We start from the raw sequence: 453965 nt of genomic DNA on the forward strand, positions 1-453965 counted from the left end.
TAGTGACATGCATCACACAGTCCCGTTGCTGCTGCTACGATGGAGTTCATTGGTGTCATCAACACTCCCATCAACACCACCTCAGATTGCCATACAATATTGCGCAGCTTTTCTATATTTCCTGGAAATGAAAGAGAACGGATATTTGCTTTATTCTGCTCCATGTGTTCACTGCTGCCCATGCATTCATAGTTAGCTCTTGATGTACCAGAAAATAATATTCCCAGCAAAAATGAATTGAGTCTGTGCTCCAGTATTATTTCCTGATGGAGATATCGATTAGCTCCACAAAATACATTGGTTTGTCTTGTTTCTTTGAGAGATATTTTTCTTTTCATTCCCAGCTCTCCATTCATAACTGGGCACGTATTGTGGCTTGTAAACGATTGCGGCTGTATTTTATTTTTCTGTTGTAAACTGGCAAGGGTTCACAGTGGAAGGGGATAAGCAGCAGAGGTGAGCAAAAGACAAACATCAGCACCCAAGTTTTTTTTTTTTTTTTTTTTAAAGCTGCAGTCTTGCAATCAAAGTGAACAGGTATGGTTTTGCACCCAGGGCAACCGCCCCTGTGGTTTCCCTGTGCTATGCCACCTGTATTTTTCCCTCTCTGGTTTAACCTTACATTTGTTGCTTCCTGCAGTGATGGCAGCAGAGCTGTCATGCATGGAGCGTCCGCCTCCCCTTCAGTAACTTCACAGATAAGAATTAACGAGCAGTTTATATTTTATAGTCCTATTTATTCAGGCATCAAGTTGCGAGCAAAAATCCACATCCCTCCCCAAGGGGAGCAGTTGGCTACTCTAAATCATCTCCCTTCTTCTGCAACATCCCAGGCACCAACAGCTAGTCCCTCCTCCTCTCTGCATCAGAGCCGTCTTTCCCATTGGTGTTAGTGGTTCATTGTGCCAGGGCGCCGGCCTCTCAGAGGCGCCCCAGCGAGTGGGGCAGCTGCGCAGCTTTGCCGGCAGCCTCCCCTTTCCCTGCACGCCCACCAGCTGCACCCCACCAACTATATGGCTGGCGGGCATGCAGCTTCCTTCCCAAGACTCCACAGGAAGAGAGCGATCCCCGCAGAGGCTTAGGATGGAAGCTGATTACAGCTTCCCTCCCAAGCTTCTGCACCTGCTAAAGTTGTTGTCCTCCTCCTGCTTCCTGGCGAAAGGTGATGCGCAACGTTCCCGGGCTGCCTTCTTGGGCGCACCGACAACAGAGAGCATGTCTGCCAGCACATTTTCCTTTTTTTTTAAAAAAAAAATATTTTTATTAATTTCACAGAATAAAAAAGAACAAAAAAAAAATAAAATACAAAAGTTTCATAATACATATTTCTTTTACAGAATCTTTTGGACTTCCCCACATCTTCCCGAATCTGCATTATTTATAAAACCAACTTCAGCATTTTGTTATCTTATTTCATCACTTATTGTATCTTTCATTTTGTCATATTACCCATTTCAATTTATTTGTAACCCAATATTCATAATATGAAGTCTTGAACTATATTATTATCTTATTTCATTACTTATTGTATCTTTCAGTTCATTATTGTATCTTTCAATTCATTACTTATTGTATCTTTCAATTTCATGTTACCAAAGTCAAAGTTATTATAACCATGGTCTTATATATTATAATTAAAACATAATGCAATAAAATTTTTTCTTAATTTCACCTCTCTTTTCTTGTGCCTTAATTTTCATTTCACCTAATTACCATTGCTGGGGCTAATATTTCCTAAAAAGTGCATTTTCTTAACATTCATACAGCTTATAATATTTTTGTAAATAGTCCTTAAATTTTTTCCAGTCCTCTTCCATTTTTTCTTCTCCCAAGTCTCGGATTCTGCCAGTCATTTCCGCCAGTTCCATATAGTCCATCAACTGCGTCTGCCATTCCTCCAGTGTGGGTAAATCTTGTGTCTTCCAACACTTTGCGATGAGAATTCTTGCTGCTGTTGTAGCATACATAAAAAAAGTTCTATCCTTCTTTAACACATTCTGGTCTACAATGCCCAGAAGGAAGGCCTCCGGTTTCTTGGGTAAGGTATATCTAAATACCTTTTTTAACTCATTATAGATCATTTCCCAAAAGGCCTTCACTTTCGGACATGTCCACCAGAGGTGAAAGAATGTCCCTTCCGCCTCTTTACACTTCCAACATTTGTTATCAGACAGGTGGTATATCTTAGCAAGCTTGACTGGGGTCATGTACCACCGGTATATCATTTTCATAATATTTTCTTTCAGGGCACTACATGCCGTGAATTTCATTCCGGTGGTCCATAACCTTTCCCAGTCATCAAACATAATGTTATGTCCAATATCCTGTGCCCACTTTATCATGGCGGATTTGACTGTCTCATCCTGTGTATTCCATTTAAGCAGCAAGTTATACATTCTTGAAAGTAATTTGTCTTTAGGTTCTAACAATTCTGTCTCTAATTTTGATTTTTCCACCTGGAACCCAACCTTTTTGTCTGTTTTGAAAATTTCCCAAATTTGGGCATAATGCAACCAATCTCGCACCTTGCTTTTTACATTTTCAAAACTCTGCAGCCAGCACATTTTCCTGCTTGATTGCCGCCACCACGCAAGGGATCGGGGCGATGGGGGAGGCAGAGGACATTTTCCACTGCCCCCTCCCTTGTTTTGGAGCGCGCCAGAGGGATCTTTGCACCACGGCGCCGGATATGCTTAAGACGGCCCTGCTCTGCATCCTTTGTTCTCTGGTACGTTTGGATCTCCTAGTTTGTGGGGAGGGAGGGTCCTGCACACCCTGTAATGACGTCTCTGCTATCTGTCCCCTCCCTTCTGTTTCTCTTGTCATTATCTCGTAGCTAGGTAACTCCTGTCTAATCTGCTATGTGTCTGTGTCTCTCCTTGCTTCTGAGACTGCTGGAAATGAGGATGGTGAATTATCCCCCTTCAGCTCCTCTTCTGAGGAAAGCTGATCTGTCTGCGAATGCTTTCTCCCATACTCTGCTTCAGACCATTCCCTGACAAGAGCTCTTTATGGCTACTGCTGTTACTCTCCCCACCCATGGCCCTAAACAAAGCTACATTCTGACCTGGCATCATTCAGGACATTTTGGGAAGGGAAGAATGATGGCCTGTGGTGAGCATCCATCGAGTGGAGTGCTACAACCGCCACAACCAATGGCAGTGGCTAAAATAAATTTAAAAAATTAAGTGAGGGGAATTTTTTTTGGTCATGTTCAGTTGCTTCTGAAGAAATATTTCATGTTTGCTTGGTTCCAGCATTTGAAACTTCATTAATTCAATGATGCTACAATGCTACTTGATCTATCTTTTATGTTCTCTGGGACCTATATGGCTAGAAGATTCCACTGCAGACGCTTCTGATGGATGCCTCTGATCTTGTTGTCCCCCTTAATGTTAATCCCAGGCAATGGAATGGAATTTGTTCACTGCTGCTATCTGTTGGTACCAATTATATCTCCTACAGTGATTTACCCTCAAGCCTAACATTGGTTCTGTTTCCCTACGAAGCTCATAGGTTAGGGAAAACGTATCTGTCATGCCCAAGTATAATATGTATAGGATGAGTCATTCTGGTGATCATGTTACATATTCACCTCCTTCATCAGGCATTAATCTTAATGTCAGTAAAATTAATTGCTAGAGAATTAACTAGGGATTTCTAGAAGGCACTTTGCCCTTTTTTAAGTAAACAAATGTGTTTTTGTATTGGATGAACCTGTGGAAAAATACTGAAAATAAAAAGGGCATGTAGCCTAAATCTCAACAGAACAATGGACCCATAAGGAAAATAAAAACTCTTCTGCAAGGGGACATCTCAAAATATAAAGGACCCAGTTTTCCTGAATCTTGCTTATTTCAAACCACCAGCACTTGTCCAAATTCTCTTCACTTAGTTCCATTATGTAAGCAATATTGCGCAAGCAATGCATTAGCTTTTTCTACATTTCTCTTCATTTGGGTGATGTTAGCGTGGCAAGTGGGATCCCATTCTAGCACCCATTGTTGCCTAGCTGTCAGATAAGAGGATTATAGTCACTTGTACAAGTGTCACAGTATTAAAAAAAATACCGTGCACCATCTGAGGAGAACAGATGAACTTCTATTTCTGTCGTACAGATATGTCAAGTGGCTTTGATATTTTTAAAAAAAATAATAATAATGTTCCACACTTTTTCTGCTAAACCCTTTGTTTCCAAACTTCAGTATTTTCTATCAGTAAGAGTTATATAACACTGGCCCATTTATGAGGGGGTTCTTCTGAAATAAGAAACATGAATCACGAGTATTCCAGGCACATTTTCGATCATTATTATGTGGAACGGAGGGAGCAAAGGGAATCCCATTAACATGTGCGCCCACCCCATTTCCCTTCTGTGTGCATAAATTCTTGAAGCCCTGGCTTCAGGAATGGTTGGGCAGTGGCCTGTGAAAAGACGACATCAGGCTGGACCTGAGAGAATGTACCACAGGGAATAGCAAGCAGCTAAACCCATTCACCGGCATGTCATCTGGAGCACCCACTGGGGAATCCGGGAGAGCTGTGGGCCAAGGCAGAATTACAAAGCACTGAAGAACAGTGGAGAATCTTAACTAGGAAAGAAGAAAAGCTTTTGATAGCAAGTAAACCAGCTGGACCCACAGTCAACACCCTCATTTTTTGTGGTTTTGTTTCAAACACAAGGCCCTTAAGCTTCTTTTAAGGGAACCAATGGGGCAACTGTGCCCTCAAAACAAGAAGAAAATTCTGGGAGCTTGTATGCCACCTGTGCTTTGCTAATCTAAGAGAAACAACAAAGACAGCAATAATATACATCCACTTTGCAGCGTGAGTGAAAGAGACTTGCCAGTGCTTGGATAATGAACAGCTCTATATACATGCTGAAAGCCAGAGATGTCCAGATGAGCTCAGTGTGACTGAACAATCTTGGTGTACTGCTGGTTGTGATGATTTCTAGATACCACTTCTAGTCTAGGGCTCCAACCCAGTGCAAATCTCAGCTGCTTTGATCCTTTCATTTTTATGAATACAGATAAACTCACAATGAGTCAGACCACTGTTCCATCCCACCCAGGTAGCTCTCCAAGGCCGTAAGAAGAGGGTCTCCTGTCTCCAATATGCTATCCTATTTTTAACTGGAGATGCCAGGAATTAAACGTGGTGCCTTCTGATGCAAAACATACATTGTACCACAGAGCTATAAGATCCCTGGGGGAAGGTTCCAAGCAGAACTGGAAATCCTAACAGAACTAGGAATCCTTACTTCAGAGGAGGCACAGTGAATCCCTTACTGCAGAGTAGGAGATCTGGGCACCCTTCACATCACACATCTCGTCTTTTCCCCTCTGCAACCTGAGAATGTGCATTAAATGCTGACAGTTTTTCATGAAGTCTTTTTAATCATCAGCACAGAATCATAAAATCACAAACTGATGCAGAAGTATAGCAAAACTGAGAAAATGAAATTGACAGATTCACCCATCCTTAATCCCTTATCCTACACTTGCCCGCTTCACTATAGCAAGTCCAATTAGGTGAAAACTTTTTCCCCCCTTACAACTTCATGGCAGCTTTAAAGTTAATGTTTAGTAAAGATCTCAAGAGCACTCTAAATCTAAATCACTGCCCTGTCCACCAGATATTCATGCCAATCATAGCCAATTGCAAAAGTTTATCAGACAGAATTTCTGGGTTGCATCCAACTCAATTCCATTCAGAGTTGACTCATTGAATTTCATGGAGCTAATTTCATGGATGCTGTTTAATTTCATTGGGTCTGCTCGGAGAATGACAAATGTTGGATATGACAGGATGATTAACCACCAGTAATGCCTAAAAGCCCATGTGGCTCTCCATTATAAAGGATTTCAGCATGGCACAGTTGTGAAGCATGACACGCATATGACTGATCAATAGCAAGCCTGTATTAATGCCACTGCAGATCTCAGTCAAATATATATACATGTGCAACGATAATTGTTTCAGACTTTTCATTTAATGATGTCACTTCCTAGGTGGGATGTTGCTTCTACATTGAGGAGCAAAGTTGCTTCATATACATGTCTGCGTCTGTGCATGACTGGTGTGTCATGGTACCCTAACCAGCTTAATTGGGTCTAACGTTGTGTACTAAACAGCTGGCTCGTGCTCCAGCCACAGGGAGAGAAACTAATCCCAGTCAGCCTCTGGCAACAGGAAGGCTTTGGAAACCATTTTAATAACAGGGAATAAGATATCCAGCCATCGCAGCCTAAACTGTGGAGGAAAAGAGGAATCATTCCATAGTCTTTTCTGTGCACCTGCATTTTGGCTATTGGTAGGAGATTTTTGTTGTTGATTTTTGTCATTGAGATAAAACTATCACTATGTGGGTTTCACATGCCCAGATGCGGTGGGGGGGGGCTGTAGGGGCAGCCCCACCACCTGCCACCATCACATTCCCCCAACATTTGCACAAACTTAACCCAGAGTTGTATTTGCATATCAAAGTATACTTTTAGACCAGGGTATCTGAGGTGATGCCCTCCAGATGTTGTTGGACTACAACTCCCATCTAGTGGGGTTTTTAGAGTTGCAGCCCAGCAACATCAGCATGACACCACATTGGCTACTCCTGGGCACAGACCTTCTCATGAAAGGAAGGACCTTGATTGGGCCAGCATTCCTCCTTGCATGGAGGAGCTGGACATGCACATATCAGTATGTGAGAATTCCTTCTTCTGGCATAGTTTGAGTGTGCAGGCATCAGGGGAGTATAGTGATAGCACGCAGGTCAGGAAGCAGGCCTTTGCATGGAGCCCCACTTCTGTGAGCAGTGGTGTAGCTAGCTGCTTGGGCACCTGGGGGTAGAGTGAGGTGCCAGGGGGCAGGGGATTCATGGGGCAGGGCAGGGCACACCAGAATCCCAGTGCCTGAGCCCCGTTCCACTCCAGTGCCCTGCAGGCCTGTGTTGCTTTTTCGAGCAGTGTGGAGCTTGCAGGCATCTGAGCCACCGCATCACTCCCAGGAGAGACGCATGGCTTGGGCATGGTAAGTGCCGCCCCCATGGTGTGGTGCCCCCTAGCTATGCCTGTGAGAACCATAAATGAAGTGAGGTATAAATGCATCATGAATGCACCAACTGCCACAGGAGATGGTGAATTTGGGTGGCCATCTCCCAAGTGACAGCTCACACCGGGGTGCACAGAATCACTTCAGAAGCCAGTTCTCTGTGGCCCCCTTCAGATCAGGTTGCATGGGTGTATTCCGTTACTGCAAAATGGCTTCCAAAATGGCTTTTTAAAAAAGCAAATTCAACTTAGTTTTTCTGTTAACATTTCATTATTACACACACACACACCAAAAAAGCTACTGGGTGAGCAATTGTCAGTTTGCAGATTGCGCCTAACTCCCACCATCTGTAGCTACACAAAACCTTTGTTGGTAATGCTTACATTACAATATGCTCTCCCAGCATGCAGTTTCCCAAACCTAGCTAAAGATTCTTCTTGGAGGTACAGAAGCTGCGCCAAATGCTCTTCTGCAAAACCTTCAGGGCATTCAAGCGAGAGATCGCTTGCTTACAGTTCCTGGCTGCCAACTCGATGACATTGTTGGTTCTTCATCTCATTTCCATGCCAGAAACAGAGAGTTAGACAAAAGTAATTGCTGTGTCATTACTCCTTTCTGGCATGTATTGCCTGGCTGTGTAACTTTCATTTGCTGTAGGCATAGAAAGACCACACAGCTACACTGGGCTTAAAGACCATATGAGTTTGATTCTACTGCTCATTTGTTAATGACTGCTGTCTTTTCTCTAGCCGAAACCAAAATACAACCTTTAACCCTCAAGTTGCCATCACCCTTCTTTCTAGCCTTCTTTTTAGCCTGGAACTCTGGATTGAACAGCAGTATGGATTAGATATTAGGTGAGCTTCCATGCAAGAGCTTTCCCTAAAAGGCATGTAATACATACATGGATGCATCCATATGCATATGAAATCCAGTTTTATAGATTCTACTCTGGATTTTCAGGTTCTGTTTTGAGACTTGGCTGGAATTTGTTTCACATTAGGAACTTGATTTGGGAGCTCCTTCAGACAACCTATTTATCCTGATTTGCTTATCCAAAGCTTACGTGGAGATTAGATTATACCTGGTCTTTACTGAGCATTCATTCTGATCTGTTTTCAGGGAGGTTATACAACAACAAGTGTGTTGTTGGAAGCTGGGGAGAACTCAGAGCAATGGCCTGGGGTGGCTGAACAGGATCCAGAGCAGGAGACAGAGCTGGCATTGTCTTCCAGAGCTAGGCAATGCCTCTGCTGGTGGAAGCAGATGCAGCCCCCTCAACAGAGTGTGCACATGCAGGCTAGACATTCTCACAAGGCTAATTCTCACAAGTAAGGTGTGTGCCCTACCTTGGCTATAGAGCTTGCCAGGTGGGTGTGATAACTTATTGGGACAGCTTCACTGCTCACATACAATTTTGAATTTTATGCCCAGATCTTGGCTTTTGCAATTCTGACCTTGTTCCTAGCTCAGTTAACTCTTCCATCCCGTTTGTAGGACCTCTGGAACTGAAAAAAAAAATTCCTTCCAGTAGCACCTTAAAGACCAACTAAGTCAGTTCTTGGTATGAGCTTTCGTGTGCATGCACACTTCTTCAGATACACTGAAACAGAAGTTTCCAGACCCTTCTATATAGTGAGAAGGTGGGGAGGGGTATTACTCAGAAGGGTGGTAGGAATGGGTGATTGGCAGATAGCTGTGATGAGCCTGTTGACGACTCTTAACGACTGCAATAGGTCTTACAGGAGGAAGCAAGGGGTGAAAAGGTGAAAAAAGCCTTTTTTCACCTTTTCACCCCTTGCTTCCTCCTGTAAGACCTATTGCAGTCGTTAAGAGTCGTCAACAGGCTCATCACAGCTATCTGCCAATCACCCATTCCTACCACCCTTCTGAGTAATACCCCTCCCCACCTTCTCACTATATAGAAGGGTCTGGAAACTTCTGTTTCAGTGTATCTGAAGAAGTGTGCATGCACACGAAAGCTCATACCAAGAACTGACTTAGTTGGTCTTTAAGGTGCTACTGGAAGGAATTTTTTTTGTTTTGACTATGGCAGACCAACACGGCTACCTATCTGTAACTGGAACTCTGGAACTGAGTTAGCTTTTGCTTATTGCTGCACCTGCATTGTGCTCTGGTTTAATAAAGGTCCTTCTCCTACTCTCAAGTAAGAGCCTTTGCAGTTGTGTCTGGGGTGGAAGCTACAGCACCATGGTCATTCAAGAATTCAGACTTCTGATGGGCATTATTTCAAGTCATCCCAGAACCGGAGGTGCCAGCATCTTGAAATAATATGGGAAAGAGAAGAAGCCAAGAGAAAGGCAGGCATGAACAGGGTGATATTGAAGCTGGATCGCCATACACTTTTTAGAAAGTCGTGTGTTATATTTCATCCCTAGTCATGGGGCAGAGGGCAGCAGTGGAAAGAAGCTGTGCACTAGGCTTCCAATCCTCTGAGGGCACAAAAATATCAGAGATCAGGAAAAAAATATGTGTTCTGTTGAAAAATGGAATGGCTGCTAAATGCATGGTCGGAGGTTTTGGGGTGGCAAGTATAAGGCAAAGCCCCACTTACTGGAGGCCAACAGTTGGAACACTGTAAGCTCAGTAGTAGTAGTTGTTGTTGTTTAGTCATTTACTCGTGTCCGACTCTTCGTGACCCCATGGACCAGAGCACGCCAGGCACTCCTGTCTTCCACTGCCTCCCGCAGTTTGGTCAAACTCATGCTGGTAGCTTCAAGAACACTATCCAACCATCTCATCCTCTGTCGTCCCCTTCTCCTTGTGCCCTCCATCTTTCCCAACATCAGGGTCTTTTCCAGGGAGTCTTATCTTATCCTTCAGAATGGAGAGGTTTGGTCTTCTTGCAGTCCATGAGACTCTCAAGAGTCTCCTCCAGCACCATAATTCAAAAGCATCAATTCTTCGGCAATCAGCCTTCTTTATGGTCCAGCTCTCACTTCCATACATCACTACTGGGAAAACCATAGCTTTTACTATACGGACCTTTGTTAGCAAGGTGATGTCTCTACTTTTTAAGATGCTGTCAGTAGTTAGTCCACTCTAAACTGTGGAAATGGAGGGAAAAGACATTCCTCTGGAACATTGGAGAGCTGCTGCCAGCCAGTGTAGATTATATGGAGCTAGACAGACCAATGGGAACTTCTGATGCTCTTATCAGCTATCATCCCAGGTAGGAAGGCACCTCATTATTAAAGCAGTCATTTCTCCACGGACAGCTAAGATAGGGCCTATCTTCTTAAAGCCTTTTTATTCACACCCAAGGCAAAGGCAGACAAACTGAATTGTCAGACACAGAATAAGCCTTCACTGACATGAACTGGAATTTCTAGCAGTTCTGAATTCTCCTGGTTTAATGAGGAAAGGGCAGGAAGCCAGGTAGGTGGTGCCTCTCATCAATGAGTTACCCCTTTGCCAAATCCTTTCTGCAAGTGCAGGCCCATTTGGAAACTTGTGTGCCAGGAATGGCATTCACAGTGAGCCTGCTACCTAAAGTAGCAGGTGGTGATTCAGTTGCTCTTTCCCTGTCCATACGGTGACTCAGCTGACAGTAAGTGAGATTTGCAGATGCTTATTGAATTTTGAGTTAGTCAACTCAGTTGGTATTCACTCAAATTAATTTTGCAATACGGCCTTTCCTCCCCTCCCACTCTCCTCTCTCCTGGATGTACAAACTACAGTTTTGGAGAGGTTTATTTTTCCTGGTTGTTTGCCAAGGAGACTGCTTCAAAGACTCACTAAAAAGCACTGCAGAAGCCTTTCTTGCATAAACACACATTGTAAACTAACGGTAATTTTTATGAACAATTAGCAACTAAGACCTACGTTTCACTTGCTTTAATTGCATTCTTTATGTTCTATTTTCAGTCTTTATACCTTTCCTCCTTAGTTTCCTGCAGGTGAAATTTGTAAGGCAATTCAGTGCAATCACCCAACCTGTCTGGGAACATTAGCAAACTTTGCCAGTAAGTGAACGCCACTGTATATTATATACTGGTTGCAGGGTAATTAAAAAGCTCTTGTACTAGAGTTCTGTTTAAAGGATTTTTGATTTGTATTCAGGCCCTTTGTTTACAGCATTCACATTTCAGAGACGTATGGCTTGGGGGGGAAACTGTGCAGGCCTGCAAGCACTGCATGTGAAGATGCTAATGCAGGGGTCCAAAATGTGGTGCTCATAGATGCCATTGTGCCTACAAGTACTTCTTGTGTTGGCCACAAAAGGTCTCCGTAAATATCCCCTTGAAAAACCCACAACGTTCAGTCCCTGTTTGCACTGGTTCAGCCTCTCATATACTGGACATTTCCCCTTAAACATGCCCACATTAATTGTATGCCAAGACTGAACACCCACCAGAGCTTCTCCCTGTGGCTGATGTAGATGCCTTCTCCCCATTGTCAAGGCAGATGACACGGGGCATGGCCATAACATATCCATCAACCATCCCGATTTGACCAGGGCATCCCAGAATTAAAGGAGCCATCCCTGCTCCTGACTGGATCCCGGAATGTCCTGGTTCCCACTAAAGTTGCTAAAATTTCCTCTTCTACACAACTCTCAAAGGTGCAGGAGCTCCCTGACCTCTTGTTTTCCTGGTCCCCATAAACTGCTCAGATATCCAGGACAGCTGGATACAGTAGGTGTGACTTTGCAACCTTAAACCAAATAAAATCTGTACCTCCAATCTCCAGGGACTTATGCTCCACTCACTCTCCTAAGGATAAAAAGAATAAAAAGTTGGGTACCCAAACTCTATAGAAATTTATTCATGCATGCAACTACAGCAGCAAGAATGTTGCTCGCCCCCAAAATGGAAAGATGTAGAAGTCCAGCAAAGCAAGAATGGATACAAAAACTTATGGAATATGCAGAAATGGCGAAACTTGCCGGAAAAAAATAAGAAATCAAGACAACAAACTTTTATAGAAGAACAGAAATGAATAAATTAGATGAATAAATGAGTTAATCAAGTTAATTTGGCATATGCAGAAAATATATAAAATAAATTTAAGGAACCGCAGAAAGAGGGAGAAGGAAGTCGGTTTCAAAATGTTAAAATGATTGTAACATTATTGAAATGCATAAAATTGAAAATCATAAATAAAATTAAATTTTTAAAAAAGAATAAAAAGTTCATAACAACAATACAAAGTCCAATGCATTCTGACTTTTATTTTCTCTTAATGGAGCTTGTATATTTTATTAGTCAGTACTTTTTTCCATCACAAACTAAGCACAGAACAAAGTGTCTGCTAGTACAACCACCAGCACCTTAACTCTTAACAGCTTGTTTTTAAAAAATATGCTAATTGCGACAGCTTTGCTGTTGCCAAAACAAGTGAACTAAGTGCCTAGTAAAGGTAAACAGAGACATTATAAAATGCAGGGGGTAATTTTCCAAGTTTCTATTTAGGATTCATTTATATGCATACTTAGGCATGTGTGAGGCACCGTAGGCTGCCAGACTTTAAAATAATCACACTGAATAGCCTGATGGCACAGAACTGTGTGATGCGTCAGTAACTACCCTAACACATATGGGCTCCTAAAACAAGGAACTTATGCAATGGTCCTATGCGCACTTGGAATTAAACTTTGTTCATTGCGGTGGAAGAGTGGTAAGCAATTAAATATTTGCACTAGCAGAAGGATTAGAGCTTGTGCAATGGGATTTCCCCCTCCCCCTATTCACACCCCAAATCTGTTCAGGAGGGTAGAAGGAACTTTCACCACAGTTTTAGGGGTGCGTGGTAGGAGAAGGAGAAGGCAAGAACAATCCATGATGCAAGCTTAGATTCCTGTGCTAATGGAATGTTCACCTTTAGCCCTACAGAACACGTAATCTGTAGATTCCAGTTGGCTTCTATGGCAGATTCCAGAGAGGGTCCCATTTTCCTCCCTCCGGTCTCCATCTTTGTACGTTGCTGTGGGAACTGGGCTGCCATCTTTGTAAGCTTTTGTAAGCTTTAACTCTGAAAACGCCTGGAACCGCAATAGAACACAATTCCAAAAGCGGGTTTAGGATGGCAACCCTCAGATTGGATCATACAGACTGTAAAATAAAGTTTATAAACACTTTTTGAAGAGGCAGAGAGAAAGCTTCTGGCTGCATGAACACAGACTGTTTGAAACAGAGTGACAATAAAGAGAATTTCATCTGCGCACACGGAACTGCCATGTACCAAGTCAGGCCTTTGGCCCATCTAATTCAGTACCTACTCAAAGTGGAATCAAGTTTATGAGACTGTGGAAAGTGTGAAGAAGCCTAAGATGGGTGTGAAAAGATAGACTGCTGTTTTTACAGAGGAACAGATACTATCAACAGGTTAATGGCTGCCTGTCAGACCGGAGAATCGGATCCCTCCCCTGGTGGCAGTAAATAAGCAGATCAAATGAAAGAAGCGTTCTTACCAGACAAGGTCTTTAATAATCACAGCGAGAGACAAAGGAATGCATATCTCTCTAAAAAATGGCATTGCTCCCAGTAAAGGTTCAGCCTCTCCATCCCCATCAATCTATGTCACTCCTACATCGGGTAATCTGAGTTTGTTGCCATTGTGCTTTCTGTTCTATCACTTTCCAAGCCCGTCTAGTTTTAGGTGAAGGTGTGTGTGTGTGTGTGTGTGTGGAATGCTGTCCAAGGACACACACTGAATCTGCCAGCTGTCTCTCTCCTGGTTTTCCTCTTCTAGCTGTTCCTCACCCAGTATTTCCCAGCTTTTCCCCTCAGGACTATGCCCTTCTGCAAACCACTGTTCTAAATGAATACTGTCCTCCTGCCCTTGGGAAGGTTCAGAAAAAGCAGGGGGTGGTTCCCACCATTCCTCCTCAGTCCAGTCCCTGACACTGCCATTCCAGACATTTCTAGTGTCCCTATTTTCCAGGGACAGTCCCAGATTTACAGAAGTCATCCTGGTTTCTGATTTGATCCTGGAATGTCCCACTTTTCCTTAGGAAATCCCTATTTTCATCTGATAAATGTTTGAGGGTATGGAGTTACGTGACCCCCAAGCCGAGGAGATAAGTAAGTATACAACCTTTAGGAGACATCTGAAGGCAGCCCTGTTTAGGGAAGTATTTTTTAATTCTTAATTTTTATTATGTTGTTATATGTGTTGGAAGCCACCCAGAGTGGCTGGAACAACCCAGTCAGATGGGTGGGGAATAAATAATAAAATTATGATTTATGATTATTATTGTGGAATGGGATGTTCCTATTTTCATCGGAGAAATATTGGAGAGTATGCCATTCCTCTGAAATGGAAAGAGGTAGGAACGTCAGGAGGTAGGGCTGGTGACAGATTATCTGTGCACCATGAAAAAAGTCATCTCAGCAACCACAAGTCTCAGCAACATCCATGCAAACTGATATACTTAATATCCAGTAGCAAGCTGTGTAGAGGAACTGATGTGAAAGCAGTGGGAGATGTTCGTGTTTGCCTCCCACTGGATGCCAACGCAGTTATGCTATCATATGTTGGCCTTTGCACCATCACAGCTCTGTCTGTCTGTAGACACTGGGTTCCAGAGAGCACGATGAGGGAAGTGCCGTGATAGCAGAAGACACCTTAGCAAACCTTCATTTCTCTTGCAAGCTTTGTCTTAACAGATTTGTTACAGCCAAGGGATGTTTTGTGCAAGTTCTTGACCTGTCACAAGCAGGACATTTAAATTTGCTTTCACTTCGGATAATAGGCAATGGTTAGAAGTACTTACGTAGTAAATGTGGAAAGTGAAGACTTTGATGATGCCACAGCAAATCAAGTTGCTAGTGATTGAGTTCAGAATATTGAACTGGAATGGCCAAGTGGCGGCTTGCAGGTCACATCTAGCCACCAGTGTGATTTTGTCTGTCCTCCAGGAGCCCAGGCGTTTGAGCAACAGTATTTAGCTCCTTCATGAGGAATCATTTCCTCTGCCCTCTTAAAGATATAAGGTTAATATGCATAAAATGTTATTGTTTGAACGCATTGTATATAAAATGCTATGCAGAAAGGTTTGCCTTAGGCAGGAAGTTTAACTTATAGCAAATGCAGCAGAAAAGGTTGGATGTTTCTGTTAACTGATGACTCATCCTGGAAACCCCAGCAGAGATCTCTCTCTGCATGAGATGAAACCTGATAACTCAGTGTCTAAATCAGTTGTGAAAGCTCCATGATGATGATGATGATGATGATGATGATGATGATGATACAAGCAAGTTGCTTGTATGAGATCTCTCTCTGGGACCAGAGGGGCAAAAGTTATTAAACTGTATTAAGAACTAAAAAGAGGACTGGAACACATGGCTTGCTGTTTAAGAGCAATGTGCATTTTTGTTGTTATTTAGTCGTTTAGTCGTGTCCGACTCTTTGTGACCCCATGGACCAGAGCACGCCAGGCACTCCTGTCTTCCGCAATGTGCATTTAGTATTTTGTAATGTTTGTTTGTAACTATTTTAAGATTCTTTCCAGTAAAGATTTGAAACCCATTTTTTTGTGGAGGGGAGCAAATTTCTACTCTATACAAGGTCCAGATCAAGGATTCAGGTGGAATCTTGGATAATAATAATTAAAAAATAAGGATTCAGGTGGAATCTAAACACATATAAAAACCATTCTGAAATTGTTTGTTTAAATGTTTTTTATAAAAAAAATACATTGAATTTTCCAAAAGCCTCACCATCACCATCTAGTGTCACATTGTATATTGAACTTAAAACACACTTAAAATGCTTTATTTGCAGCTGTGTAGCCAAGTCCTCAGTGTGCAGCAATTCCAGCATGCTCTCCAGCAATCCATCTACAATTCCTCTTCTCTGAGTCCTGGGTTGTTGAAAGGAATAAGTGCAGTCCCCTGGACATTAAAGTAGTCCTCCCTTGCACACCCTGGGCATCCCCTAGCTTACTGAGGGTTCCTAGTGTGTTGGATTTGTTCACCCTGCAGATTGACTGGGGCTCCTTCAGCTGAGGTAAGGCAACTGCTGCGAAGCAAAACACAGAGGGCTGCATGGAGCAGGGTTGGTGGTTTATCAGCATGGCCTGCACTGTCTACAGACATGGCCGTCCGCCCTGGATGCATTTACTGCTGGTGACTGTTCTTGGCTTGAGAAGGATTCCCCACACCTGCGCTAAGGCAGGTAGCCCAAACTGTGCTTAAAACATTGGCCATCCCATATGCAAAGTGCTAATACCGTATTTTGTTTTCTGAATGCTCAGCTGACAGCCACCCACTTCCCACCATCTCTGTTCCAGAGTAGATGAAGAATGAAAGCATGAGCCAAAAGATGGGAAATGTATCTTTCACTGAGATACATTGATAGCCCTAATATTTATAGAATATATTAGCTATTCAGAATATTTATCCAACACTCCAAATCAGCAGTTGTCGATATCTGCTTACAATGAAACTGAGTTGCTAAATAGGAATAGTAAACATTCCTGGTCAAGGTTTGAATAGTGTTAATTTCCCTTTCATACAAAGAAATAAAGGTGCAATTTTTTTTCTGCAAAGGCTTTCACTTACAAGCCGTTTTAAACCCATCCCCTTATCAACACAAGCTATAGTTTCTAGCTATGATGCTGAGATGGAAACATTGTTTATCCTAGCATATGCTCTTTCAAACAGCAAAAAAATAAATAAATTAAAAATTCATTTTTCAAAAGGAAGCTTTATATTCCTCGCACAATTTCTAACAGTATTGACACTTCATAAACAAACAAAGCAGGAAACACAATGATCTCTTGTTGAATGAGTGTGATAACAACATTATGAAAATGAGATATCGTCACGGAACATACTGTTTAAATGCTTATCTTTTGGAAGCAGGACACAAAGCAGACTTTAAAGGGGTACAATCTTCCTTTTGTGAAAGTGTGGCTGGGTCATGGGATGGATGCACATATCAGCTGTTGAAAGCAAGGAAACTTGAAAACTACGATATTCATGCATTCTGATACAAACTGACCTGAAATGCACCTCCCAGACTAGTGTGCAGAATCTCAGAATCATAGAGTTGGAAGGGACCCCAATGATCATCTAGTCCAACCACAAGCAATGCAGGAAATTGCACCCATATAGGGATCAAGCCCATAGACAGCTATTCTTCAGATGTTTGTTCTTCTCTTTGGATTTTCCAGTGCAGTTTTTGACTCAAAACATACACCTAAAGGCATCTTTTGAGAGAAAATATGTTCAGAAATGAGTATTTTGTGAAGAAATCCATCGCAAGCTTTTCTCTAGTTTTGAAGTAAACCCCAATTTTCTATTGAAAAGACCATCACAAACATTTTCACATTTTTCTGTGAAGTCCTAAGCATGGCATACATGTTTTCTTTTCTCAGACGATGCACACCAATTGGTCTAGGGGAGGGGAGGGGGATGGTTTTGCCAGTTTCAAGCTTACTATTTTTGGTTCCTGACATGTTACAACTATTGGATGTACAATGGTACCTTGGGTTAAGAACTTAATTCATTCCGGAGGTCCGTTCTTAACCTGAAACTGTTCTTAACCTGAAGCACCACTTTCGCTAATGGGGCCTCCCACTGCCGCTGTGACACTGCTGCATGATTTCTGTTCTCACCCTGAAGCAAAGTTCTTAACCTGAGGTAATATTTCTGGGTTAGCGGCGTCTGTAACCTGAAGCGTATGTATCCCAAGGTACCACTGTACCTAAATTTTTTGTATCAGCACTATTACTTACCTGTGGTATTTGAATTCAAAAACCCACAAATAAACATTATAAATTCTATACATCTATTTAAATGTGTATTTTCATGTGGATTTTTTTTTTTTAAATGCAGCTTTGCATGAAAACAGGATGGGATAGATTTATGAATGAACACATGTATGTGAAAGTGACTTGGACTCAAACTAGACTCTTCCCCAACTCTAGATGAAAGTTCACTTCTAGTTTCAGGAGCAATTTCATCACAATTGCTAACTGTATTATTTACAGCTGCCACAATTAGTCCAGTCTGTCAGGGTGTCTAAGGTTGGCCCGGTCATAAGAGAAGTTTGTATCCAATGAAGTTATCCTATTATCGCAGTGACATTTGCCTGTGCAATGGGACTTCCAATCCCCTCCTTGCAGGCCCCTACGTTTTCCCCACCCTGGTCTGGGGGGTTGGGGGGGAAACCCAGAATGGATATCGAGTGTGTGAAAGTACATGAGAAAAGGCAAAGGAAATCCAGTTGTGCAGTCTGAAATCTCTGCACTAACAGGATGACTTTGTTGGGTATAACCCAAGGACTGAAGGCTTCTCAAGCAGTGAATTTTGAGTGCAAATGGTGGAAAATGTTATCCAATACACTGTCTCTGGTGTCACTGGGTTGTTAGGGAGAAAGTATCAGTGGCAGCACTTTCAGTATGGTAGCTGCACCATAAGAATATTTTGTTAGAGAAGCATATATTCAGGCATCCATAAGGAACCGTGCCCAGCTGCACTCTTATAGAAAGTGCCTTGGAACAGTAAGTTCTTTCTCAGAAAGCAAAAGCAACAGGCATCCCAACATTGTGTTCTGTGATATTTAACACTGTGTCACTTTTAACATCACAGCAATGCTACACTAGAGATGTGCAATGTCAAGTAACACATTAAGTGTTACTTCACAGATCGATATCCTAAGTTTCCCCCCTCTCTTTGCAGGTTTGCTTTCCCTCACTGTAGGACAGATCATACACAAAAAAGCAGTTGCGTTCTACGTGTCTAAACACCATATCAAAGGAACAATCCTCATTATTCTTTTTGCACACCAAAGGGAGACAGTAGGAAGTGAGAAGAAAAGACCAAAGGTGACTTGCAAACTCCTCTGTCTTTTTCAGCAAAGTTTTGCTGTATATTATTAGGCAACCCAGAAATGTTGTGGGTAATTAGAACTGCACAATCTGGTAGAACAAAGCAATTACGTTTAATGCTAAAATAAAAATACTGATAAGAAATAGGAGTCATTCTTACAGGCTTCTTCAAAGATGATTCCTTGTTCCCCACAGATATCAATAGCTCACCTTTTCTAAAGCCTTGAGTTGTAATCTCACCATCAATCCATATTGGGTAAAGCTATACAGTGGTACCTCTGGATGTGAATGGGATCCATTCCGGAGCCCCATTTGCATCCAGAGCAGAACACAACCTGCGTCTGTGTGTCTGTGCGTGCGCGGGTCATGATTTGCCACTTCTGTGCATGCGCGTGGCATCATTTTGAGCATCTGTGTGGTGTAGATGTGGTGTAGATCTATGTGGTGTAGATCTGTGTGGTGTAGAGAGCCAGTGTGGTGTAGTGGTTAAGAGTGGTAGACTCATAATTTGGGGAACCGGGTTCGATTCCCCACTCCTCCACATGCAGCTGCTGGGTGACCTTGGGCCAGTCACACTTCTCTGAAGTCTCAGCCTCACTCACCTCACAGAGTGTTTCTTGTGGGGGAAGAAGGGAAAGGAGAATGTTAGCCGCTTTGAGACTCCTTTGGGTAGTGATTAAGTGGGATATCAAATCCAAACTCCTCCGTCTGTGCATGTGCGAGTGACGAAACCTGGAAGCAACCCGTTCCGTTACTTCTGGGTCGCCACAGAGCGCATCCTGAAAACACTCAACCTGAAGCTACTTCAACCCGAGGTATGACTGTATACGCTAATGGGTGTGTGCAAGAACTCTATTTTAAATGCTTTTGCAACTGCACTGAACTGAAGCATAATCCTAGGACTTACTTTGTTAGCGCATGGGATGCTGTCTAACTACAACAGCATCACCATAAATGCAATGAGCTTTGATGTTGCACCAGCACAACTGGTTACAATTAGAAGACCCATCACAGAAGCAGCGCATAGATAAACATGGGTAAACAATCAGTCAGGAAAATGATTCAGACTTTGGCAGGCTTAGTTGCTTCTTTGCTCAGTGGATGCCCCTAATGAGAATTCCCTGCTCCCAGTATATGAAATAAAATATGATCTGGGGAAGCTGTGTCAGGGATAAAGCTAATAATGGTGTGCCAGAGGGAGGTGGTTTTGTATTTGCAATGTCAGGACAAAGACGTCAGCCAAGCAAAATCTGGCATAGGTCGGAGTCTAGAAAGAAGCAGAGCAGAAGGCTGTGGCACAATGAGTCCAAGGCAGGACGTACGGTAAGTAGCAATAACAAAGTTTCAGGACCTAGAAAATGAAGCCAAAATGTTGCAGAAAGCAGCTGGTTAGTCTCCCTTTCCTGCTTTCATTCAGAGGATAGGTGTATACTTTAGTATAGTGGTACCTCGGGTTAAGTACTTAATTCATTCCAGAGGCCCGTTCTTAACCTGAAACTGTTCTTAACCTGAAGCACCACTTAAGCTAATGGGGCCTCCTATTGCTGCCGCACCGCCAGAGCATGATTTCTGTTCTCATCCTGAAGCAAAGTTCTTAACCCGAGGTAATATTTCTGGGTTAGTGGAGTCTGTAACCTGAAGCATATGTAACCTGAAGCTTATGTAACCCGAGGTACCACTGTATATCAATCTGTATTCGCCACTCCCCCCATCACTTATTAAATAGTATATGTCATATTTTACAAATATGATATGTCACCAGTGTAATATTTATGGGATTACCTTCATTACTCTAACACAGTTTGCTGGACAGTTAGTTGAAAATAACTCCCACAGAGTTCAGTGAAACATATTCCCAAGTAAGACTTATATCTGTTAAAACTGTTGAGTTGGGCTTAACTAAGCATATCGGCCTTTAATTATGTTAATTGGACAGTTTGCAGTGGTCCAAAAACCATTAATGCTTACAAGAAGAGCTGTCTGATGTTTGTGTTTAGAAAGCACTCCTTGATCCAAGCATGCATAAACACATTAACAGCACCGATACAGCATTTCTTGAAGAGAAGAACAATGGAAAGATTATCCTGTTTAACAAAATCAGATTTGTGGTTTTGTCCTGCAGCTAATGTGATTCATCATACACACTGGTACATGTAGAGTCCAGGACAGGGGTAGGCAAAGTTTTTGTGGATTGGGCCAGTTCACAGTCCCGCAGACGCCACAGTAGGCCGGAGTGCGTGTGCACACACGCATGCATGCGCAAACGCTATTTCTGGTGCTCCTTCCGGCGCAGAGGAGGCATGTGCAGCTTCTCATTGGCTTCAGGAGCTTCCTGCAGCCAATGGGAAGCCAGCCAGTGTCGCGGAAGGCGGTCCCTGCTCTGCTCCATGCCAGTTTAGCATGGCGTATGGGAGCCAACCGAGCGGGTGTCAGGGGTCCCCAAGCGGGTGACAGGGGTCCATGGGCCTTAGATTGCTGACCCCTGGTCCAGGACATTACAAAGTTTCCTATTTGATGGGGAGACATATCTAATAGCCAAGGTGTCTTTGACTATGTGTATCAAATGACGAGATGTACAAATATACCATTTTTAGATTGCTCAAGTAATTGGGGCATCGTGGACTGTATGTGTAGCAAATATCATATCTCTGTCTCATAGCACAGTACCCAGAAATGGCAGTAGTCCCACATGTCATTGTGGGATTAAGTCATTGGAGGACTGGATAAATTAATGGTGGACAAGGATATCAGTGGCTACTAGCTGTGTTCTACCTCCATGGACAAAAGCAGCATGCCGCTGAATACCAGTTGCTGCAAATTGTAAGTGGGGGGAACACTGTGGCCCTCAGGTTCTGCAGGTGGGCTTCCCATATGCATTTGGTCAGCTGTGATGAGAACCGATTTTGGACAAGGTGGGCTTTGGCCTGACCCAGTAAGACTCTTCTTAGGTTCTTAGGCAAGTCCATGAGTGAGGACCAAACATCTTTACAGTGCCATTCTAAGCCTGTCTACTCAGAAATATGTTCCCCTGAATTTACGGTGGCTTCGCCTTACAGAAACCTGTGTAGGATTACCATTTTATATACATAAGGTGGAGATGATAGATAGATGATAGATGATAGATAGATAGATAGATAGATAGATAGATAGATAGATAGATGATAGATAGATGATAGATAGATGATAGATAGATAGATAGATAGACAGATAGATGGATGATAGATAGATGATAGATAGATAGATGATAGATAGATATAGATAGATAGATAGATAGATAGATAGATGATAGATAGATAGATAGATAGATAGATAGATAGATAATAGATAGATAGATAGATAGATAGATAGATAGATAGATAGATAGATAGATAGATGATATTGTCCAATAGCACCTTAGAGACCAACTAAGTTTGTTCTTGGTATAAGCTTTCATGTGCATGCACACTTCTTGGGAGAGTGGAGTGGGGTTTTTCGCAGGAGGGTAGTAGGAGATGGGTGATTGACTCATTTGGTTTCCTGTCTCATTACATATGCTAATCATCTCCATACTATCCTTTGCTTTTTCCTGTAGGACTAATTGTGTTCGTTAACAGTCGACAACAGATTTACCATACCCATTGAGTCAATCACCCATCTCCTACTACCCTCCTGAGAAAAAACCCACCCCACCCTCCCACTATATATAAGGGTCTGGTGACTTCTGTTTCAGTGTATCTGAAGAAGTGTGCATGCACACAAAAGCTTATACCAACAACAAACTTAGTTGGTCTCTAAGGTGCTACTGGATGGTTTTTTTATTTTTTTATATGTTTAGATTGCATCAGACCAACACGGCTACCTACTTAAATAAGGTGGAAAGTCTCCCTGAAACAGCACAAGGTTTAAATCTGCATGAATTATTTATAGAGGCCTAATTGTTCAACCATGGATGAGGAGGCATCTCCTGCAATACACTCATCAGGTATTTTTGAACTCTGCTTTAACTTCAAACGTCTGTTGCTATCATAGCCTTGGGTGTTATTTTACTGTGTACTCCATATCAGGCCACTTACGCAGGCTGCCGTTGTATAATATTGTGATGTCTTTAAATCTCTGTTGACAGCAGAGCCTTGGCAGATAAAAGGCAAGATATGATTTCCCCCTTTAAGGGGTGATTAGCTTGAGCAATGCTAATAGTTATTCTCAGTCTCCAGTCTAACATCATCAGCCCTTAACCCACTGTGTCAGTTTGCTATATTTCTATCCTTGGGCGAAATAAAGCATCAGCATCATCAGATACTGTTCAGTGCAACAGAACAGCAGGAAGCCTCGTTGCTCAGTTCCCCCAAAAGCCTTGGCATATATTAAGCTTAGATTAGAACAAACACTGGAGTCCTTCACCAGCATTTCCTATGCCCATTTTGCCAAGTCTACAGGAGTGCAGAGCAACACATGGAATCTGCCTTGTGGCTTTTCATCTGAGCATTCCGTTTGGTCTCACTGATGCATATACATTATCCACAAACAAAACAGATGAGCTATGGTGGATCAAACCTATCCTTTCTTAAGAAAATCAGCCCTGAGTGCTCACTGGAAGGACAGATCCTGAAGCTGAGGCTCCAATACTTTGGCCACCTCATGAGAAGAGAAGACTCCCTGGAAAAGACCCTGATGTTAGGAAAGATGGAGGGCACAAGGAGAAGGGGACGACAGAGGACAAGATGGTTGGATGGTGTTCTTGAAGCTACCCGAATGAGTTTGACCAAACTGCGGGAGGCAGCGGAGGACAGAAGTGCCTGGCGTGCTCTGGTCCATGGGGTCACGAAGAGTCGGACACGTCTAAATGACTAAACAACAACAACATGGTGGATGCATTGTGGTTTCCCTATCCAGGTACCAAAATCACTGTACACCAACAAAGGAGAGCTGCCTTGAAGGGCCAATTGGATTGACTGACTGACTGATTGATTGATTGATTGATTGATTGATTGATTGATTGATTTTTAAGTGAGCAATTTGAAGGTGTTTGGTGGGATTCTTTATCCTTCAACTAAGTCAGATAACCTTGGCATGCATAAACAAATATAAAAGTTAATATGAGTAAAATCAGCATGAGCAACTGAAACTACGGGGAGGTGGGTGCTTTGGAAATTTACTTACCATCATTGCCTTTCCCAGCAGTATGTCCCTTTTTCTTCTATCAGCCCCTTCTGGAGGAGTCATGAGGAAGCCAGTTTTGATCATAAGAACACAGAAAGCTGCCTTATACTGCATGGAGCTCAGTATTGTCTACCCTGAATGACAGTGGCTCTTCTGAATTCCAGGCAGGGGACATCCCTAGTTCTACCTGGAGATGCTGGGGAATCAGGATTGAACCTGGAAGCTTTTGAATGCAAAGCATATACTATACTATTGAGCTATTGACTTTTCCCCATGCCTGGTGAAAAGATCCTGTCCCCTCCTGAACTATATTTACTTATTTGTGTCCAATAAATGTTTTGTGTTCTGATAATAAGTGGATGCCCATCGTGCATCTGAGGTTGAGCAACCATTGGCACTGTATTGTCATGTCCCATGACCTCCCTTTCAAGACCCATCTGGAACTAGTTGAGTCTTCCTCAAAGGAGGCAGAGCCCAGCCCCAGCCCATATCAGGACCAAGATGAGTCAATGGCCCCTGATAAACACCCCCAAACTGCCACACACACACTTAAGGAGTCTGCAGAATGGGGGGACCTAACATATCCAACTGGTCACATAGCCCAGCTGCAGACTCACCACAAGAATCCAGGAGCATAGACAGTGATGAGCCAAAGTGCAGACCAGTGTACTGTGCATTATATATTTAATAGCAGAAGGCCTGCTGTCTCTTGAGCCTGAATTGGGAAGAAGAAGAATGAAACAAAGTATATCCTGGATCACAAATGCTCCAGGAAAGGGTGGGGCAGACAAATGAGCTGTGAAACCTTTCACTTGTTTCCTGGCTGTTGCAAAAGTTCATTGGATTAGGTCCTTGATGTGAGGTTTCTGGTCTATTTACCTGCTTGGTGAATTCCCCTGCTGTGTCAGCAACCTTGCCCTGTTGGATAGATCCCTTGCCTCAATGATAAATGAAGAATCAGTACAGGAAACATACCCAAGACTCTTGGGTGCCCACTGATTATCAGCCAAAGTCCATTATTAGTAGTACCACAACCCACTGACTCTACTAATAATTCAATCATATTCTGGTTGGGAACCATAAAGATCTGCCAACAGCCACATGTGGGAACTTTCACAAAACCTTTTGACTCAGAAGACAAAACACTTTGGAACAAGCAGGCTGAGGTTCACTGGAGACCCAAAATGGTGCTCTGAGTTACATGCAAACTATTTTTTCACAGCTTGTGCTATTGATGAACTGTCAGTTTACCAGGTAGAGCTGTTATAACCTAAAGTGCTTTGTCAAAACAATTCAGGGGCATTTGGAATTCAGGAGCTGCCATTGCATCACAATGAAACGAAGACATGTACACACATATTTATTATGTATTATAAAGCACTTTAAAGGATGAAAAACAAACAAACTATGCTGCATGTAGATTGAATAAATAATCATGCTTCCCTAAAGCTAGCCTTTTCCCCCTGCATTCTTTCCCTTTGAAATTTCTTTTTGTGAGCTTGTCCGCATCCTTCCATATTAAAAGTTGCTGCTGTGTTTCCTGGAGCAATATTTGTGGTTGTTGTGAGGGTTTGCTTAGTGTTTAAATAAGCTATTGATTTTATTTTCAGCGTAATTTAAGGTGGTAATACAGTTCTTATTTGATAACTACCAGCCTAATGTGCTCTGTGTAAACAAACACTATACCTCCAATTTGTTATTTTTGTCATCAAAATCGACCAAGCAGCAACTAGCATTGATGTGGGTGGATTCAAGAACTAAATGTTGTGTGAAGCAATAAGCAACATTAATAATGTACAGAAGTGCTACCAAAGGCTATGTAATTACCTGAGATGGGAGGGGGGAGGTGTTATATCCCGCAGTGAGAGAAGTTCAAGATAACTTATCATTATATTTTATCTTAAGAAGAGGAATAAAATTTCTGCCCTGCTCCATCTTTCACTTCAGGATATAATGTGCATGTTAAAACCATATAAAATATCAAATGAAGCCAAGAGAAACCAAATAGAAATATATGCATTAAAGTCAAATAGGGACATCTTGTTTACAATCACCACCATTCTCCTCATTCTCTCTTTTCCCCCCCAATTTTTAAAATTAATTTCCCAAATTTATAACAAATATAAACAAACAAACAAACAAACATAAATCCTAACTGTAATAGTTCCACTTTTGTTAACATTGTTAAGTGTCTTCCTCGAATCCTCCTGGCTGAGTTTCAATGTATATCAGTTTTCCAAAACTAATTTCTCATAAAATTTACTTAGTCAATTAATATCTTTCCATATCAACTTTAAACATATTTTTCTATAACATCACATATTTAAATCCTAAGCCAATCTGGTACTTGCAAGTATTTCTATTTAAATTATCTTAACATATTTAGCTAAATAATCTTAAAATTTCATCCATTCCTCCTGGTGCTCCTCCTCCTCCTGGTCGCGGACTCCTCCGGTCTGGTCGGCTAGCTCCCAAAAGTCCATCATCTTCATCTGCCATTCCTCCACTGTTGGGACTTCTTGTGTTTTCCAGCTCTTGGCCAACAAAATCCTAGCAGCAGTTGTGGCATACAAAAACAATCTAACATCTTTCTTGGGCTATTCCGGACCCATTATTCTAAGAAGAAAGGCTTCTGGTTCTCCTCATTCTCATCCTCATTGACAGGTTGTCAGATGTGACTTGTGGATTTTATTATCTTTGTAAATGTGGGACAGAGTCAGGCTGGGGGGTCATGGCCGTCATAGGAACACAAGAAAAGCCTGGTGGGTCAGGCAAATGGCCCATCTAGTCCAGTATCCTGTTCTCACATTGCCACCCAGATGCCTGTTGGAAGCCTTCAAGCAACACCTGAGCCCAAGAACATTCTCCCTTCATGTAGCTTCCAGCAACTGGTATTCAGAAGCACTATTGCCTCCAGCTATGAAGGGGGCATATGGCTTCCCATAAAGTCCATTGGTTGTCATTTAACAACCAGGCTAAGTTTAAGGTGATGGTTTTGGTGTAACCTATGCAGCTTGGGACCAGGGTATCTGAAAGATTTGATTGTTTGATTTCTTCACCGCTTAATATATTAAAATATCTCCAAGCAGTGTAAAAAAAAAACCCGAAACAACAAATTATTACTAGGAAATGATATATAATGAATTGAAAAGGATGTTTAAAATAATGTTTCTTTAAAAAAAAGACTAGAAGCTTTTCTTTTGGGAATTATAGGGACAGAACTACCTAAACTATATAGAAACTTATTTATGTATGCTACTACAGTGGAAAGAATGTGACTTGCCCCAAAATGGAAAGAAGCAGAAGTCCCAGCAAAGGAAGAATGGATATAAAAACTTATGGAATATGCAGAAAAGGCAAAACTTTCCAGAAGAATAAGAAATCAAGATAAGAAACTTTTTATAAAAGAATGGAAATGGTTTATTGATTATTTACTGATAATTTGTAAACAGATAAGAACTTTGGCAGGGTTATTGTAATAACCTGCAGTTTTATAAGAGTATATTTTTCATGTATATGAATAAATGAGCAAATTAAGTTAATTTGGATATGCAGAAGATATTAAAAATAAATTTAAGGAACCAGAGAAAGAGGGGGAACAATGCAAGAATCAGGCCTCTAGTGTTCTGACACCGACCCTTTGGATTTCTCTCCTCTTGAATATAAGCCAAATTCTGTCTTTTCCACATGTACTGAAACCTTGAGATCTTTCCCAGTCTGCATCAGTATTAGAATCTTTTAAAGTTTTTTGTGTTTTTTGTATTGTTGTTTGGCACCCTAGGCTCCTGGATATATATGTCCTGTCCATTAATTTAATAGGTCTACTCTGAGTAGGAGTAGCACTAGCTACAGTCCTTTATTTTTATTTGTTTGTGTTTTTAATCCTATAAATCGCACAGAGAACTTCTGGTATATATAAATAGTATAAATAGTATAAGATAAATAAATGAAATAAATACTATTGGAGGGATTAGAGTTAAAACAGCTCCTCTCTATTGGCATGACTGCAGCTGTGCTGACAGTCTTGAACTTGCTTCTTCATCTAGATGAAGAGCAATCAACATCCTGAGCACATGGATTGCTGATGAGTTGTTCTTTACAAGGATGCCAACCACTCACAAAACAGTATACCAGGAGCAAGTGCCCACTTGTAATTGCAACTGGGCAATAGAAACATTGCACCCTGAGGAACTTTTCTTCCCAATCTCCTTCCCAACACTGGAAAGGAAACTGGCAGTCAGGACTAATGTCCAGAGAATACTTTTCACTGCAGATTGTTGGACAAGTTGGCCCAGGAAAATCCCTTCCAAATCCTCCAATTTCATAATGCAAAAATAGCACTGAATAGATTTTGCATGCTCTCATTCAGTATATATAAATTAATGAAATACGATTTCTTTGCTACTTGTAAAGGAAGGTCAAGCAGGCAATGCTTGTGGCTTTTGCATGAAAATAATAAGGCAAGCATCTGGAGGTGAAAGACATAAAATATAAGCTTTGTTTTCCACAATGGATGTCATTAAGCTTTTAATCCCACTATTGACACAAAAGGACATCAGTAACACAATAATAGGAGCTGGTAGAAACTTTCCAGCAGATTTATACAGGTTGTAGTCCTTGGCAATTGTGTCTCCTGAAGACGTCTGACAAAGGGCAGTGGTTCCTGCATTAGAATTTATTAGCCAGTCATATTCACTAAGCAAACTAACACATGAACCTGGACCACAGTTCACAGATGCATGCACACACAAAGATCTGGAGTGGATTTCCTAATTTACAGAAGCAGGACAGCAGTGGGCTTATCCATACCTAATGTGCATACTGTAGTGTATCAATTTATATACTGTGGCCATTGGAGATGAGAAATGGGTGTAATGAGATGTATATTTTCTTCCAAACCTCAGTCATTAGACTTGGGCAAGAGGACTTCAGTAGGGCCTTCCCTACTGAAGCCAGTGTGGTGTAGTGGTTAAGAGCGGTAGTCTCATAATCTGGGGAACCGGGTTCGCGTCTCCCCTCCTCCACATGCAGCTGCTGGGTGACCTTGGGGTAATCACACTTCTTTGAAGTCTCTCAGCCCCACTCACCTCACAGAGTGTTTGTTGTGGGGGAGGAAGGGAAATGTGGGGGAGAATGTTAGCCACTTTGAGACTCCTTAGGGTAGTGATAAAGCGGGATATCAAATCCAAACTCTTCTTCTTCTTCTCCAACCTCACTCTTGTAACCACTGGCCATTTCCCTCCTTCACTGAACCCAGTAAGTGCCAGTATGCAGAGGTAGAGGCAAAGGCAGGTGCTGGCTGCTACCTCCCCTTGCTCCTGTTGCTGCTGGTTCACTCAGGACAAGGGAACAGGCAGTGGCAGCAAGGAACAAGAACAGCAAAGCCAGTTGTTGTCGCAACAGGAGAGGGAGACTCCCTGGATTCTTCAGCAGTCTCTTGACCCCACCTCTGTTTCAGCCTCAGAGTCTGAACGGCTTCTCCCTTTGACCTTTCATCAGTGTCAATCCCCTGGCTCTGAGTCTTCCTCCTCTGGGGTTTCCCTTGGGATTTCCCTGGCTGCTTCCTCCCACGACTCCCCTTCATCTGGCCAATCCCTGACACTCAAGTACATGTGATAGCATACAGTGTGCAGGAATGCTGGGTCACATGTGCTGGCTCCACCTCTAGCATCCCTGCCCCTGCCCACTCCGTCCCAGACATTCCTGAAGAGCCCTGAAGGCTAGTATTTGCATGGGACTGAGTGGACTTGGAAGCTTCCTCACAAATGAGATCTTTGCCCTATCAGGACTCCAACTCCATAGGAGGCTTCTAAGCACACTCAGCAGAATGTACTTACAAGCTTTCCTCTGACCTTCCTGCTGAATGTAGGGAGGGAAGGGGCAGGGCAGGCCGGGACACCAATATTGCGGGCAGGGCCAGCACATGTGCCTCATGCCCCTTACACATTTTATCCCATCACACACTTTTGAACACCTGAGCAGGGCTCTTGTTAAGTGATAACAGAGGACTCTATAACATCAGCATTGGGTTTTTTGATAAACAGGAACAAGGGCTCACACACACAAGCACAATGCTATGGTGTGTGTGTGTTTTTTTTAAAAAAAAACAAAAAACAAAAAACAAGCCGTTACAGCGTACTCCCTTTGGAGCATTTCATAAAAACCTTCCAAAAGCTGAGGAAAAATCTTTGCTTAGGTATAGATTTATTCTTTTATCCTCATATCCATACTTGACACTTGCCAAGGACGATACAGGAATTTATGTGCCTGGAGCATAAGTAAATCAGTAATGCGTGAGTGTTCTTCTTTCCAGCCAATATATTTCAGTCTGCTGCATCTCTTTTACTTTAGGAAGAATGATAGTGGTAGAAGTTTTTGTTTTTTACCACATGCAAAGATTTTCAAACTACATCAATAATTATTTGGAAGGTTTCTTGTTTTGTAAAAAAGCAAAACAAAAAAAACACCACCAGCAGACATACACATTTCACCAGGTCACTATGGTGGAATGTACTGTACAATTACTCAAAACAAAATTAAAAAAAATCCTTCCAGTAGCACCTTAAAGACCAACTAAGGTGCTACTGGAAGGAATTTTTAAGGTGCTACTGGAAGGAATTTTTTTATTTTGTTTTGACTATGGCAGACCAACACGGCTACCTATCTGCAACTGTACAATTACTATAATCAAACAGAAATACAGTGGTACCTCGGGTTAAGTACTTAATTCGTTCTGGAGGTCCATTCTTAACCCGAAACTGTTCTTAACCTGAAGCACCACTTTAGCTAATGGGGCCTCCTGCTGCTGCTGCGCCACCAGAGCACAATTTCTGTTCTCATCCTGAAGCAAAGTTCTTAACCCAAAGTAATATTTCTGGGTTAGCTGAGTCTGTAACCTGAAACGTATGTAACCTGAGGTACCACTGTAATGTACCATTTCCTGTTTGAAACATAGACCACTTTCCACATTAAACATGCTGCATCAACCCTAATTAGTTGCAAACTCATCACTTTTTCTTTCTGTGGTCTAATAAACTAACTCCAGAGTTCCCAAGGACCTTCAAAAGTCTGGGCCAACCACCAATTTCCTTTAATTCTTCTCACTCTCCCTCACCCCACCCTCCCTTATCAGAGCTTCCCCAAATCCCATTTTCAGGTTTGGCAAGAAATCCTACAGCACTTCCCAACAATAAGACTATGGTGTTTGTTACTTGCTATAAACAATACTTTCATCCAAATGGCCAATCGCCCACAAAGCTGATAAAGACAGAATATGCAATTCATTAAGGTCATTAAAGCTGGCAAAATGCTAGTTAAGCCAAAGGCCAGCCCATTCCAGATAATCTGTAACAGGCGTCAGCAGTGTCTTAATGCACATCTGTATTCGCACTAATCAGCTAGTCTTAAATCATGCTTAAATGAAACCTTTTGTCTGTGTGGCCAATCAGGCAAACCATTCACGTGGGAATAGATGTTTGTTGCTGATAGTGGTCTCAGTATTGATTATACAGCCCTCTTAATTCTTAATGCACCAGCAACAGAAATTGCCTAGCTCATCCCATTTAGTCCTTATTATTGCAAGCAGTTTTAAGCTCAGTCAGTTGTTTATAAATTAACCAGTTCAAAGGTCTTCAGGGTTAAGTGGGATCTGAATGGCAAAGTCACGATCAAAGTCTCTCTGGAAGCAACCCCAGTGACAGGTTCTTGAAGAAAGCCATACTCATTTTGTAACATTGTTTTCTCTTCTTTTTACTGCATCACTGCAAACTATCACAAATGTTTTAAAAAATAGGTATTTTGTTGAAATTAGCATGATGGACGCCAGTTCTGCTGTCCATTCTCTGCTATCTATCTAGAACAAATGATTCGTGGTCATTTTGGGCTGTGTCTGTGGAGAGGAGTCCAAAGGACATTTATTACTCCTTGACCATGTACACAGATTTTGGGAACAGGCAGCAAGCAGACCAGCCACAGGTAAAAAGTTACTATTCTGCCCAAACTGATAACTCACATCTGATCCTGTTGTACAGCTGTAGACCTCATACGATATCTAGGCCTCCAAAACGTCAAAATACAATTTATTACATTGCATTTGGTAAAGGTAAAGGGACCCCTGACCATTAGGTCCAGTCATGGCCGACTATGGGGTTGCGGCACTCATCTCGTTTTATTGGCTGAGGGAGCTGGCGTACAGCTTCCGGGTCATGTGGCCAGCATGACTAAGCCACTTCTGGTGAACCAGAGCAGTGCACGGAAACACCATTTACCTTCCCGCCAGAGCGGTACCTATTTATCTACTTGCACTTTCACGTGCTTTTGAACTGCTAGGTTGGCAGGAACTGGGACTGAGCAATGGGAACTCACCCCGTCGCGGGGATTCGAACCACCGACCTTCTGATCAGCAAGTCCTAGGCTTTGTGGTTTAACCCACAGTACCACCCACGTCCCTTTACATTGCATTAATTCATATTAAATTATATTATATATCACGCACACATCACACACATGTGTAGGAGATGGGGGAGAAAGAGAGAATACATTTGGTGTAATAAATAGTTAATGAAGAGCATTGTGATAGCTCTTTAATGCAATTTGGTGAGCTGCTAAATGCTTTAACATGTGCAGCTGGCATATTTTGAACAGTCTGTTTGTCCCCTAGGATAGCAATTATGGAACACAGCTCGTCTCAGGAGTAATTTTTGGAAGTTTTGCATAAAACTTTTGCTAATCCAATTTGGTTCCCCTGGTGGCATGCTAGATGGAAGATAAGGTATTGCCCTAAGACTGGTGCGTTGAAAAAGAGAGAGAGAAACTAAAATATGGATTTCTGCTGTAGGCATATTTTGCATCAGATCAAAATTATATGCAACTGCACTGTGTGTGTGTGCACACGCGCGCATGCGCTGCACTAAACAGCATCTAAATAGCAGTTGCTACTGTGCACCTGCATTAAGTAGCACAGTAATAAATCCCATGTCTATCAACACTCAGCTCTTACTCATGACAACTAAATGTAACCTCCAGATCCAGAGGCACTAGACTTCTAAATGCCAATTGCTGGGGAGAAGATGCAGGGGAGAAATATTGCCTAAATGCCCTGCTTGTAGCTTCCTTGCAGTATCTGTCTGGCAGCTGTTGGGGACAAGATCAGGTATCCAATATGGTTGCTCTCCAGATATTTGGGACTGTGACTCCCATCATCCCCAATCATTGACCATGCTGGGACAAATGAGGGTTGGAGTGCGCAACATCTGGAGGACATCGTGATGGGTAAAAAGGTAAAGGGACCCCTGACTATTAGGTCCAGTCGCGGACTCTGGGGTTGGGGCACTCATCTCACGTTACTGGCCGAGGGAGCTGGCGTACAGCTTCTGGGTCATGTGGCCAGTATGACTAAGCTGCTTCTGGCGAACCAGAGCAGCGCACGGAAATGCTGTTTACCTTCCTGCTGGAGCGGTACCTATTTATTTACTTGTACTTCGTGCTTTCAAACTGCTAGGTTGGTAGGAGCAGGGACCGAGCAATGGGAGCTCACTCCATTGCTGGGATTTGAACCGCCGACCTTCTGATCGACAAGCCCTAGGCGCCACCTGTGTCCCATCGTGATGGGTACCAGTGTCCTAAATGGACCTTTGGTCTGATCCAGCAGGGCTCTTGAGATAAAAATGAATATTTGGCAATTGAATATTTATTTATGGTGGTCTCCAAATAACTGTTCTGCCATTGCAAGGACTTTTAGCTATGCAATGGAACCTCTCCTCCCTCTTCCTTTCCCTGTGTGCTCCTCACTGCACAACCCCTAAATCTATTCTTAGGGTTTCCTCAACTCTCTAGAGCAAGTAAGTTCTAAAGGTAAAGGTAAAGGTACCCCTGCCCATACGGGCCAGTCTTGACAGATTCTAGGGTTGTGTGCTCATCTCACTCTATAGGCCGGGAGCCAGCGCTGTCCGCAGACACTTCCGGGTCACATGGCCAGCGTGACAAGCTGCATCTGGCAAGCCAGCGCAGCACACGGAACGCCGTTTACCTTCCCGCTGGTAAGCGGTCCCTATTTATCTACTTGCACCCTGGGGTGCTTTCGAACTGCTAGGTTGGCAGGCGCTGGGACCGAACGACGGGAGCGCACCCCGCCGCGGGGATTCAAACCGCCGACCATATGATCGGCAAGTCCTAGGTGCTGAGGTTTTACCCACAGCGCCACCCGCGTCCCCTAAAGTAAGTTCTATTGCACAGCTAAAGGTTATTGTGCTACTTAATACTTCCCGTGAGGTACTGTAATTACATGAATACTACCATAGGCATATCCACACCAGGCATTTAAAGCATGCCATTTTAACAGTTGTGGCTTTCCCAAAGGAACCCTGGGAACTGTAGTTTATTATTAAAATGCGTGAAATTCTGTGCTCATACTTCCCTTATCACATCAAGACCCCATCTGCACTATGAATTTAAAGCACTATTATACTACTTTGAACAGTCATGGCTTCCCCCAGAGAATCTTGGGAACTGCAGATTGTTAAGAGTGCTGAGAGCTGCTATGAAACCCCTATTCGTGGAGCAGTTTAATGGTCAATCTCGCTTCTCAGGGGATTCTGGGAAATGCAACTCTTGGGGGGATAGGAGCCTCCTAACAAGTCTTAGCACCATTAACAAACTACCATTCACAAGATTCTTGGCAGGAAGCTATGGCTGTTTAAAGTGGTATGGTACTTCTTTAAATATATATACTGCAGATGTGGCCCTAGTTTGATCCTCCCTTATAGAGAAACATGGCTTTGTAGGAACCTGACTTTTGTAGGAACATGTTTGGCATTGTAATTCATAAGCAAAGTTATTCTTGCAATTCTTTTGAACAGTGGACACAGAAAGTACAGAATACAAATGCGAGAAACCAAAACTGTGTGATCCAGATAAGATTTTAATACACAGGTGTTGAAGGCAAAATATATTTTTGTTGTCAAAATAGTGTATTATGAATTACTCACAAGTGTCAAATGACCAACAGGAAATCTATTATCTTTATCACCATTACTATATGGAGAATCACTCTCCTGCTCTACCGAATGAGCTACACAAGTCAAGAAAAAAAACACTTGGAATTTTGAACTGATTGTCCAATATACAGTTCATTTCACTTCACTTTAATACAAATGTGAATAGCAGAATTAGTGGAATAGCAGACTAAAGTGTAAAGCATTTTATATGGGTAGTAGACTAACTGGAATCAGTGACACTGAATTTCTCATGCAACAGAGGCTATTTACAGAATCCATATGAGAAATGAGCAGCAACTTACATTATTCAGAGTGCAACAATTATTCCAGGTTCATTGAAATCAATTACGCATTTGCAGGTTTGCAATGTAGATAAGTGAAAGGGACTTATTCTCAAGAAAATGTGGTTAGGATTGTACCCAAAACAAAGTCTGGGCAGATCAGTTTATTGCTAGTTCATTAAATTCACTCCAGTTAGAAGTATTGATGGCTGTCTTCAAGGAAGTTGTAACAAATTCATGGAGTATCAATGGCTACTAGTTTCAAAGGCTATGTTCTACTTCCACTGTCAGAAGAAATATGCATCTAAATACCAGTTGCTAGGACTCACAAATGGGGAGGGGGCTATTGCACAGGTCCTGTGAAACAAGATGCTGGATTAAATGGACCACTGGTCTGATCCAGCAGTGCTCTTATGGTGTTAATTTAGCATAAATTCATTCAGAAATCCATTCTGTTACATTTCCACATTACCATTAATGTGGGCATTTTGATTTTAAAATCCATATGAAAATTTGTATTTAAATAAGGTGGTATGCACCTAAGCTTTACTTAGAGTGGACCTTTTGAAATAAATGGACCTATTGAATGGAATTGGTTTCAATGGGTCTACTCTGAGTAAAATCTAGCTGACTACTACTCATATTTTATCTCAATGTACATATTTATCCTAGAATGTGTATTATTAATGCATCTTGGCGCTTTATTTTTTCATCAAGAACTGTATCGGAAAATTCAAAGACACATGAAATCTGAAGTCTAATTTCATTCTAACCAATGTATTAGTCTGGGAGGTGTAGTTTGAATTTTAAAAATGCAAAGCAAACAAAATTTTCATGACTGCCTGAACCCCACAGCTGATTTTCAGTTAAAATGATAAGAACAGGAGATCCAGTTATTGATTTTCCACATCTTACGTGGTTTGGCCTGAAGATCCTGACAAGACCTTCGACAGCAACAGTACTTCCATCAGCTTAAAAGATCTACAGCCTCCATCTGTTGCTACTGTACTGGAAGAAGCAAAGATCATGAGTGTCAAAGCAATGATTCTTCAACATCAACTTTGGTGGACTGGTCATGGTGTTCGGATGCCTGATTATCATCTTCCAAAGCAACTACTCTATTCCAAACTTTAAAATGGAAAGTGTAATGCTGGTGGTCAACAAAAGAGGTTTAAAGACTATCTCAAAGTAAATCTAAAAAACAGTAGTATAAACACCAACAATTGAGAAACACTGGCCTGCAAGTGCTGCTATTAGAGAACAACCTTTACCAAAGGTATCATGGACTTTGAAGATGTTTAAACTAAGGACAAAAGGGAGAAACGTACTAAGAGGAAGGCACGTTTGGCAAACCCTCACTGTGATCAACTCCCATCCAGAAACCTATGTCCTCACTGTGGAAGGACATGTGGATCCAGACTTGGCCTCTGCAGTCACTTACGGACTCACTGTTAAGACCATGTTCATGGAAGACAATCTTTATTTTAAATAATATTTATTGAAAGTTTCCAAATATAACAAAAAAAAATAAAAATAAAAAATAAAACATTTACTTTTAAACCTTATTTTCATTAGCATCTTTCCAGGACTTCCCCACCCCACCCCCTCTTGTATTCCAATTCCTTCAAATAGATTCAGCAAGTTCTTACCCCAAATTTTAGACTTATTATCATTGACCCAATGTTAAAAATATTTTTCCATCCCCTAAAATCGACCCCTGTTCCCTTCCACGAGTTCCCCTCTTTAATATGCAGAACAGAATAGAATAAAAAAAATAAAAATAAAGTATAATTTTACACCCTTTGGATTCCAAATTTCCCTCCCCCCTTTCCCGGTTGCGTTCCCCAATGTCCATCAATGTCTGCTGTCGTCCTGGAGATCCCACATCTAGGCCGAAATCCTTCACAACTCCACTTTGCCATCTTTTTAATAGTCTTTGCCATCTTTTTGGTCGTCTTTAATTTCGAACATCCAATCTTGGAAGGACTCTGTCTCAAGAAGGTCCATTTTTTCCATCCAGATCTCTATATTTAAGAGTAAAACTCCAATTTTATTTCTTTAGACCTTTCAAATCTGGATGTCCCAAATGTTCCCACTTCCAGCTTTGTCCAATTCTTCTTGTTCTTGTTGTTCTTGTTGTTCTCTCTCCTCACTTTCCTCTGGTTTCTTTTCCTGCTCCACTGCAAAAATGTTCTAATTCCAAAAGCTTCTAGTTCCTCTACAGAGGCTTTGTTATTCAGGAACAAAACCTTACGTCAAGTCCCATCCATTCTTCAATAGATAAATCTATTGTCTCCTTTAGTGTAGAGACCTCTGTAGACAAAATAGTGTTCCATTTCTGCAGTTTTCCCAGGAGATAAAAAGTCCTATTCAAATTCCATGCGTACAGCAATACTTGTAGTGTCCCACAGCCCCTCTAGAGGGATTATGGTAACTCAGTTTCCTTCCCGATCACACCCAACAGTCAAAGTAACTTGTTATCCCTTGTTTTCAACAATTTATATCAAATTGTAACAAATGTAACCGGCAAAGTCCTCGTAACAAAGTTCTCTTTTTATTCTTCAACTTTGACAGCTCCTTTGACAGCTGTCAAAGCTTCTACTTCTCCTCACCAGGCGCTCTCACGGATCGCTCCCGGTTCCCGGGGTGGTTGCGTTTTAGCTCACACGTTCCACTTTTCTCCTCCAGCACAGTCTTATAATTTTCCATCGTGAAATTAATAACTTTATCAATATAAAATAGCTCTCAATCTTAGTTGTCAAATCCTTGCTTTAAATCCTCTACAACAGGGGGGAGACGGACTTCCTTTTTGCACCTCCCCCGCTCGTTCCAAATTTTAAATTTTTTTTTCCTTTTAGATCCGATTTCCCAATTACTCACGGGTTGTTCTTTTTAGTCCAAATTTTCAATGGAAGAAGTCAGCGCTCTCCGTCAAATGGCATGCGGCTTCGCTCGGCAGGGGAAGCGGAGGACTCATAGCACCACACCACCCCCCGTCCCCCGCTCCGTAGCCTTTAAAAAGGCTCCTCCGTGGGTCGGGGGGCGCAAACGGTGCCCACCGAGTCACCATGTCCATGGGTTTCAGCACCCATGGTTTTTGAGGGTCCCCGCGTCGCCGGTGCGGTAGGACCCAGCCCCTGCCGAGCAGGCTCCCTCCGGAGCTCGGAGGGAGTCCGCCATTCGGCGATGGCGCCAACCCGGAAGTCGGAAGACAATCTTACTTGGCTTTGAGTGATCACCAAAGAAGAAGACTGTATTTCTCCACTGTACTTCCACTACTACTTTTTCCATCAATAAATTAATAAAATGCATGCTTTGGTCATGCCAGATTTAACGATCTGCCTCATTCACTCAGAGTCATGGGCCTACACACAAAAAGAACATGGATACTGTCTCCTGCACAGGAAGCAGAAGCAGTTATTAAGGAAGGCTACCAAAAACAGACTTTCTTAAGCACTCTCAGTATGAAAGCCTTTTGATGGTGAAGGAAAGAAAACAACTGCACCCAAATTTTGCAATTTGAAAAGCTTGGATGTGCCACATAAAAAAATTGAAACCCATTTTGTTCCAAAATTCATTAAAAATGTTTAGACAAGGTTAAATTCTCTAAGAACTCTGTGCTGAATTCTTTTGGATTCCATAAAGTGCTATTAAGAATATATAAAATTGAATCTACTGAAGAGCTTGCAAAAAAGTTCAGCTTGCACTGGGAATTGTCTAGGTGTACAAAATACATCAGTTAAAATAATTGAATGATGTTGCATTTAGGCAAGCCAGTTTTATGGTAGGCTGTGGAGAGAGTACAAAGGCAAGTGAGCTGCCTGTGTATGATAATTTCCTTTGGATTTTTTGGGGAACTAAGAATATCACCACAAATTTATGGACAGAGAATAGCTTTATGGTTCTTTCGAGAGAAAAATAAGCATGAGTCAAAACACATGTTAAGCTTCAACTAGCGATTAGGTAGTGTTGACATTATCTCGAGAGTTTTACTCTAACAGAGAAAAATGGAACAAACATATTGCCTATGAGATGAAAGGCTATTTATCACACTTCATCGAAACCTTTCAATAACAGATAATGTTTACTTGCATCTGCTGCAATTTGAAGAGTTGTATTTTTGCATATGATACCTAAAATGTTAAACTATCAAAGGGATAGTAAATAGAGTGAGCATGCAGTGAGAAAATATTATAGTGCTTCCCATTTCAATTACATATTCATATTATGCATAGGAGCTTACACTTGGCAGCTAATTTCTAGAAAGAGAGTTGCTGGGCCATATAATTATGAGGAAGCAACATGTTCTAATTCCAGGTGTTTGGTGATGGGACCATAGCTCCTCACAGGTGAATTAAACACACTGTGTGCCTGTGATAATACTGGTGATATCTCTCTATCCGGCCCTCCATTCACCTGGAACATTTAAAAACTTTCCCTCCATTGTACTGGATGTTCTTTTTCCTTTCCTTTTCCCTTTTCAATATTTATTTTTCTCTGGAAATATGTACTCGTATTCAATAACATTTTTTTAACAATAACAATAATATTTGGAGTGAAATTGAGTAGACCAAAAAAACTCTTTGCAAGCTGGTCTAATCAATTGTACCTTTCCACTGACAGGGAGAAGCAAACAGGAAAACTGTGTAAACTGTCATCCCCTTTCCTCAGTTACATTCCCCACTCTGCCATTAGGTCTGTGTAGCTACTAACCAACTAGTACTGGATCAGAGTTAGTGTCATGTTAGTGATTAGGTGTAAGTCAGACCCCTGCAACCAGCAGGATTGAAGCCTGTGCAGAATTGGGCAGAGGGTTCAGTCCTGCGTAGTTTGGCTTTGCATGTTTCCCTTCTTGAAAACAGGCACATACAGCCAAAGTGCAGTGCAGGGCTATTTTAAAGTCCTCTTGCAAAGAGTCCAGTGCTGCTCTTTGCAGAAGTTGCCTGCCTCTCCTTCTCCACCACCCTTTGACAGACTGGATCACCCCAGGTGGGGTCAAGTCAGTCAACGCCCAGCGTTGCCCAAATCAGCTCAATTCTGGATTCTGGCTTTGGGCATGCCAATTTGGCTCACGATATCTTAAGAGGCAACCAAATCAGTGCAGTTTGCAACAGGCCAGTCCTCTTGAGTCAAAAGGGCATCTGACTGTTGAAAAACAGATGAAAGCTGGCTACTCCATCTCCGGAACTGTCACACCAAATTAGGCAATGATATCTCAAGAGGTGTCTAAATGCATAGAGAACAGACTGACAGACAACTTTTCAAAATATTTAATAGATGAGGCCACTAAAAGATACAATAACTAAAATAAATACCACGTAATGTCTAGTTTGGCCTTACTCAGATGAGCTACAAAATCCAAATTCTGCTGTGTATGAGTAACACGAAACTACAATAAAAGTGCTCCTTGTCTCCAAGCATTGATTTGGGAATGTGCTCATAAGCCAGCATTCAGCATAATGATTCAAGGAACAGAAAAGATGCCTCAGGCTCCCATTCAAACTATAAGTTACAATCAGAAATACCTGCTCTAACTCAGGCTGGAGGTGATTTGCAGCTTAACCTAAAGGAAGAGCAAAGGCAGTGTTAAAGTGATCTTTATCAAGCATTCTTTTCTGGGCTGTACCTCCTGTTTTATATTCTTTTGAAATGGAAAAAAGACACCTCCCCTCACCCCCTTCCCCAAAGATCTAACTTGAAATTGGGATCACCAAATGGGAGGATGGTGTGAGAAAGCTTAAAATGAGAAAGCAGAAAGGACTCAAAATCGAAAAAAGAAAAATAACCCTGTGATGAAAAGGACAAGTCCCCGAAGACAGAGCAATAGCCAAGTGAGATGTGAGAATTTGGAAAGCAGCACACAAAGTATGTAGTTAAAAAGCTCAATAAGATTCATTTTCAAATATAAAACAGATGATCTAGGCAGAACATCCCTCTCTAGCATGTGGAGCCTTGAAAGAGTTTCTCCCCACATGCACAAAGCTATAGGGTGCCAGGATTAACATATATTGCTTTATTTGGGGGGTAGGGGGAAGGTGACTGCATTCCCTCCGTCATTTGCAACACAAACTATGCGTCAGGTTTTCTTCCAATGAAGCAAGTCAATGGTCATTGAAAAGGAGCCAAGGGACTTTCCAGCCACTCTTTCAAATAAAAACAAACAGTGCTAGTCACAGGCGAAGCTTACTTTGGCAGCATTTGTAGACCAGTGATGAAATCTTTCTTTTACCACCCACACTTGACAGAGATCAAATTGTGGGAAGAAAGTGTATAGGGCTCACCCTGAACCTTGTGGTCATACCCTCTCATTCACATCTGCAACAATAAGCCTCTGCAGATATTTTCCAACTCAAATAACCAATAGCAGTGGAGTGTCCATCTTGCGATGCAGGTGGAACACAACCATCTGTACACTTTTCTTTCACATTGTCAGGGCAAACCACAAGCCAAATGAGGAAGGTCCTCACCTGACCAATGGTGCCCCTCAAGAGCATGGAATGGAGGTGAAATGTTTGGTCCTCCCAGGTTCCTCTGCTGTCTCACCACCCCAAGCTTCACTTTGATTTGCCTGGCCTGGCCTGGGTTGGTTTTAAATATATCTGGTTCACAGTGAGACTCTGACCTTGCTTGTGTGGCCGTGTAGCCTTGTTGGCTCCTGGAGTCTCTGTCTGATTCTTTCCTCTTGATCCCCTTCCCCAGAATATCCTGTCCCCATTAACTTCCCTGTGTACATGTTCATGCCATTCTGCTTAAGGCAAGAATTTCAACTTAGGTCCGATAGACTGATCTCCCCAGTCCTTCCCCTCTGCACCCTCTTCTGGAGTTTCTCCTGACCCTCCTGAGCAGATCTGAGGGAGGTGTGGTGTTGTAGGGATGCTGTGTAAGCCCCATTGCAGTAGCACAGGTGTCAGCAAACTTTTTCAGCAGGGGGCCAGTCCACTGTCCCTCAGACCTTGTGGGGGGCCAGACTATATATTTTTTTGGGGGGGATGAACGAATTCTTATGACCCACAAATAACCCAGAGATGCATTTTAAATAAAAGCACACATTCTACTCATGTAAAAACACACTAATTCCCTGACCATCCACGGGCCGGATTTAGAAGGCGATTGGGCCAGATCCGGCCCCTGGGCTTTAGTTTGCCTACTGTGCTGGTCCAGGAGGCTAACCGAAAGGCGAGGTCCAAGTCTAGTCCAAGGTCAATAGTGCTGTGTGGAGTCTGTCCGTCAAAGCTGTAGCTGGGTCCAAGGCGGGGAGTCGGGTGGTCTCAGGAACTCTGACAGAAGAGCAGGACAGGGTGCAGGCAGGAACAGGCTAGCAACAACATTGCTCCCGCAACCTGGGACTGGGGCTGACTGGCTTTTATCTGCCCCGAGGCATAGGGCGGCCCTGGTCCACAGGAGACTCGCCTCTCCTGGCCTGGAGGCGAGCACTCCTCCTGCAGGAACTTACTTCCCTCTGCCTCTCTGCCCTGAGCCTCTGCAGCTCAGGAAAGGCTGGAGGGTTACCGGACCCAGAGGCAACCTCACCTTCCCCTGACGGGGCTGAGAGTGGAGCACCTGCAGGCAATGGGTCCTCCATCACCTCAGGGGCCAGAGCAGACTCAGCTGGTGCCTGCACCTGAGGATCCAGCACAGGTGAGGACCCTTCAGGCTCAGGCCCCAGCCCTGGCTCAGCTGGTTCTGGAGGCGGGGACTCCTGTGCAGGCTGGGATTCCTCAGGTTCAGCCCCTGAGTCCGAATCCCAGGTCATCACACCTACCCATGCATTAGCAGGAGACTTATTTCTGGTGTCTGCTAGCATGCTGAGTTGGTTGAATTGGTCCATTATTCACAGCTGGCTGTGAGAGACAGCCTTAAGAGGGGAGGGCACTCAGAGCAGCTGTGTTTTAAGTTGCTAAAAAGAAATTGCCTAGTCCATTTATGGGGAATATTGGAAAGAGGCTCATGAGTAGTGTCTGGCATTTTTCTGATGTTTATGGGTTCTAGCCAGGGATCGGGAACTTACAGCCCTCCAAATGGAGGTGTTGGACTCCAGTTTCCATCAGCCTCAGCCAGCATGGCCAATGGTCATGGATGATGGGTGTGGGAGTCCAAAAAATATCTGGTGGGTCCTGTTTAGGTCCTCCCAAGCTTCCAGAATGAGCTGGGCTGACTTCAATAGCTTCATCCCGTGCCAAAGCTACCTGATGATCAGCCTTCTCCACTCACACTTGCTTTTTCCTGCACAGGTCTTCCATACTTTTAATAAAATATTCTGATTCATTGTACCTAGCTCTCATTAGTATGGAAGCACCTCATTCCCAGCAATATTTACTGTAGAGTTTTATTATTTGCAAATCTCTCTTTGGTGCTGGGCATCCTAAATTATGAAAGCAGTTCTGCTACCTCAACAGGAAATTCCTACCCTCTTTTTCCTATAATGCAATGCAAATCAGAATATGATTAGCTGAGCTATTTGTTCTTTTCGTGGTAGATAAGCGGGAGGCCTCATTCTGTTTGTAAAGATAAGCCACTAATTGTCATGTCTGCTATCAAAATCTGTTAGCAACTTCAAGCTCATTAGTAAATCTTCTTGTGCTCCATCTGTAAGTGAAAAGGCATTTACAAATGTACAAAAGCTCATCTAAATTTTTAATAATGCATTGCATTTGTATTTTTGGCAATCAAAGCAGAATTAGCTTGATACTTGAGAACACTGCATAACAAGGAGAGCAAATAGCTGTAATATTTACCTAATGAAAAATTTAGAGGTGCAAGATAAAGATTTAAATACTAAGAACTATAAACTGGTGGTAGCATTTAATCAGAAGGTGCCTTAGTATTAGCATTTCCCTCCGAGACATACATGCAAAATTCTGTCAACCACAACATAGATAATTGGACGAGGAAGGAAAGTGTCTGTAATTAAAGTTATTTAAGGTCGGGGGAATAACGTGTCCTACAAAGTCTATAGATGATGAGATCTCAACTTTGTACTTACCAGGCCCAAAGGCAGACATCACCCTGGAAGAAGACCTTCTTCCATACAATAAACCCTTTTCCAAAGGAATCTCTTGAAGTACCTTACTGTTCAAACTATGCAATTTCAGTATAAATCTGACAAACAAAGGAAAGGGACCGTGGGGAGGGGAAAGCAGAGAGGCAGCTTTCCAATATTGCTTTGAATAGCTATCCAGTTTAACACAGGCAAACTATCATTAATGATGGGCAATTCTCATTGTCTCAATTTGACATTCGGTTTGCGTCTGCTTTCTCTCCCGGTTTGTAAACCTTGATGCATAAACCACACACATGCACAGATGCAATATCATTTTGGCCTCTGGGAATTTTAGCTCTCAGTATCAACCATGTCCAGAAGCTGCTAAGAAATTCAAGTCTCTCTCCCCACCCCCACCCCGCACCACCTATGCAAAATACTGGGTGGTTGTTTAATACACACACACACACACATTATATATATATATATATATATATATATATATATATATATATATATATAAATATTTTTCTTCGTTAATTAATCCAGCTTATAGCCAGCCTTTCCTCATCAAACAAAAGGCTGCTAGGTTTTGTGTTCTGGTCACTTCATATTCAACCAGAGTTTTGGCAAGGGTAAAAGGCTTAAAATTAAGACTACCACTGGGAAAGAACCGTAGCTCAGCGGAGAGACATGTTTTGCATACAAAAGGTTCCAGGTTCAATCCGTGGTGTCTCATGAGAACATAAAAAAGAGCCCTGCTGGATAAGACCAATGGCTCATTTAGATCAGCTTGTCTGTCCTCACAAACTCCTCTGAACACAGCATTTGCTTGAAGTTTCCACATTCCCACATTCTTGGTCACTGAAGCAACTACAAAACAACAACCCCTCTTATCTAAGACACACACACACACTTTCAAAGGGAGACAACAAATTATCAAGGTAATGATTCAACGTTTCTGTGACCTTGATTGGAATCACAAAATTTTGCAGCTGTTACATTACATATGCTTAGGTTTTCTTTTCCCTGGTACAATTTATTCTTTGTAAAACACATTTTCTAACAAAAAACCCCAGTACAAATACTAACAGCTTCTTATGTCTGCTAACAAAATTACCAGGGAGTCAACTCCACATAACACAATGGCATTTGTGTGGATGTTTGTATCTACACAAAATGAATTGCATCACACTGCATTTTGGTGTTGTTGTTGTTTAGTCATTTAGTTGTGTCCGACTCTTCGTGTCCCCATGGACCAGAGCACGCCAGGCACTTCTGTCTTCCACTGCCTCCTGCAGTTTGGTCAGACTTATGTTTGTAGTTTCGAGAACACTGTCCAGCCATCTCGTCCTCTGTCGTACCCTTCTCCTTGTGCCCTCCATCTTTCCCAACATCAGGGTCTTTTCCAGGGAGTCTTCTCTTCTCATGAGGTGGTGCATTTTGGTGTACCCACCTATGAAAGCAGCAGGCTGTGGCAGAGAAGAAACCTTCTGAGTGGAGCACAGCTCCTTGAAGAACAGGCACTTCTCCGAAGAGGCAGAATTTCAGGCATCCACATTTCTGCAGGGGGATTTCAGCTTCAGAGTGCTTAATGTCATTGTCTGTAACTCTAGACTTGTTTGCATGTCTCTGTGTTCTTCTAGAGCAGCCTTTGCCAACCTGGTGCCCTCCAGATGCTTTGGACTACAACTCCCATCAGCTCCACCCAGCATGGTTGTATTGCTGTCCAAAAACTTCTGGAGAGCACCAAGTTGGCAAACCCTGCTCCAGAAGAACTTGTAGATGTTTAAACACTCTAGAGTTATCTACAAAGGTGTTAAGCATTCTGAAACTGACCCAATACCCACCTCAATGCTAACATGCAGAATACAACCCACTTTTTTACTGTGCTTTTAATCCACGCTCTCATTTTCTTGTCCCCTCACTGCCTTGCAATCTTCTCTTAAAAGAAAATACTAAAAAAGCAGTAGCAGGGCCAGAACTGTTATCCACCTAAGGTCAGGGTGCAGTCGACCTGCGAATCCTCTTCCAGCGGTTGAAGACGAATAGTGCTTCCTGTTTCTTAAAATGAGGCACTGCTGTGATGATAACCCAAACCCCTTCAAACAAACTGCTTCTTTGTCTCTGCACCAAGCACCACTTTTGTCGCATTATTTTTCTGCAGTGTCGCAAACTGCTTAAGCACCATTTCATATTTCAAACTCAATACCAGTAAGTATCAAAAGGGTCCCTAGTATAATGTAATAGGAATTGGATCCTTTGATATAAATTCTAAGAGAATTTGAAGCTGCATAGCACCGTGCCGAGAAATTTCTTCTCCAGACAGTTAACTGTCTAGCCAATATGATTTACATCCAAACATGCCTTTTATGTTGCAAAATATGCTTACTGCTTACCTTCTCATTGGTATGAGCTGTCTGTTTTGCATTTTGCAGTTAATTTCAGGCCCAAGATCGATTGGGGGTTCAGCTGCTGAGTCACTAGAAAAGAAGCAGCTATTAGGTTGCCAGTATTTGGTCTTGAAATCATTGCTTAAAGAAGGTCATGTTCCTTAAATCAGGGATGGGAACATATAGCCCTCCAGATGTTGCTGGACTCCCCATCAGCCTCAACCAGTAGGGCCAATGGTCAGGAGTGGCATGAGTTGTGGGTCCAGCAATATCTGAAGTGCCATAGGGCCCTGTGGCAATCCTTGCAGTCCTGAGTGACTCAGGGCTAGGGTAGCAGCTTGTTTGGTTTTTTTGAAATTGAATTGAAATACTTTATTGTCACTTGTATACAGTGAGATAAGGGTGGCGCTGTGGGTTAAACCACAGACTTGCCAATCAGAAGGTTGGCGGTTCAAATCCCCGCAACAGGGTGAGCTCCTGTCGCTTGGTCCCTGCTCCTGCCAACCTAGCAGTTCTAAAGCACGTCAAAGTGCAAGTAGATAAATAGGTAGCGCTCTGGCGGGAAGGTGCACTGCTCTGGTTCGCCAGAAGTGGCTTAGTCATGCTAGCCACCTTTACCTTGTACAGTGAGATTACACTAATCATGCTTCTATATCTTCTGCCTGAGGGCAGGAGATCAAGAAAGTGCCGGCCAGGGTGTGAATCATTCCTGAGAATTTTCCTCACTCTCCTGAGGCAATGTTCTTCCGCTATTTCATCCAGTGGATTCACGGGACAGCCCATAGTATCTTGTGCTGTATTCACCACCCTCTGTAGGCACTTCCTATCAGATGATACCAAACCAGCGTACCACACCGTGATGCAGTATGCTGTCAGATGGGGAAGAAGGGAAGAAGTGAACAGGCAGTGCTGTTGGCAAGGAGTAGCCCAGGAGGGAGGATTATTTTGTCTTTAGACGCCAGGGGAAGAGAGACAGTCCTGCTGGCTCCCTGACCTACAAAGTAGAAAGGTTCCTTAGTAACAGAGGGTGTTGACCAACCAGGGGAACAGGGCTGGACAGCCAGAGTAGAAGGAGTTATAGGAGATGACCCCCTACCCATTGCTGAGAACTCAGTGTCACCTCTACCATTGGCAATAGACCACACCTCTTGGTCTTGCAGGGGGAAAAGAGTCTTGTGAGTGAGCATGCCACATCTTGCCTCTAAAAGCTGATGCGATGGGTTTGACAATTTGCAGAGACAACTTTGCAGCTTTCACCGGGTCTCAGGAGATCTAATGCTGATCTCTCCAGCTGTGCCCTGGATTATCTGTACTTGTAGGCTGATTGGTACTGCTGCAAGCCTTGAATAAAGCTTCTTCCTTGCTCTCACATAAGAGTTGGGATGGAGCCTGGACAGTCCCTGTCTGTCCCTTAAGTATTCACATGCCTTATATGCCACCTGCCTATAAGATTTATAAGGTAGAAGTCCAGAAATCCCACCTGCCCAGTGCCCTGAAATGGAGGAGTGATCTATGGAAAAATCTCCCATTCTTGTTCCTCCACCATACTGTTCTCCCACACTCCTTATTGATGTCTTACTGTAGCCGGTGCCAGAGGAGGAAGAGGGCAGATCAGCAACAGCACCTATGGCAGGGTAGAGTTGTGGAGCAGTATGAAGCTTGCCAAAGCTCAGGGGTGGAGAAGCTGGTTTGCTTGCAGAAAATCCCAGGTTCTCTCCGGCACTGTGGTCTAAACCACTAAGCCTCTTGGGCTTGCCGATCAGAAGGTTGGTGGTTCGAATCCCCACAACGGGGTGAGCTCCTGTTGCTCTGTCCCAGCTCTTGCCAACCTAGCAGTTCGAAAGCACACATGGTGCAAGGTACCGCTGTGGTGCGAAGGTAAATGGTATTTCCGTGCACTCTAGTTTCCGTCATGGTATTCCATTGCACCAGAAGCAGTTTAGCCATGTTGGGCACATAATAATAATAATAATAATAATAATAATAATAATAATAATAATAATAATAATAATTTATTATTTATACCCTGCCACTCTGGGCAGCTCCCCATTGAGTTTTAAAAACAATACAGCATTAAATATTAAAAACTTCTGTAAACATGACCCAGAAAGCTGCCTGTGGACAAGCGCTGGCTCCCTCGGCCTGAAAGCGACATGAGCGCCACAACCCCATAGTCTCCTTTGACTGGATATAACCATCCAGAGGTCCTTTACCTTTAGCTTTTACATAGATGGACCCATTGTCTGATGCAGAGCCATATATTTAAAAGCACATCCAGCATACACTTGTTGGAATGATCATGCTGAACTTCCAAAAAACGTTTTACAAAAACTGTAGTTCCCATGATTCTTTCAGGAAAATCACACGTGCTTTCATTGTGTTTTGGATGTGCTTCACACGTATGGTGTATATCTGCTTTCAGTAGATGCATTAGATGGCAGTCACGTTTCTCAGTTTTATCAGCCTCCTTCCCAATTCACCCAACATCTCCAGTTGTTCTTAAGTGCAAACTGTACTTTGACATGTCCTATGCTAATTAAACTGATATGCAAATTAAGTGGTGCTGTCATACACAAGCAGGCCTGAAACTGGTGCTCTATTTGCAGTATACAACCCTCATTCTTCAAAATGTTACCTCACCCTACCTTGACCCCAATACAAGAACAATTTTTAAAATATATGCACACATGATGTGTGGAAATACAGGGTCGGTATTAATTTAGAATTTTAATGTTTCCCCCTTTTTTTATCTCCCAGTAAACAGCTCTGCAAAAGCAATATAAAATGCTTCCAGCTGGGTAATTGTGAAGAATAATACACTGTATATATATAAAAAAACCTGACAAAGACAAAATGCAGTATAAAGTCTAGGACTGCTAGGCAGCACTTTGAAGTAGTTTAATCAAAAAGATGGTTATTTGGTTTAAATGAGAATGATAAATTATTTAATGGATTGGGACCCATTAGCAAGTGCCTCATACCTGCAAATATTTCTTTAACCCGGAAGACAGATCAGAGAAGGAGGGAAGAGAGAGATACTGAAAAGTAGGTCATGCGGCCTTCGAAAAGGGGAAAACATCATATGGGCGAGATGTGCTAACGTTTCATTTTATGATTCCAGCAGCTCTTGATTGCTTTATTAAAAGGTGATTGTCTAAGCACCTGTGAATAATATACTAAGACATTTCTTACATATTTGGCTACATGCAAGGACAGTTCAAGATAATGAAGTATATATACATACACCTTACAGTCAGCGCTTAATTAATTAATTATTATTTAATTTTTTGCAATCTCATGCTAAAAGACACAAGTACATAACTCCCATATGTACTTTTAGGTAGAATTCTGACACACTCTGACTGCTAATAAGGCAGGAACCAGACTGTTCAGGGTTGTTAATCCCATGTTCCAATGTGTTATTGAGACTTGTTTTTCAAAGAAGACTTGGGAAAGAACAAATGTCCCTTTTGCTTGCCATGAAGTAAGGTAGTTGGAGTGTTAAGATGTGGGGCTCGTTTTTTGTACAATGATCTGAGTTGCTAACTTTTGACCTGGCCCAATATCCACCCTTATATACAAGAGTTAAAAGCCAATAATGTTTGTCTTTGTTTCTTCATAGAGGCACAAGATCAGGAAGACTTTTAACCTGACTAGTTGGCAACTAGGAATTTGGGAGAAATTCAATTTAGTCCATGCTTAAGGGCAAAGCTGTTGTTGTTGTTTAGTCGTTTAGTCGTGTCCGACTCTTCGTGACCCCATGGACCAGAGCACGCCAGGCACTCCTGTCTTCCACTGCCTCCCGCAGTTTGGTCAAACTCATGTTGGTAGCTTCGACAACACTGTCCAACCATCTCGTCCTCTGTCGTCCCCTTCTCCTTGTGCCCTCCATCTTTCCCAACATCAGGGTCTTTTCCAGGGAGTCTTCTCTTCTCATGAGGTGACCAAAGTACTGGAGTCTCAGCTTCAGGATCTGTCCTTCCAGTGAGCACTCAGGGCTGATTTCCTTAAGAATGGATAGGTTTGTTCTTCTTGCAGTCCATGGGACTCTCAAGAGTCTCCTCCAGCACCATAATTCAAAAGCATCAATTCTTCAGTGATCAGCCTTCTTTACGGTCCAGCTCTCACTTCCATACATCACTTCAATTTCAAAAATGATACGCAAACCAAATCAGTCATCCGTCAAAATTCACATGTCTCCAAATTCTGCAATGCAGTTCTCCAGCCATATAATGCATATAATAAAGTGTACATTAAAATGCATAGTATTAGTTTAACAACAACAACAAAATGCATTACATTAGGGAAAGCCGCTTTGGAAAAATGTGCATATTGGCCAAAATTGTATACAAAAAAATGTATATTAGGAGAAATTTGCATTAAAATGCTGGATTTTCATGAGAACCCTTTAAAGATAAATTTCAAACTGAAGTGGAAATATGACGGGCTAGAATCAACTAAGCCAGTGCAATGGGTCCCACTAGTGCAACAGGACTTTCCCCGATGTTCCCCAGTGCCTCTCAACATCTGTTCAAGAGGATCAGGTGAACCCCCAGAAGAATGTGGATGGGGGGGGGGAGAAGGAAGACCCTTCCATCTGGCAAACAGAAATGCTTGCACTGGTGGAAGCATCTCCTTAGCACAACATTGAATTCTACCCGAAGAACTGGTAAGTTCAGGAAATCAGAAACTGATAGAAATTAACAGATTGTAGCCTTATTTGAGTTCACTGATTGGGTCTGCGTTGCTCCGGGACAGGAGGAAGGAAGTCAAATGACACCGAGTTGGTTCAAAGAAAGAGTTTATTCTGCTTTCCGGATAGCAGAAGGCACTTGCGTGATCAAGTCCACAGCAAGTCCAAAGAAATGACAAGTTTCATGCAGTATATACATCCTCCAGGCACCCTCTCCCTCCTTCCCATATAAATCCAACCACATCAGCCTATGTACGCAGGTTGACATCACATATGTTCTTGCTCTGGTATTCTTAACCATAAAAGGGAATTCCTTCCTGTACTTCTGACCATAAAAGGATCTTCCTCTTCCTACTCTTATCTTGGAGGAAGAGGTCATCACCTCCGGGAACACGCTTCTGGCATTGTTCCCGGACTTCGGTCTGTGCGACTTTTGTGGTCAGCACATAAGATAAGGCACGGAAGTGTCTTCTCTGTTCTGCTGGTGCAGTCCGGGTCATCCCTGCCGTCACAAACTGATAAAGGAGAGGGCTCTGAGCACGGCCAGGTTTTTGTTTATACATTGACTCAGAGCTCAAGTTAATGGATTTTAGCTAAGGAAAAATAGGGATTTCGGTGCAGTTTCAAACTGCCTGCACAGTCAGTTTGGGGTTTGGGAAACCCATTCTTTCAAGATTAGTGTTGTTGTCCACCCTTGTTGGCAACACTAATCAGTTTTAAGTGCTTCATTTACTTCTAGGGAACCTCAATTTTATCTCTTAAGCAACAGTGGCTAGAGATAGCTAGAACAATGGTGGGGAACTTGTGGTTGTTGGACTCCGGCAACTATCATCCTTCTCCATTAGACTGTGGCTGAAGAGAGTTGGGAGTCCAGCAGCTTCTTGAGAGCCACAAGTTCCCTATTCCTGAACTAGGAGAAAAAGACATTTTTTGCAGTAACTGCATCCTATTACTGGTGTAACATGCAGACAGACAGCAGCTATCCTGAGGCTAAAGGTAAAGGTAAAGGTACCCCTGCCCATTTGGGCCAGTCTTGCCAAACTCTAGGGTTGTGCGCTCATCTCACTCTATAGGCGGGAGCCAGTGCTGTCCGCAGACACTTCCGGGTCACGTGGCCAGCGTGACAAGCTGCATCTGGCGAGCCAGCACAGCACACGGAACGCCGTTTACCTTCCCGCTGGTAAGCGGTCACTATTTATCTACTTGCACCCGGGGGTGCTTTCGAACTGCTAGATTGGCAGGCGCTGGGACCGAACGACGGGAGCGCACCCCGCCGCGGGGATTCAAACCGCTGACCATGCGACCATGCAAGTCCTAGGCACTGAGGTGTTACCCACAGCGCCACCCGCGTCCCGTATTACGTCCACGTCCCGTCCTGAGGTTAAACTGACATAATTCCTGGATAGTAGTGTATATCCCAAGTCATACTCAACACCTTAGGACAGGCAATCTTAAATATGATCATTCAGAAGTAACATACATTAACTGTTTTCCTGGGATATATTCTTTAATGCTTAGGACTTGAGCTAGTAGCTGAATTCTGGATGTGTATGCCCTTACTGGGTTGAATGGCATTTAATTCCAGGCAAGAATCATCATTTTAATGGTCCCAAATATTGAAATATGGACATTTTTATTTGAGTTACATTTTTAGAATCACCCCAACCCATTTTATGTAAGCCATATTGGATATTAACTTAAAAGTGTGGGATATAAACTGAAGCAAATCTAGGAACTTGCTTACCCATACATTTATTCACAAAACCTTCTCTCACTTGCTACAACTTCATGCTGTTATAAGGCATTTTGGTCCTTGCATTGCTTCTCAGTTTAGTCCTTCACTTCTTTTTGTTCTCTTATCTTTAATTAAAGCAGTTCATTGAAACAGAGTAAGAAATAGAGCTGTTTACTGATTAGTCAATTAACTATTCTGTTTATTAGCTGATTGATTATTCAGCTAATTAGCAATAACAAAACCTCCCTGCTACTTCACTTGCCATACATGAGAACTACAGGAGGGGTGATGATGGTTCTGTGTTTGCTCCCCACGCTGTTAACCTTGTGCTGGTGCTTCTACTATGTAGAAGCTTCTACAGGAGAAAGGCAGGAAGGACTGGTTTATATCCACAAGGCAGCATTCCTTTAACTTTGATAGAGGAGGGACCATAGCTCAGTGGAAGAGCATCTGCCTTGCATGCAAGAAGGTCCTAGATTCAAACCCTGTTAGAGCTAGGAAAGTATGAGAACCACTTCCAGCCCATGTAGACAGTACTGTGCTAGATGGACCAATGGTCTTGTTTGTTTAGTCGTGTCCTACTCTTTGTGCCTGTTGTCTTTGTCCATGGAGTTTTCTTGGCAGGGATACTGGAGTGGCTTGCCGGTTCCTCGTCCAGATGGATCACGTTTGGTCAAAACTCTCCACTATGACCTGTTCATCTTGGGTGCCCTGCTCGGCATAGTTCATAGCTCTGAGTTATTCAAGCCCCTTTGCCACGGCAAGGCAGTGATCCATGAAGGGGATGAAGTGAGGAACAGGTTTGAGGATTTAGATTTGCTGGACAGAGTGCCTGAAGAACTATGGGTGGAGGCTCGCAACATTATACAGGAGGTAGCAACTAAAACCATCCCAATGAAAAAGAAATGCAAGAAAGCAAAGTGGCTGTCCAATGAGGCCTTACAAATAGGGGGGGAGAGAAGGCAAGGAAAATGTGAGGGAGATAGTGAAAGATACAGGAAATTGAATGCAGATTTCCAAAGAATAGCAAGGAGAGACAAGAAGGCGTTCTTAAACGAGCAATGCAAAGAAATAGAGGAAAACAACAGAATGGGAAGAACCAGAGATCTGTTCAAGAAAATCGGAAATACGAAAGGAACATTTCGTACAAACATTACCATAATAAAGGACAAAAGTGATAAGGACCTAACAGAAGCAGAAGACATCAAGAAGAGGTGGCAAGAATACACAGAGGAATTATACCAGAAAGATATGGATGTTTCGTACACCCCAGGTAGTGTGGTTGCTGACCTTGAGCCAGACATCCTGGAGAGTGAAGTCAAATGGGCCTTAGAAAGCACTGCAAATAACAAGGCCAGTGGAAGTGATGGTATTCCAGCTGAACTATTTAAAATTTTAAAAGATGATGCTGTTAAGGTGCTACACTCAATATGCCAGCAAGTTTGGAAAACTCAGCAGTGGCCAGAGGATTGGAGAAGATCAGTCTACATACCAATCCCAAAGAAGGGCAGTGCCAAAGAATGCTCCAACTACCGCACAATTGCACTCATTTCACACACTAGCAAGGTTATGCTTAAAATTCTACAAGGAAGGCTCAAGCAGTATGTGGACTGAGAACTCCCAGAAGTGCAAGCTGGATTTAGAAGAGGCAGAGGAACCAGAGACCAAATTGCAAACATGCACTGGATTATGGAGAAAGCTGGAGAGTTCCAGAAAGACATCTACTTCTGCTTCATTGACTATGCAAAAGCCTTTGACTGTGTCGACCACAGCAAACTATGGCAAGTTCTTAAAGAAATGGGAGTGCCTGATCACCTCATCTGTCTCCTGAGAAATCTCTATGTGGGACAAGAAGCTACAGTTAGAACTGGATATGGAACAACTGATTGGTTCAAAATTGGGAAAGGAGTACAACAAGGCTGTATATTGTCTCCCTGCTTATTTAACTTATATGCAGAATTCATCATGCGAAAGGCTGGGCTGGATGAATCCCAAGCCGGAATTAAGATTGCCAGAAGAAATATCAACAACCTCAGATATGCAGATGACACAACCTTGATGGCAGAAAGTGAGGAGGAATTAAAGAACCTTTCAATGAGGGTGAAAGAGGAGAGTGCAAAATATGGTCTGAAGCTCAACATCAAAAAAACGAAGATCATGGCCACTGGTCCCATCACCTCCTGGCAAATAGAAGGGGAAGATATGGAGGCAGTGAGAGATTTTACTTTCTTGGGCTCCATGATCACTGCAGACGGTGACAGCAGTCACGAAATTAAAAGACGCCTGCTTCTTGGGAGAAAAGCAATGAGAAACCTAGACAGCATCTTAAAAAGTAGAGACATCACCTTGCCAACAAAGGTCCGTATAGTAAAAGCTATGGTTTTCCCAGTAGTGATGTATGGAAGTGAGAGCTGGACCATAAAAAAAGGCTGATCGCTGAAGAATTGATGCTTTTGAATTATGGTGCTGGAGGAGACTCTTGAGAGTCCCATGGACTGCAAGAAGAACAAACCTATCCATCCTTAAGGAAATCAGCCCTGAGTGCTCACTGAGTGCTCACTGAGTGCTCACTAGCTTTAACTATACGGACCTTTGTTGGCAAGGTGATGTCTCTGCTTATAAAGCAGGCTTCCTCAACCTCAGCCCTCCAAATATTTTGAGACTCCAATTCCCATAATCCCTGACCACTGGTCCTGCTAGCTAGGGATCGTGGGAGTTGTAGTCCAAAAACATCTGGGGGGCTAAGGTTGAGGAAGCCTGGTATAAGGCAGCATTCTTGTTGTGTAAAGAAGGGTTGGAAAAACGCAGCTTCAGGGGCAAATGCAGCTCTGAAGGCCTCTCTGACTCTACCCAGGTGGCCACACCTCACAGTGGTTCTCCTACTCTCTGTCTTCCTTGAATACTTGAAGGTGTCGTGGAACTGTGACAATGCATATTGTTTGCCTGAATGAAGGATGGAGAGATGTGGAATGGAAGTGTAAAAGCCACATCAATTACTCCATCCACTTTTTGCCTGTGGCCCAACACACTCTGGAAGGTTGTCTTTCAGGGAATGTGGCCCTCAGGATGAAAAGTCTCCCCACCCCGGTGCAAAATTTTCTATATAACAGAATTGAAGGGAAGAGGAGAAAATAATGGGCACTTCGGAATGAAAAGTAGCTAATATATTGACACCGGCTGTAAATTACAATAATTGCTTTGGCTATGATTATTCAATATGTAGTTTTATGTTTGGCCTGCAGCAAAAACGTATGGGCCCCAATATGATACAGCAAATTAAGGCAGTGGTGCGGGGGCAGGATCAGGAGACAAAGAACTCTTGATGATTGACTGGGATTTGCTGCAGCACCAAGGAGGGGGGGGGGATTGAATTTTCAGTTCTTCGGAGTTGAAAGATCAAATGCTCTTGCCCCTTGTGGGAATTCTCTTTTCGTCTGATTTTCTCATGTAAAGAAATTGATGTTATTACAAGAAATAAATTGAATAGAAGCAGCTGGGCCAAGGCTTGGATTGACCCAAGGAGCCTCTGACATGTTAAAACTGTGGTTGCTTAGAATAAGACTAGTAGTACGTTGTTATATAGGAAAAGAATAATGTTGCTATAATGTAAGTGAAAAGCAATGCATATGCGTGTGTTTTTAGGGCCATAGAATTCTTCTCTGGAGAACTGTGAAGAGGGTACACCTGTAAGCAAAGCCACTGATTATGTATATATGGGATTAGATACTGGGCTTGCTTCACAGAATGAAAGAGTTAGAAGGAACCTGCCTGCTTAGGCAGGTTTCTGAAATGAAAATGATCAGAAGTTCTTCCCAGTGGGACACAGATGCCAAATACATTTGGATAAGCGCACACAAAGAAAGAGAGATTGAGATCCTTGTGTGCTGTCTGGTTTATTTATCCTTTGAGATTTCCCATCATAAAATGGGCGTAGATATGCGCAGCTCATGGTTTTTTTATGTACCAAAATGTTCCAGAAGGATTCTCAAGATTCTGAATGAGGTCTCCAGTGACCAGAGTCTGCATTTATCTTCTTTAAAAGACAAGTGGGGAAAACCTGATAGAGCTGTCAAGCTGTTCTTTATCTACCAGGTTTCACAGACACAGTGTCTACTTTAACCCTGACAAGAAGGGGTTTTTTGGTTTGTCATCAAATTACTCCTAAAAACTGTGAATTTGTTTTTAGGTTTTTTTTAAAAAAATCATTAAAACTTTCCAAGCACTCATTAGGAATAACAAGAACATCATGAGATGCTTGTACATGAATAAAAGTTAAAAATAACTCATTCCAAAATACCCTAGGGAAAGCAATAAAACAATACACCTTAATATCTTATATCCAACAGACCCAGATTGTTTAATGAAGGCGTGACTCTCTTCCAGTGATTTTCCTTTATTAAACTAAAATGAAAAGCCTATCAACTTGAATGGAAAGAAACTCCTTTTATAACAAATATTGTCCTGCTAAAGAACAGTGTCCCTATTTGAAACTTCATCTACTTTCAAGTAGATGAAGCTTTTATTACAGACCTCCGACGTACAACGTGCTTTTCGGAGCATTAATATTAGGAAGGCAGCTGGACCGGATGGAATTATGGGACGAGTTATTAGGGACTGTGCTGCAGAATTAGCTGGTGTATTTACGGACATTTTTAATCTATCCCTGTTGCAGGGTTCTGTCCCTACCTGCCTGAAGACATCGATTATAGTGCCAGTCCCTAAACAGTCAGTGGTGGTATCTCTCAATGACTACAGACCAATAGCCCTAACATCTGTCGTTATGAAATGCTTTGAGAGATTGGTGCTAGATTATATTAAGGCTGGCCTTCCATCCACTCTAGACCCGTTCCAGTTTGCATACAGAAGAAATAGATCTACTGATGATGCTATTTCTATCGCTGTCCATACTGTACTGAGTCATCTAGAACGACAGGGAACCTACGCAAGGCTGTTGTTTGTGGACTACAGTTCTGCCTTTAATACAATTCTACCAGACAGGTTATTCCTTAAAATGACCAATTTGGGTATACATCAGAAGATCTGTTTGTGGGTAAGGAATTTCCTGACCGATAGGCCGCAGACAGTGAGAATGGGACCTTACTATTCTTCTACTCTAGTATTAAGCACAGGAGCCCCGCAGGGGTGTGTGTTAAGCCCCTTTCTCTATTCCCTGTACACATTTGACTGCACCCCACTGTATAAGTCCAACACAATCATCAAATTTGCGGATGATACAACAGTGGTGGGGCTCATTAGTGAGAATGATGAGGCTGCTTATAGGAAAGAAGTACAGGGGTTAATTCAATGGTGTAAAGAAAATAATCTTATGCTTAACACCAAAAAAACCAAAGAACTCATAATTGATTTTAGGAGAAAGAAAAGTGTATTTTTACCATTGCACATAAATGGCGAGGAGGTGGAGAGGGTTGGTAGTTTTAAATACCTGGGCACTTACATCTCTGAGGACCTCTCATGGACTGCAAATATTAATATGGTTGTGAGGAAGGTGCAGGGGAGGTTGTATTTCCTGAGAATGCTCAGAGGATTGAATTTATCTCAGCACCTACTTCTGTCCTATTATCATAGTACCATTGAGAGTGTCTTAACCTATAGTATATTATCGTGGTATGGGAGCAGCTCTGGAATGGATAAAAAAGCTTTACAGAGAATAATTAAAATTGCCTAGAATGTTATTGGGCTCCAACTACCAACCCTGGATGAGATCTTCACGTCTCGCAGCTTGAAGAAGTCACACAATATCCTGAGAGATCCCACCCATCCTGCTCACAACCTCTTTGAACTGTTGCCTTCGGGCAGAAGATACAGGACAATGAAAACACGAACCACACGCCTTCTGAATAGTTTCTATCCAAGAGCTCTGATTGCACTAAATAATGATCTCAGGGCCAGTTGTAAGAAATAGCAAGCAGTGAGTAGTAAGGAATGAGATAGGTTTTAGGTTATGCTATGCTTCTAATAGGTTGTGTTATATTCTGGATTATGTATGTTTTAATAGATTATGTCTGAATAGGATGAGAGTGTTGGAGATACGTGCAAATGTGTATGTGAATCCGGTCTTGGGTGTTTGATTTTCGTTGTTGTGTATACTGTGTATATACGGACAATGACAATAAATTTATCTAATCTAATCTAATCTAATATTTTCAAAGAATAGCATTTCTTCCCCCCTTCCCTCTCAGTTCCTTTCTCTCTCACAAATAGTTCCAATTTTGTTAAATTCATTTTATATTACAATTTCCACCATCTTCACTAGTGCATATAATTTTTAAATAAAACTTGCATTCTGCCATATCATAAATGTAGAAGAAAACTTTAAGTAAGCAAATTGTGGGCTCCTCTCTTCCCATTGTCTCTTTCACCAAATGAAATCTGTTCTCAATCCAAACCTTTTACATCCTTGTAGCTGGGTTGTTTTTTGCAGTTTCTTATCTTGTTGTCTCTGGCAAGCACCTTTAGTTTACTCCGATTAAAGTCCAATTAACAGGATAACCTGTGCTTCCAGGAATGGGGGGGGGTGTCATGGCAGCTGGAATGCTCTGTGCACCCAGTGCCTTTGCCTGCCCTCTCATTCCATGGGGAAGCGAGTGCCAGACCACCAGGCGAACTGCGGATGGGAGCCTGGTTCCTCTTCCAACCGAAGAAGAATGCAGATAATGAATTTCCCCCATCATAATCTGATTGTTTCTGTTTGTCTCTCTCCCTAGGTGTTGGAAGAGACTCCATTCCTGGCGCAAAGGAAACAGGAAGCCCAAAAGCAGTTACTTTTCTTGGCTTATGGTTATTTCCAACTTCCATGGCCAAGCAGCAGCTGATGGAAGAAACCTTAAAACCGGAGGGACAATAAATGACCTCTGAACTGGTGCAGTGTTGCAGCAGGTACACCAGCAGAATTGTGCCCTTGGTCATGCTCTCATAGACTGTGTGCACATGGTGCACCCATTTTTTTTCCCTAGAGGGAGAAGCAGCAGTAAGGCAGCCCTGATTACTCATCCGCTTGAACTGTTGGGGACCCTTCTCAACCAGCAACAAGGCCTTCGTAAGCACTGTTATCTTCTTCAACTTGGTTTTTCCATGACAGATCACTTTTTAAAAAACCAAACTACTACATCTCAGATTTTGATTAAAATTGCTGTACTGAATTATCCCACAGGTCAGTCACTGGTGTGAATAAAAAATTCCTACGCCTTATAGTTTTTAAGCTACTATGACACTCCACCTTTACAACATTGGTGCTACTGATTCGCAAACTTTGGGATTGTTGAAATATATACAGCAACAAAAATCAGTCAGTTTCAAGACTAGAGCTCTCTCAGTCCACAAATCCACTCCCCATAATTTGTGTTCCAAATCTTACGTTACAATCCCATGCACACTTTCCTGGGAGTAAAGTTCAATGAACACAATGTGCACAAGCATGGATTTTAGCTTGTGACCTTCTGTACAACTATTTAAGGTGGAGGAACCCTGTCCTCTTTTGCACCTGGAGAACCTATGCCTATAACTTCCACAGTGAGGAGAATCTGCAAGGAACAGAAAGTATGGATCCAACCATTAGTCTACCTAGCTCATATTGTCTGCAGTGACTAGCAACAGTTCTCCAGTGTGTCAGACAGGAGTCTTTTCCAGACATACCTGGGGGTGCTGGGGATTGAACCTGGGTCACTTTGCATGTGCTGCACCACTAAGCTATGACCCTTGCTCTGAGCACTTTCAGACCCTCCAAGTGTCCCTATTTTCCAGGGACATGCTTGATTTAGAGAAGCTGCCCCAGTTTCGGATTTGATCCCAGAATGTCCCGCTTTCCCTTAGGATGTCCCTGTTTTCATTGCAGAAATGTTGGACGGTATGGTCGGGTGTCCCTATTTTCATTGGAGCAATGTCGGAAGATATGGAGTTATCCGACCCCCAAGCTGGTTGAAGGCAATCCTGTATAGAGGTTTTTTTAAAAATGTTTAATGTTTTATTATGTTTTTATATATGTTGGAAACTGCCCAGAGTGGCTGGGGCAACCCACTAAGATGCATGGGGTATAAATAATAAAATTACCATTACGGAATGGGACGTCCCTATTTTCATCGGAGAAATGTTGGAGGGTATGCACTCTGTGGCACTACCAGCAATGTATCGGCCCTCTCTCCTGCCTGTCTGAATGACGGGCAGTTTGCTGGTTAATAATAAAAGACTGTTTCCCCACAACATCTAAATAATGGAAGCTTTTGTATAAGGCGCTGACTGTTTTCCATTTCCCTGCTCCTCCAGCAAAGCTACACAAATACTACTTAGAAATCATCACACTCAGGGAAGGAGAGTATGTGATGTCACTGCAATCGCAGCAGAACTGTATTTTGCTACCATGAGAGGAGAAAGCTGTTAAAATATTTGATGGTCTCAAATGTTCTCCATCAACATGTCAAGCAGCAACCAGAGCCTGGTGTGGATACCTGTCTCTGCATTGTAAAGGCAGCGCTTGCAAAAGGGGGCCATACTGCTACAGCTCACGCATGCCAGCTATTCATTTAATACTTGGCAATCTGAGCTGTATCAAAGACACTAACTGATTTAAAGCCAATACTCGCCATTTATTTTGGAAAGAAATACATAAATTAAGATAAATAATGGTGCCATATAACGGCTCAAGACATATGGACGAAAAAAGTGAACTCCCCTTTTTTTTTAAAAAAAATAATATTTATTGAAATTTCCAAAAAAAAAAGAGAAAAAAGAAGAAAAAGAAAAAAGAAATTACATAATCCAAGAAAAAGAAAAAAGTACAAAATGCAGGGAAAAAATGAAAAGTAAAAACAAGTTAAAAACAAATCCCTCTTTCTCTATCTTATGATTCATTTACTTATTTCCGTGACTTCCTCACACCTCCCTCCTTTATATTCCAATTCAAATAATTAATTCAGCAAATTTTTCCCTCTTTATTTTATCTTAGTTCTTTATCTTAAACATATTATATCATTCTATTTTTCATCTAATTCTCAAACCATTTTTTGCATATTCCTTTTTAACCTTATTGTTAGTTACACTGTTTCTGCAAATAGTCCTTAAATTTCTTCCCATAAAGTTTCAAAATTTAAACCATATTTATACCTAACTTCTTCAAACCTTTCTACTAATGCCAATTATTTCCTTTCCAACAAATTCCCTGTTTTTTCATTAATATCAAACTAATTCCAAAAATAAAAAGGTATTCTCCTCAAATTTTTATCCAACGTCCCTTCTTCCTGGTTTCGGGTTATGTCAGTCCTTTCAGTCTTACATCCAGTCCATCAGAAAAAAAAAAAGTGAACTCCTTCACTTAATGTGTAATTCATTTATGGGAGTCAGTGCCACAATATGTGGTGATGGTCACTAACTGAGTTGGCTTTTTTTCTTCGGAAAAAATGTGTGACGTCCATTTGTCATGATAGCTAAGTACGCAAAGTTTTAAGCACAATGTGCACTTGGAACACCTCTTGTACATTAATATTTCATTTACCTGTGTATCCTGGGAAATGTTCAATAGATTTGGGTTCATGCAGGGGCTGAAATAAACATGGTGCATGAGATTTGCAGTTGTAAGTGCAAGTAGAGCAACGACCAGCGGTGCAATGGTAAATTGTCATTTGCAGGAGATAATCATGACAACCCTCATAGTTGTACCTTCAACTATACACACGCAAAAATACAGACAATTGTGGTGCTCACACACACACACACACACATGCATACATGCACAAATGCAGCAGCAGTGGTATTGAGGGAACGTGGTTTAACCCTTTGCCCTGGACCATGAAATCGCTCTGCTACATCATCCTATTTTTCTCGACTCACAATTAAATAATCACACATATCTCAGGAGTCTTCTGGTTCCCCCCCCCCAAGTGACTTACACAATAACATCAGTTAAGGAATGCTGTTGTGCTATATTCAGGAAACTCCTGCCCACCAATACTTGCACAAAGAAATTATATGTGGCTTCTCCTTCTCCTTCATGGCTCTGGCAAAATTGTAGGGGCATCAGTTGAAAAGACAGAAATGGAGAAGTGCTGGCAGGCTTTCCTTGGATCTTATTAGGGTTGTTTGTGCTGCAATTTTGTCTTGACATTGGGAAGGGAAGTGCCTGGGCACAGTAGCACAATAACACTGAGGGTATTAACTTTGTTTTCTCTTTTCCTGGGCTGAAATGCCAGCCAGAGAGTCCCCACCATCGCTACTAGGCAGCCAGCCAGCCAATGATTTTACAGCAAATAAGACAAATCCCATGCTGCAGAATAAGGCTGAGCACCAAGAAAGATTAAAAAGCAACACATTTCAAAAGGTCTGGATGGAAGGGAATGAAGCCCTTGTTAGTAACATGGAAGTTCCAGGAGGACAGCATAAAAGCACACATGGACAACGTACTTGGGGCTCAGAAGGGCCCAACACAATCCTGGCTGCTTCCCACAATTGGGCACTTGTCAGTCATGGCTGCCCCACCACCACCCTTGGAAGCTCATCAGGTGGAAACCCAGGAGAAGGAAGTCTCTGCAGCTGCTCCTAAACTGTGGGATTCCCTCCACAGATTTGAATCTGGCACCTTCATTGTACAGCTTTTTTTTTGTATGCTGAAGATGCACCTCTTTACCAGGGTTCAACACCCGAGATATGGCAGGGGTTTCTGCCCTCTTCTTCTGTTTCTAAATTGTTTTAACTGATTTTAATATTGTACGTTTATACTGTTGTATGTCGCCTTGAGACCTTTTGGTGGTGACTGAGCAGAAAATCCAAATAACAATAGTGTATCCCTGGCTGGCACTTGGCTCTAATACACAGTTGCCAGATGCCATATTAGTTTTCACAATATGCAGTGTTTGATGTCAAGCATTACATTTTGGCAATGTGAGATGGTAGGCAGCAGAGGTGGATTTAGGGGAGTGCAACTGGTTCGCACACACTGGGTGCCGCAGTGGGCGCCACAACATTGCTGAACAAACAAAGGTCAGAGGCGAGGGGCACTGTATGCAGTCACCTCTCATCCACCAGCTCCATCTGGTACACAGGCTGAGACCCTACCTCCCCTTAGACTGTCTCACCAGAGTGGTGCATGCTATAGTTATCTCCCGCTTGGACTACTGCAATGCACTCTATGTGGGGCTACATTTGAAGATGACCTTGAAACTACAATTAATCCACAATGCGGCAGCTAGACTGGTAACTGGGAGCAGCCGCTGAGACCACGTAACACCGGTCTTGAAAGACCTACATTGGCTACCAGTATGTTTTCAAGCACAATTCAAAGTGTTGCTGCTGACCTTTAAAGCACTAAATGTCCTTGGCCCAGTATACCTGAAGGAGCGTCTCCACCTCCATCGTTCAGCCCGGACACTGAGGTCCAGTGTCAAGGGCCTTCTGGCAGTTCCCTCACTGCAAGAAGCAAAGTTACAGGGAACCAGGCATTGGTGCCCGCCCTGTGGAATGCCCTCCCATCAGATGTCAAAGGAATAAACAACTGCCTGATGTTTAGAAGACATCTGAAGGCAGCCCTGTTTAGGGAAGTTTTTAAATGACTGATGTTTTAATGTATTTTTAATCTCCTGTTGGAAGCTGCCCAGAGTGGCTGGGGAGACCCAGCCAGATGCACGGGGTATAAGTAATAATTTATTATTATATTATTATATCATCAGAGCAGACCACCAGCTTGGTTCCCTTTCCAATGTGCTGCTGCTGCTGCCTACCACAAGACACATCTGGGCCTGAAGAGAGATGGGAAAGGGAATAACTGGAAGCAGTAGTGTCCACCCCACTGGCCAGGTGTCCATCAACAGTACCTTGCTGGGAGCACACTGAGGTCTGCCACAAACCCTGGGAACACAAACAGCTTCTGACAATGCAAACAGAGAACAGCCTAATGCTAAGAAGAGCCTTGCCAGATCAGACTAAAGTCCAGGGGAAGCCCACAAGCAGAACAGAAAGGTAACTTCTACTCCCCAGCAACTGGTATTCAGAAACATACTGCCTCCAGTGCTGAAGGTAGTACACAACTATCATGGGTAGTAGCTATTGTTGGCTTTATTCTCTGTGAATGTGATCATCCCCTTCCTCAAAGTCACCCAAGCTGGTGGTCATCCCATTGTCTGGAGTGGTGACTTCCTGGATCATATCGAGAAGCTGTTTTTTAATGTCTGTAGCGACTGAAGTGAGATCTGCTCATGGAAATCAATGGAGAAATCCAAGACTCATGTAGTTCAGTGTTGTACCCCATTGAAAGTTGGAGGGCTCTGCTGAGAAAAAATAAGTTCTCAACACTGCAATGTAGCCACTGTTAACACTGCAGGATAGAGGTAAGGCTGATGTTTCATTGTGCTTTTAATATTTTGTTGGGAGATGTCCAGAGTGGCTGGGGCAACCCAGTCAGATGGGAAGCATATAAACATCATCATCATCACCATCATTATTAAAATTGGCCCCTCATGCCTTCTCCCAGGCTCATGCCTTCTCCCCCACTTGAGTGAGGATGCTTTATGGTCCATTGACCTGCATACAGTCTGGTTGCATTATTTAATGTTCAAACCTAAATTAAATCAATTGTGCACATGAAGTAATAACCCAGTTATAGCACAGATACCATCCTTTGATGCTTACGTTTGGTTTTGCTTTTCAACTCCCGCCCTGTTCAGGTAACACATGATAGTGATGTACTTCAACGTTTTGTTGCAGGATCTCACATGCCTATTCCATTTCTAAATTTCACCTGTCTAACTTCTCTGTTTTGCCATTTGACTTATATATAATATTTTCACTCCTCCATCCAACCTTTTAGCCTATCAGAAGAACAGTAGAATCCTGGGTAAGTTTCTATTTCTGCTTAATTGCCAGATTCCTAGGCTGAAACTCTGATCCTCCTTTGCAGAAGTTGTTCCTCGGTAGTTTTTGATCTTCTTGTGAATCTCTGACCTTTTTGTGCAGAAGAACCTTTAAATTATGAAGGAACAATTTTATTTAAAGGTATGGAGCATAAATTGGTGGAACAGGTCCCTTTATTCATAAATTCCATAAGGAATCAAAGGCAAAGTATGCTTAGAAACAGGAAGAAAAAACCACTGATAAATGAATGGGAGGGAGAATGGAATGGAATTGTAGGAAAGAGAGGAAGGGACACACAGAGATAAAAAAGGAGCAGAGAGAACCATCTATTCTGGATAGGTCATTTCCTGCTTCACAGAAGCTACTTTCAAATGCCTGGATGGAAGTGAGAACCTCCCATATTAAATAATAGAGAGTTATATAAATTGCACTCCAGGTTGAACTCCAGTTTGTCTGTCATCACGTGCGCGTGCATGCACGCGCGCGCACACACACACACACGGCAGAAACAAAGATAAGTGTTCCTGCTCTTTCTACCTTAGCTAGTGTGAATATGTTGGCAGCAAATTTGCTACTGCAAATGGCCGTGCAAACATAGTGCATTCTTAGCCCCTTCCTGCATGTAGCAACTGTGCCTATCTCTGGACCATCAAGTCTCCTCTGCCCATGAACTGTGATCTGTTAGCAGCTCCATACTTTTAGTAATAATAATTTTATAATAATTTATCATTTATACCCCGCCCATCTGGCTGGGTTTCCCCAGCCACTCTGAGCAGCTCCCAAAAGAATATTAAAAACCGAATGAAACATCAAACATTAAAAACTTCCCTAAACAGGGCTCCATTTTAGGTTGTTGTTGTTTTCAATCTTTCTTTCTTTCTTTCGACATGAATTTTTATTGCTTTTCGCAGGTTTTACAAATCTACCTCTATTTCAATGGTTATTTAAAAAAAAAAAATTACTTCCCACCCTTACTTCCACAATTTCATTCCTACCTTATTCCTACTGCTTTATATGACATACTTTAATCTATTACAACTATCCTCTATTTCACTTATCATGGTTTTCATTCCGCTGCTCATAATTTGAACCCTGTCCATGTTTTCATTTTACTATAGCAGTTCTTCAAATACTCCAAAAAGGGTCTTCACCCTTCCATGAACAGTTCATCTTTTATCTCTTATTTTTGCTGTCAATTTCGCCATTTCCGCATAGCCCATTAACTTTTGAAGCCATTCCTCGTTAGTTGTTACTTCTCCTTTCCATTTCTGTGGGTACAGGATTCTGGCTGCTGCTGTTGCATGCATAAATAGTTTAACCATCTTTTTTCAAGACCTCCATTCCTAGGAAGTTCTAGGAGAAAAGCTTCAGGACTTTTGGGAAGTTTTAAATCAATTTCCATAACAAATGCAACAATTCCAAACAGGAAGACAGAATCAGGTAGCTTAAAATTCATCAGTTAGTTTTCAGAGAGCTACAAACCATTTTAACATGGTTTTCTATTCTTTTGCAGGCAAGTCTGCTAATTGCATCACATATAACTGTTTTCCCACATCCATCAAGGAGGTCCAAATATTTTGACCGTCATAGATCTTTGAGATTCAGTGCTGTGCCTTCCAGTTTCTATAAGAGCTAGGAGCAAAACATAAAGTTCTATTTAAGGTTGGAATTCAGGGTGCCTCAAAGCTGGCAAGTGAAGAAGTTTCTAATTTCATTTAATAATGTTGTAGGTGTCTGGGGAAAGGAAATTGGCAACCACAATACAATGTGATCAATTGATTTAAGGAAAATGGAACCTTCTGTGACATAATGACCTTTGCAAAGCCCTGGATTATCATGCCTGATGGATATAATTAACTCTTTGGAAATCTGCAAAAAGTCATGACCAACGTATTTTAAACATTATTTATGAGCCACTGGTGGTGAATTAATGCAGTATAATGATTTCTGCAAAACCCACAGAACTGTTGATTTTGTTCCATTAAAACTCAAATTGTGGTTGCATATTATAGCAACACAAAAGTGGTTTTTCCACCTGTATTGCACTTAAGAAGGTTGTACTGCCAAGCATAGAAATATAATTGAAATAATAGTTACTTGAATAAGTTTTCCTTAGAGAATGTTGGCTCTCTTCTCTATTTAATGTTAATATAATTGGGGGTACTGAACTCTTTTGTCCAAATTTTTCTTAGCCACAAAGTAAAAGTTGTGTATGGCAGTGTTTTAATTGTGTGTTGCTTTAACAGAGTGCAAATGTATTACTTGGTTAACAAGTACAATTCTGCAATTAATTTTTCTCTCTGAAACAGATCACAAGCAACATTTCTCTTCATTCTTGCTGTTTAAAGATGCTTATACTAGGTTTTTTTTTCTTTAAAAAGAAAAGCACAGTGCTTCTATGATGTCTTTGACATGAATCCTGTTCACACATACCTGGGAGTAAGTCCCATTGAAATAAAATATTGTAGTTTTTTGCACTGACACTGTCATTAATAAATCGAGTGTAAAGAATTTACTGCCAAGAATGAATTGTGAGATAATATAGTAGCTGCAATCATTTGCTGGAATTAATGCCAGAAAATAGTATATGAGCACATGTTATTTCCCTCTAAACAAATGAAAAGTAATTATTTCCATTAGTTTCAACTTTTTCTTAAAATATTGCTTCTCACATTTTAGTCCAGGAGCTATGTAAAGATTTAAGGAGTCTGAGTCAAGGTAGAAAAAAGGGGGAAATGAAATACCCTAAATAATATGGTTACTTGGTAAAATAGTACATTGCGCTTGGATCAGCAGAATATTATAGGTGACACATTTTTCATGTTTCTTTTATTGAATTTGTAGCCTAGTTCATCCAAAAGCTTCAGAGTTGATAGCAATATTGTGTTGGGAAGCTGAAGTACAAGCCAGTTATAAGAAACAAATTAAATTTATTAAATGGGATACCAACTTCATAGAAGAATGGGGCTTTGAGGAGGCATTGTTCATATTAATTTGTGGTTTTCACTGCCCCAAGCTGTGATGAAGGTCACTCACTTAGGCTGCAATCCTGTACACACCTGCCTGGGAATAAGTACCATTGAACTCAGTGGGACTTCCTTCTTAATTGAATTTCACTGTTTGGTGGCTTTAAAAAGGGATCAGACAATTCATTGGACAATTATTAACAGATATTGGCCAGGATAGCTATATAGAACCTCTATGTTACAAGTTAGAATGCCTCCGAATAGCAAATTCTGGAGAAAAGCAATGGGTGTGTGTGTGACAAGAGTGATGCCTTCAGGCCTTAGAATCACAGAGCTGTAGAGTTGGAAGAGACCCTGAGGATCGTCTAGTCCATCTCCCTGCAATGCAGGAATATGCAGCTGACCCACAGGAATAGAACATGCAACCTTGGTGTTATCAGCACCATGCTCTAGCCAACTGAGCTATCCAGGCTTCACAAGAAAATTATCTTGTTTGCTTTTCATTTGGCAACAGTGTTGGACCAGATGGACTCTTGGGTCTGATCCAACCATAGCTCAGCAGAAGGGCAACTGTTTTGTGTTCAGAAGGTCCCAAGTCCAATCCCTGGCATCTCCTGTTAGGGATGGGCATGTCACCTGTCTGAAAGCCTGGAGAACAGTTGTCAGTCATTGTAGGCCAGTGGTTGCCACCAAATAGGTTTCACTGTGCCTGTTCCTCTAGTTTGCGAATGGGCCCATGGGCCCCAAAATGTCAGCAAACTCTGGTGCAGACAACACTGAGCTAGCTAGGTAGACCAATGGTCAGTCTCAGTACAAGGAGGAGAAAGATGACACCACACAGGTATTAAGTTCCAGGCATAGGAGGCAGCAAGATAAATGGGGTAAAGAGGCCCTTTATCATCTGGAGGTAATACAATAGTTGACCAGCACACCAAGCAGGCCAGCAGGAACCTTTAGTTACTTAACATGATGGGATTTCATGTTGACATGTTCAACCTCTTCCTTCATCACAATTGCACTAGGATAAAACTCGGGTTACCTGGGCCCAGTGCATGAAATAATTCTTAATCACCACTGGCTAAAATGACCTTATCATGTGGACAAATCCATTCTGTAACCTTGGAGAGTGGTATGAAATTAGCCCACCAGGTCAAAGCTTTTCAATCTCTGCTAGTTGAAAGCTACTCCTGGCTCCCATCGATCCCAACCAGCATGGCCAATGGTCAGGGATGACGGGAGTTGTCACCTACTAACATCCATAGGTTCACCATCCATATTTTTAAAAATTCATTTGATGACATTTTGTATGAGAAAAGTATTATATAAATAAAATGTAGCCACTGGCTGAGGGCAAACTGAAATCGGTGGGGCAGGGCCCATCTGCCCTAATGGACCAACCTCCATTGCCTTGGTACTTTCCTGGGCCAGTAGGCTCTCACCCTTGCTCTCCAAATCAAAAGCCACAATTACCCTCCCTTCTTGTAAACCTCATTAAAGCTCAGGAAGTTAGCACACACACTTCAGAAGACCCGGCTATTCCTTTAAACTTCATTTAAAGCACATTCGAAGCATGTTCCTTCCCTCAAAGAATTCCAGGTGCCCCAAAGCCTTTCTTTTAGGAATTCTAGGTGCCGAAATCCCAATGGAGCAGAAAAGATTATTTATGTATGTGACCATGGCTGTGTGGATGTTATTGGCCCAGAGATGGAAAGAAGATAAAGTCCCGACCAGAGGAGAACGGCAGATTAAATTGATGGATTATGCCGAAATGGCAAAAATGACCGGAAGAATTGGAAATCAGGAAGACCAAAATTTTAATAAGGAAATGGGGGGGGGATTTTTATCTTAAACATCATTGTAAACAGTTAAAATCGTTAGTTGGATTGGAGTAACACTTGTAGTTTAATGGTGAATTTTGGATATAATTGAGATGTAAAAGATTTGGATTTTTATAAAAGATGCAGGAGAAGTCCAGGAGATTCTATGGAATCTTGTTTTTATGACGTGTGTTGGCTATGTGATTGTAAAACTTTAAATTGAAAAACCAAATAAATAAATTTACAAAAATAAAATAAAATAAATAAACACCCGGGTGCTGCACTTGTTGTGGGTGACAATTCCCAGTCACCCACAACAACCCAGTTCACTTCCCAGCAATCCCCTGCAACCCACAAGGTCCGGAATTCTTGGAGGGGAAGAATGTGCTTTGAGGTCAGACGTGCAAGAAACGCACATGCAGCTGGACAACGAAAAGGGCTGATAAAACAGGCGCTGGATATCCGTGCCTGGCTTGCCTTCTCGTTAGGTGTGGGGTTTTTTTTTTGCTAATTTTAAACTACTGCTGAGCGCGTGAGGAAAAAGCTATATATATTAGGATCTGGACCGTGGCAGGAAGAAGAGGCACAACAGTTCCCTCTCCTTTTCCCGTTTGGCAAACCCCGACCCCGAAGCTCCAAACCCACGCGGTTTGGGGAAGGGGCTGGGGGGCTGGGAGAGCAGGCTGGACTTAGCAGGTGGATACAAAAGTTGGGAAGAAGGGGGAGGAGGGCGCGAAACGTGACTGGGCTCAGCGAGTCCGGCATCTGCGGATAATCCCGCTTCTCCCGGCGTCCCTCCCTCCCCACCCCCGTTGATTGGATGGGTCTGCGGGGCGACGGCGTGGGGGGGGGGGCGGAGAGGGAGTCGGACGCGGAGGCCCCTCTGCGGCCCCGGAGGAAAGGAGGCGCTTTGCAACAGATGGTTCAAGGTATTCTCTCCTCCGGCGCGTCCCGCGCGCGCTCTCTGGCTGACTGGCCGGGAGCCCCCCGCGCAGCGCCGGCCGCCAGGGAGGGCGGGAGCGAGTCCAAGAAGCAGCTGTGTGGTCCTGCAGGGCGCGAGCGCCGCTTCGCCTTGCCTTGCCCGCGCCTCGGCTCGCGCGGACCTTCGCTTCGGGCTGAGGGGGCGCCCATGCCGCTCGCTCGGGCTCTGTTGCCGGGCCAAGCGCTGCCGGCCCCGCCTCCGTCTCCGCTCGCGTCCACTTAAGTCGGCGAGTCAAACAAGCGCCGCCTTGGCCCGGCTGTGAGGAGAACTCGCCCGCTCGCCGGCGGGGAGGGGGCCGCCTGAGGTAAGTTCCTTGGCTCGGCTGGATGGGAGGAAGCCCCGCGCCCTCGCTTCGGAAATATGACCTTGTTTCTGCGCTTGAGGCACCGAGGCCGGGATAGGCGCGCTGCTGCTGCCGCTTTCTCTCACAGTGGGGTGAGAGAAGGCCAAATCTTCGCTTCCCGCCTCTCGGCACGCTGTGGTCCCTTTTTAGACGAGGTTCAGGAGAAATGCTGAGAAAGACCTGGCTTTTCCTGGCCAGCTCTCCTCCAGGCAGGTTCCCCTTCGAGGTCTTGTTGTTGTTGTTGTTTAGTCGTTTAGTCGTGTCCGACTCTTTGTGACCCCATGGACCAGAGCAGGCCAGGCACTCCTGTCTTCCACTGCCTCCCGCAGTTTGGTCAAACTCATGCTGGTAGCTTCGAGAACACTGTCCAACCATCTCGTCCTCTGTCTTCCCCTTCTCCTTGTGCCCTCCATCTTCCCCAGCATCAGGGTCTTTTCCAGGGAGTCTTCTCTTCTCATGAGGTGGCCAAAGTATTGGAGCCTCAGCTTCACGATCTGTCCTTCCAGTGAGCACTCAGGGCTGATTTCCTTCAGAATGGAGAGGTTGGATCTTCTTGCAGTTCATGGGACTCTCAAGAGTCTCCTCCAGCACCATAATTCAAAAGCATCAATTCTTCGGCGATCAGCCTTCTTTACGGTCCAGCTCTCACTTCCATACATCACCACTGGGGAAACCATAACTTTAACTATACGGGCCTTTGTTGGCAAGGTGATGTCTCTGCTTTTTAAGATGCTGTCTAGGTTTATCATCGCTTTTCTCCCAAGAAGCAGGCATCTTTTAATTTTGTGACTGCTGTCACCATCTGTAGTGATCATGGAACCCAAGAAAGTAAAAACTCTCACAGCCTCCATTTCTTCCCCTTCTATTTGCCAGGAGGTGATGGGACCAGTGGCCATGATCTTCGTTTTTTTGATGCTGAGCTTCAACATGTTGAGCTTCAACATGATGTTGCGCTCTCCTCTTTCACCCTCATTAAAAGGTTCTTTAATTCCTCCTCACTTTCTGCCATCAAGGTTGTGTCATCTGCATATCTGAGGTTGTTGATATTTCTTCTGGCAATCTTAATTCCAGTTTGGGATTCATCCAGCCCAGCCTTTCGCATGATGAATTCTGCATAAAAGCAGGGAGACAATATACAGCCTTCGAGGTCTTAAGCAGCAGAAATCCATCAATGCTTCCTCAGAAGTCAGACCCATTGCTTTCCGGCTTCCTCTCCTGTCAGGAGAGTATAGGATTGCAGCCTTGGTTGACACCGCTCCCCAACTGTTGTATCAGGACATTGTAGGCAGGTCTCCACCCTCCTCATTGTCTTATTCATGTGAGGGACATTTGAATTAATAGTAAAAAAAGAGGTGCAGAAGCCCATGCAGAGTGGTTTTTGCCTGCCTCCTGTCGTGTCAGTATTTGGCAGGTTTGAATCCTGGTTGCAGCCCGTATGCCATACCATTTGAGATGTTGTTCTGTCACAATCTATTGAGACTTGTATATATGCTGCAGACTGCGTCAACAGGTGCAGGTAAATTCATTGCGATTGTGGTTGTTCCCTGTGAGCTGTCACTAAGCATTGGGAACCCTGTGTGCTCGAGATAGAGAAATGGCTTTCAGCCAGCAGGGATTGAAAAGCATTGACCCAGCACACAGGCTAGTTTCATATCTCCTCCAAGGTTGCTGAATGGATTTGCCCATATGATAAGGTAATTTTAGCCAGTGATGATTAAGGGTAGATTGTGAGCATCAGGTTTGTCCAGCTAACCTGAGTTGCATCCTAGTGTGTTGTATGGAGTCAAGACCTTGAGCATGTCAATATGACACTGTTCCACCAAGTCAAGAAACCTATGGGTTCCCACAGATCTGGGTGTGATTAAAGGCCTGTTTGGACATGCATGTACATCACCTGATGACTGCAACATCAAGAAGTGATGCAAAAGTGGGAAGGAGCCACCCAGATCAAAACATCAAAGACAAAACTTCCATATCACTTCTTAATAAACTGTTTCATTGCAGTTGGTTCACACATTTCAGTTGAGGATTGCCAGTTGTGGAATTACAAAGTGGAACAGATGAATGTGTGGCACACCTACGAGATGTTTGTTATTTCTATTAATTTTGTTTTGTTTTTGTTTCAGTGTATGTATACACACACACACACTTTTCTACTCCAGGTGCATAAAGCAATGTATACTTATGGTAAGAATCACATAGAATTGTAGAGTTATAAGGGTCTTCTTGTCCAACCCTTTGTTGAGGCAGATAATTCACTGCTGTATCCAGCCCCTGTTTTAAAAACACTGATGAAGGTTTGTCCACCATCTTCCTGTGCAGTTTGTCTAAAAACAGGCATAAAACCAAAATACTAAAGAAAGTAAAAAAGAAAACAAAATATGAGTTAAGCATCCTTGGTTCACAGCCTGACAATGCAAAGCTATGCAGGTCTACTCAAAAGTAAATCCCAAACAGTACAATAGGGCTTATTTCTCAGGTAAACCTGAATTTCTTGGACACAGCATACTGACGTGAACGTCCAAGTATTCTGAGACTTTTGTGTGAAGAACAAGCAATGAGGGAGGGATAAAAGTACACTTTGCCACATGTGTTTGCAGAACGTATTTAGTAGGGCTTTTTATGTTCAGCATTTCTGTTGATTTGTTGTATATGATCTATAGGAACAATATAGAATTACTTTATTAGAATATAACTGAAGGATCTCTTGTACTCTTGTGCTGATTGGGATATTCCAGTGCATCTACAGTGGCAGAGCTTTCCTGTGTTTCCCAATGTACATCCTATCTATATCACTGGTCTCTTATCCTATACACATCCCATAAAATTCAGCAGGACTTAACTCTCAGTACACATGCATTGGATTGCACGGTTATACCCCAGAGGAAAGCGGAGGGTGAGGGACTTGCCAAGGGATTGTTCTGCATATAGAAACACACTGAAAAAATTTCTTGCATGCTTTGTTTGGTGTGAAGCCATGGGTGGAGAACTGTGATTGACAGCTCTGTTGGCTCACCCCCTCTAACAACTTGCGCTTCCCACCTGTTCCAGGGAATTAACACCAGATAGAGAAATCCACCGCTACAGAGTCCAGTTGCTAGTACTGTACAAGAATAAGTCCCTTAAAAAGAGAGAGAAAGTGGAATTGAAACATTGTTTTTCACCCTTGCTGTGTACATTGTTCCACTGACATGTTTAAAGACAAAGCAAACAACTTATAAAGTGCAATATTTAATCCTTTTAGTCACTTCCTGGGCCAGGAGGCTACATTTTAAAGTAGTCCAAGCTGGAAGTCACAAGTGATCTAGGAATATGACCTAAGATAATGAGCATACATATTTGGCTGAGTCAGCCTGTGATTCCTTGCCAGTGTAGATAGTGGGTTGATGGTTTCAGGGTTACAAACTTGGGTATCTCATTGTGTAACTAGAAATGATACTTCTCCAGGATGTCATCACTTTTCAGGCAATGTGTAAACAAGCCTGTGAATTACATCAGGCCGTTGCACATGGCTGAATCTGAAGTACTATTTTAATGTGTTACTTCAAACATTTCTGTACTGCCCTTCAGTCCAGGATTTTTGTGATGATTTGCAGTTGCTAAAAAGCACAATTAAACTGTAAAAAAAACCACCAGTTGTAGCAGGAATGGGGAATTTTAAGCCTGAAAAAAGTAAAAGGAGGTTACGTGATGCCAGGTTTGAGTGGGGTCTGGGCAAGATTCTCTGGTGACCCTCCATCACCACTGTAGTGGCTAATGCATCCCCCTGGAAAGCTTACTGATAAGCAGTAGGTGTCAGTACTTAAAAAATAATAATAATCCATGACCCAGCATTGATAGGAGAAGTGCAGAGCTGAATTCCTGCAGTTGCTACCATCTTGAGTTGCCCTGCAATGCTTCTGGATCCTGATGTAGCATGCTTGGTGGCAGAGCCCAGAAGCATGGTTGGAAAATAAGGTGGTAGCTGCAGCCACCTGGCTTGGCTTCCTTTTAGCACTGGGCCATTTAAGAAGTTTTTAAAGCACACACCCAGACACACAAACTGGAAGACAGTGCCTACCCCAGAGGCACTGTGGTACCACTAGAAACAAGTGGCACCAATTTGGAAATGCTTTCCAGATTTGAAAAGCACATGGTGTAAGGACTTCTAAATGTTACCTCCCTCTTCTTGGATTGCTGCAACGTGGAAGCACTTTTTAGAAGCTTCCATATGTTTGAAGCCAGCCATCAGAACTGTAGGATGTCCTGAAGTGGGTTGAATTATCTGGGGGAAGCTTCCATCCCTTTTAATGTTCTCTGTGGTTCAGAATGTCATAGATACTTTCATTGTGTCGCAAAGAAATTGTGAGGTCTCCTCCTACTTAACATTTGGTAACAGTACTGGGTTGTATACAGCACGGAGCATCAAAGTGATGCATCTCTGGCCCAGAGAACTTGCTATCTAGTTTCCACCAAGGGTGGGGAAGGAGGGAACTGGAGAAGGGAGGAATGGGGAAAGAGGTTGGAAATTGCCAGTGAATAGCAGGGGTATGGAGAGAAACTTCATTAAAGCAATAAAAGTGAGTCCAAAGTGGTTCAGTGATTATTTGGTTGAAGAAACTGGTCTAATAGAGAATGGGAGGAGGAACTTGATACATGGTGGCAGGCTTTTACAGACACAGTGCTGTGGTCTGTATGCCAACCACAGATTAAAAATGGGTGGGGAACATTCCCCCTCAGGACAGCCTTTTGTGGGCAACAGGTAGGTGGAGCCAGAGTCAGAAACTAGTCTTTGTGCCATAGACAATTTTCTACACACACTCACACACCCCTCTCTATCCTCTATACATTATCGAACACATTTTAGCTATGCAGAATTACTAGATGAGCAAAGCAGGGTGGGAGAGGAGGGTGTCCTGAGTTCCAAGGGCCAAAGAGAGAACCCTGGAGGGTCACATTTAGCCCCTTGTGCCTGAGCTTCTCCACCATCTGTTCTCCTCCTCCGCTCTTGCTGCTGCTCCCAAGCCATGGACAAAACAAGGCATTAATGCAACAAGGCTTTTCATGGCTTCTGAATCCAGGCTTGTCATTGGTTTCTCCCAAACAAACCATGAATGGTAACCAAGGTTTGCTTCATACTTACGGTTTATTTGGAGATAAGAAGCCACAAACTTTAGAGAACTATGGTGTGTTACATCAGTGGTGCAGCAAGAACGGGGAAGGTGTGCCATGGGTGCTTTTGAGCTGCATGTCCTAGCATGCTGTCCATCCAGTACAACCCTTGCCTGTGGCCTATGTTACTCCAGATTTTTTGCCCTCATCTACTCCAAAGATCTCTTTCTTAAAAGTGCTTTGTCTCTTTTATGCTTACGATTCCTTTCCAAAACATCAAGATGCTGCTGCTTTTCTTGTGTCTTTCAAATCCCTCTTCAAAAACCATGTCTTCTGTGGCTTAACCCCCTTACTAGCCTGATATGTGTTAGGCATACCTTATCTCATAGAAAGCAGTGCACTAAAACCCACTGGGTTTAAACTCTTAGTTCACACACCCAATTCATTGCATTTACCACCTTCAGTTGTGTTGTGTTGTGTTTAAATTTATACCGCAGTCAACTTGAGTCAAGGACCAGACTTGTTTTGTCTTAGGCTGCTCAGTGTTGATGTTAATATACCACATTCCGAAGTTAACACATGCTTGTTTTCTCCTGCTCTGAAGGGTAGGATTCAAAACTGTGGCTTCAATTTACAAGAAAGAAGATTCTGCCTAAACATAACAGAAAAACTTTCTGACAGTAAGAGCTGTTCAACAGTGGAACAGTCTCCCTTGAGAGGTTGTGGACTCATATAGTCCAGCCCTCCACAAGGTCTGAGGGACAGTGGACCGGCTCCCGGCTGAAAAAGTTTGCTGACCCCTGGACTAGATGACCCTTGGATCCCTTCGAAACCTACGATTCTGTGATTAACTATGATTAGACAACTTCACCTGTGCACAAGCTGTGTGTTTGTGCATGCCGTCCAAACTCTCATGCTTTGCTTATTTGGGGGGGGGGAGTGAACCACAGAGCATCTGGCTTTGTATTACATCTGTACTGGTGCTTGCAGTGTGTTTCTCTCCAAACAAGCCACCATCTGAAGCCAAGGTGGTGTGTTGCATGTGTGAAAGCTATTCAAGCCATTTAAATTATGGTTAATGACTTCACATTGCAACTGAATGTGATCATATGGGGAGTGGCCAGCGGTGGTGGGGATTGTAACCCAGCCATAGGTTCCCCACCACAATATCATCTGTAATATATGCAGAGCTCAAAGCTGTTTTCATCTCACCTTCTGGGGTATTCCAGAAAATAAACAGTGGCATAGAAAGCCTTGTAAAAATGTACGGCTTAGAGACAGAATAGCTTGTAGATCAGAGACATGCAAGGTCTCATTGTATGTTAAGAGTATTTAATGTAGTCTCTGCCGCTTATCCTGTTTCTGATCTGTCAGTGGTAGGCAAGCTTTTAATCCTACGTAGCAACAGAAGTGTTTTAATCACTTTTAGGATTATGATACATTTTTGTGCAGAGTGGAATCAGTAAATATTGCACTTTGTTGTAGACTCCTGGATTGCTTTTCTTCTAATTCTTGCTTTGCTGCTGTCTTGTTCCTCTGTAAAATTCAGGGACTGAGCAATTCTTTGCTAGTGGAATATTAAGAGGCCTCTCAAAATGCAGATGAGCTTTTGCATTGCACTATGTAATAGGCAGATTGTTGTTGTGCTTTCATTAGACTGTGACTAAGAATCCTCTTATTACTTTCAGATCTCCATATCTCACTGTGCCAGGTGCACACTATGTGCAGCTTGAGGTTCTGTTGTTCAGAAGATGCTTTTTGTTTCTGGAGACTTGTTAAGGTGAAGAAAAGTGAGACATTATTTTGCATACAGGCTAAATTGCGGGGAGGGGAGATAATAAAAAACTTATATAAAACAAGAATGGTTACCCACTGGCGTGCTAACTTCCTTTGGCTAGAACTTTAGTGTTGGTTGTTTGAAAACAGCTGTTCAAATGAACTTTTCTTGCCACATGGTTCCTTGTAAGCTGGTCTGTAAATCTGTACTGGAAAATTGCAAAGTGTAACCTACGTGACAAAAATAATGACTCCACTGAAACTGTAATCCGCATGAATTTTTACAGGCGAAGAATATACTTCGGAATATAATACATGGATACAAAATATGCAAATAGAAATCTAAATGCATTAATCTTCTCCCACTGTCAAATTGTCAGTTGCAACCCAAAACAGAAGGTGGGGAAACACTGGTGGAGCAGCTGTAGTTTCTCAGAGTGAACTTTCCACTGCTAGGATACCTCGGTCTGAACATCCTCAGCAAGTGTGTGGCACCCTCAGTCAAGCTGCTGCTACACTGAGCTTCTCCTTCTTTCTTTCCCCATTCTTTTAACATTTCAGTTTGAAATCTGCCTGTCTTTGGCACAGTGGGCATCTGACCTTCACACTTTGCTTCCTCTACTTGCCACTGGAGCATCCTCTGCCTTCTGGTGGAATATGCCAGCTGTAACCTTGGAACACTTTTCTGTTCCAGCTTGCTGCCTCTGCACTGATACCAGCCCCTGTAATGGTGTGTACCTTACATGATTAGGTGGCAGTGTCTGCTGCTAGTAAAGGTGTATGCACATTAATACCAGTTAATGTATGTACATTAACTGGTATTTCTGCTTTAGGTAAGGGTGTTTTGCTGCCACGAACACAAGCACAATATAGATTTGCTAAGCCTAAAGGGACTGAAGGAGCCCCCCACTTCTCTTTAATGTAAAGAAGCCTCACTGAATCAAGTTTGAAAATGTGTGCACTACAGGAAATGTACAGATTTGCTCCAAGTTGAGAAAAAACACACACTAAATGGTAACACAAACACTTTGCAGAGTACTCTTCAGTGTCTTGTTGAAGGAAAAAATATATTGCATGAATTAAGTTTGTATCATATGACCAGATACGTTGTGCTTTTGGAGGTTGGTTTGTCACCAGCATATTTTCTTCAGAGAAATCCCTAGTTACTTGTGCTGTTTTGCTCCTAAAGTGAAGTGGTGATGCACAAGAACCACATCTTTTTGGAAAACAACAGCAAAGAGTCTTGCAGCATCTAAAAGAATAACAAATTGATTGTGACTTTTGTAGACTACAATCTGCTTCATCAGATTCATGAAAAGTTATCCTGAGTTACAGGTACACATGGTTTTGCAAGGGGGAGAACAGTTAGCAGTGAGGTCAGGGGAAAATGAAACAGAGAAAAGCACAGTGATGGTTATGTAATAATTAATTACACTGTCTGACCTGCAACTCCAAGCTGGGCTTTTATGTGTTGAACACCTGCATGAAATAACCTCTGAATCAGGTGTGGGGAACCTTTGGCCCTACAGATGTCCTCCCTGGATTCCATTAATGTGCTCCTCTCCACAAGAGGGAGGAGGGCTGGCAAGAATCCTGCTTCCCCATCCAGAGCAGATGTATCTTGAGAGAGAGAGAGAGGCACACACCTCCTCCAGCCTATGTTTCCTGGTCTCACCTCCACCCCCATGTCTTCCTCTTGTTCTCCAACCCACATCCATCTCTGCCTGCCATGCCTGAACATGTTAACGGGTCTGGACTCACAACCATTTGCATCACAATCACCTGCTAAATGTCATCTCCCACCTCCATCAATTTAGCAGAGTTTTCCATGCAAACCTGGATGGAAACTGCTACTAAAAAACGACACCTCCATTTAAACAGGTTTAACATTTTAACATGCAAACATTCCTAAAACAAGAAGGGATGGGTAACTGATTGTTCTGCTAAAATAGATCCCCTCTAATCATCTTAGCAGGGTATTCCATTCAGAGCTGTATGGAAACCCCTATTCACATGATGGGGAAATTCAATTCTGAGTGTGAGTGGGGATTTTGATCTATACCACTCCTTCACTGAGAAAGGGGTATGCATCATAATTTTCTACTAAAAGAGAGATTCCTCCATCTTTTTTTGCAGGGGATTCCATGGAAGCCCCTTCTAAAATGAAGGGGAAAACCCCTCCTTGGGGTTCCTTGTAAGGCGCTTTGAAGTCCCAGCTTAAGAACTTTACACACAATATCTTTGTGTCATCATGAGACTGACAGATCAAATGTGTCCCACAAGGTCAGTCCAGATTAAGATGTTTCTGTGGAGCCAAAATGGTTCACTACTCGTGCTCCAAGGAGAGTGGGAAGTTGCTGAGGTCTAAGGGGAGTTGGTGGAATGGGTGGGGTTGGTAAAGAGATGCGGGGGAGCGTGATGAGGAACACGAGCAGGGGTGCAGTCGCTAGCAAGGCTGGATTGGCTTGAAGCACTATCACTTGATATAGCAACAACTGGAGATTAATTGAGGTCCTAACTTCTAGCCCCAGGTGAGATGGTTCAGGAAAGACATTGTACATCCTTTAGGCTTCCTGTGGCACATGTATGTCTTGATTTGAGAGCTGCATAATAGTTTGCAGCTTGTACAAAATGAGTATTTTATTTTTATGACTCACTTTTCTTCCTCTTTTCTTCAGAACTTTTCTTCAGAACTCAAACTGGTTAACACATTCTTTTAAACCAATAGGTAAAAGGTAAAGCACCACTGACAGTTAAGTCCAGTCATGAACAACTCTGGGGTTGTGGCGCTCATCTCACTTTACTGGCTGAGGGTGCCGATGTTTGTCTGCAGACAGTTTTTCCGGGTCATGTGGCCAGCATGACTAAGCCGCTTCTGGCGAAACCAGAGCAGCACACGGAAATGCCTTTTACCTTCCCACAGGATTTATCTACTTACACTTCGACATGCTTTTGAACTGCTAGGTTGGCAGAAGCTGGGACCTAGCAGTGGGAACTCACCCCGTTAAACTAATAGAAGAAGAGTAAAATACATTGAAGCAAACAGCAGGCACAAAATACAAATACCAGTCAAGAAACCTTCCCCATCTCAGTAACACTAGTAATTTCTAGCTGTACCTTTCAAATGCTCCATGCATTCCTGCATGGCAGAATTCAAATAGTGATAGGACCAAACATCATCCCAATGTCTCAGCATCATACATCTCTTCACCTACATCTCAGTCCCTATGGGGACAGCAGAGCAGATGATCTTACCAGAAGCTGCTACCACTTCATCTCCTTGCTTCTCTGGCAGCACAGCAGGCCCATGGGATTCTGCTGCCTGAGGCAGCTGCCTTATTCTGCCTCATGGGCGGGCTGGGCCTGCATTGGAAGGTGCTTTGTACCAAGTCAGATCATTGGTCCATCTAGTCATTATTGTCAACACTAACTTGCAGTAGAGTCTCCAGGGTTTGAGGCAGGAGTCCTTCCCAGTTCTATCTGGAGATGTCAGGTGTTGATTGAGGGACCTTTTCTATGCACAGTTTGTGCTCTGCTACTGAGCTGTGGTCTTTCCCCATCCTTTTACGTCTTTTCTATATTAGCTTGTGTACTGTGCTTCATTGTGTCATCCTGATCCTCTAACTTGGAACAAGTATCACAAATGGGAGGTTTCTTCTCCATAACTTGTGGCAGGATTTGTTTGTTTCACTTAAATCCTTCCTCAAAATTGCTGAGAATGGTGTGCACATACCATAGTTCTCAGGTGGTCTCCTATCCAGGCAGCTAACATGGCCAGATCTGCTTGGCTTAGGCAGTTGTAACATCTTGTGCCTTCACACCATTATCCAGGCCTGTGTAAATCAGAGACGTGGTGTGATATTAATGGATCTAAAGTAGCAGCATCAGCAATATTAACTAATTTCCTCATTTGCATCTGAGGCATTTGTTTGGTAAAAGGATCATTAAGCATATGCAAACATTCCACGCACTGCGTAAGTTCTTCAGGCTCTGGCAAATGATGAATGGGAAAATTAGAGGTTGCAGGAAAATGTAAATATCATCCTTTGTAAACCTGTCCCCTGGCAAGAATGAAATATTCTCCCTTTGAGCAATGAAGCATTCGTTATATTCTTTTCACATCAGTGAAGAATGCCCAAGACTATTTTACATACTTGATTTGTCCCTTTTACCTTTTTTTTCCTGAGCACTCCTGTTGAATTGGGATTTGTCTTGGTTTTGTTGAACAAGCGCTCCAGCACTGCGCTGCAGAAAGAAGTGCCATAACTCCAATTAACTCCCATGCTATAATCTCTTGAACAATTCTGGACCCGTCTCTTCATGTTTTTCATATTAACAGCCATGGGTCATTTGCCAAATGTTTGGTTAAATAATTGCACAGTGGATTAAACTGCAAGCTCACATCATGGTTGCTATTAAATAATTTATGTGTAACAGCAAACCTACCTGAGGAAAACTGGGGTCATTGGGCAATCCAATTAAATCTTAGCTCCAATGGGAAAAGCTTCCCTGCAGTTCTCACTGGAGATAAAAGGATCTGCAACAGATCACAACATTCAGCAAGACTACATTTTCATTTACTGGCTTTCTCTCTGTGGAATAACTGCTTAAGGTCAGTGAAATCACTGTGTTTTATCAAGAACCAGATTTGTCCATACATTGTGAGAACAACCCAGACAACTTCAAAGGACTGGTGGGATGAAAACTCTGTCTTTTATGGTGTGGACAGTGATGCCAGATCTGGCAGAGTGTCAGAAAACATATGAACATGTACACATGTCTTACATGTGGGAAAGCTAACATTTAAGGAATGTTTCCTGGAGAAAGCAGTATGCACAAAGGTGGAATAACATTAGCTTGGATAACCTGTGAGCCTTGAGCTTGCTGATCGGAAGGTCAGCGGTTCAAATGCCCGGGATGGGGTGAGCTCCTGTTGCTCGGTCCCAGCTCCTGCCAACCTAGCACTTTGAAAGCACGTCAAAGTGCAAGTAGATAAATAGGTGGGAAGGTAAATGGCGTTTCTGTGTGCTGCTCCGGTTTCACCAGAAGCTGACTTTGTCATGCTGGCCTGAAAATCTGTCTGCAGACAAACACCAGCTCCCTTGGCCAGTAAAGTGAGATGAGCACCGCAACACCAGAGTCGTTCACAACTGGACTTAACTGTCAGGTCCTTTACCTTTTAGTATTACTGAGCCACTTTTAGGGAGCTGACAATAATCACATTGTTGCAGAAATTCAGGTGTTTATAAAAAGATTTAAAGGCAATAATAAGCCAGTATGAAATTATTTGGAAGAAACGAAATGGCTTTGTGGTCACTACAGAATAGAAAGGGATAATAATGCATGTATTACCTGGACCAAACTTAGTTACTAAAGCAGAGATAGAGCTTTCCTCCTGGAGCAAATAACAGTTTGGGACAGGAGTGTGTGGGATATATTGGGACTATTGTGCAGGGGGAAATGGTTAATCCATTCATGGCGTGATACTGACAGGGAACAGGGCTGTCATTGTTTGCTTAAAAAGAAATGAAACAAACAAATGCAAAACAATGTTTTGATGTAACCTCAAATGTGAACAAATTTCATTACTTTTCGGAAACCTCATTTGCCAAAGACTGTATCTGCTCCAAGATGCTTGTTAAAATGGCTTTGCAATAGTGAGGGGACTGTAGATGATTACTTTGCAAAAGCATTATGAATCAGTGGTAGAGCACTTGTGTGGGGGAGGATTCCCCTCCCCAAGTGTTCTCCAAAGATGCACTTGAAAATGCTAACTTAATTCCAAATCAAGTTGAGAGGAGTATGCTCATCACTGAGCCGAAGTGTTTGGGCGGGTGATTGATGGGTGCAGGCAGTGCTTTGACACCTCAATATTGCATGTGGCTAGCAGAATTGCACGGCACCAAATCAGCCAAGAATAGTCCTGTTCTGGCTTGATCTGAACAGACTTTTACCGTATGAAAATACTTAACTGTGATTACTGTCTCGATGTCTGCCTGATGGTTGGGTGTCCATCCTGTGCGCATACCACTCTCGGGTTTATTTTTGAGATTCTTCCACCAGACACTAATTAATGGGAAGGCGTTTCATATTGTGGTTCCCAAGTTATTATATTACTATAGCGAACTCTCATTATTTGTTTCCATTAAGACAGAATACAAAATGCACTCAGCATTCGAGAATCCTGTGTACTTTTGTCATTTTGACACTTTTTCTGTTTCATTTACTTGGTCCCTTCATTTGGTCAGTTCTGAACAGGACTCTGGCAGATTTAGAACCATGTGCTTTATTACAGATACCTGATTTTGATTCAGTACTGCACTTCGTGGGCTGCACAAATGAAACCATAGTATATTAAGTTCCCATTTTGACCTCCATCCCGTCCCATAAGCTACTTCATTTTGTTGATGAGCTTTTTCACACATAGCACCAAAATTCGGTTTGATGCTGTGTGAAAAAGCCTTATGCTGCCTCCTGCCGTCTTTAAACTCTCCCCAAGTTTGACCAGTTGCTTTTCAGCAGAGTGCAATCCAGTGGTGATACCTATTTAGGCATCTTATCTGTGTTCTCTCTCTCTCTCTCTCTCTCTCTCTCTGTGTGTGTGTGTGTGTTTGTGTGATGCTGGGTCCCAAAGTGATATACATAAAGCAGCTTGCCCTAGACAAAAAAATGAGTAGTTGTGGCACAGGTATAAGCATAGTAACAAGCAAAGGTTGATCCATTAGGGCAAATGGGTCCCCACCAATCTTAGCCTGTCTTCAACCAGCTCCCACCTGCCTGTCTTATTCCTTGTATCCTGTTTCAGGGCTTCCTCTTCCTTAGTCTCAGTGTTGCTCCTTGCAGAACACAGCCCAGGGAAAGATAGGGACAAAACCAGAATTAGCTGACTCTGCCTGTCATTGGCTCTGGCGCTACCTGCTGTTGATCTCTGCCCAATTTGTCCCACTGGGCACCAGCTACCACTGATAGTAACTCAGGAAGCTGTCTAAGTCAGACCAGTAATCCATGTAGCTCAGTACTGCCAACGTTGAGTGGCAGAAGCTCTGCAGGGTGTCAGACCAGATGGGAACTTTTTTTAGCTCTACTAGGAGATGTCAGGGATTGGACTTGGGGCCTTTTCCAAACAAGGAACATATCATTTTCAGCATGCAGAAATAAGCAAATTGATTTCTTGCATCATCTAATGAGCTTCAGCAGTCCAATAATTAAGTATCATGTTGGTTTAGTTCTTTACATTGCTTTTTTCTTTTGTCCTCTCCAAGCTGCTGTGAATTATAGATCTTCTGTTGCTTTCGTCTGTACCTGCCTAGACTTTGCTTCTGGGTAGCATTCTATTTCATGGCAGCACATGCCATTATTACAGGACACTTGTGTCTTAGAGGGACAAGGAGATGATATACATCTTTCAGTCCCATTTTTTCCTCCAAGAGCATTTGCAGACAGGACTATACAAAAGTTTAAAACTGAACTTCACTAAGTCGGTCATCTATAGGGGTTCTCAAACATCCTGTCCTCAGGCCCCACTTCAGATGACTGTAAATTACTGAGGCTCACTAGTCACAAAATAGCATCATAGTTTGGCATAATTGACTGCAACCTAGTGACATCATTTTATAGTGATATCTAATCCCACTTTTAGCAATTTCTAGGCATTTCACACAGGGATTTCCTTGTAGCTTGGAGTTTACTTTTCCTCAAGTACAGACTTTGGCTCTGGGAGTACTGTGACTCTGCTTCACTATTTCAATAAGAATTTGCTGATTCAAAGCCTCTAAGTGAAGCATCTTAAGGGGAAAGGTATGATGCAAATGTCATCAATTGGCCACTGATGGAAGGAGAATGCTGAACTAGATGGACCCTTGGTTTGATCCAGCAAAGCAGTTTTTATGTTCTTCGCACAAACCTGCTCAAACTAATGAGAGGATTTAGAGTTTGCACACCACAGCTTGTATCTTAATGCAGCTGAAACCTTGTATTTTTAAAAAAGTGGTAATGGTACCCTTTTTTGTTTTTCATGCATCTCTTCTTTCAAAATCACTTTGGTCCATAGGAAATTGCTCCTCACATTCTCTAAGCATACATGGTTATGTTGGGGACTTCATCAAACTTTACAAGATAACTAATATTTTTAAAACAATGATTTCATGAGAAGTGGTTTACCAGTGTTTCAGTTTATTGTGACAGCTGAGAAAAGGGCAGGCAGTTAGATGAGAACTGTAGAGGGGGCTGATTTTTCCTTAAAGAATTAATCTTTGCAGTCCCACACCCCATATTTGAGTGATTCCTTAGTTGGCTCTGGAACATAGTTCATTCACTGATACTCCCATACAGTTGCTAATCTCATCATTGCCTGGTTCTTTTCTTCTCAAGAGATTCAGAAATTGGTGCTAAGCGTTGGTCTCTGCTTACTCCTGCTGTTGCCCAATTGAATAATCTCTTCCCATGCCTCAGGCAAATAATAGTGATGGATTGCTAAAGCAGGCCACTGAGGGCTACTTTGTACAACTACTGCTGTGCTGTCCTTTGTGGCTTAACTGAATTTTATGGTTACCTGAATTTTTCTTCATAAGCACAAAATACAATTTTGCAGTCTGCCTAGTATGGGTTGAGCAGCATGGCATGCCACCCTAAATATGACACTCTTATTTTTCTTCCCAGATTTTCTTCCCAACACTCGAAGACAATTGGCCACCTGACTAATTCATTGGCCATGTTCACTTATAAGGATAAACCAGATTTTCTCCTTTCTTGTGGTTTAGCTAGTGCACACTGCCTGGTCGCTGCTCCTTCCTCTCTTGGTCCAAGTGGGAAAAGCAATCCTGGAAGTAGGGATGGAAGGAGCCATCAGTTTTGGTTCTGTCCGTTTCTTGTCCGTCCCCCCCCCCATATTAAATTCAGTTTTCCATATTTCTGCAGTGATTTGCAATTTCTTTTTAAAATCCTTATGAAAACCCTTTTCTTCTGTTAGCTTCACTCTGGGTTCTGCACAAGGCACAGATGGAGGGGAAGTAATGCAGAGAGAGAAGTCACTGAGCATGTGCTGCAGCACACCAGACTTCTTCCTCTCTCTCCTGCATCTGTGTCATCATCAGAGGCAGGGCAGCATGCTGTTTAAAAGGTAAAGGGACCCCTGACCATTAGGTCCAGTCGTGGCCGACTCTGGGGTTGCGGCGCTCATCTCGCTTTATTTGTTGAGGGAGCTGGCGTACAGCTTCCGGGTCATGTGGCCAGCATGACTAAGCCGCTTCTGGCGAACCAGAGCAGCACACGGAAATGCCGTTTACCTTCCCGCCAGAGCGGTACCTATTTATCTACTTGCACTTTGACGTGCTTTCGAACTGCTAGGTTGGCAGGAAGCATGCTGTTTACTGCCCTGCTAACCTGCCACCCAGACCACTTGCCACCCCTACCCCGCATCCAGGTACTGGGTATTTATTGGAATTGGCTGCAACTTCTTCTGAGTGTGCATTTGACAGCAAACAATGGAATATGTGAAAAGGGTGTGAGGCTGCTAATCCTAAGCATGCTCAGCAGGAGGTGAGTTTTCTGCAGACTCAGCACTTCTCATTTAGGAATGATTGTTTATATAAAACGTCTGAATATTTAGCTTGAAAAGACAAATACCGTAGTCCTTAATAGCTTCCAGCAAAGCAGGAGCAGCCGATCTCAAATTGTGGAACATTAGCGCAAGCAATGATAGAAGGCAGTATATCAAATGTGCGTAGACGAGAGAACCCATCAGACATACTGTACTCTGACAGCTTTCTTTATTTTTATTTTTAGGTCAGTATCTACCAGGTAGCTGCTCTGAGAATAGAAATGGCATGACGAGGTGGATATTGCATGTTTTCCTCCCAAGTAAGTGATATATTGTTTTGAACACACCCTACCCTCCTGTAGGTATGTGCAAAAATATAGCCAATATATTTTTTCACCACAAAGCAGAAATGTTGGAAGTAGGCTATACTTTTATGGTGTGATTAAGGAGATAATGAAACACTCAGTTGCTTTCTAAACTTGTTGGATATTTGCTGCCAGAATTCTGTAGCCTGGGCAAAACATTAGTGTCTCCTACATGATCTTTTAAAAAGCAGATCCTGAAGACTATTTGTTCTGTAATAGAATGATGCATTGTCTTGACTACATTTTAAATTAAGAAAAATACTTGCATTGGCTCAACTCCACTGCAAATCTATTTGTGCAAGGCCTACTTTTTAAATAAAGTATTCTAGCAATAAGTGTGCTACTTGTTTATACAGTGGTACCTCTGGTTACGAACTTAATTCGTTCTGAAGGTCCGTCCTTAAGCTGAAACCATTCTTATCCTGAGGCGCACTTTCGCTAATGGGGCCTCCCACTGCGGGTGTGCCTCTGGCGCACGATTTTCGTTCACATCCTGGGGCAAAGTTCACAACCAGGAGCAGCTACTTCTGGGTTAGCGGAGCTTGTAACCTGAAGCGTTCATAACCAGAAGTAACATTGGATATGGATGTGTTTTCTAAGCAAATTCCTTGTGCTGGTGGCAATTCTAGCAAGGTTTATTTAGATTGCTCCTGCCTTCTGCTTGTGATACTCTTTTTGATCTGTTAAGGCAGTTGACTTTCCCTAAACCCCTTCCAGCCTCTTTGTTCCATTGTTCCACATTTAGAAACAAAAGTGAAACCTGTAGTGCACAGTGGTTATTTCCAGGTTTCTGCCCATCATACCCTTTCCAAGGAATTTCCTTCTTCTCCTGGTAGGTTTCCATCCACCCCAAACAGGCACTCAGTGTTCTATGACCACTGAGCATGTTCTGTCCTTACTGACCTATTCTAGGGGATTTCCACCCACCCACCCCCCGCCGCCAATCAGAGTTCCCCTCCCCTTAAAAAAACATACTTCAGCAAATCTTGAATTTCCCACAATCCTGATGATGCCTCCTTCTTGTATGTGGATGGTGTTGGTTTGACTCATTCAGAAAATGAATTTTTACATGAAAATTAAATTGCAGATGATTTCTTTGTGACCCATTTGAAGTAAAACGGTGAGCTCTGAGAATTGAATAATAAGTGTGGCACTTTGGTGTAAATGCATTCTCTTGCAAATATGCTAAACTGAGTTAGGACAACATCATATAATAATAAAAAAGATCATATTTCAACCAGTTTCTTTCAGTTAGGCACAGTATGTATTTAGCTGTTTTAGGGAAGGGCCCTGGTTCAGTTACAGAGCACATGCTTTGTATGCAAATAATAATAATAATAATAATAATAATAATAATAATAATAATAATAATTTATTTATTATTTATACCCCACCCATTTGGCTGGGTTTCCCCAGCCACCCTGGGCAGCTTCCAACTGAATATTAAAAACAATACAGCATCAAACAAAAGGTCCCAGATTCAGTCCCTGGTATCTCCGGGAAGGACTAGGAAAGTTTCCTAGCTTGAAAGCTTCTGCCAGTCAGTGCTGTAGACAATAATGAGCTAGATGGAACAATAGTCTAATGGTCCTGTGTATCTCCCGGCCTTACCTGGAGGAGCCACGGATTGGACCTAGGACCTTCTGCATGCAAAGCAGATGCACTAGCATTGAGCTATGGTCCAGGTTTGATGGTTTGCTTCACCTTAAGATACCATTATTACAAAGCCACCAACAAACCATGGTTCAAGGCTGGGCAGCAATCCATGGTTAGTTGGGGGAAAAGAAACAATCATCCGTGATTCAGAAAGAATATTAAGCCAACCCCTTGCTTCTGTAAAGAGGGTTCTCTGGCTGTGTGTGCTGGTACACATTGTGGTTTAATCAAGCTTAGTATGGCATGTGAACATTTTATGCTCCCTATCTCCAGCACACTCAAGAAAACTGTGCTTTCTGTGTTCTAAAATGTCTCCTCTAAGAATAAAATAGATTAAACCAGATGTTTCAGAACTCCAGTATCCATGTGGGACCACACACACACACACACACACACCACTTTTCATCTCATCTGGTTCTCGAATAAAGACATATAAAATTTAGGACGAGAATAAAACATCAGAACAGCATCCATGGTGAAAAGGCTTCCTGAATTAATTTTCTTTTCACCTGGCATCTGAAACTTAGTAGGGACAGTGCCTGCGTGCTTTCTAATGGGAGGGAATTCTGCAGTGTTGGGTGCACTACATTGATTGCATGACTCAGTAGCATAAGTTGTGTTTCTGGTCTGTGGGGGACAACTAATAGTGTTTCCCCAAATAATCTCAATGACTGAGCTGGGGTATACCAGGTTAGGCAAGTACCTTCAGCTTAGTCCAGTAGCAGATGGGAAGTCACTTCAGTTCTTTCGATGGTATCATGTGTTGGTGGTAACCAAGTGGAGTGCATTGCAGTAATCCAGTATTGAGGTTACTAGTGCATGGACTACAGTAGTAAGGTATATAAAGTAAGTGGAATCAGGAGAGATGCATTTCCTACTGCAACCCCAACATCTTTGTTAGTATAGTAATAAATCTACTTTTGTCAGCCCAGAGCTAGTGTTGTAATACCAGTAAGGGGAAAGTCTCCTTCCTTGTTCCATTGAAATGATAGCTTGTGTACAGTTAAAAATTCTCCATATTTTAGTTGTACATAGGTATCTGTAGTTGGTTTCTTTCTGGTGATTTTTTAAAGGGTATTTGATCTTTGCAATCAGTTTGAGAGAGAACTCAAGATGAAGATGTTATGCTGAGTGGTTGTTATCCTAAAGAGACTTCCCATCAGTTTGAACAAATAATTTTAGGATATTTGGCTTAGTAAAATTAAGCTCTTCTCTCTCTCTCTCTCTCTTTTTACCATCAGTTGTTGGATTTTCGTTTTTATTTAATAAGCAAGAATTGTTCCATTTAATGCACAATAAATGACACAGAAATGAGCAGGAAGCAGCTAATGCTGACTAATAGAGAAAGGTTTATAAGTGCACATAGCCCCTCTTAGAGTTCAGATGAATGTGCCAAGACAGATTTTCAGTTGAGACTTAGCACAAACAAATCATCATCCCTAATCCAACAGGAGAATATGTACATGCAAAATGGGTGCTTTATGTGTGTTCCCTGGGCTGGGAAGTCTGATCCAGAAGACTGCATTGGAACAGCTCCAGACAGATTGTTTGCAATCACAGCAATCATTTGTTCAGGGAAGAGAGTGATGCTGTCTGGCAAAATACCAAGAATAAGAGTGCTTGCTTGTATGAATACAGGTGACTATTTTACCAAGTAGTAACTTCGCGGGTGGCGCTTTGGGTAAAACCTCAGCGCCTAGGACTTGCCGATCGCATGGTCAGCGGTTCGAATCCCCGCCGTGGGGTGCACTCCCGTCGTTCGGTCCCAGCGCCTGCCAACCTAGCAGTTCAAAAGCACCTCCGGGTGCAAGTAGATAAATAGGGACCGCTTACCAGCGGGAAGGTAAACGGCGTTCTGTGTGCTGCGCTGGCTTGCCAGATTCAGCTTGTCACGCTGGCCACGTGACCCGGAAGTGTCTGCGGACAGCACTGGCTCCCGGCCTATAGAGTGAGATGAGCGCACAACCCTAGAGTCTGGCAAGACTGGCCCAAAAGGGCAGGGGTACCTTTACCTTTAACTTCCCATGAGCTGACTGGCTGTTTGACATTGTCTCTGAACCTGCGTGGGTGACCAGACGACTTCTTGACTAATGGCCTCATCTAGCCAGATGTAGTAAGGAGGACATTACCACATATTAATAGAAGATGTATGATAACGTGGTAATTGTGTCTACTCAGTGTAGTATTCTGCCAAGTAGTAAAGAGAATTTCATTACACTCTTGTGCATGATTAGAAATCTGGGGAAACAGTAAAACTGACATGATGATACCATTGACTAAAATTTTGTAGTGTTAGAGAGCACACACCAGGGGTAATTTGGCTATAGTGGTACCTCCTGTTACAAACTTAATTCATTCCAGAGGTCTGTTCTTAACCTGAAACCCTTCTTAACATGAGGTGCGCTTTTGCTAATGGGGCCTCCCAATGCCGCCACACCACTGGTGCACAACTTCCGCTCACATCCCGGAGCAAAGTTCGCTACCAGGAGCATCTACTTCCGGGTTAGCAGAGCTCGTTACCTGAAGCATTTGTAAAGAGGACAGTACGTAACCCGAGGTTCCACTGTATTTATATGGACTCAGATGACTGTTTTACTGTGGCTTAATGCACACCCTTGTAAGAATTTTACCAGTTGGTAAATTGTATTCACACTGAGTCATGTGCCTTAAATAAATTATTATTTACACTGTAATCCCAGCCTTTCTCCTAGGAACTCAGGGTAGTTTGCAATATGTTTTAGAGGCAGCGTCCTCGTTATATGGTGGCTGGGCGAGGCAGCGTCCTCTCGTTATATGGTGGCTGGGCATTTATACCCCAGCTAGGTGGGGTATGAATAAATTATTATTATTATTATTATTATTATTATTATTATTGCAACAAAAACCCTGTGAGGTTGATCAAGCTGAAATAGTGTGAATAGATCATCCGGAGAGCATTCACACCAATATCTCTCCAGTTCTCGTCTGGCACTGTAACGGTTAAATCACAATAGCTTTCAAGTCAAATAAGCAGCAGTTAAGCAGGCAAGGTAGAGCAGGTAGCAGGTAAGAACAGGAATTGGGATTTATTTAATATTAGCAGAAATCCCAGGAAAGAAATCTGAGGTGTGTGTAATCTTAAGAGTGCAGGTAAGAGAGGAGGGAACTGCAGTGCCATGTGATTTTACCACATAGCTTTGCAAAGAGATCAACCTCAAGAGTCAGTGAGTCTGAACAGCAACCAGCCTTGAGATTTTCATCTTAGACAAGTGAGTTCTATAAAGACATGCTTACACAATTCCCCAGTGCTGCTGAGTTGTGGTGTCAACCTTTCACTACTGTAACAGTTTTCCTCATATAATGATAGCTGGTTTTCCTATTGGGTCTTGGAGCTTGAGAATATTTATTTGTTTGTTTGTTTGTTTGTTTGTTTATGTATGCATATGTATCCCATCTTTCCTCCAAAAACATGCTTCTGCCCCTCCCCATTTTATCCTTACAACAACCCTGTGAGGCTGAGAGACTGGGCCTGGTGCAAGGTCACCCAAGTGAGTTTCATGTTTGAGTGGGGATTTCAGTCTCCCAGTTAGTAGTTCCTTGAATCAGGTGACACACCTCTCCCCAAAGCCTGGCACTTTCTGTCATGAGAGTGAATATTTACCTCTTAAAGCCCATGATAGTATGAGTATCTGGTCATATATCTCATTCCAACCAAAAGACTAGATCAACAATTGCTCCGTGTAGAACATGCTCCTCTCTGTTTCAGGAGACTTGTTCCAAATTGGTTGCTGACAATATCGAAATGTTTAAAAGTCAAGCATTCTCTGGCTAGGTGGAGTCTTTGAAAGCTAGTCTCCTCTGTGCAGAAGTTGTTTTGGTTCTGTGAAGAGGGAAAAGGTTTAGTCCAGAGTCTGTTGCCTTAAATGGGGTTGTGTCAGATTCGTGACTTCTCTTGAAGACAATCCCTTCTTCTGACAAATGCTCCCAATCAATAATAATTCCACTATTTCACAATTTTACACATGCTCTGGTTTTAACTTTCTCCTTTTTGTGGTAAGATGACTTTGCTTTAAGTTCCAGAGTCTTCATCTGAGCATGCTATCTATTTATATCTCTCTGAAGATTATTAAAACAACCAGATATATGAAATGCCCTGGTGTGTGTTCCTGGAATTAATTTTCCTGGAGTGTTGCAAATAACATTTTAAGCAACTTGGATATTGAGGGTGTGTTGTTTTCCCCATTCCACTGGAATGAAAACAGTGATAAATTCAAAGCCTTTGTTTCGTGCTAAAGGTTTTGCAAGGAATAGTTGTCATTTGGAAGGTAGTGCCAATATGGATTTTTTTGCAGCACTTCTTAAAATTGAATGTTCATAAGTATTTTCATCAGCACTGGCACTAAAAATGCTTTGGAAAAATTGAACCCTGTTTTCCTCCTTCCTGGTTCTTGAAACTTGATAGGGGTTTGCTTTCAAAATAAGACAAAGGGAACTCTTAGAAAACAAAGTTACAAACTGACATGAAAATGCAGAGAATTTGAGATTGGAAAAATGTGAAACGGAGAAACTGAAATTGACACATTCTCTTCTCTGTACTTCATAGGACTGGTATCCAAACAAGAGATATAAGCATGTGGTAGAGAACTTTGCACATAGCCAGACCTTTGATCCTTGGTTTTTCCAGCTACAGTTTCCACTGTTGAAGAGGCAGGCAGCTTTTTAAACTGCACAGCAGCTCGTCTAGTTGTAGTTCAAATTGCTGCAGCAAAATTGGAAACGAAAGCTTGGGCTTTCTGCCTCTCTCCCCACCCCCGCCCCTGCCACCATGTACATACAAACTCTTTTGTATCTTGTTCATTAGATAGGGAGGTTGCAAATAGAGAGACTGTCCTATCAGATTCTGCTTCCTCTGGAAAAACAAAGCTGGCTTCAGATGTGTTCTGATATTTGCATCTGTTCCCTAAATGGGGTGATATCATTAATACAGACGTGCAGATGATACAGCATTGGAGCTGGATCAAAATGATTTCATACACAATATGGTTCACTGCAAGGTCATTTGAAACATTAGCATTTGGGCTTTGACTAGTGTCTAAACCACTTCACTCTGCTTTGATCTTTTATAACAGTTTTTGTCTGCTTGTAGCTGATTATCTTTTTATTCTGCCACAGAATGGAAGAGGGGTCTGGTGGGAGGGAGCTAGAAAAGTAGCTAGGCACTAAGCTTCCAGAATGTGTTCTCCCTTTTTAAAAGAAGCCTAGCTGTTAGACACTTAACCTTAGCGAGAAGAAATGTCTTCTGTGTTAGATAGCTTGTGAAATTCCATATCCAAGCCACATTGTAACACATAAGTATTGCGCAGGTGCCTGGGAGATTGCCAAGCTTTATCTCCAAGGTTGCCTCGGGAAGTTCAGAGAAGATTGGTAGCACTCAGTGTTCCACCAATTATGTGCACGCCACGCTAGCCTTTTCTGCATCGCTGTAGAAATAAATCAATAAGGAAGGGATTGTCTGTTAGGGCCATATCATTAGCATAATTAATGTTGCATATATTGGCTTAATTGGCATCAGACATAGAGCAGTATTGTGCATCTGCAATATGCAAAGTGCAGATGGTGCTTCTCATACTGATTGCTTTCGGGAACATCACTAGGAAATTGTTTGTAATGACTTAAAATGTGACCAGACCTTGTGACTGTTTTGTTTCTTCACTGGGAAACAGCTCCTGACACACACACACCCACGCAAAATAATAATAATGCATTAACAATGGGTTGGATCCAGAGTAACCTGTTAGTTAACTGAAGTTCCATTGATTTCACTGGAAACAAAGTTCAACTAGCTTACTTTGAAACTAATGCCCTTTTGTTCCTCTAGCCTGTTACATGTTACTTTGGTGAGAATCAGTGTTGCCCTTTTGCTCCCCATCTCACTTGCCAATGGTGCAGTTCAAAACACATTTTGAAGCCAGATCCTTTGTACATTTATAAATAATTTTTAAGCAGTCCTGCCTTTCTTCAGGGCCACTCAAATTGGCTACTTGTGCTTGGAGTAACAAAGTTCAGTGCAACTGGAAGACAGTACAAACCAGCATTTGATATGACCCCTTTCTATTCAGAAGCAAGCCCTATTGAATCCATTGGTGCTTACTCCCATGTAATAGGTGTTAGGAATGCAGCTTTGCTTAGTCACACTTTTCTTTTATTGAAATCATTGGGACTAAATCATAGTTTAGGGTGTATTCAACTAAGTCACACTCAAGCGTATAGCCACAGATTTCAAGTGATCTAATCTGAGTGTGATTTAGTTGGATACAACTGTATATCTGGATTCAACTTGTGATACTCAGAAACCAATGACTGAACTTCAAAGCAAGGGACATTCATAGTTTATTTTTTTCTACAGTGGGTGAAAGTGTGGCAGAAAGTGATGAAGGATAAATACAGATTTTTAGCAGTCCAAAATGAGATTAGCTAAATCAGCCTGTATTGCACATGATGTATCTATTACAAACTTGTTTCCTGAGCTAAGAAACTGATGTAGTGCATGCATGTTCATATTGCAGCCAATTCACCTGGAAATAATCAAAAGATGCTTTGGGTACTCCCTTCGTGGTTTGCTCAATTTGCATCTTGTACTCTTGGCACCACTACATATTCCAAATGGTTTGGATCTTCACATTATGAGGAAGTGTAAATTTAATTCAAGACTCCAGAAAGGGTGGCATCAAAATATATAATTTCACTTTGGAAATGTCTCAACTCCCTCAACTGTTCCTCATATGGCTTGGTTTCCCTCCTCTGCAAGATGATGAGGAACCATTAGTGAGAATTAGTGAAATGAGATTCATCTGACATGACTTGGTTTCAAGAAACCCATGCTGGGTCTAAGTATTCACAACATCCTTTTCTAAGTGCTCACAGACCGACTACAGGCAACAACTGATTAATGCGTGTCTGAAAGACATGGGATTGAGCACGCACACATGGCACTAAACTCAGAAGTGACCTGAAAAATCACTCAACACATCACAAAAAGGGTGGAATGGGGGCGGGGGGTGATGGAACAGGGCAGGATGGGTGGGGCAACCTTATATGTGCATGTCTAGAAATGGAACCCCCACACAAAATGGTTGTCAACTGTATTTCATTATGTGTTCTATGACCTTTCCTAGCTTTGACATAAAGCTCACCAGTTGGTAGTTAACCTGGGTCTTCTCCCCATCCCCCCCTTTTGAAGTTGGGCAAAACTGCCTTGGTGGTCCCTTTGTGATCACAGGAAAGTTTTAAATAGAAGCTGCCGTTTGTATCCTTCATGAATCATGCATTCATCTCTCTCTCTCTGTATGTGTGTTACATTATTAATCTCTTTTCTGAGTAATTCAAGTGCTGCCACTAAATGCAAAACTAAAGTCAGCTTTTAAAATACCATGGTCTTTTCCTCTTCTCTCTTTCCCTGATATAAGCAGAAATAAAACTACTAGTTCATGTGCATATAAAGAATTATTTCCTAAGATCCAAACAAATTAATAATAATAATATTTAGCATGATGAAATAAAGCTAGCAGCATGACTTCACTGCTGTTAGGTAAAAAATATTTTCTAGAATTGCTGCCGACATAGCAAGTATTTTATCTTCAGATTAATGATCAAAGTTTTTTTTTTTTACTTGGCATATAGTATCGCTCAGGGGTAGCTGTTCTGGAAGGCACAAAATAGGCTGCAGTCCTTACACATGTATCACAATGCTTACTGCACTTGCACAGCCAATAGGAAGGATGTTAATAAGATAAAAAATAAAACTCTGGAAGGATCTTATCTGGAGTGTTTCTGTATGACCAGTCACAACATTATCAGTAATGGTCATCACTATTGGGATATGGGGAAAGTGAGGGGCTTCCTGTGTTTTTGGACTACAATGCCCATCATCCCTGGCCACTGGTCATGCTTGCTGAGGCTGATGGGATTGTAATCAAACAACACCTGAGGGCCCACGGTCACTCCTTCATAATGCCCTCTCCAAGTCTGGTCTGGAATCCCAGAACAGATTTTGGGGATGCACAAGGGGAGAAGAGTCTAGTTGCAGAAATACTTTTGCTGATGGGCTGGTTACTTAGCACTACATTGGATGCAAGCCATATTATTCTTCCAGGTGAGCAGTTGCCCTTTCCAACTGAAACCCTCTCAGGCCTGATTTCACTCATTTATGTTCTTCAGCTGATCTCTAACATTTCGATGGGTCACAGGTGAATAGCCTACACTTGAAAGCATCGCGTCTGGGTTGATATGAAATGTTGGACTATGAAATTTGATCTGCAGCACCTGAAGTTCCAGTAACCACATGATGAATATCAATGGATGAACTGAACTTTCTTCATATCCTTTCCACATAATTAGGGTGTCGCAACCACATTTTATCCTGGCATGATAAAATGAGTTGTCCTGGGACAGCAGAAATGAGAAGAGGCACACTCTGTCCAAGGGACAACGGACAATAGGAGGTTTAGCCTCTGGGAAGAACACTACAGCAAGGGGAAGATCATTGAGATAGAGAAGGAGTAGCTGCAGGGAGTGTGTCTTGCCTTCCAGAAATAACTTTGCCCAAATTGGCCATTGTCCTAGGAGTATAAAAGCAAAAGGAGCAATGACATGGCAACTGCTAGCAACCAGATGAACAAGACCTTTGATCAGTTCTTTGCATTGCTTTGATGTATTGAAAATTGCTTTAGAGATCATTTGGTCAAAAGGCATGGTGTGAATTGGGTCAGGGTGAGGTGGTCCACCAGATGTTGCTTGGTTCTAACTACTGTCTTTTCTGCCCATTGCCCATGACTGATGGGGCTGGTGAGAGTCCAATAACTACTGGTGCAGGGCATATGTTCCCCACCTACTAATACAATGCATTTTTGCATGTTATATATCTTCATTCTTATGCACATTCCCCCCCCCCAATGATTTTTGTGTGAACATTGGTTGGATAACTACATTACAAAATTCAGATAAGTGCGGTTTTTTTCATTATTATTTTTTATAAATATTTATTTTGGTTTTATATAATAAAACAGATATTACAATCGAACAAAACAGCAGAAAAATACAATAAAAAACAACATAAAAAACACAGTATAAAAACATATAACAGAAAAAGTAAAAAAGAACAAAAATTAAAGAAAAATTAGTTTTTTAATTCTTATCTTTATAACCCTCTTTCCTGACTTCCTCACATCTCCCTTTCCTGCGTTCCCCTTTACTCAATCAAATTTAGCAGCTCCTTACACTTTTTCAAATCTTAGTCAATATTATACATTCCAACCTATTATGTCTTCTATTTTCCCTTTCTTTTTAAATACATTCTTACATATTCTTTATAACTTAATCCCTTATATCCTTTGTTTAGTTTCGACATAATTTTACTCTGGTCTTACCCTTTTTTCTTAAAACATTTTTACATATTTCTTTTTACTATGTCACTGATGCCATATTATCTTTATATCCAACATCATTTTAACATTCAAACATTTTGCAATGTTTTTGGAGATATTCTTTGAACTTCTTCCAGTCCTCTTCCACCGACTCTTCTCCCAGGTCTCGGATTCTGCCAGTCATTTCTGCCAATTCCATATAGTCTATCACTTGCATCTGCCATTCTTCCAGAGTGGGCAAATCTTGTGTCTTCCAATACTTTGCGATGAGTATTCTTGCTGCGGTTGTTAGATACATAAAGAGTGTTCTATCTTTCTTTAGCACCAATTGGCCGACAATGCCCAGAAGGAAGGCCTCTGGTTTCTTAGGAAAGGTATACTTAAATACCTTTTTTAGTTCATTATAGATCATTTCCCAGAAAGCCTTAACCTTTGGGCTTGTCCACCAAAGGTGAAAGAATGTTCCCTCAGTTTCTTTACATTTCCAGCACTTGTTATCAGGCAGGTGATAAATTTTTGCAAGCTTGACTGGGGTCATGTACCACCTATAGATCATTTTCATAATATTTTCTCTTAAGGCATTACATGCCGTAAACTTCATATCGGTGGTCCACAACTTTTCCCAGTCAGCAAACATAATATTATGACCAATGTCCTGTGCCCATTTAATCATAGCCGATTTAACTGTTTCATCCTGAGTATTCCATTTTAACAGCAAGTTGTAAGTGCGGTTTTTTTCAAGGGATTGTTGTGCTTCAGAACACACACACAAACATACACACACACAGAGAGAGAGAGAGAGAGAGAGAGAGAGAGAGAGGAAAGTGTGAATTTGATAGATTCGGCTTTAAATGTGTCCTGAATTGAATTTCTCCTCCAGCCCTAGCTGTGATTAATATAACCTGTAGGTACAATAACACTGATTTACATTGACATGTAGTTCAAAACACACTGAAGTGCTGTAATGTGAAAATCATGATTGTAGTAGTAAATTATTTACATGAAAATAAATATAATAAAGCACTTAAAACCAAGCCCAGTACAAGTAATTTGGTGTGGATATATAGCTTAGTGGTGATAAGGCCTTTTGCATGCAAAACTCTTGAGTTCCATCCCTGCCATCTCCATGTTGGGGAGAGGAAAGACCCTGGAGAGCTACTTCCAGTCAGTGTAGAAAATGCTATGCTCCTGTAATTGAATTTTCGATTCAGTCATTCATGCAAATGTTCAAATATTCAGCCACAAACTTAAGAGCAGTTGTACATCAGATTAACAAAATGCAGCACACAAATATGTGCGATCCCACGAGGTGCCCTAAGACTAAGTCTCTCCTTCAAAGAAAACTGAATATTGCATTTTGCCCTGTTCTCTGGTTCCCAATCGTAAGACAAGGAAGAAACAAAAGAGGGAAAAGCCATAAATCATGTTACCCAAAAATGGCACTTTTTTCTTTTTCTCTCAGTGTATAAATAAAATAAGAAACAATTAAGAATAATAAAATAAGGGGAAATTGTTGCTTTTACTTTAAGAAGGGAGTAAAAAAAGAAGAGTGGTGGGGACAGACTTCCAGATGCCCTGAATGACTAGAGTTCATGGGTGCAGATGTTTGACAAATGAAAAATCTAATGCCTAATAAGAGTGAAGAAACGAACAAAAAGATAAAGTACAAGGGGTCTAGTTAATTCAGAATGTAAAAGCTGGAGTTTAAATTTAAAAAGCAAAATAATCTGAACACAGTCAAATAAATTATAGTGAGAACATAAATAAAGTCATATGCAAGACAAATAATGTTTGTGTGGGGAGAATTCTTAAGAGAAATCAATGGTTTACTGAAGATGTAGGAAGGCCAGCAAACAAACCAGTAATCTAGAGATCCTAAAATTTGCATGTTCGTGTTCAAGATTAAAAACCTCTGTGGTCAATTTAGCCTTCCCACTGCACAAGTAAAAATTAATGAGTAAATCCTTACATTTCGGAAGGTGAGGAAAGTAACGTGCAGTAGAAGACCCGTTCAAGATCATTTGCAGCCAGGGATTGTTGGACTTGTAGTAAAGCCCCATGATTCCTGGCAGCAAAAAACACTCTCTCGGTTATTTTCAGCTGAGGAGAACCTCCACAGGATACCCCCAGTTAGCACAGTAGCCTTTCGCTGTCAACCTTACCTTGGAAAAGCAGGTGATGGTTTAGGGAGATGTAACAGGGAAATTGGGGAGTAGCAAGCAGCAGCTAAATTGAGCATTTTGATTGTGCTTGTTGAACACTTGGAGAGGTGGAAACCCAACTTTAGACGTATGGCTTTGGGAAGAAGGGTGATAGCTGGCCCAGCGCATTGTGGGAGTGTGGTATGACTCCCGATTTGAATTGGGCTAAACTTAAATGGGGGTTTAGGTCTTTACCCAGCTAAGATTTGAGCTGCCTTATCGGAGACGGGGTGCATTTTAAGCTCTTCCCCTCTTTAATATCTGCCCATTCAGTAACGTTAAGGGAAAGAATAGGGAATGTTAAGTACAGAGTGTGTATAGTTGAAGCTTTATTGCCAGCTAGTACATGCACACTGAAACAATTAGTCTTAAAAGCATTAGTGTATTTGGGGGCCTAGCCTCCTAATATGCGGCTCTTTGGGGGAAAATATTTTGCTGCGGATACCCGCTTATCCCTTTCCATTGTACTCTTCAATATTTTTGGCAAATGAATTATTTATTGTAAAAAATCAAACAATGTTCCCCAAGTGACGTTTCTCAGCTGGGCCCCTGATTAATCAATGTGTCTATAAAACTATAATTAGCGACAATAAAAAAGGATTTAGCATTGTAATTTTCATTAATTTTGTTCTCTTGAAGAGCATTCCTATCCCTGAAATTTAGACTGGAGATTTATATTGGCAAAATCTAATATGGTATGCATGTGCTAGATACTGACCCAATGCTGTTGAGCTGTGGTGTCAACCCTTTGCTATGGTAACAGCTTTCCTCATATATTGATAACTGGTTTTCCTATTGGGCCTTGGAGCTTGAGAATATTTATTTATTTGTTTATATATGTATATGTATCCCATCTTTCCTCCAAAGACTTCTGCCCCTCCCCATTTTATCCTCACAACAACCCTATGAGGCTGAGAAACTGGGCCTGGTACAAGGTCTCCCAAGTGAGTTTCATGGGAAACCCATGGGAATTTCAGCACTGGTCTCCTAGTCCAGAACTCTTAAGTGCTATCACACACTGATGTATTCACTGTGTTGAACAGAGGCCCTGTGAATTGGTCGGGAACCATCTTATGCAGTACAATTGTTGGGCCTCAGTTTAGAACTGGATGGTCCCTTGTTTGGGAATTTAACGCAAAACTGTGCCACCAAAGGAAATTTAACGCAAAACTCACCACCAAAGGAACACAAGTGAACAACACAAGCAACGCTGACACCAAACTCTACATACATTAAACATAATAGAAACACCGCCACCCGACCCCACCCCCATCCATCCTCCCTCTCCCCACCCCCCCACCCTTTCTTTTTTCTTTCTGTTTTCTTCTCCCCCTAATGCCTCAACAAATGAAACGGATTTGTAAAAACGTTACATGGAAGAAGAAGAAGAAGAAGAAGAAGAAAAAAACGAGGCACTACACTTCTGTAAAACAAGAAAATCCTTAATAAAAAATATTTAAAAAAAAACTGTGTTATGAAGGTAATTTTTAAAAATAGTGTTGAATTGAGATTCACAGTTGGTATTTACCAGGAGCCACTGGTGGTTTTCAGGGACAAAACGCCAATCTAGTCAGTTTTTCTTCTTTGATATTAAAGAAAATATCCTTAGTTCATAGATTATGGGTACGTACAAATATGGCTGATTGCTCTGTAGGGCTGAGATAAGAAGAAATGAGTTCTGCTAATTTCTAGGTAAGACTGACTGAGCACAGGGCAGGCTGACTGGTCAGCCGGCCCATGCAAGAAAGAGACAGAGGACTTTGGTGTTCAAGCAAACTTTTTTTTTGACTGAGAAGCAAGACATAAGAAAGCGGAGCTCATCGTACCTCAGGAAAACAACCTCTACCAAATCCCGTGTGTAGATTATTCTGGCAATGACTCATGAGATGTGGTTTGCTAAAGGCTACCATTATCCACTGCTGAGTTCCAGTGCTTGGGAAACGCAGCTCAGCACCCTTTCTGGATGACATTGCAAAGCAATGGTGGAGGCATAGAAGGCATGATCTAGTTCAGTATTGTGTGCACTGATTGGCAATTGGTCTCCAAGGTTTCAGGCAGGAGACATTCCTATTCTACCTGAAGATGATGATTCTGCATTCAAAGCAGGATTCACCTAATAAACCCCACCAGTGGGAGGCCTGTGCAAGGACTTCTACTTTCTCAATGGAGCTTTCCCCCTTCTCCTCCCCGTGTGTCCCCTGAAATTGGCTTGTGAGGGAGAGTCAGGAGAACCACCAGAACAGTCTGTGGAGGGAGGGGGGTAGATTTTTCTGTTTAGCAAGCTGCGGTGCTTGTGGATAGGGAATGATTGTAATAGCATGACATTGAATTCCACCCTTTAAATGTATGCCATGGTCAATCAGGAATTACTACAAAGCTGATTTGAACCTCACTTTTGAAAGCATAAACGGCTGTTTCGGAAAGAGTAATCAATGTAAGAATTATAATGGCTTTGCTTAAAATCCTTATCTTGGCTAGAATACACCCCCCTCCCCCATGCTAACTAAAACTATTCACATATCTATGTAACTAGCAATACAGTACTTAAAAAGAATAAATCAAAGCAACAGTGAAAATTTTACTTTATGAATCACCTTTCATGTAAATCTTAGGGCAATTTACAATATTACAGTACAAACAACTAAAAACAATATAAATAAAACCATCTGTAAACTTGTTGAAACAAAATGCCTCCAATTATTTCTGGCAAGGAGATATTGTGTGTACCTGTCATATCTTAGGGATGCAGTTCCATAAAGCACTTGAGCTCTATCAGCTAGCCAGATGCTTTCTTAATAAAAAACCAAGAACAAAAACCTGGCCTCACATAATTTCCTAAAACCAAAAGGGAAAGGAGCATAGCTGAACCTCATAGGGAGGCTATTTCAAATTTCTAGGACAGCCACTGCCAAAGGCTCTGCTCCTTAGTTCAGACATCCTCACCTTTCAAACAGGGGATCCAGGGCTTGCCCAGCAATGATCACATAAGTAGACAGATGTGTTTGTGCTCTCAGTTGACTCAGAGTAGACCCATTAAAATCAACGAGCTTTATTAATTTCAGTAAAACTTAGCTGAATGATACCCAGAATAATTAACTTGGCTATGTTAATTCTTCAAATCTTAACATATCACAATTTCAGAAAATACAATATAATTTACCTACTTATAAATCACTAGTCCTGCTATTATCAGTTTAAAACTTGGTTTCAATCAATTGTGGTTGTAATTGTGTCATATTAATTTTAGAAGCAGATTCCCCCCCCCCCATTTCTGCCCTACATCAGACTTCATTTAGCCACTTCTGTGCAATGCAATAGAATCCTAAACAAGTTTACACAGAAGTACATTATACAGAGACTAATAAATTTTATTCCCAAATTAATACGAATTGGAGCCTCTTTGTTGGAACTGTGTTGTTTACAGTGTTTTGCTTCCATGATTTTTACAAATGCTAATAAAAATGTTACTTTTCAACCTTTGTGGTCCCTTTGGTAAGCCAAATGGAATGACTACTGGTTCCCTTGCTATTTTTTATGTGTGTTATTTTGCAAGCTGTTTCAAGACATTATCTAATCAAAAACATTTCAGTCTGCCAGAAACACGCAGAAAAATCTATATTGCTCAAGTAGGTAATATTTCATATAGTCTGTTTTCTTAAATATTTGAAGAAAGCATATCAAATTAGGAAATATTATTCCAACTTTTCTAATGGGAGTTCTATGCATAAATCTATAAACATGTTGTCAGGGTTTCTGGGAGAAGTGAGGAGATGGCAGAGGAGACGGAAAGCGAGTGGGAGGAGGGAGAGAGAGACGAGGAAGAAGATGACGGAATTCGAAGGGAATCTATGAGCCTAAGCAGTGAGTCAGAGGATTCCCAAAAGGGAGCTAGCATGATCAGGCGAAAAGCAGGAGAAGAGAGAAGCTGTGAAAAGTCAGGAAAGGAGGGGAGAAAGCCCAGTGAAGCACAGACGCTGTCAGAGGGGTCTCAGCCGGAACGGAGTAAAGGGGGTGGAGTTGTCAGCCTCTCGGAGGGAGGAGGAACAGGAGAAAACAGAGAGAGGGGGTTGGAGCAAGGTGTTCAGCCGGAAAGGGTAGAGAGTGGAACAGGGGGCAGTATAGAGGACGAAGGAAAGGTCAAAAGCAACGTACGCGCGCCAAGTTCAAACATAGAGGCGCGCGGAAGTGGGGGAAGCTCAGAGGAGGAGCCCGGCCCCAAAGCCAGAAGGAGGGGGCAGGAGGCGGCAGAGGATTCAGCCTCAGGCGAATCCCGGAAAGAGAGAACCCAGGGGGGCAGAAAGACCCTGCGGAAAAGAAAGGAGAGGAAGAGGTGGTCTAGAGCCAGGCTATTAAGTTGGTGTGGAGGAGGGGAGGAGTCAGAGGGGGACTTCGGCGGTCTAACGTGACAGACGTACAGCCACAATGCTGAACTGTGAAAGAAGCAATTATCTTCAATAAACTTTTCCTGTAAGTAAACTATAACGGAGTAAGGTCTCTCGTGAGCTGGGACCCACCTGGGTGGCTGTGACAGAAAGTCCCCCTCCCTCTGAAAGCAAAAAATTTTTTTTTGCGAAGCTCACGAACGGGGCAGCCATGAGTGCTGAGGAACAGCTGGCTGCACTCCGGGATCAGATTACCACTCTCACAACGGCAGTCATTGCTTCGCAGAAGAAGAATGCTGACTTGGAGAAAGCGTGCCAGGATTTGCAAGCAAGGTGGGAAAATGCGGACAAGGCGGGGACCCCGAGCTCCAGAGCGGAGGGCATTGCGCTTGGAAGGAGGGGGGGTGCCCTAGTTTCGCATTTTAATGGCAACTTGCAAGACTATCCCAACTTCAGGGCAGATGTCGTGTATGCACTGCATTTACTCCGTCATGATTTTAGAGATGAGGAGGAGAGAGTGGGATTTATTGTTTCGCACCTGCATGGGGAGGCCAGGGCTTGGCTACGCAATCTGTGGCGCGAAGATGGACCAGCCCGTCGCAATGCAGATGCGTTTATCAAGGCAATGGATGCTTGTTTTCAATCCTCTGTGGATAAGGACATTGCGCGCCGGCAGATGCACGGGCTGAGGCAGGGGAGAGCCACTGTACGCCAATATCATTCTAAATTTTTTGCATTGCTCACCGCCTTAGATTGGCCGAAGGACAGTCTACCGGTCAGGGATCTTTTTTGGGAGGGATTGAGCCCCTCCGTCAAGGATGAGATCGCAAGGGGGGACAGACCCCAGACCCTGGAAGACGTGGTGCAACGGGCTTTGGCTATAGGAATTCGACATGAGGGACGTCCGTGGCACGAGGAGGGGGGGCCCCAAGCGCGCGCGCAAGCAAAAGCTCTCCCTTTTGTGCACAGGGATTTCAGCCGTGCGCGCCCCTCACCAATGGGGAAGGAAGGCGAGGAGCCAATGGAGATTGGTGGTGCTAGGGCTCAAAAGCCATCCCAGAGCCCCATCCCTGCTGCAGCCAAAGCGAAGCCTCCTAGAGGGACCAGGAAGTGTTACATCTGCGACAGTGCACACCATATGGCGAAAGAGTGCCCCCAGAGGCTCCAGAAGCACACTGCAGCACTAGCAACTGTGACAGCAGAGGTGCAATCAGAGGAGCAGCTTCAGGGAAACTGCAGTGCCTGGCTGGAAGCAGAGCTACTGGGGCTCAGCCAGGCGGATCTGTAGAGAAGTCCCCAGCATACTTGCAGCGCATGGACCCTTTACCTCCCAAACCAGCAGTTTTACTCACAGCAACACTCCAGCTGCCTGATGGGCGACTTCTCGAGGTTCCAACAACCATCGATTCGGGAAGCAACGCCGATTTCGTGGGATTACAGTTCGTCAAGCAGCATAACATAGCGCTCCTGCCTGCAACGACGCCTCTGAACGTGGTCACGGTAGACGGCAGGAAGTTGCTGGGGGGGCAAGTGGTGCAGCAAACCCCTCCCATGATGATGCAAATTGGAGACCATCGAGAGCTTATTAGTTTCAATGTCACCCACTTATCGGACACGCCCATCGTGTTGGGCATGAGTTGGCTGGACAGGCACAGTCCCGCGGTTGCTTGGTACCAGAGGCAGATCACCTTTTGTTCATCGTATTGCGCCCAGAATTGCATCCAAACCGATCAAGGAGGAGAAGCCGAACAGCAGCTGCATCTGAGTATGGTGCAAGCGGTTCCTCACAAGTACGCGGAGTTCTTGGAGGTTTTCTGCGAAAAGGAAGCTGACAAATTGCCGCCTCACAGACCTTACGACTGCGCGATTGACTTAGTGCCAGGCGCGCAGTTGCCAACTGCCAAGCTGTACTCCATGTCGGAAGACGAGCTGCAAGAGCTTCGGGAGTTCATAGAACACAACCTCAAGCGCGGATTCATCCAGGAATCTAAAGCAGCGGGAGGCAGTCCTGTTTTCTTTGTGAAAAAGAAAGACACGCCCCAGAAGAGGCTCATTGTGGACTACCGGTTCATAAACAGACTAACTAAGCCCAAGGCCTTCCCCATGCCCAAAATTGACGACCTTTTGGCTACAGTCAGGAGGGGGAAGATTTTTACCAAGCTGGATTTACGTGGAGCTTACAACCTCATCCGCATCAGGAAGGGCGACGAGTGGAAGACGGCCATGTTCACTCCTTTGGGCACGTACGAATACAGAGTTATGCCCTTCGGTCTACAAAATGGCAGCCATGTTTTCCAAGCATTCATGCATCACGTCCTGGCAGGTCTCCTCTACAAGAAGTGTGTCTGTTTTCTCGACGATATCCTGATTTTCTCGGAATCGCCAGAGGATCACGATAAGGACGTGAAGGAAGTTCTGCAGAGGCTGAAGGAACACAGGCTGTACGCCAAGTTGGAGAAGTGCCAGTTTGATGTGAGAGAGGTAGATTTCCTTGGCTACAAGCTGTCCGACGAGGGACTGGCCATGGACAAGACTAAAGTCCAAGCGCTGTTGGACTGGAAGAGCCCTCGAAATCGGAAGGAGGTCCAGAGGTTCATCGGCTTTGCCAATTTTTATCGCAAGTTTATTAAAGGTTTTGCAAACGCGACGGCGGCAATCACTGACACCCTCAGTTCCAAGAAGAAGAAGTTCGTCTGGACCGAACAAGCAGAGCGATCCTTTCGGAAGCTTAAAAGCCTTTTCGCCTCCGAGGAGCAGCTGCTGCACGTGAATCCTGGCAGGCCCATGCGGGTAGAGACAGATGCATCAGACAGAGCAGTTGGGGCCGTCCTCTTGCAAGAGGATTCGCAAGGCAACTGGAGACCGGGTGCATTCTACTCCCGGAAGCTCAGCAAGACGGAGCGCAACTACACCATATGGGACAGGGAGTTGTTGGCCATTCATGCAGCTTTCAAAGCGTGGCGACACTTCTTGATAGGAGCCAAGCACACGGTGCAGGTCCGCACGGATCACAAGAACTTGGAGTATTGGCGGACGGCTAAATTGCAAACCCAACGACACATGCGCTGGGCGGAATTCTTTGCGGATTTCGATTTCAAAATAGAATACATCCCTGGAGACTCCAATGTTATAGCAGACGCGCTGTCCCGAAAGCCTCAATACCTGGAGGAAGTAGCTCCAATCGCAGCAAAGTACATTTTCGCACCGCAGGCGTGGACGTGCGCTACCATCGCAGTCGACCTGGACGCGGTGCGACGCGCGCTGCAAGAGGATCAGTTTGCACAATCCAAGATGGAGGAGCTCCGCAAAGGGTCGCCTGACAACAATGAGTTTCAGTTGCAGGATGGACTTTTGACTCGCAAGGGCGCCCTTTACGTGCCCACCGACGAGCTTCGCGCCACGGTTTTGCAACAATTGCACGATGCCCCGAGTGCGGGCCATTTCGGCAAAGAGAAGACGATGGAGTTGGTGGCAAGGGACTTTTGGTGGCCCCAGATGAGAGGAGAGGTGGCGGACTACGTAGCCAGGTGCGATATCTGCCAGAGGTCCAAACCAGTGCATCAGAAGCAGGCGGGATTGTTAGAACCGCTGGAGACACCGCAGCAACCGTGGGAGAGGGTAGCGTTGGACTTTGTTACAGACCTGCCCAGCTCCAGAGGTAAGACGGCGGTGTTAGTGGTTGTGGACTTGTTCACCAAGATGGCGCACTTCATTCCTTGTGCCAAGGTGGCGACGGCAGAACAGACCGCAAAGCTCTTCATCGATCACGTCTTCAGAGTGCATGGACTACCGCAGTCCGTCTTGTCCGACGGGGGCGCCAATTTGTTTCCACTTTCTGGCGGAAGCTTCTGGGCATCTTGCACGTCAAGATCAACCTGACGTCGGCGAGGCATCCACAGACCAACGGTCAAGCGGAGAGGGTCAACGCGATCATGCAGCAGTACCTACGGTGTTACGCCAACCAGCGACCCGCGGCGTGGGTGGACTACCTGCCGATGGCTGAGTTCGCCTACAACAACACGAAGCACGCATCCACCGGGGTGACGCCTTTCTTCGCGAACTATGGACGTCATCCCAGAACCTTCCCGAGCTTTACAGCACCTGAAGGGGGGGGACCTCAAAATGCCGACCAGTTTGCAGCAGAGTTGCAAGAGGTGCACGAGGAGCTGCGGAGACATTTGGAGCTGGCAAAGCAGGCGTATAAGGTGCAAGCCGATAAACACAGAAGGGCGGGGGAAGACATTCAGGTTGGGGACTGGGTATGGTTAGCAGCCCACGCGATGCCGGCCAGGTCGTTGGCCAAAAAGAAGTTAGAACACAGGCAGCTAGGACCATATCAAGTTGAGGCTAAGATCAATCCGGTGGCTTTTCGCCTAGCCCTTCCGGAGGGCTCCAGGGTGCACCCGGTCTTTCATAGGTCGGTGCTCACTCCCTACAAAGCCCCACACAGGTTTCAAGAGTCAGGAGCACCTCCAGAGCCACGTAGAAGGGCGCCTGAGGGAGGGGAGTCGCCAAGACCAGAACCTCTTAATGAGGTCACAGAGATACTGGATTCACGATGGGGGGAGGAGGGAGTTGAATATTTTCTCGCCAGGGAAGGCACTCCAGTCTCTGCAAATAGCTGGGTGCCGGGTTACGCTTTGGACGAACCCCTGTTGAAGGAGGAGTTTCATGCAATTTTTCCGCACAAACCCATGCCCGAGGAGTATTTTGATGATTGGCTTTTCACGCCCACTTTGTCGGGCAGCACGTTCGGGGGTTTCTCCTCGCCCGAGGGCTCTACGCCCAAAACAAGCCCGACCAGGGATCCCCGCCTGGGGGGGGGGAGAGACAAACCCTTATTGGTGGGTGGATCAGCCAAGGGAGGTATGGAGTCAGAGGTGGATGATAGGTCCTTGGCAGGCAGCGCCAGGAGAAGCAGTGAGGGAGGAAGAGACTGTGATGCCTTCAGGGGGGGAACCCGAGTTCGAACACGCGTATACGGAGCTGCCAGAGGAGAAGATTGACGTGGACACCCGGTATCCTGAACCGACCCAGGAAGAACCACATTTCCCTCAACCTGCACCCAGCGACCGGGAGGGGGGAAGGGGGGGCTTCGAGGGGGGGATGGATGTCAGGGTTTCTGGGAGAAGTGAGGAGATGGCAGAGGAGACGGAAAGCGAGTGGGAGGAGGGAGAGAGAGACGAGGAAGAAGATGACGGAATTCGAAGGGAATCTATGAGCCTAAGCAGTGAGTCAGAGGATTCCCAAAAGGGAGCTAGCATGATCAGGCGAAAAGCAGGAGAAGAGAGAAGCTGTGAAAAGTCAGGAAAGGAGGGGAGAAAGCCCAGTGAAGCACAGACGCTGTCAGAGGGGTCTCAGCCGGAACGGAGTAAAGGGGGTGGAGTTGTCAGCCTCTCGGAGGGAGGAGGAACAGGAGAAAACAGAGAGAGGGGGTTGGAGCAAGGTGTTCAGCCGGAAAGGGTAGAGAGTGGAACAGGGGGCAGTATAGAGGACGAAGGAAAGGTCAAAAGCAACGTACGCGCGCCAAGTTCAAACATAGAGGCGCGCGGAAGTGGGGGAAGCTCAGAGGAGGAGCCCGGCCCCAAAGCCAGAAGGAGGGGGCAGGAGGCGGCAGAGGATTCAGCCTCAGGCGAATCCCGGAAAGAGAGAACCCAGGGGGGCAGAAAGACCCTGCGGAAAAGAAAGGAGAGGAAGAGGTGGTCTAGAGCCAGGCTATTAAGTTGGTGTGGAGGAGGGGAGGAGTCAGAGGGGGACTTCGGCGGTCTAACGTGACAGACGTACAGCCACAATGCTGAACTGTGAAAGAAGCAATTATCTTCAATAAACTTTTCCTGTAAGTAAACTATAACGGAGTAAGGTCTCTCGTGAGCTGGGACCCACCTGGGTGGCTGTGACACATGTGTATTTTTTTTAATCACTTAAAATTTATTTGGCATTTAAACCTTCCAATAAATTATAGAGGCACATACTGGAAACCAGTCGGCAGCAAGAAGTGTGTCTTATAGTTTGCTGCAGGTTTCCCAAGCCCAGTGCTGTGCAGGTGCTTTCAGTTCCCAACTTCCGTCCGCCCCAGCCACCATGACCAATAGTCAGTGATGCTAGAAGATGTAGTCAAAAATACCTGGAGGGCATCAGGTTGACAAGAACTGGTTAGGAGTAATGTATAACAAGCCTCAGGCTCATAAGATACACCACCTCTTCCTACAGCATAGCTACAAGCTTTCATTTTCAGCTAATTGTAGTTTGTTGTTATTTTCAAACAGTGAACTGTGGCTAGTGTTAACTATGGCTTACTGAAGGAGTAGGGAACCAAGACCTAGAGGTTAAATGTGGTCCTCCAGGCCTCTCTCTCTCTCTGACCCTTGGGATCCTCCCCAGGCAACACTCCCTCATCAGCCTGAATCCCCTGGCCACAACCCTCACTTGCCCTGCTTCACACCTTCCTCAAGTGGCCTGAATGCGTCACTGAATTCTGATCATGCTTCTGGTTTGCCTGGTTGAAGAATAAAGAGGTGTGTGCAGCAATCAGCCTAGTGTACAACCACTTCTGGCCCCAACCACCATTGGAAGGTTGCACAGGAGCGTTGGCAGAGTAGCTAAACTGCAGTTAGGAAGCCAAATTGTGTGCAATACTGACCCACTTCTTGAAATTAAAACAATGTCCAAACACTTTTTACTTGCAGAACATATAGCTCAAGAAAAATATATGCAAAGTATTTACATTCACGTGCTTATCTAAGCACGGGCTTAGTTTTTCTTAGTTGAAGATTACAGTTTCTTCCTTAAACATGCAAACAAAGTGTGTCTTTCTCTCTTTTCAGTACATGCACTCAGCCTTTTGTACATTACTCAGCTGTAGAGCGGGTGGCGCTGTGATCTAAACCACTGAGCCTCTTGGGGTTGCTGATCAGAAGGTTGGTGGTTCGAATCCGCACGATGGTGGTGACCTCCCGTTGCTCTGTCCCTGCTTCTGCCAACCCAGCAGTTCAAAAGCATGCTAGCGCAAGTAGATCAATACAATAGGTACCGCTGTGGCGGGAAGGTAAATGGTGTTTCCGTGCGCTCTGGTTTCCGTCATGGTGTTCCATTGTGCCAGAAGCGGTTTAGTCATGCTAGCCACATAACCTGGAAAGCTGTCTGTGGATGAACACCGGCTCCCTTGGCCTGAAAGCAAGATGAGCGCCACAACCCCACAGTCGCCTTTGATTGGACTTAACCATCCGGTGGCCCTTTACCTTTACTTTTTTTACCTTACATTACTCAGCTAGGCTATGCAGCTCCTTCTGAGAGGTTCCCACTTTCTCCTTCCAAAAGACTTCTCTTTACTGCTTCTTTGGGAGAACATTAGCTTCTGTACTTCTTTCTGTCACATATATTCACACAGAAACTTTAGCACTCCTCTCCTCTATTGCATTTAGAGAGAGAGTTATCTAACATGGTCTCTTCTTCGGTGTCCATGGACATGCAGCCATTACAGTCAAGTCACTCACACAAAAAACAAAATGGAGAATGGAATAAGATACCTCCCATGTGACCAGAGTTAACCAATCACATGAGAGTTACTGGGGAACATTCCAGAATTTAACACACAGTAATGCATTTAAGCATTCCCACTTTCAGTAAATCAAATCACTATACTTAACAAGAAGGACCTGCAGTCCTTCAGCTGAATTTGGTTCCCCATCCCTGAACTAAGTAAACCAGCCCATTTGATTACCGTATTTTTCGCCCCATAGGACACACCGCCCCATAGGACGCACCTAGTTTTTTTGGGGGGGGGGGAAATAAAGAAAAAAAATTTATTTCCCCCCCCCCAGGCACGGGGCTGGCACGGGGGAAGCCCGAACTTCCCCCGACCCCAGCCCCCAGAACAGCCTGCTATCCACAAGCCTAGGGAGCCGCGCCGGTCTCCCCAGGCTTGCGGAGAGCTGCACAAAGCCCGGGCACGACCTTTGGGAGCCCGGCGCGACTTCGCACCAGGCTCCGGAGGGTTGCGTGGAGCTGCACCAAGCCAGGGAATGCAGGCAGCTCTGCGCAACCCTCGGGAGCCCAGCACAGCTTCGCGCCGGGCTCCCGAGGGTTGCGCAGAGCTTCCTGAAGCCTGGAGAGCGAGAGGGGTCGGTGCGCACCGACCCCTCTCGCTCTCCAGGCTTCAGCGAAAGCCTGTATTCGCCCCATAGGATGCACACACATTTCCCCTTCATTTTTGGAGGGGAAAAAGTGCGTCCTATAGGGCGAAAAATACGGTAGTTAATCAAGTTCTAACTACGTGGGCGAAAGCCCCAGTCCTTATTATGTAGTATGGATTATCAGGAGTAAACTTGCATATTGAGCCTACAAAGGCTCCTGTCTTTCTTCCCCTGTGCCAGTTATCAGATGCACTATCATTTCCTTAAGGAGAGTCAAGCTACATGTGTTACCTCACTTGGAGCAATTTCCTATTCCCACTGGAGAGTTACATTACTTCTGGTTAGACGGACCTTCCTTCTACCAAGGACAACATTGTTATTTTGCAATTATGCTCCCATTTGTTTTCATACCAGCTATGTCAAGGATAAAAAGTGCATTGTGGCTGCAGCTTTCCTTGCCAACATATGTGTATGTGCGCCTTTGGTATAATTTGTATTATAAAACTTGTGAAGAAACTAGCTGGCAAGCTGCCAACAGTAATGCCCTACCCACTAAGCAAAACGGTTTGTTTCCTCCCCAGGAGACAGATCAATAATCAAGAAACAAAAAGGGAGAAAGGGGGGGAAATTAAAAGGCAAAAAGCTTAAGTCATGTAAATTAGGGTGGAGGAGAACAGAGAGAAAGCCCCTCATTGGGATTCAGCAACTTCTTCAGACCCCCATGGTTCATTAGCTAATTTCTATTAAAACACACAGCTCCAGAATAAAGAAATGCCAGTGGCTCGTTTCTAAAGGTTTGTCACAACCGAAGTAAACATCTCCCTGTTCCCAGGACACCAGGAGACAAAAAATTAACCAGAGGTTAACTGGGTCATTAGCTGAAGCACAATATAGGTCACTGCAGTTTTAATTTAGCTTGCCTTCAACCAAGGAATCAAATGCAGCAACCAGTTCTCACAGCTGGGAAACAAGTAACTTATCAGCATGTTAACGTATCTTGGATACCAGGCATCAAGCCTGTCATGATGATACATGCCACCCTGTTTTGCTGCCATGTTGTCTGGTGCGCACACAGTGAAAAGGTTTGGTACATGCCAGCATGCAAATATGTTGTACAGTATTCACTATTTGGCTTAATTTGTTTTGTTTTTCCCATTCAGGCTTATTCGGGTGGGTAGCTGTGCATCAGCTGCAGGTGTGGTTCACATATGTACAGTCAATGGAGCATTGCATGCTGAATGTAATGTTTTTAGTAATGGTTAGATCTTATTGTTGTATTTTGTGAAGTGTAGCATTTGGGGGGAGGGGTGTTGTGAACTTCCCTGGGGTCTTGATTGATAAATGGCTGGATAAAAATAAAATATAAATAAATAAATAAATGTTCATGTGTTTTGCAAACAGTATGCCTCGTTAGTCAGTTTTAGACAAATGATGTTCTTTTGCCACTTTCCCTAAATGTAAGGAATATAAATTAAGCTCCTTATAGCAATGTTAACACTCAGGCCACATTTGGGTGACCATATCTCAGTTTATTAAGCAAGAGTTATGAACGTGCCTTTTTCCCATACCAGTAACCCTTCTCTCCTATTCTTTATCCATCTTGTTCTGTAGCAACAAAGTAAAATCATTCTCTAGGAGAATGTTCTATCCGAGTCAGCTGAGTAGTTTTTGAGTATTTGATGGGAGCAAATGGTATTTGGCAAGGACTCCAGAAGCTAGTGTGCTGTGTAGATCTCCCCCTCTCTTCTGGCAAAGGACAGCAGCCTTGTCCTACACCTGAACTCACAGCTGGGGAGAAGGGGTGAGGAGCATTCTTAAACTTACTCGACTTCAGAGGTGCACTGAGCATCACCAAAGCCCAACATTGACATTGGAAACAACACCCTCCCGCTTCCTTTTAAGTAGGAAAGGAGACTACAAATTTTGACTGGTTACCAAGGACCCCTGCACTTGGTTTTTATAGTTTTTGGTGCTTGCAGAAGAAGTGTGTAGAGATTTCTTCCCCCTTTTATTTATTATTACATTTTTATCCCACTTTTCTTCCAAGGAGCTCAAGGTGGTATACTCAGTTCTTTCCAATCCCTCAAAACAACCCTGTGAGGGAAACGATGACTGGCAGAAGATCGCCCAGTGGGCATTGTGGCTGAACCTGGATTTGAACTCCGGTCTCCCAAGTTCTAGGCCAGCACTCTTAACTACACTATATTCAAAACCTGGCAAAGAATGATTTAAACAAGACTCTTGATTTAAAATTAATAGCACAGCATAATCCTGTGCATCTTTATTGAGAAGTGAGACCTAATGTGTTCAATGTGACTTACTTCCAAGTGTGATAGGACACCTGCCTTGATTACATCATTCTTAATCTGAGAGATAAAGCTATTTAATGAAGCTGAATTTGTTTCTGAATTTTAACTAAGTACCCGCATCAAAAAGATTAAATAATATGTTTTGAATGCCGAAGGAATTTTAAATTCTCAATCCTAAGCGCTTCCACTTTTATCAGCTGCAGCAGATTTTCAAATGGGAACTTCTTTTGTCAGCCATCGGAGATCAGGGAATTCTGCATATGGAAAAACAGCTCCAGTATCTTGCATTAATTTCCTACCTCCCTGCCCCCCTTCATTCCCCCACCTACAGTTTATGAGCTTATTCTGTCAGGGTCTGTTAGTTTTGGTATTGTTAAGGGGTTTAACAGGATTTCATACTTGGTGGTGGTCCTCCCGGGCCTTCACTCCTCTTTTCACCTCAGAACGTTCCTTCTGCTGGGGTGCGCTGGGGGAGGACTGTGAGTGAGAAGATTGCAATGGCAAAGTGTAATTCCTTTGTACATGACTCTAGGGCACTTCCATTCATACTGACCAGAGCAGTGATTGAGAAGTTGCCAGCTTTCATTCTTTCTTTGCAGTGCTTGAATAATGTATTTATTCATTTCAACAATTTATATACAGTGGTACCTCAGTTTTCGAACATAATCCATTCCAGAAGACCGTTTGAGTTCTGAAATGTTCAGAGACCAAGGCGCAGAGGGCAGCCTGCAAATTTAATAGAGAAAACTGGGGGGGGGGGACATATACACTAAGTGGAAGCCGTTTGACTTCCGAGGTGCATTCGAAAATGGAAGCATTTACAAAATGTTCGTCAATGGAGGCATTCAAAAACCCGAGGTACCAGTATACTTCTGTATTATTATTATTATTTATTAAATTTGTATATCACCCTTCATACAAAGTTCGCAGGACAGTTCACAACATACAAATACAAAATAAGAACCCAAAATTCATAATGAAAGCAAAAGCAAAAACAAGAACCAAAAACCAACCACTCCCCTACCAAAATTCTATGCATGGCTACTTATTGAGTTCAGAGGGACTTATTCCTAGCTAAGTGTGTGTCTAGGTTTTGAAATACAGATAATCATTACGGCGTCTGTTGTAACCATTCTCTAAGTGGTGTGCATGCCAGATGTTAAGAACAGATCCAGTTGTTCAGTATTATACATAGTTCAATCCAACAAAAAATGGTAGCACTAAAGAAAGGAAGAGAGGGAAAATTGTATTACCGTAATTGTTGGAGTCCATATCCCTTCAGACCAAATGAAGGAGCCTTGATTCCTTCATTAACAAAGCTAAGAAAATCACACCATGTCAAATAAATTAAAAAAAATGTTTGTGTGTTGTGCATCTTTTGGCTTAACTTTTCAGATGGAGTTAAAAACCAGATAGTATTGTAAAGGTAAAGGACCCCTGACAGTTACTGTAAGTCCAGTCCTGAATGACTCTGGGGTTGCGGCGCTCATCTTGCTTTACGGGCCGAGGGAGCTGATGTTTGTCCAGGTCATGTGGCAAAACCAGAGCAGCACACAGAAATGCCATTTACCTTCCCGCTGGAGCGGTACCTATTTATTTATTGGCACGTTGACATGCTTTTGAACTGCTAGGTTGGCAGGAGCTGGGACCGAGCAACAGGAGCTCACCCCATCACAGGGATTCAAACCGCCGACCTTCCAATCGGCAATCCCAAGGCTTAGTGGTTTACACCACAGCGCCACCCACGTCTGATAGTATTATACCAATATTTAAAAGTGGCATTTTCCAAATATTTCCAGAATTTTGTAATAGTTAATATAGCTGATAATAAAAGAGAACTGATTTGCACACACACACAAAATTAAAAGTGCTAGAGACAGAATAGTAAGAACATTTTGGTGAGTAATCTTATGCATATCCTCAGAAACCTGGAATCAGAATCCTTCCACAGTGGGAGAAGTACATGTGGAAGTAAGTAGCTTCTGAGGCCCTGCATCTTCAACAACTTGCGGAGGATGTATGTGTTATATGCAACAATCTAATAGGAGCCAGGTACCATCTATTTATTTATTTTAAGGCTTGTTAGCTGATGCCAAAATCAAACAGATAGGTTAAACTAGATGTAGCCTCTTCTTCGACTGGGTAAGTAAAATCTTGTTCCCAGCATTATTTCAGTCTTTGAAGGAAACCCACATCAGTTGCAATCAGTTTGACAATAAATGGGAGTGATCAAGCCATTTGTATCATTTCTTTCAGACAGTGCCACAGTTTCAAATTCAGTCAAATTTCTGTTGGCCTCTAAAATGCTATATTTTGTCAATCCTGTTGTATTCCACAGAAATGAATGTATCCTGGAACAAGTGCCCTTTCTCACTTTGCCTCTCCATTTCCATGTAAATCATGAAGGCTTTGCATCCCTCTTTCCTCCCTGCCCTTGAAATATTCCATTCTTTTTTTATTATAAATCTGGGGGATGAAACAGGATGGGAGTAAGAGCGAACTGCACAGTAGCCAAAGCTTTCTTTTGGATCTTCCAGATTCTGAGTGTTGTTTTAAAATATAGTTCAGGCATAGGCAAACTCGGCCCTACAGATGTTTGGAGACTACAACTCCCATCATCCCTGACCTCTGGTCCTGTTAGCTAGGGATGATAGGAGTTGTAGTCCCAAAACATCTGGAGGGCCGAGTTTGCCTGTGCCTGATATAGATTAACAGCCCAATCAAAAGTTTTAAGATAAGTATCTTAAATAGGTAAAGGTAAAGGTAAAGGTACCCCTGCCCATACGGGCCAGTCGTGTCCGACTCTAGGGTTGTGCGCCCATCTCACTTAAGAGGCCGGGGGCCAGCGCTGTCTGGAGACACTTCCGGGTCACGTGGCCAGTGTGACGAAGCTGCTCTGGCGAGCCGGCACCAGCGCAGCACATAGAAACGCCGTTTACCTTCCCACTATAAAGTGGTACCTATTTATCTACTTGCACTTAAGAGTGCTTTCAAACTGCTAGGTGGGCAGGAGCTGGGACCGAAAGACGGGAGCTCACCCTGCCGTGGGGATTTGAACCGCCGACCATGCGATCGGCAAGCCCTAGGCACTGAGGTTTTACCCACAGCGCCACCCGCGTCCCAGGGGTATCTTAAATACATGGTGGGGTGGTATTAAGATTAAGCACCTTCTAGTTCAAACTAGGACCGTGATATATCTTTCTTAGGAAAAAAGAATGATTTGTCTTAATTGGTTCACTTGAAAATAAAATTTGAGGTTAGCAATTTCCCAGCCACCAGAGGATGCTGGCCTATTCATATACATTTTATTATTATGATTATCATGGACCTTTTGACACAAAATAGAAAGGCTTCAATGGCGCTTTCTGATATTCCCTTGAAAAGTAGGGATTGAAATTAAGGGGCACTTTTCTTCATGACCATGGTACATGAAGTGGGAAGTTTTTAACTTCCCTGCCCAGAGTGTTATGATGGTAATGAAAATCATTCTGAATGGTGAAAGGGGGCAGCTTTATTCCTGATCATAGCATGGGGGGCATGAATGTTTTGGCTTCCGACTAATTGTATCATGATGGTAAGGAAAGTCAGACACACATACCCTGATCAGTTGAGGATTGGAGAGAGGTGTGGTTCAAGGGATGAGCTGTGGTCTAAGGGAAGTGTTGGGCATCAGTTGAAGAAGTGAGGTGTACCAGAGGTGCTCAGAGCCTGGTATAAGCCTTTCCCAACTCCAGCACAATTCCTTGTTCCAGGAGGTGCAGCTGCCAAATAACTGTGTACAATGCAGCAAGTATCCTCCTTTTTTTAAACATGAGGGCTCCTCTTTTTTAAATGTCAGTGACGTCTAAAGATTTTACTAAATTGCAACAAGAGCTTATTTCAGATACGATCTGGCACTAGCTAAAGTATTAGTGTGGTGAACAGAAAAGAGGACTATGCTCAGTCAGATTATTTAAAAAAAAACCCTTTAGACACTTCTGATTATCTGTTGCCTTGCATGAATAACTCCAGCAGCTCAAAGATAGGAAACATTTGGCACAGAGATGGAAAAACTGCAAATCCTTTTGCAACAGGACAGTGCTCAGATTAAGTTTCTGTGAAACCTTTTCTCCATCGCTAATTTCACACTTGAGAGATGGAACTATGAGCAGTTTACAGCACATAAATATCATTTTAATAACTGCTTCCTTGAGCCCTAAACAGCCTTTTTTTTTCTTGGCTGCTCTTGTTGCCTTTTTTCCAAATGAAAAAAAGCTTTAAATTCTTTAATGGTTAAGTGCTGTGGATTTGATATTCTCTTTTACTTTTATACCTGTAGATGGGTAGTTGAAGAACAGAGTCAGTATTTGTGACATACATCAATCTTTAATGCATAGTATAATTGGGGTAGAATGCTTGGCTGCAGTTAATTTGCTTGTTTCCCTTGAAGACAGTTTGAGCACCATGAAAACCATTCAGAATCTGGAGCCAGGGTGGATCGTGTTAACCTTCCACTCAGTCACTGGATGCATATTATACCAGTGGTTTCTTGAATTATAGAATCAACTTGAATGGCTGGATAAAAATAAAATTATTTTAGATTTAGCTCAGAGTTTAAAGAGACATACTTTGGAGAGTTCTTTACAAGGAGCCTTGCTGGTTGGATGCCAACATCTGTAGTGGCTAATGTAACAAGTGATCAGGGTTCCCAAGAGGCACTAATCCACCACCTATGTCAATTGCCTCAATTTGCCTCATGAAATCATCAGCCCTGACTTGACCCATGATCTTTTTCATGGCATTTGAAGTTTAAATGCTCAACAGAAGTTAACTTGATGCAGAATTTCTGCTGGAGGAGCACATTTTACCCTGGATACAATCACACTGAGACTCATGAGTTTGTAAATTAATAAAGCTATGTTTCTTTCTGGAAATACACAGTTGATAGAAAAGATCCCTAGTTTTATCTAAGTGGAGATGCCGTAAGCCATTCTTCCTTTTGCACCTCAGATGGAGAGAGATTCAAGTGTGTCTCCTTTAATGAGGGAGGCATGGAGAAGGAGGAAAATGAAGTGAGGTCAGGTCAGCAACCCTAAGAATATCAGTCTATTGCTGAAGGGAGATCAAGAGGTGAGCACAAGAAGGACAGTCTAGGAAGCCTGGAGATTGCGCTCTACTCTTCATACGCAGGTATGTCAGCCTACAGTGCAAGCAGAGTTGCACCAGATGCTTTCAACCTGTGAAGGAGCATTTCCTATTCATGGTGCTTTGATGTATAAGACAGTTTTTCTCACAAATGAAAAGATATTTTAGGGGCTCAGATTGGATTCAGAGAAACCATTCTAAATGCTGTGCTTCCTCTAGAACATGGGTAGGCAAACTAAGGCCTCTATGAATCTGTCCAATACTCTTAAAGTCATGGGTCAACAAACTAAGGCCTGTGGGCCGGATCAGGCCCAATTGCCTTCTGGATCTGGCATGCGGACGGTCCGGGAATCGCCGCGTGGATCGCCAGCATGCACGTTCTTTCCCTCTCCCTCTCTCTCCCTCACACGGCACCAGCGCCTCCTCCCTCCCTCCTCCTGGCTTGAGGAGGAAGGGGACTGGGCTTTGTTGGTGCCAGCAGCAGCAGCGCTTGAGCGGCCGCCATTTTAAGCAGCCCCTCTCCAGAGCCCTTTCATGCGCTGCTCATCGTCCTTCTGCTGTCACCAGCCCCTGCTGCTCACAAGACACAGGTAAGCAGCCACCAGGGTTCGTGCATCATTTCCTCCCCCCAATATAGTCCAGCCCCCCGCAAGCTCTGAGGGACAGTGGACTGGCCCCCTGCTGAAAAAGTTTGCTGACCCCTGCTTAAAGCCAGTCAAGATTGTGGCCAACACAACCATAACTTCCAAGTCTAAGAGGGAAATACTCACTGCTCTCTAATGCCAGTGTTTGCCAGTACATGTGTTTGGCTCTTGGCTGTCATTTGGGGGAAGGATCTGCATTTAAAAAGAAAAGAAAAGTTGTTTTCTGAGTACTTCATGCTCCTTCCTGTGTCCTTTCAGCTGTTCTGGTGCCCAGAACATCCATACATGGAACATTTGCTCCTCAAATTGGTGATTGATTATTACTTCAGGGCTTACTGCAGAGAACTATAACCAAAGAAACTTCATTTGCAAATGCTCAGAGCGTTTATTGGATTCAGTTGTAAAATCTTCACTTTGGTGTGATGCATGGTTGATAAACTTTAATGACAGGCTCTATTAGCAGTTGTTAAACAGGGAAGGATGTCATGGAAAATAGCACATTGTAGTGTGTATTGCTTTACCACTAAGCAGAGGAATAAGCATGAGTTTTCATGGATTTTCACTCATAGACCTGCTCTTCTAAGTGAACAAAGTGATGACGACAACATTCACAATACTGATAATTAACCAGAAAGGAATTGCAATCAGTAAGTTCTTACTTGTGTGCTCAAAATCCTTCAGAAAAGTATATAACATTAAGTCAGAGGTAGACATCCTTTTGTTTTATTGGGGCTGCATACTGGTGATGGGAGAGCCAGGAAGGACTAACAAAATTTCACTGATAAGTTTTGCAAATCCATAGTTCTAGTTATATGGAGTATCAGTCAGACTTTGTATAAGGCACCTCCTTTTATTTTCCCATTTGTGTGTTCATGTTTTCTGACATCAGTTTTATTTTTCCTATTTGAATAATTTGGTGTTAGCTTGAGGAGACTGCAAAGCGATTTTTTCCTAATGAGTATTTTTAATTAGTAGTCTGTTGAAATTTCTGTGTGCAACATGTCTTTGCAATTGCAGGCAATATGCTTGGTCGTATTGGGTTTATTTGCTTATAAAGTAGTGATTTGCGGTTGTGATGTTAAAATGCTCACTGCACTGGGAACTTTGATACCAATGCTATCCTGGGACAGGATGTGTAACAGATGTGCAGCATTAATTGCAGTGTTTACTGCTGGGCAAAGCACTTTATGTAATGAAAAATCAATAAAAGATAATCAAACTGTATTCTCTTGACATCAGAAAAGGCATTGTGCATTTAAGGTGATGATTTAAAAAATGTGTTATGCAAGTCCCATGTTTTCTTTATGAGCCTACCTGTGGCGAACCTCATTTTGCTTCTGTATTCTGCCAACAAACATTTTTACCTTTCAGATTTTCTCAGAGGCAAAGGCTAATAAAGATTTTTTTAAAAAAGCAAAGCTCTTTAAGTTGTTGCAAAAATGGAAAAGGTGAACTTTAACCTTGGGATGTTCATGGTTAGTGTGTTGGACCAAATCCCCACTCAGCCATGAAGCTCACTGGGTGACCTTGGGCCAGTCACTGTCAGCATTTCACTCTCCCGTTGCTGGATGTGTGATTGCTATATCACATGTCTGTGTTTACTTTCCAGGCTTGGAAAGTGTGAGAATGGAAGCCAGTCTTATCTCTTCCACTTGTACTGTACAGAGCTCGTCCTCAAAGGATGCTGAGCCATGGCTAAAGGCCAGGAAGGCTGAACTTGATTCCTTAGAAAGGAACAAGCCTTGGGAACTTGTCCCAATAAAGCCAGGTATGAAGCTTCTTGATAGTCGTTGGGTCTATAAAGCCAAGACTGATCAGAAGGGCAAGATAGTCAGCCACAAGGCCAGACCAAGTGCATGTAGTCCCATAGTTGGGAAAAACACTACAGGAGTCTGTTATGGGTATGACAACTGTATGTTTGATTGTGTATGGCTGCATTAGCAAATGCAACAATGGTTACCTGAAAAGGGGGAGGATGTCAGCATTTCACTCCTCCGTTGCTGGATGTGTGATTGCTACATCACATGTCTGTGTTTACTTTCCAAGCTTGGAAAGTGTGAGAACGGAAGCCAGTCTTATCTCTTACGCTTGTACTGTACTTTTATAATTCTTTACTCTCAGAGGAGATGTGAGAGGACATCATGGTTACTTTGTCCTGTATATATTGCTTAATAAATCACTTAGAATGCTACACTCATGCTCCACGGTCGTTTCTGCTATACTCTGCTAATTGAGTGTCTTTTGATATGTGTCACTGATGCGCACTGAGACTGATTTGTGAACATCCCGGGCTACACTTCATCAGGAAGATGCCTGGAGAAATCTGTCTCATTCTGGGGGCTGCGTGTGTCCCCCAGGCATGTTCCGACAGTCACTGCCTCTCAGCCTACCCTACTTCACAGGGTTGTTGTGTGGATAAAATGCAGAAGGGGGGGTCCTTGTACACTACCTTAAGCTCTTGGGGAAAATGTTGGATATAAATGTAAGAAAGAAAGAAAGAAGTTTGGAGACAATATGAGTAATACCAGAACTAGGAGTATATGAAACACAAATGTCCAGTACAGGAACATTCCAGCTGTGAAGAGAGTGTTCAGCTGACTAGCCAATACAACGCCTAGTGGAACCATATTTGATCATCAAAATGCATTTTGAATAAGAAAAAGGGGTCTTTGCCTAATAGGTTTCAATTATTCCTGTTAGTCCTATAGAGTTATTTACATGCTGCCTTCTGGATACTGCAGTCTCTGGACCAACATTTTGGGAAATGAGTCCATGTGTAAGGGGTGGGGGAGAGATTAAGACATGTCATCTACATGGTGAGCCCAGAAAAGGTAGCCTTGCTGTGAAGTGGGGGTGTTAAGTATAATTGATTTAATTGACACTGAAATGGGAATGTCTGTGTATTTGTGAAAAGGTTTAACATGGGGAGATTACATTGAAGCTATAAAAAAGCAAGAAGAGATCTCTCTGAGCTCTTGCTGAGCTAAGAATTAACTAATTGTTTTCTGCTAGCTAACATGTGAGTGTTGTAACCTTAGATCAGGTGACAAAGGTACGGCATTGCAAATTTGCCATCTTGGAAGGGTGGTAGCTTGTTCTTCATTCTCTCTCAAACTCTTTGGAGTGAGGATGTAAATGAAGCTTTCCAGGAAAACAGCTCCAGGCAGAATGGATCCTGAAGGAGAGAGACATTGTCTTATAGGTCTCTTTGGATTATTTCATATTTTATAAGATGCTGAGCCTGTGCTGGACAGCACAGGATATTGTATGGATATATCTAGATGTATCATTTGATGTTCCTGTTTTGTTTTGAAGAGTTCTGCAAGTAAAGGTAAGGGAAAATACTTATTATTATTATTCTTTAATCTATTACCCACTCTTCAGCAGCATATTCCAGGGCAAGTTGCAATGATTTAAAATTCAGTATTTAAAATTGTTTTAAAACATATTGTAGGAATAGGGTCACAGAATATGAACTGCCTGTGAAATACTTTGTCATCTTAGCTTATCTCCTAATATGCACATCTCTATCTACTTCTTGAATTATATATGATAAATATGTTGACATACAGTCTGAGAAGACGTGTACAGAGTTGCGTTGTGTTAACATTCAGACATGATGAGGAATACAGATCTGATACCTTACACACACTTGGAAGTAAGTGCCATTGGACTCAAGGGGCTTACTTCTGTGGACTCTCGGGTTGCGAACATGATCCGTGCGGGAGGCACATTCGCAACCCTCAGCGCCGCATCTGTGCCTGCACGGGTTGTGATTTGGCACTTCTGCATATGCACAAAGCACGATTTAGCTCTTCTGCGCATGTGCAAGTGATGAAACCCAGAAGTAACCCATTCCTGTACTTCTGGGTTCGGCACGGTGCACAACCCAAAAACACGCAACCTGAAGCGTCTGTAACCCAAGGTATGACTGTACATAGGTCCATACTGCTGCTGTTGGTGTTGGTCCATACTGTTGTTGTTGTTGTTGTTGTGTATTTATTTATACCCCTTTTCCCCTGGCATACCAATAATTACAATAAAAACAGCATGGTGCCAGCTCTTTAATTAAAAGCAGTCAACTCCAAAATGCCTGTTGGGACAAGAAAGTCTTCATCTGCTGGCAGAAAGAGAGCAAGGAGGGAGCCAGTCTAGCTTTTCTAGGGAGGGAGTTCCAAAGTCTCACACAAGGGGCAGACTGACTTCCAGAAGAAGTAGAGCATTCTATTGCTGCAGCTTCGCTTCTTTGAGTGCCCTGTACCAGAAGATTCATCTGGTCCTTCCTTTGCTATCTTACTTAGAGCAGGTCAAGTCCTTTATTGTCTGAAGAACATTTGGAATGTGTTGCTCTTTTTTTGCTATTTTGTTCTTGACCTCATGGCTTGTATTGGTTTTGATTGTGTGGGTTGAAGGTTTTATCTTGCTTTGTGTGCTGTGATGATGATGATGATGATGATAAACTGTATAGAATTATAAACCAACCAATGGCATAATTAGAATGATGTTTGCATGCATCTCTATTTACCGGTAATCTCTCTTTTAAAACATGCTCGTCTTAAAATAGCCAGATTTTTAAAATCTTGTGTGCTACTTCAGTGTTGACAGAGCATCAGTATTCAGCAGGAAACTGCAAATGTACACAGGCAGCTTCATATCTAGCTGGCCACCTGTTAGCAGCAGCTGCTGTCATGTTGTGCACTCAAATGTTCATGAAAATCCCGTTAAAACCTACTTGAGTGTGTTTTGGTGGAATATGACTTTGATAGCAGTTTTGCCCTACTTTACCAAAGTAGAGATAAAAATATTTGCTTCAGAGATAAAACTTGTGAACCAACATCTTTCTTTTTTTCAGATTTCTTTTTCTTTTATTTCAAAATTCAAAGTTACACTTTATCTCTCAACAGTTATAATTCTATAATATTAATGGCTTCCTGCTCACCAAACCTTGATGTTTATAATAATGATTGCATACAATTGTGTCTTAAAATTTCATCACATCCTGTTTCATCCTCTTTAACATGTTTCTTCTGCTATTTTTTTCTTAAACTTCAAACTCAGCTGTGGACTTTGCCTATCAAAAAATATTTTTTAAATAGACTACAAAAAGTTTTCAGTCCTTGAATGATTCTAAATTTGTGTCTCTTGTCAGAGCCATCAGTTTTGCCATCTCTGCCATCTCTTTCTTTCTTGATATACTTCCCAGGTTGATGACTCCAAAATCCTTTTCTCATCCTAAATTTATTTTATTAGGTCCACCTCACTAGGTTTTTAGAGGGGTGTACCCTAAGGATTCTAGGACAATTCCTTCCAAGCCTTTAAATGCCATTTCTTCCTTCATAAGGTTCCAAAATCAAACCCTCCAGTTCTATGGTGTGTGGTAAAGTAAAGGTAAAGGGACCCCTGACTATCAGGTCCAGTTGTGACTGACTCTGGGGTTGCAGCGCTCATCCCGCTTTATTGGCCAAGGTAGCCGGCGTACAGCTTCTGGGTCATGTGACCAGCATGACTAAGTGAACCAGAGCAGTGCACGGAAACGCCATTTACCTTCCCGCCGGAGCGGTTCCTTGCACTTTGACATGCTTTCGAACTGCTAGGTTGGCAGGAGCAGGGACCAAGCAACGGGAGCTCACCCCGTCGCGGGGATTCGAACTGCCGACCTTCTTATCGGCAAGTCCTAGGCTCTGTGGTTTAACCCACAGCGCCACCTGCGTCCATGGTGTGTGGTAGTTATGAGCTAAAAAGAGCAGGGATTTTGACACCGTGGGTGTCACTCTGGTTTAATTCTGATTAGAAATTCTGGTTCTGGAATGTAGCTGGCGTAACTCTGCATATGTACCATGTATCAAAAATTAATTCTGGAATGAGGAATTTGTGCAATGACTTGAGCCACTGCCATAGTTTTCACTATGGGAAATGTGCAGCAGTCATTCACTTGCCAAGAGCAAGGAAGGTCCATTATTTATCTTGGCAGTTGACATCTTTGCTCCTGCTGTGAAAACCATTTCAGATCTGCATTCCCCCTCCACTACATCACTGCATATCATCAAAAGAAAGTGGCTTGCTCACTAAACCTTATTCACTTAATGAAAATGAAAAACAAGCTGTGTGAAATGTTGGAGGCTACATAAAACATGGCTTTGAGAAAAATAAATCTACCATTGTCCCCTTCCTCTGATATTGACACATTTATGAGAGCATGAGTTTCCCACACCCTCTGGAAGGTTTCAAAAACAATCCTATTGAGCTCCCAGAAAGCCCAACAAAAACATCTCTCAACTGTAGGAAAAATGAATATGTCATTGATACGAAGAATATCTGTGATCAAAACGAATGTATTACCAAAAATGTTATTTTTGTTCCAATCAACAATATGAAATATTCCGATCAACAATATGAAATGTTTCAAAGAATGGCAAAGAGATATTTCAAGATTCATCTGGAGAGTGAAGAAGCCAAGAATAAAATACGAAATGTTAACAGATTAAAGAAAGAGGAGGCTTCTCCCCTCCTCTTAAAATTGTATCATGAAGCGTCTTGTATCTGTTGGATCCGGGAGTGGATAAGTTTAAAAAATACAGATCTATTGGATCTGGAAGGTCATGACAATCGATTCGGATGGCATGCATATTTAGGGTATGAAAAGGCTAAAATACATAAGAATTTTTACAACCATATAATAAGAAAGTATGGGGAAAATATAAGGATTTATTAGAACAAAAAACACCTTGGTGGATCTCACCAATTGAAGAAATATCAGTAAAAAAACCAAATATGGGAACAAAATGGGTAACATATAGAGAATTATTAATTGAAGTAGATAACCATTTAAAATTGAAAGAATATAATGAAGTAAGAGGAGAAGTAAATGATTAGTTACAACATTTCCAGATAAATGAACTATTGAAAAATGACAAAAAGAAAGGATTTGCTCATGAAATTGTACCCCTTCAAAATCTCTGAATTCCAGAGAGAAATAATAGAATGAGACACTAGAGTGAATGTACAGCTTGTTGTTGGACTGGGAAACGATGAAAAGGTCAAAAGCATAATGATAAAGTGGGCCCAAGATGTGGGGCATAATATCCAAATGTCAGATTGGGAAAAACTGTGGAAAAACTATTTGAAATTTACGGCTTGCGTATTGTTAAAAAAAAAATTATATGAAAATGATGTATAGGTGGTATTTAACACCAGTAAAATTATCGCAGATGTACAAATCAGAAGAAAAGACATGTTGGAAATGTAAAGATGTCGATGGTAAATTTTATCATATGTGGTGGCAATGTAAAGTTATTTTAAAAAATTTGAAATGATATGTAATGAATTGAAGAATATGTATAAAATAACCTTTCTCAAAAAGCCCAAAGTTTTTTTATTAGGAATTATAGGAAGGGAAATACAAAACAAACAAAAACAAACAAACATCTATTTATGTATGTGACCCGCCGCACAAATATTGACAGCCCAATGCTGGAAAGAGGAAAAAATACCCACGAAAAAAGATTGGCAAATTAAGTTAATGGAATATGCAGAAATGGCTAAATTAACAGGAAGACTCAGAAATCAGGACAATAACAAATTTAAAAATGAATGGGAAATTTTTATTGCATATATATCAAATCATTGTATACAAGTTGATACATCAGCAGGATTCTAAAAAACATTTGCAGTATTGTGATAACAGACAGAATCAGATATGTATAGATGGAAAACAAGATATGGACATGCATGCATGAATAAGAAATATAATGGAACCATGGAGGGGGTAGAGGGAAGTCAAGGGATTGGAGAAATCCCACATTATGATATTGTATTGATGTTTATTTTATATTTGTGGCTTAGGGCACTCGTATTTATGGGACCACCTCTCCTGGTATGCCCTGCAAAGGACTTTAAGGTCCATGAATAATCATAGTTTAGAGGTCCCAGGTCCTAAGGAAGTCAGATTATCCTCCACCAGGGCCAGGGCCTTCTCAGTGATGGCTCCGACCTAGTGGAATGCTCTGTCCCATGAGACTAGGGCCCTTCAGGATTTAACCTCCTTCCACAGGGCCGCCTGGCTTTAAATTTGAATTTAGCCTGATCTTTTATTCCCCTTCCTTTCCTCCCCCTCCCCTTTTTATGAAGATTACCCACACTGGGATCCCACAGCTAATTCTCCCCATGCCTCCTTGTTGGCCCAAATAGGACTAATTTAGCCAGCCTTGGTGATCATCTAATGTTTATTGGATGGATTTTCCCCTAAATTGATTTTAGAATTTATTGTTATTCACGCTTTTATACTGTATTTTATGCTGTTTTTTGTTGTATCACAATAAAGTGTTTTAAATTTGTTGTTATCCGCCCTGAGCCCGGTTTTCTGAACCAGGAAGGGCGGGGTATAAATAAAAATTTATTATTTATTTATTATTATATTGTTTGTTATGAATAAAGCCTATACATATATATAACTCTAAACATTTTTTAAAAAACATTTTTTAAAGAAACAACAACATTATTTAATCAAGAAAAACACACACATCTAAATACTGGTTGATAACCTAGAGGCTAGCCTCTAAGATGCTCTCAAGGAAAATCTATAATCTAAAAAATAATAATTAAAAATGCAGTATAAGCACGGACAATTGAGAAACACTGGCCTGCGAATGTCCCAATTGCAGAACAGCCTTTACCAAAGGTGTCATGGACTTTGAAGAAGCACAAACTCAGGGAGAAACAGGAAGGCACGTTTGGCAAATCCTCACCATGATCAACTCCCATCCAGAAACCTATGTCCCCACTGTGGAAGGATGTGGGTCCAGAATTGGCCTCCACACACTCTTACAGACACACTGTTAAGACTGTGTTCATGGAAGACAATCTTACTCAGCCATGAGTAATTGCTGAAGCAGAAGAGAGAGGCCAGCCTAAAAGAAGATATCAGTCCATGGTACAGTTGTACCTCGGGTTAAGTACTTAATTCGTTCCAAAGGTCCGTACTTAACCTGAAACTGTTCTTAACCTGAAGCACCACTTTAGCTAATGGGGCCTCCTGCTGCTGCCGCGCTGCCGGAGCATGATTTCTGTTCTCATCCTGAAGCAAAGTTCTTAACCTGAAGCACTATTTCTGGGTTAGTGGAGTCTGTAACCTGAAGCGTATGTAACCTGAAGCATATGTAACCTGAGGTACCACTGTATATTGCTGTAGGCTGGAATAGAGCTTGGAATATTCCTCCCATTTATTTTGAAAAGTTAGAAAATTAAAACCTGATCCTATGCATGTTTACTCAAAGTAAGTTCCAAAGATGGAGAGAAACCACAGTTGACATATTTGCTCATGCCTAGCTAAGCCAGTGCACTACATTCTACTGCCAGGGTTCTGTGACAGGTTGAAGGATATACAGTAGGTACACACAGTTCTTGGTCTTGAAGTAATTTTGAGTCAGGTTTAATGTAAACATACTTTCCCTGTATATGTGGGGGTTTCCCCTGGTATACAGGAACTTCCTTGTGCTTTCTCCTTCTCTAAAACTCCAGACCACCCAGAGCATAGCCATTTTGCAATTTAATGGGAATGATAATATAAAGTCCATAAGAAATGTTTAGTCATTTATTGCTATATGAATTTACTTCTAAATAAAGCATGAGAACTATATTTACACTGACAGCAATCTGTTCATTGCGTGCATAAGCAGATTTACACAAGGGCATAATGGGTGCGATAAAGAAAAGCGATCTGTTGTGCTGATGATGTCTTCCTCCCCCCTGTGGAAGTGCAGGCATCTGAGAATGGAAGCTGGGAACGAGATCACAGAATTTGCAAGTGCTTCTGTTGATTTCCTTTGGCAAGTAGCATCTGGTCCTATTCATCACAAAGGGTGGTATGCAACATAGGGTTAAACTGAATGTCAATGTTATCATCAGGGTTTCCGCTTGTGCAATGGAACATTCTATACCTCTCCTCCCTCTGCATCCCCCAGACCTGTTCTGGGGTCCCCCAACTCTCTGGAGCAAATTTGGGACCAAGCATTCTTAGAGGTATGAGGGGAGGGATCCCATAGCATTATTCCAGCTATTTAGTTGCATACTAATCAAGGTGGCTTACAATGTAATATTATTAAATATTACAATGTAATAATTAAAATACTATTTAAAAGATACATTGAAATAAACTGAAAACAGAGCCAGTGTGGTGTAGTGGTTAAGAGCACTAAACTCGTAATCTGGGGAACTGGGTTCATGTCTCCGCTTCTCCACATGCAGCTGCTGGGTGACCTTGGGCTAGTCACACTTCTCTGAAGTCTCTCAGCCCCACTCACCTCACAGAGTGTTTGTTGTGGGGGAGGAAGGGAAAGGAGATGGTTAGCCGCTTTGAGACTCCTTAGGGCAGTGATATCAAATCCAATATCAAATCCAGGATATCAAATCCGAACTCTTCTTCTTCTTCTTAAAGGAAGCAGAAAAGTAATCCAAGTAAAACAGGTAAACAAATCAATAGTGCAAGTTTATCTAAACTTAAACAGGGTACTCCTGAAATGGCCCTCCCTTTTCACTGCTCAATTTGCAGGTGGTAAAATGGGCCTATTGTGGATATTCTTTTTGAGGTTGGGGTGATATTAGCGGGAGACCATGAAACATAGCTGAGCTTGGGGTGGCCATGAAATTGCTTGTTCTCCAGAACCCCCCTCAGGATGTTATTACACCAGGACATAACATTACTCAAAGGGTTTTCTGGGAAATGAAACTGGAAGCTGTCGAGGGGAGCTACTGATTCCATGGAAAACCCAGAGAGGGTGAGGGTGAGGTGAAAGGAAAATCTATTTTGCCCCCCCATCCCCCACAAAACACCACATTTGCACCAAACATTATTATGAGAAAACTTTCAGATCAGCCCTTACATATTTCTTCTGCGGATAACACACATTTTGTTTCCTGCTTGGCAGGGGGTTGGACTCGATAGCCCTTGTGGTCTCTTCCAACTCTATGATTCTATGGTTTTTATCTATAACTGAATTTGAACTTATGGTGCCAATATAACACGTTGGCCAGAGAGGATGGGCGAACATTGATTTTTTAAAAAAGAAAACTTTCTGGGTGTATATTTGGAGGGAAAACAAGCTGGTTTGGGTTTTATACATGTAATGTTTTGCACTGCTGTTAATATATATATATATCAAAGCACCATAATAAAGCAAGTGCATTTAGCCTTTTACACAACAATTTTAATTAAGACTGTTCCTATGTTCACTTTTGCTGCAAGGAAGTTAGTGACAGTGCTGTAGCCTTTTGAGGAAATAAATGATTCCTGCTAGTTCGCTATCCTCGTGTCCTCTTCCTAACCTTTCCCTCTTCAGTCCTGTTATGGATGGAGGACCAATAGTTCCACAAGCAAAATGTTTTGCTGCCTAGAGCAGGGTGTGAGCATTTTGAGAATGTACCAGCTATTTCATGTCACTTATGGCTTAAGTAACTCATTCCTTCTGAATGATTTATTCGGCTGGTGGCTCATTGAGTTGCCAAAGTTTTACAGACCCTATGTGAGGCAAAGATTTATCAGCTCGAGGCAAAGGGAGCCGTTTGTTAGTCACAGGAAAGGGTAATTAGTCCATTTACAGGGCTTGACATATTGTGTCTCCAGCTTCAAAGAAGGGATGGTGAGCCTCAGCCACATATTCCTGTTCTGAGGTGAGACAATGGAAGGAAGACTGAGAGGGTGGCTAAGTGAGTCTAGAGAACGTGACACAGAGAGGTGCAGTATGTTTGTGCACTTAAGACATGACACAATACATGGCTGTACATCTTTCTGCCCAATTAGGAGTTGTTATACCTTATACGTATTTAGTTAGAGCTCATGTATCTGCAATCAGTAAATGGTGTATGGTTTTGTTTATATGTTTATTGGCTGCCCTATACTCAAAGTAATCTAGGCAGTTTACAGAATTAAACAAAACTTACAGTAAAGCAACAGAACACAATCAGTGCAATACCATAATAAAATCCGGACTTATGAAACCTGGTATCCTCCAGATGTTTTGGGCTACAACTTCCATCCATGCTGACTATGGCTGATGGGAGTTGTAGTCCAAAACATCTGAGGGGCACCAGCTTGCTGAAAACTGGGATGGTCAAGTAATCCAGATTTAATATCATCCTCACTTCATTACCTAAACATCAAGTGGTGCCATCTCACATCACAGACAGAAGCCTTATATCACCTCATTGTTTCCCATTTTAGTCAGTCTAGGCACTCTACCACAAGTTCTCAAGTGTTGAGTAATCAAGCTGAGAAGGCAGAAATGGTCCCTAGTGCAAAAAATCAGTATCTTGCATAACATGTCCACAATAACATCCAGTGGCTCTGTCACAAAACCAGATACATACAGACAATTCCCCTTCACACAATCCTACACGTAATCATATACACAGTCCATTTATCAATAATGCACATATTTGACTTCCCATGCACTCATATATGCCTGTACCACATCAGCATTTTTTCCTGGGAGCTCCGGACTTGAGGTCACCTTCCACGTTGAAATGATATTTGAACTTCTCCTCTGAGCTAATAATTTATAAATTATTTGACTACAAAGATAATACAGCATCCAAAATGAAAAAGATTGTTTCAGACAGTTCTCCAAACCCTCCCCACTCTCCACAGTCTGAGATGAGTTTTCAGTTCTAGTTTGAAGCCCAATCCAGTTTAATGAGAAAGAAACAGATAATACATGAGGAGAGATGGAGGGGGCAGACACAAGGTTTGTTACCAATGTGGTTTTGAGGATCATCCAGACCAAGCCATCCTTTCATGGAGGAGTTATCCAGAACAGTGTGTGTGTGTGTGTGTGTGTGTGTGTGTGTGTGTGTGTAAAATATTAGAGTTCATTACCCAACAAAATGCATTGAAGGCATGTAATATTAAGATTAATGCCAGTAGAATGAGAAATGCAAATACCTCTTTCATTTTATTGTGGACTTCCCATTGTCTAGAAATTCATGATTGTAGGAGAAGTTAGCAAGGCACATAATGGTCCTGACTTTTTAAAAATTAGGTTATTTTATGACCATTGATAACACTGTGGCTAATTTATGACAAATCTCATGCTTCGCAGCGTAAGATGCTCATTTGCAGGGATTGCAAGAGATGAGAAAAGAAAGGGAAGCCTCCTGATATAATTACTTTTTCAGTTGACTAAATTCATTGTCAGGGGGCAGGGGTAACTTGGCCTCTGGGAGAGGCAAGATAGAGAAATGGCCAGGAACACAAATGCTATGTTGTTTGGGTTTTATAAAATAAAGTTACTATAAAATGAGCACATCTCACACCTTCATGAAAGTGGATTCTGAGAGTCAGACAGTGCTTAGAATTTGCAAAATTTGATTGGAAAGGAACACTTGGCTATATCTACATTGTGACTGAGGAGTCCTAAGGTGAAAGGCTGAGGGGGGGGGGGGAGAGACCTTAAGAAGAGACCTTGTCATTTCCTAGGTCCTACTAATTTGCTCCTGTCATGGCGGAAGGTATTTCCCATTTCTCCTTCCATTGACATCAGCAGAAGGAAAAATCACAACGCCAGCTGCAGTGTTTTGCCCTTTGGCGGGGCATATTGGGGGTGCAAGGAGTCTTCTGCCATTCACCAACAATGCACACCACCAGTAGTATACACCTAGAGCTGTAGAGCTTTCAGCAGGCGCACTTGAAGATCCTCTGTGGGTGTATGTGGAGCTGGTGGAGCAGCCACATCCTAAGACAAGCATAAGCAAACTCAGCCCTCCAGATGTTTTGGGACTACAACTCACATCATCCCTGACCACTGGTCCTGTTAGCTAGGGATGATGGGAGTTATGGTCCTGAAACATCTGGAGGGCCGAGTTTGCCTATGCCTGTCCTAAGAACTTTCAGCCAGCCTTTGGCTGACTTTAGAATAGCAGCCTAGATTTGCTCAATAGTTTTATTGATGGCATTAGATATCAGTGGCTTTACTGCAGGTAGTTTATGGTGACCTCTTCTTTGTCTATTTCATAAGTGATCAGGGGCTGATTAATTAAGACGATGCCTGCTGAGCATCCAAAAATTAATCTGACCCTAAAAATAATAATCAGCTGTGAACTGACATATTTTCTCTTAGGACTTTTGCATACTGTATGCCATTCATTTCATAAAGTGCTTTAGAAGCATCTGTGTTTGCTGTTCCCCTTACTAATGTTTATGTGCATGCATATTGCTCCATTATTGTTTTGTTCTGTGTAGGTGCTTTTATTTGGGTTTTGTGAGTCATTTTGGAGATGTTGTTCAGCGGAATAGCATGGTAAAAACTGAATAAAAATTTTAAGGCCTGGTGTACAGAGGGTTTGATTTGAAAGATCATGGGCTGGATTCACCTACCCTGTTCTGCTAGTGGCAGGCAGAGCAAGGACTTTTGCTAGTTAGGGTTGCCACCTTTGTTCTGGCAAAATACAAGACAAGACTGAGGAGGGGGATAGTGGGGTGATTTTTTTCCCACCTGGCATTGAAGTGACTTCAAAGCAATCCATTACAATTCATTGCAGCCTAACAAGATGGCCCCTCTGGAATTTGACACACACACACACACACACACACACACACACACACAAATTTGTAAATCTGTCTGTGCTTTGCTACCCAGAGCTTAAATGCATTACCTTATCATCGATTTTGATTATTCTTAAATGGTTGTTTTTAATAATAATAATAATAATAATAAATTTTATTTATATCCCGCCCTCCCCAGCCGAAGCCGGGCTCAGGGCGGCTAACAACACTAAAACAATACAACATTATAAAACATTATAAAAATGAGTTAAAAACAAAATTAATGGCAACCATAAGCTAAAGTCTTGAAAAGATTGCCAAAGGAGGGAGTCAGGCTGCGCCCTAACAAAAGGCCAGGTGGAACAGCTCTGTCTTGCAGGCCCTGCGGAAAGATGTCAAGTCCTGCAGGGCCCTTGTCTCTTGTGACAGAGCGTTCCACCAGGTTGGAGCCGCAGCCGAAAAAGCCCTGGCTCTGGTTGAGGCCAGCCTAACCTCTCTGTGGCTTGGGACCTTCAAGGTGTTTTTATTTGAAGACCGTAAGTTCCTCTGTGGGGCATACCAGGAGAGGCGGTCCCGTAGGTACGAACAGTTTTTAACTGTTTCTACCAATAATTTTGTTGTTCTTTTAGTGAAATGCTTTGAGGTTGTTGTTGTTTTCAATCAAGTGGTATATAAATTTTAATAAATAAGATTCCATATCCTAGTTCCAGTGGAAAGGGGGAGGATAAAGAAATGGTGAATCATCTGCTGATATTGATGACACCAAATTCCATGCTTTAGTATCATTTCACCCCACATCCTCATATTGAATGCAAGGCTTTTAGCTTGGCACTTAATAGGCTGATGGGCAGGTTGTTAATTAGAATTGACTGAAATATTCCCTCTGGCTGATATTTCCACTGTGGTCCTCTATGCTGTGCATCTTGCCTGCCTATGTGTATAATTAACAATTAATGTAATGAAGTGATGGGAACCTTCACACTTTTAATATTTCTAAATACGTTGTCTTCATACGCATGAAAAATATCTTGTCTACAGAGTCTTTCCTGGAAGATCCATACAGATATTTTAAGACTCTGATTACAAAAAAAAACCCAAACCATCTCTCTCTCCCCCCCCCTCAGTCCCCCCCCCCTTTCTTGTTTGACCTTCTGGGTCATGAACAGCATTATGTAAGAACTGGCTGTATCAAAGGTAAGGTTTTGTTGTCGTAGCTTCCCCACACTCTCAGAATTTCTAACTTTTTGGCTATTTTCCCACATGGAGGCAGTGTGCATCCATATGGCCTTCATCCTTGGGTGTAGAGCCTTTTCCCAGATATGGACTGCAACCCTTTCCCTCCCATGTCCAGTACTGGCTCCAGGCTTTAGTGGTCCATTGAGCAAGGTGTCTTCAGTGGACCCAACTCCTTTCTCATGGTGTTGCTACCGCCCAGTTGCTTGCCTTCTTCCTGTGGACCCAACCCACACCATCACCACTGGGAGGGAAGGGGTGAAACAAGTGGAAGGCACTCCTCCCTTTTTTGCTGTTGTCACTCCTCCTTTACTCAGGACAATGACAGCAAGAAGAAAGAGGCCCCAGCAAGGGCCCCAGGTTTTGTGGGTTGGCAGTGGGCTCCCTGCTCATAAATGCTAGTCCTGTTGAAGCCTATGCATATGGAATCCCTATTCACAACACAGTTTCCCACCCACCCCAAAAAAGGTGGAGGGGCAGAGAAAATGAAAAAGGTATTTCTTCCTCCCCAAAGAATTCCCAAATGCCCACTGTCCTATGGGGCGGCCCTTCCAAAATGGCCAACAGGTAGTTGTTGACAGTGCCTCCATGTATGTTTACCTCCGTGTGTTTCCCCCTTGAGTTATAGCTTGCAACCTGCTTGTACAAACGTGTTAACTTTTAGCTGGAGCTATAGTCAAAAACCAGATGCAAGAAGCCCGTACATAACATCTGGTAACTATACATATTTGCTGAAGGAATTTTAAGGTAGCTGTCAAGGAAGAAGATCTCACTCTGTGTGTGTGTTTCTGTAAGCAATCTTTCCACACCTCACAGGGGAAACTTGTCATCATTTCAAATGTAGTGTTACTAATGGGAAGCCACGTTCAAAAGCACCCTGTGGGTAATAAAACAGACCTTGTTTTTAAAATAAACTTTAAGGACATATTTAGTTTATCATATGGAATGCTGATGCATCAAAATGCTTTGGCATCCATATATATATATATGTATATATGTGTGTGTGTGTGTGTGTGTGTGTATATGTGTGTGTGTGTATATATATATAGTTGCTTCTTACGGCACTTCCAGATAGTTGTTATTTGGGGATGGGATTCAGTCACATGCCAGTAAATTTAGATTGTGCAATTATGGTTGAGTGGGAGGTCTTGCACAACAAACGCACTTCTCCAAAAGATCAGACTTCTTTGTGATAATGAAAGTGATGGGAAAATGCGCAGAATAGTGTGGGATAATACTTACTCTGATGCAACATGATCTAACCACTCTGCAAACAAAAAGGAATGAATGCTCAATGAACAGGTTGGTCAGAAGCACCCTTAGAAACAAGCAAAATCGCAAGAGGGCTTAATATGTTGCTGCACTCTATTTCATACTGTAGGTGAGAAGCGTATACACACACATTTTAAAATAATAATCAGCCTACTTATACAGGTGAAAACTGGACAAAACCCTTTTACTGATCCGCCTTATTATTGCATCATAATTTGCATACAGACCTCATAACTTTACAATTCTAGTTGTTTATTTATTCCACATCTGTTGCTGCCCTTCTAGTGCTTAGCTTTTATTGTACATTATCTGTTTATTCTACACAACCTGTTTTAGTAAATGATCTGCACATGGTGGATAAAGTTCTGTCACTGTTGTTGTTTTCTTAAAGAAATGTAAGAGTTCCACAAAGAAGCCCTGGAGGCCCTAATTAATGGGTATTTTTTTGGCTTGTAACAAAGATATATTGCCTAATATTACATTCCTTGCAGTCATATGCTAATTAAAAGGCGTAGTATATACAATTGCTCTCCATCAAAGTGATTGAAAGCTTACAAAGATGCTTTCTTTTGCCTGTGGGGAGGATAGAAGACACCATCAGTCACCATGACTGTGCCTTAGGAATGAATGCTCCTGTTTTGGATGTAAACTTTTCTTAGGCATTTAAAAAGCTTGAAGGTGTTTCATTTCCTACTTCTGTATGCAGTCATCATGTACCGTATCTTCTTATAACAAGCTATTATGGTGACAAGGAAGGTCTCAACAGACTAATATCCGCATTGTTTTAAATGAATACACAAATGCATACCTGATGTTCTTGATGACGGCATTGTTGACTCTGCTAAGAATCCAAGAGGCCATGTAGACAAGATTTGGCTTCTGTGGTCTGCCTTTCTGTCTGTCTTTCAATATATGCTGATGCAGCTCTCTGTTAATCTGCTTTCAAGAGTAAAATGGGTGAGGTTAGAAAGACTCATTCATAACAATGTTAGGACTCAGAAACCTAATGGCATGCTGTCAAGTTCTAAAGCTCAAGTTGTTGCGGACATACAATAACCTTGTATGATTGCCACCCCTTATTTTTTTTCATATCATTTTTATTAGTTTTACAATAATACTTTCCATTGCAATATCTCCTCTTATATTATACATTTTGGCTTTTTAGGGCCCTGACTTCCTTCAAATCTTCCTTACAATTTTCTATCTTTTATTTCAAATTTCTCATTTTCACTATTTAACCATTGCTTTAAAATCAAAAACATTAAAACATCATACATTCTTATTCTTATCTGCAGTGGTTTTTGTCGGTAATTCCTCTTGTTTCCACTTCTGTGCTAATAAAATTCTTGCTGCCGTTTTTGCGTATAGGAAAAGCTTAATATCTTGTCTGTTAATTTCTGTACCTACAATTCCCAGTAAAAATGCTTCTGGTTTTTTAACATATGTATACTTCAAAAAATTTTTAATCTCATTATATATCATATCCCAGAAGCCTTTCACTTTCTTACATTCCCACCACATATGTTAAAAGTTATGTTCTTTTTCTGCCACCCCTTATAATTTGATATTTTGTGCCTTAATGGAGTGTAACCTTATTTGCAACACAGAGTGTTCTGTCTGTGATACAATATGCTTCTATGTGTAATAGCTGAGGAATTCTCTCTCTGCACCTTAAATTATTTTCCCAAACCACAGTCAAAACCAACATGGAGGGCAGTATTCACCAAATGAATCCTGTCAGCAGAAGGTGTATTTGGGGGTGGGGGCACATATCAGCCTGTGCACTAGGCTGAGACCTTGTAGTGGCACCCCAATGGCCATTAAGTGGATTATCCATGGGAACAGAGAAGCCTCCCCACCCACATATGCCTGCCATGGATCTTGTCTAGTACCTTCAGCATCTGCTATGAGAACCTGCCAGCGAAATATAACAAAATGCAAGCACAAATTACAAGCCACAGATACTGCAAAAGCTCCACATCACAGAGGCCAGTCATAGAATCATAGAATCATAGAATCATAGAATCATAGAGTTGGAAGAGACCACAAGGGCCATCGAGTCCAACCCCCTGCCAAGCAGGAAACACCATCAGAGCACTCCTGACATATGGTTGTCAAGCCTCTGCTTAAAGACCTCCAAAGAAGGAGACTCCACCACACTCCTTGGCAGCAAATTCCACTGTCGAACAGCTCCTACTGTCAGGAAGTTCTTCCTAATCTTTAGGTGGAATCTTCTTTCTTGTAGTTTGGATCCATTGCTCCATGTCCGCTTCTCTGGAGCAGCAGAAAACAACCTTTCTCCCTCCTCTATGTGACATCCTTTTATATATTTGAACATGGAATTCTTATCCAGCCCTGTCAACCAGCAGCTAATCTCTGTGCATAACCAGGTAACAGAGGAGGTAGCATGCTTCTGAATACCTGTTGCTGGAAACAACAGAAGGGGGGGTGCTCTTGTGCTCAGGTCCTGCTTGCATGCTTCCCATGAGCCACTGTGAGAACAGGATGCTGAAGAATTTGGGACACTGACCTGTTCCATTAGGGGTCTTCTTCTGTTCTGTTCTTAAGTGTGGGAAGAATGCCCAGTGGTGGGTCTCCCAACAGACTGACTAACTATATCCATCTATTGTAAATTAAACACTGTAAAACCCTAGTTCCTTGATCAATCTTGCATGAGCTAACTTAAGGATTTAATGGATGGGCTAATTGATGGTTTTTGTCACATAATGGAATAATGGTAGCTTGATTCATTTAAGCATTATCTTTGTTAAAAACAGTATTTTTGCCCCCAGGCCACTTGATTTAACACACCTGGCACTTAAGCGCTGCAGACATACTTTGTCAACTAATTGCTATATATAATGTTTTCCCTTCTGTACTAATTTTAAAGACAGCAAAACATGTTGCCAAATTACAGGTTAGTTTTATGTGCTACTGCTATTAATGTGCATGATTAGGCATGATTAATAGAAGGTGTGTTAACTTTTTTTGTGGGCCAATGGAAAATTATAGAGACATGGTGCACTTTATAATATCATTGCATTCCTTTGATGCACTGCAGAATGGCAGGGTGGCTCTGAGTTGTAAAACCTATGCATCCTTTTAATGGAATGCTTTTATGAGAAGTTGTTCATCTGCTCTACTGGCCTACTTGTAGTTTAACACAACCCAGGTGTTTATATTATACACAATGGTGTTTCGTATTAAAAATTTAGTTCCTAAATTATTGTGCCTTTTGCTAAGCTTCTACAAAGCAAACACTCAGATTAAGTGTTTACATTTGATGCTCATCAGATTTGCAGATGACACCAAACTTGGAGGAGTAGCCAGTGCTGCTGAAGACAGAACCAGGATTCAAAATTACCTAAACAGATTGGAGAACTGCGCCCAAACTAATTAAATGGATTTCAGTAGGGACAAATGTAAGGTTCTGCACTTAGGCTGTAAGAACCAGCTGCACACATATAAGATGGGGGGACACCTGGCTTGCCAGTAGTACATGTGGGAAGGATCTAGGGGTCTTCGTGGACCACAAGCTTAACATGAATCAACAGTGTGATGCAGCAGCAGCAGCAAAAAAAGAAAAAAGCTAATGCTCTTCTTGACTGCATCAACAAAAGTATAGTGTCCAGATCTGTCTTCTCCTGACTGCTGTGGTCATCAACTGAGGTCCTCTTAGGTATTTCATTAATGCAGTTCCTCTGTCTTGTCATGTCTTCAGACAGGACCTTCTTGGTGATTGTGCCTCACCTTCAGAACTCCCTCCCAAAGGGAGGGTCATTCTGCTCTTAATCACCTTTCGTTGAAGGTGAAGACCTTCCTTTTAGAAAGAGCATTTAATAAGACACATGTAAGCCCTCTTTTATGCTATGGTTAATTATGCTAGAAATAGTTTTGCTGCTACTTTTAAGGATTTTTTTTTAATGTCATTGCTTTTATGCTATCAATTGAACTCCCTTGTTTTAATTCTACACCTTTAGGTGCCAGGCAAAAACATTCCTTTTTAACCAGGCCTTGGGTTGATCTGATTTACATCTCCTATACCCTTTTAAAATGTGTTTTTTTGGGGGGGCTATTGGGTTATTGCTTATATTTTTATTATGTATTTTGTGGTTTTATAGCTTGGTTTTATTCTGTGAACTGCCCTGAGATCCCTGGGTATAGGGCGGTATATAAATTCAAGAATAATAAAATAATAATAATATATATTGTTAGCTGCCTTGGACTATTTTTAGGAATGGTGGGCTAAACCTATGAATGAATGAATGAATGAATGAATGAATGAGTAAATAAATAAATAAATAAATAAAGCCTTTGCTAAGTGCATTATCATTAATCTTATTTCCTTTCTACCCATTGCTGCAACCTGAGAGTCCAATCACATCACTGAATTCACATGCATTTGGAGATTGTAAGCTGAGTGATAACAAAAGTCTGAACTCATGCTCTATCCAGGTCACAGAGTCTGCTAAACCTTACTCCTTTTCTATTCATGCACTCAGCTTCCTTCTCAGTTGCTGTAAAAGCACCAAGTTTCAAAACACAGTGAGAACTCCTTTACATTTGTTTACAAAATTCACCTGAGTTGGTAGCAATCACTTTCATAAAGCCACTGCCTTAGGTGTTGAAGAAAGCAATACAATTTTTGCAACTTCAATTTTGTCTGTAAAAGGGAATCCATATCCTGTTCCAGGTAAGTCCAGCACCAAAGAAGGGAATTGCGCTAAATCCCTGGCAGAACAACGGTAGCATAGCTTTGCTGAATGCCTCAGAGCTGCTGTCAAACATGTCCACAAGGATATAACACAGTCTCTACTGTGCTCTCCTTCAAACATACACTGACTCCTTTACTGATATTTCTGCATAGTTTGCCCCACCCACACCCCATATTCTTTTTTTTTTTTAAGCTTACATTTCATTTTAGATATATCCCATTAATACTCCATTGCTAGGGATGGGTGCAGATTCTATCTTGTCTTGAGGTCAAGTCTGCCTGCCATAATAGAAATTGGGTCCTTAGAGTTGTGGCACCTACGCTTTGGAATTCCCTCCCGTTAAATATCAGACAGGCTTCATCTTTGTTGTCTTTTCAGTGCCTACTGCAAAACTTCCTTTCCCAACAAGCAAAACAAGTCAGTACGAAGAGAAAGTGGGCAAAGTGAACAATAAAACAATCTGAAGTAACATATTTACAGTTCACAATATCTGAAAATCAGTTAGCCTAACATTGTCTTTTCTTATTTTATCTTTTTGTAAGCCACTTTGAGGGTTTTTTGTTTTCATTTTTACAATCAAGCAGTGTATAACTTTTATGAAATAAATGAATAAAGGCTTTTCCAGGATTTGTGGGGACCCAAGAATAACTCCACCTGTGTAAGCTTTTTTAAAAAAACTAAGGCTACCATTTCGGTTTGCAGTGCAAATAATTCAAGCTGCAGCATGAGAAGTCATGGGTTAATTGCATTCCCTGATCACCTAGCTGTCAGCTAATGCTCAGTTATTATGCACAACTACAGAAGTTAAAAACGGCACGAAAATTGCTACCTTACCTATTAAATAGGTGGAGTCGGAAGCAAGTGGTTCCTTCCGAATAATTCCTCTGACAGGCTTCAGAGGAATTGAGAGATGTGTGGAGCCGTCATTGCCCCAAGCTTCCATTGCCTGGATTTACTAAATTGCTAATATTGTTCTAAGCAGTAGAGATTATGACAACTTATTATTTTCTTTGAGAATTCTACCCAGTGGCGTTATACTTGGCATTGAAGGGATCACTTTGAAAAGCTTGCGTGTTTGTCCCTTAATAGTTGGTAAGCTATTATCATCCTCCTAACTTTTCATTATAATGTAAATAAAGACTTTAACCATGTTGCTACAAATTTGGTTTTATTAGAGTCCTGTGATAGTTGGGTAAGAGCTGTGCATCTGCTGCTGTTACATCAAACCCCCACATATATAGGAAAATAGGACACTTCCTTTTCTTTAGGCCCTGTTGTGCACCTGTGATGATGATGTAGTCTGCACAGCAGACCCGCTAAGGTACCTCTGTGTGAAATGCTTCACACAGAACATTGTTGGATTATGGAATTCGCTTAAACAAGTTGTGGTGATGGCCGCCAATTTAAGCTTTAAAAGGAGATTAGACAAATTCATGGAGGATAAGGTTACCAATGGCTGCAACTGAACACAAGTTCTAGGATCAGATGTACCCTGTTACTGATACCAGGAGAGTTCTATTGCACTCATCTCTTGCTTGTGGGCTTCCCTTAGGCATATGGTGGGTCCTCTGTGGGAGACAGTAAGCTGGGCTAGATAGGTCTTTGGTCTGATCCATCTGGGCTCATGTTGACTCAACTTTGTGGTCCTTCCCACATGTACTACTGGCAAGGCAGGTGTCTCCCATCCTATATTTGTTCATTTAATTACTCCTGCCCAAGATTATTCCTACCTTACATTTATCGTTACTGAAATTCAAGCTGTTGGTTCTGGCCCAGTTCCCAAATCTGTTTAGGTCATATTGAATCCTAATAGCCATCCAAAGTTGTATAGACACTTTCTCGTCCTAGGGTAGCTCCAGGGCCCAGGACCGTGAAGTTTTTCCACTCACATTTCTCTGTTTAGCTGTCTCCAACTTGTCTGCCTTTTCTTTGCTTTCTTTGCTGCCTCTGAGGTTGTGGTAAGGTTGCCGCTAAACCTCAGTTATCTGCTGGTGCTGCATTTGTTGATACCACTGCTTGCCTCTCTCCGTGCATCCCGCCTTAAACTTTTTATGTGTTTACGCCCAGCTGTGTTAGATCTTGCAAGAGGCAGTGGTTAGGGCTTCACCAAGTTGCTCTAAGTATCCTTTCACTGGTCACTGTGCATTACACAGAAGCTACCTTATCTGAGATTGCTCAGGCAAAGGTGCTTTTAGAGAACAAAAAGAGTCCATTCCACAGGGCTACTTCCTGAATAACTGATATGCCTTTTAAATTGGCAATTAAAGCTTTAGTCAATTTAAATTACACCAATTAATCTGTTAAAGCTTGTAGCCTACAGAATATTTATTCCAATGACATGAAGTCTAATATGCCTGCCACAGTAGTGCAAGAGAACGGAGGAGCACATTGACTGCCTCTTAGATCTGGAAAATCACAGTATTGTCAGGACACAAGGTCACAAACATGAATCTAAAGAAATTGCAAAACAAATCAAAGGAAAGATATGGAAACTATGTAGCCGCCTTTTTTCTTCCCATTTGAATGTGCTTTTCAACAAGTTAATTGTTGTTGTATTTTAACTATAGTGTGTTTGTTTTACTTAGCATGTATATCCTCTGATGTTGCATATGGAGTGAGTCATGCATGCAAGGGGGAAATGTTTTAAAATCCAATTTAATGCAATGTTTCTTTTAGTTTACCTTCCTTTTCCTTCTTCATTTTAAATTTAACTAATTCTTGCCCAAGTAGACAAACAGCCAGCAAATGAAAAGTTTTCATTCCATTTCCATCAAAGATTTAGCAACAGATGGGTTAGAGGGATGTCTTGTTGCTAGGGCATGTGTGCCTTTGCAAAACCAAACAATAACATTTCTAGTGATGTACAGCATGCTGTTGTGATCATAAATAATTGAAACAAAACAGCTGTTCTCCAACGCAAGACATTCAATGAGGAAAGCAGCACTGCTATCCTTTACAATGGGGGTTATTTACTTACCCATTTGTGGTGAGATTTTCTGTTATTTGGCCTAAGATACTATACTATAGATATAGATATAGCTTTTGATATTGCTGTATTTACCCAAAATACTTGTTTGGAAGGGGGGGGGGGAAATTGAAAGCCATTCCTGAAAGTGTACTGAGCAAAATTATTTGTATAATTATGCAAAACTATTATGTATAATTGCAAAATTATAAATTTTGCAAAGGTATAAGAATTATCAACATTTAACAACAATAGGAAATAAACTAGGTCAGGGATGACCTACTGAAATGCCAAATCTAGCCACTAGAGTGATTTTATCTGGTCCCTGGTGACTGTCAAATTTGAATCCAGTATGTTTACCCACAGCTTGAAATGAAAGATGCATTTAGGTTGTAGGAATATATTTTCACACTTTAATGCCCCATCTCTCTCTTGCATTTTATATGTAATGTGTAGATAACATATAAATGTTTGTATTTGAATGCTAATGCTATACCTGAGGATGTGCACTACAGTACTGTGAAATTCTTGCTGCTACACAAAAACAGCTTTATTATGGAGTCTGGAAACTTCTAAGGCAACCATAAATGTACTTCTGGCCCCCAGAACACTATCATAAGTAGCTCCCAAGAATGTAAAGAGGCTAGCATTCTTGGCCATGAAGGCAGGGGTGTGTGTTAGTGTGAAAGAGAGAGAATATTATCATAGATGAGTTATCAGTTTGGCCACATGTCATAAATGGAGCATGAATGTAATAATTGTTCTCCATAGTAAAGGCAATTTATTGCTGAGGATTAATTTCCCAGAGAGAGGTTCTGAATATGAATTTCATGGCTGCTTGTTAGACAGGAGTAGCTTCTTGCCAAATATTTCAGAAGATGACAAATTAATTGCTACTGGGTTTTTAATCTCAGAAAGGTGATTCACAGATAATAAATCTGAATGATACCTTAACCATGGATGGCAAAAATCTGTCAAGTTCAGCCTTATTTACATACAGACTAAATATGTAGGTTGGGATGGGAAAGCACAATGAATTTTCTTCTCCTGCTTCTCCACCCCTAGTATGAGTTGCATGGAGGGCCCTTGCTTGAGGAAGGCATCTGTAGGAATGTTTTAAAACATGCATAAAACAATATAAACATACTTGTAATCTCATCAATAAAGATTAGTGGGCGAAATTCACCTAAAAAGGGCTTCTGCTTGAGAAATGGGGTTTCTCCTCTTCTTTCCCATATGTACCCCCTGAAATTGGTTTGGGGAGGGGGTTGGGAAAACCCCCAGAACATTGTGCAGGGGGAGGAAGATACAGTCGTACCTCAGGTTACAGATGCTTCAGGTTACAGACTCTGCTAACCCAGAAATAGTACCTCGGGTTAAGAACTTTGCTTTTTGACCTGACTGACACTATGGATCTGATCGATATTTGGAGAACTAGGAACCCTCTGGAAAGGGAGGGGACTTTCTTCTCTGAAGCAAAAATGACATGGACTAGAATTGATCAAATATGGATTTCTAGTAATCTGGCATCAAAGGTTAAAAAAACAGAAATCTGCCCAAAGACCTGCTCTGACCACAATGCTGTCAAGATGGAAATGAAACTGACAACAGCTGGAACCTTTAGATGGAGAATGAATGACACTCTCTTTGGAGATGGGGAAATTTGCAAAAAGGCCCAAGAAACACTTAAAGACTACTTCGAGATCAATTTGAGATCAGACACAGAAAAAAGAATCATTTGGGACGCAAGTAAAGCCGTGATGCGTGGCTTCCTAATACAACAGAATTCAATAAAGAGGAAAAAGCAGAATGAGAAGAAAGAGAAAATTTGGAATCTAATAAAAGAAGGGGAGAAGAAATTGAGATCTAAGCCTAAATCCCAGGAGATATTAAGAGAAATAAAATTCTATCAAACACAATATATGGAATTGACGAACCAGGAAATAGAATGGAAAATTAAACAAATGAGACAAAAGACTTTTGAATCTGCAGATAAATGTGGGAAGCTACTGTCTTGGCAACTGAAAAAGAGACAAAAATTGAATACAGTGACATCACTCGAAGTAGATGGGAAGTTTATTAATAAACCAAATGAGATAAGTAATTGTTTTCAAAGTTTCTTTAAGAAATTATATAAACAAGGGCCAAAAAATGAACAGGAGATAGAAGAATTTATTGGAAAATACGGACTATCAAAAATCTCTGAAAACAACAGAAGGAGTTTAAACGAGAAAATTACAGATCAAGAAATAGAGAGTGCCATCCAGGATATGAAGCTGGGAAAATCACCAGGACCAGATGGATTAACTGCGAGATATTATAAAGTATTGAAGGATTGGTTAATACAACCATTGAAAGAAGTCTGCAATCAAATTTTGGAGGGGAAAAAGGCTCCCGAATCGTGGAAGGAAGCATTCATCTCACTTATACCAAAGACAGAAACTGAGAAACATCAAGTCAAGAATTACCGCCCTATATCACTTTTGAACGTGGATTATAAAATTTTTGCAGACATTTTAGCAAAAAGATTCAAAAAAGTGCTGTTAGAGGAGATTCACAGGGACCAAACAGGCTTTCTACCAGGCAGGCATTTGTCAGACAATGTGAGGAATATTATAGATATTCTAGAACTTTTGGAAACTGACATAAATAGAAAAGCTGTTTTGATTTTTGTGGATGCAGAGAAAGCCTTTGACAATATTTGTTGGAGCTTTATGAAGAGGAATCTCCAAGGAATGGGGGTAGGCAAGAACTTTGAAAATGGTATAAGTGCAATTTATTCTGAGCAAAAGGCCAAACTTATTGTAAATGGTATGGTTATGGATGAAATTCCAATAGAGAAAGGGACACGACAGGGATGCCCAATTTCCCCTCTATTGTTTATATCGGTACTGGAGGTTTTCCTTAACATGATTAGAAGAGACCAGCTGGTTAAAGGTATACAGGTCGGAACTAAACATTATAAGCTAAGAGCATTTGCAGATGACCTAGTTTTGACACTACAACAGCCAGAAACTAGTACAAAAAGAGTTTTGGAACTTATTGAAATATTTGGTCAGGTAGCAGGTTTTAAATTGAATAAACACAAGACAAAGGTGTTGGAAAAAAATCTCACGGTGGGGGAAAAAGATAGTTTTCAAAGAGAAACTGGTTTGGAAATTACTAAAAAGGTAAAATATCTGGGGGTGAACTTAACATCTAAGAATGTGAATTTATTTAAAGATAATTATGAGAAATGCTGGGCTGAAGTGAAGAAAGATTTCGATATATGGTCAAGACTGAGACTTTCCTTGTTAGGCCGAATTGCTGTAATCAAGATGAATGTATTGCCGAGATTGTTGTTTTTGTTCCAGACATTGCAAATTTTAGATAAGATGGACTGTTTCAAGAAGTGGCAGAAAGATATATCTAAATTTGTCTGGCAGGGCAAAAAACCCAGAATTAAATTTAAGATTTTGACTGATGCAAAGGATAGAGGGGGCTTTGCCCTGCCGGACTTAAAACTTTATTATGAAGCAGCAGCTTTTTGCTGGCTGAAACCATGGCTACTTCTTGAGAATACAGACATTCTGGACTTGGAAGGTTATGATAATAGTTTTGGTTGGCATGCATATTTATGGTATGACAAGGTAAAGGTACATAGAAATTTTAAAAATCATATTATCAGGAAAGCATTGTATAATGTATGGAATCGATATAAAGATTTGTTTGAAAGTAAAACCCCCAGGTGGCTGTCACCAATGGAAGCTAAGGCGGTAAAAAGATTGAACATGGATACAGACTGGCCAAAATATTGTGAAATTGTAGAATATGATGGTGAAAAGCTGAAACTACAGAGTTTTGAGAAATTGAAACCTAAAGTCCGAGACTGGTTACATTATTACCAGATTAATGAAACTTTTAAGCAGGACAGAAAACTAGGATTTCAGAAGGAGAGGTCAAAGTTAGAAACAGAATTGCTAGAACCCAATACTAAGAATCTGTCTAGAATGTATAATCTGCTGCTAAAATGGAACACACAAGATGAAACGGTTAAATCAGCTATGATTAAGTGGGCACAAGATATTGGTCATGATATTATGTTTGCTGACTGGGAGCAGTTATGGACCACAGGTATTAAATTTACGGCATGTAGTGCCCTGAAAGAGAACATAATGAAAATGATCTATAGGTGGTACATGACCCCAGTCAAGCTTGCAAAGATATATCATTTGCCCAATAACAATTGCTGGAAGTGTAATGAATGTGAAGGAACTTTTTATCACCTTTGGTGGACCTGCCCAAAGATTAAGGCCTACTGGGAAATGATCTATAATGAAATTAAGAAAATCCTTAAGTGGACATTTGTAAAGAAACCGGAGGCTTTTCTCTTGGGCATGGTCGGCCAATTGGTACCAAAGAAAGATAGGACCTTTTTTATGTACGCAACAACAGCAGCAAGAATCCTTTTGGCGAAGTATTGGAAGACTAAAGAACTACCTACTCTGGAAGAATGGCAGACCAAGGTGACTGAATTTATGGGACTGGCAGAGATGACCGGCAGAATCCGTGACCAGAAGAAAGAGACAGTGGAGGAGGACTGGAAAAAATTTAAAATCTATCTTAAAAATTGTTGTAAAATTTCGGAATGTTAAGATGTCAGGGGATTGGACACTAAGAATTACAGCTATAAATCGAAATTTATAAAGCAGAAACTCTTTTTAAAGAGAATTAAATATAAAAATGGGATGAAGAATTGCTAAAAATTTTGAAATTTGGATGCAGTGAAGGGGAGGTTTGGGGAAGTCGCATTATGTTTGTTTTGTTTTTTCTTTATGTTGTAAAATCAATAAAAATTATTATAAAAAAAAAAAAAAAGAACTTTGCTTCAGAATGAGAACAGAAATCGTGTGGCATTGGTGCGGCGGCAGTGGGAGGCCCCATTAGCTAAAGTGGTACCTCAGGTTAAGAACAGTTTCAGGTTAAGAACGGACCTCCAGAACGAATTAAGTTCTTAACCCAAGGTACCACTGTAATTCTATGTGGCAAGCTGCAGTGCAGGACATTTGTAATAGTCTGATATTTTATTCAATTGAGTGAAATTGGTTGCAGGGTCCACATTTCTGTGTATTATCACTGAAATTTCTGTATATTTGTTAGCAAATTTGCATTAGCCCTGCATTCCCTTCCTCCAGTTTGTGAATGTGTTATTGTCTCTCCTGGTGGATGGGTGCTGCCTTTTTTTTTTAACCGGAGCATAGTACTTTCTAATATACATAGTCAATAATCACTGAGCAGCCCCCTCTGGCATCATATTATTTATCTTTGACCTGGAATTCCATTTACTTGTGGTGAACCAGATATGTGAGGACTGTTTGAGGGGGCCCTCAGCAAAGTGCCTCCTGGGATGGGGTCACTTCCAAGTTGGTATCCTCTAGGTCAGGTTCAAATTCAGGTAAATGGGCAGAGCTACGAAGGTACATTTTACCTTTGTTCACTAAGCTAGTTTCTATGCAGAGAGACAAGAGGCATAGGAATTCAAGAACACATTCCAGTGAAGCAAAAACATTTGGGGTATGAAGCAGGCCCTGTAAGTGGTGATACTAAGGGGGTGTGGCATGGCCATATTTCACCCCTGGGCACACACACACACACACAAAGCAGAGCAAGGATACCTATGCACATCCGTCAAATGCTGGGCAATTACAATGCATCTTCATTACAAGATGGTGTCAGTATGAAGCTGTCTAGTACCCAGTGAAATAAAGGAACTGAAGCACATAATCACTGATTCGCTCCACCCCTGGTTCAAATAAACAAATGAAATAAATACATATTACTTTTGAGAGAAGAACACCCACATTTATTTTAGTGACAGAGTTTTGCATTCATTACTATGTTATCTGAGAGATTTAATCAAGCTGCAAAATTTAGTGTCGTTCTTGTTCATCACGAACGCAATTTCGACAGGCAATTTGCAATGACTCTTCATATAATAAATCTTTTGAGATTTATATGCAGAGATAAATGGCTACTGCACTTCTTTTACTCTTTGGGAAAATGGTACCAGAAAAGAAGAAAGCAATCTCAGCAATATATTTAAGATTCCTGAGTGGCTGTAGCTGACTAGCATAGCTCTGGGCATGCTCAGTGATATGCATGAAATAAAACAAGATTACCTTTGTAAATTTCAGAGCTTCTTTACATTTTGTAAAGAGATATTAAACAAGACTACATTTCCACGGAGACAAGGTGGACAAGTGCCAGTTTTTACCCTTAGAAGGACTCACAGTGTTGCTCTGATTATCTGGATTAATATGGGGCTCATCTGCAAGACAGAAGTGCTGACCTTCCTGCTGCCAAGTTTGACATTTTAATGATACCTGCTTTTTCATTTTGGTTTTTCAAAAGCCGTATTGAAATTATGCTCTGGCAACTACATAGCTCAGCAGAAATATTAGGATACCCTAAGTATGAAGTATATTTCATCATAATCTGAAAGGGGGCATAGGGAGACAGATGGAAAACAATCAAAAAGCTTGTATAGATAACTAAAATACATCCATTTGGCTTTCCTACTTCTGCAACTCAAATGAAAGAGATTGACTAATGAGGTGGAGCATTATCCATATGGAGGAAGGTTCGAGAGGCTGGAGTTTCTTAAATTAGAAAACATTAAGCCTAAAGAGGAACATGATGATAGTGGCTTATCAATGGCAAGGAGAGAGTGAGTAGTGGAGATGTTATCAAAGTTGGATCTAGGGGAGCGCAACTGGTGTCGTCGCACCAGGTGCAGAGCTTCTGGGGCACTGCAGCTATGACATCCAATGGAAGGCAAAAGGTAGGGGGAGGGTGCCACATTTTGACATTGCACAGGCCCCACTGAAGTATGAGACATCAAGGTCTGCCATTGATGTTATTCTATTTTGTTTCAAATGCAAAAGCGCCTAGCGGTACAATATGGTGGTAGGTTTGGGACAAACAAAGGAACCTACTACATAATTAATAGATGGATTATGTATATTGGATGCCTTCAGTAAACAGATAAGTAGGTAAAATAGAAGACAACCTCTGTTTTTTGCTCCATCACATTATTGCCAGGTTTATTGCCTCTGAACATTCCATGAGATATTCTAGAAGCATCTAGTTGGCCACTTTCGAGAAAGTGTGTTAGAATGTATTTATATTCATTCATATATATATATATATATATATATATATATGCAACTCACTGTCTTCGTTCTCTAAAATGCACACCCTATATGCATTTTAAGCAAAAAATTTAATGCATTGAGAAGGGATGTGAATCTGCAATATGGAAGAGGCAGGGAGAGAGAGGTTGGGATAATGCCAGTGATATTACTTCTCTCTAACTTTTCAGGCACGTGTAAATGTAATCTCTCTTCCTTGCTTTATTCAGGTTCTGCACTTTTCATCCATACCTATTCAGACACCTTGGAAAAAATCTGTTGCCTTTCCCTGCTTGTATGTCCATTACAGACTATTCACTTCCTTAGGAATGAATTGAGGGTAAGTCTTTAAATGAGTTGCTCATGTTTAATGCAGGATTACATGAACTTTAATTGATAGGAAACAAAAGGCAAAATCTGTATAAAGATGCTTTTGCAATGCTTTTCACCTGCTGTACCTCATGTTACTTGCATGCACACACACACACACACAAATGGAATCAGTTAAAGAATGAAAATTGAAGAGTGTGTCAACAAGTAAAAAATAGATGTGATCTAATCTCACATTTTGCAATGTCAAAGAGATGTCACAGAGTCAACTATATAATTTTTTGTAGACATCTAAAGGCAGCCCTGTTTCAGGAAGCTGTTAATATTTGATTTGTTTGTTTTGTTTGTATTCTTGTTGGAAGCCACCCAGAATGGCTGGGGCAACCCAGTCAGATGGGCAAGGTATAAGAAATATTATTATTATTAAGAAGGTGATCTATTACTGCATGCAAATGCTTCCAATGGTGCTTGTTAAATGTGTAAATTGGTATTTAATACTGCATTTGCAGTATTTCTTTTTGAATCTAACTTACATACAAATGATGTTACCATGTTTCATGGCCTTAAAGAGCCAGATTTTGCATTCTCTGAAGAAATGAACTGTTAAGCAAATACAGTTAGCATCCAAATACACAAGTCACGAGTCAAATGACCTAGTTTGCTCTGTTGCTCAGTATCATCCTAGCTTCTTGGCTTCAGTAGTCACCTTTCATGTATGTTCCCTCTGACCTCTCACATTAATGTATCTTCAGTGTTAATGTATCTTCAGCTGACCCTGGTAAAAGCAATTAAAAGACTGCCAGTTAATGTTATTTCAGAGGGTGAAGGCAAATAATCCTAGAACACTTACAGCAAGAAAAGAGCTTGGGCTGAGGCTGTTTTCTGTATGGAAGACATATAACAAGAACGTTCAGTTGGAAATGCTAGTTCTGTCCGTGACATCTTCAGTTTACCTCAGACCTTGGTCATGAATAGAGAAAATTCTACGGTAATTCCATGACTCATTGTAGTGTGAATCAGCTACCACTTAGATCCCGGAAATAAACTAATAAGCGTGCCAATTAGACTTACTCTCACTAAAGTCCTTCTGGATTGAGGATGTAGTTTTCTAAAACATAGTTTCCATATTGTGTTCTTTCCACTTTATTAGATGAACATTTATGTGGCACTGCACCAAGTGAAGATCTGTCATGTTTGCCTCTGTTCCAACCACAGCTTTTCTCTTAAACAGGATTTAGCCTAGAGTGTACATTTCTTCCAGTAACAAAAAAGCATCTCCAAAAATGAGTCATGCTCCTTGGCTGAGCCTAATATTAGACCCTTGAGAAAGCATCTGATTGTTCACTGTGGGAACAGGATGCTGGACTATTGTAGATGGGCCATTGGCCTGAACCAGGTTCTTCTTATGTTCAGCCACACTGTGTACATGTTGCTGTTTCTGAACCACCTTCAAAGGCAGACCCACATGGAACCTTGTTGGCCTACTTAGCTTAATTAGGAACTATAGCTCTGGTAGATTACAAGCTTCAGAAGCAAAAGATCCCATTTTCTGTCCCTCATGTATTCAGTTATAGAGATGAAGTAGTAGGATGATGCGAAAGATGCCATCTTCCTGAGACCCTGGAGAGCTACAGTCAGCTAGACAATGCCAAGCTAAATGGACAAACACTTTGACTTTGTATAGGGCAGCATCCTATCCCTGTTTCCTCTGCCTAAGGAGTATTGTATCTGGGCAGCCAGGCAGATGCTTCCTGTCATGTGTTGGAGTTCTAAAATGATGCTCCCAATATGCTGCAAGGATAAATAAATAAAATGGCCTGCCAGATCCCCTTTTGGTTTTTGCACAAGATGTGCAACCTCTTATTCTTTTTTTACAGAGGTCAAGTTTAGTACAATGTTTTAGGAAAAAAAACGAAAGCTTCACACACATCCTCTTTGGATGATCTACATCATTTTTTATTTTTATAATCATAGATATTGTGTTTTTGGGTTGCTGTGTCAGTTGCAATCCTACTTGTACTTGCATAATTTGTGCTTCTCTAACTCCAAGGGCAAAAAGGAATAGGGTGCTTATCTGTGCTTCAAAATCAAGTCTATTTAGACCTCCGTATGCCCTTGAAGCTATGATTAAAGAAAGCTGGATTAAAAGAAATGGGGGCCGTGTGCAAAGTCCTATTTTGGTGCTTCATATGCCTCAGACCTATAAAACTATTGTAGGTCAACTTTCCCCCCCTAGTGTAATAGAAGTCAGGGCTTTGAAATGAGGTGCTGCCAACCCTGTTCGTGTGTATTATGGAACTCCAAGAGCTTTGGAGCACTTTTGCCTCTAGTGTAGAACACTGAGCTGGAGAGCAAGCAGTAGCACAGCATGAAACGCAAGCAGGTGTGCTGACCTAACTCATTGCCCTGACCAAGTCTGCATTCCCATCTTTCCAGCAGTGTCACAAACCTAGTTATCTGTGTTCGTTGTAGTGCCTATGCAATGGTTGGTCATCCATCCATTATTATCATTTTCAACATGCCCGTGCCCATACAGACAAGCCTACAAAAATGCATCCATAAGCACATTCCCTTCTTTCTTGTGCACTCCATCCTGCCCTATCCCTGACATCTTTTGCAATACCTACAATACTACCCATCTTCTCCTCTGTCTTGTACTATCCAGTCTGATTTATAGGTATTTCACGATTTTGCAGTTTTATATTATTTTGATCGATTGATTGCATTTATTGGGGTGTTCGCTTATAAGTTTCAATAAACTTTCTCCATAGTGTGGAAAATATGATAACATATTTTGCATAACAAACTTGTAGATTATTGGAAATGCCCTGGGCCTTTACACAGCATGACACTCAATGGTTGGCAATAGGGACATAAATTAATGGCCTTTAATGATCAGGAGTTACACCAAGCTTCGAGAAATGGTGGTGAGTGCAAACCAATCATGATCGAATAAGCAGTATGGATGGAATTTTCTGATAATTTCAATGTTGAGTGCATCCAAACTGATTTATTTTTTTTCTAATTCCCATCTTGGAATTAGAAGATTGGAAGTGAGGGGTTTGGGCTTTTGTACTACTACTTCTAAAAATATGAACAATTGTTGCATATAATGTGTATATGTATAATGTAAGCCTACAGACTGCAAGTTTCCTAAAGTAACTGACACATTTAAAATACATATAACCATGCATATATATTTAAATGCTTATGTATTAATACTTATAGAATTATGCTGAAATTCAGAAAGAATAAATCTATATAGTTAACCAGATTTCATTGTGCATTGCAATAATATTTAAATAGGGCACATTTTTGCATTCTTGTGAATATCAGGAAAACTGAAAAGAAGATTGTTGGAACTTTAAAAGTTTTGCATGCATATATCATATATCGCAATCATATATCATTCCAGGCAACTTGGATAAAAGAAGTCAATGAAAACCAATTAACTGCAGACTGATTAAAAGGCATTCCCCTACCTCCACCAGAGAACTATAAAGTCTAGTAGTCATTCGGTAAATCTTAAGTGCATCTATCAAGCATCCACTGCAAACTAAGCAAATAGACACCAGTATTTTGTTAATTTTTACTCCAATTCTGTTGCATCTTATTTCTTATTTGTATTTACTGAAATGTGCATAATTCAACAGGGTACTTTTGAAGCTGGTTCATAGGTGCATTGTCATCACTTAATGATTGTATTCCTTTGTAATTTGCATGAGTCAATGATCCACACAGATCCATACTGTTTACAGAACTTTCATATTACTTCCTGTGCTCTCAAACATATTGATGGAGTCAGTTGCGAGTGACCAAGGGATGAGAAACAGAGGAATATATATGTTGGTGATGAACTTTAAACCTTTAAATCAGGGGTGGGGAACATCCAGTTTTGTGAGCTAATATCCAGTTGATACGCATCTTTGTTTCTTTGTAATATTTGAATCAGGAGAGGTTTTGCCTTTCCTAAACTGGTGCCTGGATACTGCCATGGGTTGGATGAAGGATGATAAACTGTGATTGAATCTTGACAAGATGGATGGCTAATTCCCAAGTCTGGGAATTAGATTGTGTATCAGCTCTAGATGCGGTCACACTGCATTCGAAATAGCATACTTTGGGGGTAATCCTAGATGAACTGTCATTAGAATCCCTGGTGATGTCAGTGTCTTGGGATGCCCATAATTTATTTGTGTTGGTGTGCCAACTAGGATCATTCCTAGACAGCATAGTCTTGCCATGGTGATTCATGCATTGGTAACCTCCCAATTAGACTACATTAATGCACTGCCATTGGCTCTATTCCTGTGCCTGATTCGGTAGTTGCAAACAGCATAAAATGCAGCTACTGAGGCAACCAGATTTGCACATAATCACACCAGTGTGGAAAGTTCTGCGCTGGCCGCCTATTAGCTACCAAGCCAAGTTTGAGATTATTTTATTGATACTTAGTCCTAAACAACTTGGGACCAGGATACCTTCTCCAGTACAGCCCAGGCCAGGCCAGTCATATGATCTTTGAGGAAATCTTGCTGATCATTCCATAATACCACTTGTGACAAAGCAATAACAGGCCTTCTTGGTGTTAGCACCCACCCTCTGAAACACATTCCCAATTTTGTACACTGCTCAGTTTTATTTGTGATGAACAGTAGCATTTCTATCCAGTTTTTGAGGTAATTGGATGTTGTTCATATGTTTTTTTATTGAATTCTTATTGTAAAGTGTTTAAAAAAAATTATATTTAATGGTATGTGTTATAAAAAGAATGAATTTCAAATTAGTGAAACAAGTCAAGTTATTTGGAGAAACTCTGGCTTAATCAGAAGTCAATGCCACACTTGTTAACAAAGAACAATGGTTAGAAATTGAAGGTTTCCCATCTGTATAAATCTGTTTTCTGTTATCTTTAGAAGTGTGTGTGTGTGTGTGTGTGTGTGTGTGTACGTGTACAGGCTTAAATAAACCCTGCTTATCTCACAGGACTTTAGTAACAAAAGAGGAGATTTAGAACGAGAATTAATTACATTAATGATGCTGTTTGAATGTTAATACATCAGTGTCTTTCAGATTGCATTTTACATCCTTTGATAAAGCATGCTCCTAAGAATTAACATTTTTATCTTCATCAGCTTCCTAGTGCAATTAAACTATTGGATTTCAGTGGCTGGAAAGCATCTTTAATAAAGTACACCATGTCAGAAAATGTATTCAGGTGTTAATGCTGGGGATTTTTTTCGCCTGTAAACTCTGCTTACCTGAGCTTATCCATGCTGTCTTGCCCTGCTCTAAATGTTAAAGTAGCTTTTCTTTATTTCCCTTTGGCAGAATGATTTAGCTCATACGCAGCAGACGGTGTTCAATGCATGTTTATTTATGTTTATCTACACTTTGTTCTTCCATGCAGCAAACTATTAATCTTCTAGGGAGATGGTCCCTTTTTTCCTTGTCCTGCACCAGCTGCAGTTCTTGTAGATAAGATGGCAGTGTACCAAAAAATTGTAAACCTCATGCATCATCCCACAATTTTGCTTGTCTGTTGCTTTAACTCCATGGACGTAAGAATATACTGCACTCCCTGAGAAGGCTATGGTAAATTATTTCTATTTAAAAGGTTTTGCTGCAGACTTTGTCTTTTTTTTCTGGTTGCTTCATCGAAAACATTGGGGAAACCATACATTACAAGCTACTGCTGCCTTCTTCCAGGTTTTCAAAGTTGCTGTGTCCTATACCTGTGGCTCCTGCTTATGGACAACGTTGCTTCTTCTGCAATGTTCAAATCTGGTTGAAAAATATGTAGTACTTGCAGGTCTTCCTTTCTTTGATATACCGTAGGTCTGATTAAACAGGATGGGGAGTGCTGGATATTAAAGCAGAAGCCTGGTCAAAAAGTGTTCTATTATTATGAAATAAAAATAATTGGACCCATCTTGGTGAAATTTGACATGGAGTACCTGTGTTGTGACTAATATAAACTGGCAAAATCCAAGCAAAAATCCATTAAGATGCAGCAGTTCAGATATGTCCCCTTGAAGAGCAAAGTTCTCCTGGTTGTGACCATATAGCACACACCCATACCATAGCATACGTTGTGTTTTTCCTTTTGCCAATTTGGAGTCCATGAAAAGGTAAAGGAAATTGCTGGAACCTTGACCTTCCTGACTTACTGAAAATCTATTGTGTTCTCATAAATATGAGGTCTTTGTTTGCATCTGTCTGTCTTGAGACAATCGAGTATACCTCCTGGGGTGTAGTCAGACCACAGAAGAATCACAGTGCCTGCTGTGGCTGCAGAGACCAGTAACTACTGCCTCCCTCATTGCTTTTGCTGCACTAGCAGCACTGAAGTGACCTCTCTGGGGTGCAAGCCTGGGCAGTGTGTATGGAGGCTCCTGGGCTGCCCAGACAACAAGACCGCCTCCCCTCTCAGCCTTGCTGATGTGGTCCAAAGGAAAGCAGAGCAATGCATTTGTCACTAGCTTGGCTGCAAGAGTTGCTGCAAGGAGGTGTACAAGTCTCCAACCAACTGTCTTAGGGACTCTACTCTGGATTTGTGTAGGGTTTGCTCCTTAGCCTTCTCTTCTCCCGAAGATATCCCGCATGGTAGCAGATAATGGATTTTCCCTTGGGGTGAGCATTTCTCACAAATGAGTATACCCACAAGGCAGTGGAGGTTTAGGATCAGAGTTTTGTATCTCCTAGGTCAGGCTTCCTCAACTTCGACCCTCCAGATGTTTTGAGACTACAATTCCCAGCATCCCTGACCACTGGTCCTGCTAGCTAGGGATCATGGGAGTTGTAGGCCAAAAACATCTGGAGGGGTGAGGTTGAGGAAGCCTGTCCCAGGTGGACTACCTTCCCAGGTTGACTAGCCCCATCTGCCCCTCACTTCCTTCTACAGCATGTGCAGAAACCATCTTCTTGACCATTGGACCCACTATTAGTCTTGTCCATTCAATCCATTGTAGCCTGTCTTTGCATGCAGGGGAAGTCCCTAACTCACTGAGGGTTTGATACCCACTGTCTACCCTCACCTGCTTTAGCTGTCCAGTCAAAGCTGTTCCTGAGGGGTGGCTGCTGTTGCATGCTGACAGCTTCTAGGAGCCACAGGTGATAGCTGAATGCAACAGAGGAAACCAACACAACAGTTGTGCTAGTGGAAACTCATTACACAACAGATTGTGCAATCTATTGTGCAATAACCTAACCAGCAAACAGCTTATGCATTCTTGTGTACAAAAACATTTTGCAGCAGAACAAGCATATTGCTAATGATTTTAAGTGAGCACTGCTGTGGAGGTAGGGGGTGATTAACAAAATCACTCCTCTTGGCAAACTGGGAATATCCTCCCACACACCCAAGTTTAGGATATTCCACCATTCTTCAGCAGACTTTCTTTTTCTTTGAGAAAAATAAGTGGCTCACGTAAATGTGAACAAGCTTCAGTAATAAACTGAGAGAAAACTGTAACAAAATAACATGATGAAAGAAACTAAATAAAACAACATGAGGCAAGTCTGAGGCAAGAAGCAAGAAGAGGCAGTTCGTCCCTCTTAACTGACATTCTTAACGGAAGACACATTGAAGGGAGGGGCTGATTCCGAAACATAACACACAAGCCCCGCCCACCATATACAAAGTACTTTACTATTCAAATTAGGTCCCAGTGTTTTTCTTATAAGCACTACATTGGCTACAACATAATTTTATTGATTTATTTGAATTTTTCAGTGTAGAATTTTGTACACTCATTTTCCCCATCAAGCATGCTGAGGGATTTTAACACTGAAACTGCAGAACTTCAGAGCGGTACAAAATCCTATTGATATAAGTCTGGGATCAGCAAAGTTCACATTAAAATATGAACCAAACTTTATTTCTCCTTGATATTTCATACTAATTAGTAAGCTGGTGGTTTTAGGCTCTGATGTGAAGTCAAAGTTCAATATGGAATAGAATAGTAAGGAAACACATTCTCATGCCCCTCTAGCTTTTCCAGATTTTCTGCCAGATATGTTCCAGACAAAATACCCAGGTTTCTTTATTTCGGGAAATATTTTAATCCAACTAGAAGGAAGCTATTCGGTACTCTAAGCATGTACCTGAACTAAAGCATGACTTTTTTGTTTCAGATTAATTGAATAATATCTATCAGGAATAGGGAAAATATGCTTAACATTTATTTCTGGTGACTATTAACCTTTAAAAGGTTACTTTGTGATCCCAGGCTAATTCTTCTCCATAAGAAAAGTATAATGGAGGCTATAAACCATCTTGTTCTGAGAACTGGAGAATCTGTGAATACTAAAAGTCTAGTCATAACACTAGTAAGGACCATCAGCTCGCTCCATAGAGCAAAGCACACTTTGTGATATACCAGATAATTGTTCTCCTTTTAAAATGCTAATTGTGCAACTTTCAAGAGCTCTTAATAGGCTTATGCTCTGAGAAGTTGATTTGAATGTTACTTAGCTGTTGAGAGTAATAGAAATGATACCCCTCGAGTCCCAGGCAATACAACAGCTGCGGTTTGTACTTTAGGAAGCAAGCAAGCAACCTATTCTGGTTGGTTCAAATCAGGTCAACTGTTCCTCTGGCTTAATACTGTCCAGGGTCAAAGTTTTTTCCTAGCTCTCCAACATAATGCCCTTTAACTGGTTTATAATCAGTATGCAGGGTGCTTTAATGAATTTCCTGAGCAAAAAATGACAAGTCCTTACTGCAATGAATTTGCATTTTAAGGGGATAACTCTTCTCCCTCTCCATGCCCCCCCCCCAAATAGGCTCTGAGGGGGTTGAGAACCCTCAGAACAGTGTGCAGAGGGAAGGAGGGTAGCATCATTGCTTGCACAGATGAAACTATTGGAAGAGCACTACGTTGAATTGCACCCTAGATGTAACCTGCATCCTTTAAACGTGCCAACATCTTTTGCATTAGCAGAGAACTATGATCTCTTCTCTCATCTCAGAATAGCATATAAGAAATTTTTGAAATTACTGAAACCCAGAACACCATCTGCTTTTACACAGACTGTGTACACACCATACACTTAAAGCATATTTCCCCAGCTGCCCAGAGCCTATTTGGGGGTGGGGCAAGCCTCACCTAGTGCAAAGCAAACTCTCATGTGGATTGGCTCCATTGCTTCTGAACTGCTGGCACAAAGTCAACTAGATCTCAGTCCTAGTCTGCAGGCTTGTAATTTATTCAGGTCACATCCCAGTGCTGCTTCATCGGATGCTGCTGTTCCTTGCCACAGTATGTTCAAGGTGCTTTTTATAATCCCCATCAGGAACAAAGCAGAATTGCCAGTCTCATTCTTATACAGTCCTGTGCTCCCCCCACTTCCCCCCTTTTCTTTTCAGTCCTCTCCTCCTTTATCTACAGATTTTGTAAAAAAATTAAATGCACAAGTAAATTACCTTTACTGCTGCCCCTTCCAATATTCCCCTGGCCTTTGCATGCAATGCATTTTGTTGTGGGTTTCTTTTGTGAGGCCAGTAAGGTGGGGTGGTGTTTTTTTTAAGGTACCCCTTTTGAGAGTCTTTCTCTCCTTTTGCAGGTGGGTGTGTAGGAAAAGAACTTTGCTTAAACATTCAAAGTGTCCATGAGAGCCAAGGGGATAAAAACGCTTTGAGGAAATTGATGCATTAATTATCCATCTGCCCTATCCTGCTCTTATACAGAAAAGATTATCCTACTTCAATTCCTGGCATGCTAGGGTGGTAGTGTAACTCAATTAGCAAATCATGATTTGATTAACGGAGCTTGCAAGTTCAAGGGTGCTTCCAAATGACCTGTTTATTGAGCATTCATCCTGATTTGTTTGGAGGGAGATTAGACAACATTGGCTGTTTAATGAGAATTCATTCTGATTTGTTTATGGGGATATTAGATGATGTTGCAGCAAAGCAACTGTTATCCCATACTTTCCCATGCATTTTCATCACTTTCCTTATGGCAAAAAGTCATTTCTTTTGGGAAAGTGGGTTTGTTGCCTAAGACATCTGAATCAACTATAATTGTGCAACCTGAATGTGCAGATATGTGATTGAAACACACCTGAAAGGAGTGATAGTCTGGAAGTGCTCAGTCTGTTTAGCTAATGTTATTGAGTTATTTTAATATTTTTGGTTTGTTGCTTTAAGTGTACAAATGCAGTATAGGCTATAAAATATATAAAGGAAAGAATTTGCTAATATATGTATATGCAAATCAACTTATTAAAGGTTATCTTTCAGTTGAGAGTATTGCTTGCTGAGTTCTAACGTATAGATTCTTCAAAACCAAAACAAGGAAGGCATGATTATAGATGTAGATGGCGAAAGTTGGAGTAGAAGAAGAAAAGTACAAGCTCAGGAAAGCAGTAGGCCATTAACATCTTAAGTGGTTTTATTCACTCTTGTAATCTCTAGAGCAGTTTTAACTTTCTATGACACGATACCACAGTATGTTATCTCAGAGGTTCTTCCCAAGTTTCCTTTGACAAACACAGATGCACAGTCTTACCTTAAGCTGCCTAAAAATTAATGCTGGGGAATGCACCTGTCTGTTTTGGGAAGGAAACGTGAGGACATGGACCTTTAAAAGATGGGCATGCAGTCACATTTCTAAATACATAATCTTGTTGAATGGTCACTTTAAAATGTGAAGGTTCATTATTGTTTCACAAGTTGTGTATGTCTTTAAGGGCCAGGGCAAATAACGAGACCCAGTCTTACAGCTGTGAAACATAGCAGGTGCTGCTAGGTTGTGTTAATCAAGCTGTGTCAGCAATTGGGTAGAGTATATAAAGAGCAGCACCTAGTGCTCTCATCACCCTGGGGGATGGGTTGGTGGTTGGGTCATGTTTTTGTTGTTGTTATCTTTAGTGTAAAAGGAGTTTTTGTTTTTGTTATTAAAACCTTTTTAAAGTTATTTTGAGTTCCTTGTTATGCATGGTCCCCCCCCCCCGCAAGCTCTCTGCTGCGCTACTGAACTGCAAATAGCCAACAAATCTGCCTCCTACAAATTTAAGCACATATCTAATTTTGCCCTGTCCTCTCAGGAAGGGAGCAAAGCATTGGAAGAGGAGTCAGGCTCAAGGAAGATAAGTTTAAGCAAAGTGTATGCTTGGAGCTATGTAATACCTGCCTTCTCTACGTCTGCAGCCCTGCTGAGCACACCAACCAGGGCAGAAGGGGAAGCAAGCAGGATAATCACTATGCCAGTTTGGAACTGACATAGTGATCAAGCCCAATGCATGATGGTAATGGGGCTGGCTCAGGGTCCAATGGATACTGGGCTATCTCTACTCCTCCTTGCCCTTGGGGAGAGCCCACTGGCAGTTTTTCCACATTCAGTTTCAGCAGGTGGAATAGAGAGCTACATACTGGTGGAGTTCCACTAGTGCCATTCTGTAGGCAGAGGCTGGGAGGACTGGTTAGGAGGACATCTGCACCCAGTCTAACCCCCAAGCCAACCTGGTACAAAGGGAGTTTGGATTGTGCCCTGATGCCTGAAGTTTATGTCACATCTCATGAACTTCACTTGTCTTCAGGACAGGACACCTTGGCAGTTAAAAAAAAAAAAGAACTTTCATGAGACTAAAAATCTGAGTGCATTTCTTCCTGCTTCATTCTTCTGCCCAGAAAAATATATAGGAGAAAAGATAGATCTATATCTTCTCCTCCTCTCTGATAACACCCCCCACCCACAAAGCAGTAGAGGGATTTTGAGCAAAAATGCATATAATTGGGGAAGTATTAAGCACCCTCTCCCAATCTTGCTGGCCACTTGATCAAATTCTCAGTTTGCAGAGGCTACTTTAAGTTTAAAAATAAACAAAAAAATATTAGGAGAAAAGTACACAGGACTATATGTTATGTCTAGTGTGGCCTCAGGCTGCCCAGCTGTATCTCTCTTACTGTGCCCATGAGAGAGCACTAAGGAGTTGTCAGCATGCTAGATTGCGGGGGGAAACAGATGAAATAGAGAACTCATATCTTAAAGTCAGTATAAGTGAAATACTCTGCTGATTAACTTAAATAGTTGTCATCAGCTGTTTGATGTCATCAGCTGGTGAGATTTAGCTGTATGAAGTGACTAATAAAATGTTTTCCTTGCTGTTGTTGAGCATGGTTTGCATGTAAGCTGCTGGAAACTCATCTGTCTCTATATCTATAGATGTAAATGCAAATAGTACAGAGGATTATGACTCTGAGACACTTGCCTTATTCGGTATGGTGCTTTACCTGTGACGGCAGAAACTAGAAAGGAAACAAGACCTTTTCTGCAGTGGCTCCCCGCTTGTGGAATGCTCTCCCTAAGGAGACTCTCCTGACCCCTTCATCACATATTTTTTAGTTGCCAGGCAAAAACATTTCTTTTCTCCCACACCTTTGCCTAATTAAACAATCCATGGCAATTTAATCGTGTTTGGGGGGGGGGGTGTTGTTTTTCATTACAATGTTAGGCATCTTTGTGCTTTAATATTGTAAACTCTGATCTTTGGACTGAAGGGGGGTATAGAAGTTTAATATAATAATAATAATAATAATAATAATAATAATAATAATAATGAAAAAGTTTGTGAAATTCAACTTCATATGATATTTTATTGAAATATCCTGGGGATAGCCATGTTAGTCTGTTGTAGAAGAAACGACCAAACCCCAGTGCCATAAGCCTTTTAGTTGTTTTGTCTCTTTAAATCCTGCACAGGAATTTTAGGACCAAAATTAAATCAAGTTGCCAAACTTTGTGCTTTATACCTTGGTCTGGCTGGGTGTTTGTGTGTGTTTTAACTGATCCTTATTAGGGAATATTTCTTTTTTAAAGAAAAATTAAATAAGAAGTACATACTGTTAATTTTTATTAGGTAAAGGTACCCCTGCCCATACGGGCCAGTCTTGACAGACTCTAGGGTTGTGCGCTCATCTCACTCTAGAGGCCGGGAGCCAGCGCTGTCCGGAGACACTTCCGGGTCACGTGGCCAGCGTGACGAAGCTGCTCTGGCGAACCGGCACCAGAGCAGCACACGGAAACGCCGTTTACCTTCCCGCTATAAAGTGGTACCTATTTATCTACTTGCACTTAAGGGTGCTTTCGAACTGCTAGGTGGGCAGGAGCTGGGACCAAATGACGGGAGCTCACCCCGCCGCGGGGATTCGAACTGCCGACCATGCGATCGGCAAGTCCTAGGCGCTGAGGTTTTACCCACAGCGCCACCCCCCCTCCAAAAAAATAATTTCAATCCAGCAGAATTTTCTAGAGAATTTCATTCTCCCAACTATTGCAGCTTTAACACAAACTCTTGTTTGGCCTTGAACAGCTAAACTGGTCTCCAAACCTGCCTGCTTGGTTCTTCTCACACAGAACTTTTATGTCAGTTGGATTCCATGTTGTACCTTCGTCTCTGCAAAACTGATTGCTGTTTCCCCAGTGTTTATGAAAACAGGATTCTAGGATGCTATGGGGATAACATTGTGAGGAAAGGAAGAAAATATATTACTTTTGCTGTATAGTACTTTTGCAGTGTCTGATGGATCACAAACTAAATGCATAGTTAGTTTTACCACTACTGTGGTGAAATCCACCTAGTTACTTTTTATGGCACACTGGAATTCTTTCTTAAGTTAAAAATTGATTCCCCCCCCCCCCTTTCCAAGCATTAAAATCGAGTAGGTATCTACTGCACATCTTGCTGAATCGTTTTAAGAGGCAACATAAATTTATGGCTCTATACAGAAACATCATGATTTAATCAGGATGACAAAATGTGACTTACACAGGAAGCATCCTTTTTTATATATATAGTTTTTTGGATACTTACGTTGACTTTAGTCCCTTGTGAATTAAACCATTTAAAACACGAAATGGAAAAAGTCCTCCTAATCTTCCTTTTGAATGAGCCGTGAAATAGGATCCATGAACTGCCTGAAGTGTGAAGAGGTTAGCATGGCTGGGTTCCAAGATCTTTGTGTGAGATATTAGGAGATTTATTCTCTGCTGAAAAGCTATGGGGGAAATGGTCATAATTTTTGATAAAACCATAAAGCATATCTAAAAATACCTGCAAATGTTCCCTGCGGAAAGTCTTAGAAACTTAAATCCTCCAAGCAAATATGTGTAAAATTAAAAAAAAACAAATTTGCAGGTGTATCATATGCTTGGTTATAAATTTCCTTTATCAATGTAAAAACGAATGGCAGTTTAATTGACTGGGTTTAATTCTAGAAATTGTGGCGTTGCAGTTATTTTCTTTCTCATCCAAGATTAAGAAATCTACTGCGGGCTTTTGAACTAGTGTCTACAGTAGATTGCGTACTATTTGCAAAAAGCGTCGCTTTTTACTTACCGTACTTTAAGGCATAGCTCATCTCCAGATTCTACATTAAATGTTACAGCTGATCCAATAGGATGATACACGTTCGTGAAAGGGGTGTTGTATGTGCATTTCCCAGGATGAAAATCTGATTCAAAAGCTATAAAGATTTAGTTGGTACCACCAAATCCTCTGCTTGGGAGTGAAAAATAGAGAACAGCAGGCTGGATTAAGCCTTCCACCTTCTGTCCTCCTCCTGAACAGAAGTGGCACTGGACACAATTTGATGGCTCATAAATTGGACTTTCAACCAGGGAAAATACAAACCCTTTTCTTCCAACTGGATTAGAAGTATTTTTTTTTTTAAAAAAATCTATCCCACTCTTCAGTCTAATAGGCTCTCGGAATGGCTTACATAGATCACTTGACAAACAAGGCAGTTCCTGTCTGTAGATTTGCAGTCTAAAAGACACAACACAAAATGATGAAGGGAAGAGGAGGGAAGAGGTCAATAAGCAGATTCAGGTCCAAATATGCACTTGCTCACAGGTAGGTAAATTGTTCTTCAGTTCTTGGATCCAAAACATGCTTTGGTCCAATAATATGTTTTCACATTTACAAACTATTGGCATTTCAAGCACAAAAGATCAGCTAAGTAAAATTGAATTTATTATATTGGACATAAGATGTGACAAACTACAATCCACAACTTGTCGGTTGTGCTTGATTGTTTCCTGCTATCTGTGAAGTATATTTCTCTTAGCAGATTTGGTCTCTCTTATAAAGATTTCTTATCCCATCATCATCAAATTACAGCATTCAGAATTACTTGAGGAAAATCACTGGTGTAAAATTGTTATAATTCTTGCTTAATTCTCCAAGGACTCTAAACTAGACTCGAAACACTATACATTTCAGTAGGATAAAGGTCTGTCAAGTTTTCCTCTGTATTTTGCTGCTGAATAATTGTGCAAAGCCAAGAACTCTTAATGTCCAGGCAATAATGGTAGACTGACTAATTTAGTTGTCTTTGCAACCTATTACTGTGTGTGTAACTTTGTGCAAATGTTTTAAAGCTCTGGAGACTGGCAGCAATTATATGCCCTAATTTCCATTTAGACAATCAGGATTTTTCTCCACAAAAGTTTTGTTTCCTTTTAAAAGTATGAGAGGCATTGACTATTTCCAGTGATCCTAGGATAACAACCCATTGATTCATTTCAGCTAGTGGATTTGTATCTGTGTTTTATTTTTTTATTTATTTATACATACATACATACCCTGTCCATCTGGCTGGGTTTCCCCAGCCACTCTGGGTGGCTTCCAACAAAAGATTAAAAATACATTAAAACATCAGTCATTAAAAACTTCCCTAAACAGGGCTGCCTTCAGATGTCTTCTAAATGTCAGATCGTTGTTTATTTCTTGACATCTGATGGGAGGGCATTCCACAGGGCGGGCGCCACTACCGAGAAGGCCCTCTGCCTGGTTCCCTGTAACTTCACTTCTCGTGATGGGGATGGAGATGCTCCTTCAGGTACACTGGGCCGAGGCCATTTACGGCTTTAAAGGTCAGCACCAGCACTTTGAATTGTGCTCGGAAACGTACTGGGAGCCAATGTAGGTCTTTCAAGACCGGTCTTATGTGGTCTCAGTGGCCGCTCCCAGTCATGAGTCTGGCTGCTGCGTAGGGGGAAACTGGAGGTTAAAGTGTTTGAATGAGGGAGAAAACTGCATAATAAATTAGGAACCCTACATTGATTCATCTGTCTTTCTTCAGGTGGGAAAATGTTACTCTTTTCTGCCTAGCATGTAAAAATGGATGTAATAAAAGTGCAGAGTAATTTAGCGGCCATGATACTATTTTTTCATATGAAAAGCACAGAAAACTTCTTTCCAGGATAACAACTTTAAAAATAAAGTCAGAAATGACATTTGACTTTGTAGTTGTCTTCCACATCTAAGTTGTTTCAAAGCATAATTGCCATTGTATGGAATCTGTGTAAAGGTAAAAAGTACATTGAAATCCTCCTAAATAAAATTCTGCATGTAAGCAGAACTAAAATAATTTGCAGACATGTCTGCATTTTATATTTAATCTTTTGCTGCTGATTATTTTTAGCTTTGTTTTATAAGAACTGACATTAGGCCTCATAGTGATTACACTCCATGGCATTAATTTATAAATGGCAAGTCACTGACCTTGTCAGTCTTGTGCAATGCTGGGTAGTCTCTAAGAGCACTTATACACATCAAAACACTACCTATGAGATCTCCAAATATATTTCTTTACTAGTGATTCGATTTGCTTAAAAAAAACACATTTCAATTTGATTTGTTTAAAACTGCAAGAACTGTTTTTATTTGGATAAATAGAACTAGACAAGGGAATGCTAATATTGCCTCTCTGACTGTCACAACATCTAGCTCCATCATGAATAATACAAAATAGGTTTTCGCCATTCCATCTATTTCTGAAGTTTTGAGGCAAGTGCTGACCCATATGTAACCAAAAGGACACTGATATACACATTAGGGAGGCAGGTTTGTGGGGATCGCAAACAGATTGCAGAGATGCAAAATAACTTTCGGTTAGAAAAAAATAACTAAGGGAAGAACCTCCAAAACACAGTCCAGCGAGGATTTGGGTGGAGTCAATGGTCATGGCAGCCTGAGTGAGTTGGGGGTTTATTAGTGAAAAACTGGTGGGAGAAGAAATGGAATCAACTATCGTGGAAAAGAGCATGGCTGACTGCCTGGAACACTAGACCAGAATGCAACATTTTGTGCAATATTTCACAATGTGGTATTCCACAGTGCAATATTTTGTTCTGGGCACCTCTTATTATCCTTTTAGTCTTGCATTCACATTCATGTTTAAATGAGGCATGTTCAAGATCCTATGTGCACTTTAGCAGCTGCCTGTTCTGTAATAGGTGTATATTTGTCTTCTAGCTGGGTAAGATATCTAAACTGATCAGACTGTTTGTGTTACACTTCAAATTCTTTGTTACCACAACCCAGTTATGAGACTTTCCCCTCCCATGGACACTATAATAGGTGTTTGTTTTGTTTTTTTGGGACTTGGGGGTTTGGTTTGGATGATACGTTGTGGCCCTTCCAAACCTGTGGTTTTATATCTGTAGGATGGGAATCTGATAGCAAAGGAACTGCTGAAGTGGTCATACCAGTCAGTTTGTTAAGTTAATGGACCTAGCCATGCCTGTTAAACATCCTTTTTACATGTCTAAAGAGTTGAACAAGCACACATGAGTTGCCATAGAAACAACTAGCTAATGACGCTTCCAGAAGGAGGGGGAAGGCTTTCCCTAGACTGGGGGCCATTGTCATCCAATGGGTAAGAGAGCAATAGACCAGGGGGCTGCTCTGGCCTAGTGTCACATGGAACTGGGAAGACACAGTAGCTTGATAATCTCTTTCTTCTGGGTCCAAATCTAAGGCTTTGGCAAGCCCCTTAAAAACATAAAGGAGGGGAATAAGATCAGTTGGAACATTAGTTCTGTGAGCCCTTCCATATTATGTTCAGGCTGTATATATGTGTATGTAAAAAGATACTGTATAGACACCATGGCTTCCAGTGACCTTCATTCCTGAAGGGAACTTGACACTGAGGTATGTGCTGGAACCTCTGAAATCTCTCGTCACTCAGAGATTGGGATGCACATTATAGTAATAGTTAAGGCACATTGACATAAGACAGCACAGTGAATTCACTATACTATCACACCATGGATTTATGCTGTTATAGGGGATTTAGTTGCAATTCACTTCAGTCAGCCCAATTCCTTTGATTGTAAGCAGGAGGGTTAATGTCAGTGTGTCAGGCTGCAATCCTATGCACACAGTTGGTCATACCTCTGACCTGCATAGGATTACCTTGTGAAAGATCCCAAAATCTACAGACATAAGAGAAGCTGTAATCTGTCCCTTTTGCTGTATTTTGTGTACTGTGAAATCCGTCAGGCGAGAATTAAATTTCAGCTCACACAGCAGCTTGGTTCATGACTGAAAGCACAACCAAAATAGGAAATATTTATAAATTAGATCTGGTATCTTGCTTGAAATCTTAAGCTTCATGTCAAGGACAGTTACTGACAAGGTGGTTTCAGCCAATGAATCATTTAATACTGTCCCCTTTTTCTCTCTTTACCTTGGTTTTTCATCTTTTTTATATAAACAGAATGTTATTCTACTACACTAATATAATATCCTTCCAAAATGTGCCAGAATCAATTAGCTGGAGTGGCCAGAAGCAAGCCACACATCTGTGTGAAAAGGAAACATGGATGGGTTTTTGATTTATAAGATTTCTTAATGCTGTCCTAATGGATTTTAAATGTTTTAAGACAGATTGCTAAATAGAGCCAATTCTTCACTCCTTCATGAGTGTTTTTATTGACAAATTAACTTGAAATAAATAATAGGTTTTGACCAGTTTTGTTCAGAAGGTTTTTCAAAAAATGTTTTGATTCTTAAAACAACATAAAATTATGTGTATTTATTTTTGCATATTCCAAAATACTTCCTTGTACATTGATGCTATATGTCTCCTTTTCCTTCCCCCATCCCCTGCCACCCCACCGGTGGTCACTGATCTAGGAAAGCAAATTTAAATTTTAGTTTACACACATTATGTCAACAATTTAGATCTGCCACCTTGGAAACAGCATCATTTTTTTCTCAGAGCAACTGATGAAGGCGGAAGCCAAACTGTTTTGCTAAAAGAATTTAAAATTCTGTTGTATGTAATAATAATATATATTAGCAATTACCGATTCATTTTTGAACTGTAACTATATGGGCTAGATTCTGATGCAGCAATGTGTGAAATTGCCATTTTAAAAATTCCTTTGGAATTCTAGAGTTGCTTTCTGCCAGGGGCTTTATATTGCAAACAGTCATTCAGGTGTTATTCTTTTTGTGAACAAAGCTTATGCATACGCTGTTCTGCTTTATACAGTCATGGATAAGCATTGTTATTCTGCCACTTGCCAAGCACAGTGAGCAGAGCTTGATGGAATGTATCCAGACTTTTGTTTGTTTGTTTTGTTCCTTCCTTCAGTCATTCCTGGCCTGCCCACCACTACCTTTTCACGTACCTGTGTACGTGCACCATTTTTAAAAATCACTAAAAGTACACAACTGCAAATGTCACCAGGCCTTTTGCAGTGGGCAGAATGGAGGTTTGTGCTCCATATTAATTTGCTTATTTTTTAATGTATGTCTTTCAGTAGGGATGCGGGTGGCGCTGTGGGTTAAACCACAGAGCCTAGGACTTGCCAATCAGAAGGTCAGCGGTTCGAATCCCCGTGACGGGGTGAGCTCCCGTTGCTTGGTCCCTGCTCCTGCCAACCTAGCAGTTTGAAAGCATGTCAAAGTGAAAGTAGATAAATAGGTACCGCTCTGGCGGGAAGCTAAACAGCGTTTTCGTGTGCTGCTCTGGTTCACCAGAAGCAGCTTAGTCCTGCTGGCCACATGACCCGGAAGCTGTACGCCGGCTCCCTCGGCCAATAAAGTGAGATGAGCGCCGCAACCCCAGAGTCGGTCATGACTGGACCTAATGGTCAGGGGTCCCTTTACCTTTACCTTTATGAATTGCAATGTGAGGTGTTCCTCACATTTACTGTGTGAAGAGCTGGAGAGAATAACTCCTCTGAACTGGGTTGTTGAAATTCAGGGGTGCCTACAGCATGCGGCGATAGGTGTAGGCTTTTGGTTTCAAGAGGTCAGTAGAAAGAAAATTACTAGATTGTGCTCAGGTGAGGAGCAAACAAAAGTAGTGCTGTGGCAACAGACACCACCTGCCGAAACAACACCATACACATGACAAACCACCCACTCAAAAAAACGTGTTGAAGAGTGCTTTCACACCAGCAGTGATGGCAGATGTGTAACAGGTTATTTTTACTTACTGAATTTTCCATCATAAGGGGAAATCTGGGCTATGTGTAAAACAAAGTGCAGGCTGGCATTTTGATGAAGATGTTTAGATGCTGCAAAAAAACTTGTGCTCATCAGCAGCACCAATTCCACAATAAACTCCCATGTGGAAACATTGTAGTTTGCCCTGTAGTGATTGAGACAGCAGCTTAAAACTATGCATCCAAAAAACAGGTCTTTCTTCTTTACTATCTTAATAAATCTAACTTTGGAAATCCAAGATTAGACATGTGCTTATTTCCTGTAGAACCTTAAATCATAAAACACTATTTTCTAGTTGTCTTCCTTGGTCTGTACTTCTTTCTTTGCGTAAAACTATTGCACAAAAGCAACAACGTATAATAAACTCTCCACATAGTATGCATCTTTTTTATTTATTCCCCTTCCTATATATTTCCATGGTGCATATCCTCAGGCTGACGTTAAGTATGCCAAAGGGTCTATGTATTCCCCAGTGGGATTTTTGACTTTGGTGGTGGTTGTTAGGAGATTCTTCTCTCTTTTAAAAGTGATTTGTCATGTAGCACAAGCAACTCCTTTTCAGAAAACTCAGTTCCAAAGCTCTTTAGTTGTACAGAACTAGCTGGGTGGTTATTTGGATCCTGCCATATGTATTAAGCATTCTGTTTTTTTAAAAAGAAGAAGCTTCTGCTCTGGAAGCCTTCTTGGTTGCGGATAGAATCTCTCTCTTACTCTCTCAATGTATACACTGGAATCTTTAGCTCACCCCATTCAAAAGGGTAGTAAAACACTTAAACATATTTAAAACAATTGCGTAAACATTGATGTAATTGAAAACTGCAACCCAAAGAAGGAGGCACATTTGAAGTGTAGACATTTGAAACAGGAAACCCCCAAAATGCTTCCACTTACACATGCAGTGGGAACCTGGTACACAGATGGCATATTTGAGTAGAGCATTTGTGGTCAGTCTTATATCCTAGATTTCTTTTTTTAAAATGAAAGGGGGAAAAGAAAGAATGCCACAAGCTTTTCCTACAGAAGGTCTCATGTTGAACCCTCAGCATCTCCAGGTAGGAGACGAGATGAGAGAGGCTCTTGTTTGAAGCCCTGGAGAGCAGTTGCCAGTAAGGGTATGCAATACTGAGCTAGATAGACCAATGGGAGATTTCTGTGATCCAGATCTTTCTACAAATCCCATCTTACTATTAAACTATTTTAAATTAGTGCAAAAATGTATTAGCATTACCATATGCATGGGCTCACATTCCTGGGTTGTTTGCACACCTGTTATGAAGTCTGTGTTCCATGCAACTACAATCACAATATTTGTGTTGGCATTATGTTTTCAGTCAACTTATACACTGCTTTCCCCTTCTTTCCTGTTGGCCCCCGGTGGCTTACAAACAATAAACATATGAAGTAATTCCCTAAAACCAAAGAGCCTAATTGCAACAAATTTACCCCATAAGAGCGGTGTGGTTACCTAGTATTTGTCTTATACTTTTAAGTAGATAGGTGTGGGAGGAATGTCACCATAGCTCCTCTGGTTTGTTGGGCCTGTAGGGAATTGTAAACAGCTGTTAAAACAGCTGTTCATCTTACTACCAATTTAAAGAAAAATAGTTCCTTTTAGATGATCAGCTAAATAAGTATTACATTGTAATAATAATAATAATAATAATAATAATTTATTATTTGTACCCTGCCCATCTGGCTGGGTTTCCCCAGCCACTCTGGGCGGCTTCCAACAGAGATAAAAAATACACTAAAATGTCACATATTAAAAACTTCCCTGAACAGGGCTGCCTTCAGATGTCTTCTGAATGTCAGGTAGTTGTCCATTGCCTTGACATCCGATGGGAGGGCATTCCACAGGGCGGGCGCCACCACCGAGAAGGCCCTCTGCCTGGTTCCCTGCAACTTGGCCTCTCGCAGTGAGGGAACCGCCAGAAGGCCCTCGGAGCTGGACCTCAGTGTCCGGGCAGAACGATGGGGGAGGAGACGCTCCTTCAGATATACTGGACCGAGGCCATTTAGGGCTTTAAAGGTCAGCACCAACACTTTGAATTGTGCTCGGAAACATACTGGGAGCCAATGTAGGTCTTTCAAGACCGGTGTTATATGGTCTCGGCGGCCGCTCCCAGTCACCAGTCTAGCTGCCGCATTCTGTATTAGTTGTAGTTTCCGGGTCACCTTCAAAGGTAGCCCCACGTAGAGCGCATTGCAGTAGTCCAAGCGGGAGATAACCAGAGCATGTACCACTCTGGCGAGACAGTCCGCAGGCAGATAGGGTCTCAGCCTACGTACCAGATGGAGCTGGTAAACAGCTGCCCTGGATACAGATTTGACCTGTGCCTCCATGGACAGCTGTGAGTCCAAAATGACTCCCAGGCTGCGCACCTGGTCCTTCAGGGGCACAGTTACCCCATTCAGGACCAGGGAATCCTCCACACCTGCCCGCCTCCTGTCCCCCAAAAACAGTACTTCTGTCTTGTCAGGATTCAACCTCAATCTGTTAGCCGCCATCCATCCTCCAACCGCTTCCAGACACTCACACAGGACCTTTACCGCCTTCACTGGTTCTGATTTAAAAGAGAGGTAGAGCTGGGTATCATCTGCATACTGATGAACACCCAGCCCAAACCTCCTGATGATCCCTCCCAGCAGCTGCATGTAGATGTTGAAAAGCATGGGGGAGAGGACAGAACCCTGAGGCACCCCACAAGTGAGCGGCCAGGGGTCTGAACACTCATCCCCCACCACCACTTTCTGAACACGGCCCAGGAGGAAGGAGCGGAACCACTGTATGACAGTGCCCCCAGCTCCCAGCCCCCCAAGACGGTCCAGAAGGATGTCATGGTCGATGGTATCAAACGCCGCTGAGAGATCCAGCAGAACTAGGAAACAGCTCTCACCTTTGTCCCTAGCCCGCCGGAGATCATCAACCAGTGCGACCAAGGCAGTTTCAGTCCCATGATGAGGCCTGAATCCCGACTGGAAGGGATCCAAATGGTCCGCTTCTTCCAGGCGTGCCTGGAGTTGTTCAGCAACCACTCGCTCAATCACCTTGCCCAAGAATGGGAGGTTTGAGACTGGGCGATAATTGGCCATCGTGGCCGCATCTAAAGATGGTTTTTTAAGAAGCGGTTTAATAACCGCCTCTTTCAGCGGGTCTGGGAAGGCTCCCTCACGGAGGGAAGCATTCACCACCCCACGAAGCCCATCGCCCAGTCCTTCCCGGCTAGCTTTTATAAGCCAGGATGGGCAAGGATCCAGGAAACAGGTGGTTGGCTTCACTCGTCCAAGCAGCCTGTCCACATCCTCGGAGGTAACAGATTGAAATTGATCCCACACAACTTGACCAGACAGGACTCTAGCACTCTCCCGCCCCGGCCCTGCTCCCACGGTGGAGTCTACTTCTTCCCGAATCTGAGCGATTTTATCTGCAAAAAAATTTGCAAAATCATTGCAGGAGAACATGTGGCCCGTACTGGGCCCCGATGTTACAGGTGGTTCCGCTAAATTGCGAACCACCTGAAAGAGTCTCCTGCTGCTGTTTTCTGCAGATGCAATAGAGGCGGTGAAGAAAGTCTTCTTCGCCGTCGCTATTGCCACTTGGTAGGCTCGACGTTGAGCTCTAACCCGTGTCCGGTCAGATTCAGAATGAGTTATCCGCCACCGGCGCTCTAGCCGTCTCAACGATTGTTTCATTGCCCTCAGATCCGTGGAAAACCACGGGGCTCTCCGGGCTTCATGCAATCGGAGAGGGCGCTTCGGAGCCAAACAGTCAATAGCCCTGGTTAACTCCACATTCCAGCGGGCCACCAGGGAATCGGCTGAGAGGCCATCAACATGGGATAAAGCATCCCCAACCACTCTCTGGAAACCATTTGGATCTTTTAAGTGGCGGGGGCGGACCATCCGAATCGGTCCCACCTCCCTGCAGAGGGGATGGGTTGCGGAGAAGTCCAGTTGCACCAGGAAGTGATCTGACCATGGCACTTCTTTCGTTTCACTTTTACTTAGTGTCAGATCACCAACATCCGTAGAGGTAAACACCAGGTCCAAGGCATGTCCGCGGCTATGGGTTGGGCCAGACTTATTCAGGGACAGCCCCATGGAGGCCATGCTTTCCACGAAGTCCCGAGCGGCCCCTTGTAAGGTCGTGTCGGCATGGATGTTAAAATCCCCTAGGACGACCAAGCTAGGTGTCTCCAGGAGAACATCCGCCACGACCTGAAGCAGCTCAGGCAGGGAATCCTTGGTGCAGCGGGGAGGTCGGTACACCAAAAGGAATCCTGTACTGCCCCTATTGCCCAACTTCCAGAACATGCACTCAGAAAACTGGGTCTTCCCAATAGGACGCCTGGTGCAAACTAATGACTTCCTAAAAATCACTGCAACCCCCCCTCCCCGCCCACATGACCTGGGTTTCTGTGCGTAAGAGAAACCTGGTGGACAAGCAGCGGCAAGGACAGGCCCATCTGCTTCATCCAACCAAGTCTCTGTTACACATGCCAGGTCAAGTCCTCCATCCATGATCAAGTCATGGATGGCAGTGGTCTTATGAATCATTGACCTGGCATTGCACAGCAACACTTTCAGGTCATGTGGGTATCCCTTGCTGATTCTAGTATTCATCCGGTCAGGACCAGACCCAGAGGCAGGGATAGTCCTCAGACAACGACTAAACCTGCCTCCTCTGTAATGACATGGTCTGGTCTTAGCGTAACTCCTCCTCCTACCCGTGATCACTGAGATCGGTTGTCCCAGTGCATTCCCCCCTGTGAAGCATATCCCAGCCATTTTGTGGGCTGGGGCCCATTCCCCGGCAGCCCTGACCCCTCCCCTTAAGAACAAAATAACCCCTTTAAGAAACAAACAAACAAACAAACAAAAACACAAATAAGACAATATAAACAAAAAACAATAAAAATTACAAAAATTACAAAAACATAAAATCAAACAAATTCCCAGGCCCAATAAACATCCACCGCACCCCCCCCCACATACAAAAAAATCAAAATAAAAATTTTAAAACATTTTAAAAGCACTCTGCACCCCTCCGGCAGTAACAGCAACTGTTCTAGTGAGGCCCGTCAGGCCCTGCCCCAGGCCAGATGGTGAGTGGCAGGAAGGAGCAGGACCCCATACACTCACACAGGAGAGTCCTCCCGGGCAGCAGAGTCCAGCAGTCCTTTATGAGGCTTCAGGCCCCGCCCCAGGCCAGATGGTGAGTGGCAGGAAGGAGCAGGGCCCTCAGACACTCACATACAGGAGAGTCCTCCCGGGCAGCAGAGTCCAGCAGTCCTTTAAGAGGCTTCAGGCCCCGCCCCAGGCCAGATGGTGAGTGGCAGGAAGGAGCAGGGCCCTCAGACACTCACACGCAGGAGAGTCCTCCCGGGCAGCAGAGTCCAGCAGTCCTTTATGAGGCTTCAGGCCCCGCCCCAGGCCAGATGGTGAGTGGCAGGAAGGAGCAGGGCCCTCAGACACTCACATACAGGAGAGTCCTCTGTATGTGAGGGCCCACATGCAGGGCCCTCAGACACTCACATACAGGAGAGCCACTGCTGTGCGTGCCCCTGTGTACAGATCACCATTTGTCTGGTGGCGCAATGGCTCTGGGCAGTCAGGAGGAGAAGTTCACCTGGGAAGATCGCTAATACCTGGTCTGCACCACTGGTCATGTCTCATGGCTATGTTGAATAGGTGCTTCCCATCCAAGTGGAAATAACATTCCAACAGCAAGGGCTGACTGGAATGGCGTCCAATTCCTTGTCCTATGGCCATCACCACCACTGCTTACCTGCTGCATAAACCCAATAAAATGCCTCTTTTCAACCTGTAGACAGTGCTTTGGTAGCTCTGCTCAATGCTTCCCAAGCACCAAGCATAGGATTGGCAAAACACTTTGTGCAATGGGTCAATTGATTGCCAGGCGCTTGGGAATGCTACACAGTGGGGCTTTGCAGGCGCTGGCAATCTGATTGGCCTGCAGGCCAGAGGTTCCCTACTCTTGATGAAAAAGTTGGGAGTGGAAGAACTGTGCCTGGTGACATTGGATATGGAGTCACTGCACACTTTCTGGCTTTCTACACACTTGTGTCTAGACTGAGCAGGGATAGAGTACTCCAGAATGAAGATTATTGAGGCATGAATGGTGTTTGCTAGTTGTGAACTGAAAGGAGTTATAGCAGCCTTTTCATCACGTGGGGAAATGTGAAGCACCCAGGACCAGAAAATACCATTATTATTGCTTCTCTTTATGTTCTAAAATTAAATTCTGAATTCAGTTATGCAGCAGAACTCAAAAAGTTCTCTGCACTTCAAATATACTTGGGGATATCTATTTTGTTTGTTTGTTTGTCACTTAGATGCCAAAAATACCTATAGTCAGTTATAAGCCTACAGCACTCACTCGGATCTTCTTGCATTGATTAACTGGCAAAGGCCTTGTGAACATCATTAAAATAGTTGTGAACTGAATTTTAAGGGAATTCTACACAAGTCTGAAATTTTTAGCAGGAGTATGAACAATATTTTGTTTGTTTGTTTTCTACTGTATAAATCTGGCATCTGTTTTATTTCTTAAATGTCCCCTGGTGCTGGATGATCCCCAAAAGTGACGTCCTCTCAAGGTCTTTAGCTCTTCAAAGCTTCCCAGTAAATAAGATACTTTGCAGTATTTTTGGATAGAAACTAGGCAAGATGTAACAAACACCATTTTCTTTTTCCTTTCTCTCTGGCAAACATAATTCTCCCCCACAGTTGTTCCATCACAGTTGTCACTGAAGCAGGTCAAAGAAGAGCAGCTAACCATCCACTGAGCTCATTCATAATCAATCACTTGGCAAGTTGCAAAGCTTGGTGATTAATATGAAATTATTTACAATGCCAGCTGCTGCTTGTCTGAGATGCTGTGGATTCCTTTATAGCTTAGTGACAGGAATGTGGGATGGGTAGGATTTAGATGTTCTACTTGCAAGCCGTTGGCAGCAATGCAAAGGCCACAGTACTCTAGGTTTTAGAGCAAATTCAATAAAAGCAAAAGTGTTGATCCTTGGGCTTTATTGCGAGAAAGCAAATGTGTGCTTAAATTTTATTTATATTCAGAGACATATTGTAGCTGACCTTGCTGTGTGTTGCAGGTGACTTAAAACGAAATTATTTTTTGTATTTTTTCCAGGGGCATGGTTCCCTCATTCTAGGGTCTGCCAGGGGAATTTTGGGGTCCACAGCCTTTGACTTAGCTTGGTAGCCAGCCATTATTTGTGGTTGCCCTTTCTGTCCTCCAAATCATTTAACACACTTGAAGGACTGAGGAGAGGAGAAGGGTTCTTTCTTTGCACTAGAACTGGGAGGCATTCGGAAGCTGTGATAATGTTCCTTGCCCTTTCTGAAGAATTTTTTTCTGAGGGTGAAGTTTTTTCATTTTAAAACATATAAAGATTTTTATACTGAGTGGGATGTAAGGGCAAACAGTTATGTAAACTTTGCCTTGCATTCCTGCTAGGAGCTGTGGAGCTTCTGTGTTTCAGCTGGAGGCCAGAACTTTGCCTGAGTGACAGTTAAACTGCCATTGTTTCAAACAAAGATCATTTTGTGAGGGAGACTTCTTGTCTTTATATAAAGGATTCAAAGCATCAGAAGCTGGTAAATTCTAACCGATCAGCTGGTGGGCAGTCTGCTTTATCCTACTTGAACTTAGTTATATGGCAATGAGGGGGTAGAATAGTACCCAAATTGAAATTATTGGCCCAGGGAACAGGGAGAGTTGTCAGGAGTGTATAAAAGGAGTTGTCAGGCGTGTATAAAATTGATGTGCAGCTGTTAGTTAGCTGAAGAGCTGGAAATTGGAGTTCTAAAGTTAAGACACCAAGTGCCAGATTTAGCCAAACAGTTGTGTTAGCAAGACCCAGCTTAATAATAATAATAATAATAATAATAATAATAATAATAATAATAATTTATTTGTACCCCGCCCACCTGGCTGGGTTTCCCCAGCCACTCTGGGCAGCTTCCAACAAAGACCAAAAATACACTAAAATGTCACACATTAAAAACTTCCCTGAATGTCTTCTGAATGTCAGGTAGTTGTTTATCTCTTTGACATCTAATGGGAGTCATAGAATAATAGAATTGTAGAGTTGGAAGGGACCTCCCAAGGATGATCTAGTTCAACCCTCTGCAATGCAGGATTCTCATCCAATTTGAAACAATACTGTACCGGATCCTGCTTTGCCTTGCAAATGTGCTTTATTGTTGCACCACAAAGAGGATCTTGTTACTGTTATTGCTGAGCTTTGCTCCCTCTCCACCTGTGCGCACACATACACCCCAACACAACCCCCTGAAAAAACCCGGAATAGCACAGGGATGAGGAGATTGCTCCTTCTGATAAGCAGAAATGCTTGCACTGATAGAGCAATCAGAACAATGTGAATTAAGAAGTGGCTCAAAGAGGTTTGAGGAGCCAAGAGCTAGGCTCCTTGGGCTAGAACTGAAGATGTTTGTGGGGAAGAGATTACAATTCTAGATGCAGCCTTCAGGTGAGTTCTCCACCCAAGTGTCAGAAGGGTTGCTGAGAACCTGAGGCAACAGTGGGGACTAGTGGACCGGGGAAAAGACTGCAGCAGAAGTCCGGAGAGGGACTCTGGAGGGGAGTGGCTGTGAAGCTGATTGAAATCAGTTCCTAGTTGAGAGGTATTAACTGGGAGTACTATAGCAGGCACATCCAACAGGTAGATCGTGATCTACTGGTAGATCACTGAACATCTGTGGTAGATCACTGGCTGCCCCCCAAGGAGCTCAATAACTTTGGGTTCCCCCCCAAAAAGCTCAACACTTTCTGCCCCACAAAAATGGGGCTTTCCTCCTCCCTAGAAAAAACCCAGCAACTTTGACCTGAAGGGAGTTGATCACTGCCAGTTTTTATCTGTGAGTAGATCCCATTCTCTTGGGAGTTGGCCACACCTGTACTATAGGAACAATATATGTTTGAGGTTTTATGGTGCTTTTAATATTTTGTTGGGAGCTGCCCAGGGTGGCTGAGGCAACTCAGTCAGATGGGTGGCCTATAAATAAAATTACCATCATCGTTATGTGAGCTTCAGTTCCTCTCTCTATCCAAACCATAACTACCCTCTTAAAGTGCCAGGGACCATATTTTGTGTTTGATACGCCTTTTAAAATGGCAGTAATCTAATAGTGTGCATTCTCATTTAAAGTAACTATAACAAAGTAAAGCTAACCACCTGTTTTATTAAGTAACCATACATACATATCTTTTTATATTAAATATATTGCACTTCATTTTTACTTTATATTTGAACCTCTGTGCTGCTTGCCCTATTTCTAGCCATAGCTTCTGTGGATAAAATGTGGAAGGAGATAAAACGGTTCTGAGATACATGGTGGCAACACTCACAGAGGGTTAAGAAAAATAAGCAATAGGTCACAGCAGGGGAAACTACCTCATTATCATTGAGGGGATCCCCACACCCCTTAAGACCCAAAGCACAATGCAAGGTGAGTTACGATCTTGCCCTTTCCCCTAAGAACTGCTTCATCCTCTCAAGTTGTGCTGGGGTTTGGGGGGGCAATTAAGAGCATCTGCTTCTAGTTGTCTTCACAGCTGAAGCCAAATTGACAGAATGACCTTGTAATTTTCCCCAAGTCCTCTGGATGTTGGGAGAAAGGATGGGATCATTCGCTCACTTTGTGCCATGTTTTGGAGCCACTTCAAAGCAGCAATTAATGCTTCTTATTCTGAGCCTGTCTGAACCCTCCATTTTTCTCCGAGTCTTCCATATATGCCAGTGGACTTATGGAAAGGTTGGAGTCTGTCACTCATCTCCAGCATGAAATTAAAGACTCCTTCCCCTCCCAAGTTTTCACAATGTGCCAAGATCATGTTCCTGAAGCCCTGGTGCAATTCACAGGTACATTTGAGTTTATTTCTTCAGCTTGCAGTCTTGGTTACAGGAGTGTCTAGAGTACACCTTTAATTAATCTATTTATGAATTTGATGTTTTGTTATTTAGTGGGACGTGGGGTGGGGTGGGGAATCAAGCACTGTGCAAAGCAGATGGTTTTCGTTTAAATGTTAAGGCTGAATAATTGTTCCTGTGTGTATATATTATTATTAATATTATTTTGTATTGCTTAGAAATCTACCAAGTCCCATTTCATTTTCATTCCTTTGAAAACCTCCCCAGATGTAAACAAATGTTTTTGTTTTGCTTTACAAGAAAATAGCCCTGGTACATGCTACTCTAATATAACAGAGCACTATTTAAGAGGAATTCTAGAATAAATCTATAACAAAGAAAACAACTTTCTTCCACCTCAGACTCATGGTAATTTATGTATAACCAATCTTGGCTATTATCTTCATTTCTTCTTTTAATCCTATTGTCTTCTTTCTTTAGTTTTTTCTCTTTTGTTGTTTTCCTTATGCTAACTTTGTGTCATTGACATTGCATTAATTGTATTTTAACTTACCTATAATATTTTATTTCTCTGTTGTGTTTGTTTGTTTATAAAACTTAATAACAGTTACAGATAGGTAGCCGTGTTGGTCTGCCATAGTCAAAACAAAAAAAAAAAATTCCTTCCAGTAGCACCTTAAAGACCAACTAAGTTACTTCTTGGTATGAGCTTTCGTGTGCATGCACACTTCTTCAGATACACATAAATACAATTAAAAATAAGAGAAAATAAATCTGTGTTTGGGTCAGTTTGCATATTGCTATTCCATTAATGATTCCCCATCTGTGCTCCTCTCCTAGTTATTTACAAACCAAGATATCAAATCATGGTTTGATCAGGGTTTGTTCTAACTAATTAGAGTTTCAATGAACCAGAGTTTCCCAAGATTGTAACAGGAAAACAGGAAAGTGAAACAGAAGCTTTCACTCTTCCTCCTTGCATGGAGAGGAGAAGACGCTATCCTTAGGGTCATTGCTACTCATTGGTGAATCATTAACCATCGAAACCAGAAGTGGGAAACTTCTGCCATGTGGCCTAATTTTATCCAGCCCTCAACCTAATTTAATTACAGTAGCATGGAGAGAAAAGGTGGGGGGAGATTGCAGGGAGACAAAAGGGCTGTCCTGTGGGATCCATCCCACCCAATACTTTCCACCCCAACAAATTGCACTGAGAGAATGGGACCCACACTTCTGCTCCAATCTACTTAGATGGACCTCCTTCCAGGATTGAATCCAAGTTTTAATTCTGGGTATGTTTTATTTTTGCTGTTATTGATATTATGCTTTTGTAACTTTATTGCTAGACCTTATTATGAATTATGTGCTGGTAGTTTTATTTTATTGTATACTTACTGAGGTATTTTTATTTATTGTTCATGCCTACTTAAATGTTATATTTTTATAACTGTTAAAGTGAATTACGTATTTTATTATTAACAACTATTTTGATGTTGTCCTCCTATAGTGCTGGGGCTCCAGCAGATGCCTAAGGATATCAGGGGCTGTATTTAAATGGTGGTCTGATCTGAGCCACAGACTGTTAGTCATGCTTCTTTCACATTGTTTCCCTTTTTAGCATATTACTCAACCCTATATTTCAGTCATTATATGCTTTTAAATGATCTTCTCCCTTACTATTCCAATGCTCAAAACTATAGGCTCCCAAGGCTGCCTTTGTTTTTGTTTTGTTTTGGGTTTTTTTAAAAAAAAAACTGTGGAAAGATGTACATAGCTGCATGCCATATCTCCTTCAGCCTGTATTTTGTTCTGCTAACTTCAGAACAAATCTGCAGTGTTCCATACATAAAATGATGCAGAGCTATAACTTTACACTTATTGAAACTGTTTGAACTCTTCCAGCAGGAGTGAGGCATTGGTTTCTTAGGTCCTTAATCACCCCAATAATGTAATTTCATGCATGTGCGCATGCATTATAATAAACACTTCGCAAACTGTAATATCCATTGGACTAAGATGAGCATTGTGCGACATGTCACATTCATGGTAATGCAAGCTTCCTGTTTTTTAAGAGCTATTAATGTGGTTCAGATTTTTTGTTATAAAGGACAATACATTCAAAAATATTATTCTGTATGCTCGAAAGGTAAGACTTCCTAAACATTTCTTTATTCAGATCACGTCTTCTCCCTAACCTATTGTATGCATTGCCTACCTACCCAAAACAGTTGACCTAGATATTCTGCAACCAAATACATGTAATATGTGAAGGGTTACATGTCCTTTCCATCCACTGCTTCAAGAAATAAAAAAGGGTTATTGGGCCACATTGCATGCTTTTTCATATAGTTTGGTGCTCTTAATCTTTATTTTCTGAGTTGTCTCCCCAGCTCCACATATTTTCAGTCACATATTTGTATTTCTGTACCATGTTGCATCCAACTTAACAGTGTAGAGCCCGGCTGCACTTAAATAACATTTGGGGAGCATTCATCTTATATCCAGGATAAAGCAGAGCAGTCAAAACTTTTACAGAAAGCCAGCAGATTCGTAGATGTCATTCTTGGATCAGTCTGCTAGGTAATGCTAGTCTGCCATTTTGGGAAGCACTTAAGCCCCCCCCCCCCCCCAAAAGGAAGCAGTTTCCCTTCTTGGGCCTGCATATTATTATTCTGCTGAGCAGCAAATATGTCAGGAAGGTGAGCCAGTCTGATGCAGCGACTAGCGTGCTGGGCTTGAATCTAGGAAACACAGCTTTACATACAGTACCTTCTTGCCTTTGGTCTGGCTCTACCCAAGCCACTATTGCTCAAATTGATCAACTTCATAAGGTTGCTTGTGGGATGAAATGTAACTCAAAGGCAGGCAACAGTGATCCAGTAATTGGAAAATGTTAATATAATGTGTGTATAGGTCTTCAGTATAGCTCCTTGCCCCAGTGCCGTGGTTTAGAGCAGAGGTAGCCCTCCATATGTCATTAGACTCTAGTTCCTATCAGCTCTGCCCAGAATGGCCAATGGTCAGAGATGATATCAGCTGTAATGCAACAATATATGGAGGGCAGTATGCTGGCTGCTCTGGTCTGGATACAGTCATGGGTGATAGTCCATGTTTGTCTTCAGAGTTGCACTGAGGTGACCTTTATACCATGCATGAGCAAAACTAGGCTAACCGACTGTCACCATCTCACTTCTTTCTTTATGCCCAATTGGTAGTGGATCTACACAGTTGCAACATGTTGTGGATATATCTGTCTTATTTTACTGAACCTGCTGCATTGCTCTTACATGCATTATACTAGTTCAGCTAGATATAATCATAGAATTGTAGAAGCTGGAAGGAACCACAAGGGTCATCTAGTCCAACCCCCTGCAATGCAGGAATCTTTTGCCCAACGTGGAGCTCAAACCTATGACCCTGAGATTAAGAGTCTCCTGCTCTACCGACTGAGCAATTGCACAAGCAAAATGATTAAACCAAAGATAAATGTAGTAAAAAGAGCAAAAAAAAAGTCAGGAAAGCAATTTGCCTGGATCACTAATACATACGTGGTGGCTCTGTCCAATAATTATTCCCTTCTGGAATGCAACCAATTAAGACTTTATCCTCCATTTACCAACAGCAGCTGAATTAGTGGTAGCAAAAAAATGGGAGAGCTCTAGATGTCTCTGAAATTAGCCTGTAGGAAGATGACAACCTTAGCTTCAGGAGGGGAAAAAATCACATCTAATGGACAGGAAATAAAGACTTCACAATCCTATATGGGTTTTTAAAAGTGCTTTGGAAACCCAGTCTTAATAATGTACAACATGCAGCAAAATCCTGTGTGCATTTATTGAGAAATAAGTCCTGCTATGTTCAATGGGGCTTCCTCCTGAGTAAGTATGTGTTTACCATTGTGCCACTGTGCAGTACAATTCTATATATGCTTACTCAAAATTAAGCCTCAATGAGATCAGAGAGACTTACTTCTGAGTAAGTGAATATAGATTTGCAGCCATTAATCTAGAGGAGAAAGCAGAACCATGAGTCGATGGTTTGAGAATTTTATTTTCGAAAGTAGTCAGTTTTGCCAAAGCTTATACAGAGAGTTAACAGGGAGAGGTAAATTGGGTTCAATTGAAAGGAAAAGCACAGTAATATATATTCAGGAACAAAAGACAGCAGTGTCTGTGGAGCTTGGTTTTAGCTTAGGCAGGTTTTACCACAAATATAGCTAAACCTTAATAGATAGTTCAGGCATGTTCCAATTTCCATAATGCCAATAAAAATGAATAAAATCCAACCAAGCCAAAACAGTACAGCTGTCTTCTTCTCACCTCTCAGTCCCCTCTTGATCTATAAGGAGATAACTTGAGCAATCTAATGGGCACAACGAAGGAGGAAAGTAATACTGAGTGGTTTGCTGTTCTGCTTAGCCACCTTCTGTCCCAGACAACTTCCCTCTTCTCCCATTTTCTACTTTTAAGGGAGGAGGAGGTGGAGGAAAAAGCTACATGAGAGGAAAGTGAATTAATAAAATAATTCTATGGCCAGCACTGCTTGCCTTCCTGTGACTCCATAAAGTTATTGTTTGTATTCAGGGTTGTAGTAGTAAATTTTGAAGTGCAGGAGCTCGTTTGTCATCTGCTCCCCTGGCCAAAATGTAGGGAGCTGTGGTGATCTATCCATCTATAAGTAGCAGTGCATAGCATGATACCCATTTTGCTGGGGTTGTTTTAACTGCAGGCACCTGGGTTCAAATCCAGGCCAGGCCTGTTCCTGCAATCACCAGGCTTGCAGATACCACCCCAGCAGATGACATCATTGCTCCTCCTGTGAAGAGAGCTTCAGAGCTTCTTGTGCTGTTTCTCCACTACACCAGGACTCAATGTCACCTCCTCTTGTTTTGAATGTGGGAGACGATGGAAGCTAAATCAGGATGCCTGCAAAGATTGCATGGGAGAGGAAAGCAAATAAATGCTTGGAGAGAAAGAAGACTTGCTCAAGGGGTGAGGCATTAGTGGAGGAAAATCTAGTGGAGGGAACCTTGATATCCTATGGAACTCACAGGCCACTATATATATAGGTTACAATACTGTCTACTAGTGGAATCAACTTTTGAAGATAATCCTGGACAATAAATATGTTTAGTTGCTTATTCTGGCTTGTATCCAATGTAGCACTAAATAACTGGCCCACCAGCATAAGGGTTTTGATTGATTGATTTTGATTGATTATATTTCTATGCCTCTTTTCATTCAAATGAATCTCAAAGCGGCTTACAACCAAAAAATAACCATAACATAATGAAACATAATAGCACATTGCAAATGCAACATACATCATATAAAATAATTAACAAAATAACAATAAAACAGTAGCAATAATAATAATAATAAAACTTGACAAAACAGCAACTATAGGCTAAACCTCGTAATTATGGCAAGTCATGTGATTAACAAATCAATGTGGCATTTAGAATCTATAAAACGATATTAAAAACATTAACAAAATAGCAACTAAAAATATAAGCCAAGCACTAAGTTCATTCACACACTCTCTTCACCCCCATGACTCATACCCTCTCCCCTTTAAAACAAAATAAAACTATACAGCAAAGCAAGCCAACAAGACAATAAATACTTATTGAAATAATAAGTACATTTATACTAAAACTAAACTAATCCTCAGCCCCATCAAACGTCCATCCCACCCACAACAGTGCAAAAAAAATTAAAAACATTTAAAGCATCATAGATTAATAAGTGTTAAAAACATTTTTGACATGCTCAGAGTTGTGGGCCCCCTAGGCCAGGTGGAAATGGGCAGCAGGGAGTGGTCTTCCCTCGACACTCAGAGCAGTGTGTGTGGGACTTTTGCCCAATGGGACTTTCTCCTTTCTCTCTCCCCCCCCCCCAGTCTGTTCTGAGTCCGTCCGTCCCCACTCTCTGGAGCAAATCTGGGATAATAATGATAATGATAATGATAATGATAATATTTTTTTTATTTCTACCCCGTCCTCCCCAGCCTAGACCGGGCTCACGGTGGTTCAGGGATGCACAGAGGGGAGTAGGAGATGTAGGAAGTAATGCAAATCCTTGCACTGATGGGGGAAAATACTTAGCACTAAATTGGACACAAGTCCAAATGTTGCTTTCTTTCCCCCCATTAAGTTATTGGATTATTATTAGATGTAGACCTTTTATCAGGCAAGCGCTGTCTCTGTAGCTCTGACATTCTTGCAATTAACTGTCAAAGCTCTAATGAATGGTTCTTGCTCTGCTTCCAGGGTGTAGCTGTGTTACCTGTAATGCCATGACTTGTTTGCATATAACAGTAATTGATGTCAATTGCAGATGGTGTCCGTGAACTTAGAAATTGGTTTGTTTACTTGCTAGGGACCTTGTGTGTGTGGTCTCCTATTCTCCTGGCTTGTCTCAGTGGTATAGATTACATGTGCAGTCTGAGTATTTTCAAGGGACATAAATTAGAGCAATTAAAATGAGCTAGAGGGTGGGGAGAGAGAGAGATGTATTATTAATTGGTATAGTCATTAAAGAGCTACAAAGAGCCTTAAAAAGATACAGTGTCAATAAGCACCAGAAGTGACATAGTGTTCTCAGTAACCCAGGATGGTCTTCAGAGCCTCAAGCCACTGCAGACGCTGGCAATTATACAGATCCTTATGACTCTGCAGGTGGAGTCAAACTTGTTCCAACTTAGTACCAATATGCTAAATCAGAAGGTTTTTTTTAAACATAATTTTGAAGGAACAATACTTTTCAAATGACCATGGCAGAATTTATGTCATTCTGAGAGCTGTAAGCGTTCGTTTAAGGGTAGAATAGATACTTGCAAAAATAGCTAGCCCTGCATTCTAGTTAATGCAAGGAGGAAATGAATTTTTGTCTTTACTATCCCTACAGAGGGCAAAACATTGCAGAGTGCTATGATTACCTACAGCCTGCTGCATCTCTGTCATTTTTCCTACATGGAGATAATCTCAGTGCACCAGCTACCCAGTCTGTCTGCTTGTGCCAAAATAAACTTTCATGTTGCAATTTTTCTGTGATGGTGCACACACTTTTTCCTGCATGGAGATTATATTGGTGTGGGAGAAGCATTGTATACAGAGCATTCCGGACATTTGGCAGGGGGTGCATTTACATGAAGACCTGTAGAGTCTGAGGCACTTATGTGCAACAGCAAAATTGTCAGGGATCTTGTTTTTGAGAAGTCCCACACTTTAAATGTGGTTTAAATGTATGGTGTGTGTGTGATCTTAGCCTCAGAGCTTTTATCTTGCTTTTGAAAATCATGAAACAGCAAGTATGAGCAGGCTCCAGTTTTATTTGCACATCCAATCTTTTTTTCACGAGGGAGCATAGGCAGAGATCTTCTGCACATTCAAAATGGTAAGAGGGGTGACTGTCACCCAGCTGAGTCTCCTTCCACTCTGAGAAGCTTTCCCAGGTTCCTACTCCTCCATCCCACCTGTTGGGGGTTTCTTCTCTACCTTGTCATCTTCCTCTTTCAGTTCCCTTTCTTGGATGATCAGGAATTACAGGGTTCTCCTTGATTCTCATTATTCTTTCTCCATTTCCCTAAGCCTGGAATTTCCTAGTGCAGTCTTCTAAACCTTTCTCGCCATTCTGTAAATAGGACTCCACCAGCTCATTAACCCTGTTTTGTATCCTGGATGTCATTAAGTGTCTGATTTCCTAGAAACCCAACAATATTTTCAGCCAACTATTCCCTAACTAAAGCCAGGCAGACTCACACTCATTCCTTCCCAGGCAGCAGCTGGACTGTTGCCATGCCCTCCCATTCCCCAAGAAATCTCTCAGTCTTAAATTCTATTCCATGCTATGAGTTCTCTGTTCACTATCCTTTCTTTCGAAGTCAATTTATTTTTCCATAGAAAATTACTTAGTAATCCTTCCATCAACGCATATTCCAGTAATTCCCCAATCCATAGATAATTATCTTCCGTTTCTTCCATTTCCAGTTGTGATGCAGGAACAGCTAATAGTTCTGTTCAATTACACATACTCACCTCCCAAATTTTCCTATGAACTGCTTTTATTTTCTCTGTTTTTGAAGAACAAGTTCACTTGTTTCAAGCTGGAGCTGTGCTTTTAAGAACAGTTTGTGCCTGTATTATTGTATTGACAGCCTTTCAGGATGAATTTTTAACCAAAGTCCAGTATTTCAGTTCGAACCAAAGCTCAAGGTTTCCACTGTTGTCCCATAGTTGCTGGAAGTGGTTAGTATCTAACAATCTCATTTTAAAGAAGTGAATACAAAAACATACTGTACTTGAAATGATAATAGCAAAAGGAGGAAATAATTGGAAACAAGGACATTAAACACCTTTCATGGTTTCCACTTTATCAGGATAGATCTACAGGCTCAAGTTTTCTCGTATTTCAGGGTAGGCTAGGCATTTTAGACAAACACAAAGAAGTGTAGTATATCTATCAACTGCAGCTTAGCACGAGTGAGATTTTAGAACATGATACACAAACTAGATTATATGCATCAAAAATATGCGGATTTGCTGCAGTCTTCCAGCTTGTGATATATTTCTAGTGCTGCCTATGGTGCAATTTCCATCCCTGGTCTCAGTGCACAGAATTAAGTAAATAAAGTCTTTGCTGTGTTGAAAACGAGCACTTTAGAAAATCTTTATTCAGGGCAATCAAATGATTGCAAGTATAATGCTATCAAGGAAGGTAAAAGGAGCTATCTACCCAGGACTCTAACTGCTTAGCTTATATTCTTGTATAGATCTTGATACAGGCTTGCACACTGAAGAAAAGCAATAGCCCCCCCCAAAAAAAAAAAAGTTTGAAAGAGGACTTGCTGCTTATGATGTGTACACTTTTGCTTCTAGTAACCAGATTCTGTAGGAGGTTGCATTAAAAAAAAAACACACAACCTACCCAACCTGTTAAAATGATTCTGATGCAACAATCTCAGTCCACTAAACCATGGTTCATTTATTGGATTCAGAACAAGCATTGTGGCCATGTGTTCTTTCCCTGTGGAGATCCATTAGGGTAAGTGGGACGCTGCCCCAATCAGTCTGCCCTCAGCCAGCCTCCACCTTACTTACAAACAATCTACTGTGTGGCACCGGCTGTCAGCCTCCACCCTTAGTGAAGAACTCAGCAAGAAGGAGTTTGGGGCCCTAACCATAAATAGTTGGGTCTGACTACAGTTGATTCTGGCTCCACCAGGCATTTGCTCTGGCCTTAACACCCTACCAGTCCCAAAGGGCACCAACATCCATTCTTTCCTCTCTCCTCTCATGTGTCTTAATTTCCTGTTATGCCTGAGTGGGAAACTCTGGTTTTAGCACTGACTAGAAACTAGGATTGCAAACTAGGATGAAAATATGCTTTGCAGTCCTGGTTTGTAGATAGCTTTACCCAGAGTTTCCTGGTTGAGACATACAGTATTGAGAAATGTTGGTTTAACCAACTCCAGAAGTATTGTAATGTACTAAGCTATGTTAAGGGAAAGGAGTGCACGGCTAATATTGTTATGTCTGAACTAGGCCAGTGATACTAAGGAAGTAGCAGGCCTCTTTCAGCTCACCTTCAACTCTTTTAATACTTTTAATACTTTTTAATACTGTCTGTATGCAGTATTAGGACTTATCAAGGCAGTGTGCCTCATGCTGCGCTTGGAGAAAGCATGAGTATAAGAAATGATGCTGGTCTAGGTTTTCAAAAACAGTCAGGGGTACTTGCAGGCACTGACATATAAAGGTGAAATGGCAGGGGGCCGGGTAGCTTTCAGGAGTCTTCTATATGTCAGCCCATGTATTAATCCCATTCCATTATTACATCACCAGTAGAAGAAAAGGGACAAATAAGGTGGCCCCTGCCAATGAATCTGTGGTTGCCTGCACAGTTCAAGGAACACTCTGTTTCCACCTCACCAGAAGTGGTGCCATCAATACACGAAAAAAATGTCAACAAGATTCCTCCTTTAATTAACAGATTCTCAGAACACAAAAGCTATTACCAGTAAGCAGTTACCTGTGTCTGATGAAAATTTTGACACAAAATGTAAAGATGCAGCTTTAAAACCAAAGAATAAGAATTCCTAAATGATTCTTGTTGCCTCCCATTGCTTACAAAAAATTTAGCCATTACTGTTTCCAGGAACTCAGATTTCCAGTATCTCTTCTCCCGCCTTCTCCAGATTTTTCAACATTGCTTGTGATTAGCTTTGCTGTACACTTGCCAAAATGAATATTCTCTGTTGCTTTAGAGAAGCTGAGTGGTGTCAAAGTTCAGTTGCTGTTCTTCTGCAGAGGCCTCTGCCTGCCAAATAGGATTCCTCTGAGTCCCTCTGCCTTTAGAAAAAAATAAATTACAGGCCAGATTCTGAATCAGCGTGCAGTTTCCCTTAGACTGGGCAGATGTGCACAGAAGCTGTGAAAGGAACATTCATAGAGATGAACTATTAGAACCAATCCCTTCTACCTAAAGTCAAATTGAAGTGCTCTGTTTTGCATAATACTCTGATTTGTGGTTTGCTAATGAGTGTTTGCCTAACTGTGTGGTTTTGAAGCTGTAGCCCAGAGAACCCTGGGGTTCCTCAGAAGCTTATTAGGACTGCCTCAGTGTGAAGGTCTGAAACTGACTGCAGGCTTCCCTGAAAGAAAGATCCCTCTACAATGCCAGCCATGTCCTGGAGGACATACTTGGTTCATGTAGGGTGACTATGAAGCACAGCAGGATGGCCAGCACTCCACACAAGAATCATAGAATTGTAGAGTTGGGATCTCAAGGGTCATCTAGTCCAACCTCCTGCAATGCAGGAATCACAACTAGAGCATCCATGACAGATGGCAAATCCACATGAACAGACCTATAAATTAAAACAGAATATTTTGCCTCCTGCAGCAAGTTCCACAGTACACAAGCCAATGCAAAGAAGTCCCCTGAAGGTAGAAATTTAGAAGTGTGCATAGGATTTTGATAAGTCTCAAACTGAAGCAGAATGCTCTGGACAGATATCGGGCTTGTCCCAGTTGTAGCAGGAACTTTTCAGAGTACTCCAAGATTGAAGTGGGGACCTCCAAATCGATTTGGAATTATTCTGAGATAAAATGAACTTTATAAAGGTGCCCAACACAGACACAAAAATACCTCATCCCATTTTATGTAATTTGGAAGGTTTTAGCCACTTAGAAGGGGTGCTATACCAGAAAATCCCATCCAATAAAAAAATGTTACATTTTTTGTTAAAAAAATCCCACAATAGCAAATGAGGGAGGCATGAAGCTTCATTTTTCTGAATCAGGATTTATAGTCACAACTGAATCAAATCGGGCAGCCTGTGAAGTAATTTGGACTGAACTGAGTTGTTTTTAAAAGTGACAAATTGGGGTGAGTAACAAATCTGGTGGTCAGTGAATACCCATTGAAAGCTAATAGCTTAGCTATTCAGCTCTGGACAAACCAGTGCCCTGCAATGGGAATATTTTAGATTGATGAATACATTTTACGAAGAAAAAAGAAGAAGATGGCACTTTGCAGGTTGCTTCTGTATTTTGCTAACTGTAGTCCTACAACCACAAGACTGTTTGGAAACCCAGATGTATGTCTTGGAGTCAATGGAGACAGTTTTATTGACTGCCTCAAACCAATGACCAGGTTTCCACAGACACCCAAAAAAACTTGCTCCCGGTGGATGTTTCTGTATGTTTCAAAGATTTCTGGGTTGGAGGGGAAGCATTTTATCAAAAAATTGTGTGCAGAAACGAGGATGTGACAAGTGAATAAGGATTCATAGGTTAGATAGTGATGTGTCAAATGTTTTTGACTTTGGAGATTGGCAGCATGCCATGATAAACATCTGCAATATTAATGGGCAACAGTTTCTCAAGTATTTTCACAAGTGAGCTGCCATTAATAAATAAATAAAAACCTTGCAAAACTAACAGTATTTTAACAAAGGGAAAAAATGGTTGGATAGACTTTATGTAGGTTAAGACCCGTATGTTCATATCATATCCGTAGTTCACTGTGATTCCTTCTGCTCATTCTTTGGGTTGCAAAGAGAAACCAAGATTTCACAAACTTCCATTGACATCACTTGTATTTCCATATGTGTAATTGGGTTTAATATCACAGTCTTAAAGGGTGGAATAAAAGTTCTGCCCCCCTTTCTTCAGAGTGAACTGGATGCAGAGGTCTTCACTGAGGTCTGTTACTGCACATTTCCCCACCTATCCAACTTAATTAAAGAAATATCAAGGTAATAATGTTCTGCCTTGAAAAATCGTGTTACTTGTGGTGACCCACAACTACAATGAATGCACCGAAAAGTGCTAGGAGGGATCGGAATAATAGCGCTCAGTCAATTAGATTTTCTAATGTTGCCCTTTCTGCTACTGAGAAGAATTCATTTTATTTAGGTCATAATGAAATGGGGTCATGAAATGTAGGACTTGTAACAGCACAGCCAAATAATTCAAAAAGCTGCAACTCAACCATTTAAAACTACGGCAGGTTAAAAAACTTTAGAAGAGCCCTAATGGACCAGAAGTATTGCTGGACAGAACAGTACCCTGCTCTCATCCCCTGCCCTGTTCGGGGGGGGGGGGTGTCTCCTGAAACCATCACCCTGAACCCATTTCATTAGTGGGGAAAGGAAAGTGGAGAAAGCCCCATTGTGCAAGCAGAAGTCAACAGGGCTCCTTAGGTGAATCCTGCCCATATAGGGTTGTTAGTTCCCATGTTAGTTGTACTCAAGGTAGACCCAGTGAAATTAATTGGTAATGCTAACTTAGGGCCACTAAGTTCAATGGGTTTACCCTGAGTAGAACTTAGTGAGGTACGGTCCATCATGTTTGTTTTAAAGAACTGGTTTATTTTGTCTGCCACGAATACATTATTTTATTATACTCTTCTCTCATTTGATGGGAATGGAAGGAGGGAAATATGTTTTCTCACTGGTTATGTCATCTTAGTATATCTAATCAAATTTAATTATTCATAATCTGCCTTTTACCCAATTCAAATTTTTAAGTGCCCATCGAAGTATATGTTATTAAAGGAAATGTGAGTTAATTTGCAACTCAATGTGCTACCATTCATAAAAAAACAGTCAACATTTGCAAGCACCTGTAATGGGGCTGTGGCATTGTTCACTGTTCGTGTGTGTTCTGGTGCATAGCATAGGGCTGTTCCACATAAGGGGGAATCCTGGATCCTGTGACCCGGTTACACATTCATTCAATACGTGGGAGGGTTTGTACTTTCAATATGAGAAAGACTGTGTGACTGTCTTCTCTTTTACAGTAAGGTCCTTCTTTTATCCCAGGGTTTTCTGTGCAAGCTGTAATTAAAATCATTTGTTTTTAATTAGTTTAGGATGTTAACTGTATTCATTGTTTCCTACAGCCAAAGGAAGTCTTGAAGTGACTTTAAAAAAAATGTTGTTGTTTAGTCATTTAGTCATGTCCGACTCTTTGTGACCCCATGGACCAGAGAACGCGAGGCACTTCTGTCCTCCACTGCCTCCCGCAGTTTGGTCAAACTTGGTAGCTGCGAGAACACTGTCCAACCATCTCGTCCTCTGCCGTCCCCTTCTCCTTGTGCCCTCCATCTTTCCCAACATCAGGGTCTTTTCCAGGGAGTCTTCTCTTCTCATGAGGTGGCCAAAGTATTGGAGTCTCAGCTTCAGGATCTGTCCTTCCAGTGAGCACTGAGGGCTGATTTCCTTAAGAATGGATAGGTTTGATCTTCTTGCAGTCCATGGGGCTCTCAAGAGTTTCCTTTAGCACCATAATTCAAAAGCATCAATTCTTTGGTGATCAGCCTTCTTTACGGTCCAGCTCTCACTTCCATACATCACTACTGGGAAAACCATAGCTTTAACTATATGGACCTTTATTTAAAAAAACAAAAATACCAAAATCCAATATATAGAAATGCACCCCAAAACAATACAAGTATACCAAAAGTGTTTGTTCAAAACATCATTTAAAAACTAAAATATCCACCCATCCAACACAAGAGCATGAAAGACATAAAGAGTATATGGTTTAAAATTGGAACAACTGAAAGAACAAGCAAATAGTAGGTCCTCTGTGTGGAGAAGACAGAGAAATGCTGCTGGGTGACAGAGAAGGCGGAACTGCTTAACACCTCAGCAGCCAGGCTGGTTCCTTTCATGTAAATTGATTGGAAGATTGCCTGCACATTTTACTTCATAATTTTCTGTCTAGGAGGTTCAGATGCCTACTTAAAAAGAAAAAAATTAATCCTGAGATTGAACATCATTGTGGACTCCATAGGCAGCAGGCTGGTTATGGCCCCTCCTTTAAGCCATTGGGTCTCAAACTATGTTTTATTGAAGTGTTGGTTTTAAATAAATAAATAAATAAATAAATAAATAAATAAATAAATAAAGTTTGCATGAAGCTTTTTACACAGGGAAGCATTTAAAAATGTCATCTCCCACCTTCATCCTGAAGTGATATACCTGATTCTACCACCTTAGGATTCTGCCACCCCCTTCCTGCTGCATGTGTAGGCCTTGCCTGTATCATATCTAACACCAGATTATCACCAGGTTGCTATTTGTCAACTCTGCATTAACAGGAATGCTTACAGTTGTTACTTTCAGTGGTACAGCATTAACATGAAGGGACATGTTGAAAAACTATTATCTTATTGCTTAGTAACATCAAAAACCTTCCGACCTGCACTGTTTCATTTGTTCTTTTTATCTTCTTTTCATTTCTGAGCCAAATTTTCACAGAGGCTAACCCACCTTTGGTTACTTGCCTCCAACTTGAATATGGGAACCGAGTCAAAAAAACATTTTGTCATGCTAAATAATTTGCTGTTGGACTCTGCCAAAACGTCTAGCTTTAATCTCCAGATGGAGACATCATGGTAAGCCAGGGCAAATGACATGAATTTCCTCCTGCATTCTAGTTCTATCATAAACAGCCATTTGACAGGTGATAACTTTAGGCTGAGAACACCTGATTGTTAACAGCGTCAGTGAAAGCTGGTTAGTCACACAAGTCTGGCTTCACTTTGCAATACCTAGTGGAATTTTTCTCGTCATTTTTTGTTTCGATTTTGGCAGTCTGGGAATTAAAGATCCTCGGGGGATCTGATGCGTTTTTTGATTGTAATATTAATGGCAGTCCATGAGAAAAAAATGAACTGCTATATCACATATGTTGATAGGTGAAACACAGTTATTAAGACTTATAATCATAGCAGCATCAATTTACATTGCATTTTTCAGGGTAGCATAAAAGGAGAGGTAGTGGATCCCTGCCCCACTGAGATTAAAATGTAAAATTTATTCAGGAGGAGACAACAGGGGAAAGGGAGGATGACAGAGGAAAGTGTAACTGGGAGAATTTGTATAAATGCTTTTACACACACTTAAGTTTGAGTAGGGAATGAAGGCTAAGTGGTGGAGCCAAAGGCTTCATAAAATTGTTAATGCCCAGTTTAGGCTGATTCGCCAGCTGTGGCCATTTCTGGACAGGTCACTTCACGCTCTAGTTAACTCCATTCTGGACACTGTAGTGTGCTGTGTGAGGGACTGCCCTGCCAGGATCCATCCTACTCTCGAGTAGGACCCTGGCAGAGACACATGCCCAACTGGCATGTTCTCTCTCTCCTGGTCAATCGTTCGGGAGCTTCAAAAGCTTTCTTCTGCCCAAACATCACAGTGAATGATGCCAACAGACATCAGCACACTCAGGGATCCACAGAGTGTTTGCAGTTTGCGTAACAGAACTCAGCATTTTGGCTAATCTACTTTATTTACATATAAACACACACGGAGCACTGCAACATGGCTCCCTCTCTCTCTAGCATCAGACAGCAAAGAGAAAGGACAAAGGACAATACTCCCACTTCATGGAACACAGCAATACGAAACATCCTGTCTCCGTCACTTCCCACTCTGTGGAGTCAAAACATACACCGCCATGTGATAGACAACAATCCCATGACTGCAGACATGGGGAATGAATCTTCAACATGCCCTTGAACAGTCCAGAGGCTGCCGCTATTGTAGAATGTGGCTGGTAGGTGTGGCAGTCCAATTGGACCATGTGTCACCAGCCCTGAAAGTGCTGCACTGGCTGCCAATGAACTACCAGAGCCAATTCAAGATACTAGCATACAAGGCCCTAAGTGGCTTGGGACTCCAAGTACCTAAACTTCCTCCATATCAACCATATCAGACCCTGTGATTGGCAGGTGAAGTCTTGCTGGTGGTGTTGTCACTTGGGACTGCCTGGCTGGTGTTGACCTGTGACAGGGCACCACGTCTAGGGCTACCCCAGCTTGGGGTGGGCACCTCACCCAGCCTCATCCGTAGTCCGGGCCTGTTGCCGTTCTGGACTCACATCAGGGAAGAAAGGTTGGGTATACTTTTAATTACTTAATAAAAGTGTTTGTTTTGGTGAGTGATTTGAAGGAAAGAGAATTTAACAGCTATAGAGATAAAATAAGTGTAATGCTCTGGCAAACCCCACCGATCAATTTCACAAAGCTATTTGCACCTTGGGAAAAAGGTGCTTGTTCTTCTGTTGCTTTCACATCAAGCGGTATGAGCAGAATTAAAGGTGCACCATCTGATTTTGGAACACAGCTTCTTTTACTGTAATGTAATATTTCAGAATTTTAAAACCATGAATTAGAAAAAAGAAAAAGCAGTGTACATAAAAGCTAACTGAAGTTCCTAGCCCTCGTGGTTTTAGGAACAATGCCTAATTCCTGTTCAATGGATCTTATCATGTCTAATTTCCTCTGGGTCACAGTAATTATTTTCAGACTTGGGACTATGACATTCAAAATGTTATGGTTTTAGATTTCATTATTTGCAGTCATGATTGTAAGGAGCTTGTTGCTCTCCCAGACGTATACCACAAATGTGCTTTCTGAAAGCTGTCATGCCTGTTCCAGTTAACGTCACTCTTGTGGTCAAACATTGTAACTGCTGAGCATTAAACTGTGAACCGAGATCTGAGATGCTCGTTTTTGAATTGTGAAAAGAATTCAAAGACACTGAATGGCAAAATCCACCATATTAAGCAAATTGTGTTAATTTCTGAATGGAACATCTACTTTTAGCTTATGAACGTACAGCTGATTGCACCTTGCAAATATGGTGACTTTTGCTGAACATGTCACTCTCAAAGAAAACAATTCCATGATGTTTGATTTGTTCTTTTTGAATGCTGATTATGGCCATAATTGCCAGTCGTTATTAATTTTTATCAGAAATTTGCAGCAAGCTTGTATTTCTGGCTTTTCTTTGCAAAGACCCAAGGCATGCTAGCAGAATCCTAATTATATTGGACATTATATCACATTCATCAGTTACACTGCAAGAGATTTCCAGTGTTGTACCCTCATCATGAGGGTCAAATTAGACATTGCAAGTAGAACCTGCAACAAAATGCTGCAGTGTGATTAGTCTTTCAGCCAGGATATGCCATGCCATTTTGCCCCCACCCCCCCCCCACAAAAAATGGCATCACAGACAAAAATGACTTCCATAAGCAAAATAGCATCCCCATTTCTAATTGTAGAATGGTAAAACAACACAGAATTATTGAACAAACTTTTCATAGAATCATAGAACTGTAGAGTTGGAACAGACCCTGAGGATCATCTAGTCCAATTCCATGCAATGCAGGAATATGCAGCTTTCCCATACAAGGACTGGAACCTGCAATCTTGGTATTATCAGACCATGCTCTAACCAGCTGAGCTATTCAAGCTTAACAACACCTGGAATATTGCTTTACAATACCTGGAATATTGTAAGCATAAAAAAGTGGTTTGGTGGCTGCTTGATTTTAGGATGTGTGTTGGTCTATAAAGTGAGCATGTGGGAGATTATGAAATGTGTAACTAGCCACATGCTTCCAAGTCTGGTCTGCTGTGTATTTTTCGTCTAACTGAACTTCAGAAGTTCAGCTAACAATCTCCTCATTCCCTGGAATATTTTTCAACTGGTCAAATGTGCTGCTTCATTCTCTGTCAGGAAACCAGGCAAGAACTTTATTGTCTCTGTTAAAGAAGGCAGAACAGTAACAAGAAACTCCTGGCTCCTAGCTCCACCCATGTACAACTAAATCCAGTGCCACCTAATGGCTAAACTATGTTATGACACTATCCACATAGATAGTGTGCTTTAATTAGCAGTATATGATAATTTTCTCTTGAAGACCCTTAATTCTATTCCATCATAACTTAGTACATCATCTATTTTTCAGGGTTTGCAACACCCCTTTCCTCTCCCCTCATTTACCCATAGTATGTCACTTTTGATTAAGCATTCATAAAGCCTTTTCCCCAGCTTCTAAAGGGTAAAAGTCAAAAATCAATAATGTGCCAGTCCTCCCTGAGTGCAGCAGCAGTCAGAGGTAAATGAATGATTAAACATGATGAATAACGGTGTAATGGAAGACGCAAAGTAGGGGAAAGTGCTCACTTTAGCCTAAACTCTTAGATTTATTGCTGAGTACTACAAATAATGGAATCATCAATCTTCCAAGGACTAAAAAAGGCATCCACTGCAGTAACTTTTAAAAGCGGTAAAAGAAATCTTACCACCTCATCCTTGATAGTTGTCACTGCCCATTTAGTATTGCCACAGTATCCAATTAAAACGTAAATGGGAAGAGTGTTTGTTAACTTGGTGTTGAAAAGAGAGTGTTGATATGGTGGATACTGGTGAGCTAAAGTAGTCACACCTACCACAAAAACAGCCTGGCTAAATTCAAAACTGTCCTGAGTATGTTTGCCATTTAATTCTTACAGAGCAAAAATCTTGATATTGGAAAATGTCTATTAAAATGTTGCACCAATCAAATTAGCTGATATATAATATCTCTGCATTGAAACCTCTTAAAATCATCCTACAGTAACTTTAATTGAAATGGGGGACTGCGACAACTGGTATCATGCAAGATAGATGAGGTGTGCATTTAAAAAATTGATCATATTGCATTGTGAACCATTTGAGGAGTTATCTCCTTGGCTTAGGGATGGCCACTGGGATAAAAGTTTGAAAATGTCTGTTTCAAATGCATGAGTGTTTGAAGACCTAATACCTTTAAGCCTGATCTAGAAAAAGGACTTAATTTACAGCATGCTAAGACAACTCACAACCTTGAATGAGAAGCCAGTGTGTTTAAACTTAGCCTCACACAGCAGTTTCATATTTACTCTTAAATTTATTTCATTTCAATTAGAGCATGTTTATGAGTTTGTGCACTTGAGAAATGATTCTCCTCATCTCCAAAGAGATGGCTTAGACTGTTTCCGCGAAAACAACAGCTCATCACAACTTAAAGAACTAACAAATATTACAGAAGCTATTTACTTCATTCAGTGTTATCCCAAGTTCAGTGGACTATAGTAAGTGAAAGTTTATGCCATAATAAATGTTTTAATCTTTAAGGTGTCACAATACCCTTTGTTTAGGCTTCTACTAGGCAATAGTAGGAGTACAAGACTACCAACCACATATTTTCACTGTGCAATTAATATGATAATCTGTATTTATAAGAGCTCATTGTTTAGTAGTGTCCATTTCACCTCTGGGAAATGTAGTCTGTCCATGGGCAGAGTAGCTGGAACATTACTATAGTAATGTTCTTCAGCATAGTAGATATTCAGTACCAACCCTTTTTGTCAGAAGTCCCGCACATGATGTTACCTCTACACCCAGGAAAGCTTTTTGTTAAGGGGAGGTATGGGGGCTCAAGGAGGTTAGGGAAGACTTTTACATTATGTGGGCCCAGACTTCTAATTTCTTCAGAAAATAATTTGTTGCAAAAAAGTAAATCTATAATCCTATAATCCATTGTATCTTCCAGTCCCCCATAATGTAGCCTTGCTACTTAAATAAAAAAAAGGGTGTTCCAACATGGGGTTTGCACAGCAAGGGAATGCACACTCACTGAAGGAATAAAAAATAATAAAAATTAAGTTTTTATAAATGGCACAGACATTAGATAATGGGAATTTGTGTTATTACTTCCAATGGTGTTACAGAGCATATGGGGGTTTGCATTCTTCCAGGTATAGAATATAGTGTATCCGGTGATAAAATTGTAAAAGTTATTTTGCAACAATAGAAGTGCAGCTTGCAGCAAAGGAGTATAGTCTGATGAGTAATACAGGGAACACATGGAGTATTCCAGCAGATAGGAAAGGTCAAGTCACAGATTGTTCGTGTTTTAGGATATGTGTTTTGTGGGGTCTTAAGGATATGTAAAGGAAAGATAATCATTAAAAGCCAGAATAGCATCTGGGAGACAGAAGGAGCAATTTAATGATAGCAGTGCTGGACTTTGCTGCTGCACTCTTAATTCTTGGGCTGACTGTTCAAGACAGAGGATAAAAGTCAGAGGCCAGAAAGTTAGTTCTTTGCCTTAAAGAGGACAGTGTGCCAGAAGTAAATGAGACTGGGAAGCGTGATAAGACAATAGTAAACCTACAGCTCAGGCTCTTTGTCTCTTCTGACCTTGAGTAACAAGAAACGCTTGTACGGTGATGGGAATCCTCCAACAAAAAACCAGATGTAAATAGTTTTAGGGTATTTAATGCCTTCCATCTAACAGTGAGTAACTGGAATGGTTGTTAAAAGGGAAGATTGCAAAGGTTTCCCCACAAATCCCGAAACCATAGGTGTGATTAAAGGGTGTGCCTAATGTCTAATGTCTTTAAAAAGTGCATTTGCAAGTCCCAGACCTTGCAGAGCTTTAGTAGAGCACTAGTTCCACCACGGTGACCCAGCTGTTGCCCCACGTCTTCCAAAGAGCTGTGCACTGTGCCCCTAAGTGGGTTGTGGTGCCCACCTCCATCCAAACCATGAATGCTTGCAGTGTATATAGGCTGAGGAGGGATAGGCAAGAGTGGGAGTGTATTTTAATTGGCTTGCAAGGATCTTACCACTCACCACCTTTTGTGGAGGATTTGTTAGGTGAGTTTCCAGGTTAGACAGGAAGGTGAGAAGATATCATAGAGCAAACTTGACAGAGTAACTTACATTTTCCTGCTTCCCAAAAGGTAGCAAGCAGATTTATCTGAATGATTCTTTTATGCCTTTCTGACTTTATTGCAATTTGGGGTCAAAGAACTAGCACATCAATGCCCTATGGGCTGTTCCTTCCTAACCAGCCAGCCATTTATTGTACAAACAATTAATTTGCCTTGGGATGATGGTATTGATCTTGCATCTCCATTATAGTCAGGTTTGTTCCTGTCGCTTGATCCTGAAATGCTTCTGCCTGATCCACGCATTCTGTCTTGTTGCTGGAAAAGAGGACATCCAGATCAGAGCATTGTAGTGTTTTGAAAGGAATCTGCACTACAGTCAGGTCATGGCTAGAATCCTTCATTGATGGGTGATGGTGCTGCAAAAGAGTGTGAGTAAATTAGTTTCCCCATTAACACTCCTCTGACTGTGACCCTGGACTAAAGGGAAATATTGATGCCATCAGACAGACTGTGCCATGGGAAGTTCAGATCTCTTTAGCCAGATTCTCCTGCCTTGATTTGGGCTACACACCATCTGCTGTTACTTGCTGCTTTTCATTCTCTTCCTAACATTTCCTTCTGGTTTTAAATGCAGTCTCCCTCCTTCCCTTTCTTTCGTTCTTTTTTGGACAGTGTATATTTAATGGGGGGTGTTTCCCCTCCTTGGGGCTAAAAATGGAGGATTTCACATGCATTTTTCATGACTAAATTCTGCAGTCAAAAAACATTTTCCTTTATATCTTCAAACACATTTTTTGCCTTTGTAACAACGAAAACTATCTCAAACTCCCTTGTTCATTTTATGAATTCAAGCTAAGAGCGTAAGAGTTGTTGGTTCTTCCAGGGGCTAGGAAAAGCCCATTAATTATTTGCATATATTTACTTGAATTATGCATATTTGAAATTGCCCACTGAGAAGCATGAACACTTAAGCTAGAGAAAGCTGGTTGGTCAGGGAATAATGCTGCATAACCAATTCCATTTTTAAAAGCTTCAGGATTTTCCTTTATCTGCAAAGAAGTTTATACTTCTGTTTTTGTGGAAACTAGGATGTGCAATCATCCTGAGAGCAGTTCTAGTGCTCTCTTACTTTCTTATCATCCTATACATACTGAACCAGTGTTGCTGAGCTACTACTACACATAATCCCAGCTTCTAGTAGTTTTCAGCTACAGCTTGTGGTCTTTCTTTGTTCCTAAGAGGTATAAGTGGAAATCTGATGTTGCCACAACCAGCACATTAGGAGAGAGATGCCAAATTTAGCCTCTTGAGAAAATGAGAAAATCCCCCCTTTTTCTTGAGACTTATACAGGTTGAGGGGAACTTCTATACATCTGTAAGTTTAGAAAGTCTTTCGAAAGAAGCTTTATTTCAGTGAATGGACCCTTATTTAATGTGGATGCACAGTGAAGATCCCACATGACTGCTCTGTTGTTAGAGAAGCAGTGGACACCCTTGCTGGCATGCAGAGTCTACACAGGCATGTGAGGAACCGTCTCATCTTCCAGGCTACCCTGGGAAATGAAAAGCACATTTTCTTCTCCTGTGATGTTTTGAGGTCTTCAATTAAGAGGCAGGGTGGATGGGAGAATCTTCTCAGGAAGGAGACAGGACAACGGTATGATTTCAGCCATGCTGAAACTAGATATGAGTCTAGTCCAGGGGTTGTCAACCTGGTCCCTACCACCCACTAATGGGCATTTCAGGGTTCTAGGTGGGTGGTAGGGGGTAGCCAGTGTGGTGTAGTGGTTAAGAGCAATAGACTTGTAATCTGGGGAACCAGGTTCGTGTCTCTGCTCCTCCACATGCAGCTGTTGGGTGACCTTGGGCTAGTCACACTTCTTTGAAGTCTCTCAGCCTCACTCACCTCACAGAGTGTTTGTTGTGGGAGAGGAAGGGAAAGGAGAATGTTAGCCGCTTTGAGACTCCTTCGGGTAGTGATAAAGCGGGATATCAAATCCAAACTCCTCTTCCTCTTCTTCTTCTTCTTCTTCTTCTTCTACGGCACAAGCTGAATCCTCCTTCCATTGAGTACTGGTGGGCTGTAAGGCAATTTTACCATCAAGAAAGCTGCATTAGTGGGCAGTAGGTATAAAAAGGTTGACTACCCCTGGTCTAGTCAGTGTGAGGATGGGAGACCCACCAAAAAACCAAGTACCCTGCCACCCTGAGAAGCCTATAAGAAGGCAGAATATAAATGTAATACATAATAAATACTTAGCACCCGGCATCGTAATGGCTACTGGATGATGTATTGTCTTGAAATATAATGCAAATTTATAGGAAGTGGTTTAATAGTGGCTATAATCTATAACTGCTAAGTGGAACTTCCATGGATAGGGACATTATATCTCTGAATACTTAATGCGGAGAATGAACAGCAACGGGTGGCCATTATTTCAGGCCTTGCATATAACCTTCCATAGGCAGGACTGCTGGCGGGGTTATAGGGGGTACACGTGTACTCAGTGCTTTTTTCTGGGTGGATACAGGGGTACGCATACCCTAAACATTTAGTGAATCTAAGTTTGGCCTCATTGAGGGGCAGTATTTCAATATGAGTAGGAAAATGAGAGTACCCCTAAGCATTGTTTTTAGGGGGCAAAGCACTGCATGTACTGAACCCTGAGCCAGCAGGGGGCCCAGACCCTTAGCTTAAAAAAAATGTCTATCAGACTTCTATAAAAAAGGGTTAGAAAGCAAAACATGGAGGCAATGTTCTAAGGCAGATACAGAGAAGCTGCCATTCTAAGGATGCTTAATCAATTAATCACTATTTTTAAGTGTCGGGGACTGACAGGATGCTGACGAGTCTACACCAGAGGAAGAGGGGCTGGAGTGGGGGGCAGTGATTTGATGGGTTCTGTACCAGCAAGTCAGAGGCAGGGGAAATTTCAGAGCTGGAGGATGGGGCACAGAATGGGTCAGAAGAAGAGGAGGAAGAGGCTAGTCAGGCAAGTGGAGGGACAAGTGCTTCCCCCCACCCCCACCCCCACCCCAGCACCACTGTTTCCCAGAACCAGGAGGGGACTGAAGAGGGAAGAACAAAGGAAGCTTGCACACAGGTTTAGTCTCTGGCTGCATGATTTTGGCTTTTTGGCGTGATCCCTGAAATGTAGCCCCCGTGTAAATTGCAGGTTTACTGTATCCCACTATTGTGTCTCCTCTTACTTTCCTTTTTCTTAAACTAAAAAGTCACAAATGTCGTAATCTTTCCTCACAGGGCAGCTGCTCCATCCCCTTAATCATTTTCATTTTCTGAACCCTTTTCTGCTCTAGTACAAATGTTCTTTTTGAGGTGATGTGACACAGCCTTCCAAGTGCAGCCACACCATAAATTGGGTATAATGGCCTGATGATATTGGCAGCTTTATTTTGAACCCCTTTCCTAATGAAAGGCATTTGGCTTTTCCCATCAAACAGTAGAGAAAATGTGTCTTTTAAAAGAAAAAAGAACATCTCAACAGTTCCTCATATGATACACATAATATACCTGCCCAGTGAACTGGGGGGAAGGAGGCTCCATATCAAACTTCCTTTGAAATACACATATTCAGTGAAGTGTTCCTTTTTACAGGAAAAAAAAGCTTGGCATCTGGGTTGCTGGTTTATTTGTAAGTTGGTTGTGATGTTAGTTTGGCAGGTTTTATTACCCTTGAAAGAGCAAATTATTGTTGCTGTTTTGTTTACCTGTGTTATGATCCACTGAGCATTTTCAATTAATATTTTAATTTGTGTTAAGCTGCATTAAAATAATGTTTCTGAGGGCTTAAATAATTAAGGAAATGTCATTTTTAAAGGCATGTCAGTTGACTGTCCTGTTACACTAACAGATGACTTGAAATAAATAAATCATTAAAGATGACTGATACTTCACAGCAAAGCACATGTTTTGATGGGCAGGCCATGAGTTGATTCAATTAGGGTAGCAGCAAGCTGTGTTGGTCTTGACAGCTTTGTGTAAAAATGCAGCCCTGTCATGTTGTGGAATTTGCCAAACTGAACTATCAGTTTATTTCAAAGGCTATTTGACATGGACTTCCCCCCTGCTCACAGGACAGGTACATCATTCTGAAGAGCTCTTGAGAGTGAGGTGGGTTTTTTATATTTAAAAAAATCCCATTCTCCAAACACTGGTGATTATTTGTACAGCAGAACTGTATTGCTGGAAGAACACTGAACATTGAAAGTGGGCCTGTTCAGCTTCAGTCTAAACATCTGGGATGCAGTATAAAATGAATTATGAACAGCGAAGCTGGTCCTGTTCAGCTTCAGCCTAACATGGCAATAAGGAACAGCTTTTACCTTTAAAAAATGCTTTTTAAATGAAGGAGATTTGGGGGTGCTTTGAGGAAGGAATGCTCACAAAGATCAGAGTGGTGAGGGGGTGAGGCTTGGGCGGGGAGTAGTTTGCTAATAGTACAAGGTGACCTGGGATGACTTCTTCAGTTTTCTTCTTCCTTAAACATTTGTAAAGGTCGCACCAGCAATACTACTCCATCCAGCACATTTCATAATTCTCTCAAGGGTTCCTGAAAACTGCAGCTTATCTGTCGCAGAGCCACAATTCCTTGCACCCTTAACAAACCACAGTTCCCAGAATTATTTGGGAGAAGCAGTGTGCTTTGAATGTAAGGTGTGTATGCAGGCTGGGTCAAATGATTTCCCCCAAACTGCATTAATGTTCCTGAAGCCCTCTCCCAACTGTCAGTGGGTGGAAAATGTCCAGTGGGGGGGGGCGGTTTCCTTTCACAGCCCAAGCTATTACTAGCTCTCTCTTTTTGCAGACGGGCTCTCCTGGTAGCACCTGAGTTTTCATTCTTGAACCCTTAAATTCATTGCAGATACTTCATTACATATAAATTCTATCTGGTCATAGCCCAAAAGACCACTTATGCATATCACTGCAGACTATGCAGCCTTTACAGCTGGTTCATATGATCGAGCTCAATCCTAAATGGCCGTTCTGATTCCTGCCAAGCCAGGATGCAACAGAAAGGCTGAGTTGAGTTTTGCTAAAAACTACAGAGCAAGTTGACCTGTAAACTTTAACAGAAATGTGCCTTCCCTATTCTTTCCTTTGCTGTCTAAAAGCTAGTCTGGCTAGTTACCAGGTAATGTCTACAGTTTAGGGAACTGCTGTGGGCTCAAATCCTGACAGGTCAGGGATGAACTCAGTAGGTGTCCCAGTCTAAACATCCACCTCCATCATTAATATGGAGGAAATATTTGTCCATCTATAAGGGTTGGTATAAGGGTGGTTAAGATAATGCGCATGCAGCATTTTGTGCACTTAGGAAAAAGTGTAGTCTATATAATAATAAATTAGTTGTTGTTCATTGTGAAATGAAAAGGGTGTGAACAAGACCACAGCTAAAGTGGAAATTATTCTCATTTTAAAGTGATCACATCAATATACAACCCCTACATCTTCAACCAAAATTTCCTTGACTAGCCTTGCCATACTTAGGAAAGAATTTGTTGTTTATATATGCCAGAGGGGAAGCTACCTGAAATCTGGATATCTAAGGTACATGACACACAGTTCTTGTTTTACTTGTATCTGGAGAATTGATCACCCTATTAGGTTTCTCAGATGTTGCTTAAAAATAAATTCCAGTGCAGACATGATACTCTGCCTGATTTCCAGCACCACTATGACTATAAACGAACAATTATAGTCTCTATAAAATGACTGCCAGGTCCTTGCTTTACACATCCCAGGATAAAAATGAGGCACATTTCTTAATGAAAAATTCTGGAACTCATCTGGTGCTGTTTGCAGTTAAAATCTTCTTTTTCTTAAGTGGGCTTTATGAATAAAGGATAGTTTTGGGTTTTTTTAAAAAAACACCTTTAGCAGCTGTTTTTCCTAAGCAAGTTCTTCCAAATTCTTCTGTGATCCTTGCCTTTTATACTTGCCTACATTGTGCCTTTGTTTAGAAATCTGCGGCCTTGCTTAGTGGCTTTATATTCTCTGTGGCTAATGCTCATTCATTTGAAGGTGGAAATACAAATTTTTAATCAATTTCACTCATAGAAGAACGTAATTTAAAATGTAACCAATATTCTGAGCATAACTTGAATGAAACCCTGCTCCTGAGTCTGCAGTTACGAGCATAGTAAGTCCATATTTCTGAACACGTGTAAATGTTTCAGCAGGATAGATCCCACTAATAATAGGCTGAGCAAAAATCACACAAGAATTGCTCTCTACAAAGTACAGTAGGAAGATAGCAAATGTCACTATGATTCTTAATGTTACTACAGCAAGAAACAAACAACAATAAGTTCCACAAAGTGGCACACTGAGGTGGTGACATTATATCATTCATTTTCTTATTTGTATACATTACAATGTCAAACCATCCTGATCCAAAAGTGTTGCTCTTTTTAGACCCGTCCCCCAGCCTATTTTATTTTATTTTATTTGTCAACTTTTCAACCAGAATTGTATTCCAACGCTTTACTTTTCAAATTCTTGTTGCTGTTTGAGAAAATATTTAATAAAGCTAAATAATGATCTGGTTCTATCTGTTGCTTAGTTATATTTAATAGGTTTCTTACTTCTTTTTCAGGATAAACACCTCTCTCTCTCTCTCTCTCTCTCTCTCTCTCACACACACACACACACACACACACACACACAAACACACTTGCTTATTGAGCTTGCCAGGACATATTTCTTTGGAGAATTCAGAGTGGACTTCATATACTGTATTTCTCTCTGACAGTGCAGGGTAGACTGACATTTGCTTATGCAGTTCACAAATCAAGCTATGACTCACTTTTTATAATATCCTAACTTTTCTGCTACTTGCAAATGGGAAAATAAAGTTTCTAGATTTATTCTCCTAAGCCTCGTTTTTTAGATCAGTCCCAGAAATGTGCTATATTGCTTCAAAATTATTTGTTTATTTGGCATATTTATAGCCTAACATACAACATGGTAGATTTCAGGGTGTGGTGCAATACTTGAATTACTCAAACTACAATTTGCATAAAATCAGCTTTCAACCCTCACCCCCACCCTGATTAAACAACTTGCACTCTAGGTTATGACAAATAAAAGCAGCAAAGATAAAAAGCTGAAACTACAAAGCTAATAAACAGCAGAGCTAGCATTCACTATTCCAGGAAAGATACGCTGTTAAGTCTGCCACAGGAGGAAAGAAAAAAGAACACCAAAAACATTTGTGGCTCCTAAAAGATTTGGATGAAAACATTATGGCATAAGCTTCCATGGGCTGTGCTTTGTTTATCTGATGTTTTTAATATTATTTTCAAAAGGGTGTTATGTCTGCAGTGGTTAGCTGTTCCTCTGAAATTAGAAAACAAGAACTAATTAGAGATTCCAGCAGCAGTATATTGTGCTCTGCTCCTTCTTAAAGATACAGATGGAGCCCTTTTGGTCCCATACATCACCATGTGCCCCTCTGCTGAGATAGCTGCAATGCATCCTCTAGTCTAGCCCATGGGTAGGCAAACTAAAGCCCGAGGGCCGGATCAGGCCCAATCACCTTCTAAATCCGGCCCGTGGACAGTCCAGGAACCAGCGTGTTTTTACATGAGTAGAATGTGTCCTTTTATTTAAAATGCATCTCTGGGTTATTTGTGGGGCATAGGAATTCGTTCATCCCCCCCCCCAATATAGTCCGCCCCCCCCACAAGGTCTGAGGACAGTGGACCAGCCCCCTGCTGAAAAAGTTTGCTGACCCCTGCTCTAGCCACCCCAATCTCAGTGTTACCAGAAGCAGCAGATGACAAACCAGTCATTATCCTGCTTCTGACAAGCTACCAATGTGACATAAGTATGGAACCTGGGAATCTAGTTTGGAGACTTAAGTTACCCTACAACTACTCTTTTGTTTTGATTAGGTTTTCTGTGCTTTCTTGTGTGGGAGCTAGTGATTATAGCGGGTGTGGAATGGGGGAGGGGTTATCTCCTACATTTTAATGTGGATGACACGGATATGTGTTTGCACATGTGACATCACATGCTCAGCTTCATGTGTATGCTCGCAATGAAAGTGGAAAGTGGACCCATTTGATCAACTGGGCCCAAGACCTTGGCCACAAAATAGAGATGTGTCAATGGGAAAATCTAAGGAAAGTGAATTGGAGATTCACAGCATGTTATACTTTAAGGGAGAACTTTCAAAAGATGTTTACCGTTGGTATCTGACTCCTTGCAAGCTTGCTAAAATGTTTAAAGACGTCCCAAATACATGCTGGAGATGTGGAGAACCAGGGACCAGCATGTTCCATATGTGGTGGGTATGCAAAAAGATCAAACCCTATTGGAACGACATCTATCTTGAGCTTTAAAAAATGCTAAATATAACCCTTCTCAAAAAACCAGAGTCATTATTACTCACTATAATAGGCTCAGACATCCCTAGAAATGTAAGAAAAATCTTATTATATGCTACGGTCACGGCGAGGATACTTGTAGCAAAACATTGGAAGAGCGATAAAATTCCAACTAGAACTGAATGGATAGTGACATTAGTAGAATACACTGAGCTAGCTAACCTCTCTGAAAAGTTTAAAGATAAGTCTAAACAAGAGTTTATTTCCTTTTAAGAAATATTTTTAAAAAACAGTTGCCAAGATTTGAACACAATTGTAACCTTTGAGTAACATCTGTAAAATGCAGAGGAACTTTAATACTTTATTATTAAATAGGTAGTCAGATTAATGCAACAAGTTTATTAAAGTGTAAGAAATATGGAAAGGACAGGAAGTCACTGGTTGATGAAGAAAAATTATTGTTAAATAGTTTGTATTTTTCGACAACCTTGATTCATGGATAACAATGAATGTTAAGTTTATATTGTACAGATGTGATTATGAATAATAAAGCATAAAAAAGAAAGAAGAAGAAAAGAAAGTGGAAAGTGCATCCTGCTTCTGCAACATGGACAGAGCAACAGAGTGATTTAAAGTTTTTGAATAATCAGTCTATATGATTGGGAGTACGTGCATCTGAACTGTTGCTGGGATTCAGTAGTTTTGCTGGTTGCTGATTAAGTTTCCTCCTGAATCTTAGCATGTGGAATTTGCGAAGAAAATGAAGCTGCATTCCATTCCCAGGACCTTTCTTCTTCCTCTTCTTCTTCCTCTTGCAACATGTTCTAAAGTTGGTGTTATAGAAACACTAGGAACAAGTAAACACTAGGATTTTGATTGGGATATGGATTTTTTTTAAAAAAAAAAAACACCATAAACTGCAGGGCTGTGCCAGACAGGGAATTCCTGGGCAAACCAGTCTGGCAAACCAGACTGTTAGCATGATGATAGAGAGCCTTCAGGGTCCTCAACAACTCCTTGCCCCAGGTGTGACCACAGACTGGAGATTTGGAAGGTTGTCAAGGTAACTACTCTGGGGGAGGGCAAGGGGCTTCTGGGAAAAAGGAGGAGGAGGAAGGGGATGATCCATCTTGGTGAGGAAGAAGGAAAGACTGCCTGCAATGGGCCATGCTATAAGATCTGGATCTGTTCCATGCAGATGGAAGGGGTAAATAGGTAAATAAACCCTATTTCTTAAAGCGCGACAGTCTCCGCCATGCTTTCTTTTCTCCAAAGGAACACAGACCCTGTGTGGGTGCCTGAGATCCCATGCACTCTTGCCACAGCTTAGCAGAGAGAGGGACAGATGTCGGGCTTCTGTAACAATATTGTTGCTTTTGTGGTCCAGTAGATGAAATATTTGACTTGGACCTCACCTGAACACATTTAGGGTGGAAAAGCAGTTGCACTGTACTTCCTGCCATTTTGCAAAACTTTGCTTTCAGCTCACAAATGCATTGCAACAGTAGTTCCCTTTCAGTAAAAGAAAGTTTACTGTTCTGATAATGGATTAAATAAAAATTGCCGAGCGTTGTGCATATGAAGAGCTACAACATAAATAGTGAATAATGATAATAATAATATTTAAGAAAGCCTGGCCTTTTTGCCTCTTTCTTTACATTGGGTGGATTATTGGGTGACGTATCCTTGAAGCAGCAGATGTTTAGATGAACAGATTTGTAGCTGTAGTCACTCGTCATTCTGCTGCACAGTGCTTAGAATAAAATACTAATTATAGCCTTAGTGCATGCAATCTGTTTTGTACTAAAAATATTCTGTCTCGCATTCTTTCCTCCACAGGTGCTACTTAGCTTGAAAATAAATGGGAGCCGCATTTTAATATATATGTGCTTTTTATCATTACCGTTGCCTCCTTTCGAGAATAGTAGAGAGAGATTTCAGGAAACTATAGCTATTAAGAAAAGGGGTGGGTTGGTGTTTGAGTAATTACTAATGCAATTAGCTGACAAAGAAGTATTTTGTACTTTTATAATCATAAAGAGGTGTTTTATAACGGGAAGGGGTGGTTACAGTAGCAAATGGACTAGAGTCTCAAATAGTTAGCAACCAGTAATTTGAAATATCTGTGACTGCACTGCTTGTGGAATGAGAAATAAAAGTTAAAAGTTTAGAGAAGCAAAACTTTTGCTTTAAATATTGCTTTTCTTATGGGTATCATACTGTTATAGCTGTTTGCAGACTATTCCTTTCTTAGGTCACAGATGGGGAACCATTGGTTGCTGTCCTCCCATCAGCCCCAGACAGCTTGGGCAATGGTAAAGGACAACAGGAGTTGTCATCCAAAATGGGCCACAGGTTCTCAATCCCTGTCTTGGACTCAGCGGTGGATGGTGCCCAGTGGCGTAGCGTGGGGGGTGCAGGGGGGGCCGGCCGCACCGGGCGCAACATGGGGGGGCGCTCGCAGTCGCAGCTCTCTGCCCCTACCTGGCTCACTCTCTCTCACTCACTGCTGTGCGAATCCGATCGAGCCGCCGGGTCGCCGCCCACTGTGGAGGGGGGTGGGGTGTGCCAGGCGTGCAGGTTAGGGGGCGCAAATTACTTGACTTGCCCCAGGTGCTGACAACCCACGCTACGCCACTGATGGTGCCCATTAGGACTGGTAGGGCAGAAGGCAGGGAGGCCAACAGTAGGTGGAACCAGAGCCAATAGCAGACAGAATCAATCATGGGCTTAGCTAAGGGGAGGCAATAAAAATACATAGCTAACTGAGGTTCTGCCCCTCCTAAGAAAAGGCCTCCACCCCCTGGCTATGCCCATAGGGTCAATTCTCTTTTTGCCACCATTCTTCTCCAGGCTGAGATCCACAAGGGCAAAACGGGAACTAAGGAAGAGGAAGCTGACAGCCAGTGTCAGCCCCTTGGCTGCTGATAAACAAGGAGGCAGGCAGCTAGGGGCTGGCTGAGAGCAGACTAGGGTTGCTAGGGCAGTGTACCATTTGTCCTAATAGAAAAGTCTCCACTGCCTGGGCGAAAAGTGCAGAATGATTGGCTGGTGGGATTTATTGGTTTCTAACTGGGGAGGGCAGGATTGCTTGTTGCATTTGAATGAGTTTAGAGTTTAGCAGAGATGACATCCCTCCAACTCGGGACTACGGTAAGCTTAGGGGTAGGTGAGTGTGAAAGTGAAAAGAAACCTTTTAGTAGATAAAGAGATGATAGATAGATAGATAGATAGATAGATAGATAGATAGATAGATAGATGATGATAGATAGATAGATAGATAGATAGATGCCCCAGGACTGGAAGTCCCCACACCAGCTGCCTGGGTTTCTAGCTGGTTCTCAGACATGCACACATGTACATAAACACTCGTCTCCTGCTGTGATGCCATGATGCTAAAAATTTTTTTGTGTGGCCACCTAAGACCCTTTCAAACCTTTTCCATTTAAATAAAAAACAAGTAGCGTTGTTAGGGTTGTTATTGGAGCCATAAATTCATGGCTCCAATAAAAGTTAGAATTGATCAAGGTTTGGAGGAGTTAAACTGTGCCAAACACTGGAAACACTCTCCCCCCTCAAACTTCTGTTAACATGCCAAGCCAGCCTGGTGATAGTTTGCTGAATGTGGGTCATTAGGGGGACAAAGACTGGTAATGACCTATGGAAAGCTATCAGGAGGGTGGAGACTGCACAAGACAAGGAGGGGTGGGGACCCCCCCCCCTTTCTGGTTGTTTGTTATTGTGCAGAGACAAAAGGATGTAGGAAGGAAGGGAAGAGTTTCACAGGGCTAGGGGGGACAAGGAAGAGGAAGGGGGCTGAAGAGTACTGTGTAGGCTGACTGTGACAGGCTGTAACAAAGAGAGAGCATGGCTGATGATGCATTTTTTTCTCATTAATTAATGAGGATGCTTTTTTTAAAATGGGAAACTTTTGGCACAGCACTAATCAAAATACTGTATTCACTTAAGAGTGATTATAGTTGATATTATCCCAGTCTGTCTTTGATAATTGAGCTTAGGAAGAAGAAGAAAAGAAATGTGCAGACAATCTATGGTATGCTCATTCAGACACGGCTTAATGACCTTCAGTTCAATATTTGAGCATCAGTGTATTTATTAAGAAGCTAAAATTGCAGGACCCAAGGGTGTAATCATTAACAAGAAACTGGATCCGCTGACTGTATCTTCGTCCTCTGTGATTGCTACAGTCAGCGGATCTTGGTTTCTACCTTGTAGATGCCAGCATGCAGTTCTGGCAGCATGCCAGCAAGTTCATTCCAGGTAAATGGAGCATCACTGAAGATGTGCCCTAGTCTATGTACCAAATGCCTTAAAACAATTATTCTGGTGGTGCAGGAAAACACGAGTTATAAAGACCAATAAAAAAATTGTTCATGATACCTTAAGCATACTGTATAGGTATTAGGGACCTCTGACAGTTAGGTCCAATTGCGGACAACTCTGGGGTTGCAGCACTCATCTCGCTTTACTGGCCGAGGGAGCCGGCGTACAGCTTCTGGGTCATGTGGCCAGCATGACTAAGCCGCTTCTGGCGAACCAGAGCAGCGCATGGAAACGCTGTTTACCTTCCCCCTGGAGCAGTACCTATTTATCTACTTGCACTTGACATGCTTTCGAACTTCTAGGTGGGCAGGAGCAGGGACCGAGCAACGGGAGCTCACGCTGTTGTGGGGATTCGAACCGCCGACCTTCTGATCGGCAAGTCCTAGGCTCTGTGGTTTAACCCACAGCGCCACCAGCGTCCCTCTTGCCCAGTGTATACCAAAGGTTTAAAAGGCACTGGCCCCTATTCTATTCAAGAGTGTTAGTTCTCTAAACCTCTTCTGTTAACTGAGAATGTAAACCTGTCTCATGGAGGAAAGAGCTATCAATGGCAGCTAGACATGGTGGAAATGTTCTGCCTCAACAGTTGCATGCTTCTGAGCCATGGGTGTAGCCAAGGGGGGCGGGCAGGGAGGGGCAGCTGCTCCCCCCCAAAAAAATCAATAAAACAATAAAATACATAGCAAATTGAGGTCCCCCCCCAACAAAAATCCTGGCTACACCCATGTTCTGAACAGCGGTTGTTGGAGACCACAGGAGCAGAGAGTGCTCAGGTCCTGATTGCTGGTTTCCCAGAGCTATCTGTTTGGCTACTGTGAGAACAGGATACTGAACTCGATGGGCCACTATCCTGATCCACCAGACTCTTCCTATGCTCTAATTCCTGGCATTACGCACATACATTTTGTCTATGAAGCAGGATGGCACTTTTTGCCTCCATCTTTAGGGTGGCCTAACCAAAGGAGAACAGGACTCGTGCACCATGTGTCTCCCAGCAAGCTGCACCTACTGAAATCTTCTCTTCTGCACAACCAATAATAATAATAATAATAATAATTTATTATTTGTACCCCGCCCATCTGGCTGGGTTTCCCCAGCCACTCTGGGCGGCTTCCATAAAAACCAGAAATACACTAAACCAACATGTGGGACCTTGGTCCTCTTTTGCATTTTCTGATTGTTATCCATGACAAAGGGCTTCGCAAAATGCAGAAAGAAAATATTTCACACAGCTGAAACCAGCAGCAATGGGCTTTGCTTATACACATATTTCATAGCTTGTTTCAGTTGTCTGAAATATTTTCAGCGTTTTGCTGAAGTGTTGAAGCAGGAAGACAAACTTTAAGTAGTGCTTGAAATAATAAGGCAATGGTGTAAATTTTTGATAGTTTTAAGGGAAGAACAAATTCTAGTACAGTATGCTTATCAGTTGGAAACGACAAGACTTGCTAAGAGCCTGAACATAATAAAAGAGAAGAGTCAAGAAGGATCTCAAGACTTAAGGAGAAGAACAAACAACCACATTCTCAGGAATGAGATATGATGTTGAAAGGGGCTGAGAAGCAGTCAGGGGGCTAAAGCTGTGTTTAAGCAGAGTCATGTTTGAGAAAACATAAAGCACCCTTAAATATAAACAAAAGTGTTCTCTAGAAGTGGTGTAACAGGATAGGTGCTGTTGTCAAAAATATGGGGTAATATTTTTCTTTTGAGGGAAAGGGATTGTATTTGTTTCCAATAGTTTGCACTTTTCTTTCTTTCCTTCCTCCCTTCCTCCCTTTGCTTGCTTTTGGAACCATAACTGGGCTTCATTTATTTGCCATTTATCTTCAGGATCTTTTGTGAAGTTTGCTAATGATCAGTGGATCCAGACCTTTGCTTTGCAGGAAGCAAAAGGGTGGGGGCGGTTTAAGTCCGAATGATAACACCAGTAATCTGGACTATCCTAAACTTGTTAACAACCTTCCAGGTATGCTGCAATTCTGGATTTGTTTTGTTTTGTTTTAGGAGGAAACACAGTTACCAAATAGAATCATTCACAGTGAATGTGAATTCTCCAGTTCTCTATAGAAGGGACAAAATGTTCTAACTGATAACAGAAACACACACAAAACTTGTTGTGGACACAGGAGGAGAAATCAAGTTCAAGTTTGTCCAGCAGGGAGCCTCCAGCTGGAGAATTGTTATCATTCTCAGTACACATATGGTGGCCAGAACTACAGCTCTTCATTCTAGCCAGGACCATGTGACTTTGAGGTATCAATAGGTGGGAATCATAACAGGAGTCATAGCTAAGTGTTTGTCTGCAATCATACCATAGGAAGTATACAAATCACAGTTAAGTCCAAGGCTATGGGGGAAATACTGAATAGGCAAAAGTTTCAATGTATGCTAACCAGATGTCCAGCTAAGGATGTGTACACACCATATACTTAAAGCACATCATTCCCCCCAATGGATTTTGGGATCTGTAGTTTACCCCTCGCAGAGCTACAATTCCCAACACCCTTAACAAGCTCCAGGTGCCGGAGCTTGTTCGGTCAGTCCCCATCCAAGAATGCCCAGTCCAGATGTCACACAAGGTTTTCTTAACATACAATGAGTTGGGGTGGCCCCATACATGTTGCTGCTTGAGACACAGCAGCAAATGGCACCCTTGCCCCTCCTACCAAGTCAAGGTGCATTGTACTCAGATTACTTAGGCACCTGAGATAGAAAATCCCCACTCCTCCTCCTGAGCAGTAAAAATATACTAATACCTATGTATGTTCTGCCCTTTTGTGAAATCCAAAATCAACTGCCTCCCTCTGCCTAATGGTAGGGCTGGTCAGTCCAGGTCCAGGAGCAAGTGTTGCAGTAATTTTGATGCCCTCACGTAGGGTTTGATGGCTGAGCCACTAAGGTAGCATGAGGATTAGATTGCATAATGTCCAAAGGTCTTTCCCAGATGGCTGGACACTTTAACCAATGTTCTTCTGACCTTATCTCCTCTTAGCAGTCCTGAAAGAACCCCTGCAGGCTTCTCTCATCTTCTTTTCCACCCAGTGAAAGCAGAGGCGCAAGTCAGCACTTGGACCTGCACTTTTCTATGCTTATCATTGGTGGGTTGTTTTCTCTGCTATAGTCACCAGCAAGTAGCAGCAGTAGTGGAACAGGACCACATCTGAAATGGTGTGTGTCGTGGTATGGGGAAGGGCAGGATGGCTTAGTCCAGGTGGCCTAAGCCACAGGTCTTTTTCAGTGGGCCCTGGAACTCCTTCCGCTCTTAAAAAAATATCCTTTGCTAACCGAACAGCTGGGAATGCAGCAAAGTGCCGTGCCACTGAGATCCCAGTCACCCTCCAGCTTAATTTGCTCAGAGAGCTAAATAAGCATACATGCACATAATTACCATGTCCTAATTTTATGCAAATTTGTGTCACAGACTTCTCTTTTAAGTATTTAGCTTTCCTTCAGTCCCACTGTTTCTCTTTTATTGTGAGCTTACTTGAAGCTATCAATATCTTTTACCATGTGACAGTCAGGTGCTGCATGCTACTCTATAAAAAATTCCTAGGAAACTGATGTAATTTCATTGATAAGCAAATGCTTGGAAATGTTTCAGACGTGTTTCAGTCCTTGGAGCAAGCCATTCTGTTCTTGCTTCATCCAGCTTTCCCTGAACAGAAGTTAACTTAATAACACACTTGACCTTTAATCTCCTGGTAAGAACATTCCCATGTGTACAATTAAGCGAAGGGAGATAAAGAGAAATATTAATGAAGCTGCAGATATCAAAGGTGTTGGGAAGCTTTTGAAGATTCATCACAACAGATTTACTACACTGTTTAAAAGTCAGCACTTTGTGGTGTATATGCACCGCGGTGTTGTCAGTCTGTGAAAATCATAGTCTTGTGGTTGTGCGGGGGAGCAAGAGAAATAATGGCTATTCACACTCATGCTTGAATACTTTATTTTAATATGTTATTCTTTATAACAGTGTAGTGTTCCAGTGCACTTGTAAGCAGAAAAGTGCTGTTTAAAGACTATTTGCAGAAATATTGCAAAATTAATGAATGTTAGAATGATGTTGGATAGAAATTAAGTGGTTTCCAGCTGTAATGCTTAAGAGATATGGAAAATAAGGTTTTGAAATAAGTAAAGGTCAATGGTGAGGATTTGCTGAATTAATAATTTGAACTGGAATATAAGAAAGGGAGGTACGAGGAGGTCTGGAAAATAAGTTAAAAGAAAATAAGTAATTGGAAATTATACGTGTTTTGAGTTGTTTCTGTTTTTGTATTTTTGTTGTTTCCTTTTTTTGTTTTACACTGTATTTCCTTTTGAAAATTTCAATAAATATCTTATAAAAAAATAAAATAAAAGTCAGCACTTTGTGGTGTATATGCACAGCGGTGTTGTCAGTCTGTGAAAATCATAGTCTTGTGGATGTGCGGGGGAGCAAGAGAAATAATGGCTATTCACACTCATGCTGGAAAACTTTATTTTAATATGTTATTCTTTATAACAGTGTAGTGTTCCAGTGCACTTGTAAGCAGAAAAGTGCTGTTAAAAATAACAATAAGAATTTCTGTGGGGATTGTAGTGGCATAAGAAATGAGCAAGGAAATTTTCAGTGCACTTGTATACCATGACTTTGAAGGGACTTACTCCCAGAAGCGGCTCACTGGGTGAGGCGGAGCTATTATGCTAGCTTCCCAGCAGGTGGGTTGCTGTTGCTTACCGAGAGGAAAGGTGACATGTGGAGATCAGTGTGGTGCAAACATACCAGCAGAACCAATCAGGTGGTCCTGCTGTTGCATTTGCTCCACACCAACCTCCCCGGCCACCTTCCCCCTGTCCCTCCCCTTCATGCCAGAAAGTTTGTGTAGTGGCCCCATCCCAAATGGTGAGTTGCTTACTGCTTACTACCAGGAAACTGTTTGAAGGATTGTAGTCCTAACTGGGTTTGAAGGATCTGCAATAGCCATTCTCTGCCAGGAAGTTATGCTGCACAAATCTCATTGAAATTAATGGGAGCTGCCCCCCGACTGTGCTCTTGCGCTGCTGTAGTTCATTTTCAGTTGGGTTTACACAGAGAATCTCCCAGCGCTCCCAAGTTTTAACTTGTGAGCCATATCTCCATCTCCAAAGTTTTCTGTAGCTATTCAAGCCATCAATTATTTATTTTTAAAGCAAAGGGCCTGCAAGATGGTTGCTAATATCCCTGCTATCGCAGAGAAAGAGACATTATACTTAGTTGTAGCTGCCCACCATCAATCTCTTATGTAGCCAGAATTATGCCTCTAGGAATAGATGTTCAAGCCATAATCCTTAGGCTTTATGATAATGTGTGAGTGTGAGTGTGAAATACTTAAGAGATTAAATTACAGAAGTAGCCACCTTCATACAAACACAGATGTAGCAGAGTGACCCATGAGACCATTTTTAAAAAGCAATACATTTCAAGTTGTAAAAGCTACTGAGCCTGGTTATTCTTATCTTAACGTTTATTACACCATTAAACATAACCCAGCATTTCACAAGCACTACCGCAGACCAGTGTAAATGCATTCTGTTTGATTTCACAACCTGAGGGAGGGAAAGACAGTGTGCGTGTGGGTGGGTGGCTGTAAAATGTCAGATAAATGGACTTCTCCAGTGACGTAGACATTTATGAAACTTGGGAATGGAAAATGTGGATAGATGTCCAGCAGATAAACATATGCACAAATATGCAACCTTTGTGGTCAAAATGCAAGTGCTGTTTAGCAAGGCTAGATCCATGCTGTAACAGCTTTGCCCAAACATTTTAGGTGGTTCCCTACTACCACACACTATTTAATAGTCTGAGAAACCCCAGGAAGCTCAGGCTCTTAATTCACCTTCTTCCAGCTCAATTGGAATCCTTAGAGCAGTTCTAATGAACTTCCTCTTGGGAGTTCTGTAGATCATAAACTCATACTGGGAGGCACAACAGGGCTTAATTAGCCAATCCACAACCACAGGATTTAAAAACCAACTTGGTGAATTAATTCAAAGCATATGACCCTGCCTGGAAGAATGACCTTCTGCTCCCCTCCCCCTCCATCTAAGTTTAGCAGGAGAGGTGGGAGAGAGAACAAGAGCTCTTGCACTGGAGAACTTGGCCCAGGTGGCATGCAAACTTTCCCTTCACCAGCAGCGGAGGGTGGAACAGTGTCACCTTCCTCTTCGCTGCCATTTTTATTTGGCTTTTGTGGTTGAATAGTGGGGTATGATTTGTGTGTACGAAAGCACCCTGTGATCCTCGGGTAAATAAATAAATGACTGAATGCATCCAAAATAGAATTAGAACAACACAGCAGTTAAGAACTAAGAACTATAGTACAACTAAATAAATATAAAGGTGCACAATAAGAAGGTGCTTTGGTGATTGGAGGTTTAATCTGAAATCCAGCTGGATTTAAGATTGTTGGTGTGTCTTCTGTCTCTTACATCATGGATGTTGGCTTATTTTATGGATGGATGTTCTGTATTGTTTTATTAGTACTATTGCTACAAGTTTGTCATCACCTTCATCTAGAACAATTTACTTATGAACTATGCTAGTCATGAGAAAACTTTCTTGAAGTTTTGTATTGTTGAAGGAGGAATTGCTTTGACCTTTTTTTTCTGAAGGGAGGTGGTTTAATAATACAGCTAGAATCCATTCTTGATTACATTGCCATTTAGGAAAAGTCAGGAATCATTGTAATTTAGTGAAGTGCACATTTCTACTTTTCATTTTACCACATTTTCTAACTTCATAGCAAAGTTCTGGGTTTTAATGCAATTTGTGCACATAGTATTAACAGGAAAATGTTTATTAGTTTTCCTTTTGGTGTCTGGCAGAAGGGAATACTAAAAACATGGGGGTGGAAATGACAGGTAAAATTCTGAATAGAGTTTTATGTTACAAATTATGATATGGGAAAGGCTATTTTTGAAAATGCCTTAAACTTGCCAAATTGATCTCTCCCATTTATATTTTTCTTATTTTAAAGTGGCCAGAGGATAGCAAAAAAAAATTAATAATAATCTTCTTACTTCACTCTATTATGTTCAGAAGCTGCTGTGACATCATGTTAATTTGGTGTTTTCATGCCCACTAAGATACGTCTGCTGCTGACACACGAATCCCAGAATCCCTAGGAAGGTGCCCTGGTTCCATATTCTGCAGATCAGAAATTACTATACAATTTGCTATACAATACCAGCTGTTAGAAAATGTGTTGCAATCTCAAAGCCTGCCCATTCCATCATTTTAAGCTAGTGGTTTGGTGCAAAACAGTAGTAATGCCATGCTAACATTATCTTGGTGATCTGTTGGTTGGTTGACAGCACTACATTAAATGTGGTACAAGCTTTATGCATGTAGTTCATAGTTGCATTGGCAGGCAAGTAAGTACTCGTCACAGCTGTGTCAGCTCTTAGAAAGATTCTGTCTTGGCCTAATCTGCACATTTAGCAATATTGTATAAGAGCAATATTCCAATGTTTAACTTGGAACTGCATCTTAGACAACTTCAGGGTTGCTTTATTATGTAATCACAGGGTGCAACTGTCATGCAAACGCAAACAATTATATCACAAAACTTTATATATCTGGAAATTATTATTATACATCAGGAAGGAACCTGGAATCTCTGCTTTAGGGTCATCATTGGCCTGGGGTTCACATAACGCTAAGCCATGGTTTGTTTAAACTAGGGGTTGGCAACCTGCAGCCCATGAGCCACAAGCAGCCAACGGGGGAGCAGGGACTCATTTCCACGGCACCGGAAATCGTGTCTGCGCAGACGCAATCCGGCCCACAGAGCAATCTCCGCGGGAGTGAACCAGCTCAGGCAAAGTAAACCTTGCAGATCCCTGGTTTAAGCCATGGTTTGTTTGAACCACAAGTTGTATCACAATCAAGCAAACCATCTCCTGTCTCTCCAAACTTTGGTTGTTTTCAAGATGTTCTTGCCATGTGCCTTTATAGCTTGGTGAGGGTCATGAGTGGCTAAAGAAGCTATAGTTAAGGAAGTGGGCTGGATTCATATGTAACATTTCACTATAGTTGAAATAAGCAAAGGTTTGTAAGCTCACAAAAACCATGGCTCCATGGTTTAATAATAAATGACTTAGTGCTATGTGAGAACAAGGCATCCACTGCCACAGATTAATCTATATGATTTTAAGCATTTGTTTTCTTACATTTATATCCTGCCTCTCTTTCATGATGGAACCCAAGGCAGCATTCATTTGATTTCCAGGTGGTCACCCATCTAGGCACTGACCAGACCTAGACTGTTTAGCTTCAGCAAGCAGGTGGGCTCATGTGACTTCAGACCATACCATGGTCTGTGCCTCCACACTATGTGCTACAATGTGCAGAGAACATGAACAAAGTTTACCACAGTTATGTGCTTTAAGAGCATGTAGCCCTGAATGTTTCAAATAAGTGAGCCAATTCAGGCACTACACTATTGGGAAATCTTTTGTATTTGTACCCCTTTTGGATGAGGATCAAAGGAGGTACAGTGCAAGTTGCAGCCCCAAAGCACACAGTGTTTTCTTCCTGTACATGTGGCTACAGGTGAGATGCTACATGTCAGAGAAGAGTCTTGTATGCTCTGCAGTAAATGCTCCAGTCTTTTCTGTGTCCTCATTATGTTCCTTTGCCAAGAAGAAACCAAGCCATTCTTTGCTGCCCAATACTTACTAAAACATAAATATAAAACAATATTTCATCAATGTACATATAATGATACAATAATACATCATTTCAGAGTATGTGGCTTTCTGGTATGATGAATTGCACAGTGGGTGAAGTTTTCACGCTTAAGCTTTGCTGTTTTCTCTGAAAACCAAATGGGCAGGAATTTTCGCTTCGCATTCTAAACATGCGTCTGTGATTGTCTCTGCCATTATCTGGGTCTACAGATAGGATGAAAAATTAGGTCAGGTTTGAAGATGACTTGCTCCAACCATGATTACTAAGTCATCAAGGCTTTTCAGCAACAAGAGAGCAACTCCCAAATAAAACTTGGCAGAATGCCTAGGCTACCTCATCAGTGTGTGCAGAATATATAGTCCCTTATTTTGGAAGGAATCAGTTTCACATGAAGCTGCTGGTATTAATGAAATCATTAATAGACTCCTAGGGTCGTTAATTCTCCCAGCAATGCAGTAAAGGTGAATATGGTTTACTATTTATATAGGACCATAAATGTCTGTGGCACTTTACAAACTATTTGAGGACGGTTCCTGCAAAAAGAAAAAGAAAAAAGGAGTTTGCAATGTAGCATTTGCTATGGGGGAGACCACAGAATGAGAGGACTAGGACAAGATTTTTTATTTTATTTTTTTGGTTGCATATAATTAGGCTTAGGGCCTAATTTCATGTGATGTTTATCGTGTTTGTCCTTAAATGCAAGTTCAGCCCAGATTGGGACTCTCAGTTGGTGGTGGTGTATTTTTAACCATGTGCCCTCTGCTGTGAGTTTTCTTGCTGGGGCAGCTTCCTCGTTTCTGCCAAACTGCAGCTGCTCAATAGCACTAGGCCCAGGGAGACAGGACCAGAAACAGGCATCAGCACTGGTGGACCCTGTTCCCCTGACAGTTCCCTGAGGATGCCTGGAACTACTTGTAGGCTTGCAATCTGGGCAACAATGATTTTTAAAGGGAATGATGTATCCTACTATCTGCTGATCACCGGCTCCTGATGCTCGCCCAGTTGCTTCAGAGAATTTTGAAGGGGAAATGGTGTCCTGGAAAGTCTGCTGCAGCAGGGAGCGTTCTAGATTACATGCCCCCTCTCTTTTTAAAGAAACCATCTGCAACCTGCATTCCCAAGGAGATTCTATTCTCAGATTCACCTTTTCTCTCTCTCACACACTGTTTATTTTCTCTGCTCCATCCTCTGCCCCTGTTATTATCGAACTCAGTGGTGAAATTGTCATTGATTTTTATAATCACATTCTGTGTGGCCTTTATGCATTGAAACAGAGCTGGAAATTTTCAAATCCCGTCTTAAAAGCAGGAACAACAGCATGGGCGTGCCATTAAAAACCCAGAAATCAGCAAAATCATCATTTTAAAAAGTCCAATTGGTCTCAATCTGCTTTTTGCTTAATATAGTTTCTGTCTCTAATGAGGATTACTTTTTTCCTAAAAGGACAAATCAAGTAGGGGAAGCTTATGCATGTAGAGAAAATGGTGAGAGCTTGACACCTCTTCAAGTCAGAAGAGAAATTAAAGCTCCTAATAACTCAGAGACAATGTTGAATAACAAAGAGGACCAGTTGGAATCTGCAGAGCAGTTCGCATTAATAAAAGCAAGTGAGATATAAATCACCCAAATGGGTAATTATGTGATGTTTATAACTGGTTGAAACGAAGATAATTAATTATTTTGAAGGCCCCAAATGCCACTGAAGTCAGGATAGTGAAGTAATTATCTCCAGCTTCTGTCAAACATGAAGCAAGTTTAAAGTAAATAAATAAAAATAAAAAATCCAGGACCACAAAGGAAAGGTAGCTGTTGAAATGTAGTTCAGAGTTTTGGATTTGTTCAAATTGTATTCTTCGTTTTGTATAACACCGGGACCAGGGACAGACTTTGGTCTTTTAAATTTCAGCGGCCCCCTGTGCAAGACCAAAATTTGGCACCCCCCACTGCTTCTCCCTTCCATTCTGCATGTGCGCTACGTCATACTCGCGGCACCCTACGGTGCCCGCCTCAGTTCGACGCCCAGTGCTTAGGGGATCCAGTTGTGCTGCCCTAAATCTCCCTCTGCTGGGAACCAAAACTTGCATCCAATGTAGCACTTAGCAACTGTCCCATCGGCATAAGGATTTATTCTTGTACAACACCAAAAATCCCCTGCTCCTCCTATGCAGACCCAATACAGTGGTACCTCGGGTTACATACGCTTCAGGTTACATACGCTTCAGGTTACATACACTTCAGGTTACAGACTCCACTAACCCAGAAATAGTGCTTCAGGTTAAGAACTTTGCTTCAGGATGAGAACAGAAATTGTGCTCCGGCGGTGCGGCAGCAGCAGGAGGCCCCATTAGCTAAAGTGGTGCTTCAGGTTAAGAACGGACCTCCGGAACAAATTAAGTACTTAACCCGAGGTACCACTATATATGTTACGGGGGGGAATATGAGACCCACACAGTGGAAGGGAAGGGAAGGGAAGGGAAGGGAAGGGAAGGGAAGGGAAGGGAAGGGAAGGGAAGGTCCCATTGCGCAAGTGGAATTCTTTGTGCTCACAGGACAAGGGAGTTGGATATCACCCAAAGGGCTTCCCTGATATGTGGAGGAGAAGGAGATGGGGATGTTCTGAGGTCCACACTCATGTGACATTACATCAATGAATGCAGAGAGCAGCTACCCTGTAATGGTGCTGCAATTCCCTGCACAGAAATATTTTACATTACAGATTTAGGGACATGCAGCACAATCTGGTACAGTGGTGCCCCAGAAGACGAATGCCTCGCAAGACGAAAAACCCGCTAGACGAAAGGGTTTTCCATTTTGGAGGTGCTTCGCAAGACGAATTTCCCTATGGGCTTGCTTCACAAGACGAAAATGTCTTGCGAGTTTTTCCGACTTTTTCCCCCTTCCTCTCCCCTTTTTCTAAGCCGCTAAGCCACTTATCCGCTAAGCCGCTAAAAGCCGCTAAGCCGCTAATAGCGCTAATCCGCTAAGGGGCTTGCTTCGCAAGACGAAAAAACCACTAGACGAAGAGACTCGCGGAACAGATTCTTTTCGTCTTGCGAGGCACCACTGTACATGTGTACACTGTGTTCAATGGTGCCTAATATATAAGTGTACATATTGCAGTCATACGCTGCAATTCTGTACCTGCCTACTGGGATTAGGCCCCACTGAACTTAACGGAACTTTCCCCTGAGTAGACATGAGTAAAATTGTATTGATGTTTGAAAGCAAGGTACACCCATGGGTGGAACTAGAGGGAGGTGGGGAGGCATTCCCACCCCCTGACAAGTAGCTTGCCCCCCACCACTTGCCCCTTTCATTGCTGCACCTGTGTTGTAAATTGATGGAGAGGCACTTTTTACATTCAAATGACCACTGAACTGGAAATTAAATTAAGACTGCTATCCTAAGCATAACTGCTTCATTACTCCATGAAAATCAATATGACTTCCTTTAGAGGGGCAGAAAAATGTTATTCCTCCTGAGAAAAATTAATATGTAGGACAAAGCTTTCTCTCCTGAAATGCACTGTGTGTCCCTTATGTACCTCTGCTGCCTGCACTACATTTCATCCTCAAAAATTTTTCATGAGGCAGTAAGCTTTCGATGAGTGCAAAACATCCCATTTGCCTTCCTCTTGCTGGTCTCTATTTGCATCCATTTTGCTGCTACGTTGGCACCATTTTTTTAAAAAAGGGTGTGTTTCTCTTCACTGTGTAATCCCATCCAACTAGGGAATCACATAGTGGATGCAATGGTGCCACAGAACCATTTGGCTTCATGGTGAGCTCAGTGCAGGCAGACAAAACCGTGCTGCTGTCATTCATCAGAAGGTGCATTTGAGCATTCATCTCCAACGAGTGTAATAAAGTGCAGGTAGGCAATATCATCCTGATGCACATCTAAATGTGCATCCATGCTGCTGTCTCTCTGGTCTGCAGTACTGCCGTGTGGTGGTTTCATTACCAAAATGCAGTGCAGAAAAGAATGACGATATAGCAAAAAAACACACACAAAAAACCAGAGGGGTGCTAAAGTGTTACTGAAGCTCCCAGTTTGGCTCAGGTCTAGTTTGAAGGCAAGTAGCCACTAAAAGTATGAGCTATGACCTGGGAAATCCCTGAGTTCAAATCCTTCTTCTGCACTATGGGGATAATAATACCGACCAACGTTATAGGGGACAAGGTAAGGAGTAGTAAGATTACATATGCAAGGTACTAGGAACACTCAAAAAGCACAATAATATTAGTTTCTGCTAGGCATTTGGGAATCCAGGTGAGTTATTGTTTCAGGAAACTCTTAAGTGTTTCAGTTGAATGTCTTTTTTCCAGTGGTATAGGTTTATTGCTTCTATTTTTATAGTTGGTTCTATTGAATGTCTTATGATGATTATGTTTGTCTTGTCATTCACTGCTTATGGATTAGTTAGAGGAAGAGTGATGTAAAAGTTTTGAAATAAAGTAATAAAAACAGAGTTATAGGAATATGTGTGTGTTTCTGTTCCTGCAGCATTTATTTTAAACAAACCACATAGAGACAATATCCAATGTTCATGCCCAGTGTCTAGGTCAGGAGTGACTGACCTATTCTGACCTGAGGACTACACTTGCCCTTGATGAAGCCTCTTGGAGCAGCATTGGGGGGGCGGGGTTGCTTGTATTGTCTGATTCACACACCCTGGCCTAGATTATCACTCCCTGCACTGCTGGTTTCCAACAATAAGATCATGAAGAAGGAATCTGAAAAAAGAAGAAACAGGTTATGTGTGTGTGCTTATAGTCCATGTCATGGGCCCCATGGTTCTGTCAGAATCTGGCATACATAGTTTGGCAGCCCCAGAAAGGAAGAAGAGGAAGAAGTAGTAGTGGGGGGCTTGGAGACTAGCAGCTAGAGGTGGAGGTTCTCCCGTTGTGACTCTAGGTGTTGGCAAGGAGGCATCAGATCTACTGGCTGTCCCTGCTTTCCCTCCTGCAGAGTCAGAGGGACAGGACACAGAGTTGTCTCTGAGAACCAGGCACTGCTCCCATGGGTGTTGATCAGGCACACCAGCCCAGACAGAGCATGTGTTTGCATGCACAGCAGTCTCATAAGATAAGAGATCCTCATAAGTGAGCTCTTACCACCTCATAAGTGAGTTCACACCACCTCATCTTTAGAAGCTTGGTGGGATGGGCATGGCAACTGTTGGGACATCTTTGTTGATTCTCTTCAGTTCGACATCCCTTGCTTTGCTTGTGTGCCTTGGAATCATGACCTCTGAACCCTGTGCTTGCTGCTGAGCCTGCTCCATTATTATCCTGAATATATATCTCTTCATTACTCTCATGTAAGAGTATTTTGACAATGCAGGTAGTCCTTCCCATACTATGATCCTTCTAATCTTCTGGTCAGCTGTTTGAAAATCTGGAAATGTTCCTAATAGCATAATCACAGGCTATTAAAGGGACAGTCCCTCAACGTTACTAGCACAGAAATACATTTCAGTATTGCTAATGTAAGTACTTAGTAATTTCATTCATTTCAGTCATAGCAGATGCAAAAGACTGTCTGTCGTGCTCCTAAGTTAGGTACAATGTGATCTTTCAAAACAGTTGCAGTGGTGAATCCATGTAATAATTTAAACCCATCAAAGAGGAATTAATTGCTTCAAGGATACGGTGACCTGAAAACTGGGTAACTTTCTCTGTGCCCTGACTAATCAGATAGATGGCAGTCTCAGGAAGGCAAGCATTCAAACAAGCCTCCTATAAGAAATGCTGTGTAGAGTGGCTGTGACAGCAGTGTGGCTGTTGTGCAGATTTTTTTTTCCCCATCTAGAGAAAGCAGTAAGTAGTAAGACAGTAAACTGTGCAGTGATGGAAAACTGTCTGATTTAATGCAGCTGGTGAGTACAGAATTTCCAAATAGGCAAAGTATTCAAAAAGGTAAGAAACTACATTCAGAAGAAACAACAACAACATAGAAACCTATGGCGTATGGGACTGACAAGTTCATTGCAGAATAAGCTTTCATTGGCAAAAGCCCACTTCATCAGATGTAAGTTTGGGATCAGCTGTATAAATAAATTCAACAAGCCCATCTATGCTTAGCTGAAATTAATGCTTATTCTTTTCCTGTGTATCTTGTATTTCATTTCGTTCCCACTCCCCGTGTCAAATTCTAGATTGTAGATCCTTGGGAAAGGAAACTGCCCTCATACTTTGCAACCCACTACACATACTGGCTGTGCTACCAACATGTGTTGTTCAGTGACCTTGGCAAAGACCTGTGGGACCAGGCTTCAAATCTCCACTTGGGCTTGAGATAAAGATAACATAATATAATCTTGCTGTTGTTACTTAAAATACAGCAGTGATTAAGTTTCACCATACCAATGTTCCTGCATCAAATTATTTCTGAAAGCACTGGTGTGCACACATGTTCATCTATCATTGTGTGTGCAAATGCACTGCATATGTGCATACACACATAGGTCAGCTGATGGCAGCAGCAAAATGCAAAACATCCCTCTCACCAGTGTAAGGAGTTGAGTGGGGAATGCATAATGTTTGAGAGAGGGCAATGCTTCAGGAAGCAGGTTCATGCCCTGTGGCGCAGCCCTGTGTAGCTAGTGACACAGGACAAGAAAACGAAGGCAGGAGGCCATCCTTAATTATCCACACTGTTGCCACCAAAAGCCTGACAGGGGCTGTTGGTTGCTAGGAACAAGTTTACAGAATACATTGTGTGGGTTGGATTTACAGAACTGCTGAGGCAAGCGATCAAGCTAGAATTAATTGTGTAATTATCATGATTGTGAGTACAGTTAGGGTAATGATACATGCAAAAGATTATTTTCATTTGCATTTGTCTATACATGCTCATGGTTTTGCATGCAGTTCCATCCCCAAAGACTCCTTTGCATGGGAAAGGGGGGTGGAGCAGACTGTTAATCTGGATTAGAAGAACACGAAGGGCTACAGTTTTATATTCAAACTCAAAGCTCCAAAGAGGTAGCTGTGTTAGTTTGTTGTAAACAAATCCACAAAGATCCTTGGGGCACCATGAAAATGAACAGAAATCTTGTGATATCCACTTTTTTTTAATTTAGTGATTTAAGAAGCACATTTCAGTAACTAATATGAGAGAAAGGGGCAAAATAGAATATTGTGGAACATCTGAGATATATAGGTTGTAAGGAAGCAATGAGTGCATTTTACAGGACATCTGCTTAATATGTTTTAACATAAGAATATATGAAGAGCCCGAAGGATTAGGCTAGCCCTGCAGCCTGTTCTCACAGTAGCCAACCAGCAGGACTTGAGCACAACACCAATATTACCCTCCTGCGGTTTTCAGCAGCCGGTATTCAGAACCTTATTGCCACCAAGAGTGGATGCAAACCATAGACATCAGAGTTCATAGCCATGGATAGGCTTATTAATTCCTCTTTCAAAGACAACCCCCCCCCCATGTTGGTGGACATCACTGCCTCTTGTGGAAGCATAAGTCCATAGCTTGACTTAGCACTGTGTGAAGAAGTTCTTTCTATTGTATGTCCTGAATATTCTGATGTTCAGCATCTTGGGATGCCCATGAATTCTAGTGTTATGATAGATGGAGAAAAGCTTTTCTCTCCCCACTTTTTTCTATACTGCCAGACTAAACGATCCAAGTTCTTACAAACGTGGAATTGGTATCATGTGGCACCTGTAGTTGTGCCAATTCTGCTGATTGAAGGGGTCAAGTGGGCACATGTGGGGTATGACGATCTTGTAGGTAAACTGGTCCCAAGCTGTTAAGGGCTATAGTGACATCTTGAACTTGGCCTGGGAGCAGATTGGCAACCAGTGCAGATCTCTGAGCACAGATGTTTATACTCTGACAAGGTCTCACTCCTGTCAGTCGTTGTGAAAACAGAAGAGCTGAAATATTACATTCAGCAGTGTACCTATCTGGGTTTGGTTTTTTTAAGCAATGCATTGTGCACCATGCTATTCACAAAGCTGAGATTCTTAATTTAGTTTTAGTTTCTAACAAATGCACATATTTAGGAATATTCAAGGATTTCTCTACCAGACTCATGCTAACTTCCACGGTTTGCCCCACGCCTTAGTCCTTAATACAAAATATAGTGTTGAGGCAGAGATGACCGGCAGAATTCGTGACCAGAGGAGAGAGACAGTGGAAGAGGACTGGAAAAAATTTAAAATTTATCTTTAAAATTGTTGTAAAATTTCAGAATGTTAAGATGTCAAGGGATTTGATATAAAGAATTACAGCTGTAAAAATTTAAGCTTAAGAAAATTTTAAAGAGAATTAAATATAAAAATGGATGAAGGATTGCTAAAAAAATTTTTAAAACAAGGATGCAGTGAAGGGGAGGTATGGGGAAGTCGTGTTATGTTTGTTTGTATTTTGTTTATGCTGTAAAATTAATAAAAATTATTTAAAAAAAAACAACAAAATATAGTGTTGTGCCACCAAGTGCCAAAGCAAAGATCTGCACATTTAGTTTGCCGTTGTTTGTTATTTTTAGTTCTTAAACTGACGGCTGCAGCATTCCTCTCCTCACCCCTCATCCCTTTAGCCTCTCTTTGTCCCAGCACATTCCTTTGCTGCAGTTTGCAGTAGCATAGGAACTACTTGTAGGAGCCCCAGACTTTGAAATCAGACAACAAAGTGAGGTTGTTGTTGTTTTTTTCCTCATTAGCAGATCTACTGGCCAGGAGGGCTCCAGGCTGCTCCCTGGATCCTTCTTAGCAAACATTTGGCCCAATCAGTTTCACTTCTCTGGGGGGCGGGGGGGGGGACTAGAGGAACCAAATATTCTTGCTTATGAGTGAAATTGACAAGAACCTAGTTCCTCATGTAGCTTCTTAAATGGCAAGTTGTGGTGCCTAGAATGAGGAGGTTCCTCTCAAGAAAGCATGCTAAATATAGTAATTTAATTCACAGAAATGGTAAATGCTTGTTTGCATTACTACGTGTTTAAATTTGATTGACTGGTAACTGAATTCTAGAGAGTTCTCCAGTAGTTCTCATGTGATTGGCTAATGTTGGTCACATGGTAGCTATCTAATGAAGGAGACATTCCGTTTTGTGTGAAGCAAGATGACTGTGTGTTAGAATCCACTGTGAACACTGCTAAGTTGAATAGAGTGTTGGGGTGCTACTTCTCTGCTTGAAAGAAAGGGAGCAAAGATACAGGAGAATATAAAAATGGAAATCTCTCATAGGAGCTGCAAGGCATGCAAGGCATGACCTAACTGAGATACAGAAGGCTGAGTGCTGAGCTCTGGAAAGAGAGGAAAATACAGTTGCTTGGAAGTTAGAAGAAGGGACTGTAAGCCCATGCTTGGAGAAGCATGTGACTGTAAATATTTTGTTTTAATTCATCTATAAGTTTATGCAAGTAAAGTCTGGGCATTGGTTTAATTTCCAAAGAAGGGTGTCAGTCATATATATTTGAATTTTTTGCTTCTTAGCTGCGTTTTCACTAGCCTTATTTCAACGAAAGCATACTGGCATCTCAAGTGACTAACAGGCAGAGAGAAATGCCCTCACCACAGACTTAAGGCAAACATAACAAGAATATACTGAGGAGGAAGCAAAGACTTCTTTAATGAGTTATGCCTGCTCCGAATGGAAATAAGAGAGGCTACTGAGAGCGGTTGTCAACAGAACAGACAAAAAGACTTGTGCTTTCAACAACAACTTTATCAGCAAAAATCAGCAACAGAAGCTTTTCATAGCATGGAGATAAACATTACTTGCTAACTGGTGTCAATCCAACCATTGTTAAAAGCACAACTACACAAGCTGTAAAAGCTCAAATGATGGCCACCCTACATACTATTCAATGGTGCTACTGGTGCAATCTCCAGATGCTGTTCCTGAGCCAAGTCTTTGGAAATACAGACACTGCAAACATGCCTTTAATCTGCTGCTGTGGAGCTGTGTGTGTGTGTGTGTGTGTATTTGAAAGAGGCTGTAACTAAGAGATGCAAGTGATTTCCCCCCACATAGCTTTTTGGTTCATTTTTATTTAATTTGTTTCCTTTTCCTTTTCTTGAAATTGCATTAATTAATTTACTAGATTTACTAGATTTCCCCCCCGCAGAGTGCATCAGGAGGCCCAACCATTCATCTGCTGTCTGTAACTTCCAGGTTTTCTATCCAAACGGCATGAAACTTGCAAGGACTGTACTAGCTTCCAAAGACATCAGGCTCCCCAAATTTCAGATAAGGGCCACTATTTTACATTATTTTGAAAGGCGCACCGGCCAAAATAATAAAATAAAATAAAATAAAATGTTAATTTCACATATATGCTCATGGGGTCTGAACTGGAGGAACCTTGGGGTCATAGTAAATAGCTCAATGAAGATGTCAATCCAGTGTGTGGCAGCTGTGAATAAGTCACATTTCATGTTAGGGATCATTAGGAAAGGAATTGAAAATAAAACTGCCAGTTTTATAATGCCATTATACAAATCTATACTGTAAATTTCTCTGTGCCCAATTGTGCGGGGGCTGAGATACCAGGGGAGGGGGTAAGTACTTGAGAGACCTATGGTATGGAGAAAAAGCAAATATTATCATGTTTTTTCTCTCTGCATCCACTGTGCACACACACTCTCCTTTTGGTAAGCATTGCTCTGCAGCCTTTAAGATCCCAAAGTGGCATTGGCACACACTCTAATAGATGGACAATCTTGTTCTGTTCTCGTTGAGAAGTTATGACAAGCAAAGAGACACACTTACCTTAACCCTTGAAGTGCTTGCTTGAGCAAGCATCAGCAGAAAAGAGCCTGCACCATCACAAAGGTGACTCTATGTTAGAAAGAATAGAGACAGAAAGACTATTTACTATTAACTTTGTCTAGAGCAGGGGGCCAGCAAACTTTTTCAGCAGGGGGCCAGTCCACTGTCCCTCAGCCCTTGTGGGGGGCCGGACTATATTTTGAAGGGGGGAAATGAACAAATTCCTATGCCCCACAAATAACCCAGAGATGCATTTTAAATAAAAGGACACATTCTACTCATGTAAAAACACACTGATTCCTGGACTATCCGTGGGCCGGATTCAGAAGGCGATTGGGCCTGATCTGGCCCGCGGGCCTTAGTTTGCCTTCCCATGCTCCAAAGGGATAGCTGTGCTAATCTGGTGCAGCAAAAACAACAAGGAGTCTTGTGGCACCTTGAAGACTCTTGAATGGCGTAGAGCAAAAGCTTTTGTCAGGGAACTGCCATCGGAGAGACAGGTAGTGGACAGGCTACAGGAGAATAGGAGAGAATCTGCAGTAGAAGAGGGAACCAGCAGGGGGAGTGCAGGAGTCACAGCGGAGGGGAGGCTCTGGGATGCTTCCAGTGAGAGTAGTGGAGAGGTAACGGGACCCCCGTTGGGAACGCCCACCCTTCGCCGGAAACTGTCACGCAGAGAGTCTCGAAAGCGCATGTCTGTCAAAGAGCTTTTATGTTGGCGTAAATTCCGTAGACGCCCACTGTCAGATTCTACCAGCGACTGACGGAGTCATGCTTTGGGGGCTCCGTTAGTGCATCGGTTTGGATGACCAGCCAACCCCCAGAGGGATCAAGCTTTTACGCACAAGCAGCACACTATCCCACCACAGCAATCTGACAGTCTTTGAAAGCAGCTTGTGCAAGCAGAAGGCATCATGAGCGAACCATCCGGAACCGGAGGAGCAGGAGCGGGAGCTGGCGCAGATCCAAGCCTGGAACAAAGGTACAGGGCGTTGGAGGTCCAGCTGGCACTGCAAACGGCGAGGCTCGAGGAGAGGAGGGCTCAAGATGCAGATAAGGGGAAGACCACCCCACTTGCCAGACGGGTGCCTGGACTGGTGCAGAAATTTGGGGGGGATCCCCGGAACTATCAAGCCTTTAGGACAGAGATGCAATATGCACTCAATCTACTGTTTGATGACTTCCCCGACGAGAACTCTAGAGTGGCGTACGTGATTGGCCATCTAGAGGGAGGGGCGAGGGACTGGGTTCGGCCCCTGATGGCAGCCAATAATGAAATCTTAAAGGACACAATGAAGTTTTTCCGCGCCATGGACTTGATGTTTTCCAGCGAGATCGAGCAGGGAGTGGTGCGCAGGCAGTTAATGGCGTGTAAACAGGGGAGCCGATCTGTACGTGAGTACTGGACTGAGTTCACCATGCTGATTCATAGACTTGGGTGGGACCTTGCTAGTGAACCTATTCAAATGCTGTTTGAAGAAGGTCTCTCTCCGGCAGTGAAAGATGAACTTTCCCGGGCGCCTAGGGCGGAGTCTATGGATCAGCTGACTAAATCAGCGCTGTCCATTGGGGCACGCCAGGAAGCTAGAGCTATGGAAAAGCGGGAAGGAAAGGGGGAACGTTGGAAGGACTTCCGCATTCCAGAGATTCCGGAGCAGCCTTTCCCGCCAGCAGAGCCGATGGAACTTGGAACAGCGCGCGCGCGCGCAGTTTCAAACACCAGTGAAGGGCGGAAGAAGGAGGGAAAGAGCGGCAAGAGATGCTATCTCTGCCAACAGCCAGGTCACTTTGCCAGAGTCTGTCCGCAAAGGAAGGAATGGCAAGGGATGGCGGGAACTGTTGGGGGGAAGGAGGAAGAAGAAATCACGGAGCCAGTAAAAGCCAACGCCTGGTTGCCAACATCAGGGCACAGCAGCCAGGCCAGGGAGTAATGAATGTGCCCACGCCGGAACCTCCAAGACCAGCGCTTGTGATAGAGGTGTTGCTGGAACTGGCAAACGGACACCCACTGAAGATAAAGGCGCTATTGGATTCAGGTAGCTCATGTAATTTCATGAGCAAAGAGTTTGCAGCTGCACACCAAATACAGACTATCCCATTGAGTAAGCCTTTGCAGGTTACCACGATTGATGGGAGGGAGCTGTTGGGAGGAGAAGTGAGCCAACAGACTGTACCAATGATAATGAGGGTGGCACGACACACCGAACTGATAGCGTTTAACGTAGCCACCTTGGGAGGAGCTCCTATTATCTTGGGTATGAGCTGGCTGGCGCTACACGATCCGCTAGTAGGCTGGCATCAGAGAGTGGTTTCCTTTGGATCAGCACATTGCCTAGAACACTGCAAGGAGGGAGAGGCTCAGGCTGGCGCCAGCGGGGCTATTACAACCCTTACCCACGCCCGAAAGGCCATGGGAGGCAGTATCCATAGATTTTATGACGGACCTGCCAAAATCCAAAGGCAAAACAGCTGTCATGGTGGTGGTAGATCAATTAACCAAGATGTGTCATTTTATAGCTTGTTCACATGCAGTCACAGCGGAGGAAACCGCCAAGTTGTTTGTAGAACATATTTTCAAGTTGCATGGCGCCCCCTTGAGGGTGGTCAGCGACAGAGGGAAACAATTTACTTCCAGGTTCTGGAGGAAACTTATGAGCTTACTGCACGTAGAACTCAATTTCTCAACTGCCCGGCACCCAGAAACCAATGGGCAAGCGGAAAGGGCAAATGGGGTTTTACAACAATACCTGAGGTGTTATGTAAAAGACAGAGAAAATGATTGGGTGGATAAGTTACCTCTAGCAGAATTTGCCTACAACAACGCGGAGAACGTGTCCACAGGGATGAGTCCCTTCCTGGCAAATTATGGGTGTCACCCCCGGGCATTCCCAGGAGAGGGAGGGGAGAGGTGGAGCGTGCCGGCGGCGGAATTTTTTTTTGAAGAGATGGAGGCGATCCACCGTCAGCTTCAACTTAACTTAGAGAAAGCCAAGGAAGAATATAAGAAGCAAGCAGACAGAAATAGGAGGGAAGGTGAAACTATAAGGGTGGGGGACCGGGTGTGGTTGTCCACCCAAGGGCTACCGTTCAAGGGCGGGAGTAAGAAATTGAGGCCCAAAAGATTGGGACCCTTTGAGGTCATACAGCAGGTCAACCCAGTGGCATTCAAACTCAGGCTGCCCAGTCACATGAAATTACACCCAGTATTTCACAGGTCATTACTGTCGCCGTACCGAGAGGGACGCGAGTGGGGGGAGCGTGAGAGAGAGGCCACCCAAACGCCCGTGATAGAAGAGAGAGAGCGCGACATGAACGTGGCAGGAATCATTGATTCCAGGTGGAAGGGGAATCAGGTGGAATATCTGGTAGAATGGGAGGGGGAAGCAGAGTCGGAAAACACTTGGGTACCAGCAGAGGTAGTCAATGACGAGGTTTTAATAGAAACATTTCATCAGCGTTTCCCAAGAAAACCGCAACCCGTGGCTCGATTTAGAAGGGAACACTTTGGGACCACCGATGAGGAAGGAGAGTTTGAAGGGTTCCCAGAGTCAGGGGTGGGTGAAGAAGCCGACTCCGACGAAGAAGAGGAAGACGGGGAGAGAGACGGTACGCCGTGGCTGGAAGTGTTAGAATCCTCGGACGACGAGGAGAGTTCCTTCAGGGGCTTTCCGCCCTCACCGCCAGTGGGAGAGGAGGCGGGAGGGGGTGAAGGGGGCCCTGGGGGGGAGGTGGATGTCAGGGAACTGCCATCGGAGAGACAGGTAGTGGACAGGCTACAGGAGAATAGGAGAGAATCTGCAGTAGAAGAGGGAACCAGCAGGGGGAGTGCAGGAGTCACAGCGGAGGGGAGGCTCTGGGATGCTTCCAGTGAGAGTAGTGGAGAGGTAACGGGACCCCCGTTGGGAACGCCCACCCTTCGCCGGAAACTGTCACGCAGAGAGTCTCGAAAGCGCATGTCTGTCAAAGAGCTTTTATGTTGGCGTAAATTCCGTAGACGCCCACTGTCAGATTCTACCAGCGACTGACGGAGTCATGCTTTGGGGGCTCCGTTAGTGCATCGGTTTGGATGACCAGCCAAACCCCAGAGGGATCAAGCTTTTACGCACAAGCAGCACACTATCCCACCACAGCTTTAATGGTCCCCTTGATCAGATGCACAAAGTATTATCAAGAGAGAATGAGAGGGGGTAGCAATTAGTGAACTTATTGTGAAGCTCTGCATGTAGAGTTAGAAAATAAATGTAGAATGTTGCAGTCCTATGCATATCACTTGGAATTAAATCCCTGAAACTTCTGAATAAACATACATAGGAACTGGCTGTAGTCTTTCCTGATCATTCTCAAATCTTTGCAGTTCCTCCTTCTAAACTGCATGTGGATTGTAAAGAGGCTACTTGCAGAAGACGAATAAAAGAATGTGAGATTGGTACTACCTCAGATATTACTTCTTTGTTGTATACAGTCTCCTTTATTAATTCAAACGGTCATTTAATCTGCATCTTCTGTATGGATTTGCATTTGCTCCTGTCAGCCATATTAATCATTTTAATACCTCAATTATACATTTATTAATCTAGCCTATGTCTTTTCATTTCATTGTAGTAATAAGATCTTGTATGTTAATCATATTGGGGGGGGGAGGGGTTGTGACCGGACACTAGAGAAAGACAGATTACTATTTTGCTAAGCAGCCAGAAGTGTTGTCATATTAATCAATATTATCTCAGTAATTTAATACCACTTTTGCTCTGCATCTTCCCAATCTAATTATTACTAGCCAACAGTGTGCTGCTAAACAATGGAAATGTATCTTTGTGAGTTATCATCAGCATTTATATTGAGGCATTTTAACTTGCAAAACCAAGCTCCTGTTAATAATGTGCTATTTGCAGCACAATCCTATGCAACTATGCTCACAACTATTGAGTTCAGTAGGTTCTATAGCCAAGTACCCCTTCATGGATCACTGCCTTGCTGTGGCGAAGGGGCTTGAATAACTCAGAGAAGCTATGAGCTATGCCGTGCAGGGCCACCCAAGATGGACAGGTCATAGTGGAGAGTTTTGACCAAACGTGATCCACCTGGAGCAGGAACCAGCAAGCCACTGCAGTATCCCTGCCAAGAAAACTCCATGGACAAAGGCAACAGTCATATAAAAGTTATGACGCTGGAAGATGAGCCCCTCAGGTCGGAAGGCGTCCAACATGCTACTGAGGAAGAGCGGAGGACAAGTACAAGTAGATCCAGAGCTGATGAAGTGGCTGGGCCAAAGCCGAAAGGACGCTCAGTTGCGGATATGCCTGGAAGCGAAAGGAAAGTCCAATGCTGTAAAGAAAAATATTGCATAGGAACCTGGAATGTAAGAACCATGAACCTTGGTAAGTTGGATGTGGTCAAAAATGAGATGGGAAGAATAAATATTGATATCCTGGGCATCAGTGAACTAAAATGGACGGGAATGGGCGAATTCAGTTTGGATGACCATATCTACTATTGTGGGCAAGAATCCCGTAAAACAAATGGAGTGGCCCTCATAGTCAACAAAAGAGTGGTGAAAGCTGTACTGGGATGCAATCTCAAAAATGATAGAATGATCTCGATACGAATCCAAGGCAGACCTTTTAACATCACAGTAATCCAAGTTTATGCACCAACCACTGGTGCTGAAGAAACTGAAATTGACCAATTCTATGAAGACTTACAACACCTTATAGAAATGACACCAAAGAAGGATGTTCTTCTCATTATAGGGGATTGGAATGCTAAAGTAGAGAGTCAAGAGATAAAAGGAACAACTGGCAAGTTTGGCCTTGGAGTTCAAAACGAAGCAGGGCAAAGGCTAATAGAGTTCTGCCAAGAGAACAAGCTGGTCATCACAAACACTCTTTTCCAACAACACAAGAGATGACTCTACACATGGACATCACCAGATGGGCAGCATCAAAATCAGATTGATTATATTCCCTGCAGCCAAAGATGGAGAAGCTCTATACAGTCAGCAAAAACAAGACCTGGAGCTGACTGTGGCTCAGATCATCAGCTTCTTATAGCAAAATTCAAGCTTAAACTGAAGAAAGTAGGAAAAACCACTGGGCCGGTAAGATACAATCTAAGTCAAATCCCTTATGAATACACAGTGGAAGTGAGGAACAGGTTTAAGGATTTAGATTTGGTGGACAGAGTGCCTGAAGAACTATGGATGGAGGCTCGTAACATTATACAGGAGGCAGCAACTAAAACCATCCCAATGAAAAGGAAATGCAAGAAAGCAAAGTGGCTGTCCAACGAGGCCTTACAAATAGCGGGGGAGAGAAGGCAAGCAAAATGTGAGGGAGATAGCAAAAGATACAGAAAATTGAATGCAGATTTCCAAAAAAAATAGCAAGGAGAGACAAGAAGGCCTTCTTAAACGAGCAATGCAAAGAAATAGAGGAAAACAATAGAATGGGAAAAACCAGAGATCTGTTCAAGAAAATTGGAGATATGAAAGGAACATTTCATACAAAGATTACCATAATAAAAGACAAAAGCGGAAAGGACCTAACAGAAGCAGAAGACATCAAGAAGAGGTGGCAAGAATACACAGAGGAATTATACCAGAAAGAAATGGATGTCTCGTACACTCCAGGTAGTGTGGTTGCTGACCTTGAGCCAGACATCCTGGAGAGTGAAGTCAAATGGGCCTTAGAAAGCACTGCTAATAACAAGGCCAGTGGAATTGATGATATTCCAGCTGAACTATTTAAAATTTTAAACGATGATGCTGTCAAGGTGCTACACTCAATATGCCAGCAAATTTGGAAAACTCAGCAGTGGCCAGAGGATTGGAGAAGATCAGTCTACATCCCAATCCCAAAGAAGGGCAGTGCCAAAGAATGCTCCAACTACCACACAATTGCACTCATTTCACACGCTAGCAAGGTTATGCTTAAAATTCTACAAGGCAGGCTTAAGCAGTATGTGGACCGAGAACTCCCAGAAGTGCAAGCTGGATTTCGAAGGGGCAGAGGAACCAGAGACCAAATTGCAAACATGCGCTGGATTATGGAGAAAGCTAGAGAGTTCCAGAAAGACATCTACTTCTGTTTCATTGACTATGCAAAAGCCTTTGACTGTGTTGATCACAGCAAACTATGGCAAGTTCTTAAAGAAATGGGAGTGCCTGATCACCTCATCCGTCTCCTGAGAAATCTCTATGTGGGACAAGAAGCTACAGTTAGAACTGGATATGGAACAACTGATTGGTTCAAAATTGGGAAAGGAGTACAGCAAGGCTGTATATTGTCTCCCTGCTTATTTAACTTATATGCAGAATTCATCATGCGAAAGGCTGTGCTGGATGAATCCCAAGCCGGATTTAAGATCGCCAGAAGAAATATCAACAACCTCGGATATGCAGATGACACAACCTTGATGGCAGAAAGTGAGGAGGAATTAAAGAACCTTTTAATGAGGGTGAAAGAGGAGAGCACAAAATATGGTCTGAAGCTCAACATCAAAAAAATGAAGATCATGGCCACTGGGCCTATCACCTCCTGGCAAATAGAAGGGGAAGAAATGGAGGCAGTGAGAGATTTTACTTTCTTGGGCTCCATGATCACTGCAGATAGTGACAGCAGCCATGAAATTAAAAGACGCCTGCTCCTTGGGAGAAAGGCGATGGCAAACCTAGACAGCATCTTAAAAAGCAGAGACATCATCTTGCCAACAAAGGTCCGTATAGTTAAAGCTATGGTTTTCCCAGTAGTGATGTATGGAAGTGAGAGCTGGACCATCAAGAAGGCTGATCACCGAAGAATTGATGCTTTTGAATTATGGTGCTGGAGGAGACTCTTGAGAGTCCCATGGACTGCAAGAAGAACAAACCTATCCGTTATGAAGGAAATCAGCCCTGAGTGCTCACTGGAAGGACAGATTGTGAAGTTGAGGCTCCAATACTTTGGCCACCTCATGAGAAGAGAAGACTCCCTGGAAAAGACCCTGATGTTGGGAAAGATGGAGGGCACAAGGAGAAGGGGTCGACAGAGGACAAGATGGTTGGACAGTGTTCTCAAAGCTACAAACATGAGCCTGACCAAACTGCGGGAGGCAGTGGAAGACAGGAGTGCCTGGCGTGCTCTGGTCCATGGGGTCACGAAGAGTCGGACACAACTAAACGACTAAACAACAACAAATAGCCAAGTAAGAATGCATAGGATTGAAGCCTTGGTATCACTTTTAAATTCCATCATACAACTAATTTGCAATTCGATAAATATTATACTGTGGTTATTTTGTTCAAAGTGTGAGGCACAAATCCGGAGTGAAGTCCCTAAGGCAGTTGGATGGCGCTTTGCATGCCTCCTGGCAACTCCTGCAGCCAAGCTGGTGCCAAATATATTACTCTGCTTTCCTTTGAAAGCGGGGGCTTGTCATCTGGGCAGTCTGGGACCTCCATACACACACCTAGGCTGTGCCCTGGAGAGGTCACTTTGGTGCTGCTAGTGGAGCGGCTTGACTTCACCCCTGGAGGCGCACTCCATTGTCTCTCGACACAGACTGATGCCAACAAGTATGATGTAGAATGGCTAAAGTATTCTTAATTAAGAAGAGATTGTGTGCTGCATTTTCTATAATTCTTAATGGCAAACATAACTATATTTCTGCAGGCAATTTGACTAGATTCTAAATATTGGGCACTGTAATGCTAACCATAAGGGACGCAAGTGGTACTGTGGGTTAAACCACAGAGCCTAGGACTTGCCAATCAGAAGGTCAGCAGTTCGAATCCCCACGATGGGGTGAGCTCCCGTTGCTCGGCCCCTGCTCTTGCCAACCTAGCAGTTCAAAAGCATGTCAAAGTGCAAGTAGATAAATAGGTACCGCTCCGGTGGGAAGGTAAACAGCATTTCCGTGCACTGCTCTGGTTTGCCAGAAGCGGCTCAGTCATGCTGGCCACATGACCTGGAAGCTGTACACCGGCTCCCTCGGCCAGTAAAGCGAGATGAGTGCTGCAACCCCAGAGTTGGTCACAACTGGACCTAATGGTCAGGGTCCCTTTACCTTTAATGCTAACCATGAAATTCAGTTTGATACAATGATCCAACAGTCATCCATCTAAATCACATTGTAAGATCAAGGCACAACAAAACTTGGGTGCACCATATCCTATAGTGGTTGTTGTACTACTTGCAGAAGATTCCAGGTTCACTCTCCAGCGTCTCAAACGAAAAGGATGTTAGCATCAGGGTTGGGAAAGATTTCTGCTTGGAATGCCACCATTAGTTACAGTGGCAGAAGCTGTGCAAGGCAGCTTTATAACTTGGATTTCAGCTCATTTCCCCCTCTTCTCATTTGCCAGACCTTTGATTTATTATACATGTTCACACTTTCAGTTCTCATTTTATTCCACAGCTTATAACTTCCTTTTCTTTCTTTTGCGTTGCGATGCAAAAGCACAAAGGACAAAATTGGCTGGACTTCAAATAATACTTGCGAACATGCAACCAGTTTTGTACGCAGGGAATTCAAAAGTGAAGAAAAGCTCTAATAGTTGGTTCTCTTTTGCAGCTGAAGAAGGCGGTACTGAAGAAGCAGTAATTAAGAAAAGCAAAATAAGTATTTTTACACTGTGCCACTGGTTGCACTGCCTTTGCTTCTTTGCGACCATGTACCACTACCACATACTCTTTAACAGCTTTTCCCCCTCCAACTCCTAGCTTATTAATCAGACACACAAAACGATCATTACTTAACATATTTGTTTTTCTCCCTGCAAGTGGTGTATGCCTAGAGAGATGTCTAGGAAGATAACCCAAGTTCAAATATCTAAGCTCCATTGCCCATAGATGAGACTTCAATCTGTGCTGGTACCTCACCATCTGCACTGTATATGGGGCTATTAGCCACCAGAACAATGTTTGCACTGAATATATAGCAAGCAGGGGTGGACTTTGGTACTGTGGCACTCAGACTAGACCCAAATTTGACATACATGCCCCCATGTTGGGGGGGGGCCTTCGTGGAAGGAGGCGTGAGGGCTCTGGCAGGGTCCTAGAGTTCTCCCAGCTACTTCCCAAAGCTGGGCAAGTGCTAACTAGGCTTTGGAAAATAGAACTTTAGGACTCTGTAAGAGTCTTCATGACTCCTTCCCATAGCTGGGGAGCTGCCCTAAGACTGCCTCTGGAACAAGTATACACAATGTAAATACAGTGGTACCTCTGGTTATGTACGCTTCAGGTTACATACGCTTCAGGTTACAGACTCCGCTAATCCAGAAATAGTACCTCGGGTTAAGAACTTTGCTTCAGGTTGAGAACAGAAATCTTGCTCCAGCGGCGTGGCAGCAGCAGGAGGCCCCATTAGCTAAAGTGGTGCTTCAGGTTAAGAACGGACCTCCGGAACGAATTAAGTACTTAACCCAAGGTACCACTGTATACAGTGTTTGTGAGAAGATGGGATGAAAGGAAAATATATTCTGCTTTTTCTCAGGGCTGCTTCACAAAGTTTATTGTTTGGTAGGAAAGAGACTGACCTTAGAACACTGGGATTTGGCAAGTTGACACACCAGTGTGTCATTTGCTTTACAGCTCAGGCTTGTATACACATTACCTCTGGCTCCAGTATGCTCCCCCTGCTGATGCTTGAAGCTGAGTACACATGACATGAGCCACAATCCACAGGTATCCCTGCAGCTTCTTGAGAAGTACTCCTGTTTTGATGCTGTTTCCCTAAAAACTGATTTGAAAAGAGGAGCCAAGGTTAAGCTGGGGTGTGTACATTTCAGGCAGCCATTCGTACATGCACAGATGACCGAACAGGAATTGGAGCTCAGTGCAGGGAAACAAGGTAATAGGCGTTGGGTAGAGACATCCCTGCCCCCTCTCTGGTCTGTACAGCAATGTAAGAATGTGGCTTGAAACACAGCCGGTGGAAGGCGGGGAGAAACAACCTTGGTGGGTTTCAAGCCACTAATGTGTGCACAACCTCAGTCTGCCTATAAGAACATGGTAGTGAAGCATTGTACTACTTCACTGTAAACAAAACTCATCCAAATCAATTTGCATGTCCATTATACCAATCTGGTTTAAGTGTTTTCCTTCTACAGTGGTACCTCGAGTTACAGACACTTCAGGTTACAGACTCCAATAACCCAGAAATAGTACCTCGGGTTAAGAACTTTGCTTCAGGATGAGAACAGAAATTGCACCGCCGTGGCGGCGCAGTGGCAGTAGGAGGCCCCATTAGCTAAAGTGGTACCTCAGGTTAAGAACAGTTTCAGGTTAAGAACAGACCTCCAGAACGAATTAAGTTCTTAACCTGAGGTACCACTGTATTTTCCTCACAGCTGAATATTTATGGAGTTTATACTTCGTTCTTTACCCAAAAAGTGGCTTCCATACTAAAAATCCGCACTAAGACTCAGGTTCGCAATCAAAAAAGACACAGCGGGTGAGGGAAAGGGACTAAGAGGGAGGAGAGAAAAGCGAGCTCAAACACAAGTTTTTCAAGTTACAGTTCTTAGTATAACACAGTTACTGGTATGTGCAGATTTCGGCTGTCTAGAAAAGCAGTAACTCCCCATTGATGTCAGAAGTATTATAGAACTATTTACATTATTAAAATGGAATTGTGGGTATCTCTCCCCCCCCCCCCGGCTTTACAGTTTGGGAGCAAAAGCTGTTAGATAATAGCTTATTCTATCCTATCATTAAAATTTGAATCTGGAATCCCAGTTGTCTTGCACTGGAATGAAATGAGGGGTGTGCTGTCGGACTTGGGGGTGGGATGAGGTAACAGGTCAGGTCCAGTTTAGTAAGCAATATACAAAGCAAGTTGAGAGAAATTGTCAGGTGCAATCTGAAAACATAATCGCACTAACTAGTAGGTTGAAAGAAGCTATTTCACTTACCAAGTATATATCCTTTTCGAGTGCATAATAAGGAAAGCAACAGCCATCGCTTCTGTTTTACAGTTAGGGAATGGAAAAGGCAAGGAAAGTGATGGAAAGCAACTTTCCTAAAGTCTGCTGGTTATTCAACTTGGTGTTAGCATGTTTCCAAAGTCACTGGAGGTACACATTTTGCATATGAATTAGTATGTGTTCGGCATAAACTTGCATATATAGAGTGATTGTGTCTGCCTGTAAATTTCATAGAACTTTATTTTCTCAAAGTTTGTTTCCGATGCAGTTTAGATCCCCAAGGCTGCAGTCCTTTTCAGACTTACCTGGGAGTAAATCTCAATGAACTCAATGGTGCTGACTTCTAAGTATTTACTTAAGAGTGTGTGTAGAGAGAGAGATGTATAAACTGCTGAAGCAGTCTGACAAAATACTGCCCGAGTGAAGTAATTCTGAAAACCTGCCAAATGCACAGCTTTCCATGGCTTTTTGTTTTCTTGCCAGCAAGCCAGCTCCTTTTGACATATGAATTAGAAGATCCTTTCCCTTCAATGGGAAGCCCTATTTATTTTGCAAGCTTGTTACCAACCAGGGGGTACATTATTCTTTAATGCATCTGTGTAACTTCCATTAACATTGATTGGAATTACGTGTACTTGCTGAGAAAATCTGTACCTTTTGTTAAAATGGAAGCTCTGTTGTGACTTATTTTTTGATGGCATTGGTGATTATGCCATTGCTATATAAGATTTTAGACTGTTTTGTTTACTGTTTGATGCTTATTTATTTATTTATTTATTTATTTATTAAAATTAAGCAGAAAACCAGTATTTAAATACACCTTCCCTTTCTTCTGATAAGAAGCACACTTTTCAGAGTATGATTGGAAGAGGGAAAGAAATAGTTTAGCTGAGCCCCTCTGTCCAAAGGCAGGACCATTTGCCATCCATCTCAACTATCCTTTATCCATCTCACAATTCAGTCATTTGGTTTTGAGGAAAATACACACAGTGGTTAAGACCGAGTTAGGCAGACACATTAACTCTGTTTCCTTTGGGGAAGATTTTCCTGCGGTTTTAGTCGAGTTTTGGGGTGACATGGTGCTTGGCTCTAAAAATGGGAAAATAATATTTCACTAGCCCCTTGTGGGCTATTTTCACATGACACTGACTCCATTTTTGCATTTCCTGTGCCTGTAATTGCATTGTAAAACCCCATATTGGCTAGAATGTAGATCCAATTTTTAAATGGCTCACTTCCATTTTGCCCTACTTCAGGAACATCCTTATTGTACAAGCACACCCATTCCTCTGCAAGCATTTCCACTTCTTCAGCCACTCATAAGTGAAAAATGCCCTTTGTGTTGTTTATGAGCTTGATCTTTGAATTACCCAGTTTATCCACAAACTATTCAGCGTGAACTGGGAGATGGGGGAAGCAAAGTGCCATGCACTATATTAAAACGGAAGCAGCTTATTTTGGGGAGGAGAAACCACGAAGCTTTCTTGACGTGAGCCAGCGTGGTGTAGTGGTTAAGAGCGGTGGACTCGAAATCTGGTGAACCAGGTTCGCTTCCCCGCTCCTCCACATGCAGCTGCTGGGTGACCTTGGGCTAGTCACATTTCTCTGAAGTCTCTCAGCCTCACTCACCTCACAGAGTGTTTGTTGTGGAGGAGGAAGGGAAAAGGAGATTGTTAGCCACTTTGAGACTCCTTAGGGTAGTGATAAAGTGGGATATCAAATCCAAATTCTTCTTCTACTCCAAAAAGTTTGCCAGGTAGGAGTTCAGCAGTAGTAGTCAAAACTGGATCCGAGAAACAATGCCATGAACCATTTTGGATCTTCCAGTGCCATGTCCCATTATTATTTTTTATCTTCAGGACCAAACCTGCTCTACTGTTTTATGTTTATTCCTGTTGCCAGAGCCCAGAGGCTTCAGTCAGGATCAGGCCCAGTCTTGTATTATTGCATCTCTCTACCCAGAGGAGCCTTCTGCTCATGCTGTATAATTAGGTACCACATCTGGCAACACCGTAAAGAGAGCCTCATTTTTCCAATCCATTCCATTCTTGGAGAAAGTTCAGATTCCCTTCTTTAACAACCTGCTGCCACCAACCTGGCCCTTTAACAAGAGAGGAGCCAGCTTGCTGTCAATTAAACAATTTGCAGTTTGCCTCCTTGAGCTTCGCCTTCATTTGCTACTTCGGGTGCAGTTCCAAAGCGAATCCGCGGAAACTGGCAAGAAGCAAGCCGCACTAGTGTTTTGCATATCTTAATAGCTATTTTCGTCCAACAACAGGAGGGAAACTCCCTCCCTTCCTGTCGTCAAGGTAAGATTATGGGCTGCCAGCAGCCAAGCTCTGTTCAGGGCGCTTTCTCTCTTCCAGCTATCTTCCCCACCCTTTAAGTGAGAGGGTTAGGTAGGTGCGCAGGTGTATAGCGGGTTGTCTAGTTAGCCAGAAAGACCCAACTTCGCTTCCGGTGGCAGAAAGAAGCTTCTTTTGTTGAATCTCTGTGTCTCTGACATCGTTCTTTGGTGTGTGCGCGCGTGTATGTATGCGCGCGCGCTCACAAACACACACACAGCTTTGCAAAGCAGTCTGCGGGTCAGTGTGTCAATGTGCATATGAATGGGTTGCGATGGGATGTATATACCCAAGCATTTATTTGGGGTAGGGTGAAGCGCTGCGTGGCGAAGACTTGCCGCCGCCGCGGCTTTACTTGGACTTTGAACAAATGGTGGGGGCCGGTGGAACAGGTTTCCAACCCCCCCACCCTCTCCAAACCGCTCGGGGATTGCGTCAAGGCTGGGGAGGAGGATCCTACAGGAAAGAAATTAACTTACAAAACACACACACACATACAAAACCATAAAGGCCGCCCCACACGTCTCTCCCTTCCCTCCCCGCTGGCCCCTCCCTCCGCGCTCTGATTTGAAATGGGATCCAGCCGCAGCCTTTCGCCGGGGCTTAGTCGCCTCCTGCCCGGCTCGGATTCGCACCGGCAGCAGGAGAGAGAGAAGCAAGAAGGAAGAAGAGCGCCCAGCTCTTGCGCGCGCCAGGGACTTGGCCCCGCGTTGCACAGCTAAGCCCAGCTGCTGCTGTTGCTGCTGCTGCCGCCGCCTGGCGCAGCCGGCGCAATAGTCGAGGGCAGCCAGAGAGCTCCTCTGCTCCGGCAAAGCAGAGCGAGCCTGCGAGCCGCCGCTGCCGCTTCGTGCTCCGCCTCCCGGCGAGGACAGGAGAGCCGAGCGACCCCAGAAGGGCCACGGAAGGCGCCCACTCCATCTCCGGCAGGGACGCGGCGCGCGGGGAGCCTCCGCCTGGGCGGGAGACGAGGCGATGCCGGGGCGTCCGGCCGAGCTCCGCGGCGCCTGCAGCCGCACTTGCTGCTGCTTCTGGAAAGGCGAGCTGCTCCTGACGCGGGGAGAAGCAGGGACATGCTGCCGATCCACCTCCGGCCCCGGCCAGGTGAGCTGGCGGGCGGGCAAGCGGGGCTGGTTGGGGGAGCAGGCGGGCGCGCAGCGCGGGGCCACGGAGCCACCCAACGGGAGAGCCGAGCGCAGCCGCTGCCGGAGGACAGCGGGGCGCCGCCCATGGAGAGCCCCGCCGCGCCGGAGGACGCACTCCCCGGCTGCCCCCCCCACCCCCTCGGGGCTGCCTGGCGTTGTGCGTCCGGCAGCCCCTCTTTTCTTGGAGGCGGTGCAGGCTGCGAAGGAAGGGGGGTTCCCCGATCTCTGCCCGGTACAGCGGGCCTGAGTCCCAGACGCAGCTGAGCTGGGGTGGGCGGCGGGAGGCGCCGGGGAGGGAAGCCGGAGAGGTTCGGGAGGGATCTCCCAACTTATTTTCGGAGCGCTGCGGAGGGAGGGGACTTGCGCGCTCAAGGCGGCAGAGAGCCGCTTGCCAAACAACCGCTGATGCTTCGGGGGTGGCGAGGGGAAGCAACTGCCCAAGGAGCGGCGGGAGCGGAGGCATTGCTGCTTCTTGTTTCGTTAGCCTTCCGGATTTGCCCGCTTCTGGCGGCGCTTTGGGGCTGCTCGCCGCGCGCCTGCTTATCACTTGGTGGACTTGTCGCTTGGAGACGCCCGGCTCCGGCTGTGCTAACTTTCTCCGCTGAAGTGCAGTGCGCCTGAGTCGGCTTCGGAGCAGACGAAGAGTTCTGCTTGCCGCCGGTGACTCGCCCGGATGGCTCATTCAGACATGCGCGGCGTTCCTCGGAAGCCACGGGCAAGTCACTGCGAAAAAACGGGGATATGCCTTCTTAGCCCCGCCGGAGTACTTTTTAAAAGGCAGTGAGCCTTAAGGCTAGAGAGGTAAAGGAAGCAACACTCCAAGTGAACGACTGCAGACTTCTTTGCCTTTGCAAAGGCATCATTTGTCAGACTTCTGAAATGTCAGTTTGTGCATCACATTGGCTATGGTGCGGACCCCTCCCCAACTTTTTATAAATAACACGAAACAATTTAAAGTGCATGGTTGTCAGGGTGCCGCCTCATTTTCAGGGACTCTCTTAATTTTGGACATCACTGCCCCATAAGGAGCATGATCCCATATTCACAACTGCTAGGCACTGTAGAGACTTCTTAGGATGGAAACCTTATCAGTCCTGGTTGTGTATAAACTTTCTGAGCAGTCAGTTATTTGTAGCGAAGCTGTGCTTTTTAAAAAAGGGGGTTAAACTTAAGACTCTGTAAAAGGAAGGTTTTACCTGTGGGTTCTGAGATCTTTGGAACGCATACTGGAAAAATGACGAAGTGTTAACATGAGAATGGCTAGCTTTTCCTGCTCTGCTGAAATGCCAGCTATGGGTTGATGCATTTGGTGTGTAACAGCCAAAGTCATGCAACTTGGGTCTAAGAAACAGTTATGATCATTTATTTCTGGTAAGGTGCTTCCAGGTAACACTTAAGATTTCTGTCAGCATTATTAAAATACATTCGTGTTAACAAAACAAAAAGGGTATATAGAGAGTCTATTCGGAAAGAATGTATTTCTTTACAAGGTTGGATAGTATAGATTCTGATTGCAGTCATTTCTGGTTGCAATGTTCACTGCTTGGAGTATTCAGTGGGGAAGGTATTTCTGATGAAAAGTTAGACATTTGCACAAAAGGTATACTCGCCCCCCAATAGCTCAGCTACGTAAAATTTGACTGCTTGAAAGAACTTCAGCTGTCATCATTAGCAGTGACTTGAGATTTCGGTCTGTTGTCATACTTTAGAATTTGACTCACCAAATGGGAGGTGGGGGGAAATCCACTATACTAGTGTTACAGTCTAAATAAGAGGTTCAGAAATACTAATCTTAACGTCTGTTTGTATGCACACAATGAACTATTAAATGAAATGGTGAAGTGAACTTTTCAGTTGATGTAATATGTAGTGTAATATTGGGGGGGGGGAATGTTGGCCAACCCAGCTTCCATTGAGATTCGCAAAGCTACCTTTTGTTTTTCTGGGGCCATGTGTGAAACCAAAGAGACTGACTCTGAAAACATCTGTATTAGAGTAGAGGTACTGAGGGGCTGGGGAGGGAGGCAAATGCAGAAGCTCCAGCAGAAATCGCAGAACTGGCAATGCAATGATCAGCATACCTGCTTCATTGGGATGGTTGCTAAGGAATGAATTTGATGTATGGATTTATTTTCATGATTTTAAAAACATGACAAATTCTGCATTTTTCAATCAGTTAACACATCTGGCATAATCAACAGCTGTGCCAAACCCAGCGGGGGCAAGCTGTTGCCTATTGGCCTATATTTGGAGATGTCCTGCTGCCTTGTGTTCTGCCTATATTTAGGCTATAGTTTGAGGAGATGTTTCCATGCACCCCAATCCTAATTTTTTTTTACCAAAGAGTTAAATGAGACTTGCCTCCCAGTAAAGATGCTTAGTATTTAAAAACAGGGAAATTCTTTGTTTTTATGCAGTATGTGTGTGAAATGGGTCTTAAAAGGGAATTCAAGATTGATCTTTGCTTTTAGACTTTTTCTAGATCAGCTTTATTACTGAGTCAAAACAATCTCAATATTTGTTTCACGTGGTACTTTGTGCGTATGATGCTATAAAGCATCACAAAATTCACCTTGAGTGCTGACAGTGAAGAAGTGTGTGAGAGTGAGGAAAAAACGTGCTTCCCAAAACTTGAATTTGGGGAGGCACAATAGTAACTCAGATTCAGTTGGATATGTGATTATTTTCTGCTAACATGCTGCTGCTTTTATGCAGTTCTGATCCACCTAACCAATATATTTGACCTGGTCCTCCCAGCTTGATCTTCTATCACATTATTTGTCATGCCTTATTCCTTATCATCTACCTGCCCAGGTATTTTTCCTCCCATTAATGTAAGAGTGCTTCTGGATCAGACCAAAAGTCTTCTAGTTCAGCATCATTTTCCCCCCACAGGGGCAACCTAGATGCCTATGGGAAGCCCATAAGAAGGGCATGGTGGCATTAGCCCCTGCCTGATCATGGAGGTACTATTTAACCACCGTAGCTTGTGGCCATTGATATGTAGATTTATCCTGCATTAATTTTCCAGATTCCCTGGATGACCCCGGGTTCTAGTTTCATGTTCTTCATAATTTTATACACCTCTGTTACATTGCCCCATATCTTATTTTTATTTGGAACGAAATAGCCCCAGATGTTGTAACCTTTCCTCATTGTTTCAGTTCCTGCTAATTTTGATTGCCCTTTTCTTAGAATCGCAGAATTGTAGACCTGAAAGGGACCATGGGGGTCATCTAGTCCAACCCCCTGCGATGCAGGAATCTTCCACCTAATGTGGGGATCAAATCCACCACCCCTGAGATTAAGAGTCTCATGCGCTACCAACTGAGCTATCCCAGCACTTGCACGTTCATATACAGTATTTAACTCTTCATCCTTCTGCCTAGGCTTTATTTCTGCTACTAACCCTCCATTAGGCAATCTGAAACATCTCATAACAGATTGCTCATATTCCAGTAACTGCAGTTGTTTTGTCTCTTGGGCAACATGGAAACAGGGCCAGACTTCTTCCAGCAAAGTTGCTAGTACATAGTTGAGAAGCTAAAATGATGGAAGAGGCTGCAACAGCTGTTTGGGGCACTGGGGGGTGGAGACATTCTGAAAACAGTTTGGTTTTGTGGAACAAACACTTGCATTATAAATAAGATTGCATGATACATAATTATAGCAGTGCCAGATATACCCAATCTTGATATTTGGCTATAAACTGAAGGTCGGGGTAGAATATATTTCAAATATTGCTTTGATTGTGCGTCTATTTGTGTTTTCTTCAATCCTTTGGCAGTATTCTTTCCTACATGTATTACTGCCATTCCCCTCCCCGCTCCTTGCTGCTGTTTCCTGGATTGCTTACATAGGTGGCTCAGGCAAGTCTGACTGGCTATGTCATGTTGTGATGTCATCCCATTTACTACATGATCCCTGATTGGGTATGTGATGGTTTCACTGCAGGCAACTGAAGTTGAATGTGAGAAATAGGAGTGTGCAAGAAAATAGCAATCTAAATGAAAAGGCAAGTGTGTTTTTTGCAGGCATTTGTTTTTATTTTATTGCCTAAGTAGGGAACACTTTGACACTCAAATGGCATCAGTCACCCCCACACCCCAAAAGAGAGTACAGTAAGCTTACAACTTACACACATTTAACTTGTGCACATTCAGTTTTACATGCTTGACAAAATAACAATAATAATAACAAATAATTAAAAGGGGGGCAGGTGTCTGGGAGGAGCTTTGGCACCCAAAGTGTTTTGACTATACATGTTTTTGGCTTTAGGCGTTTTTCCCCAGAAGGTAACTCCCACATAAATTGCAGGCTTACTGTAGTTTCAGGGTGACCTTTAGAAATGAAGGTTCTTTGCTATGCATAGTACAGAATAATATAATTGACGGGGACTCAGTAAACCACTAGTCCAGTGGTCTTTGGACTGTTCCTAAGAACACTTGTGTTCCTTGGAAGCTTATTGGGCTTTTTGATGAGAAGATCCACTGTGGATGGCAATGTTCATGGAAAACAAAAGCTTTCTGCAATTACTGGCCTCTCATTGCAATGCAATGATGATAGTGGGGTATTGGAGATGTTCTAGGTCCATTCTCTGTATTAGCACAGGGCAATGGGGATAGTGGATGCCCCACACTCAGTATCACTCAGATTCCTCAGCAAGAAGAAAGGATTATGTAAAAGTAGGGAATTTAAATGGATCCAGTCCAGTTGTCTGTTCCTAAAGAGTTATTGACATAGTTTTCCAAACTCCTCCTAAAAACATATAAGCACTGTTTCTACATTGGTTGATTTGTTTGTTGATCTTCTATCCTGTCCTTCTGCTGCAAAGTGAGCATGCAGTGGCTGACAAAATATAATAATACAACAATCTAAACCAATGATTTCTTTCTGGTGTTCAATTTGGGTCTACCTCCCTGCAGTTTAAATATATCAATTGTTCGCCTTATCTTACCCCACGCTACATACACACTCTTCATGTATCCTGTTTCTTGAGCCTTTTGGCCTAGGATTTGTCATCTGAACACAGATGTGTTCTAGCTGTTTTCTGTTTTCCTTTTCTTCTGTGAGCTGGACAAACAATTGCATCTAGTTCAAGCCTATGGTGCTGTTTCACTCTGCATAAAACTCTTTCCAGAAAGAGGCCATAGGTTCCCAAACCACCCATCTTTACTACATTACAGCAACTTTCAGACTGGGCTCAGTCCATTCTGTCTCCCAATGGGACTTGTATGTTAAGTGGGGATAATCAAGCTTGTATCCTTAATTTGCAAAAGGCTGTGGGTCTTGCTTTATTCTCATAAAATGGAGCAGATTATTGTTTTCCCTTGGACAATATAAGCCTGGTCTGTGGAAACCTTCAGGCCACAGGATGCTGAGCATCCTGTTCACTTATTGCACTATATTAAATGTGAAGAGAAGTTGATATTCATTCTGTTTGGGTATTTCCTTGGCTTCTTTCTATGTAATGGCCAATAGAGAAATACAATGAAAATTCAGAGAAACAACCAATGTTCACAGCAGACATGGGGAGCCTGTGACACACACACCCAATGTTGTGGGACTCCAACTCTCACCAGCTTTCACCAGCATGGCTAATGATGAGGGATAATGGGAGCTGGAGTCCCAGCAACTCTTGGAGGTTCACATGTTCCCCTTCCCTAGTTTATGGAATCAAATTGAGAATGTGGTTCAAGTGGGTAAATGCTTCACTTGGCATTGTCACACAGTTCCTGCATAATGATGTCCAGCTTGCGGCATAAACCACAATTAACCATGCCATACAAGTGCACTGATCCTGCTGTTTCTGCTGACTTTAGACTATATGGCATGCATTAGAACTAGTCATAGTCTATTATGAATTGGGCTTTTCAACTGTCTTGCCAAAGTTTCATTGTCTTTAGTTGATTTTTGTGCATTTCCACCTCTGCACACATCACAGGGCAACTCCTACGAGGCTGGTGATGGTCATTGTCAATTGGTGTACCAGAAACAGGTCAGACTTTGACACAATAAATGTGAATTGAGTAGGCAAGTTGAACATATAATGGAGCAATTATGCAACCATGTTGCCACTTGCCAAGGGCTGTATAGATCTGTTCAGTTCACATTATTATTATTATTATTATTATTAAAAAATATATACCACCCTTCATCTGTAGATCTTAGGACGGCTCACATTCTCAGCATACCAGTTTAGTAGTGTGAATTAGCCCATGGTCTTCTGACTTGACATGCTGCTGTTTTTGTCAATTCAATAATACATGGGGGGTGGGGAATCTGTACTATATAATTCTGTGCTGAATAGTACTGCAGCTCTAGAATGACATCTTGACCACTCTGAATGTGGAAACATCTTCCAGTGTCATGTTTATGAGAGGTTTGAAACTGTTAATTAGATTTTACAACCAACATGGAGTTGACAGTTGGCTGCCTCTGTCAAATTCAAACACATATTTCAGGAGCAAATAGGTTATTTCATAAAAAAAACCACCCTAAGTTTTCTTGCCTAGTTATTACAACCAAAACACATTTTGATTGCAGGCTTTTAGTTGGTTGTAAAGGATACTTAGAGAGTACTTATTTTGTTAATGACAGTGATGTAATGTGTGAAAATAGTTTAAACATCTGTGTAGGGAAGGTAAGCAGAAAAGTAATTATTTTGGTAAAAGATGTTTGAAAGCAAGCATGCTGCTTTATGCTTTTGCAAATAACTGTAATTTAACAGCTGTAAATACACATAAGAAACTGTAAGTTAAAACCATTTGAGTAATACCTATGTTTGCTTCTCTTGGTCTCGAACAAGAAATTCTACAGACAGGCATTTTATCAAAACCATGAGAGCTGTCTCAACAAGCTCACAATTTAATTTTAAATGCAGCAAAAGTGTACAGCAAAGTACGATAGTGATGATGGGTTGAAGGAAGAAAAATGATCTGGCAACTGGGGTTGCATAACATAATGGGGACTCAATATTTTGTTTGGAAGAATAATCAGGACAAACCTGCTTCCCAGGAAATGTTTGAGGGGGAAAGAAGTGTGGTCAAAAACAACAATGATGAAGAGGCTGAAACTTTAACTCAGTGGTTGGTAAGAAATGTCATTCAAAGAAGCAGCCAGCTACTTGAGAGCTAAAAGAGAAAGTAATTCCTCTTTGTACTCACCAAGAGTACAGTATATTAATCATACAGATGCACTCAGTTGCAAATTCTATAAAGAAAAAGGTTGATTTATACCCTAAATTCCCTAGGTGGGTATCACTTCTCAATAAGAAATAGTGCCAGCGAACTCCGTGAACCTGACATGGTAACTTTCTGCTTGCCATAGCATAGATATGTGTTGTCTGTAAAGTCTTATTGGATGGTGTCCAATCAAATTCCATAACAGAAGTGATATGCATGCAGGCAATACTTCTGAAGCAGCCATGACTCATTGGGAAAGTCCAGAAAGCATTTTCAAAGAGGAAATTCTCTGCTGTTTTCAGTACACTGGTCACAGTGCATATTTGAAAAAATTGTCAGTCTTCTGCTGGGCCATATGTGACAGGCTCCTGAGACTCAAGCCTGGAGCAAGTTCTGAACATGGGACATGAAGGAATCAAGGCTAGGATTTAAAAAAAGAAAGAAGAAGAATTAAGAGAAGGCCAACAGAGCAATAAGGGATCTTCTTGACAGCAACAGGACAAAATAGGTCATGTGATACTTCTGGTAAGCTCTTCTGAGAGCCTGGGGGGGTGCTAAAGGCGGAGTATAAGTGACTTAAATAAATTAATGAATACTTCCTGCCACCCACAAAAGCTTTTCCTGCTTAGTTTAGCCCTAATCTCTGGTTTGAGCAGCACAGGAAACTGCTGGTATGTTTTGTGAAAACTGGCCTCATCTAATTGTGTTTTCCAGCACCTCGCCAGGTGCCAGATGAAAACATTTTGAGGCCAAGTGTTGTGTTTCCTTGGAGTGCTAATATACATTCTGAATTGTCAAATGGAAATGGAAAACTGCTACCTGGAATTGCCCTTAAAGACTGCGTCAAAGGCTGTATCCACACAGTGGCGTAGCGTGGGGGGTGCAGGGGGTGCCAACCGCACCGGGCGCAACATTTTGGGGGGCGCACTCGCAGCTCTCTGCCCCTACCTGGCTCACTCTCTCTCTCTCTCTCTCACAGTGCTGGCTGTGCGAATCCGAGCTGCCGGGTCGCCGCCCATTGTGCGGAGCGGAGAGAGAGCGAGGGAGGGACTATCTGGGGGAGGGACAGTGCAGCAAGCTTCGGGCCGCGCAGGGTTCTTCCGACGGCGCCGAGCCCTTCGCGGAGGCTGCGTCGCCCGTACTTCAGAAAGCGGTGCGTGAAGTTTCCCCGCAGTGGCCAGCCAGCCCCGGATCCCGGCCGGCCGTCCAGTCGGCGCCGGCGCCGCGCTCCTTCCTCCCCGCGAGCGCACCGTCGAGGGAGGCTGGTCCTCCGAGCCAGGCACGGCCGAGCGCGCCTGCCCGCCTCCTCCCGGCCATCGGGGGAGGGATCCAGGACGGGGAGCCACCCCAGGCGGAGGAGGAGTCGCGCAGGGGAAAGGCCGCCCGCGCTCTCCGCGGCCCTCTGCACATGCTCGCGGGCGCCACGGCCTCGCTCCTCCGATGAAAACCAGATCCAGGGAAGGAATCCCTGCGCAGCTGAGAAAGAGGCTCCGCGAGCATGTGCAGAGCACCCGCCCGCCCGCCGGGACTGCGCGAGAGAGCCAACGGGCAGCCGGGGGGGCAGGAGGCACCCGGGCTCCCCGCTTCCTTCTGGAGGGGAGATGGCGCTTGCCCAACCCAAGGCAAAGTGGAGGAAGAAAGTCTCTTCCTGGCTTCGTCCCCTTCCCAATATTCGATTTTTGAAACCTATGTCTAGGGCGGGTATAGCAGCGAAGAGCTTGGCCGCTCCTTCAAGGGGGCCCGAATCTGGAGAGTGCAGGCGAAGCCTCCCCAATGCCCAAAGGGCGAGGCTGATTTTAGTACTATAAAAATCCAAGGCTCCTAGCCCACCCTCCGCTCTCCGTTTTTAATGGCCCGATGCCTGTAAGCCACCCTTTGATGGACTTTGAAACCCTCAAAGGGGGCGAGGGAGCAATATTTCCAATCAATCAACAGCCCACCTGAAAAGGAGGGGGGGAATAATCTGCCTCCCTCCCGCGATGGGAGAACTGGCAAAGGTTCCTTCTGCTTTAACTGAATTAGATTATAAAGGGGGGGGTGTTGTCCCTCGCAGAAGGCGGCCTTCCTCCTCTCGCTAAAACAAAGCCACGAGGTTCCAGATTGTCTGGATAGCCAACACTGCGATCCTAGAATATATGTAAGTGGCACAAGGTGATCCCACAATTGCAGAGGAGTGTCCTGGCTGGAGAGTGACAGACGCAAGTCCCGCGACCCTCAGGAAACAAATCAAGAGTCAATAAGAACCAGGGAAGCAGGGCAAGGAGTCTCCCTTAGGTGTAAAGAGAGGATTAGAATAAAAGCCTTTACAACAATGAAGGCTATGAATGAAGTGGGGCGAAACCCAAGGAAATGCTGATGGGCGACCTTGCCTAAGAACCTGAGCCTGGCCCCATCAGGGCTGAATGACCCTCAGGTGTTCTGGGTGGTAGCTGTTTTGGAAGACACTAAAATGCGTACATTAGATACACTAGCACTGAGCTACAGCCCATGTCCAATTGGAGGATATAAATATAAATTCTGTAATTATAAATGAATGGATCTCCTTGTGCTTCCTCTTGGGTCTCAGAGCAGCTCACTTTCTGGTCAGTCATGTCTCCTGTCAATTGGGGACCTGCCATTTTGGATTTTACACCTCTGTGTATCAGAATGCCAATTCCAGCAGGAACAATTTGCAGCAAGGAAATAAAAAGGTAAAGGGACCCCTGACCATTAGGTCCAGTCGTGGCCGACTCTGGGGTTGCGGCGCTCATCTTGCTTTACTGGCCATGGGAGCTGGCGTACAGCTTCCGGGTCATGTGGCTGCCATGACTAAGCCGCTTCTGGTGAACCAGAGCAGCGCATGGAAACGCCGTTTACCTTCCCGCCTATTTACCTATTTATCTACTTGCACTGACGTGCTTTCAAACTGCTAGGTTGACAGAAGCAAGGACAGAGCAACGGGAGCTCACCCTGTCGCAGGGATTCGAACCACTGACCTTCTGATCAGCAAGTCCTAGGCTCTGTGGTTTAAGCCACAGCACCACCTGTGTCCCAGCAAGGAAATGGTGGGCAAATAAAGGATTCTGCTCCCCCCCTATGCCTCTGCTCCCGACATCACCACTCCACGAAATGCAGCTTTCCTGACCTGGAGGGGTCTGTTGGGTGCCTGAGTCATATTTGCTGTCTGAAATAAAGCTTGTCTTCTGGTTCTTATAGCCTGCATTTTGCAAGGCCATTTGTGTTCATTCTTAATCAGATGCACAGGGACATAAACATGAAACAGTTTATTATTCTACCCAAATATCAGTAAGACGGGCCAAAAATAAGTTATAGATGGTGTCAAATGAGAACAATAATCAAACAAATCTCAAGGTGGCATGAATGCAACCAGTGGCGTAGCGTGGGGGGTGCAGGGGGGGGCCGGCCGCAACATCTGGGGGTTAGGGTTAGGGGGCGCAAATTACTTGCCTTGCCCCGGGTGCTGACAACCCACGCTACGCCACTGTATCCACATACATAAAGTCTGAGGTGTTGAGTACCTACTGGGAGAAAAGTGAAACAGAATAATAAGGCTACATTCATTAAACAGGAGAGAATACCAACCTCTTATTCTGGTTTTGGGGGAATGTGAGGGAGGGGGAACACATAGCCGTAGACTTACCATGGAGTCCTTATCTGGCGTGTTACAGAGGTGGTAACTTTTGCTCCCTTTCCAGTATACAGTGCAAATCAGCTGGCTAGTAACTTACAGTCAAGTCACTGTGAAGATTGGGAAACATAGGTCTGTGCCCAAACCTCATATCTCCCAGCTGTTGGCCTTCTTTTGAAGTGCAGATGACCACAAACCCTGTCTGTCTGAGCTTGAACCATTCAGTAGGGTTATAGCTACTGGTTCAATCCTTGCTGTTGCCCAGGTATGCTTAATACCTGGGTATGATGTCTTGGCAGCCACTGGAATATTTTGCAGTCTAGGCTGGAGGCCAGGAATTCCCCTCTCCAGTTACCGGTACATCCAACGTCTCTGGAGTGCTTCATAGCTTGTAGCTCTCCCAATGTCTCTTGCATCCCAAACTCACAGGACCCTGGCTGACCCTAGCTGCTGGAACCTGCTTTTAAGGACTACACCCATTAAAGGGACTGGTCGCCATGCCACAAGATCATCTTGGGGCACCCAAGGGGCAAAATCATTGTGTGTGGGGGGGGGGTTATTTTGCTCAATTTAGCAGGAGCCAGTTTCCCTTCAGGTTTCTCTTGTGGATGCACACAAGCCTCAAGCTGCTCCTGTGTGTTCTCCACACAGGAAAACACCATCTTTCCCACAGGTGCTGGCTTCTTCTCCACTTCCTTCTGCTCCCCCTTTTCCACAGCAGGCTCCCAGGGAGTAGACAAATCAATCAACAGCAGCTCCTCTGCTCCATCCAGAGCACCCCTCCCCCCCGCCTTCAGCTACAGATTGCATCACTTCACAGTCCAAGCCGCTCAGTTGCCCATCCACACTCTGGATCTCTCTCTTTCGTTTTAGGTCAGGGGTCGGCAAACTAAGGCCCGGGGGCCAGATCAGGCCCAATTGCCTTCAGGATCTGGCGGACTGTCCATGGATTGGTGTGGGGATTCTGTTCGTTTGGGCGGTGCCATTTCTTTTCCTGCGCCATTCCATTCCCCCCTCCCTCCCTCCCTCCCTCCCTCCCTCCGTGAACACACCATGGCGGCCCCTCCTCCCTCCTTCCCTCCCTCCTGGCTTCTCCTTGCCCTGCCTAGAGGAGGCAGGGGGCTGGGCTGGGCTGGCTGAGTGCCATTTTAAGCAGCCCGTCTCTGGAGCCAGCCCTTTCGCACTGCTCATCTTCCCTCTGCTGCTGCCGCCCTGGTGCTCCTGTGAGCCAGAGAGCGGAGCGGACGAGCTCCCTCTGCCTACCCACAAGAAGCAGTGGCGGCAGCGGCGGAAGCCCCTGAGACGGTAAGTGCAGAGGCTGGGGCTGGGGCTGGGGAGGAGGACTACTTGCCCCCCTCTCCTCTTCTTCCAGCTCCCCCCTCCTGGTGCCGCTTCTCCAGCCCGCCACAAGGTCTGAGGGACAGTGGACCGGCCCGCAGCTAAAAATTTTTGCCGACGCCTGTTTTGGGTACTATTCAGCTCAGCTTCTGGGTCACTTTTAACCCCTTGTGGCATCTGATCAGGCAAGGCTCTCACATCACATGGAGTCACACTTTTCTCTCCATGCAGACTTCTCATGCACTCTGCTTACAGCTGCTTCGTTTCATTGAACAACTAGTTCTGCTGCTCCATCCACTGCTCAAACAGTTGGCCTCACTGCAGGGTTATTTTGCCAAACATCTGGCTTTGCCGTCCCATCTGTTGCTGGAGTTGCTGCTGGAGCATCAACTTGAAATGCTCCATGAATGCCTTTCCTCCCTCCATCATGAATCCAGGCACACCTTGTCCACAGGGGTTTCCTCCAGGAAACACAAATCCTACTTTTAACACCAGTGGTACCTGCCATCCCAATCTCTGAGCATTCTTTGAGATTCCAGGCACTTCCAGGCATCTGGGTTCGCTTTTGGAAATGAGGCACAGTGGAGACTGTGGTGCCTTGATGATATAAGGTTTATTTACACACATAGACAATCAAGGAGCGCCTCACAGCATTAACACCCAAAAAGGGTATTATTTCTCTCATAGCTGCAGCCTTGGATCAAAACAGAAATCAGCCATGGTTCTCTGACCTTCTGATTCAGCCTTTTACAGCCTGCAACCTCACTGCCTAAACCTCATCTTAAACTCAGCTCTAAAATTCTATCTCAGAACTCTCCTTTGTCTTTCAAACTAACTGAGGGACCCTTCCCATTTTCCATCTGGCACTGCGTCCCCTCTCTCTGACTTAGCTGATGGCCCATTACCTTTACCCCTGTCTGGTAGCCCATTTTAACATTCCAAGCATGCATTAAAGTCTAAGACATATCAGACCCAGGAATTTAGGGCAGTCTGGCACCCACAAACCCTAGCACCCACAACTCATAACACTATGTTGGTGCAGATGGGGCCTTATTATTTAAGACAGCAGCCTGAAATCAGCAACATTCCTTCCTTGTAATGTCTTTCAGTTACAGGAAAGCTAGTAGTGACGTTAAACAGTAAAAATAAATAAATCAGAAGCAGCAGTCAAGTGCACTACCTGGGATGAGATGCAGTTGTACTAGCTGTTCTTGTAATGTTCTTGTGAAAACAGCTGGTATGGCTGTATGAGACCAGAAGCTCTCCCCCACCCCCTTCTGAATTTAGCCACACTCTAGCAATTTTATTTTTCATTAACATTGAACTACTGTTCTACTATCACCCCTTAAATTAAATCTAAGGTTGTACAGACACTGGTGTCATTGAATTATCAACCCCCCCAAGGGAACCTGCTCAAGGTAAGTAATGTTTCTCTTACTGCCCTGTCACATCACAGGTCCTTCCTATGTGCTCATGCCAGAAAGACATGGCAGCAGAATCGTATGCCTGTTTACTCAGAAGTAAGCCTCTCCTTGTTCACTGTAGTTATGAGTTATGCAGCTCCTAGTTCACTGTTGCAATTCAGTTTTGCTATTGCTGCTGCAGGTGTAAGAAAACTTGGTCATAATTTCTCAGACCAATAGCTTTGTCACAGCTTCAGAACCCTTTTAATCAAGGCTTATCAGTGCAAAAGGAATCTGTAGCAAAGATGTGCAGATATATTTACTTAGAAATGACCTACCAAGAAAAGGTGAGAGCTTGTTGTTATTGCTTTATGAACATAATGCTAACTTAATTTCACAAAGCAAAGATTGCTGTGCTAGGGTTTTTCCCCCTTCTGCTCAGCCACTTCTGGTCTTCAGAAAAAAACAGATTCCCATTGTGTCACTTTTAATTGATTCCCATTGCATTAGATCTTGTTGTCAGCCTTTATAAAGGCAGTGTGCAAGGAATTTTATCAAAAATTGACTCATTGATTCCTTGAACTGATGAAATAATTGGAACTTGATATGCCCAGTGCAGCTTCTTTATAATTTTACCTTCCATTATAATAAGAAAAATCCTCTAGGTCAGATGACTATGAATTATAATTATCGCATTCGCCTAACTCTTAAAGCATGAGAACTGCTAAAAGTAATAAGTGAACCTCCATAAGAATGAATTTGCTTTGGATCATATCCAAGCTGTTTTTTATTTATAGAACAGCTTGCATTCCCCATTTCTGCTCCAGAAAGGAGTTGCTGGTTATATACAACCACAAAAATAAAAACAGGAGCAACTCATCATTAGAACCATCAGCAAAACAAAGCAAGACTAAAAGCAGCATCAAAATGCCCAAAAGGCATCAAGAGCACAGAAAGCCAGAGCTAACAATAGATAAGATTAAGCAACAGCAGGATCAAAAGGTTGTTTAAGAAGAAATGTCTTCAAAGGCTGGCAGAACAGCAAATAGAAACAAAGTCAACCTAACTTCTTGAGGAATAGAGTTCTACCTATGGGGCGCTGCCACAGAAAAAGCCCCCTTGCACACTGCCACCAATTTAGCCCTAGAGGGCAGTGGCATGTGTGAGATCCATCTAGTTCAGCTTTTGGCTTTCAAGTATCTGGAGTTACTTGGGATTGAGCCTGGGGCCATCTGCGCACAAAGTTTATGCTCTTCCACTGAGCTACAATTTCTCCCAAAGCTTGAAAGCAAGGTGCAGATATTATTGCTTGTCTCTATAACCTGTTGCCAGAATTTAGCTATCAAGGCTATTGGTAGATTTATCGTCCATGAAGCTGTGTGGTCCCCATTTAAAGCTATCTACGCTAGTGATTCAGTAAGTCTTCCAGTTTTTATGCACGATTGCTAGGGCTGCACCATCATCTGTGTGCTCACCCTAAAGCAACTTGATCCTTTCTGCTGTGATTCAGTGCACCCTCTGCTCCAGGAATATGTGTGCAAAACTATAATACACAGGAGTTCTTAAAATGTTTAATTCCTCAGTCTATTATAGAAGGATCCCGTCTATTATTAGATTATGTTGGCTATAAGCCATGAGAGAGCAGTTAGCTTGCCCTTTCTGGTTGGTAATGCTTCACCACCACAGCCAAAACAGGACTTTGTATCTGAACACTAGCTTGGTAGCCATAGGCAAAAAGGAATGGCTTTCAAAGAGGGTTAGACAAACCCATGCAGGAAAAGGCTATGATCTACATCCATTGGAGGCAGTTTGCCTCTGAATGCCGGTTGCTGGGAATCACAAGTGGGAAGACTGTTACTGTTCTCAGGTCTGGCTTGTGGGCTTCCCAGAAGAGGCATCTGGTTGGCCACTGTGAGAACAGGATGCTGGACTAGGTGGACCATTGACCTGATCCAACAGTCTCTTCTTATGTTCTTAATCCCATGCATGCATAGGAGCAGATGGAGGAAAGAGGGATGAAGGCTCCATCCCTCCTCTCTGCTCACCATGGCAACCAAGCAAATAAGCCCTCTCCTCTGCACCAGCACAGAAATGCAGTGGACTGCTGCAATAAGGATGCAGTTCCCTATCCCATCTTCTTCCACCACATCCCTGCCAGCTAGTATTTTTTGATACCCTAGCAACCTTTGTGGGCTTACTTAAAAGGCTGTGGGATAGTGATAGGATAGGGTCAAATCAGCACATGCACACACCCAGTCTGGACCCTTGCAATTGTTCTATGACACCTTCCTTTACTTTGGACTGCCCTGCTTTTTATCTGGCCCTAAACTCATCTCTGTTTCTCATGTCTCATCCAGGAACTGGGTTACTAAAGGAAATGGGAAAGGACGGATCCATCAGGATTTAGTGCAGGAAGTGAAACCCTGCCTTTCCATTCTTTGCAGCAACTTCTCTCATACATATGTCTCAGCCAAGCTGGTGCTTGATAGTAAAAAGCAACCACCATGTATATGCACATTTGTATATTGATGGGGGACAATATGCATCAGAGTTTTTAATTGTAGCCCAAAATTAGTCTTGTGGCTTGGAGGGAAAAACAATGGTTTCCAGTTTCTACTATAATGCATTTGGAAGAGGTAGAATGGAGCATTTCCTGTTCCATTAAGGCTGCTGTGGTTTTTACTCCTGCATCCTGAAATGCTTTCTATTTGCATATGATTATAAGCCCGTAGATTCTCCTTGATTGACCTTATAGGGCAGGGGAATAAAAACCCAACCAAGCTGAGCAGGTGAATTCCCCACCCATCATCAGCCTTCCGGCTGCTTCTGTAATTTTTAGGAGTGCCACTTGATTAAACAAACCTTAGCATGAGTTTAAGCAACTAATTGATTTCCTTGGATTGGTTTCCATATTAGGAACAAATAATAATAATAAAGAGTTCAGAAATAAGAAAGCATCCTTTGAAGCTCTGGGTTAAAATGCAATGCAAAAAGACTGAAGGGGAGAGAAACAGAATATAGGGCACAACCTTACACTGAATCAGATAATAGGTCCATCAAGCTCAGTACTGTCTATTCTGCATTGAGTGGCAGCAGCAGTTCTTTTGGGGTGTTTCCAAGCCCACCCTGGATATGCTAGGGACATTGGACCTTCTACATAAAAGAGAGGGTAGTGGGGAGAGAAAGATAAAAGGATACTTGTTGGGCCAGGAAAGAACAAAGGGCATGAGACTGAGCTGCAGACAAGTATAGTAAAGGGTGAAAAGAATGGGGGGGAAGAAGCAGCTGCCATGGGGTGCATAGAGAAAGGTGGATAACTAGGAAACATGGCGGCAGAGAGGCCTGGCGGAACTAAAAGAGAGCGTGTAGAAAGAGAGTACGTACACATTATGGAGTGGAATGGAATTAAGAACCTCTGAGAAAAAGTATAACAAGCATGCTTCTTTGCACAGTAAATAACTGTCTTTGGCAGTTAGAGTGTGTGTGTGTGTGTGTGTGTGTGTGTGTGTGTGTGTGTGTGTGTGTTTGGTTTGTTTTGAGCATGAAACCTCTGCGTTTTGTCTCCTCCTTTCAAAATGGACCCATTGCCCTGTGAAAACAACCCAGATCTTGGGTGACATAGCATGAAACATCCGCCCACAGAATTGTTCAGAATTGTGTTTGCAATGCTTTCCTAGATAATTTGTATTTTCCGGGACACATGGAAACAAATCTAGTTGTGGAATAAGTAGGCACGCTTTCATTCCACCAGGGTGGAGTTGAGCATGAGGCTGGTATTCCCTGTAAAGTCACAGGATTAACTTGAGTATAGACAATTTTATAACATACTCATGTGGGAAATAAGAGACTTGGCTGTTGTGTAAACCACGAGGGTCTTAATTCTTGCTCTGGACTAACACTGTTATAAACCCCATTCAACATTTCAGGTTATTTTTCTGCTTCTTAGACATGACTAAATGTGTGGATCTGTTCTTATATTTTAAAAAAATTGTGTTGTGTGTGTGTGTACATGGATGTGTAGAAAAAAAAATACTGAAGGCATTTTTTTTGTTTTAATTGGTGAACTCTGTGTTGTGTTTGCTGTGTACTGCACAGTTGTTCCATTACAATGATCAGCTAAAGCATGAAGGGGAGATGCATGCCTTCAAAATAGAGGACATTCTAGAGGGCATGTGCTGGGAAATTACTGTAGACAATTACTTTTTCATGGGTGTCCACTGCCTTTTTACAGAAAGCTCTTTTCCTACCACTTGATCAATGTTAATTGGCCCTGCGTTCTAGCAGATACAAGTGGTGTGGTTAGGGTGCAGATGGTGTGGGGTTATTTATAGGCCTTTTAAAGTTTTCATCCTTAAAAGAGGAACTAACTCTTAATGTGTTGTTGGTTTTTTTTGCATTAGAAACAATGATTTATATATTCTGTTGAGACTTTCACCACATCCATACTCACCTGCTTTCTCTCTCTTTTTGTCCTGCTCTTAGATCTGCCTTTGAAGAAGAAGTAGACAACACCCCCTCACCTTTATTTGCATGTTCTTCAAAATTGGTGCAATATGGCACAGCGTAGCATCGCCGTGGGATTATTAGCAATGACTCTCTTATCCTTGCTGGGTGACAGTTCAGCTTTCCTGCTAAATCAGCGTCTGAAGGGAAGGTTTCAAAGGGACCGCAGGAATATCCGTCCAAACATCATCCTTGTCCTCACTGATGATCAGGATGTAGAACTTGGTAAGAGCCAGAGAGGTTTGATTAACAGTAATTGATGCACGTGCAATGGGTTTCACTTTTGCCTACATCGGTGCAGAATTTCATCTACAGTAGATCCATACCTGAGCTATAACAGCCAAACTTCCAACCTATGAATAAGCTATTGTGCAAAGGGTCCAAGTACAAAGGATCATCAAACAGTTCCTAATCCTTTTTTTTTTTTTTTGGTAAGAAAACTGCCAATATCGACAATTAAATAAAAGTCCTTTGCTATATTGTTCATTAGTAACCAGGTGTTCTGGAGTTGTTTAAGCTGAAAGTCAGGTACACCTGACATTGCACGTGACGTGTATATTCACTTTGTGCATGCTTTGTTCATTTTCGGATACGGGTAATTCACAAATATGCAGGGTTATGTCCCAGGGGTCCACACACATATGCAAAAATGCACAAAGCCAGGAACATCTGGAGCTGGGCCCACTGCTTACCTGGCTTTGGGAACGCAGTTCAAAGGCTCTGGCAGGGTCCTAGAGCCCTCCCACCTCCTCTCCAAAGTCCTGTAAGCATATGTTAAATAAGCATAAGATGCGAGTTACCTGTATCCAACACTCTTAACTACTACACCATGCTCTCACTATCCAGTGTTTGCCATCATGGGATATAAGTTTCGTAAAGATAAGGGTGGAGTCTACTACTGATGCAATTCCATTGTCTACAATCAGAGTAGGGCTGTGTGCAGTGTGTCTTTGCTGAGTCAGCTGATGCACTGTATGGAACCATGGAGAAGGAAGGATGAGCTGCAGTTGTCCTTTCGATGGTCAAAACTGAGTTAATTATGTCTCTCTTACAGATAATAACATGGAATCATATCGCACAACAAACACACAGACCCCAGCCCCGCACACAAATAAAGGGATAAATCGGAAGTAGTAGAATGAAGAGAAAATATTAAAAAACATTTATATTAATTAAAAGGTGACCTCAAGGCTCTTCTGCCTTAATTTTGTTGTGTTCATTTTATCTTTCTAAAAATCATTTAATTTTTGTTTGCTAATTTTACAAAGGGAGGAGGATTAAAAAGAACTGAAGACAATAAAATAATAAAGTAAAATCAGTAATCTGTAAGGAATACTATTAATAACACACACACAAACACACACAGTCACCAGTACATATACCTGAAATTAAACATGCAAGTTAAGCTTTCCAGATGTCTAGATAGGTAACCACACAAAACCTGATAACTATATGAAATATATATTTCAAATGCAGCCAGGGCGGTGAGGTCCTCAGACCATTGCATAATGGATGGTAGTATAAGTCTCTTAGCAACCATAAGGACTTGCAAAACCCACTTTTGTTGTCTGGCTGATAATCCATATACTATAGAAATATAATTTAAAAGTACATGAACACCTGCAAATATCAACCATTTCAGCAATACAAGATTGATTTAAAACAAAAACAAAAAAGCCACTTCTTGTCTTTTGCACACCAGATTTGTTATTGCTCATGAAATACTGAATTCAAGACTTCACCTTAATTTCTGATGCTGATGGCCCATTTCACAAGTGGAAGGTGTAACTGTTGATAACAAACAAGGCTTTTGATCTTGCAATAACAATTTGGAGCGGTGGTTAAAGTGATTGGGATTTTCTTTCCTAAACTGATATTTGGGAAATGGTGTAAGTAACTGAGCTTAGAGGGGGGAAATGGTTTAATGTCAGGTCATTCCATATTAGATAGAGAGCTACTTTGTTCCAGTTAAGTTCATCATAGACTATTTCACAAATGATGACTACATGGAGGGAGCAAACAGCAATATGCGGACAGTTGATTGCTCTGGTGTCCCATGCATTCAGCTGATGCATTCAGCACACAGCGATGGCAAGGGGATGCCTTGGGCAGTGACCCATGGCTTGAAAGGTTACAAGCATGCCCTTATTTTGAACTATGAAATGTTGGAATTGGTACACATGATTTAAAAAGTGGCTGCTAGCTTGAACATATATTTTGTAGCTGACAGTGCAGTTTTCCACATGCCCATTGAGTTCAATTGGATGTCTAGGTATACAGTCATATCTTGGGTTACAGACGCTTCAGGTTGCGTACCGCCGAAACCCAGAAGTACCAGAATGGGTTACTTCCAGATTTTGGTGGTCACGCATGTGCAGAAATGCCAAATTGCAACCCGCGCGTGCGCAGATGCACTGCTGTGGGTTGCGGATGCTGTGGCTTGCAAACGTGCATCCCGCATGGATCACATTTGCAACCCAAGCGGCCACTGTACTTGTACAGTATAGGACTGCAGCACAGCCTGCAAGTGTTGGGAGATTTCATTGCTGTTCATTTTATGCTGTTGCAGCCTCTAATGGATAAGAAATACATATCCTGCTGGTGAGCATGTTCTTCTGTTTTTCTTTAAGGGCATTAAAATAGAATTTCCATGTTGCGCAACATATTTTCGTGGAAGAGAAATCCAAAGAAGCAACACTCAGCTCCTGCAGCTATAGGCATTAACAAAGGAAACATCATTTTTATGATGCTCCTCGTTTTTTTCATTTTTTTAAAAATCACAAATGACATCTACATGTATTTTTAAATTCGTAAATTGACTAGCGCATCTCTACTGCAGTTGGGGGGCGTGGAAGAATTGCATCATGGTTTAAATTGAGCAAGGTTAGGGAAGGTTTTTATCTCGCCGTTTTGGTGAGAATGTGGTGTGTTTTAGAGCTAGACAGACCCGTTTCAATAATGCATATTCCAAAAAGCTGTGCACATTATCTCAGTCTCCTGTGACTAAAATCCAGAGGGTGGTCCTTAAAAATTTATCACGATCTGTTTTATGCCAGCCTGCTTGTCTCTGATGCAATTGTCAAAGTCCTCTGGGCGGTGTACTTCCTTTCTCCAGATGATCTGTTGTCTCTCGCCAATTTCAAGCACAATGGCCCATGTGTCCACACACATTAAGATCTGGCCAGAGAGAATGCATTTCGTGGAGCCAGGGGGTGGTCTTCCTCAGGCCTCATTAGACGATCCATGAGACCACATATTAGCTTGAAATAAGATTTTTCCTTAAATCTTGCCTAAAGCTTTAGGCAAATGTGTCCAACTAGATCAGTCAGAATGGACACACTGAGTTAAAGTGTTGTGATAGATGCAATGTGCCTGTTGCAGTTTGCATCTCTTATCAAGTGGAAGTGAACTTGGTTTTCGGAAGAGCTTGTTCATGCTTTGCTGCAGTGATAGGAATTATGAGACATTAATGGGGCACATTCGGAGGGCCATGTGGTGTGCAGGTGGGGCACAAATTTAACAAGTGAGTATGTGCAATATTGGAAAATATTGAGGACTTCAGTGCTGTTAAAATGTTGGGTTCTAGATTCTGGAGGCATCTAAACATGAAAAGAAAGGAAAAAATTGCAGAACCAATTGAGAGCCACCGTGGTGTAGTGGTTAAGAGTAGGGGACGTAATCTGGTGAACCAGGTTTGCTTCCCCACTCCTCCACATGCAGCTGCTGGGTGACCTTGGGCTAGCCACATTTCTCTGAAGTCTCTCAGCCTCACTCACCTCACAGAGTCTTTGTTGTGGGCGAGGGAGGGAAAGGAGAATGTGAGCCGCTTTGAGACTCCTTAGGGTAGTGATAAAGCGGGATATCAAATCCAAAGTCCTCTTCTTCTTCTCCTGAAATGCAGAAATCCAGACACTTGAGAGAAATTTGCATTGTTATGCGTGAATATAAGGGAACTTGTACACTTTCAGTGCAAACTTCAGTGGCTACTAGCCATGATAGCTATGTTCTACCTCCACTGTCAGAGGCAGTTTATCTCTGGACAGCAGTTGTTGGGAAATGTAGGTGGGCAGAGTGCTGCTACAATCATCGTCCTGCTTGTGGGCTTCCCATAGGCATTTGGTTGGTCACTGTGAGAGGAGGATACTGGACTAAATGGGACATTAGCCTGATCTAGCAGAACTCTTCTTATGTACTGCAATCCTAAACACATTTACTAGGAAACAAGCCCCACTGAACTAGGTGGGACGTAATTATAAGTAAGCATGCTTATAATTGTACTGATATTGATGTCTACGAGCTTTGCATGACAAAATACAAAGGAAAAGCTGAAAAAATGTGCAGAAATATCAGAATTAGAAAGGCTATCAAGCAATATCTAATTCACACCAATTACAGATAGGTAGCCGTGTTGGTCTGCCATGGTCAAAACAAAATAAAAAAATTCCTTCCAGTAGCACCTTAAAGACCAACTGAGTTAGTTCTAGGTATGAGCTTTCGTGTGCATGCACACTTCTTCAGATACCAATTATTTATTTTTCATTTTGTTGTGCTTTCAAACTGTCTTCAGTTATTGGTTTCATTTCCCAGTTGTTCTGGAGATGAGAACACACAGTTCTTTCCTAATGATATTTTTATTTATTTGAACCATTTAAAGACCAACATTCCCCCAAAACCAAGAACGGGGTTGCTTACAACGATAATAAAATGCTATTATCATATTGAAACAATTTTTAAAACCAACAAATAAAATAAAATAGAATGCGCAGGAGTGAGAAATAGTTACTTGAAAATAAGACCCATTCATTTAGGTGGGACTTTCTTCCAAATAAGCATTATTGGCCATGCAGGTTTAATCTAAGTCTGCTTTCCCTGAATGCAACCTGCTGGCTTTTTGTCTACATGTCCATATCAGTAAAGAACAATAGGCACCTGTCTCCTTTTTTTTTCTTTTTTCTTTTTTTTGAAGCCTTTTAAATAGTTGGAGATTGATATCAAATTCCTTTTAATCTTTCCTCATATTGCATGCTTTAAAGCTTGGTTGGCCTCCAATTTGCTATACCCTTGTTAAATTAAGGCTACTAAAGAGACCAATTTCTCCAGCAGTGGCCAGTTCCCATGCTATTATTACTTCCTATGGGCCAAAGTAGACATTAAATTGGAGACACTTGAATGATCTCTTGATTTTTGTTTAATAGAAAGCTGCCACTGGAGGCTGCCTGCTTAACCAGACCTTAACCCTTCCCCATCCTCATTTTGTCCTTTCATAATCGTCTTTCTCAAGCTGCTTGGGCAGGTAGGCAGGCAGACAGGCAGGCAAGAGGGTTAAACTGCCCCTAGCTGGTGCTCTTCTCTTCTCGATTGCAATCTCAGAGGCTGCTTCTCAGTATGTGTGTATGCTAGTAATAACCAGGCAGTTGCTATATAATACATTGATCCTTTGATAGTGGGAAAAAGAGGTCTGGTACGCATGAAAATTTATGGACTTATGTGATGATAGCCACCTGCATGGTTGAATTTCTAGCATCACAATTTGGCTATGTTTGGATATAATGTTCAGCCAAACTGTGGCTTGCCACAAGGGCACTGGTGGATATGGTAAGTGCTTTGTACTTTCCTGTTCCTTTTAGCTTCACGTGGCAATTAAGACTTGGCTTAGCATGTGTCAAAAACCCAGATTTCATGGTTAAGTGCTCTCCTCATGGCTACAGATCGTGGTTAAAGAGGAAAGAGTTCAAGCACCACCACACATTTGGATGACATATTTAGCTGCTACAGCAAGCTTAGCTAAAAGGAACTGTTGTGGCCGGGGGAAGGGGGTGTAGCTTGTTGACGGACTGAACCCCAAGAGTGCTCATTCATGGTACCTCATCATCCTGGAAAAAAAGTGACAAGTGGGGTGTCACGGGGTCCTGTCCTGGGCCTGTTGTTGTGTAATGTCTTTATAAATGACATGGATGAAGGAATTGAGGGGATGCTCATCAAATCTGCTGGTGGGTGGGTAGCTAATGTTGCAGAAGACAGAAATGGGCTTCAGGATGACCTTCACAGATTGGAGAATTGGGCCCAAACTAACAACATGAACATCCACAGGGACAAATATAAGGTTCTGCACTTAGACAGAAATAACCAGCTGCACAAATATAAGATGGGGGACACCTGGCTTGCCAGTAGTACATGTGGAAAAGATCCAGGGCTCTTAGTAAACCACAAGCTTAACATGAGTCAATAGTGTGATGCCACAGAAAAAAGAGCTAATGCTGTTCTGTGCTGCATCTACAGAAGTATAGTGTCCAGATCAGGGGAAGTGATAGTACTGCTCTGTCAGACCACACCTGGAGTAGTCTAGATGTGTCCAGTTCCAGGTGCCACAATTTAAGGAGGATATTGACAAGCTGCAATGTGTCCAGAGGGGTGCGGCCAAGATGATCAAGGGTCTGGAAACCAAGCCTTATGAGGGAGTTGGGTATGTTTAACCTGGAAAAGAGGAGGCTAAAAGGCATCAGGCTTGTTTAGTCCTGCTCTGGAGGGTAGGACTCAAACCAATGGATTCAACTTACAAGACGAGAGAATCCAACTAAGCACCAGGGAGAACTTTCTGATGGTAAGAGCTGTTTAACAGTAGAACGAACTCTTGGAAGGTGGTGGACGCTCCTTCCTTGGAGGTTTTTAAGCAGAGGTTTTGTTGAGATTCTTGCATTGCAGATGGTTGGACTAGATGACCCTTGGGATCCCTTCAAACTCTACAGTTCTATTATTCTATGAACAGGAAGGCCAAGCAGGTTCGTGTGGTCCTGGTAAGCCATAGTTGGCTTACCGTGACATGCAAACTAGGCCTTGGTATGGATCAGATACAGGGTTGTTGTTACTTTAGTATGAAGTAAATTAATGAAGGCCTAGTTCTCAGTGGTAATTCTGGGTTGTACCGCTTGAGAATGAGTGGTACAGGTGGTTGTACTACTTAATTCACTTGAGAATTAAGTTCACATGAGTTTAATTGCATGCTCCTTCCTACAAAACATTCATTCCACACAAAGCAGTAGCATGTCAGAATACTATGGTGACATGCTAATTTTTGAACTAAAGGGAATATTTTCTATGGTTCATCCTGCAGTCTGAAGCTGTACAGCCCAGTCACATATTTACTGTACCAATGAAAGCTGGACTGGTGTTAGCTTGTTAGCTTGCATGATTACTTCACTTAATAGCTTTGGCTACTGGTGGCTAGAGTGTTCTTTATCCTGTAGATCCCTGATCAGCAACTTGTTCTGCTGGTGGGATATTTTCAATGAAAGATGAGCCAGACCTGCACAGCCACCCACCACAGACAGCTGAAAAGTTCCAAAGCCAGAGCCACCATAACCTCCAAAGGTTGATTTTCCTTCAGTCTTAGGAGTTACCAGTTGATGTTAAAAAAGGACAAGTTAACACTGGAGCAAGTTGTCTATAATCTTATTCAGCAGCTCAATATGTGGTATGAAAGATTAATGTTTGGTCTTAAAGTGGAGCAAGAAATGGCAGTACCTGTTTTAGAAGCAATTTTTTTAAAAAACCTGGATGACAATATATTTACAGAAAAGTTTCATTTAGAAAGTATTTATGACAAGATATTTAATTACAGTTTCAGAGGCTGAGCTGACTTTGCCACCCGCAGTTACCACTTCCCAAATTTTACTCACTTGGAGCATTTGGATTTAATTCTAGCTCTTCGGTAATTGAAGTTGTCAGACTTGGCATTAATGGTGTGATTTCTGACAATGTGATACTAGCTGGTGAAAATTTCAATATTGCTTCTGCAAAGGGTTGCTAAATTAGCATTGCAACTTTTTGTAAAGCAGCCCATCTCTGTTGAGAGCTGTAACACACAACCATTTTTTTTCTTCTTATAGTGCTGGACAACTTCACATTTTGCTTCCCCCCCCCCACTTTAGCTCAGTTGGTAGAGCATGAGACTCTTCATCTCAGGGTCAAGGGTTCGAGCCCCACATTGGGCAAAAAGATTCAATGCATTCAGTTGAGATTCCTGCATTGCAGGGGGTTGGACAAGAAGACCCTCAGAATCCTTTCCAACTTTACAATTCTATGATTTATCTATGATTCTATGAAATATTAAAACATTATTTTAGTAAGTGATTGTGCAGGAACACTGCATGGCAATATATTTTGCAATGTTACGGAGCAGTTTTCCTTTATTTGATGTGCGTGTTTCCCCCAGTCATTTCTGCAGATCCCTTGTAATGTGCGAAATGCTTTAGTGTCATCATAAGTCCAGTCTGATGAAGCAGGCCATTAATGTTCTCATGTTACATTTTTGGAGAGGGAGAGACTGAGAGAACTTGATTTGCCCAAGGCTGTCCTAGGAGTCTCTTGCTGAACTCAAATTGAACTTTAGTCTCCCAGGCCCAAATCCAGGCAGTACTGTCTATTGGACCATACTTGATGAGAAAACTGACAAGCTCCTTGTATGTTAGTCCAGGAGAATAAAGAGCTCCTGTGTTGAATTATCATACTGATTGATTGGTGCTGTTGCAAAGCATGTCTTTGATACTGACAGCATGTGGCATCATTGTGTGGAAACATAGCAGCTGAATCATATAACCATAGAATTGTAGAGTTGGAAGGGACTGCAAGGTTCGTCTAATCCAACCCCATGCTATGAAGGAATCTCAACCGAATGTGCTGAACGTTTTCTGTGGCCGCGCCATACCATAGAAATAGGTGTTGGCTTATTGTAGGGTTTATCATCTTGGGATTCTTAACTTTCTTTTTACAGCAAAACCAAACCAAGTTTCTTGCCTGCAGGAGTGGTGCTCAGCATAATTTTGCTGTGGATACTGGCTGGAGGCTTCAGTGCCTTAACTCTTGCCTTTTTCTGGGACTTGCAATTGCAGAATAAGCTATACAAATCTGTGTAATGTGCATCATGTAGAATTCCAGTTGCAGGATACAGCGCAGCACCAAACATACATAAGTAAGCACCAAACATACATAAACACGGATGTATTGTTGGTGCAGAAAACTACAAAATTAACCTCTTTGTGGGCAGGAACGTATTGTGCTTTCTCTTTTCAGAAGAACTGAAAGGAAGCAAATATCTAGTGTTGATTCACCCATAAGGAGCCAAGATACACTGGTCTCCTCTGTATATGTCAAACAAAAAAATTCCAAGAGTTCGGAATTCTTAGAAAGACTTTATCTCTGGGTCAACTAAAAATGTCTGATCTTACGCCATGCCCTTTCAACATGAGTTTGCAAACATAAACAGGGCTTAGTTATTTGCAATGGAGACCACCTTCTGAAGAGGATGCTCACATTTTCAAAGCATCAGCATTACTAAGTAACATCAGAACCGAATTGGTGACAGCCTGGAAGCTTTTCCTACTCCAGAGGCAGCTGTTTTGCTTAGATTACAACAACCAATTAACACCCAACCAATGTCCTACAAAAGGAAGGAATCCGATTTCTTCTGCCTCTCCAAAGTTTGTGTTGGGAGGCAGTACGAAGTGAATTTTTGTTGGATGGCTTGGCGCTGTTGTAAAATATTTAAAGCTGGCCTATTTAAGATTGCACGGAAGGGGTACCCTGGATTTTTACCTTCCACTGATCTGTCACTTCACATCAGCTCTCAAGCTGTGGAAGTAGATTAGATCATATGTTTCTGTATTAAAGACTGTTGATATATAGGGCCTTGTCATTACAGTGGTTTTATTAAAGGAGGTTACTGTCCCCAAGGGGGGAGTTAACATGTAGTGTTATTTCTGCACAGATGCCTCTGCCATTTAAAGGGGTTGTTTAAAATTGCGTTTTAATAGCAGAATGACAAAACAGTGATTCGACCTGGGTTTTGAGGGGAGGGAGAGAGGGTTCGCTTCACAAGATGGAGAGGAAAAAGCTGGTATCTGTGTCTTCCAAACTGTGTTCAGAGTTACATTTGGTCCACAAATGGCCATGCATTTAAAAAAAAAAAAAAAAAAAAAGGTGGTGAAGAGCGTTAACATTAGAGGAAAGAAGTAGGATGTGCAACAAAATGTTCCAGTGCATCCCCACACCCTAAAAGGAGTGCACCTGCTTGAGGCTCCAGAGAGCTTTGTCATGCTCTTCTGGCCTCATTTTTTTTTGGGGGGGGGTGTGGTGTCATCTTCTATAATGACTTCCCATGTTGTGAGATATAGCATTAGAGGGCTGGATGCCCAAATCTGAGCATTTATAGTTATCAGGGAGGATGGAGATGGAGTTATAGAGAGTGGGCAAAAGAAAACACCCCTTTTTCATTCCGTCTTCATCAAAACAGCCTGATCTAGTGCAGGGGTGAACATAAGAAGACCCTACTGGATTAGGCCCATGGTCCATCTCATCCAGCATCCTGTTATCAAAGTGGCCAATTAGGTGCCTGTGGATAAACTCTCAGGCAGGATCCGAGCACAAGAGCACTCTTCCCCATGCCTGGTGGTTTCAAGGCAGCTGGTGTTGAGAAGCATTACTGCTTTCGTCCATGCAGGCAGAGCGCAGCCATCATGGCTAGTAGCCATTGATAATTCAGTCATCTTTTAAAGCCTTCCAGTTTGGTGGCCATCCTGTGCGAGTGATGTCCGTAGTTACCGTACTTTTCGCTCTATAGGACGCACCCAACCATAGGCCGCACCTTGTTTTAGAGGGGGAGAACAAGAAAAAAAAATTCTCCCCCTCTCTGCGCAGCGCCCCTTCAGCAAAGCGGGAGGAGAAACGGAGCCCCTTCCATTTCTCCTCCATCTTCACTGAAGGGGCGCCGCGCAGCTCTCCCTCTCCCACATTGCCTTCACCTTCAGTGAAGGCAACCCAAAGCCTCCGGAGCGAAGCGGGAATTCCTGCTGCACTCTGGAGGCTTCAGGCGGCTACCTTGGAAGCCTGGAGAGCAAGAGGGGTCGGTGCGCAGGCTTCAGTGAAGGCAAGCCCGGCTTTCCCCCACCAGCCCCAAAGAGCAGGTCGGCTCCCAGAGCTTGTCGGGGCTAGCGGGGGAAGCCTGCCCCCCCGTCCCAGGGACCACACATTCACTCCATAAGATGCACAGACATTTCCCCTTAGATTTTAAGAGAAAAAAAGTGTGTCTTATGGAGCGAAAAATACGGTAACTATGTGCTAAATGAAGAAATACTTTTTTTAATCTGTCCTGAATCTTCCAACATTCATTCCCATTGGATGCCCATGAATTCTAGCATTATGAGAGATGGAGAAAAACTTTCCTCTATCACATTTTTCCATGCCATGTGCGTCTTCCTATCCACTTATTTATTTGTTCATCACATGTATAATATCTCTCTTCTTTCTGCCATAGGGTGGTTAGCCAAATATCCCTACGTAGTGGGAAAAGCTAGCTCTCTCGATCCACTTTGTATTATCCTTTTAGTTTCATCTACTTTTTTGGGGGGGGGGGTTGGCCTACAAAGTATAAAGCATCTTTTGGCTGTCATCTCTCTCTTAGGGACTAGGTTCTGATGCCATTTTACCACAGACTGGCCTAGAGCCACTTAGGTAATTGAGCACACCTGACCTTTGCTAACTTTGAATGGCTGATGGAGAGATAAAAGGAAATCCAAGTGCCGTGAGCCAGCTAAATATTCTCTAACGTGAGCCTCTTGTCTTGAAAATACATTGGTGCAGGCTTTAGTCAAGTTAAAACCCAGCATGCTATAGCCTGCGGCTGCTCTCACTGGACACCTTTGTACCGGTTCAGGGGCTTAAGGGCACACAGGTGTGGGACTGGCATCCCCCCAAACATGAAGGCATCTCTTCAATGGCAGGAGAAGGTTGATGGCAACTTGACCTTGTGGCTACTAGAGAGAACCTAGCATCAAGAGAAGCCTGTTCTGCTTCAGTCTTGCATAACAAATCTTATAATTGCTGCAAATATGATACAGAGCCATTTTTGTCTGTTCCAAAATGGCTTAGGAGAGCCCCACTCAAATGCAAACATGTCCACCCCTTTAGAATCTTCCCATATCCTGTAAAAGCTGAAGTCTCTCTCTCCCTCCCTCCCCCAGTCTGCCCATTCTTTAAGAAATTTTGCATGCTATTCTAACGATAGAAACCATTATGGGGTGCATAGATTTGTGAAAAGGCTTTGAAGGACAAATTGAAATCTGAACTACAACTGCTTGTGGGATAAATTCCCGAGGGGGCGGCATTCACAAGTGGAAAGAGTGACAATGGCAACCGCTCAGAATTCTTATAGGGTGTTCCTGTTAATGTTTGATCACTTCCTACTAAGAGTACACATTCCTTTCATAATGAAGTATTGAAACATATGGAGCCCATTTGTTCTGTTCACGATTATCATAAATTGTGCTACTCACCTTTCACCAGCAGGTCCCAGGGCATGTTGCAACAATTTAAAATTTTAAATGGTTGAAACAGGTTACAATCACAGAAATAGGGTGGGCCCTGAAAAAAGGACACCTCAGGTGTCAAAGGCAAGGGTAAAGAGGTGCATCTTCATCATTCACAGAAGGCTTCATGGTGAAGAAGCCAGATGAACCTCTGTGGAGAAGGAATTCTGCAACATGGGGCTGCCACAAAGAATTCTCTCTCTTGTGAACTTGTGAGCAGAGCTTTCTTTTCAGCTAGAATTTACCGGAACTGAGTTCTGGCACCTCTCTGTGCCCCAAAGGCTGTGGTCAGCACGGCAAGTTCTGGCACCTCTTTTTCTAGAAAAAAAAAGTCCTGCTTGTGAGTGAGGTGGAACTATTAAGATCAGGAGTAAAGGTAAAGGGACCCCTGACCATTAGGTCCAGTCATGGCCGACTCTGGAGTTGCACAGCTTCTGCCACTGTAACTAATGGTGGCATTCCAAACAGAAATCTTTCCCAACCCTGATGCTAACATCCTTTTAGTTTGAGACGCTGGAGAGTGAACCTGGAATCTTCTGCAAGTAGTAAAACAACCACTATAGGATATGGTGCACCCAAGTTTTGTTGTGCCTTGATCTTACAATGTGATTTAGATGGATGACTGTTGGATCATTGTATCAAACTGAATTTCATGGTTAGCATTAAAGGTAAAGGGACCCTGACCATTAGGTCCAGTCGTGACCGACTCTAGGGTTGCGGCACTCATCTCGCTTTACTGGCCGAGGGAGCCGGTGTGCAGCTTCCGGGTCATGTGGCCAGCATGACTAAGCCGCTTTTGGAGAACCAGAGCAGAGCACGAAAACACCGTTTACCTTCCCGTCGGAGCGGTACCTATTTATCTACTTGCACTTTGATGTTCTTTTTAACTGCTAGGTTGGCAGGAGCAGGGACCAAGCAATGGGAGCTCACCCCGTCGTGGGGATTCGAACCGCCAACCTTCTGATCGGCAAGTCCTAGGCTCTGTGGTTTAACCCACAGTGCCACCCGCGTCCCAAGATCAGGAGTAGGGGTCCTCTTAACACTTGGGAGAGTTAGGTGGGAAGTCAGCCATCTTTCAGATATTTGGGGGCTAAGTCATTTTAAACACTAACTTGAGAAACTTGAATTGGGCCCGGAAAAGCATTTTTAATCCAGTCCACACTTTCTCCCCACCTTCCGCATTTCCTTGTACTTAACTTATTTTTAGTTCATCATTAGAGAGAGAGAGATACTAGTATTTGGAGTGATCTGTGGATCAGCCTGTGAGTATTTTTAAAGCAGCCTACAAAATGAGGACTCTCCCTCCGCCCCCGTCTAAAGTTTAGCAGGTCTTAATCAGTTGGATAGATAGACAATACATAGAATCCCTGGCAATTTCATACCAGTTGGATGGAAAACACAGAAGTGACAAGCAACAGAAGAGTCGCCATGGCTCCCATTGGAAGCAAAACAGGTGCTAATAACTGAAACTAGTTCAATAACAATGAAAATGGCTGAGATGATGAATGATTAAATAAAGTGAATGGAATGGCTGGGCTAAGTAGGGAGAGGACTCAAGGACTTATACTCCAAGAGGAGGCAGTATCTCACTTAGGGTACGGATAAACACTCTACAGTGGTACCTCGGGTTAAGTAGTTAATTTGTTCCAGAGGTCCGTTCTTAACCTGAAACTGTTCTTAACCTGAAGCACCACTTTAGCTAATGGATCCTCCCGCTGCTGCTGCGCCACCGGAGCACAATTTCTGTTCTCATCCTGAAGCAAAATTCTTAACCCAAGGTACTATTTCTGGGTTAGTGGAGTCTGTAACCTGAAGCGTATGTAACCTGAAGCATATGTAACCCGAGGTACCACTGTATTGCAGTGATTCCTGTATTCCTTCCTCCCTGGGGATGGGGTGCATGGAAGCATAAGACTCACCCTCCCTCTCCTTTCAGGTTGCTTGAACAAGACTTGGATGCTCACTATTCATTGTGGTTGCCTTTGCTTGCGGACCCACCTTACGCATTTTCTCTTATGTGCTAAAAAGTCAATAAAGTTGTGTGCAGCTTATTGCTGTATCAGAGATTTGAAAACCTAGGAAGCTGCCGTATATCAGGTCAGGCTGTTGGTCCCTCTAACCCAGTTTGTGTTTTCTGACTGGCTGAGCTCTCCAGAGTCTTGGGCACAGATTTTCCCCATCGCCAGCTACTTGAACCTTCCCCAAGTAAAAGTGGATTGAAAATGGTGCCTTCAGCATGCAAAGCATTACAGCTGAGTTTTGGCCCTTTCCCTGATTGCATTAGAAGAGGATTAGAACAGAACATCTCTTGAGTCTTTCCTTAATCCACTCACAGAGCAATGATTATCAGAACAAAGTGATAGTTTTGAAGTTCCTTTGCCCCAAATTGTTTTCTTTGCTGGTTCACTGTGATACAGAATTTGTTTTCATCGTTGTTGTTTTTTTTAAAAAAAAAACACTGAAAATTGTTCGGCTTAAAAACAAACAAACACACGCACAAAATGTAGCTAACAATCTGCCGCAGAGGTAGCATGAGAGCCATACTGAGCAGCAGCAGATTCCCTGAGCAGACCTAGGATTCTATATATATATATACACAGTATGAGGCAATTAAGTCCTAAAACTGAAAGGTTAAAAAGATCTTTTTTAAAAAAGTTGAGGGATTTAATTCCAAAGCTACTTACACTACTGTGAAGATGTAACCAGCAGGAGATACTTGGCACAGCCTTCTCCGCCCTCGCTGGTTAAAACAACTATGCTCGTTTTATCATAAAGTGCCTTCTTTTGTCTTACGTGCAATGAAACTTTCTGACAAAAGCAGAGCAATGAGCTTTCAGCTCTCGATCTCTTTTTGATGACACGGTGGTGCTTTTTCTTTCCTCAGGTTCAATGCAAGTGATGAATAAGACAAGGAGGATCATGGAACAGGGAGGTGCTCATTTCATCAATGCCTTTGTGACAACACCTATGTGCTGCCCGTCCCGCTCCTCAATTCTCACAGGGAAGTACGTCCACAATCACAACACCTACACCAACAATGAAAACTGCTCCTCTCCATCTTGGCAGGCCCAGCATGAAATTCGCACGTTTGCAGTGTACCTCAATAACACAGGCTATAGAACAGGTAAGACCAAAATGGGTGAGCTACTTCCCTGGTAGGTTCTTCAGCCCTATGGCTCACCCCTGAGGCTACCAACTTTGGCACTTGAAGGAATACAATGCATAACTTCTCCTAGTCTCTTGTCATCTGCCCGACAAACCCAGAATTCATTTATGCAGAGATAGATCTCCATTAAACTCATTGGATATCACTAGCGTTGGGATGTAGAATATGACAGAAGATATTTTATGTCTCTTACTATGAAATAAGATTAACTAGGTACTGGACACATGATCAAGGGAGCTGAGTGACAGGTGTGATCCATGGCAACAGTCCACCAGCCAGATGGATGGCAGAGAAATTTGGTCTGGCTAGCATTTTAATGCCAACCTACCTAACAGACACTTCCTGAAACTATGTGTGAACCAAAACATAGCTTTCCTTTGAAATTTGCACTTCTCTGAATTTTCGTGTACATTCCCCAGGTGTGCACAAAATGCATATATTAGGGAAGCATGTGCAAAAATTAGTGAAAGTAACATACGAAAGGGGAAATTGCTTGTAAAAAATGTGTCTATTTGGAGAAATGAGTGCTTACGTAAATGCTATCGAAATTTGCAAACCGATGTGGAAATGTAATTAGCTGAAAATAAGATTGGGGGGGGGGGTGAGAGGAACTGAAAGAAACCAAAGTGGACAGATTCATCCATCGTTACTACCAGGAAGTGCTTCTGCTCAAGCCTTGTTTGAAAGAAGTGAGAATTGCACAGGATCAAACGAATGTTGTTACGCAACTCCTGTTCCTTTCAATGCCATTTGGGTAGATGGGTGTTTTAGTTTCTGTGTGTGGAAAGGGACAGCATTTGGACTTCTGTCTTGGGATTCAAACTATCTTGGGCCAGTTGTGATTACTTTAAAACAGAGGTGCTAACTCAGATGGGCTAGAGACTCATATTGTTTGCCCAGCACCTGTCTCTCATCCATTCTTTATTCACTCATTTTGATAGTGGAGTAACACATGGGTTAGCTTTATAAATATAAATAAATAAATAAAATGAATAGTTAGTAATAATCCAATTCCATGCTGCCTTTCTTCCTAATCTTGCCTGCCCAAACAGCACATCTCTAATCACCTGTTTCCCCTCCCCTGGGCCTAAACACTACCCTTGCAAATCCAAAATCCCTATCATCTAAGCCCCTTTCCTCCATACTGTTGCTTTCTCTCCAAAATTGTCTTGAATTTGGTCTACCAAAATAGCTGCCAACATCCATCATCTCCCTCTAGAGCTCTCTTGTTTTATTTCCTTTATGGCAGAGGAAGCTGCAACTGCCACCTGCATTTTGAACTATTCCATTGACGTAGCTTGTCACCAGCAGTACTCTGAATCCAGGGTTGGTCTACACACAAGAAGAAAACACTATAAATAAGTCATAAATTAAATCAGTATAGCAAAAGAAAAGAAAAACACTATGGAAAATCGCATAGATTTTTTTTGCTCTCCAGTGCCATCTGGTGTTGCATGTTTATAGAAAATTCAGAACACTGGTTTTTTAACTAATGTAGCTGAGCCTCCAGTCTAGTGGTCTCGGAGCCATTGTTGCACTTCTGCAGCATTGAGAATTACAACATTCAAGGCTTGAGCTAATGCCCACCACTACTTTGGAGCAAACTCTGGATCCACATTTCTGTCTTGCAGGCTGGCAGGAGACCTTGTGATTAACGTAGTGTAATCATTGCCATCTTATGGCAAGTCAAGCGGGTGTGTTTTCATACCATTCTTGTGTCTGAATGCTATTTTGGGAGGTGAAGAGCAATAATTAATACTTATGCTCTGTGGAACAATAGAGTTGCCTGTCTAGACTGAAGCCTTGAGGTGTTACTGCAATTTAAAAGTTTACTAGTAAACATAGTAACATTACTTTCTAGCTTCTCGTGTTGCTTCTACTCAGCAGCCAGACTAGGAACATGTCTTTGAACAAATTAGATAATTTCCTTGCTTTGTTCTGCTCAGATAAAGACCCTGAATTAGTCTGCGATGGAATAAATTGATGGAAGTGTAGACACCCCATTACTCTGTAGCTGTTTCCTTTTGTTTTATTAATAAGGGCATTAATGTTTTGGGGCCTACAAAATGTGCCACAGACAAAAGTTAACACCTGCTTTTGTCCTTTCTGTGCGTACTGGATTTGTTGTTGTTTGATCATGCCAATCCCAGCTGTCTGAGCGTTCTGGAGCCAAATTGTGAAAAACTGTGTCATGCTCACGCGCAGCTCTGAATTCCTAGCATTGATTCTAGGTGAATAAGTTCAGGTACAAGTTACGTTAAATATGCGGTGAAAACTCACCGGATATTGAGCTGCACCTAGTGAGTGCACCTTGCAAACCATTGTTTTAATTTGAATATGCTTTTATCCCTTTGTTTATGTCAGAGGTGCAAATCAGCTGCGCAAAGTGGCTTTTTGCTATCCTTCCTGTGCTGCTTTTGGAGGTTGAGAGAGAGAGGAACAGCACTGACTGGGTGGGGGAAGCGGTTTCCATTGAATGAAAACTGCTTCCTGCTCCTTGAGATAGGTGTGTTCCTACCATCCATCAGCTGATGGGGCGTTTGAAACACACCTTGCTACACACCTTGCAAAGAAACAATTGGGAGACCACCCTCAGCTCCTGATTGTACCTTTGAAACCCCACCTTTACCCACCCCAGACCTGGTGCCATGTATTATTATTATTATTATTATTATTATTATTATTATTATTATTATATTTTATTTTAAGTAGTTTTAAGCTGTTTTTAATATTGTGTAATATTGTGTAATATTTTAATATTATTGTTGTGTTTCACTTGTTGTAACTTGCCCTGGTAAAGAGTGGGTTGTTGTTGTTGATGATGATGATGATGATGCTGCTGCACACTATATCAAACTTGGCATGGTGGGCCAAGTTAGGTCTGCAAACTGGTGGTCCCACACCTAGATTTTGGAACATATAAACAAAATTTATTACAGTGGTACCTCAGGTTACATATGCTTCAGGTTACAGACTCCACTAACCCAGAAATATTACCTCGGGTTAAGTACTTTGCTTCAGGTTGAGAACAGAAATCGTGCTCCGGTGGCACGGCAGCAGCAGGAGGCCCCATTAGCTAAAGTGGTGCTTCAGGTTAAGAACAGTTTCAGGTTAAGTACGGACCTCCAGAACTTAAGTACTTAACCTGAGGTACCACTGTACAAACCTCAGGCTAATTCCAAACTAATAAAAAACAAAATTGAGACATACCAAACACCTGATTAAAAACACAATATCTATCATAATCCATAACATAATACACAAACTGAGCATCCAATAGGACAATAATGCAAAGAAACCTTATATCTTATCAGTTAAAGCTTAACAATAACATGATTGTACCATGTCGATATGCTCCAAATAGAGGATATTTTGTTATTGTTGTTTAAAAGGTTATGAGCTATCTGTTTCATTTCTTCTTTCTCCTTCGATCACTGTAGAGTAAATAAAGTTCACTGTAAGCTTTTCTGATTTCTTTTTCTCTGTGGTCCCTGTAGAGCACAGAGTGCATTTAGGATTTCATCAGGGAATTCTCACGCAGGCAGAATCATTCTCAGCAATGGGCAATCATTCTGTCACCACCAGCTTAAAGAACATCTGCACAGCCACCAAAAATCAATGGATGATGTCATTGGACTGCTGTGTTGCACTTAGCCAGAGGATCAGAAAGCACTCTCTGGATGCATGTTTTGCATTCTTTCAGAGCGGGCCTTCAACACTTCTTTTACTCATCTCCAGCGTTTGAAACTCCCATTGTTCTAGGCACGTTTTGCAACAAGGAATAACATTAGCACAAGCAGTTTCTGAGCTCTAGGTTGGGTGCATTGCTGCGCCTAACATTTCAGATTAAAACTGCAGAGTGGAAGAAAGGAGGGCCTTTTTCTGCCTCCTCACTTCCAGCCACTCTCTGAAGACTGGAGAAGAGACCCTCTTAAGAATATTGGGGGGGGGGGCAGGCAGGGGAAGCATGGCTTTGTTTTTTTGCAGTCTCCAGATGAGGCCGTGTGAAAAATGAACATAAGATTCTAGCTGCAGTTCATTCATTTTCAGCTTTGAATTCTTCTTATTAAAAAAGTGCACCTAGAAATTCTGTTGTTGCACCCATAGCCTAGGTCAGGCTTCCTCAACCTCGGCCCACCAGATGTTTTGAGACTACAATTCCAATCATCCCTGACCACAGGTCCTGCTAGCTAGGGATCATGGGAGTTGTAGGCCAAAAACATCTGGAGAACCGAGGTTGAGGAAGCCTGACCTAGGTTTAAGGTGCCATTTAGCTCCTAGCTTTTATATCTCAGTTTCTAACACTGCTCATCCCACTTGGCTTTCCACAGCAGCAGGTTTTGTAGTCACTTGGAAATGGGGAGAGTTGTGGGGAAAGATATCGTGACTGTTTCTTGCCCCCTGACTGCGACTCCATTGCCGTTGCTTCCTGCTCCACCACTACCACGAGCTGGTTGAGGTCCTTCTCCCTCCACGGAAGCTCTGCAGGAAGGGCAGTGGAAAGAGCTGCCAGACTAGCTTCCCCCTCTCTCACACTCAGGGATCAAAAGGGGGAGAGCTCTGTCCTCCATCCCTGATTGGTAGCCTTCAACCACCCCCTCTGCTTCATCTCCTTCATCAACCTCCACTCAGGAATGCTAAACCATGCCAGATCCTGTCGAAGCTGAGGGGCACACAACACCTTTTGCATCTGGCTCTTTCATCCCACAGCCACCATTTTGCATTTGGTTCCAGTTGGTGGGCCTTGAGTTTCTAGTAAACAAACTGTTGTGTATCTCTCCTTGGTACAGCCCTGGTCAGAGATCCTGGAATCCGATATTCTGTTCCCTGCCCCACACTGCCTTGTCATAGTCCTCCTGTGCTGAATTGTTTTTCAAAAATTCAGTTCAACCCTCAGCTTAGATTCATAATGCTTAAAAAATCTTTGAATGAACTCCTGCATGGACTATTGTCTTTAGCCACTTCTCCTAGCTTTTAACATTGTATTTATTTTTACTTTTCTGTGGTCAGCATCGCAGCCAGATACTAACAAGGAAGCGCTTCTTCCATCATAAGTTGTCTTGCAGGTTTTCCAATTCTGCTTTCCATTTGCTATCCCTGGCTCCACCCGAGTGGATGTCTGCAGATGAATTTTGTCCACTGTGATCATCTTTTAACCTGTTCCTTTATTTGCACTGTGGCATTTCTTTCCCCCATAGCAATAGCAGCAGAGGTTTCGAAAGAGGAATAAAATCCAGGCAGATGCAGATGTAGCCAGGTTTAATATTGCTACTGCTACCAGCAGTCGAGAAATGCTACTTTGTGCGGCCAGGTGAATCAGCAGAAATTGGGAGTCACCCATACTTTGGAGAATGGGAGTAAGCAAGCATAGCATCTGGACAGCATTTCATTTTCTAGACCTGTGGGTGGATGGGTGTTTGAGAGAGCAAAGCTGTGTGTGTGATTACATTTATATCCCACCTTTCCTCCACGGAGCTCAAAATGGTGCATGTGGTTCCCCACCTCCCCATGTTATTCTCACAACCCTGTGAGATAGGTTAGGCTGAGAGACAATGACTGTCCCAAGGTCACCCTGTGAGGCTGAGTAAAATGTTGGCCACTGGCCCTGATCCAACCACTACACCAAATTAGTATACAAATATGTACCCACTTGTTGCATTCATAAAAATTAAAAAAATTAAAAAATGCAAGTGGCAACGTGCTGGACATGATTGGGAAAAACAGGTTTTGTTGAAGACTAGAGAATACTTTCATAGAATCATAGAATCATAGAGTTGGAAGAGACCACAAGGGCCATCGAGTCCAACCCCCTGCCAAGCAGGAAACACCATCAGAGCACTCCTGACATATGGTTGTCAAGCCTCTGCTTAAAGACCTCCAAAGAAGGAGACTCCACCACACTCCTTGGCAGCAAATTCCACTGTCGAACAGCTCTCACTGTCTGCTTCTCTGGAACAGCAGAAAACTTTGCCAGGACCCTTTCTGCATGAATATTGACTGCTGTCTTTTATAAAAATGCCTGTGTGATAAGAGGCAGCCAAATATTAAGGCTGTAAGGTCATATCTCCATATTTGATATATACAGACAGTGAGGAGTTGTTCTTGTGTGCCAAAGGACCCTACCCATATAGAGAGGTCCCTGTATTTTCTTGTGTGCTCCTGGAAGTTGGGCAGGAAAGCAACTTAAATAAACATTTCAAGTTAAAAGTTGAAGGTTTAGTCTATGGAAGATCTACCACTTGCAGGCTGAGTCATCAGTGCATTAAAGCGTGGCCACTCTTGAACAGGGTGTGGCAAAAGAAGATTGAAGGAGGAAACAAAGGACTCATTGCAGTGAGGATATATTGGTGTCAAAAAACTGTTTCTGCTAAAGTCTCCTTATGTAAACATTTACAAAAGGAATGATCTGCTTGGGTTTTTCTTCCTTTCTTGTTGGCTGTATCTCCTTCCAGGAGATAGCATTTAAAAGAAAGAATGTGACTTGGGAAGATAGATCTGTTCCTTGTTCCTGGAGTCAAGAGTAACATGGCGTTCAAGTGGGAGCAAGGGCATAGCTGATAAGGAAGCAGGATCTTGGCATGAAGGGAAAGAGGTCAGGGGTTAGTAGGTCATTAGGGGGCTGGCAAGATGTTCATGGGGCAGGCTAACTCGGCTTCTTCAGAATTTCCAACTGGCTTATTTTATTTTATTACTTTATTTTATTCATAAAATTTGTACACCTTTTGATTGTAAAGAACCACAAAGTGGTTTAGGTGCATTATATATCCATCCCCACAGCAAAAAGCCTTAACAGCCAACAAAAAGATTCAGTAATAAAAATTGCATAGGCATGTTAACACACTTAGAATTCAACAACATAAATCATCGGTGTTCTCCAAATGCATGGGGAAACAAAAACAGTTGCACAGCGTTCCCTCAAGCTGGTCTAGCTTTGCGCGAAGCCTCCTCAGGGCATGGGGAGTCTTCATCCCCGTGCCCTGCAGAGGCTTCTGGGACAGCCTGCGAAGCCTCCGGAGGGCAGCGGGATGAAGGCACCCTGCTGCCCTACGGAGGCTTTGCGCCGCTAATCCCGAAGCTATTACAGCGAGACGGAGTGCTGCGCAGCGCTCCATCTCGCTGTTCTGGCTTCTGGGACAGCCTGTGAAGTCTCCGGAGAGCAGTGGGGTGCCTTCATCCCGCTGCCCTCCAGAGGCTTTGTGCAGCAAAGCCCGAAGCTAGAACAGCGAGATGGAGCGCATATTTTTAACCTTTTTAGAAAAAGTTGTTATCTGTATTCATTTTTGTCAGGGCATGACTGAACCCCCCACCCCATCCTGGCTTCAGCACAATGGGGGGCATTTTAGGAAGAGGGATGCAAATAGTTTTTGCCCCACATACTAGCTGTAGGTTTTATTTTCCTTACTGCTATATGTCACAGGTGCAAGCATGCATAAGTTTACTATAAAATCAATTAAGCACAAAATGCAATCAAGTAAACACAATGTGTTGTTCCTGTGAAATACTTTCTATAGGACCATGGTGTTTTTTTTAAGTTCACCAGCCACTGCTAATGTATCTAACAGCGGATAATATTGCTAGAATAATAACTGAATGGTAACCTTTTGCAAATAAGTGGTTGATTGTAAAGGGAAGAAAATTGCTCAGTCAAAGAGACAAAAGGGCAAATAACGGAAGTATATTATTGAAGGTTGCAGAATAAGTCAGAGCCAGGAATAGGGACTCTGGTTTCTGAGTCACAGTTCTCTGTGCTGACTCCTAACCACTGAAACCAGATCCAATCCCACTGGGACGTCTCTGTTTATGCTGTATGCATTACAGCCGAGGTAAAAAAGAAGGCCTGAATTCAACATTGAACCAAGAAAGGGGTTTTTTATTCTGCAGCAAATAGTCCTAGAATGATTATAAATGATACCTGGAAGGTAGTTTCTGAAGCATGCAACATCAGAATTGTGCTGAGGGGGTCCTAATGGCAAGAATCTAACCTGTACAGCTCATTTCATGTGTATACTTGCAAAAAGTGGAACCTACAGGGTGGAATTCAACATAGTTCTAAGGGAAATGTTCCGTCAGCAGAAGGATTTGTATTTGCAGAATAAGATTTCCCCACATGTCCTTCATGCCCCCTAAATCTGATCTACAACCCTCTGGAGATTTTGGGAGGATGTGAGGTGCACATGGGGGAGGGGAATGGGAAAGTCTGTTGCAGAAATCCTTGCACTGATGGGAAGCCATAGTAGAATGCTAGCCTTTAATCCAGACTTGCTATGCATCCAGACTAAAAATCTTGTCATTCTTGTTCATTGCCTCATAACTAATATTGACATATTTTCCATGCATGTGTTTCTTCCTTTACACTCTCTTCCCCCACACCCCATGTTAATTTCTATTTTTCCAGCGTTTTATAATAACTAACAAAACATGCTAGAGATACCCTCTCTGCATGGGGGGGCGGGGAGTCGCATCAAATAAATTGTTCAGAAAGCAGGTTTCCAAAATCCATGGAAAAGAAATCAATAACAATATCCGATGGGAAACCCATTCAAGAAAAGGGGGATATGCGGAATATATTATCATTCCTTACCCAACATCAGTAAATTGCTTCATTAAAGCCTGACCCTTACCCAGTGAGTGTTAAGATAAATGGTTTGACCTTTTGTAGAAAACAATTGATCAGAATGGGAATTCTCAACTAATAGCCTATATCTTCCTCCCGAAAAGTAGCAACAATAGATTTAAGTATCCTCCACTGACTCAGAATCCTTGGGGAGAGATCCACTAAAAGCTATACAGCTGATTGATTTATTGCTAAACTTGATTTTTACTATTGATGTGTATTGAAACACTTTCGTTAACATCATAGAAGTGCATGAAAACTTAATCTAAAAGCCTTTTTAGATCTAGTTTGGTTTCTGTCTTTAATAATTGTAAAGATGTCAACCATTCTTCACTGTAAGAAGCCAGCTGCTAGCCCTCCACACCTTCAGGTACCCCATTAACGATCAGATTCTTGTGAGGAATTAACATGGTTGGTCCCTCACGTGCCTCAGTATATTTGATGATGTATCCTGAAAAAAAGGAGATAGCCTGGATGTATCCATATCTATAAAAATGAAGCTAAAGAATCAATACAAACATTTAATGCTCCCTTGCCACACTGCAAACCATTATAAGTCTATTTTCTTTCTCTCCCCCCCCCCCCTTCTCCCTTTATTTTTACCTGGATATATCTTTGCTCAGTGTATTTTTAAATTGTCTTAAGAGGCTTCTCCTTTCATTTTTCCTCCATTGCTAATGTATTGTTCTAAAGGGATGCCAGCACCTGCCTTTAAAGAATAATGCTTTCTCATATTGATTTATCATTTCAGCCAAGAAGTAATATTTAGTTTGGTATTTGCAAAGAAATGGGATTCTTATCTTGAAGCCGTCAGAACAGTAAAAACCTAAGCAGGGTATTTGCCCGTTTGTCAAAGGCTTTCTGCAATCCATGTTAGATTTAGATCTTATGGAGACTGCATTACTAAAATAAAGAAACAGAAAAGGCTTTGTTGCATTATTGAACCCATGACTTTTTTGGAAAGATGATATAATTCCCTTGGGAATACGAGCAATTTATAGAAGCCTAAGAATATACTCTGGCCCTGGTGTATATGCCACATTCCCAGCTTTGATCTTGTTCTGCCATTAACATGCAGAACTGCTGTTGAAAATTTGGAAGGTGGAGCTACACGTTCCATGTCATTCTATAGTGTGTTTTTGCCAGAGTTTCTTCTTGCGGCTGTTGCGAAATGCAGCTGTTGAAGATACAGTTTGAAGAAGGAAGCTGTCATAGGATGAGAGCTGTCATTTCCCCCACAAAATAATCACTGCCATCCTTCTGATTTTACCTCTAGTCAGGGAAAAGCTGCAGTTCCTGATGGTTCCTTTTCTCCACCCCACAGTTTGAGAGCTATTTTGAGTGGGGAAAAGCCATTGGAAAAAATAGGAAACCCATCTCCTCTAGCATTCATCTTCCCCTTCAAATTACTGTTGCAGTGCAAAATTTGAATTTTGTAACACAAAATTAAGAATCATGGGAACTACGTTGGACACATCATTGTTCTGTACTCACAATGACCCACTTTGCGTGTAATGCTAAGATAAACCATGGCTTAGCATGAGCCTGTGAGCTCCTGGAATGGAGATCATGGCTGCTGTGCTCCTTCCCCCATCTTCTTGTTATGCTACCCAGGACTAAGCCATGGTTTGGTGTAGCATGTCATTTGAACCGGAGCTCCTGGTTTGTCTTGCTCAAGACAAATCAGGAGCTGTAACCAAGGATTACTCTTGAATTTACTGCTCACAGTTTGTCTGGATCAGACAAACCAGGAGCTCCAGATTCAGACAAGCCAAACCATGGCTTAGCTGCAGGCAGCTTAGCAGCTGGGCGACCAAGGAAGGAGTGCAGCTGCTGCTGTGATCTCCTTTCCAGGAACCCTCCACACTAATGCATCCACACTAAGCCAAGGTTTATGTATGAACTGAGCCAGTAGTAACTCAGTGAACTCAGCGAGACCTAGTGGGACAACAAGGAGAAGGGCCTATTTGGTTGTGCCCTTCGCTTATTGGTTGTGCCCTTGGCTGATTGTGATTCATTAGTTGTATTTGAAAATTTATTGTTTGCTGATGATGTATTAATAAGCGTGGTGCTGTGTTAGCATGACCTTGGTTGTGTCAGGTTTGGAGGCAAAGCTGGCAAGTTGCAAGGCTTCCTTATAGAAAGTGTAGCTATATAGCAGCTTAATCTGTTTTATTGAAGAAGAGCAGGGTATTTTAATGCCATCTTCATCATCACAGAGGTGTCTGTGGAGGGGATATATTGATTGAAAATGTTTAGCCAACCAGATTGGTAGTTGGATTCCTCTTGAGGATATTTGGTAAGCCAACCATGACAGTGATGTGGAATTGAGGACTGGAGTGATTATCCTGTGATACTATGGCTGTGGACAAAGCTGTATTGAATAAATGTTTTTTTAAAAATAAATGCAAGAACTTGAAGAACAAAACCCTGGTTAAGAATACTCACCCTTCTCAATGAACCATGCCTACTGCTGTTTCCAATCTGGAGACAAGAGCGTTCTGGGAACTAACATGGAACTGGCTCTACATATCCTGTTTGGCTTCTCCAAACCTCTTAATTTCTTAGCAGGAACAACTTTCCTTGAGTAATACACCCCCAGGCACTCCCTAGTTACATTTTGCTCTGTTTTAGTCCTCAGATTTTGTTTCATCCCTGTTGCCCTTGCTTCAGATGCTACTCTAAGCTCCAGGGTTTGAAACGGGAATGAAATTTCAACTAAATCCTGTTCCTCGTGAATCCCGTAATCAGTAAATACCCTTTAGCATACATTTATGCAAAGGAAAGGAAAACTTGGAGCAGTGTTAGGTTTTCATACCTTAACTCACAGAGAAACATCAACCAACATTTATAAAAACATAGACGTCTGTGCTTCTTGCCAAATTTTCTTCAGAAAGAAGCTACTTTAAAATGTCACGGTATCTTACAGTTCCTTGTGTCTGAAAGCGACTTCTGGGAGGGTGGAATGTTTGTGGTCAGAAGAACCAGTCAGACTCTTAATGGGTGGGAGGTTTCTCTTAATTGAGTTCATTAAGACTATACTGTCTCCTTTGTCTATTTATTTATAAACCCATGTTTTTCCTAGTGCATCTTCCAAGTTTATTGCTAAATGGAACAAAACCAATTCTGTTTATAAAGGTACTTTTTACATAACATAAGCTGGGACCTTTCCAGAGTTAAGCAATCTTGTAAAATAAACAAATATTGTGGGCAAAATTATACATACATACATACATTATTATTATTTTTTTATTTTAAAAAATAGCCCTGAGGTCTGAATGTGGCACTGTAAGTTTGTGAAAAATCTTATCAGCAGACACAGAACATAATGTAAAGGTTTCTCTGCTCACTGTAGGTAAGAGTCTGCGTAGATGGATTACATTTCCAGGACTCAGATAAATTATAAATTGTGGATTTTTACCCCATGTTACATTGGACAGAGCTAACAAATTTAGAATGGCAGTATCAAACATATTAAATGAAGGAAACATGCAGAAATAAAGGAAGGGAACATGCAGCCCAAGGCACAGCACTCTGCAGAAATAATTCACGCCACTGGGGATCCACAAAGCTTGAACTGGCCTTGGGAGCCAATGGCAATTTGTACTTGCCAACATTCCTTCTCTGCTGCTGGGGGAAGTGTTCAGGTCTGTGCCATCTTGCTGAGCCTTGTGGGCAATGTGAGCCTACAACCTCCATCCTGAGCACTAAGCTGGGGTTAGCAGGCTTGTCCCTGTCCTGCTGAGCCCTGGAGCCATTTGGAAACCAGTGAGTCATTTATATTGCATTGTGCTGAGAGCCTCTTCCCTTCTGCAGGCTCTAGAGATAGGGAGCGTGTTTTGCCAGATTTAAAAAGGCATCTGCCAGTAGTCAGCTGAAAAGTATGTTAGTGGACCTCCGTACAGAGACAAATGTAATTTTACATGACTAGCCTATCAAAAGGTGAAAAGTGTAAGGATATTTTGGATGGTATCATGGCATCAGGTGCTAAATCTGCTTAGTATTTTGAAACTTAAAAAACAAAAACCCACCGTGTACAAGCAGTGGCAGTATATGGGACATCATGCTAACTTGGGCTAAAATGCTGCTGAAAAGAATTGCTTTGTTTTGCCATTTGGAGATGTTCTGTTCTCATGTGCCCAGCAGCTGCTCCAGCCAGAAGCTTAGAGTTGTGGCTCAGTCATTTATGGAATATTAATTCTCCATCTGTAAAAAATGGTTTTATTGGGTTTTGGGTTTTGGTAGGAAAGGTTTTAATTAGTTTTAGAATGGTTACTTTAGTTTTGTATTTTATCTCATTTTTTTTTATCTTGTTGAGTGCTGCTTTGATGGCTTCAGGCTGTGAAGTGGTTTATACATTTGTTAAATAAATAAATAAATAAATGGCAAGGAGAGGAGCAGAAATAGTGCCAAATGCAGCTGTGTTTAGTTGCGATATAATGGCGAGGCATGAAAACCTTCAGATGGCTGTGTTCCAGCCTTTCACTGTGGACAAGGATCAATATCCCAATCCATCATCCCTAGATACTGAGGCAAGGAGAAGAAATCTACTCCACTATTCAATTACCCACACATTACTGTGGATTGCACTTAACTCTCTAAATATTGGAAGTGCCTCAGGAAGCAGAGTAACCCGAGAAAGTGTTTGATTCCACAGTCCTTTCTTGGGAGAGCATGGCTGTCCATTTATTCTTTTACTCCAGTATTCACCCACCTGATGCCCTCCAGATGTTTTAGGCTGCAATTTCCATCAGCCCTGGCTGAGACTGATGAGTGTTGTCATCTTAAACATCTGTAGGGCACCAGGTAGGTGAACGCTGCTTGACATCATAACACCTTGGCATTTACTTTGCATGTTGCTGTTGTTTTAGTTTGGTTGATGCAGATGACCTAATTAAAGGCAAAGGCAGTGTGACTTTAACGGTCAGAGGGCTGAACTGGAATTTGTTAGCACTCTTCTGGCTTTGCATGAACTTGGATACAAACTAGCTGTTAGGTACCTGTGCAAAATTCCTATGCCTGCCTGTGCAAGGTAACTGGAATTCTTGCATGGTATTTTAATGTATATTAGCTCTTTGCTGGCTGGCTGGCTGGCTTCCTTCTTCCTCTTTGCTGCTGGAAAAAGAAGTTGAGCATTGTCATGGAGTGGATGAGGAGCTCTGCAGCAGCACCAGGAGTGCCAACTTGGCCCCACGACCATGGGTGCCTGGGGCCATGGGTGCCATGAAGCATGCATGGCCCCGGCATCAAAATTTGATGGGTGTTTGGGCACCCAGGGGCCCAGGGAGTTGGCACCTCTGAGCAGCACTGAGAGGGCTAGAAGGTAGCTCTCCGCAGTAGCAGCTGTCAGAGCCGATAGCTGCTGCAGTCACTCTGGGACACTGAACACATACAGTTACAAAACCAAATTATTTTATTAGGGAGATTTAATCATACATTAAAAACAATGTGCGTAAACAGCACATTGTTTTGTATATCTACTATCTCTTGAGGACTGAGGTGGAAGGAAACCAGTTTTGCTGCTTTGAAGCACCAAGAATGGTGCAGAGTACTGTTTGGTGATGCACTTGTGACTTCACAAAGCACACACACCCTTCTCCTTGGAAAAAAATGGTGCTTGGATATCTGGAGGCAAGAACATGTGGCATGAAGATGAAGGGAAGCTAGGCTTGGCAAGCTATCTGTCTAGCAGGCCCTTGTTTTTAGCTACACCTGTATGCATCTTTATAGACACTATAGCAATAAAATAGTAACATAAAACGTAGTGGAACAAAGTCTAGTGCATTCCTTGCTCAGATAGGTTTATTAAGCAGCTCATTAAAAAACAGGTTTCAAAAGTCTCTTCAACAATTTCTGAACCCAGGATGGTGTTGATTTCATGACCTCTTGCCCATAATTTTCTGGAGCAGCCCATTTCTCTCTAAGAATACACAAAGAGGACCAAGAGTGGTTTTCTGATCCCACCTCTTTTGTACAATTGTAGTAACCAGACCAGATCTGCATCCGGCCAAACAGAGTTGGGCAAGTCATGAATGAGATAGCTGCCAGGAGTCCATTCACATTTAAGGGAGCAGCCCTAACCCACCTTCTCTGTCAGTATCAGTAGGTTGGGAGGCAGGATGATCAGGCCAGATGCAGTTGCTGAAATGTCTGGGCCTGGGCTGACTCAGCCCCTCTCCCTCCCCACTTCTGGAGCACCTTTCTTCAGGGTCTACACCCTGTAGTTGGAAGGGAGAGTGCCACACCAACAGGAGGCTGCCTTATCTGGGCTCAGAGACCCCTCCACCTAATCCAGCTCCCCCACTGACTCAAGTCTGGAGTCAGTGAGTGTTGAATTACCCTGTAAACACCAAGTCCCAGGAAGGACAGGCAGACTAGACAGAATATGCCTCCTAAGAGGATCTGGTCATTGAAAAGGTGTCACGAGTCATTTGCTGTGTGGCAGACAGGATTGTACAGAATGAATGCAATTTACATGCCCATCATCGCCTGAAAGGCGAAAAATGTAACTTTCCTTTTGGTAAAGTATTCCTTCCCAGTTGTTAGGAAGGGATCCTTAATCACTTGTTATAGGTAAGCAAGCCAATGGCCATTTGCAGCCTTTGCTGTAAATTTTCTGAGCAAGCTCTGAGTCCCTTCCCTATTCTGTTTCATGCTTAATGCACTGTTAGCGCTAAGTAAGTGTTAAAGCATCTGCTTTAAAATAAAATATTAAAATAAAATATGATTGGATAGGGAAAATATTATCACTTTGTCTGCAAGAGCTGAAACCTAAAGAGATCTATACTGTAGCATGATTATCTTCTATACATTTATATGTATTGCTTTCTCCTCACAATGTCTCTTCTCTCTCTTTTGCTTCCAGCTTTCTTTGGGAAATACCTGAATGAATATAATGGTTCCTATGTGCCTCCTGGCTGGAAGGAATGGGTTGGATTGCTCAAGAATTCTCGTTTTTACAACTACACGCTCTGTAGAAATGGAGTGAAGGAAAAGCACGGATTTGACTACTCTAGGGTAGGCCTTACTGATTTATTTTCATTTCCCTCCCCTGGCCACAACTGTGGGAACAATACGGATGCTTTATGATTTCAGTCTAATTAAAGTATTTGTTTCATATTTGAAAGCTACTGCTGGTAATATAAACTGCAATCCATAAACCTGCTCCCTTAGACTGCACATTATCGTTTTACTTCTGGAGGGATGTATAATTTAAAATTTATTTAGTGACAGCAAGCAGTTCTTAAGCCGGTAAGCACTTCAGTATGTCCTACCAGCTGGGAAATGGATTTGATCATAGTTTGACTCATGTTCTATTGACTGGTGTTCCCTGCTTTAATTAACACAGAGAGACATACTCTTGATCTGCTGCATGCATGTGATTAATTCTCTTTATTGCAAAATTGCTGTTTCCATGGTGGTGGTATGCAGATTTTGAGGGAGTCCTAAATCTGTCAGTAGTCCACAAACTCAGTTTGTGTTTGTCTGCAGTGTTGTGAAACAGAGATCAGAGGTTCAGGTTCTGTTATTCTAATTAGAAATCTGTTGGGTGGGTGGGTTGGGGGAAGCGAATGAGTAACTTTAAAAACACCTGATTTTTTAACGTATTCCTATAGGGTTACCTTCCATTATTTACAGAAAAGGATATAGCGGAATAAAGATATTTGACACCCGCTTTTTATCCAACTAGCCAGAACTAAAGAAGTTAATAAACTTGAACTTAAATAAGGGTTGTTAAAAGGTATGCTTCTGAATCTAAAATATCTCATTAAGGGCAAGGCAACTGCCTTTTAATGCATAATTCATTTCAAAGATTTTTTCAGTCACATTGCAGCAGAGTGTGACATAGAGACAGAATTTGGGATCTAGCATTTCTTGTTCCCACATTCCTTCTCACAAAGGCACAATATATGTTTAAAATGAATTACTCACGACTATCTCTGAGCCTTGTGTTGTCCATCTGTAAAATGGAAATCCTTCCAAAAATTGTTTTTACAGCAGGTAAAATAAATATGATGTCTGCGTTTGAGATTAGGTGGTAGGATAGGAATGAGGCATATACTCAGACCAAGATGTTTTGTGCATCTAATTGGACTTTCAGCAGCTGCGTGGTTAAATTGCTGTGCATAATAACAAGAAGTATCTGTATCAGCACCATGCTTGATGTGACTAAGTGTCCAAAAGTGGAACCCCTTGCTATCTTCTCCAAATTCGTCTTTTCATTAAGTGTATTTCCTACTACCAGTGCAATAACATGATTTCTGAGAGATTAGTTTAATGAACCTTCATTTTGGTAGCAGCAAGTATATTTCTGTTTCCAAAAATAGCTTCCCCGCTGGCAGTAGAATTAGCAACCCATTGGTTGCCCTTTTTGTAATCTCAGGTGTCTGAGTGCCAAGTGACTTGTAATCAAAATATAACGCAACATTCATTTTCACTGACCATCTCTGTCAAGCAAGCCTCTCCAGCATTTTATTACCACTACACTATACACACACACACACACACACACGCGAATGTCTCAGATTAGTTTGATTCAATTCAGGGCTCAACAAATAACAGTAAGACTGGCCCTCCCATTAGGCAGAGTGAGGTGGCCACCTCAGCTGGGTGCTGGGCAAGGCCAAATTTTGTTTGATGAGGCCCTAAGCTACTAAAGGTAATAGGGCCCTTTATATGTCCAGCTGTCATTTGTCAACAACAAATTGTTGCTGTTTTTTGTGTTGAATATATGCTATATCATAATTTATAGACCTAATGGGTATCTAAAGTCATTTGCACATAACAAAATATGTATTTTATCAAAGTAATTGTTGAACTGAAATACAATTAAGAAGAAGTATATTAATAGTGAAATAATTATTAAGCTCTAACTTAAAATGATTTTTTATTCATAACAAACTTAATAATGCAAACACATTGGCATTTGGCAATAACAAAAGTTCCTTTAGAAACACAATTTACAAAGACTCATAATTTTTTGGGGGGGGACCAAGAGAGTGGGGCCCTAAGCTATAGCTTGTTTAGCTTATACGTAAATCCAGCACTGGTGCTGGAAGTTGGGGAGCAGCAAAGTTGTGGAAGGACAGAGCTGTCTGATTCTTTTTTCGGGGGAAGTCTTGATTCTTATGGGATGCGGGTGGCACTGTGGGTTAAACCACAGAGCCTAGGGCTTGCCGATCAGAAGGTCGGTGGTTCGAATCCCCACAACGGGGTGAGCCCCTGTTGTTCGGTCCCTGCTCCTGCCAACTTAGCAGTTCAAAAGCACGTCAAAGTGCAAGTAGATAAATAGGTACCACTCCAGCGGGAAGGTAAATGGCATTTCCGTGCACTGCTCTGGTTTCGCCAGAAGCAGCTTAGTCATGCTGGCCACATGACCTGGAAGCTGTACGCCGGCTCCCTCGGCCAGTATAGTGAGATGACCGCCGCAACCCTAGAGTTGTCCATGACTGGACCTAATGTTCAGGGGTCCCTTTACTTTACCTTTATTTGACTCTTATAGTGGAATTGAAATGCTTTAAATGGAGGTGTGGATGTGAGCTTGGTAACATTATAGGGGATTGTAAAAAACAAATAAAAAAGCATATTTAAAAACATACCAGCCCTTTACATTTGCAATTATTACAAAAGTGAATAAATCAGAATTTCTCCTCCCACTTCTAAAATGATTGCAGTGTCCCCTCTAGGCTCGTCCATTACTTTTGATGTCATTTTGCTGATTTTTCTTCTCTTCCTCACTCTTTTCAGGATTATCTGACTGACTTGATCACCAATGACAGTATTAGCTTCTTCCGAATCTCAAAGAAGATGTATCCTCACAGGCCAGTTTTGATGGTTCTAAGCCATGCAGCTCCTCACGGTCCTGAAGACTCAGCCCCTCAGTATTCTCATCTCTTTCCCAATGCTTCTCAGCACATGTAAGGAAAAGGCAACAAAGCACCAAACCAATTAGCTGCATTTCCAAGCAAAGGCATAGCATTCCTGGGAAATCATTTCTGGATCATTTGTGCTTTGGCATAAGTTTATCGCAGGTAGCAGAAATGGAACAGCTTGGTGCTTTTCAATTTATAACTTGTAGAAATCTACACAATAAAATGAACAATCCCGTCATTTTCCATTTGCAAATTTATGCAGATTTATTCCTTTTTGGGAAAGGCTTTGTAAAGAGAGTAAGGGGAAAAGAGAGACTGGGACTTGGGTAAATAAATATGATGAGGTCTGAGTTTGAGATCAGGTGGTAGGATAGGAATGAGGCACATACTCAGATCCTATGCACAATTACCTGGGTTCATGTGAACTCAGTGGGACTTATTTTTGAGCAGACACACATAAGATTTGTCCATCAGGTGCTTTACCTTCACATGTTTAAGCTTTTCTCCAGAACCTTGAAAACTAGTGACATGTGGTTGCACAATATTGCACCCTTTTAATCTAGGTTTCTTGATGCAATCCCACATCTCTTCTCCTCTGCACCCTGCTAACAAAGGAAAACCAAAATGAGTGGTGTGAAATCATATCACCCCTTTCCTTTCCTTTCCTTTCCTTTCCTTTCCTTTCCTTGACTTCATTGAATGCCCCTTACTGAAGGTGTGTAAGAGGGTGTGGTCAAGTTATGATCTCCTCTGAACATTTCATTTCTCTACATGTTGTACCAGGTTGAAGAGGAAGAGTAGACATGGAGTTGTCCCTTGCAGTGGCAGGCACATGTCCCTCTTGTTATCTAATCTTGCCCTCCACACGGTCTTTAAACTTAGTTGTATGTTGATGATATGCAACACAAACTTAGCTTATATGTTAAGAGCTTCTTTTAATGCACTGCTCTGTGTGCCTCTGCTGTGTGAAGAAATCAAGGGAGCAGGGATGTGGGACAGAGCCTTTTTTGCAGTGGCACCCAAACTGTGGAATCACCTGCCTGGGTTGTCTCTCTCTCTGTGTGTGTTGAGGATTTTAAATAAAAAGGCAGGTAATAAATGTTCTGTAAATGCAGAATAGAAATGGCAATATAGACCCAATAGCAGTCACTGAAAAATGTGACTTTGGTAGGAGAGAGGAAATAGATTTCAGTAAGTAATCCTGAGTCTGCTCCAGCATATGCAAAACAATCACTTTTGGATATAAAAAATAGGCTCACATTTTATTTTATACCTGCAGGTTCATATCACCAACATGTATCATTCTTTGCTTCGGCTGCTTAATAGGCATTTATCCATGATTGTTGGATAGTGGGGTTTTTTTCCAGAGACAACCACGACTGTTGTCTCTGTAAGCATTTTATTCTCTCTCTCTCTCTCTCTCTCTCTCTTTTTTTTTTTCTCCAAGGTCAAATACAATCAGGATTTGTAGTGCAGCCCCCACCTCCAACTTTTGAATGAATTTGAAGTGGTTATTTTTGTTCAGTTTCCAGAATTGTTGTGCTTTGTGTATTTGGCCATAAGACGGACAAATCTGTTAAGTATAAGAGGGTTACGTTTGTAGTAATCAAAGAAGATCGTGGACGTCGAGTGGATTAAGCAGCAGGAGGTTTCAGATGAGCCAGGAAATCACAAAGCATACTGGAAAAGGAATTTGCCAAGCATTTTAGATTCGTTCAGGGCATTACATAGCAACAGTTTCCATAACCATCAGCATTTTCAAAGCGGCAATGTCATTATCCTGCCACAATAACATTCTGAAATCAGAGAGAACATTAACAATGTGGAGAGAATAATAAGCAACCTCTCCTCTCCTCCCTGAAAGAAAAATACTCTCTTCCCCATCACAAAGCACTTTTTGGACTGCAGCCTTGATATCAAAGCATCCCACTTGTTAAAACACAATGCAATTCACTTTAGCATGTCTTTCGCACACACACACACTCAGCACATGGGGCAACCCTGAATATGAGTAATGTTACGGTAAGAGCGCAGTGTTACAATAGGAGTTGTGCTCCCCTCTCGCAGCATGTTCACAACAGCCTCACCTGCCATCTTCATTCTGCACAGACCCACAAGTACACGCTAAATATGCGTGCGTAATTATGGATGATACTGCTCAGTATAACTTCCCAAGGCCATAAATACAGTACCACTGTAAAACTCTGCTGATTAATTAAAAAAAAAACCCCCAGGGAAACTGGAGCCCTTGCTCTGTTGACTAGGCAAGGGCAGAAGGCCAGGTATTTACACCAGACCCTGCCAATCCAGAGGCTGAAGTCTGGTTGCCAGTGACTGGTGCCAGTGATGCACATCCCTATTCCCCCTTTGCACCTAAAGAAGGCTTTGAGGTCTCAGTTATAGTAGGAGTTGTGTAGCTCACTAGGATGTAGGACCCATTCCCTGGTCAAGGGACCCCCAGTTTGAAGCCCAAAGCCCTTGCCTATCTGACCAGACCAATCTCCAAGATTCTGCAGAACCAGACTCTGGAGCTAGTTTGCTGTTTCAGATGCCCTAGCTTTTTGCTGTTGTCAAGTGGGATGGGAATTCCCTTTTACAGCTCCCGGGGTGGGAAGATCCCTACCTCAAGGCTACTTGTTCAAGCAAAGGAAATTGTAATAGCACCATCCAGCTTTTTTTTTCTTTTTAAAGACTAGTGTAGAGTAGAACATCATTTTAAAAGCTGGCTATTGGACTGAAGTTATAATAAGCATTTTAATGCCCATAGTTTCCTGCTAAATGCTCAGGTAGTCAAGCTTAAATTCACCACAGATGCTAAATAACATAGTAGAGACTCTCCAGCAATCTGGATAGTTATTGTTAAGGAACCTGCGTGAGCCACAATCATCCGTGCAGAATGAAATTGGAATAGCTATGTCATTCTCATGCTCCCCAGTTAGAATGTTAGCTGCCTAATGCTAAGCTGCTACAGTTGAAATATATTCTCATTTACTCTGAATGATACTTGCTATTTCAATAGGCTTCAGTTTGAGCAGAGCAATTTTCCCGTCCCCGGCTTTTAGATAAATCATAAAAGAGATTTATAATGTTTCGCTGTCTACCATGGAGAATGTAATCCTACCATGGAGGGTTATTCCCAACAGGGAAAATTGCCACCCCTGTGTGCCTCAAACATGCTTAAAGATAGTAGAAGCCAGATCCATTTTCAGGGAATTAACTGTATTTGCATTAACTTGGGTGTAGCAAGATAGCAGCTGGGCTCCTTAGCTTGGACCCTAACTTCTTCCATTCAGAATTCCATTCACAAAATGAGGTCTTATTGCCTTCACTCTGCAGTCACTTGGGCTCCCCAAAGGTTGGGCCATCCTTAGGAACAGTATGGCATACAGTGTAAAAAGCTGTGGATGGAGACGGAGCATCTTTTAAGATTTGCCTCCTGGCTTCTAAAAGGCTAAGTAAACAGAAGCCCCCAAACCTTCTTTTGAAAGTGGAAGCTGTTGTTCTCAGGATGCTGAAATTGTCAGGACAGAATGCTCAATGCAATGGATAGAATTCAACATCATGTTCTTCCAGTCCCATCTGTGCAAGCATTCCAGTTTACCAGATGGCACAATACCCTTCTCCTCTCCCTCATTCGCCATTCTGGGGGTTCTCCCAACCCCCCAAGCCAATTTTTGGGGGTGCAAGGGGGGGGGGAGACAGGGGGAATCCTATTGCACAAATGGAAGTCCTTGTATGGGTCTTCTGCTAGTGGGACTGGTTAGATGAATCCTGCCCTATGTTTGTGTGGAACTTGTGTAGAAACCCAGAATACACATTTTAGGATGGGTGGCATACCATGTTTATTTTACTGACAGTTAATTGTCTCTCTCTCTCTCTCTCTCTCTCTCTCTCTAGCACACCCAGTTATAATTATGCTCCAAACCCAGACAAGCACTGGATAATGAGGTATACTGGCCCCATGAAACCTATTCACATGGAATTCACCAATATGCTGCAGCAGAAGCGCCTTCAGACTCTCATGTCTGTGGATGACTCTATGGAGGCGGTAAGATTTATCGCAGGCTTCCTCAACCTCGGCCCTCCAAGTTCCCCAAGTCCTGCATACACGCCCTACTTTTCTATCCTATCCAAAACACGAGTTTAAGTGTTGCCAATATAAGCACAGATGCACTTCATCACAGGGCCTCAACTTCCCCATTTGGTTTATAAGGTTTGAATTGCTCTGGGCAGAATGGTGGCACCAAGTCTCCTTCCCAACTTCTCTTCTTGGGTGTTAAGAGGGAGCCCATTTGGTAGGTAGTTTTGTCTCCCTTGAAAGTTTAGGAGTGGAAACTCAGGAGAGGGCATACTCTGACATTGCCTTAGCTGTGGAATTCCCTCCCCACAGAGGTGTGTCTGGCATTTTCATTGTATAGCTTTCATCATGTGCTGAAGATGCATCTCTTTAGCCTCTTTTTACACCTTAGGACTCACCCTATTCTTCTGACTGTAAATTGTACCAAGTTATTTTAACATTATTTATCTAGGTGTTTTTTTAATGTGTTTATATGCTGCTTTTTTTGCACCGGTTTAGAACAAATTAGAATCACAAGTAGAGTGGGTCCCAATGTATCTCAAATTTCAATGGTGCATCTTCAGCTGTGCAGTGAAGGTGCCGGGTGCACCTTTGTGTGGAAGGAATTCCATAATTTGGGAGCTTCCTCCGAGAATGCCGTCTCCTGGGTCATGCCCCCCACCAAGCCACTGAGGGTAGCAGAACTACCAAGAGCACCCCCCCCCCACTGATTGTGACACCCAAGAGGGTCTGCAGGGAAAGAGGTGGTCTTGTGGTTCAGAGCAGGTAAGAAATCCATTTTATAATAATGATAGTGCTATAAAATATTCCAAATAGCAAAACATCCTAAGTTGCCTGCTATAGTTGCAAACAGTGCAGAAAGGGGAAATTGTACCAAAAGCCTTGCTTTCTGTCTTCAATAGTTCTCTGTTAAGTAATATGTACTTAACATACCACCGTTTTTCCTGGTCAGTGTGATGTGCCAGAAATGTGCAGACAATGCTTAGGCCAGATGCCCATGTCAGCCATAAGTTTCTTGAGTAGGAAATGAATGTAAAATAAATGGACTCAAATCCCCCTTTTTGTGGGTGATGGTCCAACGATGACAACTGAGCCCAGCAATATCCATAGTCTGCAAGAATATATGGCAAACTTGGCACACTTTTTATGGGGCAAACTTTTGTAAATAGCTCTGTGATAGACCACATGTGGTCTCAGGTTCAGTCACTGGTATGTGCAGTTAAAAAGAGCATGGGTTGGATGTCTAGGGAGGACTCTGCCTGCTGCAGATTTGGAGGAGGATCTGAAGCTTTGTGAGAGAAAGGTCCCAGATTGATTCTCTGTCATTGCCACAGGGGACTAGGAAAGACCTCTGTTTGGAAACACTTGAGGGTTCCTGTAGACAGCACTATTTACAGGAGATAGTACTGTAGACAGTACTGAGCTCGGTTGACCAATGGTCTGGCTTGTCATAACAAAGCCTGCTATGATCCACCATCAGGTTGCTTCATAGGTCCAGTTATCTTCTATAACACACCTCTTATTGGCATCTTGTTTGACCTTAAGCCTGTAATATTAGAACAAAGTAAAACGAACCATTCCATCAGGGCCAGGTCAAGACATTTCGGCCCCTCAGGCAGACCCCAAAATGGCACCCTTCTCCACACCAGGGAATAAGGAGTGAGGGAAGATCTACATCAGGAACAAAGGAGGGAATAAAAACCAACATTGGGATCTGCTGCCCCTGTGGATCCTGCCGCCTGAGGTGATCGTCTCACTTTGCCTCAAGGGTGGGCCGGCTAGTTGTGCTTCTGTGCTCTGGCAATATTCATCCTGACTGGCACCTTCTGTGAAAATTGATGGGCTTGTTTCCAAGCCTGCAAAACTGCCAGTCTAACATGTAGGCAAAACAATTTATTGCTGCTTATCTCCCAGCATTCCTGCATTTTGTTTGTGATTTAAGTATAATGCAGGCACCCTGAGAAGACAAGGTTAAGATTATAGGTAGGCCCTGCATCAGCCTGTTTGTGATTATGGTGATTACTATTACTGCTGATTGGTGGTTTGCTCTGGGAAGATATAATCTCTCTCAAGTGCTACTACATACGCTTGGAGAGGCTTGCCATCAGTGTTGCAGCTTGCTCAAATTGATGGCTTGCTTTATTTTTAACTTCAAGTCAGCAAGCTGGGATTGAAATTGTAATTATAAAGAGGCTCAATGAATTTTAAAATGCATTCAGCTAGTCAAGCCTAACCTTATGCTTTGTCACAAGTGCATTCCAAAAATAGTTGTGGCTTGACCTGCTTTTCTAAAACAAACAAGGAGGTATCTGGGTCATCATAATAGGTCTCGGTTTCCCCTCTCTGTTTCCCATAGACAGACAGTGCTCAAAGGAAAGCAACTTTGGAGGAAGATGTGTTAACACAGGGTGCACAAAACTCCATAAAATTCGGGACCCTAGATGGGGTGGCTTTAACCCTTTACTTCCCCTGCAGTACTTCTACTGTGGTTATTGCCTTAACTGCTCATGGTTTGCTGAGAGCAAAACAAATCATGGTGCCTAGTTTTGATGTAAAGCTAAGCCCATGTATTGTGATTTGTTTTCTCCCAATGCAAGCCAGGAGGAGTGGGGAGGAACCAAGCAGCTGCTCATGCCCAGTAAACAATGGTTTATGACAATGTAACTTGCAAATATGGCCAAACTATATGTCATGATTTCTGACTCATTGCAGTTCCTAAATTTGATTTCAGATCATTCATGTTGCCTTTTCAAAAAACAAATGCAGTCGCTATCTCAGTATATTCCCTTGCAATAGTTTCATGTTTGTTTTTATTTATTTTTATTCCGCCCCCTTCTCTTCAGCTGAAAGGGAGCAGCTTGCATGAAGAGCCAATATATACATTCACCAAGCTTTTCACTGCCCTTGTGTCTATATACAAGATTATTGTGTAATACCATACTGTTTTGTTCAATCCAAAATGTTATGCTTCTGTTTCATTTCAGATTTACAATGCATTGGTTGAAACAGGTGAACTGGATAACACATATGTAATATATACAGCAGACCACGGCTATCATATAGGGCAATTTGGGCTGGTGAAAGGAAAATCCATGCCGTATGAATTTGACATCAGAGTCCCCTTCTATATCCGCGGTCCAAATGTGGAGGCTGGATCCTTGTAAGTTCATGGGGCTTTGTGGCATTGGAGTAATTAAGAGAATCCTGCTCTGTTTGGTTCTGTATGGCCTTTTGTAAGATGCTCTGGAGTTGGCTTAGTTTCAGCAGTAAATCTCATCAATCTTTTTTCTCCTCGCCACCCTCTGCACATTTATTTACAGATAATTTTAAATGCAAACTCTTAAATGTCTTTTTCTTTAATGATAAGGAAAAAAGCAAAAAAAAAAAAAAAAAAAAAAAGAGTGAAGAGACAGGGATCATCTTTCTCCAAAACATTTATGCAGCAAAGTATGTTTCTCTAAGGTTTTGCTCATCTCTTTGGGGAAAAGGACTTGATTTCTCATAACCAGTTGTGTTCCTCTCTCCATCAAACTCTTTATTTTAGTGCAGGATGAAGAGCAAATTTTCAGTGTCAATTTTTATTCCTGCATACAATTATGTGCTGTTAAGGTGTAATATCTAACATTGCCCAAGCAGTCTTCAATCATGCAGTGAGGCCTTCCCTTCCTCTGCAGCGCCCCTGCTCCAAATTCAGAGCAGCTTTTGGGTGGAGGGGACAGGAGAGAGGAAAGGAAGGGGAAGTCCTGTTGTAGGAGTGGAAGTCTGTTCTGCTCATGGATGCGTATCACCCAAAGTATTTGCATTTCAGTGGAATTATCTGTATCAAGGCTAGAGGTGCAGCCAAAACACCCCCTATCCCAGATCCATTCCCACTGTCTTCCTAGCACTAGACAGCTCACATACATGTTACCTCTTGCACTGAGAAAGGGGGAATTTAGACTCGTGTGAAATTCTGTATGATCTTCTGAAGAAATGCGAAGTCATTTCCTTTCATTTAAGTTTGACGGTGCAGACCGTGAGGCTTCCAAATAATAACATTGTGTAATGTTCACAGCCTAAGTGCATAGCTGTCATTAGAGGTTAATTAAATAATACAATGGAATCACTGTTAAGAAAATGAATGCAATATTTTCTATATGTTCCTCTTCCCTTGCAAAAGAAAAAAGAAAAGAAAAGATGACTCATCTCCTTGGTTTACCCTTTGTCAGTGACAGACAAGAGTACAGAGTGTGGCTGTTAATTAAAATTGTAACTTTGATCAGCTAAGAAATTATGTAAATATACCTTCTAAGTAATTATTTTAATAGCAAATATTTGCACCAAAGCAATTATTTTGGACACAATGCCACAATATGCATGCTTTAATGTATACCACTATGTATATATTAGCATAATTAGTCTTGTACTTTTCCACCCATAATACTTTCCTCCTTTTAATATAGAAAAAGTAATGCAAGCCAACAACAATATTGCGAACATAGCAAAGCAGCAACAATCCCATTTTAAAATAATAAAAAAGAATATTCACTGGGTTTTGAATTTAAATGAATTTCAACCATTGAAGCAGAAAAAGGGAAGAATGCTTTCGTTCTGAAAAAAACACCACTGGTATTTCCAGTGCACAGGACAACTAAAAGAAAACCCTACAAAACAAACATGGGCAGCCTGAAGAATCAGGTGATGTTATAAACTCTGTGCTGTAAGGAGATTATCAGAAGTGGTCTGCAATGACATATTTCAACGATTATATGATTATTGCAATGAGAGCTGAGATTTTCCTACCTATATCAGGGACAGACTTTGCTCCTTCAAATTTCAACAACACCCTCTGCAAGGCCAAAATTCAGCACCCTGCACCTCTCACCTTTCATTTTGCTCAGTTCACTATGCCATAGTTGCGACACCATGCAGCGCCCCCTGGGCTTGGCACCCAGTGTGGCAGAACCAGTTGCACTGCCATAAATCAGCCACTGCCTGTAGGCTTCCCAGGACAATTTTGTCATCTTTTGCAAAGCACACAGTAGGTTTGAAGGATGTGCATATATATCCAAGCAGCTCTTGTCTCCCACAACTCATCCTTCCCTGTGGTTTCACACCCTTCCCTGTCTACAATGAGCTATGCATAGGAACATAGGAAACTGCCTTATATCAAGTCAGATCATTGGTTCACCTGTCTCTGTATGGTTGACACCAAGTGGCAGTGGCTGTCTAGGGTTTTGGGCAAAAGTCTTTCCCAGCCCTACCTAGAGACATTGGGGACAGATAACTGGGTCCTTTTGTACACAAAGCAAGCACTCTTCCACTGAGCTACAGCCCCTCCTGGCTAGAGTTGCACCCACTTTTTGTAGTCGCTCAGTTTCTTGTAACTCTTCCATTTCTGTTTAGTGCACAAGCACAAGGCAAAAACGCAGGGAGTTGCTATCTTGGCATGCCCGTAGCCAGTGCTTTTTTTCTAAAAAAAAATGTTTAGGGGTACTCTCATTTTCCTACCCATATTGAAATACTGCCCCTCAATGAGGCCAAACTTAGATTCACAAAATGTTTAGGGGTATGCGTACCCCTGCATCCCCACAGAAAAAACACACACTGCCCCTAGCCCTGAAAGCATGCTGTTCTTCATAGCTTCTTTTTAGAGCCTGAAAAACCCCATCATTTTAAATTGCCAGCCGATTATGTTGTGCGGAACCCTCCTCATTCAGGGCCTTCTGAGTGTCAAAACTGATTTCTAAAGACTCAGTAAGTCAGAGCTTATCCCCATAGAGAAACTGGTTCACGCACACTCCAAAAGGTGATGTATGAACTGTAAAATTGGTACAAGCATGGCATTTCTGTTTCCATATGGAGGGAAACGCCCACTTCAGTATCAGCTTTGCTAATGTGAGCTGCACCTTCTATTTTTCATATAAACTAATCATTGGCTGTCCCCGCTTATCAACCCTGATTTAATAGCAGTTGCTGTAGTGAGGTCTCATTACCATAGGTTCATTACTTTTACCCTGATGCGCTACACTGCATTAACTAGTAATTAAAATTAAGCTGCACTTGTCAAGCAGATGAACAAATGTATTATCTTCAGTTCTTGTCATTGTTTGTTTGCTTTCAAATCCAGTAATTCACAAGCGGTCTCATTCATTGCTGCAAATTAGAATGCTGCCGCCTTGCTGTGCTGTGTTTCTGAGCTGGAAATCTGCGCAGAAGCAGAAAACTATCCATATGGCTCCGTCTTTGAACTGTAATTTCTCCTTGTAAATTATGGCAAGTGTGTTCTTGTCCTCAAAGATCCATATAATTGTGTTTGTTTGTTTTTAATGCTTAGTTTCTTTATTTGTTCTTCTGCTTGTATTGTTTTTGTAAGTACCTTAATTGGAGCTAGTATCAGTTACTGATTTAAGGACTGGGCTATGAATCAGGCCCTGGTTTTGAACTTTGATTCTGCCATGAACTCAGCTAGGTGGCCTGAAACAAGGCACCCATGTTCTTTCAACCCCAAGTCCTCTGCCTCCCCCAATTTGCAGTATGGATATGATAACAATGAGCTACCCTACAGGATGGATTTGAGGAATATAGGATAATGTATGTAAAGTGTAGCACTCTCAGATGAAAAAAATAAATGCCAAAATGTATTATGTTTGTGATGGCCAACCAGTGGTTTTTGACAAATAAGTCTGCTGGCTAAAAATGCAAACAAACAAACAACCCCCAAAACAAACAAGGGCTGGAAGAGGACTATTTATACTGCCTTGAGCTCCTTGGAGGAAAGGCGGTACATAAATCTAATAATAAAAAATATAGAAGTAAATAGTATTCCTAAATAATTTCCCAAAGTGGTAAAGGCATGGATCCTGAGGAAAGCCACCCTCTTTGTGAGTATTAGATTCACTCACTGGTCAGCAGTTTGAATCCCCGTGGCAGTGTGAGCTCCCGTTGTTCAGTCCCAGCTCCTGCCCACCTAGCAATTTGAAAGCAAGTCAAGTACAAGTAGATAAATAGGTACTGCTCCAGCGGGAAGGTAAATAGTGTTTCCGTGCGCTGCTCTGGTTCTCCAGAAGCGACTTAGTCATGCTGGCCACATGACCCGTAAGCTGTCTGCGGACAAACGGCGGCTCCCTCGGCCTATAGAGCGAGATGAGCATGCAACCCCAGAGTTGTCCACAACTGGACCTAGAAGTCAGGGGTACCTTTACCTTTTACCATTGCTTAGAAGGTAATGTTAAGGAGAGTTTATAAGTGCATGTGCAGAATGCCATGACTAAGTAAGCATGCCTCTGGAATATCCACTTAAATCCCCACCCTTAATGACAAGGAGATAAAGTGTGGATCTCACAGGTTTGGAGAAACTGGTGAGGAAGCTATGGTCTTATCTGAGTGTTGAGGAATGCTCAAACTTAGTGATTTGTTAAGAACTGAATAAGCACAACCACCAATCCCACCTTGCAGATGTTTGGTGCTAGAAGGGAAATTTTCCAGGGGGTGACTCTTCTATTCATTTGCACCCTAGGGAGATTTCCTTTTAAAATTTATGCAAATCTGATTTCCTGGATACTGAGTATTAAGCATTATTGCAAAATGAGCTTCCTTTACTATTAGTTCTGTTTTTGTTTTTTTTACCTTTGCTTGCCTGGTGTCTGTTACCATCCCCCTGCTGCCATCTACCCTTCAACTGTCTTCTAAATCTATCCGTAGTGGGATGGGCCATTTGAACCTTTGACCCTCCAGATGTTGTTGGACTGCAACTCCCACAATCCCTCACCATTGGTCATGCTGGTTGTAGCTGAGGGGAGCTGGCCTCCCAGCCACATCTGGACAGCCAAAGATTCCCTGTTCCAAGTGATGGTACCATAGCTCAGTGGTGAGATACATGTTTTGTTTGCATGCATAACTCTTGGGTTCAATCTTTGGCATCTCCGGTTGAAATGATCAGGTGGCAGATAATGGGAATGGCCTCTCTCTCTGCCTGAGACCCTGAAGAGCCACAAGCAGTGGGAAAAGACAATATTGCACTAGCGTAGAAGGACCAATAGTCTAGTATAGTACAGTATCTGCTGTTGCTTGCACAGTCCCACTTCAGTGAGTGCCAATATTATCTTTTACACTGGGTTATCCAGTGCTAGTCCGACTCAGAGGAGACCCGTAGAAATTAATAAAGCCAAGTTATTAATGTCCATTAACTTAGAACAACCCACTGTTTCCTAAAACTGCCAAAGCAAGATTCCCTCTTCGGTAAAACCTGAACTACAAGACAAGGATTGATTCTCAAAATGGTGGAGAATTGTAGAGTTGGAAGGGACCCCAAGGGTCATCCAATCTAGCCCCCTGCAGTGCAGGGATCACAGCTAAGGAATCCTTGACCGATGGCCATCCAAGCTCTGCTCGAAAAATCTCTAGTGAAGGAGAGTCCACCACTTTCCAAGGTAGTCTCCCCTGACCTTTCTTTAACTTGTAAATGGCTTCTCATATTCGGCTTCAACGTGTAATTGTGCTTGATTTCCAACTATTTTAGTTTAACCCCTCGGTGCCTTTCAAGTATTCTGTGTCTTCTGTGGTCTTTCGTTGGAGTTACCGTTGCAGATGTTTGATAAAGGTTTTCTGAATATGTTTCTTTTCAGGAATCCTCACATTGTATTGAACATCGATCTTGCTCCTACAATTCTAGACATTGCTGGTCTGGACATTCCACCTGACATGGATGGGAAATCCATTCTAAAGCTGCTGGATTCTGAAAGACCGGTCAATAGGTAAGGATGGGAAATGCATTAAACAGAGCCCAACATTTCCTGCAGATCGCCAAGTACTTTAAGCAGTTGTGATTAAACAATATGTCTGCAGCAGGTCTGTGAGTCAGTGGTACTTTTCTATCCCATTCTGTGGGACTTACATAGGCCTTGCCATAGTGAACAAAAGAAGTTGATATATCATCTCATAGCTGAGGTTGAAAATGCATGTTTGCCATTTGCTTTCTAATCACACGTCTTCAAGGGAGAAGCCAAATCCTGTCCCCAGATCTAGTTCGACTTTCAAATTAAGTTTTTTTTTTTCCCCCCCAGGTTCCATTTGAAAAAGAAGATGAAGGTCTGGAGGGACTCCTTCTTGGTGGAAAGAGGGTAAGTGATAGGTGGTGATTGTGTTTTGTTCTGGAGAGTTCTGACCTCCTAAAGCAGGTTTCCTCAACTTCAGCCCCCCAGATGTTTTGAGACTACACTTCCCATCATCCCTGACCACTGGTCCTGCTAGCTAGGGATCATGGGAGTTGTAGGCCAAAAACATCTGGAGGGCCGAGGTTGAGGAAGCCTGTTTTAAAGGAATCATTGCAGCAAAAGAAGAGTTGTACCTGTAAAACTTTCCTTAGCAAGATCATTAATTAGTCTTTTCCATTTGGCATTTGTGAAATTACTTAATTCATCAAAAAGGCAAAGTCGTATTAGTAGTTTCAATGTTTTGTTGTTGGCATTTTTCATTTTCATTGGAACTGCTGTAAAATCTATGAGAGACACATGAAATAGGCAGTCTACTTTCCTACTTAATGAAAATGCATTTTTTAATTATTTCTTGCCTATATATCCTGCCTTTTTTCCAAGGAGCTTAAAGCAGAGAACATGATGTCCCAACTATCCATTTTAATCTTGCAAATACCCTGTGTGATTGGTAAAGCTTCAGAGAGTGTGACTGGTCACCCAGTAAGCTTCTTTGGATCGTATCCTATACTGTCCTGTGCACGGGCATACTGTGGGGGGAACGGGGGGCCATGGTCCCAGGAACACAATTTTGAGGGGGTGTGAACTAGGCACCCCCAAACAGGCACCAGCTTCCATGGCGGGCCCGACTCCTGGCTCCCCATCCTGCGCTGCCTAGGGTCTCTGGGCCCTGGCCTTTCTGCCATGTCCTTGGCCCTCCTCACTGAATTGCCATGCAGCTAGTGCTCAATCGCTCCTCACTCGTTATTCAATGGAAAATGGTAGAGATGGTCTCACTCTTCATGAGCAAAGATTATGTGAACTTCTTGGAAGAGGATGCAGCCTTTACAGAGCTGTGCATGTTCTTCCCTTTTCAGGAAACTGTTACACAAGAGAGAGAATGAGAAAATGGATGCTCAAGAAGAAAATTTCCTGCCCAAGTACCAACGGGTGAAAGACCTCTGCCAGCGAGCTGAGTATCAAAGTGCTTGTGAACAGCTTGGGCAGGTGAGTATCTGCACCACAAGTCTAAAGCATAGCAAGGATTTAGGAGGTTCCTTTACTTTGTTATCCATCTTACAACAGATGGACTGAATATTTTAGAGCTAGCTTTCCTTTCTGTTGCTCTTCCAGCAGTAGAAGAAAATGTATCTGCAGGGCAAGAGGCCAAGATTTCCCCTGGAATCTTAGTCAAACAAGGAGAAATATTTCAGAGCTGAATTACGTCTCTATTTCAGTTCCTTCTCAAATTCAGCTTAGCAGACCTTCGTGTTCTCTTCCTTTTTCATATTAATATTCATTTCCTTTTTTAAAAGTCCAGATGTACAGAAAAGGGTCAGTAAATGAAGTTACTGCTGTATGGTTTTGGTACAAACTCTTCAAGTTTACTATTCAGGCTATTCAGGATTACTTACGGTAAACAGCCTTCCATCCAAGCATTGCACATGTCACCTTGCCTGTTCCCTTTCTTTTTCTTTTAAGGATAATAAAATGTTTATGTGGTGTCTGTGGATAGTGAGTAAAAATAGCCTTACTGCTGGCAAAGAGGGAAATGATAAAAAACGCTGTCATCTATGTATTAGTTGTCAAGGAATGGAAGGATTGTTTTAGAGCTTTTCAGTGTGAATTGATTTGGGCAGTTCAGCCTGGGATGGAATTGAGCAACATAGACATCAACAGAACCTGCAGCAATCAAGTTGATTAGAGTCAAGGCTGATTTTCAAATAGTCACCCCTCCCCATCATATATCAAGCCCCTCTTCTACACCTGTAGCTCTATCTAGGCCAAAAAACAAGCCTCTATACGGAATAAGATATTTGGTCTTGACTAACCCTATCTGCCAGTTCAGTAAGCCCATATAGATCAGGTGTAGCAGCGCTCCCAATTCATGGGCATCAGACATCCATAAAGGGCACCTATGCATAAAGCTGTTTCTTGATTGTGTGGTTCCCAGTTGTACGTGCAACACCTACAGACAGTTCCCAAGCACGCGCCTAGAGCCATCCATGCAAGGACTCTTTATAGACATCTGGATGAATGCATATCATCTGGAGGTAGAACTTGCCATGCTAGATCCACCTGCATTCTATACCCATGGATACTGTACATCTGGGAAGCTGTTGCCTATGCATTTCCTCCAGGGATTCCCACCACTACTTAAATCCAAATGCAGCTGCAGGAGGCTATAATCTAGAGGGGCAGGCCAGTGCTTAGGTGGAAAGGCTCTTAAATCCTTTTCTCCTCCAGCAGTTATTCTAATCATAACCACCATGACCCCACAGCTTTCCCATGTTAAGGGGTAGGTTGGAGGAGGGAAGAAACAGAGTTACCTGAAAAACAGCTGGTGCTGAGCAGAAAAATCAGCAGAGGGGAAAAAAGAGCAGTTCTCTCTCACTTCACCATGCAGGTGTTTTGCTCAGAATTGCAGTCTCCTGTGACTGCTTTTGATTTAAAATAACAACAACCCTAGACTAGCAAACCTTGAGGTGTAATGTACATGCAATTGTCTTGTCTAGCTTTATCCTGACTGGCAACAGCGCTCTAAAGCCTTAGGAACAAGATCTTTCTCAGCCCTGCATCCTGAAACAGACACTTCTGTCTGCTTAGTAAGCTCTTTTAAGATTCAGTTACGGTAACATCTCTCATCTGTACAGCATTCCCAGAAGCTGTAGTGTAGCATCATCATAACAGTTGAGTGAAAACTCTGTTCCAATAATTTTGCAAAGTTTATACAGATTTTGTTCCTGTGGTTTCATCCACTTGACTGGAAGGCTTTCAGGGTGAATTCATTCTTGTATTGAATTTGGATGATGGTCAGTTTACTGGCCACTTGACGCTTAAGGGGTCTCTAAGCAACCTACACAATTTTAAGAGCATAAAGCATAGAATAGATTTTTTAAAACACATTACCATGCAATAAGCCCATAAAACTTATAAAAGAGCAGCAAAAGCATATAACCAATAAACAGCAAAGTAATCATAATCTATCAAATGCCTGGGAGATAAGATAGGTTTCTATGTGGTGCCAAAAGGATGTTAATGATGGCACCAGGCAGACCTCACAGTCTGAGAACACCCTCTCCCTCATTTCCACCCTCCAACTTTTTTCCTCAGAGGGGGCACCTGGGGGCAGGGCCTCTGGTGAAGACCAAAGGGTCTGAGTAAGCTCATACTGGGGTCATGGGACTTTCTGGGTCAAAACCAGCACTTTGAACTCAGCTTTATACTTATTATCATTTTAATAAATCAGGCAGGCACTGCATAGGAAGGATGAGATGACTTGAAGATGTGTAACTCCTGTATAAGATCTCAAGAACAGTTTCACTGTGTCAGATGAACAGTTGTTTTAGGTCCATACTCCAGTCTTTGACACCTCTCTGTCTTTGGCATTCTGCAAACTTTGTGAAAGCTTCCATAACTGTTTTTGAACACCTCTACCTCACTGCTGGTCTACAAATGCTTCTTTGTACGACAGAAACTTCTACATCTTCCATTGTCTGTCAAGCACTAGAGAACACTTTCCAATGAGATAAGTACCTGCTGGTGATAAGTGGCAGATAACCAACAGAGTTCCATCCTTGAAAACTTGTGAACTCCACCTGTAAGACTCTTCATTTTAAACAACTCATTAACGATCTAATTTTAAAGTCTGGTATGAGACTGGGGATCACATTTCCAGAGTATACTTCTTAACTGTTCCTGATTGTTCCTGTGACTGATTGAGGCTAATATTTGAAGCTGCCCCTTGATATACCGTTGAAGAATCCCTCAAACTCACCTTATGCTTCCCTGAAACTTGCTTGCAGCTGTGGATAGATTCAGGCAGCAACTCACTTCCTCCACCACAAAGTGTTTTTTTACAAGGTGCTAAGCATATTCCGAGTAGTATAAAGAGAGCAGCGTCTCTCCCCCTCCCCTCCAGAGGAGAGAGTAGGATCAAAATTGCCCTTGAGGATGAGTGGCTTACACGAAACACTCTGGTTATTTCTTAAGTGATTCCCCACTGCCCCTGTTCCTCAAATAAATTATTCACTGCACTTTGGAGGTTTGTCTTTTGGGTTAGTTTTTCAAAACACTTTTGAAAAGGAAAAAAAAAAAAGACTTGTGGCAACTTAAAGCCAACAAGTTCATTGTGGCAGAAGCTTATCGGTACTAGAGTCCATTTTGTGAAACGTATTAAGTGCTGTCTTCAGCTGCAAGGCTTACATACGTGATAAAGGACACGTTCGTACTCATAAGTGCATTCAAGCACAGAGAAGGAGAATTGTAAATCTGAGGTGCAAGAGGTTAAATATGTGACATTTTTATGCTGAGTAGCATACAACTCCATGCCTTTGCTATGTTAAGAACATAAGAAGGGGTACTGGATCATACCAAAGGCCCATCTGGACCAGCGGCCTGTTGCGTGCCAAAGTGGCATGAAACTGCCCCTCCACCTGAGATCAAAGGACCACACATGACAACATTCTTTTGCACTGAATTTGACCCCAGCTTTATTGATTACGGATGTAAGGGGATGAGGCTTGGGCATTGGGCATATCCGATATCAACCAGCCCGCTTGTTAGATGTTTTCTAGGGGTCAATCCAGAGTTGGGGAAGCCCTATAACGTACATCAGGTTAGGTGCCTTCTTGCCTGCATTGAGTGCTATGGCTTTAGCCCCTGCCTGGGCATCTGGACAGAAGCACTTCTTCCTCAATCCCTTTAATGGGATACCCCATTTCCCCAGAGGGGCAGGCAAAAACATGCAACCTCTGCTCCTACCATGACTAAAGGCTTTACCCAATGCCTAATCCACCAAAGTTGTGATAATTGCTATGAGGAAGGCAAAACCTTCAGATGAGGCCAATTAGGCTGATGGAAACATTCTCCCAGGATCCTGAATATGGTGGCCGAGGTCATCCATACCAAGCGACTACCCCCAGAACGGGTAGAACAAGCTGAACCCAAGGTGGGGGGGGGAGTGGGAGAAACAGAAAATAACCATGGTGCCAGTAAATGGGCAAGCTGCACTTCTTATTTCTGAGGAGGGAACCAGAGTGAAGTGCTCCTTTGGACCCAGTCCATGTGGTGTTCCACGTGTTTAAATTAAGGCTGGCTATACTGATTAACGGAACACGGGTGGCACTGTGGGTTAAACCACAGAGCCTAGGGCTTACCAATCAGAAGGTCAGTGGTTCGAATCCTTGAGATGGGGTGAACTCCCATTGCTCGGTCCCTGCTCCTGCCAAACTAGCAATTCGAAAGGACGTCAAAGTGCAAGTAGATAAGGTACCACTCTGGCGGGAAGGTAAACGGCGTTTCCGTGCGCTGCTCTGGTTCGCCAGAAGCAGCTTAGTCATGCTGGCCACATGACCCAGAAGCTGTATGCCAACTCCCTCAGCCAATAAAGCGAGATGAGCGCCACAACCCCAGAGTCGGCCACGACTGGACCTAATGGTCAGGGGTCCCTTTACCTTTACCTTTACCTTTACCTTTATGCTGATTAACAGCACAATCCCATGTGTGTATGCTCACGAAGAAGCCCTACTGAGTTCAGTGGGACTTACTTCTGAATAAATGTGTTTAGGATTGTATTCTTTGTTTCTGTGCCTTTTTATTGATGTAACGGTGTTCTAAGATTAAGACTGTGTGTCTAGTTACCGAAACAAGCAAACTGCATCCAGTAATAGAAAAAATCCTTCCAGGAAGGTCACAGCTATTTATCCCTGATTGGAGCCCCGAGTAATGAGTTTGAGTTAACATCTGTAATTGCTGCAGTTGCAGGAAAGCTGTGAAGGGCAGCGATGCAAAGCCACTTGGTGTGAAGGCAGGGGATTTGGAAGGAGGTCAAGGCTTCTCAACAGAAGTACAAAATCTGGTGTGCGTCTGGCAATGGGGGCTATGCAAATATTAAAGGAGCAGGACCCGCTAAGGAAATTAGGTGACGTAATGGCATGCGAGCTTATGGGAAAAGGAGGATTTCTTCCTACGATACTCTGAAATTGGTAGTTTATGCAAACTTTAACTAAACATGGACATCCACACTTAAATGGAAGGTATGAATTGCAATATTAAATCACAAAACTAGTATCTTCCTATGCAAGACAGTTTTCAGATATTTGTAGAAATGTTTTAGCAAAATACACATAATATTCTTCAGACATGTAAACCAGGATCGCTTAAGTCAAGCCTAACTGTTCATACTGTCAAAATCGAATTTGGGTCCTCTTGAAGTTCTCTTGACCTTTTGTCATAATATTGTGCCGAGTGCCATATTCTTTCCAGGAAGAAAACAAATTAATAGCATATGCCGTTGAAGTCTGAAACAGGATTGGTTTTTAAAAGAATAGTTAAAATACCATGCAAACTCTGGCTAAATATGTTTGCCTAGTAGCCAGCTGTTGCTTCCTCCCATTTTGGGGCAAATTCTGGCTGCCATTACTAGAATAAAGACTGAGTGCTATTTGGGATTTTAGACCACATGACTTCCATATACTCATCTGTATAAGTCAGTGATGTGAGGGTTGACATTAATAACACTTTCTTAGAAATAGTTTTATTGGGGGGGGGCAATTTCCTGCAGTTTGCTGGACTCTCTTCAGCTATTAATATTATTATGCTGCATCTGTTGAGTCACTTTAATGAATGTGTTATTGGAATGAAGTGGAGGAGTTAGAAGCTTACATGCACTTACAGGGGAACATAGTTGCTTACAGCTAATAACAGTGAGGCATTACTACAAAGCGCCAGATTCCCTTTTAATTCCATTTAAATAAACCTTACTTGCATTAAGAATTTAGCAGAGCTGAGCAAAGGAATTGGTTTAATCAGTGGAAGAAACTGACTGACATATTTCAGTGTATTATCTGCATCCTCCAGGCCTGTCCCTTTACCCTTGCCAAGACCTGATTGACTGCTTCCTTCTTAAGTTATGCCCTCATGGCTGCCGAAGGTGTCAGAGTGTGAATATAGGGCCTGTTTGATGTCACCAGATATAATATACTAGTTTTGTGATTTTCCTCTACTATATAGGAATTCTTCATGCATGACACAGCAAAAATGACTGAGACCTTTGACTTGAATACTTTATAGGGTAATATGGTAGGAATTTACTGGGGCTCTCACACAGGTGACAAAACTGGCACAGTGTGTAAAATACTTCAAGAAGGGCCATAGCTATTTTGCATATATTAATTGGCACTTTGGGGAGAGGCATGTGGCACAAGATCAGTACTGCACTGTTCCTATTCAGAAATTGATACCATCACACTAGGGGCTGTTTGAAAAATCTCTATGATTGCAGAAACGATTTAGACTTTCTTCCTTGATTCTGATCCTGATCGGTTTTTCAAAGATATTTGCAGCTTATGAGTGCTAACTACTTTCTCACTAAAGTTGAGTGTCTACAGATTCAAACTAAGGCAGAGACAAAACGTTGTAGGGGCGTGGAGGGTAGTTTTTTCTTGTGTTTACTTCATTTGACTCATCAAGCTGTGACGGGGATGAGGGGCTTGCAGATCATTTAATCAAACTAATGCAGGAAATGACGAGTTAGAGCCTATTGCCCTCCAGCTTTTGCCCTCCAGATTTCCAGGAAGAAAGAGCCCACAAACTCTCTAGGTAACTTGTTCCATTGTTGATCTTCTCTTGCTGTCAAGAAGCTTCTTCCAATATTCAGCCAAAATCTACCCCACTAGAACATAATCTTTTCCAGTGTGGCAAAGGAAAAACCATTGTTCTTGTCAACAGGACAACCATTCAGGTGCCTGAAGTGTTTTCATGTCATCTGCCTGCACCTCAGTCTTTTCCTTCAACATTTCAGCATTGTTTCATTGTTTATTTTAATTATGTGAAGAGGCAGTGTGCCTCTGAATATTAGTTGCTGGAAACCACAGAAGATGAGCATGCTGTTGCAACTCAGGACATGTTTGCGGGCTTCACTTAGGCATCTGGGTGGCTACTGTGGGAACAGGATGCTGAATTAGATGGACCTGTGGCCTGATCAAGCAGGGAACTTCTTAGGGTCTTATTTTATAAAGGATTTCATACTTAGAAGCCATTGTATCTTGTTTATGAATTTCTATATCACTCTTCATCTGAGGATCACAGTATAAAAACACACACAAACAACAACACCCCTCCCCCCAGTTTAAAAGGCCATAGGTTATTTAATTAGTCAAAGGCCTAGGAGAAGAGGAATGTTTTCACTTGGTGCCTATAGGTATATAATGACGGTGCCAGGTGAGTCGTCCTGGGTAAAGCATTCTACAAACGGGGAGCCACAGCAGAAAAGGCCCAATCTAGTGTTGCCATCCTCCAGGCCCCTCGTGGAGGAGGTGCACAAAGAAGGGCCTCAGGTGATGATTACACAGCCTGGGTTGGTTCATATGGGGGTTCATAAGCTGTTTTAAAGGCTTTATAGGTCAAAACCAGCAATTTGAATTGGTGGCATATTGATTATAATAGGGCATGGGTAGGCAAACTAAGGCCTGGGGGCTGGATCCGGCTCAATTGCCTTCTAAATCCAGCCCGCGGGTGGTCCAGGAATCAACATGTTTTTACATGAGTAGAATGTGTCCTTTTATTTAAAATGCATCTCTGGGTTATTTGTGGGGCCTGCTTGGTGTTTTTACATGTGTAGAATGTGTGCTTTTATTTAAAATTCACTTCTGGGTTATTTATGGGGCATAGGAATTCATTCTTTTTTCTTTCAAAATATAGTCCAGCCCCCCCCCCCCGCAAGGTCTGAGGGACAATGGACCGGCCCCCTGCTGAAAAAGTTTGCTGACCCCTGTAATAGGGAGTGGCAGCCTAATACATTTTGCTGTATGAGGCAATGGCAAATATGATATCCCCCGTTTTGTGTACAGAAGCTGACCGGACATGCTGCTTTATTTTGCCTCAGCACTAGTGATGAGACAACATCCTCACTGCAGCTGAGGCCGATGGCTAGTGTAGGGAGTGCAGGACAGGCCATGTAGGAGGCACAGCTCTACCTTTCAGTGGAGGGGAATGGCCAGGGAGGTAATGCTACCATACAACTGCGTCTGCTGCCTGAGGCGTTTCCCTCACTCTGCCTAATGGTAGGGCTGGCTCTTCTAAAAGGGCCTATTCTCCATACCCTTTTCCTGTTCTCCTTTGAATCCATTCCAAATGACAATGGCTTCACTTGTCTCCTTCAAGTATGGTTTGCCCAGACCCAAGGACACAGTGTTCCATATGTGGCTGAACTAGTGCAGAACAAAGTGAAACTTCTCTTCTTGTGAACTGGAAACTGTGGTTCAGTTAATGCTGCCTAAAAATTGCATTAGTTGCACGAACACTCAAACAGTGCTGCAGAAAAGCACTCCAGAAGATCTTTTTTGAAAAAGAGAGAAAAGAAAAGCAGAACAAGTTAGTTTTAAATAACTCAGTTTTAAAATGCTTACATTAGTGTAAGTGTAGAGTATTAGGAAGGCTATGCCCTCAGTGGTATAACAAGAACTACCCAAGCAGGTGTTTGTGCCAGTAACACAACCATTTTGCAGCCCGTAGTGACTGGAGGTAACCGGTTTCAGCAAGAGCTGGCAGCAGAAAAAATATATTTATTCTTCGCAAATAAAAGGTAGCAGGGAAAAGCTGTTGCCAAAAAATAAAATAAAATGTTTTGCTTTAATTAAAGAAATTGTATGCAGTCTCACTTTAGCTCAAAGCCGTGACCAGCTGTAAACAGTTGCTTCAAGTAAGAGCTGTGTCCCTGTCTTCGGAAAACAAGAACAAGAAGTTTGGAAAATCCTTCCCAATGGTACAGAGTCATAAATCCAGAAATTTGTAACAGAATAATTGGGATCCAGAGGGTAATATTTTTAGACTACAGCATAACTTGGAACACCAACAGAGACAGCCTTTAATATTTAAAACTGAAATATGTCTGTTTTATTGCATATTTAGTTTATTGAATCCAATCACAAGATCTTTTTGCCTCCCCCCCACCCCCCAGAGGTTAAATAGCAACAGACTTGGATGAAAGAAGAAAGCACAGACATGGTCATTATTGTCCTTCCCATCAAGATTTCCCCCTGATTCCACTCAATAGTTGTACATTTGATGTGTATCACCTACAAACAATCTTTTCTTCAGGAAGCAAGACGGATCTGCAACAAAAAGTTGCAGTTAAGAGGGCGCCTGTGTTTCAGTCAGTTGGTTTTGCCCTCCTTCATCCACCATGATATTCAATTCACCCCACCCACCCAATTTTCTCCCCCCCAACACATACACAAGCACCAATCAGCATTCTGTGTCCACTGATACTTATGTGAATTCTGTTTGCGTATCTGTGCCTTCAGTGCTAGGTCCATGTTGTCTTTGGGAGTGTAAGACTTTACTTCTGTTACTTCTTTGCCCTTGAAGACAGTTCACAGACTGCTGTTGATGCAGAATGAAGACACTAGCTTATTTTAAAGAGATAGACCATCAGGCGCCAATTATATAGGGGTTTAGAGTGCGAGTTCATAGTGGTTCACTGTAGCTTCTTGGCCACAAACTAAGGGGCTGGTCTTGTCTATGAAAACCTAGATTATATAAAGGCTGGAAAACCCAAGATTTGCCCACACTGGAAGAATGGCAGATGCAACTGATGGACTATATGGAACTGGCAGAAATGACGGGCAGAATCCGAGACCTCGGAGAGGAACTGGTGGAGGAGGAGTGGAAGAAATTTAAGGACTATTTACAAAAATATTGTAAATTGTACGAATGTTAAGAAAGATGTAAGATTCGTAACAATATGGCTCCAATAAATTAGTAATAAGGAATATAAATTTAAATGTAATTGAAAGATAAGACAAATTTTGGATAAAAAATATCCTAGAATTAATTTTTAAAGAATAAGAGTTATTTAAACTCTAAAATTTGAGATTCAATATTGGACAATTATATAATATAAATTGAACTAAGTAAATAATTTGCTAGAAAAATTTATGTGTTTAGAGTGCAGGAACAAGAGATGTGAGGAAGTCCAAAGATGAGAATGAAATGTGGTTAATGAAAAAGAACATGTTTTTATGTATGTTGTTGTTTATTGTTTAAAAATTTAATAAAAATTATTATTAAAAAAATATATAAAAACCTAGATTATATGGAGGCTAGGTACTTTAGAAACAAATTCCATCTCCTTGTCTTACAAATGACAACAATATTGGCCTTGTTTATCTTGTTCGCCTTGTTTAATGTTCAGTAGCAGCATTATCTTAAGAGCTTTTAATATTACAAATAGAATTTGTTGCTCTACTTAAAAACAACACTACCACCACAATTCATTCCGTTTCCATACTTGTTGAACCTGGCTTCATTTCACATCATACTTTAAATTTATTTCCACTCTGTATTGCCTCCGTCACAATTAGCTGGAATAGTTGTTAACAATCCTTTTGAACTTGTACTGATAATAATCAATTTCAGGCAGAGATGCTCATTAAAGTTTGTGACTGCAATGTTCATGTAACTTCACAGTTGAAAATATTGAATGTTGCAAATTCTGACCATTGAAGTCCCTCTTAAATTCATTAAATCTCATACAGTGTCAATGTTTTAAAGCACTTAGAAGTCTTAACCACTTCATACCTAAAATTTCAGATTACTTTGCTATGTTTAACATTTCATTTTAAATAAAAAACCCATTGAAGATATTGATGGATTTAAGTATCTTTTAAGCATATCCCAAGTTTTCATAGCAGCTGAAATGGGGAGATTTTCACTTCTCCTTCATATCAAGAAGGCATAGGAATATGAGCTATCAACAACTGTCTTGATTGAGGAAGGGGGACTTTAACAAAATAATAATGTCCACCGAAAAGTATTTCCTACCAAGTTCTATAGACTTTACTCTCAGAAAAGTAGATACAGAGTTTCACGCTAAGGCATCAAACCTGAACACACTTACTAGAAAGTCAGGCCCTTAAATACAGTGGATGTTGCTTTTGAGTAAACATGCATAATATTGCACAAGACAATCTTCAGTGTTGTATTTTGATGAGTTGGTTAAATTTGGACATGCAACATTATTTTCAATCTTTGGAAAATTGATAAAATCTCCTTTTATTTATGTATTGCTATCTCAAAGTTTCATAACAGTGAGGTAGGAGAGCTAAGAGTAATGCCAATATATTTCACATCTGACAACCAATGCACCCCTCTGCTTTCAGATACAGTGGTACCTCGGGTTAAGAACTTAATTCGTTCTGGAGGTCCGTTTTTAACCTGAAACTGTTCTGAGGTACCACTTTAGCTAATGGGGCCTCCTGCTGCCGCCACGCGATTTCTGTTCTCATCCTGAAGCAGTGTTCTTAACCTGAGGTACTATTTCTGGGTTAGCGGAGTCTGTAACCTGAAGCATCTGTAACCTAAAGTGTCTGTAACCCGACATACCACTGTAGCTCATTTACCAGAAGTAATGTATTTAGCGTTAAGTCTGGAAATGTATACTTCAGGCATAGACAACCTTCAGCCCTCCAGATGTTTTGGACTACAATTCCCATCATCCCTGACCACTGGTCCTGTTAGCTAGGGATCATGGGAGTTGTAGGCCAAAGCACCTGGAGGGCTGAAGGTTGCCTATGCCTGGTATACTTGATTCTGACCCAACTAAGCCTCTGGTAAATGAGTCACCATAGCCACTGGAGGGCCGTGAAAATTTGTGTCCCTGGCTTTTTAGACTCATCTATCCATGTACTATCTGAAAGCAAATGGGGCCCATTGCTTGCCAAATGTGACCCCCCCCCCAGCTCTTCTGCACCACTATCATGTTTCTGTTAAATTAACAACATCTGCTGTGGGACAGATAATTGTGATTTGATCTTCTGAGAATACCACCAACCAACTTTGAATGTCCAAAGTACGTAGAAGAACATTTGCCTCTATCATGCCATTTTGGGAACATTTCCCTCCCGTTTCAGAAATGGCAGTGCATGGAAGATGCCAGCGGGAGGCTCAAGCTGCACAAATGCAAAGGGATGGCCAGCCTTACAGCTCCAGGAAGCAGCAAAGGTGTCTCCAACCTCATGCCCAAGTACTACAGCAGGAACAGTGAGGACTGCAACTGCGAGGAGAATGAATACAAGCTGAGCCCCATCGGGCGGCGAAAGAAGCTCTTCTCCAAGAAGAGTAAGTAAACGGTCAAGCTTCTTGTCTCTTTGCATGATGGAGAAAAACCTGACCTGAATAATTAAACTACACACACACACACACACACAGAGTCCTACCTTGGTTTTCAAACAGCTTAGTTCTCAAACGTTTTGGCTCCCAAACACCACAAACCCAGAAGTGACTGTTCTGGTTTGCGAACTATTTTTGGAAGCCAAACATCCGATGGGGTTTCTGCAAGTTCTGTGGCTTCCTGCAGCCAATCACAAGCCACGCTTTGGTTTCCGAATGTTTTGGAAGTCGAATGGACTTCCGGAATGGATTACGTACAACTTCCAAGGTACGACTGGGTGTGGGTGGGTGTATGCATGCATTCAAATACCATATTTTTAAATAAAGTGCTTAAGGTAGCTTATGACATATTGAAAAATCAGAAATGACATCTCAGCAATAAGAAATATTACAAGTTAAAATGGAAGAATACAAGTGCAATGGAACTTAAACTTGACTGGCCAAGACCCTGCCCAGAAAGGGAAGGTCTTTGCAAAATTGCCAAAGGCCATCAAAACTGGAAGGGGTGGCAAGATGAGCCTCATTGAACAGGGAGTTGCACAACGAAGTGCAGCGACTGAGAAGGCTCCAATGTCTTTACCAGCTGCACCTGTGCTGCCAAGGAGAACCTACCGTATTTTTTGCTCTATAGGACGTACTTTTCCCCCTCCAAAAATTAAGGGGAAATGTGTGTGCGTCCTATGGAGCGAATGCAGGCTCCTTGGCTTCAGCGATAGCAACGCGAAGCCTCCGAAGCGCAGAGAGAGCACTCCCTCCACGCTCCGGAGGCTTCACGTTGCTTTCGCTGAAGCCTGGAGAGCGAGAGGGGTCGGTGCGCACCGACCCCTCTCGCTCTCCAGGCTTCAGGGATAGCCGCCTGAAGCCTCTGGAACACAGCTGGAGGTCCCGCTGCGCTCCGGAGGCTTCGGGTTCCTTTTGCTGAAGCCAGGAGAGCAAGACACTCCTGGCTTCAGTGAAAGGAACCTGAAGCCTCCAGAGCACAGTGAGAACTCGTGCTGTGCGCCGAAGGCTTCAGGGATAGCCGCCTGCATCCTCCGGAACACAGTGGGAGGTCCCGCTGCGCTCCGGAGGCTGAAGCCAGGAGAGCAACACTGTCCTGGCTTCAGCAGAGAGGGAGAGCTGCGCAGCGCCCCTTCAGCCAAGCAGGAGGAGAAATGGAAGGGGCTCCGTTCCAGGGAGGGGGAGAATTTTTTTTCTTGTTCTCTCCCTCTAAAAGAAGGTGCATCCAATGGTCGGGTACGTCCTATAGAGCGAAAAATACGGTATTTGGTAGGCAGGCTTGCATGGAAGGAGAAAGTCCTTTAGGTATCCTGGCCCAGAATTGTTCATGCACTTCAAATACCTGTGTGAACCTTGCTCAACTTTTAAAACCATATTTTAAATTTACATGTCTGTTATGTATATACTGTGTGTTTATTTGAAAGGCATTACTCAAACTTCCCATCAAATTCAAGACACCTTACAGTAACCAAAACACAGTATGACATTCAGAACAAACTAAAGTTAAAATCCAATAGGAAAGAAAAGTATGATCAGATAAGTATGAACGAGCGTGGGATAATTTCCAAACATTTGCCAAGCTTTAAATAAAATTAAAGAAAACCCCGGAGTTAATTAGAAGCCCAACATTACTTCTGGGCTATGACGAGCACAACTGAGGTCACACCCAAATGCTTGTTGTGCCTGCTTCAGAAGTAGCAGTACAGCAGCTGGCAGGCTGCACAAAAGCTGACTTGGGGATCTACTTTGCAGGCTGCACAGGTCATTCTAGTCCTGTGAGGTCAAGTTGCTTTTGAGCAACAGAATAATAGCCTTCCAAGTGCAGCTGCGTATCAAAGAGGTAACCCAAAGCTACATGTGTAGAAATGGTTTATTCCTCTGGTCCTGCTTCCACCAACATGGAGATCATCCTAGCTGTGCCTGACATGGCCCAACTCTCATTCAGGAAGGTCTGTAGCACGGAGCCTGTTGTCTGTGAATGGGCTCACTGCGCTATTTAGAATCGTGCATGATCAAGAGCCTTAGAGCAGTTCCCTCTTTCAGATCTCTTCAACTAATGTGCAGAAGGCAGGGCTGGCTAAAGACACGATGCCAGGAAGTTTGGCCCCACTTTACCCTCTGTGTGCTGATGGGAGAACAAGCAAGCAGAACTTGGGTGTTACAGCATCAATAATTACGTTGGGTGGACTTGCTTGTTCTCAAAGCTGCTTGCTTGTAATATTCTCTTCTCGGGTTGAACGACAGGTGCCGCTGTTGACATTGAACCAGAGTTGCCTCCCAAACAGATTGACTTTCCTTGTCAAAGCCCAGGTGCTTTTTTGACATAGCCTATTCCACAGGCTCTCCTTTTAAACTTGAGTCAGGTTAATATCTATATTTGAAGTGCATAGTCTAATTATAGATTAAAAGAGCCAAAACAGCAGCTCAGAATTATTATTCGTCTGTAAAGTTTCCTTCGCCTCGCTCCACAAATGCAGAGCCTTAATTATTCAGCAGATTAGGCTTTCTCGGTAATGACCTGGCACAAGCTTCAAACAGGGAGTTTAAATTGATTTTCTTCCTTTATATTTGCCTTGCAAGCTGATTAGTAACTGCTAAGCTAATTTTTAGGTGAATAAAATCATTGGTTCTCAGGTGAAATCACCAGCTACTCTTGCTGCTTGGAATTTGTGGCACTACAGATAATCTTTAAATAATGCTTGAGCTGTAGTTCAATTAACTTGTTCTTGAAGGAACAGTGAGCACAGTTGCATGGACTCACTAGCGACTTCTGGAGAATCAGGAGGCACTTAATTTGACAAAGTTACGCTTAAAGTGGGGGGCAGACTATACCAAAGTTATACTTAAGTGGGGCAGAATATCATCACTTATGGTACTTTACGCAAATCAAGCATAGGGAAATAATTTATTGGAACCTTTCCAAATCCTCACAACACCCCAGTTAACTGTGTGGTTATCTCAGTTTACAGGTGTCAGAAACCCAAGTGCCTTTCCAAACAATATTTCGTTCATGCAGTAAATGCACAGTAGTTCATTGGTTTGTCTTACAACAAGGAGGGTTAATACTTTCAGCCCCGAAAGCCTCATTCGAGATTGGCCAGCTCTTGGAGGGCGACATGTTAACGGCCCGTTACTGCTCCTTTAGCCCACACACATTTGTCAGATATGCACACCACATAGTCATACCTGCAGAAACACAGCAGCAGGACAGCAGAGCACCATGGGACATGTTTTTATCTTATTTTTAAGTGGATTGTTTCTGCTACCTGGTTGTGGCTGCTTAAGGAGGGCAGGATAGAAATTTAATAACAAGAATAGTAGTGGCCATATTTTATTTTATTTTATTTTATTTTTAAAAAAGCAAACTACTGCCAACAGCAAATTGTTGTTGTTGTTATGTTTTTGGGGGGGGGGCAGAGGTTTTGCGGGCCACAAACTTTTTCTAGTTCCAGGAACGTTGGGGTTTTCATCAGCACCGGGAGAAAGCTTAAACTAGCTTCCGGAGAACAGTCAGCACTGCTGACTATTTGATTGGGTGGTTAATTAATTATTGACTAGTGCTTAGTCAAATTAATGTGATTTGGAATAATAACATATGGAAGTCATTTTTCGTCTTTGGTGGGAACTATGATGTTTCAATATTTACTGAGAATAAGTTATGTTGAAGGCATGAGGTATGGCTGACTTGTGCTAATATGTTAATTTTTGCGGCATGTGGAAGAGCTGTTTTTTAATTTAGTTTTAAAAAATTATAATAGTTATGAAGTGTCCACTGCTTGATCCAACCTAGTCATTCAGTGGTAAGAAATGGAACAGCTCTTCCATTGTTCATCAGAAATTCAAACCTTTCTGCTTTATGCAGAAAGAATGTTGTGGGGGAAATCCTAGGATAAGGAAACTGTGGGATTCATTTCAGTCCCTCTGCTTTTTCCTGAGAGAACCATCATTTACCCATGTTCTGAGATACAAGCAATTGGCTTGGCAGGTGCATTCTAGTAATCAGGTGTGAATGATGAGTACTTAAAGAACAGTTAATAGCAACCTGAATGCTGATCATGCTTGTGCCAGATGCAAAGTTTATCTTTTCCTTATAAAGCATTGCCTCCTTTTCCACTGCAATTATTGTAATTATTCCAGGTGTTGTTGCTGGAATCTCATCACACAACACAGAAACAACAGTTCATCTCCCTGTTTTGCTACTACACTACTGGCTTGTGAGAGAGTCAGCCTAATGCAGGTGTGGAGAACCTTTGGCCCTCCAGGTGTTCCTGGAACATCAATGCCCATCATCCCATGCCACTTGCCATGCTTTCTAGAGCTGATGGATGTTACAGTTCAGCAACATCTGGAGAACCAGAGGTTCCCCACAGATGACCAAATGACAGTAAAAGACAGAGAAAGAAAGAAATACATTGGCTCCTGAATCTAAAAAGGGACCCAAAAGCCAGTTGGATTTACCAACTAACCAGTGTGGTGTAGTGGTTAAGAGCGGCAGCTCTGTAATCTGGTGAACCGGGTTCGCGTCTCCGCTGCTGCTGGGTGACCCTGGGCTAGTCACACTTCTTTGAAGTCTCTCAGCCTCACTCACCTCACAGAGTGTTTGTTGTGGGGGAGGAAGGGAAAGGAGATGGTTAGCCGCTTTGAGACTCCTTAGGGTAGTGATAAAGCGGTATATCAAATTAAAATTACTGCTACTCTTCTTCTTCTTCTTCTTCTTCTTCTTCTTCTTCTTCTTCTAGCTTAGATATAGGCATTCATAGCAGTTTAAAGCTGAAAATGGAGACATCATTTAAATATATATATATTCAAATACTCTCTCCTCCATTCAACTTGTACAAATATTTACACATGTATCTCCCATTGGTTGTTGGATGTTTTTTTTAAAATAACATTTTGTTCAGTATTGACATATTTGGAAGAAAAGAAAAATTGGCAGCTCATGCATACAGAAAAGAAGGTCAACCACAAAAGGAAGTTGGTTCTTGCTAAGAAAGCCTCCCTTTGTTTCTTATAACTATTTGGGTGTAGCTCCTTGGAACTTCCTCTATGTATTGAAAAGGAAGGGAGTTCCCACATTTTAGTCAAATGTTCCATAAATTAGAATCTATTTCTCCCCCTTGAGCTATGATTCACCTGGCTGAACCTCAGGTGGAAAGCCTGAGTCCCAGGTGGTGAAAAAGCTCAAGTGAACTCATCAGCTCAGTGTGCTGAAAACAGTGAGAAATGATGATTCAATGTGAGGAGTAATTAGGACAGGGGTTGAAATAATTGCGATAATAAGTACTTCAGATATAAATTTGTATTTATGTAGCATTTCTCATATACTCCCTTCAGTAGGCCTTGGCATAATCCTTAAAGGTAGGTCAGTATTATTATTAGTAGTACAGTAGTACCTCAGGTTAAGTACTTAATTCGTTCCGGAGGTCCGTACTTAACCTGAAACTGTTCTTAACCTGAAGCACCACTTTAGCTAATGGGGCCTCCTGCTGCTGCTGCACCGCCGGAGCCCAATTTCTGTTCTCATCCTGAAGCAAAGTTCTTAACCTGAAGCACTATTTCTGGCTTAGCGGAGTCTGTAACCTGAAGCGTATGTAACCTGAAGCGTATGTAACCTGAGGTACCACTGTAGTAGTAGTAGTAGTATCTCAGTGCTGCTGATAAAGGGAGGGTGACGGAGACTGGGAAAGAGTAGCTTGTGTAAAGCCATCTGGCAAGAATCAAATTAAATGTTACTAAAAATAAGAGGGGCCAACAATGAAAAGGTATGTCAAACTTTTCCCTCCACCTTCATAATGTCCAATATACTGGGTTACTCCAGCCACTCTGATGTCATTTTGCTATGCCTTTCCCCCTAAAACAGGGGTAGGCAACCTAAGGCCCGGGGGCTGGATGCAGTCCAATCGCCTTCTCAATCTGGTCCGCGGACGGTCCAGGAATCAGCATGTTTTTACATGAGTAGAATGTGTCCTTTTACTTAAAATGCATCTCTGGGTTATTTGTGGGCCATAGGAATTTGTTCATTCCCCCCCCCCCCAAAAAAATATAGCCCAGCCCAGCACATGGTCTGAGGGACAGTGGACCGGCCCCCTGCCGAAAAAGGTTGCTGACCTCTGCCCTAAAACAATGCCAGCAACAGCTATTGATCAGGAGTGTGACCACAGTAAACTTCATCATACTGACACAGCCCACTGGTTCATCTTTATACTGATTGGCAGCAGGTCTCCAGAATTTCAGACTGGTTTTTCCTAGCCCTGCCTGGAAGTGCCAGGGATTGAACCTGGTATCTTTTGCACACAAAGCAGATGGCTCTGCTATTGAACCATACAACTCTTTTGTTAAGAGAGGTGAAAGCAGACACAGCTGACAGTGAGCTTGCAAGGGTAGCCCCGCAGTATTCAAGCCTGCTGAGTTGATTGGGCTTTCTGTGCCCAGAGGAAAGAGCTTTTGCAGCCCAGACTATGCAGAGCTTCACTTAGGAAGTTTGCTTGTCTGAATGGGAGAGGAAATACAAGCAGCAGAGGAATATTGAATCATGGCCCTGGACCTGGAGCTTAAAGATATGAAGTTTAAAACCTGCTTGATTTTTAGAATGGAGTTGAAATCAAGAGAGACCAGGTAGAGAGGATAAATGAGAAAACCATGTTCTTTAACTCAGGTGTGTCTCTGATTTGTCTCCATGGGGAAAGTTAAGGATTCTGTATCTGAGGAAATTTTAAGGAAAGGCCACCAGCAACTCCCAAAAGGGTTCTTAAAGAGACAGTTGTTATTTGACATTCTTGGGAAGTTGGCAACGGACATAATTCTCATATCTTCCTTTCGGTATTCTGGGTGTCTACTGCCACCTCGTGGCTGTAGGTAAATTATTAGACAGAAATTCTTTACAGCATTATTGCATGCAGAGAAACGAAGGCATGTTTGGCAAATCCTCACCATGATCAACATGGAAACCTATGTCCCCACTGTGGAAGGATGTGTGGATCCAGAATTGGCCTCCACAGTCACTTACGGGCACACCGTTAAGACCGTGTTCATGCAAGACAATCTTATTCGGCAATGATGGATAGCCAAAGAAGAATATGCATAGAAACATTATGTTTTTAAAAATACACACACACCCAAAATACTACTGCTTATGCTGCTGCTGTGCTTCCTGCTGCTGATTCTCATGTATATAACACAATTTTACAAAGCTCCTGCCCATCTTTATTTTTGCTTTCTCATGGGAACCTACTTAGGGTTTATTATTCTCAAATTGCAGATAGGAAATTTAGTAGGCAATAGGTTTGCTCAAGTCCTCAAGATGATTCCATAGCAAAGGTGGGATTCCAATACTTTAACTGACTGATACTGGTTGTGTATAAAAATGAAACCTAGAGGTTTGTCTAATCCCACACTAGCAGAAAGATAATCTCAGCCTGGAAGGTCCAACAAGCATCTTGTGGGCATCTAGCCCAGGGTTTCCTAAATTTGGGTCTCCAGCTGTTTTTGGACTAAAATTCCCATCATCCCCTATCACTGGTCCTGCTAGCTAGGGATGATGGGAGTTGTAGTTCAAAAACAACTGGAGATCCAAGTTTGAGAAACCCTGCTCTCGCCCACTAAAGCAATTGTCTGGCTTCTATCAACCCTGTCAAATGTTTTTGTGGTAGGAGATAGAAGAGTTTTACTTGTAAGGAAGACAACGTTGTTTGCTGGAGTTGTAGGATAAGAGAGATGTTTCCATATTTCCATGTTGATTTTCATGTGATGTCCCGAGCTTACTGAATGGCATGTGCCCCATAACCTCAAAGACTTCCACAGCAATGCTGATTTTATGATAAAACCTGACCACATCTGTAGGGGCTGGTCTCTTACCTCTGGAACCAGACTGCAATCTGAAGAATAAGTGTGTTCCCCAGGATCAGAAAACTTGGCCATTTCTGACTTAACCTCTGAGTCAGTTTTCCAAGCACTTTCCTGCATGTCAAACCCACATATGCTGTATTAAGACAGAGAAAGGCAAGCTCTGTTTTGTCCTCCTTTCCACAGAATACAAGGCAAGCTATATTCGGAGTCGCTCAATTCGTTCGGTGGCTGTTGAGCTTGATGGAGAGGTGTACAACTTGGATTTGGAGGATGGCTACCAGCCCGTCTTACCCAGAAATATCACGGCTAAGAACAAATATGATAAAGATGCTGAAGGAGAAGACGATGATAAGGATGTGGAGGAATACAGTGGAACAGGCAGCATTTCGGAGAATGCAGCCCCTAACTTAATAAAAGTGACACATAGGTAAGTCCTACTGAAGCATAGTTGAAATTACCATTACAGCAGTATATGTGCCACTTTGTAGAGTGGCCCCATCTGCACTGTGCATTTAAAGCACTCTTAAACCTGTTTAAACTGTCATGGCTTCTCCTAAAGCATCCTGTGAAGTGTAGATTGCTAAGAGTGCTGAGATTTGTTTTTAATTATTTTGGGGATTTCACCTGTTTTCTTTTTATTAGTATGCTGCTTGGAGAACATTTTGATCAAGTTGTTTATACATTTAATATTTAATTTTTTTTAAGTGAAATGCAAAATACAAGACAGTGGGCAGAATTCACCTAACCAGGCCCTGAACAATGTCTTCTGCTTGCACAATGGGGCTTCCCCCACCCCACCCCCCAAAAAATAGCTATTGGAGAGTCCCCAGAACAGAATGCAGGAGGAGGAGAGGGGGGATGGTTCCATCTGGCAAGCTGCAGTTGTTTGTGCTGATGGAACAAATGAAAGAGCAGGGTGTTAAATTTTACCCGCTGCTCTAATCCAAGAGAGTTTATGGGCATGTTGAGGACCACATCTGTCCAATTTCAAATGAGTTTTCAAGATGATTGAGAAATATAAGCTACTATGTAGTGGAAGCTCTATCACAAGCACTGAAATACTACATTGTATGCACATTAAGGACAACATTGTGAATTCCAAGGGCTAAAAGAATGGCTTGATGGCAGCTCCTGTTTCCAAAGTAGGGGAAGGGATTATAAAATAGATTGCGATGCTTCTTAACACATTTGACAGTGGTCAAATGCTGTATGTCACCTTTGGGGAGCCATTTTGCACCCCTGCTCATGAACTTGATGCTTTCTTCTAGAGTAAGTATGTTGCATAGCTGTCAACCTTCCCTTTTTTTGCGGGAAATTCCCTTATTCCATCGCCGCTTCCCGCTACTATCCCGGATTGTTAGATATCCCATAGACTGTCCCCGGGACAGGTGAGGCTGCTGACCCCTTATTTTCGAGGCTGCTGGTCCCTTATTTTCAAATCTGAAAGTTGACAGCTATGCTATGTTGCCTTTTCCAGTTCTTGCTCTGTTGGCCAGTCCAGTGACCTTTTTCCCCCCCTTCCCAGATGTTACATCTTAGAGAATGACACCGTTCAGTGTGACACAGATCTGTACAAATCACTGCAAGCTTGGAAGGACCATAAGCTTCATATAGACCATGAGGTGAGTGGTTTTGACAGCTGCATATATACTGGCACACACGGCAAACGCCACTTGAATTTGCATTCCTAGACACTAGCAACTCTTGATGCCTTACCAAAACTGGGCGGCTGCAGACCCTTAGCCAGACTTTGCATAATATCTCAGGCAGACTCGCCTGACCAGGTTGTAGGTTCCAGCCCCAGAGAATCTACCTCTTCTAAATTGTGTGCTGTCTGCATTCTTTTTAACAAAGGGTGGCAGCGTGATCAAAGGTATCAAAAGGAAGCAGTAACTGGACAGCTGTCAGCTTTTGAGTGAGTGCCGCTTGGTCAGCTGTAAAATGTTTGGACGCAATGGATGCTGCTGGTCTCTTGAAATGTTTGGTAGAATGGGACCAGCTGCTAAGCCTCTTCACTGTGTTAATTGGTCTGTTTTCTTTTTAAGCAAATGAAGATGGATAGTATTGACAGTATATTCCCCACACACACACACACACACACTTTCCCATCATCTCCAGGTCAGAGTCTGCAGACAGTTTCGCCTTTGAAGGCAGAGACTGGTAGACAGTCAGTAGCTCCTTCTTGCCAAGAGCAATTGTTGCTGCTATACAGAAACTCCTTTGAAATAGTTCTACATGATAGCTTTTCTCACTGTTTTGTGCATGGTGGTTTACTACTTCGTTGAGTGAATTTTTGTAAAAGGGATGCACCTAAGGGTTTCCCTTGGTCCATGGAAGGGCTTTTGATCTGAATCATTGTCGTAGTGATTTCTGAACAGTATTGACCGATATGCCCAGTGTTAGAAAATCAATGACAACCATTTTGAAAATAGAAGTAATCAAGCATGGAAAATGAAAAGGAAGGTTGTATCGTGCTTAGAAATAGCAGACACACATGCCATATTATCATGCAAAAATGAGGAAACCCACCTTGTGTTTCTATTAAAAAATGTTTAGAGAGTAACATCCCTATAATGTAATCAGCCTAAATCTACCCCAAGAGGGTGCAGAAAAATGTATGAAGACATCCTCTTCTTTCTGATCTCTCCCCTCCTGCAGCCTTTGCATTCAGACTAAAGATTTATTCTAAACCAGTGCTGTGTATTCTGCCTAGCAGTAGCTTTCTACAATATTTCCTATCCCTGCAGTTTGATGTGATTTAATTGGAGATCCCACAGTTCAAACAGGGACCTTACGTCCCAAAATGTGTGCTCTGCCATGTCTAGATCCAGTGTGGTGTAGTGGTTAGAGTGTCAGATTGGGGCCTGGGAGACCAGGGTTGTGGTCCTCACTAAACCATGAAGCACACTTGATGACCTTGGGCCAATCACAGTCTCTCAGCCTAACATCTGCCTTACAGGGTTGTTGGGAGAATAAAATGGAGGGGAAGGCAGAACTATGTATGCCACCTTGAGCTCCTTGGAGGAAAGGTGAGAAATAAATGTAATAAATAACTAACAAGAACTTGTGTAGCCCCATCACTCTGTAATGAGAGAGAGGATACTATTCTCATTACAACGTCAGACATGGGCATAGCTTCGTGCCTGTGTTTTTATCTTTTTAAAACAAGGCAAAGAAAAAACATGACCATCAGCCCTTGTCTTTAAAGAGATTCCCAATCTATTCCAACATTTTCAACAAATTACTGTAAGAGCTGGTGTTAGTTTGTCTACTTAGTGCCTGACATATTGCATCTTTTGAGGATTAGGAAGGTTTCTTGCAAATAATAGAAATGCAACTCTCTCCTCCGCAGTGCAATGAGGCAAGTACGATGATCTTCCTGAGGGAAAGTACTTGCCAATTCAAGCTAATAGCTAGCTAGAAATTGCTCTTATTTCTTCGGCAGTTCCAAATGTCCATCACTTAACAGACTGAAGAATGCAGCTGTCAAGCTTGGCTTCTGGCTAGAGAGGAAAATTTGGTACAGCAGCTTAAATCTCTTGGTTTTTCAAAGAGGGGTGAAAGTGCAACAAGAGACTGAGAACCCTTCTGCACTATACAATTAAAGCAGTATTGTACCGCTTTAAACCAGGCAGGTCCAAAGTCCGTTTCAGGGGCCTAATCCGGCCCGTGTGCCAGTTAAAAAAAGGTCAACAACTTTGGTTGGCCCTCATGCATGTTCACTGCATCAAATCTGGCCCTCTTTGAAAAACATTTGGACACCCCTGGCTTGTCATGCCATCCCCCAAAGGATCCTGGGAACTGTAGTTTATTAAGGATGTGGAGAGCTGTTAGGACTCCCCTGCTCTGCTTATAGAGCTACGATCCCCAGAGTTTTCTGGGAAGAGGGGTTGAGTGTTAAAACCCTCCAAAAACTATAGCTGTGTGAGAATAGGGGTCTTCTAACAGGTCTCAAACACCCATAACAAACCAAAGTTTCCAGGATTCATTGGGGAAAGCCATGTTTGTTTAAAGTGGTACAATACTGCTTTAAATGTGTAGCTCTGATGGGGCCTTATTGGGGTTGTGTTTATGAAGATGTTAAAAGGGTGTGTGTGTGTTATTGACACCAACTGCGTGAGAGGATAGAAGAAACCTAACCAATGCATCTTACAGCTTTCCCTTGTGTCCTTACTTTCTGCTGTTGCTAGATTGAAACTCTACAAAATAAAATTAAAAACCTAAGGGAGGTGAGAGGTCATTTGAAGAAGAAGCGACCAGAGGAATGTGACTGTAACAAGATAAGGTACTCCTCCACCTATCCTGGATTCGCAAACCTTAAGAAGTAGTTTCTGGGGTGGGGTGGGGGTGGGGTTATTATTATTAGCTTGGGCAAGTTGGCCATACAAACTATGAGGCTGTTGGAAATTCTTAGCAGTGCAAAGAGATGCTTCCTCTCGTCTACCACGTTCTTTGGGATTTCCACAGCAATGTTTTCCCCAGCAATGTTTTCCCCACCCGTATCTTGAGCACCAGGCTTATCAAATGACCTGCCTCTAAGGGAATTATTACATGTTTCATTATTGCCCTGCTTTGGAATATTTTAAAGATGTGGGCCTCGTTGTCACAACCAGCTGATGGTACAGTGGACCTGTGCCTGGACTGCACCACTTCAGCCTACAGCTGGGTAGAAGATTCCTGTTCCATAACTAACAGCAACAAAACCCATAAATAAATAAATCCCTACATTTAGAAAATGGGTGTGTCATTGGCACAGCTAGGATAGAGCCCTTCTCTGTTACATTCTCGCTTTTTGTTCACGGGAATTGCTAGGAATGCTTGCCCTGCAGTCCGAAGTAGTAAAACCAAGAAGCAGGTTTCCTTCCTCGTCTGCTGTTTCCGAAAACTAGACCTGAAGTAGCTACATGGGTTGGGGGGGGGGGACCTCTGCTGCTCTAGTGCCTATGTTATATTTCATTTTTGTTACTGCGTGGAAACAAAAAGTGAGAAATTCTAGAGAGCAAAAAAAAAAAAAAAAACATGTTGAAAGGGGCCAGAAAGTTTTTAGTACTTCCCATTATACCCATCTTGTTCTTAACCAACAACAAACGTATGTAGAAAGTACAAAGCCCTCCCTTTCCATATTGGCTTTTGGTGGGAATAGTGTGCCTTGCTGGTTAGCTTAGTTGCAGTGGCGTAGCGTGGGGGGTACAGGGGGGGCCGGCCGCACTGGGCACAACATCTGGGGGTTAGGGTTAGGGGGCGCAAATCCACGGGTTAGGGGTGCAAATTACTTGCCTTGCCCTGGGTCCTGACAACCCACACTACGCCACTGCTTAGTTGGTTAGAGCGTGGTGCTGATGACGCCAAGGTCACAGGTTTGAACCCTGTATGGGTCCCTATTCCTGCATTGCAGGGGGTTGGACTCCTAGATGATCCATGGGGTCCCTTTCAACTCCATTATTCTGTATTGTGGGGGGTAAGTTCTCTCTCCTCCTCCTCCTCCTCTGTCTCTTGCCGCTACTTCAATTCTGCTTTCCTTTTAGTGAACCTTAATGCCTTTGTTTTATATTTTAATATTGTTTTTGTCATGTTTCATAAGCTGCCTATAGCTTACGGGGAAGCGAAAGTATAAAAAACATAAACGGAGGAGAAATCGTTGTTATGTACTGAAGTTCTCACCCTGGGTCAGCAGGGGGATACTGTAGATAGTTTTCACTCAGGTCCACATATGCAAATAGGGGATTGAAAGTGACGTTCAGTGATTGGATAGTTACAGAAAATGGTTACTGTTGCGTTCTAGTGGAGCTCTATATAAGCAGGCTGGCTGAACCCTTCAGTTCTGTTCTGTTCTGGCCTGTGAATAAACAAGAGCTGTTTGAAGAATCGCTGTGTCGTCTGATATGTTCACCCACAACTTAACAATCGTCTCTTAGATAATTGTACATCTGGGTTTTTTGTCTTGCAGCTTCCATACTAAGCACAAAGGCAAACTGAGGCACAAAGGTTCTGGTGTCCACCCTTTCAAGTAAGTGCAAGCAGGCATCACTAGACAAGTAGCAAATATGAAATGCTCTGAAATTCAGTTCTGTTGTAGTAGTTCCAAACAAAAAATCTAACCAGAAGCATAAGGACATGATAGGGATTCAACCTCTGCTTGTAGGACTCACATGCAGATCTTGGTCATAGTTAACAATTGGTAAGGGTTGGAGGGCAAGGATTGTGGGAAGTGGGTGTGCTTCACATGCAATGTGGAAACATTTGGGATTGCAGCTATTGGTTGTGCTGTTCCAGCAAAAACAATCCACTACCTGGATTTCTGGACTGTGCCATTTCAGAGTATAGAGAAAAGTGTGCTCTCTTTGAAGGTGCCCTCATCTGCCTTCCTCTTGACTGTACCAGACACAGGAAATGAATGAAGAGCATAGCCATTCTGATCAGTAGTGACTGATAAGCCTCATTTTCCATGAATCTGCTGGTATAAGTTATGCAACGAGCTATTAGTTCACCCTGCACCCTTGTCTCTGTGCTGTAGGAAAGTCCTGCAAGAGAAGGACAAGCTGTGGCTCCTCAGAGAGCAGAGGCGGAAGAAGAAGCTGAGGAAGCTGCTCAAGAGGATTAAAAACAATGACACGTGCAGTATGCCGGGCCTGACTTGCTTCACCCATGACAACCAGCACTGGCAGACTGCCCCCTTGTGGACACGTAAGATATCCCCTGATACTAACTCATAAGGCTGCATGCACTTCACCATGACTGTTGAGTTGCCTACCAAGGCACAAGAGGGCATTAGCTTATGCACTCTTCTGCCAAAACAAGCAAGCATGCAATTGTGTCCCCCAAATAGATCTGAATTGCCTCTGAGAAGTGTTGTCTCCTATATCCCTGAAAGACCCATCATCACCCTGTGTCTTTAGTGCAGATTGGAGAGAACAAAACAAACCTGTGGCTGATTTCCATTCGTGCTAATAACTTTCCGAACCCCACCCTTTTTGGAGCTGGGAGCCCTGCTCCTTTTATTTCAGAGGTGGTGGTGGGGAACTGGCTGCAGAGACTCAGTTGTGAGGGAGAGGCATCCACAGGGAAGCTCCCTGACATTACAATGCCATCTGCAGCGCTGATGTTTCAGAGATAATATGAGACTGCTAAGCATGGGATCCAGAGTGCTATGCACAGTGTCTTGCATTCCTTTCAACAGAACAAGAGTGGGAAACCACAGATTAGGAATCTGAATGAGACTGCCCCTGCCAACTGTGGTTCATGCCCACCTTGAGTTCTCTGACCCAGCTGGAATGTATCAGTAAATCATATTTCCTCTGCTGCCTTGCTTGAAATGGGCAGGAGAGCCCACTACATACAATACTTTACTATAAACTTTCAGCTTTAACTATTGTTACTGTTGTATTTGCAGTGGGTCCATTCTGTGCCTGTACCAGTGCAAACAACAACACATACTGGTGTATGAGGACAATCAACGAGACTCACAACTTCCTGTTCTGTGAATTTGCTACCGGCTTCCTTGAATATTTTGATCTCAACACAGATCCGTACCAGGTATCCTTTTATATTTTTGTAAAGCTAGTAACAAGAGTGGCAGGATTTGCAGGGGGGGGAAACATTTCTGCAAATTCAGGCTTGTGCAGAGCTCAGAATAGAAGCTGAAACTCATATTTAACTTAGTTTTCTTGACAATTGCCTTAAAAGTAACAGCCATGTTTGTTATGCAGTAGGCTAGGTAAACGCTTGAGGCCATGCATTGGAAAATATATCCACTTTCTATTTGGAGATACATCCCTCCTCCACTCAAGTCCACCCAAGATGCTCTTAAACATAAACAAATAGAACAAAAGGATGAATTTTATTGGGAATATAGGTCACATCCCCAGAGAGAGTCAGGCTATTGAGCAAGCTTCCTCAGCCTCGGCCCTCCAGATGCTTTTTTGGCCTACAACTCCCATGATCCCTAGCTAGCAGGACCAGTGGTCAGGGATGATGGGAATGGTAGTCTCAAAACATCTGGAGGGCAGAGGTTGAGGAAGCCTGCTGAGCCATACAGCTCTGTATTGTCAACATCAGGGAACGTGAACCTATGGCTTTCCAGATGGTTGTTGGACACCAATTCTCATTGACCCAAGGCAACATAGTAGAAGATAAAGGGAGTTGTAGTCCAGCAATATTTGGAGGGCCATAGGCTCCCCATCCCTGATCTACACAGACTGGTAATGGCACTCTAGGGTTTTGAACCAGTCTTTCCCAGCCCCTTTAGCATGTAAAAAAGAGATGTGCTCTGCTAATGGTTCTATTACCCTTCCTCTGTTAAGCAACTGTCTATATTATCAAGTGCAACTGATATATCTGGTGAAGCAGATTCTTTTCCATGAAAGGCCCACGAAACATTTCCATTTGTTGTTGGCCAAAATGCGTGCCTGCAATGGTGATGCATAGTTCAAACTTACAGCTGCATTTATTGTGTCTGTAAAGAGGTTCATTGATGGCCAATAGGTTTCTGCTTGTGAAGGTCTGTCTGTAGAGATACTGTGAAGACTCAAATAAGGTTGTTTCCTTGTGAGGAAGTGTGGGCCAAGTAGTCTGCACTCCAGTGCATGTATCCACTACCATCTTTGCCTTCCCTTCCTTCCCCCAAAAACCAACTGGGCAGAAGAGGGAGGCAGCTGCAGAAGTTTTTACCATCGTTCTCCCTCTATTATAATCTCCCTTTTTACAGTTAATCTGTGGCTGTAGAGTTTTGTACCAATACATCAAATTTACCAATTCAAGACATAACACAGTCATTTGCTTGGGAATGCCAATTTAGCCTTGGAGATAGTGATTGGAGCCTCTACATGTTGTAATATATGGTATTTGGTGGCTAATAATGTACCTTTTGGTGAGCATCTAAAAGATGTTACCACAATGTCCACTGAATAAATAGTATGACTTTAACAAAAACAAAACTTTTTAATCTGCAGCTAATTAATGCAGTGAACACACTAGACAGAGATGTTCTCAATCAACTCCACGTGCAGCTTATGGAACTAAGAAGCTGCAAAGGGTATAAGCAATGTAACCCAAGGACTCGGAACATGGAACTCGGTGAGGGGTCTCTCATCTTCGCCTTTTTTAGAGTGTTTAAAGTAACTGAGGTGGTACTTTTGCAAAAGACTTGTAGATGAACCATTAACTATATTAAACAGGGAAGCTAGATGAGGGTATACTGTAATCAGAAGTTGAACATTACCTTATAGAAATATTTTCTGATAAATGTGTGAATAACAAAATAATGAGGTGCACGGATCACATGGAAAGGTCTCCTTACTAGCCTCAACTGAAGTATTCTGGGGGTGAGAACTTCCCAAAGGATCCACCTTCTGCTAAATTTATTGTCCTGCATTGATACAATCACTGGGAATCAAGCAGTCATAGTAAGATTTTGAAAACCAGAGACCAGTTTAAGGGGTACATATGCTTTGTTTGTTAACTTTCTAAGTGAATTTGCAATGGAGAACAGCAGCAATAGGGAAAAGTGTTGGGGGCTTAACCCAGTGACCACACATGTAAGGTTAAGTGTTCCATTAATTTGTTTCTGTTCCAAACAACTTGTCTTACCAGATGCTGCAACAGCAGGGAGACAATGTAGATTTAAAACAAGGAGCTTGACTTTTAACCTCTCCTCCAAGGGGCTGGAACCAAAATCTTCACTCAGAGTGCAGATGTTTAAATCTCTCTGCTTGGAAACTTTCACAGACAGCAATGTGTTTTCTTTTAATAAGATGCCTTTCCCCTTTTTAAATTGTGCCTTACAATGTGCTTTCCCCTACTCCTGTGATCATTGCTGCATAACCAATAATATTTTTTTCCCCTTTAGGCCTTAAAGATGGAAGCTATGAGCAATACAGGTACTACTAAAAATATAATTATTTTCTCCCAAGTGAGTAATAGGTTATGGGAAGATATGGGCAAGAAGACTTAGGCTGTGGGGTTAGAACTAGGATACTCTCTCTGGGTGGCTCCAGAAGTTTGGGTCCCTCTAGCTATTTCATTGGTAGATAGGTTTCACTTTATAGCATAATTCTACATTATAAGAAGGAAGAGGCAACTTGGGTATAATATGTGTTGTCAAGTTGGGTGAGGGAGACAAAAGACTCTGCTACAGGTCTAAGCATGCAGCCCCACTGTACATAGGCTGGGCACAGGCCTAAGTATGCAGCCCCACTGTACCTACCTTAACTCTTCCCTCCTGTAACAATACTTGTGTAGCATATGAAACATACTAACCCCCCCCCCCTCTTCTGTGCTGTAGTGCTGGTGGTTTTCTTGACATGGTTAACTTTTTTCTCTTTTTGCGGCTCACACATAAGGCAATTTCAACGTCGAAAGTGGCCAGACATGAAGAAACCATCTTCCAAGTCACTGTGAGTTGGGAGTCCATCCACACAAAGCCTTAACATTGCTGTCTCTCTTTTGCATGCAGTCCATATTTGCAGCTTCATCTATTCTTGCTCTTAAATCCTACTCTTCCTAATGAAGCGTCTGGGAGAGGGATGACTCTAACCTCTTTAACTGCAGCCAATTAAGGTTTAAATGAGTTCGTGTTCTCCTGCTCTGTAGCAAGGTAGGGTTCAAGCTGGAGGCAAGGCTCAGGTGGTGCTATAAGAAGGCAGAACTCTTAGTAGTTGCTTCAGCAACAAACTGAGACTGAGCCCTGAAAAATGGCAACAACTGCACCCCAGTTGATAGTCCTATCTGCAGTGCAAGGTGCTTACTCCAGTAGCCTCAGACTGCAACTGCAGAAGTGAGACCAGGGGCGCTCTGTTCAATGCAGTTCTCAGAGGCCTAGGACAGCACAGACAATGGCTAGAAGCACTAGGAGCTCATCTTGCATGCCCTTCTGGTTCGGAGTCCTGATTCGTTGTAGGGGAATCCAACTCCAGGTTTCTAAAGGGCTAGAGAAGCCTGTCCTCTCCAGATCTGGTGGACTCCCCTTCCCTCCAGGAGTTATTGGAACTGTAGTCCAAAACATTTGGCTGGCGCAGTCTACTTTTAAGGTTGCTATTGGATAGAAGTGTAGGTATACTACTACAGAGGTAGGCCCTCATTATTATAAGACAGTATTTGTTCCTCTGTCAGCTGCACTTGTAGAATCAACCTTTCTTTGTTGTGCTAAACAAAAGCTGTAGTGCATATTGAAATACGGTGACTCCGACACTGTTACTTTGAGAAAAATCTTTGGTAGGAAAGATAAGCAGTCCATTGCACAATTAGGAGGTCAAAACCACTGAGCAGTGATTTCAGAATTTTGTACAATGCTTGCAAGAAATGTGAGGTCATTTAAATGACCCACATACCGTGCAATGAAAATAATGTAGACATAGTTCTTAATACTGAAGATTCATCTAAAAGTCCAACTGCTGTTAAGAAAGGTAGTTAGTGAATAAATGAATGAATGAATGAATGAATGAATGTATCCTTTGCTTCTGTGTTGTGGGTGATGCACAGTGGAAAAGTATGCCCTTTGCATGGCTCTGCTGTGAGAACAGATTGCTTTGCTCTTCAGAGAGTGAATTAATTGAATGTGTGTTCTTTTTCAGAGGACAACTTTGGGAAGGCTGGGAAGGCTAATTTCCTGCAACTGCTGGACCTCAATGAGGATATAAACTGGCCAGAACTTGAATCTTTGTACAGACTTAATGAAAGTGTGTATGATTTCAGACTGAATTATAACATTAGCCTGGAGGACTGGATAAACTTTGATGCTAAGGTAGATAGGATGTTTGCACTGTTATGCAATCTAAATAGACACAGTGACCTTCTGGGGAGTACTTTCATCCAACATACGGTATCCCTTCTTGAAGCCCACTGGTTTACCTGCTTTTGCTTTGGGTTATACCTCACTTGCTTCACAAGCTATTTTACTTCCACCAATCACTGCAGATACTGTTTCAAGAAATGGCAGCAGAGAAAACAAGGGTGACCCATTGAGAGACTTGGAATCCTAAGGGGCAAAACCACAGACTATTTCAGTGGAAGCCAAATAGCTCCTCTGCAACTTCATCTACAGCTTTAAATGGCATTTGAAAGGACAGACAAATGGAAAAGGATCTCTTCCCCCACCTACAGATTAGGCAAGTCAAAATTAGACACAGTGGTAGACAATTGCTACTGAGGCACGCAGGATATCCTGGATATTACTGAACAGATGCACAGACTCGGCACTAACAGTCTTCAGGTGTTTGTCTACCACAGAAGCCAGTTTAGTTCACAGTTCACACATCTACCTTGGCTCATGAGGAAACTGAAATCTTCACTCAGTGAAACCAGCTTTCCAGCATGGTACTGTAAATATTCAGTGTCCTGTTTCAAAAGAAATCCAAGTTCAGAAGAATTGTTACTAAAGTGTTGGCATGCCCCAATTCCATTTCTGAAAAGTCACTCCATTGCATAATAAAAATTCAGAATTTAGCCATTTTTAAAAGTACTGCAAAATTAAAAGCAGTTTGTGTATGTCTTGAATTTTAACAAAGTTGGATTTGTATTAAGTCTTTGTGGTTATATTGTATGTTCAAAAACCAAAATTACTACTATAAAAGAAAGCACTTGTTTACTTTTATATTTGTTTGTTTTCAGCAACGGCTATTATTTTGTGACCAATAAAAATGCAGGTTTCCAAAAAAAGCAAAACTTACAGGCACAGTTCAGCGGACAAGTAGGCACACTTTACCCAACACAGTGCTGGGTTTTGTGCTTCCTTAGAAAAAAGAAAAGAACATACTATTTGGAAGCAGTTTTAGGAACAGACTATCCAAACTCAAACTTACAAGTTTTCCTACAGCATACATCACCTGTCCAAATTCAGAAGTTGACCTCAATTTTCAACTTACTTGTTTTTCTTCCAATGTACTGCAGCATTTCAATCACAGAGAGAAATTGGAGTTTGAGATCTCTAATGTAGGTATGATATAGTATTTGCAATGTAATGAGTCTTTAGGTAGTGTAACTACACTTAGGCAGGAAACACCAGCTGGCCAAATAAAAGATGGGGGACACCTGGTTTGCCAATAGTACATGTGAAAAGGAAACAGGGGTTAGTGGACCACAAGCTTAACATGAGTCAACAGTGGGATGCAGCAGCAAAAAAAGCTAATGCTCTTCTAGGCTGCATCAACAGAAGTCTAGTGTCCAGATCAAGGGAAGTAATAGTCCCACTCTATTCTGCCTTGATCAGACCACACTCAGAATACTGTGTCCAGTTCTGGGTGCCACAATTTAAGGAGGATGTTGACAAGCTGGAACATGTGCAGAGGAAGGAAGAAAAGATGATCAAGGGTCTGGAAGCAAAGCAGGTGAAATTCCCTATCTCTTGCATGCAGTGGCTGCATTCAGTTGGTTTTTACCTTTTTCATGGTGCTCTAATTTTAAAAGAGGTCTGAGGGTGGCAATAGAAATTGTTGTGTGTTAGTTAAGAATACAATTTTTTCCACACCTTTGGAAGTGAAGTAAGCCTACAGTTTTACTTCTCCCATTTAGTTGTGTCTTGGAAAAGAGGACATCTTAAACAACTTACCAGCACAGACAACTTGTACATGAGTTTTGGTAACTGGAATGTAGCCTGGCATAATGGGAACTTTTATCTCTTTGATTACCAAGAAGCTTATTAAGCCACAAAAACTCCCGTTTCAAATAGAAACCTTTATTTACATTATTAACAACATCCAAACAAAACAAAAACACAGAAAAACTAGACCATATGACCTACCCTTTTTTTAAAAATGCCAGCCCACAGGAGGCTTTTTTTGTTATGTAAAGATCAATTATTACAAGCAATATTTAATGTAAACTAACTTTGGAGTCAATTCTCAATACTGCATGCCTTTCTCCTGAGATATTAAGAAATATTGCTCTCAGTTGAATGGTTCCATAATTGCTGCATTGCTGTCACATGACAGTCTGCTACTAAATTCGATGTGCTGACCTGTGCAACATTCAAATAGATTGTTTCTGTTGAAAAATGCTCCTCAGCAGCCTTCCCCATCTTGGAGCTGATGGGAGTTGTTAGTCTAAAACATCTGGATTGCACCAGGTTGGGGAAGGCTGAATTACAGGAAAAATCATGAAGACTGAAATTATGTATTTATCTCAACACACAAACTGGTTGGATAATCCATACAAAGGTGGGAAGAATGGATTCACTACAAAGACAAGTAGGTCAGAAGGCACCAATACCAAACTAAGCTTATTGCCCCATTCAGCCATGTTTACTGTACTTATCATACAAGCCCCCACCCCATATAATCACTCTTGGTACTAGAGATTGCATTGCAACAGAATGAGTTTTTAATCATGCACTTCTGATTCCAGGTATCATTTGAATCAGCACTGCTGAGAACGTTCCCGACAATGCAAATTCAAAATGCATTTTTATATGTATATAAAAAGGTGTGAATACTTTTATCAAGTTTGAACTAATATCTTTGGATTCAGCAAAAAAAATATAAGCAACTGGGAAAAGGAGTAACATTCTAAATAACAGATTAACCAATGAACAGCAGGTACCACCACATTTCAAAAACACAAACAGAATCAATCAAAATGAAAAGAAGAAGGGCAGTAAGTAGTTTATAAAAAGAGAGGTCACACTTCGCCAAAGTAATCAGAGCTATCATGATTATCATATTCGCCTATAAAAGTTAAAAGATAGTCTACTCCCATTTTATAGGCTTGTGGGTCTTTTACTATGAGGTTGTTATTGGTAGTATCAGAAAGAGGCTTCTGAGAAGCGGAAAATATTTTGTCACACTTTAATGGCAGACCTACAAAACCAAAAGATCTGATGTGCACAAAGGTGTGCATGTGTACAAAATACTCCCCTGCTGACTTTAATGTCTGAGCAAACTACACATCCATATGTGGAGGTTTGGAAGGACATATACTTCAAACAACAACAACAACTCAAAGCTATTTTAAAACAATATGTAAATGGAAAAAATGATTTAAAAAAACAACCCTAAAGGACGAGGAAGCACTTGTAACATGTGAGGCACACTATGTGCAAATCAGAACACAATTCCAGACCAAAGCCCAAATGTGTTTTAAGTACAAATAAGCTTTAGTGAAGTTAAATAAATAGCTGGTGGACTACACAGAACTGGCAATATTTATACCTGTACTCAGCATACTAGCAGTTTTGGGGGTAATCACAGACTGCTTGCCTTAGAACAAAATCTCACAGAATTACATGCTTCTGCAAAGTGGAGCTCAAATTTCATTACTAATCAAAATCACCAGTTCACATATTCAAGAGAACTATATTGAATGTGCAATGGGAATAGAAAAAAACTCACACACCACTTCAGACATTTTAGTCTACCTTTCTTAGAAAGATCCTGTTCTGAATCACTACAACTTGTTTAAATCTGGGAGGAATCAGTATGTATCTGCATTATTTGACACCGAGATGATTATGGTGTTTCTGACCTCCAGCTATTAAAAATTGCTTAGAAAATAAATATATTTGTTACCAGCAGAGCAATAAAATGTGATAACCAAAATCATTTGTGCCAATTAATCAGATGTATCATCAGGTGTGCTTTCTGATAGACACTTAACACAAAAAACATGTTCAGAACACCACTGAGGCTTTCTTAAAAGTTAACCAAATGTCCTAGAGCAGAGGCTCTTTCATTTAAAAGACAGGTTATATTAAAAATTCCACAAATTGATTTGACAGCTAAAAAGAGCCTTTTTGTCATCAAATTGCCATCTATAAGAAAAAAGTAACAAAGTGCACACATAAGGTGTAGAGAAAATATTAAAAGACTGCTAAAATATGAACAAATGTTCTTTTAAAAAACCAATAAATGAAGTTCTAAATAAACTGTAGGAGACGAATGAAAATAAGATAAAGGCCATAGTTACCCAACTCCAAAACCATTTAAATAATAAAAAAAAATCCTATCTGGACAACTTGGACTAAACTCGAGTTTACAGAAATTATATTTGTTAAATATTTAGCTTCACAAACTCTGCAAAAATGAGTTAGTGGCCTACAAAAGTCATATATATATATATATATATATATATATATATATATATATATATATATATATATATTACAACATCTTAAGATCATATTTACAAAATGTATTCACAAAGAGAATCTCTCTTCAAACTGCAATGCCTTGCCTTACATTTTATGACATTTAATGGCAAAAAAGATGTATGATTATTGCTCAAATGCCCATATTGGAGATATTATGTAACAGTAATTCAGACTGGGCTTGAAAGGGGGCAAGAACTTGCCTACTTTAATATCCATTGATTCATTATTATAGGTATTGCAGTAACCCACTACATACAGCATTTTATAAAGTGCACAAAACTGCACATCAATATGGAAATCTTTTATCATGATTATACATATTTAATCTCTGCATACCCCTTTGGCGCCAAAGAGCGTGATTCAGAGGCTGCAACAGCGCATTTGCATTGCCACTTGCACATCAGAGTTCCAACACCTGGGAGTGAGATTGAACAGCAGCATGAATGTTCAGAGCATTGTTTTGTTTTTAAATCAAGGCCAGAAACTACATTCTATCAGAGGCTCTTACTAGAGAACTCAAGACTATTACCAAGTATTTTCCAGGCACTTTGGTCTGCCTGTAGTTAAAGGGCTTTGGATAGCTACAGTAAATAGAACTGGTACAGACCGTGTCTATCCAACACATTTACTCAAATGGCATTGCCAAACGCACATTGCTAAAGGCAAAGTGCCCAAAAAAAAATCACCCTTTCTCTTTTCTTTTTGTACATTATACAGTGATACTTTGCTTCTACTCCTCCTCCTATCCCTCACCACCCAAAGGTCCATAACTCATGAAGTCACTTAGGACATCTTCACGGTAAAAAGAAGTGGTATTTCCATAAGGCTACATGTTGCCATGAAGTTCACGTGCACTTTTTTTTTGTAATACTTAGTTCACCATCATCTATGGCATCAGCCTGTTAGGAGATCATAGCTAGAGATGTCAGCAGTATTTCTGCAGGAAAAAACACAACACACCAGTGAACAAACAACAGTGTAAGAGAGACAGACTTTGTAATCAAGCAATTTTTTTGCTGTCATTTCTGAAGGTTAAGGAAAGAAGTATAAATAAATACTGCACTGGTACTGAAAATGCTTTTTAAAATATAGATTCGTTTTAGGGGAAGGGGGATTGGGAGGAAATGGCCTGGTGTTGAGCTTAAGTTACTCTAAGGCTAGGATTGCAGAGCCTTGTGGATTCCTTGAGTAAATCTATTTCAGCAATGAACCTGGGATGCTCACAGGCAATAGCTGTTCCACAGCTAGCCTTACCATTTTGTGTAAAACCACTGGAGAAATAGGGGTTTGGGAGTTTGGGAGAAATAAGAAAGGGTGCAGAGTGAGCAAAAATGACAACCGCACAAGTCAAACCTTATTTTCTGAGCCAGGAAAATGTTGAGAAGTTTCTGTTAATGTTTGCTAGGCACTGGCACTGGCAATTTTAGGGGCTGATATGCATATGGAGATCTAAAGAGCTGCATGTGGAGAACCAACAGTTACAGCCATCTTACCTGGTCTGGACCCATGGGCATTCCTGACATAGGCATAGTATTAATATTCATTTGTCCCATGTGACCACCACTGCTGTTCATGTGCATCATGTTGTAAGTTGCAGGGTTCCCTGAATGGCTGAACTGTTGCTGTGGAAAAGAACTAGAGGACACAAGGAAAAAAAATGCTCTCAGATTCATTCAACCACTGGCATGTTACATCATTAGCATTACAACTATAAAACCTCATAATCCCTTCCATAATCAGTTGCAGAGACAGTTGTCTCACCACAATGTCTTCAAGATCAGATGTGGTTATTTGTAAGGCGCTCACACCAACCTGTGGCTCTAAAGATTGACTAGTGCTATAAACAAATGAGCCTATGATCAACAAATGAATAAATCCTTTGCTTTAAATAAAAAAGAAAGGAAATGCAAAAATGATGGATCAGTGTAAATCACTCCCATCCTAGGATCTCTTCATCCATTGTCGGAAACTGTTTTGTTAACTTAAGCCTACCTCACTGAGTTTTTAGCCCTGCACGTAACCAATCTGGAACAAATAGTTCAACATATATAGATTTGGACACTTTCATGTTCCTTTAATTTTTTTTAACAACACATCATGTCTTGATCAGCTTGTTTAACTTTGTGAAACAAAAATAGGCCCCATATCTTTGTGAAATATGCAAAATTAAAAAATTTGAACAAATATTTTGAAATCTTCTATGAAACCAATTATTTTAGGGTTGTTGTTTTTTAAAGAATCTGGGTGCAAGAGTGAAGACTGTCTAGACTGCATGTTTTTTAAAAATCACACAATTCAGTCTGCTAAAAGCTATGTTCTTCAGTTCTCCACAGCCACAGGCTCCCCTTTCAAAACACTAGTTGAGATATCTGACTCTCACCTGCTCCTGGCCATATTTCCTGATGGCCAGCCCTTCAATTCAGGAGTTGGATACATTGGTGCAGCCTGAGGATGCTGCATCATCGGATTTTGTGTGGGTCCAATTCTTTGAGCCATCATGGAATTGGGTGGGCTTGATACCCTGCTAAAGGCAGGGTCTGGTTGCTGGGTCATTCCTTACAAAATAAATAAGATAACAGTTTGGCGGTTATGACACTTAGCTATTTTTTGCTGAAGGCACATGTGCCCTCTAATATTTACAGAATTTCACTCTTGTGGTTGCACAATTTCTCTTACCTGATTCAATCAAAAAAGCCCTGAAGAAAGGTACCTTTGGAGCATGGTACAAATGAAAGGCCAGAAGGGAATAATTCTCATGGAGAGGCAATGGTGCTCAGGAGAACTGCACTTTGATTCCCAAGTTAATGGTAAATTTCCACCCTTGGTGTTATCAGCTTGCATTCACTCAAGACTCCCTCTCCTTGAAGGGGCCATAGATCTGTAGTAGAGCATCTGCTTTGCATGAAGAAGGTCCTAGGTTCAATCATCAGCATCTCCAGGTAGAGTTCTGAGAGAACTCCACTTGACCTCATGGAGAGCCACTGTTAGCCAGTGTGAACATTAATGAGCTACTTTGACCAATGGTGTGACTCGGTATATAAAGTAGCATCTTATGTTCCCCCATCATGCAAGTTTGCTTTTCTCAGTTTCACTTGGTCCCTAAACATGGTTACAAGGTACTATAACTTACTAATGTTTCATTGTTTGTTGTTGTAATTTAAGATATAGCAAAGCAGAATAAAAAAAGGCCAAATGCTTGCTTTTTGTTGCCAGACCCTTCCTGTACAAAAAAGTTTTCTTGCAGAATTAAGTAATGACTAAGACATAATTCAAATCAAAATTGAGAGAACCAATGAGCTGTGAAATTACTGTATAAAGATCATGAATTTTACAACATTTCTGCACTGTGGCTGTTCTATTTTAGATCATTCGGCTACAGAATATGTCAAATCCCTCAAAACCCCACTTTCTCCCTCATTCCAAAATATTGTGCTTATACTCGTCTATAAAAATATTCTAGCTTTAATAAGTTTTTTGTAATTTACTAAGCCCAACAGCAGCCACAGGAAATAGAAGCAAGTAAGATACAAATGAAGTAAGTACCATAATTGGCTGGGTATGAAAATTGCTGGGATGGGACTGGAGCCATCGGAGGGCCTGTAACAGCACCATCCATGCTTCCTGAGGTGGTCACATTTGGAGGAGGACTGAAGGCTTGAGACTGCTGCTGCTGCTGCTGCTGCTGCTGTATCATCATGGCCATCCTTTGTTGTCGGATGTGATGACTTATTATCTCCCTGTTTCGCTGCGCCACCATCTGAGCATTAAGGAAGCCTTGCTGCTAGCACCCAAAGAGGAGTGACAAAAAGCACATTAAAGAATACAGAGAAAGAAGTTGACAAGAAAAAAAAAAAACATATCTTAAGAGTTTTATGTCCATGAGCTTTTTTATATTAAAAAAGCACAATACAGTCTATTTTTCTCCCATTAATGAAATAGCAGAATGGAACAGTAAGAAAATGCACATTTATTCTGCAGTAATAAGTAGCACAGTGTACAGTAACTGTGGGGAACCACCTTCGGCCCTCCAGATGTTGCCCCATTGGCCTTGCTTGAAGCAACATTTGCAGGATCAAAGTTTTCCCACATCTGGTCTACAGTCTATATACCAATAGCAAGCTTATTCTCTTTGGGTCTACCCTTACGCAGATATCCATGCACAAGTTATCAGCAGCTTGGGGAATCCCCAAAGTTTGTCTAAGTTATAAAGAAAAAGTAAAAGAAGGGAACCAAAAATGACCTAGCAAACAGAATGCTGGCTTGATGACTATTGGAGTGGTTAAGGTGGTGGAATGGAAAACAGGAAGACGGAGGTGGCATGGAAGGGAATGGAGCATCCTGGAACAGATACTAGCTGGGTGGCTAAAACCCCAAACAGCAGCACTCTACATTTTGTTGCAGGTCTCACTTTGTGTAGCTGGAACATTCAGCAGGCACTGTGGCTTATATCCAATGTGGCACTAAGCAACTTTTCTGTCAGTGCAAAAATTTATGATTGAACAATGAGACCTTCTCTCCTCCCCCCCCACCTCACCCTGAATGTGTCCTTCCTAAATCTGCTCCAAATGGTTGGGGAAACCAGCAGAAAATATTAAGGGGGTGCACAAGAGGAAAGTCCCATTGCACAGGCATAATAAATATTTGTACTGACAGGACGGTGACTTAAAGCTAAATTAGATACAAGTAACTGAATCCATACTTGCCAGACTAGCATTGCTCAACAGTTTCAATCCCCAGAATGGTTCTGGAATACAGTGGTACCTCGGGTTAACAACTTAATTCGTTCCGGAGGTCTGTTCTTAACCTGAGGTACCACTTTAGCTAATGGGGCCTCCCACTGCTGCTGCCGTCGCACGATTTCTGTTCTCATCCTGAAGCAAAGTTCTTAACCCGAGGTACTATTTCTGGGTTAGCAGAGTCTGTAACCTGAAGCGTCTGTAACCCGAGGTACCACTGTACTTTTCTACAATTGCAGTTGAGATCCAATGCCTCACCCATCTGAACAAGAATTGCAACAATGGTAAAACAGAGCATTGTCATTCCTAATCAAAAATATTGACATTATTTAGGATGACATTATTATATAGGTGTTTCTTCACCAGTCATATGCCCCAACTGATGTATGTCTAATGATGACATGATTCATGTAGAATCGTATTTTGGTTTATGGTTATGTTCTATTGGACTTTGATCCATTAGATAAAAATATGTGTGTCTGTTTTAGTGCTTTAAAAGATGTATGAAGGAAGAGAGAAGTAATAGAAAGCAGAACTGGGGAGAGGTAAAATTACAGCACGAAGTGGGAGGCTACTGTATAACCTGATTAGTAATACTTACTTGTGATCCCATTTGTGGGGGCATAACAGGTCTCATCACTGATGCACTACCAGGGTTGGGGTTCTCCATTTTTATATCAAGTGTTTGACGAGTCTGATTCAAAAACTTAAGAAACAGAAAGCAACAGTGTGTAACAGAACGATGTCAAAATACATCAAACAGGTTTCTATAAAACCCATGCTACACTACAAACCTAGGCAAAAGTAATAATTAAAAAGAAGCTACTTCACTCAGTGTGGCTTATTAGGTGCGCTGAAACACAACGTTTGACTTCACACCCAAAGGCGCACTCCTCCATTGTCTCCAAGGCAGAAGGATGCCAACAAGGGCCTTAAATATACAAACCTAATCATTAACTTTCATACTGATACTTAATAGTGCAATTCAGAAAACAACTGCGCCACTGTTTTCATTAGTTTTCATCAAACATCAGTTTTCATCAAAAAAATAATCTGTCTAGTCCAGGAGTATTTAATCTCAGAAATGACATTACCAAACTGAAAATAAAGACTACAATGATGAGGAATTGCAGGCCTGCTTCACATGTCATGGCAAGCCAAATTATGGACTATCAGAACCATGCAAACATGTGGATTCCTGGGGAGCTCACAGCACCTTTCCTCCTCTCTTGTCTTTTTTATTCCTGCATTATCATTAGCCAAGGTTTGTGCTCTAACCATGAGCTGTAGCCAAAGCTGTAGCTCCATTTTAGGAGCCCTCGTGGTTGCATAGTACCAGTTAAGTCATAGTTTGGGCAACATCTTGACATGTAAACTAAGTCTCTGTGTGTACCAAATATCAGGACAGGATAAAACAAATGAATGTATGTGTTAATTGGTAAGTGATATATTTCATTTTCCTGCCCTTAGCAAAGCCAAAAAGTTTCCCTCTTCAGAAGGGAACTGAAAAATTATAATTGTTTACCTGCTGCCCTTGAAGTCTCTGTTGGAGCTGCATCCGAAGTTGCTTTGGTGTGTTGGTTCTGGGCCTCATGACATTTGCTCGGGGATGCATACTTTGCATTGGAAAACTGCCCTGCTGATTCATCTGATTCATCACAGAGTTAAAGGCTGCCTGTTGGCCTTGCACGCTACTAAAACCCCCTGGCAGGGGAGCTCCCTGGCCCTGGTATGGCTGACCATATACTGGAGGCTTCTGGTCAATCATTACAGTAGATTCTTGGCCATGAAATGATTCTTGCTTGGGTTCCAAAGCTTGCCCCTTAAAAAGAATATAGAACTTGCCAATATTTCACACTCTGCAATAGTATATTAAGAATATTTTATACAGGGGAATTTTATATTTGAAAATATGACCTCTGTGTATGTGTCTATGTGTGTGTGTGTGTGTGTGTGTGTGTGTGTGTGTGTGTGTGTGTGGCCAGCAGTGTAAAAAACATAGTAAATGTTCAGGAGACACACCAGTAAGCACATGGTACAACAGTTATGGGACCCTATTTCACCATTTAACAGTTTAGGGATACACACAGGATTATCCAATAATCCAATGAAAATTGCCCAATTCAAAATTACATTGACAAAATCCATCTCCTACGAGCAAGTTCTGAGTCAGGTATATTAAGACTTCATCACTATAATATTCAGCAACTATTCTACAACTACCTTTCTAAAGAAGATGCCTGCACACTTTAATTACAATGTAGTATTGTCACAAATTAAAAGGAAAATAAACAATTTTTAGATCAGAAGGCTGCTCTTGTTATGTTATAGGCAAACATTTTCTCACTATGATTTTTTTAAAGGGGCACTGCAATATCATGTTTACAATCATATCAGGTCTGCATAATTTGTAATCCAGCAAATGTAATGCAAGTCACCAGCAGTTGGATAAATCTTCTGTTTTTACAGCCTTTTTATGACTGCAAGAATACTTGGCAGGCCACAATACAGAGAAGGTGGGCTATGTTCAGCTTGAGGTGAGTAGCAAGTTCTGGAGCCTATAATATATAAAATAAGTTCTTCTCACCAAAAAGAAGAATGTTCAAAGTACTGAGGAAGAAATGTACTAGGGCTTTTATTCCCCCCCCCCCGCAAAAATACATTTTAAGAGCATACAGCAAACTGAAAAATTTGCACTTCAAGAGCACTGGCAACTTACTTGATTTACAAGATCAGGAATTCCTAAGGCCCTATCAATTTCTTCAAGGCTTGTGACATCTGTGTTACTCAGCAATGTATGCAATTGATCTAGAAGAGCCCTTTCATCACTTTGGCCATCAACATTTGGAGCAGCATACAGAAGATCATCTAAAGAATTCCTAACTAGTTGCCTAGGAAAACCAAGATGTAGCAACAATTAAGAATACTGGTCAAAGAGTAGATAAATTCTCATATCACACATAAATTGAAGCCTCCAGATAAGAATCATATCTTCCCAGTATACATAAGTGCAAAAATGAGATATGCCCAGTGTCATTTCACAAATGAGCAGGATTCTGGAAACTGAAAGGAGGACCCTCCATGACAAAACTTTTATCACCTTTGATAGATCATTACTCTCCAACAAATCCCCAATAGAATGCCAAAGACTAAGATGGTAAACAAATTACAAATATGATGTAAGCATTTTCTTTGATGAATCACAAACAAACAAATAATCTGTCTAGTCCAGCATTCTAGTTCAGATAGGGGAAGTCGTATTCACAGTAGAGCCACTGAAATCAATGGACTTAACTAATTTTGTATTTAGATGAGTGTTTTTCCTGAATGATCAGAATGTTGTGATACCATTTGTAGATGAAGAATAGGCTGTCAGTTAAATAACATATAACATTCTGAACCTTATTGTACCTGTTTTGTGAACCTCGAGGTCCTTGCTCCATGGACAGCATGTTGTCAGGCCATGCATTTGGATGGTTAGACGGTCCTTGATGTGCATAAGGATTCCCTCCCATACCAATATTAATTTCATTTGGCCCTACAAAATGAATCAAAACTAAATTTACTTTTAGAAAAGAGGTGAATTTTTAGAGCAGCAATCCAACAACACAGGGCAGTGTACAAAAACAATGCATCACTATTATAAAACACAATGATAAAATATCTCAAAAAACCACCATACAACTATTTTTAATATCAAAATCATCGGTATTACTCTCACTTGAAACCTAAGTAAAAATGTATGGCATTACTTTCAGAATGTAAGGTTTCTATTCAAATGGGATGTAAAAGGGGAGAAAGCTTCTTAACAGGGTGTTTATGTGTGTTCAACTAATAGTAGTTCCTTCCACATCTTTGAACTGTTGTAGATATGACAGCACCAGGATGCCGCCCCCCCCCCCCGTTAAACTCAAATAGCAGTAACAAGGCAGCTGAGATAGGGTTGCCCTACGTCCAGATTTCCCCAAACATGTCCAGGAATCAAATGGGTAAAGCAGTGTCCATGAGGAATTTTGAAAGATCGGCAAAATGGCCAGGGGTTTTGTCAACAGAACCAGGAAGTGTGTCTGTTTTAGGATCGCTATTTGTGTTTTCCGGGTGAATTCTTGAAATATGGCAACCCCAAGCTGAGAGGTAGTGGTCTAAATTGTTTATCACTCTCACTGAATTTAAATGCTTTGCTTCCTTAAAGTCTACCAGTGTCCAGCAACCCACACTGGAGCACTAGTTGCTCAGAACACGGTGCAGATCACTGTGCAAACAGCCCAAAGCCTAAATGCTTCAAACTTTATTGCCAGTCAGTAGAGCATGAGACTCTTAATCTCAGGGTTTTGGGTTTGAGCCCCATGTTGGGTGAAAGCTTCCTGCATTGCAGGAGGTTGAACTAGACGACTCTTGTAGTCCCTTCCAAATCTACGGTTCTATGATTCTATTACACTGGTCAACAACAAATTTGTTGTCTGCGTTTTTTCAGCTGATTTAGGATGAATCTGATGCGCTGAATCCAAAAATCACATTGGTTTTGCTCAATCAGGTCAAGTTTTTGAGTTATGGCTACATGTCTTTTTTTACGTTTTTGTTCACATGTACACTTGTGTGGAGCATTTTAGAAGACGTTGGTGGGGGTAAAATGCCTTGTCAAATAATTGTTTTCATTGGAAATGATTATTTTAATGACAAGAAGTATTCAGGTCCGATAGTTCTGGGTGATTATGTCGAAAAGGGATCAGTTTGAAGTCATAAAACCTCGAAATCTTCCATAAATTGGTCCAGCAAAGCATAAAGTTGGGGGATCAAAACTAAGTTAATGGGGCAGCTGCCCCACGAAGTATCCTGATCTTCAATCAGCACGTCGTCCTGTAGCTCATTGTGATGAAATTCCAGTGCCTATCTTCAGAGAACTTCCTGACATTAGTGACGAAGATGCCTCCAGTGTTGAAGGACATGAAGAAGAAGTGGTTCTTGAAGATGATGCTCCACATCCATTTTCCCAAAAGGAGTTGAATCTCTCTGACAGTGCTTGCATCAGCTTCCTCCGCAACAGGCATCAAGAGTACCTCCATTTTTTCTCGGAAGAGAAGGACTTGGTGTACTGTGCAGATATTGCGCAGCTTCTGCTCAAGCTTGGAGTGCCACAGTACGAACCCAAAGATTGGAGACTGTTCATTGACAGCAGCAAGTGATCACTGAAATGTGTTCTGCTACACAACGGCAACCAGTTTGCCTCTATACCCCTGGCTCACTCGAGTACACTGAAGGAGAACTATGAAGCGGTGAAGTATGTGCTGGAGAAAATTGGTTATGATCAGCGTAAGTGGTTTATTTGTGTTGACCTGAAGATGGTGAACTTTTTGTTGGGACAACAGTCTGGCTTCACCAAGTTTTCTGTGCATGTGGGATAGTAGGGACCGTGCTCAGCATTACATGAAGAAGGACTGGCCTGTGCGGGAGGAATTGGTGCCTTGTAAAGAAAGGAACGTCATCAACGACCCTCTGGTGGACAAAGACAGAATACTCTTCCCACCACTGCACATCAAGCTCAGCTTAATCAAGCAGTTCACCAAGGCTCTGGACAAGGATGGTGACTGCTTCATTTACTTGTGCCAGGCTTTTCCAGGATTGACCATGGAGAAGTTGAAAGCTGACATCTTTGACGGTCCTCAGATCCGTCAGCTCATCAGAGATCCAGAGTTCGGAAACTCAATGAACGAAGTGGAACTGGAAGCATGGAAGGCATTTGTTCTGGTAGTGAAGAACTTTCTTGGCAACAATAAGGCCAGAAACTACGCAGAACTTGTCAACAAAATGCTGATTGCTTTCAGAAACCTGGGCTGCAACATGAGCGTCAAGATGCACTACCTATTTTCACATATGGACCGGTTTCCTGAGAACCTGGGTTCAATGAGTGACGAGCAGGGGGAGAGATTCCATCAGGACATGAAAGAGATGGAGACCAGGTATCAGGGTCGCTGGGACGCAGTCATGATGGCTGACTACTGTTGGACTCTGAAGAGAGACCTCCGTGCTGCTGAGCATTCCAGGAGTTCCAAGAAACAGAAGTTCAAGCCCTGAAGTTTGAAAAATGGTGAAGCAACATGCAATTTACGTGTACTTACCTTTATCAATGCCCACCATTCAGTTTACAGAAAACCTGACCTGATGGAGAGAAACGGATGCCATTTCCTGATTCAGCAGTGCAAAAATACCCTAAATCAGTTGTAGAAATCTAGACAACATTCAAAAAGTAAAAAATTGTTGCCCAGTGTTATCTTACCTATGTGCAGTGCATAAAACACAAATTATTGTGGTGTCCAATTAAAAAAGCATAGTAAGAACTCACTCATATGGATCATCTGCTGTTGGATCATGGATCTGGTGCCAGGCATACTATTTGACCTCATGGGTAAACCAGGCATGGGACCACCAACTGAAGATCTGGCAAGGGTTGGGTTGCAGTCTGGCCCTGGTCTTGGCACTGAACCAGAACTAATAGGTTCCATCCTGCTCACTTTTGAGTTTTGTAGGCTCCAGTCACTTGCTGAATGCTGATTCATAGGCATATTTCTGTTAGGTCCCCCTAGAAAATTAACGAATTTAAATACATATTGCTTTCCCTACAGAAAAACATAGCATACAATACAATTTGCTACAGTTGGCATTTTTATATCCACCCACTCCAAATAAGTTTTAGCCAGGACCCAAAGGGCTGCATATATCAGGGCCTTTCAGCCACCATTCATGGTAACATCTCAAATGTTCAACTGAGATATAAAACATTGCACAACAACGAAGATGGGTTGTTGTTATCATTGTGTATTTTTTGTGACAATGGTTCAATTCAAACAGAATGTTTGCTGTTTGCTGAAGTTTGCACTCACCAAAGTTTAAAAGCCAAAACATGAAGCTCTTGACTGCCCCAAGGTCCCCTGGACAGCTTCATGACTGAGCAGAGATTTTAACCTGGGTCTCAGAGACCTTAGTCTGGTACTCTAACTACGTCAACACAGAGACGTGAACTTCTGAATGTACAGGAAACCCATGCTTTAGGGATGCTTGTCTGCTTCTATTTTCTATCTGCTCAGCACTCCAGACCGTAGGTGTGGTGGCAATGGAGGTAAAGGAAAAGCCACAACAATGATTTGTCAATTCAGACACCACGCTCACCACACTTGGTGCAAGCAAATTTGCTAGCTCCTCACAAACCATGATTTGTTAATTCAGACATCACAACTAAACCCAACCCTACAAATGTTTTTGGTGAGATATGTGAATTGAGCCAAAAGGTCTAAAAAGCTTAGCTAGAATAAGCTAGTATAATACAATTGTAACAATTTTTATCGTAGTTAATAATTTACTCCAGCAAACCTTTGGGATATTGTTCATGATTTTTTTTAAAAGTATGAGGAAATCAACAAACCCATATTGGTTCCAAAGTTTTCCTGATTTTCCATCATTCTTGGACTCCCACCCATCATGTTTTGCTTCTGTAGCATGGAGAATGTATTAACACTCCTCACAGACGGACTTGATCCCACTGATATGGGGCTGTCTAAAGACATGGCTCTGTTGAAAGGAGGACGGGTGGCCTGCATAGATTGGGGACTTCTCATACCTGTTGAGTAATTAAAATATAATTGTAACTGTACCATCTTTAAACCTGGTATTGATCTACCATGACAGATGTTTAGCATCCACTATAAGGTTATTTAATGTAATTTTAATAAAACCACAGAAATTGTATTAGTTACAGATAGGTAGCCGTGTTGGTCTGCCATAGTCAAAACAAAACAAATTCCTTCCAGTAGCACCTTAAAGACCAACTAAGTCAGTTCTTGGTATGAGCTTTCGTGTGCATGCACACTTCTTCAGATACACTGAAACAGAAGTTTCCAGACCCTTCTATATAGTGAGAAGGTGAGGAGGGGTATTACTCAGAAGGGTGGTGGGAATGGGTGATTGGCAGATAGCTGTGATGAGCCTGTTGACGACTCTTAACGACTGCAATAGGTCTTACAGGAAAAAGCAAGGGGTGAAAAGGTGAAAAATGGCTTTGTCATGTATAATGAGATAAGAATCCAAGGTCTTTGTTCAGACCAGGTTTTTCCATGGTTTTGAGTTTGGTGATAAGTTGTAATTCAGCAGCTTCTCTTTCCAGTCTATTTCTGAAATTCCTTTGAATTTCTGTTTCTGAAATTCCTGTTTCTGAAATTCTATTTCTGAAATTCCTTTGAATTTCTGTTTCAGTGTATCTGAAGAAGTGTGCATGCACACGAAAGCTCATACCAAGAACTGACTTAGTTGGTCTTTAAGGTGCTACTGGAAGGAATTTGTTTTGTTTTGACAGAAATTGTATGTCCTATACGAGTCACTGATGGAGACTAATACAGAAATTATTCATCTGGATTGTTTGATCTATAATGTTTCAGACTGAGATGTTAACTTCCTATAACTACTTCCTATAACTACTATAACTACTATAATTATTAAAAGAATATGGTGTATCTCTTTGGATCTGTACAGTCTCTGTTAATTTCAAATCTCTTATAGCTATATACAGAATTCTATAAAATGTTAGAAAATAATCAAAACCCTAACTAGAAAGGCAGGGGCAGGGGCGGAATCAGAAGCCTAATAAATTAGCTCTAATATGGTATGAGTACAGTTAAATACATATTAAGTTAACTGCTATCCTTAAAATGTAAATGTAAAGGGACCCCTGACCATTACGTCCAGTTGTGACCGACTCTGGGGTTGCAGCACTCATATCGCTTTAGTGGCCGAGGGAGCCGGCGTACAGCTTCCAGGTCATGTGGCCAGCATGACTAAGCCGCTTCTGGCGAACCAGAGCAGCGCACGAAAACGCCATTTACCTTCCCGCCGGAGCGGTACCTATTTATCTACTTGCACTTTGATGTGCTTTTGAACTGCTAGATTAGCAGGAGCAGGGACCGAGCAACGGGAGCTCACCCTGTCACGGGGATTCGAACCGCCAACCTTCTGATTGGCAAGTCCTAGGCTCTGTGGTTTAACCCACAGCGCCACCCGTGTCCCTGCTTAAAATGTAGTAATACATTATATTAAAAAAAAGAATTGGGAATTTCAGGACAGATTTGATTATATATATTTATGAATACAAAAAAGTAATGCACTTTGCAAAAGGTCAAAAGTTTTAAACAAAATGGAAAACAAGTTAGACAACAGTTGAAGTATCTTCCCTTTTATCAAGTATTTTTTCTGTTTATGGTATTTATTCTAACTCAATAACACAATAACACAACGGAATAACACAAAAATCTGAATAAACAATATTTTAAATACTGATGTTCTCAACACTTTTGAATTGCATACTGATTTTTTTTAAAAAAACATTTTTTTCATAGAAAGTTCAGAAAATACAACTAGATCTCTCTCTCTCTCTCTCTCTCTCTCTCTCTCTCTCACACACACACACACACACACACACACACACGAAAACCATGATTCCCTTTCTCATCATAAAGTAGTACCTAGCTGTATGCTCCCAATACCACTTCTGATTTAGTTTACCTTTCTCAAATTATTTAGCTAATCAAAGCTGAACTTTCTGACCTATTGATTCATCTTATTGTGCACTCTGGAATGCACTGTTATTTGATTTAATAAGCATGAACAGCCTCCAGGAACAGCAGAAAGTGGTAGTATCAGGCCTGTTGATCTGCAGGCTGCCCAGTGATCGACAGTTGGTTTCTATCAAATCTATGCTTGCAACTTTAAACTCAACGTTTTCTTGTGTTAGGTCTCAAAGTTTATAAAGCTCACTATCAGACATTACAGAGGGTATCTACAAGGAAATTCTAGTCTACTAGTAGACAACAATAAAAACAATTTTTTAAAAGGCTAAACTGGGAAATTAAGAACAAACAGAAAGAACGGCTTGAATGCCTTTAATCAACACAATGACTGTTAAATAAAGTGGAATATTATGTCAAATAAACTTTACCCAGCGGTGCATTTCCTTGGCACAATGGTTGTTTATTCCCCATGTTATTTCCATTTGCAGACATTGGATTACTGCAAAAATCTGAGCTAGTTAGATCACCCAAAATGGCATCTAAATTATCCACCAAATCTCCACTCATCTGAAAAGAAAAAAAAAACATTTAAAAACAAACTTAATTGTTTAGGTTTCTACTGAAAAAATCAGAAGCTGGTATGAGCTCAAAACTATGATGTCTTCGAAACTTACTACAAATTCTTAAGAGAACCAGCTAGAAGTCATGAAAATATTTGATCAGAGATAACTTTACTGATTTGGAGAGAAAGAAAAAGATAAAAACTTCATTTGCATATTCTGTAATGGAATATTCAGAAAATATTGTGGATGAATTTTCCAAGGTATCACTTAAGGCTAGGCCTGCAATGTTTAATTAACCTATTTATTTATTTATTTTAATCTCCTGAAAAAGATGTCTTCAGTTAACATAATGGCAGCTCTTTCTTTTTTTAAAAGTTAATTATTTAAAGTGGTCACCAATTAAGTCATGCTTAGTAGCAGTACATGTACTGAAATCAAATAATTTATTTCAGTCATGATTCTCATATGCCTATAAGTTTCAACAGGCTGATCCTGAGAATGGCTTGGGCTGCAGTTGTAACCACATCTACTCAGAAGTAAATCCTATTTAATTCAATGAGGCTCACTTCCAGGTACACAGGATTAGGATTGCAGCCTCAGTCAGCTATATTAATTATTTAAGGTGGTAAATGCTTAAAATACATGGGGGGCAGGTTCCTTCTTAAAAGAGGCATTCCATGTTCTCTCACGTATTGAGTGGAATACCTGCATCATCTATAATCAGTGGGAAATTAAACTGGCACAATGTGAAATAATTTTTAAAAGCAACGTTTTAAAGATTGCTTTGATACATCATAGTTGGGAGTTCAGGTTAGCTGTGGTTTTCAGACTTACAAAAAGAAAGTGCAGGGTTCCATTCCAGGGGCTTATTTAGAAAACAAAAGTATACAGAGTCTTTTAACAGGGATTTTGCTAAACATTAGAATACTCTACCTCTTCAGTGGGTTCTGTTTTTATTTTCATCTCTTTTTCTTGACTTGAAGTAGTTATGGCAGAACTACAGCACTGTCCCATCTTGCTGTCTAAATTTTCTATTTTAGGTTTAATGTCTTTCGAAAGAGGATCTTTTACATCATCCTTGTCAAGCAAGTATCTAAGGAGGGCATGGTTTTCCTTCTTTTTAGGACTCATTTGTTCTTGCTTGACTGTTCCTTCGCCACAGGAAACAGCATTACTGTCATGGTATGTGTCTTTACCAGTAGCTTCAGCTGTGATTTTTGCCACTTCTGCTGGAGAATTACCATTCCGCAGCAATTTATGCAAAATCCTATGCTTCTCTTGCATGTTTGATGAAGAAGAGACCCCTCCAGATGTGGAAGACGAGACTCCAGATGAAGGGCTTGTGGCATTGGCAGTAGGTTCTTTGCAACTGGAGTCCAAAGGGGAGTTTGACAGTGTAGGGTGTCCCCTGTCTTCTGAGGAACAAGTTAGCAACTGGAGAAGTTTTTTATGCCCTTTGCTTTCAGGTAGTCCCCTCTGATCAGAGCCTTCAAGGCCCTCTTCTTTGATCTCTTTGTTACTAAGGGAGTCCCTGCTGTTTGACTGACACATGGAACTCTCCACTTGATTTTGCTCACAAAACAAGCCAGGGGGGCTCTTTGAATCCTGGTTACCCATTTTACTTTGCTGAGGAACATTCATATTTGGAGAATTGTCTAGTTTTGGACCTGGCGAAGAAAGAGTAGACAGAAGGGAAGTTCCAACTCCCTCACTAATCGCTTGAAGAGCACTAAGTGAGCTGCTTGAAAAATTGTTGTTGCTAGTGTTGCTGGCAGTTCCCATTGGAGAGTTCACACCTATATAAAAAGAGGAGGAACACTAAGTGAGGTATTACATATTAACGAATCGCTTAATTAAAAATACTTTGAAACATTACAGCAGAAAATATATACAGAGAAAGTTTTAAAACTGCCTCCCATAATTTCTGCATAACAATATTTTTCATAGTATTCACAGTAAGTCTGATTGCATGATATTGTTTTTTATGTTTATGCTCTAAGCTGCTCTGGGAATGATAGCTGAAGAGTGGATTATAAACAATGATAATCATCGCCATTTCTGGCCAACTGAATAAATAGTATCTGATTTCAGATGCTGAAACAAAAAAATAACACACACTTTCAAAAGATACTAGAAATAATTACCTGCTACAGGAGAAAATTGATGTGAATTCACTTTTGGACTCCCACGATTCCTAGGGGATATCATTAAATTCTGTTGACTGGAAGTCATGCCTGGGCTCCCATGTGGTGGGCTGCTCATATTTAATCCATAGTTACTCTGATAAGGAGAAGACTGTATTCCTTGTCCAGAGTTCACAGGTCCCATGTTTCCAGGACCTCCATATCTAGCACCACTCATCTGCCCCATTAAGTTAGGATCTCCCATACCATAGTTCCTGTTCTGCAAAGGTATATTTTGCCCAGATGACATGTTCATGACTCCACTGACTGAATTTGTACTTGCAGTTGTAGATGTTCTGATGTTCTGTCCCATTGCACTGGGATTTGGTCGATATCCATTTTGTTCTCTGAAACACACAGCATTGGCAATCAAGCTTGGCACAGTGGATTAGTAATATCCATGTTTTAAAAGATCTTATATGTTCTTCTAGGAATCAATGTACAATACTGGGTTGCAACAGCAGAACACAGGAGCACTGCCATATACACTCATCGAGCTCATAGAAATTTATGATGAAATTTAAAATTCTTCCTTAGCCCATTGTATTAATCTTTTTATCAACATCAACAAGGCACAGGAAGAGCACAAACTGTATTTCCAAGTTGTATATTCTACTAATTTTCTTGATAAGAATAGAAAATATTCCACCCTTAATAAGAACTTTATAGAAATTGTGATACAGTGGGCAGAGGTCATTTGCTGTTACATAATGAGGCTTACTGTTTTATCTCAAAAAGACATAAAAATGAATAAGCTCAAAACCTCTTTTTCAAAAGTTCAACGTGTGAAAGCTGCCCAAAGTGGCTGGGGCAACCCAGTCACATGGGCAGGGTACAAAATTATTATATTAGTAGTAGTAGGATTTACCCTAGTAATGTTTAAAATCATTATTGTGAGCGAAATCGGCTTCTTTGATCCTTCCCAACTTCTCAGTGAAGTAGGTAATATTGGAATTGGGGGTCTAACTCAATAAAAGGTGTATTCATAAGTTTCAATATAAACACAATGTACCATGAGATGATGTGCCATCTTGTCCTTGTCCGAAGAGATAAAAAAGGGTAGTGGGCATTTGCATGAAATTTGTATGAATTGAAACTTAACATTCAGCAATTTTATCTTCCTGTTATATCTGACCAAATAAAATTTAACAATGCTCATAGGTTAAAATTCTGCATCTATTGTCTCTTATACTGCCCTCTAAATGTTTTCATTATGTTGGTTCACATTAGACACATATGATTTTGGAGCTGCTAAAACAGATTATTGATTTCACCTTTGAAGAAAGTGAGTGGAGATAAACCCATGCCGGTCATTGGTAACAGGGTTCCGGAACAATTTACTTTTTGTTTGTGCTGTCACTATTGTTCCATCAGCTAAGGAGAACCGATAGAGTGGTGTTTCAGCAAGACCTTGCATATAAGCTGTTAGGAAGAGTAGAAACTATTAGTACTGAAGCAATCTGCTTACATTTCCTATTCTAGAAACAGAAATAAAACTCATACTACTTCATTAACTACTTTAACAAAATGGTCACTTAAAAAATAAAACATACACTTTGGAAAACCCAAAGCTTCATGAAATTCTAATATCAAACTTGTGTTTAAGTAAAATTTTTATTCAAATGTGTCCTGTCTTAATATAGTAGTTCCAGAGACTTTAGTAATTCAAGAGTGTATGAGTTTTTAGATAATCACCTGTCTCAAAGCAATGAAAACGTGAAAACTTTCTCCCAGGTACTTTTACATGTCACAAAAATCAAACCAACACAATTTCCAGGGCTGATTGGGCTAAATGTAAGGCTGTATGCTGGGAAAGTGACCCAATTCACTCTCCTCACCGCAAAAGAAACCACAGCTAACCATGAACCTGATGCTAACCCCATGTTCATGTGTTATAAACACCAAACTAGCTGCGAGTGGCAATATTTTGTATTGCAGAGCCTAGGGTTTCATTAAAGAGTAGGGGAATTACATTTTTGTGTAATATTTTGGGCTGTTCAGATACATTCATCTATTTCTCTCACACACTTTTTCTCAGTAAAACAACAGCCCAAAATATTGTATGAAAATGGAATTCCCATACTCTTTAATGAAACCCTAGGCTCTGCAATACAAAGCCTTCACCTACATTTCTCACTTGTTTTACTAAGATAAGTGTGAGATAAATAGGTGAATGAATCTGAACAGCCCAAATTTAGTGTTTTACTAACACTAAATAGTATAACAAATTAGTTATAATTATTAATGAGCCTAATATAACCAAATGGGGTATACAATTTAATTTTTTACTGTAAAATCATTTCCTAAGAGATATATTCATTGTGTTGATTTTAATATGGTCCTACATGTAGAAGCAAGCATGAAACAACTTTGTACAAATTAAATAAATTAGCATTTAGAAATGTGTGGTGTTACCTTCATGATAGTGGCGTTTGTTTGACCAGGGCTGTCCTTCATTTTGACATAAAAATCTCTGAATACAACGACGAATTGTATCTTCAAAGCCAGGTCTCATGGACCTTAGAGAATTTGTATCTATGTTAACAAGTTTACCTGTCAATCAGAAAAATGCTTACTTGATATAAAATATGTAAAACATAAAAGCTAACAACAATAAAATGAGCATAGCATGGTTAGCAATGTTCTTTGGCATTAATGTGAAAGAAAGAGTAAGAAAAAAGAAAGACTAGGCTGCAAACACAGTAATTTCAGATATGCACACAAATCCATTCTTTGAATCCTACTCACGATTCAACCTTTTTGCCTTGCATACAGAACCAAATATGTCAAGGTCTCAGCTTGAAAGACCATGTACATGTGAGTGGTCAGTTCTTTACGAAAGGTAAGAAGGATGAACTATTTAAAGGAGCACCTGGAGACTCGAAAACAGTCTTCCCCAGATAATCTGGATCCTCATTAATAGTCAACATAACTCCTGGAACTAAATACCAATGAGATATATCCAACCTAAACCGCCCTGAGACCTCCGGGTATAGGGTTGTATATAAATTCAATGAATAAATAAAAAGAAAAGATAAACCCAAAACTGTTTCCACAATCAACACATAGCTATAATACTAGGTAAACATTTTATGTATTTTGTACTTTTCATTGCTTTAGAATTGTCTGGTTTTACATTGTTTTACTTATTTTATTTGATCTTGTTATGTTGCTTTGAGACTCTTTGTTTTGTATAAAGCAAATGAAAAATGCTGATAATGATAATCACCAACTAGGAAAAATCATAGCAGACTAAATTCGGCCAGAGTAGCTTTATGTTGCCAACTCAATATATTTTGCTGGTTAAGATGGAAAATTCAATTGACAGTTTTAGCTCTACGCTCCAGATTTAGCCCAGTTCAGATTATTTTCTCCCTTACCTTCTTCCTAGGCTGGTGAGAATAAGATTGTTCATACCTACAATTACCACCAGGCACACTTTTCCTGTGAATACCCATGTGTGGGCGTTATATTTGAACTGGGTGTTACCTACGTGAAATCCCAAACCATGTGCTGAATCCCAAGATTTGGGAGAAAGGGAATTGACTCTTTGTATATTGGATTTTACAACACAATCCTATTTATAACTTGGTTTTCAACTACATGTCTCTGTAATGTATTCAAATATTACATCCATGCATGGATATTCAGGGTGTACAACTGCACATGCCCAGCCTCACATGCCCCTGTCCTGGGAAGCTGCAATCTCCATCTACTTACGCATGAAGGGACAATGTGGGGGTTGAGTATCATCCAAACCAGGCCTTTATTTTGTAGAGAACAAGTATAGCTAAAATAAACAAACTAGGGGCGGGAATGATTAAGAAAAATACAAGTAAAACCTACTGAAATATTAGCTGCCTTGGAGGCTCTAATTCTAAATATATATTTTTTAAAAAACTCTAGGCAAGCAATTGTAAAATAACTGCACAAAACATGCTTGTGGTCATTTACATTGAATAGAGTTCATTAGTTATTTATATAGCTTACTTACCTGAAAGGTCATGTCTAGTAACAAAGCTCTCTGTATTTGGTGAAAATACCCTTTCTACTGCCGAGATACGGCGTGCCACACATATCATACAGGACTGCAAATCTGCAATTCAAAACATTTTATGTTACATTTATAGATAGCTTGAGATTTAAAGAAAACAAAAGCTTTCTGTTTTATTAAGAAATACAAATACTGACATCTATGTATTGCTAAGTTATTTTACAAAAGGCACTGACTGAACACAGCTCATCACATTATAATTAAAGTTGTACTTAAGAGATAAAAAAATCAACAGCCACATCAGCTGCATGCCATTACCTTCACCTTCTTCCAGCATGGCTCTTGGTTGTGATAAAGCAAAACATTGCATGGTTTCAAATCTTTGATGTGTATCTTGGTTGTTCCCTACATCTTCCAGAAGATCATGTACAGTGTTAACCATCATGCGACAATTAAATGTATGACTCTTCTGTCTAGGTGCTTCATTGGTCCAAGAAACTCCATTCACTAGTGTACACACAAATTTAAGAAATATATTATGTTTGAGCAGAATAAGACTTTACACAAGTTATTAGGTAAGACTGCATTCCTAAGCATGCTTGGAAGAAGTTTCACTAAACTCAATGGATGCCTCTCCTATGCCAGAAATGTTTTTTTTAAGTGCTACTGAAGAGGGAACACATTCTACTTTCTCACATATCAGTAACAAAGAAGCAAACACTAGAAAGAAAGCAATGGTGCTAGCTATATAGCAGCTACATTTAAGATATGAGAATTTAATAGTAGATTTCTGTTAATTAAAACAGTAAATGGAATAGTAGCTTATATTAAATTAAACTGTTTTGAAAGATATTTTTGTATGCCTTTAAAGAAAATTGGCAGTTATATATGAGAGGGCAAATGTAACAGTGAGACATAACGCTAGTATTTTCTTGAAAACTTAAAATAATTTGATAGAAAAGCAGCATATAAATGCAATAAATAAATTGTTTTTTAAAACAGTGGAAACTAATTCAAATATAAAAAGGAATACTTTGCTTAATACTCAATCATCATCATCACTTTCTATTTGTATACCGTCTTTCTATCTTACAATACCTAAGGCGGTTTACAAGCTGAAGAAACAAAGAATGTACACCTTATAACAATCTAATCCAATACAAAAATGCAATAATAAAACATAACTTTAAAATAAGCAACCTACATCAAATAAAGTAACATTCAACGATCATTAGACTAGTATAGAATAATATTAAATATCAGCATATAAAAATTAAACAGAAATCCACTCTTAACAATTACAATAAATAATTTCTAAACTACAATCAATAAAACAACAGCAATCAATAAAACAACAGCAAGTGCATAAAATAATACAATACAAACTGAGAAGCAGAGACTGGAGGGTGGGGCAAGGCAGGTGGAAGAATGCCTTGCCTGATGAAGTCTCTCCCCTCACAGCTCTTCCTCCAGGCACGGCTTTCTTATAAGGACTCCCAGGGTTGGAGGGTGGGGCAAGGCAGGTGGAAGAAGGCCTTGCCTGATGAAGTCTCTCCCCTCACCACTTAAGGACTTAAAAGCTATATTCCTATTTAAAATGGATGTCTACACAGTAACAATCCCAAGTTTTAACAAGCTTATTACCTGTAGATTTTGGTAAATTTTTAAGAAAATCCTTCCGGTCCTCTTCATGCAAGATACTGTAAACACTTGTATTAACCAGGTCCTCTTGTTTATATTGCAAATACTGAGTGACATTTTCGGATACAAATACAATGTTCCCATCTCGATTTACTACGAATAAGAAGCCATCTAATGCCTAAAAACAAAATCATAGCAAATTATCCAAGTATACAGACTTTTATATATGTAAAAGATACAGAAAATAAGGGCACACCAATCTCAGACAGCAATCTTTGGGGGGGGGGCAGTCCTACATGTCTTTTCAGAAACAAATCATACTTAGTTCAATGGGGCATACTCCCAGGTATGTGTGTACAGCGTTGCAGCTGGAATGGGGAATAATGCATAGATACATGTAACAATGGACACACATACATGTACAGTGGTGCCTCGCAAGACGAAAATAATCCGTTCCAAGAGTCTCTTCGTCTAGCGTTTTTTTCGTCTTGCGAAGCACGGCCATTAGCGGATTAGCGCTATTAGTGGCTTAGCGGCTATTAGCGGCTTAGAAAAGGGGGGGAGGGGAAAAACTCGCAAGACGTTTTTGTCTTGGGCAGCAAGCCCATAGGGAAATTCGTCTTGCAAAGTACCTCGAAAAACGGAAAACCCTTTCGTCTAGCGGGTTTTTCATCTTGCGAGGCATTCGTCTTGCGGGGCACCACTGTAGTATGCATGCCTAAGTATAAACACATCTCTGCTGAGTAACCTGGAAGAAAACTCTTCTTCAGAAGAACATGAATGAAACAACAAAAAGTCTAAGGATTAGAACTTAAAATTGTGCCTGGAAACATACAGCAAACATAAATATTTAAGGATCAATCTTACGTTGTCCCTGCAATCTGCATCCAAAATTCTAGCACTGTTTATGCACCAACTGAAGTTTCTGAACCGTCTTCAAAGGCAATCCCATGCAGACGATATGACAGTAATCCAATCTGGAGATTACCCAATTTGTTAGACTGAGAATCCAGTTTTGGTTACAAGAAAGGAGATTCCAACTAAACATCACGAAGAACTTTTGACAGTAAGAGTTGTTCAATGGACTCCTTCAGGATGTTGTAGACTCTCCTTCATTGGAAGTTATTAAGCAAAGGTTGGGTGGCCATCTGTCATGGATGCTTTAGTTGAGATTCTTGCACTGCAGGGTGTTGGACTAGATGACTCTTGGGGTCCCTTCCAACTCTATGATTCTATGAATGTTGCTGTTTCGGTTGAAGACAGTGCATCACTTTCCAAAAAAGAAAGAAAGGATGCATTGCTTACTTGTCTACCAATCCCTCTAGGCTTCTGCTCATGCAGCGAGCATACCAGGCCATTATAATAAAAAATAAATCCATGGCCTTTTAAACCGTGTGGAGGGTGAGGTGGTTATTGCGTCTGTTTGTTATTGTGTTATTATACTGTAAACCATTCTGTGATCTTCAGATGGAAGGCAGTATAGAGATTTAACAAATAAATTTAATAAATAATAAATGGGAAATGGGAAGCCTGTGTGTGCCTCCCATATTCCTGCTCTGTCCATGGACCCTATGCTCTACCTTGACTGGACGGAATGCTGTAGCCAAAGGATGGGGAACCTGTGGTGTTGTTGGACTCTAACTCCCGTTAGCCCCAGCCAAAATGACCAAAGATCAAAGATTATGTAAATTGTAGCCCTGCAGCTTCTGGAGTACCACAGGTTTCCCATCGCTGCTTTTATGTTTAAAGTTGTTTAAAACATGTGTATCAATTACCTTTGCAAGAAACTCTGAAGTATTTGATTGCAAAGGTTTGTTTTGTTTCCTGTGAAGCCTGCGTAAGACTATTAGTATTTATCAAGTGAGGGGGGAAATGTTGCTGTAATATATACTGTTGAGTACTTGTAATAGCCTATAGACTTGCCTGTAACAGAAGAGGTCCCAATGAATCCTTATCAATAACCCCTTGACCTGTTGAAGATACGTCAGCCTTCTGTACATCGTCATCAGTGGAAGCTGTTTTTCCTATAAAAAATAGAGCAAATTTTGAAACTTGTACTGTATGTAAGTATTTTTGTAAACGTCTGTCATATATATCAAGCATTCTCTAAGATTTGCAATGAAAATCTAATGCGATTGTAGAATTAATGGCTGTTATTTTCACAATATTTACATCTCAGAATGTTTCTATTTCTCCTTGCTATGGGAAAAACACACCCAGTGCAACACTCAAATCCTTTTGTTGGTATTGGCATCTGTCATGAGACAATGAAATGCGTGTCCAGGGGTGAAGTCAAATCATTGCGTTAGCAGCATCAAAGTGACCCCCCAGGGGCGCAAGCATGGACAGTGTGTATGGAGGTTCTGGGCTGCCCAGATGACAACCCCTCCCCCCAGACTCGCTGATGTGGTCCCAAAGGAAAGCACCAGCTTGGCTGCAGGAGTTGCTGGAAAGAGGGGTATATGGAGCTATTAATCTAGCATCCAGGATTGTATCATGCCTTGGATTCACATGCTCCCTCCACCATCCCTTCTGTATTCTTTACTTGCTCATCTAACAAATGCAATGTGACTGAGCAGGGATAGACATTTCTTTGAACATGGGAAGTGCCTAACCTTGCAGGATAGAACTTTGGTTCCTGTGCTTTCTAACCAGTTCAATAATTGAAGAAACGGATCTATTAGCCTGAAACCTCCCTTCTGAATTCATTGTGAAGACACTTTTGGATCCTCAGTACCATTCTGATCTTTTATTCTACAGTGACTTGCCCAACACCATGAATGTAAAACTAGAATTCAGTTTAGGAAAATTTGTCAATCATTACTTCATTTCCCCCTATTATAGTTCAATTATATTCTATTTGCAGAAAACTTCGTTAAGGTAAACTCACAGTCAACATTCAAGCAGTTAATACAGAAGAAAATGTAACAAAATTTTAAAGCCTTATTTAAAAGCTAGATTTAAACATCCATATGTGATAACCTGAAAATAGAATATAATTTCTCCCTTGTAATATAAGAAGTCAGGACTTGCCTTGCTCCTTTATCTGCCGTATCTGTCTAACAGTTTCCTTTAAAATTGCACATTTATCCGGCTTGACATTGAAATTGTCAATGTCGCTCAGATTAGCAGAAATCAGCTCAGCCAGTTCTTCAATATATTTACTTTCCTGTTCACGTCGACGTTTCTCTCCACTGCAGATCAGACTAGAAAAAAGAGACAACATTTTAAAGTAGTTAAGCCTAATTATTATAGGATCTTCTTTCAAACCATTTATTTATTCTCAAATTGCTAAATGTTCAGGTATGCACTTCTCATTCTAAGTTTAAATCACTCTGACTGTGACTTTTGTGTCACAGTAAGCCATATTTAATGGTTTGCCATCAATGTGCAAATTCGCTCCAGCTTCTCTCCACCTTGCTAGTGAGCAGGGACAACAAACTATGATGCACAATATGAAGCTAAGGTTTGTTCTTGGCTTCCTATTGAGGTTTGTTTGGAGCAAACATCCAGTCTGGATGTAATGGTAAGAAAAATATTGTGGGTTTTTTTGCTTTTGCTAACTAGCTGGAAGTGAAGTGGGAGCACTCTTTCAATTCATGTTAAACCATTAGCCATGGCTTACCACGATGTGCAAATGCAGCCAACCTGTGCACAGAAAGGTGAGTTACAAATGTAATACATCATAGATAGCCAACATGGTGCCCTCCAGACTATCAGCATGGCTAATGATAAATGATGATGGGAGATGTACTCTAACAACATATGGAGGGCACCATGTTGGCTACCCACTATACATATTTATATGGTCAGCAACTGGAGCTCACTAAGTAAAATCCACCAACCTTAGAAATGCCAACTTCCCTCCCTCTTTCCATTTGTCAATCTTGGGCAAGTATCTTCTAACAGCCACTATGTGTGTGGGGAGAGGCTGAGTTACTAGTCCATTACCCCTCACTCACTTTTCAAAGTAATCCACTAGGAAAATTAGTGGCTGAGTAGGGATATACACCAATGTTGTTGAAATTTCACATCAATAGGAAATCAATAGAAGAAGGGCAGTAAGATATAGTGGGGTAAATATATGCAATGAAATTTATGAGAAAAAACTTCTATCAGGAAGACATCAGAATAGGATAACTACTCAAAAACGCCCAGCATTGCAAGGGACATCTTGCATTTGGAAAATGTTGAGTGGTACAGGCACACAAGAACAGAAGGTGAATACTGAAGGGAGAAGAAAAACATGTTATTGTACCACTATTACTTTTTGATTTAAGCAATATACACCAAATTATATATTTATGCTTTTCTAGGGCCCTTTTTTTAAAAAGTATGTATTCCCCTCCAAATTAAAAATTAATTAACAAATCCTGCCTCTAAAATTGTTTATACAACTAATTTTTCCTGCAATAATATTATTTGACTGTTTCACATACACCAATATCAGAATGTTAGGCATGTCACCAACTACAATCTGGCACTAAATGCCAACACATCAGTTTTAAATACTGGAAAAACCCATTCACTATTTGTAAACAACCCATAATAAAATAAAAAAATTAATACTCTCTACCCTGGTCCCGGGGTATCACAGGGCAATGGCTTGCGTTTTCTTGAATCACTGGTCATGCTGTCCAAGGAGTTCTCCCCTAATCCACTCATTCTGATCACACATCAGCAACTGAAACAGTCAAGGAGTAACCAAGTTGAAATTTTCTCATGAACTAAAAAACAAAGGTGTTCAAAAACAATAAAGTTAGGAACTTAAACTTTCGTAATGTTGGGGTTGCAAGTGACCCGAAGATCATCTAGTTCAATGGTTTTCAAACTTCATTCCAGGGCATATTAGGCATCTTCAATGAAAATGGATTTCAAATATGTCCATCAGTGAACATGAACAGTATCCTATAAAATAGCATAACCACCAACTTCCTATTATTTCTGTTTTAGATCTCATGTTCACAGAAGGATTGTGTCACATACCAACTGGTTGGCTGAACAGACTGTCCAAGAATAGCACTGCCATTTGCCCGGCAGGTGCTGCTTTTAGGATGCCCTCCCCACCACCTTGCCACTGAGTAATGAGAAGGTGCCTAAGAGCCACCAGAGATACCAGCGTCCTCTTGGATGTTCTGTCATTTTGGATGTAGTGCTTGGTAGGTTCAAAGCAGAAGCTATATTCAAAGGCCATTGTAGTGCCCCCGTCAAATTACAGGGGTTGTGGGGCATCAGCAAGTTGGGATGGACACTCCAAAATTAGTTACCAAAGGCAGGGTCAATTGAAGGCTTTCCTCCAAGCTTACTTACTAAAGCAAAGGGCAGGGGGAGTTGGTGGAAATACACAGGGAAGAGCTGGGACGTTCCATTTGGCCACTGCTGTTATACTGTCTACTCTTAGATCATGATAGGCAACAGTGAGCCCAAACAGACCAGGCCTTTGTGAACTGTGCACACACCCCAAATCCTCAGCAACATACAGGGCTCTGTGTTAAGATACTTGGCATTGCAGACATGTTTATACCAAATATGTTCCCTGAAGGAAAAAAAGTTTGAAAATCACTTGTACAATTCAATCTTAAAGTAGGCTGCCAACTATCTTTTTTAAAAGCTGATGAAATTCTGTAATAATACTAGATATCTGCATGCTTGCTTGTTTACGTAAAAACTACATTTCTAACCTTTAAGGCAAAAATTGCATTGCAACTGCAGCAGTGTAATGATCACTACAGTCTACAACATTAAATACGTTTTTCACTCCCATTTGTTTTAACCTCCTCCAAATCTGCAACAGGCATGGCCTCCTTCCCATATTAAACCATATCATCCAGATGTTGTAACATCCAAATTAAGAAGGAAGATACACCATGTAGAAAGCATGCACAGACTTAGTATACTTAAAATATAAAAAATGTATAAAATAATTCAGATGGCTCAAGAGAAAAGAGTATATGAGTTTGCAGTGGGGGCACTCCATCACCAATAATAGTTCAGCTATGAATTCTGTTGTGTCTGTATTCAATCTGATGCCTCAGAGATTATTATGGTTTAAGATACAGGTTGATTTAAATATTTAAAAGGAGTCCTTTCTAATAAAACATTATTAACTGGGAGTGGAATATTAAAGTGACAGATCATGAGACAAATCAGATAGAATTGTGCTGAAATTTTAGCATATTGGCCACAGGAGAACATTATCCATGAAAGTTTAGCTACATTCATTTATAATACTCTTTTTCCTAAAAGCAATAATTTTGGCAGACCTTAGTTTTTCCAAAGAAAAGGGGTTATCTTGCCACTTTTGGGGCCCCAATATTTCCAAAGATTATCAGGGTTGCCAGTCAAAACATTGTTGTAAAGCCTGCATTAATTATTTGGAGGGTTGTTTTTTTCTAGATACATGGCAGAACTTAAATATCTTGCTTAAAAGAGGTATAGTGTCCCAGTCAAGGGAAGTAATAGTACTGCTCTATTCTGTCGTGGTCAGAACACACCTGGAGTATTATGTGCAGTTCTGGGTGCCACAATTTTAAAATGATATGGACATGCTGGAACGTGTGCAGACAAGGGCAGACAAGATGATCAAGAGTCTGCCAAACAAGGCTTGTGAGGAACTCTTGAGAGAGATGGGTATGTTTAGCCAGGAAAAGAGGAGACTGAAAGGAGACAACAGCCATCTTCAAATATTGAAAAGGCTGTCAAATAGAAGATGGAGCTGGCTTGTTTCCTCCTGCTCCGGAGGGCAGGACTTAAACCAATGGCTTCAAGTTACAAGAAAAGAGATTCTGACTAAACATCAGGAAAAACTTTGTGGCAGTAGGAACCAACTCCCTTGGAAAATGGTGGACTCTCCTTCCTTGGGGGTTTTAAAGCAGAGATTGGATTATCATCTGTCATGGATGCTTTGGTTGCGATTCCTGCATTGCAGGAAGTTGGACTAGATGATCCTCAGGCTATCTTCCAACTCTACAGTTCTATGATTTTATGATTCTATGGAAGCAGTTGCACATCACAAACTACAGGACACCAGTTAATGTTAGATTAAGGTTAGCTACACTAAATTTCTACTAAATGGCTGCTTTTCATGTCATAACTAGAAGGCAGCTATCATAAAGAACAACTATTTCTTCAACTTCTTTTTTAAATTTAGAAATTGCAGACACCCATGTCATTGTGGAAGACAATTTCCACCTATTGTATTGGGAGAGTCATCATTTTTCGTGTACAATGCATGCCCCAAGAAAAATAAAGTTTTTTTAAAAGAATAAATTTGCATGACAATAGGAAAACCCAGAGAAAAACAAATTGTGAGTTGCATGCTTGCCACAAGATGGCAGGGTAGTATCAAACACTTGGACCTGGCATTTAAAGGACAACAAAATCATCACACACACAAAAGGGAAGCTTTTTAACAGAGAAAGCAAGACCAAGCTCTGCTCTGTCATGCAAAAGGCACAGTGCAGACTCATTCAGACAGCTGCTTTCAACAGTTATGTGATTTGTATGATTTTTTTTTTTGGGGGGGGAGTTCCAAACCCGAAGTAGTATTGTGTAGATACTGCATGCAGATTACAGTATTTGGTTGCCTCTGCTCTCATAGCAACTGCATTCCTAAACAGACACACAGTTTTGTGGCACTAGAAGCTGCCACAGAAAGAGACAGGAAGTAAATAAAACAAGATAAAGAGTTGGAGAGAAGCTCAGGAAGGGTAGGGCTACAGCAGACAAGACAGAAATCCAGAAAAAAAGTTGCTGTACTTAAAACAAACTGTACAATGCCTTCAAAAGTCAAGCTGTTTTGTAACTAATTTGGAGATGAAGTAATATTAAAAAGAGTTGGGTGTCTGTGTATAAATAAGGCTTGATAAAAAAAACCTCTTTCAGCTGTGATAAATTATGCTCAAAAGTATATTGTTGCACTAGGGAAAAATTATACTGAATACTGTATTTTAAAAACTTGTATTGTTCACTCAACTTACAGATATCCATTATTTCTTGCGGCTATACTTCAATACATAACAGTATCCACAAAGTTGTCAAAACAGAGTTTGCTTGGTTTTTTTTAAGGGGCTATCTTATTTACTTATTATCTGAATTTATATCAAAGCCTTCACCACAAGGTCTGTTCAGGGCTGGATACATACAATTCTTTAATATTGTTTAAAATAGCAATTAGAACTTCAGTTAAAAGATTATCATTAACAGTTATATTTTAGCACTTCTTTTATTACCACTGTAGTTGTATTCTGAAGTAAATAGCATCTTGTAAGGAAATGGAGTAGCTCTGAAACAAGGGACACTGCCTTAAAATGAGACTAGCTGGTAAGTCTATTTCCCTAGCAACAGTGTTCTAATATACCCTACGCAGACCTCCATCATTTCTCCATAATATTATTGCTTCTGCAATGTAGAAAGCAATGCAATACCGCAGCCAATTTGCAAGGAAGCCCAGAGGGGCTGCGCTCTTGCTGCTTAGGGTCCTACAGTGAATATGCTTAGTGATAGCGATTTTTATGCAACAAGAGACCTTCACAATTGACCCAATTATTAATGCAAATACCACCTATTAAAATATAGCAGCAATGCTGATCAATCTGATGTGAGAGCATAGTAACTATAGTGCCTATGTTTTTCTGCAATTGCTTGAAATTGTTTTTACTGAAAGTACAGTCACTCACTGACAAGCCAAGTCACAATGCGGTTTTAGAGCTCAGAGATCAACAGTCAACAGGATTTTCAATGCGCCAGCTGCAAAAGACAATGAGGTTGTGCATCCATAGCAGTGACCAGAGGAGGAATGGCCACTGGGAAGAGCACAGAGAAGAGACACCATGGTGCATATACAGCAGCACAACTGGACACCTTCATTTCCCCCAGTTGCAACAAAGCATGTCTCTCTCCCAAAGCTGGATAACCTTCCCATAGTTCCCATAGTTTGACTCCACCCCCCAAAGGTGCACTCCTCCAGTGTCTCCAGAGACCAATGTATGCCAACAACAGCACTCTTGAATGCGTCTCTACAGAGTAATAGTATATCAAGTACTCTGCATACATATTAAGAAAAGTTTGCTGTTGCCCTCTCTAAGTGTTCCAGTATTTCCCAATAATATGAAATTGTTATTTCCATTTGTTACCAATTTTCAAATAACTTCACTAAACAAAAAACTTCTTTAGAATCATTCCAGAGCACAATGCTCTCGTATTTATTAAGCAGTGTGATAGCTGTCAAAGCTGTTAACAAAGTACCAGCCAAAACAGTGCTAGGATGTTGTTGGGCTACAACTCCCACCATCCCTAGCCAGCAGGAGTATCAGTCAGGAATGATGGGAGTTATAGTTTGACAACATCTGGGGGACCCAGAGTTGGAAAATGCTGGCCTAAGTACCTGTCTCAAAAAGGAATAGGTTTAACTTATTGTGCAGACTTTAGATGGTACTGATCCAGGGATTAACCACTGAACAGCTGGGGAGGGGGCTTACAGATACAAAAATAAATAAATAACATGAATTTCTGTTGCCTGTTTGTGGAGGGCAACAAACAATGGCTAGTTTAGCCATTGCCAATATGGTGCCCCTCCAGGCCTGACCCAGCCCACTGATGATGCATGAGAGGCAACCACCTCAAACAGCAGGCTCTGGACTATTGGGAGGTGACAGATCCACGTATGCAACCACCCACTCCCCTCTGGGAGCCTGATCTGTAGCTACTCATTAGAGAGATAAGACAGAACAACACTCTGCACATGAGCAAGGAATAACTCTCCTCTATTACTAGGCAAGTTACAGGGCTGGGTTCTGAAGTCAGCAGGTTCTAGCTTAGCTGCTCACTGAAATAGAAAACAAGGCAAGCTAAAGTTGAGCATGTCCAGCTGAGATTTATTTGCTATTTGGTGAGCCCAGCCAGGGGGACAGTGTCATTCTACTCTCCATCTCCCAAGCCAGCATGCCTTCCAGAAAGATGCTGTGGGGGGAGTAAAGAAGGCCCCGTTGAAGACTCCTTGCTCTCCCAGAAAAAGAAGTGCTTTTTCCACAGAGCTCCATAAAAAAGTTCATTGGGTGGTGCGGAGTCTGGTGGAGAGCTGTTGCTTACTAAGAGGTAGGAGGGTGAGGTGGGGAAGCAGTTGGCATAATTAACAAACACCTACAGGAGCACCATGTTGGATCCAGCACTACATTTGTATCATGTTTACCTTGTTAGCAAGCCTCCTTGGAAGACGTGTGTTTCACATACACACATTCCAGGCATTTAGTCAGTGGCAATAGTGCATCTTGGCAGTAATTTACACAGGTTATGGGGATCCTTATTGGACAGAAAAAGAAAGAAAATCTACACATTTCCATTTTAGTGGGGCTCAGCAACAATGCATATCTACTCTGACAGTGGGGATCACTAAGTGCATGTGAGAATTAGTTAATTCTAACCATGACTAAACTGGCGCACACAAACACACAAAGCAAACAAACACAGAAGGTATAAGAGAAGGGGAGGAGAGGTGTTCAGAGCTGCTTAGAAAGCCACACTAGCCTGCTCTTCCTCTCTAGGCGTACCTTGAAGACTAGGTCTCAGCAATGCACAGCTGAATTGGTGAGGACCCAGGCATGCAGACACTCCAAGGTAGGATGTTAAAAATAGATCTAAAAACATAGGAAGGGGAAGCAGATGTGGAGGCTACAATTTATAGGGGAAGGACCTCCAGAAGACAGAAAAGCAAACAAATTTTACCTTTCCAACACTGTTGGCAATCCTGAAGAAAGAGGACTAGTGTGTGTGTTGAATCTTCCAGGTAAGGCAGGAAAACGTGAGACAGGGAGGTAGGCAGGAGGCCTGAAAAGGACCTCTGAGCAGTTGGAACCAAGATCTCTGATTCAGCAAGCAGGGATCCAGAGAAGAAGGAACTGAAGTAAATTCCTGAAAAGGGCTTCTGAAGCAGCTGCACTTGAAGCAGCAAGTGACCATCCAGAGGTGCAGGAACCAGTGTTAGTGAGGGAAAAGCGGAGGAGGATAATGGAGTTAGACCTCCATTTAAGGGATTTTCAGCAAGCGATTTCAAGGAGAGTGGAACTGAGCAATCAGAAGAAGTAGTGGGATCAGGACCTCAGCTTTTGTACCTTTTTGGACAAAAGCTTCAAAGCAAATTCAAAAATTGATTGGATCAGGGAGGTGCCATTCCTGACCAGCCTTGCTTAATATAGCTCTGAAGCACATGGCAAGATGGGGTGGGTCTTTTTCTTTTGCAGATATAAAGCGGCATTCTTCACTCTTTCACTAGTCTGATTAGATTTTAGTCTTTTGAACAATGGTCACATTTCCTGAGGGAGGAGACAGTAATTATACTTGGATTGCATTGACTGGATTACATTTCCCAAAGCTATGACTTGTGACATCGCTTCCATTGAGGTGACCAATATTCCTTAGGCAGGCCTTTTTCCTTTTACTGCAAAGTGAACCAAACTGAAACCATAAAAAAAAACTTATAGGCAATACTGGAGTGAAGCATCTCCCAGGCTCCTGAGCGAGCAGCCTGCAAAAATACCCTTCCCAGTAAGCAACCCACCTACTGGGAAGCTTTGGAACAGAACAGCTGTCAGCCAGTAACCTTTGGGTGGAAGGTGGTAGAGAGTGCCATGGCGGGGAAGCTGCAGGCGTTCTCCACCCAGACAGCTCTTACGAGCATAAGCACTCCTGTGTATGCCAATCACACACATACTCTCGGTTTTGACTACAATTGTGTCACCACTTACTAGCTGAGTTTGCTGTTAAAGGCACTATATCATGCCCAAGCATGAGAAAGACCCAAAATGTGAAAACACTATATATTTTAAATTTTTTGGCCATTGATGCATATGAAGAATTGGAACACTTTCCCCTAAGAAGTTTGTTGAAACTATTTTCCCCCAAGGACTCAAGATCACTGGGGCATGTTGGGAAAACACTCACTTGTAATAACCAGTGTACCATTATGCATATACTATTCATGGTCTTATGAATCTTATGGTCTTATGAGTCACACTGATTATTCCATTTAATATATATGGTTCTTGCATACAACAGAATATTTGTTCACATTTGGTACTTGACTATTACTATATATGAACCCTTATTGTAGAGTACTTTATCCATGACAACATGTCCAGGATCTGAGGAAGTATGCTGTGGAACAGCAATGGGAAAGGGCTATTGCCTTCATGTCCCCAACTGAGCGAAACAGAATGCTGAACTAAATGGACATTTGATCAGAGCCAGAAAGCCTCCTCTTATGTAGTTTGTGCCAATGGTATTACTAATTGGGCTGATGATTATCAAGAGGTCAACCCAGATAAAGACAGGTTTTCTTGCAATCTGTAAAGGAACTTACTATTTAGAGCCAACTCTCAGCCAAAGCAGCTAAGCTGAAGCACAGATTTTGAAACTGCAAAGCTAGAAAAATAATTACAATGACTGCACAGATTGTGCACATGAAACCAGACAACATACCACCCATTCACTGCAGTTAAAAAGTAATACATACATAGTTAAATTTCTTATTTTTGATCATATATGGGGAATTAAAACACCTATTATCTGATGTCAGAGAAAGGCCACTAACTAGTAAAACAAAGTGCCACACTTCTTTTCCTGATAGCTTGTTAATATGAGTTACTTTAAAAGCTTGCTATTTAAACAACAGTCTTCACTGGTGATATTCTGAACACAAAACAACCCAATGTCAGACCATATCACAGCGCTTAAATAGTTGCACTCAGCAGTTGTATCAGGAGTGACTTCCAGAAGAGGCACAATACAGGGGCAATATTTCTAGCTCTTATTGCTGCATCTGATACAATCAGATACAGAGGCCTATTTGTACTGTGTCATTGTCTTGCTCAAGTGGTTTGCTATGCTTGCAAGAGCTCTTTAAATGTTCCTGGATTCTTTAAGGTCAAATACAATCTCTGCATAGGAGATACTGTTTTGGGACTTGTCCTTTAACACTAATATTAATTAATACTCCAATTGAAGGGCAACATGTTGCATCTATAACCCACATAAAAAAGATTCTCAGCTTCTAATTTCTAGGTTTGTTTGAGGGACACAAGCATGGAATGACATCATGGGCTTCTCAGAGGAAAGACATGGAATTGAGAGGGGCTTTTGCCACCTGAAGAGATTAAGAAGCAGCTGGCCAAACCCTGCTACTAAGATAAAACCCTGGGTTCTCAAAGCTAAGGTTCAATAGCTGAGAAGCGTTTTTCCCAGCAGTCAAATAGTAGAAAACAATGTATTTTAGGAATGTCCAGATATTATTCTAATCTTTATTTACATTTATGATTGGCCCTAGAACTTTTTTCAGGGCTTGTTTATATTATTGCCACTATTATTTATTAACTTTAATTAGCTGTGCCTATAGTCTTTAAGGAACATATCACATATTACAATTGCAATAACAGGATGCTCCTTGTGGTCTCAACAAATATGTTAAAATTAGGAGCGAGTTTTTGGTTTGCAACACTTTTCCTCTCATCATACATTTAATTAATTAATTAATTAATTAATGTCTATACTGCCCTTCATCTGAAGATCATATGGTGGTTTACAATATAATTTTATTTGTCAAAGACTTATTAGAACTATACAACAGTGCACAACTTTAAGAAAAAGAAAAAATCAAGCCCCACCCAAGAGCTGTTAAAAACTTTTTTATTTCTGTCCTCGTTTAGCAAAACAGCTGCTGAAATGTAATCAAAAGATTAACATTTTACTAACATAAGACACAGTCCATCTACGTTAAATCTTATTGATTTCAGTGAGAAACTTTCAAGCATATTGGTGCATCTCCTATCGATGGGACTTTGGCTAGAGTGCGCCCAGAATCTATGTTTATAATGGAAACTTAAGGAAAATAAGTAACAATCTCTAAAATTTACTTTTAAAATATTTTCACTTACATGTCCTTAAAACTCAAACATGCACAGATGATTTTTCAATGGCAGGCATCAGGATCAGTAGGCATTGTGTGTCACGTTCTGTCAAAGAAAATTTTAAAACTTCATGTAAGTATCATTGTGTTCCCCAACTTCATTTTCAGTAAAGCTTAATATGAGATATTAAGTAAATCAGCCCTGAGTGCTCACTGGAAGGACAGACCCTAAAGCTTAGGCTCCAATACTTTGGCCACCTCATGAGAAGAGAAGACTCCCTGGAAAAGAACCTGATGTTGGGAAACATGGAGGACACAAGGAGAAGGGGACGACAGAGGACAAGATGGTTGGATAGTGTTCTCGAAGCTACCAGCATGAATTTGACCAAACTGCGGGAGGCAGTGGAAGACAGGAGTGCCTGGCGTGCTCTGGTCCATGGGGTCATGAAGAGTCAGACACGACTAACCAACAATATGAGATATTCCAATAATTTAGTCAATGACTACTTTTATTTTCACTTGTTTTACTTCCTTGTCTTTTATATTTTATTATTCCTAGTAATGATTTATGATAAATAAATGTTGATTATATATTGATATTTGTTGACTATTTTATTTACATTCTTAAGAATTTGGGTTGGGTTTGATGACAAATTTTCGAACCACATCAATAGGTCAAGGCAAACCCTGCTTCAAACAAAAGGCTACTCAGCTACCACCCTCACATCCAGGCTGCTCATGCATGGAGAAAATAGGCAGGAATGGTTATTCTGGTTACCTCTGTTACTTTAAAAGAAAGAAGGAGATGACAACAGTGGAGCAGTACAATAAATTTTCCAACTAGCTTCAACCTGTATAGGCTGAGAATCTGAGAATCTTCTGCAGCTGCTGAAGGCCTAGCAATCCTGCACATAATTCAGCTCATCTTCCACCCTGCCCCCCGCCAGCATAAGGTTCTCAGACCAGTTATCTGACCACTTCTATTACTTTGGCCAAGGACACCCCCCCCCTTGATTTACAAAAGTGGAGGACTTTGCTTGAGACTACAGGCAACTTTCCGCAGCTCATATTCTACCTAGCAGAAGCAGCTTGTTGATCCTGTTCACCAGCACAGAAAGAAGTCCATGTTCTGCAATTGTGTCTGTCATAGTCTCAGCACTCTGAGCATTTTGAGATTACACATCTATATCTGGGCCCTTTAAAACACACATTTTATTAAAGACATCCACACAAACCTATGACGTGAAGGTAAATAATTCTGGCTGGGCATATTTTCTGCTGCTCATGATGGTATACCTAAGGTTACCAAGTGGTCTCCTATCCAGGCATTGACCAGATCTGCTTAGCATCAGCAAGATTGCTAAAACATGGGCCTTCACACCATGCCCAATAACATTGTTGAAGCTATTTAAAAATTCTGCTCCTCTTTTTAACATTTATATTATTTTATCCTCCTAAATGGTATGTTTCAGAAAATTGACAAGAGTAATTTCTTAGTATAAGTTATATTCTGAATAAGCCATGAATATTGCAGTCTCTATTATCAAAACAAGCAGAGACCCTGACAATTTCCCTTTCTCTATTTTATCCATTAAGTTTAGAGACTGGTTTAATTTATTTTATGACCATGTTGTAAATGGTATTATTAAATTGACTAGTTAGGAAGCATTCCTAATAAGCTATTCAGAATTACAGCAACTTAAGTGAAGTTTTGAACAACAGCTGTGTGTTTGAATTGATTTATTCAAAACTGCTTGAAGCAATGTGTAAAAAAAAAAAAAGTGAGACTCTTCCAGCTAATTAGAAAAATAAATTGCTCTTGGGAAATATTTATGAGGCATTCATATGTAGAAGCACACATTATAGTACTATCCAGAATTCAGAATTTCAAAATTGATACTTCTACTCACTCTACTTATAGATAATTACTAGTAGTCAGGTGAAGAGCTTTGTACAGGCAGATAATTTCTTAAGAAATTTAACTAGGGCCTTTTCATATCAACCAGTTGCATATGCATTTGCATGCAAGTTTAACCACTCAGTTGACAACATTGACAGTAGCTGTATTCAGATGAACTCACATTACCAATTAGAGGAGTGATTGGCAATATGGTCACGTAAAGATAAGCATCAAGACTCAACTGCCTCCTAATTACACACCTTTGTAAAGCTTTCTCTGTAAGAAACCCCCACTAGTCAGGGTGGAAAGAATGAAAATATATTTTCAAAATCTGAAGTACTATTGTGGAAATTCTTATGGCAGAATCATAATTTATTCTAACCATGTGAACAAACAAATCATTTCCCAATTAATCCTATATGGCAGCACTTTTCTCCTCATATGCTATAGAGGTGGGGAAAATTTAATTCCCAGTTATGTGACTATTAAAGGCACAGCAGCCTTGTACTTCAAAGAACCTGGCAATCACTGTCAGAGAAACCAAGGGTGGAATTCAATGTCACACTATTACCAACATTCCATCTGCATTAGCATTGCAGCTTGCCAGATGGAATGATCCCTTCTCTTCTCTCCCAGCATGCTATTCTGGGGGTTCTCCTGCTGGCCCCAAGCCAATTTCAGAAGGCATAGGGAAGGATAGGGGGGAAAGCCCTGTTGTGCAAGCAGAATTCCTTGCTCAGGTCTTCGAATGATGGAAGGTATTAGGTGAATCCCACCCCAAGAGAACATACATTGCTGCAAATTGCAGAGTATCAACCTGAGTGCAGTAAATAAAAATAAAATGTCCACCCCCAACCATCTCTGCTTAGTGGGTAGGTAGCATTATACTGGTGAGAGCATTCCAGGCCCTGCACCCAAAGGGCTCCAAATCTATCCCCCTTAATAGAATCTGAGTGGAATAGAGTAAGGGGAGATTGAGAATCAACAAAATTTTTTGAAAGTTCTTAAAAAATAAAAATCAAGATCTCATACTTTGCACCACTGGTCACATATAGTAGAATACAGGATCTATCATTAACACATCCGCAACTGTAGCCTTAATTTCAACCTCTCAAAACAATGCATCAGACTTTCAAATCAGACTTATATGGCTAGTGGAAAACTGAAGGAAATCCAGGCCAGGCATATTTCCTTTCAAGACAGGGCAAGCATCAGCATCCTCAAGCAGCTGTCAGGAGCCCAACAGTGCTGATAGGTCCCCTGTACAAAGCAACTGATTACATTCCCTACAGTGCCCTGGAATGTTCAACCTGATGTTGCTCCAGAGAACTGTGGGCAATTTAAGTGGTGGTTTGATTCAACTTACCAGTGCAGCTAGGTAAGCCTGCAAGCTGGAATTCCTGGAACGTAAAACAGATTCTACAGAGTGAATTTTGTAGATGGCTCTACTTCAGAAAATGTGGTCATTATTTGAAACCACTGTAATGGGTTTTAAATATTGCATATAAAACACCTAAGGAAGGACAGGGACACACAAGCAAGTCCAAAAGGATGAAATCATGGGTGACTGGCAGAGTCAAAGAAAATGTTTTAAAAAAAACCCCACCAAAAAACAGGTTTCTTTTAAAAATTGGGGGTCTTGAATAAAGAGAATATTGGAAACATGAACCCAACCAGAAAAACTATAACAAAGTAAGCAGGGAGATGGAATATTTCCACCGGTCTTCACTGCAGCAGATATTGGGAATATATCTTCATAATTTGGTGACAAAAATGAGCTTTAGAAGCAATGAATATTAAAAAGAAACAAGTTACCAAAATTGGCATCTATCTAAGTGTTCGTAAAAATATTCAAATGTGAAAATTATCTGTGGACTAAAATATGTGGCTTATTGCTAAAACCAGCCTCTTTACTACAGAATTGGAATACACTGATGTAACATCAATATTCTAAAAAGGGTTCCAGGAATTCACATTTGCCAAGTAGCTGAACTGGGTAATTTGAAGGCTGAAATCTTTAAAAGTAAAAACAAACAAAAACAAACAAACAAACAAAATCCACTACTGAGGAAGAACCATCACTGGAGGGTTTTAAGGGGAAAGCCGTACCTCATCTACCTCTAAATATAGGCATATGTGATCGTATTATAAACTTCATCTATCAAAAAGTTTGACAATGGTTAAAACAAGAAGCATAACTTAACAATAAATGAACAGTGCTTAAAGTAAACAAACAGTGAAGTCCATCAAGGAACTCTATGATGTTGCTGTTGGTCAAATTATCAGGAATCTGAGCTGAATAGAAATAGACATCAAAGAATGTGTGGTGACAATGCAAAATGAACTAAAAACTTGCCTCCTGGGCTGTAGCAAGAAATCACATAAGAACTGTAAACAGTTTCATTCATAAGATAAATACTATGTTACGAGCGCGTTCTGTATCTCTGGTCCAAGTCGGCTTTCTGGTACCCACAAAGTAAATTAGTTTGCAGCTCTTGGTTACTTCCTTCTGGGTGCCCTCAGATGCTATGAGTTGCAAGTAAGCATCTCTTAGGCCTTTATCAATCCAGTACACACTTCTGGGGAACTCTACCAGGAAGTGACTAAGCAGCATTTTGTACTGAATTAAATAAATTTGAGAAAGCTGCAAGCTCTTGGAAAGCTGATGTGTCTTTCTCAAGCTCCTCACTCATTTGAGTGCTCATCCAAGATGAACAAAACTGTGATAACCAAGTACTGCTATTTTTACCAGCAATAACCTATTGCTCCCAGCCCCAAACTTCTTGTCAGTCATTCTATTTTCTCCCATTCTGTCAGTCAGGTGGTAAGGGTGTGGATTTAGACAATGGACTAGATCAAGGCTTTCCCCCTTGATACATACATCCCTCTCCCCATTTCTGCAGGAGTTATGTTCTGGTCCCCCATGCACATAAGTGAAATCATGTTTTCCATGCTCTCCAGCTCTCTCTCTCCACATAACTATCTCTTCAAGCAGAGCTGAAGCTCTGGGGTCAGCTAGAGACTGGAGGATGAGTGAGGAAGCAGCTGATGCTGTTGCCCTACCCCACACATCAGCTGTCTAAACAAAGCACCACTGTGCCTCAGGTCTCTTTGGGGCTTCCTCCGCTCTCACTGGCGTCCTCTTTGGGCTCATGAGCGACAAGGAGCCTCCAGCTCTCTCCCGCCATTTCCTGGTAAGATTTTATTTTATTTATTTGCCTGCTTACTCATTCATTCATTTTTCATTTCATTCCCCAGCACAGCATGTATACATGGTTGCACAAGAGTAGAACACACATAAGTGGAGGGATGCCTACATATACAGTATAAGGTAAAGGTAAAGGTACCCCTGACCATTAGGTCCAGTCGTGACCGACTCTGGGGTTGCGGCGCTCATCTCGCTTTATTGGCCGAGGGAGCCGGCGCACAGCTTCCGGTTCATGTGGCCAGCATGACTAAGCCGCTTCTGGCGAACCAGAGCAGCGCACGAAAACGCCGTTTACCTTCCTGCCGGAGCGGTACCTATTTATCTACTTGCACTTTGATGTGCTTTTGAACTGCTAGGTTGGCAGGAGCAGGGACCAAGCAACGGGAGCTCACCCCATCACAGGGATTCGAATCACCGACCTTCTGATCGGCAAGTCCTAGGCTCTGTGGTTTAACCCACAGCGCCACCCACGTCCCGCTAATATACAGTATAGTGCAACCCTTTTAAAAACAACACTGAAAGCCATTTCAAAGTTACAAAGTCGGAACAGAGGGAAAATGCACAGCACTCATGCTCGGAAGACTCTACCACAACACCCAGTTAATGGCCAGATATCTAGATGAAAAAAAAGTATTTGCCTGCCGGTGAAAGGAAAGCAGAGGATAGGCCAGTCTAGCTGCCTGTGGAAGGGAGTGCCACACTTTGGGAGCAGCCACCGAGATGGCCCTCTGTAAATGTGTGTCCTCATGTCCTTACCAAACGTGCCTGTGAAGGTTGTGTCTGTCTTTTGGAATGTTAACTTGTGGGCAGAGACTGTCTTGTTTTTATTTAGAGACTTCTCAACTGATAAAAATGCTTTAAAACAATAATTTTACTTATCTCAACTAAGATATTTATTTTGTCTTCAGCATGGAACGTCAAAAAAGGCTTATAAAATACGTGCAGGGGGGAAACTATTGTCTATAAAATATGCACAATGAAGTGCCAAAACTGCATATTTCACATAGTTTTATCTTACTGTGACCTTTTACATGCCTCCAAGCCCAGTTCATATAATGCCTTGTATTTCAGGAAAATACCTATTTGCTTCACTGCAAATTTTCATGAACAATTTTCAAGAGTAAGATTTTAACTTTTATTTACAATTAATCATGGTCCTATTCATTTTGGTGAATAACACTGTAGGGCTGAAGCTGCACCTGAAAAAAGTGAGGGTAAAAGCCTCTGTGTCCATAGGAGTCCACAGAACAGAGGTTTCTGCTAGCTTGTTTTCTGCCTAGTTTCTTCACTCCCAACCTCCTCTTTGGTGTTTTCCTAAATTTTGTTTCTTTCCTTTTGAATGTTTTATGGATTTTAGGAAGTTTAGTCAGTCTTCTAGATCATAAGGCATGATATAAAATGTTCCAAACCCCAATTTTGCACAAAGAAAACCAAATTTCTATGTCAAATTTGAAAATCTGCTGGATCCTCTTCACTGTCTTTCAAGTTCAATGTGGGAGTATACTCTTAGGAATATACTATACAATGGGGGCAGATTAGGGAAATTGGACATGATTTATTAACTATGTAAAAGTTACGGTATACAATACATCTAATATACAATATGGTTTTTGACATTTTAGTTTAACAATTTACACAAAGGAATCGGCTAGAGAGTAGACGAAACATAGCGACAGGTGAGGCAGCTGGCCCCAGAGGCTCACAGACAACACAATTTTATAATCATGTTTTAACAAGCTTTTTAAAGGAGTTTTTAAAGGTGTTTTTAAAACCAATTTTTTTATCAATTTACCCAATGAAATTAAGGTAACTGTATCTAGGAAAGTGTAAAAACTGATTATTGTCTTTATAACCCTGTCACTTGTAGTTAAAAATGAGCAGGTCACACTATACATGTTAAGAGAAGTGTTAACTTAAATTTAAGATATACTTGAGATAAAATATTAGATGTTGTCCAGTGTAGGGCAAGTAAGGGTGGGACTTCAAAGGAACAATCAGGAGCTTAAAGCTCCCAGATTTTTCCTTGATTGAGCTACACATCTTCAACTTCTTCAAACCACTGTATAGATTGAAGAAATGGGGAGCATTTGAAGGTGTGTTCCCACCAATCAACTGATAGGTAAGTGGGAGCATACCTTACTCAAAGCTTTCAAGAAGAAAGGTGACTTTTGAGAGGGTATTTTTGCTGTAATATTCCCACTTTGAACTATTGCAATATTGGAATTAAGGGTGAATGGTGTGATGGGAGGACAGGATTTTGTCCAACGAAGTGGTTAGTCGTGAGGGGGAGGGGTAATGAGGAGGGACTAAAAGAAGTGAAAACAAATCCTAAGCATGTGGGATAATTTATTTTGATACTGCCATTTTTCATATTTCCCTTGCCTCTGAATGTTAAAACTATTAAAAACTAAGGTTTAATTTAATGGGGCCAAATGAATCTGAGAAATATTCCAATAACAGCTTTTACAACTAATAAAACAAGGCACACAATGACTTATCTACAATTTTAACAAATTTGGCATACAATTGCTTTGTACATTTAACACATGCACTATGACAAAAGCTGCACACTGCAAACACCGATAATGTAATATGCTAAGTAATATAATAAAAGCTGCCTTATGAAAATTTGATTATTTTCACAGCTACACTGCCTTTCCAAATGACATTAGTTCTTGCAAAGCATTATTCCTGACAGTTTTTTTCACAAACTAGCTGATGCAGATATAAGAGCATTTATCTATTAACTGACCAGCCATGAAAATATTTCCCTTTAAAAGGGAGATGTTCCAAACACACACCTCTGGTATTCAGTTTCAGAGCAGCAGTATGTCAGTTCCTTGCTGCAATAACTATCCCTTTCATCCTTAAGACAGACCACATCACTCTTAACACTTTCAGAACTGGTATCACTCAAGGTATTGATGAAAACAGGACATAAAATTAACTAAAAACACACAACTTGCATCACAAAAACAAAACCAAACAGGTTTTTCCTGTCAGAGTATCAGCTTAGTTTGGTAGTTCCATTCACATCCCAAAGGAAATATTTAAAAGTGCTCCAGATCTTAGAAGTGCAGATCTTCTAAGTATGACGTTTTTAGTATTACTAAGGCACTGCAATTTGCATGAACTTCCTCTTTTGTCCTCTTATATTTTTAATAAGTGAATCAGGTTTTAAAAGAGCACATTCTGACTCATTCATCTCAGAACAATGTTGTACTAGTATAGCCTGTTGTACTAGTATAGCCACAGATTCTTCAACTGATCTCATTCAGAGCCACACCCCCCCCCCCCATTTTAGTTTGGATTATTTAAAAAAATTAAACATAAATCTGTTTCAAGTAATTAAGCTTTTTAGAGCTGACAACAATTTTTCCCCAAACTTCAGAATGGCAACACTACTATTGTTGTCAGGAAGCTAAAGGATTCCAGAAATATTGGGGGTGGGGGAGAACCCCCAAATGACATAATGGCATAAATTACTGATTGCTATGCTGCACCCGCAAAGGTTTTTCTTGATACCTTCTGGGTCCCCCCCCCCCATGGCCCTTCCCCCACTAAAATTAGGTTTGAAAGAAGACTTCTGCTGTGGACCACAGAATGCCTTTTCCCAAGTTTACTTGCAGTACAAAGGGACATTTTTTGGTGCGTGAAGTTTCACAGCTGCAGAGAGCCAGCACCACGATTAGGCTTCAGATAAGCCTTTTGCTGGCGACAATAGAAAGCCTTATTACAATGGAGGTGGGTGATAGCAGGCAGTTGCAGCTTGGAAGGTAAGGGTTACCACTCCCTTCCCAGCTAGACAGCACTCCCAAAATTCCCCCTCTGCTGTTGCAATTAGACTTGGAAAGAGTTTTCTCTTGTTGAAGGGTGGGGCAGTGATCTTCCTGGAGATTGCAACTGCAGAGGGAAGGTTAATTCTTGTTTCCCTAGCTGCACAGTCCAGGAAGCTCACCTTTTCCCCATTAAGCTTTATAAAAAAGTGAACACCTCATAATACGTTGGTTCGTCTCAGCTTTCTCAGAAAAAGCTTTATCTTTGCAGAGCCCTCATACTTAAAGGTAAAGGCAAAGGACCCCTGACCATTAGGTCCAATCGTGACCGACTCTGGGGTTGCGGAGCTCATCTCGCTTTATTGGCCAAGGGAACTGGTGTATAGGTTCCGGGTAATGTGGCCAGCATGACTAAGCCGCTTCTGGCGAACCAGAGCAGCACACGGAAACACCGTTTACCTTCCTGCCAGAGCGGTACCTATTTATCTATTTGCACTTTGACGTGCTTTCGAACTGCTAGGTTGCTAGCAGCCATCATACTTAGGGCCTGATAATTTCATAATGCTGCCCAGCTCAATCAACCATCCAGGCTCCCTAGGGAAATGGACACTTCCAACACTGTTCAGCAAGTTCATAAAGAGGCTCCTGTGGTTGCTGAAGTCATTTCCACCTCCAGAGTTGGTGGCAATTCAGTTTCAACTAAAGATTCAACCAACCAGCTCACTTCAGTTAAAAGTAATACCTGACTTCCACCAGCTACTGCTGACTTCGGTTCAGTGCTGGTAGCTTAGTTCCTTTAAGAGTACATTACTTACTGCTACAAAACCCACATGCTTTTACTTCAATACTATGCAGGACAAAAATGATGTGACAACAATATGAATACAGATGTGAAGTCGTATGGGGAGGTGGAGAGCAAGGAACAGGAGGACATCCACCCCATAGAGCTAAATTACATGGTTCTCCCAAAGAACCCTGAAAGTCTACCCCTCACACAGCTACAATTTGCAGCACTCATAACAAACTGTAGTTCTTGGAATTCTTTGGGGGAGCCATGTGCTTTAAATGTATGGCGTGAATGTGTCCAAAGACAGTGACTGTGGTAGTATAGCTACACCCATGCAACAGGGCCCCTTGCAGTTTGGTCAAAGTCTCTGTCCCAGCCAATTGCTTCACCCACAACAGCAAAAGTCTCTCTGGCTGCCAAGACAGCAGCTGAAATATCACTGCAGAACTAAACAAGTCAGCAGCTCTCCCTTCCCCACATGATTTTTATTTAGTCATCAACAAGTTTTGAAAAAGTTAGCTTTTGAAAAACTATTCCAAGAAATACATGAACATGTTCTAGTGATAAACCTTCCATCTACTGTTACTGAAAGCAGGAAGCTTAAAACCATGGTCTGTGATAATATCTTTGAACTTTGCAAAAATGTGCAGCTTGGGCACTTATGATTAGCAGCCCTGAATAACAGCATTGAGCAAGCATTTTTAGGTCTTATAATTTAAAAAAGGTACTTTCGTCAAAATTTTCTCCTATTTTTGATTATAATTAGGTATTTTTAAAATAAATATAATTGTGAGAACTGATAAAAGCTCATTACATCCTGTAAACATATGTGTCATTAATCTTTTCATGCATTTGGTCCACCAGTTTAATCCTACAATGCTTAGGAGCTGAATACCTGCAAATAGATATACAGTCGTACCTTGGTTTGCAAACGCCTTGCAACTTGAACGTTTTGGCTCCCGAACACCACCAACCTGGAAGTGAGTGTTCCGGTTTGCAAACGTTCTTTGGAACCCAAATGTCCGACAGGGCTTCTGATTGGCTGAGAAGCTGCGATTGGGTTTTGAACATTTTTGGAAGTTGAACGGACTTCCGGAACGGATTCTGCTTGAGAACCAAGCTACGGCTGTATATAGCGTTAGCAGCTGGAAACTATTGCAAAGTTTCTGTATTTGCATAAATTAGAAAATCCCCTAAAATAAAATCTTCTATTTCTAATTTGCCAAGTAGCAATATCAAGTGGGTGTAATTTTCCTTTCCTTTACGATGAAGTTTGGCTTTTAATAGCCAAAATATTTTCTGAAGTTACCTTAATTTTTGCACTGTACCAGCTTCAAGTTGGGGGGGGGGCTTTCAAGCAAGATTCTCTACGTGTGTTTCTTAAAATGTGAGGGGCAGGGTGAGACCTTCACACAGGGCTCAGCATGCGGCCAGTATTGTTATATCCCACATATCTTACCACTTCACCTCTTCCTTTGCATTTGCCTTTCTTCCCTTTGTAAAAGAGGTAAAATACAAGACACACACTCATGAGAGGGCTTTCTCCTTCTTGCTTTGTAGCAAGTTGCAGATAGGAGGTATTCTGTTTGTTTGGTTGTTCATACCTTCCCAGGCTTACTGGAAACAAGAGAGCCCCAAAAGTAGCTTTCAGGATGCTGTTCAGTTGGGGATTTGAGTATTATGAGCATCACATCCAGCAAAGCGCTCATGGTTGCTATAACAAAATGTACATTTTGTATCCATATCAATAGGTCAAAATGTGCTAATTCCTTTTTTACATTAACTTATCAGAACTGCTTATCGTATAACTGTAATTTATTTCATTTTACATATATGACTTTAAGTAGCCTAAATTTCAGCTACCTTGACTGCTAAAATCTTGTCTTGACTGATAAAATTAAAGGAAGAATAAGCTTTTAATAAGCTTTTATTGTATTCAATAGGATTTTTAAGTATTAAAATGGGTGAGACTCAGGAGTGGATTGAGGTCCCTTATAATAGCCTGGACAGCAAACCATTATAAGACACCTGACTTTTACTAACTTTAATGCTTAGAATTCCTCCACCCACAATAGCCATTATACAGTTTTTCTTCCCTCTTCCCCACAACAGTTACCCATTTGCCAATAAGTAGGAGAGCCTTCAGTTTCCGGACTGTCTTCAAATCATGAGTTGGAAATAATGATACAGTCTGACATTTTAATTTGCCTACTGGTTTATTATTAGTCAGCAGTTCATGTTATTCAGTCAAGAATCATCATATGTAAATGCATACAGTCATACCTCATGTTACGTTTGCTCCATGTTACGTTGTTTCAAGTTATGTCCTGCGGTGACCCGGAAGTACCAGAAAGGGTTACTTCCAGGTTTCGCCACTCACACATGCGTAGAACCATTAAATTGCGCTTGGCGCATAAGTGCCAAATCATGCCGCGCATCTGCACAGATACGGCGCTTCAGGTTGCGCTCTTTTCATGTTGCGAACGGGCTTCTAGAACGGATCCCGTTCTCAACCAGAGGTACCACTGTAATTCATTTCTGCAGTGCCAGACAGACAGTTAACAGTAAACCTGTAGTCAACCTACCATTAGGTTCTGGTTCAGTAAAATTAATAGCCAGTTGGCAACAAAATAATCCAAGAATAGATACCCATGATATATAAATGCCTGATACTGTTTCCAAGATGTAGTAAATACTATACCTTAGGACAAAGCTTAGCTATTAAAATATAACAGAAGAGGCCAAACAACTGGTGCTCATTGCAGAACACAAATAGAATACAAATACAGGTAACTTACACTTATTTAAAATATGTGCTCACAGCTTTACATGTTGCAGAATTTTTTTTTTAAATGATGAAAAATTGCACACACAATGAGAAATTAAGAAAATGGTGCAAAAGTGGCACACGGGGTGGGGTGGGGAGCGGAGAGGGTGCGAGAGCATAAAAAATGGCCAGCAATCCCAAAAGTCTTCATGAAAGTATTTGGCTGTGGAAGAAGCAGATGAAGAGGAAGAGGGTGACTGGAGGAGGCCACAGAGATTTGTGGAGGTGTTTGGAGAGATTCAAACCACAGAATGGCCCCCAAACACAAGGCATTACCATCATCAGCTGATGGGAAACCCAAGAAGCGGAGGGTGGATCCCACACTGGAAGAGAAGTCGGCTCTACTGGACTGCTTCAGAGATGGCATGTCTGTGTGTACTGTGGCACTCAGATGCGGCTGTAATTAGTCCATCATCCATGCCATCAATGTGCATGAGAAGGAGATCTGTGAGGCTGTGGCAGCAAACACACCACTGACTGCAAAGGTGACCAGCCAGGTGCAGGAAAAGGCTTTGGTGAATATGGGAGAAAGCACTGGACTTGTGGCTAGAAGGCCTAAACTGGAAACGTGCTCCTATGGATGGCAGCATCTTGCATCAAAAATTTCTGAGCCTATAGGACCACTTCAAACTTTCCACCACAAATGGGGACTGGCCTACCAAGGAATTTAAAGCCAACCCAAGTTGGCTTAACAGTTTTAAGATCTGCTTCAACCTGAAGAATATCTGAACGACAGGGGAGGCTGCATTTGCAGACTAAGAGGCTGCAAAAACATACCTTGTGCAACAAAAGCAGTTACTGGACGACAAGGCATACCTTCCAGAGCAAGTCTTCAACACAGACAAGACAGGGCTTTTCTGGAAGCAAACGCCTGAGTGGACTTGCTTTGTCAAAGCTGAAAAAAGAACCCCTGGATGGAGCAACTGTGCTGCTCTGTGGCAATATGGCTGGACACTTAATAAATTGGTCTGGTTTCTTTTTTAGACAATGATAGCTTCATAACACACACAGTGGCCCCCTATGCACTAGCTGCAAATAAATAAATAAATAAATAAATAAATAAATAAATAAATAAATAAATAAATAATAATAATAATAATAATAATAATAATAATAATAATAATAAAAAATAATGATGGAGTAAGATAAAGCCTCTAAGTTGTTTTGGTGATTTAATCTGAAATCAAGCTGGATTTAAGCTTATTAGTTCTCTGGTAACTTCTCTCTTTTTCATTGTGGGTGTTGGTTTATTTATGGATGGATGTTCTGTATTATTTTATTAATGCTATTGCTACGAGTCTGTCATGACTTTTGACTAGAACAATAATCTTATGAATTTGAAACTTAATAAAGCTAGGCTTCCTAAACAGGTCTCAAAAAAACCCATGCCCTAAATCAAGTATCTGCTTCCTGTGCTTTGGCAATCCAAGAAAAAGGTCTGGGTGACTTCTTCATTTCTGCACTGGTTCCACAACTGCTTCATTTCAACAGTGATGTAGGAGAGAACACTTGCAGCTTAAAAAGATGCTGCTTGTATTCCCTCTCATGTCCCTATTGTCCTTGCCCTTCTGTACTTTTGAATGGAATGGATAACCACTTCTGAGCTCCTATTCAGTATATTATGTAAGCCCACCATTTAGAATGGTTTGCCTTATATAGTATTTTGTTATCTAACATCAAACTTAAATCCTCTAATAGTAGAAACCCATTTCCAGTTATGAGGAACTTTTAAAGCAAATTATTTGCAACTAAAGAAGAGAATTAGATGAGTGAGCAATTCTTATAAAAAAAGAAGTGAAGGCACTTTATCATAGAAAATGAATATTCAACAGAAAAGCTTAACAGTCATTTATAAAAGGGTGTGAGTTTAATACATAGTTCAGGGCTGCTAAGGAAGGATACACAAAAGGATTTCCTGTTTTTATGGATATCTGCCTTTGCTTTGCTTTAGTCGGTTTGAAGCTTTGTGCATAAAGCTATTTGAAACTGGCTACCATACCTAACATTTGTATTTCAAAGATTCAAGTTTACTCGCAGGGTATTACAGTGTTATTTTAAATGTGTAACTATTGTTTTTAGTTGTGCAGCTAGAACTAGTATTTATATATTTAAAATATTCAATGGTAACAAAATATGCAATAAGCAGGTCTTTAAAATAAGTTGCGAATTAAAGATATTTCAAGTAGTTTTAATTGAAAAATAAAGTGTTATGCTCATTTATATTAAAACAAGATGAACCACTGCAATTAAAAATTACTTTCATTTTTACTCAGACTTGGCTGGAATCCAAAAACCACAAAACTATTGCTATGCACCCAAGAGGGCTCTGAGTTTATGCTTCTAAAATGGCAAACCATTTTTGAAACTGAGGAAGCAGTTTGAGCTAAGCTATAACATGGGGCTTTGCAGAAACCCTCTAGAGAAACATAAGATGCCAAAATAGCATGAAATACAGTGGCCACATTAAGACATTAACACTAAAGATGTCAACAAGCCTACATCCCACCCTTCTCCAGTGCAGTCATGAGGCGATCCAAAGAACTTGCTTCCATTTTCAACTAACCACAGTTTGTTATAGTCAAACCAGACAAACTGTTGTTACCTTTAACTATAGTTTGTCTGAACAAATTAATTGTGCTTGAGCCCGGAATATTTGGATATGCCATAGTTATAATCTTCCATGGTCCTAATGTTTGCAAATTTAACAAATCAACTGAGGTTAGCCATTTCTAATGTGTCTGTTATGTATCATACAACTTGGAAACATTTAAATTACCAAAAGTTAGGTAGGGTACTTACCACAGGAAATCTTGCCCTCCAGGACATAAACATATGTTTAAAACTCTTTCTGAAAGAAAGCAGTGAACACAGCGTGTAAGAACTTTACAATTTTGATACAGCATTGAACACAGATTGTGTATATCTTACTCTGAGTTACTCTGTCCCAACTAAAATTATAGTTGCAGAATTACAAAAGGTCTCATGTATATGCAGGACAGCCCCCACCCCCAAATTCCAACAATGTCCGATACTTGCTGCAGTCCCCACACACCCCATCCCATTTGTTTATTTATAAAAGTATTTCTAGGCCACCTATCATAAAAATATCAGGGCAGTAAACAACAATTAAACATTATTACAAACAATATAATCATAGAAGTAAATGCCTAATCAATTTTAAAAGCGGCAAAGACCCCCTGGTATAAAAGAGGAACCTGAAAGTCAAAAGAAGGAAACTTGCTGATTCTCTGCTGTAATAATATTGTGCAGCAGGCGACTGGCGACGCTAGGTGCCCGACTTATAGAAGCCAGTCAGGCCTCTGTAACATGGGGGGCTCCTCCAGTTGATCTCAGTGATCAAGTTGGGTTATAAGAGCTCAGGTCATCTTTATTGTACCCTGGTCCCAAGTTGATCAGAACTCTGAATATTGGCATAAGAACATGGGCTGATTATCACACATGTGCGGAGTTCTGTTACACTCATGCCCTGCTTGTAAGTTTCCAATAGGCATCTGGCTGGTCACTTTGAGAACATGACACTGTACATGATGGGCCTATGGTCAGATCTAGCTGAGCTCATCTAACATTCTTAGGAAATATTCAAAATTAATTCTGTTATTGTTGTATACCTCCAGTATCAACTTACATATGAAATGTTTCAACAGGTTTAGTAGACCTAATTATAATCATTGTGACATGAGAGGGATTTGTCATGGTCATAATTCACTGATAGTTTAGACTCTTTACTGGTTTCTCCTTTCCCAAGTTGTAACAACTATTGTTCAATAAGGTACAAGAGGCATTTAACTATTTAAGATGCTTTCAGAAAGTTCAAATGCCTGAAGAGCACCAATTGCATTTTTTTATTTCTTAAACATATTTATGCAATGTAATTAAAAAGTTAACAGCCAAGGGTCACAGCGACAAAATACAATATCCATTTGCTAGTGAAATACATTTTAAATTAGAGAGACAAGAGCTCACTTTGAGAAAAAGTCTGAAGCCTCAAAGCAGTCTTGCAAAACATTCCAAAGCCTTAGCCTTTGGTTCAAGACAAACATATTTCAGCTGAAAATAAATGCCAGACGACTTCTGCCTTCAGATTCAGCAGACAGCCTTGGAATAAATCCTATAACTCAAATGTTGCTCTGGTGTGAGCAATGTGGAAGACAGGAGGAGAAACAGCGGCAAAGAAAAGAACCTGATTTAAGTCTGATCCAATGTTTTAATAGCACAATTCATCTATTTATGCATACTAACTTGGCAACATAAATTTTATCTGGCAGTATCAAGGAGTAAAGAGTGAAGCTACCACATATATTATGAGTTTGAGAAAAAGTACACATTAACAGTGGAATTCAGTTTTGTGCTATCATGAACATGCTGTCTGCACAAGCACTGCAGCTTGCCAAATGGAAGGATTCCTCCACTCACGTCCCTGTGCGCTCTTCTGCTGCTCTCTTGACCCACACAGAACAAATTTCAGGGGGCATTGGGGGGGGGGAGAAAGAGGAGACAGGGAAAATCCCTTGGGGTGGCAGAAACTTCCCTAAAGGCTTGGAGCTTATAAAACAATTTCCTCTTCTAACAGCAGGAGCAAAAGGGTGGGAATTTAACTTGCTAAATCACCCTTGCATACTGGCAATATTTCCTCTTAGAAATTACAACAAAAATATGTTTAGAATATATGGGAGGATCTGGACTACATACTGAATTAATTTATGGTGCTACTTGGATCTAGCTATCCTCTGTGTCCTCTCATAGCCACATGACATTTACACATTGAAATTGCTTGTTAAGACCCTGCTGGACTGGCTCTGACCTGAGTGTACAATGAAATGACTGACTGAGGGTGTCCTTTGCAAACGAACCACAAAGCAACAAAAGGCTGAATCCTGAATCCTAACTCACACCTAGCCAATCACAATGAAAGAGGTGCAAATGGAGAGGGTGGTTTGGGCTGTCCTGCTCAAAGGCTATTTCCGTTTGGGAAGAGCACTTGAAAAACAAGGTGTGGCATGGGGAACAGTGTTTGAAAAGCAAAAGCCCAAATACCCCTTGGGCATCCAGACCCAGTGATGAGATTCTTTTGATTCCAGCCATTAATAAATAAATTAATCCAGGAAGACCCATCAAGCTATCATCAGCTGGTATTTTATACGTTAGATCTGCCCTCCTCACAAAACCACCTGGAGAAGGGTTTCCGGTCTATTAACAGGGAAGGTGGAAATGGGAATACAGAATACAATTACAGTGGTACCTTGGGTTAAGTACTTAATTCGTTCCAGAGGTCCGTTCTTAACCTGAAACTGTTCTTAACCTGAAGCACCACTTTAGCTAATGGGGCCTCCTGCTGCCACCGCGCTGCCGGAGCATGATTTCTGTTCTCATCCTGAAGCAAAGTTCTTAACCAGAGGTACTATTTCTGGGTTAGCGGAGTCTGTAACCTGAAGCGTATGTAACCCGAGGTACCACTGTATACCTAGCAGTTACAAAAGATGAGTAAGAATCAGAGGGCTACAAAATTGCTATGGTGCTGCACTGCACAGGAGAAAATGGTTTAGAAATATACAATGTTCCTAATATCTATGCAGAGCCAACAGGAAAGAAACAGAAGCCCTTATTGCAGGAATAGTGCATGGTGCCCTTCAAATTTTGATGGACTACAACTCCCATCAACTCCAACTATCACATCCAATTGTCAAGTATGATGAGAGCTGTAGTCCAGCAAAAAATGTGATCCCAGGAGAAACCCTGTTTTGAGTTGTTCCGGTTCTGGGAACTTCCTTGCGATGAGGCAGCAGGCGTAGAGTCTTGTCACAACATTTAAGGGTTAGGTCCCAACATTGTGAATTTGGGGTATCTACAGTTCTAATGCTCAGCTGCAGCATTGTTTTCAGTATTTTCAACAGGAAGCTCAAAAAGAAGCTCTTGGAAAACCCTAACTTGTCTCTAGCACAAATAATTAATATCTACAAAGCAAAGGTCTCAGGGCTCAGAGAACAGCAATGACTGCAGAAATAATTATTTTTGCCATTCAGCACAAGAGCCCAGAACTTCTTGAGGAGGAAGAAAGTCTCTGAGGCAGGCCTCTGCAGCAGACAGCCTGGTAGCTGCAAAAGACAATTTCCTGCTGAAGATATAGGTGCGTCCACAAGCCCAGGCAGTGCAAAGATTCTGGTGAAACCTGTAATGAGTGTGCAGAGGGCAACTACTTCACTAAACGGTGCAAGACACAACTTACATGTTCTTACCTCACCAGAAAGGAATGCCTCACTTATGGAAGCAACTGTTACATGCCAGCGAGCAAAGCAAACAGAAACCAATGTGCCTGGTATAGCAGTTATTGTATTATTATTATTATTATTATTATTATTATTATTATTAACAACTGAATTTATATGCAGCCCTATACCCGGAGGTCTGTAGCTGACATCCCAGATGGTTTTAAGCCAGACATGGAGCTAATGCCAACACAATTCCGTGGGACATTGCACAATGCTTGCAAGACGATTTATACTCAGCAAAACAAATGTGACACCAGTTTTATTTGTGGGGGCAATAGTCAAACCAAGAAGCACTATCATTGCTCCTGTGTGCATGGTTCCAACACAAAATTTAACCATCTATATCAAAGGCACTGGAAATCCACCACTTGGCAGACTGGCCTGACATGCCTTGACTTGGTTCAATGCATTCATGGTATACCCCTGCATTCCTCAACCAAGACAGAGGACCTCTTCAAATATTTTTGAGGACTGGGGCACATTCCATGTGTGCATCACCTTTATTATGATGAATGGCGGACAACAGATTTGAGGCTGACTCCCAACAAGACAAAAATACTGTTTCTGTGGGAAAGGGGGCAGGCAGGTTTGGCCCACTCCCTGGTCCTGAATGGGGCAATTGTGCTCCTAAAGGACCAAGTGTGTGCAGCCTTGGGGTCATTTTGGACTCACAGCTGTACATGGAAGTGCAGGTTTATTCTGTGTCCTGGGCAGTTGTTTATCAGCTCGATCAGGTACGTTGGCTGAGACCCGACCTGGCTGTGCACTGTCTTGCCAGAGTGGCACATACTCTGGTTATCTCCTGCAAAGACTACTACAATGTGCTACCTTTGAAGGTGACTCAGAAACTACAACTAATCCAGAATGTGGCTGCTAGACTGGTGACTAGGAACGATCGATGGAACCATATAACACTAGTCCTAAAAGAATTACATTGGATCCCAGTACGCTTTTTGAGTACAATTCAAAATGTTGGAGCTGACCTTTAAAACCCTAATTGGCCTTGGCCCTGCTGCCGCTACTGCCTCTGCTCTGCAGAGACCTTGCATGCCACATCTGCCTCCTGTGCCATCCCCGACCCCCAGAACCATCCTTGCTTCTCCTTGGCAGCAGCCAAGCAGAAGCCCCCGACTCTCGTGTGTTTGTGTTTCCGGTGCTTTTTTCTACTAAAAGGGTGGTGGTATTCTTAATCTTAAAAGAGGTGTATTAACTTTGCTGAACATCTTTAGAGTTTGTAAATTTGTGAGTGATCCTCTTAATGCCAAATCTAAAGATAATTTATGATTCTCAAATGATATCACCTCAACCATTCTAAGAGCTTCTTGCCTCATCCTACCTCTACCCTTACATAAAAATCTTTAGAAATAGTATTGCAAATATGATTTGTTCCCTAGCTGCGCAGTTTGTCAACAATGTTCAAGCACTTGCATTATTTTGCACAAATTGCTTTAAGCCATGTAGTCACTTTCCTCTGCAGCACACCCAAAATCTGCTCAAGAGGATTGTCAGACCCTTTAGAACATGGGTAGACAAACTAAGGCCCGGGGGCCGGATCCAGCTCAATCACCTTCTAAATCTGGCCTGCTGAGGGTCAAGGAATCAGCATGTTTTTACATGAGTAGAATGTGTGCTTTTATTTAAAATGCATCTCTGGGTTATTTGTGGGGTGTAGGAATTCATTCTCCCCCCCCCCAAAAAAAATATAGTTCAGCTCTCCACAAAGTCTGAGGGACAGTGGACCGGCCCCCTGCTGGAAAAGTTTGCTGACCCCTGCTTTAGAATGGTGTGGGAGCTGGCACAGCAGACTGCAAGGAAAAGGGGACGTTTGAGGAAATCACCTCCACCCATTTTGGCTCATGGAAGCCTTTGCTATATGAAACAGCCCTACTGTCAGTGAAGGGGCACAACTGGAGGCAACTCAATGCACTGTTAAGGGAATCCACATTGTAATGTTTTTATGCTTAAACGTTAAACAAAAAACATTTCCCCTATTATCCTTGAAACAGACCGGTTTGAAACATGCTGCCACATTCTTGTTCATTCATCTGACATATGGCAAATTATAAAGGACGTTATTAAACAAAAAATATTTTGGAGCAGTCTCTTGGCATTTGCTTAACACTTGCAGCTTTCTCTTAGAAGGAGGGATACCACCACATATTGTTGATTGATTCCTAAGACACATTTTAACACACTGGTCTAGGATAACAATTGCATTTATCTACACCAGTCACCTAGAGCCTTCTGTTACCTTGCTGCAAGTCAGTGTGATCTGCATATCAATATATTGAGTTACCACAGTAACAGGAAGAAACTAACTCAAAAACAGCAATGTGTAAAAATAGAAATGAAGAGGAGCAGTTCAATCCACAACCCAGGTAACAACCTTAATCACAATTAACACCAAGTTGCATAAATTGGAGAATTAGAATGTGAAAGTTATTCTATCAGTTTAAATCTCTGCTAGAATGTGTGTCCCTGAGAGCCCTTATTTCAGCCTTAGGGCCAGTGAGAGGATCTCTCTCAAAGTTTTTCATATGAGCATTTTGAACTATCAGTTGATAAAAATAACTTTTCCAAGGCCAGATATATTTAAAGCTTTGAACATACCACATACTTCTCAATTTTATGTGTTGTATTACATAATAATATTGCTATGCAGAAGTTTGATGTATGAGGCTCATTAAAGTTTTATACTTTGCACTCTTGAGCTAATGAGAGCCAATGCACTTCAAAACAAAATGTTCAAAGCTCAGACACATATGCTGAACATGTGTGCATACAAAAAGGTTTCAAAATTTTGTTAAAAATGTGAAAATGAGTAAAGCTCCTGTTACCCTTGATAAATATCAGCTGTCCTGCAATTCAGGCCAGTATGTACAAATTTTCATAAACCACAGGACTTGAAAAGGAATTTTTGACTTCAATAGCTGTATGTAATGCATTCTACATGGCAATACCAAGTCAAGGTCAAGAGTTCAAAGGTTTCACTTCAATATGGGAAAAGCTACCTTTTAAGAATAAGCCACTGCTATCCCTTTACTAGTAAAAGTAAAATCACTAATGTCAATAAAGTGAGCAAAGACTGAAATAATTCATTCAGCTTGACCTTTCTTTTATTTAGATTCTTTGTACCAAAATATGTGCTAGCCTATGAAAGGACATATCCTTCAAAAATGATAATACAGTAAGTCCACAACTTGCACGGGAGTTACATTCCAGGGATCACACCTAAAGCCAAAATTGGGTTTAGTCAAAATTAGGTTCAGTGGCAGGTGGGATTGCACCTAAATTGCAGTCTTACTGTATAACAATAAATGACAGCTACTGAACTTATTTATTCTTCACGTTTACTTTCATGGCAATCTATTTTTGTTTCTAGTTTTAAACTAAACAACATGACCTGTAGGGAGCAAGCTACATGAAAAGAAGCCACTATTACAATACAAAGTGAAATTAACCTACCTTTCTTACTTTCAAGATTCAAGTTAGTGTTTTCATACTATGCCCCAGCACTACTTTTTGCGAACAATATTCCTCAGTGAAATAAAAGTATTATTTGCATATCACCACTTATAACTATTGGGAGCTTTACCAGGCAAAAATCAAGCAGGGCATGTACAGAGATTTAATGTTTCTGATCTTTCCACAGCTAAGAGCTCCAAGAAAAAATGGCAAAATCAAAGCTACAACCTCCAAAGAACTGTTTTGGTGGATGCCAGAACATTATTTTTCCATAACAGAAAAGCAGGCAACATGAGTTGGTCAAAAAGAAAGACTGCTCCCAATCTGTTTCTGGGACCAATTAAAAGCTGTCTTTAACTCTTAAAGCTGTAAACAGCTTGAAACCAGGTGTGTAAAAAGTTCTCCCTCCTCCCAAATATTCCTAACCAAGAAACCTTTTTCAATGGTGGCATTGAAACTGTCTCCCTAGAGAGGCTTGCCTGGCACCGTTTCTATGGTCTTTTCAATGCCAGGTGAAAATACTCTTTGTTCATCCAGGATTTTTTTAAATTGTGCTTAAATTAATATTGGGCTGTTGAGGCCTACTGTGGCCTTAATCTGAGCTGTAAACAATTTATGCTATCTTTTACAAGGAATATTTTCTGTTGTTTTTTATTTGTTACTGTTGATTTTAATTACTGTATATTGGGTTGTGCTACTGTCATTTTTAAGCTAGCCAGAGAATTTTATTGATAACCAGCCATATAAATCTAAACAGCCAACAAAAATAAAGTCAGTCCCTGGTACCTAGGACTAGCAGAGGTACCACATCGTTCCAAAAGGCCTTACTTTAGTAGTAGAGCACATGCTTTGCATGTAGGTGGTCCTAAGCTTCATACCTGGATAGTTAACAGATATCTCAAGTCTGGGCAAGGCCTTTGTATTGAAAACATGGAGGGCCACTAGCCCATCTAAAACAATGTTGGTCTGGATGAACCAATATTCAGTGGAAGACAGGAAGATATTAGAAACACATAAGACTATTTCTACCCAATAACAAAGGTTCTCTGTGTGATTTAAGCCATACAAACTATTTATTCCACTATACAGTATTTCCCTCTAGGAAATAGTGCTACAGCATGGAACACAAATATGCTTAGTATAATCAAGCATTGACAATACAAGCTTGAACTACAGAAGCGATTACAGTGGTGCCTCACAAGACTCGTTCCGCGTGTCTCTTCGTCTAGCGGTTTTTTCGTCTTGCGAAGCAAGCCCATTGACGGCTTAGCGGATTAGCGCTATTAGCGGTTTAGCGGCTTTTAGCGGCTTATCAGGTAAGCGGCTTAGAAAAGGGGGTGGGTGGGAAAAAAACCCCGCAGGAACTCGCAAGACATTTTCATCTTGCAAAGCAAACCCATAGGAAATTCGTTTTATGAAGCACCTCCAAAACGGAAAACTCTTTCGTCTAGCGAGTTCTCCGTCTTGCGAGGCATTCGTCTTGCGGGGCACCACTGTATGTCCCTGAAGTGATGTATCATGGCTGAGAATAACAATAATAAAAGTCAGCAGCATTTTTATGATGAATGTATAGCAAGGGAAGTTCTGGATTGTAGAATGTATAGAAATGAAGAAATTATATTTCTGGGAAAGTTTTAGCAAACCAAGTTTTGAGTTGGGAATTGAGTTGGTGTGACAACTGAACAAAGGTACAGGTCTCAAAATGAAATATTGGGAGAAGAAACCAAAGAACACCTAAAAAGTAGATGAATTTGCTCAGAGTAAAAAAATTGTGATTTGTAAGGGGTGGGAAGAAACCAGGAGCCAAAGTGGATTTTGCATTCAGGACAAACTGCAGACCAGCAAAAAAAATGACATATATTCAAGTTTATTTAACTGTCTGGCACGCTTCATTTAAAGACAAACAGAATGCTCATTGCATAGCTTAGATTTGCAATAGGAATAAACAGCAGTTAGCTCTCAATTTTCAGCAGTGAAAATGTTAAGTGACATAAACTATGAATGAGATCATGTCTTTGGGTACTGAAAGGCTATGGCCCCTGGAATTCCACAATACTAAATTGCTACTTTAACTGGAGTAGAATGACAGACTTTCTCAAGCATTTTAAGGGATCCATACTAAGTCAATTACAATTTTGAGTCAAAAGTAAAATAATTTTTTTAACTAAAACTTAATTTTAGTACATTTTTGTACCGTAAGATAGTATATTTAGTAGTTTTCTATTACTGCAGCCAAAGACACCACTATGTATGTATGACAAATACGGTGTACAATAGTAAACAGCCGCAAAACTGGTAAACGCAGCTCAGAAACAAGTGGTTACTAGTATTATAAGATTCAATATTTTTGGTAGTTAATACTGCAAACCATAGAATAAAAAGACATCTTACTAAAACATTGGGGGAGGGTCCTTAGAATCAAAGAGTTGGAAAGGACCCTGAGGATCATCTAGTCCATCCCCCTGAAATGCAGGAATATGCAGCTGAACCTTAAGGGGACTGTACCTGCAGCCTTGGCGTTAACAGTACCACACTCTGACCGACTGAGCTATTCAGCTTCTTGTGGCCTGCCACACACAGAGTTTGACACTCTCTCTCTCTCTCTCTCTCTCTCTCTCTCTCTCTCTCTCTCTCTTAGTGGCATTTCAAAAGTTTGTATGGGGCAGGGCTACAGTAGAAAAAATTCTGACAAACAGAAATACTTCTGAATGGTTGCCAAGAGGTTCTTTACATCAATAGAGAATATAGTCTAGAACTACTTTCTGTGGAGCACCCAACTGAATAGGTTGCACAATAGATTAGGTATTATGTGATCACAGGTAAAGCAAATGCTAGCAGATATATGGAGGACAGTTTTCAAATTTCATAATCGAATGCCATGTGATTTTAAAATATTAATCCTTTAAGACTCTATTGCACCATTAATACTAGAGGGAAATTCAAATGATTTTGGAAAAGGCTATGAATTTGATAAAAGACAATTGCTTCACAGAGACATTCTTAAGTAACTTATTTGTGCCAACCATTAATTAATTATTCCTAATTAAATATTTGGTCAGGATATAATAAAACGCCAACTCATCTCACCAAAAAAAGGCTGGTTTGTAATATGATTTCCTGTATCAAAATACATGCATAGTAAATCCAAAGATATCTTGCATGAGAAATAAAAATAGCCAGTGTGTACAGTGTAAAACGACGCTAGACAAAAGACTGCGGGAGGCGAGGAGAGTCAAACTACAATATCTGTTACTTGGGAACACTGATTAGAACAGAGGCCACAGAGTATCATTATGAATGCATTTTGCTATTACTGTTTCGAGGTGAACTGCACCCAAGGGGGGCGGGGGTAAAGAGAATTTGCTATTAATCATATTAAATTCATTGTTCTTTTGATGCTACAGGCAAGGCTATATACAAGGATTCTACCTCTACTGTACCCCAGATCAAACTGTATAACAGAAACAATAACCATCAAAAATTAGCAGTTTGCAATCATAAGCCTTACATGTGCTTATTTCAAACATGAGCTGTTACAAGATGATTAAGCAAAATGTTTTTAAATAATCACTTTGACATAGTAATAGTCCACTGGAATTATTGCACGCAAGCCCTGTCTAGATAATATGCCTCAAGTTAAAACACAAGATTTCAACTGTCGCCTCAGTACTTTCTCTGAGTCCAGAGGAAAGAAAAAATTACCAATTTCAGAAAATTGAAAATGGCTAAAATGTTTATCATGTCAATTACATTCTTAGAATACTAAGCTAAGCACCTCCTTTTGTTAGTAGAGTCAGTCAGATTATGAATCTATTGTCACAGTAGCAAGTAAATTTTAAAAATAAACAATTCTATGCCTAAATGCTTAAATACAGTTAAGGCTGGCTAATTTCAACTCCTTTTTTAATATTACAGAACTGTGCTGTTGTTCACATCTAATTTGTGAAACAACATTAAAGGTTTTCTAATTTGAAAATCCAAACTATTTTCCTCCATGGCAATGGTTGCAATTTGACTGTTTTTAAAAATCTTTATTATTAAAATAAACTTAGGAAAATTTAAGAATAAAGACATGTAAACATTGAACTAATACAAGCAATTACCCATTTGCACTGGGGTTGCATTCCAAGGCACATGTGTCGGAGGGAAAGGGAAAAGCCCACCGCACCCTGTTCCATCCCCTTCCAGGGCCAAAAACAGCACACACTTTGGCGGTTGTGTGTGTGTTGAACATGTGCAAATGGGGAGCTGCCTGTATGAGAAACCATTTAATAAACAAAACCTGAAGCATAAAACCTTGTTAGCATCAAGAATGCAATACTAAACCCAAATAATTAACAGCAAATTTGGTTGAAAACAGTGCCACTAAATATTTTTTATTTAAAAAAATGCTTAGGTTTGGGATGCTACAAGATGATTTAACTGGGATTTCTCAAATACAAAGGTCTTGGGCACAAACCACCACTTAGTTTTGCTGTATGCACCAATGAAACCAAATACAGTGGTACCTCCAGTTGCGAACGGGATCTGTTCTGGAGGCCTGGCTGCATGCCAGAAACTTCATAACCAGAGGCGCCCTTCTGTGTGCACACGCGGCGTGATTAAGCGCTTCTGCGCATGTGCACGTGGCAAAACCCGGAAGGTAACGTAACCTGAGGGTCCACTGTAGAGTTGCATGAGAGGACAACTGTGTTCCATCATTCACTACACAAAGCATTGAGATTTTCACACACACACACACACCCCTTATGCCAAGTCGGACCATTGGTCCACCTAGTTCCGTATCATCCACATTGACAGTGTTGTACAGGCAGCAGCTCTCCAGGATTTCAGAGAAAAGGCCTCTCACAGCCCTATCTGGAGATGACAGGGATTGTACATGGTCTACCACTGAGCTATGACCCTTCCCCAGGTTAAATGGAATGCAAACAAAATCGCTGTCTGACTACTAAAGCAAATCAAAAAAACTTTTTTAGCTGCATGTCTGCTGATTTTTTGTGCTGACATTAAAAGCCTCCAAGAATTTCCAGTGTTTACCACCACTTATTTCCAAACCAAAAGAACCTAATATTTTGGCATGCAAATGTTCGTTAGACAAATCATCTCAAATTGTCTGCCTTTTACATTGTCAGTATCCATAGCGTTTGCACAGAAAGAGAATCCAACAAATTAAGGGGAGAGAGTCTACTTATTTGCCAGGTTGTTTTAATTGTGGGTGTTGCTAAGTAGAGGGAAAATGCCAACTCTGCTGTTACTGGAACATGGAAGCTACTTGCTTGTACTTGTTCTTTATCTCCCTCCACCCCCACCTCAAAATATTGCATGCGGAGCTGCACGATCACAGAGAATAAATACAGGAAAGGAGGCAAAAAACCCCACCCTCTTTCTCTGCAAGTGGTAGGCGTTCCACAAGAACAGCTATGGGGTCAAAAGTTCACCGTGATTTCAATTTCACCTTTTAGCAACCAATCAGAAAACAGCAACTGAAGACAGAACTTTCAGCTGCAAATGAAAAGTTAACTCATTGAGTACCAGATTCCATAGGAAGGCTAACTTTTTTGAAGCTCCAGTTACAGCTACTGTTTTTCTAGGAATCCGACAGTGAAAAATAGATTCCATAAAGTTTTCTTACCAAGTGTTTGTTTAGAGATATTTATAGCTTCACAACATTTGCACGATTTCCAACAAGCAAGTTATGAGGAGTAGCAAGATTTAACTGTGGCAATAGTATATTATTAATACCAATTGAAGGTGACATCGTATGTTAGCTTTTGCATTTAAACATCCAGCTTGATGAACAGTTCTGTGAATTAAATACTGGTACTCCTTCATTTACTTTACAGAAAAGTAAGTCTGCATATTTTGTAACTGGGTTTATTCCCCTGGTAGTTTTGAAACTGCTCTGAAGATGAAGGGTGACCTTCAAAACTATTTCTGCCCTGCTCTATAAAAGTGTCCAGAGAATGATGATAAAGGGCATGTCAGGTTTTTTCTAACTCCTCTTCCGCCTAACCTGAAAAAACTCTGGGAAACCTGCAAGTGCCTTACTACTTTACAACTTTATGTTGTAATGTTGTTGTTACAAGAGTTTAGAAGTCTTCTAAAGAACCAATACAGTTGCCTGCATTTTTTTTCTTAATTCCACTGGAATAACTATGAAATTTATGTGGTTCCTTTGTAAAATCTCAATTATTCAGATTTTTTCCTCTCTCAACTAATTTTACTCCGAGTAGACCTACTGAAATAAATGAACATGACCAAGTTAGGTCCATTAATATAAATAGGTCTACTCTGCCACCCACTATTTTTCTACACAGGTTAGGTCTTTTAAGTCCATCCCTCTTCATATCAGAATACCAATAATAATAATAAATTTTATTTATATCCCGCCCTCCCCAGCCGAAGCCGGGCTCAGGGCGGCTAACAACAATCAACAATCAAACCACAGAGACAATTGAAGCTTTCTGTACTTTACCCAAACAAGTTTCATGACATACTCTTAAATTCTACAAAATCATTCACACACGATTGGGCTGGATCCGCCCCCCCCCCGGGCCTTAGTTTGCCTACCCATGGTCTAACACATTTAGGAACCTAGACATAATTAGGCATAACTGCATCTTTAAATCTCTGCAATACCTCAAGGACTGCCTCTCGCCAGCCTCTCCCCATATAAACTGCCTTGGACCCCGCAATCATATTCTGAGCCCTTCTTTGTGTGCCTCCTCCACTAGAGGCCTGGAAGGCAACAACACAAGATCAAGTCTTTTCTGTGGTGGCTCCCCACTTGTGGAATGCACTCCCCAGGCTTGCCTGGCACTTTCACTACATATCTTTAGGTGCCAAGCAAAAATATTTTTATTCTCCCAGTACTTTGAGTTAATTAAATAATGCATGGCCTTTTAAACTAGGTTTAATTAGATTTTAATTTGACCCTGACTTGTTTTTAGGAAGTAATTTAATTATTGTTTGATTTTATACCAATGTTATATATTTGATGTTAGCCGCCTTGAGCCCGGTTTTGGCCAGGGAGGGCAGCATACAAATAAAAGTTTATTATTATTGTTATTATTATTTGTTTGGTTTTGTTTATTACTGTGTTACACATTTTTGTGTTTTTATATTGTAAACCACCTTGTGATCTTCAGATGAAGGGCAGTATAGAAATTTATTTAACAACAACTGCTCCTCCATCTCTGACTGCTTAATGGCCTCCGGTCCACCGTCCCTCACACCATGTGGTGGGCCTGATTATATTTTTGGGGAAAAATAATGAACGAATTCTTATACCCCACAAATAACCCAGAGATGCATTTTAAATAAAAGGACACATTCTACTCATGTAAAAACACGCTGATTCCCAGACCATCCATGGGCCAGATTGAGAAGGCGATTGGGCCGTATCTGGCCCACGGGTCTTAGGTTGCCTATGCCTGCTCTATACTGTTTGTGCACCAAACCATTTTTTCACACAAGAAGACCGAATACTTTACCATCACTATACTTAAAGTGACAGGAGACTTTAGACTGAAACAGAACAGCAAGCCATTTTGGGACAACTGGGTTTGTGTTGTTTTTTTTTTTTTTTAAATGTTCACCAGGTGGAGCATGTTGTGATGAAGGAGGTCCATTTGCAGCAACTAAAAGTTTTATCTCAACAATATCTGTGCACGATGGTACTACTGGTATATGATTGCACTGCTGAAATACTCTCTTGCTTAAAGAAACCACCCTGCCTACAGTGAGTACATTAATGTAACGTCTTCCATATGAGAAACTTAAAGGTCACATAAAGGTAAAGGTACCCCTGACCGTTAGGTCCAGTCGCGGATGACTCTGGGGTTGCGCGCTCATCTCACTCTATAGGCTGAGGGAGCCGATGTTTGTCCGCAGACATCTTCCAGGTCATGTGGCCAGCATGACTAAGCCGCTTCTGGCAAACCGGAGCAGCGCATGGAAACGCCGTTTACCTTTCTGCCGGAGCGGTACCTACTTATCTACTTGCACTTTGACGTGCTTTTGAACTGCTAGGTGGGCAGGAGCAGGGACCAAACAATGGGAACTCACCCCGTAGCAGGGCTTTGATATTTTGATATTTAGTGGTTGTTTTTTTTTCTGACCAAAGGTTTCAAGAGCAAGTTACAATGTAGGTGCCTCCTGACCCGTACATTATCAGGGTTTTGTATGCAATTGGTAAAATTTCTCAGCAGCGTATCTAGCCACCTGGGACGGTACATGCCTGGGCACGGGGCAAAGTGCCCATGGGGGCAAGGCAAGCTACCCACGGGGCTGGGCAAGTTGGGGCAGGGTGCATTGCATGGAGCCTCCACGGAGTCCGCCACCAGCTCCCTCTCAGCTGTAGGGCGGCTAAGGGAGAGGCAGCGGGCAGACGCAAGCCCCACACTGCTGTTTGGGGCAGCACAGAACCTGCAGGTGCCCGAGCCACTACGTCAGGAGAGACGCATGGCATGGGCGCACTGCAGGCCAGGTCCCACGGTAAGTGCAGTGTGGCACTCGGTAAGCTCTCCTCCTCCAGCTATGCTTCCGACTTACCCATTTGTATTAAGTGGGTAAGAGATCTCTGCAACTAGGGATACGTAATAACTGATAAAACCTTGAACACCTCCCTTTTCCTGAATGTACCTCTAATCATTTGGAACACCAACACTGTTCAGATACAACTCTGAATGTGTTGAGGGGCAGGGAGAAAAATCACAGTTGTTCATCTCTGCACTCTGCATCCATACAAAAACTGGAAGGTCTATCCATTTTGAGCAGGGACTCTTGACTATGCAGATTCTGCCAGCTGAAGACACAACCTACAGCAAGCCATTTTGGGCCAACTGGATTTGTTTTTATTAAAAAAAATGTTCACCAGGTGGAGCAGGAGTTTCAGAGTTTCAGACATTACTATACAAACTGCGAGAGGCAGTGGAAGACAGGAGTGCCTGGCATGCTCTGGTCCATGGGGTCACGAAGAGTTGGACACGACTAAACAACAACAATACACACATGAAAATGTCCAGTGTCCGTGGACAGGTGTGATTTGCCTCCACACACACATACTACTCCATCCAGAGCTGTACTGCTACGATAGAAAGCCATTCAGGGAAGACATTTAAAATAAAGTTGGCAGGAAACATATTTGAAGCAATCAACCTTCTGGTAAGCAGCAGCAACACAACGGACCAGGGGTCAGCTAAACAGTAGCATGTCATCACACTGTCCACTATTAAGGGTCACAGTGATACAATGCTTCCACTCCTATATGCAGGATAATCACCAGGGAGTAGAACTAGGTTACTTCTGCTCTCCCACCCCCCCAAACAAAGGATTCCCTCTTGTCCCCAATGCTATTTCACATTTATATGAAGCTGCTGAGTACAGTGATCAGGGGGTTTGGGCTATGGTGTCATGTATGCTGATGACACCCAACTCTGTATCTCTAGTCCATAAGAACCTGAATTGGTTCCTGGAAGTGGTAACGTGCTGGATGACAGTTAATAAACTGAAGCTGAATCCTGATAAATGGGAGGCACTATTCTTGTGTCTAGGAACTTGGTATTCAACCTGTGGCGTCACACTCTCAATGAAGGAGCAGGTGTGTAGTATGGCAGTGCTTCTTGATCCATCTTTGTCATTAGAATACTGGGGACAACATACAGCGCTACACAATACCATGTACATGCAATGGAGCAGATGGGCAGTGTTCCAACACTGCTTTCTGTAAGTTGATACCCATGCAGGAAAACAGAACCGCAGTGGACACAATATCTCCATCCTGGGTGACAACCATGATATGCCTAAGAGTTCTCTGCTGTCTGTATCTGTTTTACCGTCATGCTCTTAAAAGCAGAATGGTGTGGTATTCATATAAAGTAGGGTTGCCATATTTCAAACAGTGAAAATCCAAAGGTTTTTAGCTTTGCCCAAACCTTTTTTGGCAAATTTGCCTTTAAAAAATGAAGATTTTGATCTGTTTTTAAGGGAAATCACCAAAAAGCCGACATAGGTTGCCATATGTCCAGATTTCCCCCACATTTTTAGCGATTTCAGCCCAAACACTGCTTCTGACTGCAGTATTCTGGATATGTCCAGGAAATTCTGGACATATTGCAACCCTATATAAAGACAGACAAAGAAGGGCGAAATCTAAAAGCTTTAAACAAAAACTACCACATACACACAAAACCCAAAGAACTTTAAAATAATTACATCCCCTGTGCTAGAATTGATGCAGCCAGTCTATTACAGATAGCCAAACTTTCCAAATAGTCAAGGGTTTGCTTCCAGTCATTCACCACAAGGGTGATGTTCTGGCAGAAAGACAAGAAAAACTGGTAGGATGTCATGTTACCCTGGATCTGTAAGAAGAGAGATTTAACAAGCTATTAAATAGGAGGTAGCCTGACAATGTCAACAATGTTGAAGGGGAAAGCTTTTTTGTCTATTTGATTTGCAACATCAAAAACTGACCTGCAGGATCCCCCAAGACTCCAAATATGGCGCTAATTACAGTGTGAGTATTAAAGCCAAACAAAATGCACTCAAAGAGGAGAGAGGGAGAGAGAGAATATACCCCCTCCTTTATAACTACATAATGTACCTCTGTTAAAGAAAGTACTCTGAGAAGAGTCTCTACAGAAGTTCTTAAGACATGGATGGATTCTAAGGAAATTCTGCAAAACTGTTGAAACTTCAACAGCTTTTGTATACCTGTTCCATTTGTGATGCCACAACAATGCAAGCTGTCTTCAGTGAAATTTAAAGATTGCAATGCTTTGCTTATATTTACTGGTTATAGGCAACAGATTAAAAGCTTCCCATGTCCCTCCTTGCCATAAATATGCTTTGTTGTCTTCTTTCAGAGGGATTTCTCATCTTACCATTCTTAACCTTGTTGAATCTCCATCATTAAGGTTCTGATTTCAGGCCTCATTTTCTGCAGTGGTACCCTTAGTTTCAAATGCTCTGTCTACGGAGGCCTATCTAGCATTAACCTTACAATATTCATGAACAATATTTTAGTCTAAGCTGCTTGATTTCCTTAGTTTTTTTTTCTTTTTAGCTTGCTTTCTATTGATTGATTGATTGATTGATTGATTGACTGTGGTGATGGTGGTATGTTCTTTAGATATTGTACTTCTTGTTGGGTGAATTATTTCACACTTCCCTAGAATCTTCAAATGAAGGGCAGTGAAAATATTTTAAATGCATGGCTTGTTCCTGCTTTATAGCTCAGTGCTATGTCTATGGCCCTGTTCCCCCTTTGCCCCAGCCACAAGGAGATTAGAAGCCACCACTTCAGATAAACCACAGTTTAGTGTTACATACAACCAAAATTGAGTTATTATTGACTGTCGTGTGGGTGGCATTCAATGATGTTGTTTTACTTGTGCAACAGACTTTTCCCTGTAACCCAAGGATAATATCTCATGGATATACAGTGGTGCCTCGGGTTAAGAACTTAATTCAATCTGGAGGTATGTTCTTAACCTGAAACTGTTCTTAATCTGAAGCACCACTTTAGCTAATGGGGTCTCCTGCTGCTGACGTGCCGCTGGAGCATGATTTCTGTTCTCATCCTGAAGCAAAGTTCTTAACCTGAGGTAATATTTCTGGGTTAGCGGAATCTGTAACCTGAAGCATATGTAACCTGAAGCGTATGTAACCCGAGGTACCACTGTACATATAATTTGTTAAATGAATAATTAGAGTTAAACCTTATCTGATGTTCTGTTTGATTTTGAAGATTTAATGGTCTGGTCCTAAAGGTTTCGACAAGTGGATTTCTACATAAGACAGCAGACAGCAACAATTTCTATGTAAGACAGTACATAATGGCAATATCACAAATGACTATTATTCTATTCCTGCAGGCAAAATACCTCCACAAAATAGTAGGATCTTTCATGTCTGTGCTGCCTCAGTGCATGTTCCAACAATGACACTCTATTGAGATAGATGAAGAAGAGCAAGACCATTTGTGGCAGCATTGTATAAAAATCCTTGCTAGATGAACATGGGGCCTTCCTGCACGGAGAAATTATTATGGAAGGCATTCACCTGGCTACTTGTTCAGATGCATCAGTCCTTAGCATGCAATATTTATCAACAATGCTGATCAACTTTTAAAGAGGAAATTATACAGATTGGTTATTAGTTAAATGTTATGCTGTGCTTAACTTTAAATGCCAATTGTTCCCTAATACATTCTTAGATCACAGATACTGCTTAGAAAAGGCAACCACTAAATTATTTTAACACAGGCTTTATATTTCAATAACCCTCACTGTAGGCAACTTCTCTGTCTATTCTACATACTGAAAAGTCGTCTAAATGGAGATATTATTTAAGAACTCCCCTTATTTCCCTCATGGCCTCATTTTAAAAGAAAATGTCTGCTCTAACATTTTATATCAAGTCAGCATGTTAGCAAGCAGCTTTTCTGTGTTCTGAATTTGATTAATACAAGCCAAGGTCACTTCCTGAAAGATGTCTAGCACTGCAGCTGCAAGCAAACTAGGTTTCTCTGCACTCTGAAGCTGGGGGAAGGGAGTGGGCGTTGGCAGTTGCTAATACCATGATAATAGCTAACATAAACCTTGCCTGATATCAAGGGGAAAGGGAAGGGAACAAATATTCTAAATGTATTCATGAATGTACACAACTACACAATTTATTTATTTTTTTAAGGCAACTTCAGGATGATGTTGCCATTCCCCTGCACACACAGAAACTGTGGCAATTACATTCTTAAGACAGAGGCATTTGGGTTGTTTTCCAGTGTCCCAGAAGTGGGGACCCTACAGCCCTTATCCTAATTATCATGTGATTCTCATATGGCAAGGAGACGGAAAAAGGAGGGAATGGATTGCAGAGAGTGAAAAGATGATAGTTTGCCCATGTTCTGGCTCCACACCAACCCACCAGCAGCCTGTGGCCTCCCACACATCCCTCCAAAGGAATGTGGTCCTCAGCAAAAAAAAGGGCTCCTCAGCTCTGCTGTATTTGTTTTTTTTGAGCAAGCCCCACTGAGACTGAATTCTGAATAGACACACCGAGAATAGCACTGTAAGTAAACAATACATAATGTTACCTATCTGAATTCCATTTTCCCTCAAAGCTGTTGAATTACACTCCACTTTAATACAGATTTTATAATGCAATTCCTATAAATCAATTGGTTTCACTTTGCATTAAAAATGTTTCAAATACAATACTCCAAGAAACCATCCTTAAATCTTTTTACTGACTCAATAAGCATGTTTTGGCAGTCATGCAATTTTGGCATTAACCCCTTAATATGCTTTCAACATCACACATTATGTTGCTCCTGATTAATGCCAAACTTTGTCATACCAAGATCAAATGGTGCTTCCCCTTTAAACACTTCCAGAAATAAGCAACAATAATTTTCATATTTGACCTCCTGGTTTGCAGCATCCCAGGAATTCAAGAACCACAAGGAAGGTATAGGCAATCATGTAACAAATTCTAATGAAAACATGGTAATTCCAAATTAAGACCAACTGTACTTAATGTGGATAACTCTCAAGGAAATGAGCAAAGGATTGCAACCCAATTAAAGAAGAAGGTTTGCTGAAAAGCATCACATGCATATGTGACCCATGTTTAATAATCACACGTAAGATGAAAAATAAAAATATTTCCTTAGATTTGAAAGCTAAAGAATTCAGTATTTGTGTACTGCCTGTGATGTGTTATAAGAGCGAGGAACTGGACCATGACACAAAGAAACAAACAGCTTAAGAACACCACAATATGCCATGGAACAAGCAAAGCTAACAATTGAATACCACAAAGATCAAAAGTTACAGAGGTAGTGGAAAAGGCCACAAAGTTAAAATGGACATATACAGGGCATGTGGCAAGAGATTATTCAGGTTGATGGAATAAAGCAATGCTAGTGTGGAGACCCCACAGTTTTAAAAGACCAAGGGAATGACCACTAACAGCAGGGCTTATGTGGATGGAGGAAGCAAACAACAGAAAGCTATGGAGAGAACCTGAAGAGGTGCATATCCAAAGATAGATATTAGACTGTAAAGATTTAAAAAACCACATGGAAAATGAAGTACAGTTCAACAGATTCCCCCCCTCCAATAGCTTAAAAAAACTATGTAAGAGTTCCTGTGCTTAAACTGGCTTTATTCCACCAACTTCAATGGGACCAGATAATTAACTGTATTCTAAGTTCACTGTTAAACACTTACTTGGAAATGTATTCCTCTCAGCACTCACACAGCATCTCTACCTAGAGGTTTAAAAATGGCAAGATACTAGTTAGCCAGAGAAATAAAACTATTTATCTAATCTGAAAGCAAAGAAGTGTGTGTGAATACATGTCTATGGAAGTTACGGAAACAACCTAACCCTTAAATGAGAATGGGGGATCTAATGAACTAACTGCAATTCTGCTGTCTACAGACCTCCATTTACCCAGGCACAGAGAGCCAATTCAAACATTAAGTTGCTGAAGTTGTACAATCCTCTCATATGACTGTACCACCACAAAAGGATTTTTTTTTTAAATTAAAAAAATCATTGCACTAGCCAAAGGCCATGGCATCATCCAAATAAAGGAAAAGGGGAGGGGGAACCCAACAGTTGCTACATATGTAGTAAAACCATCATCAAATCCACCAAAATTCCTTGTTACACAGAATAAAAAGTAATTCTCAAGTAAAATGTGCAAATTAGATTTCCGAGTCCCCTTTGCAGTTGACTGCTAGCCTATACAGTTGTTTCTTCCTAACCATGTTCCACAGCAAACCTGCCATCTTACACATTAGATTAAATTGGGAATCTTCTCACATTAGAAAAGTTTGTGTGGAGTTTTCTTATTAGAGTGGTTTTAATGGAAGTGTCTTCTATCTAAAACAAACAGATGATACAATCAAGTGGAAAGCCCCAGAAGCTCAACATTTGTATTGTTCCTCAACTGCAATGTAAAATATGTACACATTGACATAAATAGCAACACACTGCAACTTAGAAGGGTTCCAGTTTGCAGCCTACACAAGGGGGTTACCCTAGGAAACAGAAGCACAAAACAAAGATAAAAAGATAGGAAAAAGTTATACTGTGAGTTGCTTCACATATTACAAGGTAAAAAATGAATTCCTATATAACTGAATGTTCCAGGGAGTTACTACAAATCAAGTGTTTTCCATACTAAACAAATGTTGCATTTCAATATGCACAAATCAAGGGTGTGTGTGTGTGTGTGTGTGTGTTTTGGTAATACAAGTACAAAGTATATAACCAACGATACTATCATTTTGTATGAAATACTCAATATTTCCCCAATGAAAGGGGGTCTTTGGGGCCACAGCATAGAGCAGATCGTAACCACAAAAGGGGTATTCCAGGGGCCAAATCCAAAGCCTTTCCATTTACCAGAAACAGAGCTGGCAGACTTATTTCCCATTCTAAGGGCAGTTGAGAACAATATACTCCCATACTAATACTGAAGACCTGAGACTGAAATCTGAACAATAGTGGCACCATATGGACACAATATTATTTCCGTTCCTGATACTACAGTTGAATTTGATTGCAATGTGCACATTTTTATAAGCCCCTCTTGGGGCTATAAAAGCAGGCTGTAAGTATTCCAAACTTGTAAATAAATATAAAATCTGGGAGTCTAGTGTTTCAAAAAGTTAATTCTATCAGGGTCAAGTTGTATCAAGTAAAATGGGTGCATGAACAGTATCTAGAATACACAGTGTGCATGAAGCTAAACCCAGATATGAAAAACTTAATTTTTAAAAGCCTATCCATATCAGAACCTGTAACATTTAAGATTCAGCTCGCCTCCTGTCTAGAGGTTATGTAATTTAGGGAAGTACTGCATATTATAATTGGTGCAGGAAATACCAGAGTTAGACCAGTGCTTTTTATGTCAAATGAGTACATAACGGAAGCAAAAATGAGTATATACTAGTTTGTACAACCTGAGCCTTCAAAGTTTCCTAAATGAGGTTTAAACACACATGTACACATACTAATTACTCCTACACTTTTTCTGTTAAATGCTGGCTCAGGATAAATGGAATTTGTCTTTTACTGAAATAATTTTATTTCCGTATCAATGGCAGTGCTTTAATAGAGTTAGTGAAGTTGTTAAATGCTACAATATAAAACATTTTTATTTTGGGAGTTTCTAGTCCACCATTCTAGTGTCAAGAAACAGAATACAAAATTAATCAAATGCATCAAGTATTTAACATCACAGGGAGACTAGAGTATAGTATATAATTACTTTTGTCTTTTCTCAAATTTATATGTCACACTATCCTGGCCCAGAGAAGTTCTCAAATCAGTTTGCATCAACACAGCTTACATCAAGTACCAAAATGTACTGGCTACTGAAAGCAACCCAAAATTAAAAAGTGGTGCGTTATCTCTGAAATGAAAAAAGTGCAGGCACAAGTGGGCTTTTCAGTGGAGAGTGTTTCCTAAGCTGAACACTGCACCTACAGCCTTGTCAAACTGTGCGTTGGCACTACAAGAACAGAACAGCTTTCAAAAAGTCATTGGACTTGTGCACTTCTTCCCTTCAGACCCTTTCAGGCCCTTACCAGAGTATTAAGTAATCAGTCCCTAAACCACCAGCAGAGGTTAACACTTTACTGAGAAATTCTTGCATAAATTGAAGCCTTTAAATAGGATCAGTGTGTGTAGATGTTTCTTTACTTCTCTCTCTCTCTCTCTGAAATACAGGCAAGAAATGTGATCTGTGAACATGTTATGTTAGAATTGTAGGTCTTACAAACACATTTACTAGTAAATGATAGATGTAGGAAGTAAAATGGTGGAGCATATGGGAGGGTTCAGATAATTTTTCTGGAGAGCTCCATGTAGAAGAATTAAATAATAGAATCAAAAGTTCTGTGTCTCAAAATGCAACAAGACGACAGTGGAACATGATTTCAAGAGGGGAGAAGAAGCCATTTTCAGTAGGTGGGACTAGGGACAAGGCTGAAAATGGAAGAGTACTGGGAACAAGTTGTGATGAATTTGATTTTACTCTTGATATCCAAGAGTCAGAAAAATTCCTGGTGACAATAGCCTGAATAAAGCTGGTCAAACATACTGAACTTTCTAGTGCTTATTATTTTATTTCCATTTGCAATATTATTTTGACAGATCTCTATCATATATGTATGTACCTTTCAGTTTATTGGTATTTCTCTACAGAAACATGTGGGCCCAGAGACCACAAGTGGCCCCAACTGGATTCACTTGAATGTTCCTCACTGATGGCTTTACCACCTCCAAAAAGATTGCCACCAATTTTGCATGACTGGTTCCCATCCTTGTATTAGAAACCTTACAGAGGAGTAAGGCAACCCCCTTCAGAGTAACACTGTTGATGCATTGGCTGGAGGAAATTGCCTGACACTTGTTGGAATCCATCTATCTCGAGAGACAATGGAATACGCCTTCTGGGGGGGGGGGGGTGAATTAAAACTGCTCCATTAGCAGCACCAACATGACCTCCCCAGGATTCAAAAGCCTGGGCAGTGTGTATGGAGGTCCTGGGCTGCCCAGATGTCAAGACCCCCTTTCAGCCTCACTGATGTGGTCCAAAGGAAAGCAGAGCAATATCTTTGGCACCAGACTGGCTGCAGGAGTCGCCTGGAGGCGTACAGGACGCCATCCAACCATCTTAGGAACTTCACTCCAGATTTGTGCCTGACACTTAGAATCATAGAATTGTAAAGCTCTAAGGATCATCTAGTCCAATCCACTGCAATGCAACAATCACAGCTATCACAGACTTGACCTGCCCAGGGACAGAGCTTCTTTTATAATCTCAGGAGGCATTTTATGCTTCTGATCCTGATTCAGTGCCTAAAGAATAATTTGCTAAACAAACTGACCTCATCAAAAAGGCTCCTGCTCTGTACAGAAGTTGGTACCATCTTGCAGTAAGGATTTTACAAGTAAAGCACATGTGTTCAGACAGCAATTTTTCCCCTTAACAAAACCCCTGCATCCCCCCCCCCCATGTTTCAGTTAAGGTCTACCAAAAGCCAAAGCAGGTCTAATGAATAAATGCTTATTGACCACCACTTACTGCAATCAGAACAGTGAACTAGGAATAATAATAATAATAATAATAATAATAATAATAATAATAATAATAATAAACAAAGTACTCCCTTTGGGGGGGGGGGAACAGTTTGTAATCATGTCGTAGAGTATGACTACTCCAACACTTTTGTCTCATACCTCCAAGCACTGGTTCAACATTTGTACAGTTTTAAATGTGAAAATGGTCAGTCACACTGCTTAGGATATTGGATATCATCAATTAAACTTGAATCACACTTTAAACTTAGAAGTTCAGCAAACATTCACAAACCTCGATACTGCCAGAGAATCTTATCAGCTGGAGGATACGGAGGAAGAAAACAACCACCCCCTGAACTATTACTCAAACAGGATAAATATTAAAAATTGCACCCTGAATTAGATATTTATAGTCTGCCCTTCTGTTCAATAAAAATCCCTAAGGAAAAAATACTCTCATCAAATAATAAATAAATAAGCAAGCCAACAATACAATAGCAGAAAAAGGAAAAACAAAAAATTGATGACCAGTAAATCACACATTCAATAAATACTGAGCTGTATCCTACTAAGTTTTACTCAAAGTAAACCAAGTGAAATTAATGGACCTATAGTAGTCATGCCCAATAATCACAAGTCTACTTCAAGTATGACCACTGGTACCAAACAGTATGGGAAACAGCCCTTCTAGAAAAGCTAATCAACAAACTCAAATGAACCCAGGGATAAACAGTGGATGCATTCACCCTGGTGTGGTTCCCCTTTATTAAATACCGGTACACATCCCAACAAGACAACAACAACAACAAAACCCGACAGCATACGAATCAATATGGCTAATTTGACCCAACAACCCCCTCTCCTTCACACACACAAACTAAACTTACTGCTGTCAACTGAAGGAAACTAACCATGCCCTAGGCCCCCCCAATCTTTCTCACTGCCAATGAAAACTAGTAAATGAATGGAAAAAAGAACCTACCCACAAAAAAACTCTCACATACACTTTGTAAAAGAATGGAGGTTTACTATCCCCCCTTCTCTCTCTCCCCACCTCATAGTCTATAACATTAGTGTCTCACGTCAAATGTACCGTATTTTCCGGCCCATAGGACGCACCTAGTTTTTTGGGGGGGAAATAAAGGAAAAAAAATTCCTTTATTTCCCCCCCCCCCAAAACCAGGTCGGGGAATCCAAACCAGGTCAGGGAACAGCGGGATGGCGGCGCTCCGCCTCCCCGCTGTCCCCCGAGCTTGTGGAGCTGCCCAATGTCTGCCCGAAGCGCTGGGCGCTCTGCTTCAGCGCTTCCCGCGCTCCATGCAGAAGGCTGCGGATGTCTGCCCGAAGCGCAGGGCGCTCTGCTTCAGGGCGCCCCACACTCCGTGCAGGAGGCTGCTATCCACGGGCTCCCCAGGCTTGCTGATAGCTTCCTGAAGCCTGCATTCACCCCATAGGACACACACAGATTTCCCCTTCATTTTTGGAGGGGGAAAAGTGCGTCCTATAGGGCGAAAAATACGGTAACTGATCTTGAGAAAGGACTCCATGAACTGAAAGCTGTATGTACTTTTGTTACCCAAGAAAATCTTATTTTATATATATATAAAAGTACAACTAAAACGGATATAAATCACTGGTCCTAAGCATCCTCAGAAATTGCAGTGTCTAAAACCTAGCACAGAGGGAACCAAACAGCACCACAAAGGAAGGAATTACGGAACAGAGGTGCCACTATCAGAAAGGCCTCAACTTCCAAGGACACCTACTATATTTCAGATAATCCAAGAGAGACAAAACAAGGCCTGTTTTGATGACCTCAGCAAGTAGGCAAGTTAATTTTATCAGACCAGTGTTCAGACAGATATGAGAGTAACCTATCTTCTACAACCCTTTTCAGTGTCTGCTTAAAACATTTCTTGTTTAGGCAACCCTATACAGACATGCATCTTTGAGGAACTGGGGCATACTCCACTTGCCCATTTATGGCACATTCAAACTGGACACCTGAAGAGAGCTTGAGAAGATGAAAAATATTGACAACTGAGAGGGAGAGGGATTAGAATGGAGTGCCTTGAATAGGAGGGCCAGGATCACTTCCTAGTTTGCACAAGGTGCTACAGTTCAATGTACCACGTGTCAGAAGAGAGAGCAGCTCACAGATATCAATAGAGAAGTTAAAGAACTAATGAAATATAAGTGTTTTTGCACACACAAACATTTGTGGAATTGTTACATAACACTCGTTCATAATACTCATCGCACACTTTCAGGAAACAAATCTTTTGTAGGTGTGGCAGCACTTATACTTTGGAACTCCCTCCCTCCCTATTTACACTAGGCAGGGGTGCACTGTACTCTTTTTGGCATCTGCTAAAAATATTTTAGTTCAGGTAAGTCTACCCAGACATGTAGAAGTCTTCATGTATTTTAATCTGTTGTTAGCTTGTTATAGATATTTTTAAATTTTAATTCTTCTTTTTAGCTCTGTGAAAAATTATAAGTTTAATATTTTCTTAATTTTTTTGTAAAGTGCTTAGAGGTTCGATTTACTATCAAAGCAGTATCTATTAAAATAAATAAATAAATTTAAATGGAAAAGGGAAATTCAAATGGAGAGGAGAAAACAAGCTGAATGATGTCTGTTGGGAAAGATCTAGCTGTTTTGAGGTTCAAAATCTTGTACAGGAGGTACTTACTTTGATCAGAAAACATATTCCACAAAGTGTTCCAGTGAAACATTTAGGAGGAAACTGCACTTTGCACATGTTCAAAGGTAATTTTTCCACACACACAGAGAGAGAGAGAGAGAGAGCGCTTTAAATTTTGTTTCACCCACCTGCAAAGAGCCAGTGATCTGGACTTAAATACATATTTATATCATACATGAAATTTGGCTCTTACCCAGCATTAAATAACATTTCTCGTGATTATTTTTTGAAGAGTTTAAGTAATTCAGGTAGACAGTTTCTAAATAACCAGAATGGGCCACAAACAACAAACAGTTGAAGAACAAAAAATAAAACAAAATATTAAAAGCAAAATTTTGGTTGTTTGCCACATGATATGGGAGTGAACAGAGTTGCAAGCCCCATAAATGTATTTCCTACAGCTCCTTGTAATTGCTGAGTGTCAGTCTTGCTTCTACTACTGGAAGTCTTTTCAGATTTAGAAGAAAAATCATCATCATTGTTTGAAAAGACATTTAAAAGAATTCTTTAAATTGTAGTTTAAGTACACATGCTTGCTGCTAGTTACTACCAACTTTCTTTTATGTAATTTGAAGATTTTTAAAACCATATACATACACTTATATATAATTGTTAGAGTCTGTCCTTGTGTCCGTTACCCTTTGTATAAAAATGTCACTTAAAATTAATTAACATGTAAATATTGTGAATCCATTAGTATTCCTCATAATATTTAATGCAAAAGTAGAAGACTGAAAAAAGAACAACAGGAACTGCTAGGTGCTTCTTATTTTGCGTAAAATCCAAGCACTCTAGGCTATGGCTGATGAGTGACCTTGAGGCAGCTCTCAGAAGGTAGTTGCCATAGCAACACTATCACAAAAGTGGCTCATCCTTTGCAACACACACCAACCTGGTGCATCATGTTGCTAGATATAATACCATTGCTATTCTGTAGCTCTGCTGAAGCTGTAATATACATTGCAAACGTGGGTAGATTTTTTTTAAAAAAAAATAGTATATTGCTCATAAAATTATCTCTTCTAAAATGCAATTGATAGACATTACTTCCAGAAAAGATATTTGGATAACATGGTACTGACACGTTTATACTTTTAGGAGAACTGAAACCAATAATCAGAAAATTATTATTTACCAGAAAATTATTATTTTAACACAAGTATTTGCAATAACCATGGGTGATGGGCAGCATGTTAGAAGAAGTTTCTTCTAAGATGGCTCCCACGGCAACACAAGCACATAACATTTAAATACAAATATATAAAGCTTTTTATTCCTTTAGGGCTAGAGGTGGTCAATAGTTAAATTTTGGTTCATAATCCCAGTAAAATAATCCAGAAGCATCTTTAGCATAACAACCTGTGGTGAAGAACTCACCAGATCTTAAGCAAATAGAATCCTATTAAGCTGGTCTGCAACATTTATCAATTTAATAACTTTGATTAAATAATAAAAATATTTTATAGAAAAGGTGCCCCAATTAATTGGACACACACAAACATTAAAATACAATTTAACTATTAATACAAGTCATTATAAAAGCTACAGAGGATAACCACCCTTGAAAGTGATACAGTGGTACCTCGGGTTACAGAAGCTTCAGGTTACAGACTCCGCTAACCCAGAAATAGTACCTCAGGTTAAGAACTTTGCTTCAGGATGAGAACAGAAATCGTGCGGCGGTGGTGCAGCAGCAGCGGGAGGCCCCATTAGCTAAAGTGGTACCTCAGGTTAAGAACAGTTTCATGTTAAGAACGGACCTCCAGAACGAATTAAGTTCTTAACCCGAGGTACCACTGTACTCTCTTCTGTCAAAAGGAATTGAAATACAAGCAAACTCATTTTAAAAAATAGATATATACCAGGTTTGGGGCAGATAAAAGTCAAGGCCGGGCCAAAAATGGGTTTGCAAAGCACCACAAGATTTATATCCTGTTCTTCACCTAATGGCCTGAATGAGTTACACCTGGATCAGCATCCAAAACACCCCAGGTGCCAGGCATGTTTTGCAACTTGGCATGGTCCATTTGCAACCAATTTTACAATTACTATTAGAAAATAACACCTTTTGAACAATAATTCCATCCTAACTCCATTACTTGATTTGCATTTGATCTAGAATGCTAGTATCAATGATTCCTGAGACCCATCATGGGCTGGTTTCAGGTACTCTTCCTTGTAAATCAGAATTGAGGTTTCCTGAACCTCTATTGACAATGCTATGGATCTGCTCCTTCCAGGAGAATGCAATCCCATCCACAGCAGACCAGCTTCCCATCTCCCAGACTCAAGAACTCAGAATACATAATACATTTGTCTGTTCAGGTTTCAGTCTCAATTTATTGGCCCACATCTGGCCCATCACTGCCTTGAAGCTATAGTCTAGCACCACCTGATTCAGATAAGACAGAGAGCTGGGCAGATGAGCTGAAAAAAGGTACAGATACTTACCCAAAATATGTTAAGTTATATTCTAAACAGCAAGCTAACATGGACTCATTTCACTTACTTACACTCATTAACTGAATTACTAAATACTTTCTGTAGCAACTGTTTTTCTGCTCTAAAATGCTGGCTAGTTGTCTGTTTATTGCAGATTGAATAACTAAAAATTCCATTCAGAGTCAAGTCTATTGCTCAAAATACCAGCAGCACAAGCATGCCTGCACGTTACTAATGAATATAGTGGAAGATTTCACAGGCCCATATCCAAAAAGTATGCAGCTTATTTTTACCTTTCTTCCTGCAAAGCATTCATTAGACTATGACCTTGGATTTTACTATGTAAATCCTGGTAGTTGGTCTTCCTTTTAAAAGGTTTATATTTCACTTATAATACAGTTTAGAAACTGGCTTTTGTGCAACAAACTTTTGAAGAAAGGCTAACTTGATCTTTTAATAATAAAATGATTCTAACTAGATGAAAAGGCTATGTGAAGATAATAATTTGTTGTATCAGGCCATTAAACTACTTTGTGAGGTTTTGAAGCAGAAGGCAAGCTTTTAAGTGTTATAAAAAATGTTGAGGGTATTCCCACTGTTAGCACTTGCTATTCTGTAATATTTTATAACATTTTGTATCTAAGCTTACAATGAAAAGTACATGAATTCTCATAGACTTTTCCATGAGTGAGAAATGCTGAAATGCTCTCAAAAGGAAATATTGTGTCAACACAATTAAATGTGCAGGACAATATCCACAACACATCTATCTTTCATGGTCTTGGAACAATTTTCAAAGAAGTGTGCAGCTTTTCAGAGCAATTAACCATGGTTAAATTTCATTTCAAATAGACCTGTTTCACTAATCATATGACAGCAGCTTGTAATTAGACACTTTGCCTGCTCACCTGTGGCAAGTGAGATTTCCTTCAGGCAGCCAGAAAGGGCAGATGGTTTTAATACAGAGGATACCCAATATGTTTTTTTCTGCCATGAAATCAATGTGCAACAAATAACTAACATGGGTATATTTTGTGAAGCAGGTAAGTAAATGTTCTGGCCATATTTACAAAATTCTACTACAAAGTCTAATACTTAAGCACACAGTTGGCAGAACTATACTACTATATAGGGAGTAGCTTAATGTAGAATACTCATAGCCAACATAGTGCCCTCCAAATATTTATTGGACTACAGTGCCCATCGGCCCCAACTAGCATAGCCAACAGCCAGAGATGGAAGTTGTAGCCCAGCAACATCTAGAGCAGGCATGGCCAAAATTGGCCCTCCAGATGTTTTGGGACTACAATTCCCATCATCCCTGACCAATGGTCCTGTTAGCTAGAGATGATGGGAGTTGTAGTCCCAAAACATATAGAGGCCCAAGTTTGGCCATGCCTGATCTAGAGGGTACAAACAATAGCTACCCCTAATTAACAAAAACAATTGGCACCAATAAAATGTTGCTATGGGGAGTACTCTTGTTGAGTGTTGCAGAATACCATTGCCGTCCCCCATCCAGTTTTTCCATTTCTCCCCCCTCCAATAGCATTCCATGCCCACTAAACACATTCAGTCTTCATTGGACTATTTGGGTGGGTTGCCCTTGAGGTTTAGTTTCCTAAATATTTTCCATACTTCTGCAAGCCAAAGAAGCCTCTTGTGTATGGATGGTGCTATTTGAGCATATCCCTACAACAAAATGTGTGGAGTGTCCCTGCTCAAGGTTCCAGACACACCATCCCTAGTTTTCCATTCTCTCTTCCACAATAGTCACTCAGCACTCTTGAGTCCACTGAGCATGCTCAGCATCATCACACTGTTTTCTATGGGGGAAATATAATGGGTAGGCTTGTCTAAACAAGAATGTTTTTAGCGAGCAACAAGAGTACAGAGAAGGTGCCTGCTTGATCTCAACAGGGAGGGAGTTCCCAAGTGTAGGCACTGCAGTTGAGTGGGCATTTGTGGGGTAAGGCAATCTCATAGGTAAATTGGTCCCAAGTTGCTAAGGGCTTTAAATACAGTGGTACCTTGGGTTAAGTACTTAATTCGTTCCGGAGGTCCGTTCTTAACCTGAAACTGTTCTTAACCTGAAGCACCACTTTAGCTAATGGGGCCTACTGCTGCTGCCATGCCGCCAGAGCATGATTTCTGTTCTCATCTTGAAGCAAAGTTCTTAACCTGAAGCACTATTTCTGGGTTACCGGAGTCTGTAATCTGAAGCGTATGCAACCTGAAGCGTATGTAACCTGAGGTACCACTGTACTAATCATAAGACCTTGAACTTGGCCAGTAGAAAACTGGTAACCAGTGCTGATCTCTGAGCAGAGGTGTTATATGCGACAAGGCCTCACTCCTGTCAGCAATTGTGCTGCAGCATTCTGCATTAACTGCAGATTCTGGACCAAGTGTGAAGAAAGCCCCACGTAAGAGTGGAATGAAGTTATCCTTTCTTGAAGTAACCAAAGCAGTAAATACATACGCATACACACACACGGATCTTCTGAACACACTATTAGAACTTAAAGTTAAAGGTTCTCGATGTGAAAAATGGTACAATTTTCTGGATGGAATTCAACACTGTATTATGGTGAATATACCATCTGCATAAGCATTGCAGCAGCTTGCCAAAATGCATATAATGTACTGTATTTTCTAATACATTTTAAGTACTTTTAGCATCAATTTCAGGCTTTGCCTCCTTTAGTTTTTTCTTGGTAGCTTCCAGTCCCCTGTATGCAAAATCAGTAACGGTTGTATTCAGCTAGACACATTGAAACTAATGGACTTTAGTTAATCATTGCTATTAATTCAATGGGTCCAAGTAAAAGTTAATTGAATACAAACTTATGTATCTGAATACGTAGCAGAGGCTTTCAAGTGTAGTATGCTTGGAGGACAGTTTGGGGAGGCTGATAGGGATATTGCTGGAAACACACATGGGAAGGCTTCTGGTATGCATGCATGTCTCTGGGTTGTGGCCTTTACTGTAAATGGTGTCTTTGGGCAGCATTATAGTTATATATGTGCTGTGGTAGTATAGGCAGTTGCATAGGTATAGAATACTTAAATGAGCAATCAACCACAAAGCTACTAGAATGAAATCTTAGTAGCAGAATCTACTGAATTACACCAGATTTTTTCCCCAGGAAAGTATTTCTAAGATTGAAGCATGGAGACCTAAAGAACTCCCAGTGCCTCAATCCTAAAATACTTTGTTAATTCCAACAAATTTCAATGGAACTTATTTTCACATATTGTATCTACAGTTAGATATAAATCAATTTAACATGAAATCCTCAATCTTATAAGTAGTTGAAGACATGCTTAGTTTTTCCCCAAGGGAGCTTTACACCTATGGCTAATATGATTAGTTAAAATGCAGACATTTTACCATTTCCGCATTCTGTAAAAGTCCAGAGCACTAAAATTACTGAAGCTATAAATCTCTTCATCTGACTCAAAGTTTGGCTGAATGAAAGACAAATGCCTTTGAGTCTGCCTGAATAACCATATCCCCTTCCAACATGTTAGCTCACAAGCCATTTTGTAACCAGACATTTCATGCCAAATCAGCATCAGAAACCACACTTGACTCACATTACCTGCCAAACTTCTTGGGACTTTCAGTGTTTTGCCAAAACAGGGGTTGCACAGATTTTTGGTAGATTGGGTGGGGACTCTGTCTAAAAACTTGAAGTCAAGAGAGTTCAGTTTAATTGTACTGGATCCAGCTCCAGTGAATATTATTACTATAGTTTCAGAGGTCAGCTTGCAAGCTGCTACTCAGCCTGTCTCAATTTGCTTTTTGCAATGATAGATTTATTCCAATTCATGATTATTTAGGCTCATTTCTAAACATTTCTAAAAACCAGTAAGTGCCATGTTCACCTACCATTGCTGATCTTCATATTTCAGTCTAGTGTTCCTCCATCTTTTTAACTTTGGCCCTGTTCCTTTCTGAGCTTACTCTGTCTCATGCCAGTACCAAAAGTCTGCTCAACTGATGAAAAAGCAGAATTCTTACATATCCGAGGTTGGGAACCTTTTTCAGCCTGAGGGTCACACTCCCTTCTGGGCAACCCGCCAGGGGCTGCATACCAGTGGCAGGCAAAGCAATGAATGTAAATTTTGCCTTGTACTGCAGGAAAGTTTCTAAACACATTGGAACATGCCCCTCTAGCCTATATCCAAAAGAACAAAGACACTATCAGTGTTCAAGGACGTATTCCAGCCAAACAAAAATACTCAAGAAGGGAAAAGCAGAGCCAGTAGGGGGTATGGCTTGGGAAGAGTGCTAAGGGCCAGATAGGTGTGGAGGTCTGCATTTGGCCCTTGGGCCAGAGATTCCCCTGTTATATACAAATCTATGAGTCTGCAGCTGCATGCAAGGATCCTTAGACTCGGACACCAATTCAACACCTAAAATTCTACATGCCCATCAGTTTTGATAATGCAATCCAACTTGTATGTTGATGAAACACGGCTATTCTTGTGGTCTCTATCTTTTGGGGTGGGGGTGGGAAGCACCTAGCTTGCCAATGTTATAAATGGAATGTTGTAATGTGAGTGTGCATGTGAACACTGGGAGTGAAACAGGTGTATCAGCATCTTCTATGCCCTTCTTTCATATGACCCTTCCTTCCCCATCAAAGGTGGAAGAGGATAGAATGTTGCACTATATGCACCTTTGCTATGATCCAAAAAGGCACTTTTAATCATAAATAATGTAAACAATATATACAGAAATAGTATACATTATGAATATTTGAGGTAAGAAACAGAATTATGTCCATTATTCCTTAAATCTGCCTTGACAATCATTTCACAGTATATGAAGACTGTATTACCATATGTAACAACTTGATACTATATGTATACTCTATATGTAGAAAAAAGCATAATTTTCTTTGGAACTTAGTTTTAAGCACATGCAGATTTATTTGATTAAAACTCTCAGCTAAAAAATTGATGTTTCAATTAAAATTTAATCCAGTTGCTTCTCTAATTAAAACATATAGCTTTCTAACTAAGTAGAGTCTATGGGTTGTATCCAACACTGTCTGTGTTAGCAGAGCTGAACTTGCACAACAGGATTTCCCTTTCCTTTCCCGTCCTCTCCCCCTGCTCACCCAAATGTTTTCCAGGGATCCCCCAGGTCCCTAAAGCAGATTTTGAGGGTGCACAAGGAACTGCAAGGAAGAGCAGGGCAAATTCCATTCTGCAAGAAGAAGTCTACTGCCTAAGCTGAATGAACAGCAGTGTTGGATGTAATCCTATACATCATAGAAATACAATTCAAACTCTTTTGTCATTCAAGCCCACATGTCTTTGGGAGGGTGCATAAAAGCTTACAATTTTTTAAACAAAAAGAAAACGATCAGATCATATTTATTTGAAAAATTGTGAAAATAAAGGTTGCTAAAGAATAACTAGTTTAATATTAAATAATCTGGATATAAGCAAATTAGCCCTACTGTTAATCCCTAAGTGAATCAATGTCTCTGTCAGATACATCTGAGCTAAAGGTGTTTCCATCCAAATGAAAAACTAATCTGACCACCTCTCAAATATGGAAATTTAAATGCTACCTACAAACACAATCATTCAATTTTCACATGATGAAAATTAACTACTCACGTCTCACAAGAACCTACCAGACCTTGCTTCAGCCTACTGCAGGATCCCAAATGAAAAAGAAGAGGAGGCTCCCGTAACTTTCTGTACAAGAGGGATTTTCATCAGATATAGCTTGAAAGATGAGTTACACCTGCTGGCATTTCCTCTTCTACACAAGTTAAAAACAGTGAAGAGTTTCATGGAATCTTTAAGAAACAGGGCAACATCCAAGATCATGTGAGCAAACTTTCATTTGAGCAAAGGGACTTCTTCTAAGTTATCATTGTTCTACTTCCCCGCAACCAGGCCCTCCTCAAATGTGCTGTGGAAAGTTCCCTGGCCTAACCCTTCAGAGTTAGGGAAGTGTATTGGGGTTGCAAGGGCAAGGAGCGAAAGGCAAAGACCTCTGTTGTCTAAGCAGACATTCACTCCACTCGCAAATAGATATCACTGGATGTGATCCTAATAAATTTATTATGGCAAAGGTTTTCATGGACTACACCTCATCAGATAACACTGTAGTATTATCCTGAATTGCATGAGGTTTTTTGAGTGATGAGCTTGAGGAGTGTTACTAGAGGAAAAAGAAATGCAGAAAAATACAGTGATAATTTATAATTAATTGTGGTCACTCACAAAACAGTTGTCAGTACTACAGGAATTCTGGTATTAGTGAGCCAATTAACACATGCAGTGTGATAACGTGAGAGCCTTGGCCTCACCTTGGCCTGTTTTTCATCTGGCCATTTTATCCATGAGTAATAAGCATTTGTATCACACCACTGGATTTCCACAATTATTTCTGCAAAACTGACCATGCTGTTATTGAAATCAGTCATCTATTTCAGCAAGCCAAAGGAAAGATAGGTGTGTGCTCTTTTTAAACTGTTATGGTATGAATTCTGAGTCACCTGAGCAATGACGCTCAAGTCACATCTCCAACTTTTACCTTAAATACTCAAACTCTGATTTAGTCACCTGCCCTGCAGAATCTAATCTGTTTGCACAACATCCCTTATTCCTCTTCTCCATCCGTTTCCCTTCATTTTGTTGCTTTCCAATATACATTAAAAATGGAAAATATAAAGTTAGAAATGTAGACTGTAATTTGTTTTAAATTTAGTTTTAACTGCAATGCACTGTTGCCAGATAACCTGAAGGCACAATGAGCAAATTCCAGAAGCAAAGGAGGCACACTGCAATGCCTTATAAGTTTTAGATATATAGTGTCTCAGATTCTGATAAAGTGAGCATGCATTTCAGAAATGGAAGTCTAGCATTTACCAGAAAATGTTTAAAATATTTTGTATTAACCCTGCATTAGGTTACATTTCCCTGATATAACACCCAATGTGTTACTTGCATACTCTTGTACATAGCCGCAACATTGCCTAATATAGTAAACCTATTTTAAGCTGCTAATCAGAATAGCTTTTTAAAGACTACTACTGGGAGAATGGAAAAGGCCAAGAACTAAATGTTTTATTGTGCTATTATTAAACAGTTGGGGGTTTTTTTCTTAAGCATGGATGTATAAGGAAGCCAAATAAAGAACAACTAGTCTACAATCCTATCCAAATTTACCCAGAATTAGGGCTCACTGAGCATAATCAGACTCATTTCTTAAGAAAACTACAGATGGCAGGTACAGGGGACATTTGGCACTCCAAATGCTCCATAATTACAACTCCCATCAGCCCCAGCAAGCATGGTCAATGCTTAGGAATGATAGGAACTGTAATTCACCAACATCTGGAGGACCATAGCTTCCCCAGACCTGGTATACGGTGTAAAGAGAAACCCTTCTAATTCAGATAAAAGGACCAACTAGGCCAGTGGCCAATCAGATGACAAGTCCACAAACAGGGCTTGGAAACCCATTGCAGAGCTCAACAACTCTCACAACAGAGGTTCCATATAGATATCATAATGGATAGTTGTTAATCTAATACAGTACAGTACTGAGCAACCTCTGCCCAGGCTGTTTTCCCCAAACTACGGTATGCCTGCCAACACATCAGCTGATGGTGGGGAGGCCAGGGTTTAATCTTACATTCGCTGTGCTGCCATGTTTCCAAGCAGAAAACAGGGTTGTTGTTAATAAATAATAATAATAATAATAGTAGTAGTAGTAGTAGTAGTAGTAGTAGTTTATTTATACCCCGCCTATCTGGTTGAGTTTTGCAAAGTCACAGAAGGGATTTTGACAGGTGGGAGGCCCTGTACACTTGTCCAATGTGGCCCATAAGGCAGATCCTGATAAGTATCTGATTCGTGGAGCCAAAAAGGTTTCCCATCCCTGAAACATGTCATTCAAGGTTCATGCTATAAATTTTATTCATCCATAAAATGGGAAACCTAACCAGCACTGTTTAACAGACTCTGAACTATCCAAGCAAAAATTGGGTAATGATTCTACCTTTTATGCTGGGCATCCACTAGACACTTTGATAGCACTTAATTTAAATCAGTTAACTGGTAATGCTTTGCTACAAAGAAAACTCTGAATTGTAGTTTTGGAAAGAATTAGATCTTGCTAAAACTATTCTAAGCACACTCATAAATTTCACAATATATATTTCAGGAAAGGTCACAACAGAATTTCATAAACAATAAAAAAGAAAGCTCACACAAAACAGCATAAGTACTTAAAGCAACAGAGTAAAAATAAGTAAGTAAAACTGAAAAATAGTTTAAAAGCTTGGGAGAACAGAAGTGGCTTTGCCAGGTTTTGTTTTTAAAAGAAAATAACATAACAGAGTAGGTGCCAAATGCGATACTTTGGGGATGAAGTTTAATATCTAGGGTGGCACAAATGGAAAGGCCCTCTCTTCCTGCTCACTGCTTGCTTTTTGTCCAACAGCAGAACACCCACATCAACATCAACATGGAAGAAGGTGTTCCTTAACATAAGGCTTCAATAACCTTGCTAACCGCCCTTCACGACAGTGAGAGGGGCACCAGGCTCTGGCAAGCAAGATGAGCACAAACTTGGAGCTACAGGGAAAGGCAAGGCAGCATGCCTCCAACCAGTGATTGAAACTAGCCAGGAGCATTTTGCACCTGGCTATCAGCTACTTGCAAACAAGTGAACATGCCTGGGCACTAGGATGGTGCCTGACATCTCCACCATCTGGAGGTACATGCCTGGGGATCATTGGATCTTGACTGTTTTCATACACTAATACCACTTCCTGTCAAATTCTATCAGTTACATTTTATCTGCCCAATCAGAATGAACTTCAAGAACTAAATTGCTTTTGCTGTGCAGTCTGAACAGGAGCAGTGAAGTCCTAAGCTATGTCCAGCTTTAAAATTCAAAATCAATGCCTTGGATTGGGTTCAGGAATTACCGGTAACTGTTAGCCAACAAATCTCTTTCAAAACTAGAAATATATGCTCCCAACAAGACTGGTTAAAATCCTAACAGCCACATTTTAAAGTAGTTTCCAGACTGCTGTCAAGGGCAGACAACACATTACAGTAGTCTAAACAAGACACTACCAGTGCATTGGTCATTGCAACTATACTATGCCCATCCAAGATCATTCATGGGTGACATAAAAACTTAAGCTGGGTAAAAAGATCTCTGCATCACTATGTGTCCTGCAACAAATTTCTGAACACTTAAAAAGTTTTCAAATGCCTGTTGCCTCAATCTTTGGATTGATGAGACCATACCAACATTAGTATTAAGCACAATTCTTTCTATATTACAAGGTTACTGTATTTTTAGAAGGAATTTTATCTTAAAGTTAAGTAAAAGTCTTAAGGTATCTCATATAACAAGACCATATGGCAGAAGACATTAAACTTAGCATCAGAAATGTATTTTTGTTTCCATTTCTAATGGTGTAGACACTCAGGCATGCATATTAAGTGCCCCTGATTAGTCATATTTCAAGATGTTCTTTACTACAGCTTTTGGCAATAGGTTCTCCATGAGTTACTTACTATCCTTGTTGCTTTCTTAAAACTTAAGAATGACCCAGCTTTTCCAAAACTTCTAGTTCTATCAAAAAGCTTTCAGTGATTCGAGTGTAATCAAAAGACTGAGAAAACAAGGAAGAGCTGGAGAGAAGAACGGAAGCAAGTTGCATGATTACACAATTTAAAATAGCATTCCTGGTCGCATCCATTATACACATGCTTGCCTGAAATATTATTTACCTCCTACCAAGTTAAATTTGGAAGTTATTAATGTTATCAGATAGTTGAATCCATATTCATTTACTTAAGATTGATGGCATCACCCCCTTCACACCATCTGCTTTAAGAAATAAGTTTTATGAAGCTTTTCAGTGTAGTTCTTCAACAGTGAAAGGTTGAAAACAGACTACAACTTACACATTGCAGCAAAACAAGCTGACCAATTCTAGGTTTACAAAATAAACAAGTTGCAATATAGGAGCAACTGGATCGAAATGGCTTTGTCATGTGTCCAATCATAATTTGTCCTAGGACAATGTGTACTTCTCTGGGTGTGCTTGGTTGTTTTCTTTTCGGGGGGGGGGGGTTCAGAATGCAAGCACAACTCAATTTGTAGCCCTATACCGACTTACATGGAAGTAAATTCCATTGAACACAGTGGAACTTAATTCCAAATAAATATGCACAGGATTACACTACACACAGTATATATTTTAAGGTGAAGTGCAATTCAGTTTGGGACAATGCAGTTTCTGCAAGTGAATCCTTCATTATATAGCTGTCAGATTAATTCCAAAATGATTTAAGAAAGCTTTGACTGACTATGTCTCCTCATTAAAACAGCAGTGTTTGTAGGAGGAGGTGGGGGAGGGGATTAAAAAATAATAATACGTATATATGTTGTGTTTTCATCTTGTGAACTCTTGTGAATTGTATGAAGGGTGGTATACCAATTTAATTGATGGTGATGACGATAACCAAGATTTAGAAGTGGGATGGGAGTGATTGGCACTGATGAAATGGTTGTGCCAAATGTTGGGGCAGTAAGTCATTTGACCATCTTTTCTACACACTGGAATTTTCTATAGCTTGCAGGCATCCAGTTGCCCGCTCCATGCCTTGCGAGATTGATCCTCAAGCTTCCGAGAAGAGGAACATCCTTCAAAATCTTTTGAAATGCACTTCAACCACACTAAATTGTCTAGCTGAGCATCAGTTAAAGACTATCATAGAGTCTTCTTTGGATTGCTGACTTACCAGCAAATATATAAAAAAATTGTCCAGTAGCACCTTAGAGTCCAACTAAGTTTGTTCTTGGTATAAGCTTTTGTGTGCATGCACACTTCTTCAGATACACTTGTGTGCATGCACATGAAAGCTTATACCAAGAACAAACTTAGTTGGTCTCTAAGGTGCTACTGCACAATTTTTAAATATATTTCACCTGCATCAGACCAACACGGCTACCTACCTGAATCTTACCAGCAAATGTAGTGTTTCCTAAAGAGAGGGCTTTGGTCAGCTTCTGAGCACCTGGACTTCCTAAAAAGGGACCTCCATCACTCACTCCTCTTGCTTACACCAATAGCCATACAGCCCAATCCTATACTTGTTTACTTAGATGTCCCAATAAGTTTAGTGGAAATTACTCCCACGTGGGTGGCGTTGTGGGTTAAACCACAGAGCCTAGGACTTGCGACAGTGTGAGCTCCCGTTGTTCGGTCCCTGCTCCTGCCAACCTAGCAGTTTGAAAGCACCTCCAGCGGGAAGGTAAATGGCGTTTCCGTGTGCTGCTCTGGTTCGCCAGTAGCGGCTTAGTCATGCTGGCCACATGACCCGGAAGGTGTACGCCGGCTCCCTCAGCCAATAAAGTGAGATGAGCGCCGCAACCTGAGTCAGCCATGACTAGACCTAATGGTCAGGGGTCCCTTTACCTTTTAAGTATAGATAATGTAGCCTTGAATACACACATTAGAGGTTTTTAATGTATTATTAAAGATTACACACTTTAACATACTATTGGCAATTCATTTTCTAACATTTCATCCCTGAATAAATCTTTAAATTCTGATTTAGACTAATGCATTCAATTTTTTTTTGTTTGACTGTACAGATTACTACTATTTTACTTGTGCCATATTTCTAAATTATTGGGAAAGCTCTTACATTTCATACTAAGAACATATAGTTATTTGTTATTTCTCCTACTTGATAAAAAAATTAAAAGCCATTTTGTGCGCACACCCATTTTTTGCCGTTAAAAATTCTAACTGGACATCTCACAATGCATAATAATACAATCTGAGAGGCTCATAGGTAGTTGTCACTTGTAAGCAACTGTCTCAATGCCAAAAAAAATGTTCACTCATTCTTAAAATTACATACAAACACTAGAATGAAATAGTATTTGGCATGCTAAAGATAGTATTTTCTCTTTTTATATTCAGAATAATCATATCAGCATGTCAAGTGCTATGTGAACACAATGCAAAAATAAGATATTCGATTACTGCTCATATTGCTCATTTATATGCAAGACCTGAAGCAACCTCCAATGTCAGACTAGTGTCCAATATCATTTTAGACATCGAGTTCAATGCCTTCCTTTCCTCAAGTTGTCTCAGTAAGTGTATTTTGGGTTTCCCCCCCAATATCTACAAAAAGTCAGGCTTTTTTGTTCCCATTTTATACACCATCTGTGTTATTAAGCTCTGTACAACCTAAGAATACTGTTCCTTTTTATTCTATTGTGATCAGGGGCTTTCCCCTTCTCGTCTGCATTTTGGCTCAGCTATTTGGTGCATATCTGATAAGCAACTGCACACAGAGCACAAATTACATTACAACGACAACTTCCCAGTTAAAGGCATACAAAATAGCTTTAATTAATTTATAAGACTTAAACAGATATTAAATATTTTAAAAACTTAAAGACCAAACCTAGCTTGAAACAGCAATGTAACAGCTTGTTCTAATGCAGACTGAGCATTTGTGTGTTCAAAACCATGACTCCCTCTACATCACCACACTCAACAATGTATTACCTCATTATAGTTATTATTTGCATGCAACTTCTTTATTTTGACCAGAAAACGTAACGTGACATAACAACATTTCAAAAAGAGACAACGCAAAAAGGCATCTTTTAAAATAAAGGACCATATTTAAACATTAAACATTCAGAATCCCAAATCCTATAGCCAAAATACTTTGGGAAGATATGCCTCCCCATCTCCAACAACCATTAAGGGTGGTTTTGCCATTTAAAGTGCTCAAACCGGGCACACGCTACGTCTGTATGCTGGACAGTGGGCACAATACTCTCTCCCATATATGAAAGACTAGGCTCGTCCAATTTTTCTTCAATGTTATTATCGGGAGTGCCAATATTTATCGGAGCTTGTCATACAGTCAGTACCTGTTATATTTACATGTTCTACATGCTTTAATCATTTGAAGTCAGAGGCAAAGTATCTCGAAGAGCAACCCTATCCTTTAAAACAACACGATTAAGCTGCGCTACAAGAAAAGGGGGCTGGGAAGCAAATGTCTTCTTTTTCCCCAAGCAACTTGGCAAAGCAAAGACACACAACACTGGAACCGCAGCCAAGGCAGCAGCAGCACCTTGCACAGGACAGCGAGGCAAAACTTTAAAACAAATAAATAAATCGCTGGGTTGCTTCAGCGTCGGGCAGTTATCCCAAGCGCTCTGCCCTTCCCACCCAGCCAGTTGGTAACAAGCAGGAAGACGGAAGCTGCTGCTGCTGCTGCTTCTCGCTTCCAAAAAAAGAAAGAAAGAAAAGAAAAGAGCCACCTCGCCATGGCTGAGAGACGCACCACAAACGGCCAACAGAGGCAGACACCAGGCATCCATCCTCTCACCCGGGTCCCGACCAAAGCACAAGAGCGTCTCCCGCTCGCCCTCGTGTTAACGAAGCAGGAGACTTACCCGCCTGAAACTTACCAAGCCGGCAGGGGAAAGAGGGAGGGAGGGAGGGAGGGTGGCGATGCTGGCGGCGAGTTTCCCCCACCCACCGGTCCCCAAATTTACCTGAAGTTAACTCGCTGCCCCCGCCCCTCGCCTTCCTTTCCCACCCAGACTCAACAGCAACAGAGCTTGAGCAAGGGAGGAGGAGCAGAAACCACCGCACGGGTTGGCTTTGGGTCCCTCCAAAACGCGTCTGCTCCCGAGTGCCCGTAGAAAGGCGTGCAAGGCGAAATACACGTGAAAAGGGAAACAAGTTCCCTCCCTCGCGACGCACGCCGAGGGGGAATCCAATCCCACCCCCACCAACAAACCAGGCAAAGCCGCCTTCTCAAAGTCCCCTCTTCTCTTCCCTCCGGGCACCTGAAAAGTCCTGTGAAGATGAGGAGACGCGCGAAGAAGAGACCCGCAGAAACGCAGCGCCCCGAGGCAAGGATAATAAGAACCTCTTCTTGCACTTTCCTCCTCTCCGCTCGCTCGCTCTCTCAACCGCCCCCCGAGCCCCACGACGCCCCCCTGTGGAAGAGGCGCCCGAGAGAGAGGGCTGCCCCCTCGGCTGGCCGGTCTCCCGAGGTGGGCAATGGAAAAGGGGGAGAAAAGAAGGCGTCCCTCCTCACCCGTTTCACCCTCGCCGGCATATGCGGCAGTTGTTTCGCCTCCCGCCCCACGTCTGAACGCAACTCACCGGAGGATTTGTGAGGGGAGGGGGCGGAGAGAAAAAGGAGAAGGAGAAGGAGAGCCGAGCGTTGCCTTCTGCCCAGCGCCCCCCTCTCGCTCTCGCTCTCGCTCGCTCTCTCCTCCCCGCCTCACGCTCAGCTCGCGTCGGCCATTTTGATCTCTTGACTGGATTTAAAATAGGAACCAGCCTCCTCAGAAGCAGCCGCCAGATACAGCCGGAGCCAGCCCGGCAAGCGCGTGGGCAGCTGGGATTTGTAGTTCAGCATCCGCCTCCTAAGGGACGTCGGGGTCGTGTGTTACTCCGCGGCTGTACGTGGCCGCGCGGCGCCTCGTTCCGCAAAGCCCTCTGGGATTTGTAGTCTCGTCCGTGAAGGCATCTTCGCGTTCCTTCCGCCGTTCCCTTCAACCGAAGCGCTTCGCTTCTGCCTTGAAAGGAGCGAGCGTTACTTTTAACCACAGCGTGAATCAGAACAGAGCCGTTGTGATCCTGGATTTCTGCCCAATGTGAATAAAGTGGAGATCCAAATGTAGTGGGGCAAAGATAAAATACATCCAGGCTCAGCAAATGTCCCGCTGGAAGCTGTGTCCACTCAAATAAACAACCTGCACACCGACTTTTTAAAAATAAATTGGCAAGGCTTTAAATTCCTGGAGAATAAAATAATTGATTTGGCAGGGAAGGTGGGGGGAGTAGAGAAGTAGTCACTGTGTCACTGGATTTGAGTTTCCGCCACTGTGACAAAACTTTGAATGTTTCAACATCCCAAAATGATTTACAATTAAGGCTTCAACTAGTTTCCGAACTGATTGGTGGAAGGAAGTATTTACTGAAATACAAGTTATATGTACAGATATGAAAAGGGCCCACTGCAGCTTGAGACCAAAGCCAAAAGAAAGTGCCCCACCAAGGGATATAATAATAGCTTTTGCTAATTATATGATCAAAGAAGAATTAATGAAAGCAGAGAGGAGGATCAAACAACAAATTACTTAGGAAGAAAAGCAGATAACATTGCTACAGGATCCAAGTTCTGGAACTTTAAAGAAACAGCTGAAGTACTCAGAGGAGCAGGGGGGGAAATATAAATGGGGGGTCAACTTTGCCTTGAACCTAGAAGTTGATGGTGTGCTGCATTCATGCATTGGATACTTCAAAATTGGATTACTGCAATGTAGTCTATGTGGGGCTTCCCTTGCGCTTGACTGTAATGCAGATGGTGCCTAAGAAGCAAGTTATTCAGGTATTCCCGCTTGCTTCTACTATTGACCACCCAGAGCTAAAACAGGAGGATAGCTTCTTGTTTTACCCATTTGAGGAACAGAAGGACTTTTCGTATTATAGACATACCAGGCAAAAGTCAATGTATTCCCTCTGAACTGCTTGAGGCTAAATCAGTTGCAGCTAATTGCTTCCAGTGGATTTAAGTTCTGTCTGTATGGACCATGTTTTTAATCCAGTTACATATTATTACTGATTTTGAGCAAATTACTTGCCGCATGTCATTCTGTAAGGCAGTGGTTTTCAAACTTTTTTCTTCGTGCTACACTTCCAGAATAAAAATTTGCTCATGCCACACCAATTTTTTTATTGATGAGAAATACAATAAATAAAAAGTTATTTTGATACTATACTATACAGTGGAAGCTCGGGTTGCGAACGTGATCCATACGGGAGGC

At 41.8% G+C, this 453965-nt stretch overlaps 2 protein-coding genes and 1 long non-coding RNA gene across 19 annotated transcripts; 1 reads left to right on the top strand and 2 right to left on the bottom strand.

Moving 5' to 3' along the window:
• Positions 1–71846: 71846 nt before the first annotated feature.
• On the top strand, positions 71847–352514 carry SULF2 (sulfatase 2). 3 transcript variants are annotated; one of them, XM_081867631.1, is made up of 23 exons: positions 71847–71986; positions 88676–88750; positions 154762–154871; positions 271631–271876; positions 286895–287134; positions 302656–302807; positions 305538–305707; positions 309560–309710; positions 312725–312900; positions 318347–318475; positions 318785–318841; positions 319789–319918; positions 331825–332032; positions 340112–340355; positions 341454–341550; positions 344119–344213; positions 345876–345935; positions 346443–346612; positions 347319–347461; positions 348877–349000; positions 349773–349803; positions 350266–350319; positions 351496–352514. In XM_081867631.1, exons 4-23 carry the CDS (start codon positions 271702–271704, stop codon positions 351524–351526), a joined length of 2637 nt encoding a protein of 878 aa, XP_081723757.1. In that variant the 5' UTR covers positions 71847–71986; positions 88676–88750; positions 154762–154871; positions 271631–271701; the 3' UTR covers positions 351527–352514. The 3 variants fall into 3 exon arrangements, with proteins under 3 accessions (XP_081723757.1, XP_081723758.1, XP_081723759.1); XM_081867632.1 differs by lacking the exons at positions 71847–71986; positions 88676–88750; positions 154762–154871 and adding an exon at positions 253053–253554; XM_081867633.1 differs by lacking the exons at positions 71847–71986; positions 88676–88750; positions 154762–154871 and adding an exon at positions 254244–254396.
• Positions 132379–164359, bottom strand: LOC309345173. Of its 2 annotated transcripts, none has more exons than XR_014158052.1 (3): positions 160123–164359; positions 140491–140618; positions 132379–132485 (listed from the first exon to the last, which is right to left on the bottom strand). It is a non-coding gene; the product is annotated as an uncharacterized lncRNA (long non-coding RNA). The 2 variants fall into 2 exon arrangements; XR_014158053.1 differs by lacking the exons at positions 132379–132485; positions 140491–140618 and adding exons at positions 154878–155636; positions 158344–158417.
• A 1064-nt stretch (positions 352515–353578) lies between the features above and the next one.
• Positions 353579–452509, bottom strand: NCOA3 (nuclear receptor coactivator 3). Of its 14 annotated transcripts, none has more exons than XM_081867503.1 (25): positions 452296–452509; positions 407866–407914; positions 392597–392674; positions 383248–383355; positions 382816–382898; positions 381705–381877; positions 380595–380695; positions 378675–378849; positions 377349–377537; positions 377031–377132; positions 375452–375589; positions 374311–374458; positions 372998–373383; positions 371787–372649; positions 370719–370857; positions 368157–368351; positions 367080–367316; positions 364151–364277; positions 363459–363630; positions 362265–362561; positions 361341–361445; positions 359547–359784; positions 358384–358558; positions 357497–357638; positions 353579–356940 (listed from the first exon to the last, which is right to left on the bottom strand). In XM_081867503.1, the coding sequence occupies exons 5-25, from the start codon at positions 382842–382844 to the stop codon at positions 356929–356931; spliced, it is 4143 nt and encodes a 1380-aa protein (XP_081723629.1). In that variant the 5' UTR covers positions 382845–382898; positions 383248–383355; positions 392597–392674; positions 407866–407914; positions 452296–452509; the 3' UTR covers positions 353579–356928. The 14 variants fall into 14 exon arrangements, with proteins under 14 accessions (XP_081723629.1, XP_081723625.1, XP_081723630.1 ...); XM_081867499.1 differs by lacking the exon at positions 382816–382898 and adding an exon at positions 389219–389305; XM_081867504.1 differs by adding an exon at positions 429056–429096 and having other exon boundaries at positions 382816–383355.
• Between the last annotated feature and the right edge of the window lie 1456 nt (positions 452510–453965).

The sequence above is a fragment of the Podarcis erhardii genome, assembly GCF_964252035.2.
Source record: "Podarcis erhardii genome assembly, chromosome: 6".
NCBI classification, from domain to species: domain Eukaryota; kingdom Metazoa; phylum Chordata; class Lepidosauria; order Squamata; family Lacertidae; genus Podarcis; species Podarcis erhardii.

Coding starts and splice junctions, on each gene's coding strand:
- SULF2 (XM_081867631.1), top strand. CDS start 271,702: ATGGCACAGCGTAGCATCGCCGTGGGATTATTAGCAATGACTCTCTTA. Junction 271,877..286,894: donor TGATCAGGATGTAGAACTTG/GTAAGAGCCAGA, acceptor TTCTTTCCTCAG/GTTCAATGCAAGTGATGAAT. Junction 349,804..350,265: donor GGAAGCTATGAGCAATACAG/GTACTACTAAAA, acceptor CTCACACATAAG/GCAATTTCAACGTCGAAAGT.
- NCOA3 (XM_081867498.1), bottom strand. CDS start 382,919: ATGTTTTTCTTCTCCCTTCAGTATTCACCTTCTGTTCTTGTGTGCCTG. Junction 373,384..374,310: donor TCCACTCACTTTCTTCAAAG/GTGAAATCAATA, acceptor TGTGTGTTTCAG/AGAACAAAATGGATATCGAC. Junction 358,559..359,546: donor TTCATACCCAGCCAATTATG/GTACTTACTTCA, acceptor TTATTTTGTAAG/GAATGACCCAGCAACCAGAC.